The 576716-nt window shown below is 43.2% G+C and overlaps 1 protein-coding gene and 1 long non-coding RNA gene across 4 annotated transcripts; one reads left to right on the plus strand and one right to left on the minus strand.

Annotated features, from left to right (window-relative positions):
• Window positions 1-69276: 69276 nt before the first annotated feature.
• On the minus strand, window positions 69277-431559 carry PPP3CA (protein phosphatase 3 catalytic subunit alpha). Of its 3 annotated transcripts, XM_077277903.1 has the most exons (14): window positions 430928-431559; window positions 228851-229051; window positions 170586-170710; window positions 169166-169277; window positions 165133-165278; window positions 155298-155437; window positions 127267-127344; window positions 123126-123220; window positions 115768-115893; window positions 113185-113256; window positions 104220-104304; window positions 86375-86472; window positions 74167-74196; window positions 69277-71148 (listed from the first exon to the last, which is right to left on the minus strand). In XM_077277903.1, the coding sequence occupies exons 1-14, from the start codon at window positions 430983-430985 to the stop codon at window positions 70952-70954; spliced, it is 1563 nt and encodes a 520-aa protein (XP_077134018.1). In that variant the 5' UTR covers window positions 430986-431559; the 3' UTR covers window positions 69277-70951. The 3 variants fall into 3 exon arrangements, with proteins under 3 accessions (XP_077134018.1, XP_077134028.1, XP_077134037.1); XM_077277913.1 differs by lacking the exon at window positions 74167-74196 and having other exon boundaries at window positions 430928-431511; XM_077277922.1 differs by lacking the exons at window positions 74167-74196; window positions 430928-431559 and adding an exon at window positions 235759-235817.
• Window positions 431560-431666: 107 nt separating this feature from the next.
• LOC143775335 (uncharacterized) lies at window positions 431667-442135 on the plus strand. The gene is made up of 3 exons (XR_013215629.1): window positions 431667-431740; window positions 440505-441130; window positions 441566-442135. It is a non-coding gene; the product is annotated as an uncharacterized LOC143775335 (long non-coding RNA).
• The last annotated feature ends 134581 nt before the right edge of the window (window positions 442136-576716 follow it).

A 576716-nucleotide genomic window follows, 5' to 3' on the forward strand; every position in this document is an offset into this window, starting at 1 on the left:
ATCACAGTCCCTATGCGGTGGAAGGGAACTGGACTTGGGCTCATCGAATACATCCTGAAAATCAGACAAAAACTCTGGAATTTCAGAAGAGGAAGAAGAGGAGATTGACATCAAAGGAACATCATTATGAACCCCCTGACAACCCCAACTAGTCACAGACATAGATTTCCAATCCAACACAGGATTATGTACCTGCAACCACGGGAAACCCAGCACGATAACATCATGCAAATTATGCAACACCAGAAATCGACAATCTTCCTGATGGGCTGGCTGTTGTGAATTCTGTTCTTGGGCTCCCTCCGGTGGTTGTTTGTGATAGTGCAGTTGTCTCTGGGTTGTTCCAGGGCAGGTGTTTCTGCTGATTGCAGCTCTATTCGGTATTTAGGTATGCTGGATTCATTAGTCAGTGCCAGTTGTCCATTGTTCTTGGAGGGTTTACATCCCTGTCTGGTTCCTTCTGCTCTGCTGCCAATTCATCCAAGATAAGTGTCTGGTTTATTTTCCGGCAGCACACATGCAGTGTGCTTTTCAGTTCAGAACAATTTATTGTTTTGTCTTGTCCAGCTTAGACTTGTTTGGATTTTTTCAGTCATGCTGGATTCTCTGGAGATGCAGATTGTTGTGGATTCTGTTTGTGGGCTCCCTCTGGTGGTTACTGCTGGTACTGGGTGACTTTGGTGGGTTGCGGCCTTTGGTTTCCACCTGTCCATCAGAGGCTGGGTGTTTCCTATTTTACCTGGCCTTTCTGTCATTCCCTTGCCGGCTATCAATGTATTCAGATGTGCTCTGTTTGGTTCCTGCCTACCTGCTCCCAGATCTTTCAGGATAAGCTAAGTGCTGATTTTTCAGTTGTTTGGTTTTTTGTCCAGCTTGCTTATTATGTGAAGTTGTGAAGACTTGTGAAGTTCTTGGGGTTTGCTAATTTTTATCGTCAGTTCATTGCAAATTTTTCCAGTATTGTTAAACCTTTGACTGATTTAACTAAAAAGGGTGCTGATGTTGCTAATTGGTCTCCTGCGGCTGTGGGGGCCTTTCAGGAACTTAAGCGCCGGTTTTCTTCTGCTCCTGTGTTGTGTCAACCAGATGTTTCACTTCCTTTTCAGGTTGAGGTTGATGCTTCCGAGATTGGAGCGGGGGCGGTTTTGTCACAGAGAAGTTCTGATGGCTCGGTGATGAAGCCATGTGCATTCTTCTCTAGAAAATTCTCGCCCGCCGAGCGCAATTATGATGTGGGTAATCGGGAGCTTTTGGCCATGAAGTGGGCATTTGAGGAGTGGCGTCATTGGCTTGAGGGTGCTAAACATCGTGTGGTGGTCTTGACTGATCACAAGAATCTCATTTACCTTGAGTCTGCCAGGCGTTTGAATCCTAGACAGGCTCGTTGGTCATTGTTTTTTTCTCGTTTCAATTTCGTGGTTTCATACCTGCCAGGTTCAAAGAATGTGAAGGCAGATGCTCTTTCCAGGAGTTTTGTGCCTGACTCTCCTGGAGACTCTGGGCCTACTGGTATCCTTAGGGATGGGGTAATATTGTCCGCCGTATCCCCAGACTTGCGACGTGCATTGCAGGAGTTTCAGGTGGATAACCCGGATCGTTGTCCACCAGAAAGACTGTTTGTTCCGGATGATTGGACCAGTAGAGTCATCTCTGAGGTCCATTCTTCTGTGTTGGCTGGTCATCCTGGAATATTTGGTACTAGAGACTTGGTGGCCAGGTCTTTTTGGTGGCCTTCCTTGTCTAGGGATGTGCGTACCTTTGTGCAGTCTTGTGAAGTGTGTGCTCGAGCTAAGCCTTGCTGTTCTCGGGCCAGTGGGTTGTTGTTATCCTTGCCCATCCCGAAGAGGCCTTGGACGCACATTTCCATGGATTTTATTTCTGATCTCCCGGTTTCACAGAAAATGTCCGTTATCTGGGTTGTGTGTGACCGCTTTTCTAAGATGGTTCATTTGGTGCCCTTGCCTAAGTTGCCTTCCTCCTCTGAGTTGGTCCCTTTATTTTTTCAGAACGTGGTTCGTTTGCATGGGATTCCGGAGAATATCGTTTCTGACAGGGGATCCCAGTTTGTGTCTAGATTTTGGCGGACGTTTTGTGCCAAGATGGGCATTGATTTGTCTTTCTCGTCTGCATTCCATCCTCAGACGAATGGCCAGACGGAGCGAACTAATCAGACCTTGGAAACTTATTTGAGGTGTTTTGTTTCTGCTGACCAAGATGACTGGGTTGCTTTTTTGCCACTGGCCGAATTTGCTCTTAATAATCGGGCTAGTTCTGCCACGTTGGTCTCTCCTTTTTTTTGTAATTCGGGGTTTCATCCTCGTTTTTCCTCTGGTCAGGTGGAGTCTTCGGATTGTCCTGGAGTGGACATGGTGGTGGACAAGCTACATCAGATTTGGAATCAGGTGGTGGACAATTTGAAGTTATCTCAGGAGAAGACTCAGCAGTTTGCTAATCGCCGTCGCCGCGTGGGTCCCCGACTTCTTGTTGGGGATTTGGTGTGGTTGTCTTCTCGTTTTGTCCCTATGAAGGTCTCTTCTCCTAAGTTCAAGCCTCGGTTCATCGGTCCTTATAGGATCTCGGAGATTCTTAACCCTGTATCTTTTCGTTTGGATCTCCCAGCATCGTTTGCTATTCATAATGTATTCCATCGGTCGTTGTTGCGGAGGTATGAGGTGCCCGTTGTTCCTTCGGTTGAGCCTCCTGCTCCGGTGCTGGTGGAGGGAGAATTGGAGTATGTTGTTGAGAATATCTTGGATTCTCGTGTTTCCAGACGCAAACTCCAGTATTTGGTTAAGTGGAAGGGTTATGGTCAGGAGGATAATTCCTGGGTGGTCGCCTCCGATGTTCATGCGACTGATTTGGTCCGCGCCTTCCATAGAGCTCACCCTGATTGCCCTGGGGGTTCTCGAGAGGGTTCGGTGACCCCTCCTCAAGGGGGGGGTACTGTTGTGGATTCTGTTTGTGGGCTCCCTCTGGTGGTTACTGCTGGTACTGGGTGACTTTGGTGGGTTGCGGCCTTTGGTTTCCACCTGTCCATCAGAGGCTGGGTGTTTCCTATTTTACCTGGCCTTTCTGTCATTCCCTTGCCGGCTATCAATGTATTCAGATGTGCTCTGTTTGGTTCCTGCCTACCTGCTCCCAGATCTTTCAGGATAAGCTAAGTGCTGATTTTTCAGTTGTTTGGTTTTTTGTCCAGCTTGCTTATTATGTCTCTATGCTAGCTGGTAGCTCTAGTGGACTGAGGTTCTCCCCATGTGCCATGAGTTGGCACATGGGTTCTTGTAATCTCAGGATGGTTTTTTTGATTAGGGTTTTTTGCTGACCGCTCAGTCCCCTTTTGTATCATTCTGCTTTCTAGTTTACAGCGGGCCTCAATTTGCTAAATCTATATATATCATCTCTATGTGTGTGCCTTCCTCTCATTTCACCGTCAATACATGTGAGGGGGCAACTATATCTATATCATTCCTCTGGAGGCAAGTGAGGTCTTTATTTTCTCTGCAGTACTAGTTAGCTCTTAGGCTGATGCGTGGCGTCTAGAACCAACGTAGGCACGCTCCCTGGCTATCTCTAGTTGCGTTTGTCAGGTGTAGGGCAGCGGTCAGCCCAGGTTCCATCACCCTAGAGCTCGTCCGTTATTTATTTGTACTTTGCTTGTCCTGTGCTATCCCTAGCCATTGGGGATTCATGACAGCAGATATACATTCTATGTCTTTAGTTACATGTGGAATTTTTGTATTTTCTGCTGTGGATATTTTCAGAGTTTTAATGCTGACCGCTTAGTACTCTGTCCTATCCTTTACTATTTAGCTAGAAGTGCCTCTTTTGCTAAATCCTGTTTTCAGCCTGTGTGTGTCTTTACTCTTATATTCACCGTCAATATTTGTGGGGGGCTGCCTATCCTTTGGGGTTTCTGCTCTGAGGCAAGATAGAATTCCCATTTCCATCTATAGGGTTATTTAGTCCTCCGGCTGTGTCGAGGTGTCTAGGATGTGTTAGGTACACCCCACGGCTACTTTTAGTTGCGGTGTCAGTTTAGGGTTGCGGTCTGTACAGGTACCACCTTCTCCAGAGAAGGTCTCATGCGGCTCCAAGGCCACCGGATCATAACAGCTGGCGCCATGTGCATGGTCACCTGTGTCCAAAACTGGGGCTTATTTTTAGCCAAAGGTGTAGCATCAATCCCCCTTAAAGGAATAGGGTTCTGCAAAGGCTGCAAGGGAAAACCACAACGCCTGGCAAACTCAAAATCCATTAAGTTCAAGGCGGCGCCTGAATCCACAAACACAATGACAGAAAATGATGACAATGAGCAGATCAAGGACACCGATAACAGAAATTTAGGTTGTACAGTACTGATAGTAAATGAACTAGCGATCCTTTTTGTCCACTTAAGGCAGACTGAAATGACATGAGAAGCGTCGCCACAATAATAACACAACCTATTCTGACGTCTGAATCCTTGTCGTTCCGTTCTAGACAAAATCCTATCACACTGCATTGGCTCAGGACTTTGCTCTAAGGGCGACGCCACAGCGCGCACAGTTTGACGCTCCCGCGTCAATCTGAATGGCCAGAGACATAGAATCACTCAGACCGGAAGGCGTGGGAAACCCCACCATAACATCTTTAACGGATTCAGAAAGACCCTTTCTGAAAATTGCCGCCAAAGCATCATCATTCCATTTAGTCAACACAGACCATTTTCTAAATTTCTGACAATACAATTCTGCCGCCTCTTGACCCTGAGACAGGGCCAACAAGGTTTTCTCCGCTTGATCCACAGAATTAGGTTCATCATATAATAATCCTACAGCCTGAAAAAAGGAATCTACATTAAGCAAGGCCGGATTCCCAGATTCCAGGGAAAATGCCCAATCCTGTGGATCGCCACGCAGCAGGGAGATGACAATTTAAACCTGCTGAATGGAATCACCGGAGGATCGCGGTCTCAGAGCAAAAAACAGTTTACAATTGTTTTTAAAACCCAAAAATTTGAACCTATCACCAAAAAACAAATCAGGAGTAGGAATCTTCGTCTCTAAAGCAGGAGTCTAAACAATATAATCAGAAATACCCTGTACCCTAGCAGCAAGCTGGTCTACACGAGAAGCTAATTCCTGAACATCCATGCTGGCACAAGACTCCTCAGCCACCCATAAATAAAGAGGGAAGAGAAGACAAAACAGACTGCAGAAAAAAAAATGGCTCAACACCTTTCTTCCCTTCTTCTGTGATGCGTTTAACTCATTATTGGCCAGTTGTACTGTTATGATCCGGTGACCTTGGAGCCGCATGAAAACTTTCTCTGGAGTCGGTGGAATCTGTACTGACCGCAAATCGTAAACTAACACCGCAACTAGAAGTAGCCGTGGGGTGTGCATAACAAACCCTAGACACCTCGACACAGCCGGAGGACTAAATACCCCTATAGATGGAAACAGGCATGCTATCTTGCCTCAGAGCAGACCCCCAAAGGATAGGCAGCCCCCCACGAATAATGACTGTGAGTAGGAGAAGAATAGACACACGCAGGTAGAAAACAGGATTTAGCAAAAGAGGCCACTCTAGCTAAATAGGAAAGGATAGGACAGATTACTAGGCGGTCAGTATTAAAACCCTTACAAAAATATCCACAACAGATAATACAAAAAGTTCCACAATCTAACTAAAGACATGGAATTTATATCTGCCACTCCAGAGAATCCAAGACTGAGAAAATACTGACACAATCTAAGCTGGACAAGAAAACACAAAGAATAGCACTGAATTGTGAAGCACACAGCATGTGTGCCACAGGAAAAAAAAGACACTTATCTTTGCTGATTTGGCAGAAAGGCAGGAGGAACCAGGCAGAGGTCCTACACCTCCCAACAACAATTGACAACTGGCAAGGACTAATGAATCCTGCACACCTAAATACCCCAGTCAGAACTGCAATCAGCAGACACACCTGACCAGGACTGCAACCCAGGGACAACTGCATTACCACCTACTACCACCGGAGGGAACCCAAAAGCAGAATTCACAACAGGCTACCATGTCCCAACAAGGCTGTGACATCAGCAAGGAGGTGGAGGGGTCATGTTTTGGGCCGGAATCATGGGGAAACAGCTGGTAGGGCCCTTTAAGTTTCCTGAAGGTGTGAAAATGACTCCTGCAAAGTATATAGTTTCTAACTGACAACTTTCTTCCATGGTATAAAAAAGCAGAAACGTGCCATCAGGAGCAAAATCATCTTCATGCATAACAATGCACCATCGCATGCTGCAAAGAATACCTCTGAGTCATTGGCAGCTATTGGCATAAAAGGAGATAAACTCATGGTGTAGCCACCATCTTCCCCTGACCTCAACCTTATAGAGAACCTTTGAAGTATCATCAAGCAAAAGATCTATGAGGGTGGTAGGCAGTTCACATCAAAACAGCGGCTCTGGGAGGCTATTCCGACTTCATACAAAGAAATACAAGCAGAAACTCTCCAAAAACACAAGTTCAATGGATGCAAGAATTATGAAGGTGATATCAAAGAAGGGTTCCTATGTTAACATGTAACTTGGCCTGTTAGGATGTTTTGGAGTTAAATGGCTTTTTTGTTCAGTGAATGTGACCTCCTAATGCTGCAAATTACACAAATGAGCACTTTCAGTTCTTTAAAACATCAAATGTTTAGAAATTCTACTGTGCCTAATAATTTGGAACAGTGCATTTTGAGTTTTTATTCAATTTGAAGATTATACTGTTATCATTGGGAGGTTTCTTCAATAAATTACAATGTATACTGTAACGGGTGATGACTTTTATTAGACTAACTTATTTGCACCAACCATTTAGGAGAATCCGAGAAAAATGTCGTTTGCATAATAATTTGGAACATGGTGTAATTCAGCTATGCTTAAAGGAGTTGTCACATCAGAAAGGATCGGTCTGACTGCCATGCCCCTGTTTCCTGAATCCCCACTGAACAAATGGCAAGTCACTTAATCCAGAACACAGCTGTCTTCATGAAAATAATCACTATTGCTAATATGATTGAAATATTAGGAGTCAGAGATTTGTGTTGACTCATTTCATAGTTTCGTCCTTAAGTGGCATTGAAGAGAACTGGAAACTTAAAGGGCACAAAGCTTCTCTGAAAAAATATAGCTGTACCAGTGAAGAATTTTACTGACGACAACTTCAGACAAATCTTTAAGACCAACATATGTTTATAGATTTACTCTTTAGGGTATCATAGGGTGGTCAAATTATTTTGCCATCACAGCGACTATTAGTAAGCGCATTAACTATTGTTTAAGTTACCTGGGCAATTAAGAGCAAGAATACGTACACCACCTTTTTTTTTTCCAGAACCCAATATACACTTCCATTACACTGGTCAACGCAATTTTTCTGGCAAAAAGTTTTAAAACATATTTTAAGTCAATTTTGGCTGCTGATTACAAATATGAACTCCGTTTTTTGGCTATCACATCAGGTTTTTGAGATATTTTCAATTTTTATGAAAATTACTCCTAATGTTTTATGATAACACATGATTTTCGATACTACATTTTGTATATTTTTAATCAAGGAATAACAAAGATTACAAAGTCTATGTACAGCAAATCAAATATACTTACAGAATTAAACTACAAAATATAAAAATACATATATATGGCACACAGATGAATGACAAATGGCAGTTATTTGAACTTTCTTTTCTTGGCTGATCTGTGATGTACAGCTTCTGGGTTGTCTCTCATCAAGCTCCAGCAATAGTCAGCCATCATATGTGAGTCCCACCGGCCTTGATACCGTTCTTCCATTGTTTTAATGTCCTGATGAAAATGCTCCCCTTGTTCCTCGCTCACATCCCCAAGGTTCTCTGGAAAAAAAAGTCCAAATGGCTGTGTAAATAGTGAATCTTGATACTCATTCTACATCCAAGATTTTGCAGACTCATTAGTAGCTCTTCCACAATCTCTTCATAGTTGTCTGCTTTCTTATTCCCTAGAAAATTCTGCACCACATTACAAAATGCATTCCAAGCTCTTTCCTCTGTCTCATTCATTGATGTGATAAAATTTGGGTCTCTCATAAGTGTTCTTATTTGAGGTCCATCAAATATTCCAGCCTTTTTCTTCTCTTCACTAAGACCAGGAAAAGTTGAACATATATAGTTAAAGCATTCTCCACTGTGATTGAGAGCTTTGATGAACTGCTTCATCAATCCAAGTTTTATGTGTAAGGGAGGAAAGACAATGTCTTTCCTATCCACTAGAGGATCATGGATGACATTCTATATGACGTAATTTCAGGTCCTGAATGCAGAAATAGGCATCAGGACCTGAAATTACGTCACGGCTTGCTGTGATTGGTCGCGTCACGGTCACATGGGCGGCACGCAACCAATCACAAGCCGTGACGTAATTTTAAAAATGCGCGCGTCTCCTGCCTCCCGTGACGTCACGGCTTGTGATTGGTCGCGTCGCCCATGTGACCGCGACGCGACCAATCACAAGCCGGAACGTAATTTTAAAATCATGAATGCCTAGAATTAGGCATTGAGGACCTGAAAATTACGTCACGGCTTGCTGTGATTGGTCGCGTCTCGGCCACATGGGCGGCACGCGACCAATCACAAGCCGTGACGTCACGGAAGGAAGTAAACGCGCGCATTTTAAGCAAAGAACGCTGCCGGTTCCCTCGGTGAGGTCCAGGCTGCGTCGGAGAGGTGAGTATAGCAATATTTTTTATTTTAATTCTTTCTTTTACACATTAATGTTGTTTCGATACCGATACCCGATACCACAAAAGTATCGGATCTCGGTATCGGAATTCCGATACCCGCAAGTATTGGCCGATACCCGATACTTGCGGTATCGGAATGCTCAACACTACTTATAAGGGATTTGTCCAAAATTGTCCACATTTTCAGATTGCACATACAAATGTATAGTGCTCAGCATAAATGAGTACACCTTCTTTGAAATGTAAGATTTTAATCTATATCTCACTGAACACAAGAACAATTTTGAAAAGATTGAATTTCATGGATTTTTTTTAACTCATAACATGATAGTAAGGTTAAAATTATAACTTTCATTACAAGATCTTCAGCTTTATGCAAATTAGTTAACGCAAAAATGACAACCCAAGTAAAAAACAACTACATGTTGTATTTTGTATGACCTCCATGATTTTTAAGTACAGCACCAAGTCTTCTAGGCATATAATGAATAAGTTGGCAACATATTGCAATATCTATCTTTTTCCATTCTTCAACAACAATCTCTTTTAGAGACTGGATGCTGGATCAAGAGTGATAGTCAGCTTGTCTCTTCAGAATTCCCCATAGGTGTTAAATTGGGTTCAGATCAGGAGACATCATTGGCCACTGAATCATTTTCACTTTGTTCTTCTGAAATGCACAGTGGTCTTAGATGTGTGTTTTGGATCATTGTCATGTTGGATAAGTGCAGATCTACCAAGGACATTGAGTAATAGTAGCATCTCCTTTCAATATAGAACAGTACATTCGGGAATTCATGATACCATTAATAAAACGTTGCTTCTAGACACCATCTAGACTCATGCAGCCCTACATAAAAGACACTGCCACCATTATGTTTCTCTGTAGGCATGCATTTTTCTTTGTACTCCTCACTTTATGAACTCAGTTTTGAAGCCAACAGTTACAAAAAAACATTTATCTTGGTCTCATCACTCCAGGTGATGGTTGTGCTGGATGAAAACTTCCTCCCCCCTCCAATCCAAAATATTTCCTAACAAATCTTTTGAGGTGTACTCATTTATGCTGAGCACTGTATACTCGTAGCCCATTTAATATACCAAGAACATTTTCTTCTAAAAATCACATCAATATTAATCTGTTGATAATAAATAAGGTCATTTAGCTATTAAATCTATAAGCTGACTTTTCGATTTACTTCTCATGTTATTTACCCTCCAGAGTATTATTTAGAGCTTGGGTGATATTTAATTGCTGTAATTATTTGTATCTGGCCAGTTAATTTAATACATCTTCTAACAGTAATTAGCTAATTAATGCATTCATTCAAACTTGGGAGTACAGCCCTTTTCAAGTGGAATTTCAGCACCAGCCAAATGAATCCTATTATGAATGACAAACTAATTTTTCTTGTAACCACTAATAATCCACACCACATATTTTATCTGTTAATTTCTCATATAGATAACATTTCTTTAGATTATTATTTATAAATGTTTCTTGTTCTCGCCGTTTTTACTTTTGTCATGCCAACACTTGTTCTGGATATGAATACCGGTCATCGAACGATTGCTAAAAATATTTTTGAATTATGTGTGGGGATGAGATGTGTTTGATAGTGAATGTCACTTTTTATTACACAGACTGTAGATTCGGCAATAATTACAGAGACATAATAATAAAACACATTTTAACCCCTTAGTGACGGAGCCAAATTTTTGAAATCTGACCAGTGTCCCTTTATGTGGTAATAACTCTGCAACGCTTCAACAAATCCCAGTGATTTTGAGAATTTTTTTTCGTGACACATTATACTTTATGATAATGGTAAATTTAGGTCAATATGTTTTGTGTTTATTTACAAAAAATATCAAAAATTTGAGAAAAATGTTTAAAAATTAGCAATTTTCAAAATTTTAATGATTATCCCTTTAATCCAGATGGTCATACCACAGCAAACCATTAATAAATAACATTTCCCTCATGTCGGCTTTACATCAGCACCATTTGTAAAATGTTGTTTTATTTTGTTAGCATTTTAGGAGGTTTAACAATGTAGCAGCAATTTTTCATTTTTTTCAAGGAAATTTACAAAATTTATTTTTTTAGGGACTTATCCATGTTTGAAGTGACTTTAGGGGTCTGATATATTGGGAAACCCCCAAACGTGATACTATTTTAATAAATAGCACCCCCTGACATATTGAAAACTACTGTCAGGTAGTTTATTAACCCTTCAAGTGCTTTACAGGAATTAATGCAAAGTGGTATGACAGAAATGAAAATGTGGATTTTTAGCACCTAAATGTCTCTAACATCTGAACAGATTACTATAGCAGTCAGACTCTAAGGCCAGAGATTGGTCGTGAATTGCCATGGCAAACATCAGGACCATAAAACCATGATCTGAGGGCACCAATTTGGATAAAGAGGGGACTGTTGTGAATTTGGTTTTTGGGCTTCCCCGGTGGTCACTGGTGGTACTGGACTTGTGTGCTTCACTTTCTCTGTTCACCTGTTTCCATCAGGATATGGGAGTATCCTATTTAGCCTTGCTGCTCAGTTATTCTAGTGCCGGCCATCAATGTAACCAGAGCCTTTCTGTTGCATGTTCCTGCTTCTAGACTACTATCAGCTAAGTTGGACTCTTAGTCCTAAGTTTGTTTGCATTTTTGTTCCAGTTCACAGTTATGTTATGTTTCTGTAGCTGGAAGCTCTTGTGGGCCGAAATTACCACTCCGGTGTCATGAGTTGACACATGAGTCTTAAAGTAATTTCTGGATGGTATTTTAATAGGGTTTTCAGCTGACCGTGAAGTTCCCTATTGTATCTTCTTACTATCTAGTAAGCGGACCTCGCTTTGCTGAACCTACCTTCATACTGCGTATGTCTTTTCCTCTGAACTCACCGTCAATATATGTGGGGGGCTTCTGTCTCCTTTTTGGGGGAATTTCCCTAGAGGTAAGCCAGGTCTGTTTTTTCCTCTAATAGGGTTAGTTAGTTCTCCGGCTGGTGCTGGGCATCTAGGGATAAAACGTAGGTACGTCACCCGGCCACTGTTAGTTGTGTGATAGGTTTAGCTCACGGTCAGCTCGAGATTCCATCACCCAAGAGCTAGTCTGTTATTTAAGTTCTCTGACGTTCCCTTGCCATTGGGAACCATGACAGTATGGCCAGCCAAGGGTTAAAACCGTTGGCAGAAGAAAGGAGAGAAAAAGAAGTCTGCAGATTTTTTTTTTTTTTTTTCTTCTGAGCTTGCTCTATAGTTTACTCAGTTGCATTTCTGCTCTAATTGCAGCCTTTGCCTCTCTCTCTCCTTCTAATCCTTGAATGGCTCTGATCTCACCTGAGTAAAATGGATCCTCAGAGTTCGGCTACAGGTTTGAATAATCTTGCTACGAAGGTTCAAAATTTACAGGATTTTGTTATTCATGCTCCTATATCTGAACCTAGAATTCCTATACCAGAATTTTTCTCCGGGGATAGATCTCGTTTCCTGAATTTCAAAAATAATTGTAAATTATTTCTTTCCCTGAGATCTCGCTCCGCTGGAGATCCCGCACAGCAGGTTAGGATAGTAATTTCCTTGCTGCGGGGTGACCCTCAAGACTGGGCATTTGCATTGGCACCCGGGGATCCTGCGTTGCTCAATGTGGATGCGTTTTTTCTGGCTTTGGGGTTGCTTTATGAGGAACCTAACTTAGAGATTCAGGCTGAAAAAGCCTTGATGGCCCTATCTCAAGGGCAAGATGAAGCTGAAATATACTGCCAAAAATTTCGTAAATGGTCTGTGCTTACTCAGTGGAATGAGTGCGCCCTGGCGGCGAATTTCAGAGAGGGTCTCTCTGATGCCATTAAAGATGTTATGGTGGGGTTCCCTGCACCTACAGGTCTGAATGAGTCCATGACAATGGCTATTCAGATTGATCGGCGTTTGCGGGAGCGCAAACCTGTGCACCATGTGGCGGTGTCTTCTGAGAAGGCTCCAGAAAATATGCAATGTGATAGAATTCTGTCCAGAAGCGAACGGCAGAATTTTAGGCGAAAAAATGGGTTGTGCTTCTATTGTGGTGATTCAACTCATGTTATATCAGCATGCTCTAAACGTACAAAAAAGGTTGATAAGTCTATTTCAATTGGCACTTTACAGTCTAAGTTTATTTTGTCTGTGACCTTGATTTGTTCATTATCGTCAATTACCGCGGATGCCTATGTCGACTCTGGCGCCGCTTTGAGTCTCATGGATTGGTCCTTTGCCAGGCGCTGTGGGTTTGATCTAGAGCCTCTGGAAGTTCCTATACCTCTGAAGGGTATTGACTCTACACCATTGGCTAGTAATAAACCACAATACTGGACACAAGTGACTATGCGTATGAATCCAGACCATCAGGAGACGATTCGCTTCCTTGTGTTGTACAATCTACATGATGTTTTGGTGCTCGGATTGCCATGGTTACAATCTCATAACCCAGTTCTTGACTGGAAAGCAATGTCTGTGTTAAGCTGGGGATGTCAGGGGGCTCATGGGGACGTACCTTTGGTTTCCATTTCGTCATCTATTCCCTCTGAGATTCCGGAATTTTTATCTGATTATCGTGATGTTTTTGAGGAGCCTAAGCTTGGTTCACTACCTCCTCACAGAGATTGCGATTGTACCATAGATCTGATTCCGGGCAGTAAATTTCCAAAGGGTCGTTTATTTAATCTATCTGTACCTGAACATGCTGCTATGCGAGAATATATTAAGGAGTCCCTGGAAAAGGGACATATTCGTCCTTCTTCATCTCCCTTAGGAGCCAGTTTTTTCTTTGTATCTAAAAAAGATGGCTCTTTGAGGCCGTGTATTGATTATCGACTCTTGAATAAAATTACAGTCAGATATCAGTATCCTCTGCCACTGCTGACTGATTTGTTTGCTCGAATAAAAGGGGCTAAGTGGTTCTCTAAGATTGATCTCCGTGGGGCGTATAATTTGGTGCGAATTAAGCAGGGGGATGAGTGGAAAACCGCATTTAATACGCCCGAGGGCCATTTTGAGTATTTAGTAATGCCTTTTGGTCTTTCAAATGCCCCTTCAGTCTTTCAGTCCTTTATGCATGACATTTTCCGGGAATAATTGGATAAATTCATGATCGTGTATCTGGATGATGTTTTGATTTTTTCGGATGACTGGGATTCTCATGTCCAACAGGTCAGGAGGGTTTTTCAGGTTTTGCGGGCTAATTCCTTGTGTGTGAAGGGTTCTAAGTGTATTTTTGGGGTTCAAAAGATTTCTTTTTTGGGGTACATTTTTTCCCCCTCTTCCATTGAGATGGATCCTGTCAAGGTTCGGGCTATTTGTGATTGGACGCAACCTTCTTCGCTTAAGAGCCTTCAGAACTTTTTGGGCTTTGCTAATTTTTATCGTCGATTTATAACTGGTTTTTCTGATGTTGCTAAACCTTTGACTGATTTGACCAAAAAGGGTGCTGATGTTGCTGATTGGTCCCCTGCTGCTGTGGAGGCCTTTCGGGAGCTTAAGCGCCGCTTTTCTTCCGCCCCTGTGTTGCGTCAGCCTGATGTTACTCTTCCTTTTCAGGTTGAGGTCGATGCTTCCGAGATCGGAGCTGGGGCGGTCTTGTCGCAGAAAAGTTCCGATTGCTCCGTGATGAGACCTTGTGCGTTCTTTTCTCGAAAATTTTCGCCCGCCGAGCGAAATTATGATATTGGTAATCGGGAGCTTTTGGCTATGAAGTGGGCTTTTGAGGAGTGGCGTCATTGGCTTGAGGGGCTAGACATCAGGTGGTGGTATTGACCGATCACAAGAATTTGATTTATCTTGAGTCTGCCAGGCGCCTGAATCCTAGACAGGCGCGCTGGTCGTTGTTTTTCTCTCGGTTTAATTTTGTGGTCTCATACTTACCAGGTTCTAAAAATGTGAAGGCGGATGCCCTTTCTAGGAGTTTTGAGCCTAATTTCCCTGGTGATTCTGAACCTACAGGTATCCTTAAGGATGGGGTGATATTATCTGCTGTTTCCCCAGACCTGCGACGGGCTTTGCAGGAGTTTCAGGCGGATAGACCTGATCGTTGCCCGCCTGGTAGACTGTTTGTTCCTGATGATTGGACCAGTAGAGTCATCTCGGAGGTTCATTCTTCTGCGTTGGCAGGTCATCCCGGGATCTTTGGTACCAGGGATTTGGTGGCTAGGTCCTTCTGGTGGCCTTCTCTGTCTCGAGATGTACGAGTTTTTGTGCAGTCTTGTGATGTTTGTGCTCGGGCCAAACCTTGTTGTTCTCGGGCTAGCGGATTGTTGTTATCTTTGCCTATTCCAAGGAGGCCTTGGACTCACATCTCTATGGATTTTATTTCTGATCTCCCTGTTTCTCAGAAAATGTCTGTCATCTGGGTGGTGTGTGACCGTTTTTCAAAGATGGTTCATTTGGTGCCCTTGCCTAAGTTGCCGTCCTCTTCCGAGTTGGTTCCTCTGTTTTTTCAAAATGTGGTTCGCTTGCATGGTATTCCGGAGAATATCGTTTCTGACAGGGGGACCCAGTTCGTGTCTAGATTTTGGCGGGCGTTCTGTGCTAGGATGGGCATTGATTTGTCTTTTTCGTCTGCGTTCCATCCTCAGACTAATGGCCAGACTGAGCGAACTAATCAGACCTTGGAGACTTATTTGAGGTGTTTTGTGTCTGCGGATCAGGATGACTGGGTTGCCTTTTTGCCGTTGGCGGAGTTTGCCCTCAACAATCGGGCTAGTTCTGCCACTTTGGTTTCTCCTTTCTTTTGCAATTCGGGGTTTCATCCTCGCTTTTCTTCTGGTCAGGTGGAGTCTTCGGATTGTCCTGGAGTGGATACTGTGGTGGATAGGTTGCATCGGATTTGGGGACAGGTGGTGGACAATTTGGAGTTGTCCCAGGAGAAGACTCGGCATTTTGCTAACCGCCGTCGTCGTGTTGGTCCTCGTCTTCGTGTTGGGGACTTGGTGTGGTTGTCTTCTCGTTTTCTCCCTATGAGGGTTTCTTCTCCTAAGTTTAAGCCTCGGTTCATCGGCCCGTATAAGATTTTGGAGATTCTTAACCCTGTGTCCTTTCGATTGGACCTCCCGGCATCTTTTTCTATCCATAATGTCTTCCATCGGTCATTATTGCGCAGGTATGAGGTACCGGTTGTGCCTTCCGTTGAGCCTCCCGCTCCGGTGTTGGTTGAGGGTGAATTGGAGTACATTGTGGAGAAGATCTTGGACTCCCGTGTTTCCAGACGGAAACTTCAGTATCTGGTCAAGTGGAAGGGCTACGGTCAGGAGGATAATTCTTGGGTGACAGCCTCTGATGTTCATGCCTCTGATTTGGTCCGTGCCTTTCATAGGGCTGATCCTGATCACCCTGGTGGTTCTTGTGAGGGTTCGGTGCCCCCTCCTTGAGGGGGGGGTACTGTTGTGAATTTGGTTTTTGGGCTCCCCCGGTGGTCACTGGTGGTACTGGACTTGTGTGCTTCACTTTCTCTGTTCACCTGTTTCCATCAGGATATGGGAGTATCCTATTTAGCCTTGCTGCTCAGTTATTCTAGTGCCGGCCATCAATGTAACCAGAGCCTTTCTGTTGCATGTTCCTGCTTCTAGACTACTATCAGCTAAGTTGGACTCTTAGTCCTAAGTTTGTTTGCATTTTTGTTCCAGTTCACAGTTATGTTATGTTTCTGTAGCTGGAAGCTCTTGTGGGCCGAAATTACCACTCCGGTGTCATGAGTTGACACATGAGTCTTAAAGTAATTTCTGGATGGTATTTTAATAGGGTTTTCAGCTGACCGTGAAGTTCCCTATTGTATCTTCTTACTATCTAGTAAGCGGACCTCGCTTTGCTGAACCTACCTTCATACTGCGTATGTCTTTTCCTCTGAACTCACCGTCAATATATGTGGGGGGCTTCTGTCTCCTTTTTGGGGGAATTTCCCTAGAGGTAAGCCAGGTCTGTTTTTTCCTCTAATAGGGTTAGTTAGTTCTCCGGCTGGCGCTGGGCGTCTAGGGATAAAACGTAGGTACGTCACCCGGCCACTGTTAGTTGTGTGATAGGTTTAGCTCACGGTCAGCTCGAGATTCCATCACCCAAGAGCTAGTCTGTTATTTAAGTTCTCTGACGTTCCCTTGCCATTGGGAACCATGACAGGGGACCCTCACACTGTTAACCATTTTTATGATGTAGTCACAATTGACAGCAGCATCTAAGGGGTTAAATAGACTTGGACGGTGCAAACACTGATCGTGGCTGATACAGCAAGTTGTCAGCTATAGTGGACAGCCGACAGCTGCTGGATTGTCACCTGTATGGGGAGGCTATTCTCTTATATATCAGGTCAGTTAAAAGACGTATTGGCTGTCATTAAGGGGTTAAGTACTGGTATAAATTTTTAAGCCAAAATCCACATTTGGAGCAAGAGTTGTTATTGCGATACTCACATGCAAGGTGCTAAAACCTTTCTGACATTAGATGTAATAATCCGTCCACGTGCCCTGAGCCTATTTTGACCAAGGACGGATTATTACATCTGTGAGATTCTGATTCTGACACCCGGCACTAACTTTAACCCCCAAAATGCTGGAATCGAACGAGATTGCAGCATACCGGGAGCCTGCAGAGAGCTGACAGCCCCTCTGCTTTTGGATTGAAGACCCCGCGACATGACGCGGGGTCCCGATTGATGCCATGGTGACCCAATGTTGTCATGACGACATCTGGGTCACCAGACCTAGAAAACTTGTTGATTATGCCCAGTGCACATGATGAGCAAGTTTGTCTGTCAGTGCAGAGCTGACAGTTTCTATAGCATGGAGATGCTGATTCATCTCCATGCTGTAGAAGCGATCAGCTTGCAATAAATGATTGTCCCATAATGGGACAATGTAAAAATGTTAGAAAAAAGTAAAAAAAAGTTCTTAAATAATTGTAAAAACATTTTTTAAAAATAAAAAAAAATCAAAAGATATTTTATCTCTAAATAAATATTTGAACGAAAAAAAATCTAAACAATAAAAGTACAAATATTTGGTATCACCGCGTCTGCAATGACCTGACCTATAAAACTGTACCACTAATTAACCCCTTTAAGTGAACGCCATAAAAATAAAAAAATGACAAAAAACAATGCTTTATCATCACACTGCCGAACAAAAAGTGGAATAAAACGTGATCAAAAAGACGGATATAAATATATCTGGAAATGAGAGGGAGTTAGGGAGCTTGCAACATAGCAGATGAATCTAAATGAGGTTGAGTTCAATGCGTAGCAGGTGAGTGCCGGTCCCGCTGGTAAGCACAGCCTCAATGAAGAAAAAAAGGGGAGGGATTTTCTCCGTCACACCAACCCGTGAAATAAAATAAAAAACCTTTATTCGGCATGTCAAGCCATGATTAAAATAATAAAAGAACCTGATGCATTTCTGTGCAGTAGTGGCGCTCATAGGATACAAGAATGGCAAAACATTTGATCATATATAGAAAAAGTGAGCCAATCAAAAACAGCAAAGCATAATTACATTAGTATGCACAAGGTGTGTGCCGCGTTGACATCATAAGCATTAAAGGTGAAGAAAAAAGTGTCTATATATATATATATATATATATATATATATATATATATATATATATATATATATATATATATATATATGTAAAAAAAAATCATTTTTGAAATTCACTCCTTTTGGGTATTTTGTGTTTAGTTTCAGGATACAAAAGGCTTCCCTAATATTAAGTTCTTTACGTCTATTGCCTCCACGAATGGGATTGTTAACCTTTTCAATTCCAAAAAATGCAAGGCCAGAAATATCACCTTTGTGGACAATGACAAAATGTGTAGAAGCTCCCGAATGGGATGCATTTTTATTATTAATGTTTGATAGGTGTTCTGCTATCCTTTTTTTCAGTTTGCGGGTAGTACATCCAATGTATTTTAAATCACATTTGAGGCAGCAGATGCAATAGACCACATATTGTGTGTCGCAATTGATGAAGGACATATTTTCTTGGATCATACCAGAAGTCAACTGGAAGGAAGCAGATGCAATGTATGTGTGCACGCACTGGATAAGACTAAGTCCTTCCAGTTGGCTTCTGGTATGATCCAAGAAATTACGGCCTTCATCAATTGTGACACACAATATGTGGTCTATTGCATCTGCTCCTCAAATGTGATTTAAATACATTATTATTATTTATTATAGCGCCATTTATTTCATGAGGCTTTACATGTGAGGAGGGATATACATAATAAAAAAAATACAGTAATCTTAAACAATACAAATCACAATGGTACAGGAGGAGAGAGGACCCTGCCCGCAAGGGCTCACAACATACAAGGGATGGGTGAGGATATAGTAGGTGAGGGTAGAGCTGGTCGTGCAGTGGCTTAGTCGACTGGTGGTTACTGCAGGTTGTAGGCTTGTCGGAAGAGGTAGGTGTACTACCTCTTCTGACATTGGGTGTACTACCCCCAAACTAACAAAAAAAAGGATAGCAGAACACCTATCAAACATTAATAATAAAAATGCATCCCATTCAGGGGCTGCTAAACATTTTGTCAATGTCCACAAAGGTGATATTTCTGATCTTGCATTTTTGGAATTGAAAAGGTTTACAATCCCATTCGAGGAGGTGATAGACGTAAATAACTTACTATTACGGAAGGCTTTTGAATCCTGAAGTTAAATACAAAATGCCCAAAAGAAATCAATTTTAAAAATGATTTATTTTATATAAATTAGCCCATTGTTTTTTTTTTTTGCACCTTTAATGTTTATGATGTCAGTGCGCACACACCTTGTGCATACTAATGTAGTTATGCTTTGCGTCAGGTTCTTTTATTATTTTAATCATGGCTTGACATGCTGTATAAAGGTTTTTTATTTTATCTCACGGGTTGGTGTGCTGGAGAAAATCTTTTTTTCTTAATCAATAAATATGGTACCGCTGAAAACGCCATCTTATCCCGCAAAAAAAGCCACCATACAGCTCCATCAGAGGAAAAATAAAAAAGTTACAGCTCTCAGAATAAAGCGATGCAAAAATAATAATTTTTTCTAAGAAATAGTTTCTATTGTATAAAAGCCCCAAAACATAAAAAAGCTATATAAATTAGGTATCGCTTTAATCGTACTGACCCGAAGAATAAAACTGCCTTATCAATTTTACCACACACGGAACAGCATAACCCCCCACCCCCCCAAAAAAAAAGAAATCGCTGAATTTCTGGTTTTTGTCCATTCTGCCTCCTAAAAATCGGAATAGAAAGCGATCAAAAAATGTCATGTGCACGAAAATGGTAACAATAAAAATGTCAACTTGAAAAATTAAAAACATAACTCGATATAAATGTGATATCTCTGTAATCGCACCACCCCAAAGAATAAAGTCACCTAATCATTTATACCACATGAGGACTGGCGTAAAAAATAAATAAAACCAATTGTTCACATGCTGTTGATTTTTTTCATTCTGCCTCCCAAAGATCGCAGTAAGGCTCGGCGCACATTTATCCTGCGCTCTGTGTTGAGCGCTTACACCGGGGTTTCCATGTAAATCTCTGAAATATGTGAATTAGGCGGAACTCCTGGGAGAAGAGTCCCTATAATGATGCAGATGGAGGCACCGTGGACACCATCTGACTTGTGATCGACCGGTATCCATCTTTTTAGGATTGCATAAAAGTGCTGTAGGCCAGTTTTGTGCACTTCTGAAAAGAAGAACACCGCTGAGCAGAGGCCAGATGGAGTCTAGAGTAACTTTGTTGCCTCATTACAGTGAATGGATCCCTCAGCGGTTTCATCTGAATCACATAACTCAAAGATTTAGATGGAAATCCCAAAGTAAGTGCATAGAGTAGAGCGCCGGATAATGTGATCCCAAACGTTATGTAAAATGCTCCCAATAAAAGCTTTAACTCAATCCACAAAAAAGAAAATCCCCACTCAGGTCTGTCATCTGTTAATGGAAATATAGGGGGCTGCCATGTTACTGGTAACACAAAGGCTCGGGAAAAGTGAAATGGCTCCTCACTCGCCAAAAGAAATTCAGCAAATTCTGAGCTCCCAAATCCAAATGCCCCTCCCTTCTGAGCCCCACAGTGTACCTAAACCACATATTGCGTCCACATTTGGCATTTCTGAAGCGATAAGAGTCCGCCTAACTTACAGGTGCTTGCCTCCAGAAGCACGGGTTGGGCATAATGTATTGGTACTGCAACGCACTGGTGACTGCAATGTACTGGTCACTACAGAGTACTAGTCACTACAGCATACTGGTCACTACAACGGCAGTTTGCAATTTTCACTCGGCAACATTCATTGCTGCTTGTTTCTGGAAAATACCCATGGAGTCCAAATCGACACTACACCTGTAAATAAATTCCCCAAGGGGTATAATTTCCAAAATGGGGTAACTTGAGAGGGGATTCTGCTCTTCTAGCAATTAGGGGCTCTGTACATTGAGTCCGCAACTGTTCTAGGAAAATTTGCATTGCAGTGGGCAAGTCTCTCCGTATGGCTAAGTAGTACTATACAGCCATATATGGGGTATTGCCACGTTCAGTAGAAATTGTGGGACAAATTCTAGTGCACTTTTTACCCACTTCTTATGTGAAAATGTAATATCTGGGGCTAAAACTAAATTTTGGTTGTAAAAATGTAGTTATTTTATCTTCACTGCTCAATGGTTAAAAATTCTGTGACACATCCTTGGTGTCAATATGATCACTGCACCTCTAGATGAATTCATTGAGAGGTGTAATTTGTAAAATGGGGTTACTTATGGGGGGTTCTGCTGTTCTGGCACCTCATGGGCTCTCGCAGTGGGTCATGGCACCTGCAAATCATAACAGTAAAATCTGGCACTCCTTGCCTTCTGAGCTTTGCGTTGTGCCTGAAAGATATTTCCCAATTACAAGTAGGGTATTGGCGCACTCAGGAAAAAATGGACCTCAGTTTGTCGTTAAAAAAAAATCCTATTAGCCCTTAGAAAAATTAAAAACTTGGGGCTAAAACAACATTTTAGCGGTAAAAATGTAATTTATTCTTTTTTCATCGCTCAGTGGTATAAGACTCTGTGTGTCACAAGTAGTGTCAATATGATCACTGCACCCCTAGATGAATTCATTGGGGGAGCGTAGTTTCTAAAATGAATTCACATATACAGTGTTTCTGTTGTTCTGGCACCTCAGGGGCTCTGCCAATGTGACATGGCACCGTCAAACCATTCCAGCAAAAGTGGAACTCCAATGTGGCGCTTTGTACTGTGCCTCACAAGTAGTATTCCCCCACATATGAGGTATTGGCGTACTCAGGAGAAATTACACAACGAATTGCATGGTGCAATTTCTTCTGTTACCCTTATGAAAATAACTAACACAAAATTTACCACGAGGATGTGACCAAGGTAAAGAAAGAAGCACATTAAATTCAAGAATAATTTTTTTTTTTTATTGATAGTGTTTAAAATGTATTTTTCATATAAAAACACAATAACAAAGAAAGGTGCTGGAATAAAAAAAGAGGGACTCTATTCACAGACTACTCTTGGCATTAATTGTAGTCTTTTGGTTCAGATCCTTTTCCATCCAGACATGCTGTTGTGGCCTTGTGAAATACTTTCAATATAATTGTTTTTCACTTTTTCATGTAATTTTGTTTACAGCCAATTAGATTTTCAGAGTTTTGTTACTGTATGTTTGATCCCCATGAGATTCTGTGAATAGAGTCCCTCTTTTTTTGTCCCAGCACCTTTCTTTGTCACTGTTTTTATTTGAAAAATACATTTTAACCCTATTATTAATAAAAAAATATTTTTATTCTTGAATTTAATGTGTTTCTTTACCTTGGTCACATCCTCGTTGTAAATTTTGTGTTAGCTATGTATCTTTTGAAGTACTAAAACCCAACCTATGGTTACGTCAAACATTATTTGTGGACTATATTGAGTTATAAACCCTTATGAAAATGCAAAATTTGGGGCTAAAATAACATTTTTGTGAGGAAAATGTGATTTTATTATTTTCACGGCACAACGTTATAAACTTCTGTGAAGCACCTGGGGGTTCAAGGTGCTCAACATGCATCTAAATACATTCCTTAAGGGGTTTAGTTTCCCAAAAAGGGTCACTTGTGGGCGGTTTCCACTGTTTAGGCACATCAGGGGCTCTCCAAATGGGACAAGACGTCCGCTAATGATTCCCAGAAAATTTTACATTAAAAAATTCAAATGATGCTCCTTCTCTTCCGAGCCCTGCAGTAGTTCTCTCCCTCATACTGGGTATCGGTGTACTCAGGAGAAATTGCACAACAAATTATATGGTGCAATTTCTGCTCCCCTTATGAAAATGCAATATCTTGTGCTAAAAACATATTTGTGGGGAAATTTTTTTTTTTTTTACAGCTCAACATTATAAAATTCTTTCAAGCACTTGAGGGTTCAATGTGCTCACCACACATCTAGATCAGTTCCCTGAGGAGTCTAGTTTCCAAAATGGGGTCTCTTGTGGCGGATTTCCACTGTTCAGGCATATTAGAGACTCTCCAAATGCGACAAGGCGTCCACCAATTTTTCCAGAAAATTTTGCATTCAAGAAGTCAAATGGCGCTCCTTCCTCTCCGAGCTCTGCCGTGCGCCAAAACAGTGTTTTTTTTTCCCTCATATGGGGTATTGGCATGCTCAGGAGAAATTACACAACAAATTTTGGGGTCCACTTTTTCCTGTTACCCTTGTCAAAATAAAAAAAATTGGATCTAAAGTAAATTTTTTATGGGGAAAAAAAAGTTAAATGTTAATTTTTTTCCACATTCCAAAAATTCCTGCGAAGCACCTGAAGGGTTAATAAACTTGTTGAATGTGGTTTTGAGCACATTGAGGGGTGCAGTTTTTAGAATGGTGTCATTTTTGGGTATCTTCTGTCATACAGACCCCTCATAGTGACTTCAAATGTGATGTGGTCCCTTAAAAAATGGTGTTGTAAAAATGCAAAATAGTTGGTCAATTTTTAACCCTTATAACAAAAAATGTTGGTTCCAAAATTGTGCTGATGTAAAGTAGACATGTTACATATTAAGTATTTTGTGACATATCTCTGTGATTTAAGGGCATGAAAATTCAATTTTGAAGTCGGCCATTTTGGATCCAACTTTATTTTTCCCAATAGGAAGAGGGTTATGTTACACATCAAACTTATTGAGAATTTCACAAGTCATGTAACAAATCAAACTTACTGAGAATTTCACAAGAAAAACCATGGTGTGCTTGGTTTTAATGTAACTTTCTTTCATCAGTTATTTACAAGTTTATGACCACTTATAAAACGTGTTCAAAGTGCTGCCCATTGTGTTGGATTGTCAATGCAACCCTCTTCTCCCACTCCTGACACACTGGTAGCAACACCACAGATGAAATGCTAGCACAGGCTTCCAGAATCCGTTGTTTCAGATGCTGCACATAGAACAAAATAAAGTTGGATTCAAAATAGCCGACTTCAAAATGGCCGCAATGGATGGTCACCACCCATCTTGAAAAGTTTTCCCCCTCCCATATACTAATAGGCCAAAAACAGGAAGTTGATATCACCAACCATTCCAATTTTGTTTAGGTGTATCCATATAAATGGCCCACCCTGTACAATATGTCACGAAAAAACAGTCTCAGAATCACCAGGATCCATTGAAGCATTCCAGAATTATTACCTCATAAAGGGACAATGGTCAGAATTGTAAAAATTGGCCTGGTGTAAACCACCCTCGGAGATAAAGGGGTTAATGTGCACCATGGCATGCTGTCACATACACTGGTGTTGCAATTTCCCTTTCGATATCAATAAATAATGTACAATGCAAGTGGGCAGTAAATCCAACTCCTTGCCAGTAGTGATGAGTGAGGATGCTCGTCACTACTTGAACATAAGTGAGCTCGGGATGCTCGTTACTCAGCGAGTATTTTTTGAATTACTGTGATTGGCTGGGTGCATGTCATCAGGTCTATGCAAGACCCGTGATGCTTGGCACACTGTACCTCTGACACAGGCAACGTAGGGAGAGGTGCTGATGAGAGGGACAGAATGAATTGTAGCTGCGTGTTAGCTAGGGATTCAACCACATTTATATTTCTGTGAAGTACACCAACAGCTGTTCTTAGGGCTAATTCTAATCAATATGAATACTGCTGTTAGCAGAACTTAGGGAGAGATTGTGCTGAAGGGATTGTGTAGGACAGGAAAGGATGAATTGTATGTCCTTTATGCTGCAGCCTGCAACTGATACCAAAACCTATTTTCACGGGTAATGATATTCTTTTTGCTCCTAATCCTACAAATTGTTCTGAGCAAGGAAATATTATACACCATTTTTACTGTAACTAATCAACAATATCCATCCAGGTGCAATTGCCCATGGATATTAAGTGGTATAGGCAGGAAAGTATTTTAAAAGCGTATAAATTTTATTCCAAAAATTCTATTAAAAAGACCTAATCAATAAACAGGGCTAAAGAAACCTCCAGGGAGGGACAATTAATACAGACACAAAGAATATATATATATATATATATATATATATATATATATATATATATACATATATGAATAGCAACCAATAATTACTCCTGCTAAAAATACCAGGCTGGAATGTAACAATTAATTGTAAGGAGAACGGGCTAATATATTTATCATATATATATATATATTATAGTATATTGCAGCTCTATAGACCAAATCCCCACTATATTAGGGGTCAATGCGTTTTACCAATGAAAGACCATCAGTGTACCATATAGAAATCAATGTGCAAATACAACACTATAGGTGCCGGTAATGACAGTCTCCTGTCTGGAAGGACACCAGACACAGGATACCGTCTGTTGGTAAGCTCTTATACCATATTAGGCCTGCCTATTGGCATTAAGACTTGTTATTTATACTACTTCGCGGCTAGCATTCTACTATAGGAGACTGTCATTACCGGCACCTATAGTGTTGTATTTGCACATTGATTTCTATATGGTACACTGATGGTCTTTCATTGGTAAAACGCATTGACCCCTATTATAGTGGGGATTTGGTCTATAGAGCTGCAATATACTATAATATATATATATATATATATATATATATATATATATATATATATATATATATATATATATACACTCACCGGCCACTTTATTAGGTACACCATGCTAGTAACGGGTTGGACCCCCTTTTGCCTTCAGAACTGCCTCAATTCTTCGTGGCATAGATTCAACAAGGTGCTGGAAGCATTCCTCAGAGATTTTGGTCCATATTGACATGATGGCATCACACAGTTGCCGCAGATTTGTCGGCTGCACATCCCAAAGATGCTCCATACAAGGCAGGATGGATCCATGCTTTCATGTTGTTTACGCCAAATTCTGACCCTACCATCCGAATGTCGCAGCAGAAATCGAGACTCATCAGACCAAGCAACGTTTTTCCAATCTTCTACTGTCCAATTTCGATGAGCTTGTACAAATTGTAGCCTCAGTTTCCTGTTCTTAGCTGAAAGGAGTGGTACCCGGTGTGGTCTTCTGCTGCTGTAGCCCATCTGCCTCAAAGTTCGACGCACTGTGCGTTCAGAGATGCTCTTAGGCCTACCTTGGTTGTAACGGGTGGCGATTTGAGTCACTGTTGCCTTTCTATCAGCTCGAACCAGTCTGCCCATTCTCCTCTGACCTCTGGCATCAACAAGGCATTTCCGCCGACAGAACTGCCGCTCACTGGATTTTTTTTCTTTTTCGGACCATTCTCTGTAAACCCTAGAGATGGTTGTGCGTGAAAATCCCAGTAGATCAGCAGTTTCTGAAATACTCAGACCAGCCCTTCTGGCACCAACAACCATGCCACGTTCAAAGGCACTCAAATCACCTTTCTTCCCCATACTGATGCTCGGTTTGAACTGCAGGAGATTGTCTTGACCATGTCTACATGCCTAAATGCACTGAGTTGCCGCCATGTGATTGGCTGATTAGAAATTAAGTGTTAACAAGAAGTTGGACAGTTGTACCTAATAATGTGGCCAGTGAGTGTATATATATATATATATATATATATATATATATATATATATATATATATATAATAAATGTATTTGCCCGTTCTCCCCACAATTAATTGTTACATTTCAGCCTGGTATTTTTAGCAGGAGTAATTATTGGTTGCTATTCATATATATATATACATATATATATATATATATATATATATATATATATATATATATATATATATATATATATATATATATATATATATATATATTCTTTGTGTCTGTATTAATTTTCCCTCCCTATGGAGGTTTCTTTAGCCCTGTTTATTGATTAGGTCTTTTTAATAGATTTTTTTGTAATAAAATTTATACGCTTTTAAAATACTTTCCTGCCTATACCACTATTGTTGATTAGTTTAAATAGAGTGTTTATTGGCCAATCTATTTCACTATGGACATTCAGTATTAATATTACCATTTTGACTGTGGCAGTGGTGCATCAAAAGCATACATATATTGACACTGCAGTCTCATACAGCCATCTCAATTGGGCAAATTTGTCTGGCATTGTAATACTGCGATTTTTTTGAGCACTGAAATTTTATACAGAATTTAGCATGCTACAGTTGTGCCTCAAACCCCCCAAAAAAGAAATTGTTAAAAAAATTGCATTGCTATATTTATACAGCAGTCTCATATGTCCATCTGAATTGGGCAAATTTGCCTGGCATTGTCTTACTGCAATTGTTTTTGAACAGTGAAATTTTATTCAGCATTTAGCGTGTTATAGCTCAAACTCAAAACTCCCTGTAATGCAGCGGTGTTCACATCGTGCAGTAACCAAGGAAAATTTCAAAAGCAAACAAATTTTAATGTCCAAAAACTCACACAAAATGAAAAGCACATAGTATCCCCTGGATCGCAGCTGGGGCGTCAAAAGTCTATCTGTGATTTGTTGCCGTGGGCGACTGAACCACCATGTCACGCTGAGGGGTGCCAGGTGTTCGCTTCTCTTGGCTCTGTTACCTCACACAAGCTGGCTGTTGCAGAGACACCTGCTCTGCTGCTTGCAAAACTAACATTGAGATACCAACCCTTTGCTGTAGGGCTTTTAAAATGAATCTGTGGCCATGGGCCACAGATTAGACCTAGCTGGAGAAAGTAAACCGCCACACTACCATCCTGTAGTTTGCTCCAAAAATAAATGCCCATGCCGGGTTTTCTTAAACCTACCTTGGGCAAATAGCTTGCCCAAGACGACACTTAGGGCCCCTTCACACTGTGCAATCAAAGTCTGAACGAGCGTTCGATTTGTGACGTTTATCCGTCCTCGTTCCGAGGTTGCAAAGTGTGACATGGCGTTACGATTTGCGACGCAGCCCAGCATCGTACGATGTGAAAGAAAGAGCAGAACTTTCTTTCGTCGTAAATGTCCCGCTGTGGCGGTCGAAATCGTAGTATGTGACGGCGGTCATACGAGCTCGTAATGCGACTACGTGGGTTGGGCTTCCGCATACCTGTCTCCTGATTGGGCGTGACGTTTTAGCACGCCCATGCTGGTAATACGTCACGCTCGGAGTCGTAGGACTATGGCGGTGTGAAGGGTAGCGTACGATTGCGACGCGTGACGTTCACATCGCAACTACGTCAGAAAAAGCGTTAACATCGTAGAGTGTGACCGCTGGCTACGAGCTCGTACTGCGATGTCGAATATGACGCAAATGCGTCGTAATCGTAGCAGAATCGACCAGTGTGAAGGTACCCTTACTTTCATTCTGCATTGCAGCCACAGCTAAATCTGTGACTGCAATGCACTCCAGCGGCCATAATACGCTTCTATGCGCATCCTGGAGGATGAGTTGCGTACCTCGCATATAATCCCCATCACTGCCTCATATCCCCAAAAAAGAAATAAAAAATAAAGAAATTGCATTGCTATGTTTATACTGCAGTTTCATATGTCGGCCTGAGGGGTGCAAATTTGCCCAGCATTGTAATGCAGCTTATTTGGGGGCTGTGAAATTTCATACAGCATTTATCGTGCTGCAGTCAAATACTTCAATTTGAGGTGTGAAAATTTGTCTGGCATTGTAATACAGGCTTTTTTAGCTCTGAAATTTTATATGGAACTTAGCGTGCTACAGTTCAGCCTCAAACCTACCAAAAAAAAAATGTTTCTTTTATATATATTGCATTGCTATATTTATACTGCAGTATCGTACGTCCATCTGAATTAAGCAGTTTGCTGGCATTGTAATACTGCAATTTTTTTCAGCAGTGAAATTTTATATGGCATTTTTCGTGCTACAGTTCGGCCTCAAAACCCCCCAAAATAAAAAAAAAAAATGTTAAAACATCGTATTGCTAGTGGGCAAATTTTTCTGACATTGTAATACTGCAATTATTTTCAGCATTTATTATGCTAGAGTTGAGCCTCAAAGAGCAAGGTGAAACGATGTCTGCTGTGGAAGCACAACAAACACACACCATGTCGATCTAGCATCTTGTCCCACTTAGTAGGGGAGTGGGGAACACCACTTTTGAAGCCAGACCAGTGTGAAAAGGTTGTTGGATGGATAGCAGATAATGCTTCCAGTCACTTTGCCAGCACCACCCTATCTACCACACGGTCCAGTCTCTGTAGCTGTGATTCTGGACCACATGATCCTCACCTTGATTCTCCTTTCTTTCACCATGCCGAGTGTCCGGTGACAAGTGATTCCACACTTGGACAATCCAAACAGCTGTTCACATTTCCATTTAAAGATCCTGGCCTCTCACCCTTCCAGTTTCAAGCAGTATAATAGGAGATCGCAAGTGGCGATGCCCAAATATTTGAGCAGCCACGCTCACAAGAAGGCAACATTGGGAAAATGCAATTACCATCGCAAAAGCTGAATGATGATGAGACACAATTGTCAGCAAGTGGTGTTGTTATGTCAGATAGTGGACGATGAAGTCACTAAACCCAACCTCCCCAGAGCACCAACACCACGTGTTCCCAAGTCTGGCACTTTTTAAAAGACAGTCCAATTAACCCAAAAAAGGCCATTTGCAACATCTGCCATGACAGCAACAGTAGGGGCAGCACAACCACCAGCATGACCACCAGCATGCTCAGGCACATGTAAGCAAAGGACACAACTACTAGAGGGTCAGTGAAGCCAGCACTGATTGGCCGCAAGGATCACGTGACATAACAATATCAAGAGGCGCATTCACTTTGCTGGGACTAGCAAATACTTCAGGTTTTGTGACAAATCGGCACAGAAGAAAATGCCTCAAATGTGCACAAAGGTCAAATCAATACATCTGGAATTACACAGAGTTGCGATCCCATCATCTCATTACCATCTTACATCTTTTTCAAGTTTTATTACCATTAAAACCTTTCTGAAGCCACCAGAAGTAAGTATAACCATTGGCCCCTACTCCTAGGCCATTGCCCCTCAGACTAAAATTTGCAAGCCAGGCCCTGTTGAGTGTCCATATGATCTCATTCTGTTGGATAAATGAGTGATAGTGGATTATGTGGCAAATCATTTGCAAAGATTCAAACCTGATGAAGAATGAAAGACCTGGTGTACCTGGTGATATTCTCTACCCCCAATGATTTCTGCAATCATTCTTTGGGTGCTGGGGTGTTCAAATACAATATGGCTATGCTGATGAAACTCCACGATTGTAGTGTTTATAAACCCCAGGGGTCGAAAAGTTCTAATGACATACTGTAAAAAAGAAAGCTGATTATTATTGTATACTGAAGTCACCATATTTCCCTTGGATTTTGGTTGGGAAAAGGGATCATCACACATTTGGTGCACGTGCATCCATAAGGTGCTGAAGTTTGAGGTTTTCTCTCCACATTGCTTCTATTATTTAAACACAGAAGTGTCTGACATCTGATTGCTTCTGGTCCAAGCACTTTTATTAGGACCTAAAATAAGTTATTTTCTGCACACAAAGGTAGGAGCTATCTTGCTTCAGCCGCTGTTACAAACGGCATACATGAATAAAAAGATCTATTAGGCCTGGTGACACTGGTGTACATACTTTGAAAGTCCATTATAAAATGTCTGTATAATAATTTTGAAAGTTGTCAATTTTCATATTGAAATTAGCAATTTATAAGTCTTGTAAACTGCCGTGTGATAATCAGGAGATACTACTACTGAAGTACTGAAGCGTCAGTCATTGATGAAATTTAGCGTCAACAGCAAAATATTTATACATTTGCAAAAATTTCCAGATTTTCGTTTAGATTTTCATACAGATGGTAAAAGGAAAAAAACAAACTACATTCACTTTTATAGGCCTACGGGAGTACTATATATAGAAAAAAGAAAGAAGAAATTGAGAAAAGAAAGGGGTAGCCAGCGGCAAACAATACCTATAGTATATCATCTGGGAAAATTAAATTATGTATATATCAAATAGCAATAACTCCCAGTGAGGACTAATTTTGCCCTAGTATTGGATTAAGACAGTTATCATAAACAACATACAAGAGGGGGAGGAGGAAATGAATCCAAGGAGATAACCTTATCTCTTTTACTAAAATTGCTTTATTTAAAGTGCAAGATGAGAAGGCAATGGTGACAACACAATCACCCAACAAATATCTAAAAACAAAAAACACACAAGACACCAGGAAAAAGCAGCTGCTGACCCATGGCAGAAAAATATTGGTATAGCAATCAGCAATCAGCGTATAGGGTCAAGTTTACAAAACCAGCAGAGTTACATGACTAGTTTCACACCACTCCACCTAGAAAGTTATTAAGTCCCATAAACAGCAACGTCACAATAAATATACAAACCAGTATATAGCATCATATAGCGCGAGACTTAAGTAGGTGAGAAGAATGATCAATTAATACATCACCAAGGTATAGTGTTTGGCAGATGCTGGATCCCGGTGTCCGCCCCGACGCGCGTTTCGGAAACCCTTCGTCAGGGGGCGCATAGTGCAAGATAGAAAATGTGCTGTATAAATAGGTAAGACCCCGGAAATGAATATCGGTCGTAACCCGGAAGTAACCGTACGTGTCCTAGCGACCGCCGGTACAATACAGGGAGATGGCGCCATCCAGGTCATGTGGGTCGGTTCACGTGGGGCCCCACGTGGTCCGCCCACAACAAACACTGGGTCGCCATTCACCAACAACACAACCGGCGGGCGCATGCGCAGAACGCCGTTAAATACGGAAACAACCTAGAAGGTGAAGGGGAGGAAAAAGGGGAGGAAAAAAGAAGAAAAGAGGACGCAGCAATCTAGGATAAGTTGCGTAATCAAACAAAAGGTAATTCTCATAATACAGAGAGTTACCATTCACATACATAGACGTAGAATAATGGTAAATTATTAAGTAAAACCATACAGAATGACAAAACATTATTTTATATCATATAGGTGCATGTTATATTACAATCAAACATATATGGCATTCTCCTTAATACAGGACATATGTTTCATGATAAAAAGTAGAAAAAAAGGAGAGATACCCATATAAAAAAGTTCATGTCTGGGGATAGTACAATAGTAACTCTCAAAAAGTCTTCATAATTTGAGTGCCATGCAGGGAATATCCACTAGATGATAATAGTGAGACAATTTTCCACTTTTGTTCAGACACTTTTCTCTTTTTTCTTCTTCTCTTTTCTTTTTCTTATTCTCTTATCATCCACCTTCACAGGTGACCTTCTCCAAAAATATGCAGCATGGATGGAAAGGACATCACGGAGCTGGCCAGAAGACTAACCTAAATGCACAAAAACTAAAAAACAGGTAAAAAGATTAAAAGGCGTTGGGTAAAAATAGGTTATCAGCAAGAGCGCTCGACAGTCAGATGATCACAGAAATGGGACAAAGCTCAGATACTCATTAAGGCCAAGGGGGTGAAGTGTCTGCAGAGTCCAAATCCATTTTGCCTCTAGGCGTGCAAGCCTAGTTGTTAGTTTGCCACCCCTAATACCAGTATCCAGGCAATCAATACCTCTAAACTTAATTAGTTTACCATCACATCCGTGATGTTCCCTAAAATGTCTAGGGAGTAGTGTTGAGCATTCCGATACCGCAAGTATCGGGTATCGGCCGATACTTGCGGGTATCGGAATTCCGATACCGAGATCCGATACTTTTGTGGTATCGGGTATCGGTATCGAAACAACATTAATGTAAAAATGTGTAAAAGAGAGAATTAAAATAAAAAATATTGCTATACTCACCTCTCCGACGCAGCCTGCACCTTACCGAGGGAAGCGGCAGCGTTCTTTGTTTAAAATTCGCGCTTTTCTTTCCTTTACGTGAAGTCCCGGCTTGTGATTGGTTGCGTCGCAGTCACATGGGCGACGCAACCAATCACAGCAAGCCGTGACGTAATTTCAGGTCCTTAAGGATTTTAAAATTACGTCCCGGCTTTGTGATTGGTGGCGTCGCAGTCACATGGGCGACGCAACCAATCACAGCAAGCCGTGACGTAATTTCAGGCCCTTAAGGATTTTAAAAATACGTCCCGGCTTTGTGATTGGTTGCGTCGCAGTCACATGGGCGACGCAACCAATCACAAGCCGTGACGTCACGGGAGGCTGGACACGCGCGCTGTCATGATCTCCATGGCCAGAGAACTAGCATAAGCCTCTATAGGAACAAGCTCTTGGAAGATGTAACTACACTGACCATGAACTAAACCTACCGCATCATCTAGAAGTAGCCAGGTAGCATGTCCTACTTTTTATCCCTATATGCCCAGCGCCGGCCGGAGAACTAAATAATGCTAGCAGAGGGAAATATAAGACCTGACTCACCTCTAGAGAAATGCCCAAAAAAAGGAGACAGAGGCCCCCCACATATACCGGCGGTGACTTCAGAAGAAACAACAAACGCAGCAGGAAAATAGTTTAAGCAAATTTGAGGTCCGCTTTCTAGATAGCAGAAGACAGAAAGCATACTTTCATGGTCAGTAGAAAACCCTAACAAAACACATCCAGAAATTACTTTAGGACTCTGGCATTAACTCATAATACCAGAGTGGCAATTCCTGATCAACAAGAGCTTTCCAGACACAGTAACGAAACTGCAGCTGTGAACTGGAACCAAAATACAAAAACAAAACATGGACGAATGTCCAACTTATCTAGTAGATGTCTGGGAGCAGGAACAAGCACAGAGAGGCTTCTGATAACATTGTTGACCGGCAAGCATCTAACAGAGAAGCCAGGTTATATAGCGACACCCAGATCTAATCAGAACAGGTGAACAGGGAAGATGATGTCACAAGTTCAATTCCACCAGTAGCCACCGGGGGAGCCCAGAATCCAAATTCACAACAGTACCCCCCCCTCAAGGAGGGGGCACCGAACCCTCACCAGAACCACCAGGGCGATCAGGATGGGCCCTATGAAAGGCACGAACCAGATCAGAGGCATGAACATCAGATGCAGTGACCCAAGAATTATCCTCCTGGCCATATCCCTTCCACTTGACCAGATACTGGAGTCTCCGTCTGGAAACACGGGAGTCTAGGATTTTTTCCACAACGTACTCCAACTCACCCTCAACCAACACCGGAGCAGGAGGCTCAACGGAAGGCACAACCGGTGCCTCATACCTGCGCAATAACGACCGATGAAAAACGTTATGAATAGAAAAGGATGCAGGGAGGTCCAAACGGAAGGAAACAGGGTTAAGAATCTCCAATATTTTATACGGACCGATGAACCGAGGCTTAAACTTAGGAGATGAGACCCTCATAGGGACAAAACGAGAAGACAACCACACCAAATCTCCAACACAAAGCCGAGGACCAACACGACGGTGACGGTTGGCAAAAAGCTGAGTCTTCTCCTGGGACAACTTTAAATTGTCCATCACCTGCCCCCAGATATGATGCAATCTCTCCACCACCGCATCCACTCCAGGACAATCCGAGGATTCCATCTGACCGGAGGAAAATCGAGGATGGAACCCCGAATTACAGAAAAACGGGGAAACCAAGGTGGCAGAGCTGGCCCGATTATTGAGGGCGAACTCCGCCAATGGCAAAAAAGCAACCCAATCATCCTGGTCAGCAGACACAAAACACCTCAGATATGTCTCCAGGGTCTGATTAGTCCGCTCGGTCTGGCCATTAGTCTGAGGGTGAAAAGCAGACGAAAAAGACAAATCTATGCCCATCCTAGCACAAAATGCCCGCCAAAATCTAGACACAAATTGGGTTCCTCTGTCAGAAACGATATTCTCAGGAATACCATGCAAACGAACAACATTTTGAAAAAACAGGGGCACCAACTCGGAAGAAGAAGGCAATCTGGGCAGGGGAACCAAATGAACCATGCTTGGGTTCTTCAAAGACGTCACGATAATCAGACAGGAACTCAGGGATTTCAGAGGGAATAGATGATGAAATGGACACCAAAGGTACGTCCCCATGAGTCCCCTTACATCCCCAGCTCAACACAGACATAGCTCTCCAGTCAAGGACTGGGTTGTGAGACTGCAGCCATGGCAATCCCAGCACCAAATCATCATGTAGATTATACAGCACCAGAAAACGAATAGTCTCCTGGTGATCCGGATTAATACACATAGTCACTTGTGTCCAGTATTGTGGTTTATTATTAGCCAATGGGGTGGAGTCAATCCCCTTCAGAGGAATAAGAGTTTCCAAAGGCTCTAAATCATACCCACAACGATTGGCAAAGGACCAATCCATAAGACTCAAAGCGGCGCCAGAGTCGATATAGGCGTCAGTAGTAATAGATGACAAAGAGCAAATCAGGGTCACAGACAAAATAAATTTAGACTGTAAAGTGCCAATGGAAACGGATTTATCAAGCTTTTTAGTACGCTTAGAGCATGCTGATATAACATGAGTAGAATCCCCACAATAGAAACACAACCCATTTTTCCGTCTAAAATTCTGCCGCTCGCTTCTGGACAGAATTCTATCACACTGCATGCTTTCTGGCGTCTTCTCAGTGGACACCGCCAGATGGTGCACTGGTTTGCGCTCCCGCAGACGCCTATCGATCTGAATGGCCATTGTCATGGACTCATTCAGACCCGCAGGCACAGGGAACCCCACCATAACATCCTTAATGGCATCAGAGAGACCCTCTCTGAAAGTAGCCGCCAAGGCACACTCATTCCACTGAGTAAGCACAGACCATTTACGGAATCTTTGGCAGTAAATTTCAGCTTCATCTTGCCCCTGCGATAGGGACATCAAAGTTTTTTCTGCCTGAAGTTCCAAATGAGGTTCCTCATACAGCAAGCCCAAGGCCAAAAAAAACGCATCCACATTGCGCAACGCAGGATCCCCTGGTGCCAATGCAAAAGCCCAGTCTTGAGGGTCGCCGCGGAGCAAGGAAATCACAATCCCAACCTGCTGTGCAGGGTCTCCAGCAGAACGAGATTTCAGGGACAAAAATAGCTTACAATTATTTCTAAAATTCTGAAAGCTAGATCTATTCCCTGAGAAGAATTCCGGCAAAGGAATTCTCGGCTCAGATACCGGAGCATGAATAATAAAATCTTGCAAATTTTGTACTTTCGTGGTGAGATTATTCAAACCTGCAGTTACACTCTGAAGATCCATTATTAACAGGTGAACACAAAGCCATTCAAAGATTATAAGGAGAGAGAAAAAAAAGAAAGACTGCAGCATAGACAGACTGGCAAGTGATCCAATTAAGAGCACAGAGAAAAAAAAAAAAAAAAAACTCTCAGCAGACTTCTTATTTCTCTCCTTTCTCAGCCAAGGATTTTAACCCTTTAGTGGTCCGGTCAAACTGTCATGATCTCCATGGCCAGAGAACTAGCATAAGCCTCTATAGGAACAAGCTCTTGGAAGATGTAACTACACTGACCATGAACTAAACCTACCGCATCATCTAGAAGTAGCCAGGTAGCATGTCCTACTTTTTATCCCTATATGCCCAGCGCCGGCCGGAGAACTAAATAATGCTAGCAGAGGGAAATATAAGACCTGACTCACCTCTAGAGAAATGCCCAAAAAAAGGAGACAGAGGCCCCCCACATATACCGGCGGTGACTTCAGAAGAAACAACAAACGCAGCAGGAAAATAGTTTAAGCAAATTTGAGGTCCGCTTTCTAGATAGCAGAAGACAGAAAGCATACTTTCATGGTCAGTAGAAAACCCTAACAAAACACATCCAGAAATTACTTTAGGACTCTGGCATTAACTCATAATACCAGAGTGGCAATTCCTGATCAACAAGAGCTTTCCAGACACAGTAACGAAACTGCAGCTGTGAACTGGAACCAAAATACAAAAACAAAACATGGACGAATGTCCAACTTATCTAGTAGATGTCTGGGAGCAGGAACAAGCACAGAGAGGCTTCTGATAACATTGTTGACCGGCAAGCATCTAACAGAGAAGCCAGGTTATATAGCGACACCCAGATCTAATCAGAACAGGTGAACAGGGAAGATGATGTCACAAGTTCAATTCCACCAGTAGCCACCGGGGGAGCCCAGAATCCAAATTCACAACAGCGCGCATTTTAAAATGCGCGCTTGTCCAGCCTCCCGTGACGTCCCGGCTTGTGATTGGTTGCATCGCGGTCAACCAATCACAAGCCGGGAGGATGGACACGCGCACATTTTAAAATGCGCGCTTGTCCAGCCTCCCGTGACGTCCCGGCTTGTGATTGGTTGCGTCGCGGTCAACCAATCACAAGCCGGGAGGATGGACACGCGCGCATTTTAAAATGCGCGCGTGTCCAGCCTCCCGTGACGTCCCGGCTTGTGATTGGTTGCGTCGCGGTCAAGCAATCACAAGCCGGGAGGCTGGACACGCGCGCATTTTAAAATGCGCGCTTGTCCAGCCTCCCGGCTTGTGATTGGTTGACCGCGACGCAACCAATCACAAGCCGGGACGTCACGGGAGGCTGGACAAGCGCGCATTTTAAAATGCGCGCGTGTCCAGCCTCCCGGCTTGTGATTGGTTGACCGCGATGCAACCAATCACAAGCCGGGACATCACGGGAGGCTGGACAAGCGCGCATTTTAAAATGCGCGCGTGTCCAGCCTCCCGTGACGTCACGGCTTGTGATTGGTTGCGTCGCCCATGTGACTGCGACGCAACCAATCACAAAGCCGGGACGTAATTTTAAAATCCTTAAGGACCTGAAATTACGTCACGGCTTGCTGTGATTGGTTGCGTCGCCCATGTGACTGCGACGCAACCAATCACAAAGCCAGGACTTCACGTAAGGAAAGAAAAGCGCGAATTTTAAGCAAACAACGCTGCCGGTTCCCTCGGAGAAATGAGTATAGCAATATTTTTTATTTTAATTTTTTCTTTTACACATTAATATGGTTCCCAGGGCCTGAAGGAGAGTTTCCTCTCCTTCAGACCCTGGGAACCATCAGGAATACCGTCCGATACTTGAGTCCCATTGACTTGTATTGGTATCGGGTATCGGTATCGGATTGGATCCGATACTTTGCCGGTATCGGCCGATACTTTCCGATACCGATACTTTCAAGTATCGGACGGTATCGCTCAACACTACTAGGGAGTGTTGTTAATTTTGTACTGTCTATTTTAGGATCGGCAGCCGCCTCGATACCACGTACATGCTCGCGTATACATACGGATTTTAAAGTAACGTGATGTAAGACCTATATATATTAGGCCACATGGACATGTGGCATAATAAATAACCCAGCGTGTTGTACAATTTATCATTTTCTTAATGTCAAATATTTTTTCTCCACTAGAGTCGGAGAAAACCTGGGTCCGATCCATGTTGGAACACGCCACGCAGTGGCCACAAGGTGAGGAGCCAAAACGGGGGAGGCATTATCAAGGAAAGTAACCCTAGGTATCCCCTCATGACTCCTCGTAAGATGATCTTTGAGGTTCCTAGCACGCCTAAAAGAGATAAGAGGACGATCTGGTAGAATTTTAGAGATAGTTTTATCTACCCTAAGAATTGGCCAGGCTTTGCTAAGGCCTCACGAATTTTATGTGCCTGAGAATTGAAATTGGTCACAAAGCGTATTTGTCTATCAGATTGCCTAGAACGACTGGATAACTGATTATAGACCAGAGACTCACGAGGGGCAGATTTTGCCCTATTATAGGCCTTCTTGATAGCCCGTTTACTGTATCCCCTACTGAGGAATCTCATCTGAAGCTCTTTAGCCTGTCGCTCAAAGTCTGATTCGGTGGAGCAGATCCTCCGCAAACGGAGGAACTGCCCCACCGGTACCGCTCTGACGACATGTGGAGGATGACATGATGATGCATACAATAAGGAATTCGTGGATGTCGGTTTCCGGAACAAATCGGTTTGTAAAAAACCGAGCTGGTCCTTCTTAAGAGTGACATCCAGGAATTCCACAGACTCCCTATTCCAATGATATGTAAGATGAATATTCAAATCATTGACATTCAATTCCTCCATGAGTGTGACCAATTCTTGAGGGGATCCCTGCCAGATCATGAGTATGTCGTCAATGTAGCGGGCCCAGAAAAGGGCCCGGTCCATTGACGACCCCCGATCTGACAGGAAGAGGTCCCTCTCCCACAGCCCAAGGAACAGGTTAGCATAGGAGGGCGCAAAGGCCGCCCCCATGGCTGTTCCTTGGAGCTGCAGGAAGAAGGACCCCTTAAAAACTAAAAAATTGTGGGTCAAAGCAAATTCAAGTAACTCCAACAAAAGTTTTCCAAAATCAGAGGAGGAACCAGATAAATCGAGGAAAAAATGTACAGCGTTTAAACCGTCCCTATGTTTGATGTTTGTGTATAAGGATTCGACGTCAGCCGTCATTAAGATTGTATCCACGTCCAAATGGACTGAATCAACCTTCTTGAGAAGATCCCCAGTGTCCCTCAAAAAGGAGGGCAAATTAGAGACCAATGGTTGGAGATGAAAGTCTATCCACTGATTTACTTTCTCAAGGAAGTTCCCATTCCCAGAGATAATAGGTCTGCCAGGTGGCACCCTGGTATCCTTATGTACCTTGGGAAGGAGATAAAAAGTAGAGACGGTAGGTTCACTGACACGAAGTGCCAAGGATAGTTCCTTTGTAATGATGCCACCAGCGACAGCAGTATCTAGAATACCATCCAGTTGTGTACTGAAGGCCGACAAGGGATTAAAGGTCAGTTTTTGTAGCAAACAGTGTTACATAGTTGCCTAAAGGCCTCCTTCTCATACATAACTTTAGGCCAGATGACCACATTACCTCCCTTGTCGGCCGGCTCAGCCCGCTACATTGACGACATACTCATGATCTGGCAGGGATCCCCTCAAGAATTGGTCACACTCATGGAGGAATTGAATGTCAATGATTTGAATATTCATCTTACATATCATTGGAATAGGGAGTCTGTGGAATTCCTGGATGTCACTCTTTAGAAGGACCAGCTCGTTTTTTTACAAACCGATTTGTTCCGGAAACCGACATCCACGAATTCCTTATTGCATGCATCATCATGTCATCCTCCACATGTCGTCAGAGCGGTACCGGTGGGGCAGTTCCTCCGTTTGCGGAGGATCTGCTCCACCGAATCAGACTTTGAGCGACAGGCTAAAGAGCTTCAGATGAGATTCCTCAGTAGGGGATACAGTAAACGGGCTATCAAGAAGGCCTATAATAGGGCAAAATCTGCCCCTCGTGAGTCTCTGGTCTATAATCAGTTATCCAGTCGTTCTAGGCAATCTGATAGACAAATACGCTTTGTGACCAATTTCAATTCTCAGGCACATAAAATTCGTGAGGCCTTATCCAAAGCCTGGCCAATTCTTAGGGTAGATAAAACTATCTCTAAAGTTCTACCAGATCGTCCTCTTATCTCTTTTAGGCGTGCTAGGAACCTCAAAGATCATCTTACGAGGAGTCATTATGAGGGGATACCTAGGGTTACTTTCCTTGATAATGCCTCCCCCGTTTTGGCTCCTCACCTTGTGGCCACTGCGTGGCGTGTTCCAACATGGATCGGACCCAGGTTTTCTCCGACTCTAGTGGAGAAAAAATATTTGACATTAAGAAAATGATAAATTGTACAACACGCTGGGTTATTTATTATGCCACATGTCCATGTGGCCTAATATATATAGGTCTTACATCACGTTACTTTAAAATCCGTATACGCGAGCATGTACGTGGTATCGAGGCGGCTGCCGATCCTAAAATAGACAGTACAAAATTAACAACACTCCCTAGACATTTTAGGGAACATCACGGATGTGATGGTAAACTAATTAAGTTTAGAGGTATTGATTGCCTGGATACTGGTATTAGGGGTGGCAAACTAACAACTAGGCTTGCACGCCTAGAGGCAAAATGGATTTGGACTCTGCAGACACTTCACCCCCTTGGCCTTAATGAGTATCTGAGCTTTTTCCCATTTCTGTGATCATCTGACTGTCGAGCGCTCTTGCTGATAACCTATTTTTACCCAACGCCTTTTAATCTTTACACCTGTTTTTTAGTTTTTGTGTATTTAGGTTAGTCTTCTGGCCAGCTCCGTGATGTCCTTTCCATCCATGCTGCATATTTTTAGAGAAGGTCACCTGTGAAGGTGGATGATAAGAGAATAAGAAAAAGAAAAGAGAAGAAGAAAAAAGAGAAAAGTGTCTGAACAAAAGTGGAAAATTGTCTCACTATTATCATCTAGTGGATATTCCCTGCATGGCACTCAAATTATGAAGACTTTTTGAGAGTTACTATTGTACTATCCCCAGACATGAACTTTTTTATATGGGTATCTCTCCTTTTTTTCTACTTTTTATCATGAAACATATGTCCTGTATTAAGGAGAATGCCATATATGTTTGATTGTAATATAACATGTACCTATATGATATAAAATAATGTTTTGTCATTCTGTATGGTTTTACTTAATAATTTACCATTATTCTACGTCTATGTATGTGAATGGTAACTCTCTGTATTATGAGAATTGCCTTTTGTTTGATTACGCAACTTATCCTAGATTGCTGCGTCCTCTTTTCTTCTTTTTTCCTCCCCTTTTTCCTCCTCTTCACCTTCTAGGTTGTTTCCGTATTTAACGGCGTTCTGCGCATGCCCCCAGCCGGTTGTGTTGTTGGTGAATGGCGACCCAGTTTTTGTTGTGGGCGGACCACGTGGGGCCCCACGTGTACCGACCCGCATGACCTGGATGGCGCCATCTCCCTGTATTGTACCGGCGGTCGCTAGGACACGTACGGTTACTTCCGGGTTACAGCCGATATTCATTTCCAGGGTCTTACCTATTTATACAGCACATTTTCTATCTTGCACTATGCGCCCCCTGACGAAGGGTTTCCGAAACGCGCGTCGGGGCGGACACCGGGATCCAGCATCTGCCAAACACTATACCTTGGTGATGTATTAATTGATCATTCTTCTCACCTACTTAAGTCTCGCGCTATATGATGCTATACTGGTTTGTATATTTATTGTGACGTTGCTGTTTATGGGACTTAATAACTTTCTAGGTGGAGTGGTGTGAAACTAGTCATGTAACTCTGCTGGTTTTGTAAATTTGACCCTATACGCTGATTGCTATACCAATATTTTTCTGCCATGGGTCAGCAGCTGCTTTTTCCTGGTGTCTTGTGTGTTTTTTGTTTTTAGATATTTGTTGGGTGATTGTGTTGTCACCATTGCCTTCTCATCTTGCACTTTAAATAAAGCAATTTTAGTAAAAGACATAAGGTTATCTCCTTGGATTCATTTCCTCCTCCCCCTCGAGTACTATATATAGCATATCAATCACTACCAGTCCAATAGGTTTTTAGCTCACTTAGGGATCAGATAGAAGATGCTTGCCCATAAAAATCCTTGAGGAGTTACAGTATTGTCGAATGACAGAGGTAAACAGAGTCATGTTGCTGCATCTGACATGACAATTATATTTTAACCCCAAATGCTAAAACTGACCTGCCATTATGATTCTCCAGGTCATTACGAGTTTATAGACACACATGTCTAGGTTCTTTTTTATTTATGTGGTGAAAAAGAATCCCAAGTTTGTTAAAAAAAAAAAAATTGCGTCATTTTCCAAGACCCGTAGCGTCTCCATTTAATGTGATCTCGGGTTGGGTGAGGGCATATTTTTTGCGCGCTGACCTGACGTTTTTACTGTTACAATTTTGGTGGAGATACGATCTTTTGATCGCCCGTTATTGCATTTTAATGGTCACGGCGACAAAAAACCCCGTAATTCTGGCATTTTGACTTTTTTCTCATTATTCCGTTTATCGTTCAGGTTAATCCTTTTTTTTCTTTGATATATTGGGAGATTCTGAACGCGGCAATACCAAATATGTGTATGTTTGATTTTTGTATTGTTTTATTTTGAATGAGGCAAAAGGGGGGTGATTTGAACTTTTATTTTTTTTATTTTTAAAAACTTTTTTTAACTTTTGGCATGCTTCAATAGACCATGGGAGACTAGAAGCTGCCATAACTCGATTGGCTCTGCTACATACAGGCGATGATCAGATCGCCTGTATGTAGCAAAATTACTCACCGGGCAGCGCTCATAGCAATCCGGCAGTGACAACAATAGAGGTCTGCAGGAGAACTCTGGTTGTCATGCCAACCCATTGGTGACCCGCAATCATGTCCGATGGGCGGATTTCCGGTGTGATGCCGGAAGCGCATGTTAAATGCCGCTGTCAGAGTTTGACAGTTGCATTTAACTGGTTAATAGCCACGGGTGGATCGTGATTCCTCCCGTGGCTGTTCGGGGCACATGTCAGCTGTTAAAAACAGATGACATGTGCCGGGAAAGATGTGGGCTCACTGCTGGAGCCCACATCAAAAGCGGGAGACGCATAAGTGCTGTACATGTACGGAGCATGTCATGAAGGGGCTAAGAGGAATGTGTCATCAGAAAATCACCCAATGCTTAAATTAAGTTTTGGTGAGATGTATTTTTTTAAATATTTTTTTGGCATTTTTTTTTCTTTTTCATATTTATATCTGTATTTAAAAAATAAGTCACTGTGATTCTTGGAGATATTTTAGACTCAAAGTTCCTGCTCGTTCAGGAAATCCACATAAAGACTGAATATGTATGTATGTCCTATATTTTGCAATGAAGCATCTAATAAGCATGTGTAAAAGTGATTATGAAGAGCGGGAAAACCATTTAATGCAAATACCCGACAAATGTATTGTCAGAAAATTAAAGTTTACATAAATTTAAAAAAAGGACCATATGCAATCAGTGCTAGCTATATTAAAAGGTATCTGTCATCAGGTTTTTGCTATCTGAGATCAGTATAATGTATTGGCAGAGACCCTGATTGTAGTGATATGCCACTTATTCAGCTGCTTGCTGTCATTTTGATAAAATAATTTTGAATCTGCTGCAGATCTACTAGTTCTCTGAATATTGAGTATTGTATAACCTTGTCCACCGACTGATTCGTAGCTTTCCATCCATGTACAGTAGACACAGAATGCTGCCAAAGCGGAGTTATACAGAGTTAGTCCTCTGATACTCTATTGCTGATAAAACAGTGATGTGTTGTACTTTTTTTTTTAAATAAAATCACTGTTTTATCAGCTGCAGAACAAAAAGATATCTGAATGTTGAGCTATATATATAAACCTGCCCCACTTATTGACAGTTTTCTGTTTCAACTGTGTCAACCTCACAAAAAAAGCTTTATCAAGTGTCGAAGGTTGGGGATCAGCGCTGGAAGAAAACACACTTCCAGGAAGACTTTACCACATTCAAACAAGCACTTTTCCCATTTAAGTCAGCCCTCACCTCTGCTAAACAGGAATACTTCACAACTGTCAAATCTTCTCTATTCTGTAACCCCAAACAGTTAACTAACACTTTTAATTGCCTCCTCCATCCACTGTTACCGACTCCAACTTTCCGAATTTCTGAAGAGGACTTTGCTGGACATCTAAAAAATAAGATCAACCAAATTGGATAAAGCTTTAACATTCAACCACCACAATCCCCCTGCATAATACCACCACTTTTGTGCTTGACTATATTTCAATGCCCTGCTGGTGCCCTGCTGGTGTATTTGTTTGGAGGCTTCAGCAGGTAATCATCTCTGCTTTTTTCTCTGTGATTTTTTGACTATATCTCAGCCTACCTCACCAACAAGCTTATCCCACGCCGCCTACCCTGAAGATGCCATTCCTTGACCCAACCTTTACATCCAGCTATCACACCATATCATTACTCTCATTATTATATAAGACAGTATCATTAGCGTCTTCGACAACCTACAATTCAAATTCTGTCCTCACTATTATACTGAAACTACCCTAACCAAACTTACTTACGAATTACTAACCACCAAAGCAAACAGACATTATATTCTATACTCCTCCTCTTAGACCTGTCATCTGCCTTCAACACAGTTGACTACTCCTTTTTACTACAGTTCCTCTCTTCTGTTGAAATCAAAGACCATGCCCTCTCCTAGATCTTCTGAAACTTCACACAATGAGCGCCTCCAATTCCCATGCTATCTCCTCATTGCACCCTCTCCCTGCTGATGACCCTCAAGGCTCTGTCCTGGGACTTTGACTCTTCTCCATCTATACCTTTGGCTAGAGACAACTCAGACCCATGTCTTCCAGAACCACCTATATGCTGATGACACTCAAATAAACCTTTTTGGCCGAGATGTCACCTATCTGTTGGGCAGAATCCCAGAGTGTTTATTAGCCATATCCTCCTTCTTCTCATCACACTTCCTAAAACTCTCTATGGACAATACTGAACTCATAATTTTTCTACCATCTCAATCAACCCCCTTACCAGGTCTATGAGAATAAATGACAATGTTTTCCTGTCTTATGAGCCCTCTGCCTCAGTGTAATCATTGACCCTGCCTTGTCCTTCAAACCACACATACAAGCATGGTAGCTTAGTGGTTAGCACTGCAGCCTTGCAGCGCTGGAGTCCTGGGTTCAAATCCCATCAAGGACAACATCTGCAAGGAGTTTGTATGTTCTCCCCATGTTTGTGTGGGTTTCCTCCAGGTACTCCGGTTTCCTCCCACATTTCAAAGACATACTGATAGGGAATTTAGATTGTGAGCCCCATCGGGGACAGTGATGATAATGTGTGCAAAACTGTAAAGCGCTGCGGAATATGTTAGCACTATATAAAAAACGGTTGTTACATACCGGTAATCGGATTTTACAGAGTCCACGACAGCACCCTACGAGAGAGGGGATCCGCCCACCATCAGGACAGGAACCTACGGGTTAAAAAGGGGCGGTCCCCCTCGCCTCCTCAGTTTGTTTCAGAGTATAAGGGGAACCGCCGTCCAATTAGTACATGAAAATCTTTATTTAAACAACACTAAGTACCATCATCACTACAGAGTGAAATCTATAAGACACACCTTCCACTAGAGTGCAGGAATCCAGTGATTAATTACGGGGGGAATGTGCGGGTGCTGTCGTGGACTCTGTAAAATCCTATTACCGGTAAGTAACAACCGGTTTTCCCATCGTCACGACGGACTTTCAGAGACTATTCACCTGGGAGGGACCACAGCACTAAGTACTGATCGTCCAAAGTCTAGGCTGGAGTTGGATGATAGATCAAGACGGTATTGCTTATAAAAGGTGGAAGGTGATGACCAAGTTGCTGCCTTACAAATTATGTCAATGGAGACATCCACTTTCTCTGCCCAGGATGATGCCATAGCTTGAGTGGAGTGGGCCTTGATCTCTTCTGGTGGAGTTTCCCCCTTGGCTGAATAGGCAAGACATATTGCATCTCTAATCCATCTGGCGATAGAGTTCTTTGGAACACTTGAACCCTTCCTTTGAGTCTGGAAAGAAACAAACAAAGCCCTACTCTGCCTCCAGCTTTGTGTTTTATCTAAATACTCTAACACTGATCTTCTAACGTCTAGAGTACGGAACGTCTGTTCTTGTGCTGTGACCAGATTAAAAGGATGGCAAGTAGATTTCCTGGCTCCTGTGAAACTTAGAAGCTACCTTTGGTAAATATGCTGGGTCTGGTTTTAAAACAATTTTATCCAAAAAAAACATTAGATAAGGAGAGTCTACTGATGAAGCCTGGACATCACTGACCCATCTAGCGGAAGTCAAGGCTAACAATAGGGCTGTTTTTAGGGTCAGCACCTTGATTGGGGCAGAACTTAAAGGCTCAAAGGGAGGCTGTGTTAATGCATCTAACACCAAGTTCAAATCCCATGGCGGTAATCTAGCAATATGTACCGGGTTACTGCATTCACTAGCCCTAATAAATCTAGAGACCCATCTATTTCCCACCACGTTACTGTTATACAAAGCTCCCAAAGCTGACACCTGAACTCTAAGGGTATTTACTGACAGCCCCAATTCTCGGCCTTTCTGTAAGAATTCCAGAATTGCCGGAATCGGAACATGATCTGTTAGCGGATGTTGATGGAACATTAGAAAGTTTTTCCAGACTTTAAAGTAAATTTTAGTAGGGACCTCCTTCCGGCTACCTAACAAGGTCGAAACTAAGGCCTCCGAATATCCCCTATGCCTTAGTAACTCTCTCTCAAATTCCATGCCGTCAAGTGGAGACCCTGCACCTGAGGATGACAGAATGGGCCTTGAGAAAGAAGATTCGGGCTCGATGGCAACACCCAAGGGTCGGTTACTGACATTGCTCTGAGTAGAGAAAACCATGGCCTCGGGCCAGAAGGGGACAATTAGTAGTACCCTCGCCCCTTCCTCCCTGATCTTCCTGAGAACCAGAGGAATCAAGCACATTGGGGGAAAAGCATATGCTAGAGGAAAATCCCACTGAACCTGCAGGGAGTCTACTATGTATGGTCTGTCTGCTACCTGAAGTGATGCAAACTTCCCGACCTGCCTGTTGCTTCTCGTGGCAAAAAGATCTATAACCATTCCCCTTGGCATAGGGAATGACGGCTGAGATAATCTGCCTCCACATTGTGTTCCCCTCTTATGTGGAGTGCTGATAAAGAAAGTGTAAGGGTTTGCGGAACGCACCGAATATATTTATTGATGGGATTGGTGCGTTCGCAACCCGGGATCCACCGTGCAGGAAAGATCCTGCTGCTAAGTGAATGGCGGCACAATATGGCGGTATGAACCAGCTCTGTTAGCTTCACAGAGCGGCCGAGAAAGCAAAGCTCTGTGCCCTGTTTGACTCTCACAGAGGCACAGGCTAACTATCCAGATGAGAGCAGTCAGTGGTTATGCATGCACACAACACTCCTCGCCGGAGGTGCCAGCATTCTAGGGGCTTATTTCAGCCAGGTCCCTGAATACACTCATACACAATCTCCTCGCTGGAGGTGCCAGCATTCTAGGGGCTTATTTCAGCCGGGTCCCTGAACACATTCAAGCACATGACCACAGTGGCGCAAAGCACGTAACTTTGGAAGATACTAGCGCATGGCCGAATGGCAATGCGAGCCTTAAATAGCTGCAGCACGTACAGGACCTTCCTAAAAAGGACCAATGAGAGACTGCCACAGAGCCTGCGTACCTACAGGACCTTCCTAGAAGGACCAATAGATTTGGCAGCAGTACCTGAGCATGTGACCCTTGATCTCCACTGAGAGATCTTACCCTGGGCATGCTCAGTGTGTTCAAAGCAGGACTTAGTCCCAGAAAAGCCTGCTCGCCGCAGATCAGTGCAGGGTACAATAGCAGAGCCTGGAGAGGCAGCAGTAACCCTTTGCACAGAATCAGGCTCAGTGAGACGCTGGGACCGACGTCTCCGCTGAGCAGGCTCCACTGCGGCCGATGGAGAATGGGAGACCGCAGCAGACACGGATCGAGATTCCCCCTGTGCAGCAGAGGAAACTCGACTCCTAACAGAAAGGAAGTGTGTCTCAGCTAAGGCAAGTATGTCTGCTGTGGTGGACATCAGTGATTGTGATCTTGTCCCTCCCTGATGGTTGAGGTAGGCTACCACTGTCATGTTGTCGGTCTGTACCCGTACAGGTGAACCCCGCAGAGACGGTAGAAACTGAAGGAGTGCATATTTGACTGCTGTGAGTTCTTTTAAGTTTGGGTCTCCAAGACTGACCACCACCCCTGGGCTAGAACGTCTCCCATGTGAGCTCCCCACCCTACTGGGCTGGCATCGGTCGTGACCCCACTGCACCCCCTTTGACAAGTGGCGAAAATCCAGCCACCAATCTAGTTCGTTGAGATTTGTGGTTGACAATCTGAGTCTTCCACTTAGGCAACCCTGAAGTGTTCTGTCTGCTTCGAGAATCTCAGATTGTAACATGCGGTGTGGGACGGAGCCCACCGAACGGCTGGTATGCACGATGTCAATGAACCTAGGTATCCCGTTCTCTGAGATGGGCCATTACCTTTGCAATTACTTTAGTAAATACCCTTGGGGCCATGGACAGCCCAAACAGCATCACCGTAAACTGAAAATGTCTGACCTGATCATTTAGTCGAACAGCCATTCTGAGGTATTGCTGGTGATCCTTGTAAATAGGTAGATGGTAGTAAGCATCTTTTAGATCCAGCACTGTCATGTAACACCTGGGAAACAGAAGTTTAGTTGCAGATCTAATGGATTCCATTTTAAAGGTATGATATTGTAGAAATTTAATCAATTTTCACAAGTTTATGATGGTGTCACGGGGAGACTAGGTGAGCAAGAGCTAATAATCCGGGCCCCTGCAATTTCCCTCAGACTAGGGAAATCCTGACTGACCCTCTACCTGGAGTTTACACTGATGGTGTGTGTGCATGTCCAGGCCTCGACCCTCGCCCTGTTTCCTGTTTCAACCCTAGGCTGAAAACCTCTGCACACCACCCAGTGAAGATATAATTCACCAATACCCACAGTAAGCACAGACAAGGATAAAGGAAAATATACACCACGCCGCAGACACTCAGGAATACACTATAAATGTGCAGGGCAAAATAAATACTAATATAGGAAGGAGAAAATAAGACAGGAAAATACACCACCAGCAACGACTCTCCAGCAACCAGCTCTCCACTCCAGACCGAGATAACGCACAAGACAGAAGCTATAATCGGCGACGCCCAATGATCAGGAGAGCTATTTAAAGACAATGGGCATGGCCCAGCTTCCAATCCGAGGATCAGGTAAATTAACCCCGGAACAGCTAGATAAAATCTAGCCGACGCCAATGAGCAAATAAGTGGTCAAAAGCGGAATTACCGCTGTCTGTTGAATGACCTGGTCTGAACAGCGTCTGACATGACAGTATCCCGCCTTCTACGAGGGACCCCAGGGCCCTCAAGGCTTATAGGACCTGGCTTGTCTGGATGGCGACGATGAAAAAACCTGACCAGCCGATCCGCATGAATGTCCGAGGCTGGTACCCAGGACCTCTCCTCAGGCCCATAACCACGCCAGTGTACCAAGTACTGTAAAGTGCGGCGCACCACACGAAAGTCAACCACCTTGGAGACTTCAAACTCCAAATTACCATCCACTAAGACTGGAGGTGGCATAGGCGCCGCGTCCACAGAAAACACCACCACCTTCTTTAGAAGAGACCTGTGGAACACATTCTGTATCTTATACACCGTAGGGAGCTCCAATCAGTACGCTACTGGGTTAATGATGGCGGTGACCCTAAATGGACCAATAAACCGTGGACCTGATTTAAGGGAAGGTATTTTGAGTCTTATGTTTTTTGTGGATAACCACACCCAGTCATCCACACTCAGGTCCGGACCTGGCACACGCCTACTGTCAGCCACACATTTGTACCTAGCACCCACACTCAACAGGCGCTGTTTAACTCTCCTCCAGACTGATGACAATTGTGCTCCTAACTGGTCCTCCTCCGGAATGCCGGAAGAGCCCCTCTGACTCAAAGTACAAAATTGAGGATGTAGCCCGTAAACACAAAAAAACGGAGACTCCCCAGACGACTCCTGGTGGTGATAATTGATGGCAAACTCAGCCAAAGGAAGAAAGGTAGACCACTCCTCCAGGTTATCTGAGACAAAGCAGCGTAAGTACTGTTCCAAATTTTGGTTCATACGCTCCGTCTGACCATTTGACTGAGGATGAAACGCCGAAGAATGAGACAACTTGATCCCCAGCCGTGAGCAAAATGCTTTCGAAAATTTTGCCACAAACTGAGACCCCCTATCAGACATGATGTCAGACGGAACCCCATGAAGTCTGACCACCTCCTGCACAAATACCTGAGCCAGAGTCTTAGCGTTAGGCAATGAAGGCAAAGACACAAAGTGCGACATTTTAGAAAACCGATCAACAGTCACCAAGATGACCGTGTTCCCAGCTGATGAGGGCAAATCAGTGATGAAATCCATGGAGATTTCCGTCCACGGCTTACTAGGTACCTCAAGAGGAAGTAGTGTGCCAACAGGACGGGAGCGGGGCGTCTTAGCCCTAGCGCACGTGGTACAAGCTGACACGTATGAGACCACGTCTTGTCGGATCTTGGGCCACCAAAACCGACGTGACACCAACTCCAAGGTACCTCTAACCCCTGGGTGGCCAGCCAGGACAGCATCATGATGCTCCGCCAAAATCTTTAAGCGGAGATGAAGCGGTACAAAAGATTTGTTGATGGGAAGCTCAGATGGTACCTCCTCCTAAGCCTCGGCAATCTCAGCCTCAACCTCGGTAGTGAGAGCCGAAACCACAACACCCTTTTGGAGGATGGGTACTGGATCCTCCCGAGGTTCTCCCCCCGGAAAACACCTGGACAGAGCATCCGCCTTAGTGTTTTTAGACCCCGGTCTATAAGTGACAACAAAATTGAACCGTGTGAAAAACAATGCCCAGCGAGCCTGCCTGGGGGACAGACGCTTGGCTGACTCCAAATACAGCAGATTCTTATGATCGGTAATAACAGTTACCTGATGTACCGACCCCTCCAAGAAGTGTCGCCATTCCTCAAAGGCAAGCTTAATTGCCAACAACTCCCTGTTGCCGATATCGTAGTTACGTTCGGCGGAGAAATAGGCGCACGGACGCAAACCACTCAAAGGTGAGCCTTGAGATAGTACCGCCCCCACACCAACCTCAGACGCATCGACTTCCACAACAAAGGGTTTTGATACGTCTGGCTGCACAAGAATGGGGGCTGAAACAAAACTGTTCTTAAGGAATTCAAATGCGCGCACAGCAGCCTCAGGCCAAACGGAGAAATTGGTACCCTGTTTAGTCATGTCAGTTAGCGGTTTAGCAATGATGGAAAAATCCTTGATAAATTTCCTATAGTAGTTAGAAAACCCAAGGAACCGCTGAAGTGCTTTCAGGTTATCAGGACGTTCCCAATGCAGCACCGCTTGCACCTTAGCGGCGTCCATTTTAAAACCAGAAGTGTTGTGAATTCTGCTCTTGGGCTCCCTCCGGTGGTTGTTGGTGGTAGTGCAGTTGTCTTGGGGTTGTAATCCGGGCAGGTGTTTCTGCTGATTGCAGCTCTATTAGGTATTTAGGTGTGCAGGATCCATGAGTCCATGCCAGTTGTCCATTGTACTTGGAGGGATTGCATCTCTCTCTGGTTCCTCATGCCCTGCTGCCAATTCAGCTAAGATAAGTGTCTGTTTTTTTGTCTCTGTGCACACATGCAGTGTGCTTTGCAATTCAGTGCAATTCATTGTGTTTTTGTCCAGCTTAGACTTTGTTTGGATTTTTCAGTCATGCTGGATTCTCAGGAGATGCAGATATACTTTCTATGTCTTTAGTTAGATGTAGAATATTTGTATTATCTGCTGTGGATATTTTTTAGAATTCTGTCCTATCCTTTTTTATTTAGCTAGAAGTGCCTCTTTTGCTAAATCCTGTTTTTCTGCCTGCGTGTGTCTTTCCTCTTATACTCACAGTCAATATTTGTGGGGGGCTGCCTATCCTTTGGGGTTCTGCGCTGAGGCAAGATAGAATTCCCATTTCCATCTATAGGGGTATTTAGTCCTCCGGCTGTGTCGAGGTGTCTAGGACGTGTTAGGTACATCCCACGGCTACTTCTAGATGCGGTGTTAGTTTAGGGTTTGCGGTCAGTACAGGTACCACCTACTCCTGAGAAAGTCTCTCATGCGGCTCCAAGGTCACCGGATCATAACAGTACAACTGGCCAACAATGAGTTAAATGCATCTCAGAAGAAGGGAAGAAAGCCATTTTTTTTTCTGTAGCCTGCTTTGTCTTTTCTTCCCTCTTTTCCTCTGGGTGACTGAGGAGTCTTGTGCTAGCATGGATGTTCAGGGATTAGTTTCTCGTGTAGACCAGCGTGCTGCTAGGGTACAGGGTATTTCTGATTATATTGTTCAGACTCCGCTTTTAGAGCCTAGGATTCCTACTCCTGATTTGTTTTTTGGGGACAGGTCCAAATTTTTGAGTTTTAAAAACAATTGTAAACTGGTTTTTGCTCTGAAGCCTCGTTCCTCTGGTGATCCCATTCAGCAGGTTAAAATTGTCATCTCCCTGCTGCGTGGCGACCCTCAGGATTGGGCATTTTCCCTGGAATCTGGGAATCCGGCCTTGCTTAATGTAGATGCCTTTTTTCAGGCTCTAGGATTATTATATGATGAACCAAATTCTGTGGATCAAGCGGAGAAGACCTTGTTGGCCCTGTCTCAGGGTCAAGAAGCGGTAGAATTGCATTGTCAGAAATTTAGAAAATGGTCTGTGCTGACTAAATGGAATGAGGATGCTTTGGCGGCAATTTTCAGAAAGGGTCTTTCTGAATCTGTTAAAGATGTTATGGTGGGGTTTCCCACGCCTTCCGGTCTGAGTGATTCTATGTCTCTGGCCATTCAGATTGATCGGCGCTTGCGGGAGCGCAGAACTGTGTGCCCTGTGGCGTTGTCCTCAGAGCAGATGCCTGAGCCTATGCAGTGATAGGATTCTGTCTAGAACGGAACAACAAGGATTCAGACATCAGAATAGGTTGTGTTTTTATTGTGGCGATGCTTCTCATGTCATTTCAGTCTGCCCAAAGCGTACAAAGAGAATCGCTAGTTCAGTTACCATCGGAACTGTACAACCTAAATTTCTGTTATCTGTGACCTTGATCTGCTCATTGTCATCATTTTCTGTCATGGCATTTGTGGATTCAGGTGCCGCTTTGAACTTAATGGACTTTGAATTTGCCAGACGTTGTGGTTTCCCTTTGCAGTCTTTGCAGAACCCTATTCCTTTAAGGGGGATCTATGCTACACCTTTGGCTAAAAATAAACCCCAGTTTTGGACACAGGTGACCATGTGCATGGCGCCAGCCCATCAGGAAGATTGTCGTTTTCTGGTGTTGCATAATTTGCATGATGCTATTGTGCTGGGTTTTCCATGGTTGCAGATACATAATCCTGTGTTGGATTGGAAGTCTATGTCTGTGACTAGTTGGGGTTGTCAGGGGGTTCATAATGACGTTCCTGTGATGTCAATCTCCTCTTCCTCCTCTTCTGAAGTTCCAGAGTTTTTGTCTGATTTTCAGAATGTATTCAATGAGCCCAAGTCCAGCTCCCTTCCACCGCATAGGGACTGTGATTGTGCTATTGACTTGATTCCAGGCTGTAAGTTTCCTAAGGGCCGACTTTTCAACCTGTCTGTGCCGGAACATACCGCCATGCAGAGTTATGTTAAGGAGTCTTTGGAGAAAGGGCATATTCGGCCATCTTCTTCACCGTTGGGAGCGGGATTTTTTTTGTTGCTAAGAAGGATGGCTCCTTGAGACCCTGTATTGATTATCGCCTCTTGAATAGGATCATGGTCAAGTTTCAATACCCTTTACCTTTGCTTTCCGATTTGTTTGCCAGGATTAAGGGGGCTAGTTGGTTTACTAAAATTGACCTTCGGGGGGCATATAATCTTGTTCGTATTAAGCAGGGTGACGAATGGAAAACCGTTTAATATGCCCGAAGGCCATTTTGAATACCTTGTGATGCCATTCGGGCTCTCTAATGCTCCATCTGTTTTTCAGTCCTTCATGCATGATATCTCCCGGAATTATCTTGATAAATTCATGATTGTATATTTGGATGACATCTTAATTTTTTCCGATGATTGGGAGTCTCATGTGAAACAGGTCAGGATGGTATTTCAGATCCTTCGTGATAATGCTTTGTTTGTGAAGGGGTCTAAGTGTCTCTTTGGAGTGCAGAAGGTTTCTTTTTTGGGCTTTATTTTTTCTCCCTCATCTATAGAGATGGATCCGGTTAAGGTTCAGGCCATTCATGACTGGATTCAACCCACATCTGTGAAGAGCCTTCAGAAATTTTTGGGCTTTGCTAATTTTTATCGCCGTTTCATTGCTAACTTCTCCAGTGTGGTTAAACCCCTGACCGATTTGACGAAGAAAGGCGCTGATGTAACGAATTGGTCCCCTGTGGCTGTCTCTGCCTTTCAGGAGCTTAAACGCCAATTTACTTCTGCCCCGGTGTTGCGTCACTCAGATGTTTCTCTTCCGTTTCAGGTTGAGGTTGACGCTTCTGAGATTGGGGCAGGGGCCGTTTTGTCTCAGAGGAATTCTGATGGTTCCTTGATGAAACCGTGTGCCTTCTTTTCCCGTAAGTTTTCACCTGCTGAACGCAATTATGATGTTGGCAATCCGGAGTTGTTGGCTATGAAGAGGGCGTTTGAGGAATGGCGACATTGGCTTGAGGGAGCCAAGCACCGTATTGTGGTCTTGACCGATCATAAAAATCTGATTTACCCCGAATCTGCCAAGCGGCTGAATCCTAGACAGGCTCGATGGTCCCTGTTTTTCTCCCGTTTTGATTTCGTGGTCTCGTATCTTCCAGGTTCTAAGAATGTTAAGGCTGATGCCCTCTCTGAGTTTTTTGCCTGATTCTCCTGAGGTATTTGAGCCGGTCGGCATTCTGAAGGAAGGGGTGGTCCTTTCTGCCATTTCCCCTGATTTGCGACGGGTTCTGCAGGAATTTCAGGCTGACAAACCTGACCGCTGTCCACTGGGGAAACTGTTTGTTCCTGATAGATGGACTAGTAGAGTGATTTCTGAGGTTCATTGTTCTGTGTTGGCTGGCCATCCTGGTATTTTTGGTACCAGAGATTTGGTTGGTAGGTCCTTTTGGTGGCCTTCTTTGTCGCGTGATGTGCGTTCTTTTGTGCAGTCCTGTGGGACTTGTGCGCGGGCCAAGCCTTGTTGTTCCCGTGCTAGTGGGTTGCTTTTGCCTTTGCCGGTCCCTGAGAGGCCCTGGACGCATATTTCTATGGATTTTATTTCAGATCTTCCGGTTGCCCAGAGGATGTCGGTTATCTGGGTGGTTTGTGACCGGTTTTCTAAGATGGTTCATTTGGTGCCTTTGCCTAAATTGCCTTCCTCTTCTGATTTGGTTCCGTTGTTTTTTCAGCATGTGGTTCGTTTGCATGGTATTCCGGAGAATATTGTGTCCGACAGAGGTTCCCAGTTTGTTTCTAGGTTTTGGCGGGCCTTTTGTGCTAGGCTGGGCATTGATTTGTCTTTTTCTTCCGTATTTCATCCTCAGACAAATGGCCAGACCGAGCGAACTAATCAGACTTTGGAAACTTATTTGAGATGCTTTGTGTCTGCTGATCAGGATGATTGGGTGGCTTTCTTGCCATTGGCCGAGTTTGCCCTTAATAATCGGGCTAGTTCGGCTACCTTGGTTTCGCCCTTCTTTTGTAATTTTGGTTTTCATCCTCGTTTTTCTTCGGGGCAAGTTGAACCTTCTGATTGTCCTGGTGTGGATTCTGTGGTTGACAGGTTGCAGCAGATTTGGGCTCATGTGGTGGACAATTTGGTGTTGTCTCAGGAAGAGGCTCAGCATTTTGCTAACCGTCGTCGGTGTGTTGGTTCCCGGCTTCGGGTTGGGGATTTGGTCTGGTTGTCTTCCCGTGATGTTCCTATGAAGGTTTCTTCCCCTAAGTTTAAGCCTCGGTTTATTGGTCCTTATAGGATTTCTGAGATTATCAATCCGGTGTCTTTTCGTTTGGCCCTTCCGGCCTCTTTTGCCATCCATAATGTTTTCCATAGATCTTTATTGCGGAAATATGTGGTGCCCGTTGTTCCCTCTGTTGATCCTCCTGCTCCTGTGTTGGTTGATGGGGAATTGGAGTATGTGGTTGAGAAGATTTTGGATTCTCGCTTTTCGAGGCGGAGGCTTCAGTACCTTGTCAAATGGAAGGGTTATGGCCAGGAGGATAATTCTTGGGTTTTTGCCTCTGATGTCCATGCTGCCGATTTGGTCCGTGCCTTTCATCTGGCTCGTCCTGATCGGCCTGGGGGCTCTGGTGAGGGTTCGGTGACCCCTCTTCAAGGGGGGGTACTGTTGTGAATTCTGCTCTTGGGCTCCCTCCGGTGGTTGTTGGTGGTAGTGCAGTTGTCTTGGGGTTGTAATCCGGGCAGGTGTTTCTGCTGATTGCAGCTCTATTAGGTATTTAGGTGTGCAGGATCCATGAGTCCATGCCAGTTGTCCATTGTACTTGGAGGGATTGCATCTCTCTCTGGTTCCTCATGCCCTGCTGCCAATTCAGCTAAGATAAGTGTCTGTTTTTTTGTCTCTGCACACATGCAGTGTGCTTTGCAATTCAGTGCAATTCATTGCGTTTTTGTCCAGCTTAGACTTTGTTTGGATTTTTCAGTCATGCTGGATTCTCAGGAGATGCAGATATACTTTCTATGTCTTTAGTTAGATGTAGAATATTTGTATTATCTGCTGTGGATATTTTTTAGGATTTTAATACTGACCGCTTAGAATTCTGTCCTATCCTTTTCTATTTAGCTAGAAGTGCCTCTTTTGCTAAATCCTGTTTTTCTGCCTGCGTGTGTCTTTCCTCTTATACTCACAGTCAATATTTGTGGGGGGCTGCCTATCCTTTGGGGTTCTGCTCTGAGGCAAGATAGAATTCCCATTTCTATCTATAGGGGTATTTAGTCCTCCGGCTGTGTCGAGGTGTCTAGGACGTGTTAGGTACATCCCACGGCTACTTCTAGATGCGGTGTTAGTTTAGGGTTTGCGGTCACTACAGGTATCACCTACTCCTGAGAAAGTCTCTCATGCGGCTCTAAGGTCACCGGATCATAACACAGAAGCAGACACAATATAACCCAAGAAAGGCAACTCTTGAACAGAAAATACACATTTCTCAAGTTTAGCATACAGCTTATTCTCTCTGAGAAGCTGTAACACCTGCCTGACATGATCTAAATGAGCATCACGGTCGCAAGAATATATGAGAATGTCATCTAGGTACACGATAACGAATTTCCCCAAAACATGCGAGAATACATCATTGATTAAATGTTGGAACACTGCAGGTGTGTTAGTCAACCCAAATGGCATCACCAAATTTTCAAAATGACCCTCAGGGGTATTAAAAGCCGTCTTCCACTCATCACCTTGATGGACTCTTATGAGGTTGTACGCCCCCCTGAGGTCAAGCTTGGTAAACCACTTAGCACCTGCCACCTGGTTGAACAAATCTGGTATCAGAGGCATAGGGTATGGATCACGAACCGTAATCTGGTTCAACTCCCTGAAATCCAAACACGGGCGTAATCCGCCATCTTTCTTCTTCATGAAGAACCCTGCTGCCACCGGCGAGGAAGACGGCCTGATGTGCCCTTTGCTCAAGCTTTCAGCAATGTAATCTTTTAACGCTTGTCTCTCCGGACCGGAGATGTTAAACATCCTTGCATTAGGCAATTTGGCCCCTGGTTTAAACCTGATAGAACAGTCATAGGGACGATGTGGCGGCAACTCTGAACAACCCTTCTCAGAGAACACATCCACAAAATCCAGAAGTGACTCCGGAACGCTTGAAGTCACCGCAGCAACACATGTGGCCAGGCAATTCTCCTGGCAAAACTCGCTCCACTGAATTATGTCCTGAGTTTTCCAGTCAATTACCGGGTTGTGCATAGACAACCAAGGAAAACCCAAAACCACCTGAGCAGGAAGATTCCTGAGCACCTTACATGTAACCAGCTCGGAATGTAGAACTCCAATGTGGAGTTTCACCTCAGCCACAAATTCAGTAATCTCCCCCTGAGAGAGAGGAGCAGCATTGATGGTGACCACGCGGATAGGATGAGAGTTTTTCAATCCTAAAATCTGCTGTGCGCGCAAACTCCTCATCAATGAGATTTGTGGCTGAACCACTATCCACAAAAACAGTAATTGGCAGCTCACTGCCAGCGATAAAAACCTTAGCAGGGAGCATGCATTGAGAAACCACCATGGAGGATATACATGAGCTCAGATTGGTCTCCTCCACACCCTCTGAGCTTAGAAGTTTTCCGCCGTTGCGTTTTTCTTAGCCAGCAGAGGACAGATAGTAATAAAATGACCAGTTTTACCACAGTAAAAACAGGCTCCCTGCTTCCTGAGCTCAGGGACTGGACGCTTCACATGTGACACCCCTGCGATTTGCACAGGCTCCGTGGGCTCACCTGCAGTAACCTCACGTGAACCTAAACCCTCTCCCATAGGCGGTGTCTCAAGCTCCCCCTGACGCAAACGGCGATCAATGCGGACAACCAGACTCATAGCAGAATCTAGAGAAGTAGGAGTCTCGTACATCAGAAGGGCTTTTTTAACCCTTCCAGAAATCCCATGTATAAACTGGCTCCGCAATGCTGGATCATTCCATTGTGTATCTATCGCCCAGCGACGAAATTCAGAACAGTAATCCTCTGCAACTCGCTCCCCCTGGCGAATAGAGCATATCTTAGACTCTGCTAGAGCCATTCTGTCAGGTTCATCGTAGATTTTTCCAAGAGAGGAAAAGAAACTCTCCACAGAGTCAAATGCAGCAGTATCAGATGGCAAAGAAAACGCCCATGCTTGGGGATCCCCGCTTAATAATGACAACACCAGGCCCACACGCTGAGCCTCATTACCCGAGGAGATCGGGCACATACGGAAATATAGGAAGGAGTAAATAAGACAAAGCAAAATACACCACCAGCAACGACTCTCCAGCAACCAGCTCTCCATTTCAGACCGAGATAACAACGCACAAGACAGAAGCTATAATCGGCGACGCCCAATGATCAGGAGAGCTATTTAAAGGCAATGGGCATGGCCCAGCTTCCAATCCGAGGATCAGGTAAATTAACCCCGGAACAGCTAGATAGAATCTAGCCGATGCCAATGAGCAAATAGTGGTCAAAAGCGGAATTACCGCTGTCTGTCGAACGACCTGGTCTGAACAGCGTCTGACATGACAGATGGTCCTAAAGGAACCATCAGGCTTGGAAATTAGTAACAAGGGAGAATAAAACCCCTTCCCCTCTTGATCTTTAGGCACTTCTACAATAACTTATTTTTCCCTCAACTGCCAAATCTCTATTTCTAGGGCCTGCTGTTGATCTGGAGAATTTAAAGTTGTTGATACAAAGAAATTTGGAGGTACACTACGAAATTACAATTTTAGCCCGGACGCAATTATCCCCAAGATCCAAGTATTGGATGTTATCTTGGCCCACTGGTCAAAAAAATAATTCAATCTACCCGTCCACTGGGAGGACTGTCTTATCGATAGTTGCGTCTACGTCTTGACGTTGAAGCACCACTGAAGTATGGACCTTTCTTCTTTGGCTCTGCCAGTTCCCAATCCCGGTCTGAATAAGTCTTCCGGAAAGGCATCCGTCTCCTGAAGGCATTTCTGAAAGTAGGTTTAAACAATTTACGAAATCCTTTCTATCTTCTGCCTTTGCAAGGATATCGTCCGGCCAAATAAGTACTCACCCCTGCATGGAATTGCACATAACTTTTCTCTAGCTTGAGCATCACCATTCCAGCTTTTAAGCCAGCGTGCACGTCAGGCAGCGTTTGAGGGGCCCGCAGATCTGGCTGCCAGTTTTAAAGAGTCTACGGACGCATCCGCCAGATATGCTACTCCTTCACGGATTTGAGATAGAGAATCAAGTAACTTGTCTCTAGGAATCTTGGCCTTTAGCTGCTCCTCCAGCTGACCCACCCAAACCATAACAGATCTGGCAGTGCAGGTGCTAGCAATTGCCGGTTTAAAGGCTCCGGCCGACGACTCCCAAACCTTCTTCAAGAACATATCCGCTTTCCTGTCGGATGGATCTTTAAGAAGGCCTACATCTTCCAGGCGTAGAGTGGCTGATTTTGATGTGGAAGCAATAGCCGCGTCCACCTTAGGGATTTTTACCCACTCAGCTAGTACCTCGTCATCAAGGGTGTATCTCCTCTTTACGGATGATGGCAAGAAACCCTTATCCTGTTTGTCCCATTCACATTTAACAAGATCTTTAAATGTATCATTAAATGGAAATGATTTGCGATTTTTCTGACAAAGACCCGCAAACATGATATCCTGAGTTGATTTGGGTTTCTTATTATCTGCAACCCCCATGGTGGTGCGAACCGCTTTAACTAGCATGTCCATATTTTCTACAGGGAAACATGGTCTACTTTCCTCGTCTGAGGAAAATAGCGATGAGGATTCTGAACGTTCATCCTGCTGTTCTCCTATAGATGAGCTGGATTCTGAACTTAACCCCATACTAGCTTTTCCATGATGTCTGCTTTTAAGGGAACTCTTAATCTCTTCCCTGATAACAGCTCTTAAATCAGATGTACGGAGGTGAGCCTCTTCTTCTAGGGTCTGGCATATACAGGCCTGACAAAGCTTTTTTATATAGCTGTCCGGCAAAGGTGCTGTGCATAAAGCACACTGCTTGTGTTTAGTTTTAGCTGTTTTTTTTTAACCTAAAACAAAAGCACAAAAAGTGGGTAAATTCAGCTAGTCGGTGCACATCAAACACTCACCACAGAAAGCTGTCTAATGGAGTACCGGTTTCGGAGGAGATTCGCCACCTGACGTTGGGGCACCTGAGTGCTGCCGCCCCCGTACCACTCCACTGCGGCTGCTACTGCTGCCTTTCCTGTGCTGCTCAGGCACCTCCGACACCTGTACGTGCTCTATATCCCCCACAGAGAACATCTTGCTGCACACCTTCCACAGCACTGGTGTGGTCCCAAGAAGGCTAGACCACGCCTCCTCCCTGGCCTCCCCCGGAAGTACCTGAATCAACTTCCGGGTCACGGGCGCTTTGCCTTCCGCCGCTGCACCTGGATGAAACGTCGGGACCCCACCAGCGCGGCGCCCGTGCGACACAGGGCGGCCTTCCCCAGACCCTGGGATCGCGACATCCATGCCTCCAGCTGAGGAGGGTTCTGCGTGCAGAACACCCCCGACACTGCTTCCAGCGCCCCAAACTCTGCTGTTCCCTCAGACACCGCGCAGAAGCTGTTGGACCTAGGTAAGTTCAACCTGTCTGTTCCCATCTAGGACAGGGAACCCAAACTGAGGAGGCGAGGGGGACTACCCCTTTTTAACCTGTAGGTTCCTGTCCTGATGGTGGGCGGATCCCCTCTCTCGTAGGGTGCTGTTGTGGCGATAGGAAAAGATTATTATTATTTTTGTCTCTTGCCGCATCCAGTTCAACAATATTTCCAGAATTTGTTTTTGCCTCAACCCCAAATCTGCTAAAATGCTTCTGTATGCTCTCATTATCTCACAACCTTGCCTACTGCAATATCCTCCTCTGCAGCCTCTCAAATAACACTCTCACATTTCTCCAGACTGTCCTTAACTCTGCTCCCCAATTAATCCTTCTCTCCCCTCTGCTAATCCCTTCACTGGCTTCCAATTTCTTAGCGAATCCAGTTAAAATTACTAACAGTACCTTACAAGGCTGTCCATAATCTCTCCCCTCCATACATTCCTTTTATTTCTTTATTTTTAATGAGGGAAATGGGAGTGATTTAACCCCTTCCTGACATCTGACGTACTATCCCGTCGAGGTGGGGTGGGCCCGTATGACCGCCGACGGGATAGTACGTCATACGCGATCAGCGGCGCTCACGGGGGGAGCGCCGCCGATCGCGGCCGGGTGTCAGCTGATTATCACAGCTGACATCCGGCACTATGTGCCAGGAGCGGTCACGGACCGCCCCGGCACATTAACCCCCGGCACACCGCGATCAAACATGATCGCGATGTGCCGGCGGTGCAGGGAAGCATCGCGCAGGGAGGGGGCTCCCTGCGGGCTTCCCTGAGCCCCCCGCAGCAACGCGATGTGATCGCGTTGCTGCGAGGGTCTTACCTCCCTCCCTGCAGCTCCCAGACCCGGATCCAAGATGGCCGCGGATCCGGGTCCTGCAGGGAGGGAGGTGGCTTCACAGACGCCTGCTCAGAGCAGGCACTGTGAAGCAGCCTGCACTTTCCTCAGATCGGTGATCTGTCAGAGTGCTATGCAAACTGGCAGATCACCGATCTGTATTGTCCCCCCCTGGGGCAAAGTAAAAAAGTTAAAAAAAAATTTTTCCAAATGTGTAAAAAAAAAAAAAAAAAAATATTCCAAAATAATGAAAAAAAAAAAAAATATTATTCCCATAAATACATTTCTTTATCTAAATAAAATAAAAAAAACAATAAAAGTACACATATTTAGTATCGCCGCGTCCGTAACGACCCAACCTATAAAACTGCCCCACTAGTTAACCCCTTCAGTAAACACCGTAAGAAAAAAAAAAAAAAAACGAGGCAAAAAACAACGCTTTATTACCATACCGCCGAACAAAAAGTGGAATAACACGCGATCAAAAAGACGGATATAAATAACCATGGTACCGCTGAAAACGTCATCTTGTCCCGCAAAAAACGAGCCGCCATACAGCATCATCAGCAAAAAAATAAAAAAGTTATAGTCCTGAGAATAAAGCGATACCAAAATAATTATTTTTTCTATAAAATAGTTTTTATCGTATAAAAGCGCCAAAACATAAAAAAATTATATAAATGAGATATCGCTGTAATCGTACTGACCCGACGAATAAAACTGCTTTATCAATTTTACCAAACGCGGAACGGTATAAACGCCTCTCCCAAAAGAAATTCATGAATAGCTGGTTTTTGGTCATTCTGCCTCACAAAAATCGGAATAAAAAGTGATCAAAAATGGTCACGTGTCCGAAAATGTTACCAATAAAAACGTCAACTCGTCCCACAAAAAACAAGACCTCACATGACTCTGTGGACCAAAATGTGGAAAAATTATAGGTCTCAAAATGTGGAGACGCAAAAACTTTTTTGCTATAAAAAGCGTCTTTTAGGCTGGTTTCACACTTGCGTTTTTATCTGCATGCGTTTTTTAAAAAAACGCATGTGTGAAAAAACGCATGTAAACGTGGTAAAACGCATGCGTTTTTAGACGCATGCGTTTTTATAGAAAAACACAAGAAAACAAACGAAAAAAAAAACCCTACCCCTAACCCTACCCCTAACCTGAAATACGTGGCACTAAAATATACGTTTATATACGTATATAAGTGCCACGATATTTCAGTGGCCACGTATATAAGTGCCACGTATATAAGTGCCACGTATATAAGTGCCACGTACTTAAGTGCCACGTACTTAAGTGCCACGTACTTAAGTGCCACGTACTTAAGTGCCACGTATTTACGTGCCACGTACTTAAGTGCCACGTATTTACGTGCCACGTATTTACGTGCCACGTATTTACGTGCCACGTATTTACGTGCCACGTACTTAAGTGCCACGTACTTAAGTGCCACGTATTTACGTGCCACGATATTTCAGTGCCACGTATAACCACATAGTTATAGTATTTATAGTACGTGGCACTGAAATACGTGGCACTGAAACACGTGGCACTGAAACACGTGGCACTGAAACACGTGGCACTTAAATACGTGGCACTTAAATATGTGGCACTTAAATACGTGGCACTTAAATACGTGGCACTTATGACTGTCAGAAAATGTTCATTAAACGGTTAGAGGTGAGGTTAGGGGTAGGGTTAGGGTTACTGTTGGGATTAGGGTTAGGGGTGTGTTTGGGTTAGGGTTTCAGGTAGAATTGGGGAGTTTCCACTGTTCAGGCACATCAGGGGCTCTCCAAACGCGACATGGCGTCCGATCTCAATTCCAGCCAATTCTGCGTTGAAAAAGTAAAACAGTGCTCCTTCCCTTCCGAGCTCTCCCGTGCGTCCAAAAAGGGGTTTATCCCAACATATGGGTTATCAGCGTACTCGGGACAAATTGAACAACAACTTCTGGGGTCCAAGTTCTCTTGTTATCCTTGGGAAAATAAAAATTTGGGGGGCTAAAAATCATTTTTGTGGGAAAAAAATATGTTTTATTTTCACGGCTCTGCGTTGTAAACTGTAGTGAAACACTTGGGGGTTCAAAGTTCTCACAACACATCTAGATAAGTTCCTTGGGAGGTCTAGTTTCCAATATGGGGTCACTTGTGGGGGGTTTGTACTGTTTGGGTACATCAGGGGCTCTGCAAATGCAACGTGACGCCTGCAGACCAATCCATTTAAGTCTGCATTCCAAATGGCGCTCCTTCCCTTCCGAGCTCTGTCATGCGCCCAAACAGTGGTTACCCTCCATATATGGGGTATCAGCGTACTCAGGACAAATTGGACAACAACTTTTGGGGTCCAGTTTATTCTGTTACTCTTGTAAAAATACAAAAGCTGGGGGCTAAAAAATCATTTTTGTGAAAAAAAAAAAAGAATTTTTATTTTCACGGCTCTGCGTTATAATCTGTAGTGAAACACTTGGGGGTGCAAAGCTCTCAAAACACATCTAGATAAGTTCCTTAGGGGGTCTAATTTCCAAAATGGTGTCATTTGTGGGGGGTTTCAATGTTTAGGCACATCAGGGGCTCTCCAAACGCAACATGGCGTCCCATCTCAATTCCAGTCAATTTTGCATTGAAAAGTCAAATGGCGCTCCTTCCCTTCCAAGCTCTGCCATGCGCCCAAACAGTGGTTTACCCCAACATATGGGGTATCTGCGTACTCAGGACAAATTGCACAACGTTTTTTGGGGACCAATTTCTTCTCTTACCCTTGGGAAAATAAAAAATTGGGGGCGAAAAGATCATTTTTGTGAAAAAATATGATTTTTTATTTTTACGGCTCTGCATTATAAACTTCTGTGAAGCACTTGGTGGGTCAAAGTGCTCACCACACATCTAGATAAGTTCCTTAGGGGGTCTACTTTCCAAAATGGTGTCACTTGTAGGAGGTTTCAATGTTTAGGCACATCAGGGGCTCTCCAAACGCAACATGGCGTCCCATCTCAATTCCAGTCAATTTTGCATTGAAAAGTCAAATGGCGCTCCTTCACTTCCGAGCTCTGCCATGCGCCCAAACAGTGGTTTACCCCAACATATGGGGTATCTGCGTACTCAGGACAAATTGCACAACATTTTTTGGGGACCAATTTCTTCTCTTACCCTTGGGAAAATAAAAAATTGGGGGCGAAAAGATCATTTTTGTGAAAAAATATGATTTTTTATTTTTACGGCTCTGCATTATAAACTTCTGTGAAGCACTTGGTGGGTCAAAGTGCTCACCACACATCTAGATAAGTTCCTTAGGGGGTCTACTTTCCAAAATGGTGTCACTTGTAGGGGGTTTCAATGTTTAGGCACATCAGGGGCTCTCCAAACGCAACATGGCGTCCCATCTCAATTCCAGTCAATTTTGCATTGAAAAGTCAAATGGCGCTCCTTCCCTTCCAAGCTCTGCCATGCGCCCAAACAGTGGTTTACCCCAACATATGGGGTATCTGCGTACTCAGGACAAATTGCACAACATTTTTTGGGGACCAATTTCTTCTCTTACCATTGGGAAAATAAAAAATTGGGGGCGAAAAGATCATTTTTGTGAAAAAATATGATTTTTTATTTTTACGGCTCTGCATTATAAACTTCTGTGAAGCACTTGGTGGGTCAAAGTGCTCACCACACATCTAGATAAGTTCCTTAGGGGGTCTACTTTCCAAAATGGTGTCACTTGTAGGGGGTTTCAATGTTTAGGCACATCAGGGGCTCTCCAAACGCAACATGGCGTCCCATCTCAATTCCAGTCAATTTTGCATTGAAAAGTCAAATGGCGCTCCTTCCCTTCCAAGCTCTGCCATGCGCCCAAACAATGGTTTACACCCACATATGGGGTATCAGCGTACTCAGGACAAATTGTACAACAACTTTTGCAGTCTATTTTCTCCTGTTACCCTTGGTAAAATAAAACAAATTGGAGCTGAAATAAATTTTGTGTGAAAAAAAATTAAATGTTCATTTTTATTTAAACATTCCAAAAATTCCTGTGAAACACCTGAAGGGTTAATAAACTTCTTGAGTGTGGTTTTGAGCACCTTGAGGGGTGCAGTTTTTAGAATGGTGTCACACTTGGGTATTTTCTATCATACAGACCCCTCAAAATGACTTCAAATGAGATGTGGTCCCTAAAAAAAAATGGTGTTGTAAAAATGAGAAATTTCTGGTCAACTTTTAACCCTTATAACTCCCTAACAAAAAAAAATTTTGGTTCCAAAATTGTGCTGATGTAAAGTAGACATGTGGGAAATGTTACTTATTAAGTATTTTGCGTGACATATGTCTGTGATTTAAGGGCATAAAAATTCAAAGTTGGAAAATTGCAAAATTTTCAAAATTTTCGCCAAATTTCCGTTTTTTTCACAAATAAACGCAAGTTATATCGAAGAAATTTTACCACTATCATGAAGTACAATATGTCACAAGAAAACAATGTCAGAATCGCCAAGATCCGTTGAAGCGTTCCAGAGTTATAACCTCCTAAAGGGACAGTGGTCAGAATTGTAAAAATTGGCCCGGTCATTAACGTGCAAACCACCCTTGGGGGTGAAGGGGTTAAAGGTTTTTATTTCCTTTTCATATGTTTTAAAACTTTTTTTTACGTTTTAATGTATTTTGTAGTCTCTTTATGGTACTTGAACCTGCGATTGCCTCATCACCTGTACAATGTACAGCAATATTGTAGCTTTGAGCGCCAGCCATAATTTCAGCTCATGCCTAACCTCTATTTAGCCACTCCAATGCTTTGATCGGTTACAAATAATAACTTTATCGTTCTATTAGTTCTATATTCTTAACATTTGTGAGTTTGAACTGTAAAAGATAGGATGCACTCAGTTGTTCCTCTGTATTTTTCAGTCATGTGACAGTATTTAGGTTGTGATTTATTTTAAGTAAAATTAATAAAAAAAACATTAAAATATGAATATTATGAATATGTCAGCAGGTTTTTGGTATGTAATATGAGAGCAGCATGATGTACAGGCAGAGAGTCCGATTCCAGCAGTGTATCACTTACTTGACTCTTTTATGTAGTTTGGATAGCTGCTTTCACTTTTCTAAAAATAAAGGATTCTAAAAAACTATAATGAATTTGCTGAACTTTAATCAAGTGTATATACAAAAGATTATACAACCCTTAAGTGCATATCAGTGCAGATTCGTGACTTCAAACCAGATTGATACAGGTAGAACCAGTTATTTTCTTAGCATCATGCTTTGCTTTAGCACTTAGCAATATAAATTAGTAATACGTACTCAGTTTGTAAGTTACTTCCCATCCACAGTGTAGGTGATTAGTTTCTTTTGCTGTGAGTTCTATTGTTGGGAACCCCACTGATCACAAGAATAGAGAGGCGGTCAAGCATGCACATGGTTTCTCCACTTTAAGTCTTAAACATTGTCAAGGTAGTAGATGTAGCACTGGGGACCCCCTTTCTCGTGACCACTAGATGTGCCAGAAGTAATACTCTCAGGAACTTATCAATATAGCAGCTGCAATTCTGATACAATCCCTTAAAGAAGAAATAAGCTAATCAGAGAATTGGAGAACCTAGCAACAAGTGTAAATAAACCCCCTCATGACCCTGCTATTTCTGTTTTTTTTTGCATTTGCTTTTTTCTCCCCTTTTTCCCAGAGCCAAAACTTTTTTATTTTTCCATCAATATGGCCATGTGAGGGCACCATTGATTTTACCATATAGTGTAGTAGAAATGAGAAAAAAAATTTCAAGGGCGGCGAAATTGCAAAAAAAGGGCAATTCCACAATTGTGTTTTTTTTTTTACCAAGTTTACTAAATTCTAAAACCGACCTGATATTATGATTGTCCAGGTCAATACGAGTACACAGATATTAAACATGTCTAGGATCTTTTTTATTTCAGTAGTGAAAAAAAATCTGCAATGACAAGCATGGGGGCGTTCTGTAGACCCTTGGTTGTTATGCAAACCCACTGGCATCCTATAATCATGTGACACAGGCTCCGATGGGCGGGATTTAACACATTAATAATTTGAATTCCGCACGTGGCTGTTAAGAGGCACATGACAGCTGATGAAATTAGCTGTCAATTGCGGAGAAAGGTGCGGTTTTAGCGCTGGAGCCTGCATCAAAGGGGGGCAGACGTACCTATATGTCCAAGATCTTAAAGGGGTTAAATTCTCTTACAATGCCACCACAAGTAACCTCTGAGAGCCACAGGCTGTAAGCATTATGCAGGGCGTTTTGGGATCCTCCAATGCAAGATAGTGAGAATACTTTTTAAAGAGCTGTTCTGTAAATGATTGAAAAGGCTTTGCATGAAGAACTCCATTTTATTAATATTCTAGAATACTATATGAAAATGGGTTTTCAAAAACCAGACAACCTCTTGTAACAACATGATGGAAAAATGGTGAGAAAAAGACCAGGATACAAACAGCTACTTAATTTCATGCACATTTTATTGAGTAGTAATATAAAAAGCTTTTTTTTGTCATTGTTACACGTGCATGCTTCGATTGCCAACATTTCAGAAGTCAAATTACAAAGGCAAGGCTGTAGGCTGTAGTGAATTACTTGGGCACTTAAACAATTGTTAGAAAATATCAATGGACTTATTTTATCCAATCCAATTTTTAGGTTTCAGTAGGAGTCGGTAATAACTCGTAACTCATAATATAAAGGGGGAATAAGTGAAAAGAAGTACACATTTGTGGCACATGACAAAACATAACAGAATGACCAAACTATTGTGACACTAACAGTTATCATGCACTTAAAGAGTTCCACATGTAACCACAAACTTATTTTAAATTTCACAAGTTCTGCTAAACATGCTAACCATATATATGTGTGCACCAACAAGCGAATGTTAGAAAACATTAAGAATATTCCTCTCTTCTTTACATTTTTTCAAAGCTTTTTCTTTTTGTTTGATTACAAAATTTCAAAGGCATTAAGCGTTTTAAGAGAATATAAAGTATGCCAGTATACATACATTTCCAGTATAAGTCCAACCACTAAGCGCATTACAGTCCCATACAGGCCTATACAGCCGTTTTGTCTTAAAAACATGCATAGGCGTATTTTTTACAGAATATAGAATGCTTTTCACTGCACTTAATATGGTGTCTTGTTCACTATACTTAAAAATGCACCACTCATAAATATTAAAATTCAGCAAGCCACAACCAATACTTTATTTACCAAAAAACCTTAGATAGAACAGCAAAAAATAGAATGGATATCATAATTCCAGTTTTGCTTTTTAAAAGAAAAATAAAATAAAAAATAATAATAATAATTAAAAAAAAAAAAAAGATATTCACTGCCAAATAAGTAAGCTAAATATTCTATAATAAGGGCATTCAAGCACAATAATGTAACCTGAGGTAAGCATAATCTGTACAAAATTAAACTTTCCTTTTTGGCATCTTTTACAATTTTCAACATTCTTACATTTTTTTTTGTTTTTATAATTTTTTTTTTTTAATTTTGCCATATGTCATCCATTGCCAAGGCAATACAAAGTCTGTGTCCCAGCACCGATGGCATTAAGACTACCCATATAAATGGTGTGTGAAACCCATACACTGTCGGAGGTGCTTGCAATTGATTAAACAGTGATACAAAGCATGCACCTCCCACAGAGAGTAGAAGGGAAAACGAGAGTAATAAAACGTCGTCAATAAATAGTCCTTATTCTTGTTTGCACTTTATGTTAAAAATGTTGTAATGTCTAGTTGTAGTTTAGAGTTGCAAATGTAAACATACAATATAGTTCATAAGAAATTAGACAATTATGTATGTTCAGTAACTAAAAGAAGGATTTTCTGTAATATAACTACAGGTTCCCAAGATCATTGGAAAATATGTTCTATATAGGTAAGCAATATCTGTGTGTATGTTTTCTACAAGCATTTATAGGCATATCCAGATGAGGCTAAAGCCCCCATTAAAATAGATCTCTCTCTTAAGATGACACTGTAAACTGAACTCAACACCAACCCAAGAGTAAGTAGCATTTACCCAAATCAAGATCACCCATCTGCAGATGAGCGGCAATCCCATCATGCTGTGCAGCTACAAAAGAAATATATATTATTAGACAGGAAGTGGTCACTGGATATTGCTGCTGTTACTGCCGTTGCTGTCAGTGCCATTGGTCTCTGAAGAAATAGCCTTGTTGATAGAGTTAAGATTGGCATCTGAAGGAATAGCATCTCGACGTGGTGGCATCCTCTCGTTAATGCGATCCAAGCCTTTGGCTTCTTCAAAGCTAGTGATCTTATGCTGCGGCGAGAATCCTTTGATTGCTGGATAAAATAAAATGTAAAAAGGGCAAAAAATATAATGTTAGTAGAAAATCAACCTTTGGTAGAAAGAGAGAAATCAAGAAAACTTGCAAACGTGTGATATGGAGTGGAAAAGAGAAAGATTTGGGGTTGTGAACTAAAAGAAACAGAATGCCACTTAAACAAAAGATGATGAAATATAGCACTATCCAGTTGAGTTCAACTCAGAGGTTATCTCCATTCATGCAACTTAGAAGAACTTATTACTTGATTTAGCAAATTAAAAGAATATTCAATTATCCCCTGACCTATGCAGTACCTATGCAGTAAGGAAAACACAAGTTTATGAGTATATTTGAAGTATATTTGAAGTTTTTCTAAAGTTCTTGACTAAGAAGTTGGCCGGACTACTTTACTGATCACTAGTGCGCAGCAACAAGGCAAACTGCATACACAAAACCAAGTGGGTTTGTAGTAAAACCTCGCTCATCTTTTGAAGCTAAAACATTTTAACAGTGGATTAACATTATAATATAAGAAGGCATGCAGTTTTAAAAAAATCTAAATCTAATTCTACAATCCATAAAAGAAATGGAGATAGAATAAAGCTGTGGTGAATATATCTAAAAAGGAAAAAAAAGGTGAGTTAATAATTTCAATAAGCCACAGACTGATATATACTAGCAAATATTCCTCAAATATATCAATCTAGGGTGTCAATAATACCTGAAAATGAGTTATTCTAAGTGGTTTTTCAATAGAACAGCCTAAACAGTGCAATCCTACTAATTAATTATGCGACTAATATCAATGAAATCTGTCGTTAGAATAAACGGGTAAATGGGGTATTTGAACCAAACATAAAATAATCATCTTAAAACATGTGACCGTATAGACTATAATGTCACTTCTGGTTATAAAATATTATGCTGTATCTTTTCTGCACGTAGACACCATGTCCTACACTGAAATTAACCATCCTTCAATTCAGTCTATAAATCCAGATTGCTACTTGAGATGAACTCCCATGGACAATTCTCCACATAACCTATGGCTATTTACACAAAAAAAAAAAGAAAAAAAAAAAAACAACATAAAAAACCCAAACAAAAGCAAAGGAATAACGAAATGGATGAATGACCCCATTGTTTTATACATCTCATGTTAATGTGAAAGCACACATTAATTAAGTCAGGTTAAAAAAGCATGGAAGGGAAAGAATGGAAGAAAAGCAAAAGCCATATCAAAGCTTCTTAGACTACCTCTCACTTTCCCAACTATAGCAAAAGAATATATATACGTAAGGCAAATGAAGACCAACATAGTAGGTTCAGTCAGTTATCAACTTCAGTAGGAAATTTATTGATTGCTTGAAATGTCGACTAAGATTTTAGTTTGAAATATTTAAAACACATTTTGTAATTAGAAAAGTTGAAGTTGGTCATGCATTTGAAAATCCCAGGCCGGGGATTTCAGAGAGGAGTTGAATGGTGTTTGTGAAATTATAGATTTATAAGAGCAAAAGCCTAACTAGCCACAAAGTGCTCTTCTAAGTTTGCTGACCATACACGGGGACCAATTGACTATACGGCTGTAATGTACGTACAATGGAACAGTATGAAATCATTTCCTGGAAATATTCATTTCAGCTCCGCTCGATTCATTTTGTCCATACACTTTAGATATTGTAATAGTGGATTCTCAACATATTACTTAATTTAGTATAGTAATAAAGAAAAATAAAAAAAACTATCATTTTAATTTGGAATCTGACAACACATTATGCATGCAACCATTGTTTTATTTAAACATGACGAAAACGGTGATGGGTTTTCCGTTATATGGTTGTTAAAATTGAAAAATTGTCTCCAGTTTATTTGAGTTGATGATCGTCATTTAAGTTCTACATCCTCAAATAATATATTTATCCTACAAAGACATATCCAAGAACAGGGTTGGTTACACTAGAAGTTCTTAATGTGCATATGTGTTACTTGAAGACATGAAGAAGCAACAACAAGAAAAAAAAAAAATTTTATAGGAAGATTTATTTTCCCTACAGATCTGACTTACTGCCGTTTAGTAAATGAGGCCCAGAAAGTGTTAGCAATTTGCACCAATATTATACTACACACAACACAGAATCACATAAATCACACAAAACAGCCAAACTGGGCAACACAGTGCACACTGCAAATTAGATTTTGCTGGTAGGAATACACAATTCCAACATAAATAACAGCTCTGAGTGCTGCTATTTAGAAAGCAGTTGTATTTTCTCTCGCTAGTTCATTTCAAAAATAGTAGTTACCGTATCGATGATCTTATTCCGGGATAGAAATTATTAATAGTCGTCCAATTTGGAGAAAATAAAGGCATTAAACTCGTGTTCAAGAACAAAATACAACTGAAAATATTGTTTTAAAGGGGAACATTTGTGGCTAAGAAAAATTCAGAAAAAAAGTTTATACCAAAGTGTTTGGTTGTTTTTTTTTTTTCAATCCAGTAGATATTTTCTGTTTTATTTATAATAAAATTCACCAGAACTTAAAAAAAAAATGTAGAAATCGTTATGGCAAATTTGTTTAGGTGGCTTAATAAAAGCACACAGTAAATTTGTGTTAATATTTGCTTATGTATAAATCCAGGCTAAAATTTGAATTCGATTTTGAAAAGGGGATTATCTGCATATTGTGTAAAGTGAACATACCATACGGTTATACAATAGGCCGTTGAAAAGTCACTTTACAGAGATGCCATTTACATCAGATCTGCTAGCTTGGTGAATTTTAACACCTGCTCCACTTTCTATTGCCTTGATGAAATATGCGATTTGATGGAGCTGTGAAACGTGATCGATTAATGGCAATAGCAAACTGTAGATTTCCATTCCCCTTTAAAGCAAGCACGTTTGGTTAATACTTAGCCACAATCGTTAACCCAACACCCACACACTTTTTACAAGCTACAGCAAAATGAATACACCCAGCAGGTCCCTTATCTGCTGCAAATGCAACAGAAAGGGGGCTTGCCAATTACCTTCATCGGCCTCTATAGCCTCAACAGTAGCTAAAGAGAAGAAAGGGTAGCAAAATGGATGAGAAAAATGAGCAGAGGATTTGAATTCTTACGAATAAGTCAGCGAGTAGCAAAGGAGCAGGTGAACTATGTTACGATAAGTGCTAGACTTGATTTGCACAGAAGACGACATAGATGCTACACAGAAAATAGGCTGAGCTTGGCAATTGTTTATTATTATTTTGCAGCTTTTTCCACTTGGTAACTGTTAGATGTATAAAAACGAGATACCCAGGATCGGAAATAAAGGGTTCAAATTCAGTAGAGATAACAAACACCCACAAAGCATCTGAAGAGACACCATTCTTCTTATTACCAGACTGGGGCCACGCTGACATCCATTGTTTAGTTAATTTATGAAGAAAAACTGAAGAAATCATTATACCTACATCATTTACCAAGAAAATATTTTTCATAATGAAGAAACATTGAAAAAAAGATTGGATTTATCAATGCAAACCATGAAAAGAAATGCTGTCCATGACATCTTGGAACCAGAAATATGGAACAATACAGATGTATATGCATACGTCCTAATGAGGTCCATTCCATTTGTCACCATATTCCGTACATTGAAATTCAGACTGGTCATACATAGAGGCAAGGAAACAAGCAAGACCTTGAGCATTCATGGGCCATTATTTCAGCTACTTGTGTAAACATTTCTGCTTCTAGAACTGAAGGAGTTAAGTGTGTAGATGGTCAGGGTCTTCTCACTGGAAAACTGGCATGGTGACAGCAAGTTAGTTGAACACGAAAAAGTGAAAAGAAGAGCGACATTTGCTCTCCAAGTTCAAAATTCTGCATAATATTTTGTGCCTATGATATAAGAATTGCTTGCCTTGCAAAAAGTGTCAGACTACTGGTATCATACACCATATAGTAGAAGAAAATATTGGGTCTACAAGGAAAAAAGTTATTCTACTCATCACGTCGCATCACTTCATATTTTCCTGACCAACTTATTCTCCATATCTAAAGTGGTGCTGAATTCTGCATTTAGTGAGTCCATTTTCTTGACATATATGCTTGTCTGGTCAAGCTCCTGGGCAATCATCTTTCTGTGTCGTAATACAGAGTAAATAGGCCAGCATATGGGACTCATCGTCTCTGCCCATCTGCACCGTTCACTAGATCATGAAGTCTAGCACTAAGTATCTGCTGAACCGATCAGCAGTGGTTAAGATGATCATTTACCCCTATGTCACATGTACGTTTTATATAAAAAAAAAAAAAAAAACAACACGGATTGTTCTGAATTCTGTGAAAATTCAAAAAAAATGGAAGAAACAGAAGACATTAGAATTACTTAAAAATGTGATCTGATGGTTACATTGTCCAATGTAACTAAACTAATACTACACACAGAGTTGTACTGATAATACATGTTAATGTGGATATTGAATTAACATCAACAGTGCAGAAAGAAAAAAATAAGTGAACTCCTGTGACGGAGCCAAATTTTTTAAATCTGACCAGTGTTACTTTATGTGGTAATAACTCTGGAACGCTTCAACATAACCCTGTGATTTTGAGATTGTTTTTCGTGACACATTATACTTTATGACCATGGTAAATTTAGGTCAATATGTTTTGTGTTTATTTATAAAAAATATCAGAAATTTTAGAAAATTGTTAAAAAACTAGCAATTTTCAAACTTTGAATGATTATTCCTTTAATCCAGGTAGTCAAACCAGAGCAAAACATTAATAAATAACATTTCACACATGTCTGCTTTACATCAGCATCATTTATAAAATGTTCTTTTATTTTGTTAGCATTTTAGGAGGTTTAAAAATGTAGCAGTAATTTTTCATTTTTTCAAGGAAATTTACAAAATTATTTTTTTAGGGACCTATCCATGTTTGAAGTGCCTTTAGGGGTCCCATCTATTGGTGAACCCCCAAAAGTTAAACCATTTTAAAAACGGCACCCCCTGACATATTGAAAACTGCAGTCAGGTAGTTTATTAACCCTTCAGGTGATTTTCAGGAATTAATCCAAAGTGGCATGACAGAAATGAAAATGCGTATTTTTACCACCTAAATGTCGCTAACTTCTGAACAGATTACTATAGCTGTGAGACTCTGAGGCCGCTATTTGGTCATGAATTGCCACAGCAAACATCAGGACCACACAGTCATGATCTGAGGACACCAATTGGTATAAATAGGAAGCCCCCACACTCTGTTAACCATTTATAATGATGTAGTCACTATTGACAGCATCATCTAAGGGGTTAAACAGATTTGGACGGTACAAACACTGATCATGACTGATGCAGCAAGTTGTCAGCTATCATATACAGCTGACAGCTGCTGGATTGTCTCCTGTATGGGGAGGCTATTCTCTTATATCTCAGGTCAGTTAAAAGACGTATTGGCGGTCATTAAGGGGTTAAAGAGAATCTGTCAGCAGGATTTCACCCCCCAAACTATTATATGTTCAGGTAACACTTTCAAAAACAAGTTCAGCAATATCTTTACACGGCCAGCCTGTTCATCCGTTACTGAGAAATCAGCGTCAGAATGCAGGAGTTCTTTTCAAGGCTTTGTCACTCCGGCTCTATTTCACAGACAATGTCTCCTCCTGCCAAGTGACTGAAAGCGAGGAGGCAGCGCTGGGCAAAACACATTTGCAGAAAGAAAAGGCCTAAAATTGATCTTCAACATTGGACAAACAGAGTAAATGTTCAGCAGAGGAGTCTTGTTGCTAAGGAGACATGAACTGGTTATTTAATTTAGGTGCTGACTTACATTTCCTCCCTGCAATGTTGATGTTAGGCAGTATAACTGTGTACTATCTGTCAGTAAGATTGTGTTCATATCTGAAACTTATAGAACAATCAGACCAAATTTTATTAAGAAATCAATGCCAAAATGAAAGAATACCAAAGGGTATTGACTCAGTTTTTCTAGCAATTATAAAGCAGTTTAAACATTTTTATTAAAAAGCGTTCACTCCGAAAAAGTCTGAATACTCTAATTGGAAAGAATCCTCTTTTAAATGAAATAAACTGCACACAAATTAAATCTGAAGGGCTCGTTTGAACAATTTTTGGAATGAAACATTTGTTATTCACTGCAAATGTATATATACGGTATTATATATATACTGTATATATATATATATATACACTCACCGGCCACTTTATTAGGTACACCTGTCCAACTTCTTGTTAACACTTAATTTCTAATCAGCCAATCACATGGCGGCAACTCAGTGCATTTAGGCATGTAGACATGGTCAAGACAATCTCCTGCAGTTCAAACCGAGCATCAGTATGGGGAAGAAAGGTGATTTGAGTGCCTTTGAACGTGGCATGGTTGTTAGTGCCAGAAGGGCTGGTCTGAGTATTTCAGAAACTGCTGATCTACTGGGATTTTCACGCACAACCATCTCTAGGGTTTACAGAGAATGGTCCGAAAAAGAAAAAAAATCCAGTGAGCGGCAGTTCTGTGGGCGGAAATGCCTTGTTGATGCCAGAGGTCAGAGGAGAATGGGCAGACTGGTTCGAGCTGATAGAAAGGCAACAGTGACTCAAATCGCCACCCGTTACAACCAAGGTAGGCCTAAGAGCATCTCTGAACGCACAGTGCGTCGAACTTTGAGGCAGATGGGCTACAGCAGCAGAAGACCACACCGGGTACCACTCCTTTCAGCTAAGAACAGGAAACTGAGGCTACAATTTGTACAAGCTCATCGAAATTGGACAGTAGAAGATTGGAAAAACGTTGCTTGGTCTGATGAGTCTCGATTTCTGCTGCGACATTCGGATGGTAGGGTCAGAATTTGGCGTAAACAACATGAAAGCATGGATCCATCCTGCCTTGTATGGAGCATCTTTGGGATGTGCAGCCGACAAATCTGCGGCAACTGTGTGATGCCATCATGTCAATATGGACCAAAATCTCTGAGGAATGCTTCCAGCACCTTGTTGAATCTATGCCACGAAGAATTGAGGCAGTTCTGAAGGCAAAAGGGGTCCAACCCGTTACTAGCATGGTGTACCTAATAAAGTGGCCGGTGAGTGTATATATATATATATATATATATTATTTGATATAATATATTATTTTAATACATTAACCCCTTAAGGACACAGCGATTTTTGCCCTCTTGCTTTTTTTTACCCTCTCCATTTTCCAAAAGCATAGGAATTTCTCAGTTAAAGGAAACCTGTCACGTGAAAAACGCTATTAGCCTGTAAATATGGGGTTAATCTGCAGGTTAATAACGTTCTGAACCTGCCCAGCTCTGGCAATTGAAGACCCGCTGCCAGGGAGAAATTAACTTTATTCCACCCAGCTGCGTTTGGCATTAAGTCACAGGGGCGACACAAGAGCGGGTCCAGATACTGCTCTCTGCATAGAGAGCGGCGGCTCTAACCGCGCCCCCGGCACTGGCTGACTGCTCTCTCATCACTATGGCTGGCTGGCTGTCAGTCAGGGAGGTATGGCAACTGAAAAAAAAAACGCAATCCTGGTATGTTGATTTATTTATTTATTTTTTTTACAGCGTTTACTATGAGTTAATTAATTTTGTATTTTTATAATCCGGACATTTATGGAATGCCAAATGTGTTCATTTTAACCCCTTCCCGACATGTGACGGTATAGTACGTCACATGTCGGGACCCCCGCTTTGATGTGCGCTCCGGCGGTGAGCGCACATCAAAGTCGCGACATGTCAGCTGTTTTTTACAGCTGACATGTGCGCGCAATAGCGGCGGGTGAAATCGCGATCACCCGCCGCTATTAACTAGTTAAATGCCGCTGTCAAACGCAGACAGCGGCATTTAACTACCGCATCCGGCCGTGCGGCCGGATATGAGCGCATCGCCGACCCCCGTCACATGATCGGGGGTCGGCGATGCTCCTCCATTGTAACCATAGAGGTCCTTGAGACCTCTATGGTTACTGATTGCCGGTGGCTGTGAGCGCCCCCCTGTGGTCGGCGCTCACAGCACACCTGCAAATCTGCTGTGTAGCAGCGATCTTATGATCACTGCTGCATAGCAGAGCCGATCAGGCTGTGCGTGCTTCTAGCCTCCCATGGATGCTATAGAAGCATGGCAAAAGTTAAAAAAAAAAGTTTTTAAAAATGTGAAAAAAATAAAAAATATATAAAAGTTTAAATCACCCCCCTTTCGCCCCAATCAAAATAAATCAATAAAAAAACCCCAACCTACACATATTTGGTATCGCCGCGTTCAGAATCGCCCGATCTATCAATAAAAAAAAAGCATTAACCTGATCGCTAAATGGCGTAATGAGAAAAAAATTAGAAACGCCAGATTTACGTTTTTTTGGTCGCCACGACATTGCATTAAAATGCAATAACGGGCGATCAAAAGAACGTATCTACACCAAAATGCTATCATTAAAAACGCCAGCTCGGCACGCAAAAAATAAGCCCTCACCTGACCCCAGATCACGAAAAATGGAGACGCTACGAGTATCGGAAAATGGCGCAATTTTGTTTTGTTTTGTTTTTTGCAAAGTTTGGAATTTTTTTTCACCACTTAGGTGAAAAATAACCTAGTCATGTTAGGTGTCTATGAACTCGTAGTGACCTGGAGAATCATAATGGCAGGTCAGTTTTAGCATTTAGTGAACCTAGCAAAATAGGCAAGCAAAAAACAAGTGTGGGATTGCACTTTTTTTGCAATTTCACTGCACTTGGAATTTTTTTCCCGTTTTCTAGTACACGACATGCTAAAACCAATGATGTCGTTCAAAAGTACAACTCGTCCCGCAAAAAATAAGCCCTCACATGGCCAAATTGACGGAAAAATAAAAAAGTTATGGCTCTGGGAAGGAGGGTAGCGAAAAACGAAAACGGAAAAACGGAAAAAGCTCCGGGGGTGAAGGGGTTAAAAGCTTTATTATAATTGGGGAAAAAGTTAAAATGTTAATTTTTTTCTATTTTTAAAAACTTTTTTATTTTACATTTTTAGTCCCCTTGGAGGACTTGAACTTGCAATAAACTGATCACTTATACTATATATTGCAATACTAAAGTGGCTGGGCTTCACAGGAGTAACAAGATGGCAGCCACATGGGCTTTCAGAAGGCCCTTGGCTGCCATGGTAATCCATTGGTATGGCATCTAAACTGTTAACAGCAGCGATTGGAGTTCAGATCTGGCAGAGATAGATACCACCTACATCTACGGCATGCAGAGAAGGGGACTCAGCTTCTGAACTCCCTTAACAATTGCAGACACTAGTACTGACATATAGGTTTCTCGTCTTGTGCTATGGAATGAATAAGTCTCTAAAGAAGCCTTTTATTATCAAACTAAACTAAACACCCGGGGTGATTTTTTTTTCTTTCTTTTTTTCCATTTTTGTTTTTTTTCTCTCCATTTTCCAAGGGCCATAACTTTTGTTTTCCCACCCACATAGCCATAGATGAGCTGTACTTTTGAATGGAATCATTTATTTTATCTGATTCTTGTTACCTTTACTCTATTGGTCAGCACAATTATGGCACTATCAAATGTTTTTATTTTATCTTATTAATTTTGGAAAACTAATACACTAGTTAGTACACTATTTGGACAAAAAAAATCATTTTTGGGGGGGTTACCATATTCTGGGAGCCATAATTTTTCACAATTTTACATGAGCAGAGTTGTATGAAGATTTTGTTTTTCTTTTTTGAGTGGCAAGCTACAGATTAAATTAGTGCCATTTTGTCATATATGCAACTTTTAGATCACTTTTTATTCTACTCCTTGGAAGGAACAATGAAGAAAAAAATAGGGATTCCAAATTTTGTACATTTATTTCTAAACACCGTGTTCAATTAGGTATAATTGTCATGACTTGTCATTTTTATGCAGGTATTTTATATTTTGCTTCTTTTGCATAAGAAATGACTTTTTCAAAAAATATTTTTTCTTCATTTGATCATAATATTCTGATACGATAACTTTCTAAAAAGTCATCAAGTCATATATACCCAAGAATAGTATCTATGAAAACCTTAGGCTACGATAACTTTCTAAGCCGGTTTCACACTAGCGTTTTGAGGAGCTGCGGAGGGCTGCGGACTTCCTCCGTGAAGCCCCGCCCGCTGGCCGCACCTCCGCCGCTAGCTCCGCCTACTTCTGCATGCGGCCTGCGTACCTATCTTTAACATTAGGTACGCAGGTCGTGCGGCTGTATGCGGATGCTTCCGCATGCGTCGTTTTGACGATGCGGTGACCAGCGTAGGACGCAGCTGGTTGCAATTTATTTTTTTCTCCGCATCGTCAAAACAACACATGCGGAAGCATCTGCATACAGCCGCAAGACCTGTATACCTAATGTTGAAGATAGGTACGCAGGCCACATGCAGAAGTAGGCAGAGCTAGCTAGTGGCGGAGGTGCGGCCGAGGGTGGGGCTTCACGGAGGAAGTCCGCAGCCCTCCGCAGCTCCTCAAAACGCTAGTGTGAACCCGGCTTAGAAAGTTATCGTAGCCTAAGGTTTTCATAGATACTATTCTTGGGTATATATGACTTGATGACTTTTTTAACAAAGTTCACCGGTCAATATACGGTAATTGACATGTTCACTTTATTCTATGAGTCGATACTATTACTGTGATACCCATATCATACCTTTTGTATTTTTTACTACTTTTTCACAAGAAAAGGCATGTTTTTATTTCAAATCTCTTTCCTTTGCTGTTAGATTACGAGTCCAATCTTTTTGATTTATCTTTTTACAGAACTGTATGATCCTTTGATCACATTAATTATATACCATACTATTTATATAGTATAGTGTCTGGTTAGGGTCAGTGTTTGACTCACAGCCTATCAGTAGCATCAGCAGGGTTTTAACAGGCTATGGAATATGGCAGACATGAAGGACATAGCAATCCATTGGCACTGCACAATCGCACTGCAGAGGTGTCGGTGGGCTGCGTGAGGGAGCATTCTCCTTCTGTCAAACTCCTCACATAATGCTGTGATTACTCACATCGGCAAGTCATGGGCTAAAGTGCTGAGACTGGAGCTAGCACATGCAGCAAGATGCCAGCTGTGTATTACAGCCAGCTCCTAGTGCAGATAGGACAGGCACAAAGTCTGTGCCCAAGCCATGCCTTTAGAAAGCACTAGCAATCTGGACATATAGGAAGGGGTTAAGAAGAAGCCTTAATGGATTAATAAAGGGCCAGCATTATATTTGAATCATAGCTATTTATCTATTTATGGTTCCTAAACTTCTATTTGCTTTTCGCTGCCACTTCATTTACTACTAACCCAGTATAACTATTATTTTTTTTGCTGTGTTTCATTTAATGTACATGCTGTCATACGACTGCATTTTTGATATATGGAATCAAAGACAAGTTGAGTCATTTTTCAAAAAAAATTATCACTTAAAGGCATTTAAATTTTGTGGTTAAAGGGAACCTGTCACCCCCCTGGCGTTTTTAACTAAAAGAGCCACCTTGTGCAGCCCTAATGCTGCATTCTGTCAAGGTGGCTCTTTTATCTGGGGTCCCTCCCAACACTGAAATATTCGTTTTTATAATTTGCCCGCCATACCTGTAGTCTGTCCGGGGGGCATGTCTTTTCCCCCGGACACAAACGCCTCCCAGCCATCACTGATCTCTTCCGGGCACCGCCTCCTCTGCATTCATTTACGTCCCCGGTGCCTGCATTGTAAGTTTTTTTTTCAGGCATGCGCAGCTTGCCCTGCCCTTTGACTCCCATCACATGATGGGAACCAGTGCAGGCGCCGGGGACGTAAATGAATGCAGAGGAGGCGGCGCCCGGAGGAGATCAGTGATGGCTGGGAGGTGTACAGACTACAGGTATGGTGGGCAAATTATAAAAACAAATATTTCAGCGTTGGAAAGGACCCCAAATAAAGGAGCCACCTTGACAGAATGCAGCATTAGTGCTGCACAAGGTGGCTCTTTTAGTAAAAAACGTCGGGGGGGGGTGACAGGTTCCCTTTAAAATTTAAAATGAATTACATGGAATCAACCATGTAGCATATAACTCATGGTCTGATGATACCAACAGTGGCCTAAAATGAAATGAAGGGAGCAAAAGTAATCATTCAGCAGGCATACCAATCACTATGAACAGTTCTGGAAGCATCAAACTTTGGAGCTAATGAGGCAAAAAGAGTAGCTTGGAAAATCAAGATATTTTGGTGTAAAACCTGAAAAAAAAAGATTACATTGGCAGGGGATCCCCGATAAATGCTATTAGACATTTTTGACAATTTGTGTTCTTGAAAACATTGCAAGATTTGATATGAATATGCCCAATACGACCTTACTTGATTTTTGGACATAAACAACAACTAAATGACAACATTTTTTGCTCATTTAATGAGTGAAGAACAAGCATCTTTCCATACATTACAGTGAATATTATCTACAACGCTATGAGTCTTACCGCAAATGCAAAGATACGGGTAGAAAGTATAAACCCGTTTTCACCTTCCTCCAATCTGGTTTTACTATACACATTGTACTGCATATCATTTTCACCGATGAACTATAACATTAAAACCACCAGCCTAACATTGTGAAGATGTCCATCATGTCGCCAAAACTGTTCTGCAAGACCACTGCATGTGTTTTACAATATGTGGCTTTAAACATTAGATGCAGATCCTTAAGTGGTGTTAATTGAAAGGCGAGACCAACATGGACCAGACTTGTTTCCCTAATGTTTCACAGAAGCTCCATTGTGTTAAAATTTAGGGAGTTTAGAGGCTAGCCAAGACCTTAAAATCTTTGCCATATTCCTTAAATCATTCCCGCTTCAAATTTGCAGTGTGATCTGTACCATTAAAGGGAACCTGTCACTAGGAATAATGCTGTTATCCTGCAGATATGAGGTTAATCTGCAGGTTAACAGTGTTATGATGCTGCCTTGCGACGACACGTAGCCGAATGCAACGGGGAGAAAATAACCTTTATTCTACCCACCAGTATTCGGTATTCAGTCATGGGGGGCGACGCTGGGTCAGTCACTGCTCTGAGTATACAGACGGCCACTGTAACCGCACGCCCAGCCCTGACTGAGACTGGCGCTACATTGAGGCCAGCTGTCAGTCAGGGTGCCGCCCTTCCTTATGACTGAATACCGCATGCTGCCGGGGAGAATAAAGATAATTTTCTCCCCGCTGCATTCGGCTACGTGCAGATGCTGGGCAGAATCATAACGCAGTTAACCTGCAGATTAACCCTATATCTGCAGGTTAACAGCCTTATTTCTGGTGACAGGTTCCCTTTAAGGAATAAGAGGCCACATAGGGGTGTACTTGTTAGGGAACAATATGTAGGTATGTGGTAAGTTTTAGGCTGCAGTCACACGACGGCCATAGATTCCCTCATGCGAGAGAATCGGGCCGATTCTGCTAATGTCACTATATCAGAGTGTGATCCGAGTGTTGTCTTAGTTTGATCCAATTCTCTCGGATGAGAGAATTGTATCACAGGTGCGTAGAAAACAGAGAACTTAATTTCTCCATGTTTTCCATTCTCTGTGTCCACGGTAATTGGACTGCACTTGGATAACATCAAGCTTCACCCCCCCCCCCATAGACTTGTATGAATGTGCATGATCAGATCGGATGCACTCGCAGTATGCTGTGATTGCTTTCTCATGCCAAGTTGGCACTGCCCCCTAGCATAACACTGGTCCGTGTGCTATACGATAAAGCATCAGATAACACTCGGCCATGTTATACGCCAGCATGACCGTACTCTTAAAGTAACATCCAGGTAAATGCCAGAGTCCAATATTTCCTAGTCCAGATCATCCTGCTGCTGCTTCCGACTAGCCTACTTCCCATAGAGCCTGCAGCTGCCATCTATTCCCCAGGTAAGTGTTGCCTATGCCGTCAACTGCTCACATTAGGAAAAAGAAATGTGATTTATTAGACCAGGCTAGCTGTTTCTGTTGCTCAAAAGATGGGTGTTGCTCTTGGTGATGGACAGAGATCAGTATAGACACTCTAACCAATGTGCAGCTATGCAACACTATACACAGCAAGCTGCAATGTATGTTTGGTGTCAGTTCCATCAGAGCCAGCATTAAAGGGAACCTGTCAATCTGCAGGCCCCATGTTATAGAGAAGGGGGAGATGAGTAGATTGATATATAGTTTTGTGAGAAAAGATTCAGTATAATCTGTGTTTTTTAATCATTTAATCCGCTGCTCTATCTTAGCTTTTCGGTCCAGTGGGCGGTCCTATCAGTGACTGACCGCTATCTCTATGTGCAAAGCAAGCTGTCAGTCACTGATCGGACCAACCACTGGACCAAAAATCTCAGAAAGAGCAGAGGAGTAATGATTATATCACAAGTTATACTGAATCTTTTCCCACAAAATTATAGATTAATCTATTCTACTCCTCCTGCTTCTCTAACATTTTACCTCCAGACTAGACATGGTGACAGGTTCCCTTTAAAATCTTTCCACAGTTTGAGCTACCTTACCTCGTCTGTGGACTCAACTTTGGATCCAGGGAAGAGGAGTACAGAGTGGGTTTTTTTTTATTGCTTTTTCATAGCAAACTGATGCCAGGGGAGAAACTGAATTGAAAGGGAACAACCCTTTTAACTTTATAATAGGTATATCAGTAGCCTTTTGAAGAAGAAACTCTTAAACACATGTATAATAACCTCATACAGCCTTTCACACAGGTTATAAAGAGTTACTCTGAATGCATTTTTAAAGATAATTTCTGAATACTGAGACAGACTAAGTTTGGGACATATACCAGTAAGATGTTTAGAAGAATGTCACTATTCCTATAAAAGAAATTGTTAGAAATTGAGACTGAAAGACGTCAAAGTTTATGAGGCATGGATGTCCATATGAGCCCTGAAACATCTAAAATTACAGTATTTAAGGTTAGTGAATTTCCATAAAACATGTAGGGTGTAACATTTCATACCATAATTAGGAAAAAGGAAGATATCAATGCAGTTTATCACCTTTTCAGCAATGAATATTTAGAATAGGATTTTAAGGTTTAATTAGTTTTTTTTTAATCAATATCAGATATTAGATTTTAAAAATATTTTAGAAAAGATCTCTGTTTTGGCAATTTATGTAATCTACATTGAAATTACTAAACGCATTCTGAAAAAAAATGTAAGAAATCTCCTTCACCAGGGTGCACATCAAACTTTTCTTACCGCTTTGGAGTGATGGTTTGCCTCCAGAAAGAACTCCACTAGGCAGCATTCCAGTGGGTGTCAAGCCTTTCAAAGTCAACACACTTTCACTCTCTTCTCTGTTCAGAGAAATAAAGAAAGAAAAATATGAAGCTATATATAAGTAGCTATGGTGTCCAACAGATATCCCCTTATCATCATGGAAGCAACCCTCCAAAGCCAAGTATATAGATATAAAGGTCATAGAAAGCTGAATAAAATGATATCTTGATATCTAACATCATCTTTTCCAGAGAAATACCCATTTTTAAAAAAATATGTAACTTAGCTGTTAAGATCTATGTGCCGGACATAGAGCTCCATGAAAATCTTACTCCACAGCTAATTTTAAATAAAGAGGACAGCACCCGTACGATCCATGTATTGACTGACAGTCTGCTCTCCAGATTTACATGTTACACACTGGTATCACCCCTTTAATTTAAAAAGAGCTCTGAAGGCAAATTCTCATGCAGATTTGTGTACAGCCCATAGTTCTTAACAGCTTATTTACCTATTAAGAAAAATGAGAATTTCACTGGAAAAATACATGGGATCGCAGATATTAAAGAAGTTGTCCACTACTTGGACAACCTCTTCTCATACCCCTCACTTTGCCGCGATAAAATAAAAAAAGCTTATACTCTGTGTCGGCACTCATGCAGTAGTTATGACTGGCGTCACTGGCCCCACCTTCCGACGTTTTGAATATTAAGAGGAAGCCAGTGCTGCGGCTGCTCTCTCACTTCCTCTTGATGTTCGATTCGTATGAAGGCTAGCGCTGATTGGATGCCAGCCGCACAAGAGCTCTGGGAAAACAAGTGCAGACACCGGTGTAAAGGTACCGGCACAGGAGACGAGTACAAGCTTTTCTGTTTTATCGGCACCGACCCGAGTATAAGCCGAGGCACCTAATTTTGCCACAAAAAAACTGGGAAAACTTATTGACTCGAGTATAAGCCTAGGGTGGAAAATGCAGCAGCCACTGTTACATTTCAAAAATAAAAATAGATACCAATAAAAGTAAAATGAATTGAGACATCAGTAGGTTAAATGTTTTTGAATATCCATATTGAATCAGGAGCCCTATAAGATGCTCCATACAAAAATATGCCCCATATAATGCTCCATAAAGGTTAATGATGGCCCCATAATATGCTCCATAGAAAAATATGCCCCATATAACGCTGCACAAAGGTAAATAATGGCCCCATAATATGCTCCATAGAAAAATATGCCCCATATAATGCTGCACAATGGTAAATGATGGCCCCATAATATGCTCCATAGAAAAATATGCCCCATATAATGCTGCACAAAGGATAATGATGGCCCCATAAGATGCTCCATAGAAAAATATGCCCCATATAATGCTGCACAAAGGATAATGATGGCCCCATAAGATGCTCCATGGAAAAATATGCCCCATATAATGCTGCACAAAGGATAATCATGGCCCCATAAGATGCTCCATGGAAAAACATGCCCCATATCAGGGGCTGGCTGGCAATTTTCAGCCTGGGGGGCAATTACAAGACAGTGGCCCTCGAGTTGCGGTGGCCCTCCTTTTCCCTGCTTATATCTGGCCACGGCATTAAAGTAGCAGAGATAACAGGCTTTAAAAACAGGCTGGTACACAGATATGGGAACTGAACGGAGCTTGCTGCATAGATATGGGGGCAGAATCGAGCTTACTCCAGAGATATGGGAACAGAACGTAGCTTACTACAGAGATATATGAGCAGAACAGAGCTTACTACAGAGATATGGGAGCAGAACAGAGCTTATTATAGAGATATGGGAGCAGAACCGAACTTACTAGATTCAGAGAAATGGGAGCCGAACCGAGCTTACTGCAAAGATATGGGAGCAGAACCGAGCTTACTACAGAGATATGGGAGCAGAACCGAGCTAACAGCAAGGATATGGGAGCAGAACCAAGCTTACTGCAGAGATATGGGAGCAGAACGGGGCTTACTACAGAGATATGGCAGCAGAAACGAGCTTACTACAGAGATAAGGGAGTAGAACCAAGCTTACTACAGAGATAGGGGAACAGAACCGAGCTTACTACAGAGATATGGGAGCAGAACCGAGCTAACAGCGAGGATATGGGAGCAGAACCAAGCTTACTGCAGAGATATGGGAGCAGAACGGGGCTTACTACAGAGATATGGCAGCAGAAACGAGCTTACTACAGAGATAAGGGAGTAGAACCAAGCTTACTACAGAGATAGGGGAACAGAACCGAGCTTACTACAGAGATATGGGAGCAGAAACGAGCTTACTACACAGATAAGGAAGCAGAAACGAGCTTACTACAGAGATATGGGAACAGAACCGAGCTTACTACAGAGATATGGATGCAGAACCGAGCTTACTGCAAAGATATGGGAGCAGAACCAAGCTTACTACAGAGATATGGGAGCAGAACCGAGCTTAGTGCAGAGAAATGGGAGCAGAACCGAGCTTATTGCAGAGATATGGGAACAGAATCGACCTTACTACAGAGACATGGGAGCAGAACCAAGCTTACTACAGAGATATGGGAGAAGAACCGAGCTTAGTGCAGAGAAATGGGAGCAGAACCAAGCTTATTGCAGAGATATGGGAACAGAAACGAGCTTACTACAGAGATATGGGAGCAGAACCAAACTTACTACAGAGATATGGGAGCAGAACCTAGCATACTACAGAGATAAGGGAGCAGGACCGAGCTTACTAGAGAGATTAGGGAGCAGAACCGAGCTTACTACAGAGATATGGGAGCAGAACCGAGCTTACTGCAGAGATATGGGAGCAGAACCGAGCTTACTACAGAGATAAGGGAGCAGAACCAAGCCTAAGTCTACTACATGGAACCAAGTCTGCTACATAGAAACTGGAGCAGAACTGAGATTACGACATACATACAGTACCATAATCTAGATTACTACATTGATAGAGTACCAGAACCAAGCTTACTGCTTAGATATGGTGCCATAACGGAGCTTACTTACAAATATACACACAATACAGCTACACAGTGCCTAGTACTATCACCACTACACAGAGAATACATAATATTATAATATCACCATTACCTCTACATGAAACTACATTCTATACAAAGACCAATGATGCCATCATACACTCCCTGACAGAAGTTATGTCGCTTATCCATGTTATGTAAATAAAAGCTTATAACCTGATGTTAAATTCATCCATTGGTTGTATAAGTTATTCTTTTGAAAGCTGGAACCCTCCAAAATGTGATTTAGGTTAAGAAAATAAATTTTTATCAAAGCAGAAATATTGATCAGTTAATGGACACAGAATGGTCAGATTTTGGCAAGACAAAATTTTTGTTGCCCACAGACAAATAATTAACTTAAAATACAAATATGTGTTGCATAACATTGGTGAATGAAGTTGTGGTGCTCATCTAGATTCTTTGGTTTTGTCTTCCAAGCTTCCTCTTTCATCCTTCCCCAAACATGCTTATGATGTTCATGTCTGGTGACTGGGCTGGCCAGTCCTTGAGCACCGTGATCTTTTTTGCCTGGTGGAACTTTGTTGTAGAGATGGATGTATGAGATGGAGCACCATCCTACTGCAGAATTTGACCCTTTTTATGATTTGGAATATAAGAGGTAGCTAATACTTCTTGATATTTTAGGCTATTGATATTGCCTTCCACCTTGCAAATGTTTCGCACACCCCCATACTGAATGTAACTTCAGACCATGATCTTTCCACCACCAAATTTAACTGTTTTCTGGGTGTATTTTGGATCCATACGGGCTCCAGTAGGTCTCCTTCAGTATTTGCGGTGGCTGCGGTGTAATTCTACTGAAGATTCATCAGAGAAATCCACCTTCTGCCACTTTTCCAGCATACATCTATTTAGCAGGCTGTAGGACTTTGCAAGACACACGGTTTTTTTGGGGCCTTTTGTTTAGTGCTGGCTTCTGGGCACTGATTCGACCATGAAGGCCATTTTGAGACAGAATCCTACAAACTGTTCTAGTTGACACAGGGACTTGAGGTGACCAGGCCTGTTGGAGCTCTGCTGCAGTGGAAGAGGGGCTTGGTTTGGATTTTCTAACCAACAAATGTGCCTCCTGAGCAGTTGTCTTGTGGGGTCTGACAGTCCTGGGCTTGTCAAACACATCTCCAGTCTCTTCAAATCTTTTTTTATTTCTTTTTACTTGACGCTGAGACACATTAAAGGTGCCAGCCACCTCTGCAGTGAATCTGGTCTTCAGCCTCTTGATAACCCAGGCTTTGGTCACAGGGTGGATTTTTGGCATGTTGTCAGTGCTCAAGTTGCAGTTCAAGTGAAGGTCTGGGGTGCTGGGTTTCTTTTTATACACACACTAAATAACCGATCATTTAGCACAGGTGAGGATGTAAACTAGGATTGGGTGCATTATATGACCAAGCGACAAAACTTTTGTCTTGCTAAAATCTGACCATTCTGTGTCCATTAACTGATCAATATTTCTGCATTGATGTCAATTTATTTTCTTAACCTAAACCACATTTTGGAAGGTTTCAGCTTTCAAAAGAATAATTTATACAACCAATGGATGAATTTAACATCAGGTTATAAGCTTTTACTTACATAACATGGATAAGCGACATTACTTCTGTCAGGGAGTGTACAACTTTTACTACTAGTATACTACAATACTGATCTTTAATTTTAAAAAAGCACAACACTAAGTGCCATTGTATACAGGAACTCTGTATTTACGGTCAGTGTAAAGATACTACAGTGATCACTGGTGACATTATACACAGGAGATCTGTATAAGGTGTCAGTGTACAGGTAATACAGTGATCACCACTGCCAGTGACATTATACACAGGAGCTTTGTATATAGTATACAGTGTATAGTGTCAGTGTACAGGTAATACACTGACTCACTAGTGATGTCTCTAGCTGAAGTCCTTCATCTTTGCTTTTCATTTTCATCCAGCACAGACTGCCATCACTTCTTCCAGCCAGGACTCGTCTCTGCATAAAATAACACAGTTACCTAGAGCATGGCTTCCAGACCACATTCCCCACTTTTTCCTTTTCTTCTACACCATGTTCCAAATTATTATGCAAATTATATTTTTCTCGGATTTTCCTAAATGGTCGGTGCAAATGACAGTCAGTCTAATAAAAGTCATCACCCGTTAGAGTATACATCAAATTTTATTGGAGAAACCTCCCAATGATAACAGTATAATCTCCAAAATGAATAAAAACTCAAAATGCACTGTTCCAAATTATTAGGCACAGTAGAATTTCTAAACATTTGATCTGTTTTAAAGAACTGAAAATGCTCATTTGTGGAATTTGCAGCATTAGGAGGTCACATTCACTGAACAAAAAAGATATTTAACTCCAAAACATCCTAACAGGCCAAGTTACATGTTAACATTACTGTAGTGTTGAGCATTCCGATACTGCAAATATCGGGTATCGGCCGATATTCGCTGTATCGGAATTCCGATACCGAGTTCCGATATTTTTGTGATATCGGAAATCGGAATCGGAACTTCCTATAAGTTCCCAGGCGTGTGCGGTGCGTATGGTTCCCAGGGTCTGGAGGAGAGGAGACTCTCCTTCAGGCCCTGGGATCCATATTCATGTAAAAAATAAAGAATAAAAATAAAAAATATGGATATACTCACCCCTCCGACGGACCCTGGACCTCACCGGTACAAGCGTCTGCCTCCGTTCCTAAGAATGCAGTGAGTGTAGTACCTGCGATGACGTCGCGGTCTTGTGATTGGTCGCGTGACCGCTCATGTGACCGCTCACGTGACCGCGACGTCATCGAAGGTCCTTCACTCTCTGCATTCTTAGGAACGGAGGCAGACGCTTGCAGCGGTGACAGCCAGGGTTCGTCGGAGGGGTGAGTATATCCATATTTTTTATTTTTATTATTTATTTTTTACATGAATATGGATCCCAGGGCCTGAAGAAGAGTCTCCTCTCCTCCAGACCCTGGGAACCATCAAGGATAGCTTCCGATATTTGTGTCCCATTGACTTGTATTTGTATCGGGTATCGGTATCGGCGATATCCGATATTTTTTGGATATCGGCCGATCCAATCCGATACCGATACTTTCAAATATCGGACGGTATCGCTCAACACTAGTTAACATAGGACCCTTCTTTGATATCACCTTCACAATTCTCGCCTCCATTGAACTTGTGAGTTTTTGGAGAGTTTCTGCTTGTATTTCTTTGCCTCCAGAGCTGCTGTTTTGATGTGAACAGCCTCCCACCCTCATAGATCTTTTGCTTGATGATACTCCAAAGGTTCTCTATAGGGTTGAGGTCAGGGGAAGATGGTGGCCGCACCATGAGTTTATCTCCTTTCATGCCCATAGCAGCCAATGACTCAGAGGTATTCTTTGCAGCACGAAATGGTGCATTGTCATGCATGAAGATGATTTTGCTCCTGAAGGCACGTTTCTGCTTTTTATACAATGGAAGAAAGTTGTCAGTCAGAAATTCTATATACTTTGCAGAGGTCATTTTCACACCTTCAGGTACCTTAAAGGGCCCTTCCAGCTGTTTCCCCATGATTCCAGCCCAAAACATTACTCCTCCATCTCCTTGCTGACGTTGCAGCCTTGTTGGGACATGGTGGCCATCCACCAACCATCCACTACTCCATCCATCTGGACCACCCAGGGTTGCTCGACACTCATCAGTAAACAAGACTGTTTGGAAATCAGTCTTCATGTGTGTCTGGGCCCACTGCAACCGTTTCTGCTTGTGAACACTGTTTAGGGGTGGCCGAATAGTAGGTTTATGCACCACAGCAAGCCTTTGAAGGATCCTACACCTTGAGGTTCGAGGGACTCCAGAGGCACCAGCAGCTTCAAATAACTGTTTGCTGCTTTGTAATGGTATTTTGGCAGCTGCTCTCTTTATCCAATGAATTTGTCTGGCAGAAAACCTTCCTCATTATGCCTTTATCTGCATGAACTCTGTCTGTGCTCTGTTTCAGTCACAAATCTCTTCACAGTATGATGATCACTCTTAAGTTTTCGTGAAATATCTAATGTTTTCATACTTTGACCAAGGCATTGCACTATTTAATGCTTTTCAGCAGCAGAGCGATCCTTTTTATTTCCCATGTTGCTTGAAACCTGTGGTCTGCTTTATAATGTGGAACATCATTTTTAAGTAGTTTTTCTTTAATTAGAATCACCTGGAAAACTAATGATCACGTGTTTAAGATTGATTTCAGTGATCCATTGAGCCCTGAGACACAATACCATCCACGAGTTTATTTGAAAAACAAAACAATTAAATCTTTATGACACTTAAATCCAATTTGCATAATAATTTGGAACATGGTGTACACTAGACATCTGAATACAGTGGTGCACCCACAAACAATATATAATTGGTTATTATGCAACCTCATAGATTGTAAGCTTGCGAGCAGGGCCCTCATTCCTTTTGGTATCTGTTGATCTATGTGTTTATTGTTATGCTTAATGTCCATTGTCTGTACAAGTCCCCTCTAAAATGTAAAGTGTTGGCACTATAGAAATAAAATTATCATAATTATTAACCGACCATTCCAAATATAAATTATAATCCACCACTGTGCACCCACTAACTATAAATAGCCACTTTCCCCATTTAATATATAAATTAATTAGCACCTGTACTCTTTCACCCAATTCATTACCACTCACTTCATCCTCAACGCCCCCCATTATGTACCTACCACTCTAACCCTAACCCCGATTCATTATAGTTACATGCCCCTCCCGCCCCAATTCATTGTCATGTCTTTCTCTCTCACCCTCTATTCATTATCAACTGCTCTACCCCACATTCAATACATCATTTACTCCCCCACCCTTAAAATTCATTATTTGTTCTTCCCCTAGATCATCATTTGCTCTCCCCACCCCCTCTTCAATTGATCATTTGCTCTCCCCACCCCCACCTTCAATTAAATTGCTGTCCCCTGTCCCTCACACTGAATTTATCATTTTGCAGTCCCCCCACTTTAATTTGAAGTCCCCTTACTTACTTCATTGCAGTCCCCTATCACCCCCTCACTTCATCTGCAGTGCCCCGTCATCATTTGCAGCCCCCTATCCCCCTTCCATTTCATTATGAGCAGTCCCACATCAGACACACTTCGTCATGTACAGTCCTGCAGTCCCCTTCTCCCACTTCATCATGTGCAGTCCCCTTACCGCCCACTTCATCATGTGCAGTCACCCTTACCCCCCACTTCATGTGCAGTCCATCTTACACTCCACTTTATCATGTGCAGTCCCCATTACCCCCCACTTCATGTGCAGATCACCTTACCCCCCACTTCATCATGTGCAGTCCCCTTTAACCCCCAATTCATCATGTGCAGTCCCCCTTACCCCCCACTTCATCATGTGCAGTCCCCCTTACCCCCACTTCATGTGCATCCCCACTCCCCCTTCATCATGCGCAATCCCCCTTACCCCCACATCATCATGTGCTGCCCCATTCCTTCATGTACAGCCCCACTCTCCCCACTTCATCATGTGCAATCTCCTTTATCCACTAAACTATCATGTGCAGCCCCACTCCCCCTTCATCATGTGCAGCCCCACTCAACCTTCATCATGTGCAGCCCCACTTACCCCCTCACTCCATCATGTGCAGTCTCCTTTAACCCCCAAATTCCATAATGTGCAGCCTCCTTACACCCCCCACTTCATAACTTGCAGTTACCCACCATTAAATTTATTTTATAAAGAAAACAAAAAAGTCCTTCATACCTCACCAGTCGCTCCCCTGCAGTGCCTCTCTGCTTCTAGCATCTGGGTCATGTCGGCGTGTGCGTGAGGATGCCATCGCGCATGCCCAACACCTAACCTGGAAGTATAGAGAACATGAAGGGAGCAGTAGCTGCGCAGCCGTCAAGGTGACAGCCAAGCATAGCTCCTGGCCCCAGTGCAGACGTGTGCGCTAACTGTGATGCAGCTGTGTCTGCTGCCAGCCACGTCACAGTACAGCAGACATGGCTGCGCACAATTTGCTGTGTGGCTCTAGCCACCACCAGGCAGCCGGCCCTGAACAGCTGCTGGGGGAGTGGCCCAGGGGGCATTTGCCTCTTTGCCACCTGGGCCAGTCAGCCCCTGCCCCATATAATGCTCAATAAAGGTTAATGATGGCCCCATAAGATGCTCCATATTAAAATATACCTCATATAACGCTGCACAAAGGATAATGATGGCCCCATAAGATGCTCCATACAAAAATATGCCCCATATAATGCTGCTGCGATTAAAAAAAAAAATGACATACCTCTCGTTGCTGCCCGCTGCTCCTCAGCGTTGCCAGTACTCTGCAGTGACTGTTCAGGCAGAGGGCGTGCACTAACCACGTCATCGCGCCCTCTGACCTGGACTTCACAGCCAGAGGGCTCGGATGACACAGCGCGCCGGTGGAACGGGGACAGGTGGATATCACATGTCTCACCCTCCTGGAGCTGCATATGAGTCCCTGCATCTCGGGCACCGGCATCTCTCTTCCTGTTTTCCTTCCTGTGCGGTAAGTGATACCGATCATTAGTGAAGTGGAGGTGGAGACGCGTGCATATTCATTTCTTTAATGAGCGGTACCACGTGACCGCTCAGTACAGGAAAGAAGAGAGATGCTGGCGCCCGAGATGCAGGGACTGATATGCAGCGATGACACCAGCAGGGTGAGTATGACTCTTCCGCTTCCCCGCCCCCTCTCTCGCCGGCAATGACTCGTGTATAAGCCGAGAGGAGCGTTTTCAGCACACAAAAAAGTGCTGAGAATCTCGGCTTATACACAAGTATATACGGTAATCATTTTATTCAGCTTTCTATGGAGTATATGCCCATACAGACTGCTTAGGATGGTTGATCCTACTTTAAGAAACTAAATGTAAAAACAAGTTTAATAACATTACCAATTACACTAAAGCAAACAACTTTAAGTCTTTTACCATTTTCTAATCAAGGCAAAAATGGCAACATCTGGTTGATTCTAAAGGGTAATCTCATGAGGTGTGCTTCTTAACAGAAATCTTTACTACTCATTGTTATACTACCTAGCCTTTTATACAGACTATACAGGGACAGTATAGCGCTGACAATCGATCAGGGTACCGAGACCCCCATCAATCAGTCCAACCACTGCTCTGAAGTATGCAGCTCCTGCAAGAGCTAGGCACACAGGGCAGTGAATGTCCGCACTATTAAGTCTATAGGTCTGTACACCGCTCACATAGGTACAATTTAAGTAAAGACATACTAGTGTTCAGGGTTCGAATTAGAAAACACATGTTCTTTATTGCAGGCCTTTCTTCATGGGTGTTTTTTTTTTTTACCTCAACGAATTAACACTGTGGGGGAATTAACTAAAACTCATCGTTCAGGTGCTAGTCTTAAACAGAAGACACATGAGTAAGATGCATCACATGTATTAATAAGCACACACCTCTTACTTCATTTTGTCACACCTTGTGCTGTCTGTACACCACAAACTAAATTTTGTTGTAAAGTATTTTAAATCAGTCGGGTTGCGGTTGACTGGGCTTCATTACACTTCTCATATTTGCCTTGTCACCAAATGTAACCTTTTGTTAAGGTTATTCCCAAAATTGCCTTATTTTTTGCAAAGCACATTATAGGCATACATATTGTTAATATACATGGAATAAGCCCAACAAAGTTTTTTCTTGGACTTTTCAGTCTTTTTATATATTTCCCAGCAGCATGAGCATTTCCATAGTGCTGCAGACTCCTTTCCTCTCTCATGTGTGCTCCTGACAAGCGCTACCTCTCAAGTTATTAGTAAGCTAATCTAAATGCAGAATTCACCTTTTGCTTCTGTGCACTCTCTGCTAGTGTACAGTACCCGGCCAATTTTATTTTCTGCAGTTTACATGATTAATGATGTGCAGTTTTACATCATTGGCTGGTTCTAGCATAGCTAAGCTATCCTGCACTCTTCTACAGCCACATTATGCCTAATGCAGAAAGAACAGTGATATGAAACTGAAAAAGCCACTCTATTGAGGACAACAGAAGATAATCCTCTGCAATATGCATCAAGAGAGCAGCATTTGAAGTTTCCCATCACTTGTCCGTCAGCAGCAGACAATAAACAGAAGTCAACTAATATAATCCCAGTACACAGAGCCCCTTACTGCAGTATATCTCTCCTCTCAGCCCCTGTGTAGAGCCCATCCTGCAGTAGATTGCTAATTTTAGATACCAGTACAAAGGCACCGCAGCTCGTAAGAGATCTCTGCACAGCACTAAAAGAAGCTTTACCCATTTATGTGACATCATCCCTCACAGTAGAAGCTTTGTTCTAGATGCAGCACAGCTATGCTGGCAAGATGGCGCCTAAGAGATAGATTGTGGTGTGCAGGATTGAACAGGGCCCCTGGAACTACAGGATGACTCCACTGACAACTGAAGGGTAAATATAACCTCTAGAGGCATCTTGAAATATATATATATATATATATATATATATATATATATATATATATATATATATATATATATACACACACTGTACAGACCAAGCACAGACAGGCCTCTCTGACCTTTCTTGGCGCCTGGGCACTGCAGTGCTTTGCTCTGCCCTCAACAGGGCAGACAAAGTACACCTGCGCCAGAGCCGTAGCGTGAATACAAGAGGAGGACGTCATCGTAAGAAGATGGGAGGCCCCGGACCGGACCACGACGCCCATCGGACCAGAACCGGACCGGGACCGCCCCTGGGTGAGTATAATCTAACCTCTTTTTCTCATCTTTCAGGATACATCGGGGGCTTATCTACAGCATTACAGAATGCTGTAGATAAGCCCGTGATGCTGGTGGGCTTAGCTCTCCTTCGATTTTGGGGGTGACAGGTTCCCTTTAACAAACAAGTGTGAAACAACTGAAATTATGTCTTATATTCTGGGTTCTTCAAAGTAGCCACCTTTTGCTTTGATGACTGCTTTGCACACTCTTGGCATTCGCTTGATGAGGAAGTCACCGGGAATGGTTTTCAATTCACACGTGTGCCCTGTCAGGTTTAATAAGTGGGATTTCTTGCCTTAAAAATGGGGTTGGGACCATCAGTCGTGTTGTGCAGAAGTCTGATGGATAGTCCTACTGAATAGACTCTTAGAATTTGTATTATGGCAAGAAAAAAGCAGCTAAGTGAAGAAAAATGAGTGGCCATCATTACTTTAAGAAATGAAGGTCAGTCAGTCCGAAGAATTGGGAAAACTTTGAAAGTGTCTCCAAGTGCAGTGGCAAAAACCATCAAGCGCTAGAAAAAAACTGGCTCACATGAGGACCACCTCAGGAAAGGAAGACCAAGAGTCACCTCTGCTTCTGAGGATAAGTTTATCCGAGTCACCAGCCTCAGAAATCGTAGGTTAACAGCAGCTCAGATTAGAGACCAGGTCAATGCCACACAGAGTTCTAGTAGCAGACACATCTCTACAACTGTTAAGAGGAGACGTTGTGCAGCAGGCCTTCATGGTAAAATAGCTGCTAGGAAACCACTGCTAAGGACAGGCAACAAGCAGAAGAGACTTGTTTAGGCTAAAGAACATAAGGAATGGACGTTAGACCAGTGGAAATCTGTGCTTTGTTCTGATGAGTTCAAATTTGAGATCTTTGGTTCCAACCACCGTGTCTTTGTGCGACGCAGAAAGGGTGTACGGATGGACTCTACATGCCTGGTTCCCACCACGAAGCATGGATGAGGAGGTGTGATGGTGTGGGGTGCGTTGCTGGTGACACTGTTGAGGATTTATTAAAAATTGAAGGCATCCTGTAGAATGTAAGCCCGCAAGGGCAGGGTCCTCTTCCCTCTGTACCAGTCTGTCATTGTTAGTTTTGTTTACTGTAAGTGATATTTGTATTTTGATGTAACCCCTTCTCATGTACAGCACCATGGAATTAATGGTGCTATATAAATAAATAATAATAATACTGAACCAGCATGGCTACCACAGCATGTTGCAGTGGCATGCTATTCCATCCGGTTTGCGTTTAGTTGGACCATCCTTTATTTTTCAACAGGACAATGACCCCAAACACACCTCCAGGCTGTGTAAGGGCTATTTGACCAAGAAGGAGAGTGATGGGGTGCTACGCCAGATGACCTGGCCTCCACAGTCACCAGACCTGAAACCAATCGAGATGGTTTGGGGTGAGTTGGACCGCAAAGTGAAGGCAAAAGGGCCAACAAGTGCTAAGCATCTCTGGGAACTCCTTCAAGATTATTGGAAGACCATTCCCGGTGACTACCTCTTGAAGCTCATCAATAGAATACCAAGAGTGTGCAAAGCAGTCATCAAAGCAAAAGGTGGCTACTTTGAAGAACCTAGAATATAAGACATAATTTCAGTTGTTTCACACTTTTTTGTTAAGTATATAATTCCACATGTTAATTCATAGTTTTGATGCCTTCAGTATGAATGTACAATTTTCATAGTCATGAAAATACAGAAAAATCTTAAAATGAGAAGGTGTGTCCAAACTTTTGGTCTGTACTATATATATATATATGCATGTGTACATTTTTATAAGACCTTATTGTGTTTGGGGAAAAGCCCGGCTCCGCACGGCTCCGCTCCGTTAGGGCGGTAAGACCCACTACAAGGTTTGCCGTGATGTGGCAGTGGGCTTCATACAGTCTGATCAGAATTTTAAACTGAAAACCTCATATTCAGTTATATAAATTTTTGCCTAGCGGCTTTAGATCAACTTATGATTTTTGGAGGTGCGGTTCATGCCTTTTTTTTCCTTTTTGTGCAAAGCATGCTCTAGTCTCTTTCTTGGACCAGCACTCCTCCCATTTGGCACAGGTGATTTTAATGGCAGGAGACTGCAAAAGCTGGAGGAAGGTGAGTTTCAGTGCTCCTTTCATTTTGGTGCTGGTGCTGTGTGGCGGCCATTGTTGCCGTGGCTTTGTGCTGGTGGGGGCGACACGGTCTGGAGTCATGGGGGCTCAGTCTCGCAGCATGGGTGCTGCGGGGCAACAGGTCGTCTGCCCTGCTGGTGCATTGCCGCTGTGGCGGTGGTCGCCGCATGGCTCCACTCCGTTAGGGCGGTAGGACCCACTATGAGGTTTGCCGTGACGTGGCAGTGGGCTTCATACAGTCTGATCAGAATGTTAAACTGAAAACCTCATATTCAGTTATATAAATTTTTGCCTAGCGAGCCTAGCGAATTTAGATCAACTTATGATTTTTGGAGGTGCGGTTCATGCCTTTTTTTTTCCTTTTTGTGCAAAACTTGCGTGATATGTTGTGTCCCTGGTTTTGGTGCAGCCTCACATGCTGAGCCCTCGTCTTTCTCGACACATGATGGATGATTTAATCAGCCATCATGTGCCTTTAACAGCCGCAGGTGGAGTGGTGATCCGCTCGCAGGAGTTTGCCTGCTAAATCTCGCTGTCAATCTCTGACAGCAGAGTTTAACATACACCAACAGGGGTGCGCGTCATTCCACATTCCCATAAGAATGCCGTGACGTGATTGTGGGGCACTGGTGGGTTGCCATGACAGCCGGGGGTCTGCTGATGACTGCCGTGTCTGTCATTACTGAAGCACTGCTATGTATAGCACAAGCGATCGGATGATCGTAGCTACAAGTTCCCTGAGGGAACTATTAAGTATAGTAAAAAGTAATTTTTTTTTTTTTTTTACGAATATGAAAAACACGAAAGTTCAAATCACTCCGCTTTGCCACCTTGAAAATAAATCAAATAAAAAAATATACATATTTGGCATCGCTGAGTTCAGAAATGTCCAAACTATCAAAATCTAAAAAATTAATCCGATCAGTAAATATCGCAGCAAAAAATAAAAAATAATCAAAGCGCAGGAATTATGTTTTTTTTGGCTGCAACATTGCAATAAAATGCAATCAGATGCGATCAAAACTTTGTATTTACCCCAAAATAGTACCAGTAAAAACGTCAGCTCAAGGCGCAAAAAATAAGCCCTCACAGAGCCCCATATCCCTAAAAATGAAAATTCTACTTAAAAAAAATATATATACATGCTTGGTATCTGCACACTCGTACTGACCTGTAGAATCATACTGCCTGATCAGTTTTACTATATAGTGAACATAGTAAATAGAAAACCAAAAAACAGAATAGTGGAATTGCACTTTTTCTTTTAAATGTCACTGAACTTGGAATTTGTAACACATTTTCCAGTGTACTATATGGTAAAATTAATGCTGTTTTTCAAAAGTGCAAATCATCCCACAAAAAAACAAGCCCTCATACAGCTGTATTGATGAAAAAATAAAAAAGTTGGGGCTCTTGGAAGAAGGGGAAGAAAAAACGAAAATGAAAAAAAAAAGTAAAATAATCCAGAGGTGAAGGGGATAATTAAATAATGCATTTATTCATACATATTCATTTGTTTTAGGTAGGTACTAATGAGATTCAGTATCGAACCAAACTCTCCTTTTTAACTAACCATTTTTCTCTCCCTAATTATTATTATTTTTTTTTTTTAATCGATCATTTTTTTTTGTCACCGATGTAAATTAAAAGAAATCAGGGGTGAAATTTGGTGACTCTTTAACTGAAGTGAAAATACTCTTAAGTGAATCTCTACCATGTGTTTGCTTGTGTGTATAGACAGAAGAATACGGCACAGGTACATTTATTATTTTCCACTTGTGTAAATATAGACATCGAGCATTTTAATAAATACCTGCTAAGGAGCTTGTCAATATAACCTCAAATAACCTTATTTCTTTTTTAATGGCAAACTTAATTTCCCGGTCTGGTTTCATAATTTTCCGAAAGATCAGTGTGTTCCAGAGGTCAGAAAATCCACGCCGGAACAGTTTTAAAATCAATTACGAATCCCGCTAATTAAACATTTTGTGTTCTGGGACAAGCTAACTCTGTGTTAGAAATGTGAAGAGAGAATTTATTACTACAAGGCTGTTGTTTTACCATAGAACGCTGGATTTGGAAGTGCAGATACGCAGCCATGAGAAGCAGAAGTTGCCAGCTGTGTTTACACCTGTGATGATGGGACCTATGATCTTGGCTTTGCTCCCAGAATAAATTGGAACATAATGCCAAGTGAGACCAAGGACCTAAAATGATTACTTGACAGCACAGCGAGGAAGGCTTGGAGGAGACATAATCTAGCCAGGACCTCAAAGTAAAACGCACAGGTTATTGCTTACAAAAGCAATACACCCCAAAAACGGAGCAAAGTTTACATGTAGTGACAAACCCGTTGGCCCATTCTGCTTCTCACTGCCCACAAGTCCATGACACCTTCTCGGATGCCATGATGTAATAGTGTGTGCTGGAAATCGGTTCTAGCTTGCCAGATGTAGTCTGTTTAGATCAGTGTTCCCCAACTCCGGTCCTCAAGAGCCACCAACATGTCATGTTTTCAGGAATTCCTTAGTATTCCACAGGTGATTGAATTATTTCCTGTCCAGATGATGCAATTATCACCTTTGCAATAGGAACCTGTTGGTGGCTTTTGAGGAGCAGAGTTGGGGAACACTGGTTTAGATGGAGACAAGAATATGAAATTGTAAAAAAGATAGCAAACCAAGTTGGATCAAGTCCGCATTGGAGGCTTTATTCAGGGCCTTCAATGTAGATCCCAGGAGATTTTCTGAAGCTGCATATTTTTTTTAAAGTAAAGTGATGGCCAATGATGGAACCCTACAAACCCAATTTTATATTAATGGAGTCGATCTACATACTTTTTTTTTTTTTTCAAATACTCCTTTTCAAATACCATTGGAACAGAATGACCTAAAGGAACGTCTCACTCTGAAGAACACGGCATGTCCGTGTAATACACGGACTGTCCATTGCTTCGGTTCCCGGCTACATGACACATTGTTCTACATATTTTTAGGGAACACTTCTTAGAAAAAAGGGTTTGGCTAAGGCAGACAACTTATTTAACAGGAATACTCTAAGCTAAACTGATACACTGGGCTGCTATATCCGTGCTACCTACTTCTTACACAGGGAAAATACTCTTAAAATGCCTCAGAGTTACTAATTTTTTTTGTATAAATATGGTATATTTTAAGACTGTCCAGCCAATGTTTAGTCCACCTATTAATTGGCTTACTTTGTGCCCGAATTGTGTGACACAATATTGGCATGCAATGTTGCAGGTTAGGCCAAAAGCCTTTAAGGAAGGACATATAATGTTTCAGTCTCAGAGGAGATCTCATTTACATGTATAAATATATGTGTGGTCAGTACGGAGGACTGGCACATGACTTATTCCTTCCAAAGACCATACTAAGGACCAGGGGGCACTCATTACAGGTGGAAGAAAGAGGATTCCGGCAGATAAATAGGAAAAGGTTCTTTACAGTTAGAGCAGTCAGACGGTGGAATGCCCTACCACAAGAGGTAGTAATGGCAGACACTATGACAGCTTTTAAAAAAGGGCTGGATGGTTTCCTCAGTGCACATAACATTGCGGGATATACAGTAGCTAGATTAGAGACAAAATGTATAATTGGAGGAGAAAGGTTGCACTTGATGGACCTAGGTCTTTTTGCAACCTATGTAACAATGACACTTAAAAAACCCCCACATAAAATGAATATGGTGCAAGTAAAAAAAAAACAAAAATCTGGATATTCGGGATGCGTGACATTCTAGAAATATGTTCTACAATAAAAAAAAATAACACACAAATGATACAAAAAGTATGAATATGCAAAACGTCTCCTGGACGGTTTCTCTACCATATACTAGTGAAAATATTAAAGGCGGATAATAATGGAGAGAAAACAAAGATGTGATTTCCCACCTCAGTACACTGAACACTCTTGCCATTTTCCCAATGGCACGAATCTTGTTTTTAATCACTTCCTTACGAGCTGCAGCTGTTGCTCCTGTAATTAATACAATTAAAAGAAGTGTCAATCATAAGACCTCATGTACGCTTGTGAATACAGTCTACATACATGCTGCTTGGAGAAAATGTTTCATATATAGTAAGAGCATGACGATAGAGAAAAATCCGCCAAGCATGCACCCAAATCCTGTCATTTTGGGCAGAAATATAAGATACTGTGCAAATTATGTATTTAGGTACTGATGATAGGACACCACCTAATTTAGGCTTTAGTACATACAAAGTGTGGCGTATGTATCAATAGTGTTGTATGACAGAAAAAAGAGCAAACATAATACATTGTATATGAATACTGGAAAGGTATATATCCACCCGCTCATGTCTGGTAATATATGTGCTAAGGTCTCAAAAAGGTTTCGTTTTCAAAGCAATTATAATACCACCAGGGTTGCCAACTTGACTTTCTTTTTTCTGGCCAGCTTATCAAAAACTCACAGACAGATGATATTTTTTACGGACACATTGGAAAACCATAATAAATCATTCTGATCATCAATGATACATGTCTACAGCCCATAATTCTGATATGTAGGCATCAGCGGCAATCACTGTAAAATGATGATAACTACAGTCAAAATAATCTGTATATGTTTTTTAAGCTTCAAAAAATCAGATACGTTAAATTTGCTTTACAGACCGGGCAAAGAAGTGACCAATTCTTACAGACTATCCTAGCATTTCTGCACGGTTGGCCTGAACCTTGAATACCAGACATTTTGACGGTATACAATTTTTGCCTGTTTTCATGACATTCCTTCACTAGAAGCTAACTCCCAACTCATGGAATGATAAAATTGTTCTAGTCATTACAAAATACCGTAAGAAGCAGATACAAAAGATTTTAAAGTAAAGCCTAAAGCGTAACCGATGTTTGAACCTTTATTTCATAAATCAATAGTACACATGACAATAAGAACCTTAATATATTTTATCAGAGAAATCGGATTCTTACTCAGATCTTTCATTTTTAACATTCTCAATTCCTGGGTAAAATCTGTATTCAGTGAAGACAGATTGTTACATTACTGAGATAGGAAATGACAACTGCTACTGATAGGATTATATATTAAGAGGAGGAGCTAGAGGATGCATAGAGTTGTATCGGTAGCAATCGTCATCTCCTAGCTCAGTTATGAGAAAGTCTATCTTCACTGAATACAGATATTACTCTAGAATTGAGAATTTTGAAAATGAAATATTAATACAGGTGGAGAAATAGCAGTGCAGACAAGTCCACAGCCTATTTAAAGTGCTACACCATCATGTACATATTGTAAAGTACTACCTAATTCTAATGGGTTTATGTCACTTACAGTCAGCAGTTTTTTGTTTAGACAATCTGAGAGACAGCAGACACCCTGATTCTAGTGACGTGTCACTTACTAGGCTGTGTCTCATTATCACTACAGAATTAGATGTCCCGTGCCATTTATTCTCCCTGCACAGTGATAGCACGCTTCATCAATGGCTCTGAAGAGAAGTGTCTTGGGCCAGCTAGAGAGTGCATTGTCAGTGCGCATTGTAAGGAAAAAGCAGGAAAAGCCGGGACGAGCCCCACCCCAAAAAGTGATGCCTGTTTCGGGGGCAGGGCTGGTTTCTTCTTTTCCTGCTCACCGGATTCTCTCCTTACAACATGAACTGACAGTGCACTCTCTTCCTGGCTAGTCACTTCTCATTTGAGCTGGCAAGGGAGCACACTGTCACTATGCATTGAAAGTAATATTGTACAATGGCAAGGGAGCTCATACTGAGCATGTATTGGAAGTGACACCTGACACATGCTCAACTCCTGAAATAGACGTCACCAATGACACTTTATTTTTTTCATCTATTCTGTCCCCAGCCTGAAATAAAGCTGTTAGAGAGAGTAGAGAGAGGGAACTATGGGGAATTTTTAATTAAGTATATTAGAAAAGCGATTAGATTATTATATTAAAGTGAACCTGTCACCAGTTTTGGGCGATATAAGATATGGCCATCACCTTTCAGGACTGATATACAGCATTTTATAATGCTGCAGATAAGCCCCCAACCCGACCTGTAAGAGAAGAAAAATAACTCTTATTATACTCACCTGCGGGGCGGTCCGGTCTGAGGGGTGTCGCTCTTCTTGGTCTGGCACCTCCCATCTGCTTGCGATGCCGTCCGCCTGCTTGTTTCATGTGGATGACGCATCCCTGCATCATCCACACAAGCTCCCCGGAATCACACTCCTGTGCAGGCGTACTTATCTGCCTTGTTGAGGGCAGAGCAAAGTACTGCAGTGCGTAGGTGCCAGGGCTCTTGACCTTTTCCAGCACCTGCGCACAGCAGTACTTTGCTCTGCCCTCGGCCCAAAAGAGCGACACCCTTCGGACCGGACCGCCCTGCAGGTGAGTATAATAAGAGTTATTTTTTTCTCTTGCAGGACGGGTTGGGGGCTTATATACAACACTATAGAATGTTGCATATAAGCCCTGAAAGGTGATGGCCGTAACTCATATTGGCCAAAACTGCTGACAGGTTTGCTTTAAAGAGATAGTTATTTAGGAATAAATCCAATGTTAGTTTCAGACCACCACTTTAAAGCATGTGAAAATACACACAGTTGTGAACTAGCTTTAAGATCTGAGTGAAAACTGTCCAAGTCTGGCTTACGTGCATGCAAAAATATAATCTGTGCACCGGATTCGAACTCAAAACAGCCCAAATAATAAAGCCACTATTACGTTAACAACATTTGACAATGCAAAACTGGAAAAACTGAGTCATATTTGCCCACACATCATATTTTTTTAATCCTGGACAATCCCTTCAACACAAAACTGAGAATGCCACAATCTAAAAAGGAAGCTTAATATTTTTAATGGTGAAGCAAACCTCTGGCACTGAGAATGCATTAAAAAAATACAGAATTCTAAAATATCTTAAAGAAAAAAAAAAAAGAAATCATGTTAACTGTCTATATATGACTGCAGACAATAGTTGTGAAAGAAACAAATAAACAAACTGCTGTTGTATACATCATTGGAAAATGATTATCAACCAAAATGTCCAAAATGATACAAAGGGCACTTCAACATACAATGTCACCAAACTTCCATTTTACAATATAATTATGGAAACAAGAAGAGATCCCATATTAAGATAAAAAATAGCTGGGCACGCCCCCGGAAGAAGCTGGCGGCGAAACGTACGTCGGGGTGAGAGGACACCAACGAATAGAGCACCGTCTATTTAGGTAATTATGATCGGTCAATGCATTTATGGGACCAGTGGTCTGAGTGTCATGGTATGATGAATGGTAGCACTAGCCTCATTACCAGCCTTATATTTATATATGCCAATATGAGCATAAGAGACTGGGTGTATGTAGTGTTGCATTTTTGGACAATAGGGGGTTATCCGCAGTTAACCATTATTAATTTATCATTGAATAGTAATATTATTTGGCACTGCTGGGTTACTTTTATTGACTAGGTCGTGGCTTTATTTATACTGATAGGGAATGTATATATGACTTTGACAGTAATTGACATCTTTATGTCCACTATATAGGTATACATGTTGTTTTGACAGTAATTTATTTTTCATGTGTATTATATAATGGTGGGGAAGTCATCAACCTGCCTAGATGAGAGATTAGAAATCATAGATATATCTGGTGATTGCTAATACTGTTAATATAAGAATATCCCTTGTATTTATTATGTCAGTGGTATTTTGGTGTTATTATTCACTTGGTGTCCTTTTGACAGTAATTTTGTTTTTTATTTTGTTGATTTTATGTACTATTAAATAAAAGCTATTTTTTATCTTAATATGGGCTCTCTTCTTGTTTCCATATTGTAAAAGGGAAGTTTGGTGACATCATTGGAAATGACCTGGTAAATGAGCATTGGGCTTTGATAGTGACACACTGAAATAAGCTGTTGACCATGGGAAATAATAGATAAAATTAGACCTGAAATAAAGCCAAAGCAGTTCTTACTGTATTACCGTTTGATATGATTTCTCAACATGCCTAGGTTACAAAGCATAAACGCAATAGTCTGAAGCAAATGCCCACACACTGTCCACTCTACAACCACATAATACCTTGTCTCTGTGTATAAATAAGATGGTCTTCTTATGAAAATCCAGAGGCAAACATATAAAGAACAAATAAAGTTTGAAGGATGGAAAAGAAGAGGGAGAATGTGAAAAAAACTACTAAAATGAAAGGTGTCTGTAAAATAAAGCAAAGAAACATTAGAGGAAAAACAAAGCAAAACAATGAAGCTCTGAGAAGTGAATGAACAAACACAAACGGTGAGAGGGTTAGGTGATGAAAATCTATGGACATGCCACAAGCCAGATTTACTTGACAAATGAAGAAGCGATGAAAGTCTATAAAAGAAGTTGTTCTCAGAATGAAGTCAGTAAGTCACCAGCTGGTAGATAACCTGTGCATTCCTGCATTAACCATGTCAGCAAGAAAACCACTTTCCTTAAAGGGAATCTGTCATGTGATTTTCTTTAGCAGGATACTAATGGTATCCTGAAATAAGGCATGGGCAGCCCTTTCAGAATCTGCAACAATTATTCTACAGTTTTCATGCTTTAAGCACCAGAGAATTCCCAGCCGCGCGCCAACTAGTCCAGCAGATGTAAGCCCATATTCCCGCCAACCCCCAGGAATACCCTGCATGGGCTGACGTAGGGAGCCATCGCACATGCGCAACATTTTTACCATCACCGACATCAGCACAGAAGTGGGCAGGATTATGGTCAGTGATAGTAAAAGTCTTGCATGATGCCTCCTTAGGTCTGTACATGCAGGATATTGCTATACTGCCATTTACTATCAGCATCGCAATGCAGAAGAAAGGACGGGATTATGGGCGAGGGGAACAGTGCATATTCAGTTTGGATTTAATACCTGTGATGTTGGCACAGAGGGGTGGGTGGGATTATGGGCACAGAGAGCAGTGCATATTTATTTTGGATTTACATACGCTTGACTAGCCAAGCCAGCGGCTGTGAATTCTCCAACACTTCTAGCAACGGGAGAAGCTACAGCAAAAAAAATGTTAGATTATGAATGGGCTGCCCAAGTCCTATTACAGGACACTATTAGTATCCTACTAAAAAATCACATGACAGATTCCCTTTATGGTGAAGGAGACTACTATATAATATTGGGGACACCAGAATTGAACATGCACCCAAGTTGGTCAAATACTTTATAACTCTTAAGAATATCCCAGCAACCCCTCTTAAGATATCCACAGGTGTCCAGTAGGGTTGTATGTTTTGAAACTCCTCTATATTGTGGCTCTAACTATTCAAAATGGTGATGAAGCTGTGTAAAATGTAAAGAACACAAGAATGCAGTGATTTGGAGATCTCTTATAGCCACATTTTATTCACAATAGAACATAGAACACAAATCAGAAGTTGATAGTTTAACATATTTAAATGTCATTTGAACACATCAACTCATTTAGAAATTGATGGCAGCAACACATTTCAAAAAAAGTTGGGACAGGGTTAAGAAGAGGCTTGAAAAGTAAGTGGTCCGAAAGAAAAACAGAGGGTTAAGTTTCAAGTCACTTGGCTTTGTATGAACAGAACATGTTAGTGATGCCGAACGAATTTCTCATTAGCAAAAATGGTCAGATGTTCACCAATCTGAACGGCTATGTCTAAATATTGCGGAACAATTTAACCACTTAGTGACTGGGCCAAGTTTTTAAAATGTGACCAGTGTTACTTTATGTAGTAATAACTCCAGAACGCTTCAACAAATCCCAGTGATTTTGAGACTGTTTTTTTCATGGCACATTATACTTTATGATAATGGTTAATTTAGGTCAATATGTTTTGTGTTTATAAAAAATATCAGAAACTTGACAAAATTGTAAGAAAAAGCAATTTTCAAACTTTTAATGATCCCATTAATCCAGATAGTCATACCACACAAAAACATTTATAAATAACATTTCCCACATGTCTGCTTTACATCAGCACAATCTGTATAATGTTATTTTATTTTGTTACCATTTTAGGAAGTTTAAAAATGTAGCAGCAATTTTTCATTATTTTCATGGAAAGTGACTTTAGGGGTCCCATATATTGGGAAACCCCCAAAAGTGATAACATTTTAAAAACAGCAACCCCAACATACTGAAAACTACTGTCAGGTAGTTTATTAACCCTTGAGGTGCTTTTCAGGAATTAATACAAAGTGACATGACAGGAATGAAAACGTTTATTTTTACCACCAAAATGTTGCTAACTTTTGAACAGGCCACTGTAGCCGGCTGACTCTAAGGCCACTATTTGGCCGAACTGCCATAAGTGAACCTCAGGACAACACAATCATGATCTCAGAGTGCCGATGGGGATAAAGAGGGAGACCGAACACTCTTTTAACCATTTATATGATATGGTCATTATTGACATCAGCATCTAAGAAGTTAAACAGATATGGACGGTGATACACTGATCGTGGCTGATGCAGCAAGTTGTCAGCTATAGTGGACAGCCGACAGCTGCTGGATTGTCACCCCTCGGGGGATGCTATTCTCTTACATCTCAGGTCACTAAAATGACATATTGGCGGTCATTAAGGGGTTAAGAAAAATGTTACTCAACATAAAATTTGGGATACTTTGAATATCCCATCATCAAAAAATTCAGAGATTCTGAAGAAATCTATGTTCACAGGGGACTAGTCAGTATTGGATGCTCATGATCTACGGACCTCAGGTGGCACTGCATTAAAAACAGGTACACAGTTGCCAGTGAAATTTACAACTGCAAGGTAACGCTCTATCATGCAAAGAATCAGTCATATATCAACACAATCTAGAAACGTTGGTGACTGCTGTGGGCCAAAGCTCATTTACAATGGAGTGAGGCAAAATGCTAAACTGTTCTGTGATCATAGGAATGAAAATGTGAAATTATTTATGGAAACTATGAACACCATGTCCTTAACCCTCAAGAGGAGAGGGACCACCTAGCTTGTTATCAGCGCAAAGATCAAAACTCTGCGCTTCTGATGGTGTTGGGGTTTATTAGTGTCTATGGGCAGCTTACACATCTTGAAAGGCTCTGTCAATGCTGAACATTATATAGAGGTTTTACAAAAACATAAGTAACCTTTAGATAAAGTCTATTTCAGGGAAGGCCTTGCATACTTCAGCAAGAAAATGGTAAACCACATCCTGAATCCATCATAACAACATGGCTTAGCAGAAGAAGAGTTGAGGTGGTGAACCAGCCGCCTGCAGTCCAGACCTTTCATCAACAGAAAACATTTGGTGCACTGTGAAATGAAAAATCCAACAAAGACGACCCAAGACTGTTGAGCAGCTAGAATCCTACCTCAGACAACAAGTAGACAACATTCCTCTCTCACAACTATAACAATTGGTCTCCTTACTTCCCCAGACATTTACATACTGCCCAACTTTTTTGAGATGTGTTGCTGCCACCGATTTCACCGATTCACCTTGTGATCTGTGTTCCATGTTCTGTTGTGAATAAAACATGGCAACAAGATTTCCAAATCATTGCTTTCTGGTTTTCTTTACATGTAACTTTTGGGAAATGGGGTTGTATTTGTAAATTCTTACCATTCTTACTATTAGTGGTGAGCGAGTGTACTCGCTGCTCGGGTTTTCTTTAGTAGTTCTAAAGTGTTCATAATACCCTGTGAAGTATGTAACAGCTCATGAGTCATAGCTGAAAGAAGCATGAAAAACTGAAGCAGAGCGAGAAGAGAAAAAAGGGGGAAAAAGTCAGAAGGTAGTGGAGAAGAGCAGGTGGTAAAGGAGAAAAGCGGGAGACAGTGGAGAAAGGAAAAAAGTAGTAACTGGAGAAAGGAAAAGGCAGTGAAAAAAGGAGGGACGTAATGGAGAAAAGTAGGGGTACTCTCGTTATGAATATAGCGGACTCAAAGCCGTGAATCTGCAGTCCTTTTTAATACCAGCTGTTAGCTAAAAGGTACACTGATTTTTTTTTTTCTTTTGGCTAAAGGCTAAACTTCTGTCCCCTGGATTTACTGCCCCCTAAATAGGACCTTATTGTATGCTGCAGATCTACTTCAAAAACTTGGCAAACATCACAAGATACTGGCATGAGTCAGGTGTAACTTGGTGTGGATCTGTGGCTTTGCACAGTGGTTGACAGCCGTGCTGGTATACACCTATTATAGTTAGAACTGGGATTAGCAGCATTTAGTATGAGTGGGTTAGTAAGTCCTAGCATACACAGCCACATGTTAGTATATTACAGAGATCAAAATACAATAAATATAATAAAATAAACTCAGCCACAAGTTGACACAAAATCACACAAATTTCTTCTGAACTACACAAAATAAAAATCACATCAAAACCCCTTAAAAAACAACTTTTTTTTGGACAATAAAAACAGGCATGGCACTGTGAGGAATGTGAGGTAGGGTGTAATACACTGAACTCAACGATGTATCACACGCTGTGTGGTGTTGTTTACTTGGATTGAAGCTTTAATCATCTTGCTGCGACAAGCTGGTCCAGCTCCGCCCCCTTCTGTGATAAGCACCTCACTGTCTATAGAGAGCCTGGTGTGGGAGGGGTTCGCTTCCTCAGCTCTGCTGATTGCTAAATCTAAAAAGTCTGATTGTGTCAGAATTGCTGCACCCAGTAAACTAAGTGATACATCATTGGATTCAGCTTCTCTTTGCCTACACCATGCTGCTCTCAGATGAGTCAGCAAAAATTAGCTGACAGATTTCCTTTAGCTCTCATCCTTGTACAGGATGCTTATATCCACTTTACATACAGGCACATTTAGATTAGCAAATGCAATAAAAACTGGAAATGGAGCACCAAAATCCTCTTACCATCAGCATCTTCATCTGAGCAGAGTTCATCATCTGAGCAAATGCTGAGAACATTTACAAGCATCTCTGTCACTGTGGGAAAAACAAAAAGGGCTTCCTTAATCTGCACTCTTTCTACCACAAGTAAATAGATCCAGATTATCATCATAAAGATCTTTTCCTTGTCAATACATATGAAATCATGCATAAGCTTTCACAGGTAGAAGTTATCCATGCGTCAGAAGACAGGATGGGGTGGAGGTTGTGTGAAGTCCACAGATTCCTTTCATGAGGGTATGGGGGTGTTCAGGAAAACATCTGATAACCTGATGATGATCAGAGGTTTCTGTAACTTCAATTTAAAGTACCGTATTTTTCGCTTTATAAGACGCACCTGATTATAAGACGTACCTAGATTTTAGAGGAGGAAAATAAGAAAAAAAATATTTCGAGCCAAATAGTGTGCAAAAAACTTGCGGGTGATGCACTGTTATAGGGATCTGTAGGGTACACACTTATGGGAGGATCTGCGGATGACACACTGTTATGGGGAATCTGCAGGGTACACACATATGGGAGGATCTGTGGTGACACACTGTTATGGGGGATACCATGAATTGAAGTGAAGGACAGCATCCAGTCTAGGTGAAAATTTTTTTCTTTATTGTGCCAAATGCGACGTTTCAACCATCAAGGTCTTTTTCAAGCATTTTTTCACCTGGACTGGATGCTGTCCTTCACTTCAATTCATGGTATGTACTCTTCCACTTGGGTCCAGTGGAATTAGGACGGACATCCGCTTGTCAGTTGTGCTGTCAGCCTAACTTTCTATCTTTGAACACTGTTATGGGGGATCTGCAAGGTACACACTTATGGGAGGATCTGCGGATGAGACACTGTTATGGGGAATCTGCAGGGTGCACACTTATGGGGGGGATCTGTGGTGACGCACTGTTATGGGGGATCTTCAGGGAACACACTTATGGGAGGATCTGCGGATGACACTGTTATGGGGAATCTGCAGGGTACACACTTATGGGAGGATCTGTGGTGACGCACTGTTATGGGGGATCTTCAGGGTACACACTTATGGGAGGATCTGCGGATGACACACTGTTATGGGGAATCTGCAGGGTACACACTTATGGGAGGATCTGTGGTGACGCACTGTTATGGGGGATCTGCAGGGTACACACTTATGGGAGGATCTGCGGATGAGACACTTATGGGGAATCTGCAGGGTGCACACTTATGGGAGGATCTGTGGATGACACACTTATGGGGGGGATCTGTGGTGACACACTGTTTTGGGGGATCTTCAGGGTACACACTTATGGGAGGATCTTCGGATGACACACTGTTATGGGGAATCTGCAGGGTTCACACTTATGGGAGGATCTGCGGATGAGACACTTATGGGGAATCTGCAGGGTGCACAATTATGGGAGGATCTGCGGATGACACACTTATGGGGGGGATCTGTGGTGATGAACTGTTATGGGGGATCTTCAGGGTACACACTTATGGGAGGATCTGCGGATGACACACTTATGGGGAATCTGCAGGGTTCACACTTATGGGAGGATCTGCGGATGACACACTTATGGGGGGATCTGTAGTGACGCACCGTTATTGGGGATCTGCAGATGACACAGTTAAAGGGGATCTGTGGTGACGCACTGTTATGGGGGATCTGCGGATGGCACACTATACATTGTGCAGGGACAGATATCTGATTGGTGGAGGCAGCTCAGCAACAGTTCCCTCCACCAATCAATATCTATCCCTGCAGAGGAGGAGGAGAATCAGGCTTCTTTCCCTCCTCTGCTTTAGGGCTCCGTGTGCAGCGGAGCCCAGAATTCACCCTGCTGCCAGCTAGTATTTGCCGAGAACTAATGCAGTACATGCGCAGATCGAGAGCTGAGTGACCGAGCGCTCCATCTGTGCATGTGCTGGTTCGGCGGCATTTTCTTGAAGTCCTGTGCAGTAGGCACATGCGCTTATTCCGGAAACCAGAAGCTCCGAATACCGGAAGCGCAATGGCGATGCCCTGCGCCGCCTTAACACCGGAGAAACCGTGCCGCCACACCCAGCTCCAGGCCCGCTGCACTGCCCCACCGATGACCCTGCCTCCTGCCAGCCCGCCCGCTCCGCAGCCAGCACCGCAGTAAGAGATTCCATCACTTTTTCTCTATTTTTTTTTCACTATTCCGATTGTAAGACGCACCCCCATTTCCCCCCCAATTTGGGGGAAATAAAAGTGCATCTTACAAAGTGGAAAATACGGTAACTTTGGAGAGCTACAGACTTTGATGTATACATGCATTAAGAAAACTTTTATTCTTTTTTGTTACTAAAAAGATGTCTCATCTCAAGAAAACAATCTTTCAAATCCTTGGTTCTTCTGTACACGGCTATATTATGCAGGCACACAGTATTTCCACAACACATTTAATAGTAATCTGCACGACCACAAATAATGGCATGTTCCTCTTCATCCTCATCATGTCATATTGTGAAGGTCATTTCCCTTTTTATTTGTTTAGATTTATTGATATTTTATGAAATATATCAGGAAAAGTAATCTTTGATCGATAAACTCACCTTTTTCGCCAACAAATGGTAATGACCAAGTAAAAACATCCATGAAATTTGGAAGCCAGTATGGATGAGGAGAACAGTTGAACTGTCTGATATTCATGACGTTGTTCTCATACTTCAATACTGCAGCTGCAACAAGATGGAAAAACAGAGTAATCACTTTGGGCGTAATAATAATAATAATTTTTATTTATATAGTGCCAACATATTCCGCAGCACTTCACAATTAAGCGGGGACATGTACAGACAATAAATTCAATACAAGTTAAGACAATTTAAACAGTGACATTAGGGGTGAGGTCCCTGCTCACAAGCTTACAATCTACAAGGAAATGGGGGGACACAAAAGGTGAAAAGTGCTTGCTATTTCAGGTCTGGCAATTATAATAAACTAGATGGTGGCCCGATTCTAACACATCGGGTATTCTAGAATATGTATGTAGTTTATTTATGAAGATTTCAGAATAATACAATGAATACACAGGATTCGGCCGGCCGGGAGCGACTAATTAGTGAAGCGTGGTTCAAATCCCGTGTCAACGCACGACCAGACTGCATCTGTCACTGATTGGTCGCGCCCGGCCAGCCACGAACAATTAGTGAAGCCAGGGCCAACTGCAGGTTTTTGAGGGCCCTGGGCGAAAGAGTCTCACAGCGCACGTAGCATATAGCACAGCCACGTAGTATATAGCCTAGCCGCGTAGTATATAGCACAGACATGTAGTATATTATATAGCCACGTAGTATAAAGCACAGCCACATAGTATATAACACAGCCACATAGCATATTGCACAGCCACGTAGTACAGTACAGACCAAAAGTTTGGACACACCTTCTCATTTAAAGATTTTTCTGTATTTTCATGACTATGAAAATTGTACATTCACACTGAAGGCATCAAAACTATGAATTAACACATGTGGAATTATATACTTAACAAAAAAGTGTGAAACAACTGAAATTATGTCTTATATTCTAGGTTCTTCAAAGTAGCCACCTTTTGCTTTGATGACTGCTTTGCACACTGTTGGCATTCCCTTCATGAGCTTAGCACTTGTGGGCCCTTTTGCCTTCACTCTGCGGTCCAGCTCACCCCAAACCATCTGTGGCGGCCAGGTCATCTGGCGTAGCACCCCATCACTCTTCTTCTTGGTCAGATAGCCCTTACACAGCCTGGAGGTGTGTTTGGGGTCATTGTCCTGTTGAAAAATAAATGATGGCCCAACTAAACGCAAACCGGACGGAATAGCATGCCGCTGCAAGATGCTGTGGTAGCCATGCTGGTTCAGTATGCCTTCAATTCTGAATAAATCCCCAACAGTGTCACCAGCAAAGCACCCCCACACCATCACAACTCCTCCTCCATGCTTCACAGTGGGAACCAGGCATGTAGAGTCCATCCGTTCACCTTTTCTGCGTCGCACAAAGACACGGTGGTTGGAACCAAAGATCTCAAATTTGAACTCATCAGACCAAAGCACAGATTTCCACCTGTCTAATGTCCATTCTTTGTGTTCTTTAGCCCAAACAAGTCTCTTCTGCTTGTTGCCTGTCCTTAGCAGAGGATTCCTAGCAGCTATTTTACCATGAAGGCCTGCTGCACAAACTCTCCTCTTAACAGTTGTTGTAGAGATGTGTCTGCTGCTAGAACTCTGTGTGGCATTGACCTGGTCTCTAATCTGAGCTGCTGTTAACATGCGATTTCTGAGGCTGGTGACTCAGATAAACTTATCCTCAGAAGCAGAGGTGACTCTTGGTCTTCCTTTCCTGGGGCGGTCCTCATGTGAGCCAGTTTCTTTGTAACGCTTTATAGTTTTTGCCACTGCACTTGGGGACACTTTCAAAGTTTTCCCAATTTTTCGGACTGACTGACCTTCATTTCTTAAAGTAATGATGGCCACTCGTTTTTCTTTACTTGCTGTTTTTTTTTGCCTGAATACAAATTCTAATAGTCTATTCAGTAGGACTATCAGCTGTGTATCCACCAGACTTCTGCACAACACAACTGATGGTCCCAACCTCATTTATAAGGCAAGAAAACCCACTTATTAAACCTGACAGGGCACACCTGTGAATTGAAAACCATTCCCGGGGACTACCTCTTGAAGCTCATCAAGAGAATGCCAACAGTGTGCAAAGCAGTCACCAAAGCAAAAGGTGGCTACTTTGAAGAACCTAGAATATAAAACATAATTTCAGTTGCTTCACACTTTTTTGTTAAGTATATAATTCCACATGTGTTAATTCATAGTTTTGATGCCTTCAGTGTGAATGTACAATTTTCACAGTCATGAAAATACTGAAAAATCTTTAAATGAGAAGGTGTGTCCAAACTTTTCGTCTGTACTGTATATAGCACCGCCCATGCAGTATATAACACAGCCCATGTAGTATAAAGCACAGCCCACGCAGTATATAACACAGCCCACGCAGTAAATAACAGCGCATGTAGTATATAGCACAGTCACATAGTATATAGCACAGCCCACACAGTATATAGCACAGCTCATAGTATATAGCACAGCCCACGTAGTATATTGCACAGCCATGTAGTATATAACACAGCCCACGTAGTATATAACACAGCCACGTAGTATATTGCACAGCCACGTAGTATATAGCACAGCCACGTAGTATATAGCACAGCGACGTAGTATATAACACAGCCCACACCGTATATAACACAGCCCACATAGTATATAGCAATGTGGGCACCATATCCTTGTTAAAAAAATAATTAAAATAAAAAATAGTTATATACTCACCTTCCGGCGGCCCCGGATCCAGCCCAGGTGTTTAGCGATGCTCCTCGCGACGCTCCGTTCCCAGTAATGCCTTGCGGCAATAACACGTGATGATGTAGCAGTCTCACTAGACCGCTACGTCATCTCCGGTCATTGCCGCAATGCATTCTTGGGACCGGAGCGTCGCGAGGAACGGGAAAGGCTGGCGCGGACAACGGAAGGTGAGAATATAATTTTTTAAAAATTATTTTTAACATTATATGTTTTTACTATTGATGCTGCATAGGCAGCATCAATAGTAAAAAGTTGGGCACACTTACACGGTTAATGGCAGCGTTAACGGACTGCGTTACACCGCGTTATGCCGCGGTGTAATGCAATCCTAAAACGCTATGTGGGCGCTGACTGGAGGGGAGTATGGAGGGGGCACTGACTGGACGGAAGAAGGGAGGGGCCAATTCGGGGCCAGACTGTGCCTGTCGCTGATTGGTCGCGGCCAGCCGGCCGCGACCCGGGATTTCCGTTACAGAGAAACAGACAGACAGACAAACAAACAGACAGAAGTACCGCTTAGACAATTATATATATAGATAGGGATTTTCATATAAAGATGCATGAGCCGGTCACTAGCCCGTGTGTTTAAATGCAATAGTCAAGTATCAAGTGCGGTTATCATGTGCATGGAGGGTGTGGAGACAGATGAATAGTAGGGTGCAGATTCAGAATAATATTTGGAAGGAGGGAACAGGGCAAACTTAGTTTACTGAGTAGTTGATGTGGTAGGCTTGTTTGAAGAGATGGGTTTTCAAAGCACGCTTGAATAGGTCGGGGCTAGGTATCAGTCTGATTGTCTGGGGAACTGCATTACAGAGAGCTGGCGCAGCACGAGAGAATTCTTGGAGATGGAGGTGCGAGGTTCGGATTACGGGGGATGTTAGTCTTAGGTCCTTTGTATAATGGAGGGCACGTGTAGGGCAACAGACAGATGAGAGAGGAGATATAAGGTGGTGCAGAACTGTGGAGAGCTTTGTGGGTGAGAGATGAGTTTATACTGGACCCTGTAGCGAATGGGTAGCCAGTGTAATGACTGGCACAAGATGGAGGCATCGGTGAAGCGGCTGGACAGAAATATGACCCTGGCTGCCACATTCAAGATGGATTGGAGAGGAGCAAGTTTGGAAAGAGGGAGACCGATCAGAAGAGAGTTGCAGTAGTCCAGACGAGAATGAATAAGAGCGACAGTAAGATTCTAAGCAGTTTCAAAGGTGAGAAAAGGTCGGATTCTGGAGATGTTTTTAAGATGCAGGTGACAAGAGCGAGTGAGTGATCGGATATAGGGAGTAAAGGAAAGTTCGGTGTCGAATATGACCCCATGACAGCGGGCATGCTGCTTGGGAGTTATGGTTGAACCCTCCAGGGTAATTTCGATGTTGGGTAGAGTGAGGTTAGTAGAAGGGAGAAACACAAGAAGTTCCGTTTTGGAGAGATTTAGTTTCAGATAGAGGGAAGACATGATGTTAGAGACAGCAGACAGACAATCCTTGGTATTTGAATTAGGGTAGGGGTGATGTCAGGGGAAGAAGTGTATAATTGGGTGTCGTCAGCATAGAGATGATACTGGAACCCAAATCTGCTGATTGTTTGTCCAATAGGGGCAGTGTATAGAGAGAAGAGGAGGGTGCCTAGGACTGTGCCCTGCGGAACCCGATAGTAAGGGGACGAGGAGAGGAAGAGGAGCCGGCAAAAAATACAGTGAAGGAGGGGTCAGAGAGGTAGGAGGAGAACCAGGAAAGGGATGTGTCCTTGAGGCCTATAGAGCGGAGCATAGTGAGGAGAAGCTGATGATCCACAGTGTCAAATGCGGCAGAGAGATCCAGGAGAATCAGCAGGGAGCAATGACCTTTGGATTTAGCTGTTATTAGATCATTAGAGACTTTAGTGAGGACAGTTTCAGTGGCGTGTAAAGAGCGAAAACCAGATTGTAAAGGGTTGAGAAGAGAGTTATCCAAGAGATAGCAGATTAGACGGGAGGAGTAGATGCAGATCCTTATCCATAACCTGTGAATTGCTAAAAAAAACTCAAGCAGACACTGCTTCTCCAGTTTGTGTTGTAGGTCATTTGTAGCAAGAGCACAAAGAAGGACCGATCATAAGCTGGAATCTGACACTGAATGCCGAAGAGATCAGCAAAGCTTGTCGCCAAGCGTCAAAGACGGTGAAATGTGAAAGTTCAACATCACCCTTGATGAAAACTGCTCTAGTGTAAAATGTATTACAGAATACAATGGCCTGTTGGCACTCGTCTGGACTGGAACGTTATTAAGATGATATTTTAAACAGATTCCAAAATCTCATTTGGCAACCTTTACCGCTCCTCTACACGCTGAAGGTCATTTCAAGAAAACTTTTTAAATAGTTTATTAAGGCAGCCTCTCAAACTAAGGCATAATGTTTGCTTAAGTGCAGAATTTCATGTGGCATAGCAACATATTTTACCAATATTCAACCCCTCCAGCCATAATATCTATTTGTCCTATTGCAAATCAAGCCAAGGAATGTATCTCAGGTTTTCACTTTAGCATGGAAACCTGCTTTTAAGGTAGACTGTCCAGTCTAGTGCTTAGGATGGGTATAAGCGCAAATCCTTAAAGGGAACCTGTCACCCCCCCAGGCGTTTGTAACTAAAAGAGCCACCTTGTGCAGCACTAATGCTGCATTCTGACAAGGTGGCTCTTTTAGTTCTCGTTCCTGCCACTGCTGAAAGAATCGTTTATCAAATTTGTCCTTCATACCTTGAAGTCGTCAGGGGGGCAGGTCTTTCCCCCCTAACACAGACGCACCACAGTCGTCAGTTACTTCCTCATGTTTACAGGGCGCAGCCTCCTCAGCGTTATTGAATTTTCCCGGCGCCTGCGCTGTGATCTTAGGCCTTGGGCATGCGCAGTTAGCGCTGCCCGTCCACTGACATCACTTGATGTCTTTCTTATTGCGCCTGCGTGGACGCGCGGCCCGAGATACCGCCCCGCAGTCTCTTCTGATTTATTCACACTGCGGGGCTGGGACTTTTGGGCCACGCGTCCACGCAGGCGCAATAAGAAAGACATCAAGTGATGTCAGTGGATGGGCAGCGCTAACTGCGCATGCCCAAGGCCTAAGATCACAGCGCAGGTGCCGGGAAAATTCAATAACGCTGAGGAGGCGGCACCCTGTAAATATGAGGAAGTAACTGACGGCTGTGGTGCGTCTGTGTTAAGGGGAAAGACCTGCCCCCTAACGACTTCAAGGTATGAGGGACACATTTGATAAACGATTCTTTCAGCAGTGGCAGGAACAAGAACTAAAAGAGCCACCTTGTCAGAATGCAGCATTAGTGCTGCACAAGATGGCTCTTTTAGATACAAATGCCTAGGGGGGGGGGGTGGAGGGTGTGACAGGTTCCCTTTAATATAAATCAGAATGATCATAGGGACTCTAAAGAACAATAAAGTCCATAATTTGCCTTTCCCTCCACAGAGCAGTATTCTTGCACCCTATCTATCTGATGGCTTTGTCATTTCTTCTGAAATGTCTGTATCCACCATAGTGACATAATACTACAGCATTTATACTAATACCACTGCATTGTTCTGTTCCTCCTAGAAAGATATGAATTTAGGACTAGGTGATACCAACAGGGGTGTGTCTATACATAAACAGATGTAGAAAAGCCGCGGAGACACCATCACGTGTTTCTCAACGCAAGCAATGAATAGCCAGGTCTTTCACCGGGAAGGAACAACCACGGGAAGGGCAGCATCCAATAACGGAAAACCACCTATGCCACCTATGCCATAAACGGATGCTGTCCATTTAATGCTGACTGTATGAGGACAAGTCAAGAGGAACGGTAACGCCTAATTGACAATTTACTCATAAATTTCAGTGTGGAATCATGGGGCAGAGATACAAATTCTAAAATGAGATGATCCAGAATTATTTTGTAGGTCATACAGATATTTACTAAAACAGACATAATAGGAAAGCCATCAGGTCCTCTACAACTGGCGATAGAAAGACTGAAGATGATTGAAGATCCATGTTGATAGAAACAAGGACAGTCTAGATGTTACTACTTAAAACACATTAAATTACAGTATTCCTTAGATATACACATACCCATAATTAAATACTGATTGATTTAATTAACTCCACTAATGATTATCAAACTGGAATCTATACACAGTGTTTTTTTATGCAGAAATTGCCAGCCAATAACACTCTCATTTTGATCTTCAGAAACAGGGCTTTTGATGTATTGTATCTTATGCCACATACCAGAGTAATGTATCTAGAGATACCATGTATCTCACATTCATCCCTTCTATTAAATTACCATAAATTATTTTATAGTCCAAGTTGTAGCACATCTGAGGGACAAGTGGAACAGACTGTTGAAACTTGGCCTTCAATGGTTGAGATGGGGAACAAGTCATCACACACAAGGCCCAGTACATCTTTAAAAACCACAAACCAATACAGTTAACTTATCCTAACGTCTTGTCTGAGGGATAAAAATGGTATCAGAAATTACACTTCGTGGACTTTGCAACACAATAAATGATAAACTGATGATTTACCTTTATTATTGTATACATCTAGGTAATTTGGTGCTGAAAATATTGTGATTAAGGAGGGGAAGCCTGTTGTTTGGCTTTTCCTATACATACGATATCTACAATATACAAAAACATAATAGTTATAATAATATGTTACAGTTCCAGGATGGACAGTGAACATAGATAGCATGTTACACCTTGAAGAGCAGAATGATTTAGACACTTGTTTTTAGTAGTAGTCTAGTAGCGCAAGAAAAATGTGCTGCGTTATGTGAAGCTGCGTTACGTGAAGCTGCATTAATGGAGTTGGTACTGTATATATTATGGAAAAAAAATATCAAAAAACAAAGGAAAAAAAGATGGCGCTCTGCTTAGTCAGCATTACAAAACGCATTTGTAAAATTAATCTTCTTCAAAAAAAGTAGCATAGAGATTACTCTTGGAAGAAAGTAGAATATCTAGCATAAGTAAAACGACAACAAACCTAAATAATATTATACTGTATCAGACATGCTATTACTATAATCAGACTATTAGGTGAGGACAAATCGTCATAGAGGATTGCAAGAAAAAGAGGGAAAAACAACGATCAATGAAGTCCCAAATGCAAAATATTTTATTGGTGAAGACATCAAGGTGGGGGAAGGGGGAGACCACCACGTAATGGTACAAAAGTATTGTATGTTGTTAGTATTGTATACTTTCTGTGCTCGCTCCTGTGCTGTGTGCCCCCTGCTTTTATATCATCACATGTTGGTCTCCCCCTTCCTCCATCTTGATATCTTTAGCAATAAAATATTAAGCATTTTTTTCAATATTTGGGACTTCTTTGATTGTCGTTTTTCCCTCTTTATCTTAAAAAAAGAAAAAAAGTAGCAGTATAGATTCACAGACCTACAGAGTTTATGAGTGTTATGGAGACACAGGGAGACCTCCTGGAGCTTCGTAGGTGTGCTCCTGTATGGCAGCGCCACAATCTTCCATACATAAAAGTATTCTGCTTGTGACAGAAATGCTTTTAGAGGACAAAGCCTCGCTAATACGACATTTTATGGAACACGTATGGTTATTTTTCCTGGTACATGAGCTCTATACAATGGCTTAAAGGGACAGCTACTTCCAGCACATGTACAATGAAGTGAGATGTATTTGCCCATGCTCAATCGACTTACCGCACAAGCAAGTTCCACCTGCTTCACTGCACCTGCATTGGAAGTACACCTCCAGTGCCTTGCGAAAGTATTCAGCTCCCTGGAACTTTTCAACCTTTTCCCACATATCATGCTTCAAACATAAAGATACCAAATGTAAATTTTTGGTGAAGAATCAACAAGTGGAACACAATTGTGAAGTTGAACGAAATTTATTGGTTATTTTAAATTTTTGTGGAAATTCAAAAACTGAAAAGTGGGGAGTGCAATATTATTCGGCCCCTTTAACGTAATACTTTGTTGTGCCGCCTTTTGCTGTGATTACAGCTGCAAGTCGCTTGGGGTATGTCTCCATCAGTTTTGTACATCGAGAGACTGAAATTTTTGCCCATTCTTCCATGGCGAACAGCTCGAGCTCAGTGAGGTTTGATGGAGATTGTTTGTGAACAGCAGTTTTCAGCTCTTTCCACAGATTCTCGATTGGATTGAGGTCTGGACTTTGACTTGGCCATTCTAACTCCTGGATAAGTTTATTTGTGAACCATTCCATTGTAGATTTTGCTTTATATTTGGGATCATTGTCTTGTTGGAAGACAAATCTCCGTCCCAGTCTCAGGTCTTTTGCAGACTCAAACAGGTTTTCTTCAAGAATGGTCTTGTATTTGGCTCCATCCATCTTCCCATCAATTTTAACCATCTTCCCTATCTCTGCTGAAGAAAAGCAGGCCCAAAGCATGATGCTGCCACCACCATGTTTGACAGTCGGGATGGTGTGTTCAGGGTGATGAGCTATGTTGACTTTACGCCAATCATATCGTTGCAAAAAAGTTCGATTTTGGTTTCATCTGACCAGAGCACCTTCTTCCATGTTTGGTGTGTCTCCCAGGTGGCTTGTTGCAAACTTTAAACAACACTTTTTATGGATATCTTTGAGAAATGGCTTTCTTCTTGCCACTCTTCCATAAAGGCCAGATTTGTGCAGTGTATGACTGATTGTTGTCCTATGGACAGACTGTCCCACCTCAGCTGTAGATCTCTGCAGTTCATCCAGAGTGATCATGGGCCTCTTGGCTGCATCTCTGATCAGTCTTCTCCTTGTTTGAATGAAAGTTTAGAGGGACGTCCGGGTCTTGGTAGATTTGCAGTGGTATGATACTCCTTCCATTTCAATATGATCGCTTGCACAGTGCTTCTTGGGATGTTTACAGTTTTGGAAATCATTTTGTATCCAAATCCGGCTTTAATCTTCTCCATAACAGTATCACAGACCTGCCTGTTGTGTTCCTTGGTCTTCATGATGCTCTCTGTGCTTCAACAGAACCCTGAGACTGTCACAGAGCAGGTGCATTTATACGGAGACTTGATTACACACAGGTGGATTATGTTTATCATCATTAGGCATCTAGGACAACATTGGATCATTCAAAGATCCACAATGAACTTCTGGAGTGAGTTTGCTGCACTGAAAGTAAAGGGGCCGGATAATATTGCACGTCCCACTTTCAGCTTTAGAATTTCCAAAAAAATTTAAAATAACCAATAAATTTCATTCAACTTCACAATTGTGTTCCACTTGTTGTTGATTCTTCAAGAAAAATTTACATTTGGCATTTTTATGTTGGAATCATGAAATGTGGGAAAAGGTTGAAAAGTTCCAGGGAGCCGAATACTTTCGCAAGGCACTGTCAACACCACATGCCTAAGATTTCAGAAAGGGATAAATTTAATACACCGCACACTCTAGGGGTATATTTTGTGACAAACTCAAAATTTATTAAAGTGCTACAAATCTATTATTCAACAATGCACTAGGCGACCAGAAGTCAAACTGACAACATTTCGACTCTTCCCGAGTCTTTATCATGTGGTCGCTTAGCAAGGTGAATAAAGATATAGCATAAATAGTATCCTTGGAGCATATAGAGTATCTTATACAGTATGTTAATAATGTGCGTATAGCCTTGCCTTGTTGTACCGCAGATGAAGATCTGGCAGTGCTGGTAAGTAGTGAAAGGAATTAACCTTATAGAGTGTGCTAATAATACGTGAACAGCTTTGCCTCGTTGTACTGCAGATGAAACCTGACAGTGCTTGTAAGTAGTGAAGGAGTTAACCTTGTATAGTATGTTAGCGGTATGCGGATAGCCCTGTCTTGTTGTACCACAAGACAGGGCTATCCGCATACCGCTAACATACTATACAAGGTTAACTCCTTCACTACTTACAAGCACTGTCAGGTTTCATCTGCAGTACAACGAGGCAAAGCTGTTCACATATTATTAGCACACTCTATAAGGTTAATTCCTTTCACTACTTACCAGCACTGCCAGATCTTCATCTGCGGTACAACAAGGCAAGGCTATACGCACACTATTAACATACTGTATAAGATACTCTATATGCTCCAAGGATACTATTTATGCTATATCTTTATTCACCTTGCTAAGCGACCACATGATAAAGACTCGGGAAGAGTCGAAACGTTGTCAGTTTGACTTCTGGTCGCCTACTGCACTGTTGAATAATAGATTTGTAGCACTTTAATACATTTTGAGTTTGTCACAAAATATACCCCTAGAGTGTGCGGTGTATTAAATTTATCCCTAGTGTATTAGGACGATTCAGTCCTCTACACCTGCACCTCGTCTTATTTTATCCCTAGTGCACACCATTTTTTCTCCATTTAAGATTTCAGAAAGACTTGGAATGATGTACTCTGTCCTCAGAGACATCAATCAAGCCATATTGAGTGGATTATAGGAGCAGTAAGCTTGACTTCTGTGCTTAGTTTGTCCACCTCCCTGATTTCAGATGGGCACTGAACAAATGGCACAAGCTAATAAAGTTTTGTTGAAGCCCAGCGGTGTCATCATGAGCTTAGTTGAAACGTTACGTCTGTGGTGCATTTTTTATCACGGTTTTAGAAAATGTGTTAACTCACCCTAATTAAACTTCAGCCATCACATCTTGTGTGTTAACCAGTAAATGAATAGTTCTAATTGCTAACTTACCCGGCATCCTGGGCTTCATGAGCTCGAAGTATAGATAATAAGTTATTGTGCTGAAGGAATTCACAGACAGCTGGATAGCTGGGAACAAAAATTAAGAGTTCATTAGTAAGCTGCATATTTACTTAACCTAAACACAAATTTATTTAATCAATTCTTTTGTTTTATTTTAGAAAACTTTTAGGGAGGAGTCCATAGGTTAAGGAGGACCAAGTCCCCAAATGCTATTAACCTGTATATAGGGATAATCTTCAGGTTAATAGCATTATAATGCAGTCCAACTGCCTTATTGAAAGTGCATCTGCATGGAGAAAATTAACTTTATTCCTCCGGAGAGTTGCCAGCTTTCAGTCATATGGGGGGTGCTTGACCACCACTCAGTAGATAGTGAACGGTAGCTGTAAGTACGCCCTAGCACATTGATTGACAGCTCTCTCAGCAGTGAATCTGTGCAGAGCGAGCTATCACAGTACCATGGCGTGCCTAGAGTCGCTGCTCACAACGTAGATTAAAATGACTGTAATCACTCCCAGCACACCTCTATGACTGAAAGCCGGCAGCTCCTGGGAGGAAAAGGCTGCCGTCACACTAGCAGTATTTGGTCAGTATTTTACATCAGTATTTGTAAGCCAAAACCAGGAGTGGGTGATAAATGCAGAAGTGGTGCATAGGTTTCTATTATACTTTTCCTCTATTTGTTTCACTCCTGGTTTTGGCTTACAAATACTGATGTAAAATACTGACCAAATACTGCTAGTGTGACGGCAGCCTAAGGTTCATTTTCTCTTGGTAGCATTGGTTTGTATAAAGGCACCTGGTCTGCATTGTAGCGCTATTAACCTGCAGATTGACCCCGTATCTGAAGGTAAATCACATTTGTAGTTGACTGGTTCCCTTTAATTCCTTAACAACCTCAGTATTTTGTCCATCAATGACCAGACACTTCATCAATTGTGTTCATGTAGGAACCCCAATATTTGTATTCATTATTCTACCCTAATAATTTTTACTTTATAAAGTATAGTTTGTGATTTATAGTCAATGTGTTAGACTATTTTATTGTAACAGTGCTTTTTATTATTATTTTTTTTTTCTTTATTGGTAAATTATTAAAAAAGTTAAAAAAAATACATTTTTGTAGTTTATTTTTCTCTATTTTGGAAATCGAAGCATTCCCACAAAATTGTTTTTATTTTGTTTATTTTTGTTGTTTAAGATTATCATCATACCAGGGCCGCACACTTACAGCTTGGGGCCCCTGTACAAGAAATGCGTCTGGGCCCCTTCTCCCTGCTCGGCATGCCACTTATGATGAGGGGAATCTGGTCATTGGATTCCTGGAGCCTCGTGCTCTGAGCAACAGGCCAGATTGCCCTCATAATTACTGCCCTGCAAGCAGGGGCATATATAGAAATCACAGGGCCCCATAGCAAAAGTTCTATTTACGCCTCCCCACACCTATAAAAAAAAAAAATATATGATACATATATATCTACGCTAGGATTTGGTTCTGCTGGTTCCAGTGCAGTCATACTTGCAGCAATGTGACTACTAGTTTCAGCGATGTCAGTGAATAGAACACTGCAAGACATGGATGATACGCTAGTTGTCATATGACAGCAAGTGTGCAAGCGCATAGTCGTGGTTACTGCTGGAATCGGCAGAGCCCAACTATGTATATATGGCAGTATGCTACAAATAAAAGTATGGAATAGTGTAGTAGACTGCACTATTCAAAACGGTGTTCAGCAAAACACATACTTAAAGGGAACCTGTCAGGAGGATTATGAATAGTAACCTACACACAAGTGTAAGGTCGGCGCCGTTATACTGAATAAAATGATACCTTGGTTGATGAAATCCATCTTGTGGCTGTTTCTTAATCTTTATTTTCAGTTTTGTGTTAATGAGATTCTCGCGCCCTAACGCCGGGTTCATGTATGTGGTGCTCTGATTAGATATTCATAATGCAGACTGCTGACCGGTCACTGATCCCTCACTGACCTGCCCCCTAGTTTACATAATGAATACCTAACATACTGAAGAAATAAAAACAAAACGCTTGTGCAGGCAGGTGCCGGCTGTGGCCCCGCGCTGCAGCATAATCGCATGCTTACGGTGCACGTAATCCCTTTTGCTTACTTAATTGAGCAATGAAAAAAATAATTTGAAAATGACGCCCACCACGCCTGCGCAGTAGCAGCTATCGGTGTGTATAGAGATCCGATAACTATTGCGCCGGCAGCGCCATCTTGCTGGAGAAGAAAAAAAGACTTCCTCCTTCAAGATGGCGCAGAATTGTCCTCTGAGGCAGGATTATGATAACGACAGGCAACGCCTCTATACATAGCTCATAACACAGGATCCACCAATCACTTTAGGTTCCACCAATCACAGCTCCCCTGCTCCCTCTTTTTTCACAATGACATTTGCACATGCCCATTAGATGAACAAATACAAAAGATAGGGACTAGTGATGAGCAGCATTAACCGCAAGCTCTCTGCAAACCTCACGCATGAGAACATCTTTCATAAGGCACATCTAAAGCAGGATGTATGCTTCCCAGCTTCAAAGAGGCAAGACAGAAGGTGCAGAAGATGGCTCATGTACATATTCTGCACTTTTGGGAAGCGAACACCCACCAGCTTCAGGGGCAATGACACTGCTGAATAGAGGCGGGCGCATGAGCAGGATCTGCAGGGAGCTGGCGAGGACGTTGGCTCTTGCAAATCAAGTTATCACGCCCACTAACATATGCAAAGAGGGTTAACTAGTTTGAGGAAACTGACGCCCCACTGACTAGTCAAAAGCCTAATTAGCAAAAAAAAAAATAAAAAATTGGGTCTGTAAAGAAAATTAACTAATTGGACACGTGACTTGAGCACTGTGTCAACAGAAAAACATCTGATAAAAAGCTGCTTTAATCGCCAGTAATTGGCAGCAGCGGTTGTGCTGCTGTTTGTACCGTAATGTGTCCACTTGCCGTGTTAGCGCATACCATAGAGCGTCCTAGATTTGGTTGGTTGCCAGTAAGGGAGTATTAACTAGTATGTTATTTTTGACAGATCCAAGCCCCTAATAAACTTTTCATTTTGCCTGGACCACCTCTTTAATATAAAAAAATCAGATTTAAACAATAGGTCTTTTTTTGATGACGCATTCCGTTTAAGGCCCCATTCCCACATTGAGCTTCTGGCTGGTTTTTGATGTTGCAGATTTTCTGCACCATTTCTGCACCTATTATTTAAATTAGGTTACTTTCGTTTTTGTGTTGTATTTTAACAAATAAATAAAGCTGCTTTGTTTTTGATACCTCCTGTTTTTTTTGCTTTGACCAAACTTTATTGATGTACTCCGGTGCGGGATTACATGCATTTTTTATGCATTTCCACTGCGGATAGGCACTAATAACGCATGTGTGTTTTTTTACCTGTGGAATTTCCACACCTAATGCATGTCTAAGGGGAAATTTTGCACAGAAAACTCAGGGTACCTACAAGAGAAATTGCTGCGGATTTGAAAAACGCACCGCAGGTCAGTTTAAGCAGTGTTAGGGCGGTTTCACACGTCCAGATAATACCGGTACCGGAGAAATCGATACCGGAGTTATCCGTGTCCGTGTGCTCAAGTGGCACATCAGTGTGGCACACGTGCGGCATCCGTGTGCCGCCTGAGGACCACACGGACCGTGCAGGAGAGACAGCGCTACACTAAGCGCTGTCCCCCCCGCATATGGTGCTGAAGGCAGAATTAATCTCTTCTCCCCCAGCGTTCGTTGGAGAGAAGAGATGAAAGATCAATTTTATTTTTTTTGGGGGTGAAAAATAAAGTTTGCATGTGCCCCCCCACCTCCCCCCCCCCCAGTGCGCCGCCTGGCCCCTTGCCGAAGAAATACTCACCTAGCTCCCGCGATGTCTCCTCTGTCCTCTCCGCGCTGGCAGCTTCTCCTGTGTGAGCGGTCACGTGGGACCGCTCATTACAGTCAGGGAATATTCACTGACTGTAATAAGCGGTACCACGTGACCGCTCACACAGGAGAAGCTGCCAGCGCGGAGAGGACAGAAGAGACATCGCGGGAGCTAGGTGAGTATTTCTTTGGCAAGGGGCCAGGCGGCGCACTGGGGGGGGAGGCGGGGGGCACATGCAAACTTTATTTTTCACAAAAAAAAAATAAAAAAATGATCTTTCATCTCTTCTCTCCAACGAACGCTGGGGGAGAAGAGATGAATTCTGCCTTCAGCACCACATGCGGGGGGGGACAGCGCTTAGTGTAGCGCTGTCTCTCCTGCGGGCGGTACGTGCACACGGAGGAGAGTGCACACTGTTCTCCGTGTGCACGTGTGCAGGACGTATTGCAGTACGTGCTGCGGGAGAAAAACGAACATGTCTCTGTGTTTTGCACATGGACACACGGTCCGTGAAAACACGGAGACATGTGCATAGACCCATTAATTTGAATGGGTCTACGTGTGTCAGTGTCTCCGGTACGTGAGAAAACTGTCATTACACGTACCGGAGACACTGACGTGTGAAAGAGGCCTTATTAAAAAGAAGCACTGATTTCTATACATCCCATTTACTTTGCTGGGACTGTAAGATGCTGCATTTTTGATGAAGCAAAAGCACGCAGAGTAAAAACGCCCCAAAAAGCTCATCGTGGGAACGTAGCCTAAGGACTTATGTAAGAAACATTATCTGTGTTCTCTCCGTATGTTTGTTTTTGCTAACATTAGTATTGGATCTCATCTCAACAGAAAAAATATAAAATGTTCGAACTTTCCTGTGCTGAAATCAATTAAGTATATAATGGAAAAAAAACCACAGAATACATACACACCGTACCACAGCTTCAGTTCACAATACACAGTCAGACTAACGATACTGGTTCTAGACAACAAGTAATAGTGAGATAGAGCTACTATTAAACCTGATTACTAATATAGGACAAAGGCCCCGATTCAGCACTGCTGTTTCTCCACTTTTCTGGAGTAATTTGCTGATTTTTAGTACCGTAGATTTAGCATTTGCATCTAATTATCTTTTTTAATACTTTTTTTTTTAAATTCATCCTCAACAACTTGGCTTAATCAGATGTTTTGGACAGATTCATGAAATGTTACTTTTACCAAATGTCACTTTTTTTTGTTGTATCTCACTCCAGTTTTCCCATTGAGTAAGGTTTCTGGAGGAGTTTTCAATTTGGCCCATTTTGGCAACTTTTAAAAGGATTTATGACTTTTGGTGCATGAAAAGGAAGCAAAAACTGGTAAAAGAAAAAAAAAAAAGAGAGCTTTTTTATAATTTGTGCCAAATTCATGGACTGTATATGCCATTCTGAACAAAAAAAAGTATTATTATTATTATTATTGGATTCATGCTTCCTATTCATTCTTGTATTGACAAGGATTCTGGCACTACGGGGAATGCTCTGGCCGTGACCAAGCAGCGACCCGTCATCCCCTGTATCATCTCTCACTGGGAGTGATCCGCTGAAGAACAGCAGTAACCCAGTTTTCCTAGATTCTGGTTGATTAATAGATGAATTCGCTCAAATGCAAAATATATTTGTTAAGTGACTCAGCTTATAAAAAATTAGCATATCAGGTTAAACCCTGCGAGAAGAAAAGTGTTTTCTTCAAAGCAAGTGAGCAAATTAGTAGAGACATCTTCCTTCATAAGTGCCTCGAACAAAGGGGAATGAAACAGTGCATTTTTTTCTGATCAAAAGAAAAAAGGTTTCGGAGAAGTAGAAGAGAATATGCACCCGTACAGTCCCAGCCCGGCTGACCTCATTATACTATGTGCACACTGCATTTATCCAATTGCATTTAGGTTAATACACTGAACATAGGATGTTGCTATGGGAACAGCTGCTTTCCATAGATGGCGGACAATAACTGCCGTGTCCACTGTAGATAACTTAGGGAGGACATACCAAGTATTAGTCCAAGCTCTCCCAAAACCTGAACCCCTGGACACCTAAACACTCAAATGGTGAAGCTCAACTCATCTAATGGGTAAAACTGCAAAGTGCTAGTAAAAACAAGCAATTATGGAGTTTAATTCTTATTAAAAAGTCTCTCCATTTTTAAGAATGGAAGAATCTTTAATGATATTGTTTACTGCATGATGCCAAGGTTACTGGGCACCGCTGCAGTCAATCAGCAGAGGGCGGTCTCCTAGGCAAAGAGCAGAGCACTAGCAGACTAACCTATAGAGCTTTGAAGAGCTGCTTCGAAACATGAAGAATTGATGGATCCAACTATAGTCACTGCCCTCACGCACCTCTGATGCTGCAGATGCAAAACTGCCTGTGCACGCAGCACTGGAGAGCACATAGTTCAGGCTTGTGATGAGACAATGGCACTGGTCCAAACTCTCAATCAAGAAGGAGCACACTGGCCCCTGGCTAGCAGGAAGACAGGAGGCATGGAAGCACTCTAAACAACAATTTGAGACAATCCCTTTAAGGTGCCTATACATCTTCTTTAAAAGGAAGCTAGCTATCCAATGTTTGTGGGGTGTCCCACACTATCAGTCTCAGATGTCTGTGTAAAGATGGATTGGGCATGTACATTTCAATATGCCTGTTCCATTATACATACAGAAGATAAGCTGCTTCCAGAGGGGTTTGGCAGCAGCTCGTTCCCCTCTTCCTGTTGAAAACAAGTACAAGCTCAGATGAAGGTACAGTACAGAGCAAAAATTTGGACACACCTTCTCATTTAAAGATTTTTCTCTATTTTCATGACTATGAAAATTGTAAATTCACACTGAAGGCATCAACACTATGAATTAACACATGTGGAATTATATACCTATCAAAAAAGTGTGAAACAACTGAAAATATGTCTTATATTCTAGGTTCTTCAAAGTAGCCACCTTTTGCTTTGATGACTGCTTTGCACACTCTTGGCATTCTCTTGATGAGCTTCAAGAGGTAGTCACCGGGAATGGTCTTCCAACAATCTTGAAGGAGTTCCCAGAGATGCTTAGCACTTGTTGGCCCTTTTGCCTTCACTCTGCGGTCCAGCTCACCCCAAACCATCTCGATTGGGTTCAGGTCTGGTGACTGTGGAGGCCAGGTCATCTGGCGTAGCACCTCATCACTCTCCTTCTTGGTCAAATAGCCCTTACACAGCCTGGAGGTGTGTTTGGGGTCATTGTGGTGGTTGTAACCAAAGATCTCAAATTTGGACTCATCAGACCAAAGCACAGATTTCCACTGGTCTAATGTCCATTCCTTGTGTTCTTTAGCCCAAACAAATCTCTTCTGCTTGTTGGCTGTCCTTAGCAGTGCTTTCCTAGAAGCTATTTTTCCATGAAGGCCTGCTGCACAAAGTCTCCTCTTAACAGTTGTTGTAGCGATGTATCTGCTGCTAGAACTCTGTGTGGCATTGACCTGGTCTCTAATCTGAGCTGCTGTTAACCTGTGATTTCTGAGGCTGGTGACTCGGATAAACTTATCCTCAGAAGCAGAGCTGACTCTTGGTCTTCCTTTTCTAGGGCGGCCCTCATGTGAGCCAGTTTCTTTGTAGCGCTTGATGGGTTTTGCCACTGCACTTGGGGACACTTTCAAAGTTTTCCCAATTTTTCGGACTGACTGACTTCATTTCTTAAAGTAAAGTAATGATGGCCACTCGTTTTTCTTTACTTAGCTGCTTTTTTCTTGCAATATTACAAATTCTAACAGTCTATTCAGTAGGACTATCAGCTGTGTATCCACCAGACTTCTGCACAACACAACTGATGGTCCCAACCCCATTTATAAGGCAAGAAATCCCACTTATTAAACCTGACAGGGCACACCTGTGAAGTGAAAACCATTTCCGGTGACTACCTCTTGAAGCTCATCAAGAGAATGCCAAGAGTGTGCAAAGCAGTCATCAAAGCAAAAGGTGGCTACTTTGAAGAACCTAGAATAAAAGACATATTTTCAGTTGTTTCACACTTTTTTGTTGAGTATATAATTCCACATGTGTTAATTCATAGTTTTGATGCCATCAGTGTGAATTTACAATTTTCATAGTCATGAAAATACAGAAAAATCTTTAAATAAGAAGGTGTGTCCAAACTTTTGCTCTGTACTGTACATGTCTATGGTATGCTTGAGAGCGATATATCTGCACTGAAGTCCTGGGTTCAAATCCCACCAAGGATAACATCTGCAAGGAGTCTGTATGTTCTCCCCGTTTTTGCGTGGGTTTCCTCCGGGTTCTCCAATTTTCTCCTACACTCCAAAAACTTACCGGGAATGTAGATTGTGAGCCCCATTGGGGACAGTGATGATAATGTCTGTGGAATTAATGGTGCTGTATAAGAGAGTAATATAAATAAATAATGGTAGCCAAAAACATAGGAGACCGGGCACCTACTGTTTCTAGAGTATATCTGAAAACATTTACGGATCAAGGAGGCAGAATTAAATGGGTTTTCTGTGTCTCCATTATCCATGCACCCCCCATGTTAAAGATAGGGGCGCATGACGCATGCGTCAGTATGCGTCGACGACGCTGCGCCCAACAACGCAAATGTGAACGTAGCCTAATACATTGCACAGAAATAAAAAGGCAATAAATATTAAGCTTAATGGAGGATTTCAGATTGAGGACTTTTGGGATAACAAAAATAAAGATAATGCTCCTATACATTACGGTAAACTTTGGTGCTAGTATTCTGATGTTAGAAACCAAAGCTGTAGTGGGAGCCATCTTTGATCACATGGTTGAATCTCCTAACTCTATTTAAAATCACCTTTCACCAAATTTTTCATTCTGAACTGGACACAAAATGTAATAATGGCACGAGAGTGAAAATTAAAAAAAAAAAAAAATATATATATATATATATATATATATATATATATATATATATATATATATATATATATTTTTTTTTTATTTTGCCTCTTCGTAGAAGAGATATTCACAATCAAATATTTGGCAACTAATGAGTTCACTTTAGTAAAGCCCAAGTTGGAGTAATTAGACAGTTTTCACTGGGAGCATGTGCTAATGTCTTATGTATGACGTTGGCCAATCATAAGCAAGCAGCCACATAGAAGTGCAGAAGAACCTGTGGTAATGTCATCAGGGTCACATAACCAGAGTCCACAAGTCCTGCCAGCTGGATTGTGCAGCCTAAATAAGCATTGAATACATAGTACACAGCATAGGTGTGTAAATATTAACTGGGGAGGCTAAATAAATAAACTTTTTTATTCCCCTCTCCAGCCACTCTTACATGGTGTGTCTAGTTCAACATGAAAAATATGGAGAAAAGCCCTCTTTAATGTATACAGCTCATGCTTATACTTAAAGAGACACAAGAATATTTAACCATGCCCCCCAAAATCTAGCCTCTAATGTTAATGTTTGGCAGTCTTTCTTTAAATACATCAGGTAAAACTTTCTATAAAGGTTCGCTCACATCTGCGTATAAAAACGCTGAATGCAATGTGATTAAAAAAATTGCATTGCACGCGCACCAATGTTATTTAACGAGGCAGTGTTCATCTGTGAGTTTCTCCTCAGCTGGAATCGGGTTGAGGAAAACATTGCAGCGTGCTATGTATGGCTGCGTGGAGTTGTTGAGACTCGTCAATGCGAGAAAGAAACGGACAGCACATAGACCATGCCGTCCGATTTTTTTTTTTCTCACACATCTCAAAGGAACCATGAAATGTCATCAGCCAAGTACAGTATATTCACAGCCAGAGCCCTCAGAATAGATAAAATAGCTAGAAATTCTGTAGATATATATATTTAGCCTGGTATTACCAATTAACCCCTTAAGGACCAGGAGTATTTTCGTTTTTGCATTTCCATTTTTTGCTCCCCTTCTTCCCACGGCTATAACTTCTCTATTTTTCTGTCAATATGGCCATGTGACAGCTTGTTTTTTGCAGGACAAGTTGCACTTTTGAATGGCACCATTGATTTTACCATATCATGTACTGGAAAACGGGGAAAAAAATCCAAATGCAGTGAAATAGCAAACAATGTGCAATTCCACAATTGTTTTTTGGATTTTTTTTTACCATGTTCAGTAAATGCTAAAACTGACCTGCCATTATGATTCTCCACGTCATTAGGAGTTCATAGACACCAAAGATGTCTAGGTTCTTTTTCGTTTAAGTGGTAAAAAAAATCTAAAGTTTGTTACAAAAAAAAAAAAAATGTTGCCATATTCCGAGACCAGTAGCATCTCCATTTTTTGGGATCTGGAGCCGGGTGAGGGCTTATTTTTGCTTGCCGATCTGACATTTTTATTGATACCATTTTGGTGTGTATATGATCTTTTGATCATTTGTTATTGCATTTTATTGCAATGTTGCAGCGATCAACAATTCAGGCATTTTGATTTTTTTCTCATTACGCCGTTTACCGATTGGATTAATTTTTTTTTGTATTGATAGATCGGACGATTCTGAGCGCTGGGGATACCAAATATGTGTATTTTTTTTTTTTATTTTGAATTAGGCGAAGGGGGGTGATTTGAACTTTTATATTTTTTTAATTTTCAAAATATTTTTTAAAACATTTTTTTTCTACTTTTGGCGTGCTTCAATAGTCTCCATGGGAGACTAGAAGCTGCCATAACCCGATATGCTCTGCTACATGCAGGCGGTAATCAGATCGCCTGCATGTAGCTGAATACCTCACTTGCTATGAGCACCGACCACTGGGTGGTGCTCACAGCTATCCGGCTATGACAACCACAGGGGTCTCCTGCTGACCCTGGGTTGTCATGCCAACCCATTGGCGACTCGCAGTCATGTGACACGGGCGCCGATGGGAGGAGGTAATGACGCGCTTCCTGCATGTGCATGTTAAATGCCGCTGTCAGAGTTTGAGTTTATGGCTTTTTACCATAGGTCACCGCTGCAGGTGACAGTCACAGCTGCGGAATCACGCTGACATCTGACAGCATGATCCCACAGAGTTCTGACCAACAGTACCGGCGGTAGCATTATCGCGAGTCGCAGTGTCATGTTGACATATGACAGCGTTACCCCGCAGGGCTTGCATAAGGATTCCATAGCGTTTTTGGCCCATTTCCGCGTGGAAAAAATGCAGCAAAAACACATAAAAAATGCACTGTGTGCACACAGCCTTAGTGTTTGTCATCAGTTGATCAGTGATTGTTCATTGTTAAAATTTCACCCAAAGGAAGGTTCGTTATGGTTGATAGTCTTTTTTTTTTTTTTAACAACTTTAGTTTACTGTGAATGGACACCTTTAGCTCTGTTAGGATATTAGACTCTATGGTCCCTGAGGCTGGAAATGAAGTTTACAGAAGGACATTTGAAGCCAAATGGAAAATGACACAGGAATCATGTTACTTGGCATGCTGTACACACGTCAGATGTTTTGCTGTGGAACTAAGAGCCCCTCATACACATTAGATTACAGTCCGCCAAATCAGCCAATTTTGACGAGACAAGCTATATGAAAGAATCCTAATTCTCCCACGATCATGTAGGGAGGAGAAGACTCTGCTTGTTGGCATTTCAAGGGCCACTCCTATTTTAAGGGAAAATAAGTACCTCCAGAGGTGTCTGGCAAACAACTGTCTCCTCCTTCCCCATGAAAATATTCTTGGCCTCATCCTGACACACAATGCAAGAAAATCACTTCAGGAAGTGGTTTTTCACAGCACAGCATGTGCATCGGTCCCTATGTGTCACTCTTCTTCTTATCAATCTACTCTTAGCTTATGAGGAACAATCCAAGGACCGATCCATCCTACATCCTGTGAGCCATACCTTGAAGACGACTAAATACCTCGTCCAAAAATGAAGGATTAACCACAAGTGACTAATCATGTTATAGCTGATTCGGAATAATAAACTAAATCTGGCAAGTATATAAATGAACAAACTGTCAGATCCTGCACAAGACAAATAGGTAAAGTGCCTCAGGATTTTCTCTCGAGAGAAATTTGAGGAAAAAAATAATGATATATATATTCTCCAGCAATGACAATGATAAACTATCCCATAAAAGTTAATTATGCAGCAATCACGGAATCTAATAAATAATACTGGAGTTTTACTGTCCCCCTCGAGCTCATGCCTGGAAATGGTAAATATAGTATTTCTTGCGACAGTCCCTGGTGGAAAGACAACGCTTTGGCAGATTTTTAGGGTCAGCATTAGGCCGGCATCACACTGGCGTGTTCTACGGACGTATGAGAGGCGCAGAAAATATGGATTGCATACGGTACCATGATTCTCTATGGCCCTGCTCCTCTCTGCCGTATTTTACGGATCCGTATTATACGGTCTTGTACGGCCGTAGAAAATCGCAGCATGCTGCGTTTGTCGGCGTATTGCGCCAAAAATCCGCCAATGAAAGTCTATGGTGGCGAGAAAATTACGGATTGCACACGGACCATGCGTGTGACTTGCGAGAAATGTGCACCGGTGTTCTCTAGAAAAGCCGGTAATTCAGTGCGGTGTACAGTAAAATCACACTGACAGAATAGAATAGGTAGAATAAATGTCTACACATAGTATACATGTATATGTATGTGTATATATATATATATATATATATATATATATATATATATATATATATATATATATATATATATATATATATATATACACACATACACTCACCGGCCACTTTATTAGGTACACCATGCTAGTAACGGGTTGGACCCCCTTTTGCCTTCAGAACTGCCTCAATTCTTTGTGGCATAGATTCAACAAGGTGCTGGTAGCATTCCTCAGAGATTTTGGTCCATATTGACATGATGGCATCACACAGTTGCCGCAGATTTGTCGGCTGCACATCCCAAAGATGCTCCATACAAGGCAGGATGGATCCATGCTTTCATGTTGTTTACGCCAAATTCTGACCCTACCATCCGAATGTCGCAGCAGAAATCGAGACTCATCAGACCAAGCAACGTTTTTCCAATCTTCTACTGTCCAATTTCGATGAGCTTGTATAAATTGTAGCCTCAGTTTCCTGTTCTTAGCTGAAAGGAGTGGTACCCGGTGTGGTCTTCTGCTGCTGTAGCCCATCTGCCTCAAAGTTCGACGCACTGTGCGTTCAGAGATGCTCTTAGGCCTACCTTGGTTGTAACGGGTGGCGATTTGAGTCACTGTTGCCTTTCTATCAGCTCGAACCAGTCTGCCCATTCTCCTCTGACCTCTGGCATCAACAAGGCATTTCCGCCCACAGAACTGCCGCTCACTGGATTTTTTTTCTTTTTCGGACCATTCTCTGTAAACCCTAGAGATGGTTGTGCGTGAAAATCCCAGTAGATCAGCAGTTTCTGAAATACTCAGACCAGCCCTTCTGGCACCAACAACCATGCCACGTTCAAAGGCACTCAAATCACCTTTCTTCCCCATACTGATGCTCGGTTTGAACTGCAGGAGATTGTCTTGACCATGTCTACATGCCTAAATGCACTGAGTTGCCGCCATGTGATTGGCTGATTAGAAATTAAGTGTTAACAAGAAGTTGGACAGGTGTACCTAATAAAGTGGCCGGTGAGTGTGTGTATATATACACACTGTTTTCCAAATTATTATGCAAATAATATTTCCTCATATTTTCTCTAACTTTTCTGAAAAGTTCCCACGGTCGAGTTCATATGAGTTCATATCATCCAGCAGAGGGCGCATCATCATCGAGGTAACTATAGGACATTCCCCTGCATTCCATTCATTCACCAAATTTTACAGACAGGAGCACAGCTGCGTTAGCAGAGCTCCTGGGTGTAAAATGATTTAACCTCTTCAGATGGATTTACAGCGTGGGGCAAGACTGATCGACGGAAGGTATGGAATATTGTTGTTTGTTTTGTTTAACTTTATTTCAGGTGACAAGGGTCTTCAGGTGGATTGAGTGTATAATAAAATATTAAAACACCCTGTGTCTTTATTTCATTAAAATACTTTTTAATAATGTGTGTGTGTGTGTGTGTTTTATTAACCATTTCATACTATTGGATTAATAATGGATAGGTGTCATAATTGACGCCTCTCCATTATTAACCTGGCTTAATGTCACCTTGCAATAGCAAGGTGACGTTAACCCTTCATTACCCCATATCCCACCGCTACACGGGAGTGGGAAGAGAGCGGCTAAGTGCCAGAATAGGCGCATCTTACAGCTGTGCCTTTTCTGGGGTGGCTGGGGGCAGATGTTTTTAGCCAGGGGGGGGTCCTATAACCATGGTACCTCCCTAGGCTATTAGTATCTGCCCTCAGTCACTGGCTTTCCCACTCTGACGGAGAAAATTGCGCGGGAGCCCATGCCAATTTTTTCCGGGATTTAACCCTTTAATTTAATAGGTAGAGCTTCAAAATTTTACACACAGACACTTGTTGCATTAGTAAAGAGGGATCTGTAATAAAAAAAGGGATATGAAATGGTTTACTGTATGTAAACCATGTCTCAAATCATGTCGGGTTTGGGAAGGAGATAGCAAAAGCCGGCAATTGAATTACCGGCTTTTTTGCTATCTTGCGCTGAATTAAATATTATATATATATATATATATATATATATATATATATATATATATATATATATATATATATATATATATATATATGTGTCTCACTGACATTATATATATATATATATATATATATATATATATATATATATATATATTATATAGACTGTACATATGTTTTTAGGAATATTTTAGCCGATGGATCCATGATTTGTCCATTTTGCTAGCCTGCGCAAAAAAAATCGGCGTACGGAAGCCATACAGATGCCATACGGATGACACACAGATACATTTGTCCGTAATAATCGCATCCTCGCATTGAATACGGAACAGTGTTTTGGGAAAATTACTGCGTATTACGGCCGTAAAATACGGACCGTATTTCCCTACGCTGAGTGTGACGCCGGCCTTAGAAGGGTTTTCTCATAATAAAAAGAAGCCCTATCACCTGGCTGTGCCATAACATTATGATTTGTGGGTATCCTGTGGCACTCCTAATCATAAAAAGTACAGGTCCGTTTAGGTAATTCCTTGCAAAACAGGGCACCAAGCGGGCTGCTCTGCAGGATAACTACAGTACAATTCCATGGGCTTTATCCACTTTCCTATATTTGAAGGTGGCTTGAAGCATTGCTGTAACAGAAACCTGAAGGAGCTGCACCGAAATGATGTCGCTGCTCCTTCAAGAGGTTGTCCATTACTTTAGCATTGATGACTTATCCTTAGGATAGGTCATCAATGTCTGATCGGACGAGGTCCAACACCCGGCACCTCTGCCGATCAGCTGGTCTCGGTGTCGACTGGGTATTACACATCTGCCTCCTATTCAAATCAATAGAAGGCGGATGTGCAGTACCTGACCGCGGCCATTATCAAAAGACAGAGCAGCTCCACAATTGAGCAGTTTCGGCTGATGGCCGCCGCCGACAACAGGTGATCTGTGGTGTGCCAGACCTTAACCGATAAGACATTGATGATCTATGCTAAGGATAGGTTATCAATGATAAAGTAGTGAACAACCTCTTTAAACCCTTCACGCTGTGGCCAATTTCCATTTTTTTTCCTTCTTCTAAGATTAATAGCTTATTTTTATTTTTCTTTCCACATAGGCATATGAGGGTTTATTTTTTGCAAGTCAAACTGTACTTTTGAACTGTATACTTCGTCATGTAATGCACTAGCAAGCAGGAAAATAATCCAAAAGCGTCAGTGCAAATCCACAATAGTTTTGGGGTTTATTTATTTAGCATGTTCACTATTCGATAAAGCTTACCTGGCAATACAATTCTCCAGGTCAGTAGCAATACGCAAATGCCAAAGATACCAAACATGTATATATATTTTTTAATTTATTTTAAAGGGAACCTGTCAGCAGGATTGTGCACAATAACCTAAAGACAGTGTCAGGTCGGCGCCGTTATGCGGATTACAATGATACCTTGGTTGATGAAATCCGTCTTGTGGTTGTTTAATCTTTATTTTCAGTTCTGATTTAATGAGATGCCCGTGCTCCGGGGCGGCCTGTGGGGGGTCTGCATGAGGTGCACTGATTAGGTATTCATCTGTTTGGCTTCTGACAGGTCACTCATCCCTCACTGACCTGCCCCCTATGTTACACGATACTGAGCAGGTGCTGCCGGCGCCATCTTAAGGTCGGGATCACACACAGCGTGATACGGCCGAGTCTCGCAGGTTAAAACCAAGCTCTGGCACTCCAGAGCGGAACGTGCGGCCGCACAGCAATACATGGAGCTGCACGCTCCGCTCCGGAGTGCCGGTGCCAGAGCTTGTTTTTAACCTGCGAGACTCGGCCGTATCTCGCTGTAGTGGGACTCCGGCCTAATAGAGACAATTTTTTTTCCTCTAGCAAAATGGCGCTGCCGATGCCTGCGCAGTAGCAGCTATTGGATTGCTGATAGATGCTACTGCGCAGGCATGGCTGGCGCTATTTTGAGAAAGATTTTTTTCTTTCAAAATCAATGTATATGACAAAATAAAACAATTTAATGCACATTATACATACGATCATGCTGCAGCTCAGGCATGATTTTTCCAACACATGTTATATTCATTAGGTAAAATAGGGAGCAGGTCAGTGAGGGATCAGTAACCTGTCATAAGCCATACAGATGCCTATGTAAGCAGAGCACCACACGAAGACCCTCACAGGCCGCTCTGATGCACGAGAATCTCATTAACTTAACCCTAAAAATAAAGACTAATCCACAACCACGGATTTCATCAACCAAGGTATCATTTTAATCAATGTACCAGCTCCAACCTGACACTGTGTGTAGGTTACTGAGCACAATCCTGCTGACAGGTTCCCTTTAAGTGGTGGACAAAAAATTGGAAATTTGTAAGAACATTTTTGTGTGTGTGGGGCTTTTTTCTGAGACAGTAACATTTTCAATTTTTGTCATAGGGGGCTGTGTTAAGGTTCATTTTTTGTGCCCTGAGCTGACATTTCTACCGATATCATTTTAGGGTAGATGTGATGTTTTGATCACCTCTCATTTGCATTCCTTTGCAACGTTGCGGCAGCCAAAACAACAAAATTCTGGGCTTTTCATTATTTCTCGTTATGCCATTTACAGATTGGATTAATTGATTTTATATTTTGATAGATCAGACTTTTATGAATGCAGCGATACCAAATATGTAGAATTTTTTTTTACAAAATTGCTTTATCTTTAATGGGGCAATGGGGGGGATTTGAACCTTTATAATCTGAAGAGTATGATAACACCCACGCTAAAGGTACCTTCACACTAAGCGACGCTGCAGCGATATCGACAACGATGCCGATCGCTGCAGCGTCGCTGTTTGGTCGCTGGAGAGCTGTCACACAGACTCTCCAGCGACCAACGATGCTGAAGTCCCCTGGTAACCAGGGTAAACATCAGGTTGCTAAGCGCAGGGCCGCGCTTAGTAACCCGATGTTTACCCTGGTTACCAGTGTAAATGTAAAAAAACAAACAGTACATACTTACATTCGCGTCCCCCCGGCGTCCGCTTCCCTGCACTGTGTGAGCGCCGGCAGTAGCAGGGCACAGCGGTGACGTCACCGCTGTGCTTTGCTTTCCGGCCGGCACTGACACATTCAGTGCAGGAAGCGCTGAGGAGCAGCAGCGCGGACGCCGGGGGACGTGACAGACATCAGAGGGTGAGTATGTACTGTTTTTTTTTTTTACTTTTACAATGGTAACCAGGGTAAATATCGGGTTACTAAGCGCGGCCCTGCGCTTAGTAACCCGATATTTACCCTGGTTACCATTGTAAAACATCGCTGGCATCGTTGCTTTTGCTGTCAAACACGACGATACACGACGATCTGACGACCAAATAAAGTTCTGAACTTTCAGCAACGACCAGCGATATCACAGCAGGATCCAGATCGCTGCTGAGTGTCAAACACAACGATATCGCTATCCAGGACGCTGCAACGTCACGGATCGCTATCGTTATCGTTGTAAAGTCGCTTAGTGTGAAGGTACCTTTACTCCCACTTCAGGAGATAATAGTTAAAGCAGCAAGTGTCAGCAAAAACCCCTGGTAGTGCAAATAGAACATGCAACAGAAAAATGAAAAATATGTGCCGCTGTGCTAAATGGATGCAAGCTAATATTAACAAAACTGCTTGAGAAAGGACACTGAAAAAACAAGCAATTGATGGTTGAAAAATACTATAGAAAAGTGATCAATTGCTATTCAATTGTGAGCATTATTTCAGTATACCACCAACAGGCAGCGTACGGGATAAATACAATCAAAGAGCCCAACACAGGCTCCAAAATAAAATTAAAAAGCAGCGAGATCAAACAGGTTATATAGGAGTCTATTAGGGCTGTGAGAATAAAAAACTTTCATAAAAAAAGATCATAACCTGTCTGGTGTACACAACTGCACAGCATGTGTGCCAGGTACTAAGGTGCAATAGCCGCCCCTCTTAGGCTACTTTCACACTAGCGTCGTGCACTGCACGTCGCTATGCGTCGTTTTGCAGAAAAAATGCATCCTGCAAAAGTGCTTCCAGGATGCGTTTTTTCTCCATTGACTTGCATTAGCGAGGCAGTGCGACGCATTGCCACACGTCGCAACCATCGTGCGACGTTTGCGTCGTGTTGCGTCGGACCGTCGCCACCAAAAAACGTTGCTTGTAACGTTTTTTGGTGCGTCGTTCCCGTCTTTTCCGACCGCGCATGCGCGGCTGGAACTCCGCCCCCGCCTCCCTGCACCTCACAATGGGGCAGCGGATGCGTTGAAAAACAGCATCCGCTGCCCCCGTTGTGCGGCGCTTTCACTGCTAGCGTCGGTGCGCCGCAACGTCGCATAGCGACGTGCAGTGCACGACGCTAGTGTGAAAGTAGCCTTAGGGTAAGAATAATAATAGTGCTCAGTCTGTTAAAGCACACATATATAGTTGTAAAGGGCACACTTACAATAATAGCAAACATAAGTAGAAACAATTGGATGGTCCTGTGCTAGATGAGTAGGCTGAACCCTTCAAGTGTGGATCGCGGTAAAAGCATCCACGGAGTCAGGGCCGTATTTAGAGTTTCTGCTGCCCTAGGCACTTTTAGTGCTGCCTCCCCCTTTGGTGAGTATGACACTATCGGCAGTGACTTTGGCAAGAATCGCTGATGTGAAAGTCGCCTTTTGCAGCAGATCGGGCAGTTTTTCTGCATCTGCCGCGTAACGGATCACTTACGACAACACTGCGTTCGGCCTCATTCATTCCCTATGGGATTTGCAGCACTTGCCATGATCTAGCAAATTCAGTACCATACCTCCCAACTTTTGAAGACGGGAAGGAGATATAAAGCTTGCGGCGCGCATAGTGCGCCACGGCAAATTTTAGGCCACACCCATGACCACACCCATTTCACAACTAGTCACACCCATATCCACGTCCCAACCACAGCCATTTAGCACTGCTGATCACACTGTTTTATATACAATAATTATAAACAAAAAAAATATGGCCACAGTGCTCCATACTGTGTAATGGCCACACACAGTTCTCCATACTGTATAATGGCCACACATGATGCTCCATACTGTATAATGGCCCCACATGATGCTCAATACTGTATAATGGCCACACATGATGCTCTATAGTGTATAATGGCCACACATGATGCTCCATAATGTATAATGGCCACACATGATGCTCCATACTGTATAATGGCCACACATAGTGTGTTGTGAACTCTATTTCTGGGCTCCCTCTAGTGGTCACAAGCGGTACTGTGTAGTGTTGTCCTTCTGCAGGTTGGCTTCATCAGCTGGTTCGTTATCCTTGGTTGGTTTTCTATTTAGCCCACCTGGATACTCAGTTCCTTGCCTGCTATCAATGTATTCAGTGCTCTTCAGATTCCGTGTGTCTACCTTGCTCCCAGTCTCTCCAAGACAAGCTAAGTTTTTGTTTGATCATTTTTTGATTATCAGTGTTCATTATGTTTTTAGTCCAGCTCGCTAAAATGTGATTTCTTCGCTTGCTGGTTGCTCCAGGGGACTGAGTTTCTCCCCCCACACCGTTAGTTGGTGTGGGGGTTCTTGAAATCTCAGAGTGGATATTTTGTAAGGGTTTTTTACTGACCGCATAGATTCCCTTTTCTATTTTCAGCTATCTAGTATTAGTGGGCCTCATTTGCTGAATCTGCTTTCACCCCTGTGTATGTGCCTTCCTCTTACCTCACCGTTATTATTTGCTGGGGGCTTCTATATCTTTGGGGATTTTTCTCTGGAGGCAAGAGAGGTCTTTCTTTCTCTCTAGGGGTAGTTAGTTCCTTAGGCTGGCTCGAGACGTCTAGGAATTCAGGCACGTTCACCGGCTACTTCTAGTGTGTTTGGTTAGGTTCAGATTTGCGGTCGGTTTTGTTATAAATAGCCCTATGTCAGAACCACAGATACCCATTCCTGAGTTGTTTTCTGGAGATAGATCTAGGTTTCAGAATTTTAAGAATAATTGTAAGTTATTTCTATCTCTGAGACCTCGTTCCTCTGGTGATTCCGCTCGGCAAGTAAAGATTGTTATCTCCTTGTTACGTGGCGACCCTCAGGATTGGGCCTTCTCTCTGGCGCCAGGAGATCCTGCATTGCTTAATGTGGATGCGTTTTTTCTGGCTCTTGGACTGCTTTATGAGGAGCCTAATCTTGAGAACCAGGCAGAAAAAGCGTTGCTGGCCCTTTCTCAAGGGCAGGATGAAGCAGAGGTGTATTGTCAGAAATTTCGGAAATGGTCAGTGCTTACTCAATGGAATGAGTGTGCCCTGGCTGCAAATTTCAGAGAAGGTCTTTCTGAAGCCATTAAGGATGTTATGGTGGGGTTCCCCACCCCTACAAGTCTGAGTGATTCTATGGCTTTAGCCATTCAGGTTGATCGGCGTTTGCGGAGCGCAGATCTGCTCATCCTTTGGCGGTATTTTCTGAACAGAGACCTGAGTCTATGCAATGTGATCGAACTCTGACCAGAATTGAGCGACAAAGTCATAGACGTCAAAATGGGTTGTGCTTTTACTGTGGTGATTCTGCTCATGTTATCTCAGCATGCTCTAAACGCTTAAAAAAGGTCGCTAAACCTGTCACCATTGGTACTATTCAGCCTAAGTTTATTTTGTCTGTTACTTTGATTTGTTCTTTGTCGTCCTACTCGGTTATGGCCTTTGTGGATTCGGGTGCTGCCCTGAATCTGATGGATTTGTCATTTGCCAGGCGCTGTGGTTTTGTCCTGGAGCCTTTGGAATTTCCTATTCCTCTGAGGGGAATTGATGCTACGCCATTGGCTGAGAATAAACCTCAGTATTGGACGCAAATGACCATGTGCATGACTCCCGTTCATCAGGAGGTGATTCGCTTTCTTGTTCTGCATAATTTACATGATGTTGTCGTTTTGGGTCTGCCATGGTTGCAGGCTCATAATCCAGTTTTAGATTGGAAAGCTATGTCTGTGTCTAGTTGGGGTTGTCAGGGAATTCATGGCGATACTCCATTGGTGTCTATTGCTTCTTCCACTCCTTCTGAGGTCCCTGAGTTTTTGTCTGACTACCAGGATGTATTTGATGAGCCCAGGTCCGGTGCCCTGCCCCCTCATAGGGATTGTGACTGTGCTATAAATTTAATTCCTGGTAGTAAATTCCCTAAGGGACGACTTTTTAATTTGTCTATACCAGAGCATGCTGCGATGCGGAGTTATATAAAGGAGTCTTTGGAGAAGGGACATATTCGCCCATCCTCTTCCCCTCTGGGTGCAGGATTCTTTTTTGTGGCCAAGAAGGACGGTTCTTTGAGACCGTGTATAGATTATCGCCTTCTGAATAAAATTACAGTCAAATTTCAGTATCCTTTGCCACTATTATCTGATTTGTTTGCTCGGATTAAGGGTGCCAGTTGGTTCACCAAGATACATCTCCGTGGTGCGTATAATCTTGTGTGCATTAAGCAGGGAGATGAATGGAAAACAGCATTTAATAGACCCGAAGGCCATTTTGAGTACTTGGTGATGCCTTTTGGACTCTCTAATGCTCCTTCTGTGTTTCAGTCCTTCATGCATGACATTTTCCGTGAATATCTGGATAAATTTATGATTGTTTATATGGATGACATTTTGGTCTTTTCTGATGATTGGGAGTCCCATGTGAAGCAGGTCAGGATGGTGTTTCAGGTCCTGCGTGCCAATGCTTTATTTGTGAAGGGCTCAAAATGCCTCTTCGGAGTACAGAAGGTCTCCTTTTTGGGTTTTATTTTTTCTCCTTCTGCTGTGGAGATGGACCCAGTCAAGGTCCAGGCTATTCATGACTGGACTCAGCCCACGTCTGTTAAGAGTCTTCAGAAGTTCTTGGGTTTTGCTAATTTTTACCGTCGTTTCATCGCTAATTTTTCTAGCGTGGTTAAACCTTTGACGGATTTGACCAGGAAGGGCTCTGATGTGACTAATTGGTCTCCTGCGGCCGTGGAGGCCTTTCGGGAGCTTAAGCACCGGTTTTCTTCAGCTCCAGTCTTATGTCAGCCAGATGTCTCTCTCCCCTTTCAGGTCGAGGTTGATGCTTCCGAGATTGGAGCAGGGGCTGTTTTGTCACAGAGAAGTTCTGAGGGCTCTGTGATGAAGCCGTGTGCTTTCTTTTCAAGAAAGTTTTCGGCTGCCGAGCGAAATTATGATGTTGGTAATCGGGAGTTGTTGGCTATGAAGTGGGCATTTGAGGAGTGGCGTCATTGGCTCGAGGGAGCTAGACATCGTGTGGTGGTCTTGACTGATCACAAAAATCTGATTTACCTCGAGTCGGCCAAGCGCCTTAATCCTAGACAGGCTCGTTGGTCGTTGTTTTTCTCCCGTTTCAACTTCGTGGTCTCATACCTGCCTGGTTCGAAGAACGTGAAAGCTGATGCACTTTCTAGGAGCCTTGTGCCTGACTCTCCAGGAGTTTCTGAGCCGGCTTGTATTCTTAGAGAGGGAGTGATTTTGTCTGCCATTTCTCCAGATTTGCGACGAGTGCTGCAGAAATTTCAGGCGGACAGACCTGACCGTTGTCCACCAGAGAGACTGTTTGTCCCGGATAGATGGACCAGCAGAGTTATTTCCGAGGTTCATTCTTCGGTGTTGGCGGGTCATCCTGGGATTTTTGGTACCAGAGATTTGGTGGCTAGGTCCTTCTGGTGGCCTTCCTTGTCGCGGGATGTGCGTTCCTTTGTGCAGTCTTGTGGGATTTGTGCTCGGGCTAAGCCTTGCTGTTCTCGTGCCAGCGGTTTGCTTTTGCCTTTGCCTGTCCCGAAAAGGCCTTGGACGCACATCTCCATGGATTTTATTTCGGATCTGCCAGTATCTCAGAGAATGTCTGTCATCTGGGTGGTGTGTGATCGTTTTTCCAAGATGGTCCATTTGGTGCACTTGCCTAAGCTGCCTTCCTCCTCCGATTTGGTTCCTCTATTTTTTCATAATGTGGTTCGCTTGCACGGCATTCCTGAAAATATTGTGTCTGATAGAGGATCCCAGTTTGTGTCCAGGTTTTGGCGAACTTTTTGTGCTAAGATGGGCATTGATTTGTCTTTTTCGTCGGCCTTCCATCCTCAGACTAATGGCCAAACCGAGCGAACTAATCAGACGTTGGAGACTTATTTGAGATGTTTTGTTTCTGCTGATCAGGATGATTGGGTGACTTTTTTGCCATTGGCCGAGTTTGCCCTTAATAATCGGGCTAGTTCTGCTACCTTGGTTTCGCCTTTTTTCTGCAATTCTGGTTTCCATCCTTGTTTTTCCTCGGGTCAGGTTGAGTCTTCTGACTGTCCTGGGGTGGATTCTGTGGTGGATAGGTTGCAGCAGATTTGGAGCCATGTGGTGGACAATCTGAAATTGTCACAGGAGAGGGCTCAGCTTCGTGTTGGGGATTTGGTGTGGCTGTCTTCTCGGTATGTTCCTATGAAGGTCTCGTCTCCTAAGTTTAAGCCTCACTTCATCGGTCCTTATAAGATCTTGGAAATCCTTAACCCGGTGTCTTTTCGTTTGGATCTCCCGGCATCGTTTGCCATCCATAATGTGTTCCATAGGTCTTTGTTGCGGAGGTATGTGGTACCTGTGGTTCCTTCTGTTGAGCCTCCTGCTCCGGTGCTGGTTGAGGGCGAATTGGAGTACGTGGTGGAGAAGATTTTGGATTCTCGTATCTCTAGACGGAGACTTCAGTATCTGGTTAAGTGGAAGGGCTATGGTCAGGAGGATAATTCCTGGGTTGTCGCCTCTGATGTTCATGCGGCCGATTTGGTTCGTGCCTTCCATGCATGCTCGTCCTGATCGCCCTGGGGGTCTTGATGAGGGTTCGGTGACCCCTCCTCAAGGGGGGGGGCACTGTTGTGAACTCTATTTCTGGGCTCCCTCTAGTGGTCACAAGCGGTACTGTGTAGTGTTGTTGTTCTGCAGGTTGGCTTCATCAGCTGGTTCGTTATCCTTGGTTGGTTTTCTATTTAGCCCACCTGGATACTCAGTTCCTTGCCTGCTATCAATGTATTCAGTGCTCTTCAGATTCCGTGTGTCTACCTTGCTCCCAGTCTCTCCAAGACAAGCTAAGTTTTTGTTTGATCATTTTTTGATTATCAGTGTTCATTATGTTTTTAGTCCAGCTCGCTAAAATGTGATTTCTTCGCTTGCTGGTTGCTCTAGGGGACTGAGTTTCCCGTTAGTTGGTGTGGGGGTTCTTGAAATCTCAGAGTGGATATTGTAAGGGTTTTTTACTGACCGCATATATTCCCTTTTCTATTTTCTGCTATCTAGTATTAGTGGGCCTCATTTGCTGAATCTGCTTTCACCCCTGTGTATGTGCCTTCCTCTTACCTCACCGTTATTATTTGTTGTGGGCTTCTATATCTTTGGGGATTATTTCTCTGGAGGCAAGAGAGGTCTTTCTTTCTCTCTAGGGGTAGTTAGTTCCTTAGGCTGGCTCGAGACGTCTAGGAATTCAGGCACGTTCACCGGCTACTTCTAGTGTGTTTGGTTAGGTTCAGATTTGCGGTCAGTCCAGCTTGCCACCTCCCTAGAGCTTGTCCTATGTTTGTTACTTAGCTGGAGTAATTTGTGATCCTCAACCACTAAGGATCATAACAATAGTGCTCCATACTGCATAACGGCCACACACAGTTCTCCATACTGTATAATGATCCCACATGATGCTCAATACTGTATAATGGCCATTGGCCACACACGATGCTCCATACTGTATAACGGCCACACATGATATGATGCTCCATACTGTATAATGGCCATTGGCCACACATGATGCTCCATACTGTATAACGGGCACACATGATGCTCAATACTGTATAATGGCCACACAGTTCTTCATACTGTATAATGATCCCACATGATGCTTAATACTGTATAATGACCCCCTCCTGTATGCATGGCTCATATTCCCCCCTGTATGCATGGCTCATATTTCACCCCCCCGTATGCATGGCTCATATTTCCCCCACCCCTGTATGCATGGCTCATATCCCCCCCCCTGTATGCATGGCTCATATCCCCCCCCCCCTGTATGCATGGCTCATATTTCCCCCTCCTGTATGCATGGCTCATATTCCCCCTCCCGTATGCACGGCTCATATTTCCCCTGTTCCTCACCGTCCGGCCGCGCCGACGTCCCTCTGGCTCTGTCCCGAGTCCCGGCGCAGCAACTTCTTCCTGCGTGAGCGGTCCTGTGATACCGCTCATTAAGGTGATGAATATGCACATATTCATGACCTTAATGAGCGGTACCACGTGACCGCTCATTCAGGAGCGCTGCAGAAGCCGAGACTAGGCATCGCTGGAGCAGGGTGAGTAACGTCTTCAAAGAGGGTGGGTGGAGGGCGGGATGTGGCCGGGGGGGAAGGCGGGGGGGGGGGGCGGGGCGGGGCGAGGTCGGTCGGGAGCTCTGCAGGGCCGTGAGTGGGAGCAGACGGTGTGTGACATCACACTGCTTCTCATGTACGGAGACCTCATAGGGCCGTACTTCCCTTACGCGTTTCGGAGATAGAGCGGTCTCTTTCGTTTGTCTCGATCGTATGCACTATAGGAAACTGACGCATTCTTATGTATAGCAATAATCATTGTGTCCAATGAACGCCAGCTACAGCTTGGTTTTCACATGCGTACCATAATGACAGGCACAAGGGTCTTCAGCTCGACTGTCATAGCAACTCGTTAGCCCCGCGTTCACATCACAGGCGCGCCAACAAAAGCATACAATGACACCCCCTGGCAGCTAATGTTAAATGCTGCGGTCAGACATTGACAGTGGTGTTTAACAGGTTAACAGCCATGGATAGATGTTAGAGAAAGATAATGGCTGAATAGGCTAAAGGCCCCGTCTCACTAAGCGATTTACCAACGATCACGACCAGCGATACGACCTGGCCGTGATCGTTGGTAAGTCGCTGTGTGGTCGCTGGGGAGCTGTCACACAGACCGCTCTCTCCAGCGACCAACGATCAGGGGAACGACTTCGGCATCGTTGAAACTGTCTTCAACGATGCCGAAGTCCCCCTGCAGCACCCGGGTAACCAGGGTAAACATCGGGTTACTAAGCGCAGGGCCGCGCTTAGTAACCCGATGTTTACCCTGGTTACCAAAAAAAACAAACAGTACATACTCGCCTTTCGGTGTCCAGGTCCCTTGCCGTCTGCTTCCCGCTCTGACTGAGATCCGGCCGTACAGTGAGAGCAGAGCGCAGCGGTGACGTCACTGCTGTGCTCTCACTTCTCACTGTACGGCCGGCAGTCAGTGAGAGCAGGAAGCAGACGGCAGGGGACCTGGACACCGAAAGGCGAGTATGTACTGTTTGTTTTTTTTTACATTTACGCTGGTAACCAGGGTAAACATCGGGTTACTAAGCGCGGCCCTGCGCTTAGTAACCCGATGTTTACCCTGGTTACCAGTGAAGACATCGCTGGATCGGTGTCACACACACCGATTCAGCGATGTCAGCGGGGCCTCAACGACCAAAAAAAGGTCCAGGCCATTCCGACACGACCAGCGATCTCGCAGCAGGGGCCTGATCGCTGGTACGTGTCACACATAGCGAGATCGCTATGGAGGTCGCTGTTGCGTCACAAAACTTGTGACTCAGCAGCGATCTCGCTAGCGATCTCGCTATGTGAGACGGGGCCTTAACTGCACGAAATATGTTGGGAAGGGGATAAGATGGCCTTACACATCAGCAGTCAGATAAACAATGCTTTGGCTGATCATTTGGTTGGGAGCCATCTCAGGGCCACTTTACCTCTTGGGTCCCTGGGCGGCTGCAGGGGTTTAACCAATGGTATGTGCACCCATCTATCTCCTATTTACTAAAGCAGCATGGATAGACAACAGGTCATTAATGAGAAACCTGGAGTTATTTTTTGTTTGACCATTGTAAAGAAATACTTTTCAGTCTTGTTCATGTGTGACTTGGGCTAAAAAATTTATTTTTAACTTATTACTCAATATTGATTGTTCTCACAGCAAACACGAGAATTCAGAAGTCTCTGTTCCCCCTGAAGTGGAAACAGTAAGATCAGCACTACATATATCAATTTTTACAATCTCTCGGTTATTAAACACAGACAGATCTTGTCACAAAATGCCCAGAAACCATCAGGAGAAGATTTATTATTTAGGCAGCTCCATGCTGTACTGGCTGCGTAACATTTATGTAACTAAGGTGCGGCACAGAGGCGTCGCTCAACTTCACCAGGAATATGAAAACAAAGCCCAAGTATTACCCAAAACGGACCTCCCAAACATCTGGAATCAAAATGGGAATTGGGAGCACGGTCCGAAGAGGGAATACCGAGTGACAGACTCATTATTATTATTATTTATTGTTATAGCGCCATTTATTCCATGGCGCTTTACATGTGAGGAGGGGTATACAAAATAATAAAAACAAGTACAATAATCTTGAACAATACAAGTCATAACTGGTACAGGAGGAGAGAGGACCCTGCCTGTGAAGGCTCACAATCTACAAGGGATGGGTGAGGATAGAGCTGGTCATGCAGCGGTTCATCAGTGTCAGTTAAATTATAACCTACTTACCTGTAAAAATAAGAGCACCCCCTGACTGTGTTGTGAGTGAAATGTTCTTGGCTTTTCTCATTACCAAAGTCTTCCAGGGGGTCTGACCACAAAATATCACACATGGGCCCATATGCAGGGGGTTCTTTAAAGCGATCTAACTGAGAAAAGCAAAACAACGAGAATTAATCCAATTTCTGAAATAGACAAGTACCGTATATAACAAATTAGACTTCAAGTGTAAGCTCCTTTGCAATGTAACAACTGGGTGTGAGAACACCCTCATATAGGTCCCTCGCAGCTCATGTAAAAGATTCCATAAGACCGACCATGTGTGATCTCATATGGAAAATCCCTGCTGACAATAGTGCAGTGCGCTACCAAGATATAGGGATTGCTGGGGACAGCTTCATTTTACCTCCACTTTCCAATTCACTGGCTGCAGAATTACATAAACCTATTCAATTAATACATTATCATGTAAAGCTACTGGAAGGGTTAGGTACTCTTTATGGTGGCCCTTTCCTTGGCCTACACATGGAGATCCAAAAACAGGAAAGAGTTAAGCCCCCGTCACACTAAGTGAGGTCGCTAGCGAGATCGCTGCTGAGTCACAAGTTTTGTGACGCAACAGCGACCTCAGTAGCGATCTCGCTATGTTTGACACGTAGCAGCGACCAGGCCCCTGCTGTGAGATCGCTGGTCGTGTCGGAATGGCCTGGACCTTTTTTTGATTGTTGAGGTCCCGCTGGGTAGCACACATCGCTGTGTTTGACACCTTACCAACGACCTCGTTGACTACAACGTCTCACAGGACGTCCCTCATCGAGGTCTGAATCGTCATAATAGCTGCCATGTGACATCGTTGTACAGGTCGCTACAGGTCGCCGCATCGCTGCTGCGTCGTTGGGAAGATCTCACTGTTTGACATCTCACCAGCGACCACATAGCGACGCAGCAACGATCCCTGACAGGTCGTATCGTTGTCGGGATCGCTTTAGCGTCGCTAAGTGTGACTGGGCCTTTAAAGTGAAGCTCTCCTGACAGATCTCTTTTAGGCTGTGTGCACACATTCAGGATTTTTTGCGTTTTTTCGCTATAAAAACGCAAACATATGCATCCCATCATTTAGAATGCATTCTGCAATTTTTTGCGCATATGTTGCATTTTTTTCCGCAAAAAAAACGCATTGCGGTAAAAACGCAGCATGTTCATTAATTTTGCGGATTTTTGCGGATTTACCACTATTTTATTGCATTGGGAACCTCAGAAAAAAAAGCAAAAAATCCACAACAAAAAAAAAAAAAACGCGAAAAAAACACGAGAAAAAACGCATGCGGATTTCTTGCAGAAAATGTCCAGTTTTGTTCAGGAAATTTCTGCACGGATGTGTGCACATAGACTTAAAGAAGAACTCCGGTTTCTCTAAACTAATTGTCTATCACGTCTCTTTTATGCAGTGTACTTATTTTAGAGCGTTCCAATTCCAGTTTTCTTTTCTTCAGTCCATTTTGATTCCTAGTTTTTACCCTGCATGCTATTACTCTATGATCTGCTATAAAGCTCATGTTGTATCAGCACTGCAGTACTTGAACAGCTAGAGGAAGTACCATGTCTATCTGCTCAGATAACACTGTAATCATTACCTATACCTATGATATCATTACCTATATATTCTTGTAAATAATCTAATAGATCATACATATACAGTCAGAGAGACTGAACTGTGATCTCCTGCATTATAATTGTCTGACAAGCACTGTGCAGTCATCATCATTATATTTGATAATAGTTTCTGACAACGCAGCGGAAAACTTAAGGGGTAAATTCCATGCAAATGCATCAAACAGGAACTTCTGCTGATTGTTTTATTTTCTGTGTAGGAAACTGAATTCTCAGTGTAATTCCCAGGTGGCCCCTATCCCAACTAATCACAAGACCTATAGGAAGAGAAGTATACTATGGATTTCGAAGTTGCAAGGGACAACTGAATAAAGTCATAGTAGCTGATTTTTATATAGTATACAGGCATGGAAAGGTTTGGGATCCCCTGGTCAAAACTACTGGTATTGTGTACAGTTAGCGAGTTGAAAATAAATTATATTTGAAAGGCCTAAAATTAACCTCTTAGTGACAGCGCCAATTTTGTACTTAATGAGCAAGCAAATTTTTACAATTCTGACCACTGTCCCTTTATGAGGTTATAGCTCTGGAAGGCTTCAACGGATCCTACTGATTCTGAGATAATGTTTTGTTTTTCTTGACATTTTCTACTTCATGTCAGTGGTAAAATTTCTTCAATATGACTTGCGTTAATGTATGAAAAAATGGAAATTTGGCCAAATTTTAGAAAATTTCCAAATTTTCAATTTTTGGGCCATTTGATCAGAGAGTCATATCGCACAAAATAGTTAATAAATAACATTTGCCACATGTCTACTTTACATCAGCACTATTTTGGAAACATAATTTTTTTTTTGTTAGGACGTTATAAGGGTTAAAAGTTGACCAGCGACTTCTCATTTTTCCCCAAAAATTTACAAAACCCTTTTTTTTTAGGACCACCTCACATTTGAAGTCAGTTTAGGTGTCAATATAACAGAAAATAACCGAAGGTGACACCATTCTAAAAACTGCACCCCTCAAGGTGTGCAAAACCACATTCAAGAAGTTTATTAACACTTCAGGTGCTTCACGAGCACTAAAGCAATGTGGAAGGAAAAAATTAACATTTTGCTTTCTTTCACAAAAAAATTCCTTTGGAACCAAACTTTTTTTTGTTTTCACAAGGGTATCAGTAGAAAATGTACCACAAAATTTGTTGTGCAATTTCTCCTGAGTACGCCGATACACCGTATGTGGGGGAAAGCTACTGTTTGGGCAAATGGCAGGGCACAGAAGGGAGGGAGCACTGTTTGACTTTTTGAACACAAAATTGGCTGGTATCAATGGTAGGGCTCAGAAGCAAGGGAGCACCGTTTGAAATTTTGAACGCAAAATTGGCTGGAATCAATGGAGACCCCCTGATGTACCTAAACAACGGAAACCCCCCAATTCTAACTCTAACCCTAACACAGCTCTAGCTCTAACCCCAACCCTAATCCTAGCCCCAACCCTAACCCCAAACGTAACCCTAGCTCTAACCCTAAACCTAGCCCCAACCCCAACCAAAAAATGGAAAGAAATACTTTTTTTAATTTTGTTTTATTATTTTTACCTAACTAAGGGGGTGACAAAGGGGGGGCATGATTTACTATTTTGATCACTGTGATATGATCAAAATTAACCAATAGGAGAAATTTCTTATTGTTGCTGGGTGCTGGCCGGCAGATCTTGGCTGGCGCACTATGCATGCACCCGCCCTTTTCTTCCCAGAAGAAGACGCTGAGGGCCAAGGGACTTAACCGGGGGATACAGGAGGTGCTGGAGGTACTGGGAGGGCTCGAGGGGACCAATTTCTCTGTCCATTGATGTGCTAGCTCATATCAGAGGAGAAATAAATAGGAAATGAGCCTTTTTTTTCGGTTGCCGTTATCCCATGAATAACGGTGATTGCAAATCTAGGGTCGGTAAAAACCGACCCAAATCATGTTGTCCGGGGTCTCAGCTAGCCCGGTAGCCGAGACCCCGGAGAATTTCCAACGTTGTGGGCCTCCCGGCGGCCATATTCCCGGAGTCCACCGTCGCACAGGAAACCATGGAAAGACTGCCGGGGGCTCTGGCCTTTCACAAAATGTCGGCAGAGCCCCCTGCAGCTCTGGGGATACAGCACAGCACCGCCACCAAGACACAGTGCAGTGGCACGCCGATTAGGTATATCCGCATAAGACGCACCCCCAAGTGCGTCTTTAAATCTGAAAAATACAGTGTATATATATATATATATATATATATATATATATATATATATATATATATATACATACACACACCCATATATATATATATAGTACAAGGAACAGATAACGTTAAGGCATTACTAAGTGGATACTGATTATTAATAGTCGAGTTTGGGGTTAATAGTTAATATCGGACCTTAATAGAGGTGCAGAGAGAGAGTTCCCCCTTTAAAAAATATAATTTAGCATTTTTGGAGGGAAACTTGTCCGTCATCAGAAACCATCAGCTTGCGCCTTTTGAGATAGTCTATTGTTGATTTTGATGAGTGTTTAGGATCATTATCCATTTGTAGAAACTATTCTCTTTTCAACTTCTGCTTTTTTACAGATGGTGTTCGGTTTGCATCAAGAAATTGTTGAAATATCATGGAATCCATTCTTCCCTCTACCTGTGAAATGTTACCCGTGCCATTGGCTGCAACAAATCCCCAAAGCATGATTGATCCACTATCTTGATTAATGACTGTTAAGATTTTCTTTTCCTGAAATTCGGTGCCTCTTTCTTCACATATACCTTTGAACAGTGTGGCCAAAGATCGGTCCACAGGACTTGTTTCCAAAATACATCAGGATTGTTTAGATATTCTTTTGCATACTTCTGATGCTGAATTTTATGGTGATGACACAGGAGAAGTTTTCTTTTGATGACTCTTCCATGAAGGCCATATTTGTGCAGTTGTCTCTGAACAGTAGAACAATGTACAATACCTCCAGAGACTGCTAAATCTTTCTGAAAGTCTTTTGCAGTCAAGCAAGAATTTGATTAGCCTCTCTAGCAATCCTACGAGCAGCTCGCACTGAAATTTTGCTTGGTCTTCCAGACCTTTTCTTGACCTCCACTGTTCCTATTAATGGACATTTCTTAATTAAATTTCGAACTGAGGATCATACAACTTGAAAACGCTTTGATATATTCTTATAGCCTTATCCTGCTTTGTGGGCCTACATCATTTTCATTTTCAGTGTGCTAGGCAGCTGCTTAGAAGAAGCTATGGCTGCTGTTTCTTTGCACAAGGTTAGAGGCTGGGTTTTTATAAAACTGGGAAATATGCATCACCTGGCCTTTCCTAACGTTGATGGTGAACAAGTCATAACCCAAGCTAATTAAGGTCTGAAACCTCGGTCAAAGTTACCTGAGGACACAAATCTCCAAGAATCCCAAACCTTTTGCACTGGCCCATTTTCCATTTTGTAATTTTTATAATGTAAGAAATGAAAATATTTTTTTTTCCTAAAATACAAACAAAATCTTTAACTTTAGACCTTTTAAAGATCATTTCTTCTTCAGCTTGCTTAGCTTTTCATAATAACTAATTTTGACCAGGGGTGTCCAATCTTTAACATTTCACTGTATATAGTGGGAACTAGTGACAGAACAAAATAAAAAAAAATGTGATACCCCCATGATACATCAATTCCACAACATTTTTCCCCTCATAGCTTTTTTGCCATTCCTCTAGTATTCATCCTAAATAATGTATGAAAAAAATGAAAACTGGTTGCTACTATATTGTGTACCTAAGAAAAAAATTCCCCCAAAACATATGAAGGGAAAAAGAGGCATAGGCTATAAATTTAAAAACCAATTTTAATGAACATAATAAAATACAGAATATGTAGAAAAAAGCAGGGTAAAGCTCATAAAAATGGCTGGGAGCAATAACCACACCAGGAAATACAAAAATAATCAATTCACTACAAAAGCAAGAAAGTACTAAAAGAGGTATATTAAATACAGTCAAATGGACAGGAAACAACAATTTCTATAGTGCCAAGTATAATTAACCTCAATAGTCACCTATAACTTGCCAAATCTAAAGTGCTCCAATGCTAGATCTGATAAATTTCTCTATACACCACAATGCAGTGTGCTAGCATATGGCACGCCATTGTAGAGGAACAACTAGTAAACTTACAAATGACTGTTCTGGTGGGAGATGTTCCACAGCGACCCCGACAGCGCCGTTTCGCCTGACTGGCTTCTTCAGATAGGGGGCATATATTGTGTACCTTTCATATTCTAAAACTGTCTAATCAGTGCTAACAATGTCACATTAAAAAGGACTCTGTCACCAAGCTTGTCACCATATATAGGTACCTATTACTTATAGATTAGAGATTTAGCTACATTTGATTTTATATCACGACCCGTTTCTCATGTTCTATCATTGTCACCTATTAATTGTCACGGGGAGACTAGGTGAGCGAGAGCTAACAACCCGGGCCCCTGCAATTTCCCTCAGACTAGGGAAATCCTGACTGACCCTCTACCTGGAGTTTACACTGATGGTGTGCATGTCCAGGCCTCGAACCTCACCCTGTCTCCTGTTTCAACCCTAGGCTGAAACCTCCGCCCACCACCCAGTGAAGAGGTAATACACCAATACCCACAGTTAGCACAGACAAGGATAAAGGAAAATATACACCACGCCACAGTCACTCAGGAATACACTATAAATGTGCAGGGCAAAATAAATACAAGTATAGGAAGTAGTAAATAAGACTAAGGAAAATACACCACCAGCAACGATTCTCCAACAACCAGCTCTCCACTCCAGACCGAGATAACAACGCACAAGACAGAAGCTATAATCGGCGACGCCCAATGATCAGGAGAACTATTTAAAGGCAATGGGCATGGCCCAGCTTCCAATCCGAGGATCAGGTAAATTAACCCCGGAACAGCTAGATAAAATCTAGCCGACGCCAATGAGCAAATAGTGGTCAAAAGCGGAATTACCGCTGTCTGTCGAACGACCTGGTCTGAGCAGCGTCCGACATGACATTAATACTGTGATTTTTTTAAAAACACAGATATATCTTGAAAAAGGCTATGATGTGCCGAAATGTCAAGTTTATTTATATCTGATTTTGTTTTGGATCTGAGATATATATGTTTTTGTCCTGCCTTATATCTAATAAATTAACTTTTTGAGTGCCAAAGTTCGCTATTTTTTCTGAATACTGAATGCTGGTGGGTAGAAAAAAAGATTGTTTTCTCCCCGATGCATTCGGCTACGTCCAGGCGCAGGACTGCATCATAACACTGTTAACCTGCAGAATAACCACATATCTGCAGGTTAGCAGCCTTATTTCTGGTGACAGATTACCTGGATTAATCTGATAGGACATTTACTCACATAAATTAATCTTCCCCTAATAGCTTCAATCATGCTTCTGTGGTTGTGACTCAAGTTCTATATTGCCACGTACCAATGAATTTACATCAGAAGATCTGAGATTAGTTCTACAAGATATCTGGCACACTCTCCCTGCCGAGTTCCTTCAAAACGGAATGCAATTGTGCCTAAAAAACTGATGCTGTTTTGAAGGCAAAAGGAGGTCAAGTTTAGTATGGTAATGAAGCTGAGGGCAGTACACCTGGCTTCACTGCCGAAGCCCAGACATCTATGAGGTCATGTGCATGCATTAGAATTTAGGGACTGACGAGAGGCTGCGGGTGTGGTATGGAAATTCAATCATGCTCATAGGGCCATGGTTGAAACTACCGAGGGAGGACTAGTCCTGGTATATAAACACCCCACTGGACTAGTCCAGAATAATTTGCATATTTAAGTTGATTTTGTACACATAGGTACATTTACATAGTACAGAAGACATTTTAATGCAAGAATATGGTTGTATGATCTAATAGTGGTGGTTTCACAGTGTTTGGGGACCTAACAGATTTCATTTAACCAATAAAATAACCCAACTCTAAAAAAATGCCTTTTAATGTAATGAATGTGAGTTATTCCTTGTAACCAATATTCAGGGTTTGAAGTGATTCAGTCCATGGATGGACTCCTGCAGCAAACCTTGGGAAACCTTTCATAAAATAAGTTGCAGTTGACGCGTCGCATTGATTCATACATCTATCAAGCTGACTATTTCAGTCAGAAAGGAAAGTAAATTGTAAATAATTCAGCGATGAAACGGCAAAATTTTAGCCCGGGGCTTAATATTATTTGAGGGGAATGAAGTGATATTTCATTGCCTTGACGTTCAATTAAAAAGAAGAAAACTTTCATTAGAAACATGCATTCAGAGATTCGGCTTCAAATGTGTATCATAAAATATGCAATACGGAGCTGGAATTCCAAACTTATTTTAGGCTTGTAAATTATTCATGGCTTTGTAACTGAAATACTCAGGAATGAAATAATGTGTTGATAAATATGCAGATTGCATTTCAAAAAGCCACTTATTACCGACTGCATATTCAATAAAAAAAACAACTTAGTAAATATGCAATTATGCATTCAATGTATTAAAAAAAACAAACCCTGCTCAACCATTTGGAGAATTTGAAATTCTGGAGATTCTTGATGGCAAATAATAGATCTGTAAGAAGAGTGGAGCAAGAGGCGTTCAGTAACTACTTACACTTTGTGCCTCCTAGGTGTACATATTACTGTTACATATAGGTTATGTCGAAAGCCCACCTAATCTGTCCAGGGCTAGTGGACACAAATGCTCAGTGATACAGCCCCTCACATGGGTCCTTACTGAGTCCTGCTATCATGAAGGCCAGCTAATAAAAAGGCCACCAGGGAGCACCATAAAGGGTACGTAACAACAATCCCTAGGCATTGGAACATTCTAAAAATGGTTTCATTAAAAATAAATATAAGTCTGTTTTGTCTAACAGACAAAGGGGGCGTTAATAACAGATTAAAGGGGTTATCCAGGACGATATTATTCTATTGGCCTAAGAACCAACAGGTAGGTTATTGCTATCCAATCTACTTGTCTGTTCCGGTCTCAGCCAGCACAGAGTGGTCACAGACTGCTCCATCTGGCGGTTCTGCAGCTTCGGCTGATGTCCCGGCTCCTCTTCCGCTCTGCTCTGTTGATGAGGCATGACCGCCGAAGTGATGCTGTCAGCCAGCTCCCTGTTGCCTAACTGCGGGGAGCAGGATGTCAGTCAGCATGATCTCTGCAGTCACGCTCCTCCGACAAAGCAGCCCGGAAGACGAAAAGCTGCTCTGTTAATGTAGAGCAGCTGAATCGCTAGCATTTACGCTGTGAGCCGGTTCCAGGTAGAACAGGCAGGTAGTTACCAACTACCTACTGCTACATCACCACCACAACCTGCGACTCCTGCTTCTGTTACCAGGCGCCGCTGTATTCACTCTGCGGGTGGCGCTGGTGATAGAAATGTCAGAACCTGAAGCTCTGGAAAGCAGGCCCTGACCTGCAACTAAGGTTTGAGTGGCTGGAAACTGTAGTGCCGTTCAGCCTGGCAGCATCGGTGTGTGATGTCAAGCTGAAGTTATCAGCATCCCTGCTCCAGCCAATTGGAAAGTACAACACCCTACTAAAGCTTCCAGCTCACTGCTGGAAGCTGCTAGACATAACTTTGTGTTTCTCTAGGTAGGTGTCCGTCTTCTGCTCCTATTTTGTTTAGAGCATTCCTGTTTTGACCCCGGCTTGTTTCTGACTATTCTTACGAATTATAATTTTGTACTTGATGTGACCCTGGCACTGACCCTGTTTGATGGCCATTCCTACCTCTGGACGGCAGTCCTTCCATGGTAGCATTACGCTGGGTCCTATTGTAAAGCCAGATCTCTGTACAGGGGTTAAAGGGTATTGGGATGTCTGGAGTCTGGAAGACAGAGTGGCTTGTGCCAAGCAGCCTTTTGAGCCTGAAACCTCAGGCAGACGTTATACTTAACTGTTAGTTTTTTGGCACATAATAAAAAACACAATAACATTTAACCCTATGGCAGTATTAAGAGAACAAAAGAACTTAGGCTTCTGAAAAGAAATACAATTATAACATTTTTAAATCTTTCTGCTCATATTTTCATACATGTTTGATAAATCTTTTTAGTAGGGTACATAACCCTTGAAACATGTCTGCTTCTGGCAAAACAATTGTTTGTTTTTATGTTTAGAGATCCTATCTTTGCACAAAAACACTGACAGGCGTCGTTTTTCTAGGCACTTACTTTTCTAATATCATCTAAAGTGTTGATTTCTGGAGATAAGCCACCGTGTACACACAGGAACTGTTGGTTCATTAGAGCAGCCAGAGGAAGGCAGTCAAAGGCATCCATGCAGGCATCATACACTCTTTCTGAATATTTTATTTTACCTTTTAATGATAGTAAAAATCCAGACGTTAAAAATCAATATTGTACTGTCACAAGTCTCCTATAAAAAACAAAACCACTTAAGGAAAAAAAAAGAAAAATGTAATGAATCAAAATATAATTATTGTGAATATTGAGGTCAGTGTTCATAACTCAAGTTTTAAAACATTATTTCTAAATTTATTTTATGAACAAAAACAATCATAATATCCATTGTCTAGTTAGATAAGAGGTTCCTTAGTATTCTTTAAAGTTAACAAATCCCGAATTTCTAACAGAAAGAAAAAAATTCATACACTCATTCAACTATCTTAGACCCTATAAGGCTGTTGTACTTACTATAAAACTCCATGTCAGAATAAATGTATAATCTTCAAATTAAAATGAGCATTTTTAAAGTCTATTTCTCTGTTTAATATTTGTGAGGGAAACAAAAAGGATAATACAGTATATGAATTTTCAAGCTAAGTCCAGCATCCTCGCCAGGTCTAAGAGATCTAGATAATGATGTATGCCAGTGTTTCCCAAACTCCAGTCCTCACGGACCCCAACAGGTCATGTTTTCAGGATCTCCTTAGTATTGCACAGGTGATGGAAGTATCAGGAGTTCTCTCACTTGTGCAGCACTATGGAAATCATGAAAACATGACCTGTTAGGGTCCATGAGGACTGGAGTTTGGGAAATACTGATTATGTAGTTTGTATTGTGAAATCTGGTTACATGCAAATTAACGGCCTTTAAAAATCAGAAGTTTAAATTGGATTATCAAATTTCTTTTTTTATTCAAGATCTATGGACTGCTCATCTAATACAGCATTAGAGAAAAATGTCAGAATATTTGAGATCGGGAATGCAGAGATTTAAAGCAAATCTATCACTTTGGGACTTAAAAGTGACTACACATTTTTCCTATGTAGTCATCCTAATTAATGCCCTTAGTCTGACCCCTGCTGCCTCTTCCACTCAGATCGGAGTTCCATTCCTCTAAAGATGGCCGACACAGTGGCCTGAACCAAACCTTCCCTGTGTTTCCTGTGCAATGGGATAGGAAAGGAAGGAGATGCATAGACTTACAACACTGCTTCTCATGCCACTGTGACAGACATCTTAAGGTACCGTCACACTCAGCAACTTTGCAAAGAGAACGACAACAATCCGAGACGTTGCAGCGTCCTGGATAGCGATCTCGTTGTGTTTGACACGCAGCAGCGATCTGGATTCCGCTGTGCCATCGCTGGTCGGAGCTAGAAGTCCAGAACTTTATTTCGTCGCCAGGTCGGCGTGTATCGTTCTGGAGTTGCTGTGTTTGACATCTCTACAGCGACCTAAACAGCGACCTAGTTTAGGTCAGCTCGTTGTCTATATCGCCGCAGCGTCGCTGAGTGTGAGTTATCTTTAGAAGCAGGGAGAATGCAGCTGAGTGAAGAAGGCAAACAGAGGACATGAGGTAGGGTGTCTACACATGTAAATTGTAGTCGCTTGTAGTCGCTTAAAGTGTGAAAACAGTCGGTCGAATGATCAGTGGAGCCCTCATTTGGCAGACAGTTATCTAAGGTGTAACGGGGGCTTAACTTTTAGCAACAAATGGTTCTTTCAACCTGTTAGGCACTGCTCATAAACTTCAGTTACTAAAAACTGACAACATCCTATTCAGAGGGGCAAGAAAATCAATGTCAGTCTCCTTAGACAAGTGAAATCACACAGCAGATATGGTGCATGTAAACAGATCCTTAGAACGTCGTGCTGACTCTGATCGAAAGTGGTTGGAAAGGTCCTAACAACCAGCTTTTTCCATTTTTGTGTTCCGGCTCTTCATCAGCCATGCATTTTTATGTAATTCGGCGTGGCTGTATGAGGCTATGTCTCATCTAAGGGAAATTGAATTAGTTTTCAATGCTGTTTTGAGGGATAGATAGATCTATATATACCATACATCTATGTTTAGACATGTACAAATATATATATATATATATATATATATATATATATATATATATATATATATATATATATATACACATATACATATACACACACACACATACATATATACAGCTCTGCCAAAAATTAAAAGGCCACGGCAAAATGTTCAGTTTGTCTGATTTTTCTCTTTCTAGGTATATTTTTGTAAATTGTTCGTTTATTCTATAAATCTCTGACAACATGTCTCCGAATTTCCAAGCCATAAATTTTGTATTTTTTTCTGAAAAAGAGAAATGGTCAAAAATTACAAAAAAATGCATTGCTTGCAGACCTCAAATAATGCAAAGAAAACAAGTTCATAATCATTTAGAAACAACAATACTAATGTTTTAACTCGGGAAGAGTTCAGAAATCAATATTTTGTGGAATAACCATGATGTTTAATCACAGCTTTCATGCGTCTTGGCATGCTTTCCACCAGTTTTTCACACTGCTTCTGGCTCAGAAATGTAAGCAGTTCCTCTTTGTTTGATGGCTTGTGACTATCCATCATCCTCTTGATTACATTCCAGAGGTTGTCAATGGGGTTCAGGTCTGGAGATTTGGCTGCCCATGACAGGGTTTTGATGTGGTGGTCTCTTAATTTTTGCCAGAGCTGTATATATAAACTTTTTATACATCACAAAGAAAAAAAACATGTTATATGCAGCATTTGGAGATTTTGTAATACCATTTACACTTCATATATGATAATGTAATAACATATTTTCAGGTTATTAGGGCCATATATAATGGCTTTTATGTGATGTTTGCACAATAAAAAAAAATCTGTTTGATACTAAACATTTTATTGCTTTTGCTTGCAGGCTCATTTTTATTAAAGTAGTGGATTATTTTACAAATTTAATGTAACTTACAGCAGCGTGGTATAACATCTGTTGCACTGTATGCTAATAATTATGCTCTGTGGTAGAAATCGAAAGGGGTAGTCCACTTTCATCATTCCGCAGTCACAGACAGTGGCAAAGGGTTACCAAATAGGACAGGCACTTTTCTGCTCCATTCCCAACAAAAGCAACCATTATGTAACACAGCAAGTAAATAGGAGCAGGCTTGGAATGGCCCACAAGAGAACAAGAGAATCCTCCAGCGGGTCCCTGTGCAAGATTGGGCCACAACCTTGGTATATGAGCAGTACTTGGCACTATATACTTGAATCACTATGTACAGATAAAGGCAGCATCTTAGGGTACCGTCTCACAGTGGCACTTTTGTCGCTACGACGGCACGATCCGTGACGTTCCAGCGATATACATACGATATCGCTGTGTCTGACACGCAGCAGCGATCAGGGACCCTGCTGAGAATCGTACGTCGTAGCAGATCGTTTGGAACTTTCTTTCGTAACTGGATCTCCCGCTGTCATCGCTGGATCAGTGTGTGTGACACCGATCCAGCGATGCGTTCGCTTGTAACCAGGGTAAACATCGGGTTACTAAGCGCAGGGCCGCGCTTTGTAACCCGATGTTTACCCTGGTTACCATCGTAAATGTAAAAAAACCCAAACAGTACATACTCACATTCCGGTGTCCGTCAGGTCCCTTGCCGTGTGCTTCCCGCACTGACTGACTGCTGGCCGTAAAGTAAAAGCAGAGCACAGCGGTGACGCTGTTGGTCGTGATCGTTGGTAAATCGTTTTGTGTAACGGTACCCTTATTCATTAAACAATCTGAAGCTAAAAAGTGGGACCCTGGAGTTGGTTGTTGGTGGGCTCTTAGCACCCCAGTCCGACACTGAACAGGAGGTTATAATTACCAATCTAGTTATGTACACTTGAAGGAGAGACTGTCCCATAAAATCCACATTATTGCAGTGTGTGAATGTGACAAGCAAAATCTGTATACAGAGAAATCGCCCTGTACCCACGAATAAGAGGGGCAACGAGCCCTTCATTAGAATACTTACATTCTTGTTTGAAAGTAAAATACTCTGTTAGATGTCTACATTCATGATTCCCGCGGAGTAAAAACAGAGTTTTCGGATATAGAATTTTCAAGGCCCACAAGTACAACACACACTGAAAGAAAAGAAAATAATAATGGAATGGATGAGAAAACTACACGATCAAATGCGTTATGCACTGTATCCATCAAAGCATCTATCAAAATATCAAGAAAATTTGCAGCAATCGGACAGTAACACATGCATGATTTTTAATACTCGGTTATAATACATAACCAGTTTTAATGCTCAGTTTTTATGCTCTATTTATTTTTAAAACAATTTTACGATCATGATTATTTTATTTTTTTTAATTTTTTATTACAAAGATAAAAAAAACCTTCTAAAATTTTGCAAATGTTATACTAAGTCTAATTTATGACTCGTGTTTCCTCATGGTAGCCACCTGGAAATAGACTGAATGGGACTCATTAAGCTATGCAGGAGGGCATTTCTGGGCATGCTTTGATCTGCGAACAGGTCATTGTAATGCAAGGGAGAAGAGTTGTATGTAGAAATGTTACATTTCATTGTAATGTCTACAAAGATTAATGAAAAATCACCTGTAAAGAACAAGAAATATCTAGTCTAGTATTCGTTTTAGTGGCGTGTGTGAAAATTGCAACTTTTTTTAAAATCTAGAACGGTATGGATACATGAAAAAAACAACAATTATGTGAAATATGCTGGTACAAAAATCATAGTAAAAAACAACACATCGACCCGTGGAAAGCAGAGATGTGCTGCATATAACATGGTACTTTATGCACACAAAGTAATGGTATTACCAAGGATTGTGTCGGCGTAAAATGCCAATAAACGACTGCCAATTGGCTTTTAAGTAGCGGCAATAGTTTAGCAGCCTGGATAAGTCAGTCTGACGGGGCCATAAAAAGGTTATTTGTAACTTTTTTGCTTCTGTGTAGTGCTGTATGTTTTATAGATTCTGTTATTTGTAGGAGTACAGCCGTGACTATATCTCACATTTCACAGGGGAGCATTGCAAACCCCATAAGTCTTCCAAGGCCCATTTGGAACTGCACACAAAGAGGAACTTTACTTTTGGAACCTCGGTCAACGGCCTCTCATCCATTTAATCAGTTTTCCTGCTTATGTATGGTTCTAGTTTAGCTGTGTATCATAAATCTTGCAGTCGGCATTGACTTTTAGGATTGCTACTTCCAGCAGGTGGCACTACAGTCCCTGCTCACTCCTGTGACCGGCTATTTGCAGGTATCCCACATTGACACATGGAGACACTAACTGATATGATGTAACTGGATGCATATCCACAAGGGGCAAAGACATGCAGAATTTAGCTATATCTGACATGTTCGTCACAAGTTGTTCAAATTCCATTCATTAAGAAGGAAATTGTATTTACTTCAATGCTAAAGTATCCTCTGTCAACGTAGTCTCCCAAGAAGAGGTAACGTGTGTTGGCAGGTGATCCCCCGACTTCAAAGAGCTTCATCAGATCAAAGAACTGTCCGTGGATATCCCCACAAACTGCAGGAAAAATAAATATGTCATTATTTGATTATTGTACAAGCTTTGACATACCTGAAATACAAATCAATCCCATGTAGGTAATGTATGTACAATAATAACAATAATCTTTACTGTATTTTTCAGACCATAAGACGCACTACAAATTTTCAGAAGGAAAACACAGAAAAAATTGTGTGAGACAAATGGGGGTCTGTCTTACAGTCCGAATTCAGCTTACCGGGGGGATATCGGCAGCACTGGTGGAGCAGGGTCACAGGAGGTGTTCGGTGGTCCGGCGACAATCTGCCTCCCATCCCAGGCTGCTGTGGCAGGTTTGGCGGTGTCCAGTGGTGCGGGGGTTCAGCCAACATTTTATGAAAGACCAAAGCCCCCTCACATCCATTGCTGCAATGTGGTGGCATTTGGGAAAATGGCCGCCGGAGGAGGAGCATGTGCAGATTGATGTCTCCGCACCGAGATCTCATTGCCGAGAACTCAATCTGTGCATATGCCGCCTCCGGTAGCAATTTTCCAGGAGGCCACCGATTTGAAGCAATGGAATTGCACTGCCGAATACTGCCACACCAGCGTGATGTAGGAGTCAGATCATCACACTGCAGCGTCAGACCACTGAACACCCCTTCTTCCCAGCCCAGGGCTGGCAGAATCGCCCGATTCCTTCTACCGCCACATTCCTGATAAGTACATTAAGACTATAAGATGCACCCCCATTTTCCCAAAAATATTTTTTGGAAAAAAGAGCGTCTTATAGTCCGAAAAATAGATAGATAGATAGATAGTTAGTTTAGATTCCAGTTATCTATCTATCTATCTATCTATCTATCTATCTATCTATCTATCTATCTATCTATCTATCTCTCTCTCCATCTAACCTTCACTATTTATCTATCAGTCTTTATCCAATATTTAGCTATGTAATATCTTTCTACTTAATATCGATCTCATATCTCAGAGACCAGAGACCATGACTGGAAATTTACAACATTCGAATTTCTACTTTTTTTAACCAATCTTCCTTCTTAACCGCATTAACCAGATTAGATCATCAACAAAGGAAGGTAAGTGAAAGAAGCTTTCAGTGTTTTGATAGCAGCTACCCCAAGTGACTCCTGAAAACAATTAGTGCATGCAGACAAAAAATCCAAGCGCAATGCAATAAACTGCCTTCTGTGATTTAAAAGCCCTTAAAAAGCCACAGGGAATATTAGGCAGAACAGCAGCAGCAGAAATGTGCACATTTACTGTGCTTTCAACAAACCATCTCATGTTTAATACACAACTGCCTTCTTTAGTGAGGACTGCCATGACCCCTTCTGTCGCACAGCTAGGGCTTCGCTCTGCAGTCTCTCAGGTTCCAATTGACATAACAAATTATATCCTTCTATTCACTGAATATAATAATAATGTAGGGTTATTATCAAGAGATTGTTCATAAAGCAACTCATGGATGACACATACTTCACCTGTATATTCAGGACTTAAAAGTGCTTAAAAAAGTGAATCTACCCTCTAAGAGTAGGGTCACACAACCATTTTCTCTCCATCCAAGAGAAAAGGTCCAATAATTCTGATAAAAGTTTGATCAGAGTGGGATCAGTTTTCTCAGAAAAAAAAAAAGTTTCTCCACTTTCTCTATTGTGTCAGTCCGTGAACATCAGACTGCACTTAGATGTCATCCAAATGCGGTCCGATGTTTTCCAATGCATTGCTGATTTTGATCTGACATTCAGTACAAAATCGGATATGTCATCAATTTTTTTTTCTTTGGATAACTCGGGCTGAGGGAAAAAAATGGACAAGTCCACAGTCCTATAGAATAACATGGGTTCAGTGCTAAAGGTGAAAACCAGAGAGCGCTCGTCTGATATAATTGGTTGCGTGCAGGAGCTCTTAGGCCGTGGCCTCAAGTCGCTCCAAAGCAAAGTGTGTATACATGGAGTCCCAGGAAGGATCCATGTTTGTTCATTACACACTCTTCTTGCATACAACAACCAATATTTCAGGTACGGTATATCATGAAAAATGACAAGGCGGTGTCTGCAGCTGCAGGTAAAATAAATGACCTGTCTTCCATTAAGTGTACTAGATCATTGCTGCTTGTCAGAAGAGCTCAAAACAAACCTTTTTTTTTTCTGCTGACAGCCTTTGCTGGCTATTAATTATAGGGGGACCATAAGTCATTTCTTTGGGGGGCGTCCCTCATTTTAATTAACAATAAAGACTAAGTATACAGCTGTGAACTGATAATAATATGGGAAGCACCAGGGTATTATCCCCTTCCCAAGCTATAAACATCTGTATCAGCTGTCTGCTTTCCTTCTGCTGGTTAATAAAATTTTGAGGGATCCCACACCATTTTTTCAGAAAATAATTTATTCAGTAATAAAATACATGTACAATAAACTACACAAGCACTGTATTAATTACATATGTCACTGACATCTTGATATCTATCTATTCTACGAGAATATACCTATTCGATCTATTTTATTCTGTCAGGTCACGCTGTAATTTTACTGTACGCAGCAGATTAAATGTCGGGCTTTCAAGGACATGGGTGTGTAAAAATCAAACAGACTCGTATGGCCAGATTTTTTTATCGCACCCATTGATTTGCATTGGCGAGTTTCAGCCGAGAAAGGCGGACAGTCGCAGCATGCTGCGAATTCAGCTGAGAAAGAAAATTGCAGATGAGGAGGGGATCATAGAGTAACATTGGACAGAGTGCAATCCGTTTTTTTTACCGTACTGCACTCATCCATTTTCCTCGCAAATGAGAATGAGCCCTAAAAATATATTTTTATATGCCCCAAACTTTGTGCTGATTATTTCTTTATATAAGTTGATAGTTTTTAGAGGTCAGTCTTCCTAATACAAAGAGCAGCATTCCCTGCATAGACTTTGCCCCAAGTTCATAATTCTATTGTTGCCTTTTTTGAAGTCTATTTTATATGTGCTCATCTCCTGTTGTTTTTTTTTTCTCTTTGTGGGCTGAGTATAGGGATTCCAGATGTTTTCGACTGATTTATCTATGGCAACTTTTTAAAAAGTACCAGTTATTATTTAGATCCACCATTAGGATACTGGTAATACTTCTAGTTATGACTTTCTTGTGTATGTATCTCCCCTGAAGAACAAGAGAGGGAGAAACACGTCAATGTGTCAAGATGCACAAAGTTATTACAGGGTTAGTTATATTTGTATGTTTGACCTCAATAGAGGTTAATTGTATGTCTTTTTGCCTTTTATATTGGTAATATTTTAATATTTTGTATATTTTAATACATATTCATTAAAAGTGATATTTTAGTAAGTCTCACTATAGTGCTGATTTTGATTTAGATTTGCGAGTAGGGAGTCATAAGTGATTACTGGGCATCTTCCCTTGAATCATTATTTTGCTGTATTATATGAAAGCTTCAAACAGAGGCTGGACAGACATCTGTCTGAGATGGCTTAGCGAATCTAGCATTGAGCAGGGGGTTGGACACGATGACCCAGGAGGTCCTTTTTAATTCTAACATTCTATGAAATATCTTTTTACAAAGTTGTCAAATTTGCCTCAACTCTAGTTCAGTCCCCCCTGGTGCATTTTAGCCTGGAAGTAAATAAACAAAAGACATATAGGGATTACAGTGGGGAAATTTCAAGTAAAGCAAAATTACAAAAGTGGTTAGGGTTTGAAAAGCAGATATTTATATAGGAGATTTTATGCATTGGGCAACTGTTTTAACCCCTGTACCCCCAAGGGTGGTTTGCACGTTAATGACTGGGACAATTTTAACAATTCTGACCACTGTGCCTTTATGTGATTATAACTCTGGAACGCTTAAACAGATCCCGGGGATTCTGACATTGTTTTCTCGTGACATATTGGGCTTCATGATAGTGGTAACATTTCTTTGATATTACTTGCGTTTATTTGTGAAAAAATGGAAATTTGGCGAAAATTTAGCAATTTTCCAACTTTGAATTTTCATGCCCTTAAATCAGAGATATGTCACACAAAATACTTAATAAGTAACATTTCCCACATGTCTACTTTACATCAGCACAATTTTGGAACCAACATTTTTTTTTTTGTTAGGGAGTTATAAGGGTTAAAATTTGACTAATGATTTCTAATTTTTACACCATTTTCTTAGGGACCACATCACATTTGAAGTCACTTTGAGGGGTTTATATGATAGAAAATAACCCCAAAAATGAACATTTAACTTTTTTTCACAAAAAAATTAATTCAGATCCAATTTGCTTTGTTTTACCAAGGGTAATAGGAGAAATTGGACCCTAAAAGTTGTTGTACAATTTGTCCTGAGTACGCCGATATCCTATACGTGGGGGTAAACCACTGTTTGGGCGCATGGCAGAGCTCGGAAAAGGAAGGAGCACCATTAGACTTTTCAATGCGAAATTGGCTGGAACTGAGATCGGACGCCATGTCGCCTTTGGAGAGTCCCTGATGTGCCTAAACAGTGGAAACTCCCCACAAGTGACACCATTTTGGAAAGTAGACAACATTGCGTTGTTCTGAGGGTCTCAGGGAAGCACGCAGGGAGCCCCCTCCCTGCGCGATGCTTCCCTATGCCACTGGAACACTGCGATAATGTTTGATCGCAGTGTTCCGGGGGTTAATGTGCCGGATGTCAGCTGTGATAATCAGCTGACACACGGCCGCGATCGGCTGCGCACCCCCCACCTGTGAGCGCGGCTGATCGGTGATGACGTACTATCCTGTCGATGGTCATACGGGCCCGGGTCACCTCGACGGGATAGTACGTCAGATGTTAGAAAGGGGTTAAAGAGCTAACTCACAACAACAACTCCTATCCAAATGACCTATTAAGGTATATAGATCCCATATAGCAAACGTCCCACTATGTTGCAGCAGGTCTTGTTTTGGCATACCAGAATGTCCTTGCTTCACATGAACCACTGCAGACGAAACGTAAGCTTAGATGTAGTTTATCACAGGGCAAGGCAAGCAGATACTATGGTGATACGATTAATGATGTGGCTGCCTCGTCTAAAAAAAAACTTTAAAAAAAAAGTTTTGTTTTAGTGGGAAGACACCTTTAAATATAAAGAAACAAGAATTGTTAAAATGGCACATATACAAATAAATATTTTAGTATGAAATCTGTTACACAGTAATTCAAGACTATGTTACCAGAGGTGCTAAGGTAATAAGAAGCTGCTCACACTGCTTTCCACGCTGTCTTAACCCCTTAGTGACAGAGCCAATTTGGTACTTAATGACCGAGCCAATTTTTACAATTCTGACCAGTGTCACTTTATGAGGTTATAACTCTGGAACGCTTAATCGGATCCCGCTGATTCTGAGATTGTTTTTTCGTGACATGTTGTACTTCAAGTTAGTGGTAACATTTCTTTGATATTACTTGCGATTATTTATGAAAAAAATGGAAATATGGCGAAAATTTTTAAAATTTTGCAATTTTCAAACTTTGTATTTTTACGCCCTTAAATCAGAGAGATATGTCACAAAAAAATAGTTAATAAATAACATTTCTCACATGTCTACTTTACATCAGCACAATTTTGGAAACAATTTTTTTTTTGTTAGGGAGTTATAAGGGTTAAAAGTTGACCAGCAATTTCTCATTTTTACAACACCATGTTTTTTTTAGGGACCACATCACCTTTGAAGTGATTTTGAGGGGTCTATATGATAGAAAATAACCAAGTGTGACACCATTCTAAAAACTGCACCCCTCAAGCTGCTCAAAACCACATTCAAGAAGTTTATTAACCCTTTACGTACTTCACAGGAACTAAAACAATGTGGAAGAAAAAAATGAACATTTAACTTTTTTTTGCAAACATTTTACTTCAGAACCATTTTTTTAAATTTTCACAAGTGTAAAAACAGAAATTTAACCACAAATTTTGTTGTGCAATTTTTCCTGAGTACGCCGATACCCCATATGTGGAGGTAAACCACTGTTTGGGCGCACCGCAGAGCTTGGAAGTGAAGGAGCACCGTTTGACTGTTTCAATGCAGAATTGGCTGGAATTGAGATCGGACGCCATGTCGCGTTTGGAGAGCCCCTAATGTGCCTAAACAGTGGAAACCCCCCACAAGTGACACCATTTTGGAAACTAGACCCCCCAAGGAACTTATCTAGATGTGTGGTGAGCACTTTGAACCCCCAAGTGCTTCACAGAAGTTTATAACGTAGAGCCGTGAAAATAAAAAATCGCATTTGTTTTCACAAAAATGATTTTTTCGCCCACAAATTCTTATTTTCACAAGGGTAACAGGAGAAATTAGACCACAAAAGTTGTTGTGCAATTTCTCCTGAGTACGTCGATACCCCATATGTGGAGGTAAACCACTGTTTGGGCGCACCGCAGAGCTTGGAAGTGAAGGAGCACCGTTTGACTTTTTCAATGCAGAATTGGCTGGAATTGAGATCGGATGCCATGTCGCGTTTGGAGAGTCCCTGATGTGCCTAAACAGTGGAAACCCCCCACAAGTGATACCATTTTGGAAACTAGACCCCTTAAGGAACTTATCTAGATGTGTGGTGAGCACTTTGAACCCCCAAGTGCTTCACAGAAGTTTATAACGTAGAGCCGTGAAAATAAAAAATCTCATTTTTTCTACAAAAATGATATTTTTGCCCCCAAATTTTTATTTTCACAAGGGTAACAGGAGAAATTAGACCACAAAAGTTGTTGTGCAATTTCTCCTGAGTACGTCGATACCCCATATATGGGGGTAAACCACTGTTTGGGCGCACCGCAGAGCTTGGAAGAGAAGGAGTGTCGTTTTACTTTTTCAATGTAGAATTGGCTGGAATTGAGATCGGACGCCATGTCACGTTTGGAGAGCCGCTGATGTGCCTAAACAGTGGAGACCACCCACATATGACACCATTTTGGAAACTAGACCCCTTACGGAACTTATCTAGATGTGTGGTGAGCACTTTAAACCCCCAGGTGCTTCACAGAAGTTTATAACGTAGAGCCGTGAAAATAAAAAAATCGCATTTTTTCTACAAAAATAATCTTTTTGCCTCCAAATTTTTATTTTACCAAGGGTAACAGGAGAAAATGGACACCAGAAGTTGTTGTACAATTTGTCTTGAGTACGTCGACACCCCATATGTGGGGGTAAACCACTGTTTGGGCGCATGGCTGAGCTCGGAAGCAAAGGAGCGCCATTTGACTTTTCAATGCAAAATTGACTGGAATTGAGATCGGACGCCATGTCGCGTTTGGAGAGCCCCTGATGTGCCTAAACAGTAGAAACCCCCCAAAAGTGACCCCATTTTGGAAACTAGACCCCCCAAGGAACTTATCTAGATGTGTAGTGAGAACTTTGAATGCCCAAGTGCATCACAGAAGTTTATAATGCAGAGTCGTGAAAATAAAAAATATATATTTTTTAACAATAAAGATTTTTTAGCCCCCAAGTTTTTATTTTCACAAGGGTAACAAGAGAAATTGGACCCCAAAATTTGTTGTCCAATTTGTCCTGAGTATGCTGGTACCCCATATGTGGGGGTAAACCACTGTTTGGGCGCACGGCAGAGCTCGGAAGGGAAGGAGCGCCATTTTGGAATGCAGACTTTGATAGAATTGTCTGCGGGCGTTATGTTGCGTTTGCAGACCCCTAATGTACCTAAACAGTAGAAACCCCCAACAAGTGACCCCATTTTGGAAAATAGACCCCCCACGGAACTTATCTAGATATGTGGTGAGAACTTTGAATGCCCAAGTGCATCACAGAAGTTTATAATGCAGAGTCGTGAAAATAAAAAATATATATTTTTTAACAATAAAGATTTTTTAGCCCCCAAGTTTTTATTTTCACAAGGGTAACAAGAGAAATTGGACCCCAAAATTTGTTGTCCAATTTGTCCTGAGTATTCTGGCACCCCATATGTGGGGGTAAACCACTGTTTTGGCACACGGCAGAGCTCGGAAGAGAAGGAGCGCCATTTTGGAATTCAGACTTTGATAGAATTGTCTGTGGGTGTTATGTTGCGTTTGCAGAGCCCCTGATGTACCTAAACAGTAGAAACCCCCACAAGTGACCACATTTTGGAAACTAGACCCCCTAAGGAACTTATCTAGATATGTATTGAGAACTTTGAAAGCTCAAGTGCTTCACAGAAGTTTATAATGCAGAGTAGTGAAAATAAAAAAATATTTTTTTTTCCAACAAAAAAGATTTTTAGCCCCCAAGTTTTTATTTTCACAAGGGTAACAGGAGAAATTGGACCCCAAAAGTTGTTGTCCAATTTATCCCGAGTACACTGATGCCCCATATGTGGGGGTAAACCACTGTTTGGGCGCACGGCAGAGCTCAGAAGGGAGGGAGTACCATTTGACTTTTTTAGCGCAAAATTGGCTGTCGTGTTTGGAGACCCCCTGATGTACCTAAACAGTGGAAACCCCCAAATTATAACTCCAACCCTAACTCCAACACACCCCTAACCCTAATCTCAACCCGATCCATAATCCTAATCACAACCCTAACGATAATCACAACCCTAACCCCAAAACAGCCCTAATCTCAACCCTAACCATAACCCTAATCAAAACCCTAAATCCAACACACCCCTAACCCTAATCCCAACCCTAATCCTAATCCCAACCCTAATCCCAAACGTAACACTAATCCCAACCCTAATCCAAACCCTAACCCTAATCCCAACTCTAACCCTAACTTTAGCCCCAACCCTAACCCTAACTTTAGCCCCAACCCTAACCCTAACTTTAGCCCCCGTCGTCACAAAAAAAGTTCAATGTAACCTTTTTTTTGTACGTCGCGTCCGCCATTTCCGCGCATGCGTGGCCGTAACTCTGCCCCCTCCTCCCCAGGACATAGACTGGGCAGCGGATGAGTTGAAAAACTGCATCCGCTGCCCACGTTGTGCACAATTTTCACAACGTGCTTCGGTACGTCGGGCCGACGCATTGCGACCGCCCCGTACCGACGCAAGTGTGAAAGAAGCCTAAGGCTACTTTCACACTAGCGTCGTACTCAGCCCATCGCAGTGTGTCGGGCCGATGTACCGACGCTAGCGTTGTAAGCGCCGCACAACGGGTGCAGCGGATGCTGTTTTTTCAACGCATCCGCTGCCCCATTGTGAGGTGCGGGGAGGCGGGGGCGGAGTTCCGGCCACGCATGCGCGGTCGGAAATGGCGGACACGTCGCACAAAAAAGTTACATGTAGCTTTTTTTGTGCCGACGGTCCGCCAAAGCACGACGCATCTGTCGCACGACGGATGCGACATGTGGCAATCCGTCGCAATGCGTCGCTAATGCAAGCCAATGGAGAAAAAACGCATCCTGCAAGCACTTTTGCAGGATGCGTTTTTTCTCCAACGACGCATTGCGACGGAAGCCAAAAAACGCTAGTGTGAAAGTAGCCTAACCCTAACCCTAGCCCTAACCCTAAATTTAGCCCCAACTCTAACCCTAACCCTAACCCTAACTCCAACCCTAACCCTAATTTTAGCCCCAACTCGTCTTCTCCTGCCGGCCGGCAGATGGCAGCAGATGGCGCCCGCACTGCGCATGTGCCCGCCATGATGGAAAAGCCGGCTGGCAGGAGAAGACAGAAGAGGACCCAGGGACACCGGGTGAGTATGTTAGGGTCCCCGAATCCCCCTATTTCTCTGTCCTCTGATGTGCGATCACATCAGAGGACAGAGAATTACAGATCGCTTTTTTTTTTTTTTGCGGTCGCTGGTAAACTGTTAATTACCGGCGATCGCAAAACAGGGGTCGGTGCAAACCGACCCCGATCATGTTCTTTGGGGTCTCGGCTACCCCCGGCAGCCGAGACCCCAAAGATCTTCCGGGTGCCGGGCGCACTGCGCGTGCGCCCGCCATTTTTTCCCGGAAAAAAGATGGCGGCGCCCATCGAGAGCCACGAGGAGCACCGGGGGGAGGTAGGTAAGTATCGGGGGGCTATTGGGGGCCATCGGGGACCACATTTCTCTGTCCTCCGATGTGCGATCACATCGGAGGACAGAGAAATTAAACGGCAAATCGCGTTTTTTTTTTTTTTGTTGCGACCGCCGGTAAACGGTTAATTACCGGCGATCGCAACTCGGGGGTCGGTAAAAACCCCCCGAATCATGTTCTCTGGGGTCTCAGCTACCCTTGGCAACCGAGACCCCAGAGAAAATCCGACTCTGGGGGGCGCTATTCACTTTTTCCACAGCGCCGTTAATTAACGGCGCTGTGGTTTAAGTACCCTTAGCGGCCGCCGTTAAAAGGCGTATCGGCGGTCGTTAAGGGGTTAATGATGTAATACTGGAGATACCAAGTGTGGGGCGGTAAGAAGAGGCTGCTCACAATGCTGTCCACCCTATCTGATCTAATAGTGGAGATACCAGTGGTGCTGAGGTATGAAGAAGCTGCTCACACTGCTGTCCACGCTGTCTTACTGATATAATACTGGAGATACCAGTGGTGTTGAGGCATGAAGAAGCTGCTCACACTGCTGTCCCTGTCTTAATGATGTAATATTGGAGATACCAAGTGTGGGGCGGTAAGAAGAGGCTGCTCACACTGCTATCCACCCTATCTGATCTAATTGTGGAGATACCAGTGGTGCTGAGGTATGAAGAAGCTGCTCACACTGCTGTCCACGTTGTCTTACTAATATAATATTGGAGATACCAAGGGTGCTGAGGTAGGATGAGGCTGCTTACACTGCTGTCCATCCTGTCTTCCTGATCTAAAGCTGGAGATAATAGAAGTGCTGAGTTAAGATGAGCCGCTCACAATCCTGTACACCTTGTCTTTTTGATCTAATACTAGGGATAAAAGGGTTGGTGATGTAAGAAGAGACAATTCATACTGTTATCCCCCTGTTATTTTGATCTAATGCTGCAAATATCAGGGATGCTGCAGTACCAGACTGCTCACATGGTTGTCTAAGGCCTCTTTCACACTTCCGTTTTTTACAATCAGTCACAATCCGTCAAAATGTTGAAAAGAAGGATCCTGTGCAGATTGTAAAAAACTGATGCACTGGATCCGTTTTTTTGACGGATTCCTCGAGGCAGTTGTTGCCAGAAATTAAGGCTATGTGCCAGTAGCGTAGCTACTGGGGGGGCAGAGGGGGACATCGCCCCAGGCCCTGTCACATGAAGGGGCCCACCGGGAGCCAGGGCCACTTCTGTGACGAGGCAGAACACCGCATAGGAGCAGAGCAGTATAATGTCTGCTCCTATCTGACAAGCTGCAAGCTGGCTATTAGCACAGTGGCCGGCTGCAGAGTCTCCCCCCTGCAGTGAATGGTTTCGCCCGTCTGACCTGATCATGAAGCTTTTCCCCGGCTGCAGTTTTCTTCACTCTGTGCACGCTGGGATTAGCTCAGGCACGCTGGGTCCTAGTGCCCACACCTTACATTTCACTTACACTTCCTGGTCCTGCCTGCAGTGCAAACTTCATCAGTAAGTGGGGATGGGACTTATTAGGTTTATTAAATTCAGGTATGTCAGTGTGAGACCTTTGGGGTATTGTGGGGGCTGAAAGTTAGCGAGGAGGGACAGGGTACTGAGGGGTAAATGTGAGACCATGGGGGTATTGTGGGGGAGGGGAGACAGGACACTGGGGGGTGAATGTAAGACCATTTGGGTGTTGTGAGGGGAGAAGGTGGGTGAGGTGGGACAGGGCACTGAGGGGATGTGAGCTAATTGGGGTATTGGATACTGAAGTGGGGGAGGGGAGACAGGGCACTGGGGGGTAAATGTGAGACCATGGGGGTGTGGGGGCTGAAGGTGGGTGAGGTGGGACGGGGCACCGAGGGGTGGCTGTGAGACGATGGGGGTATTGGGGCTGAAGTGGGGGAGGGGGACATGTCACTGGGGGCTGAATATTATAATGTTAAGTTATGATATTATATGTACTCCATCACATGTAATATTTGCTGTCTGGGGAGGCTGGAGGGGGGGTAGGGGGCTTTTGATACGTACCACCTGGGTCTTTATGAGTATTAGTATAAGGAGCCGGCATACAGTAACCAAGAGCTGCACCACATTTACAGCACCACTCCAGCATTTTTTTTTATTTAATTGCTGGACCGGTGCTGGAAATCCACGTCCCCTGCCCCCTGTCTGATATTCATCTTCCGGCGTTTTCATCTGTTTTAGGGCTCATTTCCACTTGCAAGAGAAAAAACGGTCCGTAATCTGGACCGAAAAAACGGATTTAGTGTATGCGATTGTCATGCGAGTGTTATGCGATTTTTAATCGCACCATCCGTTTTACATCCGTATGACATCCGTATGCAATCCGTTTTTTTTCTCTGCAACTATTTTTATACAGTCATTTACAGGATCATTTACAGTGTTCTATGCCACAGAATGGTAAGGTATACGTAAAAAGCGGACGGAATACGGATGGTCCGTATTCCATGCGTTTTTTTTCTCGCACCCATTGACTTGCATTGGCGAGTCTCGTCCGAGACTTGCAGCAAATCGCAGCATGCTGCGATTTTTTTCTCAGTCCGATTTCGGCTGAGAAAAAAAATCGCAAATGAAAAGACACCTATTGACTAACATTGGTCCGAGTGCAATCCGATTTTTTATCGGATTGCACTCGTCCGTTTTCCTCGCAAGTGGAAATGAGCCTTTAGTCTCCGCTCGGCTCCGTCTCCTGCAGTTTGTGACCTGTCCGCGGCTCCAGTGTTTCATGGAGCAGCGCAGAGGTCACTAATCAATGTGAGTCTGTGGGAGCCTTGTTCTGGCCTCTTTCTCACTCTCAGGCTATGTGCACACGGTGCGGATTATCGGCTGCGGATTCGCGGCTGCGGATTTACAGCAGTTTTCCATCTGGTTTACAGTGCCATGTAAACCTATGGAAAACCAAGTCCGCAGTGCCCATGGTGCGGAAAATACCGCACAAACGCTGCATTTTATTTTCTGCAGCATGTCAATTCTATTTGCGGATTCCGCAGCGTTTTACACCTGCTCCTGTATAGGATTCTGCAGGTGAAATCTGCACAAAAAACACAGGAAATCCGCACAAATCCGCAACGTGTGCACATAGCCTCATAGTCTTACATTGAGCGCTTGTGACATAGCTTCTAACTTCTTGCCAGTCAGAAGCTGCGCTCACAAGTTTGAGCAGCGGCACTGCAGCAGTGCCACAAAATAGTGAATACGCCGGAGGAGGAGTAAATGACCGGGGCATCCAAATCATGACAGGGAGCTGTGAGTCCATCATACTGTGTATAAGGGAGCTGCGGGCCCATCATACTGTGTATACGGGAGCTGTGGGTCCATCATACTGTGTATACGGGAGCTGCGGGCCCATCATACTGTGTATAAGGGAGCTGTGGGTCCATCATACTGTGTATAAGGGAGCTGCGGGTCCATCATACTGTGTATACGGGAGCTGGGGGTCCATCATACTGTGTATAAGGGAGCTGCGGGTCCATCATACTGTGTATACGGGAGCTGGGGGTCCATCATAATGTGTATACGGGAGCTGCGGGCCCATCATACTGTGTATAAGGAAGCTGGGGGTCCATCATACTGTGTATAAGGGAGCTGCGAGCTCATCATACTGTGTATAAGGGAGCTGCGGGCCCATCATACTGTGTATAAGGGAGCTGCGGGCCGATCATACTGTGTATAAGGAAGCTGTGAGTCCATCATACTGTGTATACGGGAGCTGCGGGCCCATCATACTGTGTATAAGGGAGCTGGGGGTCCATCATACTGTGTATACGGGAGCTGCGGGCCCATCATACTGTGTATTAGGGAGCTGCGGGCCCATCATACTGTGTATAAGGGAGCTGCGGGCCCATCATACTGTGTATTAGGGAGCTGCGGGCCCATCATACTGTGTATAAGGGAGCTGCGGGCCCATCATACTGTGTATTAGGGAGCTGCGGGCCCATCATACTGTGTATAAGGGAGCTGCGGGCTCATCATACTGTATACGGGAGCTGCAGGCCCATCATACTGTGTATAAGGAAGCTGTGGCCCATCATACTGTGTACAGGGGAACTGTGGGGGACATCATACTGTTTGACGGGAGCTGCCGGCCCATCATACTGTTTGTACGGGAGCTGCAGGTCCATCAGACAGTGTATAAGGGATCTGTGGGCCCATCACACTGCGTATAAGGGAGCTGCGGGCCCATCACACTGTGTATAAGGGAGCTGCGGGCCCATCACACTGTGTATAAGGGAGCTGCGGGCCAATCATACTGTGTATACGGGAGCTGCGGGTCCATCATACTATGTATAAGGAAGCTGCGGGCCCATCATGTGATAAGGGAGCTGCGGGCTCATCATACTGTGTATAAGAGAGCTGCGGGCCCATCATACTGTGTATAAGGAAGCTGGGGGCTCATCATACTGTGATAAGGGAGCTGCGGGCCCATCATACTGTGTATAAGGGAGCTGGGGGCCCATCATACTGTGTATAAGGAAGCTGGGGGCTCATACTTTGATAAGGGAGCTGCGGGCCCATCAAACTGTGTATAAGGGAGCTGCGAGTCCATCATGCTGTGTTTAAGGAAGCTGTGCACACATCATACTGTTTATAAGAGAGCTGCGGGCCCATCATACTGTGTATAAGGAAGCTGGGGGCTCATCATACTGTGATAAGGGAGCTGCGGGCCCATCATACTGTGTATAAGGGAGCTGCGGGCCCATCATACTGTGTATAAGGGAGCTGCGGGACCATCATACTGTGTATAAGGGAGCTGCGGGCCCATCATACTGTGTATAAGGGAGCTGCGGGACCATCATACTGTGTATAAGGGAGCTGCGAGTCCATCATACTGTGTATAAGGAAGCTGTGCACACATCATACTGTGTATATGGGAGCTGTGGGTCCATCATACTGTGTATAAGGGAGCTACGAGCCCATCATACTGTGTATAAGGGAGCTGCGAGCCCATCATACTGTGTATAAGGGAGCTGCGAGCCCATCATACTGTGTATAAGGGAGCTGCGAGCCCATCATACTGTGTATAAGGGAGCTGCGAGCCCATCGTACTGTGTATAAGGGAGCTGCGAGCCCATCATACTGTGTATAAGGAAGCTGTGGGCCCATCATACTGTGTACAGGAGAACTGTGGGGGACATCAAATGACCGGGGCATCCAAATCATGACAGGGAGCTGCGAGCCCATCATACTGTGTATAAGGGAGCTGCTGGCCCATCATACTGTGTACAATGGAACTGTGAGAGACATCATACTGTTTGACGGGAGCTGCAGGCCCATCATACTGTGTATAAGGAAGCTGTGGGCCCATCATACTGTGTACAGGGGAACTGTGGGGGACATCAAATGACCGGGGCATCCAAATCATGACAGGGAGCTGCGAGCCCATCATACTGTGTATAAGGGAGCTGCGAGCCCATCATACTGTGTATAAGGAAGCTGTGGGCCCATCATACCGTGTATAAGGGAGCTGCCGGCCCATTATACTGTGTATAGGAAACTGTGAAGGCATATTGTGCATATGGGAGCTGTTGGTCCATTACACCGTATATAGGGGAGCTCTGAGGGGCATTATACTTTCTATAGTGGAGTTCTGTCAGCATTATACTGTGTATAGGGGATCATTGGGCTCATACTATCTATAGGGGAGCAGTGGGATCATACTGTGTATAGGGGAGCTGTGGGGGCCTTAGACTGTGTATAGGGAAGCTTTAAGCTCAAGAAAAAAAAAACATAAGAGGTTAGGGTTAGGACCAGCAATTTGTGAGGACCCTTGACGCGGGTTGCCGGCTTAAGTATTGTGGCCATAATACCAACTAATACCTTACATACATTGTTATGTTTTTGGACACGTCATTTTTTCAGGGTGCAGCTGGGCCCTAGATGGCTCTGTATACTGTGGCCTCTGTTCACACAGGATGCATGATAGCAATGGCTGGCCCGCTATATGGCGTTACTAATAGGCCTGAGCCATATGCTTTGTATTTCTGTGTGAACATGCCACATACAGATCATTTTTGCGCAGGTGTGCCAGGTGCCCAAATCCTGATTGTAGGCTGGCTTGCAGTATTGGTATTATTGCACCTGTGCATTTGTCATCCACCATCTTAACTTGGGTCCGCTGCACTTTGGTTAGTGTAATTGGTTGGAGGCCTCAGACAGGTAAGCATCTCTGCCTGTGTAATGGTTTTTTGTGTTGTTGTGTTAAGCTTTAAGCTCACCATACTGTGTATAATGGAGCAGTACATGGGGGAACTTAGGGTACATTATTAAATGTTAAGTGGGCACTTAAGCATTATTGTTATAGGGGCACTCAGAGTATTGTGACCATCAAAGTTGCATATGGTCACAATATGGCGGTAAAGTCAATGTTCGTTTTTGTATATAGATTTATTTTCAATAACAGAGCGGTCATATTCTGAGGTTCCTCTATATTCACAATTAGAGTGTGCAACCGTAGCTGTAATCAGGGTTAGCTGGTTAGGGGCCCACTCAGATGTTTCGCCCCCCCTAAGTTGAAACCCTAGCTACGCCTCTGCTATGTGCACATGTTGTGTGTGCATACAAAACACAACCCATGTTAAAAATAATTTAAAAAAAAATTAAAAATCGTCATATTCTTACCTTCCGGCATCCCCCGCAGCCTTCCCGATGCTCGCAGCAGCTCCCGTTCCCAGTGATGCCTTGTGAGACAATGATCTGTGAGGACATAGCGGTCACTGGGAACGGGAGCTGTCGGGAGCATCGCGAGCATTGGGAAGGCTACGGAGGACGCCGGAAGATAAGAATATCAATTTTTTTTATTATTTTTAACACTATATCTTTTTATTATTGATGCTGCATAGGCAGCATCAATAGTAAAAAGAGAGAGAGAATTTCCCTGGCTGGAAATTCTTCCAGGCATGCTCAGTTTCAAAAGACGGCATCTGACGCTGGATTCCTGCTTTTGACAGTCAGCGACGGAACCTGCGTCCATAGGCTTACATTATAGCCAACGACTGACAGCGCAGGATCCGTCGCTCTGTGATTTTCTGACGTACAGAAAAAACGTTCCTCTGTGCATTGTCTCCACCCGACGGACAGCAATTTTACGACGGATCCAGTGCACGACGGACAAAACAGAAGGCCATCCGTCACAATCCGTGGCTAATACAAGTCTATGAGAAAAAAAAAGGATTCAGCAGAAACATTTGCTGGATCCGTCTTTTTTCACAAAACGACGCATTGAAGATGAAGAAAGATGGAAGTGTGAAAGAGGCCTAACTCGTCTTTCTTATCTACAAGAGATATCAGGAGTGCTATAGTAAGAAGAGGCTGCTCACACTGCTCTCCTAACTGTGATTCTGAATGGTGGGAGTCTGATGTGACCAGGCGATAAGCTATACTTCATACTGTCAAGTTATCTCCAGGTCACAGCAGTGAAACTTCGGACTGCACATCCTCACAGACAGTTGCCATATGAACATTCTAGGGTAGTTTTCTATCACTGTAACAAGACAACAGGCGTTTGATATCCTACAGTGATTACACCCAAAGACCAAATGAATTATTGTAATAATTATAGGGGATAACTCAGGAGACTCTTTGCGTGCAACAAGACAACTACAGGACACAGTTATATAAGTGGAAAAGTCTATATTATCACAAGGTGATTCAAACAGGTGCAGAGAGAAACTCAAGTCCACAACACTTGGTGTAAATATAAAATGCAGCTTAGCAGTCTACAGGAAACTTCAGAGGAAAATGCAATCACGCAGAAAGTCTATGAAGCACAATTATTCTTGAGGATACTTGACACGAATAAATCCTTGTCTTAGTCCAGGCACAGATAGATATGCTTATAAGGCAGTTCAAATAATATCTTAGCTCAACCAGGGAGGCCTGGGTAATAGTCTCAGGTTCTTGCAAAACAGCAACAGCTTACATGACCAGCAAATGCAGATGGAAGTAAACACGAGCAGCAGATGAAGGAGGATTACTGGAACTGGTGTATGCAGCAGGAACTCAGAGCAGAGTAGCAGGATAATCCCACAGGTTCACAGGAGCAGGTATACAGCCAGGGAGTAACCAGAGGTCAGGAGCTGGATGCAAGGCAGACTGAAGGCTGGGGTGGAGTTTTATAGCAGGAAGACACAGTGCACATGAGACCAAAGACGCCATCTTGGAAAAGGGCAGTAATGCACAAAAGGTAATAAAAAATGTTCAGAGTCCTGACAATTATTGTGATTTGCCAATTAAAAGGTATTTGTGAACATGTTTTGCATGATATTTCTTTTAGTTAATTTTTTTCTATTCCTGGAGAACCCTTTTAATAATCAACCAAGAAGTCTACAAAATGAAAGGTTTTACTTTCCAATTTTGAAAAACTGACTATAATTAAAAAAAAAAAAAGAAAAAAAAAGAAAAAAGAAACTGAAGATATAACACTTATTTTACAAAACACCTGGAAATATTACACAATGTAATTCCAGCAAATGAAACCAGTGCAAATGACGAACAGACTGCTTCATTGTACTGTAACATTACTGCGCTAGAACAAAGTCCTGGGCTCCGTAAAGCAGCAGATGGCAGACAAACCTTCACAGAGGGACACAGAAGCTTGAAAAGGCAAAATGTGCTTCTACTATTGTTCATACTTTTATATTTAGCTCATGATTTTAGTGCATTTTTGACGAGGTCTACTACAGACTTTCATATCTGCTATACTTACAGGACAACAAATCCAAGTAATTTTCCTGGCAGAGAGAACATTCTTAAGGAGTTTCATAAACTTACTCTACCTAATGTTTTCGAAATTATGGTTTAATAACGATAGCACCGAAAATGTTCTTACTGGATGAATTAATCTTGGCACACAAAATCAATTCTGTAACTGAAAACACTAGAAAACTACCATTTTTCATTAAGCAAGAAGGCTTATTAATAAGGCTATGTTCACATGCCGCGTTTTCTGTAGCTATAAAACCTGCTCTATTGATAGAAAAAACGTTGAATTCAAAATGCATGTTTTTAAGCTTTTTTTCGTGCCTTTTTTTACGTGTTTTGTGGATGAGGATTACATGTGTGCTTTTTCGACTGTTCATGTTCAATAAAAGTTAGTTTTATTCATCAAAAATGCTTAAGAAATGCCATGAAAATGCTGCAAAAAATTTTGAGCACATAAGATTTCTGAAATCCCATAGCTTTTGCCGATTCTGTAAAAAGCAGCTTTTAATTTGTATAAAAAATGCAGCAAAATCGCAACATGTGAACAGAACATAGCTTAAAAGGAAACCTACATATATTAAAAATCTAAGAAGTTTAATGCATACTGTTCATATTAAGATACAGCTTTAGCAAATAATGCAGCTTCTTTTATTTTGACTAAACGAAAAGCTATGTCGCATAGAGCATAAAGGCATGAGACAAAACTGTAAATTTTAAGTGTTTTAAGATCATGAATAAAATAAGTTTTAATATACTTTGTCCACAAAGGATCTATTGAATCTGGAAATCTTCCAACAAGACTGCAGAGTCCACATAAAATTGTACAAATTTTGCTGTGGATTCTGTTAAAGAAATACTGATGGGTTACAGCAGATTTCTGACTTTGTGATGCAGAAAAGGCAGTGCAGGAGGAAAATTTGCAGTGTAAATTAAAGGGAGCATGCAAAATTGAAAAATGCAGTGGAATCTAAAGCATTGAATTCAATGCTGTGGATTTTACTTAATAGAATCTGCTGTGGATATTGAGCAGCAGGTACAACCCACGTGGACAAAACTTTAATAATACTTTACTTTCCTTCACACTTACTCAGCACTTCCATGCTAAACAAAAATAAATTAAAGCCTTCCGGGCAAAAATCACTATGTCACAATGATTTGTGATGAGTGATGTAATATAATCAACAACAGAGAAGTAAAACTTGTTTAGACAAGATCCGGTGTGGCCAGTGTAGCGGCAGTCCATACTTTCACAAGCCTCTCTCAAAAAAGTAATGCCACTGATAAAAACAAGAAACAAAAATATACAATTCACAGCCTGCCCTTTTAAATACATTTTGACCCATCCCCAAAGAAAATGGGAAATACTCTTATTTGACCCAAGGCAACCGGAAATATTAATGCTTTGACTGGAAAAATAGGACTTCATGCATCACTTATCTTCCAGTCAAAAGCAATGGAGACAGCAGCATAGGAACTGTCAAACATAGCCTAACATTTACAATCTATATCAGATATAAAAAAGTCTACAAGCCATTGTTAAAATGGCAGGTTTTTGACATGTAAAAAAAGACCACACCAAGAAGAATCATTTTAGAACTTTTTCTACCTTTAAAGCGAACCTTTGAGCAGGAAGATAAGACTCTGCCTACAGTCCCGCCCCGAAGCACAGGCATATCATTAACTGAAAACTTCTAACACTGATTACACAAGAACCACAAGACAGATTTATTCACCCCAGGTATAATTTTAATCAGTATAAAAGCAGCAACATGACAATGCCTGTAGTATACTTAGCAGAATCCTGCTGACAGGTTTGCTTTACTGTCACGCATAACCTGTACAATTCAATGGAGAAATGAACTAAAATCTTTACGGATAGAAAAAGAAAAAATAGAGAACTACAACAATGTCATTGCATAAGTAAGTCCCACACATGTCCTGGGTATCCTGGGCTCTACTTCTTTCCTCTGGGTCCAATGCCCTCTGTTGTGCTCCATATTGGGTTTTGCAAGTTGCCTTGCACAGATTATCTTGCTAGACCTAATTGAGTTCTGTTAAGACACACATCTGTGTTTTATATAATCTAATCAATTATTTAGTGTGGGTGCATTCCAGCAAAAAAGAGATTCAGACACTGAAAAATTTTGCACCATATTTTTGAGAAGTTTTAAGCTACCCATATTACTAACACACTGAACCATCTGAAAATGTGCAGAATCACATGACCAGACAGCCATCTTGAACTTTGTGAGCACATGTGTATGGGTGCTTAGAAGTTAAGACACTTGCTTTATTTTTATTTGTCAGTACAAAACGTGCAGGTGAAGTGTAGTGAAATACATGAATGTGCAAAGGTAGACATCTGTTTTTAACTTTAGTGTGCTTATAATCTTCAAAAAGGTTGTGCTTAGAGAATTTGGCAATTACCAAAATTAAATTGTGTTATCTTTTTTATGTTTGTTACAATTTCTATCATTTTTGTTAATGTTACATCAGCACAGTCGGAGATCTCGGAAACACAGTCAAAGAATTATCTGTTTTCTCTACATATTGGTCATCACAATTTTTTGCTCACTGTAAGAGTGCTACATAAAGGGACGTAACTGATGCAACATACCAATGTAACAGAAGTAGCATAGCAATCGCTGCTTTCTTTACAGGCATATATTTTTAACATTTATTGTACAGCTCGACATTTATATGAAAAAACATAAGAAACCTGAACCCCTGAAAATCTGCAAAAAAAATTCACTAACACTTGATCCTCACAGGTGCTCAGATGGAGCAGCAAGACAGTTTAAAAAGATACACCCTGCTGATGGTTCAAGATCCACAAATCTATCACCTGCATATTGAGAATGTCATATGGACAATTTTTGGTACTGTCCATGGTAAAGGTCCGATTGATGGTGTAGGTGGGATTATCAAGAAAGCTGTTTGGAGGCAATCTGGAAGCAAGATTACTAGTATACTCATCAACTGAGTTTTACAGTGTTGCTTGTTCCTCATCCGGCACAATCTCTGTGGTTTATGCGTCCAAAGAAACAGTTGACGAAGAAAGAAAAAGCAGGAAAGACCTGCGGACAAGCAGAAATGTTGCTGCCATACCACAACTCCATGACAAGCATTACTTTAGGATGAGTGGAGATAGTTTTGTGCGACATCATTTCTTTCGAATTCAACCGGCATTTCATAAAAAAAGATGATGATGTCTGGAAGTTTCGCAGAGGCTTCAGTTTCTGTTGCTTCTGTGAAAGATGGGGACATTGTTGTTGTTCGCTATGATGCACAAGAGTACTATGGTATTGTAACTCGCATTGCTGATCATGGGGAGTAATGGTCAATGCCATGCAGGTGAGAAGGAATGGATGGATCTGGCTTCACATAAAGGATGAAATATGGTACCCTGCTACAGATGTCATCCGCAAGGTGGACCCATGAGTGCCTGCTAAAAATAGATGTGTGTTTATCTTTCATTAATTCCACCTTCTGGACATTTGATGGTCTTCACATACACAGATCCATTAGAGGTTATGTCAGTTACGTTAACGGTGTTACATCCAGTACATAGATATAAAAACAAATTTTGTTAATGCAGCAAACATACACCTTTTCATAAACAGCTACTGCTTTGCAGCCATACTTGAGGATGTACCCAAAAAATTATTTGAATAAATGCCAATTTAGATTCAACTCGTGCAATCATTACGTAGGGCAAATCATGCTTCCACTTCATGTTGCAGCCATTACACAATGTTTACTTTAAAATGTTTTAGTTACTCAAAAAAGATAAATTGATGTCCTTACACATAAATATTACCCATTTGTCACCTGTATATAGCAATACATTTATAAGTCTCAGCTGCTGCATGCAAACAAGATATTCAGCCTTCTGACATTGACAGTGTCATGCAAATGTTACAGTTACGCTGTAATTCACCTGTGCCTTTTTTGTGTTTTTTGCTTGCATTCACCCCTGCTGGGCACCACTTCATCCATTCTGCTGCCCCTGAAATTTGTGTGTGTTCAAAGCCCTCGCTGCCCCTCTGCCTTTCTACACCTGGGGTCCGTATGCCCACCCAGACCTCAGTCTTCGATAATCCAAATCACCAGGTGAGCTTAACACAGTCTATCAGCAAGGCAACTCTACAACTGGCCAACGTCACTCTTCCCTGCTTAGGGTCGTAGTCATGCTGTAAGGTGAAATTCTTCTTCATCTTCAGCTTTTCAGCAAAGTCCTGAAGGATTTGTTGTAAAATTGAGTGATATTTGGATATGTTCATAGTTTCCTCCAACTTGACTAACGTCCCAGTCCTAGCTGCCAAAAAAGCAGCCTCAAACATATTGCTGCCTCCACCATGCTCCACTGGGTATGGTGCTCTTTTGGTAATGCGCTGTGTTGGTTTTTCAGCAAACATACATTTTGGAATTATGTCCAAAAAGTTCAAAACTAATCTTGTCAGACCATTACACGTTTTCAAACATGCTTTTGGCACACTTGATGTATGTTTTGGCAAAACATTGGGAGGATTTTCTTTCTTTTTAACCTGAGTTTAACTGTGATTGGCTAAATTGGAACACAACCACATTTTCAATTATAAAAGGATGTTCACACTTATGCAACTCTCCGATACAGTTCAACTGGAATCAGCCTAGGGTTTAATACGATAATTTACAAATTGCTGAATGGCAAATAGACCTTAACTAAAGATTCTGAGATTAATAAAATATAACTTTCAATGATTAAATTATAATAGTAATAATAAGGATGTGCTCATTAAAAATACAGAGTTCACATTAGCTATTAGTGTCCTAACTTGATGTATTGGTTATATAAAATGGACACAGTCTCTCCTAATGCAGTATAATATTAGCTGCTGAGGGCTATTCCTTCAAGGATGAGTATTAAAGGGCACCTGTCACCCCGTTTTTTCCGTATGAGATAAAAATACTGTTAAATAGGGCCTAAGCTGTGCATTACAACAGTGTATTTTGTGGACCCCGATTCCCCACCTATGCTGCCAAAATACGTTACCAAAGTAGTCGTTTTCGCCTGTCAATCAGGCTGGTCTGGTCAGATGGGCGTGGTGTCTTCCCCCAGATCTTGCTTAGTTTTCCGTTGGTGGCGTAGTGGTTTGCGCATGCCCAAGGTCCCGAATCCACTGCACAGGGGAGTGAAAAGAGCGCGATGTGCGTTATTTCCCTGTTGATCAGTGGGGGCGGCCATCTTCCTTTGGCCGCGCGTGCGCAGATGGAGCGCTCTGCTGCCAACGGCTTCAGGAAAATGGCCGCGGGATGCCGCGCGTGCGCAGATGGAGATCGCGGCGGCCATTTTCCTGAAGCAGAATTCGCATCTCGGCTTCAGGAAAATGGCCGCCGCGATCTCCATCTGCACACACGAGGCATCCCGCGGCCATTTTCCTGAAGCCGCGGCCAGCAGAGCGCCGCTTCTGCGCACGCGCGGCCAAAGGAAGATGGCCGCCCCCACCGATCACCAATGAAATAGCACACATCGCGCTGTTTTCACTCCCCTGTGCAGTGGATTTGGGACCTTGGGCATGCGCAAACCACAACGCCACCAACGGAAAACTAAGCAAGATCTGGGGGAAGACACCACGCCCTTTTGACCAGACCAGCCTGATTGACAGGCGAAAACGGCTACTTTGGTAATGTATTTTGGCAGCATAGGTGGGGAATCGAGGTCCACAAAATACACTGTTGTAATGCACATCTCAGGCCCTATTTAACAGTATTTTTATCTCATACGGAAAAAACGGGGTGACAGGTGCCCTTTAACCAATTCCTCCCCATTATTATATAAATCTAATATTGATATGCGATCTCAGATGGGGGTAGATATTACTCGATTCCTCCCTTTTATGCGAGTTAAAGTGAGTAGTTTCACTGGCTAAATAGCCTTTATGAGTAAGTTTTGTTCAACATTTCCCTTTGTGAAGCCTATCTACAGCTTTTAGGACATTAATTATAAATAGGATTATAGCCTTGGTGGCCGTGGACCACTCTTATGGCATTTTACAATAATGTGGAAAAACTGGTCTAAAAACAAACAGTTGCCCCCCACCCCCGACATGTTTCGCCATTACTGGCTTCTTCAGGGAACTGAGGTCTGCATATGAGACCTACAAGCCTTTAGGTCCCATATGTAAAACGCTGTAACAGCGGCCACCAAGGCTATAATCCTATTTACAATTAATCATTAAAAGTTATATTTAATTAATCTCAGAATCTTTAGTTAGGGTCTATTTGCCATTTGGCAAATTGTAAATTATCGCACTTATGCAACTACACTATTTTAGTTTTGTTATTTTTATTTCCCTTTTCAATATCATTTCAGTTTGTTTTTCAATGGATTGATTACAAAAGTTCTGAAATAATTCTTCTTGGTATGATTTTTTTTTACATGACTAAAACCTGGCATTTTAACACAGGTGTGTAGACTTTTTATATCCACTGTATAATGTTTAATACAAATTTAGGCAGAATACTGAACAACGCAATTTAATGGAGAGGAAAGAGTATTATTATGTTTGCTAGAGCCTTACAATGTCCTTTTTTTTCCACAACGCTTACAATATTCTGTGCAATACTAAACACGAAAACTTAAATGGAAATATTAAGAAAATGTATAATAACCCCTAGAGAGGAGGGTCCCACTAAGGATTGTTTTTTCATATAAAAAGGAAGGCTATACCATACATATTTTGGGAAAAGTACCGTATATGAAAATCTTTCAAGGTTATTTCGCTACTGCTATCTTGGAGTAAGATTTTATTTTCTCCTTACAGTGACACAGAAGTGGGATTTCTCTGGGGTCATTGCTGTATTTTGATATAACACATATAACCAGAGCCATTTCCAACAATAGAACATTTGGATGATGATATGACAACAAAGAGAAAAGCTTCTAATGATCAGAAATGAGACGTTTGTTAGGTGCCGAGGAGCAATGCTCTAATGGATGAATGCGCATCGAGACTTAATGGGAAAGAAGTTTTAGTGTCTGAATTTCATCATCGTTAGTAGACAATAATGACATTTTAAAATGCTTTCAGAACTAATGTGATGGACTGTGTTTTCTGGAATACTTGCCGAGTCAACACAAAATGTATTTCACAAAGTAGATGAGGGCTTTCTAAAGTCAGCTGAAAATAACCAATAAGAATAAATTCACTGGATTTTCCAACCGGCTCTAGGCTAAACAACTTGACTAACACTGGCTGTAGGGAATTCTAAAGGGCAAATAAAAAAATCCTAAGTTGACAGATCGTGTATAAACTAAGGATCCACTGCTAAACAAGTTGGAATGATGGAAGGCAGAATATATTCTGAATGGTATGTGCACGCACTGAGTAAAATTTCTGCATCTCTTGGTAGGAAAAACGCAGTTGCAAAAACACAGCCTATGGGACTGGATGTATATCAAATAAATTCATTAATACTCAACTACCGGGACCCATCGGGATACAGCGCCGGCTGCTCCATGATCAACACTGGCACAGAAAGTAGAGAGGTCTCCATTCACCAGTAACAGGATGGCTGCAGCGTTCGTGTGACTTGAGCGGCACTATTCAAAGTCACCAGACTGCTGCAGCCGATCACAGCTGGTGGAATAGTGACATTTCTACTCCTGCTGTGAGTAAACAGAAAGCAACAATCAACCAGTGTTTTGCTACTTTTAGAGAAAAATCAAAGTTGACAGACTAAGGCTACTTTCACACTAGCGTCGTGCACTGTACGTCACTATGCGTCGTTTTACAGTAAAAAAGCATCCTGCAAAAGTGCTTGCAGGATGCGTTTTTTCTCCATAGACTTTTATTAGCGACGCAGTGCGACGCATTGCCACACGTCGCAACCGTCGTGCGACGGTTGTGTCGTGTTGCTTCGGACCGTTGCCACCAAAAAACATTGCTTGTAACGTTTTTTGGTGCGTCGTCTGCAGCATTTCCGATCGCGCATGCGCGGCCGGAACTCCGTCCCCGCCTCCTCGCACCTCACAATGGGGCAGCGGATGCGTTGGAAAACTGCATCCGCTGCCCCCGTTGTGCGGTGCATTCACAGCTAGCGTCTGTTAGGGGTCGAGTTCCCTCCTCTGCACAGGGGGAATCTCGGTCCATCTCTGCTGCGGTCTACCATTCCTCTCCTGCCGCAGTGGAGCCTGCTCAGCGGAGACGTCGGTCCCAGCGTCTCGCTCAGTCTGACTCTGTGCTAAGAGTTACTGCTGCCTTTCCTGCTTCTGCCATTGAAGTCGGTGCTGTGCAGCGGCGAGCAGATGCTTCTGGGTCAAAGTCCTGCTTTGCTCGTTCTGAGCATGCCCAGAGTAAGATCTCTCAGTGGAGATCGAGGGTCACATGATCTGATACTGCAGCTAAGGTCATTGGCTCCTTCAGAAAGGTCCTGTAGGTGCTCATGCTCTGGTGTAGCTTCTTATTGGTCCTTCTAGGAAGGTCCTGTACGCGCTGCAGCTATTTAAGGTTTGCATGACCGCACGGCCATGCGCTAGTATTGTTCCTTGTTAAGTACTTTGCGCCAGTGTGGTCACGAGAGTATGTGTTCAGGGACCCGGCTGAAATAAGCCCCTAGAATGCTGGCACCTCTGGCGAGGAGTTTTGTGTGCATGTGTGACCACTGACTGCTCTCTGTGTGGGCAGTTAGCCTGTGCCTCTGTGAAGCCTAACAGGGCACAGTGCTTTTCTTTCACGACTACTCGGTGAAGTAACTGAGTTAGTCCATACCGCCTTATCGTGCCGCCGTTGCTAGCAGCAGGTACTCCTGCACGGTGGACCCCGGGCTGCGAACGCACCAATATCAATAAAAACATCTCTATTTATTCGGTGCGTTCCGCTAGCCATAACATAATACTAGCGCCAGGGTCTGGCTAGTAAATGGCGGACATTCAGCAAACTTTGCGGTATATCCAGCAGCTGGAGGGTAGGTTGGCGGCTCTCGAGAGCTCAACCCGAGCTGTGGATGTTACCGCAGTTGCTGTACAGGCTGCTAGCGTGGCTGCAGCTACCTTGTCCACTGCCATCCCTGTTCCGACATTATCTCGCCTCCCGCTGCCAGAAAAATTTTCTGGAGACAGCAAATCTTGTAGGGGTTTCGGGAGTCAGTGCTCTATTCATCTCGAGCTCCTGGCTGCACGTTTCCCTACTGAGCGGGCTAAGGTGGGATTTATTCTGTCTCTCTTGTCAGACAGGGCGTTGGAGTGGGCTACGCCGCTGTGGGAGCATGGCGATCATGTGGTGCAGAGTGCTCCGCGGTTCTTGAGCACTCTGAAACAGGTCTTTTTAGGACCTCAAGTCACCTATGACACGGCGCTCCAACTGCTGGCATTAACTCAGGGTGAGTCCATAGTCAGACATTTTGCCATCCGATTTCGGACTCTGGCTTCTAAGCTGGAGTGGTCGGATAAAGCCCTTATCCCCATATTTTGAAGGGGCCTGGCTGATCACGTTAAGGACGCTCTGGCCACTAGGGAGATTCCTGCCACACTGGAGGAGTTAATATCGGTATCTACTCGAATTGACCTCCGTTTTAACGAGCGGAGGTTAGAGCGAGCCCAGTGTAGGCAGAGGTTTCGGCTGGCTCCCACCTTCGCCAAACCTCTCGAATCTTCGGTCATGGTACCTGAGTCACATGAGGCCATGGAAGTGTCACGAGCGGGTTCTAAGTCCCGGACTGATCGTGCACTCCAGGTTTGTCATGTTTGCCAGCAGTCAGGACATCATGCCACCAGATGTTCTCAGCAGTCGAGGAAATGTCAGCGTCTAGTGGTAGTGGGTGGAGGTACACTAGACACGGCGACGTTTGCCTCCAAATTGTCCTTTAAGGGGACAATTATTTTTGGCTCATCCTCCCACTCGGTAGAGCTCTGCGTGGATTCTGGGGCGGAGGGCAATTTTATGTCTTCTGCCTTCGCCCAACGTCATGCAATACCCCTGGTTATGCTTGCTCAACCAGTGACGGCACGAGTGGTGAATGGGTCGACACTGCCCTCACAGATAACACACCAGACCATCCCTTTTACTCTGTCCATGTCGCCATCCCATCAGGAGATTATATCTCTGCTCGTCATTCCTGAAGGAATTGATGAGGTCCTGTTGGGGATACCTTGGTTACGGTACCACTCTCCTCATATCGAGTGGTCCTCAGGCAGAATTTTGGGATGGGGTGAATCTTGTGGGGGTAGGTGTCAGAGGGAGTGGGTTCAGGTTGTTACTACAGAGGTACCCGCAGATCTATTCTCTCTCCCCAAGCAGTATTGGTCTTATGCGGACGTGTTCTCCAAAAAGGCGGCGGAGACCCTTCCGCCGCATCGCCCCTATGACTTTCCTATTGATCTCTTGCCTGGTGCTGAGCCTCCTCGGGGTCGAGTTTATCCATTATCTCTCCCGGAGATGGAGGCAATGTCTCAGTACATTCAAGAGAATCTGGCAAGAGGGTTCATCAGGAAGTCAGTGTCACCTGCTGGGGCTGGGTTCTTCTTCGTGCAGAAGAAGAATGGGGAACTGCGTCCATGCATAGACTACAGGGGTCTTAACGCCATCACCGTTAAGAATAAGTACCCTTTGCCCTTGATATCTGAGCTCCTCTTCGATAGGCTTCGGGGAGCAAGGGTGTATACTAAACTAGATCTGCGGGGTGGTTACAACCTGATTCGCATCCGTGAGGGGGACGAATGGAAGACGGCTTTTAACACCAGGGAAGGGCACTATGAATATCTGGTGATGCCCTTCGGGCTCTGTAATGCCCCAGCCGTTTTCCAAGACTTTGTGAACGACATCTTCCGGGATATGCTCACCACCTCGGTCGTAGTCTATCTGGATGATATTCTCATCTACTCTCCAGATATTGACTCCCACCGGAGAGATGTTTGCAAAGTCTTCGACCTCCTACGGGCAAACTTCCTCTATGCCAAGTTGGAGAAGTGTGTGTTTGAGCAGGAGTCCTTACCTTTCCTGGGCTATATCATCTCCGCCCAGGGATTGGCCATGGATCCTGCCAAACTACAGGCTGTGATGGACTGGCAGGAACCCCATTCTCTTAAAGCGGTGCAGCGCTTTATGGGGTTCATAAATTATTATCGTCAGTTTATTCCGCACTTCTCGACTTTGGTAGCTCCCTTGGTTGCCCTCACCAAGAAGGGAGCAAATCCCAAATTGTGGTCTGTGGAGGTCTCCAAGGCCTTTAACTCCATAAAGTCTCACTTCGCTAGCGCTCCCATCCCACATTGCCCCGATGTCGATAGGCCATTTATCATGGAGGTGGATGCCTCATCTGTTGGTGCTGGGGCAGTTCTCTTCCAAAAGGATGCTCAAGGTCGGAAGCATCCTTGCTTCTTCTTTTCTAAGACCTTCTCACCAGCAGAGAGGAATTATTCCATCGGGGACAGGGAGTTGCTAGCCATGAAGTTGGCGTTCTCGGAGTGGAGACATCTCTTGGAGGGAGCTCGTTTTCCCTTCCAAGTCTACACAGATCACAAAAATTTGGTGTACCTGCAGACAGCCCAGCGGTTAAATTCTCGCCAGGCCAGATGGTCCTTGTTCTTCTCCCGGTTTCATTTCACCCTCCATTTCCTTTCTGGGGAGAAGAACATTCGTGCCGACGCTCTCTCGTGCTCCGTTGTGTTATCTGTGGAGGAGGAAGAGGAACCTCGGCTTATTGTCCCCACCAAGAGCCTGAGAACTGTGGCCCCGGTTTCGCTAGAGTCTGTGCCTCCAGGAAAGACTTTTGTACCATCCGGTTTGCGACCGGAGGTTCTCTCTTGGGCACACTCATCCAGGGTGGGTGGACATTTTAGTTCCAAAAGGACATCTGAGTTGCTGGCGAGGACATACTGGTGGCCGCATATGGCTCGTGATGTTGCAGCCTATGTTCGGGCGTGTGTCTCCTGCGCCAAAAATAAGTCTCCTCGACAACGGCCAGCTGGGTTATTATATCCTCTGCCGGTGGCAGATAGGCCCTGGGAGATGGTTGGGATGGACTTTGTGGTGGGTTTGCCTAAGTCTCGTGGTTGTACCGTAATTTGGGTTATCACCGATCATTTTTCTAAAATGGTGCACTTGGTGCAGCTTCCACGGCTACCTTCTGCACGGGCCTTGGCAGCGTTGTTTATTAAACACATCTTCCGCCTACACGGTATGCCAGACAAAACTGTCAGTGACCGGGGTCCCCAGTTTGCGTCTCGGTTCTGGAGAGAGCTTTGTCATCTTCTCAGTATTGAGTTAAATCTCTCTTCTGCTTATCATCCAGAGACGAATGGGTTGGTAGAGAGGGCCAACCAGACCTTGGTCACATATCTGTGACATTTTGTCTCAGCCAGGCAGGATGACTGGGCATCCTTGCTATCGTGGGCAGAGTTTGCACTGAACAACGCTGTAGCCGACTCCACTGGACAGACGCCATTCCTCCTTAATTATGGTCAGCATCCACGGGTACCTGTGCCCATGCCCGTGTCTTCCGCCGACTCCAGGGTGGCAGACTGGGCTGTGGAGGCACGGGACATTTGGGACTGCACTCAGGATGCCATTCGGGCCTCCAAGGAGAGAATGAGGTCTTCCACCGATGCACATCGGCGCCCCGCTCCGACCTTTGCTCCAGGCGATTTAGTGTGGCTCTCCGCCCGTAACATCAGGCTGCGTGTTGAGTCCACTAAGTTTGCTCCTCGCTACTTGGGTCCCTTCAAGGTCCTCGAACAGGTTAATCCTGTGGTCTACCGTCTAGCTCTTCCTCCAAGCCTAGGTATCACCGACACCTTTCATGTGTCCCTCCTTAAGCCCGTATACATGTCCCGGTTTTCTGAGTCATCTGCCGGGACATCGGGTTCGTCTACGGACGATTACAAGGTGAACGCTATTTGGGGGTACAAGGTGGTTCGTGGCAAAAAATTTTATTTGGTGGACTGGAAGGGTTACGGTCCTGAGGATAGGTCCTGGGAGCCTGCTGAGCGCATTCGGACTCCGCAGCTCATTGCTGCCTTCGAACGTAGCGAGGCCCAAGGAGGGGGGGGGGCCCTAGTAGGAGGGGGGTAATGTTAGGGGTCGAGTTCCCTCCTCTGCACAGGGGGAATCTCGGTCCATCTCCGCTGCGGTCTCCCATTCCTCTCCTGCCGCAGTGGAGCCTGCTCAGCGGAGACGTCGGTCCCAGCGTCTCGCTCAGTCTGACTCTGTGCTAAGAGTTACTGCTGTCTTTCCTGCTTCTGCCATTGAAGTCGGTGCTGTGCAGCGGCGAGCAGACGCTTCTGGGTCTAAGTCCTGCTTTGCTCGTTCTGAGCATGCCCAGAGTAAGATCTCTCAGTGGAGATCGAGGGTCACATGATCTGATACTGCAGCTAAGGTCATTGGCTCCTTCAGGAAGGTCCAGTAGGTTGCTCACGCTCTGGTGTAGCTTTTTTTTAATTATTATTATTATTTATTTATATAGCACCATTAATTCCATGGTGCTGTACATGAGAAGGGGTTACATCAAAATACAAATATCACTTACAGTAAACAAAACTAACAATGACTGACTGGTACAGAGGGGCGAGGACCCTGCCCTTGCGGGCTTACATTCTACAGGATTATGGGGAAGGAGACAGTAGGTCGAGGGTTGCAGTAGCTCCAATGGTGTTGAGGTGGCTGTGTGGTCTTTACAGGCTGTAAGCTTCTTTGAAGAGATGGGTTTTCAGATTTCTTTTGAAGGATCCAAAAGTAGTGGATAACCGGATGTGTTGGGGCACTGAATTCCAGAAGATGGGTGATATTCGGGAGAAGTCTTGGAGGCGATTGGATGAGGAGCGAATAAGTGTGGAGGAGAGAAGGAGGTCTTGGGAGGACCGGAGATTACGTGAGGGAAGATATTGAGAGATTAGTGTGGAAATATACGGAGGAGAAAGATTATGGATGGCTTTGTAGGTCAGTGTTAGTAGTTTAAACTGGATACGCTGAGAAATTGGGAGCCAGTGAAGGGATTTGCAAAGAGGGGAAGCAGGAGTGTAGCGAGGAGAGAGATTAATTAGTCGGGCAGCAGAGTTAAGAATGGACTGGAGGGGTGCGAGAGTGTTAGAAGGTAGGCCACAGAGGAGTATGTTGCAGTAGTCGAGGCGGGAGATGATTAGGGCATGCACGAGCATTTTGGTAGAGTGTGGGTTGAGGAAAGGACGGATTCTGGAAATATTTTTGAGCTGGAGGCGACAGGAGGTGGCGAGAGCTTGGATGTGCGGTTTGAAGGACAGGGCAGAGTCAAGGGTTACTCCGAGGCAGCGGATTTTGGGCACAGGGGAAAGTGTGATTTCATTTATTTTGATAGATAGATCAGGTAGGGAAGATATGAGAGATGGAGGAAAGATAATTAGTTCAGATTTGTCCACATTGAGCTTGAGGAAGCGAGAGGAGAAGAAGGAGGATATGGCTGATAGACACCCTGGGATTCTGGAGACCAGAGAGGTGACATCTTCTCATTGGTCCTTCTAGGAAGGTCCTGTACGTGCTGCAGCTATTTAAGGTTCGCATGACTGCACAGCCATGCGCTAGTATTGTTCCTTGTTAAGTGCTTTGCGCCAGTGTGGTCACGAGAGTATGTGTTCAGGGACCCGGCTGAAATAAGCCCCTAGAATGCTGGCACCTCCGGCGAGGAGTTTGTGTTTGAATGTGTTCAGGGACCCGGCTGAAATAAGCCCCTAGAATGCTGGCACCTCCGGCGAGGAGTTTTGTGTGCATGCGTGACCACTGACTGCTCTGTGTGGGCAGTTAGCCTGTGCCTCTGTGAAGCCTAACAGGGCACAGTGCTTTTCTTTCACGACTACTCGGTGAAGTAACTGAGTTAGTCCATACCGCCTTATCGTGCCGCCGTTGCTAGCAGCAGGTACTCCTGCACAGTGGACCCCGGGCTGCGAACGCACCAATATCAATAAAAACATCTCTATGTATTCGGTGCGTTCCGCTAGCCGTAACAGCGTCGGTGCGGCGCATTCACAGCTAGCATCGATGCGCCGCAACGTTGCATAGCGACGTGCAGTGCACGACGCTAGTGTGAAAGTAGCCTAAATTGGTCATTCCCTGGGTCCAGCAGGATCATTTAGTGATAGGAAAGCAAGTGTATTTTGTAATATCTTTAACAAGTATCCAATTTTGGGGCATAGATAAGCCATTTATTAGAGCTTATGATGCGCCAGTATGCACCTCAGCCAGTTCATTCTGATGGTCAGCAGGCTTCATGGGGGTCATGCACCCACCAAACAAACATTGATGGCAACATGTCAAAATAAAGAAACCCCTAATCAAACAAATTATCCCAAAGGCTGTAGTCATAATTAAAAACACAGAACGAGAACAGTGAGAGTACCTCCCATAGACTGCTACTTCACAGACTAATCCAATCGGAGTAAAAGACTAAAATTTAACTTTTACTATGCAATTAAATCTAGGATATACCATCATTTTATAAAATGCTACTAGCTCCGTGGTCTCGGAACCAGCGATCTGCTAGCGTACTGGCATTAGAGAAGCTCTCTCTCAACATTTCTAATATGTCAATGTTCTTATATCAGTGTCTATGATATTGCTGCCGTATCATGTAGTAGCATCGTAGATTTTAAAGAGCTACTGCTAAATTCATTGGTGTGCTTCAAAATTCAAGAAACAAACACCTGGCCATTCCAGCCACAGGTATTATTGAGTCTGTAAAGATAATTTTCTACCATGTCTGTCCAGTAACACTATTAGTTTAGAAAAGAATACGTACAGTGTATTAAACGCTGTAGGTGTATGTTAACACTAAGTACGTACTGGGCTCTGTTAAAAAGGGGACTGGAAAGGCCAGGTATCTGCTTTATGATTTCTGAAGTACATCATAATGAATTTCAGAATAGTTTTTCTAAACTGATGAATGGTGTTACTGGACAGACAATAGAAAATTATCTTTACTGACACAATAATACCTGTGGCTGGAATGGCCAGGTGTTTGTTTCTTGAATTTTGAAGCACACCAATGAATTTATCAGTAGCTCTTCAAAATCTAGGGTGCTACTACAGAATAGTTAAGAGTGGTTGGGACCCTAGGAGGTAGCAACCATGGTATTTTAGAATTTTGGATAACTAGAGGAGGAAGACCTGTGAAGACTCAGACTTCAAGGTTAAATTTCAGAAAGGCAGATTTTAAGGGACTCAGAAAAAGAATCGGAGGGATCCAATGGCTGGATATCCTCACGGACAAAAATGTCCAGGAAGGTTGGGACATCTTGAAAAATTAGATTCTGAAAGCACAATCGTTAACAATTCCAAAAAGAGGGAAGAATACAAAACATTTAAGGAAACCAGGATGGATGAACACAGAACTTAAACACATGCTAAAAAGGAAGAAAGAAATGTTTATCAAATGAAAAGAGGGATCCATATCTAAAGAAGAATATAATGCTGCCTGCAGAACCTGCAGCGCACGAATCAGATTAGCTAAAGATGACAATAAATTAAGGCTTGCAAGAGATGCTAAAAGCAATAAAAAAGGATTTTGGGGATATGTCAAAAGTAAAAGTCAAATTTGCTTTAGGATTTTTACAGGATGAAAATGATGAAATGGTAAGGAAGGATGTTGAGAAGGCCGAACTTTTAAATTCCTATTTTGCATCTGTTTTCTCTCAGAAAGGAAATGTAACATCAGCTGATCTTCACTATCATATTAAAGGAATAGAAGAATCCAGGATATATATAAACAGATAGTGAGCAAACACTTAGCTAACATACCGTATATACTCGACTATAAGCCGAGATTTTCAGCCCCCAAAAAATGGGCTGAAAGTGCCCCTCTCGGGCTTATACTCGAGTCATGGAGATGGTGGGGGGGGGGGGGGTTGGCGGGTGAGAGGGAGCGACGACGGTCACATACTCACCTGCTCCTGACACGGTCCCTGCATGTCCCATGGTCTCTGGCGCCGGAAGCTTCTTCACCTGTTCAGCTGTCACGTGGTACCGCTCATTAAAGTAGTGAATATGGACTCCACTCCCATAAGGGTGGAGCCGCATATTCATTACTGTCATGAGCGGTACCAGTGACCGCTGAACAGAGGAAGAAGCTGCCGTGCCCAGAGACCATCTGTCCAAAAAAAGCTGCCAGGGACCGCGACGGGAGCAGGTGAGTATTTCATATTTACCTTCCCTCGTTCTACCGCTGTCCCATCTTCGGCGTCCTCTGCAGTGACTGTTCAGGTCAGAGAGCGCGATGACGTATTAGTGTGTGCACCGCCCTCTGCTTGAACAGTCAGTGCGGAGAGACGCGACGCTGAGGAGCAGCGGGCAGCGACGAGAGGTGAGTATGTCATTTTTTTTATTGCAGCAGCAGCATTACATGTGGCACATTGTTATATGGAGCATCTATCGGGCCATAATGAACTGTATGGAGCATTATGTGTGGCACATTGCTATATGGAGCATCTATGGGGCCATAATGAACTGCATGGAGCATTATATGTGGCACACTGTTATATGGGCATCTTATAGGGACATAATGAACTGTATGGAGCATTACATGTGGCACAATGTTATATGGAGCATCTTATGGGGCCATAATGAACTGTATGGAGCATTATATGTGGCACATTTTTATATGGAGCATCTTATGGGGCCATAATCAGCATTTGTGCAGCATTATATGGGGCATATTTTAATATGAAGCATATTATGGGGCCCATCATAAACTGTATGGAGCATTATATGGGGCATATTTTGTATGGAGCATCTTATGGGGCCATAATCCGCATTTGTGCAGCATTATATGGGGCATATTTTAATATGGAGCATCTTATAGGGCCCATCATAAATTTTATGGAGCATTATATGGGGCATATTTTGTATGGAGCATTATTTGGGGCTCCTGATTCAATATGGATATTCAAAAACACTTAACCTACTGATGTCTCAATTAATTTTACTTTTATTGGTATCTATTTTTGACATTTACCGGTAGCTGCTGCATTTTCCATCATAGGCTTATACTCGAGTCAATAAGTTTTCCCAGTTTTTTGCTGCAAAATTAGGGGGGTCGGCTTATATTCGAGTATATACGGTAAATTAATTCAAGTCTCCAAGTCCAGAAGAATTACACCCCAGAGTACTGAAGGAGGTGGCAGAAGAAATTTTTGAACCAGTCTCCATAATCTTTGAAAATTCTTGGAGAACAGGAGAGGTCCCAGACGACTGGAGAAGAGCAAATGTTGTTCCTATCTTCAAAAAGGGGAAGGTGGACACAGGGAACTATTGGCCGGTGAGTCTTACTTCCATACCAGGAAAGATCTTTGAACAAATTATTAAACAACATGTTTATAAGTACCAGGATAAGAAAGAAGTGATTAACCAGAGTCAGCATGGGTTTGTAACTAATAAGTCAAGTTAGACTAACTTAATTTCCTTCTATGACAGAATCACTGACTGGGTGGATCAGGGAAATGCTGTAGATATAGTACATCTTGACTTCAGCAAAGCATTTGACAAAGTATCTCACACAATCCTTATTGAAAAAATGACTAAGTATGGAATGGACAAGGAAACTGTTAGGTGGATTCAGAACTGGCTTAGTGATCGGACCCAAAGAGTGGTCATAAATGGCTGCACATCCAGTTGGAAGAATGTCTCAAGTGGGGTACTACAGGGTTCTGTCCTGGGCCCTGTATTGTTCAACATCTTTAACAATGATTTAGATGAAGGAACTGAGGGTACACTGATTAAATTTGCTGATGACACAAAGCTAGGAGGGATAGCTAATACTAGGGAAGAGAAAGAGAGGATTCAAAAGATATAAATAAACTGGAGCAGTGGGCAGCAACTAACAGAATGGGTTTTAGGAAGGAAAAATGCAAAGCACTACATCTGGGCAAAAAAATGAAAAAAAAAATGATACACAGAATGGGAGGAATAGGGCTAAGCAACAGCACATGTGAAAAAGACTTGGGTATACTAATAGATCAAACTGAACATGAGTCAACAGTGTGATGCAACAGCAAACAAGGCAAATGCAATTCTGGGATGTATTAACAGAAGCATACAGTCTAGATCACGTGAAGTCATTATTGCCCTCTACTCCTCTTTGGTCAGACCTCATCTGGAATACTGTGTCCAGTTTTGGAAACCACATTTTAAAAATGACATACTGGAGCAAGTTCAGAGAAGAGCGACCAGAATGGTGACCGGTCTGCAAACCATGTCCTATGAGGAATGGTTAGAGGATTTGGGAATGTTTAGCTTGAAAAAAATAAGACTGAGAGGAGACTTAGTAGCTGTCTACAAATATCTCAAGGGTTGTCACATTGTAGAAGGATCATCTTTATTCTCATTTGCACAAGAAGAGACTAGAAGCAATGGGTTGAAACTGAATGGCAGGAGACACAGATTAGATACTAGAAAAAAACTTTTTGACAGTTAGGGTGATCAATGAGTGGAACAGGCTGCCACGAGAGGTGGTGAGTTCTCCTTCCATGGAAGTTTTCAAACAGAGGCTGGACAGACATCTGTCTGGGATGATTTAGTGAATCCTGCTTTGAGCAGGGGGTTGGACCAGATGACCCAGGAGGTCCCATCCAACTCTACCATTCTATGATTCTATGAATACGGCGGCAATATCATAGACACTGATATAAGAACATTGCCATATTAGAAATGTTGAGAGAGATCTTCCTTTAATGCCAATACTCTAGCACCGGGGTGGGGAAACTCAGGCCCCAGGGCCATTTATGACCCTCGATGACCTTTTATCAGGCCCCCGAGAAGATTCTCAAGGACCACATTCTTGAGCAGGGAGGTGTATTTTGATTGCCAGCAGATCGCAGGTTCTGAGACCTTGGAGCTAATTGTTGTTGTTATGGGACCTGTAGTCCCACAAGTGTTTGTATAATTGTGAATGGAAGGTTACAGGGCTAGTTATGAGAGCTGGGCAGGTTGAACTAGCCACACACACCTCACATCTATGGGAGTGGTTACATAACTACTTAATGTGACCATGGTGTGACCTGTGTATGGACCTGAATGTTCTCAGTAATGGAAAGTGTGAGATCCTGGATGGCTTGTGTGTTGGGAGGGCCTGTGTGTGGACTGGATCCCTGAATAGGGCACTGTGAGGTCGTGGATCTGAAGACTGGTGTGTTGGGAGATCCTGGGAGTCGGATGGAATCCCTGAACAACGCACTTAGAGACTTGTGTGTTGGATGGTCTCAGGTGGGGACGGACGTCCTGAATAGCGCACTGAGTGGCCCATCTTGGAAGTCCTGGGAGTAGGACTTCCTGAATAGCACAGCCTGTCTTGGGAGTCCTGGGAGTAGGACTTTCTGAAGAGCACATGGGAAGAAGTGCATGCAGAGTCTGCAATGGCACTGCATTGGGGGAGCTACAGCCCATCTGAGGATCTGGACTAACTGATGTGTGCCTGCCAGGCAAGTTGGTGATCCCAGTTCGGCAGTTTCCCTGGAGGAAAGAGGACTGACAGGAGGTCAGCGTGTGGAGGAGCTCCAGAAAGGTAAAACCCGGAAAGGGGGCTATCAGAACGGCAGAGAAGTATCTGCCAGTGGAACAGACTGTTGGTGCTTTTTGTGTTCCATGGACATTGATGAACTGTTCGGCGTACGGTCACCCATGGTAACTGGACGAAGTGAGAGGTCCAGCATGTTTTGTGTCTGTGAGTTAAAGCCATATATGAAATATCTAAGTTAAAGCTGCAACTTAATGTCACCCGTTGGTGCCCATTGTGTTCTATGAAGCTTATAATGAACTGTGCATAACCCGGTTTATGACTGCATAATAAACCACATGGACTGTTTTTGTGAGAAAAACGTGCCTGTGTGACTGAGTCCCGTTGCTAAGCGAGTGTCCCCCAACACATGCAGTAAGCCCTAGTTTTAATTGTATAATAATAAAGGTTAAATTTTAGTCTTTTACTCCAATTGGATTAGTCTGTGAAATAGCAGCCTTAAGTTTTGGAGACTCATTTAAGAAATTGTTTGAGCAGTGAATTGATACCTTCCAAAGATATTACATGTATAGCCTGAGATACACATACCACAGATTGATAACCTAAGGCCTAGGGTTAGGTCCTTTAAGGAACTCTAAACTTTGTACAGTTACAGGTAAAACACTTGGTCTTCTGCATATGGATATGTACAAATTGTACTGAATTCAATAAATTTAGTGATCCGTGTCCTGGCCAGTTTGTCGAAAATATTTTAATTATTTTTTTATGTAATTAGCATTATCTCCTAATATGTGTGGCAAATTTGTTACATTACACTGGATATAGATAGCTGTAAATGCAGCTGCAGGTAAAGTCTTTCCTCGATACTGATGAATTAACAGAGGTCGTTAGGGATGAATCTGCAGAAAAAAACGGGACGTAACTTACAATGGAATTTCGAGAACATAACGGACTTGTCAAATATAATGCGTTTACAGCTTGCCATATTGACACGCGTCATTATCAGTGGATGTTTATCCTTTACAGATAATTTAAAGGACTCATGTCTCCAGCATGCTGGTAACAAAAGAATGCCATTTATACTACCTATCTACTGACGAGACCAGGCAAAATACAACTTCATTTTCACCTTGTATTTTCTTTCGTATTCTTCTTCCTGCCTGTTCAATCTCTGCTTTATTTCTTTTCCAGTAACCAATTTCTCATTTCATATTCTAGCTTACATTGTGAAAACCAGGACATGGGAAAGGATGGCTTAGCCTTCTGCAGATGCAATGCAGAGTCAAATGAGGACATAAATGCAGTTCAGTAGCGCTAGATGAGAAAATCCTGCAGTTAAACAGCTCTGGATTGTATGACAAGCTTGCTATTCCACAGTAAATCTATAATGATTTTGTTGTGCTTTCACCGCTTGTATTGTAAAGGTTTCAGTGGATATCAGTGACATTCATATAAATCCTCCAGAGATCCTACAATCCAATTAACAAAATCTCATAGACATACAGAAAATGATGACCTTATTAAAACTAGAAAGATGGGAGAGAAGACCTAGTATGCCGAAAACCGAATTCACTTTCTGCCGAGAGGAGAGATGATCGTCTTTTTTTACGAAATGCTACAATTTTGTTATTTTGGGACTTCTCCCAGCAGTCTTCATCAGTCGTCTTCATAAATCAGGTCGGGTTGTAAAAAGCCTCTTCAAAAAGGAATAGAAGGGTCTCCAGTGCCAACAATTGGAGGTAGAAATTCTAGAGGTCAACAATGACTTTTTACAAAGCTTTGCCAAATGACTTAGGATATGGAAACAAACCAGAATCCTCTCGAAAAGGAAAGAACTCCATTTGCAGACAGCTATTTCAAAATTCTCGCCACTCATCAGGGTAAAATAGGAGGTGGGGTTTTCTCAATGAGAGGCTTTTTATGGCACCCATGAGTAATATTTTTCATTTAGGAGAGTGCTCTTCACAAGTTAATGGTTATCCCTCAAAAAGCCATTTTATACCGACAAGAGACAAGAGCCCCAAAACAGCTGTCTACCAAAAAATGACTGTCTACAATAAGGCACAAAGCACATCTCTTGGCGACTTACTGTGGCTCATTGATACGCCTTGTAAAAGATACCTTAGATCAGCTAAACATGATACACAAATGAAACTGCTGTAAAGGAAGTTAGGGTAAGTAAGCCCGGTAAAATATGATATCACATATAGTAGGCCTTTGGGATTAAACCTCTCAAGGCATTATGAGCTGAACATAACAATAAGCTTCAGGGGGAACCAGACAGCAGATATATTCTTCCCGATCCACGGGCATCATACATCAGACACTGGCTGTATTATTTTAGCCATGTGGAGTGTCGGATCTCTCCCTGTGTCAGTATATAGGAGAGACCTGCCAGTCACAGGCAGCGGGTGGGCGGCGTTAAATGGATGCTTTTCGTTGAAACATTGCAACACTGAACAAACGGCAGAACCATCATTTGTCCTGACAGCTACACAAGATGTATGAAGGGCTTTAGACCGTTTTTGTTTCCTATAGCTTCCAATCAAAGCTCAGTTTACATTTTTTTAAGCTGATCTGGAAAAACGTAAACTGCACTGCGATTGGTTGTTATAGGCAAAAAAGGTTTACTGTTGTACATTTAAGGACTAAAGTATAAAAAAAAGTCTAAGATCTATTAACCTATTATCAATTGCAATCCAAACTTGGAGAAATCTACAAACAATTCCTCCAAGCCATGTATATTCAAACAGATTAGCAATTCCCCCTCTTTATCAAAAACATAGCTTGGTTGTAAGGCAAGCCTATTGGAGCAGGAACTCCCCCAATGTACGGCCTGCAAAAAAAAAACAGGAACAGTAATGGCCACCTATCGAAGTCTCCTCACTTGTCCGCAAAAGAAAAAGTATATGCAAAAAGCAGAAAAAAATTAAAGGACTTAAATATTAATTGCTTATCATAAGTATATGCTCTAAATATTTTGATTGTGAGGATCCAACCCTCGGAGTTCAGATAAATGAAGGGGCCATGGTGCTCCAGAAAGACCCACATCTTCATGGTTTACATAGCTACAGTGACTTATAGAGTTGGGTAGCTGGGTCCGGAACTGCAGCACGGAAATAGTGATAGAATAAAGACTGATCTTCTGGACCAACAGGGAAACCAACTTACCATGTGTAAGACAGCTGCTGAGTGGACCTCTATGATCAGCTGTGCAGTGGAGGAACGGCTCCCACAATAAACAACCCCTCTAAAAAGAAATACATTTTGTGGATCCATATTGGATAATTTTGAGAGAAAACAATGCGGCTTTGTCTAAGGCTATGCTCACATGGTGCATTTTTGTAGTGTTTTTACTGCAATTTTTCCCCATGTATTTTTGCAGTTAAAAGTGCAGCGTTTTACTGTTCCAGCAAAGTGAATGAGATTTTTGAAATCTCATGTGCATGTTGCTTATTTTTTCTTTGCAGATTTGAAGCAGTTTCAGATTCGTATCTGCAGAATGTCAATTATTTCAGTGTTTTTGCAGCTTTTTTTTTTTACCTATGCTAATGAATTGGGAAAACTGCATTAAAACCCCCCCAAAAAATCTATGCAGCATTTTTCCTGCACTGTTTTTGGCAGAAATGTCTGCACACACCCTTACAATTTTTCAAGTTTCAAGAAATGTATTTTTTGTTCTAAATTAGTCAAGCACCTACTGATCGGGCACGGACACCGAACACGGACTTCATCAGGAAGTCTGTGTTACTGTTCGGGTTCGGCTGCCCGAACATCGGGTGTTTGTCACTCTCATGTGAAAACCACTGCTTCTGATCGGTGGTGAAATCATCCCTGCCGGTCAGAGAGCCGCGGTTCCCAGCTGTCAAAAGAGAGTGAGGGCTCAGCTGTGATTGGAGGTATAAAGTTTACCTCCGGTCACTGGTGTCAGCGGATGGAACAACAGCTCCCATCATCCGACACCTGCTGCCGCTAATAACAGCGACAGCAGGAGCAGTGGATGGGAGTATTCATCAGTCGCTCCTGTGCTGTAGATAAATAATTTAAAAAAACCCGGCATGCGTTCCCCTGTATTTTTAAAAATCAGCCAGGTAAAACTCACAGCTGAGGGAGGGGGGTTTCTCGTGGTGCTAGCGAGGATCTCACAGAGGTCACGGCAGTTCAGCCCGGGCTGGGGTCACAGCCTCAGCGACCGGAGGTAACCACGATGACGTCACCGCCAGTCACGGAGGCTGTGCTTGCAGCAGTTCAGTCACCAGTGGTTCTCAGCCTGGATGGTAGCATTTTGGCACCGTCCAGGTTGAAAACTGTTTTTCCCTCAGACATGGACTACGGCGTGGGACAGAACAACGGAAAGGTGAGGGGTATTGTTGGTTTTTAGTTTTGCTTTCTTACACAAGGCGAGGACTTCGGTGGAATTAGGAGTTAGGTGAATATACCTGTGTTTGTTATTTTTAACTAAAAAAGTAAAAGTGTGTTTTGTTTTATTTCTAATAAAGCACTTTATTCTGGCTATGTGTTTATTTAACATATAACTATAGGATTAGTAATGGATAGGTGCCTTATAGATGCCTCTCCATTACTAAGCCGTGGGCTTGAAGTCACCTGACAATACAAAGGTGACATCAACTCCACAAATATAAACCCCACTTGCCACCGCTACAGGGCAAGTGGGAAGAGCCGGGCAAAGCGCCAGAATTGGTGCATCTAATAGATGTGCCTTTTCTGGGCAGCTGCGGGCTGCTATTTTTAGTTTGGGGGGGGGGCAATATCCATGGCCACTTACCAGCCTGAGAGTACCAGCCCCCAGCTGTCTGGTTCAGTAAGGCTTGTTTTCAAAAATGGGGGGGACCCCACACTGTTTTTTAAATTATTTATTTAAATAATGTAAAAATACGGCATGGGGACCCCTCTATTCTTGATAACCAGCCTTGTTGAAGCTGACAGCTGATGGTTGCAGCACGCAGCTGTGAATTTTGCCTGGCTGGTTATCAAAAATACAGAGGAACCCATGCCGGGATTTTTTTTAATTATTTATTTAAAGTGCACGAGTCAGCTAATTAATCCTCCCATCAGCCGCCCCTGCTCTCACTATTAGCGGCAGCAGATGTTGGATGATGGGAGCTGTAGTCCCATCAGCTGACGCCAGTGACTGGAGGTAAACTTCATACCTCCGATCATAGCTGAGCGCTCACGCTGTCTTTTGTCAATGTGGGAACTGCAGATCTCTGACTGGTGGGGTTGATTTCACTGCCGATCAGAAGCAGTGTTTGCCGCGCTGCCATGCACATGACTGTGTGGGAAACACTGGATGTTTGGGCCCCCCATCCAAGAGAATGGGGTCCAGGGTCAGGTCTGGGTACTGTTTTGCTACCCGAACCCGAACTTTTTGTAACTGTTCGGCCGAACCCGAACATCCAGGTGTCCGCCCATCTCTAGTCCCTAGTGCAAAGACCAAACTCCATGCGGCCAGTCCAGCAGCAAAACATGGTGATGTGAGCTATGGAGAAGAAGCGATTTTATCCAGCCTCCTAAGTGGTCGCAGAGTATGTTAGTTTTAGAACAAAAGCGTTAGCAGAAACCACACAACACTTTCAATTCAACCTTATATTTATATGTCTGATATAACAAGCAACAGAAGATATCTCCATCTTTCTCCTTAACAAAGCTGAAGGGAAAAATGATTTTTAGCTTTGTTGTGTAATTATTCCAAATATGCTGAATTCAATCCTGCTCATAATAAAAACGTCTGCTATCACGCAAAGTCTGTGACTTCACTAACTGAGCCTTTGTTTTAGAGTAGGGCATCAAATCGCCGTGGTACTTTCACAACTACAAGTGCTGCAATTGGCCAAAAACTACTGATGAAGAAGTGGTATACTTCGAAACGTGTTGACTAATAATTCGCTATTAAAACTCTTTGATCCTGGGATCCACTTCTGAATGCCTTCAATCCAAGATACCGGTATCATATCAGGTTTACACCCCGTGACTCCTTCTACCCATATAATTGGAAATTTAAAAAAATGTAGTCTTAGTATAAAAAAAATCCCTCCAAAGTGCTGGCGACTAGGTGTCACCTTCTGTCTAATCAGCTTTCCCATGATTGTTGTGTAATCCATCTCCAACAGTAGAAACATCAAGAAGAATTAGTGGGGGCATCGCTTTTTGTGAAACTTGAAGCACACATTATAGTGAGGGAGATTATCGTTTGGGCCTGGCAAGTTATTGGACAATGCATGATGGGAAGAAACAAAAAGGCGCTTGCAGTACAGATGGTTCTGTCAGAATGTTTATAAAGTAACAGTTACTGTGAATTGGGATAGATCCTTAACATATTAGAATGATATGTGTATTCAACTCTGAGCAAAGTCATTTATGATATATACCCCTTCCCGATATTCAACGTACATGTTCATCAAAGTGCAAAGAGAGTTCCTACATCATGTTATACAGGTACGACATGGTGATTATGCGGGCACAGGATCTGTGCCCACATAATCACTGGTGAGAGTTTGGCTTAAACTGCCATCAGTCAGGTGATTTTTTTGTAGTATACTAATAGTATCCTGAAATAGGGCTTGGGCAGCTCTTTCAGGATATACAACTTTTATTTCTGTACAGGGTCTCGTTATTTTGCCTATAAGCCCCGGAAAACGTTATTAAAGGGGGGTGATTTGAAATTTTATATTTAATTTTTTAATATTTTAAAAACATTTTTTTTTTTTACTTTTTGCATGCTTCAATAGACTCCATGGGAGGCTAGAAGCTGCAGTACTTTGATCACCTCTGCTACTTACAGGCGATGATAAGATCGCCTGTGTGTAGCCGAAATGCTCACTTGCTGTGAGCGCCGATCACGGGGCGACGCTCATAGCAATCTGGCAATGACAACCATAGAGGTCAGCTGCAGACCTCTGGTTGTCAAGCTGACCCATCGATGACCCGTGATCATGTGGCGGGATCACCGATGGGCGGGATTAGCGACTCGTGTCCTGTAAGCGTGAGTTAAATGCCGCTGTCAGAGATTGACAGTGGCATTTAAACTAGTTAACAGCTGCGGATGGATTGTGATTCCACCCGCAGCTGTTGCAGGCACATGTCGGCTGTATAGATCTGCTGTCATGTGCCTGGAAAGGTGCTGGCTCAGCGCCGGAGCCCGAACCTTACAGGGGGAGTCCGTCATGGACGTACTATTACACCACATGTTGGAAAAAGGTTAAAGCAAATCTGTCAGCATGATTTCACCTCCCAAACTATTTATGTTCACATGTATCTCTTTCAAATACAAGTCCAGTAACACCTTTACATGGCCAGTCCGCTCCTTCATTACAGAAAAAAACAGCGTTTGTATTTATTTTAAAATGAAGTCTCAGTCACTACAGCTCTATTACCCACCAAGCGGAGCCTGCTCCTGCTTGAATAAAATAGAGCTGGAGTGAGAGAGGCCACAGATGTAAAATTTACTCTTAAGCCTAATTTGCATATCTGTTCAAACGCTGATTTTTCTGTAACGGAGGTATGGACTAGCCTTGTAAGGGCATGTTTCCGTGGCCAGGATTGCATAAGGATTTGCTCAGGATTTGACGCAAGTAAAATCTGACCAAAGCTGCACCTGAGGTCACTGGCAGGTCACCTGCGTTTTTGAAGCGTTTTTACATGCGTTTTTTTCATGCGGATTTATGTGTGTTTTTGCAAACTAAATAAAGATATACAAAAAAAAAAAAAAGAATTGTGATGTCATTTCTTGTCCAACCTCTTCATTTACATACTCCATTGAAGAATATACACACACACAACTAGATAGATAGATAGATACGTTATATGGATACGATAGATAGATACGTATCTATCGTATCTATCTATCATATCTATCTATGGATCTATCTATCGTATTTATCTATGGTATCTATCTATCGATATATCTATCTATTATCTACAAATATATCGATCTATAAATATATCTATATATAGATATATCGATAGATATATTGATAGATAGATATTAGTTAGATAATAGATAATAGATAGATCGATAGATAGATACGATAGATGGATTACACAAGCGAGAAACTCGGACGAGTCTCACATCTTAATACCCGGCACTGCCACCGGCACTCGGGAGCAGAGCATGCAGCTGCACGCTCCGCTCCCGAGTGTCGGCGCCAGTGTCAGGTATTAAGATGCGAGACTCGTGCGAGTTTCTCGCATGTGATCCTGGCCTTAAATAAAGACACACACACAAAATCTGCGTTAGGCTGGGGTCACACTCGCGAGAAACTCACACAAGTCTCTCGCTTCAATACCCGGCACTGCCAACGACACTCGGGATCGGAGCGCGCGGCTGCATGTATTTCTATGCAGCTGTACGCTCTGGTCCCAAGTGCCCGCAGCAGTGCCCGGTATTGACCCCGGCCTTAAACACAATGTTTAATTAAAAAAAAAAAAATGGCATGGTTTCCCACGCAATTTTCTGCGCCAGAGAGGAAAGCCAGCGCCTGGGGGACTGATGTTTGTAGCCTGGGAAGGGGTTAATACCCATGGAGCTTCCCAGGCTATGAATATAAGCCCGCAGCTGTCTGCGTAGCCTTTACTGGCTATAAAAATAGGGGGACCCCCCCAAAAAAAATGACGTGGGGGTCCCCCTATATTTTATAGCCAGAAAGGCTATGCAGACAGCTGCGGGCTGATATTCATAGCCTAGAGAAAGGCCATGGATATTGTACCCCCCGGCTACAAATACCTGCCAGCAGCCGCCCGAGAAATGGCACATCTGTAAGATGCGCCAATTCCGGCACTTAGCCCCTCTCTTCCCACTCCCCTGTAGCGGTGGGATATGGGGTAATAAGGGGTTAATGTCACCTTGCTAATATAAGGTGACATTAAGCCCGGTTAATAATGGAGAGGCGTCAATAAGACAGCTATCCATTACTAATCCTATTGTAGTGAAAGTGTAAAAAAATAAATAAATAAAGACAGCCAGAAAAAAGTATTTTATTATTCTTAATTTCACCATACTTACCATACTTGAGCGGCTGCAAAATAAGTAAAAAACAATAAACCAACCGTATACTTACTTTCCGCCGTAGTCCAATTAATAACGAATGTCCCACGACAATCTCCCCTACAGAACAGTGACATCGGGTGATGTCACTGTTCTATAGACCTTCAGTGACACACTGACAGGAGACAATGGCTCCTGCTGTGTATCACTGAGGTTACCTTAGTTCAGGGTCTCACTTTATGGCAATGCTGCGTGGGAATTTTCTCACACAGCAGTGCCACAAGTGAGACTAGGGACTATTTCTCACAGGGGCAGAGGAATACATTGTGGGGAATACATTGTGGAAGGATACCTTCCATCACTGTATTCCTGGAGCGCGATCACATCAGCTGATGTGGCTGCTCTCCGGGACACTCGTTTTAATTGGATATCTGCGGATCAGGGAGTATAGTGTTTATTATTTTATTATTTGTTACAGGTGACAATGGCTACGAGGATCAAGGTGACAAGGTGATGGTGAGTATGTACTCTATGTTGCATGTTCTGTATGTTGCATGTTCTGTATGTTGCATGTTCTGTATGTTGCATGTTCTGTATGTTGCATGTTCTGTATGTTGCATGTTGTATGCTGCATGTCGCATAAGTTATCGCGAGAACTGCAGTGGACGCGGGACTTCCGGTGGCGGGGCGAGTAAGCCCACATGTAAATTAGGAGACATGAATAGTAAGCTGCGTTTACACACCTACTACGCATGTGACTAATCATTAGATGCGGTTTTACCGCATCTAATGATAATCTATGGGTAATTTACGGTGCGGCGACGGAGCGTCGCCACATTGTAAACAGACATGCTGCGTTCTGAAAACACGCGCCGCATGTCCGTTTACGTGGGTCTGCCGCCTGCGTGTTTTAACGCATAGTGGAGACGAGATTTCAGGAAATCCCCTCCACTATGCTGTAACACCTGGACGCTGCGGCTCTACGCAGCGTCAAACACGCAGCGTTTCCTGACCGTGAAAATATACCCTAAATGTTTTGCTGGACTTGTCTGTGAAAGAGCTACAGGCACATAAAAATAGTTTGCTAGGTGAAAACCTGCTGATCGATTCCCTTTAAACCCCCTATCACATATCACATTACTATGGCCTGCATTTTAGAATTGTCAGCAGTTTGGGAAATGCAGACTTTTATTACTGTTCTGAAGGCTACAAAGTTGTGGCTTTTGATATGAATCTCAAATTGACATGTGAGCTTGTATCTGAATGTAATGGAGACAGCCGTTGCCGATTATAAAGATATGATGTTACTAAGTAAACAAAAAACAAAAAAAAGACGTGTTCTACAATTTGATGTTTTTATGGTGTGTTTTTTGAGAGTGTAAATTTAATGTTCTGTTTTGTGCTTTATTTTCCATATAATTGGATGAGCTCAGCATTGAGTGCAAAATAATGAGATGAGTTGTGCTATTCTGATTTTATTTATTGTGAGCGCTGTTTAAGAGCCCAAGACTTTCTGAGCGAATGCAGATAATAAGTTTATTTATGGTAAACAATAGAAACCATAGTTTATTATATAGACTCATTTTGGGAAATCCAGTCATGGATACATGGGCAATATGTCATTGGTAAAGTAAGTGGTATTTGATTATTATAGACTGAAAAATCTGACACTAATTTAAACCGTATTATTTGTAAACCGCATAATTATGTATATACTCCATTCTGATCAAAGTCATTAAAGGTGTATCCTTTTAACCCCTTTCCATCAAAGTTAGTCTGTTTCCTGTCCAGGCCACTTTTTTCAAATCTGGCATGTCACTTTATATGGTAATGGATCTGGAATGATTCTATAAATCCCAGGGAATATAAAATAGTTTATTTCCTGCCCCATTGTATTTTTGTTAGTCCTAAACTTAACCCCTTAGTGACAGAGCCAATTTGGTACTTAATGACCGAGCCAATTTTTACAATTCTGACCACTGTCACTTTATGAGGTTATAACTCTGGAACGCTTTATCGGATCCCGCTGATTCTGAGATTGTTTTTTCGTGACATGTTGTACTTCAAGTTAGTGGTAACATTTCTTCGATATTACTTGCGATTATTTATGAAAAAAATGGAAATATGGCGAAAATTTTTAAAATTTTGCAATTTTCAAACTTTGTATTTTTATGCCCTTAAATCAGAGAGATATGTCACAAAAAATAGTTAATAAATAACATTTCTCACATGTCTACTTTACATCAGCACAATTTTGGAAACAATTTTTTTTTTTGTTAGGGAGTTATAAGGGTTAAAAGTTGACCAGCAATTTCTCATTTTAACAACACCATGTTTTTTTTAGGGACCACATCACCTTTGAAGTGATTTTGAGGGGTCTATATGATAGAAAATAACCAAGTGTGACACCATTCTAAAAACTGCACCCCTCAAGCTGCTCAAAACCACATTCAAGAAGTTTATTAACCCTTTACGTACTTCACAGGAACTAAAACAATGTGGAAGAAAAAAATGAACATTTAACTTTTTTTTGCAAACATTTTACTTCAGAACCATTTTTTTTTTAATTTTCACAAGTGTAAAAACAGAAATTTAACCACAAATTTTGTTGTGCAATTTTTCCTGAGTACGCCGATACCCCATATGTGGAGGTAAACCACTGTTTGGGCGCACCGCAGAGCTTGGAAGTGAAGGAGCACCGTTTGACTGTTTCAATGCAGAATTGGCTGGAATTGAGATCGGACGCCATGTCGCGTTTGGAGAGCCCCTAATGTGCCTAAACAGTGGAAACCCCCCACAAGTGACACCATTTTGGAAACTAGACCCCCCAAGGAACTTATCTAGATGTGTGGTGAGCACTTTGAACCCCCAAGTGCTTCACAGAAGTTTATAACGTAGAGCCGTGAAAATAAAAAATCGCATTTGTTTTCACAAAAATGATTTTTTCGCCCACAAATTCTTATTTTCACAAGGGTAACAGGAGAAATTAGACCACAAAAGTTGTTGTGCAATTTCTCCTGAGTACGTCGATACCCCATATGTGGAGGTAAACCACTGTTTGGGCGCACCACAGAGCTTGGAAGTGAAGGAGCACCGTTTGACTTTTTCAATGCAGAATTGGCTGGAATTGAGATCGGATGCCATGTCGCGTTTGGAGAGTCCCTGATGTGCCTAAACAGTGGAAACCCCCCACAAGTGATACCATTTTGGAAACTAGACCCCTTAAGGAACTTATCTAGATGTGTGGTGAGCATTTTGAACCCCCAAGTGCTTCACAGAAGTTTATAACGTAGAGCCGTGAAAATAAAAAATCTCATTTTTTCTACAAAAATGATCTTTTTGCCCCCAAATTTTTATTTTCACAAGGGTAACAGGAGAAAATGGACCCCAGAAGCTGTTGTACAATTTGTCTTGAGTATGCCGACACCCCATATGTGGGGGTAAACCACTGTTTGGGCGCATGGCTGAGCTCGGAAGCAAAGGAGCGCCATTTGACTTTTCAATGCAAAATTGACTGGAATTGAGATCGGACGCCATGTCGCGTTTGGAGAGCCCCTGATGTGCCTAAACAGCAGAAACCCCCCAAAAGTGACCCCATTTTGGAAACTAGACCCCCCATGGAACTTATCTAGATGTGTAGTGAGAACTTTGAATGCCCAAGTGCATCACAGAAGTTTATAATGCAGAGTCGTGAAAATAAAAAATATATATTTTTTAACAATAAAGATTTTTTAGCCCCCAAGTTTTTATTTTCACAAGGGTAACAAGAGAAATTGGACCCCAAAAGTTGTTGTCCAATTTGTCCTGAGTATGCTGGTACCCCATATGTGGGGGTAAACCACTGTTTGGGCGCACGGCAGAGCTCGGAAGGGAAGGAGCACCATTTTGGAATGCAGACTTTGATAGAATTGTCTGCGGGCGTTATGTTGCGTTTGCAGACCCCTAATGTACCTAAACAGTAGAAACCCCCAACAAGTGACCCCATTTTGGAAAATAGACCCCCCAAGGAACTTATCTAGATATGTGGTGAGAACTTTGAATGCCCAAGTGCTTCACAGAAGTTTATAATGCAGAGTAGTGAAAATAAAAAATATTTTTTTTCCCACAAAAAAGATTTTTTTAGCCCCCAAATTTTTATTTTCACAAGGGTAACAGGAGAAATTGGACCCCAAAAGTTGTTGTCCAATTTATCCCGAGTACACTGATGCCCCATATGTGGGGGTAAACCACTGTTTGGGCGCACGGCAGAGCTCAGAAGGGAGGGAGTACCATTTGACTTTTTTAGCGCAAAATTGGCTGTCGTGTTTGGAGACCCCCTGATGTACCTAAACAGTGGAAACCCCCCAATTCTAACTCCAACCCTAACCCCAACACACCCCTAACCCTAATCTCAACCCGATCCATAATCCTAATCACAACCCTAACGATAATCACAACCCTAACCCCAAAACAGCCCTAATCTCAACCCTAACCATAACCCTAATCAAAACCCTAAATCCAACACACCCCTAACCCTAATCCCAACCCTAACCCTAATCCCAACCCTAATCCCAAACGTAACACTAATCCCAACCCTAATCCAAACCCTAACCCTAATCCCAACTCTAACCCTAACTTTAGCCCCAACCCTAACTTTAGCCCCAACCCTAACCATAACTTTAGCCCCCGTCGTCACAAAAAAAGTTCAATGTAACCTTTTTTTTGTACGTCGCGTCCGCCATTTCCGCGCATGCGTGGCCGTAACTCTGCCCCCTCCTCCCCAGGACATAGACTGGGCAGCGGATGCGTTGAAAAACTGCATCCGCTGCCCACGTTGTGCACAATTTTCACAACGTGCGTCGGTACATCGGGCCGACGCATTGCGACCGCCCCGTACCGACGCAAGTGTGAAAGAAGCCTAAGGCTACTTTCACACTAGCGTCGTACTCGGCCCATCGCAGTGTGTCGGGCCGACGTACCGACGCTAGCGTTGTAAGCGCCGCACAACGGGTGCAGCGGATGCTGTTTTTTCAACGCATCCGCTGCCCCATTGTGAGGTGCGGGGAGGCGGGGGCGGAGTTCCGGCCACGCATGCGCGGTCGGAAATGGCGGACACGTCGCACAAAAAAGTTACATGTAGTTTTTTTTGTGTCGACGGTCCGCCAAAGCACGACGCATCCGTCGCACGACATGTGGCAATCCGTCGCAATGCGTCGCTAATGCAAGCCAATGGAGAAAAAAACGCATCCTGCAAGCACTTTTGCAGGATGCGTTTTTTCTCCAACGACGCATTGCGACGGAAGCCAAAAAACGCTAGTGTGAAAGTAGCCTAACCCTAACCCTAGCCCTAACCCTAACCCTAAATTTAGCCCCAACCCTAACTCTAACCCTAACCCTAACTCTAACCCTAACCCTAACCCTAATTTTAGCCCCAACTTGTTTTCTCCTGCCGGCCGGCAGATGGCAGCAGATGGCGGGCGCACTGCGCATGCGCCCGCCATGAAGAAAAAGCCGGCTGGCAGGAGAAGACAGAAGAGGACCCAGGGACCCCGGGTGAGTATGATAGGGTCCCCGAATCCCCCTATTTCTTTGTCCTCTGATGTGCGATCACATCAGAGGACAGAGAAATAACTGATCGCTTTTTTTTTTTTTTTTTTTTTGCGGTCGCCGGTAAACTGTTAATTACCGGCGATCGCAAAGCAGGGGTCGGTGCAAACCGACCCCGATCATGTTCTTTGGGGTCTCTGCTACCCCCGGCAGCCGAGACCCCAAAGATCTTCCGGGTGCCGGGCGGCGGGCGCACTGCGTGTGCGCCCGCCATTTTTTCCCGGAAAAAAGATGGCGGCGCCCATGGGGAGACACGAGGAGCACCGGGGGAGGTAGGTGAGTATTGGGGGGCTATTGGGGGCCATCGGGGACCACATTTCTCTGTCCTCCGATGTGCGATCACATCGGAGGACAGAGAAATTAAACGGCAAATCGCGTTTTTTTTTTTTTATGTTGCGACCGCCGGTAAACGGTTAATTACCGGCGATCGCAACTCTGGGGTCGGTAAAAACCACCCGAATCATGTTCTCTGGGGTCTCGACTACCCTCGGCAACCGAGACCCCAGAGAAAATCCGACTCTGGGGGGCGCTATTCACTTTTTCCACAGCGCCGTTAATTAACGGCGCTGTGGATTAAGTACCCTTAGCGGCCGCCGTTAAAAGGCGTATCGGCGGTCGTTAAGGGGTTAAGTTGCTTAAATTTGCTTTTACTTATGAAAATATTGTGAATTTGCTAATTTTTTTTTACAATTTTTGCCATTATTTAAGGAACTGTAAACTTTCTACAGTTACAGGTAATGCACTTGTTCTGCTGCATAATGTACAAATTGTACTGAATTCAATAAATTTAGTGATCCGTGTACTGGCTAGTTTATCAAAAAATTTGTAATTATTGTTTTATGTATTCAGCATTATCTCCTAATATGTGTGACAAATTTGTTACATTATACTAGATATAGATAGCTGTAAATGCAGCTGCAGGTAAAGTCTTTCCTCGATACTGATGAATAAACAGAGGTCGTTAGGGATGAATCTGCAGTAGAAACTGGATGTAGCTTACAATGGAATTTCGAGAACAGCAGGGTTAAACAAGGTCATAAAACAATAATAATAAAAAAAAAATATGAAATATACACATATTTGGTATCGCTGCATTCAGAATCACCCGATCTATAAATATAAAAAAATAATTACCCCGATCGCTAAATGGCGTAACAAGAAAAAAATTTAAAACGCCAGAATTACATTTTTCTTGGCTGCCACTACATTTCAATAAAATGCAACGTGTGATTAAAAAATTGTATCTACACCAAAATGGTAGCAATAAAAACAGCAGCTCGGCACGCAAAACATGAGCTCTTAACCAGCCCCAGGTCACGAAAAATGGAGACGTTACAGGTCTCAGAAAATCATGTTTTGAACTTGTAATGATCTGGGGAATCATAATGGAAGGTTAGGATTAGCATTTAGTGAACATGGGGTATTGCACTTATTTTGCAATTTCACTTACCTTTGAATTTGTTTTCACATTTTCCAGTACATGATATGTTAAAACCAATGGTGTCATTCAAAAGTACAACTTGTCCCACAAAAAACAAGCCCTCACATGGCTATATTGACGCAAAAATAAAAAAGTTATGGCTCTGGGAAGAAGGGGAGCAAAAAACGGAAATTCAAAAACTGAAGTACCCCTGGTCATTAAGGGGTTATTATAAAGCACCATAGAGAAGATTGGTGGGGACAGAAGAAACTATACACAATACAATAATGTTAATTAAACTGGATGATTTCGGAATTGCTAGTTTTAGGCTACATCTATTATTGAGGAAATTGTGCAAAATTAGCAAAACACGTCTTCTTTCTGTGAAAAACAGCAGTACACCTGTCTACAGGTTGTGTAAGGTGTTATTGCTAAGATCCATTAAATTTAATTGGAAAGGAACTGTAATACCACACACAGACCTGTAAACAGGAGTGCCATTGTTTTTGAAGAAAGAAGCCATATTTTTCTAATCCTACATAATCCCTTAACACCCAACAAGAACATTAATGTTTGAATAATGGCAAAAATAAAAACACCAAATATCCAATTTCCATTTAACTGTTTCTCACTAGAAATGAAAAGAGTGACTACATGTTAGTTTGTCAGATTAATAATGTCCCGATTTTTGGCAGTCCCATAGACACTCAATGATCGGAGGTCGGTGCACTCCATTCCATCCAAGATTGGGGCTCAGTAGAGTCTGGCCGTCCAGAGCCCTGTTGTCTGGAGAACTGGGGGTGCCAACGGTCCGACCCCAGAAACCAGTAGTTATCCCTATGGAAAGGGGATTACTTATTATCTTGGGGATTACCCAAGACAACTAGGTATGTAGGTCAAATGCATTATCTTATAAAAATAAGAAAAGGGTCAGAGGATTAAAATCCTTTACACTAAAATGATTTCTTTAGGAATAACATTTTAGAATTTGCAAAGTTTCCTCTATATTCTGTTGGGTTCATGAATAACTCCTAGGTAATGGTATTTCATTTATATATGGATACATTTTGTGAAGCTACAGTAAAATATCTACTTGAAAGCAAAGATACAAAATTACGGTACTTCTTTGTGTTTCCGTAGAAAAACCACAACATGAAAAAGAAAAAGAAATCAGCGAGCAGCGTGACTTTTCAACAGTACAGGATGCCAAATTTAAAAATGACCTTTAGTAAAAGATACACTTGGAATATTGGTGCAATCATTCACAGAATATCTCCATTTAAATGATAAAATATTCATGTTCTCCAAGAATAGTATTGGCCAACACAATGTATATCAAGAAAAAGGAGTGAAAATATAGGCTACAGTCAATTATTCATATTTTTTCTTTTTTTTTTCTTTTATCGTATTCGTTGCTGTGTTTTGTGCCTCAAAATGAAGTAAAGAAAATATAAGGAAATTTGTTCAAAAAAAAATTGGGGTGTACATAACATGAAACCACTACAAAGGGGGACTGTAGCAATTTTGCACTAAAAATGTGCACCTAATTGAAAAGTTGCAAATGATAAATCAGGTGAAAAGATCTGTAAAACATAAGCCATTCCCACAATGGCCAACTAAAACATAACAGACAAACAAAAAAGTGACTTTATAAAAAAGGAACAAATTAAAAAAAGAATTAAGAGCAAATGAAAAGCAGGTATAAGACACAAAAATATCAACAAAAAAGGCACAAATGCATTAATGAATGGGGCCCATAGTCTCCAAACTTGATGGACCTATGTCTTTGACCTAGAAAGGTTGAACTTGATGGACCTACCGCTATGTTTTCTTTGAACCTAAATAACTATGCAAGATCTACATGTCCCAGCAGAAAAAGCTTTCAATCTGTCATATGCTTTGTCTCTTTTGGAAGCTCACCCCGCTTCAGTTGGCCATGTAACCAAGTCAAATGAGTATGTTTATAGGGTAGCAAGTGAAGAAATCTGCTGGCAAGACAATCATTTCCATTTGTGCATATTATGTATGTTACATCTTCCTGTTTACATAGCCTCATGGTGTTAAAAAGCAAAATCAAACTCGATGACTACATGGGTTTCACAAAGGATTAATGAGTAGTTAGGTGCAATGCGAGGAAAGACTGGTTAAGAGCAAAAAGACAACGTATGACACCACACATACGCTTTTTATACCTTTTGGCTAAACAAGCTTTCAACGGACACCTCCTCTACTAGACACTACATATACATGGACACCTGGTTCAGCCGAGAATGTATGGGTTTGATAGGGAAAAGGGAATACGCTTCTGCCAGACACCTTTGGTGAAAGCTTATCCACTGAAAATTGGGGGTGTTTGGACAACATTGCAAGGACAACTTTAACTATTATGAAAAATTGAAAAATGTAATATTGTATGTAGACAACTTGAGATGACAAAGATGTCATACATGGGGGACTGTTTACCTGTATACTAGAATCCAACGCTTTTTTGCACTGAAGTATAGAAAATTTCACAAAACTGAGTAATGCCAGACATTCAGAACATTGGCAGTCCAAGTGCTGAGGCCCCCAGTGCTCACTACAAAAGATGGGCACAAGCATCCAACCAAGCGTTGCTTTCCTCAGAGATTAAAGATTGAGTTATTTCTTGTTCATCTACTATAAAGAAGTATTGTCAAGTAATGAATGGACAGACCCAAAATGGCAAAGTAAACAGACCAAACTGTTGAACATTTTATGGAAGTCTCTCCATTATAGCATCATTATTTCTCTGGCAAATAGTAGAAATAAGAATAAAATACAGTCTGCCACATTTTGGTCCTAGTTCAGAGCTTTCTATAAACTTAATCTTTATTGTACCCTTTCTGTACACCTACTTCATGTTCACTGAACTGTTAATAAAAACTTTTTTAACCTAAACTGTTGAAAGTTGACTACTGAAATACCAGGCTAGAGGTCATCCAGCAGAAGATGAAACAGATAATGCCAGCTCTATTCTCTTCTAGTCACTCACCTGTGACTGGCGCATCAATGTCCAGCAAATTTTTTTCCAAGCGAAGAATTGAAGCTCCTTCTGTGATTATTCGAAGGGCAACACTTTCTTCGAGTCTTCCTTCTTTCATTAAGTGGGCTTTTAATATGTCTACCCGAGGCTTGCCATCATTATCGAATACTTCTTTTGCAGTAAGCCGATGATTTGGCGGAAACGGTACAGCTAGAAGACAAAAACAGGACAAACAAGTTGTTACTTTAAACTGCACAATGTGATAGACATTTTTTTTTTTTAGACATTTAGTCCACCAGGTATTAAGGATTAAGCTGAAATCAATGCCAATAGCCTGCATTCCAGTAATGTAGACTTATACAAGATAACTTTATCTGCTAGGATACTGTCTGCTTAATCGGGCGTAACTGATTGACACCCCGCGGTTAATGTAAGGCTTGGTTCACACTACATTTGGTTTATATGTGCAAAGTATACATTGGTAATTTCACTGTAACATCTGTGCTGTTCCGTGTTTCCTCTGTTTCTGCTTTGGCCGCTGGGCAGCGGCACACTTTTATTGCTTATGATGCGTTACAGCGACAGTAATATATTTTTCCTGGGACTTTTGGTGCTGCTATCATGAGCTACAGGGTTGATTTTGGTCTAAGTTTTGATCACTCCTTCCTGAGAGCCCTGGGTGTAGCAGTCAGCTATTTAAACCCCTGTAGCTCGGATGTCCACTGCCAGTCAATAGCTTTGCCGTCTTAGTATAGTCCTCTGTGCTGTGCTCAGCCTGATATTTGACTACCCGGATTACGATTTTGTCTCAGACATTACCTCCTGGAATTGACCCTGCTTGGCAACCCTTCCTGAATATGGTTCACTCCTCCAGACGGTAGCCCTCCTGTGGAAGCAACCCAGTGGACCATGTTGTAGGACAAGATTCATGCACAGGGATTAAAGAATCAAGGTTGGGGTTCCTCTGGAAGTTATCAGACGGAGTGGCTTGTGCCAAGAATGCTCAAAGTAGCCTTTTTGAACCTGTGGCCTCTGACAGATGTCATATCTACAGACTTAACCATTTAAAGATGAACCTGTTTGCCAAAAGTGTCTATTTTGCTATATGTTTGGGTGGTATAAATCAGATTAAATGTTTTATCATCTGTTGAGTGCCACACTTACTGAAACAAGGGAGACACGAGGAACAGTGTATTGTTATGGAGTCCTAAAAATGTAACACACAGGAGGATCAGGGTGCGTAAAACATGCCCACCTTCAATCAAACAAACCATTTTCACGGTAGACAATATCTCCGTCCAACCTTGTTCGAAGAACTGGATGCACTTTAGGTTAACATGATATTTATGCGAGTCTCAAGTGGCCCTTAGTCCTAAGAGCTTATATTTCATGTTGTAGGAAAGTTTCAGATCATAGCAGATTGCAGAACGTAAATGAAATGAATTGCTCGCGCAGCACAACACAGGTCTATTAGTGAAAAACGTGCTTTGTTACATAAAAAGGCAAGTAATAACATAAAAAAAGACACAAAGGTGGAAAGCACGTAAGCCTGGATATTCTTCTGACATTTTAAAGCTAGCCTAGTGGTTTAATGTACAGTTATGTACACAAAGTCATGTAGAACCTACATGAGCAATAGAGAGCTACTGCTGAATCTACAAAAAACATTTCATGTAGACACATGAAAGTTATTTGAGAATCTGCGTTTAGGCTTGTCCCTCTTAATAAGGTTCCACAGATCATGAACAGGAGGGATAAAGATCTAGGAAGCTGAAGCATCACAGCACGGTTCAACAAGATAATCATCCTAATTCCCACTTCAAATGCCTGGCCTCACAATATCAGATGTGTTTGTGGATGTCATATCAACATAAGACCTGAGCTTAGGCGTGACCTTAGCTTTAATTGGACTGTCAAAGATCATGTCACCTTAATTAGTAATTTCTCTAGTCTTATGCACTCCAAGAAGTGACTATTTGCTGAATACTACACTATTTCTACGACTTCAGATGTACTATGTATTCAGCTAATGATAGTCACCATGATCTGTTTATCCACATGGCACGAAACCACAATGTACACATCTTATCTAGAGACACAATACACCTTGGTGCTTCATGGTTTGCCAAGAGTAATATTATCAACACAGTTTTATCTTGAGGACACTTTTATAAAATGTTGTTTACGTACTTCGATCAGGCTAGGTCAAATTATTAGCACATAAAAAAGTAAGGAAAGAGACTGTAGCACCAAGTTCTCTCTGTGCCGTACATAATGTGAAAAGGCGTCTATTTATTTAGTAAAGTGGAAGAAGTGTCCTTCAATATAAAAAAACATAGATACAGTACAAAGCGCATATGAGAACTGGTTGTATCTTCACCCTAGCTATTTGTATGCCACGGTTATACCAAAAACTCAAAATGAAAGAATAAATAATTAGTTTAAAAATTGAATTTAAGAAAATAATTTCAAGATTCAAAGAAAAAGAACCTTAAAAGAACGCACATCAGTTGTCCACCCAGCCACGGGTTAGGAAGTTTCTTCCATATGGTCAACTAGCTGTTTCCAGCCAGCTAACGCTCGGCACGCTCAGGAGCCTCATGTGGTAATGTGTGGGGACGGAGCCTCGTGTGGTAATGTAGGGGGGCGGGATTATGTGTGGTGATGTGGTGGGGGGCGGGATTATCTGTGGCAATGTGGGGGGTGGGATTATGTGGTGATGTGGTGGGGGGCGGGATTATGTGTGGTGATGTGGTGGGAGGCGGGATTGTGTGAGATAATGTGGTGGGGGGCGGGATTGTGTGAGATAATGGGGTGGGGGGCGGGATTATGTGTGGTGATGTGTTGAGGGTGCGGGATTATGTGTGGTGATGTGGTGGGGCGGGATTATGTGTGATGTGGTGGGGGGGCGAGATTATGTGTGGTGATGTGGTGGGGGGTGGGATTATGTGTGGTGATCTGGTGGGAGGGCGGGATCGTGTGTGGTGATGCGGTGGGGGGGCGGGATTATCTGTGGCAATGTGGGGGGTGGGATTGTGTGGTGATGTGGTGGGGGGCGGGATTATGTGTGATGTGGTGGGGGGCGGGATTATGTGTGGTGATGTGGTGGGGGCGGGATTATGTGTGATAATGGGGTGGGGGCGGGATTATGTGTGGTGATGTGTTGAGGGTGCGGGATTATGTGTGGTGATGTGGTGGGGCGGGATTATATGTGGTGATGTGGTGGGGGGGCGAGATTATGTGTGGTGATGTGGTGGGGGGCGGGATTATGTGTGGTGATGTGGTGGGGGGCGGGATTATGTGTGGTGATGTGGTGGGGGGCGGGATTGTGTGTGGTGATGCGGTGGGGGGGCGGGATTATGTGTGGTGATGCGGTGGGGAGCGGGATTATGTGTGGTAATGTGGTGGGGACGGGATTGTGTGTGGTGATGTGGTGGGGGCGGAGCTACTGTGCAGGGGCAGGATTAGCGAGTAATCACGATGCTATATATATATATATATATATATATATATATATATATATATATATATATATATATATATATATATATATATACTTTGTAACTGGTGTATTTAACAAAAACAAGCTTTGAAATTATGTCCTATGGATAAAAAAAAACAACTCGCCTGTATCTGATCTCTATATTTATAAAAAACAAAACACACAAACAAATAAATATAATATCCACCCTCCCAAACCCCCCTCCTCCCACATACTTTTTTTGAGGGGGTGTGCTTCTAAAATTGCTTCTGCTCCTTGGATCTCAAAGTTAAGGAAAGCAAACTAGTTCTTTTGAGAATTGCATTACAAATTAACGGAAGCTTTGTTTGTAAAAGAAAAAAAAAACAGCCAGTATGGAAAGATTTTTTTAAGTTTTTAGAATCGCAATCTGTTACGTCATCAGTGGTTACCGTACTTTTATTATATTTATTAATTTTTTTTCAAACCCATAAAGAATCCTAGCAGTACACATAATGTAAGCAAAGTACAAACTAAATGCAGTGTAATGCAAATATACCAAATTTATTTATTTTTTCAAAACACCTAACTACTCACATTAGGCATTTACTACATACCGGTAATTACAGTCTATATAATATATTTTGACTGGAAAAAAAAGTTACAGTACTGCACATTGTACTGTAGCCATATAGTTTTATGGGCAGATTAAATCAAGTGTCTCTTTTTAATGTCCCTTATAGCTCAACATGTGTCCACCTACCTATCTTGTTTTGACTTATTCAAAACTGTGATTTTCAGAGCTTTTCAGCCATCGTAAAATGAAATGAATAATGGATGGCAGGAAAAACCATTTGGTGAAATGTGAAACCACCTTGGCAGTGACATTGAATCTGGCGGCTGTAGTGTTGGGGGAAACCACTTGACAATGGCGAGCAAATAATAACAAATGTTCATAAAAAAAATTATACATAGATAGGCAAAAACGGTGCAAGCCTAATGTAATTAAGTTTGACAGCACGGAAACTGACATCAAAGTACTCAAAATAAACAGAGGCTTTTATTGAACAGTGGGGAAAATTAGTATTTTGTGAGACAGAATTTTAAAAGAAAACAAAAAAAACCCTGAAAATCACATTGTATGATTTTTACATGATTAAATCTGCATTTCTTGCGTAAAATAAGAATTTGATACACTATAAAAAGAGCTTAATATTTGGTACAGACACCTTTGTTTGCAATTGTAGAGGTCAGGTATTTCCTGTAATTTTTAACCAAGTTTGAACACACTGCAGCAGGGATCCTGGCCCACTCCTCCATACAGATCTTCTCCAGATCTTTCAGGTTTCAGGGCTGTCTCTGGGCAACATTGAGTTTCAGCTACCTCCGAATATTATCTATTGGGTTCAGCTCTGAAGACTGGCTAAGCCACTTACAGGACCTTGAAATACTTCTTATGGAGCCACTCCTTAGTTGCCCTGGCTGTGTGTTTTGGGTCATTGTCAGTCTGGAAGACCCAGCCACAACCTTTAATCTGCCTTCAATGCTCTGTAAGGCAACTACCGGACACATAGTTGATGGGAGGTATGTATTACAGAGGTGGTTTTCATCTGTGATATAATCTTGGAGTATTGCTCTAGTGCATAGCATTAAGAGGATTGCTCGGTGTATCTGGGCCAGGACTTACAGGCAGCATGAGATGGGCAGGTCTGGATGCCCACACACCTCACGTCTGGGTGTGGTTAACATGTTAAAATGGAGTCCGTTTTTGGCACATGGTTGTGTTTGGAGCGAGAAGGCCTCCTATGAGGTATATCCAGACTGAATGGTGCACTGGATGCTGTCCAACCTATGTGACCAGGACTTGCTCTCAAGAGACTTTATCAAAGGAACAGCTTACTTTGTTTTGCCTGCACTGGAGGCTGTTTATTTTTCCTTTGCTTTTGGCTGGTTTATGAAACAGCAGTAGACCAACATGGATATTTAATTGGAAATGGAAATGCACTGCAATGTGAGAAACATCTCTAAACCTCTTACTGAGGGACGAGGTTGTTGTCATTAATCTTGAGATACATGACCCCATCTACCCTCCCTTCAATAAGGAGTTGTCCTGTTCCCTTTGCAGGAAAGCACCCCCAAAAGTATGATGTTTTCCTCACCATGCTTCACAGTTAGGAAGGTGTTCTTGGGGTTGTATTCATCCTTCTTCCTTCAAACATGGCGAGTGGAGTTGATACCAAAAATTCTATTTTGGTCTCATATGTCCATATGACTTACTCCCATGCCTCCTCTGGATCATCCAAATAGTCATTGACAAACTTCAAACGGGCATGGGACATGTGCGTGAGCAGGAGGACATTGTGTGCTCTGCAGGATTTTAATCCAAGACGTCGTAGTATGTTACTAATGGTAATGTTTGAGACTGTGATCTCAGCTCTCTTCAGGTCATTGACCAGGTCCTCCCGAATAGTTCTGGGCTGATTCCAGACCTTTCCCAGAATCATCCTTACCCCAGGAGGTGATAATCAGTACAGAGTAGGAGGGCTTTTTAAAGAAAAACTAACAGGTCTGTGAGAGCCAGAATTCTTGCTTATTGGCAGGGGATCAAATACTTAATTTATGCAATAAAATGCAATTTAATTAATTAAAAATCATACAATGTGATTTTCTGGTATTTTTATCTCACAGTTGAAGTATACCTATGATAAAAATTACAGATCTCTGCATTGTTTGTAGGTGGGAAAACTTGAAAAGTGAGCAGTGTATCAAATACTCATTTTTCCTACTATATGTAGAAAACTCGTTTTATATTGAGCAAAAAAAAAATAACAAACTACAAGTAACAGAATCTAAAAGTAACTATCCCGCGCCTACAGGCAATTTCCTGGGTAAGGCCTTAAGTTTATATATAGCTGAAATGCACTCTATTTTTACATTAAAAGTAAGTGTTGACAAGCGAGGTAACAAAGGGAAAAAGACACTGGAAAAGTACACGTATGACAATTTCCAACGCATTATTCCGGCTGCTGTAAACAGATTTCCTTCCAGTTTTATTCATACCGTCACACCCAAACTTTGACTCATTCTTCTCCCTCTGTGGGTGATTTGAGGAAGACCACCACAAAACAGATCTTTTATTAAACTATGGCAGATCTACTTCCCAGTAGCTCCAAATAGTCCTATGCATGTAACATGGATGGACAAAAATGCTCGACAGATCCGGAGCGGCAGCCGAGATCTGCCAGGCTTTGAAGAGCATTAATGAGGGTCACTTTTCTGCGACTTTCAAGCAATACCTATTTTTCTGACATTTTGCATGGTTCAGAGAGACCAGAATAATGACATCCAGCATGTACGCCATCCTTTTCAATTGTGTCTAAAATATAAATCTATCGCTATTAAAAACATTGTCTTTGTCGTATCTTGCTAAGACCTTAGACGCCGCTTTGTTTATTACCTTGTATTCCCTAGCTCCCCAAGCCGGATACAGAGCCTGATAAGAAGAAATCCTTGCGCCCAGTGTATACTGTTCAAAAGCCATGAGCAAATATTTCAGCACAGAGCAAATAAAGCCAGAAAAGTTATTCTGGTCACACTTTACATCTCAATTATTCATTAACTCGTGGAAGGACAACCTTATTTACAGGAATACTTTACCGATTTGTATTGCTAGCTGGTACATAAGATCACTAGGCCAAGTGAAAAAGACAAAAGTAACATGCTAATTAACATGCCAAAGGCCGGCCTCACACTTGGTGTAAGACAATACGCCACGTATTATACGTCCGTACTACGGCCGTAATACGGAGAAATGTTCCCAAAATATTGATCCGTAGTCAGGGTGTGTCAGCGTATTTTGCGCATGGCATCCTCCGTATGTAATCCGTATGGCATCCGTACTGCGAGATTTTCGCGCAGGCTTGCAAAACCGACATCTAATGGATTTATGTGCTCAAATGTTCGTTAAAACATATATACAGTATATATACATATATACAGTATATATATATATATATATATATATATATATATATATATATATATATATATATATATATATATATATATATACATATACATATATGTCATTGAGACACATATATATATATTCTGTATTTAGATTTAATTCAGCGCGATATCTGTGAAAAGCCGGTAATTCAATTGCCGGCTTTTCATTTCTCCTTCCTAAACCCGACATGATATGAGACATGGTTTACATACAGTAAACCATCTCATATCCCCTTTTTTTTTGCATATTCCACACTACTAATGTTAGTAGTGTGTATGTGCAAAATTTCAGCGCTGTAGCTGCTAAAATAAAGGGTAAAATGGCGGAAAAAATTGGCGTGGGCTCCCGCGCAATTTTCTCCGCCAGAATGGTAAAGCCAGTGACTGAGGGCAGAGAATAGCCAGGAGAGGGTCCACGGTTATTGCCCCCCCCCCCCCCCCCCTGGCTAAAAACATCTGCCCCCAGCCACCCTAGAAAAGGCACATCTGGAAGATGCGCCTATTCTGGCACTTGGCCACTCTCTTCCCACTCCCTGTAGTGGTAGAATATGGGGTAATGAAGGGTTAATGCCACCTTGCTATTGTAAGGTGACATTAAGCCAGATTAATAATGGAGAAGCATCAATTATGACACCTATCCATTATTAATCCAATTGTTTGAAAGGGTTAAAAAACACACACACACATGATTTAAAAGTATTTTAATGAAATAAACACAGCGGTTGTTTTAATAATTTATTGCTCTCTCAATCCATTTGCAGACCCTCGCTTGGCAAAATAATAAACGCACAAGATACATACCCTCAGCTGAACCGTCACGCCCCACGAGGTAATCCATCTGAAGGGGTTAAAATATTTTACAAGCAGGAGCCCTGCTAATGCAGCTGTGTGCTCGTGCTTGTAATTCCCCGGCGAATGAATGAAATGTAGGTCATTGACCTACATTTCCTTCAGTCGCGGTGATGCACCCCCTGGTGGATGTCCTCATATGACCTGGAGCGTGGGAAAAAGTTCCCAGGCTGCAGTTCATGAGAACATCCACCAGAGGGCGCCTCACCGCGACTCAATGTTAGTACAGATCCTGCTTTCCTTTCAGCACCCGGGGATTACAGGCACGAGCGAGTGGTTTATCGCAGCTCGTGCCTGTAATATTAGTTAACCCCTTCAGATGGATTACTTCGTGGGACGAGACGGTTCACCAGAAGGTATGTATCTTGTGCGTTTATTATTTTTCCAAGCGAGGGTGTTCCTGATGGATTGAGAGAACAATAAATTATTACAACAACCGCTGTGTTTATTTCATTAAACTACTTTTAAATCATGTGTGTGTGTGTTTTTTAACCCTTTCCAACAATTGGATTAATAATGGATAGGTGTCATAATTGACGCCTCTCCATTATTAATCTGGCTTAATGTCACCTTCCAATAGCAAGGTGGCATTAACCCTTCATTACCCCATATCCCACCGCTACAGGGAGTGGGAAGAGAGTGGCCAAGTGCCAGAATAGGCGCATCTTCCAGATGTGCCTTTTCTGGGGTGGCTGGGGGCAGATGTTTTTAGCCACGGGGGGGGCAATAACCATGGACCCTCTCCTGGCTATTAATATCTGCCCTCAGTCACTGGCTTTACCATTCTGGCGGAGAAAATTGCGCGGGAGCCCACGCCAATTTTTTCCGCCATTTAACCCTTTATTTGCGCAGCTACAGCGCCCACATTTTGCACATACACACTACTAACATTAGTAGTGTGGAATATGCAAAAAAAAAGGGGATATGAGATGGTTTACTGTATGAAAACCATGTCTCATATCATGTCGGGTTTGTGCAGGAGAAATGAAAAGCCGGCAATTGAATTACCGACTTTTCACTAACACCGCTGCGTATTTCTCGCAAGTCACACTGCTGGTCCGTGTGGAATCCGTATTTTTCTCGCCCCCATAGACTTTCATTAGCGATTTTTTTGCGCAATACGCTGACAAACGCAGCATGCTGCAATTTTGTACGGCCGTAGAAAGCCGTATAATACTGAACCGTAATATACGGCTAATAGGAGCAGCCCCATTGAGAATAATTGTGCCGTTTATTTTGCGAGTTTTACGGACGTAATTTCTGCGCTCTTACGTCCGTAAAACTCGCTAGTGTGAGGCCGGCCATATAATGAGACATTAATTAAAAGGCTATGTTCACACTTGCAATTAAGCGCTCTTCATCAAGGTTTACTGCTGTCAAAAATACCTAAATTCAGATGGATCTATGTAAAGTCAATGGTATCTGTCAGCATCCATATGAAATCAGATCCAGTATAGATGGCATGGAGCAATTTTAAATACTAGTACAAATAAAAAATATTATTTCCCAACTAGTGTCCACAGGCTTCCGTTATGTGGCTCCACACCACTTGGTGGCGACAGAAACTATTAAAAATTTGTGGCACCAAGGTGGTCAAAGCATTAGTAGAAATCAGAATTAAAAGGTTTTCCATTTTTAGAAAAATGGACCCTAAACATTGCCTGTTATCTAAATTTAATAAAAAGCGAGTAGTTCTTCACTCTCTCTAGGTACAGGTTTGCTGTCCGCCACTGCTATGGCCTCAGTGGTTTGGCGGCAGTGGTGACGTCATATTGTCAGCTTACATCACCATTGCAGCCAATCTCTGCTTATGTTATTTTACAAGAGAGGCAATATTTTGGGTCCTCTTATTCAAAAGGGTTAAACCTCTTTAAGTCACTGTTCAGATCATATTAATGTCCTCAGTTTGCCAAACACTAAAAAATACAAAGCAGCAGCCGACAGCACTTCAAAAATAAGGATGCAAGTTCAGAGTCCAATGAAACCAATTCGAAAATACATACCAAGAATGAAAGAGAACAGCCTCCAGTCCAGGTGAATAAATAAAAGTCTATCTTTATTTTGTCATAATGCAAATTAAAGATCGATTTTTATTTTTTTTCACACTGGAGGCTGTTATTTTTCATTTTTGTTATAAACACTAAAAAAAACTCAATAGATATCTGAGGACTGCAATTTTCCCAGATCCACGTCATGGATATATATGGATATACTGTATATGGATGGATATATATATATATATATATATATATATATATATATATATATATATGTATGTATGTATGTATGTATGTATGTATGTATGTATGTATGTATGTATGTATGTATGTATATATATATATATATATATATATATATATATATATATATATATATATTGTAAAGCTGCAGTAGCTTCGTACGCAGTGAAGAAGCAGTGACCCACAAATTCAAACACAAAAGTCCCTTTTATTGTGTTACTTCACACAGTCAATATAGTAAACGGCTTCTTCATACAGTCCATTAATATTGCATGGCTATATGACGCAGTCAATACACAGGCCGAACTTCCCTCTGTCCAGTTTCCCTGGGTGACCGCACGCCGTTAACAAGTCTCTGTACTCACTCAGCACACTGCACTCTTTATCCTCTGGAGTGCAGCCGGATACACATCAGACAGCCCAAGACTCAGGGTGTCAGTCCTCTGTACTCACTCAGCGCACTGCACTCTTTATCCTCTGGAGTGCAGCCGGGTACATATAAATGCATATAACTTCAGTGATCAGTTTACACCAGTTCAATGCAATACATTTCACATGGCTTTAGATTTGCGGTCCCTAAACAGGCCAGACTTCCCTTGTCCAGTTTCCCTGGGCGACCGCACGCCATCTCAGTCTCTATACGTCTCCATACACACAGCCTCATATGTTGCAGACACTACTCACGCCAGCCCTCCTCTGACTAGTTCTCGTGGGTGTCCTGCATCGCTGTATCACAGTCTCTTACAGACTCTTTACTCACACAGTCGTACACAGTTCAGGATATCCTCCGGATAGCAGCCGGGCACCATATCCACCTCTTTGCAATCGTTGCACATGCTAGTCCTCTTTCGGGCACAGGACATCCACCTCCGGGTACAGAACACCCACCTCCGGGCACAGGTCTGTCCACATCCGACTCCTACGGGCACAGGACATCCACCTCCGGGCACAGGACTGTCCACTAGGGTTGAGCGACCTTTAGCTTTTTAGGGTCGAGTCGGGTTTTGAAAAGTCGTGTTTCGCCCGAAAATATTTTGTAAATCTCTGGCTCTCTCTCTCCATGCACCTTCTGGGGAGAACAAACAGTGCCCCCTAGCTGTATCAGAGGCCACAGCCTCACTATATATATATATATATATATACCGTATTTTCCGGCGTACAAGACGACTTTTTAACCCCTGAAAATCTTCTTAAAAGTCGGGGGTCGTCTTGTACGCCGGGAATCGCCTTGTACGCCGGGTGTATATGGTGGGTGGGGGGGGGAGTGATCCTGATGACGACGAGGGGGCGTCTCACAGGAAAGTGAGTATCCCCCATTACCTTATCATAGCGCTGCAGCGTGGGGTCTCTGTGCTGGGAGCGGCGGCTGCTGTGCTGTGCTGTGGCGGCTCCTCTTCTGCAGTGTGGGGCCTCTGGTGCTGTGGGGCGGTGGCAGCGGCGGCGTATCTTCATGCAGTCGGGGCTCCTCCGGCATCTCAAAGCCTAGAAGCCCCGCCGGCAACTCCATCGGTGTAATGCGCTGGCCTCCGGGAAAATGGCCGCTGCTTAGATTCAGATCTCGTGTCCCGAGATTTCGGGACGAGATCTGAATCTGAGCATGCACAGCCCCCAGCGGCCGGGCCACCGCATCGCACCTATTGAGCTGCCTCCGGGAAAATGGCCGCTGCTCAGATTCAGATCTCGTCTCCCGAGATCTCGGGACGAGATCTGAATCTGAGCAGCGGCCATTTTCCCGGAGGCCACCTGACCGCATTGTACCGATGGAGTTGCCGGCGGGGCTTCCAGGCTGAGATGCCGGAGGAGCCCCGACTGCATGAAGATACGCCGCCGCCACTGCCCCACAGCACCAGAGGCCCCACACTGCAGAAGAGGAGCCGCCACAGCACAGCAGCCGCCGCTCCCAGCACAGAGACCCCACGCTGCAGCGCTATGATAAGGTAATGGGGGATACTCACTTTCCTGTGAGACGCCCCCTCGTCCTCATCAGGATCACTCCCCCCCCCCCCAAAAGGCACATATTCACCGGCCCTATAAGACGACATACGGTGTATAAGAAGACCCCCAACTTTTAAGAAGATTTTATTTTTTAACTGGTAAAGTTGGGGGGTCGTCTTATACGCCCAGTCGTCTTATACGCCGGAAAATACGGTATATATATATATATATATATATATATATATATATATATATATATATATATATATATATATATATATATATATATATATATACACACATACATATACACACAGTGGGTATGGAAAGTATTCAGATCCCTTTAAATTTTTCACTCTTTGTTTCATTGCAGCCATTTGATAAATTCAAAAAAGTTCATTTTTTTTTTTCATTAATGTATACTCTGCACCCTATCTTGCCTGAAAAAAAACAGAAATGTAGAAATTTTTGCAAATTTATTAAAAAAGAAAAACTGAAATATCACATGGTCATAAATATTCAGACCCTTTGCTCAGTATCGAGTAGAAGCAACCTTTTGAGCTAGTACAGCCATGAGTCTTGGGAATGATGCATGAATTTTTTTTTAAAAAGAAGGAATATAAACCAGCTCACCCCTGATGCATAAACCAAACCTCTGGAGCACGGACCCGCTGTGTCCAGGCATATAAAATACAAAAAAGAAAAGAATGTCCAGCTTCACCGAGTCCGTAAAAAAGAGTTTTCTTTACTTTAAACATGGAGGATACAGACTTCAGCACGAACTATATGGGTAAGAATCTCAACGCGTTTCTGGAGACTAAGCTCCATTAAACATGACATGTCATGATTTAAAGTTTGTGAATAAAGAAAACTCTTTTTTACGGACTCGGTGAAGCTGGACATTCTTTTCTTTTTACGAATTTTTTTTACACCTGGATTTGGGAATCCTCTGCCATTCTTCCTTGCAGATCCTCTCCAGTTCCGTCATGTTGGATGGTGAACGTTGGTGGACAGCCATTTTCAGGTCTCTCCAGAGATGCTCAATTGGGTTTAGGTCAGGGCTCTGGCTGGGCCAGTCAAGAATGGTCACAGAGTTGTTCTGAAGCCACTCCTTTGTTATTTTAGCGGAGTGCTTAGGGTCATTGTCTTGTTGGAAGCTGAACCTTTGGCAAAGTCTGAGGTCCAGGGCACTCTGGAAGAGGTTTTCATACAGGATATTTCTGTGCTTGACCAAATTCATGCTTCCTTCAATGGCAACCAGTTGTCCTGTCCCTGCAGCTGAAAAATACCCCCGTAGCATGATGCTGTAACCACCATGTTTCACTGTTGGGATTGTATTGGGCAGGTGATGAGCAGTAAATGGTTTTCTCCACACGAACCGCTTAGAATTATCACCAAAAAGGTCTATCTTTGTTTCATCAGACCAGAGAATCTTATTTCTCATAGTCTGGGAGTCTTTCATGTGTTTTTGACCAAACTCTATGCGGGCTTTCATATGTTTTGTGCTGAGGAGAGGATTCAGTCAGGCCACTATGCCATAAAGGCCCGACTGGTGGAGGGCTGCAGTGATAGTTGACTTTGTGGAACTTTCTCCCATCTCCCTACTGCATCTCTGGTGCTCAACCATAGTGATCTTGGGGTTCTTCTTTACCTCCCTCACCAAGGCTCTTCTCCCATGATTGCGAAGTTTGGCTGGACGGCCAGGTCTAGGAAGACTTCTGGTGGTTTAAGAATTATGGAGGCCACTGTGCTCTTAGGACCCTTGAGTACTGCAGAAATTCTGTAGTAACCTTGGCCGGATCTGTGCCTTGCCACAATTCTGTCTCTGAGCTCCTTGGCCAGTTCCTTTGACCTCATGATTCTCATTTGGTCTGACATGCACTGTGAGCTGTGAGGTCTTATATAGACAGGTGTGTGCCTTTCCAAATCAAGTCCTATCAGTTTAATTAACCACAGCTGGATTCCAATGAAACAGTAGAACCATCTCAAGGAGGATCACAAGGAAATGGACAGCATGTGACTTAAATATGAGTGTCTGAGCAAACGGTCTGAATACTTATAACCATGTGATTTTTCAGTTTTTCTTTCTACCCCCTTTCTGCCATCGGACAGAATAGTACTTCCGATGGCAGAAGCCCCGCTTTGATGCGGGCTCCAGCGGTCCGCCCGCACCTATTAACTAGTTAAATGCCGCTGGTAAAACTCTGGCAGCGGCATTTAACAAGCGCTCCCGGCCATCCGGCTGGAAATGCGCCCACCGCTGACCCCCGTCACGTGATCGGGAGTCAGCGGTGCGTCGGCATTACAACCAGGGGTCTCCTGCAGACCTCTATGATTGTTGATGCCACATTGTTGTGAGCGCCACCCTGTGGTCAGCTCTCATAGCAATGCTGTAATTCAGCTGCATAAAAAAAATCTGAAAAAAAAAAAAATAAATATACATATATTTATATTCAAATCACCCCCCCTTTCACTCCATTAAAAATAAAACAATAAAAAAAAAAATCAAACCTACACATATTTGGTATTGCCGAGTTCAGATTTGCCCGATCTATCAATAAAAAAAAAAAAATTAACCTGATCGCTAAACGGCATAGCGAGAAAAAAAACCTCAAAACGCCAGAATGTTTTTTTTGTCGCCGGGCGATCAAAAGAACGTATCTGCTCCAAAATGGTATCATTAAAAACGTCAGCTCGGCACGCAAAAAATAAGCCCTCACCCAACCCAAGATCACAAAAATGGAGACGCTACGGGTTTCGGAAAATTGTGCAATTTTTTTTTTTTTTCTTTTACAAAAGTTAGGAATTTTTTTTTACCACTTAGATAAAAAATAACCTAGACATGTTTGGTGTGTATGAACTCGTAATGACCTGGAAAATCATAATGACAGGTCAGTTTTAGCATTTAGTGAACCTAGCAAAAAAGCCAAACAAAAAACAGGTGTGGGATTGGACTTTTTTTTTTGCAATTTCACCGCACTTGGAATTTTTTCCCCATTTTCTAGTACACGACATGGTAAATCCAATAGTGTCGTTCAAAAGTACAACTCGTCCAGCAGAAAATAAACCCTCTCATGGCCATATTGACGGAAAAATAAAAAAGTTATGGCTCTGGGAACGAGGGGAGCGAAAAAAGAAAACGCAAAAATGAAAAAAGCTCTGGGGGTTAAGGGGTTAATAAATTCGTAAAAAGGTCTACATTTCTGTTTTTTTTTTTCAGTCAAGATGGGGTGCAGAGTGTACATTGATGAGAAAAAAAATGAACTTTTTTGAATTTATCAAATGGCTGCAATGAAACAAAGAGTGAAAAATTTAAAGGGGCCTGAATACTTTCCGATCCCACTGTATATATATCTCTGTTACACTTTTTTTCAGTAGATGGCATTGTATAGAATAAAGTGCTCTACTACACAATTCCATACATTATTATTGCGGTATACCGCTGTATACCAATTGGATTAATACTGCACTATGGACATGCTTGTGTAAACTGGAAACTTTTCCTGGCATATAACCTAAGTAGAGGGGATTAACTTTATCAAATGAGGGGTCTAATACCTAAAAAGAGCCAAGCAAAATCATCACTAAAATCCACCGAAATCTCTCAAGATCACCTAATATTGTCAAGAGAAGCTGCAGGGCGGTATACATTTCACTGTTGGAAAAATGTAGTCTTTCAATGCACCAATAAATGCACCATAATTATACATAGTTGACCACTGCAAGGCGAATCTGTGCAGAGGCGTTCTACTGATACTATGCAATTCGGCAGTAGTCTGTGATGAGAAGCTGGTCACCAGTAAAATTCAATAGCAGCCACCTCCCTATGCAATTTAGGAGTTTATCCTTTCATTTTCCATTTGAATTGATTCAGTCGGGATCTGGAAAGGGAGCAGTGAAACGCAGACAGGCGCTGGTGACTTATGGAAGCTACTGAGCGGCACTGCGGCATCCCTGACTTAGACGCTCTGGTTGTGATGGCAGCATGAATTCAATGTGTTACCGGCAGGAACCTGCTACTACTGATCCATTATTCATGGCACGTGCAGCAGGCTGTTGTGGGGAATCCTCTGTCAGCATTCGCAGTACAATTCCAAAGTTGCAGTACTGGCATCACTCCTAACCACAGTATACAGCGACTGCTGCAGTCATTCACACTTCCCAAAAATACCATACAATGAATGGACACCATTGTGTAGCTGGGATTTACTTCGAGGAACCATTAAGCAGTATGACTTTACAGCAGAAGCAGTGCAATATCTAACAAAAACAAGGAAAGGGGAGATATTTTTATAGGGTAATTTCCGCTGTTAAAGTCAAGGGAGAAACTCAGAGTCTTAATATTTCTTAGAGCTTTACAGATATACAACGTACAATTGCACCGTGTCAGCACTTTTTCCTGGCAGTTCACATACAGCAATCGCTTCTGATGAAGGTCTAAGCAGACCGAAACGTTAAATTGTGGATTGCCAATAAATTTGTTATATGTTCAAACTGTCCTGAGGGCCAGGTTTCTTGCTACTATTGGATTACGGGTTGGAACCCTACCTGGGCACCAGAATCACTCACCAGGAGTGCCGTATATATCCGGTTTCTACATACTGGGATGCCAATCATGTCGCTATGGGTGTGATAAGCAGTGCACTGTTGCAATGATTGGCAGCAGCCCTGAACTAGTCCAATGCTTGTCCACTAGCATTTAGCGATAACACAGGGCGGTGGGTAGACTCACTCAGCTGCTTTCAGAGGTAGACACAAGAACGCTTCGTGGGTCAAACACCTGCTGGTTTATTAAAGCACAGCATAAACCTTGGCAGGATGTAACAAAACAACCATGGCCTTTCAGGCATAATGACAAAACAAAAGAGACCGTATTTCAGAGTCCATAAGCCTGCAGGATTGGCCCGCTCAGGATATACTAAATCTTCTGCTCCCTTTGGAGCTACCGTCTGGAGACTTGCCTGTCTCCCAACACACACAGAGAAAAAAAACATGTGGCTGGACATTTAACTTTCCAACCACACCCTTGAGGTGGAGATCTGGTGAGTAGGCGTCCCACCCATCTATTACACCTACTCACAAAAAATCCAGACCCTTGTAACGGCTGTGTAACCCCTCAGCACATGGCATGCTGGAGAGAAACTTATGAGTTTCTCATCACAGAGGATAGCAACCTTCGTGACAAATATCTCCCCTCATATACTGTCACACGGGGATCAGTAAAACAGTATTATGAGGCACAGACATGGCTCCTAATACCTTTAGGGGTAAATCCTGACATTAGGGTCCCTTTAAATACTTATAAAAATGTTTACTTTTTTAAGCTGAATTAGCCCTTTACACTGGTATCGTATGAATATGTTTTGACTGCCCATAGCAAAGAAAACCTTCTTCTAGATCAGCTATCAATATTTGATCAGTGTAGGGTCTACTTCTGGAGCCCCTGGAAACGTCACGTCTACTTTGTATACACAGACACAGCTGCTCATATGTGCAAACAGCTGTGCCTGGTGCTGTCTACAGATCAGCTGCTTAACACCCGCGGTTCTTCCCATGGACGAGTCATGGTGCCTCTACAAACAATGCAGCGCACAGTGATGCCTATACAAACAATGAAGGGGACAATGGTGCCTATACAAACAATGAAGGGGACAATGGTGCCTATACAAACAATGAAGGGGACAATGGTGCCTATACAAACAATGAAGGGGACAATGGTGCCTATACAAACAATGAAGGGGACAATGGAGCCTATACAAACAATGAAGGGGACAATGGCGCCTATACAAACAATGAAGGGGACAATGGTTCCTATACAAACAATGAAGGGGACAATGGTGCCTCTACAAACAAGCGCACAGTGATGCCAATACAAACAATGAAGGGGACAATGGTTCCTATACAAACAATGAAGGGGACAATGGTGCCTACACAAACAATGAAGGGGACAATGGAGCCTATACAAACAATGAAGGGGACAATGGTGCCTATACAAACAATGAAGGGGACAATGGAGCCTATACAAACAATGAAGGGGACAATGGTGCCTATACAAACAATGAAGGGGACAATGGAGCCTATACAAACAATGAAGGGGACAATGGTGCCTATACAAACAATGAAGGGGACAATGGTGCCTATACAAACAATGAAGGGGACAATGGAGCCTATACAAACAATGAAGGGGACAATGGTGCCTATACAAACAATGAAGGGGACCATGGTATCTATACAAACAATGAAGGGGACAATAGTGCCTATACAAACAATTAAGGGGACAATGGTGCCTATACAAACAATTAACTGGACAATGGTGTCTATACAACCAAACAATGAAGGAGACAATGGTGTCTATACAAACAATGGTGCCTCTACAAACAATGAAGCGGACAGTAATGCCTATAAAAACAATGGTGCCTATACAAACAATGAAGGGGACAATGATGCCTATACAATTAACTGGACAATGGTGTATATACAAATAATGAAGCGCACAATGGTGCTTCTACAAACTAAGAAGGGGACAATGGTGCCTATACAAACTATGAAGGGGACAATGGTGCCTATACAAACTATGAAGGGGACAATGGTGCCTATGCAAACAATTAACTGGACAATGGTGGCTATACAAACAATGAAGTAGACAATGGTGTCTATATAAGCAATAAAGGGGACAATGGTGCCTATACAAACAATTAAGGGGATAATGGTGCCTTTACAAACAATGAAGTGTGCAATGGTGCCTATACAAACAATGAAGGGGACAATGGTGCCAATACAAACAATGAAGTAGACAATGGGGCCAATACAAACAATAAAGTAGGCAATGGTGCCTTTACAAACAATGAAGCGGGCAATGGTGCTTATACAAACAATGAAGGGGATAATGGTGCCTATACACAATGAAGGCGACACTGCAATCAAGATTACCACATCATTGCGCTGATCATTGGGGTTTCTAGGGGTGGGCTCCCTCATTGTTGACCTAGCCAAAGGATTAGCGAATGAAATTGAGGTAACAGAGAACCACTTTAAATGTATCTTGACAAACTAAAAGTGTCACGTAATTGCATATGGCCACAAAAGTGTTGACAGATGAGGTTACAAGCCCAGAAGTTATATCTATAATTTAAAATAATAAAAAAAAAATGTGCAATATCGGTCATTATCTTACCAATGTAGGAAACTGCCAGAGAATGTTAGCATTTATCTAGCCTGCCATATTGTATACACATGTGATGTTTTAGACCATTACCAAAGAACTTTTTCAACACGTTTCCTTCCTTTTTGCTTATTTTTTCTGTTAATAGTGCTATAATTGGATAGCCCCTATTATCTGACGTAGTAACGAAAATATCATAGCACAAACATTTTAACATAAAGGCAATACGAGTCGAGAGAATGAAACTGACCATAGAAGGTGCAGACAAATCCTAGATGTCTCGGTGCTGGCCACACTTGAACACAGCAGTACTTGATATTGAAACACGTTCGTCAGTATTCAATATCTTTCATAAAGCATATAACAAAAAAAACTCTCCTCTTGCCCTCGGCAGTAATATTACCTGGCATACATTGCTAAGCATGTCATGTGTACTTTTCAATGTCATTGACATACAAGGAGCGATCTGCAATTCGTGCTGTTCCCGCTATCGGAGGGGGTATTAGTCTTTGCCACGCCGGAATGGTATCACACAATCACTTTGGCTGGATTACAATTCAGAAAGTTGTTATAATGCGCTAATAAAGAAATAGTGTTCATGAATTATTCAAAAATAAAAGAAAAGTGACAGATTTTTCCAATATTTTCCATCCTGTAAGTATCCAAAATTCTATTAACTACTACTATTTATGCCTGAGAAGCTTAAAACTCAAATTTTTAATACAGTACCATTTTAATAAACCAGACATTTGCTGTAAGCGTCTTGAACTGAAACTTACATTCGACTTACAAATACAAAGCAACATTAAAATTCATTGCGCTCCTCACAAGTCAGTACAAGGACTCTTTGAGATGATGACGTAGCGGTCTCGCGAGAACGCTAAGTCATCTGGGTAATTTCACAATGCATTGCTGGGAACGGAAGCTGGCGGCCACATCGCGCACATGGGGACACCTTCGCTGGACGCCAGAGGGTGAGTATATAACTATTTTTTATTTTCATTCTTTTTTTTTAACAGGGATATGGTGCCCACAGTGCTATATAGTACCTGGGCTGTGTTATATACTGCGAGCTTGCTATATACTATGTGGGCAGTGTTATATACTGTGTGGCCTGTGTTATATACTGCGTGGGCAGTGTTATATACTATGTGGGCAATTTTATATACTACGTGGGCAATGTTAAATACTATGTGGGCAATGTTAAATACTACTTGGGCTGTGTTATATACTATGTGAGCTGTGTTATATACTACGTGGCCAGTGTTATATACTACGTGGCCAGTGTTATATACTACGTGGCCAGTGTTATATACTATGTGGACAGTGTTGTATACTACATAGGCAGTGTTATATACTACGTGGGCTGTGTTATATACTGCGTGGCACTACGTGGGCTGTGTTATATACTGCGTGGGCAGTGTTATATACTACGTGGGCTGTTATATACTACGTGGCTGTGTTATATACTACATGGCTGTGTTATATACTACGTGGCTGTGTTATATACTACGTGGCTGTGTTATATACTACATGGCTCCTATATACTACTTGGCTGTGCTATATACTACGTGGCTGTCTGTGTTACATGGCCTCTGCTATATGCTATATGGCTGCTATATATATATATATATATATATATATATATATATATATATATATATATATATATATATATATATATATATATATATATACATATTCTAGAATACACGATGCGTTAGAATCAGCCACCATCTAGTTATTACAATAATAGAGCTTAGATATCACATGCACAACATATCCATGAATAAATAAGCCAATGCCTTAAAGTTGTCCGGGTACAAATCTACAGTGACTTTATGTGACAGCAGACCTGTGAATCCTGATAGCACCTACACTGGGTGCTGTGGGGATGGTGCTGGGCACATGACCTCAAGTATGCGATTTGCATACATGCACTAACATGCATACTAGACATGCACGGCCTCGATCAATGCAAGTGTATTGAGCAAGACTGGACACATGTAACAGTAGACTTGTCACACTAGCCTGGCCAACTCCTTTAATGTATTTTAGTTTTTTCTTCTATGGGGCCAGTAACTTATGGGTAAGTAGCTGCTAACTTGATCTCTGCTGACCCAGAGCAGTCATGAGACCGCTCCTGGAAGCGATTTTCCCATTCCATGTGATGTCACATTTATTTTTATTTATTTTACTCACTTAGATAGCGCCATTAATTCTGAAGCGCTTTACTGACATTATCATCACTGTCCCCGATGGGGCTCACAATCTATATTCCCTATCAGTATGTCTTTGGAGTTTGGGAGGAAACCAGAGAACCTGGAGGAAATCTACACAAACACAAGGAGAACATACAAACTCCTTGCAGATGTTGTCCTTGGTAAGAACCCAGGACCCCAGAGCTGCAAGGCTGCAGTGCTAACCACTGAGCCACTGTCCTGTCAAAGAGTAGTTCTTTCTCTCCCATTCTGACCAATCGATGGTGTGTGACTGCAGACTTCATGTTTATTGCCATTCGGCTCCCAAAGACTAACACAGCACAGGAGCACGAGCTGGCACATGAGCAGTGCAAAGGACTCAGAAACTGACTCCGATTTACAGGCCCACGCGGGATATCACACTCACTAGCAGACCGATCTCTTTACACTGCTCATACAATCTAAATTGCACTAAGATTGGGGTTACACGAGCGTATAAAAAAAAAATTAAATAAAAATTAGCCTCATTCTCACCCAGGAGAGTGGGATGATTATTTTCTCACTTGCAATCCGTGTGCAATCAGTTTTTTTTTTCTTACTCAGCAGCTGTTAATCTTTCAGAAGGCCATTTACATTTTCCTATGTTGCACAATTGCAACAAATGGGTAAGAAGCGGATGCCACTGTGATGGCCCCTATGGCCCCCAATTTTTTTCTTGCACTCAGCCGAATACAGAGTGAATCGCAGCATGCTGCAATTGTTTGCACTGTCACTTTCACTGCACATTTTCACTGTCACTGTCCATGTGCCCTGCCTCATTGAATAACATGTATCAGTGTACTATTCGATAAAAAATTGGATAGCACTAGTCCGAGTTATATGCTTATGTGAGTGAGCCCTAACTCAGAGCACCCATGCCAAGTTAGGCAGTGGGGAGCCAACTGTCAATCAACATGACATGGGCAGTGACGCCCCAGACAGAGCAGAGTGGTAGAGAAGGAGCCGGTCTGTCAACATGACGTCCCAGAAAGTAGGAGAAGCACCGCTAACTAACATGACCCCTCTGCGACTGCTCTGAGCCGTTACAGGTCGGTCCATGGAAGAACGAGCAGGTAGTTACCAACTATATACCAATAAGTGCTTAGAATAGAAAAAAAAGGTACCAGATATCTCTTATAATCTCACACACCACAGAATGCTGTGTGCATGAACAAGTAAAATCACTAAAAGTAATTAATCTTATCCCCAACTGAAATATACTGAAAGAACAAATATATATAACACTTGACCTATTGAACAATCAGCCATCGGTAACAAAACAAATAAAAAGAATGTAACCCCATACATAAGACGGGCTACCCACTAAATATCAATAGAAGCCCGTCAGAAAGAAACAAACGCAAGTATGAACAGTTTTCCAGATGTGTATGGCAACTGCGCACTGTTAAGATTTATTCTAGTTGCCCACTTCAAAAGGTCTTGGAAAACACTCGATACAACACAAGACAATCTGCAATGAAACCACTATCATCAAACATTGCATCAGTATTTTTCTTCAGCTGATCACACTGCTGAATCAGCATCCCAAGACATAAAAAATGAAAGTGCACAGGCTTATCCACGTAATATAAGACAGAAAATCATTTTCAGATTGGAAACCCACACAATATTCAATATAACTCGACAGTATACCAAGTAAAGTAACGATTACTAAAACTGTCAAGCTCATGCTATTCGGTAAAAAAAAAAAAAACAGATGTATTGACATAAACCAAGCAAACATGTCAAAAGGAAGCCATTGGCAAATATTTGTCCCAGAGGAACTTAGTTGCAAGTTGAAGAATCATCTCAAGAGATGGTTTGAAATGATCTTTAGCAGTATGTAAAAATGGCTTTCACCTCGATCTAATCTTATGCAGGAAAGCATTAAAGGGTATAATCAGTAGAAGTGTGGAAAATGACTGTATTGTTTATGGCTGCTATAGGCAGTGCTAGGAAGACAAGGAGCAGAGCTCAAGGAAAAGTCATGAGCAGCCCAGGTTCTTCATTACACTAATCATCAGATGGCCCATCCTAAAACATACGGTAATTGTTTTACAGGGATCCTGTCAGCTGATACATGCTGCCCAAACTGCCATATAGCAGGCACTGGCTGTACGATCACAGTCATGTAGGTTCCTCTATGAAACACTGTGGTGTTTTAGAGAAGAGCATACCTTTAATAGCTGCTGGAGGCCCAGCCATGCGGATGACTTGTCATACAGGCAGGTCCCCGGCAGCTTCTCCCTACCTGCCGACAGTGACTAGCAAGCCTCTGCCTACGTGCGTGTATAAGGAATTCCCTAAATACGTGTAATTAGCAAATCACAATTGTTTTGAGTCAAGAGCTAATCATCATGAACGTAAACTTGTAGCCATCTTGTTACATTGACTGTAACCGGTCGTAGAATGTGAGGACAGGTGCCTGTGAGATTGAGCAATATGAAGCTCTGTAGGAAGAGGCAATCTAATACTTGAGATACCATGCTTGCTGAGGTAAGAAGAGACCACTCTGCTGTCCACCATGAGTTACTGAGCTGATACTGGTGATACCAGGGGTTCTCAGGTAAGAAGAGGCTGCTCACACTGCTGTCCACCATGTGTTACTGAGCTGATACTGGTGATACCAGGGGTTCTGAGGTAAGAAGAGACCACTCTGCTGTCCACCATGAGTTACTGAGCTGATACTGGTGATACCAGGGGTTCTCAGGTAAGAAGAGGCTGCTCACACTGCTGTCCACCATGTGTTACTGAGCTGATACTGGTGATACCAGGGGTTCTGAGGTAAGAAGAGACCACTCTGCTGTCCACCATGAGTTACTGATCTGATACTGGTGATACCAGGGGTTCTCAGGTAAGAAGAGGCTGCTCACACTGCTGTCCACCATGTGTTACTGAGCTGATACTGGTGATACCAGGGGTTCTGAGGTAAGAAGAGACCACTCTGCTGTCCACCATGAGTTACTGAGCTGATACTGGTGATACCAGGGGTTCTCAGGTAAGAAGAGGCTGCTCACACTGCTGTCCACCATGTGTTACTGAGCTGATACTGGTGATACCAGGGGTTCTGAGGTAAGAAGAGACCACTCTGCTGTCCACCAGGAGTTACTGAGCTGATACTGGTGATACCAGGGGTTCTCAGGTAAGAAGAGGCTGCTCACACTGCTGTCCACCATGTGTTACTGAGCTGATACTGGTGATACCAGGGGTTCTGAGGTAAGAAGAGACCACTCTGCTGTCCACCATGAGTTACTGAGCTGATACTGGTGATACCAGGGGTTCTCAGGTAAGAAGAGGCTGCTCACACTGCTCTCCACCCTGTGTTTCTGATCTAATACTGGGGATATTAGTGGTGCTTAGGTAAAAAGAGACAGTGCATACTGCTGTTCAGGCTGTCTTTCTGATCTAATAATATAGATATTAGGGGTGCTGAGGTAAGAAGAAGCTGCTCACACTGCTGTCCACCTTGTCTTCCTGATCTAATTCAGGAGATACAAAGAATGCTGAGATGGGCCGCATCTAACCCTCCTCCTCTTATACTTTAAAGCCTCAGATGTTCTTGAATGAATATTACTAAAGTCCCTATATACAAATTATATTAATGGCAACCAAATTTGCAATTTTTGCAAGATTTAGCTGACCAATTCCCTAAGATAAATGAGGTCAAAGGAAAGAAGCATCGAGTATTAGCTCCCACATGAGATAAGTGTCTGGTAGTAGAAAAATGGATAGGCTATTTAACATACATTTTCCATAGACTTCAATGTTAAAAGAAATGGATCCAGTTGAAATCAATTTTTTCAAGCAGACAAAAAAGTTGTGAATGCACAACTTTTTTATGTCTACAGATTGCTGCTGGATCTGTGCTAAAGGGTGATTAGCGGGCATGTGAACATAGCCTTAAGGGTAAAGAGCTGTAGAATGATTCAGGGCTGTAACACAATGTACAGAGCTGTGTCCGTTCCGGTGTTCCATAGCGGCTTCAATAAGCTGAATGGTGAGAGCCCTGGGAGTCAAACACCCACTAAAATTAAATAAAATTACTGAAGTCCTGCCATATTCATAAGATAGATACTTCTGGCAGTGGCATAGCTCCTGGCAGAAAAAATGGATCTGACACACTGAACTCCAACATGTCAGATCCTCATTATTCCCAACATCTGCCATTAAGGAAAATTTGAGAGGCCACCGTACACATATGACTGGTAAGAAAATCCGCCCACATTAATATATTTGGTCAGGATAACATAATAATACATTGACGTTAACTGCACATAAATACATTTATTTTTCAGTTTATTCATTTTACAAAAGAAACAAAACTGGACTGCAGTGTGGCTTCTCAATGTCTGGGTCTGAATCATGCTGTGCATGGCTGACTGGACATTGTATGTGTCACATCAAACTAATGTAATATCATACGTTCATCAGTTATTACTGCTCAGAGAGACAAGCTCAACAGTGCTACAAGGATGTTATTCATGTGAAAGGGAAAATGCCATGATCATGTAGTCTCAGTTAGAGCAGCAACATCGTGTTCTCAAAAACAACTATGCAAATTGCCTCTTCTGAGAAAAAGAGGACTTAACTCTATAGCGCCACCTGTTGGAAGTAGCGATCCTACAAGTCACAATCAACCCTTTAACGAGTCGTGCAATATGACTTAGGATAAAAGCCAAATCAGTATCTCAATCGCAGACACGGTGTTTCGGGCTGTTGGCCCTCGTCAGTGCGAAGCATGAGAACTGATTTGGCTAGGTGAGAGGCTCTGGACTGGGGTCTAAGGGGTAACGTTTCTCCTTATGGAGAGTGACATACCAGCTGGCTTGTCAAGGTAAGGAGGCTTATTTGCCGTGCAATGCTCCTCTGGGAATTTAAATAACAACTATAAATTATACCACATATCTCTAAAATACATAGGTTCCCTTTAAAAGGATAAAAATTCAGCTGAATCATTATTCCCAAACCACAGGCAGCATGAATCAGATACCGCTCCTGCATTTTACTTTAACCCCTTTCTGTCCTTGGATGGAATAGTACATCCAAGCACAGAACCCCTGCTTTGATGCGGGCTCCGGCAGTGAGCCCGCATCAAAGCTGGGACATGTCAGCTGTTTTGAACAGCTGACATGTGCCCGCTATAGGGGCTTGCAAATTGACAGCGGCATTTAACTAGCGCTTCCAGCCATCGGGCAGGAAATGAGCGCATCGCTAACCTCCGTCACGTGATCAGGGGTCAGCGATGTGTCGGCATGACAACCAGAGGTCTCCTGAAGACCTCTATGGTTGTTGATGCCAGATTGCTGTGAGCACCACCCTGTGGTCGGCGCTCACAGCAATGCTGCAATTTAGCTACATAGGAGCGATCTGAGCATTGCTCCTATGTAGGAGAGCCGATCAGGCTATGCCAGCTTCTATTGAAGCATGGCAAAGGTAAAAAAAACATGTTTTTAAAAATATGGAAAAAAAAAAAAAAAAAGTTCAAATCCCCCCCTTTCGCCCCATTCAAAATAAAACAAAAAACCAAACATAAATAATAATAATAATCTTTATTTATATAGCGCCAACATATTCCGCAGCGCTTTACAGTTTACCAGTTTCAAACACAACAGTCATAAGTAACAACATTAACAATACAATAATTAAAGCAAAATAAGACAAAATAAGACAAAATAAGACGACCCTGCTCGTGAGAGCTTACGATCTACAATGAGGTGGGGAAGATACAAAGTACAGGTGTGTATTTACAATGATGTATTTACAATGATGGTCCAGCCATCTTCAGGGGATGGGGGTTAGATGGAAGTAGTGAATGGGCCACACACACACACACACACACACACACACACACACACACGTAAAATGACTGATTAGGGAACGTGATAGGCCGCTCTGAACAAATATGTTTTGAGGGAGCACCTAAAACTATGCAAATTGTGGATAGTCCTAATATCTTGGGGTAGAGCATTCCAGAGGATTGCCGCAGCACGGGATAAGTCTTGGAGTTGGGAGTGGGAGGTACGGATTAGTGCAGAGGTTAAAGTCATTTGCAGAGCACAGAGGTCGGTTAGGCCGATAGACAGAAATGAGGGAGGAGATGCAAGGGGGTGTCACACTGTGGAGAGCTTTGTGGGTGAGAACAAGTACTTTGAATTGGATCCTATAATGAATAGGCAGCCAATGCAATGACTGGTGAAGAGCGGACGCGTCCGAGTACCGATTAGCTAGATGGACAACCCTGGCTGCTGCATTAAGGATAGACTAGAGAGCGTAAAGTCGAGTAAGGGGGAGGCCAATTAATAGAGCGTTACAGTAACCCAGGCGGGAGTGGATCAGGGCGACAGTGAGGGTTTTTGTTGCTTCCATGGTGAGAAAAGGGCAGATTCTAGAGATGTTCTTTAGGTGTAAGCGGCATGAGCAGGCAAGAGATTGTATATGGGATGTGAAGGAGAGATCGGAGTCAAACTAACACCCAGACAGCGCACCTGCTGCCGGGGTGATATTATGCTGCCACCCACGGAGAGGGAAATGTCAGATTTAGGGAGGCTGGCGGGAGCAGAAGTTCAGTTTTGGAGAGGTTGAGTTTCAGATAGAGAGCGGACATGATGTTGGAGACTGCGGACAGACAGTCAGTGGCGTTCTGTAGTACAGCCGGAGTAAGGTCAGGGGATGATGTGTATAGTTGTGTGTCATCAGCGTAAAGATGGTACTGAAAGCCAAATCTGCTGATGGTCTTTCCAATTGGGGCCGTGTTGAGATAGAAGAGAAGGGGGCCAAGGACTGAGCCCTGAGGCACCCCGACAGTGAGAGGAAGAGGAGATGAAGTGGAGCCAGAGAACAGAACACTAAAGGAGCGGTCAGAAAGATAGGAGGAGAACCAGGAGAGGCGGCGTCTAAAAATCACTAAAATTGTCAAATCTCCAGGCCCGGATGGGATCCACCCCCGAGTACTGCAGGAATTAAGTACAGTCATTGATAGACCATTATTTTTAATCTTTAAAAGACTCAATAATAACAGGGGCTGTACCACAGGACTGGCGTATAGCAAATGTGGTGCCAATATTCAAAAAGGGGACAAAAACTGAACTCGGAAATTATAGGCCAGTAAGCTTAACCTCTACTGTGGGTAAAATCCTGGAGGGCATTCTAAGGGATGCTATGCTGGAGTATCTAAAGATTAAAAACCTTGGGACCCAATATCAACATGGATTTACGAGGGACCGTTCCTGTCAGACTAATCTGATCAATTTTTATGAAGAGGTAAGTTCCGGACTGGACCAAGGGAACCCAGTGGACGTACTGTATATGGACTTGGGGATAAATGTAAGGTCATGCACTTGGGTAGAAGTAATAAGATGTATAACTATGTGCTTAATTCTAAAACTCTGGGCAAAACCGTCAATGAAAAAGGCCTGGGTGTATGGGTGGATGACAAACTCACATTCAGTGGCCAGTGTTAGGCAGCTGCTACAAAGGCAAATAAAATAATGGGATGCATTAAAAGAGGCATAGATGCTCATGAGGAGAACATAATTTTACCTCTATACAAATCACTAGTTCGACCACACTTAGAATACTGTGTACAGTTCTGATCTCAGGTGTATAAGAAAGACATAGCTGAACTGGAGCGCGTGCAGAGAAGAGCGGTCAAGGTTATTAGAGGACTGGGGGGTCTGCAATACCAAGATAGGTTATTACACTTGGGGCTATTTAGTTTGGAAAAACAAAGGCTAAGGGGTGATCTTATGTTAATGTATAAATATATGAGGGGACAGTACAAAGACCCTTCTTCATGATCTTTTTAATTATAGACAGGGACAAGGGGGCATCCCCTACGTCTGGAGGAAAGAAGGTTTAAGCATAACAACAGACACGGGTACTTTACTGTAAGAGCAGTGAGACTATGGAACTCTCTGCCGTAAGATGTTGTAATGAGTGACTCATTACTTAAATTTAAGAGGGGACTGAATGCCTTTCTTGAAAAGTATAATGTTACAGGTTATATATACTAGATTCCGTGATAGGGTGTTGATCCAGGGAACTAGTCTGATTGCCGTATGTGAAGTCGGGAAGGAACTTTTTTCCCCAATGTGGAGCCTACTCTTTGCCACGTGTTTTTTTTTTGCCTTCCTCTGGATCAACATGTTAGGGCATATTAGGTTAGGCTATGGGTTGAACTAGATGGACTTAGTCTTCCTTCAACCTTAAAAATAATAACTATATTAATACCTAGTGACTGGAGCCTAAAGAGTAGGAGACGGTGGTCAACAGTGTCGAAAGCTGCAGAAAGGTCAAGAAGAATGAGCAGAGAGTGGTCACCATTACATATTACTGTCAGAAGGTCATTGGTCACTTTGATGAGTGCAGTTTCTGTTGAATGTAGGAGGCGGAAGCCAGACTGTGAAGGGTCTGGGAGGGAGCGAGTGGAGAGGTAACGGGTAAGGTGGGAGTAGATCAGGCGCTCCAAAAGTTTAGAGATGAAGGGAAGATTGGAGACTGGTCTGCAGTTATTTGTGCAGGATGGAACGAGAGAGGGTTTCTTTAATAATGGAGTAAGATAGAGTGTTTGAAGGAGGATGGAAAAAAGACTGAGGAGAGGGAGAGATTAAAGATTGTAGTTAGGTTAGTTGTGACGACTGGAGAGAGAGACTGGAGGAGATGAGAGGGAATGGGGTCAGTAGTGCATGTAGTCGGACGAGAAGAAGAGAGGAGACTTCTTCTTCTGTGATGGGATCAAATGTGGAGAGTGAGCCAGGGGAAAAGCAGGGAAGGATGGAGGGATGGGACTCACTGAACTTGGTGGTTGGGAGCGGATTTCCTGACGGATCTAATCTATTTTCTCTATAAAGTGGGAGGCCAGGTCATCAGCACAAATGTCAAACAGCACAAACATACACATATTTGGTGTCGCCGAGTTCAGAATCGCCCGATCTAGCAATAAGAAAAAAGGATTATCCTGATCGCTAAACGGCGTGGTGAGAAAAAAATTTAAAACGCAAGAATTATGGTTTTTTTGGTCACCGCGACAATGCATTAAAATGCAATAACAGGCGATCAAAAGAACGTATCTGCACCAAAATGGCATAATTAAAAACGTCAGCTTGCCACACAAAAAATAAGCCCTCAGCCGACCCCAGATCACGAAAAATGGAGATGCTACGGGTAACGGAAAATTGGGCATTTTTTTTTTTTAGCAAAGTTTGGAATTTGTTTTACCACTTAGATAAAAAATAACCTAGACATGTTTGGTTTCTATGAACTCGTAATCACCTGGAGAATCATAATGGCAGGTCAGTTTTAGCATTTAGTGAACCTACCAAAAAAGCCACACAAAAAACAAGTGTGGGACTGCACTTTTTTTGCAATTTCACTGCACTTGGAATTTTATTCCCGTTTTCTAGTACACGACATGCTAAAACCAATGATGTCGTTCAAAAGTACAACTCGTCCCACAAAAAATAAGCCCTCACATGGCCATATTGATGGAAAAATAAAAAAGTTATGGCTCTGGGAAGAAGGGGAGCGAAAAACGAAAATGCAAAACCGAAAAAAGCTGGGGATACATGCTAATTTCACTGCAAAATATTGTGGCGTTTTCGACAAAAACATATTGGAGAATGTGGCAGTTAATGAAAAGACAAGTCCAAGAGGCAGGTCCCTTTTGACTTCTCCCCATGTGCTTAGCTAAACTGCCAGATGAGCTGAGAAGGTGGGGAGAAACTGATGGAGACCTGCCGCTTGCTTTCAAACACCAGACCTAACAATGATGACAAGCTGAAGGCTGCTATCAAAGCAACCTGGGCTTCCATAACACCTCAGCAGTGCCACAGGCTGCTCGCCTCCATGCCACGCCGCACTAATATTGTATTTGATGCAAAAGGAGCCCCGACCAAGTATTGAGTGCATTTACTGAATATACATTTTAGTAGGCCAACATTTCGGATTTTAAAATCATTTTTCAAGCTGGTGTTATAAAGTATTCGAATTCCCTGAGATAATGACTTTTTGGGTTTTCATTGGCTGTAAGCCATAATCATCAACATGAACAGAAATAAACACTTGAAATAGATCACTCTGTTTGTAATGACTCTATATAACCCCTTCCCGACCTTTGACGCATACGCTGCGTCATGAAAGTCGGTGCCAATCCGACCTGTGACGCAGCCTATGCGTCATGGAGGGATCGCGCTCCTGCAGATCGGGTGAAAGGGTTAACTCCAATTTCACCCGATCTCCAGGAACAGGGGGAGTGGTGCTTCAGCCCAGGGGGGGTGGCTTCATCCCCTCGTGGCTACGATCGCTCTCATTGGCTGTTGAAAGTGAAACTGCCAATCAGAGCGATTTGTAATATTTCACCCAAAAAACGGTGAAATATTACAATCCAGCCATGGCCGATGCTGCAATATCATCGGCCATGGCTGGAAAACCTAATCTGTCCCCCCCCACACCCACCGATCTCCTCCCCAGTGCTCCGTTACGTGGTCCGCCCCCCTAAGTCATCCTGTCCGCTCCTCCGTCCTCCTGTCCGCTCCCCCCGTGCTCCGGTCCCCCCTCCCTGTGCTCCGGTCCCCCCCCTCCGTGATCCGATCACCCCCCTTTCATACTTACCGGGCCTCCCGGTGTCCGTCCGGCTTCTCCATGGGCGCCGCCATCTTCCAAAATGGCGGGCGCATGCGCACTGCGCCTGCCGAATCTGCCGGCTGGCAGATTCGTTTCAGATGTATTTTGATCACTGCGATAAAGCCTATCACAGTGATCAAAATAAAAAAAATAGTAAATGACCCCCCTTTATCACCCCCATAGGGACAATATTAAAAATAAATAAAATATATATTTTTTTTTTTTCTACTAGGGTTAGGGTTAGAACTAGGGTTAGAATTAGGGTTAGAATTAGGGGTAGGGTTAGGGTTAGGGCATGTGCACACAGTGCGGATTTGGCTGCGAATCCGTAGCGGATTGCCGCGGATCCGCAGCGGATTGGCCGCGGATCCGCAGTGGATTGGCCGCGGATCCGCAGCGGATTGGCCGCGGATCCGCAGCGGATTGGCCGCTGCGAATTCGTAGCAGTTTTCCATCAGGTTTACAGTACCATGTACACCTATGGAAAACCAAATCCGCTGTGCCCATGGTGCGGAAAATACCGTGCGGAAACGCTGTGTTGTATTTTCCGCAGCATGTCAATTTTGTGCGGATTCCGCAGCGTTTTACACCTGTTCCTCAATAGGAATCCGCAGGTTAAATCCGCACAAAAAAACACTGGAAATCCGCTGTAAATCCGTAGGTAAAACGCAGTGCCTTTTACCTGCGGATTTTTCAAAAATGGTGCGGAAAAATCTCACATGAATCCGCAAAGTGGGCACATAGCCTTAGGGTTAGGGTTGGAATTAGAGTTAGGGTACCGTCTCACAGTGGCACTTTGATCGCTACGACGGTACGATCCGTGACGTTCCAGCGATATCCATACGATATCGCTGTGTCTGACACGCAGCAGCGATCAGGGACCCTGCTGAGAATCGTACGTCGTAGCAGATCGTTTGGAACTTTCTTTCGTCGCTGGATCTCCCGCTGTCATCGCTGGATCGTTGTGACAGCGACCCAGCGATGCCTTCGCTTGTAACCAGGGTAAACATCGGGTTACTAAGCGCAGGGCCGCGCTTAGTAACCCGATGTTTACCGTGGTTACCAGCGTAAAAGTAAAAAAAAAAAACGTACATACTCACATTTCGGTGTCCTTCAGGTCCCTTGCCGTCTGCTTCCCGCTCTGACTGTCTGCCGGCCGGAAAGTGAGAGCACAGCACAGCAGTGACGTCACCGCTGCGCTCTGCTCTCACTGTACGGCGGCACTCAGTCAGAGCGGGAAGCAGACGGCAAGGGACCTGAAGGACACCGAAATGTGAGTATGTACGTTTTTTTTTTTACTTTTACGCTGGTAACCACGGTAAACATCGGGTTATTAAGCGCGGCCCTGCGCTTAGTAACCCGATGTTTACCCTGGTTACCCGGGACCTTGGCATCGTTGGTCGCTGGAGAGCGGTCTGTGTGACAGCTCTCCAGCGACCACACAACGACTTTCCAATGATCACGGCCAGGTTGTATCGCTGGTCGTGATCGTTGGTAAATCGTTATGTGAGACGGTACCCTTAGGGTTGGAATTAGGGCTAGGGTTGGAAATAGGGTTAAGATTAGGCTTGTGGTTAGGGTTAAGGATAGGGTTAGGGTTGTGTTGGGGTTACAGTTGTGGGTAGGGTTGGGATTAGGGTTAGGATTAGGGTTGGATTTAGGGTTACGGGTGTGTTGGGGTTAGGGTTATGGCTACAGTTGGGATTAGGGTTAGGGGTGTGTTGGGGTTAGTGTTGAAGTTAGAATTGAGGGGTTTCCACTGTTTAGGCACATCAGGGGTCTCCAAACGCAACATGGCGCCACCATTGATTCTAGCCAATCTTGCGTTCAAAAAGTCAAATGGTGCGCCCTCCCTTCCAAGCCCCGACGTGCGCCCAAACAGTGGTTTACCCCCACATATGGGATACCAGCGTACTCAGGACAAACTGGGCAACAACTATTGGGGTCCAATTTCTCCTGTTACCCTTGCAAAAATAAAAAATTACTTGCTAAAACATAATTTTTGAGGAAAGAACAATTATTTTTTATTTTCACGGCTCTACGTTATAAACTTATGTGAAGCACTTGGGGGTTGAAAGTGCTCACCACACATCTAGATAAGATCCATTTGGGGTCTAGTTTCCAAAATGGGGTCACTTGTGGGGTGTTTCTACTGTTTAGGCACATCAGGGGCTCTGCAAATGCAACGTGACGCCCGCAGACCATTCCATCAAAGTCTGCATTTCAAATGTCACTACTTCCCTTCCAAGCCCTGACGTGCGCCCAAACAGTGGTTTACCCCCACATATGGGGTACCAGCATACTCACAACAAACTGGGCAACAAATATTGGGGTCCAATTTCTCCTGCTACCCTTGTGAAAAAAAAATTGCTTGCTAAAACATCTTTTTTGAGGAAAGAAAAATGATTTTTAATTTTCACGGCTCTGCGTTGTAAACTTCTGTGAAGCACTTGGGGGTTGAACGTGTTCACCACACATCTAGATAAGTTCTTTGGGGGGTCTAGTTTCCAAAATGGGGTCACTTATGGGGTGTTTCTACTGTTTAGGCACATCAGGGGCTCTGCAAATGCAATGTGACGCCCGAAGACCATTCCATCAAAGTCTGCATTTCAAATGTCACTACTTCCCTTCCGAGCCCTGACGTGCGCCCAAACAGTGGTTTACCTCCATATATGAGGTATCAGCGTACTCACAACAAACTGGGCAACAAATATTGGGGTCCAATTTCTCCTGTTACCCTTGTGAAAATAAACAATTGCTTGCTAAAACATCTTTTTTGAGGAAAGAAAAATGATTTTTTATTTTCACGGCTCTGCGTTGTAAACTTCTGTGAAGCACTTGGGGGTTGAACGTGCTCACCACACATCTAGATAAGTTCCTTGGGGGGTCTAGTTTCCAAAATGGGGTCACTTGTGGGGGGTTTTCTACTGTTTAGGCACATCAGGGGCTCTGCAAACGTAACATGATTCCCGCAGACCATTCCATCAAAGTCTGCATTCCAAATCGTCACTACTTCCCTTTCGAGCCCCGGCATGTGCCCAAACAGTGGTTTACCCCCACATATTGGGTATCAGCGTACTCAGGAGAAACTGGACAACAACTTTTGGGGTCAAATTTTTCCTGTTACCCTTGGGAAAATTAAAAAATTCTGGGCTAAAAAAATATTTTTGAGGAAAGAAAACATTTATTATTTTCACGGCTCTGCGTTATAAACTTCTGTGAAGCACTTGGGGGTTCAAAGTGCTCACCACACATCTAGATAAGTTCCCTTGGGGGTCTAGTTTCCAAAGTGGGGTCACTTGTGGGGAGTTCCTACTGTTTAGGCACATCAGGGGCTCTGCAAACGCAACGTGACGCCCGCAGAGCATTCCATTAAAGTCTGCATTTCAAAACGTCACTACTTCCCTTCCGATCCCCAACGTGTGCCAAAACAGTGGTTTACCCCCACATATGGGGTATCAGCGTACTCAGGAGAAACTGCACAACAACTTTTGGGGTCCAATTTCTCCTGTTACCCTTGGGAAAATAAAAAATTGTGGGTTAAAAAATCATTTTTGAGGAAAGAAAAATAATTTTTTATTTTCATGGCTCTGCGTTATAAACTTCTGTGAAGCACTTGGGGGTTCAAAGTGCTCACCACACATCTAGATTAGTTCCTTGGGAGGTCTAGTTTCCAAAATGGGGTCACTTGTGCGGGAGCTCCAATGTTTAGGCACACAGGGGCTCTCCAAACGCGACATGGTGTCCGCTAATGATTGAAGCTAATTTTCCATTCAAAAAGCCAAATGGCGTGCCTTCCCTTCCGAGCCCTGCCGTGCGCCCAAACAGTGGTTTACCCCCACATATGGGGTATCATCGTACTCAGGACAAACTGGACAACAACATTTGGGGTCCAATTTCTCCTATTATCCTTGGGAAAATAAAAAACTTCGGGCTAAAAATCATTTTTGAGGAAAGAAAAATAATTTTTTATTTTCATGGCTCTGCATTATAAACTTCTGTGAAGCACCTGGGGGTTTTAAGTGCTCACTATGCATCTAGATTAGTTCCTTGGGGGGTCTAGTTTCCAAAATGGGGTCACTTGTAGGGGAGCTCCAATGTTTAGGCACACAGGGGCTCTCCAAACGCGACATGGTGTCCACTAACGATTGGAGCAAATTTTCCATTCAAAAAGTCAAATGGCGCGCCTTCCCTTCTGAGCCTTGCCGTGCACCCAAACAGTGGTTTACCCCCACATATGAGGTATCGGCGTACTCAGGAGAAATTGCCCAACAAATTTTAGGATCCATTTTATCCTGTTGCCCATGTGAAAATGAAAAAATTGAGGCTAAAAAAATTTTGTGTGAAAAAAAAGTACTTTTTCATTTTTACGGATCAATTTGTGAAGCACCTGAGGGTTTAAAGTGCTCACTATGCATCTACATAAGTTCCTTGGGGGGTCTAGTTTCCAAAATGGGGTCACTTGTGGGGGAGCTCCAATGTTTAGGCACACAGGGGCTCTCCAAACCTGACATGGTGTCCGCTAACGATGGAGATAATTTTTCATTCAAAAAGTCAAATGGCGCTCCTTCCCTTCCGAGCCTTACCATGTGCCCAAACAGTAGTTTACCCCCACATATGAGGTATTGGCGTACTCAGGAGAAATTGCCCAACAAATTTTAGGATCCATTTTATCCTGTTGCCCATGTGAAAATGAAAAAATTGAGGCTAAAAGAAATTTTGTGTGAAAAAAAAAGACTTTTTCATTTTTACGGATTAATTTGTGAAGCACCTGGGGGTTTAAAGTGCTCACTATGCTTCTAGATCAGTTCCTTGGGGGGTCTAGTTTCCAAAATGGGGTCACTTGTGGGGGAGCTCCAATGTTTAGGCACACGGGGGCTCTCCAAACGCGACATGGTGTCCGCTAAAGATTGGAGCCAATTTTTCATTCAAAAAGTCAAATGGTGCTCCTTCCCTTCCAAGCCCTGCCGTGCGCCCAAACAGTGGTTTACCCCCACATATGAGGTATCAGCGTACTCAGGACAAATTGGACAACAACATTCGTGGTCCAGTTTCTCCTTTTACCCTTGGGAAAATAAAAAAATTGTTGCGAAAAGATCATTTTTGTGACTAAAAAGTTAAATGTTCATTTTTCCCCTCCATGTTGCTTCTGCTGCTGTGAAACACCTGAAGGGTTAATAAACTTCTTGAATGTGGTTTTGAGCACCTTGAGGGGTGCAGTTTTTAGAATGGTGTCACTTTTGGGTATTTTCAGCCATATAGAACCCTCAAACTGACTTCAAATGTGAGGTGGTCCCTAAAAAAAATGGTTTTGTAAATTTTGTTGTAAAAATGAGAAATCACTGGTCAAATGTTAACCCTTATAACTTCCTAGCAAAAAAAAAATTTGTTTCCAAAATTGTGCTGATGTAAAGTAGACATGTGGGAAACCGGTTTTTACGTACCGGTAATAGGATTTTACGGAGCCACGACAGCACCCCTACGAGAGAGGGGATCCGCCCACCTTCCGGACAGGAACCTACAGGATTTAAAGGGGCGGTCCCCCTCACCACTCCAGTTTGTGTTTCAGAGTATAAGGGACACCGCCCATTGAGTTAGTACATAAACATATATACTTAAACATTACTAAATACCACCACCTCAAAGAGTGATAACTAATAGCACACTTTCCAGAGAGTGCAGGAAACCAGTGATTAACTACGGGGGGGAATGTGCGGGTGTACGTAAAAACCGGTTTTCCTATCGCCACGACAGCACCCCTACGAGAGATTTTCAAAGATCAATCACCTGGGAGGGACTACAGTACTAAGTACTGAACGGCCAAAAGTTAAATTGGCCTCTGACAGGTCAAGACGGTAATGTCTATAAAAGGTGGAAGGAGATGACCACGTTGCCGCCTTACATATTACGTCTATGGAGACGTCTGCTCTTTCCGCCCAGGATGAGGCCATGGATCCAGTAGAGTGGGCTCTGATGCCATCTGGTGGGGTTTGGCCTTTGGCAATATAAGCAAGATATATGGCATCTCTTATCCATCCGGCGACAGACGCTTTCGTTACACTCGCCCTTTTTCTTGGATTCTGAAAGGAAACAAACAGAGCCCTACTCTGCCTCCCTGGCTCTGTTTTGTGGAGGTATTCTAACAGCGTTCTTCTAACGTCTAGCATATGACATTTCTGCTTCAGCTGAAACCGGATTGTCACAAAATGATGGTAAAACTATCTCTTGGCTTCTATGAAACTTGGAAGCTACTTTTGGTAGATATGCTGGATCTGGTTTTAACACGATCCTATCCTGAAAGACCATTAAATAAGGGGGATCTACCGATAAAGCCTGTAAATCACTCACTCTCCTAGCAGAAGTTAGGGCCACTAGGAGGGCGGTTTTTAAAGTTAAATATTTAATGGAGACCGAATCTATTGGCTCAAAGAGGGGTTCAGTTAGGGCATCTAAAAATAAACTTAAGTCCCATGGTGGCAGACTGGGCACATACACTGGATTAGAACGTTCAGTGGCCTTAATAAATCTGGATACCCATCTGTTCCCTGCCACATCACTGCTATATAATGCCCCCAGAGCTGAAATTTGGACTCTAAGGGTATTTACTGCCAAGCCCAATTCTCGGCCTTTCTGTAAAAATTCCAGAATAGCCAGAATTGGAACCTTGCCTGAAAAGGGATGTTGGTAGAAGGCAAGGAACTTTTTCCAAGTCTTAGCATAGATCTTAGTAGTAACTTCTTTCCGGCTGTTTAACAGAGTAGAAATGAGAGCCTCTGAAAACCCTCTTCTCCTTAATAACTCCCTCTCAAATTCCACGCCGTCAGATGCAGGGATTCCACATTGGAGTAACGGAATGGACCCTGAGAAAGAAGCTCCGGACTGACTGGCAATACCCAGGGATCGGTCACAGACATTGTTCTGAGTAACGAGAACCATGCCCTCCTGGGCCAAAAGGGGGCAATCAAGATCACTCTCGCCCTCTCCTCCCTGATCTTTCTGAGGACTATAGGGATCAGACACATTGGGGGAAATGCATACCCTAGAGGGAAATCCCAGTGCATCTGAAGGGAGTCTATTACACAGGGTTTGTCTGCCACCTGAAGCGAAGCAAATTTCCTGGTCTGTCTGTTCTCTCTCGTTGCAAATAGGTCTATGACGGGCAACCCCCAAAGATCTACTATCTGTTTGAACACCCGTCGATTTAGAACCCATTCTCCTTGACTTAGAGAATGACGGCTGAGGTAATCTGCTTCTGTGTTGAGCTCTCCCCGAATGTGAACGGCCGATAGAGAGCGAAAATGAGCTTTGGCTATGTTGAGAATGTCTGTGGCGGTGTTCATTAGGGATTTTGATCTTGTACCCCCCTGATGGTTGAGATACGCCACTACTGTTGTGTTGTCTGACTGGACTCTTACATGTGAATCCTGCAGAGATGGTAGCAACCTGAGTAGGGCCTTTTTGACTGCCGTAAGCTCTTTCCAATTCGAGGACTCTTGAGCCTCTAGGAGAGACCATTGTCCCTGAGCCCAAACATCTCCTATGTGAGCTCCCCATCCTATCGGGCTGGCATCGGTTGTGACCGTGTTGTCTGGTATTATATTCCAGCTTACTCCTTTCCCTAAATGTTCCATGTCTAGCCACCATCTCAGACTGTCTAGAGTGGCAGTGGATAGCCTGAGTCTTTTGCCTAATTGTCCTTGAAGACTCTTCTCTGCAACCAAGACCTGGGACTGCAACACTCGAGTGTGGAACTGAGCCCACTGGACGGCCGGTATGCACGATGTCAAAGATCCCAGAAGGGACATAGCATCTCTCAAAGTCAGATCTGGCCTTTTTGATACAGTACTGACTTTGTGCACAATCTTCTGCTTTTTCTCTCCCGGAAGGAAACATAGTTGTTCTTCCGAATTTAGCAGAATACCTAGGAAGGTCTGAGTCGATGATGGTACCAATCTTGATTTTTCCAAGTTGACTAGCCAACCCAAGTCCTGTAAGGAAGATATTACATGATTTAGGCGATTCTTACACTGAGAAAACGAATTCCCCACTACTAGGAAGTCATCCAAGTAGGGTATAACTAACGTATCGTGTTCTCTGACATAGGCCATTACTTCCGAAATGACCTTAGTAAACACTCTCGGTGCCATAGATAGACCAAACGGCATTGCAGTAAACTGAAATGTCTGACCTGGTCGTTTAAACGCACCGCCATTCTGAGGAATTGTTGATGCTCCTGATGAATGGGCAGATGATAATACGCATCCTTTAAATCCAGGACTGTCATATAACATCTGGGAAAAAGAAGTTTAGTCGCTGTTTTAATAGATTCCATTTTAAAAGCATGATATTGTAGATGCTTGTTCAATTTCCGTAAATTTATGATGGTTCGATAGGATCCATCAGGTTTGGGAATTAAAAATAAAGGGGAATAGAACCCCTTCCCCTGTTGTTGTTTTGGAACCTCTAGTATAACTTTTTTCTGTCTTAACATCTGAACTTCCTTTTCAAGGGCTTTTTGTTGGTCTAAGGAATCAGGGGTAGTTAAGATGTAGAAATTTGAAGGTTTTTCCCGAAACTCTAATTTTAACCCCGATTTAATTATGCCCAAAACCCAGTTACTCGATGATATTTTGGCCCACTGAGCATAGTAGTGTTTTAGCCTGCCCCCTACTGGGAGGTCACTATTAACGGTAATTTCTTCTTCTTCTTGATGAAGATGATGGGGCATTAGAGTCCGAACCTTTCTTCTTCGGGTCTGTTGGTTCCCAGTCTCGGTTCTGATAAGGTCTTCGGTATTGGAAGCGTCTCCTGAAGGTATTCCTAAAGGTAGGATTAAACACTTTAGGAAAGCCCTTTTTTCTATCCTCAGCCTTAGCTAGAATGTCATCCAATACCGGGCCAAACAGGTACTCACCCCTACATGGAATCGTACACAGTTTTGCTCTCGCCTGGGCATCTCCCTTCCAGGTCTTAAGCCATAGGGCTCTTCGAGCGGCATTTGAAAGACCTGCTGATCTGGCTGCTAACTTTAGCGAATCCACAGATGCATCCGCTAAATACGCCACCCCTTCCCGTATTTGCGATAGGGAGTTTAGTATTTTGTCTCTGGGCACTTTGGATTTCAGCTGTTCCTCCAGCTGGGTTACCCAAACCATGACAGATCTAGCCGTAAAAGTACTGGAGATTGCCGGTTTGAAAGCACCAGCAGACGACTCCCACACCTTCTTCAAAAACATGTCCGCTTTTCTATCTGACGGATCTTTCAGAAGGCCGACATCCTCAAGTGGTAGGGCTCCGGCTTTAGATGAAGAGGCCACCGCTGCGTCCACTTTTGGGACCTTCATCCATACCATCAGATCATCATCGTCAAAGGGATACCTTCTTTTTGCTGACGACGGTAGGAAATCTTTGTCTTGTTTATCCCATTCCCATTTTATAAGGGTCTTAACTGTATCCACGACCGGGAATGACTTACGACTCTTCTGGCACAAGCCCGCAAACATTAAGTCTTGTGCAGATTTTGGTTCCCTGTTCTCAGTAACCCCCATGGTTGCTCGGACTCCTTTAACCAATATATCCATGTTATCAACCGAAAAACATGGCCTTCCTTCTTCCTCTGAGGAGGATGGTGATAAGGAGCGGGAACATTCACCTTCTTGCAGGGACGGACTAGATCCTGGAGATATGTCCCTGCTTAACCTCCCATGGCGGCTGGTTCTAAGGGAATAGTTTATTTCTTCCCTGATGACCTCTCTAAGGTCTGAAGAACGAAGGGGAGCTTCCTCTTCTAAGGTCTGACAGATGCACGCCTGGCAAAGCCTTTTAGTATAACTGTCAGGCATTGGGGTCATGCATAACGCACATTGCTTGTGCTTAGATTTAGATGACTTTTTCCCCTAAAACAAAGCACAAAATAACAGACCATATCAGCACCAGGAGCATTAATAACACTCACCATGAGGCTGAATCTGTGAATACCGGTTTTGGAGGAGAACGATCCACTTGTGACGCTGGGGCGCTCGCACGCTGCTGCCCCCGTACCACGCTGCTGCTGCTTCTTGAGCGGTTACCGCTCTTGCTGCGCTGCTCCGATCCCTCTCCTTGAGGGTGCTCGGCGTCCCCTACTGAGGACATTGCTGCACGCTTTCCTGTACAGCCGCCGCTCTTTTTCAAATGCTGCAGCGCTCCTCCTCCAGCTTACCCCGGAAGTGTGAGAACTACTTCCGGGTTCACCTGCGCCGGTGTGAGCGCTGAACACCGCGCCTGCACTGTGGACCAGGACGGCACTGCCCGACCCCTGGAACGTGCTCCGTGTGGCCAGACGAGGGGGGGTCTGCACGCAGGACACCCCCGACGCTGCTTCCGGGCCCCCGATTCTGTCGTTCGCTACGGACACCGCACAGAGGCATGGCGGACCCGGGTAAGGTTAATTCCTGCAGGCTCCCGCCGTCCGGACAGGAACCCAAACTGGAGTGGTGAGGGGGACCGCCCCTTTAAATCCTGTAGGTTCCTGTCCGGAAGGTGGGCGGATCCCCTCTCTCGTAGGGGTGCTGTCGTGGCGATAGGAAAATGTTATTTATTAACTATTTTGTGTCACATAACTCTCTGGTTTAACAGAATAAAAATTCAAAATGTGAAAATTGCAAAATTTTCAAATTTTTCGCCAAATTTCCGTTTTCACAAACTCAGAAATTATCGACCTAAATTTACCACTAACATGAAGCCCAATATGTCACGAAAAAACAATCTCAGAACCGCAAGGATCCGTTGAAGCGTTCCTGAGTTATTACCTCATAAAGGGACACTGGTCAGAATTGCAAAAAATGGCAAGGTCATTAAGGCCAAAATAGGCTGGGTCATGAAGGGGTTAACATATGTATACACTTTTTATATTGAAGAACTGAAATAAATTAAGTTTTTGATGATATTCTAATATTGTGAGAAGCACCTGTATCATTTTAGATACCTTTACTCTGAATTTTCAATCTCAGGTGTTTCTCAGGGTACAGCTGAGTAATTTTTCACATTCACAGTCTATGAAGAGGGGAGGAGGAAGGGATGAAGCAAGTCTGTGCTGAAACTGCTTAGCAGAGCTAATAACATGAAGAGCAGCAGATCAACTAACCTCTCCAAACATGAGCTCAGAGGAAAAGCAAACTAAAACATGTAGCATACAGAGAAAACATACACTGGACAATTGATTTGTACAGTTTATTGCTCTTCACAGTAGCAGTTCTGAGATGAGTGCAGGCATTCCTTGTCAGTGCCTTTTTGCTCTGATCTGTAGAGGAGGAGCTTTACTATTGAGCATGTACATAAAGTGCAGCACAGATTCATCTCAATTAAAAGCCTAGAACCTTAGATCGGGAACAGAATATAGACATTCATAGGACATTTCATAACTTTCCCAAATTCTTATGAAAAAATATTCAGCAAATACTGTATTTAAAAACTGTACCAAATTTATTATATATTTTAGGAGTCCACCGCCCTGGTTTTTATCCAGATGCTTTTCTGTTTGTGAATAATAAAGTTGTATGCAAATGCACTGAAGAGTACGTCAGTAATGCACAAAGGATGCATGATAATTATAGTTATGCTTTACTTTAGGAAACTACACTCATTGATACTGGCCTGTACCCACCAGTGAACACTATGTTTCTGTGGCCTAACAATGTGTTGGGAAGGTGAAACACGTGACTGCCTCAGGTACTTCAGATTCTAAACGCACAGGAAGAATGTGTTCTTATTGCAAACAAATAATCCTCTATTATTTATGAATTTAGCCAGAGAGAAGGTTTTGTTATCTCGACATAGTTACAGTTTGCAGCAATGCCTAAAGCCGACAAAAGAAATGACAGCATGCCCAGCCACTGATCCATAACAGCACTTAGGATTGGATCCAGCATTGTCCTAATAGTGCATAAATGATACCAATCTAATACTCAGCAGACATGGCATCAAGCTATAAAGACCATGTGCCATGTGATCACCAACCTGAGGCTTTACAGCAGATGCAACTCCAAGAACTCCCAACAGCCTGGTGGTTGAAAAAGATGTTCTTGAAAATTCTCCCATTCAGTGCCCACACCTATTGATTATCTTTTTCATTAAGTGGCTTCCTAGATATTCTAGAAAAAAATGAAGGTGTATATTCATAAATAAAATAGGTTGTCCAGTTAAAACAAGTCATCTTCTAGTCAAAGGATATGTGATAACTTTCAGATTAGTGGGTGTCCGTCCCACTGGTGGGACCTGCACTGATTGGCAGATCGGGGAACATTTATCTCTATTACAAAGTGGTGCGGCAGGTCGAACATCCAACCATCGTTCCATTCATTCTTTATGGGGCTGTTGTAAAAAGTTTTGTGTAAGCCCCAGAGGAAATAAATAGCACAGTGGTCAACCATACGCAGCGGCGCTCCATTTATTTTAATATGGCTAAAAGTTCTGATTGGTGTAGGTCCCAACAGTCTGACCATACCCAGATTGCACACATCATAAGCGGCGGGCAGGGAGCAATTCCTGCAGCTCTGCTGCCTACAGGAGATAGAGGCAGCAGAGCTGCAAGTATTTGTCCTCTGCTTCTTGCCTGGCGCTTTCACCCTGACACAGGCGCACGCTGCTTGATGACGTCAGCAAGCAGCAGCGTGAGTTTGTGTCAGAAAGTTGCCGGCGACAATGATGCTGCAGGGGGGAACGGTCGGAGAGGTGAGTGGTGGTGTTGTGTTTGAGTTTTTTTATCCAATACACTGGGGAGAACAATGATGAAGATGGGGGAGAGGACACTGAGGTGTAATGGGGAAGAACAATGAGGTTTGGTGGGTGAGTACAATGAGGTGTGATGGGGCAGAACAATGATGGGGCTGTTGGAGAGGACATGTGTGGTGGGGCAGAACAATGATGGGGCTGTTGGGGAGGACACTGAGGTGTGGTGGAGAGAACAATGATGGTGTGGTGGAGAGGACAATGGGGGGAATTGGGATGGAGTAATGGGGACTTATAATAGACTTATGAACAGGGGTAGGGGGAGGAGGACGTTAGATATGGATGTAAAATGAATCTGGTGGTGGAGGAGGGTGCCAAGCACTGTCTGGCACTTAAAATGTATTGGGGATTGGGAGAGGAGTGGGTAAGGTGCATAGGACGCTTTGTAATGAATTGAAAGGTGGGATGCTATCAGTGATGTTAAGCACCTGATAATATCTTCTCTCACCCTCAAATTCACTATGATACTATCACGTACTTATAATGAATGATGGGGACACAAGACAGGACTAAAGCCCCCGTCACACTAAGCGAGGTCGCTAGCGAGATCGCTGCTGAGTCACAAGTTTTGTGACGCAACAGCGACCTCAGTAGCGATCTCGCTATGTTTGACACGTAGCAGCGACCAGGCCCCTGCTGTGAGATCGCTGGTCGTGTCGGAATGGCCTGGACCTTTTTTTGATCGTTGAGGTCCCGCTGGGTAGCACACATCGCTGTGTTTGACACCTTACCAACGACCTCGTTGACTACAACGTCACACAGGACGTCCCTCATCGAGGTCTGAATCGTCATAATAGCTGCCATGTGACAGGGTCACAACGACATCGTTGTACAGGTCGCTGCTACAGGTCGCCGCATCGCTGCTGCGTCGTTGGGAAGATCTCACTGTTTGACATCTCACCAGCGACCACATAGCGCCGCAGCAACGATCCCTGACAGGTCGTATCGTTGTCGGGATCGCTTTAGCATCGCTAAGTGTGACGGGGCCTTAAGGCTATGTGAGCACATTCAGGATTTGCAGGAGAAAATTCTGCTGCATGTCCTAATGTGTTGGCAGGAAGAAAGTTGTGTAAAATACATCTAATTTTTTGCCACATTTTTGCTATCTATTTCCCCCTACTCAGTATGGGTGAAATACGCTGTAAGAGTTGACATTATGAAGATTTTAATCTACTACAAATCTGCAAGGAAAAAATAAGCAGCGTGTGCATGAGACTTCAGGAATCTCATTCTCTCTGCTTGTACAGTAAAACCTTGCATACTTTCTGTGTGCACATAGCCTTACAGGTAATTGGGGAGAGTCACAGACTGAATAGTTTAAATTTATTAGGTGGCAGAGGTTATAGTTAATGGGGGGAACAGTGCTCCTTATCACATTATATATTGATTGGCGAGTGGCTAAAAGTATATTAATGGTAGGTGCGTATCTGTAGTCAGGGGCACAGTGTGAGATGGACATATGTATGTATACAATGTATGCAACATTGTTAGTTTTAGGGCTGCGACGGTCATTGTGACAATACAAGTCCTGGCTGTGAGATGTCGACATGAAGGTCTGACCAGATGGAGAACAAACAGCAGAAAACAATACTAATTAGACAAGACGTCAGCGGTAAGTGCATGGATGTAAATATTATTATGTACCTGCACTGTGTGACTTGTAGTGATAAAGTAGTAATAATGTTAACTGCAAAATCCAATAGGCCACATTCTCACATTTGTGTGAAATGTGTGCTGCCAGATTTTTTAATTAGACAGCACACGGACTCGTAGAGTTGTATAGGTCCATTCACACATTCGTGAAAATCATGGCACTGAGAATATCCTGTTCTGATCTGATTATGAGGATTAGAATAGGATATGCTCAATGTGTCTTTAAAAGCGGACAGCACACCGACATTGCACAAGGATACAGGAATGTAGCCTTGCTATGTACAGCACAGTCCCTTAGTATATAGTGTACTCACTTATTATGTATACTACATTCCCTTAGTATATAGTGTACTCACTTATGTATAATGCCATCCTTAGTTACAGTTTCTTCTTTTATGTATAACACCATCCCTTATTAAATACCATCCTCTTTAGTTATATATGGTGCCATCTCTTATTATAGAGCTTCCTCTGCTGTTATGTACAGCACTGTCTCTTACATAGTGTAGTCTTCTTATTTTTCTTAATAGCAGTCCCCTCTCATGTTAGATATAAAATGACTGCTGATGGAGCAGCTGGTAACCAGTCAACCAGTCAGTCCATCAGCTCCTCCATTAGAAAAGAAGCTTTCCCATCATTGCATTATATTATCTAACAAGAGAGGACGGTTTGTAATATAGACAAGAGGCGCTATAAATAATCCGATATGTAGAAGATGAAGCTGTATGTAAAAGAGGGCACTGTGTAATAAGGGATGGCAATATACATAATAAGGGAGATTATGGAAGATATACATGTGTGACTAAATATATATATATATATATATATCTGTAGCTTTGTCACCATAAAAGGAGTGGGGCCCTAAGCCGTTAGTGTCCGCCCCGGTGCTACATGTCTCCCCTTTAGTACTTTGCCAGTGCACCTTTGCCACTGTGTATGTATGTATATAATATATATATATATATATATATATATATATATATATATATATATATATATATATATATATATATATATATATATATATATATATATATATACAGTGCCTACAAGTAGTATTCAACCCCCTGCAGATTTAGCAGGTTTAATAAGATGCAAATAAGTTAGAGCCTTCAAACTTCAAACAAGAGCAGGATTTATTAACAGATGCATAAATCTTACAAACCAAAAAGTTTTGTTGCTCAGTTAAATTTTTATAAATTTTAAACATAAAAGTGTGGGTCAATTATTATTCAACCCCTAGGTTTAATATTTTGTGGAATAACCTTTGTTTGCAATTACAGCTAATAATCGTCTTTTATAAGACCTGATCAGGCCGGCACAGGTCTCTGGAGTTATCTTGGCCCACTCCTCCATGCAGATCTTCTCCAAGTTATCTAGGTTCTTTGGGTGTCTCATGTGGACTTTAATCTTGAGCTCCTTCCACAAGTTTTCAATTGGGTTAAGGTCAGGAGACTGACTAGGCCACTGCAACACCTTGATTTTTTGCCTCTTGAACCAGGCCTTGGTTTTCTTGGCTGTGTGCTTTGGGTCGTTGTCTTGTTGGAAGATGAAATGACGACCCATCTTAAGATCCTTGATGGAGGAGCGGAGGTTCTTGGCCAAAATCTCCAGGTAGGCCGTGCTATCCATCTTCCCATGGATGCGGACCAGATGGCCAGGCCCCTTGGCTGAGAAACAGCCCCACAGCATGATGCTGCCACCACCATGCTTGACTGTAGGGATGGTATTCTTGGGGTCGTCTGCAGTGCCATCCAGTCTCCAAACGTCACGTGTGTGGTTGGCACCAAAGATCTCGATCTTGGTCTCATCAGACCAGAGAACCTTGAACCAGTCAGTCTCAGAGTCCTCCAAGTGATCATGAGCAAACTGTAGACGAGCCTTGACATGACGCTTTGAAAGTAAAGGTACCTTACGGGCTCGTCTGGAACGGAGACCATTGCGGCGGAGTATGTTACTTATGGTATTGACTGAAACCAATGTCCCCACTGCCATGAGATCTTCCCGGAGCTCCTTCCTTGTTGTCCTTGGGTTAGCCTTGACTCTTCGGACAAGCCTGGCCTCGGCATGGGAGGAAACTTTCAAAGGCTGTCCAGGCCGTGGAAGGCTAACAGTAGTTCCATAAGCCTTCCACTTCCGGATGATGCTCCCAACAGTGGAGACAGGTAGGCCCAACTCCTTGGAAAGGGTTTTGTACCCCTTGCCAGCCTTGTGACCCTCCACGATCTTGTCTCTGATGGCCTTGGAATGCTCCTTTGTCTTTCCCATGTTGACCATGTATGAGTGCTGTTCACAAGTTTGGGGAGGGTCTTAAATAGTCAGAAAAGGCTGGAAAAAGAGATAATTAATCCAAACATGTGAAGCTCATTGTTCTTTGTGCCTGAACTACTTCTTAATACTTTAGGGGAACCAAACAGAATTCTGGTGGGTTGAGGGGTTGAATAATAAATGACCCTCTGAAAAGACTTTTCACAATTTAAAAAAAAAATAAACAAAGAAATAACATTCTTTTTTGCTGCAGTGCATTTCACACTTCCAGGCTGATCTACAGTCCAAATGTCACAATGCCAAGTTAATTCCAAATGTGTAAACCTGCTAAATCTGCAGGGGGTTGAATACTACTTGTAGGCACTGTATATATACATACATACACACAGTATATCACACACATATACATACTGTACATACTGTACATATACACACACACTCTCATTAACGCCTGCTATGCGATTTATGGATTTACTTTACAGCTATCTGCAGCTTGTAAAAGCTGTTTTTCTTAGCAATACAATAACTTTTATTGTGGTTTGCTTTTAGGATACATTTCAAATGCCTTGGCACACTTTGCTCCTCTATAGATCTGTCTACACATACTTCCGACTTTCTGGCACGTGAACAAGCTTGATGTCTTAGCAGCCAAAAACTGTAAGCCAAGTGCATAGTGAAGAAGGAAGAAAAACTGCTCAGTATGAAGATTCTCCTACTTGTTGGCCTCAGTAGTATTACTGCAGTTGGTAGTTCTAAAGATACTTTGCCAGTAGGTGGATCTATATCCTTTCTTGCACTATCTCATGTATGCTACTCTACATTTCTGAGCCAGAAGTGTGGTCCCGTCACTTCCTATAGCAGTGAATAAGGATGTGCACTGAACTGTGCATATAAATGTTAGTATAAGGGTCAAATTCACATCAAAATTAAACTACCGAGCAGCAGAGCAACATTGCAAAGTCAGAATATGCATTTTATGCTAGAATTTCAAGAAGCACAAACTTAAGACTTTCCCCATAATCTCAAAAAAGCAGCATTCAAAATATTCAGCATATTATTTAAAATGATCTCCCTTGCTTATATAGTATAACGTCAACTGGATGTAGTAGTGTGGGTCTCCAAGAGTAAAAAGAGGACTTGTTGGCTTCTTACTGTGGAGATAACAGCTGTCATAAGATGAAAAAGAATAAAAAAAAAATATTAAACGTGAAGAGTTCCCAGTTAAATGTGCAACTCTACTTTATGAAACCGGTCTCAACTAAAAACTGGACAAATTTGGATTTCACATTGTTTTCACACATCAGTATCAACAGCAATAAACTGAATGAAGAAAAAAAATAAACCACATGCCGTAAAAAAACAAACAAAGTACCACATATCCAATCCTTTGCAACTATAAACCATGCTAATCTTGATACTAATGTGAGATATTCTCTTTATTAATCACCCACAAATACAGGTTTCACAAAAATGCATCACTTTTAACCCAGCTGCAAAAGAAACAAAGGGGCTGATTCAGCACTGGGGCTGCACTGGCTCTGTATGTACATTGTCTATGGACAGTCAGCTGCTTATGACAGGAGGGGCAGAGTCAGACCAGTGCTAGTGTGCCAGCTAGTCACAGCAATGATAAAGTCCTAGGGATAAAACCTTCAGTTTAAGTAAACAACAACAAAAAGCTTGATAAGTGACACGTCGCTGAAATTAGTGTTTTAGACCCTACTTCATGCTGTCCTCAAATTACATAACAAAAACATGCTGACAGATTCCCTTTAATGAATTACAGTAATAATACACTATGGGTTTCGACTAGTAGAGTGCCACATTCTCTCTGCTGGGTATACATGACAAGCAAAAATACTTTTCGAATTGTGGTCCATGAATGATGTTAAGTAGAACAGTATCCATTTAGAATTGTATTTGAAGATCTCATATCTAAAATGTGAATATCTGCAAAACGCCAATCTAAAAAAGTGACACATTTGCCATCAGTATTAAAGAGAATGCACCATCAGGTTTTTACTACTCCATTTAAAAGCATTATAATGTAGAGACCAGCGATGTATCACTTACTGGTCTGTATGCTTTTGTTTGGATAAAAACACTTTTTTTCTCTGCTGCAAATTTAGCAGAGCTTGAATACGGAGTTCTGTGTAACCTCGTCCAGGCCAATGATTGGCACCTTTCTGTGCACACTGTGCATAGGCAGAAAGTGGGGAGGGGCATGGTTTTATAGATCAGAAAGACAAGATGGTCTGGTGTTAATTTACTGCTGATAAAATGGAAACAAGAACACACACAGCCTAATAAGTGACACATCATTGCAATCATGGTCTCTGCCCCAACATGCAGTTCTCAGATTGCATGGCAAACACCTGCTGACAGATTTCCTTCCATTCACACCAGTGGATCCAGTAAAATACACATAATGTACAATACTATAAGTTTAATCTGCAGCCAGAAATTTTATGAACAAGCATATTCTCAAATTCATCCACATTTACCAATCTCTCAACAATCAAGACAAACATCGATACATATGTGCGCACTACTGGAACGTTCATCACTTTTCAAAAAAGAAAGGAATCTTAAAAGTGAGATGCAAAAACACGTATCGCCATCAAACATGAAAAGGACAAGAATGCATCAAGAAAATGGTCATAGGATATTTTCGGTCCATTTCTATTGCTGTTGGTTGATAGTAGAGTGGACTTCTGCTCCATAGCCAACTGCAATTGAGTAATTTATTGCATTTCCCATAGATTTTCTCCATTGTGCAGATCTTCGGCTTTTTCTCCCAAACGAATTGAATACCTTGATTACTGGCCATTACCATTTGGCTTACCAGTGGAGCATGATCACATCTAGCTTGTGTTTAGGGACATATCAGGTTTCAAAATGGAAAGGTGACATCCAATATAAACTTCTCCTAAAGCTTCTGAATACAATATTAACAGTACATCCTAGAAATGATGCTGCAGAATACCGTAGTGAAAAGTGATGTCCGCTGCTAGGACAAGCTGACCTGACCTGAGCCCCGGGAACGCGAGTGCCGACGCCGCTGGAACGGAGCCGGCACCGGAGGAGAGTATAAGCTCTATATTGTCCGAGGGGCTAAACATGAGGAATGGGAAGGGGCTATCCAAGCAGTGGACAACTCCATTACTGCGTGGTACATACAAGCATTTACAAACATTGACAGGCTGTCTTTAACGCATACCTAAACCTTATTTCTCCGGATCATGGCCTCCCAATGTCATTGCACTTCAGTGAAATGCAACATACAACAGAGAAGAAAACCAGATCAAAACGTTTACAATTAAACTTAATAACAAAGGATATGATATCACAATAATATGCCAACAGTGAGGTCCAATTCATGTAGGCCGGAGAGCGGAGACATTTGCCATACTGAACGAGAAGGGCTTGCTATAACACTCTTGCCACTGAGAATGAGAACCTGATGGGGATTCCAGCTCTTTGATCTCCTTTGATCTCCCCTATCACTGGAATAAAGTGGTCTCTGTTCCTTATTTTAATCAATAGTATCCTACATTTTGACAAATTAATGTTACTATTCTGGATTAGTTAATGGCATATCAAGTTATGTTGTTAATTACATTTTGAGAGTGTTTAAATAAGAAAAACTACATGTGTCCTATATGTATATATTACTGTTATATACACTTGTTATAGTGCCTCTTTTTTGTATTGCCTCTCAAAATCCCCACCTGATAATGTACAGGGTGGGCCATGTATATGGATACACCTAAATAAAATGGGAATGGGTGGTGATATCAACTTCCTGTTTGTGGCACATTAGTATGTGGGAGGGGGAAAACTTCAAGATGGGTGGTGACCATGGTGGCCATTTTTAAGTCGGCAATTTTGGATCCAACTTTATTTTTTTCAATGGGAAGATGGTCATATGAGAAATCAAACTTATTGAGAATTTTCCAAGAAAAACAATGGTGTGCTTGGTTTTAACATATCTTTATTCTTTCATGAGTTATTTACAAGTTTATGACCACTTATAAAATGTGTTCAAAGTGCTGTCCATTGTGTTGGATTGTCAATGCAACCCTCTTCTCCCACTCTTGACAAACTGATAGCAACACCGCAGAAGAAATGCTAGCACAGGCTACCAGTATCCATTGTTTCAGATGCTGCACATCTCGTATCTTCACAGCATAGACAATTGCCTTCAGATGACCCCAAAGATCAAAGCCTAAGGGGGTCAGATCGGGAGACCTTGGTGGCCATTCAACTGGCCCACGATGACCAATCCACTTTCCAGGAAACTGTTCATGCAGGAATGCAGGACCTGACACCCATAATGCAGTGGTGCACCATCGTGGGTGTCAGGTCCAAGCATTCCTACATGAACAATTTCCTGGAAAGTGGATTGGTCGTCGTGGGGCAGTTTGTTGGTGAAAAGCAGCTGCTTATTTTACACAGATTCTCATTAAATGACTTGTACAATAGCAAGAACCAATCTGGTCGCACGTACAAGAGGATCCAGATGATGTGAGTACTACCGGGAATGAAAAGTGAGCACTGTCAGTGGAAGACTGGCATCTCTTATAGGGACTTCTAAGGACATATAGTCAGAAGTCAAAATCAGGAAGTCACAGCCAGGAACAACTTCAAGCGGCAGTCAGACAAAACACAGGACCAGGTCAAAGATGGAAAAAAGCAGGCTGACACAGAGCAGAGAAATAGGTGTGAACCAAAGTAAGTACCACCTATAACTAGCAGCCAGAAACTGATTGCTAGGTATTTAAAAATGGAGGAGCCCCACACATTGTTCCCAGCAGCAAGCTAATAACACCGATTACCAGCCCTTCTACAAAACACAGATGAACTGTAGAAAAGACAATAAGTTCTAGGTATTGGAAAGTCAAACTGAAGTAAAAGTTACGGTCACCCAGCCGCATCCGTAATAGAAGTGTGGTGCCATCTGGCAAAAAAGGCAGAAATATTAGGAGTGTGTTCAGAAACAGATCTTACAGGGAGCTACTGAGCATGTGTGACCACTGACACTGTGCATACTAAAGTGAGGTCTAGGAAGAAATTAAAAGAACAGTAGGAGTCAACATAACAAGTATGGAGCAGCAAAAGAGAAAAAGTTATTACAAATTAATAAATTCAAAAACTTGCTATGCTTTGTATAATATAACACTGCAAATTAATGTTCATTCATTGGACAACCCTTTTAAGGACAGATTTTATGAGCTTTTACCAAACCTAATTCCGTACATTCAAAAATGTGGACACACCTGTTCTTGCAACGATTTTCCTTGTTCTTATTGGAATGTGGATATTATAGTTTCCAACTGAAAGCAGCAAACCCACGTAGGAACAAATATAGAATGGAGGAGTAAAGAAACCAGAATGTGGCTAAACTTAAAATTCCTGAAAGTGCCTCCCTTTTACTCCGATGACAGGTCAGCATTCTCTCAAGCACTTTGATCAGGAAGTCACTTAGAACGGCTTCTAATGAACAAGTATGCATTCACTGGCCTTGGTCTTCAGAAAGCGCTTGCGATCATCAGGTGTGTTTGGTACAGGGAGAACGACAAAGAAGAGACTTATCTGAACACTTGATTAGAGGAAATATACACTGGGTGTAAAGAGACAACATTTCAGATGTTTTGGTACCAAATGCCAAGTTTTTGTGAGACCCAGGAAAGGTGGGGAGATGGTTTCTCTATGTGTTGTGCCAACTGTGAAGCATAGGTGATGATGCCGGGGAGCTTTGCTGGTGATACTATTGGCATACGTACCCAGCATGGCTACCACAGAATTCTGGGACAACATGCCATCCCACCTGGTTTGTACTTAGTGGGACCGTCATTTGTCTTGCAACAGTTGCGACTAAGATTTAACACACCTTCTAGCTTGTTTCACAAAAGTTTGTTTCTGAATCTATAATGTGCACATGGCAATAAGAAAAATCACTGCATGAACAGGTGTTTACACTTTTGACTGGTACTGTATGTTGGAAATATCAATTTAAGGAAAAGTTAATTTCAGAAAAAAATATTGTTAGAATGTTCATTTCGGCAATTGATGATTTGTTTAGTTGCCAATAATGATATTTGGTCATTTGATGTCTAGCACTGATAACTAAATTCTATACTACACAATGATGCTACGCAGGATGCAGAAAGGGAAGGAAAACATTTCTGATTGAAATCCCTATTACCGTCATTTTCTTGTTCCTCTCCAACGCCTAACAAAACGAAACAATGGACGTAACAATTTGATGATATGTGTTCCCCACAGGGGGCAGGGAAACTCAGCCCTTATTTATACAGCCACCAGATGGCTCAGCATGACATTAATGCATTAGCAATAAGAGTAAATCAAATCTAGGCACCATAATTATTAGCAGAAAATGCATAAAAAGTCATGCCAAAAAAACAACTAGAATACCAAGTAATACGATAGAACACATAGTAACTGCGTAACGCAAACAGTAGCTTACCTAATCACTTCTACCCGATTCTGTCAAAGCTATTTATGTCACCCCATCTAATCAGACCATTTTTCAAAGGGGTTTTTCCATGAATAATTATTTTTCATTTCCTGGCATGATCATTTTAAAAATAACTGTACTCAGTCCAGGACTACTTCTCCGCCAATGCCATCAGTCTTTGTTGACATGCTCAGTGGGGACATAACTGCAGTGACCACAGGACTTTGTGCTGGTACCAAGGTAGTCAGTACAAGTCAGTTAAGCCCAGTAATTGACTGCAGAGGGCACGCGCATGGTTCTTGTGACATCACCAGTACATCCTGTCAAAAAAAAAGAGTGGGCTAGCGGGGGAGAAATGCTGGGCCTGCAGAGTACACCTACTTTGCTTATTTTTACAATGATAAAGTGAGGGAACAAAAATTATTAGTCCTGGAAACCCCTTTAATACTTTGTACGCTGAGTGCAGAATGTCCAGTATATACACACACGCAGCTTTATAATTATAGCTGTTTCTAGGGAGGGCTTAGTATAATCTGACAGGCAGAAACCAATTGAAAGAAGGAGGCAGGCCAAAGCTGCATCACACATGAGATAAACTATGTAGAGACCCTGTAATGTAAGTCAGTACATTTCTAGGTAACAGATATATCGCTGTTGCCCTTAGATTTGATGCAGAACAAATAAGTGTGTAATAAGACATGCAGGAAGCATTTATTCTAATATACTCATACAAAAAAAAAAACAGAAAAAAAAGCATCAAGTGATTGATGCATGTGACAGGTGCATTTTCCAATGTTAAAACGTATTTGGATGGCAGAGTACCACACCATTTAACTTTATTTGGTTGAAAGGGTGGTAAAAAAGTGATAGATTAATTGTGGACACTGTGACTTAGTTCATCATGACTTATTATTAAAGGGAACCTGTCACCTGAATTTGGAGGGACCAGTTTTGGGTCATATGGGCGGGGTTTTCGGGTGTTTGATTCACCCTTTCCTTACCCGCTGGCTGCATGCTGGCCGCAATATTGGATTGAAGTTCATTCTCTGTCCTCCGGAGTGCACGTCAGCGCAAGGCAATATTGCACTGGGGTTTTTTTTTTTATTATTTTGACCGTTTTTCTTTGTCAGAAAAAAAATACAAAAATTAATGCTTGGAAATTCAGAGAGATGTCAGAAGTTTATAGAATAAAAGAGAAAAATCAGACAAACTGAACATTTTGCTCTCCCTCCTCCTCATCTGAATAGCTGACCTGCCAGTGAACTGCGTGTGGGGAGCTCAGCTCATCAGACGCTGTTGAGGGAGGAAAGAGAAAGAGGAGGGAGATGGTGGCAGGCCCCGAGCATGTAACAGCAACACAGGAGGTGGCGTACAGACGCAAGTGCTGGATGATGGACGGCTGCGAGGCGGCTGAAACAGGGGGAGACACCATATCTCAGGGACTCAATACAGGTATGGGGCACAATTTATAAAAGACAATATTTCAGTGTTACTAGGGAAGAGAAACATAAGAGCCACCTTCACAAAATGCAGCCTTAGTGCTGCTGAAGGTGGCTATTTTTCTTAAAAACGCCCTGGGGGGTGGCAAGTTCCCTTTAAAATTGCTCATTTTCCATTCTACCCAGCTAATTAAGTCTATGACATTATGTGATTAACCCCTTCACCCCCGGAGCTTTTTTGTTTTTTCGTTTTCGTTTTTCGCTCCCCTCCTTCCCAGAGCCATAACTTTTTTTATTTTTCTGTCAATATGGCCATGTGAGGGCTTATTTTTTGCGGGACGAGATGTACTTTTGAACGATACCATTGCTTTTATCATGCCATCTAACAGAAAACGGGAAAAAAATTCCAAGTGCGATGAAATTGCAAAAAAAGTGCACGTTTTTTGTTGGGCTTTTTTGCTAGGTTCACCAAATGCTAAAGCTAACCTGCCATTATGATTCTACAGGTCATTATGAGTTAATAGATACCAAACATGTCTAGGTTCTCTTTTATCTAAGTGGTAAAAAAAAAAAATCCAAATTTTGCTAAAAAGAAAAAAAAATTGTGCCATTTTCCGATACCCGTAGCGTCTCCAATTCTCGTGATCTGGGGTCAGGTGAGGGGGTTTTTTTTGCGTCCCGAGCTGGCATTTTTATTGATACCATTTTGGTGCAGATACGTTCTTTTGATCGCCCGTTATTGCATTTTAATGCAATGTTGCGGCGACTAAAAAAAACGTAATTTTGGCGTTTTGATTTTTTTTCTCGCTACGCCATTTAGCGATCAGGTTGATCCTTTTTTTTTTATAGACCGGGCGATTCTGAACGCGGCGATACCAAATATGTGTAGGTTTGATTTTTTTTTATTGTTTTATTTTGATTGGGGCGAAAGGGGGGTGTGATTTGAACTTTTATATATTTTTTATTTTTTTATATTTTTAACCCCTTCACCCCCATGGGTGGTTTGCACGTTAATGACCGGGCCAATTTTTACAATTCTGACCACTGTCCCTTTATGAGGCTATAACTCTGGAACGCTTTGACGGATCTTGGCGATTCTGACATTGTTTTCTCGTGACATATTGTACTTCATGTTAAAGGTAAAATTTATTCGATATAACTTGCGTTTATTTGTGAAAAAAATGGAAATTTGGCGAAAATTTTGAAAATTTTGCAATTTTCCAACTTTGAATTTTTGTGCCCTTAAATCACAGACATATGTCACGCAAAATACTTAATAAGTAACATTTCCCACATGTCTACTTTACATCAGTACAATTTTGGAACCAAAATTTTTTTTTGTGACGGAGTTATAAGGGTTAAAAGTTGACCAGCAATTTCTCATTTTTACAACACCATTTTTTTTTAGGGACCACATCTCATTTGAAGTCATTTTGAGGGGTCTATATGATAGAAAATACTCAAGTGTGACACCATTCTAAAAACTGCACCCCTCAAGGTGCTCAAAACCACATTCAAGAAGTTTATTAACCCTTCAGGTGTTTCACAGGAATTTTTGGAATGTTTAAATAAAAATGAACATTTAACTTTTTTTCACACAAAATTTATTTCAGCTCCAATTTGTTTTATTTTACCAAGGGTAACAGGAGAAAATGGACCCCCAAAGTTGTTGTACAATTTGTCCTGAGTACGATGATACCCCATATGTGGGTGTAAACCATTGTTTGGGCGCATGGCAGAGCTTGGAAGGGAAGGAGCGCCATTTGACTTTTCTTTTTTGTTTCAATAATTTTTATTTAAAGGGTAACATCAGGAACTCCCAACATAGGAGTCTAGAAAATAATATTGCATTTATAACATTAGAAACAATGTATAACATACAAAAGAACTTTTATACACATTTGTTTAAGACAAGACGAAGACCAGACAGACACAAGAGGAGAAGGAAATTGAGATATGAGCATTGTAAATCTACTAAACGATATTACTCGTAAAATTGTACATCAGGCTGACACCGGCACATGTTGATTTTGTGTCCTCAACTCACAAAAGGAGAGAAAAAAAAAAAAAAAAAAAAAAAAAAAAAAGATTTAAATTAAATTATTAGTACCGCTCACTAGGCTGACCAGGTATTGCCAAGCAAGCTTCAGGGAGAAAGTGTAAGGGCATGCATCATTTGATCATCCGGATTCAAATCCAGCCACGGGGTCCACACTTTAAAAAAAGAGTTCCAACCATCAGTTCTTGTTGCCTGAATACGTTCATATATCATAATAGCGTTTATTCTATCTTTGACTTGAAGTATCGAGAGTGACGGAGTTCTCCACTTTGATGCAATATGTATTTTAGCCGCCATTCCCAACAGAATCACCAGTCTAAATATGTGTTTGGACATTCCCGGTGGTTTAGATCCGAATAAAAATGTCAGTGGGTCAAGTTGAATCTCCCTTCCAATTATTCTATCAATCAAGCGCTTTACCTCCCACCACAGGGCAGCCACTACTGGACATGTCCACCATATGTGTTTCATATTTCCAGGCGTATCACAACCCCTAAAACATTTATCTGTTATCTGAGGATAGATGGCATGTAATTTCGTGGGTACTTGGTATGTTCTGTGAAGGACTCTAAGGGAAGATTCAACCATAGATACCTGGTGGGTGCCCTTTGACAAAGCATCACAGCAACGTTGCCATTCCTCTAGAGAGATTTCGAATCCCAGATCCTCTTCCCATTGACACATATATCTTAGTTTGACCTCCTCTTGTGGTTCTGCAAATGTGGAGTACAGCAAGGATATCACTCCCCTCCCCAGGGGGTCGCTTGTGCATTTTTGTTCGAACCCCGTTAATCTAAAGGAGTTTCTGTTTGATACATTTTTCCCAACAAAGTCAAATATCTGGTGCATATGAAACGTTTCTCTAATTGGGGGCTCGTATTTTTGGATAAACTCTTGTCTAGATAAGGCAACGTTTAGTGGTGAACAAAGATGTTTTATTGTAATTAGTCCCTTCAGGATCCACCAGGAAAAAGGCCGGGGGTCAAGGCCCGGGGGGAACATTGGATTGTTAAATAACGAGTTTAACGGTGAACCTTTAGTCTGTAACTTATTTTTGAACCTCTCTTTCCGCCAGAGGAGCAAGGATTGTGCAGCAAAGGGTGTCACAATAGAAATCTGCAGTGGAAGTTTAGCCTCAGTCCATAAGAGACCGGAGAGAGAGTAAGGTTTAAGTAGAGATGATTCTAGGTGGACCCATCTAGGTTTGTCTGTTGTTGAGCAAACTCTGGTCAGCTGGGCAATTTGGGCAGATTTGAAATAATTAACAAAGTTAGGCAAAGATAATCCTCCTTTTTTCCTATGTATGAACATAACTTGTTGTTTAATCCTTGGCTTTCTCCCTTGCCAGATAAATTTGGAAACCATGGAGTGTATGTCACGGAAAACCCTAGAGGGGATTGGTATGGGTAGAGAACGGAATAGATATAAAAACCTTGGGAGGGTGACCATTTTTATAGCATTTATTCTGCCTAGCCAAGACAGTGTTAGTGATGACCATTTGGACAGGTCCCTTTGGAAATTTTTTATCAGAGGGACATAATTCCATTTATATAGGGTCGATCTATTAGACGAAAGATTAATTCCCAGATATGTTAGGTAGTGTTCTTTTTTTTCAAAACCAAACTGTGACACCAAGTGCAACTGTTCCTTGTCTGGCATATTCAAGAAAAGAGCCTCAGATTTTTCTATGTTTATTTTAAGCCCTGATATTACTTCAAAATCATGTAGCAATGAAAATAAATTTGGAAGGGTGGTATGGGGATTAGTGAGGGTTAAGAGTAGGTCGTCAGCAAATAAACTGACTTTATATTGATCTCCTAAGTTAGTTGGGCCTAATATATCAGGATTGTTTCTTATAGCCTGTGCCAAAGGTTCCATCGCCAGCGCGAAGAGAGCCGGCGAGAGAGGGCACCCCTGTCTGGTTCCTCTCAGTATATTTATCGGGGTAGGATGCAGTGATGGAAGTTTAAGATAGGCGGTTGGTTTGTCATATAGTAAAGTTAAGCAATTAATTAACTTCTGTGGTAGGCCAAATACTGATAGTATCTTAAAGAGATATGACCATGAAACTGAATCGAATGCTTTTTCTATATCCAAAGCTAAAAGCATAGTGGGCTGTTTGGAGTTGGTTGCTGAGTGTATTATATTAAGGTTTCGTCTTATGTTATCTGGACCCTGTCTTTTTGGAATAAAACCAACTTGGTCTCTGTGAACAAGAGAGGGGAGTAACCTGTTGACTCTGTCAGTAATGATGGATGTGAATATTTTAAAGTCAATATTGAGTAATGAAATAGGTCTATAATTTTTGGTTAACTGGTGATCTTTCTTGGGTTTTGGAATCACTGCAATATGCGCTACATAAAATTCCGGGGGCATTTGAGATCCATTTAATAATGCATTACTAAATTTCGTAATGTGTGGTATAAGAATTTCTTTGAATTTTTTATAATATGGTGCCGTGAGGCCATCAGGCCCAGGGGCTTTATCCGATTTTAATTTTTTAATTATCAATCCTACTTCTTCATCTGTTATTTCAGATTGTAATAATTGTGAACAGGGTCCAGAAATTTTAGGGAGTGAGAGGTGTTGTAGGAAGGAATGAAGAAGATGTGGTGGTGGGGAGTTAGGGGATGAGTACAGCTTTTGGTAGAAGCTATGAAATTCCTTATAAATAGTTTCAGGGTGAGTAGAAATACGGCCATTGCTTCCTTTGATTGAATAGATAGTATTTAAAGATTCTTTTTGACGCAATTGACGTGCCAGAAGCTTACTTGGTTTGTTCGCCTGTCTAAAAAAGGAAGCTTTTGTCCAAGCCAGTGCACGTTCTGTTTTGTGAGAAAGGACGGCATTCAGCCGAAGCTTTACGGTTTGAATCTGTTTAGTCAGGTACCGGGAGGGATGCTGCTGGTTAGCCTGTTCTAGATTTAGTAATTTGATTTCAAGCTTAGATTGTAGTTCTGATCTGCTTTTTTTTTTATTGGAGGCCAATTTAATTAGAGAGCCCGTGATATATTTTTTATGCGCTTGCCATATATTTCCTGGAGAAGATTCCTCATTCACGTTAACTTGGAAGTAGAGTTTAAGATCACTGTTGATTTTAGTAACAATCTCTGGGTCTGTCAATAGTGTTTCGTTCAGGCGCCATCTAAATAGTTTTGATGAATTTGTGTTGAACTTAAACATTGTGAGGACTACATCGTGGTCCGACCAGGAGGATGGGATATGGCGGGAGAACAGTACACCCGATAATGTGTTGGCTGATATCAACTGCATATCAATTCTTGAGTACGTTTTATGCACGTTGGAGAAGAAAGTGTATCCCCTCGCATCCTCATTTATTTCTCTCCAAACATCCACTAGTCTATATTCGCTCATTAGTCTATGAATCTTTCGTCTATCACCCTTGGAAATGTCCGATCGTTTTATAGCTGTGCAATCCAGAGTAGGGTCTAGAGTGAAATTAAAGTCCCCGCACCAAATTAAATGCTGATAGGGGATTACCGAGATCTGAGATATTATTGATTTAAATACAAGAATTTGGGTTGTAGATGGCATATAGCTATTCACTATGCAGATGTTTTGCCCTTGTAGATTACCATGTAGTATTAAAAATCTACCATCTGGGTCTGCAATGGTATTAACTGGCTGTAATGCTAAGCTATTCCGAAGAAGTATGGCTACACCCCTGGTTTTACTTTCCCACGTGGCCAGATAGAAGCGGGAGTAGTCTGGGCTGAAGTAATTAGGGCTAGAAGAGTTGGAAAAGTGCGTCTCTTGTAGGCATATAATATCTGGCTTGTGTTTGCGATAATCTATGAAAGCTTTTTTACGCTTTATAGGTGAGTTGAATCCGTGTACGTTGTGAGATATGATTTTACACATAGGTGCGAATTTTGTTACCGCTAATCAACGTCGTTTGTCTGAGTGTTCTCATCTCCTTGTTCGGCAGTCGGTGTCCGCATAAATTGGATAGTAAAGTAACTTCTTGTCTAAAAAGATACAAAAGGGTAGAGACGACACAGGGGGGGACAAATACACAAAACGTAAAAAATCTAAACAATTGGGTAAAATACCCTTTTAGGACGATGTTCTGGGGCCCCATATTAGAAGGGTTTCCAGATATCGGCCAGGTGGGGCAACATGCAATGGGTCCCAACAACCTAACCCTTACTAAGTGATACCCTTGTAAAGCAGTATGCTAAAGAGAAGATATCCAGAATTAAATTTAAAGGGTAAGTCGAATAGTGCTTGAAATTAAAACTAAACTCAACCTCCCGTCACGACAAGTCTATTCTAATGCTAGATTGCTGCAGAGTCACAAGCCATTTGACTTTTCAATGCAAAATTGACTGGAATTGAGATGGGACGCCATGTTGCGTTTGGAGAGCCCCTGATGTGCCTAAACATTGAAACTCCCTACAAGTGACACCATTTTGGAAAGTAGACCCCCTAAGGAACTTATCTAGATGTGTGGTGAGCACTTTGACCGACCAAGTGCTTCACAGAAGTTTATAATGCAGAGCCGTAAAAATAAAAAATCATATTTTTTCACAAAAATGATCTTTTCGCCCCCAATTTTTTATTTTCCCAAGGGTAAGAGAAGAAATTGGACCCCAAAAAATGTTGTGCAATTTGTCCTGAGTACGCTGATACCCCATATGTGGGTGTAAACCATTGTTTGGGCGCATGGCAGAGCTTGGAAGGGAAGGAGCGCCATTTGACTTTTCAATGCAAAATTGACTGGAATTGAGATGGGACGCCATGTTGCGTTTGGAGAGCCCCTGATGTGCCTAAACATTGAAACTCCCTACAAGTGACACCATTTTGGAAAGTAGACCCCCTAAGGAACTTATCTAGATGTGTTTTGAGAGCTTTGAACCCCCAAGTGTTTCACTACAGATTATAACGCAGAGCCGTGAAAATAATTTTTTTTTTTCTCAAAAATGATTTTTTAGCCCCCAGCTTTGTATTTTTACAAGGGTAACAGAATAAATTGGACCCCAAAATTTGTTTTCCAATTTGTCCTGAGTACGCTGATACCCCATATGTGGGGGGGAACCACTGTTTGGGCGCATGACAGAGCTCGGAAGGGAAGGAGCGCCATTTGGAATGCAGACTTAAATGGATTGGTCAGCAGCCGTCACGTTGCATTTGCAGAGCCCCTGATGTACCCAAACAGTACAAACCCCCCACAAGTGACCCCATATTGGAAACTAGACCTCCCAAGGAACTTATCTAGATGTGTTTTGAGAACTTTGAACCCCCAAGTCTTTCACTAAAGTTTATAGCGCAAAGCCGTGAAAATAAAAATTCTTTTTTTTTTTTCACAAAAATGATTTTTTAGCCCCCAGTTTTGTATTTTCACAAGGGTAACAGGATAAATTAGACCCCAAAAGTTGTTGTCCAATTTGTCCTGAGTACGCTGATACCCCATATGTCGGGGGGAACCACTGTTTGGGCGCATGACAGAGCTCGGAAGGGAAGGAGCGCCATTTGGAATGCAGCCTTAAATGGATTGGTCTGCAGGCGTCACGTTGCATTTGCAGAGCCCCTGATGTACCCAAACAGTACAAACCCCCCACAAGTGACCCCATATTGGAAACTAGACCTCCCAAGGAACTTATCTAGATGTGTTGTGAGAACTTTGAACCCCCAAGTGTTTCACTACAGTTTATAATGCAGAGCCGTGAAAATAAAACATCTTTTTTTTCCCACAAAAATGATTTTTAGCCCCCCAAATTTTTATTTTCCTAAGGATAACAAGAGAACTTGGACCCCAGAAGTTGTTGTTCAATTTGTCCCGAGTACGCTGATAACACATATGTTGGGGTAAACCCCTTTTTGGGCGCACGGGAGAGCTCGGAAGGGAAGGAGCACTGTTTTACTTTTTCAACGCAGAATTGGCTGGAATTGAGATTGGACGCCATGTCGCGCTTGGAGAGCCCCTGATGTGCCTGGACAGTGGAAACCCCCCAATTCTACCTGAAACCCTAACCCAAACACACCCCTAACCCTAATCCCAACGGTAACCCTAACCACTCCCCTAGCCCTGACACACCCATAATTCTAATCCCAACCCTAATCCAAACGTAAATGTAATCCAAACCCTAACCCTAACTTTAGCCCCAACCCTAACTTTAGCCCCAACCCTAACTTTACCTCCAACCCTAGCCCTAACCCTACCCCTAACCCTAACCCTAAACGTGACTGAAATACGTGGCACTGAAATACGTGGCACTGAAATACGTGGCACTGAAATACGTGGCACTGAAATACGTGATACGTGGCACTTAAATACGTGGCACTGAAACACGTGGCACTGAAATATGTGATACGTGGCACTTAAATACGTGGCACTGAAATACGTGGCACTGAAATACGTGGCACTGAAATACGTGGCACTGAAATACGTGGCACTGAAATACGTGGCACTTAAATACGTGGCACTTAAATACGTGGCACTGAAATATGTGATACGTGTCACTGAAATACGTGGCACTGAAACACGTGGCACTGAAATACGTGATACGTGGCACTTAAATACGTGGCACTGAAACACGTGGCACTGAAATACGTGGCACTGAAATACGTGGCACTATGACTGTCAGAAAATGTTCATTAAACGGTTAGGGGTGAGGTTAGGGGTAGAGTTAGGGTTAGGGTTTGGATCCCTTTATCACCTTGATGGTGGTGGGTGGCTTTTCAGTGTGTTTTCTGTTTTTTTCGATAAAAATGCATGCGTTTTTAACGCAAACAAACGCATGTGCTTAAAAACGCAAGAAAATACTGCAGGTTGTATTTCTGAAAATGAACGCATGCAGAAAAAAACCGCATGCGTTTGAAAACGCGACCAAACGCGTACAAAAAAACCGCATGCGTTTTCAATGTTAAATATAGGGAAAAAACGCATGCGTTTTTTTGTGCAAAAAACGCTGCAGACAAAAACGGAAGTGTGAAACCAGCGACGCTTTTTATAGCAAAAAAGTTTTTGCGTCTCCACATTTTGAGACCTATAATTTTTCCACATTTTGCTCCACAGAGTCATGTGAGGTCTTGTTTTTTGCGGGACGAGTTGACGTTTTTATTGGTAACATTTTCGGACACGTGACCGTTTTTGATCGCTTTTTATTCCGATTTTTGTGAGGCAGAATGACCAAAAACCAGCTATTCATGAATTTCTTTTGGGAGAGGCGTTTATACCGTTCCGCATTTGGTAAAATTGATAAAGCAGTTTTATTCGTCGGGTCAGTATGATTACAGCGATATCTCATTTATATCATTTTTTTTATGTTTTGGCGCTTTTATACGATAAAAACTATTTTATAGAAAAAATAATTATTTTGGTATCGCTTTATTCTCAGGACTATAACTTTTTTATTTTTTTGCTGATGATGCTGTATGGCGGCTTGTTTTTTGCGGGACAAGATGACGTTTTCAGCGGTACCATGGATATTTATATCAGTCTTTTTGATCGCGTGTTATTCCACTTTTTGTTCGGCGGTATGGTAATAAAGCGTTGTTTTTTGCCTCGTTTTTTTTTTTTTTTCTTACGGTGTTTACTGAAGGGGTTAACTAGTGTAGCAGTTTTATAGGTTGGGTCGTTACGGACGTGGCGATACTAAATATGTGTACTTTTATTGTTTTTTTTTTTTAAATTTAGATAAAGAAATGTATTTATGGGAATAATATTTTTTTTTTTTTTTCATTATTTTGGAATATTTTTTTTTATTTTTTTTTTACACATTTGGAAATTTTTTTTTTAACTTTTTTACTTTGCCCCAGGGGGGGACAATACAGATCGGTGATCTGCCAGTTTGCATAGCACTCTGACAGATCACCGATCTGCGAGAAGTACAGGCTGCTTCACAGTGCCTGCTCTGAGCAGGCGTCTGTGAATCCACCTCCCTCCCTGCAGGACCCGGATCCGCGGCCATCTTGGATCCGGGTCTGGAGCAGGCAGGGAGGGAGGTAAGACCCTCGCAGCAACGCGATCACATCGCGTTGCTGCGGGGGGCTCAGGGAAGCCCGCAGGGAGCCCCCTCCCTGCGCGATGCTTCCCTGCACCGCCGGCACATCGCGATCATGTTTGATCGCGGTGTGCCGGGGGTTAATGTGTCGGGAGCGGTCCGTGACCGCTCCTGGCACATAGTGCCGGATGTCAGCTGCGATATGCAGCCGACACCCGGCCGCGATCGGCCGCGCTCCCCCCGTGAGCGCGGCCGATCGGCTATGACGTACTATCCCGTCGGCGGTCATACGGGCCCACCCCACCTCGACGGGATAGTACGTCGGATGTCAGGAAGGGGTTAAACACTTGTTTTTTTTAATTTTGGCATGCTTCAATAGCCTCCATAGGAGGCTAGAAGCATGCACTACACGATCGCCTCTGCTACATAGAGGTGAAGCACAGATCACCTCTATGTAGCAGAAATGCAGGGTTGCTTTGAACGCCGACCACAGGGTGGCGCTCAAAGCAATCGGCCATCAACAACCATAGAGGTCTCAAGGAGACCTCTGGTTGTTATGGCAATGCACCGATGACCCCCGATCATGTGACGGGGGTCAGTGGTGCGAGGACCTCCGGCCGCGCGGCCGGGAGCGCTAGTTAAATGCCGCTGTCAGCGTTTGACAGCGGCATTTAACTAGTTAATGGGCGCGGGCGGATCGCGATTCCGCTTGCGCTCATTGCGCGCACATGTCAGTTGTCCAAAACAGCTGACATGTCACGGCTTTGAGGTGGGCTCACCGCCGGAGCCCACCTCAAAGTGGGGGTTCTGCCAGCCGACGTACTATTCTGTCAGCTGGCAGAAAGGGGTTAAAAACGAACTAGCTGAATCCTAAGCTCTATGTAGAAACAGGAGGTCAATTTTTCCAGCATAACAGGAGTTGAAGAGGGAAATGAAAAATGAAGGGACAAGAGACTTCCTGTTTCAACATAGAGCAGAGAAAAGAGAAGAATTCACTGGGTAGAAAGGCAAAATGAGCAATTGTAAGTACACATTGCTATATAATATGATGAGTGCAATATATTAAGGGGATACAAACTTTGATGGGAGGAGTGCTTCTTTAATAATGAAATAAAATGTAAATGAACTCTGCAAATACTTGTTTAACTCATAAGTATTATAACATTTTCCATGAAGTTTTCATGTCTTCATATCTAAAGATGTATTCAGAATTCTGTTTTGCTCCCACAGTGAAGAGAACTTAGGAGCTTGGATACCATTTCATACAGTTACAGCCAGTGGTATAGTCATAGGTGACAGCAGTGCAAAGTACAAGCTGAAAACAGCTGTTTTTAAGTGGGGAAAGTGTTCTGGAGGAGCTACAAATCTGCACAAAAAAGGAAATAAAGTTTTTTTTACCTTTCATGTAAATTAATAATGTGCACTATTGTCAAAAGCCAAATAACCTTAGAATCTTTCAAACTAGACACAAAATAAAAGACACATCTCTCCTAGAGATCCAAACACACAGTTGTTCATGTCCAAAGAAGAACTCGCCAACTAATCATCAAAAAATGAAAAGCAGGTCCTCAGTTATTTCATAGGTTCAAGTTATGGCAGAGAATAATCGTAAAGAACACAGTGAAGTACTAGGAAATAGCTGTCAAGCTCATAATCCATTGTATACATTCAGCAATCCCTAGCATAGATGACACTGAGCAGAGGCTGGTATGTGGCCATGTACAATGCTAGGGCTTCCTACAGCAGTGATGCTCTACTACGGGATTTATCAGACGCTCCATTTTCTGTCAAAACACATCAATAAAGCAGGAGGCTAAATGCAGTTTTGACAAGTATGTGACAGATAAAAAAAGTTCATCTTAATGAGGGAAACAAGTGACCACTCAGAACATACGGTAGTATACAGCTACTGAGGAGAGAAACGTCTCTGCTCTGCCCTCTGGGTAATAGGAGCGTTCACATGGCATACATATAGAATAACAGAAGTTGGAAAGGGATCAGTGAGAAGCTAAAAATGTTCTCATCCCACTATGCTGTAATATGTACTGCTACAAATATCACAACAAGACTAATAAAGGCAAGTCCTTCAAGACCTAAGAGTTCTTCTGTGCAGACTGTGACCTCCCATAGTACATAGTAAGTCACCTACTGTATGACCTAACATTGGAGACTGAGGTAGGGCTCAAAAGAAATGGCCCTTTATTCATCTTTAGATAACAATTACTACAGGACTGTGGATCAGGTTCTTTTGCCTTAGCCTAGATTATAAACAGACATTTTCATTTGCCTACTATCTACGTGCATTTGTTAACCAAATGTATTTCAGGAGATGTCCATTAAAACCAAATTATCTTCTACCCACAGATGGAACCACAGCGATCAGCAAATCAGAGAATTTTTTTTTATTTCCAATGGTGACCTTTTAATCTAGTTACAAAATGGTGAGGCAGGTCAGACACCCGACTGTGGCTCCATTCATTCTCCACGGGGCTGCTCGAAAAAGCCGAGCGAGGTGCGTTGCACCCCATAGGGAATAAATAGAGTAGTGGTCAAGCATATGCACTGCCGCTACATTCTCATAGTGATAAAAGTTCTGCTGATCAGTGCAACCACCATCAATCAAGTAATCAGTTATTCTGCAGATAGAATATAACTTATTTTCACCAGTTAATCTCTGTAAAGCATGCTAAAGATTTTATTAAAAGGGAACCTGACAGCTTATCTATGCTGCCTGAACCACAAGCAACATGTGACAGGCACTGGCTATATGACTTACGCCATGTACAGGTGCTTTCCACAAAATTAGAATATCATCGAAAAGTTAATATATTTCAGTTCTTGAATACAAAAAGTGAAACTCATATTATATAGAGTCATTACAGAGTGATCTATTTCAAGTGTTTATTTCTGTTAATGTTGATGATTATGGCTTACAGCCAATGAAAACAACCAAACGTCATTATGAATCTCCCACAAATTTTTGAATGGCTTTTTCTTGACAATCCTTTCAAGGCTGCGGTTATCCCGGCTGCTTGTGCACTTTTGTCTATCACACTTTTTCCTTTCACTCAACTGTCCATTAATGTGCTTGGATACAGCGCTCTGTGAACAGCCAGCTTCTTCAGCAATGACCTTCTGTGGCTTACTTTCCTTGTAGAGTATGTCAATGACTGCCTTCTGGACATGTGTCAACTCATCAGTCTTCCCAATGATTGTGGAACCTACTGAAACAGAATAAGGGACCTTTTTAAACACCTAGGAAGCCTTTACAGGTGTTTTTTTGTTAATTATTCTAACTTACTGAGATAATGACTTTTGGGTTATCATTGGCTGTAAGCCATAATCATCAACATTAACAGAAATAAACACTTGAAATAGAACACTCGGTTTGTAATGACTATATAATATAGGAGTTTCACTTTTTGTATTGAAGAACTGAAATAAATTAACTTTTTGATGATATTCTAATTTTGAGAGAAGCACCTGTATGTTTGACTCTGAAACACTTTGGCGTTTCAGAAAAAAAAAATATTTCCGCTGAGAACTAATCGGAAATGCTGGTCCCTAGTGGCTTCTCCCCACCCGCTGCCCTGGAGTGACAGATCTCTACGTGAGTGTATAATGCTACAGTATTTCAGAGTCAAATATACCTGGATGAAATCACATAGCCAGTGTCAGATACATGCGGTCTGTGGGTTGGGAAGCAATTATCAGTTGTCAGATTTCCGCTTAGTAATTCTAATTGCAAAGTACACACTTTATATAAGTGTTAAACGTGAACTTTGTAATTTTTCACTATCTTGGAGATGGCTAGTTATATATTTGAAATGTGTTTCCCAGATTGCTGGGGACCACATAACCCAGACTCCCCTAAAAGGGATCGTTACCTGTGGTGAGTATAAGATTTAAAAAAGTAAGAGGAAATACTTAATGCATAAAATGCATAAAAATTTAAACAGAAGCAATATTCTAATATATAATATTCACTTGAAGTCCATAATCACTTATCAAGCATGTCCAATATACTGTAAATATGGTGTGACCATCAATCGCTCTACAAACGTAGAAGTGTCTCTTTATGTAGACTTTACAGTAATTTTTGTTGGTTATAATATTAGCACATGATAGATCTCATCAATCTCAGTGATTCACACTTGATGTTTTTCTTCATCACTTACCTATATTATCCTTATGTAGTCCCTTATACATGCAGCATTTTACCTGTTCTCTTTTCTTCCACTACATGCATTTTATTTGCCCTTTTCCAATCTGTGCGCATGCCCGTTGCGACTCACCTTATTGAAGCTCCACTGATGGTATTTGCTGCTGATGCACTCGAGTCACTGACGTCACGAGGAATTTCCATCTGACCCACCACGTCACTTTGACAGCTGGAAGTGATGCACATCCAATGTGGGGCCTAGCAAGCATGTGCCACCATCAGTGGCAAATTTGTACCACCTGTGGAGGACTATTTATAAGATCCGTAAACACACAGCAGATTACAGCCAAAAGGAACCCGTGCAAAACGCGCGATGGGGCTGATGATTTATGGTTCTGACACAGGGAGTAATGGGTGAGTCCTTAGTACTTATACAATAGTAGAAGATCCAGTGCCCATGTGTGTATGTTACTTCAATCTTCTTGTTTTGATTACGTTTGAACCCATATGCCCTATGCACGCAATATCTGCTTTATTGCACTCTGACCGCCTCTCCCTATACCATGTGTATAAACCATATCACATAGTCTCCCGAGTCTTCCAGTATGTTTTTATTACTGTATATGTACTGTGAGGCAGTGACAGATATTATAATGTGAGGGGTGATATTTATCTCCCAGGATGAGCACAAAAGCGTTTTGAAGCCGCTGGAGTGCATTGAAGTCACAGGCATAGCTCTGATTGCAGTGCAAAGCAAAGTAAGTTTAGCCTTGTACAAGCTATTTGCCCAAGGCAGATTTAAGAAAACCCAGCATGGGCTTTTACTTTTGTAGCGAACTACAGGATGGTAGTGGATCAGTTCTCTCCCTCCAGGCCGGGTCTTACAAGTGGCGCATGGCCACAGACCTCATTTAAAAAACCCTGCAGCAAAAAGGTTGGGTGTGTCAGTCTTGGTTTGCAAACTACAGAGCAAGTGGCTCTGCAAAATTCATCCTGTGTAAAGTTACACGGAGCCAGGCAATGGCAAAAGGCCTGGCACCCTTCAGCGTGACATGGTGGTGCAGTCGCCCACGGCAACCGGTCTCGTATATGGACTGTTTTGCATTTGTTTTGTTTTGTTTTGCATTTGTTTTGTTTTGTTTTGCAATTAAAGAGGTCAAACATTTTCTGCAGTTCTTGACCAAGTTTGCACACACTGCAGCAGTGATTTGGGCCCACTCCGCCATACAGATCTTCTCTAGATGTTCCAGGTTTTGGGGCTGTTGCTGGTAAACATTGGGTTTAGGCTCACTCCAAAAGATTTTCTACTGGGTTCAGACCTGAAGACTGGCTAGACCACTTCAGGACATTGAAATGTCTCTTACTGAGCCACTCCTTAGTTGTCCTGGCTGTGTTTCAGATCAGTGTCATGCTGGAAGACCAGCCACAACCCATCTTCAATGCTCTTACTAATGGAAGGAGGTTGTTAGCCAAAGTCTCACAATGCAAGACCCCATCCATCCTCCCTTCAATATGGAGCAGTCGTCCTGTTCTCTTTGCAGAAAAGCACCCCCAAAGTATGAGGTTCCCCCCACCATGCTTCATGTTTTGGACTATTTTCTCTGGGTTGTACTTCTTGTTCCAAACACAGCGAGTATAGTTGACCCCAAAAAGCCCTATTTTGGTCTCAACTGGCCACATGAGCTTCACCCATGCCTCCTCAGGATCATCCAGATGGTCAATAGCAAACTTCAAACGGGCCTGGACATGTGCTGGCATGAGCAGAGGGACCTTGCGTGCCCTGCAGGATTTTAATACATGACGGCGCAGCGTATTACTAACAGTAAGGTTTGAGACTGTGGTCTCCGCTCTCTCCAGGTCCTCCCATGTAGTTCTGGGCTGATTCCTGACCTTTCTCAGAATCATTCTTACACCACGAGGTGAGATCTTGCATAGAGCCCCAGACCGAGGAAGATTGACAGTCATCTTGCGTTTTTTCTGTTTTTTAATATTTGTGCCAACAGTTGTTCCCTTATCACCAATCTGCTTTCCTGTTGTCCTGTAGCCCATCCCAGCCTTGTGCAGGTCTACAATTTTTTCCCCTGGAGTCCTAGAAAGCTCTTTGGTCTTGGCCATGGTGGAGAGGTCAGAGAGTGATTGAATGTGTGGACAGGTGCTTATTTTCCCCACTGTATAGCAATTTATTCAGAGGTTACGTTTATATACATATATATATATATATATATATATATACAGCTTTGGCAAAAATTAAGAGACCAACACATCAAAACCCTGTCATGGGCAGCCCAATCTCTAGACCTGAACCCCATTGAAAACCTCTGGAACGTAATAAAGAGGGTGATGGATAGTCACAAGCCATCAAGTAAAGAAGAACTGCTTACAATTTTGAACCAGAAGCAGTGTGAAAGACTGGTGGAAAGCATGCCAAGACGCATGAAAGCTGTGATTAAAAATCATGATTATTCCACAAAATATTGAACTCTTCTTGAGTTAAAACATTAGTATTGCTGTTTCTAAATGATTATGAACTTGTTTTATTTGCATTATATGAGGTCTGAAAGCACTGGGTTTTTTTTAAAAAAAACCTTAAATATAAAATTTATTGCTGGGAAATTCGGAGACATGTTGTCAGAAGTATATAGAATAAATGAACAATTTACATTTACTCAAAAATACAGGTCCTTCTCAAAAAATTAGCATATAGTGTTAAATTTCATTATTTACCATAATGTAATGATTACAATTAAACTTTCATATATTATAGATTCATTATCCACCAACTGAAATTTGTCAGGTCTTTTATTGTTTTAATACTGATGATTTTGGCATACAACTCCTGATAACCCAAAAAACCTGTCTCAATAAATTAGCATATCAAGAAAAGGTTCTCTAAACGACCTATTACCCTAATCTTCTGAATCAACTAATTAACTCTAAACACATGCAAAAGATACCTGAGGCTTTTAACCCCTTCACCCCCAAGGGTGGTTTGCACGTTAATGACCGGGCCAATTTTTACAATTCTGACCACTGTCCCTTTATGAGGCTATAACTCTGGAACGCTTTGACGGATCTTGGCGATTCTGACATTGTTTTCTCGTGACATATTGTACTTCATGTTAGTGGTAAAATTTCTTTGATATAACTTGCGTTTATTTGTGAAAAAAATGGAAATTTGGCGAAAATTTTGAAAATTTTGCAATTTTCCAACTTTGAATTTTTATGCCCTTAAATCACAGACATATGTCACGCAAAATACTTAATAAGTAACATTTCCCACATGTCTACTTTACATCAGTACAATTTTGGAACCAAAATTTTTTTTTGTGACGGAGTTATAAGGGTTAAAAGTTGACCAGCAATTTCTCATTTTTACAACACCATTTTTTTTTAGGGACCACATCTCATTTGAAGTCATTTTGAGGGGTCTATATGATAGAAAATACTCAAGTGTGACACCATTCTAAAAACTGCACCCCTCAAGGTGCTCAAAACCACATTCAAGAAGTTTATTAACCCTTCAGGTGTTTCACAGGAATTTTTGGAATGTTTAAATAAAAATGAACATTTAACTTTTTTTCACACAAAATTTATTTCAGCTCCAATTTGTTTTATTTTACCAAGGGTAACAGGAGAAAATGGACCCCCAAAGTTGTTGTACAATTTGTCCTGAGTACGCTGATACCCCATATGTGGGGGTAAACCACTGTTTGGGCGTATGGCAGAGCTCGGAAGGAAAGGAGCGCCATTTGACTTTTCAATGCAAAATTGACTGGAATTGAGATGGGACGCCATGTTGTGTTTGGAGAGCCCCTGATGTGCCTAAACACTGAAACCCCCTACAAGTGACACCATTTTGGAAAGTAGACCCCCTAAGGAACTTATCTAGATGTGTGGTGAGCACTTTGACCCACCAAGTGCTTCACAGAAGTTTATAATGCAGAGCCGTAAAAATAAAAAATCATATTTTTTCACAAAAATGATCTTTTCGCCCCCAATGTTTTATTTTCCCAAGGGTAAGAGAAGAAATTGGACCCCAAAAAATGTTGTGCAATTTGTCCTGAGTACGCTGATACCCCATATGTGGGTGTAAACCATTGTTTGGGCGCATGGCAGAGCTTGGAAGTGAAGGAGCGCCATTTGACTTTTCAATGCAAAATTGACTGGAATTGAGATGGGACGCCATGTTGCGTTTGGAGAGCTCCTGATGTGCCTAAACATTGAAACTCCCTACAAGTGACACCATTTTGGAAAGTAGACCCCCTAAGGAACTTATCTAGATGTGTGGTGAGCACTTTGACCCACCAAGTGCTTCACAGAAGTTTATAATGCAGAGCCGTAAAAATAAAAAATCATATTTTTTCACAAAAATGATCTTTTCGCCCCCAATTTTTTATTTTCCCAAGGGTAAGAGAAGAAATTGGACCGCAAAAAATGTTGTGCAATTTGTCCTGAGTACGCTGATACCCCATATGTGGGTGTAAACCATTGTTTGGGCGCATGGCAGAGCTTGGAAGTGAAGGAGCGCCATTTGACTTTTCAATGCAAAATTGACTGGAATTGAGATGGGACGCCATGTTGCGTTTGGAGAGCTCCTGATGTGCCTAAACATTGAAACTCCCTACAAGTGACACCATTTTGGAAAGTAGACCCCCTAAGGAACTTATCTAGATGTGTGGTGAGCACTTTGACCCACCAAGTGCTTCACAGAAGTTTATAATGCAGAGCCGTAAAAATAAAAAATCATATTTTTTCACAAAAATGATCTTTTCGCCCCCAATTTTTTATTTTCCCAAGGGTAAGAGAAGAAATTGGACCCCAAAAAATGTTGTGCAATTTGTCCTGAGTACGCTGATACCCCATATGTGGGTGTAAACCATTGTTTGGGCGCATGGCAGAGCTTGGAAGTGAAGGAGCGCCATTTGACTTTTCAATGCAAAATTGACTGGAATTGAGATGGGACGCCATGTTGCGTTTGGAGAGCTCCTGATGTGCCTAAACATTGAAACTCCCTACAAGTGACACCATTTTGGAAAGTAGACCCCCTAAGGAACTTATCTAGATGTGTGGTGAGCACTTTGACCCACCAAGTGCTTCACAGAAGTTTATAATGCAGAGCCGTAAAAATAAAAAATCATATTTTTTCATAAAAATGATCTTTTTGCCCCCAATTTTTTTTTCCCAAGGGTAAGAGAAGAAATTGGACCCCAAAAAATGTTGTGCAATTTGTCCTGAGTACGCTGATACCCCATATGTGGGTGTAAACCATTGTTTGGGCGCATGGCAGAGCTTGGAAGGGAAGGAGCGCCATTTGACTTTTCAATGCAAAATTGACTGGAATTGAGATGGGACGCCATGTTGCGTTTGGAGAGCCCCTGATGTGCCTACACATTGAAACTCCCTACAAGTGACACCATTTTGGAAAGTAGACCCCCTAAGGAACTTATCTAGATGTGTTTTGAGAGCTTTGAACCCCCAAGTGTTTCACTACAGATTATAACGCAGAGCCGTGAAAATAATTTTTTTTTTTTTCTCAAAAATGATTTTTTAGCCCCCAGCTTTGTATTTTTACAAGGGTAACAGAATAAATTGGACCCCAAAATTTGTTGTCCAATTTGTCCTGAGTACGCTGATACCCCATATGTGGGGGGGAACCACTGTTTGGGCGCATGACAGAGCTCGGAAGGGAAGGAGCGCCATTTGGAATGCAGACATAAATGGATTGGTCAGCAGCCGTCACGTTGCATTTGCAGAGCCCCTGATGTACCCAAACAGTACAAACCCCCCACAAGTGACCCCATATTGGAAACTAGACCTCCCAAGGAACTTATCTAGATGTGTTTTGAGAACTTTGAACCCCCAAGTGTTTCACTAAAGTTTATAGCGCAAATCCGTGAAAATAAAAATTCTTTTTTTTTTTCACAAAAATGATTTTTTTAGCCCCCAGTTTTGTATTTTCACAAGGGTAACAGGATAAATTGGACCCCAAAAGTTGTTGTCCAATTTGTCCTGAGTACGCTGATACCCCATATGTGGGGGGAACCACTGTTTGGGTGCATGACAGAGCTCGGAAGGGAAGGAGCGCCATTTGGAATGCAGCCTTAAATGGATTGGTCTGCAGGCGTCACGTTGCATTTGCAGAGCCCCTGATGTACCCAAACAGTACAAACCCCCCACAAGTGACCCCATATTGGAAACTAGACCTCCCAAGGAACTTATCTAGATGTGTTGTGAGAACTTTGAACCCCCAAGTGTTTCACTACAGTTTATAACGCAGAGCCGTGAAAATAAAACATCTTTTTTTTCCCACAAAAATGATTTTTAGCCCCCCAAATTTTTATTTTCCTAAGGATAACAAGAGAGCTTGGACCCCAGAAGTTGTTGTTCAATTTGTCCTGAGTACGCTGATAACACATATGTTGGGGTAAACCCCTTTTTGGGCGCACGGGAGAGCTCGGAAGGGAAGGAGCACTGTTTTACTTTTTCAACGCAGAATTGGCTGGAATTGAGATTGGACGCCATGTCGCGCTTGGAGAGCCCCTGATGTGCCTGGACAGTGGAAACTCCCCAATTCTACCTGAAACCCTAACCCAAACACACCCCTAACCCTAATCCCAACGGTAACCCTAACCACACCCCTAGCCCTGACACACCCATAATTCTAATCCCAACCCTAATCCAAACGTAAATGTAATCCAAACCCTAACCCTAACTTTAGCCCCAACCCTAACTTTAGCCCCAACCCTAACTTTAGCCCCAACCCTAACTTTACCTCCAACCCTAGCCCTAACCCTAACCCTACCCCTAACCCTAACCCTAAACGTGACTGAAATACGTGGCACTGAAATACGTGGCACTGAAATACGTGGCACTGAAATACGTGGCACTGAAATACGTGGCACTGAAATACGTGGCACTGAAATACGTGGCACTTAAATATGTGATACGTGGCACTTAAATACGTGGCACTGAAACACGTGGCACTGAAATACGTGATACGTGGCACTGAAATACGTGGCACTGAAATACGTGGCACTGAAATACGTGGCACTGAAATACGTGGCACTGAAATACGTGGCACTTAAATATGTGATACGTGGCACTTAAATACGTGGCACTGAAACACGTGGCACTGAAATACGTGATACGTGGCACTGAAATACGTGGCACTGAAATACGTGGCACTGAAATACGTGGCACTGAAATACGTGGCACTGAAATACGTGGCACTGAAATACGTGGCACTTAAATATGTGATACGTGGCACTTAAATACGTGGCACTGAAACACGTGGCACTGAAATACGTGATACGTGGCACTGAAATACGTGGCACTGAAATACGTGGCACTTAAATACGTGGCACTTAAATACGTGGCACTTAAATACGTGGCACTGAAATATGTGATACGTGGCACTTAAATACGTGGCACTGAAACACGTGGCACTGAAATACGTGATACGTGGCACTGAAATACGTGGCACTGAAATACGTGGCACTGAAATACGTGGCACTGAAATACGTGGCACTGAAACACGTGCAACTGAAATACGTGGTACTAAAATATGTGGCACTGAAATACGTGATACGTGGCACTGAAATACGTGATACGTGGCACTGAAATACGTGGCACTGAAATACGTGGCACTGAAATATGTGATACGTGGCACTTAAATACGTGGCACTGAAACACGTGGCACTGAAATACGTGATACGTGGCACTGAAATACGTGATACGTGGCACTGAAATACGTGGCACTGAAATACGTGGCACTTAAATACGTGGCACTTAAATACGTGGCACTGAAATATGTGATACGTGGCACTTAAATACGTGGCACTGAAACACGTGGCACTGAAATACGTGATACGTGGCACTGAAATACGTGGCACTGAAATACGTGGCACTGAAATACGTGGCACTGAAATACGTGGCACTGAAATACGTGGCACTGAAATACGTGGCACTGAAATACGTGGCACTTAAATACGTGGCACTGAAATATGTGATACGTGGCACTTAAATACGTGGCACTGAAACACGTGGCACTGAAATATGTGATACGTGGCACTGAAATACGTGGCACTGAAATACGTGGCACTGAAATACGTGGCACTGAAATACGTGGCACTGAAATACGTGGCACTGAAATACGTGGCACTGAAATACGTGGCACTGAAATACGTGGCACTGAAACACGTGGCACTGAAACACGTGCAACTGAAATACGTGGTACTAAAATATGTGGCACTGAAATACGTGATACGTGGCACTGAAATACGTGATACGTGGCACTGAAATACGTGGCACTGAAATACGTGGCACTTAAATACGTGGCACTGAAACACGTGGCACTGAAATACGTGATACGTGGCACTGAAACACGTGGCACTGAAATACGTGATACGTGGCACTGAAATACGTGATACGTGGCACTGAAATACGTGGCACTGAAATACGTGGCACTTAAATACGTGGCACTTAAATACGTGGCACTGAAATATGTGATACGTGGCACTTAAATACGTGGCACTGAAACACGTGGCACTGAAATACGTGATACGTGGCACTGAAATACGTGGCACTGAAATACGTGGCACTGAAATACGTGGCACTGAAACACGTGGCACTGAAATACGTGGTACTAAAATATGTGGCACTGAAATACGTGATACGTGGCACTGAAATACGTGATACGTGGCACTGAAATACGTGGCACTGAAACACGTGGCACTGAAATACGTGATACGTTGCCCTGAAATACATGGCACTGAAATACGTGGCACTGAAATACGTGGCACTGAAATACGTGGCACTGAAATACGTGGCACTATGACTGTCAGAAAATGTTCATTAAACGGTTAGGGGTGAGGTTAGGGGTAGAGTTAGGGTTAGGGTTTGGATCCCTTTATCACCTTGATGATGGTGGGTGGCTTTTCAGTGTGTTTTCTGTTTTTTTTCGATAAAAATGCATGCGTTTTTAACGCAAACAAACGCATGTGCTTAAAAACACCAAGAAAATACTGCAGGTTGTATTTCTGAAAATTAACGCATGCAGAAAAAAACCGCATGCGTTTGAAAACGCGACCAAACGTCTACAAAAAAACGCATGCGTTTTCAATGTTAAATATAGGGAAAAAACGCATGCGTTTTTTTGTGCAAAAAACGCTGCAGACAAAAACGCAAGTGTGAAACCAGCGACGCTTTTTATAGCAAAAAAGTTTTTGCGTCTCCACATTTTGAGAGCTATAATTTTTCCACATTTTGCTCCACAGAGTCATGTGAGGTCTTGTTTTTTGCGGGACGAGTTGACGTTTTTATTGGTAACATTTTCGGACACGTGACCGTTTTTGATCGCTTTTTATTCCGATTTTTGTGAGGCAGAATGACCAAAAACCAGCAATTCCTGAATTTCTTTTGGGAGAGGCGTTTATACCGTTCCGCGTTTGGTAAAATTGATAAAGCAGTTTTATTCTTCGGGTCAGTACGATTACAGCGATATCTCATTTATATCATTTTTTTATGTTTTGGCGCTTTTATACGATAAAAACTATTTTATAGAAAAAATAATTATTTTGGTATCGCTTTTTCTCAGGACTATAACTTTTTTATTTTTTTGCTGATGATGCTGTATGGCGGCTTGTTTTTTGCGGGACAAGATGACGTTTTCAGCGGTACCATGGATATTTATATCAGTCTTTTTGATCGCGTGTTATTCCACTTTTTGTTCGGCGGTATGGTAATAAAGCGTTGTTTTTTGCCTCGTTTTTTTTTTTTTTTTCTTACGGTGTTTACTGAAGGGGTTAACTAGTGGGGCAGTTTTATAGGTGGGGTCGTTACGGACGCGGCGATACTAAATATGTGTACTTTTATTGTTTTTTTTTTTATTTAGATAAAGAAATGTATTTATGGGAATAATATATATTTTTTTTTTTTCATTATTTTGGAATATTTTTTTTTATTTTTTTTTACACATTTGGAAATTTTTTTTTTTACTTTTTTACTTTGCCCCAGGGGGGGACAATACAGATCGGTGATCTGCCAGTTTGCATAGCACTCTGACAGATCACTGATCTGCGAGAAGTGCAGGCTGCTTCACAGTGCCTGCTCTGAGCAGGCTTCTGTGAAGCCACCTCCCTCCCTGCAGGACCCGGATCCGCGGCCATCTTGGATCCGGGTCTGGAGCAGGCAGGGAGGGAGGTAAGACCCTCGCAGCAACGCGATCACATCGCGTTGCTGCGGGGGGCTCAGGGAAGCCCGCAGGGAGCCCCCTCCCTGCGCGATGCTTCCCTGCACCGCCGGCACATCGCGATCATGTTTGATCGCGGTGTGCCGGGGGTTAATGTGCCGGGAGCGGTCCGTGACCGCTCCTGGCACATAGTGCCGGATGTCAGCTGCGATATGCAGCCGACACCCGGCCGCGATCGGCCGCGCTCCCCCCGTGAGCGCGGCCGATCGGCTATGACGTACTATCCCGTCGGCGGTCATACGGGCCCACCCCACCTCGACGGGATAGTACGTCGGATGTCAGGAAGGGGTTAAAAACTCCCTGCCTGGTTCATTACTCAAAACCCCCATCATGGGTAAGACTAGCGACCTGACAGATGTCAAGAAGGCCATCATTGACACCCTCAAGCAAGATGGTAAGACCCAGAAAGAAATTTCTCAACAAATAGGCTGTTCCCAGAGTGCTGTATCAAGGCACCTCAATGGTAAGTCTGTTGGAAGGAAACAATGTGGCAGAAAACGCTGTACAACGAGAAGAGGTGACCGGACCCTGAGGAAGATTGTGGAGAAGGACCGATTCCAGACCTTGGGGAACCTGAGGAAGCAGTGGACTGAGTCTGGTGTGGAAACATCCAGAGCCACCGTGCACAGGCGTGGGCAGGAAATGGGCTACAGGTGCCGCATTCTCCAGGTAAAGCCACTTAAAAGCAGCACTGGACTGTTGCTAAGTGGTCCCAAGTACTTTTTTCTGATGAAAGCAAATTTTGCATGTCATTCGGAAATCAAGGTGCCAGAGTCTGGAGGAAGACTGGGGAGAAGGAAATGCCAAAATGCCTGAAGTCCAGTGTCAAGTACCCACAGTCAGTGATGGTGTGGGGTGCCATGTCAGCTGCTGGTGTTGGTCCACTGTGTTTCATCAAGGGCAGGGTCAATGCAGCTAGCTATCAGGAGATTTTGGAGCACTTCATGCTTCCATCGGCTGAAATGCTTTATGGAGATGAAGATTTCATTTTTCAGCACGACCTGGCACCTGCTCACAGTGCCAAAACCACTGGTAAATGGTTTACTGACCATGGTATTACTGTGCTCAATTGGCCTGCCAACAATCCTGACCTGAACCCCATAGAGAATCTGTGGGATATTGTGAAGAGAAAGTTGAGAGACGCAAGACCCAACACTCTGGATGAGCTTAAGGCCGCTATTGAAGCATCCTGGGCCTCCATAACATCTCAGCAGTGTCACAGGCTGATTGCCTCCATGCCACGCCGCATTGAAGCAGTCTTTCTGCCAAAGGATTCCCGACCAAGTATTGAGTGCATAACTAAATATTATTATTTGATGGTTTTTTTGTTTGTTATTAAAAAACACTTTTATTTGATTGGACGGGTGAAATATGCTAATTTATTGAGACAGGTTTTTTGGGTTATCAGGAGTTGTATGCCAAAATCATCAGTATTAAAACAATAAAAGACCTGACAAATTTCAGTTGGTGGATAATGAATCTATAATATATGAAAGTTTAATTGTAATCATTACATTATGGTAAATAATGAAATTTAACACTATATGCTAATTTTTTGAGAAGGACCTGTATACCTATAAAGAGAAAAATAAGGTAAACCGAACATTTTGCAGTGGTCTCTTCATTTTTGCCAGAGCTGTAATAAATATACTGTATGTATGTATGTATGTATGTATATATATATATATATACACATACACACACACACACACACACACACACACACACACACACACACACACACCGGTATATATATATATATATATATATATATATATATATATATATATATATATATATATATATATATATACACTCACTGGCCACTTTATTAGGTACACCATGCTAGTAACGGGTTGGACCCCCTTTTGCCTTCAGAACTGCCTCAATTCTTCGTGGCATAGATTCAACAAGGTGCTGGAAGCATTCCTCAGAGATTTTGGTCCATATTGACATGATGGCATCACACAGTTGCCGCAGATTTGTCGGCTGCACATCCCTGATGCGAATCTCCCGTTCCACCACATCCCAAAGATTTCATGTTGTTTATGCCAAATTCTGACCTACCATCCGAATGTCGCAGCAGAAATCGAGACTCATCAGACCAAGCAACGTTTTTCCACTCTTCTACTGTCCAATTTCGATGAGCTTGTGCAAATTGTAGCCTCAGTTTCCTGTTCTTAGCTGAAAGGAGTGGTACCCGGTGTGGTTTTCTGCTGCTGTAGCCCATCTGCCTCAAAGTTCGACGCACTGTGCGTTCAGAGATGCTCTTAGGCCTACCTTGGTTGTAACGGGTGGCGATTTGAGTCACTGTTGCCTTTCTATCAGCTCGAACCAGTCTGCCCATTCTCCTCTGACCTCTGGCATCAACAAGGCATTTCCGCCCACAGAACTGCCGCTCACTGGATTTTTTTTCTTTTTCGGACCATTCTCTGTAAACCCTAGAGATGGTTGTGCGTGAAAATCCCAGTAGATCAGCAGTTTCTGAAATACTCAGACCAGCCCTTCTGGCACCAACAACCATGCCACGTTCAAAGGCACTCAAATCACCTTTCTTCCCCATACTGATGCTCGGTTTGAACTGCAGGAGATTGTCTTGACCATGTCTACATGCCTAAATGCACTGAGTTGCCGCCATGTGATTGGCTGATTAGAAATTAAGTGTTAACAAGAAGTTGGACAGGTGTACCTAATAAAGTGGCCAGTGAGTGTATGTATGTATATATAGATATATATATAGATATATATATATATATATATATATATATATATAGATAGATAGATAGATAGATAGATAGATAGATAGATAGATAGATAGATATAGTGGTGCAGTGACCCACGTCACAGCCAGGGGGCGCTGTGTGTGCGCTTCAAGATGCGCTTGGAGGCATAAATGTGATGAGACAAAGTCCGGCAGGAGTGTAAATGGCCGGTGTGTGTGTTGCAGAGGAAGACACTCTGCGCTGTCAGTCTGAAGTTAGGTTGGTGTGCTGGGACCTGTAGTCCCACAAGTAATTGTGTAATGCTAATGGGAGACTGTCAGGGCTAGTTATGAGAGATGGGAGGGTCAAACTAGCCACACACACCCACACTCCCACCCAGGGGACTGGTTACACCTAGATAATGTGACCAGGGTGTGGGTCACATGGTTAGACTGCATGGATCTGTTGGATCCATGTGCAAGGTCCTGGACGGTCGGTGTTGGAGTCTCCTGGTATGGAGAAGTCCTGGAAGCACCTGAGACAGGGGACCTAGTGGATGGACAGTGTTGGAGTCTCCTGGCAGTGGAGATGTCCTGGAAGCACTGAAGAGTGAGTCCTGCAATACCCTGTGTGTTGGATTGTCCTGAAGTGGGCTGGGGTGCTGGAAGCACTGCTGAGGCTATGGACTGAATGCTTGAGGTGTTGGATTGTCCTGCTATGGACTGGAGTCCTGCAAGCGCCTGGTAAGAGTGAGTCCTGCAATAGCCCGTGTGTTGGATTGTCCTGCTATGGACTGGAGTCCTGGAAGCACTGCTGAGGCTATGGACTGAATGCTCGAGGGTGTTGGATTGTACTGGGATGGGCTGGAGTCCTGCAAGCACCTGGTAAGAGTGTGAGTCCTGGAATGGTCAGAGTGTTGGATTGTCCGCGGATGGACTGGAGTCCTGTAAGCACTTGGGAAGATCATGGACTGATGGCCTGTGTGTTGGAAGTGCCTGTGATTGTTCTTCCTGGAAGCACATGGAAAGGCTGCATCTACAGAGCCTGAGACGGTTTCTGTGTTGGGGAAGCTACAGTTCCTACTGTGGGTCTGGACTATCCGAGGTGCCCTGGTCACAAGGACGGTGATCCCAGTGAGGCAGTTTCCCTGTGAACCATCACTGGCAGGAGTCAGTGTGAGGAGCCGGAGCTCCTGAGAGGTAACCCCTGGTATGGGAAAAACCTGTAATATACGGCAGAGACGTATCTGCCATTGGAACAGACTGCTGGTGGTTAATATGTTCCGTTGATGCATACAATGAACCGTAATGAACTGTGCAGTCACCTGGTGACTGGAGAGATAAGGCGTTACTATTGAATGCTTTGTAAAGCCACACGTGTTAAAGTAACAGACTAAGTGTAAGCTGGTGATGTGTAACCTGGCTTACGGTGCGGTTTATGATGCTTTAATAAACCGGATTGGACTTAATTTGTGAGAGATATCGTGCCTGTATGTGTTATTCCCTGTTATTCCCGTGCAAAGCGAGTGTCCCCCAAGACCCAAAATAAGGGAAACGCTACAATAAATATAAATATATATATATATATATATATATATATATATATATATATATATATATATATATATATATATATATATATATATATATATATATATATATATATATAATGGAAAAAAGAAGGAACAGCACAAAGTCTATACTTATCTTCGGGTGCAAAGCCCAAGCAACCCGTCCCTTGGTTGCTCTCAGTCCATATAAATTACAAAAACGGGCAGCACTCCATATTCAAAGAAAAAACAGCAGGTCTTTATTGAGCCCACATGTGGGCTCAATAAAGACCTGCTGTTTTTTCTTTGAATATGGAGTGCTGCCCGTTTTTGTAATATATATATATATATATATATATATATATATATATATATATATATATATATATATATATATATATATATATATATATATATATTTAATACACTGTAAATATGGTAAGACAATCAATCACTCTAGGAGTATAGAGGTATGGGTAGGGGGCCTATGAAGATAACTAAAGAAGAGTAAATAGTATTTTTGATACCAAACTTTCCCAGTGCCCACAGTTTGGAAGACTTTACAAAAACCTGGCTGATATGAACATCTGGCACATTTACTTCCAAATTCTGAGGCTGCCATCACACTATCAGTATTTGGTCAGTATTTTACATCAGTATTGGTAAGCCAAAACCAGGAGTGGGTGATAAATACAGAAGTGGTGACGTGTTTCTATTATACTTTTCCTCTAATTGTTCCACTCCTGGTTTTGGCTTACAAATACTGAGGTAAAACACTGACCAAATACTGCTAGTGTGACGGCAGCCTTATACTTGTAAAAAGGTAAACTGGGAATTATGTGGGTAAGTCACTGAGGGATGCTAGTAGTTAAGTCGAAATATAAAGTGAAATGAAGCTGCTGAATCCACACGTTAAGTGCTCTTGTACATAGTTTTAGTTTTAAATATTAAAAGGATTTTCCAACCTTACGAAAGAAAAAAAAAAGGACGCGCACATATTAACAATTGGATGGTCCCTGATTGTATTAATTTACAATTCTGAATTAAAGGCCATAGTCTCAACACAAGGCCGTGGCAGTCACTGGTTATAGTTCAAAAACCATATTCAAACCACATTTTTTGAAAACCTGGAAAACCCACTGAAATAAGTGTAATCTATTATGCTGTTACATTGAAATAGTGCTTGACCACTTACTCAGGCAGTCCGCAGCCTGCAAGAGGCCTTTACCAAGCAGGGCGATGCTAGGTGATGCAATTACATCACAGCATCCCTGACTTTGATGTAGTACCTGAGCCCAGATCTTTCCCGGTAGATGATGGCTGTGATATTCAGTCATCATCTGTCTCAAACACCTGCAACTGTTAACATATTAAATGCCACAGTCAATCTCTGACAGCAGAATTCACAGCATAGCCGGCAGGGGGTCACGTCATTCCATGAGCACATTAGCACCCCCCTGAAACGATTGTAAGGTGCCATATTGCCATGACAGTTGAGTGAAAACCCCCATGCCTGTCATGACGGTACTTCAGTGTAAGTCAGCTTCTGGCTGGTGTTCAGAGAAGACCGTGATTTTTCCTATATACAGCAATATCTTAGTATTGTAGTGAATGTTCATTCTTTTTTGAAGAATAGATGTGGATTATTGTTTATAGAAAAAAAAAAATCAGACATCCCCTGAAAATAAGCCCTAGCCCATCTTTAACCCTGTTACAGGTGCTGTTAATTACACAAATTAGAGAAGCATCACATGATTTTTTGAACAGTGCCAATACTTTTGTCCACCCCCTTTTTTATGTTTGGTGTGGAATTATATCCAATTTGGCTTTAGGACAATTCTTTTTGTGTTTTTTCATTTAAGACAAATTAAATGAAGATAATAATACCAAATAATTTGTGTTTGCAATCATTTTCAGGAAGAAACTGAGTATTATCTGACAGAATTGCAGGGGTGTCAATACTTTTGGCTACAACTGTAAGATAATATTTCTAATAGAGACTCCCAATCTGGTAAAGTGGGTGTGATGAGGCAATTTCAAATGTCAGGGCTGAATTTCAGTCCCAGTTCAGCCCTGTACCAAGCTATAACCAGATGCCCATAGTTGTGGATAGGTTTTTTACTTGGGAGCAATACACATTTATTTTCTTTTGTATCTCATATTAATCTAACAAAAATAATTAATCTGTCATTGAATGCCTTATCTATGGAGGCAATGCATTGCTTGAAAGGGAGAAGATCTCAGTATAGCATGTGACAGCGTCATGCACTGTCATATGGCCTCGGGCACACAGTCTTGCATTGTAGAGTGGAGGAATTTCTTTAGGAGGCAATCAGCCTAAAATGTGCAGAGTGCTGTATGTGAGAGCCTTTCAGAGAGAAAGCCACCACAATTCAACCATATGGCATTGCTTGTAATATGATTTAAGTCCACATTTTTTACACCACGGAACAGACAATTTTTCATCCATTTTTCATTGTCACCTGCATGCCATCCGTTTTTATACAACAGTAATTATTTAAAAAAAAAGGATGGAAGTGTCTTCTTTTTTCCAACTATACTACTGTATAATTTCTTTTGCACACCCATTAAACTATAAATGGGCAAGTCTCATCAGAAAAACGGATAGGCATAACGCATGTCAAAAAAACGTTCATGTGAATTAACACTAATCAGTATTGGTGTGTGTGTGTGTGTGTGTGTGTGTGTGTGTGTGTGTGTGTGTGTGTGTGTGTGTGTGTGCGTGTGTGTGGGGGGGGGGGGGTCTGGTTCCAAAATGGACCATGTTCGGATCAAAAATACTTTCATATGTGCGTACCTTAACACAGTTAAACATCTGGACAGTCAAGCATCCATAAATTCACAGACTGTCCAAAAAATTGGGTGGCGCTGGAGTAACTGGGTAAGTATCTGCAAGCTGTTGGCCGAATATTTTATTTGCTGCTGGAGAAACCTCTTAAGTTCAGGGTCTTTGTGCTTCAAGTGGATTAGATATGAATACACTTTGAGGATGAGGATTTGAAGACATGGCCTTTTAAAAAGGGAGTGGAGTAGGTCCATAATAGTTTGTCCTGTGGGTAATCTTTTGTTTAGTTCACTGCAAAAAATCATGTTGAACTATTTCTAAGAGATTAAAGTAGCCTTTTTTTTCTTTTTTGTAGGCTACTAGCATTAGTTATGTGTAAAGAACGTTATATTTTTTACCAATCGGCACCTTTTCTTTTTCTCAGCGTCGTTCCAGTCTTCTTTTGCACCACATGACCAGCACTGTGACTAGCCAGAACACATGGTGTCTTCTCAATGGAACAGAATCCAATTTCTTAATATAAACTTATGGGACTCACATCACGACCCCATAAATACATTTTAGATAGAATGCTACTTTAAGTAACCTTAATATGGAAAGAGTCTGAAGTGCTGAGTAAAGCTTTTTGCTCCCCCTAAAATGGCTTGGCAACATTCTCACAGCTAGGGATGAACTAACGCTACCAAACTCCTATCCTATAGATAGGTAATAATCAGTCGTAGACTAGCCCTTTAGTATGTCTGGCTACACATGCACATATTGTGATTTCTATGAGTTGTATACAATGTCTGTACGCTGCTAATCTGTATTTTTATGCCACAAGGAAGGTCCTTCACAATGCAGGTGAATTAATTATTTCATAGATTTCATTGGAAGCTACGCTTTATGTATTAGATCATTGTTTTTTAGAAGCAGGACTGTCCTCTCATAACATTTTACACTACTGACCAACATGGAGAGCAGATCCTCACCAACAACGTTATTCCATATCAGATGGAGCACATGAAAAGTAAAATTAATGTAGTTCAATTTCTGATTAAATATGCACCTCTTCAATTATCTTCGGGAAGCATAGAGAAAAGATCACGTTTTCAATTACTGCCTTTTTTCATCTAGAGTTTTTTTTTTTTTTTTTACATCCACATGTAATGCCAAGAAATCACATGGATTTATTATTCATCCTATGCTGCATACAAAATGGTAAAAAAAAAAAAAAAAGCTTGATATTAAGGTTTCATTTTACCTTCCATCTTCAATATTGTACTTATTCTACATAGATTTTTTTTAAAATAAAGACTCATTTCTTTGCATAAAAGCATTTCACTGAGATTTGAATATAACAATGGATTTCATGACAAGCTGTGAATCTTAAGAGAGAATCTGTGAAATATTACAAATACATTTATACCACTGGAAAACACACGGACTACGTGGCAGCCAAGATAACGAAGGTGCTTCATTTCAGTGAAACGGCCCCGACTAATCGAAGACTGCAGGTCAATGCTTTTCTATTATAAGCCCTTCAAAAAATGATATCTTGTGCCGTTATCATACTGCAGCGCATAAAACAGAGCATGTACCAGTATGATTGTGTACAAATTAGTAACATTCATTTTTCTTTTCGTTAGCTCAGGTCTGTTGTTGCTAATGAGATATCTGCAGACACTGGCGTAATCTTGGCGACTTCTTGGGAGCACTTATTACAGTTTGCAAATGATTACAACACTGTTGCAATGAAGAAAAAGCCACAGAAGGCTCGGCTTAAGAGCCTGTCGGGTCTTTTCAAATTGGGACGTGAACATGGTTCTAAAATAGGTCAAGTAAACTAGAAATGTTAGTAAAAGCACATAGAAGAAACATTAACAGAGTAGTGTGGTTTGGCTCTGGCAGTCAGTAGGTCATTGGTGACTTTAGTAAGGGCAGTGGTAGAATAGGACAAGTAGTGTTTAACCCCTTTACCCCCAAGGGTGGCTTGCACGTTAATGACCGGGCCAATTTTTACAATTCTGACCACTGTCCCTTTATGAGGTTATAACTCTGGAATGCTTCAACGGATCCTGATGATTCTGACATTGTTTTCTCGTGACATATTGGGCTTTATGATAGTGGTAAAATTTCTTTGATATTACCTGCGTTTATTTGTGAAAAAAAATGGAAATTTGGCAAAATTTTGAAAATTTCGCAGTTTTCCAACTTTGAATTTTTATGCCCTTAACTCACAGAGATATGTCACACAAAATACTTAATAAGTAACATTTCCCACATGTCTACTTTACATGAGCACAATTTTGAAACCAACATTTTTTTTTGTTAGGGAGTTATAAGAGTTAAAAGTTGACCAGCAATTTCTCATTTTTACAATATCTTTTTTTTTTTTTAGGGACCACATCACATTTGAAGTCATTTTGAGGAGTCTATATGATAAAAAATAACCAAGTGTGACACCATTCTAAAACCTGCACCCCTCAAGGTACTCAAAACTACATTCAGGAAGTTTATTAACCCTTCAGGTGTTTCACAGGAATTTTTGGAATGTTTAAAAAAAAAAAATGAACATTTAACTTTTTTTCACAAAAAAATTACTTCAGCTCCAATTTGTTTTATTTTACCAAGGGTAACAGGAGAAAATGGACCCCAAAAGTTGTTGCACAATTTGTCCTGAGTACGCCGATACCCGATATGTGGGGGTAAACCACTGTTTGGGCGCATGGCAGCGCTCGGAAGGGAAGGAGCGCCATTTGACTTTTCAATGCAAAATTGACTGGAATTGAAATGGGACGCCATGCTGCGTTTGGAGTGCCCCTGATGTGCCTAAACATTGAAACCCCCCACAAGTGACACCATTTTGGAAAGTAGACTCCCTAAGGAACTTATCTAGATGTGTGGTGAGCACTTTGACCAACCAAGTGCTTCACAGACGTTTATAATGCAGAGCCGTAAAAAATAAAAAATCATATTTTTTTCACAAAAATGATCTTTTCGCTCCCAATTTTTTATTTTCCCAAGGGTAACAGAAGAAATTGGACCCCAAAAGTTGTTGTACAATTTGTCCTGAGTACGCTGATACCCCATATGTGGGGGTAACCACCGTTTGGGCGCATGGGAGAGCTCCGAAGGGAAGGAGCGCCATTTGGAATGCAGACTTAGATGGAATGGTCTGCAGGCATCACATTGCGTTTGCAAAGCCCCTAATAAACTTAAACAGTAGAAACCCCCCACAAGTGACCCAATATTGGAAACTAGAACCCCCAAGGAACTTATCTAGATGTATTGTGAGAACTCTGAACCCCCAAGGGTTTCACTACAGTTTATAACGCAGAGCCGTGAAAATACAAAATCTATTTTTTCCACAAAAATTAGTTTTTTAGCCCCCAGTTTTGTATTTTTCCAAGGGTAACAGTTGAAATTGAACCCCAAAAGTTGTTGTCCAATTTGTCCTGAGTACGCTGATACCCAATATGTGGGGGGGAACCACCGTTTGGCCGCATGGCAGAGCTCGGAAGGGAAGGAGCGCCATTTGGAATGCAGACTTAGATGGATTGGTCTGCAGGCGTTACGTTGCATTTGCAGAGCCCCTGATGTAACTAAACAGTAGAAACCCCCCACAAGTGACCCCATATTGGAAACTAGACCCCCCCAAGGAACTTTTCTAGATGTGTTGTGAGAACTTTGAACCCACAGGTGTTTCACTACAGTTTATAACGCAGAGCCGTGAAAATAAAAAATAAAATATTTTTCCACAAAAATTAATTTTTAGCCCCAGTTTTGTATTTTCCCAAGGGTAAAAGGAGAAATTGGACCCCAAAAGTTGTTGTAAAAATTTGTCCTGAGTACGCGGATACCCCATATGTTGGGGTAAACCCCTGTTTGGGCACACAGGAGAGCTTGGAAGGGAAGGAGCACTGTTTTACTTTTTCAACGCAGAATTGGCTGGAATTGAGATCGGACGCCATGTCGCATTTGGAGAGCCCCTGATGTGCCTAATAACTGAAACCCTAATCCAAACACACCCCTAACCCTAATCTCAACGGTAACCCTAACCACACCCCTATCCCTGACACACCCCTAACCCTAATCCCAACCCTATTCCCAACCGTAAATGTAATCCAAACCCTAACTTTAGCCCCAACCCTAACCTTAACTTTAGCCCCAACACTAACTTTAGCCCCTACCCTAACTGTAGCCCTAACCCTAGCCCCAACCCTAACCCTAACGGGAAAATGGAAATAAATACATTTTTTTAATTTTTTAATTTTTCCCTAACTAAGGGGGTGATGAAGGGGGGTTTGATTTACTTTTATACCGGGTTTTTTAGCGGATTTTTATGATTGGCAGCCATCACACACTAAAAGACGCTTTTTATTGCAAAAAATATTTTTTGCGTTATCACATTTTGAGAGCTATAATTTTTCCATATTTTGGTCCACAGAGTCATGTGAGGTCTTGTTTTTTGTGGGACGAGTTGACATTTTTATTGGTAACATTTTCGGGCACATGACATTTTTTGATCGCTTTTTATTCCGATTTTTGTGAGGCAGAATGACCAAAAAGCCAGCTATTTATGAATTTCTTTTTTTTTTTTTTGGGGGGGGGGGGGGGGGGGGGTGTTTATACCATTCCGCGTTTGGTAAAATGGATAAAGCAGTTTTATTCTTCGGGTCAGTGCGATTACAGCGATACCTCATTTATATCATTTTTTATGCTTTGGCGCTTTTATACGATAAAAACTTTTATAGAAAAAATAATTATTTTTGCATCGCTTTATTCTGAGGACTATAATTTTATTATTTTTTCGCTGATGATGCTGTATGGTGGTTCGTTTTTTGCGGGACAAGATGACGTTTTCAGCGGTACCATGGTTATTTATATCCGTCTTTTTGATCGTGTGTTATTCCACTTTTTGTTCAGCGGTATGATAATAAAGCGTTGTTTTTTGCCTTGTTTTTTTTTTTTTTTTTTTTAACGGTGTTCACTGAAGGGGTTAACTAGTGGGACCGTTTTATAGGTCGGGTAGTTACGGACGCAGCGACACTAAGTATGTGTACTTTTATTGTTTTTTTTATTATTTAGATAAAGGAATGTATTTATTGGAACAATATTTTTTTTATTATTAATTTAGGAATTTTTTTTTTTTTTTTCCACACATGTACCGTAATTTTTATTTTTTTTTTACTTTGCCCCAGGGGGGGAATCACCGTAAAGTGACAGATCGCTGATCTGACACTTTGCTGAGCACGGTGTCAGATCAGCGATCTGACATGCACAGCAGTGAGGCTTCCCGTTGCCTGCTCTGAGCAGGCGCTGTGAAGCCACCTCCCTGCAGGACCCGGATGCAGCCCCGCAGCCATTTTGGATCCGGGGACTGCAGGGAGGAGACGCTCGGTACAAGGTGAGCACATCGCCTTGTACCAATCGTCTCAGGGAGGCACGCAGGGAGCCCCCTCCCTGCGCGATGCTTCCCTATACCGCCGGCACACTGCGATCATGTTTGATCGCAGTGTGCCGGGGGTTAATGTGCCGGGGGCGGTCCGTGACCGCTCCTGGCACATAGTGCCGGATGTAAGCAGCGATAGTCAGCTGACACTCGGCCACGCTCCCCCAGTGAGCGCGGCTGGTCGCTCTGGACGTACTATTCCATCCTTGGGAAGTAAGGCACACCCCACATGGACGGAATAGTACGTCCAGTGGCAGAAAGGGGTTAAAACACATGTCCCCCAACATGTTTCACTGCATGTGTGATGTCATCAGGGGATCGGACACTGGCATGAATGGCTTTCAGACAGACACCCCTCCTACATATAGCCTTAGTGTATAACTCACAGTCAATTTGAGTATACTTAGCAAAGTGCAGAAAATTACCTCAAGCATAAAGCTACCAATCATAGCTGTCAAAAGAGTGGATCAATCATATCATAAAAACAGTCAGATATAAGATAGCCGAAAGATGCTACAGCACAGGTGCCAGCGGCGCCACCTTAGTGGAGAAAATGCTTTTTCTCTCTAGCAAAATGGTGCTGCCCGTTCTTGCGCAGCAGCATCTATCGGATCGCCAATAGCTGCTACTGCACAGGCGCGGCTGGCACCATTTTCAAACTGATTTTTTTTTTTTTTTTTTTTAAGGAGCTTATGGATAACATGAAAGAAGACAATTAGGCTACTTTCACACATCAGTTTTTTGGTTCCAGGCAGAATCCGGCAAATATTTAAAAAAACTGATCCGTCGCAAATAGTGAAAAACTAATGTGCAAGCTGGATTCTTCGTTTCACATGTCCGTTTCATACGTTTTTGGCCGCCTCCATCACTGTGCGTTTTTTTTTTCGCCGGACAAAAAAACGTTCTTCTGGATGTTTTCTCCGTCCGCCGGAAATGACTATATGGATGGATCTGGAAAAAACGGATAGAACGTCTGGCCATCAGGCGAATTCCGGCGCTAATACACCTCTATGAGAAAAAAAGCAGATCCGGCATGAAAAAAAAAAAAAAAAAAACGGATCCATTTTTTTCAAAACTTGCCGGATTGTGCCTGAAACAAAAAAACTGATGTGTGAAAGTAGCCTTACCTACACATTATATGTGTGATCATGCTGCAGCGCAGGCAACACCGCCTTTTTATCAAGATAAATACAGTATATATAGATAATATTCAGTATGTAAAATAAGGGGGCAGGTCAGTGAGGGATCAGTGACCTGTCAGAAGCCATACACATGAATACCTAATCAGAGCACCACATGAAGACCCCCCACAACCCCGCCCAGGAGCACGGGCATATCATTAACTGAAAATAAAGATTAAACAACCACAAGAAGGATTTCATCACCCAAGGTGTCATTGTAATCAGTATAACGGCGCACACCTGACACTGTCTGTAGGTTACTGTGCACAATCCTGCTGACAGGTTCTGTTTAAGGCCATGTGAACATTTTTTTTGTATTTGGTCAGTATTTATCAGCCAAAATCAGGAGTGGGTGATAAATGCAGAAGTGGTGACCAGTTTCTATTATACTTTTCCTCTGATTGTTCCTCTCCTCATTTGGGCTTACAAATACTGATGTAAAATACTGACCAAATACTGAATGTGTGAACGTGCACTAATGCTAATATGTCTGTAAAGCACTATAGAAAATTATAGCGCTATATAAGTAAGTGAAATGAATAAAAAGGCATAAAATAACAGGCTCGGCAAGAAAAAAAAACAACTCTCTTTGGTTACATGGAATTCAGCAATTTCTAAAGAATCTCTGTGATATCCAATCTGTCTTCCTCTAAGCAACAATGCATACATCCACTGAAAGGCGAGAGTTCATCTGTACCATAGGAAGAGACTTCTCCATAAAGGCCACAGAACAACATAACGGATGTCTGACAAATTCACACTAATTTTATCTGGCTTGTGATAATAAACCGCCATTCTGACCTTCCTCATGCTTGTCAGCTTTCTTCCTTTTTTTGTATCGCTCTCTCGTTCGCTTACATGCGGTCATGTAGACTGAGCCACAATAAAAGAACATTCTTACATAATTTAAAAGTTGTGCGCTATGAAAATAGGTCATACAGCAAAATGGAGATATTTCTTTTAGCACATTGTGTTTAACGAGGGTCCTTTCACAAAAATATCCAAGATCAAGCTAGTAAGATGGGATCTTATGTATATAGTACGGGTAATGCGCTTTTAATTCCTCAAACCAAAAACTTGTTTTCTGAGCCTTTGGGGATGTGGTTTGTAAATGGGAATCAGCATTGCAAGAACTTCCCTTAAAGAATATCTAGAAATTTTGAGTGCCTCAAAATACTTTTGCTGAGATCAAGTATTAGCAGATCATCATAAAACTGGTTCAGTTTCTTTTATCGAGGTTGAGGTCTCTAAAGTTTAGAAATTCATTAATTCAGTGCATAGAAAGATCAGCAAAGCTGACAAGACCTAATGCTTTAAAGCGTCTTGTTTGAACAGTTGTGGCTTTTGCTGGGGTTCCCCTTAAACATTCTGGAGGTTTCCACTGATAACTATACTGAATCTTCATTCTACCTATGCTGGAAATCAATAAAGTGGATTATGGGATCAGTCATAAAAGGGATTATGGGCAAGGCCAGATTTACCTATTGTCCTAAGACAATATGTAAAAATGTGGAAAGATGCCTGCAGAAGTCAATATGTATGCATGGGTACAATGAAGAATGAGAATTCATGTGTAAATTGGGTTGTCTCTCTTAGGCCACATTCACATCTTCAGAATTTGATCAGTATTTTACATCAGTATTTGTAAGCCAAAACCAGGAGTGGGTGATAAATGCATAAGTCTTGGTATCAAAGACCTTGCCCTGTCCTGGATTCCCTCATACTTTTCCGACCGCACATTTAGCGTTTCCCACTTGCACACTACCTCCTCATCCCACCCTCTCTCTGTTGGAGTCCCTCAAGGTTCTGTCTTGGGGCCCCTACTTATTTCCATCTATATCCTTGGCCTAGGACTACTCATAAAGTCGCATGGCTTCCAGTACCACGGCTTCCAGTACCACCTGTATGCGGATTAAACTCAGATTTACCTCTCTGGCCCAGATGTCACCTCTCTGCTGTCCAGAATCCCTGAGTGTCTATCAGCCATATCCTCCTTCTTCACCTGTCGCTTCCTAAAACTCAATGTAGACAAAACCGAACTCATCATCTTTACCCCATCTCGCGTACCCCCCTACCTGATCTATCTATTATGGTAAATGACATCACGCTCTCTCCCGCACCTGAAATCCGCTGCCTCGGGGTAACTCTCGACTCTGCCCTGTCCTTCAAACCGCACGTCCAAACTCTTGCCACCTCCTGTCGCCTCCAACTCAAAAATATTCCCAGAATCCGTCCCTTCCTCAGCCCACAATCTACTAAAACTCTTGTACATGCCCTCATCATCTCCCGCCTCGCCTCGACTACTGCAACACCATCCTCTGTGGCCTCCCCACTAACTCTCTTACACCACTACAGTCTGTCCTCAACTCTGCTGCTTGGCTTATCCACCTCTCCCCTCGCTTCTGCCCTGTTTCCCCCCTCTGAAAATCCCTCCACTGGCTCCCAATTCCCCAACAAATCCAGTTCAAACTACTAACACTGAACTACAAAGCCATTCACAACCTGTCCCCTCCCTACATCCCTGAACTAATCTCCCAATATCTTCCGTCACGCAATCTTTGATCCTCCCAAGACCTCCTACTCTCCTCCACACTTATTCGTTCCTCACACAACCGCCTCCAAGATTTCTCCCGAATATCCCCCATCCTCTTGAATTCCACGCTTCAACACATCCGATTATTCACCACCCTCAAATCCTTCAGACGGAACCTGAAAAACCATCTCTTCAGGAAAGCCTACAGCCTGCAATAACCATTCTGCCGCCTCACCACCACCCAACCTGCCGCCTCACCACCACCAGAGCTGCCGCCCCACCACCACCAGAGCTGCAGCACCCCGACCTCCTGTCTCTTCCCTATTATCCCGTAGAATGTAAGTCCGCAAGGACAGGGTCCTCTCCCCTCTGTACCAGTCTGTCATTGCAAATTTGTTTATTGTAAACGATATCTATAATTCTGTAAGTAACCCCTTTCTCATGTACAGCACCATGGAATTAATGGTGCAATACAAATAAATAAGAATTTAAGTGGTGACGTGTTTTTATTAAACTTTTCCTCTGATTGTACCTCTCCTGATTTTGGCTCATAAATACTGATGGAAAATACTGACCAAACACTGGACATTTGAACACCCCCTTATAGTAAGTAAAGGAGCACTTGGCCAGGCCAAAGCAAGTATTATTATGAATGGTGGAGTGAGAAGAGATAGCTGTTGGCAGACTGCCATCTACTGTGTATAGGGGGGTAGGGAGAGATAGCTGTTAGCAGTCTGCCATCTACTGTGTAAACGGGGTGGGGGGTAGGGAGAGAAAGCTGTTAGCAGACTGCCATCTACTGTGTATAGGGGGGTAGGGAGAGACAGCTGTTAGACTGCTATCTACTGTGTATAGGGGGGTAGGGAGAGATAGCTGTTAGCAGACTGCCATCTACTGTGTAAACGGGGTGGGGGGTAGGGAGAGAAAGCTGTTAGCAGACTGCCATCTACTGTGTATAGGGGGGTAGGGAGAGATAGCTGTTAGCAGACTGCCATCTACTATGTATAGGGGGGTAGGGAGAGATAGCTGTTAGCAGACTGCCATCTACTGTGTATAGGGGGGTAGGGAGAGACAGCTGTTAGACTGCTATCTACTGTGTATAGGGGGGTAGGGAGAGATAGCTGTTAGCAGACTGCCATCTACTGTGTAAACGGGGTGGGGGGTAGGGAGAGACAGCTGTTAGCAGACTGCCATCTACTGTGTATAGGGGGGTAGGGAGAGATAGCGGTCTACCAACAGCAACACCCAAGGAGCTCAGGACACCAGGAGGGGTCACGTACAGAAACACAGAAAAAAAAAAAAAAAAAGAGAAGCCACCAGATCTACTTCCTGGTCCACAAGCAGATGCACAACAATCACACCAAGGACAACACTTGCAAGGATTTTGTATGTTCTCCTCGTGTTTCCGTGGGTTTCCTCCCACACTCCAAAGGCATAACGATATGGAATTTAGATTGCAAGCCCCAATGGGGAGAGTGATGATCTCTGTAAAGCACTACACAATATGATTGAGCTATATAAGCAAAGCATAATAAATGATCATAATTCAAAACTTCACCTTGTCCTGAAAGAAGTCAAACCCTCGTATGTCCGTGTGGATAAAAAAAAAAAAAGGTATGACTCTTGGAAAAAGGGAATGAAAAATGACACAGAAATGAAGGGGTTAAGGTGTAGACTACTTGATGAGCAGAGTCTAAAGGATTGTGCTACCTATGCATACAGGATACGGCGGTAGAAATTCAATACGGGTCATCGGACACACTCCAAGAACTTGATAGTTGACCACTAACAATGGGGAAGAGGAACCTTTCACGTTATCAACAAGGCTCTTTATCTGTTCTGTCTTGCCATATGTATATTTTTATCAACATGGCTGTATGCCAAGGAAAATAAGGAACACCTTCCATAGTGGCCTATAATAATATCTTATTTGGTAGATAACATAAGATGTTATTATATTTCCCATTTTTATGAAATACAGTATATAACAGAGCAGAACATTTATATTTGCCGTGTCCTGGAACAGAGTCCACTTCAGTGTTCCGAGCAGCCGGTCTTCACTTCTCCACCCGGCATCCTTGGCTTTTCTGGCGCTTCCTAGGTCATGTGACGTTGTGATGTCACTTGAGGCCTACTAGCAAGCAGGGCATGCTGGGGACAGTAGTGAACACTGCCAGCCACTGAACAAGACTGGACGCTGGATGAAGGCAGTGTGAATCATATTGCTCATCTCTAGTAGACAATTAGCATACATTATATTCTGATTATAGATAGGCTGACAGCAGAAGGAAACCATTTTGGGGTCCAATTGTGTTCCTTTCTGAATTATCACATTTGGCAGATTCTCAAATGTTTTGACTTTGTCAAATAAAATAAAGAAGTCTCATGCTACCGGACAGCACAAAGGAAAAGGCAAACTGACAGAATGAGTAATACAAGATTGCTCCAGATAATGAATGTACTTTGATAAAAAGCTTAATTATAAGAGAAGCGAAAAGTTAAAAAGCCATCAGAATTATTAACAAGAACCTTTCAAAAGCGAGCACTGATAGCACTTCTACTGATCCTATAGAGGGGCTCCTTTTGTTCTTTATCAAAGAACAAAAGTATCAAACATGCAGCATAGAAATAATGACATAATTCATGTGTCTTAAAGGCGTTAAACAGCCAAATTTAGCTTTCAAGCCATTAACGTAAGAGCCTTTTAAGAAAAAAAAATAGTGTTACTTTTTTCTTTTTTAGCATTTTTAACACATAAGATCAAAGTCTCAGGATGTTCATGATCGTTGGCGCAGGGGATGAACTACTGAACTTAGTTTTTTTTTAGTTGCCGCGACATTGCATTAAAATGAAATAACAGGTGATCAAAAGATCTGCACAAAAATGGTATAATTAAAAACGCCAGCTCGGGACGCAAAAAATAAGCCCTCTCCCGACCCCAGATCACGAGAAATGGAAAATTGCGCTTTTTTTTTTTAAGCACACTTTGGAATTTTTTTTTTAACACTTAGATACAAGAGAACCTAGACATGTTTGGTGTCTATGAACTCATAATGACCTGGAGAATCATAATGGTAGGTCAGTTTTAGCATTTAGTGAACCTGGCAAAAAAGCCAAACAAAAAAAACAGTGTGGGATTGTACTTTTTTTGCAATTTCATCGCACTTGGAAATTTTGTCCCGTTTTCTGTTACACGACATGGTAAAACCAATGGTATCGTTCAAAAGTACAACTCGTCCTGAAAAAAATAAGCCCCCACATGGCCATATTGACGGAAAAAAAAAATGTTATGGCTCTGGAAAGAAGGGGACCGAAAAAGGGGTTAAATTTAAAAAAAAAATGGTGTAAACGTTTGGGCACTCTGATTACTACCTAGTAGCACCCCCTTTTGAAATTATCAGAGGTTGTAAATGCTTTTTGTTGCCAGACAAGTGTCTTTCAATTCTTGTTTGAGGGATTTTCATCCATTTTTCCTTGGAAAATTCATCCACTTCTGAAAGATTCCTCGGTTGTCTTGCATGAACTGCTATTTTGAGCTCTAGCCACTGATTTTCAATGATGTTCACATCAGGAGACTGTGGGCGATTCTAAAACCTTCAGCTACCTTTTGAGGTAGTCTATTGTGGATTTTGACGAGTGGTTAGGATCATTATCCATTGTAGAAGCCATCCTCTTTTCAACCTCAGCTTTTTGAACAGATGATGTTATGGTTGCATCAAGAATTTGTTGAAATTTCATTGAATCCATTCCCTCTACCTGTAAAATGTTACCCATGCCATTGGCTGCAACACAACTCCAAAGCAAGATTGATCTACTCCCAAAATTAATTGTTGGCAAGATGTTCTTTTCCTAAAATTCTGTACCCTTTATTTTCCAAACGTACATTAGATCATTGTGGCCAAAGAGTTCTATTTTAAACTCATCGGTCCACAGGTCTTGTTTCCAAAATGCATCAGGCTTGTTTAGTTGTTATTTTGCATACTTCGGACACTGAATTTTATGGGGAGGATGAAGGAGAGATTTACTTTTGATGACTTCCATGAAGGCCATACTTGTGCAGGTATCTCAGTTTGCTAAATCTTTCTGAAGGTCTTTTGCAAGTGGGAGTTCTGATTTGACTCTTTAACAATCCTATGAGCAGATCTCATTGAAATTTTGCTTGGTCTTCCAGACCTTATCTTGACCTCTACTGTTCCTGTTAACTGGCATTTCTGAGGATTCTATCTGTAAATTTGTTCTCGATTTATAACCAAATATGTTGCGGAAATTTTCAACGACGTGTGAACATAGCCTAAGCAGTTGGGCTACCTTCTCCTGAATGTATGTGCATACACCATTTATGGCACTTAGCCTGTACTAAATTCTAAGAAAGGCCAAGGATTTCTGGGACATGATTTCTCTGTGCCAGCTCACAGTAAAGAGATTTTCAGCAATTAGGAGGAGAACTGCTGGGGACCTACTGTACTTAAAAAGGTCAGTAGATTACGAATTTCAGAGTAAGGTTTGTGGAAAAGACTACAATACTGCAGAGTTATTTTCAAAGGGCCTTCGGACAATGCTGTTAACTACAATGGCACATCTAAGTTTTGCTTTGACATATTTTTCTTGACAATATAAACTGCAAATCCTGTTAGCTATACAGCACAACAATGGCCATAACCAGATTTGTAATTCAAGAATCTGGCCTACAATATACGGCAAGTGGCACATAATGGCATTTCTGGTAGATATTTGACAAGAAACACAAAGGGCCAGATTAATCTAGAACGGTGTGAACCACTGACGAGTAGAATCAAGAGCAATGTACACCTCTGTGTGCACTTCAACAAATCCTATCGCAGTCTCTTTTGAGTTAAGATTTGTGGCATAGCAAATGCCCACGCTCGTCATGTTGCCTTCCTGCCCCAGGTCCACCGTACATAGAGCTGGGCAAAAATAGTGTGAGAATGCCAAAAGTTGCAAAATTTGAGTATAGCCTTGAATTGTGCCAAAATTATGCACCTTTACAACGCTTTTTTATCACAGACAGTAAAAGATTTGATGAATCGGACCCAAAGTGCAGAACCATATTAAGGATTTATCTTGCAACGTTTGACCTTTTTTCCCAAATGAAACCCAAAGGAAATTGCTTCTTAGTAAATATGATTAAAGATGATTTGATGGTTTAAGAATACATGCAAAACCAAATCATGTCTACCTGCAGAATAAGCCACAGCAGGTGAAGAAGGACATTTACAAAGCACCCATGCCTCCCAATAGGGTAAGGAAACAATTGGCTGGAATGCATATTTACTCAGCCAGATGGACAGTTCAATTCCACCTGCTTAAAAAAAACCTCTTAAATGAAGAAAACCATCTGTCATAGTAAGCTTGTTACACTGGGGTGTTCCAAGACGATGTAATGCATGTTATTGTCATAGCTAATAGACAGAAAGTGCCGGGATATACACCAAAAATGAAGAACTCGATTTGTACATGAGAAAATTACAATTTATTTTTGATTATATTTATATTGTAATTTACTTCCTACGAATCAAAAACCCATTATCAGTTAACTGAACACAGCATAATCTGTGTCTGAGGCTTACATTTGAACAAGGGAGGAATTCTAAAGGGAGAATTGCACACATTTTCCAATTACCGAGGCTTATAATATTCAGAGAGCAATTCCACCCTGAACGAACGAAGCTGGCACAGGGTGATTGAATACAGGCCAGCTCCACAATAGGGGTTATAGGGTTACCATATGAGGCTCAGTGGACAGGATGAGGAGCAATAATGAGCCAATACTTGCGCAATTCACATAAGGTTACTGAAGGTGATTCATCAGGCAGGTATTCCGAATTTTAGATTCTACAGAAGTTTGTTAGGTTTGTGAGAACTCTGTGTGCTCTGAAGTAGGTAGGATATTCGCAGTGATTCATCCTAAAGGTACCTTCACACTAAACGATTTACCAACGATCACGACCAGCGATACGACCTGGCCGTGATCGTTGGTAAGTCGTTGTGTGGTCGCTGGGGAGCTGTCACACAGACCGCTCTCCAGCGACCAACGATGCCGAAGTCCCCGGGTAACCAGGGTAAACATCGGGTTACTAAGCGCAGGGCCGCGCTTAGTAACCCGATGTTTACCCTGGTTACCATCGTAAATGTAAAAAAAAACAAACAGTACATACTCACATTCCGGTGTCACGTCCCCCGGCGTTCTGCTTGCCGCACTGACTGTGAGTGCCGGCCGTAAAGTAAAAGCAGAGCGCAGCGGTGACGTCACCGCTCTGCTTTTACTTTCCGGCCGGCACTCACAGTCAGTGCGGGAAGCTCTGAGCAACAGCGCGGACGCCGGGGCACGTGACAGACATCAGAGGGTGAGTATGTACTGTTTTTTTTTTTACTTTTACAATGGTAACCAGGGTAAATATCGGGTTACTAAGCGCGGCCCTGCGCTTAGTAACCCGATATTTACCCTGGTTACCATTGTAAAACATCGCTGGCATCGTTGCTTTTGCTGTCAAACACAACGATACATGCCGATCTGACGACCAAATAAAGTTCTGGACTTTCAGCAACGACCAGCGATATCACAGCGGGATCCTGATCGCTGCTGCGTGTCAAACACAACGATATCGCTATCCAGGACGCTGCAACGTCACGGATCGCTATCGTTATCGTTGCAAAGTCGTTTAGTGTGAAGGTACCTTAAGCCTGTGTTAGCATTGTTAATGGCCACTTAGTAGCACTGGAGAGAAACTCAAGTTACTGAGACATAGATAAACGCTCAACAAAATTATAAAGATTTAACATAAATTAGAAGACTATTCTGGTTGTAAAAAAATTATCACCAATTTTTACCCATCCACTGGATAGGTGATAACATGCAGATCAGTGAGGGTCTGAATGTTCCATTTACACTAAAAATTTGGGACCATCCATTCTGGTGTTTGATTGGGGTCCCAATAATCAAACTCATGTGATCTACTAATTATCTCCTGCCCAAAGAATAAGTGAAAATCCGTGATAACTCTTTAGAACTAAATCACACCTATTAAATGCTGATACTACAGTGCTCAGCTCTGAGGTTAGCACAGTATGGGCAACCACAGAGGACATTTAGTAGTCCACAATGCCCCTCCATAATGTGGCAGCATTTTATGGTTAGTTTTACAGCCTTAAAAGCTAGACCTCCATGAGTAAAGAAGCATCCAAAAATTGAAAGTTATAACCTATTCATAGGATGGATAAAAACACGCTGATCCCTCGGGGTCCGACCACTGGGACTCCTAGAGAGTCGGAGAACAAGGCTGTCTTGAATGGTGTGCAGATGAGCATTGCTACTCTCGATTTAAATGAGTGGTACAAATTGAGGGACTCTGGTCCAGCAGCCAGGTCAATCAATCCGCTCACCTCTGTGAAGATCGCCTTAGATGAAAAAAAATAAAAAATAGTATACAAGAATAATGCATTACTTTACGAGACATGGAAACCCTTGCATACTAAAATAGGCTGTCCAGAAAATTCTATTCAACAAAAGATCTCCTGCAGCTTACGTTTTGAAAATACCTGGTTTCCACTAGTCTCTAGTTTCTAACCCCATCTTGCCACACTGGAAATGGTAGAAAATATTTGCTCAGCTAAGACTTGCTGCAGTTGTGACCCCGGTCTATGATTGGCTACATGGCGGATAGCTGCCATTTGTAAAACTAGGATACAGAGACAAGTTTGGACTGGGTGAACACCAGAGATGGAGCTATGGAGGATTGGCTTTAGTGTCTATTATTCCTTGTCTTATCTTTGGAACCAGCCGAAAGCCCTCCCTTGAAAAATAATTTTAAACCACTGGACCACCTCTTTAATTTTACTTCTTGTCAGTAAATCATATCCATACAAATGTACTGTGTAAAGAAACCAATTATCTGTGTGGTCCCATGATCTGATCCATTATCACCAATCACTTTCCAAAAAAGTGCACAAAAACAGTACTATCTAGTGGAGTACACCACAACCAGCACCCCTAAATTCTGACACAAAAAGTAATATGAAGTGCACACTGATGTTACATTGAGCAACAATTCTCAGGAAGAGACATATCTGCCTGCCAGAATATTTCTAGCGTTTCACCATTTAAGCCCTATATGTTAGCAATCCAATTTGCATACACTTTTACTCCTGTCATTGTTCGGTTTTAAGCACTGAAATGGCTTAATTGGAGATGTGTTACTTATGTGTCGAAGCCTTGATCTTTTAAAAACCTTGGTATAAGAATACAATGATTATACCACAAATCCCCCGTTACCATAGTTACACATTTCCATGCTCTGAACACAGATTTCACCTTCAGATGCTTTTTGGAAAATCATTATCTGTGAAATGTTTTAATAGACCAGAACGTGAACATATCTATCTAACAGAGCACATACAGTTGTGTGAAAAAGTGTTTGTCCCCTTCCTGATTTCCTATTCTTTTGCATTTGTTTGTCACACTTAAATGTTTCAGATCACCAAACAAATCTTAAATATTAAACAAAGATAACACAAGTAATCACAAAATGCAGTTTTTAAATTAAGGTTTTTATTAGTAAGGGAAAAAAAAATCCAAACCTACAGGGTCCTGTGTGAAAAGTAGTTGCCCCCTAAACCTAATAACTGGTTGAACCATCCTTAACAGCAACAACTACAAACAAGCACTTGAAATAACTGGCAATGAGTCACATCCCTCTGGAGGAATTTTGGCCCACTCATCATTGCAGAATTGTTGCCAGACAGGAGGACCAGGGAATGACGATGTCTTTCCCACTGAGAAAAATAAAGGTGCAGAAATTTCAGGTTGCTTGTGGGAAAAAAAACTGTGTATTGAAACTGATAAAAACTATATACACAATGCATTTCGGCTGTTTGCAGCCTTCTTCAGGTGTATGGAGAAAATTAATTTGATTCCTTCTTATATAGCCCTTTCCCAGCACCATCTTTGAGGACATCTTTTTTTGCTTCTCCAGCAAAATAGCGCCGCCGGCGCCTGCACAACAGTAGCTATCGGATCTCTATACAAACCGATCTCTATACAAACCGACAGCTGCTATTGCGCAGGTGCGGCAGACGCCATTTTCAAATTCAATTTTTTTTTCCTCGCTCAATTAAATCAGAAAAATTGATTAAGTGCACAGTAACCACGTGATTATGCTGCAGCGCGGGGCAACGGCCGGCACCTGCCTGCAGAAGCGTTTTTTGCTTTTTTTTTTTCTTCAGTATGCGCTGGTATTCATTATGCAAACTAGGGGGCAGGTCAGTGAGGGATCAGTGACCGGTCAGCAGTCTGCATTATGAATATCTAATCAGAGCACCACATACATGAACCCGGCGTTAGGGCGCGAGAATCTCCTTAACACAAAACTGAAAATAACGATTAAGAAACAGCCACAAGATGGATTTCATCAACCAAGGTATCATTTTATTCAGGATAACGGCATCAACCTGACACTGTGTAGGTTACTGTGCACAATCCTGCTGACAGGTTCCCTTTAAGTCTCTCTTTAAGTTTAACTATGTAATTATGTATTGAAGTGGAGGAGTGAAAATAATGATGAATTGGGGTGGGAGACGGGGACAGAAAATGATGAATTAGAGGTAGTGAATGGAAGAGCAAATGATGAATTGAAGGTGGGGGAGAGAGGAGAACAAATGAATAAAGATAGACGGACCCCTGGATGTTCGAGTCTGGTAAGTTCAGCAGAAGAGTTAAAAAAAAGTTTGGGTTCGGGTACCAGAACAGTACCCAGACCCCATTCACTTAAATGGGGAACCTGAAAATCCAGTGTTTGCACGCTGTCATGTGCATGACAGCGTGGCAAACACTACTTCTGAACACCGCTAATGAATTTACCGCCGGTCAGGCTGCCACGGTTCCTATTTGGCAAATGACAGCATGAGCCCGCAGCTGCGATCGGAGGTAATAATAATAATGATAATTTTATTTCTATAGCGCCAATATTTTCTTCAGCATGTTACATTTTACCGGTATAAAGATTACCTCCGGTCACTGGCGTCAGATGATGGGACTACTGCTCCCATCAGTCAATGCCTGTTGCCACTAATAACAGTGAGAGCAGATGGCGGCTGATGGGAACAATCATCTGCCGCCTGTGCTCTAAATAAATAATAATTTAAAAATACCTGCATGGGTTCCCCTGTATTTTTGATAACTAACCAGGCAAAACTCACAGCTGCGGGCTGCAACCCTCAGCTGTCAGCTTCAGCAAGGCTAGTGAGATCACCAATGAGGTGACCACTGCTCACTGATGCTGCACTCCTAGAAGCTCATTCATCAGTGGTTCTCAGCCTGGACGGTTGAATATTGGCACCGCCCAGGATGAAAATCATAGATTATGGCGTGGGACAGAACGTCGAACAGGTAAGGGATATTATTTTTTGTTATTTTTAAATAAAAAAAGAAAAGTGTGGTTTGTTTTTATTTCAAATAATATACATTATAAATAAACACAGAGGCAGAATAAAGTAACTATAGGATTAGTAATGGAGAGGCGTCTTATAGATGCCTCTCTATTACTAATCAGTGGTCTTGATGTCACCAGACATTTTTAGGCTGGAGAGGGCAATATCCATGGCGCCTTACCAGTCTGAGAATAGCAGCCCCCAGCTGTCTGCTATAGCAAGGCTGGTTGTCAAAATATTATTTATTCTTGATAACTAGCCTTGCTGATGCTGACAGCTGAGGGATTTAGCATGCAGCCGTCAGTTTTGCCTGGCTGGTTATCAAAAATACAGGGTAACCCACCCTGTTTTTTTTTTTTTTTTTTTTTTATTTATTTAAAGTGCAGGCGCTGGCTGATGCATACTCCTATCAGCAGCTCCTGCTCTCACTGTTGTTAGCGTCAGCAGGAGGCAGCTGATGGGTGCAGTAGTCCCATCAGCCAACACCAGTGACCGGAGGTAAACTTTATACCTCGCGTCACAGCTGTGGGATCAAGCTGTCATTGACAATGTGGGAACCACGGCTGTCTGACAGGCGGTAATGATTTTACCACCGATCACAAGCAGTGTTTGCCACACTGTCATGCACATGACAGCGCGACAAACACCCGATATCAAATCTTTCATGTCAACTGGACGCACAATATAACAGTGACTGCAGAATGGAATAAAATTATTCTTTTGGTTCATTTTTTTTAAAGATTTTCCCTCCCTGTTTTGGAGATATTAAAGGGGATCTTAAAGGGAATCTATCACTACATTTGACATAGCTAAAATAATAATATGGACAATATAGACTTGCGCAGAAGGCACTTGATGCTTGTATCCATAGAAGGGTGGAAGACTGCGGAGGAAAGAAAAGAACAACAAAACGCACTCGTGAGATTTATCTCAGGTGGCCAACATCACAGGAACAGAGTGACGCTGATGGGAGGTGAGATATATGGAGATGACTTGTGGAGGCAGAGTTATCTTCCAGGCAGCATCCTGCCCGTAGCCTGAAAGAGGGCATTTACATAAAGTGATAAAAGGTGATTTCTCAGCAACAACACATCTGATATGAGACATACAGGTGTCCCTTTTTTCAGCAGTCTATAACCTGTATGCCCATATTAATAGTTTAGAGAGGTCAAATGTGGCAACAGATTCCCTGTAACAATCAAAGTATTTGGCCCCTATTTAGTTAATTTTCTTTAAGTCCAAGTGGGTGCTATCAATTATTACTGGGGTATGTACTACATCCCCAACATGCCCCTAGCATAGCTCAGAGCAGTTTTCTCAGTGTGAAAGTTAATAATGCACCCTAATCTACTGGTCCAACCACCTACATGATTCAGTGTGGTGGGTGAAGGGGCAGCAAAGCCTTATAACACCCATTTGGACTTTAGAAAAATTAACTAATTAGGGGCTAAATACTTTGCCAGTTAATATCTCCGCAATTAGGGAGGCAAAGCAAACAATAGCGTTTTATTCCATTCTGTCCACAATTAAGTTATTATTTGAACAAAAGCAAATTATGCATCTATGGTTTTGAAACTAAACAAAATATTTTTTTTTCTTATGTAAAAAATGAATCTCTTCCTGCACATTTAATCAATTGTACTTAAGTGTTTTTACATGCATATTTTTGGTTTTAGGTTTTAAAAAATAAAGTTAATAAGAGAAGAAGTCAAAGGATATTAAAAAAAAGCAAAACAAAAACAACCTTTTAATGGAAGGAACTGAGCTTTGTACTTTTCACTTTAATTAAACTGTATTGTTTTTTTATCACATATTCATGCTCACATTAGGTCATTGCTTATGGTAATTTTTTCATTACGACTGCAATATTCTATTGGCGATTATGAATAATAAATGTTCTATTTCAGAGTACTCAATAAAGTGCTCCCCACTCACATGAATAAATAAAAGTACAGAGAACTGATTTACCAGTATGAAAAGCATTTGCTTTTTTAGAAAATAGACAAAATATTTAAAAGCAACCCCTGTATAATGGGAATGTATACATGCCTCATAATTTACAACTTGATAGCGATGGACGACTGTAAAGTTAAGGCTTAAATGGGTTTTCTCAAGAACAAAATTAGTTTTAATCAACAGATCTTATAATAATAATAAGTTCCACACAATTGGATGTGTTTAAATAACATATTCCTGTGCTGAGATGATCTATACAGTTGACATGTGCCTGCAACAGGCGTGGGGTGAATCCGCGATCCATCTGCAGCTGTTAACTAGTTAAATACCGCTGTCAATCTCTGACATCGGCATTTAACTCGTGCTTACAGGAAGTGAAAAACCAATCCTGCCCATCGGTGACCCCATCACATGATCGCGGGTCGCCGATGGGTCAGCATGACAACCAGAGGTCTGCAACAGACCTTTATGGTTGTCACTACCTGCAAGTGAGCATTTTTACTACACATAGGTGATCTGATCATCGCTTGTGTGTAGCATAGGTGATCAAAGTACTACAGCTTCTAGTTTCCCATAGAGACTATTGAAGCATGCAAAAAGTAAAAAAAAAAAATAAATGTTTTGAACTTTCATTTATTTTTTTTTAAATATTTTTTAAATCACCCCCCTTTCACCCCATTCAAAATAAAACAATAAAAATATTCAAATATACACATATTTGGTATCCCAGTGTTCAGAATTGCCCAATCTATCAATATAAAAAAGAATTAACCAGATCGATAAACGATGAAACGAGCAAAATAATTAAAAATGACAGAATTACGTTTTTTTGCCGCTGCGACATTGTATTAAAATGCAATAACGGACGATCAAAAGAGCGTATCTGCACCAAAATCATATAATTAAAAACGTCAGCTCGGCACGCAAAAAAATAAGCCCTCACCTTATTTTTGTAATTTTTTTTTTCACAACTTAGATAAAAAACAGCCTAGACATGTTTGGCGTCTATGAACTCGTAATGACCTGGAGAATCATAATGGCAGGGCAGTTTTAGCATTTAGTGAACCTAGCAAAAAAAGCCAAATAAAAAACAAGTGTGTGATTGCACTTTTTTTTGCGATTTCACCGCACTTGGAATTTTTTCCCCATTTTCTAATACAAGACATGGTAAAACCAATGGTGTCATTCAAAAGTATAACTCGTCCCACAAAACGAAAGCCCTCACATGGCCATATTGATGGAAAAATAAAAAGTTATGGCTCTGGGAAGGAGGGGAGTGAAAAATGAAAACGCAAAAACGAAAAAAAAAAACAACTAAAAAACGCTACAAAAAAATGCAGCAAAAACCCAAGACAACAAGCCTTGGCTAAAAAAAAAAAAACACAACAAAAACGTTGCATATGAACATAGCCTAAAACTACTATACACATCACAACCCTGCCATAATAGGATTATTTATTCCCCAATACATCACATTTCTTATCACAATATCTATTACCCATTGACTTTCTCTTCTATAGTTATTATACAACAGGCTAGGAAAGTATATAGGAAGTGTTCTAGCTAAACAGGAACACTCCCTAAAGACGACACAGCAGAAATCGCCTGTGTTACAGGCAGATAAAACACTGACAGTCTCTCCGCTCCTTTCTGCAGCATTTGGAGCGTCACACTATGACAGCTCGTACTTACAGCACTGCACAACATACAGCCACCAAGACTCGCTCACTAGGAGTTTATTTATTTTATTTATCATGCTTTGCATATACAGTATAGCGTCATTAATTCCACAGCGCTTTACAGACATTATCGGCACTGTCCCCGATGGGGCTCACAATTTTGAATCCATATTGTTATGTCTTTGGAGTGGGGGAAGGAAACCTACACAAACACGGGGAGAACATACAAACTCCTTGCAGATGTTGTCCTTGGTGGGATCTGAGCCCAGCGCTGCAAGGCTGCGGTGCTAACCACTGAGCCACCGTGGAGGCATTTCTGCAATTTCACAGCACATTGTGAAACGAGAACAATACAGCCCATGCATCTGCCCAGAATCCTAGCTTTGTATTATTCCACGGGCAGTGTTCTAGTGGCCGGGGTATTTCACTGCAGATTCCAGATGTGTTACGCTGGGGAATTGTGGGGAGGGGGTTCTGCCATTTCTAATGTACTTCGCTAATGAAAGGTCATTTTAGGCAGTGGTTTGTACATGTGTTGCCATGCCTTTTGCCATCCTTTCTGTATAGTGGCAGGTACAGTTGTGCTCCCTACTACAACTGCCTCTAACAACCCCCTTTCTAAAATATAGTAGCCTCTATAGCAGTGTTCCCCAACTGCAGTCCTCAAGGCCCACCAACCGGTCATGCTTTCAGGATTTCTTTAGTATTGGACAGCCATCACCTGGGCAATACTAAGGAAATCCTGAAAACACGATCTGTTGGTGGGCCTTGAGGACTGCAGTTGGGGAACACTGCTCTACAGTTACACCTAGTTATCCCTTGTACCCACCCAATGTTCCAGTACCCCTGCTCCAGAGATTCCTCTCATCATCAGAACTGGTAGCATTTGGCCCACTGATCATCTGACTGCTGCAGCCAATCACTGGCCTCAGCAGTCACAAACCATACATGAAAAGGAAACCAGTGAGGCCAGAGAGTGGTTGACTGAACATCAGGCAATGGTGGGATCCAACAGGGCGGTGGTGTGCTTTTAGGACAAATAAGGCGGATTTTAGTTATTAAGAACACTCCCAACTCTTTGGCCCATTTTACATAATCATGAAACCCTTTAATAATCTGTGGTTTTCATTGGAGGAAGCTCTGGCCACTTAAAGGGATTACCCAGTCAGCTAAAGTTATGTTGAAGCCATACTCACTTTATTGATCCTTCCCCACTTTGCTTCCAAAGCTTTCCGGGTCCCCACCGGTAGTTTTTGCTTTCTGCTCCAAAGATGATGTTCCCGACATACTGTAGGTTCAGGGATCACGTCTGTGTATGGCGTCCCCAACATTGGTGGGGACCCGAGAAGTGCAATAACCGAAGGAATAATTGTAATCTTTTCTTATTTTCTAACCTTTAAAATGAAGGTTTAAATGTAGCATTCAATGCTGCTCGCTTAAATTAAAGGGGTGACCACGTAAGTCCAAAGTCCGAGATGTTAATAAAGGCTGAAACAAGGTACATTTTTAGGACAGGCCAATAAAATAAAAGTCTACGTGGTAAATTGTATATGGATCATGGATTCAGGAGAGCTGTAGTTCCCCATATAAACCATTTTGTACTTGCTTTTTTCAGCCTATTTTTGCGAACGTCCTGCCGTCGGATAGCACAATACAAGGAGTGGAGTGATGCCAATTTAAAATAATGAGAGCTGCATTACCGATCACATTGCTGTCAGGAAATTCTGCCCGTTCTAATATATTTTACAGTAAGAAACTATGTCCATTCTGCCTGAGTATTACATTGCCATGAAGTCGCCCTTCTATACTGTCAATTGAAATCACAGCAATGAATCAGCTGTGAGAAGTCATTCTGCAATATCTACATACATCAGCTGAAGTGAACAGCTGCCAGGCCAAAGCTCCCCTGGGGAATTCTAACAGCCCAATCATTTCTTGTGCCATCTGCTCATCTACATGGGTCGATCCCAACCTAACATCATTCAAATTCATTTGTCAACTCAGGGTTTCCGCGTTTTAATTACATCACTAAAATCATTAAGTCTTGTATATAATACAAGTTATCCAAGTGCTAGGAAACTAGGAGTCGCCAATAGTATTCAATGCAAGCATACAAAGAGCGGCCGTGTGTTACTGCAGTGTCGGCGTGTGCGTCGTCCACACCAAGACAAGGATCCTAAAACATGTGTGTATCGACTGCACATGGGCAAAGACAAGGAGGACATATTAAAGAACTCAATATCCCTCTGGGTACAAGCTACCTTATATAATGGAAGGAACATTCTATATATCACTCATACATCACTATCTCGAGCGCCTTGCAGTTATCCACATAGACATAGCGATGCTTAACCATTGGGCAACTGAAACCCTTAACGACCAGGGGCAATTCCGTTTTAGTTCCCCTTCTCCCCACAGCCATTTTGTAATTTTTCGTCAATATGGCCATGTGAGGGATCGTTTTTTGCGGGACGCGGTGTACTTTTGAACGGCATCATTGGTTTTAACAAGTCGTGTACTGGAAAACAGGGACAAAAATTCTAAGTGTGATGACATTGCAGAAAAATGCAATTCCACAATTGTTTTTTGAGGGTTTTTTTTACCATGCTTGCTAAATGCGAAAACTGACCTGCCATTATAATTCTCCAGGTCATTACGAGTTCATAGACACCAAACATGTTTTGGCTCTTTTTTTATTTAAGTGATGAACAAAAAAATCTAAAGTTTGTTAAAAAAAAAAAAAAAAAAAACTTGATAGATTGAGCGTTAACAAAAATGGCAATGCCAAATATTGTTTTATTTTGAAATAAGGGGGTGATTTAAACTTTCATATTTTATAAAAAAAAAAAAAAACTTTTTTTATTTTAAACTTGCTTCAATAGTCTCCATGGAAGACTAGAAGCTGCGATCTTCTGATCGCTTGTGCTACACAGAGCAGGGCTGCAGCTCTGCCTTGTGTTTTTCAAATATATTTATTACATTTTAATATAATGGGGGAAGTGAGGAAACACAAAAAAGGGGAAAGAGATAGGAGGGGTGGGAGGGGTATATAAGTTGGTTAAGGAATATAAGGGAAAGTGGTACCACGTTAGAGAATTCTAACCAGTATTGTACATAACTAGTGATGAGCGAGTATACTCGTTACTCGAGATTTCCCGAGCATGCTAGGGGGTCCTCCGAGTATTTGTTAGAGCTCGGAGATTTAGTTTTCCTCACCTCAGCTGAATGATTTACATCTGTTAGCCAGCTTGATTACATGTGGGGATTCCCTAGCAACCATTCCACCCCCACATGTACTTATGTTGGCTAACAGATGTAAATCATTCAGGTGCGGCAAGAAAAACTAAATCTCCGAGCACTAAAAAATACTCGGAGGTCACCCGAGCGTGCTCGAGAAATCTCGAGTAACAAGTATATTCGCTCATCATTATACATAACCAAAACATTAATAATGTTAACCTGTTTTAGCAACAACACAAAGTATTTTGAAAGATGTCATGGTCTGGTCATACCCTACATGGAATTACAATAAATGGAAAGTTGCAAGAAAGCGGTTAAATCAAAGACTAGGAAAAACAGAGTTCCAGTGATTCCATTTTTGGTTGTATTTTCCTAGACAATCGTTGTTAATGGCGAACCTAAGATCTAAGGAATTATGTAAATAGAGTTTTTCAATCACATCAGAGAGTTTGCAGCCCGGCCATGTGTAACAAAAATGCTCATCTGCTATGAGCGGGCAGAGCGCATAGCAGTTCGGCAATGATCAGCTGGCATGTGCCGGAAAAGGAGCGGCTCAGCAACGGAACCCGTACAAAATTTAGGTGAACTATGACGGATACAAACATCATGGTTCGTTAAGGGGTAAAAGAATTAAGAATATGTCAGAGGGCATAGGAAGGGTGATAAAAACATACATTCACACACACATATATAGGAGCTTCTCACTAAATTAGAATATCAGTAATCAAGAGGATGATGGATAGTCACAAGCCATCAAATAAAGAAGAACTGCTTCCATTTTTGCCCCAGAAGCAGTGTGAAAGACTGGTGGAAAGCATGCCAAGACGCATGGAAGCGGTGATTAAACATCATGGTTATTCCACAAAATATTGATTTGTGAACTCTTCCTGAGTTAAAACATTAGTATTGTTGTTTCTAAATGATTATGAACTTGTTTTCTTTGCATTATTAGAGGTCTGCAAGCACTGGGTTTTTTTTTGTTATTTTGACCATTTCTCATTTTCAGAAACTAAATACAAAATGTATTGCTTCGAAATTCAGAGACATGTTGTCAGTAGTTTATAGAATAAATGAACAATTTACATTTTACTCAAAAATATACCAATAAAGAGGAAAATCAGACAAACTGAACATTTTGCAATGGTCTCTTAATTTTTGCCAGAGCTGTATATACACATACATACAGCAATTAAAACAAATTCATTGCTTCATCACTGTAGACTGGAATAACATGTCCAGAAGTACAACCGATGACAGAACTGTACTGAGAAACACAAGGCCCAGACACGGAGCATAACAAACTGTTATTGATTGTTCCAGCAATCCCCCGGAGGACGTGTGAAATCATCCTAGTGATCGTCCAGGGAATAGGGGAACCTGTAACAAAACATAATAGCGCTTAGGGATCACCGTGGGAGTACACAGAGGTGCAGCACCTAGAAGCCAAAAGCTGCCTAATTACAGACCAAGCAGTGTACCTGATAAAATTGTGGTTTACAGAAAAACTGCTAACTGCAAATACCACAGGTAAAAAAAAAAACAACTTCTGCATCTTTTGGAAATAGTCCCTACTTTATGAGAGGAAAATTAAACAATCTGTACACAAGTTTTTTTCTATGGAATATGAGAGCAGCATGATATAGGGGCAGAGACCCCGATTCCACTGATGAATCACTTACTGGACTGTTTGGTGGAGTTTTGATAGAATCCCTGTAGATGTAGCAGTGGTCAGAATGCTGAGCTGTATATAACCCCGTCGACACCACTGATTGGCAGCTCCCTGTGTACGCTGTCAGCAAGCTGTCAATCAATGTTGGGGGCGGGGTTACACAAATTAGCTGGACTTGAATGCAAGCGACACCTAATCCTGCAATGATAATCTCCTGCTGGTAAAACACTAATTGTAAGGAAACTACAGCAAGATGCTGAGCAAGTGACATCCCTGAAATCAGGCTCTCTGCCCCTACATTATGCTGCTCTCAGATTAAATACAAAAAACTTGACAGATTCCCTTCAAAAGAAAACTTGGAAATATATGCAGCACTGTTCACCAACCTCGTCCACGTTCACATTTGTAGTATTTGTTACGTTTTTTTTACCTCAATATTTGAAAGCAAAACCAGGAGTGGGTGATAAATACAGACGTGGTGACGGGTTTCTATTATACTTTTCCTCTGACTGTTTCTGGTTTCGGCTTACAAATAGTGATGGAAATAACTCACCAAATACTGAACGTGGTCTAATAGTAAATCACTGTACAGACCAGTCATAGGACAACTTCAAAGATGTCTCAAGTGCTCTATGGAACGCATGGAATGCACTGCTTAAGGGGTCTCCATCTTGTCTGCTGGCAATTGGCTGATATGACCCTCCTTCCCTCGCTCGCTCCAAGTTAAAACGTTAGAGATGTCCCACCTTCTAGCTGTCCCTGGAAAGTGATTCTATGCGCCAAGACTGTGGAGGTGCACGTAGTTAGGCCGATTTTAGCCCGCCAACAAGCACTGACCGATTATATAAAAGTCAATTGATGCTTGTTTACACAGAACAACGAAAACTGCTTGGAAGAGAACGGTCATTAGAACGATTGTTCTGTCCCCGTACAGCATCATGTTGTCGGCAGCACATTCCCTGCTTACACAAAGCGATGTGCTGACGATTATGACAATGTTCATGCCAACATAACAGGTCCAATCACCTGGTCTTAAGCATTTTGGCTCGCTGGCTGGGTGATCACATCTGTTACCAGGCTTTTGCCATCGATATAACGTAAGGAAACGAACCAGCTCACCTGTTCATGTATGGAGCGCGGGTGTCGTCCTGACCAGATGGGAGGAACATGAAGACAAAAGGAAATGGTGTCCAGCTCCAGGTAAAATCAATGCCTTGATTTGTGGAAAATGGTTAAAAATACATCCTTAACGTGAAGAGGGAAGGGGAAGGCAATGCATCGCGTTTCTGACACGACTCCGGATTCTTGGTCACCTGGAGCTTGACACCATTGCTTTTTGCCTATTTTGTCATCTACCCTGAAAGCTCCATTGGCACCTAAGAGGTATTTACACTGCTAGATAGTCGTGAACGACTTGGTGAACAAATGCCCGTTTCACAATTATCTTGTTTCACAATTATCTTGCCATCTGAACAGGCTGCAGATCACCGAACGAGGAAAACACTTTTTCATCGGGTGAAATGATCTTTTATGCTGCATAAAAAGATCTTTGTCCTGTGTAAACCGAACTGGCACTGCTGAGAACTATGGCAGCCTATGTGCGCTGGGCGGTAGAGTATAGATCGCTCAGTGCGCATCGTTTCCTTTGGCCTGCCTGTGTAAACATGAATTCAAACGATCACTGATCAGTAATAGGTTACCAATCGGCGGTCAGATTGTGCCGCCATTAGATCTGTGTAAATGGACCCTTACTGGGCTTCTTACTGTCATTTTTTATAAAACTTACTATTTTATCAACAGGAGATTATCACCAGAGGACTAGGAAACCTGCTGCCATTTAGTCATCCATATTCATTGGCTCTATGTAACCCCGTCCTCACCCCCCGGTTGACAGCTTCCTGCCTATGCACAGTGTACAGAGAGCTACAGCAGATAAAATAGTGATATTATAAAATGGAAACAAGCAGCCCAGTAACTGATATATTACTACAATCAGGGTCTCTAACCCCACATCATGCTGTACTTAGATGGGCTTGCAAAAACCTGCTGACAGATTCCCTTTAATGAAAAAGTTTTGCTGCCATATCCATCAATAAGTCTCAATCTAAGGACAAGACATTGGCTGCCATCTCAATAAGTATATTCCTTGCAATTCCTTCAAGTATGCTGGAGCCGCCAACCTGATCTCTGCTGCCGATGTGCCAGCAGATCCATGTAAGTACTAGCCCTCCTGCCACGGGGCTACATCTTGGCCATTCATTGCTTACGCTGCATGGGCACGTGCTCCTTTTGCTGGTTTACGTTTTTGTACTGTTTTCAGGCCATGTGAATGGAGAATAATGTATCATATTCATTGTATTGGTTCCAGTATGTTAACAAGATTGAAGCGGATTTAGGAGAGGAATCCATGCCTAAATCCTCACCGAGTCCGGAATGTGTGAGCATGGTCTCCTACGTTCACTCTCACGCATTTCCAGCTCACTGCATAGACTGGCTCCCCGGCATTACCATACAATGCTCCCACACAGAAGCAGCACAATCAGAAATCAGCCGACATTGTTTCGTTCAGCTGTGTAAAATGACATTGTTCCAGATACAGGAAATCATTAGGCTTGGCACAGAATTCCGCATTGATATCAGTTATTACCGCCATCATTTCTCATCCATGATAACATTGTGGGACATTCATAAAACTATTCATTTGCTTTTGTCCCTCGCAGAGCAATGGCAGAGAATACAGAATTCTGCACAATGTATGGATGTGGATGAAAGGAGCCAGGATCTTTCAGAAAACGCAAACTTCTCAAAAGCTCTTCAACATATGGCTCATTATCTACTATCTCAGATTGGGTGATTAAATGTGTGCAGAGGATTCTGGGTACTTGGCACAAGGTCTACACCCCTGCCGGCAATGACTGGCCGCACATGCCGTCTCTGCCTAAAGACAGTCTAAAGATCGGAAGGGTACCTGGGCAGCAGTACAGAAGAACGGTGGGGATTGGTAGGAGAATAGAACGCTTCCTACGCACTGCTGTAAAATAATAAGTGCTGGAGAACCTCTTAAATTTTGTGGTTCTGCCACTAGGATGGAGCCCAACAATAGAATTATCACATGCAAGTGTGAATGAAGTCTTATTGGAGCGGTGCACTGTGGGAACTGACGGTACACTGTGGAAACGGAGTCACAAGGCCAACCAGCTACACTTGGAAGACAGAATGATTAAAAAAAAGCATAAAAAGAGAGGTCTCATTCACACTGCAAAGAAGTATGGATTGAGGGTGTATCTTCCCATATTTCCCTTAAGGCACCATATTCTCTTCTAGAAGTAATGCTTCGAGGGGGGTTACACCAACCTCAGGTTCTGCACAGAACATCATGCAAATCAGAGGTGTCAAACTGCATTGCTCGAGGGCCGCCAACAGGTCATGTTTTCAGGATTTCCTTAGCATTCCACAAGGTGCTGGAATCATTCTGTGCAGGTGATTAAATTATCACCTGTGCAATACAAGGAAATCCTGAAAACATGACCTGTTGGCGGCCCTCGAGGAATGCAGTTTGACACCTCTGATGTAAGTGGTGTGAATGTTACCGGACAGGTCTTACAACGTTCACAATAATGCAAACTGCACACAATTCTAAGAAGCTAATGCAAAAGCTGGAGACACCAAACAGTAGGAAAGTCTTACTAATCTGTACCTGCTTACGTGCTTCAGGTCACACTGTGGTTACAAATATGACAAAATCCAAGACTTGTTTCGGGTTGTGGTAACTGTTCGTTATTCCGAACACAATCTTATTACTGCAAGAGATCCCCTGAAAAATATTTCCACTCCTGAGGTATCCTTAAGGAGCCCGTGTTCCAGCAGAGAGAATGAAATTTACAGAAATCTCATGCTTCTGCTTTTTTAACCAGCGTAAACTGACCTGCGGTGTGATTTTCGAATCCACGTCAATGTCTCTGGTGGGCACGTTTTCAGTTTTCCCCAAAGACTTGCAATAAATAGGAAAAATCCGCAGGTATAAAAGGCACATGCATTTTCGCAGTGGAAAAGCGCTAAAAACATGTAATCTGTATATGACTTTATCAATAAAGTTTTGGCAAAGCCAAAGACAAGAAGATACCAAAAGCAATGCAGCTTTATTTAAACCATGAATGCTCAAAAAGAGACAAATAAATGTAGTGTCAAAACGAAATGAGAAAACATGTAAAAATGTGCACTCAGAAACGCATAATAGGTGCAGAAAATCAGCAGTATCAAAAATTCACCAAATCCTCCTCGTGGTTTTAAAGCCATTCCTGCAGTGGAAAGCAGTCTGGATTTATGACCTCAACTAACGCTAATATGGGATGTTACTTCCAATCAGATTGCGCTTTACCACCATAATGCAGACGCTAAGGCTAAGTGCACAGTTTGCAGTGTTTTATGCCTTTTTACCTGCATTTTTTTTCTCACTCTTTTGAATGGGCGAAAAACGCTGCAAAAACACCAAAAGAACTGGCATACTGCAGATCTGAAAAAACGCTTGGATGGTTGAAATTCGCAAGGAAAAAATGAGCAGTGTGTGCAGAAATCTCATTTGCATTGCTGGAATTGTAACGTGCAGCAGTTTTTAACCCCTCAAAAACCCTGAACACCTGCCATCTGAATAATGCATCGAACAGTTTACAGCAGTATTCCAACAACTTTCCCTTAGGTTGTGATCACATGCATAGGCAAAGCACTGGCAAAAAACCACAGCAGTCTTGTCCTGAGCCGCTGTGATCTCTTCAATGATCAGTACTTAGTTTTGCATCGACACAAATGTTTCACCTCCAAAACTATATGGCCATTACTACTGGTCAAGCTCTCCTGCTGGGGAACCGCTCCTACCGTGCAAAGAGTATGCAGGAAGCAGGTCAGCGTGGCACAGGACTGCAGCGGCCACAGAGCAGCCGCTAGGTGTGATCGCAGCCTGAAAGTGGAAAGTAATGAAGATTAGAAGAAACAAGAATGCATTCTACGTGGAAACCACTATGTGAGCATAACTTTTAATAGAAGAGTAACCAGACTCCTTGTGGACAGCAGGACTCGCAGTGGCAGAGCGAGGAGCACTCGGTGCCCTTTTCTCACGCTGACTGACAACAGGTGTCAAAACCCCAAGAAGATCATCTTCCGCCAGACTCTACTACAAGTATTGAACAATGCCATACCGACATGACAGAACTATAGAGGAGGGAAAAGTGCTGACAATCACTACACGGACCTGAAAAACAAGTCGTCCTGCCTAAAAGAATCAAGTAGCTGAAGATTCCATCCATATTTCAATAATTCACCCGCACTCGCAGAAGGCCCCAGGACCACTGCTCAACGCAACTTTCCTAATCGGTGAACCCTATAGTCCGTATATATTTGTAGACATAAAAATAGTGTTCTGAAAATACTAAATACAGAAATACTGCTCAAGACAAGCAAGATTAAAAAAAATCTAAGCCACCAATCTATCTCCGGGAGCGTCTCACAGACACCAAGACTAAGGGTATGTTTACACAGAGGTCCTGGAGGAGTCTTTTTCAGCAGGTCCGCAACAAATGACGCCAAAAAAAAATGACTGGCTGTTCATATGTTCAGTCTTTTGTTCATTTTACTTCCGTTTCAGGCATTCAGACACCTGGTGGGAAAAAAGAAATGAGCATGTCACTTCTAAAAGGATCTTCTGACAGAAAATGCTGCAAACTAGGCCCCGGCCTATAAAAAGGCTGGAGTGTTTGAGGAGGTTTTGAAGCGGAAACTGAGTGGAAACTCAAAGTTTTTGTTGCGTTTTGAGATGTGGAGGGAGATTTGGAGAGTTTCTGCTCCAAACACTTAATAAAAAACACTGTGGGGACATAGCATAATGAATGCCTCTTTTACAGTATGTAGCAAAGAAGCTGCGTTTTACAGTATCAGCAAAAGCTATGAGGATTCAGGAATCTCACGCACACGCTTGTTTTGGTTTTTTCCTGACAGACTTTGAGAACTGCAGCGTTTTTTAAATCGGCAGCAAGTCAATTCTTTCAGTATTTTTACAGAGTTTTTTTCACTCTTAGAAAGCAATATGAGAGTGCAAAAACGCTGCAAAAATTGCATTAAACTTTTTGAAAAAAAAAAAAAAAGCTGCGTGTGAATATGGCCTAGGGGGGTATATTCACAAAGTCTTTTTGATTAGTTTTTGGAGCGGAAATTCTTCAAATCCTCAAAAACACTGAGATTCCAATTCAGAGGCTCAGCAAAAAGACTCAGTGTGCACCTGGCCTAATGTGGCCTAATGAGTCTGCAGGGTTTTTGGAGCAGGATTTGGAGAGTTTTTGCTCAGTTTCTGCCATGGTAATTTGTCATGACCTGCACATTTGAATGAAATGATCAACCTCTTTCTAATCTAAATAGTCAGCTACAGTATTTCAGCGCATGGCTCTGGCTGCTGCAGTTAGAGACAGATGCCGGCTAAGTGCCACAGCCGACATCTTCCACACTAACAGCTAGCAGAAACCCTTAATTACAGAGTCTTTGCTCTGTTTAGCTATGTCAAAGTCACATTGGCCCAATTTTTCCGTTTCTAAAAGTGAACACAAAAGACCAGTTTTCTCCAAACTACACACCAGCATGACAACCATGTGGTAACAAAATATACTGTGGGATACTCAATCCGTTTCATTAATGAATGCAGCTATTCCTACAGAGGTCACATGTCAACACTGTATGAAGGGGGAAAAACACACATCCTACTCCACGTTTATGGAGATATCAAAGACAGAAACCTCTAATGTGAATAACAATTACTCCAAATCATAGAAGGAAAGTGACGACAAACACATAAGTGTAAAAACACTGACGGTGAGAGACATATCCACAAGTAGGTGTAACACGATAGTCACACGAGCAGCCGATGACACCATTCACCTGGGTCTCCCAGAACTGAAGTGTGTATATCCCTATAGCCCACATACTGTAAGGGCAGCAGAATAGGAAGGCCGACAAGGACAGTGTACAGCAAAGAAATAAAGTTGGTTCTCATAGGACCCCATTTTATACAGTGTGCTATCAGGGATTTCACATAACCATATTAAGCAGTCATAGTGCAAAGGAAAAATGACACAATTTTTAGCCAATGTATGGTCCATGTACTGTATGCCTTCGGTTTTAGGGCTTGCTCACATTATCGTATAAATCGGATGAGTGCAATGCAACAAAAAAAATCTGATGGGTCCGAGAGAGAGAAAAAAAAATGCCATGCCATAGTGATCATCAGTATGACATCTGATTTTTACAGATACATTACAATTCTGTAGCAGAAAACTGTAAATGGTCCTGTAAATTATTAATAACTTCTGAGTAAAAACACTGATAGCACATGGATGACAAGTGAGAAAAAAAAATCACCCGCTCTCCTGGATGAGAATGAGGCTGGTTTTATTATATGCCAGTGTGAGTGAGGCCTTAAAGCTGCCATTCCTCACAATAAAAGGCCAAGTTTCCTCTGGGCAAAATGGTAGCCACAGTCACAGAGGACCCTATGCTCACACGTTTAAAAAATCTGGGACATGCCTCCTCAATAACTTCCGATGGGTACAAGATAGGTCAAGTTCACATGACTGAATTTTCAGCGAAAAAAGGAAATCACACCGACAGCACTCAGCCCAATATTATAGAATGGGGCAGCGCAGATGAGCTCCGAGCCCATTCAAGTCTATGGATGCACAAAACGAAATTCCATACTGAGTCACCATAAAACATCTCATTTTACTGACACATTGCAATTTATTTTAACATAGGAAACTGTACTTAGCCTGGCATATTTTTATTAACCGCCGCTTAGTAAAGGCAGACAGCACACAGATGGCAACTGAGAAGAAAACTGTGCGAGCTTTCTGCATGAATATTGGCTGATTTTCTGGCCTCGCTTGTGTGAACTTTGCCATAGGCAGATCCACCGGAGGGCAGGACGGGCGGAGGCGGTGTCACACGTCCTAATCGGTTTAGGTCAGGTGCCTTCGGGGCTATACTCATCCCCTGACAACCTCCGCCCACCACGAGCAACACGCTATGGACGTAGTGATTAGTGCCCTGTATGCGAGTCACATACCGAGAGGGATCCGCTGACCTGACACCCTACACTTCTAATGCATCGTTACTAATAATGTGCCGCGGAAATACATACACGTAATAAAACCTCACCCCGTTATATGTGAGCTAGAATAACAAAGTAATGTTTAACTTGCCATTCATTCTACCAGGACAATAAGGAGCATTTGTCACATCTGGCCATTCTGTGGTGAAAGGCCATAAATACACGGAATCAATAATGAAGAGGGGAAGGTGCATGGGGATATACGGGTCTGTTGGCTTACTCCTCATCCTTTCCTCAGAATTCAATCCAGCTGGTAAATGGTACTTAAACAGTAACGGTTGTTTCAATGTTTATTTCATAAATCAATGTTACACATGAAAAACGTATTATCAAAATTCTCAATTCTGTGGTAAAATCTGCATTCAGTGAAGACACATTATTACATTACTGAGATCGTAGATGGCGGCTGTTACTGACAAGATTCCATGTAGATGGGAGGAGCTACAGGCAGAGCCACACCTAACTCCTCCGTCTACATAGAATCTTATAAGCACTAACTGCCATCTTCTATCTCAGTAATGTAATGATCTGACTTCACTGAATGCAGATTTTACCACAGAACTGAGAATTTTGATAATACCGTAAGTTGCTTATTTCCATGTGCAATATTGATTTATTAAATAAAAATTACACTTTAACTAAATCAAAACATTTCTAGTTAAATACCTCAGGAGTGTATCCGATACTTAGCCAACAGACTGAAGAAGCGATGGAAGAAGCAGCTCTTGTATCCCTCTGCCTCATCTAAATGGTAATGATTCAACTTTACTACTGAACTGTGACTGATTTGAAGCTTCAAACACGATGACATTAATATTCCAAAAGCCGGCATATTCCTCATTTCCCATTGTTTTTGCCATCGTCTATAGCACGTTGCTAGGCAACCTTCCAGGAAAGCAGTATAACCGCTGATCGTTACAAGGCATGGAAGCCTGTGTAAAGACTTGAGTGGGGTACCTGCAATAGTTTAAGCCTTCAATAAAGCACAGAACACATGAGCTGTCATTGTGCAAAACCCCGGCGAAAAGAGAACTAGAACAGTGAACCTGTCAAATCCGCCAACTGCACAGCATTCAACACATTCTGCTTCCCGGAAGAATGAGAGCACAAAATCAGATATTATACTGCTGGAACAAAGGCTTATAATACATCGACACAGCCTCTGGGTGCTACAAGATTTTATATATATATATACACACACTAGATGGTGGCCCGATTCTAACGCATCGGGTATTCTAGAATATGCATGTCCACGTAGTATATTGCACAGCCCACGTAGTATATTGCCCAGCAACGTAGTATATTGCCCAGTGACGTAGTACTGTATATTGCCCAGTGACGTAGTATATTGCCCAGCCACGTAGTATATTGCCCAGCCACGTAGTATATTGCCCAGTTACATAGTATATTGCCCAGTGACGTAGTATACAGCAGAGCCACGTAGTATATTGCACAGCGACATAGTATACAGCACAGAGCCACGTAGTATATCGGCCAGTCACGTAGTATATTGCCCAGCCACGTATGTCACAGGTTAAAAAATAAAAAATAAACATATACTCACCTTCCGAGGGCCCCTTGTATTTCTGTCGCCTGTGTGCGGTGCAGGCGGCAGCTTCCGGTCCCAGGGTGTGATGACGTTGCGGTCACGACCGTGACGTCATGGCAGGTCCTTCTCGCATACCATCCTTGCCACTGGAACCTGCCGCTTGCATAGAGCGGTCACCGGAGCGTCGCGAGGAGCGGGAAAGGCGGCGGAAGGTGAGTATATAATGATTTTTTATTTTTTTTATTATTTTTAACATTAGATGTTTTTACTATTGACGCTGCATAGGCAGCATCAATAATAAAAACTTGGTCACACAGGGTTAATAGCGGCGGTAACGGAGTGAGTTACCTGTGGCATAACGCGGTCCGTTACCACTGGCATTAACCCTGTGTGAGCAGTGACTGCGGGTAGTATGGAGCGGGCGCCAGGCACTGACTGCAGGGGAGTAGGGAGGGACTAATCGGACTGTGGCCGTCGCTGATTGGTCGCGGCAGCCATAACAGGCAGCTGGCGATACCAATCAGCGACTTAGCTTCCATGACAGACAGAGGCCACGACCAATGAATATCCGTGACAGACAGAAAGAAAGACAGACAGACGGAAGGACAGACAGAAAGACAGAAAGACGAAAGTGACCCTTAGACAATTATATATATATATTTATTTTTATTTTATTTTTTTATTATACACACACACACACTATACATACACGCAGTGGGGAGAATAAGTATTTGATACACTGCCGATTTTGCACGTTTTCCAACCTACAAGGAATGGCGAGAGGCGTGTAATTTTTATCGTAGGTACACTTCAACTGTGAGAGACAGAATCTAGAAATAAACTAAAAACAGAAAATCACCTTCCCTCAGTAAGAGCATTGAAGACAGATTGTGGCTGGGTCTTCCAGCATGACAATGACATGAACCACACAGACTGGGCAAATGAAGGGTGGCTCCGTAAAAAGCATTTCAGGCATTTCTCTCGCAGTTTAAGAGTATCTACGATAAAAGTTACAGACCACTCCATTCTTTGCAGGTTGGAAAACGCGCAAAATCGCCAGTGTATCAAATACTTAATTTCCCCACTGTATACACACACACAGATGTATTTGGTATTTTAGTTGTTTATCAAACATATTCAAGATACAATAAATGATATAGTCAATATGAGTTTAAACTGCATACTCTCAGCTTTAGGCCGGCGTCAGACTCAGCGTACGAAATTACGGTCCGTTTTTTATGGCCGTAATACGCAGAAATGTTCCCAAAATAGTGATCCGTATGTCATCCGTAGGCCGGGTGTGGCAGCGTATTTTGAGCATGTCATCCTCCGTATGTAATCCGTATGGCATCCGTACTGCGATATTTTCTCGCAGGCTTGCAAAACCGACATTTAATGGATTTATGTCCTCAAATGTTCGTTAAAACATATATACAGAATCTATATACATATATACAGTATCATATATATATATATATATATATATATATATATGTATATATATATTTAATTCAATTGCCGGCTTTTGCTATCTCCTTCCCAAACCCGACATGATATGAGACATGGTTTACATACAGTAAACCATCTCATATCCCTTTTTTTTTTTGCATATTCCACACTACTAATGTTAGTAGTGTGTATGTGCAAAATTTGGGCCCTCTATTAAATTAAAGGGTTAATTCGCGGAAAAAAATGGTGTGGGCTCCCGCGCAATTTTCTCCGCCTGAGTGGTAAAGCCAGTGACTGAGGGCAGATATGAATAGCCTAGAGAGGGTCCATGGTTATTGGCCCCCCTGGCTAAAAACATCTGCCCCCAGTCACCCCAGAAAAGGCACATCTGGAAGATGCACCTATTCTGGCACTTGGCCACTCTCTTCCCACTCCCGTGTAGAGGTGGGATATGGGGTAATGAAGGGTTAATGTCACCTTGCTATTGTAAGGTGACATTAAGCCAGATTAATAATGGAGAGGCCTCAATTATGACACCTATCCATTATTAATCCAATAGTACGAAATGGTTAATAAAACACACACACATTATTACAAAGTACTTTAATGAAATAAAGACACAGGGTGTTTTAATATTTTATTAGACTCTTAAAAGGGCCACTGTCACCCCCCCCCCAGCCGTTATAAACTAAAAGAGCCACCTTGTGCAGCAGTAATGCTGCATTCTAACAAAGTGGCTCTTTTAGTTTTTGATTCATTTATTACCTCAATAAAGCGTTTTAAAAATTGGCCACAAATACCAGATATTGTACCGGGAGGCGGTCCGAATCGTCCTCTATCAATCTCCCAACTGCCGTCACTCTTCTCTTCAGGGGTGATGGTCGCCGCCCCCTTCGCGCTGTTGCTTCTTAAATCCGGCGCCTGCACTGTGCGAGCCTGCGCAGGGCCGCGCTTAGCAACCCGATGTTTACCCTGGTTACCAGTGTAAAATGTAAAAAAAACAAACAGTACATACTCACCTTCGCGTCCCCCGGCGTCCGCTTCCCACACTGACTGAGCGCCGTAAAGTGAAAGTGAAAGTACAGCACAGCGGTGACGTCACCGCTCTGCTGTTAGGGCCGGCGCTCAGTCAGTGCAGGAAGCGGACGCCGGGGGACGCGAATGTAAGTATGTAGTGTTTGTTATTTTACATTTTACGCTGGTAACCAGGGTAAACATCGGGTTACTAAGCGCGGCCCTGCGCTTAGTAACCCGATGTTTACCCTGGTTACCAGGGGACCTCGGCATCGTTGGTCGCTGGAGAGCGGTCTGTGTGACGGCTCTCCAGCGATCAAACAGCGACGCTGCAGCGATCGGCATCGTTGTCGCTATCGCTGCAGCGTCGCTTAATGTGAAGGTACCTTTAGTTCCAAGTTTTACATTTTCACACTGGGAAATGGGTAAAAATGGCACAAAAAGTTGTCCCACAATTTCTGCTGAATGTAGAAATACCCCAAATGTGGCTGTGCAGTACTACTTAGCCATACGGAGAGGCTCGGGAGGGACGGAGTGCTATTTGCCTCCTGGAGCTCAGATTTTCCTAGACTAGTTTGCGGATTCCATATAGAGAGGCCCTAAGTGCTAGAAAAGCAGAATCCCCTCTCAAGTGACATTTTTTAAATTATACCCCTTAGGGCAGTCTCACACGTCCAGATAATTCCGGTATCGGAAAAATCGGTACCGGAGTTATCCGTGTCCGTGTGCTCACGTGGCACATCAGTGTGGCACACGTGCGGCAGCCGTGTGCCGCCCGTGTACCGACTGAGGACCACACGGACCGTGCAGGAGACAGTGCTAGAGTTAAGCGCTGTCCCCTGCTTTTGGTGCTGAAGCCGGCATTCATTCCTTCTCCCCAGCAGCATTCGCTGGAGAGAAGGAATGAAAAATCAATGTTTTTTTATATATTTTTTTGTTAAAAATAAAGTTCGGGGTCACCTCCCGCCTCCCACCCCCCGTGCGCCCGCCCGTTTGCATTAAAATACTCACCCAGCTCCCGCGATGCCTCCTCTCAGCGCCGCAGCTTGTCCTGTATGAGCGGTCACGTGGTACCGCTCATTACAGGGATGAATATGGGAGGTGGACACGGTCCGCGAGAAATCACTGATATCTGCAGAGACACATTGATTTTAATGTGTCTACGTGTGTCAGTGTCTCCGGTACGTGAGGAAACTGTCACCACACGTACCGGAGCCACTGACGTGTGAAACAGGCCTTAGGGAATTTATCTACAGGTGTAGTCACAATTTTGACTCCATGGGTGTTTTCCAGAAACAAGCAGCAGTGGACATTGCTGAGTGAAAATTGCAAAGTGCCATTGTAGTGACCAGTGCGTTATGCCCACCTCATGCTTCTGGAGACACGCACACGTAAATTAGGCGGGCTCTCATCACTACAGAAATGCCAAACATGTGGGCGCTATATGTGGTTTAGGCACACTGGGACTCAGAAAGGAGGGGGCATTTGGATTTGGGAGCCGAGAATTTGCTGAATTTCTTTTGGGGGGCGAGGAGCCATTTCGCTTTTCCAGAGCCTTTGAGATACCAGTAACGTGGAAGCCCCTATATTTACGTTAACAGATGACGGACCTGAGTGGGGGCTTGCTTTTTTGTCGATTAAGCTGAAGCTTTTATTGGGAACATTTTACATAACATTTATCTGGCACTCTACGCTGACCACTTACATAAGGTTTCCATCTAAATTTCCGAGTGGTGTGACACATGAAACCCCCAATGGATCCATTCACTATAATGAGGCAGCACAGTTACTCTGGACTCCGTCTGGCCTCTGTTCAGCGGTGTCCTTCTTTTCAGAGGTGCACAAAACTGTGGCTGACGGCACTTCTATGCAATCCTAAAAAGACGGACACGGCCGGATCACAGGTCAGAAGGTGTCCACAGTGCCTCCATCTGCCTCATTATAGGGAATCTTCCACCAGAGGAAGAATATGAATAACATATTTCAGGGATTTACACGTAAACCCTGGCAGAATGCTGTAGATAAGCCCTAAATTAAGCAGCAGTATCTTATATCGGCCAAAACTGCTGACAGGTTCCCTTTAACTAGTGGGACAGTTTTATAGAACAGGTTGTTATGGATTTTTAAAAAAATATTTTTACTTTAAATATTTTTTTTTATTTTTTACATAGTCCCATCCTGGAACATCACTGTATAGTGTCAGATTGCTAGTCTGATACTCTGCACTGCAGAGTATCACATCAGAATCTGACAGGCAGGGAAGGAGGCGCTCACAAGCCATCTTCACTGCAGGACCCTGAATGACCCCGCAGCCATCTTGCAGCCGGGGGTCTCCATGGAGACCATCAGGACAATGTGATCGCATCTATGCCGCTGTCACTATGCCACTTTCAGGTGCTAGCACCGATCGTGGGCGTTGCTGCGGGGTTTCAGCCCTCACATAAAGCTGACACCCGCACCCGATCGCTATGATGCTCAGCATTAGGCCGCGCGATCTGTGTGCCGTACCTGTACTGCTGTTTGCGGGAACGCAGCTGCTGCAGACCAGTACATGTATGATGCATGTTAAGAAGGGGTTAATGGGCTGCATGGGGTATTCCTTCATTAATAGATCATCAACTAAGCAGATAAAAGGTCTGGAGTGGTTTCCAGGTGTGGCATTTACATTTGAAATCTGTGCCCTCAAAATGCAGTCAAAGGAGCTCAGTGAAACAGACCATCATTAGGCTCAAAGGAAAAAAAAAAGAAAAAATCCAGATAGCAGAAATGTTAGGAGTAGTAAAATCAACAGTTCAATACAAACTGCAAAAAAAAAGCACACTGGTGAGCTTGGGAACTCAAAAAGGCCTGGATGTTCACAGAAGACAACACCCACACCAGATCTCACACTTTGCAGTAATGAGGGCCAGTACCCCGAAACACAGTGTCTGCGAATGGAGATTATGGCTTGGCTTTTATCCTAAGTAATGTTGGAAGGCTCGTTAAAGGGTCGATAATGACTGTTAGGACTGCTACTTCTAATAGGGTTCTAGTCTTCTTCCTCTCTGAAGAGACTATTTGCATACAGAAGACAACAGTGGTGGATAATTGCAGAATCCTTTCCACGATGAAGAAAAATTCTTCACAACATCCACCTAAGTGAGGAACACTCTCGAAGAGAACACACACACACACACACTAACTACGAAACCTTGGACTTTGTAACAAACCACACACTATTCCTCATGGTAGGATTCGCACAGGCCTCAGCATGCAATCTGTCTGTCTTGTACTGGGAGGTACATTGTAAACCGCACTTTCATAAAACCTTCTCAGCCGGTTCCCAATTAGCCCAATTCCAGACATAGATGGGTGGATTGGGAGCATGCCCTAATCTTCCCCAGCTCTGGCATCTTGGTCTTTCATCAAGTTTTGAATCCAACCAAAAAGCGCAGAGAATTGGTGCTTCCTCTACTGCACACATTTCCTGCACTGATATATATATTATATATATATATATATATATATATATATATATATATATATATATATATATATATATATATATATATATATATACACACACACTAGATGGTGGCCCGATTCTAACGTATCAGGTATTCTAGAATATGCATGTCCACGTAGTATATTGCCCAGTCACGTAGTATATTGCCCAGCCCACGTAGTATATTGCCCAGTGACGTAGTATATTGCCCAGCGACGTAGTATATTGCCCAGTAACGTAGTATACAGCACAGAGCCACGTAGTATATTGCCCAGTCACGTAGTATATTGCCCAGCCCACGTAGTATATTGCCCAGTGACGTAGTATATTGCCCAGCGACGTAGTATATTGCCCAGTAACGTAGTATACAGCACAGAGCCACATAGTATATTGCCCAGCCACGTAGCATATAGGCCAGTCACGTAGTACATTGCCCAGCTACGTAGTATATTGCCCAGCCACGTAGTATATTGCCCAGTTACATAGTATATTGCCCAGTTACATAGTATACAGCACAGAGCCATGTAGTATATTGCACAGCGACGTAGTATACAGCACAAAGCCACGTAGTAAATTGGCCAGTCACGTAGTATATTGCCCAGCTATGTAGTATATTGCCCAGCCACGTCACAGGTTAAAAAATAAAAAATAAACATATACTCACCTTCCAGGGACCCTTGTAGTCCAGTCGCCTCCTTCTCGCGCAGGCGCGCAGGACCTGTGATGACATCGTGGTCACATGACCGTGTCGCGGTCACATGACCGTAACGTCACGGCAGGTCCTTCTCGCGCAGGCGCACAGGACCTGTGATGACGTCGCGGTCACATGACTGTGATGTCATGGCAGGTCCTTCTCGCAGACCATCCTTGCCACCGGAACCTGCCGCTTGCATGGAGCGGTCACCGGAGCGTCGCGAGGAGCGGGAAAGGTGAGTATATAATGATTTTTTGATTTTTTTATTATTTTTAAACATTAGATGTTTTTAATATTGACGCTGCATAGGCAGCATCAATAGTAAAAATTTGGTCACACAGGGTTAATAGCGGCGGTAACGGAGTGAGTTACCCGCGGCATAACGCGGTCCGTTACCGCTGGCATTAACCCTGTGTGAGCGGTGACTGCGAGGAGTATGGAGCGGGCGCCGGGCACTGACTGCAGGGGAGTAGGGAGGGACTAATCGGACTGTGGCTGTTGCTGATTGGTCGCGGCAGCCATGACAGGCAGCTGGCGAGACCAATCAGCAACTTGGATTCCATGACAGACAGAGGCAGCGACCAATGAATATCCGTGACAGACAGACAGACAGAAAGACGGAAGTGACCCTTAGACAATTATATAGTAGGTATATATATATATATATATATATATATATATATATACACATACATACATACACACATACATACATACGGTACATAAGCACTCACATATAAACTATATTCTAATGAGAACTCCCGGCACTGCAGTAGTTTTGTGGTATGCAGTCCTTTAGGTCAAGGCGCAGAAAAGGGCAATTTTGCGATACTAGTGCCATGTCTTCTCAATATGTATGCATTTACAAACATACCTGCAAATCTGGTCAGATTTCTAGTACTTTTAAAGAAAGAACATCACTGCTGATTGAGGGGGTTTTTTTTTTGTTTTTTTTTCTTATGGAAACAGCCAGGCATCATGCAGTCCAATAGATGCACAGTTCTCGTTAAAGGTATGTTCACACTAGGTCGTCTTCCAGTTTTAAAGGTTTTTTTTTACGGCATTTTTTTCCAGCGTTTTCTGAGACATTTTGCAGCAGGAATGTTTAAAAGAAACATGAAAAAAGGGCCTGGCTTCTTCTGAGCATTATTTTAGCTATTCCATTATTCCGTTAACAAGTTTTGGAAAACACCTGAAGAATGAACATGTCCCTTCTTTTAAATGCTTGGCATCCTTTGAAAGCCTAAAGCATTTAAACGGAATCAGTCATCTAAAAGCAGCATGCTATAAGAGCAGAGACCCTGATTCCAGCAAAGTATCAGCTTTCTTTGCTGCAGATCTACCAGTTCTCTGAATCCTGATCTCTGTATAACCCCGTCCCCAATTGTCAGCTTTCTGTGTACACTGTGCATAGGCCGAAAAACCTGGTGACAAATTCCTTTCGAAAAAAGCTCAAGAGCATGAACATATACGGACAGCAAGTCGTTTTTGAACAGAAATGAATATGTTCATTCTTTTGAGCAATTTTAGCATCTTTCTTGCTGTGTTTTCACTGCACAAAAGAAAGAAAGCTGCAGGAAGTAGATACAGGTGTACATACACTTACAGTAATTAAGGACAATTCAAAGACAGCAGGAGATAGAAAATAATGAAATATCATGGACTCGCCCTTAGTAGTACTAGTGCAGTGTCAATGAAGCTCCTCGTTCGTGCTCGGTTGACAGAGGCTGCAGCCAATCAGTGGTCCGTAGCGCACTGTAATCAGCAGTGAGTGGTCCAAGGCCCCTGATTGGCTGTAGACATCTGTAGGGCATATGGGCTGTGACATCTGCTCCAAAGTAAGCAGAGAATGAGTGGGGATCATCACAGACAAGGCGCTGGAATGACCAGGAGTAACGGGATGAATATATTTAATTATTTTACAAGTATTGTTGCCTGGATACAGCTTTTTCATCATGATCATGGGAACCCCCTTTAATCAATATATTATAAAGTAGAAAGCGGCAGTCTGAATGTGAACAACCAGGCCAGGCGGAGTGTAGGAGCAAGGTGCCCCACTACTATCGTCACCACAGAGAGCAACGTTCTGCATCAAATACACAATCTTCTAGTATACAAAAAGTAATGAATTAATTTGAGTGCAATTTAGTTCCTAATTCCATACAGACACCGCACAGTGTGAGATGAGCAGAGAACGGAGAAAACATCTGTGTCATTTAGAAACCCCCAGCTTCCTCGGGATAACCTGTCATCTATCCACAGGGATAATCACCATCCATTCCATCAGCAGGAGTTACTGATGACATGGAAGTAAAGAGCCTGAAAAGCAGAAAAGCTTCTCCCTCTGGTGACAGAAGTGTTCTCCACATGAGGGGCGAATCACTGCTCTCCAATTTCTGGATTTTTGGCTACAGGCATAAAGTGTGCGCAAAAGAAAAAAATAAGGAGTAGGAAATAGGAGAATTACTGAGACACTTGTGGATCCATAGGCATTTCCACCATATAAAACATCACATAAAAGTACTGCTTTCTATACCAGTCGTGGGTTCCATTCCTTCATACACAGATTTCCTAGATAATATGAGCAGGTCTCATTGATTCTTGAACACATGGTGCTAACACTAGGAGAACAACTTCTAGAATAGAGGCACTCCATAATCTGGCATTTTATATATCCACCTTGTAAAATCAGTGACAGATACAGTATAGGCTTGTAGCTTTCCAAAGAAGCATTCCAGAACATATGAAACCCAACTAAGACAATGGAGTCCTGACCCAATTTAGAGAAATGGGAATTCTAAAATCAGATTTCCCCTTTCAGAAAAATCCATTTCAACTCAGAGTTCCCGTCATCCATACCCCTGAACTAAAAGTGGGCAATACCTTTATGAAACTGTTTTTGAACCAAACCTTAAGGTTTAAGCTTAAACTTTGTACATGCATAAAATCTATGAATGGTACGTACCATAGTTCCAAGGGTGAACAAAGACACAGGTCCATCAAGTTATAAACACCTAGCCCATTTTAAATCTCAAACACCAAGTGCTGTAAATTTACGGGCGCTTCGTCTTGGTCTATGACCGTGCGCTATTGCAAATTTACTGCATGTTAGTTAAAGCTTCTAAAAATCGAACAAAAGCAGGTCAGCTCGACCCAGCCGGTGACCCAGAGATAAGACAGGAGTGGTTTATTATCGCTTCTGCCTTTATCTTTGCTGGCTACATAGCAGTTACTGAGAACAATGTAGTGTATGGAGGCATAGCGTAGCCCTAGCAGACCCAAAGATCTACTTGTCACTTATTTCACTGTAGAGTGCCATTTTCCCCTGTAACCAAGACTCCTATTAGTCCCCCCCCCCAGTTACAGTGTAAAAAAAATTATAATTGAAGTAAAAAAAAAAAAAAAAAAACTGCCAGAGATCTCTGAAAGTTTCACGGGGAACATTTTTTTTCTTTCTCATGTAAAAAATAACAACAACACACATTTACCAACCAGCATTCGTTTACCCACTGATGCACACTGAATGATCTGGTACACATTGCTCGGAGCACATAGGCTGCCACTGGTAACACAGGTCAATGCCCACTGAGAGCGATGAACTTGATGAACAAGCGCTCTGTTCGATCATCAAATGATCAGCAGCCTGTTTAGGGCTCATTCACACATCAGTTTATCATGTACAAGTGCTATCTGTGAATTTTTTTTTTGTTTTGTTTTGTTTTTTAGGATAGTACTCATACAGTACATACCTATGAAAGTCTATGGGGGTGTTCACGTTTGTGATTTTTTGCAGACTGTTCTTAAGAACGCTCGTTCATAATAAACTTTCATTGAAAATGCAACTTAAGCCGTTTCCTAGCCATTGCTTATAAGAGACCTTTCATACTATTGAATAATGTAGGTGCTTGCTTTTGAACCCCAGTAACTTTGCATTAGCCTCCAAAACTGGATCCCATATTCAAGTTGTGGCCTTACAAGTGATTTCTAAAGGAGTAATAGTACATTGGGACCATGGGATTTTTTATTTTTTTTCTACACACTCTGAAATCTTGTGGGTTTTTTTAAGCTATTACAGTCTATAGCATTTTTTCCTTATTGTATTATGTACATATTTCCTGACTGAACATGTGATGAATTTCACAGGATTTATCATAGGGTGAAGCGATACACAGTACCTGAATGAGAAAGTTTTTTGGTGAATTCAATTGGCCAATTGTGGTGATGCCAGAGCGTGAAGAGCTATGGATGAGAAAAGTGAAAGCCTTTTGTCACAGGATAGCTTGATATCAGTACGGACATATAAACTTAACTATGGTGCCAAGTTTCATTGCAGCTACGGCATCACCGGTGGCAGTGCGCCATAGTCGTGTCTGTAGCAAACAGGAGGGGCAGATTGATTCCTGAGCCACAAGTTGGAGTAGCATTTGTTCCCACGGTTACTAGAGACTAAATGTTGCATTGGTTTGTGTCCCTGTGGCTGTTTAGTTCGGGTCAGTATTGCTGCGGCCCGTCCGTACACCGCGGCCCGTCCATACACCGAGGCCCGTCCATACACCGCGGCCCGCCCATACACCGCGGCCCGCCCATACACCGCGGCCCGTCCATACACCGCGGCCCGTCCATACACCGCGGCCCGTCCATACACCGCGGCCCGTCCATACACCGCGGCCCGTCCATACACCGCGGCCCGTCCATACACCGCGGCCCGCCCATACACCGCGGCCCGCCCATACACCGCGGCCCGCCCATACACCGCGGCCCGCCCATACACCGCGGCCCGCCCATACACCGCGGCCCATACTCACTGATAAGCGAGTAGTATGAAAATAACAGGAACCACACACTAAAGGCTATCTGTAACACTTCAAACACAATGAACAGAGATAGAGGGAGTTAACTGAAGATGACCGTGGCTTCATCCGTAAAATCGCGGATCTTTTCTCGCTTCCTGTATAACAACATGTAAATGTCATAAATACAACCATTAATAAGTGCAGTTTATTTTTGGCTTACACAGTAGGATTGTCCTTAATGATGTTCATAGAAAAGTAATTCGAGCTCAGCGGCTTCTTTTACCAAACCCAACACTGGTTCAGTATTCAGGCCTTGGCTCCTCGATGCCGCTTACAAGCTTATAATAAATGTCCAGCTGCTCTGCACTTGTACTTTACAAATAGCAGGCATGTAAATATCTCTGCGATAACACCCATGTAAAACAAGAGCCAATATTGAACCTGAAGACAAAGCGTTCTTCTATTGTAAAATTATCCCAGCCTGCTTCTGATAATGAACACATATGGCAAACGCACGATATCGCAGCCATCCACTATCTTATATCACTTACAATATAAAAGAATAGCAATAGATACCGTCAAAGGTATGTTTCCAAAGATACATTAAATAGTTTCAATTTTGGTTTATTTTTACTAAATTGGGACTTTTTATGCCAAACTATGTCATAAGTATTACCAGCAAACACAATTTGCATTATTATAGTAACCGTATACATATTTTCAAAGGGAATCTGTAACCAGTAACTTGCCACCCCATTCGAGAGCAGCATGATGTAGGGACAGAGACCCAGATTCTTGCAATGTATACTGGGCTGCTTGCTGTAGTTTTGATGATATCACTATTTTATATGCTGCAGATCTACTAGTTCTCTGAATACTAAGCTCTATTTAACCCCGCCCACACCACTGATTGGCAGCTTTCTCTACACTGTGCATAGGCAGAAAGCTTTCAATCAGTGGTGGAGGCAGGGTTATACAAAGCTCATGAATCTGGAGGACTACATGGCAGCAGGTTTACTAGTCATCTAGTTATAATCTGATGATAAAACAGGGATTTTATAAAAAATACAAAAAGCAGCTCAGTAAGTAGCGTATCGCTGGAATCAGGATTTCTATTACGCTGCTCACAGATTAGGTGACAGGAAAACCTGGTGACAGAATCCCTTTAAATGCCCACTAATTTAATTCAAGATTAAGAAACACAGGAGCGGCTGTTCATAAGGCATAAAGCAAATGAGAGATTGAGAGCAAGAAAGAAAGAGCAAGAGAAACACAGAAACATATCTATAAAGAGAAGGAAAAGATGAAAGAAAAAACAACAGAAAACAAGAATGCAATGAATTAGAAATCTGTTATAGAAATATTTTATTCACAACAGACCACAACAAAAATATCAGAAGTTGATAATTAAACATTTTTACATTTTACATGAAAAAATTTGCTCATTTAGAAACTGATGGCAGCAACACATCACAAAAAAGTTGGGACAAAGTTAAAGAAAGTTAGGAAAAGTAAGTCATAAGAATGAAAAACAGCTGGAGGGTCACTTTACAACTAAGTCACATGACTGTGTATCAAAGAGCGTGTTAGAAAGGCAGAGTCTCTAAGAAGCAAAGATGGTCAGATGTTCACCAATCTGACTAACTGCATCTAAAAATTGTGGAACAACGTAAGAAAAGTGTCCTTCCAAGTAACATTGTAAACACTTTAAATATCCCACCATTTTCATTACACAATGTCAACAAAAGATTCAGATAATCTGGAGAAATCCAGGAACAAGGGACAATGATGATTGTCAATATTCGATGCTTGTGATCTTCAGGCCCTCAGGGAGCACAGCATTAAAACAGGAACAATTTGGTCAAAGGCACAATTTGGTCACCAAATCACTGTATGGGCTCAAGAATACTTCCAGAAATCATTGTCTGAGAACATAGGTCGCCGTGCAATCCATAAATGCAAGCTAAAGCGCTATTATGCACAGAAGCGCTAGATAGCAACACAATCCAGATACGCACCATCTGCTTTTGTTCAAAGCTAATTTAAAATGGACTGAGGCAAAAAGGAAAATGGTTCTGTGATCAGATGAGGCAAATTTTATAATTCATAGAAACTATAGATGTCGTGTAATGTGAACTTAATATGAGAAGGACCATCTAGCTTGTTAGCAGCACACAGTTCAAAAGCCTGCACTCCTGATGATGTGGGATTTCATTAATGCCTGTGGCGTGGGCAGCGTGCACATCTAGAGAGGCTCTATAAATACTGAGCATTAGGGCTTGTTCACACGTTCCTTTTTTTGCTGCGGATTTTTCAGCTGCGGATTTGGAAAAACCGCAGTGCAAAACCGCGGTGGTTTTCACTGCGGTTTTTTGTGCGGTTTCAACTGCGGATTCCACTGCGGGTTTCCAGCTGCACTTTCCTATTGGTGCAGGTGGAAAACCGCTGCGGAATCCGCAGAAAGAATTGACATGCTACTTCTTTTTTTCCGCAGAAAATCCACGCGGATTTTCAAGCGGAAAAAAGCAAAGTGGGCACAGCGGTTTTTGTTTTCCATAGGGTAACATTGTACTGTACCCTGCATGGAAAACTGCTGCGGATCCGCAGCTGCAAATCCGCTGCGGATCCGCAGCAAAAACCGCAAAGTGTGAACATAGCCTTATAGAGGTTTTAGGACATACATACAGAGAACGTCTATTTCATGGAAACACACCTGCAAACACACCAAAAAAGAGCGTTTTTGCAGCTGCATTTTAACTGCCAAGAGATGCAGAAATGGTGCAGAAATTTTACTCAACGTGTGCACATACCCTTATCAGTATTATATTGCTCACCTTCAGGGCTCATTTCCACATGCGAGGCACACGTCCATATCTCGCATGTGGAAACCAAGCTCTGGTGCCGGCACTCCAGGGCAGAGCGTGCGGCCGCATAGGAACACATGGAGCTGCACAGCTCCGCTCCAAAGTGCCGGCGCCAGAGCTTGGTTTCCACATGCGAGATACAGACGTGTACCTCGCATGTGGAAATGAGCCCTTAGACTATTCCGTTGGCCTGGAATACATTTTGTTGGTATATAACTCTTATAAAACTTGTTTGAAATTTATTGGTATTATATTGCTCATCCATAGAGTATTACATCTTCTCGGGTACATTTAGATGCTATACAAGCCTCAAAAAACTTGTTCAAATTTTAGACTGTGTGCACATGTTGCAGAATTTGTGCATCTTTGTTGCGGCAAAAACCTACCAAAAATGTGCGCTTTTGCAGCTGCGTTTTTCCTGCCAAGGAGATGCAGAAATGGTGCAGAACTTTTACTCAACGTGTGCACATACCCGAAGAGTTCGGGTGATGAACCAGCCGCCTACAGTCCAGACCTTTCACCAATAAAAAAAACACTTGATGCATTACTAAAAAAAAAAAAAATCTGGCAAAGAAGATACAGGACAGTTGAGAATAATTAGTCAGAAAACAGGAATTGGATAACAGGTTTTTCCTAAAACTCCAATAATTGGTCTCCTCACTTCCCAGGCATTTACAGACTACACTATGGTAGACATGGCCCTGCTCAACTTTTTTAAGACGTGTTGCTGCCACCAATTTCTAAATGAGTTCATTTTTTTAAAGTGGAACGATGTCTAATTTTCACCTTCTGATCTATGTTCTGTTGTGAAAAAAATATAGTTATAACTGTTACACAAGCAGGTGGAGCACGTGGTTTCACGAACCAACTGTGCCACAGAGACGAGTTTACCTAGGAGGGGCGTAGCTAAGTGGCTATCCGGTGTTCACTGGAGCTCCTGATGGTGGAGTCAGGCTTGGCTCCAAGAAGCCGCCAGATTCCACTCTTAGGTGCACCCCTGGTACTGCAGCTGCTGACCCCCGACACGGATAGGACTAGGGCTCCATTCAGACTACTAAGCTCTGGATCCTCTAAGAACGGTTACTGATGCGGAGTATCAGACAGGGCTGATTCCAAAACTGGCTGTAGCAGTCCGGACATGCAGGGTATTCTGATAGACTTGCGTTCAGACACAAAGGTGTTAGATACTGATTCAGGCACAGGTTGCACCAGAACTTCAGGTTCGAGGCTGGCTGCACCAGGACAAGGAGACCTCACAACTTCACTAGGAAACCACCTCACTCACTAATGACGCACTGTGTTGCTTTGCACCTTCCTATAAAGAATGGTGCCTTTAAACAAGATGCTTCCCAGCTACTGACTGGGAAGCATCTTGCAGGTGAACTCATATACCAAATGCCTATTAGCTATTGGCTACAGGTATTTTACTATTTGCGCATGCTGCCCCTTTAAGAGCAGGAGAATGTTTGCGTACTAAAGGCGCTGCCAGGACTCAGAACAGGAAGAAAGCAGGGAGCCCTGCAGGGGACCATGCGGCGCGGCCGGGGCGGTGAGTAAGCCAGCGTCCATTCATGGAGGGTTCACAATAACAGGTCTCCAAATCATTACATTCTTGTTTTCTTTACATGTTACACAGCCTCACAACTTGTTTGGAAGTGGGGTTGCATGTCAGACATGGGTTTTTTTGTTCTTGGGGTGTGGTCTAAATCACAATCTTGTGGGCCATAACTGCACACGCTCGAATGGCGCCAAAACTTTGTGAAACAGTAGACCTAATTAAGTCAAGATATAGTGTAAACACAAAAGTATCTGGTGTTGTTGATACATTGGGTACATGTTTAGACTGTCCAATAGTTATTGCACATGTAATATTGTCTAGGCTAAGCTTGTACTTTCTAAAAGATAGATAGATGGCTTTTACTAAATCAGCCCCAATAGGTTCGCTCATCGGTAGGGCCAGAAGGCGGGCAGGTTTGTAAGTGTACTATTAGCAGCACTCGCAAGCTTCTCAAGCTCCAGGGCTTGCATTATTAATGTCTGCAGCACTTTCCAGACGGAGCGCTCGCTCACTACATTTCCTGTGACTATAGCTTCTTTCCCTAAAGCATTTGCCAACATTAATCTCATTTTATGAATAAACTCTATGCTGCTGATTAAAAAAAGAAACCTTACCTGTTTCTTTCTTACAGTCACAGTGCCTGCATCCTGAGATTTCATATCCATATTCCTCACTAATGGCAGCTACAGTATTTATGTATCACAACTACAATGACCATGTTTTCTAAACTATCGACATGTAACGTCCTTTATCCCATCACACAGAATTCTTTATCTACAAGTCTGCATGCCCAGAAATGCTGCAAAAATGCAGGGCAATGTGCTTATGAAAGACTCTTGTGCTATGTTCCCACGATGAGCTTTTGGGCAAGTTTTCATGTTGCTGATTTACTGCACTTAACCCCTTCACGACATGCGCCGTACTATTACTGCGCATGTCGTGTCTCCCCCTTTGATGTGGGCACCGGGACTGAGCCCACATCAAAGCCGGGACATGTCAGCTGTTTTGTACAGCTGATATGTGCGCGCAATAGCGGCAGGTGAAATCGCGATTCACCCGCCGCTATTAACCTGTTAAATGCCACTGTCAAACCGCGCGGCCGGAAATGAGTGCATCGCCGACCCCCGTCACATGATCGGGGGTCAGCGATGCTTCTGCAGAGTAACCATAGAGGTCCTTGAGACCTCTATGGTTACTGATGCTGGCCTGCTGTGAGTGTCCCCCTGTGGTCGGCGCTCATAGCAAGCCTGCATTTCAGCTACATAGCAGCGATCTTATGATCGCTGCTATGTAGCTGAGCCGATCGAGTGGTGCCAGCTTCTAGCCTCCCATGGAGGCTATTGAAGCATGGCAAAAGTAAAAAAAAAAAAGTTTTAAAAAATATGAAAAAAATAAAAAAAATGTAAAAGTTTAAATCGCCCCCTTTTGCCCCATCCAAAATAAAACACTAAAAAAAGAAATCAAACCTACACATATTTGGTATCGCCGGGTTCAGAATCGCCTGATCAATAAAAAAAAAAGCATTAACCTGTTTAGAAACGCCAGAATTACGTTTTTTTTGGTCACCGCGACATTGCATTAAAATGCAATAATGGGCGATCAAAAGAACATATCTGCACAAAAAGTGGTATCATTAAAAACGACAGCTCAGCATGCAAAAAATAAGCCCTCACCCGACCCCAAATCAAGAAAAATGGAGACGCTACAGGTATCAGAAAATGGCGCATTATTTTTTTTATTTTATTTTTTTTTTTAGCAAAGTTTTTAATTTTTTTTGTCCACTTAGATAAAAAAATAACCTAGTCATGTTTGGTGTCTATGAACTCATAATGACCTGGAGAATCATAATATCCATTCAGTTTTAGCATTTAGTGAACCTAGCAAAAAATCCAAACAAAAAACAACTGTGGGATTGCACTTTTTTTTGCAATTTCACCACACTTGGAATTTTTTTCCCGTTTTCTAGTACAAGACATGGTAAAACCAATGCTGTCCTTCAAAAGTACAACTTGTCCCGCAAAAAATAAGCCCTCACATGACCATATGGACAGAAAAATAAAAAAGTTATGGCTCTGGGAAGGAGGGGAGCGAAAAAACGAAAACGCAAAAACGAAAAAGGGCCACGGCATGAAGGGGTTAAAGGGAACCTGTCGCCTGAAATAACAGCGTTCTGATGCTGCCCGCTGCCTACACGCAGCCAAATGCAGCGAGGAGAAAAGTATCTTTATTCTCCAGCCAGCATTCAGTATTCAGGGGCTCTGACCGTACAAAGCGTCCGCTAACTGACACTGGCTCTACATTGCAGTCGGCTGTCAGTCAGGGCTGGGGGTGCAGTTACAGTGGCCACTCTGTATTCTCAGAGCGGTGACTGAACTGGTGCCGCCCAATGACTGACAGCCGGCACCAATGTAGAGCCAGTATCTGTCAGAGAAGGAGGCGCGGTTACAGTGGCCACAGGGCAGTGACTGAACCAGCGCTGCCCAATGACTGACAGCCGGCCGCAACGTAGAGCCAGTGTAGAGCCAGTATCAGCCAGGGCCAGAGGAACGGTGACTGAACTGGTGCCACCCAATGACTGACAGCCGGCACCAATGTAGAGCCAGTATCTGTCAGGGAAGGAGACGCGGTTGCAGCGGCCACAGAGCAGTGACTGAACTGGTGCCGCCCAATGACTGACAGCCGGCCGCAACGTAGAGCCAGTATCAGTCAAGGCCAGAGGCGCGGTTACAGCGGCCACAGAGCGGTGACTGAACCAGCACGTCCCATGAGAGAATAAACATAATTTCCCACCTGCTGCATTCGGCTGTCTGTGGGCACCGAGCAGCATCATAACGCTGTTAAACTGGAAATTAACCCCATATCTACAGGTGAACAGGATTATTTCTGGTTACAGGTGCCCTTTAAGTAAATTAGGCGACTTGTGATTATGAGTGAGGATTTTTTTGCATGCGTTTTTGACACGGTCTCTTTATGATATGTCATGTTAGAAATAAAGCTACTTTGTTTAGAATACATGCGTCTTTAGTACATTCTGAAGTGGAAACGAATATGCGTTCTTTACTTATGGATTTTCCGCATCTAATGTAAATTCTATGGAGAAAATACACACTTATAAATCAGCCTATTCACAAATGAAATTAACATGTTGCGGACTTGTAACATGAACCACAGGTCAGTTTATGCAACAATAAAAAATATAGATTGCTATAATTCTCATCCCATCCCACTTTACTGGAACTGTAAAACGATGCGTTATGCGTTTAACCAAAAACTTACCAAGGGCACAAAGCCTTACATTGGGCCTCAAGCACCTAAAAACCTTGAGCATCATTTCTACAAGCTGTCACTGCCAATATTTTCGGGGGTTGTCCACTATTAGGACAACAACTTCTAAAACTAAAATGTCCAGCCCTGATAAAATAAATAAACCTATATTCACCTCCCGTGCCTGCTCCGTTCCAGCGGTGTCGGCACTCACGGTCCCGGGGCTGTCATGCGGTGAAATGACATGTTATTCTCGATGTTCAGTCAGTGCTGGCATCAGTGTCTCCGCCTCCTGTCGAAATGAACATGAAGAGGAAGTCAGAGATCAGCTGTAGCCCGGACCTCCGCTTCATGTTCAGTTTGTCTGAAGGTGGAGACAGTGATGCCAGCGCTGACTGGGCACCGGGAACAACATGTCATTTCACCGCATGACAGCCCCGGGACCGTGAGTGCCAACACCGCTGGAACGGAGCAGGCACGGGAAGGGAGTATAGGTTTATTCATTTAATCGTGGTCGAACATTTAGCTTAAGAAGAGGTTGTCCTAGTAGTGGACAACCCCTTTAAGAGTGGTGTAAGATGGAAAAGAATGTGCGCCAGATTTAAAAAAACATTTAGACGATAATTTTTTCTCTTTCACTGTGAGGATTTTTTCAATATCTGAAGTCAGAAGTTGGGAACATAATGGAAGGGGGTTTCCAAGGGACGCAATGTGACACATTGGCATCGTGACATTTTAAATATTAAGTATTGAAGAAGTTTACTCTGTATATTTTGGACTGACAGGCCTGGCATAGCTATCACACTTGCTGCAATATTTATTTCACTGCTCTGAATGTCACTGCTGCCCTTTATGGAAATGTTGTTTGAATTAATATTTATTAAACTATTGTGGGAGTTCAACTTTAAAAGGGATTGTCCGATCTTAGTAGAAAAGTCTGTAGTCACTGTATATGATTGTAGACTGCAAAATCTTGACCATGTGCTAGGTGTACAATGTTATTTCCTGGTATTCTGGGAGCGGGTGGTCGGTCTCATTACATGTATGGTAGGGAAAATAAATATTCGATACACTGACGATTTTGCAAGTTTTCCCACCTACAAAGAATGGAGAGGTCCATAATTTTTATTGTAGGTACACTTCAACTGTCAGAGACAGAATCCTACAGTATTTCTAAACACTCTTTTTCGGTGATTCCTTAGTATCTCCGTTCATACTGCACCCACACACACAAATGATACACCATTTGAAAGGTAAACTTGCCCCCTTCAGCAAGAAAATAGCCAAACAAACCACACATCCACAATGTAATCACAAAATACACTTTAAACATTCATTTTCATAAACCTATAGTAAAGAAAAATGACCTGCAGGTGGCACCACACTACCCCAAAGCATACTCCCACAAAGCTGAAACAAATCCTAACATTTGCCTTGGGGGCTTTCCAGCTTGCCGAACTCCTTGCCCAGCCGATTTCAGGCAGGTACATACAAAATATTTGCTACATATGTGGAAGTAGAATAAAAGTAAAACTTTACTTGACTTGAGCTTTAAAACTGAAGATATAAATGAATGCAGCCTAAAAGGGACCGGACAGGTGCTGAACCATCAGATTTTCCGTGTAAGGCTAGGTTCACATTGCGTTAATGGGTGTCCGCTAGCGGACTCCGTTACATGGCGCAATTGTCGCAATTAACGCTATGTAACGGGTCCGTTAGCGCACCCATTGACCGCAATGTGCTAACGGGTCGCTAACGCATCGCTGACGCATGCCATCTTTGGCATGCGCTAGCTATGTCCCGTTATTATCGAACGGACCTCGAACGCTGCTTGCAGCATCCGAGGTCCGTTCCTCGCTAGCGCAGATCGGGCATCTGCGCTAGCGGGATCGCCAAGCGCGATCCCTTTTGGGACGTTGCGTTAGCGCAATCCGCTAGCGTATGCGCTAAACGGATTGCCCTAACGCAATGTGAACCTAGCCTTATTGGACAGTCATTGAAAAGTCTATCTTCCTTCTAAGGTTGCAGCTTATTGGTGACCTGGAGTCACCTCTGGTTTCAAGTAAAAAACTGCAGCATTGACATAACTCAGACTGTACCTTGTTTCCAGATGGGAGAGATTGGTGAAAACAACTTTGCAAAAATGTAAAAAAAAAAAAATCCAACTGTAGGGAAAAAAGGTAAAATAATCTGCAGATATTACTGACCATCCGGATGATCCAAATGAGGCATGGGAGAAGGTTCTGTGATCAGATGAGATCAAAATAGTACTATTTGGTATCAACTTCTCTCGTCGTGTTTGGTAGAAGAAAAAGGATGGGTATAACCACAAGAACACCATCTCAATTATGAAGTATGGTGGAAGAAACATCATACTTTGCGGGTGTTTTGAAGGGAGGATGGATGGGGTCATGTATCGCGAGATTTTGGCCAACAACCACTTTCCCTCAGTAAGAGCATTGAAGATGGGTTGTGGCTGGATGTTCCAGCATGACAATAACGTGAAACACACAGCCAGGACAACTTTGGAGTGGCTCCATAAGAAGTATTTTGAGGTCCTGGAGTAGCCTAGCCAGTCTCCAGACCTGAACCCAATAGAAAAGCTTTGGAGGGGGCAGAAACTCAATATTGCCCAGCGACTGCCCTGAAACCTGAAAGATCTGTATGGAGGAGTGGGCCAAAATCCCTGCTGCAGTGTGTGCAAACTTGGTCAAGAACTACAGGAAACATCTGACCTCTGTTTTTTATTATGTATACCCCTTCTCACATGTAAAGTGCTTTGGAATAAATGGCGGTATAATAAATTATAATGAAAATAATAATAGTAACTGCAAACAAAGGTTTCTGTACCAAATATTAAGTTCTACTTTTCTATTGTATCAAATACTTATTTCATGCAATAAAATGAAAATTAATTACGGTATGTAAAAATCATACAATGTGATTTTCTGTAAAAAAAAAAAAATAATAATTTAGTCTCTCACAGTTGAAGTGTGCCTACTATAAAAATTACAGATCTCTCCATCCACTGTTGGTGGGAAAACTTTCAAAATCTGTAGTGTATGAAATACTTATGTTCCTCACTATAAGCAATTTGCATGCTTGTGGTCACATGCCGACTAGGCTTACTTAGCTTCCTTCTCTCAGTAGAAATGAATTGAGAAAAGCACAGGAGTCTAATCAGCATGTGACTGCAAGTATGCAAATAGCACACATGCGGGGTAATGCAATTGTCCACCCGCACGAGGAATACATAGGAACTGTGATATCCCTTAAAAGGTTCTTCTATTTAATCTAAGGAACACACCGCTTCCCAGCTTTTCGGCTTTTGCTTGCCAGGGTTATGGAGTGGTTGTTCCTATCTGAATGACAGTTTAGACCATGGCTGGGAAATCTTTTTATTTTATTTTTTTCAGCCAAGGGCACTTTCTCCACCCACAAGGTATGTCCAAACGATGGCACTGGTGTCTGTTAGGTGTTGAGTTCCCGCCTCTGCACAGGGGGAATCTTGAACCACCTCCGCTGCAGTCTCCCATTCTTCTCCAACCACAGTGGAGCCTGCTCAACGGAGACGTTGGTCCCAGCATCTGGCTCAGGCTGATACTGGGCGACTGGTTACTACTGTTCTTCCAGGCTCAGCCTTTGTAGCCAGTACTGGTCAGCGGCGAGCAGAAGTCTCTGGGACGAAGTCCTGCTTTTCCCCTTCTGAGCATACCCAGGGTAAGACCTCTCATTGGAGGTCGGGGGTCACATGCTCAGATACTGCAGCAGCTCTCATTGCTCCTCTAGGAAGGTCCTGAAGTTGCTCAGGTACTGTAGCAGCTCCCATTGGTCCTCTAGGAAGGTCCTGAAGTTGCTGCAGCTATAAAAGGTTCGCATGGCCATGCGCTAGTATCAAACCAATGTCTATGAGCTCAGCGCCAGTGTGGTCATGTCTGGATGTGGTTAGGGTTTGGCTGAAATAAGCCCCTAGAATAACGGCACCTCCGGTGAGGAGTTTGTATGAATGAGTGTATTCAGGGCCTTGGCCGAAATAAGCCGCTAGAATACCGGCACCTCTGGTGAGGAGTTGTTTGTCTGTTTTCTCTGACTGCATAACCACAGTTTGCTCTGGTTGGTAGCTGTGTACCTCTGTGAGGTTAACAGGGCACAGCATCTTGTTCCTAGTGACTCTGTGGAGTTAACAGAGTTCGCTTATACCGCCATATTTGCCAGCAGCAGGTTCCTCTCCTGCACGGTGGACCCCGGGTTGCGAAAGCACCTAATAATACATATATATATATATATATATATATATATATATACGTGAAGAAAGGAACGCACTCGCTGGACATCTGTTGCAGGTGACTTTATTGATGCATAATACAAGTCTTCACGGCCGGGGGTGCTGGATGGGGAGTGCGGCAAAGCCGGACAACAGCTGTTTCGCGCCTGGTTGGCGCTTCAACAGGTCAGTGACCTGTTGAAGCGCCAGCCAGGCGCGAAACAGCTGTTGTCCGGCTTTGCCACACTCCCCATCCAGCACCCCCGGCCGTGAAGACTTGTATTATGCATCAATAAAGTCACCTGCAACGGATGTCCAGCGAGTGCGTTCCTTTCTTCACGTTCACCGATACTCTTCATTGGATTTCTTCTGCGGAACTCAGCACCCAGGACTTGTTGTCTTGGCCAGCAGCGTGCAGGTGAGCGGTTCCCACCACATCTTTCCCAGACTGTTGGTGCGGTCCGACTTTTTTCTTATTTCACGGAGATATATATATATATATATATATATATATATATATATATATATATATATATATATATATATATATATATATATATATATATATATACACACTCGGTGCATTCCGCCAACTCTAACATAATACTAGCGCCAGAGTCTGGCTAGTAAAAGGCGGATAAACAGCAATTCTTCCGGTACATCCAGCAGCTGGAGGGTAGGTTGGCGGCTCTCGAGCGCACAACCTCAGATGTGGATGTTACCGTGGTTGCTGTTCGTGCTGCTAGCATTGCTGCAGCAACCTTGTCCACTACCACCCCTGTTCTGACCCTATATCGCCTCCCGCTGCCAGAAAAATTTTCTGGTGATAGTAAATCTAGTAGGGGTTTCGTGAGCCAGTGATCTATACTCTCGAGCTCCTGGCGGCACATTTCCCCACAGAGCGGGCAAAGGTGGGATTTATTGTGTCTCTCCTGTCGGACAGGGCATTGGAGTGGGCTACGCCGCTGTGGGAGCGTGGAGATCATGTGGTGCAGAGTGTTCCACTGTTCTTGAGCACTCTGAAACAGGTCTTTTTAGGGCCTCGAGTCACCCATGATACGGCGCTCTAATTGTTGCCATTGACTCGGGGCTCGTCCTTGGTCAGCCATTTTGTTGTCCACTTCCACACCCTAGAATCTGAGCTGGAGTGGTCAGATAAAGCCCTTATCCCTATATTTTGGAGGGGGCTGGCTGACCATGTGAAGGACGCTTTGGCCACTAGGGAGATTCCCACCACACTGGAGGAGATAATAGCTGTGTCTACCCGTATTGACTTCAGTTTTCACGAGCGGAGATTAGAGCGAGCCCAGTGTAGGCAGAGGTTTCGGCTGGCTCCCACTTCGCCAAACCTTTGGAATCTCCGGTTCTGGTCCCTGAGTCATATGAGGCCATAGAAGTGTCACGAGCGGGATCTAAGTCCCGGAACACTCATGCACTCAAGGTCTGCCATGTTTGCCAGCAGTCAGGACATCTTGCCACCAGATGTTCACAGTGGTCGAGGAAACGTCAGCGTCTAGTGGTAGTAGGTGGAGGTACACTAGACACAGCGACATTTGCCTCCAAATTGTCCTTTAAGGGGACAATTACAATAGGCTCATTCACTCACTCGGTAGAGCTCGGCGTGGATTCTGGGGCAGAGGGCAATTTTATGTCTTCTGCCTTTGCCCAACGTCACACAATACCCCTGGTAATGCTAGCTCAACCAGTAACTGTACGAGTGGTGAATGGGTCGACACTGCCCTCACAGATTACACACCAGACCATCCTTTTTACTCTGTCCTTGTCGCCATCTCATCAGGAAATTATATCTCTGCTCATCATTCCTGAGGGAATTGATGAGGTCCTGTTAGGGATGCCTTGGCTACGGTATCACTCTCCTCATATCGAGTGGTCCACAGGCAGAATTTTGGGATGGAGTGAATCTTGTGGGGGTAGATGTCAGAGGGAGAGCGTTCAGGTTGCTACAACTGAGGTACCCACAGATCTATCCTCTCTGCCCAAGCAATATTGGCCCTATGCGGACGTGTTCTCCAAAAGGGCTGCGGAGACCCTTCCGCCTCACCGCCCCTATGACTGTCCTATTGACCTCTTGCATGGTGCTGAGCCTCCCCGGGGTCAAGTCTATCCGTTATCTCTCCAGGAGACGGAGGCAACGTCTCAGTACATCCAGGAAAATCTGGCAAGATGATTCATTAGAAAGTCAGTGTCACCTGCAGGGGCTGGGTTCTTCTTCGTGCAGAAGAAGAACGGGAAACTACCTCCATGCATAGACTACAGGGGTCTTAACGTCATCACCATTAAAAATAAATATCTCCTCTGCCCCTGATATTTGACCTTTTTGAAAGGCTTCGGGGAGCAAGGGTGTTAACTAAACTAGATCTGCGAGGTGCTTACAACCTGATTCTCATCCATGAGGGGGACGAATGGAAGATGGCTTTTAACACCAGGGATGGGCACTGTGAATATCTAGTGATGCCCTTTGGACTCTGCAATGCCCCAGCCGTTTTCCATGACTTTGTAAACTATATCTTCCGGAATATGCTCTCCACCTCGGTTGTAGTCTATCTGGATGATATTCTCATCTACTCTCCAGATCTTGACGCCACCGGAGAGAGGTTTGCAGAGTCTTCGACCTCTTACGAACTAACTCCCTCAACGCCAAGTTGGAGAAATGTGTGTTTGAGCAGGAGTCCTCACCTTTCCTGGGTTATATGATCTCCGCCCAGGGATTGGCTATGGATCCTACCAAACTACAGGCTGTGATGGACTGGCAAGAACCCCATTCTCTTAAAGCGGTGCAGCGCTTTATGGGGTTCATTAACTATTATCGCCAGTTCATTCCTCATTTCTCAACTTTGGTAGCTCCCTTGGTAGCCCTCACCAAGAAGGGAGCAAATCCCAAATTGTGGTCTGAGGATGCCTCCAAGGCCTTCACTTCTATTAAATCTCATTTTGCTAACGCTCCCATCCTACATCGCCCCGATGTAGATAAGCCATTTATAATGGAGGTGGATGCCTCAGCCGTTGGTGCTGGAGCAGTCCTCTTCCAAAAGGATGCTAAAGGTCGGAAGCATCCTCGCTTCTTCTTTTCCAAAACCTTCACACCAGTGGAAAGGAATAATTCCATCGGGGACAGGGAGTTGCTAGCAATGAAGTTGGCCTTCTCAGAGTGGAGACATCTCTTGGAGGGAGCTCGCTTTCCCTTCCCAAGTATTCACAGACCACAAGAATTTGGTTTATTTACAGACCGCGCAGCAGCTAATTTCTCGCCAGGACAGATGGTCCTTGTTCTTCTCTCGGTTCCATTTCACCCTCCATTTTCTTTCTGGGGAGAAGAACATTTGTGCCAACGCTCTCTCTCGCTCCGTTGTATCATCTGAGGAGGAGGAAGAGGAGCCTCGGCTTATTGTCCCTTCCGAGAGCCTGAGAACTGTAGCCCCGGTATCGCTAGAGTCTGCCTCCAGACAAGACTTTTGTACCATCCAGTTTGCATCCGGAGGTTCTCTCTTGGGCTCACTCGTCTAGGGTGGGTGGACATTTTGGGACCAAAAAGACATCTGAGCTACTGGCGAGGACATATTGGTGTCCGCATATGGCCCATGACATCGCATGTTCGGGCATGTGCCTCCTGCGCCAAGAACAAGTCTCCTTGTCAACGGCCAGCTGGGTTGCTTCACCCCCTGCCGGTGGCAGACAGGCCCTGGGAGATAGTCGGGATGGATTTTGTGGTGGGCTTACCCAAGTCTCGTGGCTGCACCATTATTTGGGTGATCACCGACCATTTTTCCAAATGGTGTACTTGGTGCCTCTTCCACGGCTACCTTCTGCACGGGCTCTGGCGGCGTTGTTTATCAAACACATATTTCGCCTACAAATTATGCCGGACAAAATTGTCAGTGACCGGGGTCCCCAGTTTACGTCTCGATTCAGGAGAGAGCTTTGTCGTCTACTCAGCATTGAGTTGAATCTCTCCTCAGCATATCATCCCGAGACGAATGGGTTGGTGGAGGGCCAACCAGACCCTGGTCACATATCTGCGACATTTTGTTTCAGCCAGGCAGGATGACTGGGCATCCTTGCTACCGTGGGCGGAGTTTGCGCTGAACAACGCCATAGCCGACTCCACTGGGCAGACTCCATTCCTTCTTAACTACGGTCAGCATCCGCGGGTTCCTGTGCCTATGCCCGTGTCTTCCGCCGACTCCAGGGCTTTCTCTGACTGCATGACCACAGTTTGCTCTAGTTGGTAGCTGTGTACCTCTGTGAGGTTAACAGGGCACAGCCTCTTGTTCCTAGCGACTCTATGGAGTTAACAGAGTTCGCTTATACAGCCATATAGCGCCGCCATTTGCCAGCAGCAGGTTCCTCTCCTGCACGGTGGACCCCGGGTTGCAAATGCAGCTAATAATACATAATAGGTGTCAGGTCGTAATGTTTCATTGTTTGCGCCTCATCGTTCAATAATGTACACGACGTGTGCATGCTCACAAAGCAAGAAGAAATTAATGGGCCGGTGAAATAGAGCTGTCGGCCCAAGCACTGCGGTCCTCAGGAATTTGCATGGGGGCAGAGTAAAAGGTCATCAAGGGCCATAAATGTCTTGCGGGTCTGAGGTTCCCCTCCTCTGGTTTAGACCATGGCATCAATGTACCGTCAGAAATGTGCAGTTGCACTAAAGATGCATGGATCTGGAGCTAAGAGTACACTCAAATAAAATAAGCTAGAATATGGGAGCCAGAGAAAAGTGATAGAGGTGAGGGTGTGACCAAATGATCACAGCAGCCCACCAAAAAGCTTCTGCCCACTCAAAAAGGACCTCCATCCATAATGACTAGCAAGCCAATAAATATAGAGGCAGTGTCAAATATAATGAATCACAACAAATGGTCCAATATAACAATTTCTACAAATCAGTATTACCATAATGAATACTCGATAACAAAAGAAAAACATAAAGACAAATAATAAATGTGTAATATAAAAAGACTATGATAACAGCAGTATATTACATTGGGCATTTCTAATCGTGGAACTGTTAACATTTCTCATTACTGACCTCACTCAATCAGAAGGTCTCCTTTGGAACTTTGCCATTTCCAACACTGTATCCATTTATTTCACATATGGCTTATAGGAAACACAAGTGTCCACCCTGCCGTACATGCTTCTCTTGCCCTCTCAAAAATAAATTGAAAATGTGATGGTTTGCTCCCTTTATTCTGCATTTTTCCCCAGAAAGTCATGATCCATTTCAATCTGATCAAACACAAATGTTATCAAACTGAACAAACTCATTTCCCCAGTAGAAGCACTTGCTTGGCTAGCTCAATTTTCCTTAGAATCTCACAAAACGCTTTTTTAAAGACAGAATCATACCCCGCAACCCAACTAAAAGCTAGGGAAAATAACATTATAAAAGGAAAACTAAACCTCAATTGAAAATTCAGCAACTAATATGTTATATAGTCACTTATAATAAGATATCGGACATCTGAATGCATTTGAATATAAGGCAAAACACTGACAATATCGTAAAGTATATCTCCATTCACAAACAGAATGGGCTGACCTGTGCTCCTTGGTTAATCATAAAAATGGGTCAATAACCCTATAATACTTAAGTTTTCTGAAAATGAAAATCTGGAAGATTATAACCAATCTAACCAATCATAAAACCAAAAACTCCTAAACATTTACTTTTAGCAAATAGTGATGAGCGACCATGCTCGGGTGCTAACCAAGTGTCCTCGGCGTGCTCGAAAAATATGTTCGAGTCCCCGCGGCTGCATGTCTCGAGGCCGTTCAACAGCCACAACAAATGCAGGGATTTCCTGTTTGCTATGCTATCCCTGCATGTGTTGCGGCTGTCGAACAGTGGCGAGACATGCAGCTGCGGGGACTCAAACATTTTTCGAGCACGTTTGCTCATCACTAATAGCCAAATACCATACGCTTCAGACTTAACACAAATCACAGGTTGCCAAACACAATTTGACAGCTAATGTAATTACAGAATCCTCCACTGATTTTTGGCTCTTTTTGTATATAGAAAAATATACTGCTGATGTTTAAGCGGAAAATTTGCACCATACAGTCATGGCTAAATGCAGAATAAAATCGTTCTGGTGACTTCCGAACTTAGACCTGAGCCTGCTTTGTGGTGTACATCTAAACTATAGAACAGTGAGGTTCACGTGAAACCCTTGGGGAAGCCTTTCGCTAGGAAGAGGCAGACAGAGTCCCTTTCTACTCCATCCATTTCGTTGGTATCTGGCCGTAAACAACGCTTTACAAAAAAACAAAAAAAAAAAGACACTGCAGGAAAAGGAGCTAGACAGGATAGAAAATTACACAAATGCCTCATTATTGTAAGTTTCATCTGAACCCCCCTAGAATTGGGCTTCACTCTGCAATGACCACTAATTGTGCCATCTTAAAACGAAAATGGGACACCACCGTCCCGTGCCGAATACTTGATTAAAGCACGTATAGAACTAAATACTATTCTTACCGCTTGCATTCTGCATGCCTGCCATGAAAAATACTCAGCCAAGTTTCTAAATATCGGAGCACAAAAGCTGCCACTATTGCACTTTTACTATTTCACACCACGGAAGGTGCATGGGAGGTTTATTAGGTTTCATTCGGAAATCAGTGATTTTTTTTGGTGCGTATGACTGGTCCGATTTTTATCATTGTTTATCTGTGAGACAGTTTTTACTGTCAGGGTTTTATTAGTGATTTTCTCATATGAAATAAAATTGTAACGCTTCTCCTATCAATTAAAATGTTGAAAACGGACAGTGTGCTCACTGCATGTGGATGGCATCTGTGTGCGGTCAGTGATTTTTCTCGGACCTGTAGACCTGCATCGCCTTCATGACTTGGATCAAAAACAGACCTGTTTTATTTTTGTCTTTTTTTTTGTTTGTTTTTTGTTTTTACAGATTGCTAGATCCACAAATATATTAAAAAGGGATGTGTGGCTGAGGCCTAGTGCTGCATTTTGAGGGATGCCGTTATCAGTCAGCGCTGATTTAACTTCCATCTTCCATTTAACATTCATGAATTCATGGCTGTACGTGTGTGTAGGAGGCAGGGAGAAGGTGAAAGGTTGAGGGGATTTTCTCTTTTTTATGCAATGCTGCTGGTTTCCATGGACACAGGAAGAAAAACGATCTTTGCTAACCAGAATAAAAGGACTCGTATTTTGAATACATGAAGCCTTTTTCACAAAGAATGTCAGGAACAACTAATAAAGACATAAAAATAATAATCCTGAAGAGAAATTTGCTCCCAAAATGTAGCGTCCAATTACTGAAGAAGACAACCTGTGTGTGGCGATGGAGACGTCCCCTCCCGTTGCGCCCCGATCTTTCATTAGGTACGTGCTATCTCCAGCTATGTAATCTTACAATTACAGTTTTCTCATGTTAGCAGCAGCCTGCGCACAGCATTACAATTACCAAGATTACTGTGTGAGCGCTGCTGATTACCATCTCGCTGTATTGTTTTACATGACCCCCACGCGTTCTATGGGCACGCGCGAGAACTAAAACTGGGGCCACATTGGTGCTTTTCACTGCTTACTGTAATATCTTCTATAATCAAGGGCCGAATGGTCACATAAATGACATGGCATGTGTCTGCTGATAGAATGCGACAGCTCAGAAAGAAAAAAAGGAATATGTAATTTCCAACATGTAATCCACAACACAGCTATTATTGGCCCAGCGGAAAAAGAAAACGATGCGCGTTAGCATTGTGCCGGGGAGGCTGGTGGGTGTTGTCACGAGCTGATGCCCATTAGCTAATAGCACCTAGCCTAGGCAGCTTTCGTGTGAGCCCACACATTCCACAGGCGCATTTCCAGCAGTGGTTTATGAAACAGCAGAACTGAAGAAGCTGAAGCAGGACATAGAAAATTCATCTCTTCATAGAAGACTCATCCAAAAATTACTTATTATTCTGTGTTAAATTAACTTAAATATATATTTTTTTTAATTTTGGCAACTTTTTTTTTTCCTCCGATCACCATCAGTATTGAAAAAAAATAGCAACCTTATCTTATGTATTTACATCCAACACACATGTACAAAAGTTACTGTGAAGCGAGGATGAAGAGGTGAGCTGTGACATAACCTATTGTGAATGGAGGATCCCCCGGTTATCTAGCGAGGGTCTAGTTTGGCTTCTTATCCTAAGTCATGTGACAAGACTCACTAGAGGGTTTATATTGCTACATCCAATAAGTGGTGCTAGAGTTCAAGTCCACTTCCTCTCTGAAGAGGCCATTTGCTGCTTTGATGTCATTGTAATCCTGCCACTGATGATGATGAGTCTGCTGAAAACTCTTTCTGAAAGAACAAGAAATATGAGTCCCTAATATAGTCCCTGTGGCCAGTGTGAAAACTGCAAGATTACTAATTTTGTTTTTAACACAGATTGCAATATGAAAAAAAAAATGTAACACAAAAACCTGATTTAAACATTAGGAAATTTTCTGATGACACATTCCTTTTAACCCCTTAATAACCAAGCCAATTTTGACCTTAATGACAAAGACAAATTTTACAATTCTGACCAGTGTCTCTTTATGAGGTAATAACTCTTGAACGCTTCAACGGATCCTACTGATTCTGAGAATGTTTTTTTCATGACAGTGGTAAAATTTCTTCGATATGACTCGTATTTATTTACGAAAAAGAAAAACTGAAATTTGGCAAAAATGTTGAAAATTTAGCAAATACTAAACTTTTAATTTTTATGCGTTTAAATCAGAGTAATATCGCACAAAATAATTAATAAATAACATTTCGCACATGTCTACTTTACGTCAGAACAATTTTGGAAACATAATTTTTTTTTGTTAGGAAGTTATAAGGGTTAAAAGTTGACCAGCGATTTCTCACTTTTTCAACAAAATTTACAAAACCATTTTTTTAGTGACCACCTCACACTTGAAGTCATTTTGAGGGGCCTGTATCATAGAAAATACCCAAAAGTGACACCATTCAAAATACTGCACCCCTGAAAGGTGCGCAAAACCACATTCAAGAAGTTTATTGTGGTTTATATGTGGTTATTAATGGAGCACACTCGGACTCGGTCGTGGTTAGCAGTGGGGTACCACAGGGGTCAGTATTGGGCCCTCTTCTTTTTAACATTTATTAATGACCTTGTAGGGGGCATACAGAGCAGAATTTCAATATTTGCAGATGACAATAAACTCTGCAGGGTAATCAATACAGAGGAGAACAATTTTATATTACAGGTAAACTAGAAGCTTGGGCTGATAAATGGCAAATGACCTTTAATGGGGATAAATGTAAGGTCATGCACTTGGGCAGAAGTAATACGATGTATAACTATGTGCTTAATTCTAAAACTCTGGGCAAAACCATCAATGAAAAAGACCTGGGTGTATGGGTGGATGACAAACTCATATTCAGTGGCCAGCTGCTACAAAGGCAAATAAAATAATGGGATGAATTAAAAGAGGCATAGATGCTCATGAGGAGAACAAAATTTTACCTCTATACAAGTCACTAGTTCGACCACACTTAGAATACTGTGTAGAGTTCTGGTCTCCGGTGTATAAGAAAGACATAGCTGGACTAGAGCAGGTGCAGAGAAGAGCGACCAAGGTTATAAGAGGACTGGGGGGTCTTTAATACCATGATAGATTATTACACTTGGGGCTATTTAGTTTGGAAAAACGAAGGCTAAGGGGTGATCTTATTTTAATGTATAAATATATGAGGGGACAGTACAAAGACCTTTCTGATGATCTTTTTAATCATAGACCTGAGACAGGGACAAGGGGGCATCCTCTACGTCTGGAGGAAAAAAGGTTTAAGCATAATAACAGACGCGGATTCTTTACTGTAAGAGCAGTGAGACTATGGAACTCTCTGCCGTATGATGTTGTAATGAGTGATTCATTACTTAAATTTAAGAGGGGACTGGATGCCTTTCTTGAAAAGTATAATGTTACAGGGTATATATGCTAGATTCCTTGATAGGACGTTGATCCAGGGAACTAGTCTGATTGCCGTATGTGGAGTTGGGAAGGAATTTTTTTCCCCAATGTGGAGCTTACTCTTTGCCACATGGTTTTTTTTTGCCTTCCTCTGGATCAACATGTTAGGGCATGTTAGGTTAGGCTATGGGTTGAACTAGATGGACTTAAAGTCTTCATTCAACCTTAATAACTATGTTACTATGTTATTAACCCTTTAGTTGCTTCACAGGAGCTGAAGCAATGTAGAAGGAAAAAATGAACATTTAGTTTTTTTCACAAAATGTAATTTAGACCCACACTTTTTTTATATTCACAAAGGTAACCGGAGAAAACTGACTAAAAATGATGTGTAATTTCTGCTGAGAACGCCGATACCCCATTTTGGGGGGAAATCTACTGTTTGGGCACACGGCAGGGATCAGAAGGGAAGGAGCACTATTTGACTTTTCGAATGTAAAATTTTCTGGAATAATTAGCGGACGCCATGTCGTGTTTGGAGAGCCCCTGATGTGATCCCATTTTGGAAAACACACCCCTCAAGGATTTTATCCAGGGGTATAGTGAGCATTTTGAACCCACAGGTACGACACAAAATTTGATAACATTAGGTTGTCATATTGCATACGTCTTCATTAGTGTTGAGCGCAAGTGCTCGCTACTCCAGCTTGCATCGGGTGCTCCAGTATGCACCGAATATTGCAGGTGCTTGAGTGACATGCTCATGTCCCCGCCATGCATGTTTTGCGGCTGTTAGATACCAAAAAAAAAAAACATGCGGGGATCCCTGATATTCTGTGCATACCCGAGTATCTGATACAAAGTCGAGTAGCAAACACTTGCGCTCAACACTAGCCGACATTTTTTTTTTTTTACTTACTTTTGGAAAAAAAACACAATTGTAACTACAACTCTAACACAACCCCAAGCCTATCCCCAACTGCAAAGAATGGAAAAAAATATATATTTTTTTCATTTTAAAATTTTTATCTAACTTAGGGGGTGACAAAAAGGGGGATTTGATTTACTATTTTTTTTTTCTTTTGATCACTGTGATAGGGCAGGGGCTGGATCAGAAGAGCTCGGGGATTTTGGAGGTATCAAGAGGCTAGAGGGCATAATTTCTCTCTCTTCTGACAGGATATACATGTAAGAGGAGAGAGAAATCATTGTAACAGCGGGCACACTTTTCTTTTTTTGTGATCGCTGTTATTCAGTGAATAACGGCTATCACATGATCGGGGACCGGAAAATCCGGCCCTGATCATTTCTCCAGGATCTCTGCAGAGACCCCGGAGATTTTCCGACTCCAGTCTACAGTCTTATTTGCGATCGCCATTTTAAAACGGCAATGAGGGAATAAGGCCCCTTAGCAGCTGCCATTTTAATGCGTATTGGGGGTTAAGGGGTTAACATGGACAGGAGGCACTCCAAGAAGACAGAAGCGCAGCAAAGCTCATAAATGTGCAGTTAGCAAAGCTTTCCAAAACAGCATCCAATATGCAATCCACAGTGAATGAGGCCACGAAGTGTACACTATGGATTGTAGATATTTATTTTTAATACTCGAGTTGTCTGGTCTTCTGATAAAAGTCTGCAGTCACTCTATGTCATTGTAGACTTCTGAGTCTTTACAGTATACGCACCGCACACTGTCAGGATTCTGGTGGCGAGAGCAGGAGGACACATGATCGCAAGTAGGCTATGTGCATACTCCAAGCCACATTCTGACTAGACATGCTCAGCCTAGATTGATTCGCTTGCATTGAGCGAGGCCAAGCACATCTAGTCAGAATGTGACCAGTAGTATACTTGATGTCAACTGACTGCCCACTCTCACTGGCAATACTATAGAATCCTGACAGTGTGCGGTGTGGAAGACCGAATAAATCTCTGGTGGACTGTAAACTATCAGATGAAAACTTTTAAACAAGGCAGAAAACTTTCCAGATAATGGTAGGCTGTCAATGGATAACCAAAACGGTAATTTGTAATCATACGTTCACCCAAATAATGTAAGTCTAAAGTTAATCAAAATAGACCATTAAATAAACTACACTACTCACAAAAAGTTAGGGATACTTGTCTTTCGAGCAACATGAACCTAAGATGCACTCTAACCTTTTTAGGTGATCTTAATGAGACCTCTAAACTTTTGAATGTACTGTTCAATGTTTCAGTACTTTTTGCACAACTTGCTGCTTACTAATGAGGACCTTAATGGCAAAATTCACAACAGGCGGTTGATCCATGAATCGGCCAATAAATTTTGGGGTTCAATTAGAATTAGTATTTAAACAGCCCTCCATCTTAGGCCTGTCCCACACGTCCAGATAATTCCTCCTATGGGAGGTGGAGCCGCATATTCATCACTGTAATGAGCGGCACCACGTGACCGCTCATACAGGACAAGCTGCGGCGCTGAGAGGAAGCATCGAGGGAGCTGGGTGAGTATTTTATTTCCAGCGGGCGGGCACACAGTGGGTGAGAGGGCGATTGGTGACAAGGATCTTTATTTTAACCACAAAAAAATAAAAAAACACAATGATTTTTCATTCCTTCTCTCCAGCGAACGCTGCTGGAGAGAAGAAATGAATTCCGGCTTCAGCACCACAAGCTGGGGGGACAGTGCTTACTGTAGCGCTGTCTCCTGCACGGCACATGGACAGCATCCGTGTGCGGTACGTGTTTTACATGGACCCATTGACTTTAATGGGTCCGTGTGATCCGTGCGCTCCCACGAATACTGACATGTGTCTGTGTTTTTCAAACGGACACACGCTCCCTGAAAACACGCCGACATGTGCAGAGACACATTGATTTTAATGTGTCTACGTGAGTCAGTGTCTCCGGTACGTGAGAAAACTGTCACCACACGTACCGGAGCCACTGACGTGTGAAACCGGCCTTATGTTGTTCACATTTTGACATCATGAGACCAAGACGACACCTAACAATTGATCGAAAGTACAAGAATTCAGATTCTTGGACATTCTATATATAATGGGTTGGGACCTTATCCGTGCACCTAACTACTACACAGGAGTGCCGTTCTTTCTACAACACCCAACGCTAGTCTCTGTAAGAGAAATTTCACGAATAGAATGTATTGGACGCGGTGAATCTGCACAGTTAAGAGAAAATATGCGGATTCACCTACGTTCAAATAGACTGCAGCGCTTTGGATGCAGCAAACATAGCTAATACCATATGTGACATGTGAATAGGCGTCCACGGTGCTCTTTTTGGGAAAAAAACAGCCATATTAAAAATGCCAGCAAAATCCATAAAGAAGGAATTCAACGCCCCAGTGGGAATTCTAATCCTAGTTACCGGAGAATTGAATATGGCAGCAGATCCATGAAAAAAAGTGACCCACTTAATCAATTAGGAGCATTTTACAAATGGCGTGCACTTCTGCCCCAAAATGTTACCCCAGTCAGGGACTGGAGTACATTCCTGGCATAAATTACCCTATTAAAGTGGTGTAACTTTTGATGAACATGTTGAGCAGATTTCACCAAACAACTTCACTGCTCCGCGGAGCTAGCAAGGTCTGGCATAAAAACGCCAAAAATCAAATTTTGGGGGCATCTTCATATTGTACCAAAATTTTGCAACATCTTAAGGGGTTTTAAGTTGGCATTCTGGCAAAACCTAAGGCCACGTGCCCACGAACAGGAATAGCAGCGTTTTGGATGCAAATAGAAATCCTTTGCCAACTGTGCTTCCATTTAATGCTGCGCAAACTCACCCGTGGTGCGGGTGTACAAGCCGCAGCATATTAATTTCAGCAGTATTAACACTTGTCTTTGCTGTGCAGTTTCCCCATAGCCATTGATTACATGCATTAAATCCATATTGTTCACTAAGAACACAGGCTCTCCGGCACAGTGCTAATGCGCAGGAGTACTTATCTGTCCTGTTGAGGGCAGAGCAAAGGACTGCAGTGCGCAGGTCAAAGAGCCTCGGCACCTGCACACTGCAGTACTTTGCTCTGCCCTCAACAGGACAGATAAGTACGCCTGCGCCGGAGCGCGATGCCGGGGAGCCTGTGTGGATGATCGCATCAGGGTCGCATCACCTACAAGAAGCAAGCACGAGGGCAGCGATCATAAGACGATGGGAGGCACCAGAGCAAGACCAGTGACACCTATCAGACCGGACCGCCCCGCAGGTGAGTATTAAAAATAACTTATTTTTCAGTTCTTCCAGGCGTGGTTGGGAGCTTATACAGCATTATCTTACATCGGCCAAAACTGCTGACAGGTTCACTTTAAATGCACAGGCTGTGTGCAGAGAACCACCAATATCAATAGTTGCTATGGACGATAACCGTTTTGGTTGACTGATGGGACCAGCTCAGCCGTGTATGAGTAGCCAGCAGGCTTTGACTGCCCCACAGGAGAAACATTCGGTGGGCCCCTGTGCAAGATTGGGCCACAACCTTGGTATATGAGCAGTACTTGGCACTATATACTTGAATCACTATGTACAGATAAAGGCAGCATCTTATTGATTTAACAATCTACCCAGTCTATTGCTATATAAATTCATTATTTAGGATAATGTCATATTTGAATGTAGCTGAAAGGTGGGGCCCTGGAGTATGTTACTGGTGGGACCTTGGCACCCCAATCCGACCCTGGTAGCCAGGGTATGTTCTGTTTAGTTAGCACCTGGACAAAGTTAGAGATTTTATGTTTATGAGTTTGTTTTAGTGCTGTACAACCTTTGGAAAGCCATAAAAACCTGACTTGTTTGGACGAAAACTGTATTGCCTGTGTGAACGCTACCTACGGCCTAATGCCTACCTGAGAGAGTGAATCCCTACAATATATATATACCACCTCACTGGGGTAAAGCTGCTCTAGAGAACAATAAACGATGGTAAACCTGTGAGATTAATTTACAGATCACAGCTTTAATTTAAGGCAACTCCAAATACAAACTACCTATTGCTAGTGCAATTTGCAAACCATTTTGTTTTGCCAATGCCATTCTGTATACTTTTACAATACTCTCTCTCTGGCATAAATTGAAAATTACTATTCACAAAACTCAATTTATACAAATAATAGGATAAAATTGCTATGATTTACTTATTTTAATAATATTATTAATAATGATATAAAACAATACAGCCATAAATTTGCATCAGAAACTAACAAAACTAACCAAAATGAAAATACACTGTAATTACTAATGAATAAATCATTTTTCTGGCACACAACATACACAGGAAACAAAAGCAATGCAAATCCACTGCCAATAGCTTCCATGCCAGTGAACACGAAAACTCTTCTGCTCTTCTATGTAGATGCACCTCAGAAAGCACATGAAAAAACAGCAGAAACTCAGTGCTATTTGATTACTACTGACTATTCTAGGAATAAATGTTACCATTCAGAAGCTGCAACCGCTTAGTAGCCTGCAGATTACGGTATACAGACCAGATCCATGTGCAGAGTATAAAATGCCCATTGCACGGCTGGAGCTCCCTATTCACAAAGAATATCATATGTGGCCCATATGGCACAACGTTTATACTTTAAGAGTTGGTTTAGCAGAAAAGAAGCTGTGGTGAAGCCGGGAAACTGAACGCATGTGCATATCCCAAATGATGAGTAGTAAACTATCATACAGTGTAAAGTCCAAGAGCTGCCTGAGCTCAGAGTAAATGGTCACTATTCTCAGGCAAACGTCACTTGCACTAAATAAAGAATACACTGCTTTACCTAGTGTGTACTCATTTCTGGGTTATAAGCAGCATTACAGCCCAGGGCTACATTCATCACTTTTCGAGTCACTAATGGAAATGGCCAACAAGTTTGCAATTCGACAAATGCATGCCTATATTTTAGAGGATCTGTTAGGATTTCCATCATAGGACACTTCATCACCAGTGCAAGTGACACCACTGAGGCCAGTGATTGGCTGCAGAGGTCAGATGGTGGTTGGGGCCCTTCCTTGCTGAAGCACAAAAAAGACTGAGGATTCTGGGGATTCATCAGGTGAGTTACATGTAATCTTATTTTAGGTCATTTCTACCTGGTCTAATCTTTTCTGAATTTCAAAAACTCCCTTAAAAGGGCACCCATCATCTCTTTACTCTAAGTAAATTATATCCACTACTTTTCAGTCAGATTTAACCCCTTAATGACCATCAATCCGTCTTTTAAAGGGAAGGTACCGCGTTTGTAGATCATTAATAAATCACTTTAATGTAGCATAACATGCTGCTATAACCAAGTTTTAAATGCATGTGAAACAGATTTTGTGTGTTATACGAGTTTAAAGAAGGCACTGGGGGCTGACATCTTGGTTTCACAGCAGTTCACGACACTAACAGTGTCATTTTATGGCACCCCATGGACATAGGAGATAATAGACCGGCGCTGACCCTATCTATAACATTGTAGCAGCATTAGCAGTGAGCTGGGCACGCCTCTGTGGGCTGCACAACTCACTGCTGTAGCCCAGTGCTATCTGCCCAGCTCCACTTACTCTATCACAGGAGAGAAGTGCTCACTGGAGCCGGAGGATGGGAAATGGGGAGTGCGGGTGATTTACCTCCGTGCTCCTCTGTACTCCAGGCACTGCACGTCCTGAGCAGACATCCTCTGCTCCCACACGCTGCCCTCCCTGTGTGCTTCTCCTGCTCTGTCTCCGCCTCCTCATACACAGTCCCGGAGATCTCCGGTAAGCTGCATTCACAGCCTGCAGAGGGAGCTCTCTCTCCCATCAGTCTTTCTCAGCCATACCAATGTATCTCTCCCCTCCCTCCACATTGCCTGGCCATTCACTGCAGACCTGGATCTCCTTCTTATCTTACTGAGGGATGAGTCACAGACAGCTCTGCTCAGATGATGCTGCTCCATACATAAACACCACATGTCTTCACTTTTCCTCCAGTCCACCATGCTGCTGAGCCCACTGTGTTCTGCTCTTTTGTAAACTCTGTAGCTGTGTTTCTGATGCAGTAACTGCTGGTGATAGCAGATCACAGGGCACACACAAAATGTCTCTGCCCTGTGATGCTGCTCTTCATTCTGCCCTAGGGATATTAGACCACCCAAAAGGGGAGGGAAATGGTGATGTCAGCAGGTACTGCCCCAATTTTCCAGCTAACAGTAAAGGTGGTAAGTCTTACTATAGCTGCTTGAGGTCTAAAATGGAAAATGTTCCCCCTAGTAGTCAATATATATATTTGTAAGAAAATATATAATATTTTTCATATAGAAATGTTTGCAAACAGTGCAAACATTGCATTAATACATTTTATTTACTATTTTAAGCTTAATTTCACAAAAAAACAAACTAAAAAAAACTGGTGGCACCTTCCCTTTAACTGACCTGAGATCTAAGATAATATCATCCCCATACAGGTGACAATCCAGCAGCTGTCGGCTGTACACTATAGCTGACAACTTGCTGCATCAGCCACGATCAGTGTTGTCACCGTCCATATCTGATTATATCTTACAGTCTGCAGGTACCAGTGACCTGTTCAAAACTCAGTGACATTTAGGTGGTAAAAATACACTTTTTAATTCTGTCATGCCACTTTGCATTAATTCCTGAAAATCACCTGAAGGGCTAATAAATGACGTAACTGCAAATTTTTATATGTCGAGGTGTGCTGTTTTTAAAATGTTATCACTTTTGGGGGTTTTCCAATACAGAGGACCCCTAAAGTCACTTCAAACACGGATAGGTCCCTAAAAAAATAATTTTGCAAATTTACATGAAAAAATGAAAAATTACTGCTACATTTTTAAACCTCCTAAAATGCTAACAAAATAAAATAACATTTTACAAATGGGGCTGATGAAAAGCCGACATGAGGGAAATGTTATTTATTAATGTTTTGCTATTATATGACTATCTGGATTAAAGGGATAACCATTCAAAGTTTGAAAATTGCTAATTTTTTTACATTTTTGTCAAATTTCTGATATTTTTTTTATAAATAAACACAAAACATATAAACCTAAATTAACCATTATCATAAAGTGTAATGTGTCACGAAAAAATAGTCTCAAAATCACTGGGATCCGTTGAAGCGTTCCAGAGTTATTACCACATAAAGTGACACTGGTCAGATTTTTAAAATTTGTCTCTGTCACTAAGGGGTTAAAACAACATCTTTTTAAAAGCCCAGCTCCCCCACAGATCTAAGACAATACCTTCCATAACTGTCCAGCGTAGTATGCTAATCGGCACTGTCCGGGCATCTCTGGACTTTGCTTGGCACCTTGCCTATCCCCACAACTGACGTCTTCACCCCTTGACTTCAGCCCCAAAGTCTGTTCAGTGGCCCACACCTGCACAGTATAGGAGCTACGCAGGCACAACAGGCGGACAGCGATGGCGAAGCCAAAGCGTCGCAGAGCACAGTCTCGTAGACGTCCAGCGGACCGGCCAATGCCGATTAGCTACAGTGCGGGAAAATTCCAAAAGACATTTCCTTATGTACGGTATGCGGGCCAGTTGTGGTCTTATGAAGTTGTTGCAGGAGTGCTATTAATGTTGATGATTATAGCTTATGTACAGAAAATATGGTGATAGGTTCCCGTTATTTTTTTCCTGCCCCTTGGTTCCTGATAATGAGGCACATGATCACTGCAGTTTCCAGATGTAAGCCCCCGGCATTCAATTTTCTCACTGGGCTTCACCGTGTCAAATTGGTTTTCACAACTAGAAAAACTCATTCACATATAGCTATACTATTGTTCAGTTTAACCCACAAAAACAATACTTATTCCTAATATAAGCTTAAAATATTTGTGATCCGAGGAGGGGAACCCCAAGCGTATCGACACAGGGTGTCTTCCTCAGGGGTAGTCTGTCACTCCCACTATGGAGTGTATCGTGTGCATAGGGGCATCCACTCTGCATACTGCTAATTATTGTTCTTTGATTTGCTATCTAGCTAGTAATTATTTACTGTAATTGACTTCTGCACCCTTGCTGCCTTTAGAATACTTTGCATGGACATATGTTTTGAGGACCTTGTACAATGACACACAGTGCACTTATGGGATATGAGATACATCTGCATCTTTGCTGGCATTGTAATAGCATGCATGAATGCATGTTTTGAGGACCTTGTGCACCTAATATAGTGTGCTTATTGGATATTTTATACATCTTTTTCCCTTCCTCTTTCTTGTGCTTGACGTTGTTAAATTTTCTCACATTGTCTATAATTTAGCAATATTGCACTTTTTTGTCCATGTTTACAGGTTTTGCCCCCAATTTATATATGCCCTACAATCCATTTCTGGGACCGCTAACAAACATATCATAGACTGTTTTGGTGTCTGCTTCTTGTGGGCCATAATTGGCTCCTCTTTTTAAAGGAAATCTGTCACCCCAAAATTCGCCTATAAGCTAAGGCCACCGGCATCAGGGGCTTATCTACAGCATTCTGTAATGCTGTAAATAAGCCTCAGATGTAACCTGAAAGATAAGAAAAACAAGTTAGGTTATCCTCACCCAGCGGCGGTCCCGATGCAGTCCGGTCCGAGTCCAGCGCCTCCCATCTTCATACGATGTCGTCTTCTTCCTTGCTTCTGTCGCGGCTCATGAGCAGGCATAGTTCTCTGTCCTGTTGAGGGCGCCGGGAAAGATCATAGAGGCCCAGCCCCTGCGCACTGCAGTACTTTCTCTGCGCAGGAGCCGCGGCAAGAAGCAAAGAAGAAGACGTCATCATATGAAGATGGGAGGCGCTGGACCCGGACCGCGACACCCATCGCACCAGACCGCCCCTGGGTGAGTATAATCTAACTTGTTTTTCTTCTCTTTCAGGTTACAGCATTACAGAATGCTGTAGATACGCCACTGATGCCGATGGCCTTATAGGCGAATTTTGGGGTTTAATCTGTTTTTCTCTTATGTTGTACTTGATGCTGTAATAAAATTTGTTATATTTTTTGGTGATCACTGTTTCTGCATACCTCTTTCTTTTGTCCTTTTGTACCAGTGAGAGATGTGTAATGACAAAGCCTGCTCTCCTGATCTCACTGAAACGCGCGTAGGGGAACGCAGGACACATCTGATTCTTGGTAATGAATGGCATTTATATTTTTAGCTTTACTTGTCTATTATGCAGACGCACTTTGATATTAAGTCAGCTCTAACAGCATTTATGTAGCAAGAGTCTATAACAACAGCCTCTTGTATATTTTTGATTGCACTTTGCGCTTTATTATTGTAATAGGAGGCTGTATAGTTTGGATTAAGTATTGCGAGCATACATTTACTTTGCCCCAGCTAGATTGGCACAATATATTATGGTACTGGATAGATACTAATATCCTTGACGGTATATTTTGTGCATTTAATACCATTGTATATCCACGAACATGTATTGTGTTCCACTTGTGTCCTGTCCTTTTGGCTCAGCTTGTGTTTTTTAACTATTGATTATTGAATATTAGTGAATTTTCCAATAAAATTTATATATTTTATAATATTTTTGGTATGGTCGTAACACATTTATATGTGCTGACCTATGGTCCCATATTTTGTTATACTTAGCAATTTGTTCAAATATCTGCTTCTCTCTAACATAGTGTAGCAGGGAGATCTAAAACGGGAAAATAGATGTTAACAGCTCATTTACATACATAGAAAAACATAGAATAAGACATTGGAATACAGATATCAAGGTATCATTTTATTCAGCTTTCTATGACCTGCATGCTCATATAGACGGCTCAGGAGGGTCGATCCTACTGACATATACACTGTAAAAGGGCAATGTACAACTACAACACACTGTACAATAATGTTTCCAATCTATTCAACAGCTTAGCCTAGGCTTAGTGTAGGCTGCAACAGTAGCTATGTCTCAACAATTAGCATTTGAGCCAGGAATCAGATATGCACTTTATATTGTTGATTATTTAGCAATCTCCATCGAGTACAACTATAATTACTATTACAACCACTGCACACTTGCAAACGTAGGACAGAAGTTGCATCAGAAGTCTATGTAGGTAATGTAATATCGTGACCAAGTCATGTAACTGGAGCTAGACACTTTCTTATGAAAGGGAAAGTGGACAAGATAGTCCAGACACATTTGTAAAAAAAAATGTTATAAAAAAAAAGGGTGAAATAAGTAGATATTGGTGCTCAGTGGTAGAAATGTATGTAGTTTAATGGAAGTACTGCATCACATACCTCTCTGTTTCTCTCCACTAGCCGTGAACAAGGTCTATGGAGCGAAACATTGGCATTACTACTTGCAGACAATTTTTTATGCAGTTTTGTGACCCCTTCATGACCTTGGGATTTTCTGGGGTTTTTTTTCCGTTTTTCCGTGTTCGCTTTTCGCTCCCCTCCTTCCCAGAGCCATAACTTTTTTATTTTTCTGTCAATAAGGCCATGTGAGGGCTTATTTTTTGTGGGACGAGTTGTACTTTTGAACGACATCATTGGTTTTACCATGTTGTGCACTAGAAAATGGGAAAAAAAATCCAAGTGCGGTGAAATTGCAAAAAAAAGTGCAATCCCATGCGTGTTTTTTGTTTGACCCCCGGTCATGTGACGGGGGTCGGCAATGCACGCATTTCCAGCAGGATGGTCGGAAGCGGTAGTTAAATGTCGCTGTCAGTGTTTGACAGCGGCATTTAACTAGTTAATAGCGATTCCACTCGCCGCTATTGCACATACATGTCAGCTGTACAAAACAGCTGACATGTCGCGGCTTTGATGTGGGCTCACCGCCGGAGCTCACATCAAAGCAGGGGATCTGACCTCAGACGTACTATCCCGTCCGAAGTCAGAAAGGGGTTAAACTCCAAATCAATTCATTTGGAGTGCCGTGGTATTTATGATTTAATAATAAGAAATGACACGGAAACACGATTGAACACATGAAGAAGAGAGGTGCAAAAAACCATGGAAAGTCATGACACGAACTAAAATCTTATCAGTACCGTATATACTCGAGTATAAGCCGAGATTTTCAGCCCACTTTTTTGGGCTGAAAGTCCCCCTCTCGGCTTATACTCGAGTCATACACAGGGGTCGGCAGGGGAGTGGGAGCGGGGGCTGTCTAATAATACTCACCTGCTCCTGGCGCGGTCCCTACAGGTCCCTGCTTCCCGGCGCTGCAGTTTCTTCTTGTAGTGAGCGGTCACATGGTACCACTCATTACAGTAATGAATATGCAGCTCCACCTCCCATAGAGGTGGAGCCGCATATTCATTACTGTAATGAGCGGTAACGGTGACCGCTCACTACAGGAAGAAAATCCGGCGCCAGGGAACAGACGTGCAGCGACGGCGCCAGGAGCAGGTAAGTATGACGAGGGGGCAGTGCACGATATTCACCGGTTCCTCGTTCCACCGTGTGTCTTCCGCAGTGACGCTCAGGTCAGAGGGCGCGATGACGCGATTAGTGCGCGCCGCCCTCTTCCTGAACGTCGGTGCAGAGGATGGGAAGACAGCGGCGGTCAGCGGTGGATCGGGGAGCAGGTGACTATAGCAAGTGCCGGGGGCCGGAGAGGCGAGTATGTGTTTTTTTATCTTTTTAATCGCAGCAACAGCATATGGGGCAAATATCTGTATGGAGCATCTTATGTGGCCATGTGCAGCGTGATATGGGGGCGAATATCTGTATGGGGCATCTTATGCCATGTGCAGCATTATATGGGGGCAAATATCTGTATGGAGCATCTTATGGGGCCATAATCCACATTTGTGCAGCATTATATGGGGCATATTTTAATATGGAGCATCTTATGGGGCCATCATAAACTGTATGGAGCATTATATGGGGCTCCTGATTTCAATAAGGATATTCAAAAACACTTAAACTACTGATGTCTCAATTAATTTTACTTTTATTGGTATCTATTTTTAGTTTTGAAATTTACCGGTGGCTGCTGCATTTTCCACCCTAGGCTTATACTCGAGTCATTAAGTTTTCCCAGTTTTTTGTGGCAAAATTAGGGGATCGGCTTATACTCGGGTCGGCTTATACTCGCGTATATACGGTAATTAGAAAGCAATCCTCCCCCTTAGTGAAAAATAATATAACCTGGTTTAACTGATGGCCTATAAAAAAGTTGTCATTATGAAGGTGCCACACAAGAAACATCTCATGATGGGTAAAACAAGTGAGCTGTCTCAAGACCTTTTCAACCTTATTTTAAAAAAACAAACATACTGATGGCATTTGTTATAGAAGAATTTCTAAACTACTGAAGGCTCTGGTGAGCACTGTTGGGACGGTAATGAAGTGGAAAAAACATCATTACACCATAAACTGGCCATGACCAGGTGCTCCCTGCAAGATTACAGACAGATGACTGAAAATAATTATCAGAACAGTGTTCCAAGAGCAAAGGGCCACCTGTGGAGAGCTACAGAAAGACCTGGAATAAGCAGGTACAATTGTTTCAAAGAAAACTATAAGTAGTGCACTCAACATCCATGGCTTGTATGTACGTTCACCATGCAAGACTCCATTGCGGAGCAAAAAGCATGTTCAAGTGCGTTTCAAGTTTGGTCAACAACATTTAGACAAGCCTATGAAATACTGGGTGAATCTAGTTTGGTCAGATGAGACCACAATTGAACTCTTTGAATGCCATAATATATACCATGTTAAAACACCATACCAACAATGAAGTTTGCGGTTGGGAACATTACGGTGTGGTGTTGTTTTTTAGCATGTGGCACTGGCAAAGTTCATGTGAAGGAAGAATGAATGGACAATTGTACCGAGCGACAATCTTGTAAAAATTATGTAGAAAGAAGAAAACAAAGTTACTAGAACATCCCAGTCAATCACATGACCTTAAACCAACAGATAATTTATGGAAGGAACCTAAGATTAGAGTTCATAGAAGGAACCTTCAGGATTTGAAGAGTGTTTGTGTGCAAGAATGAGCCAAAAATCACACCAGAGCAATGCACGTTGCATGCCACTAGTTTCTCCATACATGAAGCGTCTTGAAGCTGTCATCACCAACAAAGGCTTTTGTACAAAGTATTAAATACATCTCAGTCAGCGTGTTCAATACTTTTTCCCTGTCTCATTTCTCATTATTACACAACTTAATTTATGGACAGCTATGGTTTGATTTATTTGCCTGTGTGGATTGGATGGGTTGTTACCCATGTCTGGTGAGATTCTCATGTCAATAGCACCTTTACAAATGTATTTACTTAGAAAATTGGTGACATGTCCAATACTTATTTCACCTGCTGTAAAAATATATTGAAAAAGATTCATAACTAGTATTTTCTTAGAAATTTATGAAACAAAACTTCAATAATACCAACTATCTAAAATATGCAGACACATATCAATCAAGAGAATCTCTTTGTGTATGGCCTGAAGCGATTAGGACAGCAGCACTGCACTGCAGCAGCCATATTCCCAGGTGCTGTTCTGCAGAGCCTGTGACAGTATAAAGACCTGTATTCTTTTCTATGAAGAGACTGTCACAATGACTGTCAGCAGATCAATATGATTTGGGCTTTAATGTAAACATATGATTAAATACACGGAAGAAGGCTGCACGGCTTGTGGATACTGCTGCTGCACATACAGTCTGGTGATCACATTGAAATGGCGCATTGACCCTTTCAGAAAGGGGTTAATTGTTATTTCTGGGGGTTAATTTTTATTTTCATTTTTTCCTCCCCCTCTTCACAGAGCCTTACCACTTATTTTTCTTCCACAGATACATATGAGAGCTTGTTTTTTGCGGGACGAGTTGTACTTTTGAATGACGTTCACCAGTTTTCTGGGAAATGGGACCAATAATTCAAGTGGACAGAAATTCTGAAAAAAAATGCAATTCTTACATTGTTTCTTGTAAATTGCTTTTCACAGTGTACATTTTGTGGGAAGAATCACCTTGCAATATGATTCTGCACATTAGGGCACATACTCATGCGAGCAATACATGCAGCCGCACGCTCCGCTCCTGAGTGCCGGGTGCAGCACCGGGTATTGACGTGCAAGACTCGTCCGAGTTTCTTGCATGTGAGTATGAGCTCTTAGTACGATTATGGCAATGCCAAACATGTCCAGGTTTTTTTTATTATTATAGTGGTAAAAAAAAATTGAAGTTTGCAAAAAAATGTTTTTGGGTTATGTCGCCATTTTCCGAGATCCATTTTTATTTTTATTTCAATGAAGATGTGTGATTATTTTTTTCGTGGAACGAGACAACATTTTTATTGATAGCATATTAGGATAGATATGATGTTTTGGTGTCGCTTGTCACAGCATTTTTTGTGGAATTGCAGTAACTAACAAAACGTTAAAAAAATTCAAGAATTTTAAAACTAGGTTAATTAACCCCTTTCTGACCTCGGACGGAATAGTACATCCGAGGTCAGAACCCCCACTTTGATGCGGGCTCCGGCGGTGAGCCCGCATCAGAGCCGGGACATGTCAGCTGTCTGACGATCCACAACGTCGCTATTAACTAGTTAAAGGCCACTTTCAAACGCTGACAGCTGCATTTAACTAGCACTTCCGTCCATCGGCCCGGAAATGCGCGCCTCGCTGACCCCCGTCACGTGATCGGGGGTCAGCAATGTGTCGACATGACAACCAGAGGTCTATTGAAGACCTCTATGGTTGTTGATGCCAGATTGCTGTGAGCGCCACCCTGTGGTCCGCGGTCATAGCAATGCAACAAGTCTACTACATAGGAGCAATCTATACATCGCTCCTATGTAGCAGAGCCGATCATATGCCAGCTTCTAACCTCCCATGGAGGCTATTGAAGCATGGCAGAAGTAAAAAAAAATAAAATAAAATAAAAATATATATACCGTATATACTCGAGTATAAGCCGACCCGAGTATAAGACGACCCCCCTAATTTTGCCACAAAAAACTGGGAAAACTTATTGACTCGAGTATAAGCCTAGGGTGGAAAATGCAGCAGCTACCGGTGAATTTCAAAATTAAAAATAGATGCTCCATACCGTTCATTATTGCCCCATAGATGCTCCACATAAAGCTGTGCCATATATAATGCTCTGCACCGTTCATTATGGTCCCATAGATGCTCCACATAAAGCTGTGCCATATATAATGCTCTGCACCGTTCAGTATAGCCCCATAGACGCTCACATAAAGCTGCCCCATATATAATGCTCTGCACAGTTCATTATGGCCCCATAGATGCTCCATACAAAGCTGTGCCATATACAATGCTCTGCACCTTTGATTATGGCCCCATAGAAAGCTGTGCCATATATAATGCTCTGCACCTTTGATTATGGCCCCATAGATGTTCCACATAAAGCTGTGCCATATATATAATGCTCTGCACCGTTGCCCCATAGATACTCCACATAAATCTGTGCTATATACAATGCTGCTGCAATAAAAAAAAAAAAAAAAACACATACTCACCTCTCTTGCTTGCAGCTCCTCAGCGTCCCGTCCCGGCGTCTCTCCGCACTGACTGTTCAGGCAGAGGGCGGCGCGCACACTATATGCGTCATCGCGCCCTCTGACCTGAACAGTCAGAACAAGAGGACGCGAACACAGAGCGGCGCCCGGCGTGTGGAACGCGGACAGGTAACTATGACATACTTACCTGCTCCCGGCGTCCCTGGCTCCTTCTCCCGGACAGCTGGTCGCCGGGTGCCGCAGCCTCTTCCTCTGTCAGCGGTCACCGTTACCGCTGATTAGAGGAATGAATTTGCGGCTCCACCCCTATGGGAGTGGAGTCCATATTCATTTCTCTAATGAGCGGTCCCACGTGACCGCTGAACAGGGGACGAGCTGCGGCACCGAAGACCGTGAGACGGGCAGGGGGAGCGCCAGGAGCGCCGGGACTAGGTGAGTATGCGACACGCTCTCTCCCCCTCACCCGCCGACCCCACCGCCGACCGTGACTCGAGTATAAGCCGAGAGGGGCACTTTCAGCCCAAAAATTTGGGCTGAAAATCTCGGCTTATACTCGAGTATATACGGTATACAAGTTTAAATCACCCCACTTTCGCCCCATTCAAAATAAAACAAAAAAAATCAAATATACACATATTTGGTATCGCCGCATTCAGAATCGCCCGATCAATAAAAAAAAAAAAAAAGATTAATCTCTAAGAGAGAAAAAAAATTTGAAACGCCAGAATTACGGGTTTTTTTGGTCGCCGTGACATTGCATTAAAATGCAATAAGGGGCGATCAAAAGAACGTATCTGCACTAAAATGGTGTCATTAAAAACGACAGCTCGGCACACAAAAAATAAGCCCTCACCCAACCCGAGATCACGAAAAATGGAGACGCTACGGGTATCGGAAAATGGCTCAATTTTTTTTTTTTTTTACCAAAGTTTGGAATTTTTTTTTACCACTTAGATAAAAAAATAACCTACACATGTTTGGTGTCTATGAATTCGTAATGACCAGGAGAATCATAATTGCAGGTCAGTTTTAGCATTTAGTGAACCTAGCAAAAATGCTAAACAAAAAACAAATGTGGGATTGCACTTTTTTTGAAATTTCACCGCACTTGAATTTTTTCCCCGTTTTCTAGTACATGACATGCTAAAACCAATGATGTTGTTCAAAAGTACAACTCGTCCCGTAAAAAATAAGCCCACACATGGCCATAATGACGGAAAAATTAAAAAAAGTTATGGCTCTGGGAAGGAAGCGAGCAAAAAACGAAAACGCAAAACCGAAAAAAGCTGGGGTCGTGAAAGGGTTAATTATACATTTTGACATATCGGACTTTTATGAACGCAGTGATCCCACATGTGTTTTTTTTATATATATATATATATATATATATATATATATATATATATATATATATATATATATATATATATCTTTGTTTTTAAATAATGGAAAAAGAACTTGTATGCTTTTTAAATGTTTCATTTTTTTTATACTTTTTTAAACTTTTTTTTTTTTTGTTAGTCCCCTCAAGGGACTTGAAGCTATGATCTTCTGATCAACACAGCGATGCCATAGCATATAGTAAAAATCATGGTCTCCACCGGCAGGGTTTCCAAGGAGGTCTGCAATAACAAGCACAGGGGTCTTAAGCAGTGACCCGACTGTCAAAGCAACCCATCGGCGACCCGTGATCAAGTCACAGGACCATCAATGGGTGAATGGAATGACGTACACCCATGCTGGCGAGTGTTAATTAACACTGGCAGAGTTTGGCAGCAGCATTTAACAGGTTAACAAGCTCCACCCACAACAGCTAGAAGCCGGTGTGGGCAGCAATGCCTTGACCTGCAGGGTCCGTGCACCCACTTCACACTTGCTCCGTACATGCACATGTTGTGAAGGTGCTAAAGGTTATTTAAGGGAGCCTATAAAAAGGTTAAATCAGTGTATGCAGAGCACCTGTTGTACAGGCTCCCCGAGCAGAGTTTGAGGGGTGCTGAATGGCACTTTAACAAAAGACTACATCCAGATATGTTAAATGGGTTTTTGCACAAATCCAATGCCAAAATCAGTTTGTAGTAAGCATCCTATGAATGTGAATAGGAGTTTCCGCAACCCTTGGAACAGTTTTTGAAAATTGGCAACAATACAAAAAATGAAATCCAAGAGAATAAGTTCATAATTTCATCATATCCCACATGGAAAAACTGGCAAGTTAGACAAAAGTGCTTAACGTACCTATCCGACTGGGTTCTTCAACTAAAGAGTCACTCCAGAGGATGCAACTGGCAGGCGATACCATCAGAGGCTCCCACTACGGCCGTTGTCACACTTGTGAGTGTTGTGCGCGAGTCTTTCGCATCAATACCAGGCGCTGCCACCAGCACTCGGGACCGGAGTTTGTGGTTGCATGGATTTCTATGCAGTTGCACGCTCCGGACCCCAGCGCCGGCAGCAATATTGATGCGCGAGTTTCTCACGTCACACTCGCAAGTGTGACTCCGGCCTATCGTGAAGTGTACCAGTGACTGAAAAAAGATATTATTGATAGTGTCCCATTCATCAGTCACTGCAGCCAATCACTGGTGAACATTGGAACATAGGTTCATTTGTTATGTTCTAATAATCCCTGGCTTTGGCCAATTTTGTTTTTAAAGCTGGACATCCCTTCAAATTGTGAACACACAGCCCAGCTGACATTTTCAAAACGGTTTTGTGGAAGAGGGTGGTTGGATCACAACAGCATGTCCATATCTTGGACATAAGCGAGTGTGAAGTCACCTTGATGCTAATTACGTCTTAACCCTAGCTTATTAGAAGACATGCCAGATGTCTGCACACATGTCAAATGCAGATTTATGGGAATACTTGTTCAGGCACGGCCAGGTTTTATGTTTGTTTTAAGGCGAATTCCATACAGTGTGTATTACAATTTCTTCACATAAGTTTCAGTGCGAGGACCTCCGCTTACCATACAGCATACACATCACTCGGTACCTAGCAGGCTATGACTGCATTCTTCGGCTTTAGCAGTCATCCAACATGCCAGACACTATATTATCTAGTGAGATGGAAGGGTGAATGATAATGAAGTCTCAGGAATAATAATATTTAGCTCAGAGCAAATGGATGAGTATGCATGTCCCATCTATTACTTCCACTACTGGGGAGATTTACACGTTCTCCGTGTTTATACAGCCTCCTGTCAGGGATAGTTCTTCATCACTAGAATAATGACCATGTAGAATTAATTGGCTCAAGGTGTCAGGCAGAATAAGTAGCAGGCATTTTCTCTCAGCATATACTAATATATGATCAAAGAGGCATGCGGCTGCCTTGTACGTAAGCTAATAAGAGCGGGATTTTTAATAGCACAAAGGACACGAAATTAGTTCATTTATGAAGGACAATAATTGAGCTATTTTTGCTTAAAGTAGAGAAAAGTTAATCAAAAGATGGAAATCACTGCAGCAGATTTTACCAAATAGAAATATATAAAGACCCTTAGGCTGAGTTCTCAGAAGCCTGTGCCAACATGCAGTTGTGTAAATGAGGCCCTAATAAACTGGGCATGTAAATGAGATTTCAGACATCACTTACGTCAGACATCACTTACTGTCCTTCTGGTTGGCAAAGCCAAACGATTAAGAGATAAATTGATCACTGCCATATTCTGTGACCCGGTCTGGATTTCCATTGTCATTTCGTTTGGAATGAAGGACTTTCAAATGACAAATCAATCATGGCAGGTCATCTTTTTGGAGGCCTTGAAGAAGTGTCTGTTCATGTTGGCCATTGGGAGAGCTGATTGTCTGGTGCAGATTAGATTTTAATCGGAATAAAGCGCATGTTATTTGCCCAAGTTCAAGTTTTTTCATTGTTATTTGGATTAAATTTTTGATACCTGGGAACGATTAGCACGTCCAACTCGTGAGGTTAAATAAAGGGGGCAACAGAAAATCGCCTAAATCAAGCTTTTTAGCTATCATTAGTGTCATGTCAGCTTTAATCCAATACATCATTAGTTACATGAATTAAAAAAACATGGTTATGTGGTAAGCCAGCACGGTGGCTCAGTGGTTAGCACTGTTACTTTGCAGCACTGGGGTCCTGTCCCAGGAAAGACAACATCTCCCCGTGTTTGTGTGATTTTCCTCCGGTTTCCTACTACACTCCAAAGACATACTCATAGAAAATCTAGTTTGTGAGCCCCAATAGGGACAGTGATAATAACGTCTGTAAATCACTCCAGAATATGATGGTGCTATATAAGCAAAGCATAATAATAATATTATATTATGCCTAGAATAAATATATTGTTATACAATAGAAATTTAGTAAAAAATATTCATTATACTTTTCAAGATATTGGTATTCTGTGGCTTCTTGTGACCATCAATTTTGTTAACAATAAGTGCAATCCTATTATTTGTCACTTTTGAATGAACTTCTTAGAAATTGATGGTAAAACAGGCACTTGCAAAACACAACCACGGCCTGTACAGGTGCATATTCCTCTTGATGCAGCTTTCCTTCAACATACAGTGGGGAAAATAAGTATGCGATACAATGTCGATTTTGTACGTTTTCCCACCTACAAAGAATGGAGAGGTCTGTAATTTTTATTGTAGGTACACTTCAACTGTGAGAGACTAAATATAAAAATAAAAATCATAAAAAATAGAATTATTCTTACCGTTAATTCGGTTTCTAGGAACCTTCCACGACGGCATATGGAGGTTGTCTCTTTGCCCTAATGGGGAACAGGAAACACAAGAGAGGTTAAAAGCACCTCCCACCTCCCATTCACCAGTGACTTATAACTGAAACCATAGCACCGGTTACCTTCTGAGTCCCAGAATTAATCCAGGAAATATATAGAGGGTGGGAAATTAGTGCCGTCGTGGAAGGTTCCTAGAAACCGAATTAACGGTAAGAATAATTCTATTTTCTCTAGTCACCTTCCACGACGGCATATGGAGGAATACCAACTAATTGGCACTAGGGAGGGACAACGGCCTGAAGAACCTTGCGGCCGAAGACTAAATCTCTGTTGGATAATACATCCAACCTATAATGTTTGGAGAAGGTATGGAGTGACGACCACGTAGCTGCCCTGCAGATCTGCTCTGGAGTTGCGCCTGCTCTCTCTGCCCAGGAGACCGACGTAGATCTAGTTGAATGGGCCTTGATTCCTACTGGAGGTAGTTTATTTTGAGCAAGGTAAGCTTCTGTTATGGCTTTTTTAATCCAAGTAGCGATGGTACTCTTGGCTACCTTCTTCCCCTTATTTTGTCCTGAAGAGTGGACAAAAAGGTTGTGATCAACTCTAAGGGCACTGGTTTGATCCAAATAATGTAGCAGGATACGTCTAACATCAAGAGTATTAAATTTTCTTTCCTCAGGGTTTGCAGGATTACTGCAAAAAGTTGGTAACACTATCTCTTGAGAACGATGAAATTCAGAGACCACTTTTGGGAGGAAAGAAGGATCAAGACGGAGTACTATTGAATCCTCTCTAACCAGAAGATAAGGTTCTCTTATTGATAAGGCCTGTAATTCACCCACTCTTCTAGCTGAAGTTATAGCTACCAAGAAAATAGTCTTGTAGGCGAGATTCTGTGGGGAACAGGTAGACAAAGGTTCGAACGGTGGACCTGTAAGGCCTTGAAGCACAATATTAAGATCCCATGGAGGAACTATAACTTGCTTCCTAGGGTTCATTCTGTTTGCTGAGGTCATGAACCTTTTAATCCAGCGATGTCCTGCTAGATCTTGATCAAAGATGGAGCTAAGCGCAGAGACCTGGACCTTCAGAGTACTGGGTTTCAGACCGATTTCTAGGCCTCTTTGTAAAAAGTCCAATATCTTAGATATATCTGGCCTAAGAGGGTCTGGAGGGTTAGGCAGACAAAAAGATGAAAATTTTTTCCAGATTTTATTATAAATAGCATTTGTTACCGGTTTTCTGGATTTCTGTAGAGTAGCTATAACAGGGTTTGATAGCCCTTTTGCTCTTAGTACATTGGCTTCAGAAACCACGCCGCTAAATTCCACCTCTGAGGATCCGAGTGAAGAACTGGGCCCTGGGAAAGGAGATTGGCCTTCATCGGTAACATTATCGGTCCGTCCACCTGAAGTTGAATAATCAGGTTGAACCAACTTCTCTTGGGCCAAAATGGAGCAACCAAAATAGTTGGAGTCTTTTCTATCCGAATCTTCCGTAGCACTTTTGCAAGAATCGGAATGGGCGGAAAAGCATATGCCAGATGAAATTGCCAATCTTGAACCAAGGCGTCTATTGCTCTGGGATTTCCTCTTGTATCCAGGGAAAAAAATATTTCTACTTTCGCGTTCTGGTGGGAAGCAAAGAGGTCGACCTCCGGGAGACCCCATCTGTTTACCAGTAAGTTGAAAGTTTGCCGATCCAGACTCCATTCGCCTGGGTGAATATCCTGTCGGCTCAAATAATCTGCCTGAAAATTGGCAGTACCTTTTAGGTGAGTTGCCGTCAGGGACAGTAGGTGTTTCTCGGCCCAGGCAAAGATTCGGGCAGAGATATTTTTTAGACTGGTGAATCTTGTACTGCCCTGATGTCTGATGTGAGCCACCGTGGTCATGTTGTCCGAGTATATCTGGACATGTTGTCCAGAGAGTTGATGATTTGTTGCAAGGAGAGCTTCTTCCACAGCCTTGAGTTCTCGGAAGTTTGACGATCTTTCTCTGATTGACGGGTCCCAAAGACCCTGATAAGGCACATGATTTACCATGGCTCCCCAGCCTCTCTTGCTGGCATCTGTTTTGATCGTGGTTAACGGGAATTGAATCCAACTCACACCCCTGCGAAGGTTTTCGGACTTCATCCACCACGTTAGGGATGCTTTCACTCGACCTGGAGTGTGAATCCTCTTGTTTAAAGAGCCAGGATGACCATCCCAATTGCTTAGCAAATGAGTCTGGAGAATTCTTGAGTGGGCTTGAGCCCAAGCCACCGACTGAATACAGGCCGTCATCGAGCCTAATAGTGACATTCCTTCCCGGAGTGTGGGAGATCTCATCTCCCTGTATTTCTTGACCTTTACTACTAATGGTAGTCTGTGATCTTCTGGAAGGAAGGACATCTGCTTTTCCGAGTCCAGAATTACTCCCAAAAACCTTCTGGTTCTTGAGGGTTGAAGCTGGGATTTCTTTATGTTCGGTATCCAACCCAGAGACTTCAATATCTCTAATGTGGTTGATACATGAGATACCAGGGTCATTTTGGTGGGAGCCACTATCAGCAGATCGTCCAGATACGGCACTATACAAACCCCTTGTCTCCGAATGAATGACACGACTTCCGCCATCACTTTGGAGAACACTCTCGGAGCTGATGAGATGCCGAAGGGGAGGACTCCGAACTGATAGTGCTCCACCTGATGATTCCCCTGAATCGCAAATCTGAGATATTTTGTATGTCTCGGGTGAATAGGGATATGAAAATACGCATCTTTCAGGTCGATTGTCGCCATAAAGGCGTGTTGATGTATTAAAGGAATGGCTGATTTTACAGACTCCATCTTGAATCTTCGATATTTTACATGTTGATTCAGACCTTTTAGATTTATGATGATACGTACTTCCCCTGATGGCTTTGGTACCATGAATAAGCGGGAGTAGTGTCCCTGACCCCATTCTGATTGTGGAACTGGAGAGATCACATTTGATCTTAAAAGGTCTCTGAGACCCAATGTTAGCAGTTTGTGATCCCTCATTGAGGGGGTGGTAACCTTTAGACCCTGAGGGGGGGGAGAAGTTAACTCTATCAATAGGCCCTCCTTGATAACATTGAGGACCCAGTGGGAGCTGGTGATGTTTTCCCACTGATCCACAAAATTTGAGAGTCTTCCCCCCACTGGGTCGGAGTCATTGTTTATCTTGCTGAAATGACTGTTGTTGCTGCTGTTGTTGTTGCGGGACGAAGATATTTTTCCCTCTGCCTTTAGCATAGCTCCACCTGCCGGTCTTGCCTTTACCCCTCGGCTGAGAAGGTTGAGACAGTGGGGCACGAAAAAACCGTTTTCTTGGTTGTTTTTGCTCCGGGAGCGCCTTTTTCTTGTCGGTCGCTTTATCCAGAATGTCGTCTAAAGCTGGACCAAACACATAGTCTCCCTTAAAAGGGATGGCACATAACTTGGCCTTAGATGTGACGTCACCACTCCATAATTTAAGCCAGAGGGCTCTTCTGGCAGAGTTAGAGAGCACTAAAGACCTGGCAGCAATTCTAACGGATTCCAGAGAAGCATCCGCCAGAAACCCAGTAGCCTTATGTAAGATAGGGAGGGAATCCAACATCTCACTTCTGGAGGTACCCTGAGAAATGTGTGATTCTAACTTCTCCAGCCAGCAGGAAAGGGTCCTCGCAACACATGTAGAGGCAATATTAGCCTTGAGAACAGAAGAAGATGACTCCCAGGATTTCTTTAGGAGACTCTCAATCTTCCTGTCCATAGGGTCTTTTAACTGCGACGCATCCTCAAAGGGGAGTGCTGTTCTTTTGGCGACTCTGGCCACCTGCACATCCACCTTGGGAATGTCAAGTTTAACAAGGTCGCCTTCTAGAGGAAATCTGTGTTTCATCTCGGAAGACATATTAAGGCGCTTCTCAGGGAGATCCCACTCTTGCTCAATCATATTAAGCACATTAGCATGAACGGGGAACCCTGCCTTTTTCTCCAATTTAAGCCCACCAAACATATGATCCTGTATGGACTGAGGTACAGGTTCCTCCTCAAGCCCCATGGTGTTACGAACAGCAGACACCAGGTCCTCAATATAATCCGAAGAGAAGAGGTATTTCCTGACCTCAGCCCTAGGGGATGCTGGATCTTCCCAGCCAGCAGATGAAGAAAAAGAGTGGTCAGAATCCGAATCCGACTCTATGACCTGAATCTTCCTCTTCTTAGCTGGGGAATGTGGCGGCGGAGGTGGGGGTGGAGGAGTGAAGGCTGCTAAGGAAGATTGTACCTCCTGTTTAACAAGAGAGCGTATCTCATCTAGAAGAGATGGTTGCTCTGCTTTAACTATCCTGTCAGTGCATGGCTGGCAGAGTTTTTTATCCCAGGTATGAGGGAACTTTGCAGAACAGACCGGACACTTCTTCCTAATAGTAGCTCTAGGGGCAGATTTTTCTCCCTGAAACAGAGAGGGAGAGAAGAATGAGGAGCTACCCCTAAGATAAAAACTACCTCCCGGATCCAGACCCTGCATACTCACAGTAGCAGGGGCAGTGCTGGGCTCTGCAGTTGCAGGGCATAACGAACCGTCCATACTGAAGAGATTATAGTCTTACCTCAGTGGTGGTTCAGCAGGCTTTTATGGAGTAACTCTCCTAGCACCTGTCCCAGCGGTAGAATTTCCCCTCCTCCTCCTCCAGGATCCACGTGTGGGACGCCATTGCACCGACACCGCCGCCGGCGGAACCCGGAAGAGCCAGCTTCAGGGTGATATGAAAACCGGAAGTGACGCGCGCGCGACCGCCGACGTCACTTCCGGAACGCCGACCAAGCAGCATGGAGGGAGGAAGCCGGGAAGCTACGGAGAGGATCCCGGCTGGGGATCCCGGCCTGCTTTACCCTCACGGGGGCGCAGGAAGGCCGGGAAGGGTCCCGAGGTACCTGGCAAGCAGGACGACGGGAGCAGCCCACGGAGAGGCACAAGGCGACCCCAGCTGCCCGGCTGAAATACAGGTAAGATCTGTAAAATGACTGTAGCCACCGGCCACTACAGCATATGGAACCTCTCCCTGTCCCATGGGGAACAGGAAAGACACTGGTGAATGGGAGGTGGGAGGTGCTTTTAACCTCTCTTGTGTTTCCTGTTCCCCATTAGGGCAAAGAGACAACCTCCATATGCCGTCGTGGAAGGTGACTAGAGAAAATAACATTGTATGATTTTTACATACAGTAACTAATTGCATTTTATTGCATGAAATATGTATTTGATCACCAACCAACCAGCAACAATTTTGGCTCTGACAGATCTGTTAGTTATTCTTTAAGAAGCCCTCCTACTCTGCACTCAATACCTGTATTAATTGCGCCTGTTCGAACTCATTACCTGTATAAAAGGCACCTGTTCAGACAATCAATCACACTCCAACCTCTCCACCATGGTCAAGACCAAAGAGTTGACCAAGGACACCGGGGACAAAATTGTACACCTGCATAAGGTTGGGATGGGCTACATGACATTAGGCAAGCAGCTTGGTGAGAAGGCAAAAACTGTTTGCGCAATTATTCGAAAATGGAAAAAACCCAAGATGCCTGTCATTCTTTCTCGGTCTGAGGCTCTATACAGAATCTCGCCTCGTGGGGTAAGGAGGATTCTGAGGAAGGTCAGGAATCAGCCCAGACCTACAAAGGAGGACCTGGTCAATGACCTGAAGAGAGCTGAGACCACAGTCTCAAACATTACTGTTAGTAACAGACTACACCGTCATGGATTAAAATCCTGCAGGGCACGCAACAATGTCCCAACCATGAAGCATGATGAGGGAAACATCATACTTTTGGGGGTACTTTTCTGCAAAAGGGACAGGACGACTGCACCTTATTGAAGGGAGGGTGGAAAGGGTCATGTATCCCGAGATTTTGGCCAACAACCTCCTTCCCTCAGTAAGAGCATTGAAGATGGGTCATGGCTGGGTCTTCCAGCGTGACAATGACCTGCAACACACAGTGAGGGCAACTAAGAAGTGGCTCTGTAAGAAGCATTGGCCTAACCAGTCTCCAGACCAGAACCCAATAGAAAGTCTTTGGAGGAAGCTGAAACTCAATGTTGACCAGTGAGAGCCCAGAAACCTGAAAGAACTGGAGAAGATCCGTATGGAGGAGTGGGCCAAGATCCCTGCTGCAGTGTGTGCAAACCTGGTCAAGAACTACAGGAAACATCTGTAATTGCAAACAAAGGTTTCTGTACCAAATATTTACTTCAGTTTTTTTATTGTATCAAATACCGTATTTTCCGGCGTATAAGACGACTTTTTAACCCCTAAAAAATTGTCCCAAAAGTCAGGGGTCGTCTTATACGCCGGGTACGGGTGCACAGAGCGATCCTGGATGGTTCCCAGGGTCTGAAGGAGAGGAAACTCTCCTTCAGGCCCTGGGATCCATATTCATGTAAAAAATAAAGAATACAAAAAAAATATATGGATATACTCACCCCTACGACGGACCCTGAACCTCAGCGGTGCAAGCGTCTGCCTCCGTTCCACAGAATGCAGTGAGTGAAGGACCTTCGGGGACGTCGCGGTCACATGAGCGGTCGCGTGATTGCGACGTCATCGCTGGTCCTTCACTCACTGCATTCTTAGGAACGGAGGCAGATGCTTGCACCGCTCTGAGAGCCAGGGTCCGTCGGAGGGGTGAGTATATCCATATTTTTTATTTTTATTCTTTATTTTTTACATGAATATGGATCCCAGGGCCTGCAGGAGAGTCTCCTCTCCTCCAGACCCTGGGAACCACACGCCGTATAAGATGACTGGGCGTATAAGATGACACCCGTCTTATACGGCGGGTATATCCCAAATTCCATATTTTATATGGAAAAGTTGGGGGTCGTCTTATACGCCCAGTCGTCTTATACACCACAAAATATGGTACTTATTCCATGCAATAAAATACAAATGAATTATATAAAAATCATACAATGCAATTTTCTGATTTTTATTTTTAGATTCGGTCCCTCACAGTTGAAGTTTGCCTACGATAAAAATTACAGACCTCTCCGTTCTTTGTAGGTGGGAAAACTTGCAAAATCTGCAGTGTATCAAATACTTATTCTCCCCACTGTACAGGTTTTTGTTGTTTTTTAGGGACAGGATCTCCTAGCCGATTTGTTTTCCTATAAATCACATTCAATGAACTGTATTTATAGAAGGATACAGATTACATCCACATGTAAATCTGTGTGGAAACATGCTTTCACTAGTAATTACAGTGTCTATGACAGCCCCGTTCTCCAAACTAAAGAGACATAACAGCAGAGCCCTGCCAGATACACCCGGGCCTACCATGATAATAAGAATAAGCTGGAGCTGACTTATTCCTGGCTTTGTCTCAATGTGCGCTCTAATAAAAGCCTTTATACTGCGCTACATAAACACATAAGAAAATTAAAATAATTAGAAGGACGCTACTGAAAAAGAACTAATGTCCGGATGTGAAGACAATTATAGAAACACTGCACACAAAAAGCAGAAGTCAAGGCTGTTCAATGTAAACTACACACAATCTCACACATGGCCCGGTATTGTACTTCCCCCACGCCCGCTAACTCCTGAAACAACCACAAAACAAGCCACAGCATATTCAAATATGTCTTCCAAAAAAAAAAAGAAAACAGACCTTGGTGATAAAGAAAAGCAAGCATGCACATATGAAGGGGAAAAAAAAAAAAAAAACACACACACAAAACACATTCTTAGAAGAATTTTGATGACTGCTTGATGGGTTTTTCACCCAAAGCACATGAAACTCCAGACTGTAGTGACGGTTCGCTTTGATCATTCTTTATCCTTCATCTGATAAGCTCTTCACATGATTTCAGAAGCTTAGGTTTTAGAAAGCTATTTAAAAAGAGTTGGCAAAAAAAAAAAAAAAGCACTAAAACTTTGGAATCAATTTGCAGCAATTGGCAAATTTGCACAATCTGGAGCATTTCCCTATATACAAACCACACGTAGAGCCAACCGTCTGACCAGAACATGTTCCCATTGGAGGCATGACTGGGGCAATGAACACTTTACTGACCGCTGTAATGGTACAGAGGACGGACTGGCTCTTAAAATAAATGCAAAGCTAAAAAAACGCACTGTATTCCAGGAAAAAAATACATTTATTAACATTACCATGCCTGTAGATGTGTATTCTGTATGGCTTCTTAAGAAAAAATAAAACATAAGGTCTGAAAACCCCAAAATTATTAGCCCAATTATCCTTCTATATTATTTCAAAACACTTTTTCGGTGATTCCTTTGTATTCCCGTTCATACTGCACCCAAACAAACAAATGATACACCATTTGAAAGGTAAACTTTCCACCTTCAGCAAGAAAATAGCCACACAAACCACACATCCACAATGTGATCACAAAATACACTTTAAACATTAATTTTCATAAAACTGCAGTAAGGAAAAATGACCTGCAGGTGGCACCACACTACCCCAAAGCATACTGCCACAAAGCTGAAACAAATCCTAACATTTGCCTCGGGGGCTTACCAGCTTGCCGAACTCCTTGCCAAGCCAATTTCAGGCAGGTACATATAATATATTTGCTACATATGTGGAAGTAGAATAAAAGTTAAACTTTACCTGTTTAAGACATCAGCTTTAAAACTGAAGATATAAATGAATGCAGCCTAAAAGGAACCGGACAGGTTCTGAACCATCAGATTTTTCGTATTAGTGGACAGTCATTGAAAAGTCTATCTTCCTTCTAAGTTTGCATCTTATTGGTGACCTGGAGTCACCTCTAGTTCCAAGTAAAAAACTGCAGGGTTGACATAACTCAGACTGTACATTGTTTCCCAATGGGAGAGATTGGTGGAAACAACCTTGCAAAAATTGAAAAAAAAAAAAATCCAACCGTAGGGAAAAAAAAAAGGGTAAAATAATCTGCAGATATTACTGTTTTTAAAGGGATATTCCCAACTACCGTACTATACAATGGTGTAAATACTGTACGTTCAGTTATGGGGTCAATTCTACATCATTTTTACTGTCAAAGTGGCACTGCTGTACAGGGAGCTGCTTCGTTCACATACATAGGGCTGTGTTGCACTTCCCTACACTGCAGATAGATGGCAGTGCTGCTGTGGAGGGGGAAAAATGCTGCTGCCCCTGTTCTTTTGCAAGGTCCTGACAATCAGACCCCTTCTGATCAGTAAGTAAAATACCATTATGTTTAATGTTGGGGGATCTCCTTTAGCTTGGAGTCACACACAACGTATAAAAAAAGAAATAAATAAAAAATAAAAAAAATTTAAAAAATAATTAAAAAAACAAAAACAAAAAAAAAACGGTCCGTTTTACACAGACTAGAATCGCAGAAATGTTCCCTGAACAGTGATCCGTATGACATCCGTATGGCGAGATGAAAAATGGACATATAATGGATCCATGGGCTGAAATATTCGTGAATATATATTTTTTTTTATTATTATTTTTTTTTTACTATGTATATAAGAGACACACATACCTCTCTGTGTTCATCATCTCATTAAATACATTTACATTTGACCAGCTTAATTTTGCTGGAATTGCCTGCGCCCCCGACAACCAATGTGTGAAAATTTTGCACGGCCAACTAGTTTTACAAATCAGGTTGCGGGGTAACATGCTTGTTAGTTTATGCGAAGCAATGGTCCCTGAGGTAACTAGAGGATACTTCCCCCCCCCCTTACACCATAAAACATAAGCAGGAGGAATATAGATAGTTATCACTATGACCTATGGTTGACTTAAGGTACCGTCACACTCAGCGACGCTGCAGCGATATAGACAACGAGACGAACGCTGCAGCGTTGCTGTTTAGATCGCTGTAGAGACGTCAAACACAGCAGCTCCACAACGATGCAGGAGCGATCCTGTGACGTAACGGTGACTCACTTATCGTTCTCACAGGTCGTTAGCTCCATGTAAAACATCGCTGGCATCGTTGCTTTTGCTGTCAAACACGACGATACACGCCGATCTGACGACCAAATAAAGTTCTGGACTTCTAGCTCCGAACAGCAATGGCACAGCGGGATCCAGATCGCTGCTGCGTGTCAAACACAACGAGATCGCTATCCAGGACGCTGCAACGTCACGGATCGTTGTCGTTCTCGTTGTAAAGTTGCTGAGTGTGAAGGTACCTTTAAAGGGATTCTCCAGAAATAGAAACAAAATAAACAGCTAATGAAAATGTCATTATAAATAAATTCTTAAATACATTTACCGTAATTAGCAAATCACAATCATTTTGTCAAGCGAGGTAATCACTATAAAATGGCCACCAACTGGTTACAGTGAGAGAAACCGGTCACAGAATGTTAGGACTGGAGCCTGTGCAGTAGGGGACGCCACCCTCCTTCATATATAAGAAGACATGCTCCACTATTACTACTGGAGATACCAGAGGTGCTGAGGGAAGAAGAAGCCTCTCAAACCTCTGTGTGCCATGTCTTCAAGAATAACAATACCAGTATCTCCAGGTCACCTCGCTCCCATCCCAACATCCTAGGTAGGTTTCTGTCAGTGAAACAAGGAGGTGGCCATTTTAATTCTATAGTGATTACCTCCCTAGACCAATCAATTGCGATTTGCTAATTACATGTATTTTAGGAATTAATTTATACTCACATTTCCTTTAGCTATTTTTTTTTTTTTTTTTATTCCCGGAGAACCCCATTGATGGGGTAATGTGTCTCATTTCACATCCATATCAGTGACATGATATCCGAGGAGCAAGTATCGCGCACCTGACCTATTCACCATTCAAATATTAGACTCTGACATCTATAAATCAGATGTCACTGGCCCCGCTCACCTCCCTATACAAAAGTGAGCAGAGACGGATTTAATTAGGACAGGTACACAAGCCAGCAGTTATCTATAGACGTGACATCCCTCACCTTCAGATACCTAGTGAGCATAGCTGGATTACTCCATTAAGGCTCTAGATAGTAACACAACTGCCATAAGTCAGTGTGTTGACACAGACACATAAACCTCCTTGAGCATGCTAATAGCCCATACTAAGGATATTGCACTAAACTTTAGATCTTAAAAAAATTAAGAGAAATAGAAAAAAAACAGATATCAAAATGGAGTATTAATGCAGATTAAATCTGAAAGCAACATAAAAAAAAAAAAAAAAAAAACACAACAGCCCACATTTACAAAGTAGTTGACACTAGTTTTCAGCATAAACTGCACCAAAAAGTTGTAAACTGTGGCACATTTCTATTAAAAACTCTCAAGTGAATGGCAGAGGTAGAATTTGAGTGCAAGTCTTTCTCACAGAGACTTCAAAAGGTAATTAATCTCATAAATGGCACGCATATTAAAAAAGAATGGGCAAAAATCACTCCAACTATCTTTGTTCATACCACAAATAGTAAATTCGGGTCAATGTACATCCACCAACTTGTGCAGTGGGCATTGGTTTATTATGATTCATACATCTCATCGGAGTCATTTTAGTTTACATTGAGAGACTCCACGCATTAAAGCGGTTGTCCTCTACTTTAGCAACAATGTCTGATCGGTTGTGGAACTACACCCTGAAACCCCACCAATCAGCTATTATCGGTGGCGGCAGCCACTGGCCAAAAATTCTCAATTGCGGAGCTGCTCCATCTGGATAGTGTCAAAGGTTTGGTACGATACACTTGCCTCTTATTTAAATCAATAGGAGGCAGATGTGTAGTACCCTGCAGCGGCTACTATCAGAAGAGGGAGCAGCTCGACAAGAGACCACCTCTGGCCAGCCGCCTCCGCCGACACGATAACAGCTAATCGGTGGGGGTGCAGGGTGTCGGACCTCGTCCAATCAGACATTGTTGACCTATCCTAACGATAGTGGTAAAGTAGTGGACAACCTCTTTAATAGAATAAGGGTGTTGTCTGGGAAAATTGCTTCCAAGTTGAAAATATGATAAAACTCACTTGGTAAATTCCCAGCTAATCCAGAGATCCCATTGTTCTTTGGTAATTGGTCCGGCCATGATGAGGCGCCGACCACTCACATCTTACCGTTGCACCAATCTTACACCATGCATGCAGGGGTTATTGCTGAGAACAGGCAGTCAGCACATCAACATTGCAGGATAACAAAGACCAGCGTGACCATAAGACCTGTGGTACTGGAGTAGCAGGGATATACCAGATTAGTTATTTTTTATTTTATCAGTCTATACTTTTTAAACCCCTTTAAATCCAAGGACACCACATAATTAGAAACTTTATGCACAACGTACACTTCCCCCCTGGTCAAAAATGCCTACTTTTGTGGCCAACGAGAACATTCACAGGTGTTAACAGAAAAGGAGTTAACAAGAGGTGCCCATCACTGTGTATGTGGCTGGGCACTTTTTTTTTCTCAGCCACAACTCATTGTTACGTGGGGCATCTGCTACTTTCACACATCAGGTTTTTTGTTTCAGACACAACTGATGCAACGGATGAAAGAGAAAGAGGCTTGGAAAACCGGAATCGGTGGCAGGATTCATCTTTTCACATGTCCGTTTCCCACGTTTCTCGTTGATTCCGTCGCTGAGCGCTTTTTTCGCCGGACGAAAAAAAAGTTAATCTGGATGTTTTCTCCGTCTGCCGGAAACGACTAAAACGGATCCGGCGCAAAAAAAAAAAAAAATCTGTTTTTTTTTTTCAAAACTTGCCGGATTGTGCCTGAAACAAAAAACCTGATGTGTGAAAGTAGCCTTAGTCGTTTATGCAGTGACTGATAGGGGTGGCTCCTATATGCAATGTACATAAGATCAAGAAGAACGACGCCTTGGTATTGTCAACTGGGACTTGGATGCAAGTGATCATTTCCTTTACCACCTTGTTATTCCACTATTGCTAGTTACACCTATCAACAATAGGAAAACTTTGCTGGTGCCAAAAATATTAATAATGACAAAGTTAAATAAACCATGAAAACAAGTTCTATTGACCTCTCTTAGGAACCATGATAAACAGCCTGGAGCAACTGCTGAGCGGTAAACCAATATTACACTGCCTTATTCCTCGAGGGGTTGGGTGTGCAACATATTACCGTGACTGCTCAAAGCAGGCTCCCAAGTGAAGACTATAACTCATCATAGCTGATCGGGCTACAAAAAAACAGCTTAGGCTACTAGTACTCTGTAAAGAGCACACCAAGACTGACGAATTGTTATAGCAGGTTTCAGAACCGCACATGGGTCCATGCAGAATGAAGAGCGGGGCAGGTCATGAAAAGGACAGGCTCGGAGCACACACATAGTGCACACATATATTATTGATTTCATTTGGCTGAATACAGCAAGAGAAAATTACTTTGTTCCATTTCAATCAAGAGCCCGTAGATGACCATCTGCTTCCATTGGAGACTTAAGAAACACATTAGTACAAAGAATCAAAACTAAATTCACAAGACAGAAATCATATATCGTATATACTCGAGTATAAGCAGACCCAAGTATAAGCCGACCCCCCTAATTTTGCAACAAAAAAATGGGAAAACTTGTTGACTCGAGTATAAGCCTAGGGTGGAAAATGCAGCAGTTACCGGTAAATGTCAAAATTAAAAATAGATACCAATAAAAGTAAAATTAATTGAGACATAAGTAGGTTAAGTGTATTTGAATATCCATATTGAATCAGGAGCCCCATATAATGCTCCATGCAGTTCTTTATGGCCCCATAAGATGCCCCATATAATGCTCCATGCAGTTCTTTATGGCCCCATAGATGCCCCATATAATGCTTCATGCAGTTCTTTATGGCCCCATAGATGCCCCATATAATGCTCCATGCAGTTCTTTATGGCCCCATAGATGCCCCATATAATGCTCCATGCAGTTCTTTATGGCCCCATAGACGCTCCATACAGCATTGTGCCACATGTAATGCTGCACTAAAAAAAAATAAAAAATAAGTGACATACTCAGCTCTCGTCGCTGCTCCTCAGTGTCCTGTCTCTCCGCACTAACTGTTCAGGCAGAGGGCGGCGCGCACACTAAAACGTCATCGTGCCCTCTGACCTGAACAGTCACTGCAGAGGACGCGGAAGATGGGGCGGCGGTGGAACGCAGAAAGGTGAATATGACATACTCACCTGCTCCTGGCGCTCCTGACGAGGTCCCTGCATGTCCCACGTCTCCGGGAGCGGCAGCTTCTTCCTGTAGTGAGCGGTCACATGGTACCGCTCATTACAGTAATGAATATGCGGCCCCACCCCTATGGGAGTGGAGTCCATATTCATTACTTTAATGAGCGATACCAGTGACCGCTGAACAGGGGAAGAAGCTGCAGCGCCCGAAGACCGTGGGACATGCGGGGACCGCGTCAGGAGCGCCGGGAGCAGGTGAGTATTTGACAGGCGTCGCTCTCCCTCACCTGCCGACCCCCCGTCTTCCACGACTCGAGTATAAGCCGAGAGGGGCACTTTTAGCCCATTCTTTTGGGCTGAAAATCTTGGCTTATACGTGTGTGTGTGTGTGTGTGTGTGTGTGTGTGTGTGTGTGTGTGTGTGTGTGTGTGTGTGTGTGTGTGTGTGTGTGTATATATATATATACACATACACGCACGCAGTACAGACCAAACTTTGGACACACCTTCTCATTTAAAGATTTTTCTGTATTTTCATGACTATGAAAATTGTAAATTCACACTGAAGGCATCAAAACTATGAATTAACACATATGGAATTATATACTTAACAAAAAAGTGTGAAGCAACTGAAAATATGTCTTATATTCTAGGTTCTTCAAAGTAGCCACCTTTTGCTTTGATGACTGCTTTGCACACTCTTGACATTCTCTTGATGAGCTTCAAGAGGTAGTCCCCGGGAATGGTTTTCACTTCACAAGTGTGCCCTGTCAGGTTTAATAAGTGGGATTTCTTGCCTTATAAATGGAGTTGGGACCATCAGTTGTGTTGAGCAGAAGTCTGGTGGATACACAGCTGATAGTCCTACTGAATAGACTGTGGAATTTGTATTATGGCAAGAAAAAAACAGCTAAATAAAGAAAAAACGAGTGGCCATCATTACTTTAAGAAATGAAGGTCAGTCAGTCCAAAAAATTGGGAAAACTTTGAAAGTGTCCCCAAGTGCAGTTGCAAAAACCATCAAGCGCTACAAAGAAACTGGCTCACATGAGGACCGCCCCAGGAAAGGAATACCAAGAGTCACCTCTGCTTCTGAGGATACCCTCAGAACCCTGGAACCCTCTACCACAACACATCAGACTCTCGCCCACCATCGAAACCTTCAAAAAGAATCTGAAGACCCACCTCTTCCGACAAGCCTACAACCTGCAGTAACCACCGATCGACCAAACCGCTGCATGACCAGCTCTACCCTCACCTACTGTATCCTCACCCATCCCTTGTAGATTGTGAGCCTTCGCGGGCAGGGTCCTCTCTCCTACTGTACCTATTATGACTTGTATTGTTCAAGATTATTGTACTTGTTTTTATTATGTGTACCCCTCCTCACTTGTAAAGCGCCATGGAATAAATGGCGCTATAACAATAAATAATAATAATAATAATAATAAGATTATCACAGTCACCAGCCTCAGAAATCGCAGGTTAACAGCAGCTCAGATTAGAGACCAGGTCAATGCCACACAGAGTTCTAGCAGCAGACCCTTCTCTACAACAACTGTTAAGAGGAGACTTTGCGCAGCAGGCCTTCATTGTAAAATAGCTGCTAGGAAACCACTGCTAAGGACAGGCAACAAGCAGAAGAGACTTGTTTGCGCTAACACAAGGAATGAACACAAGGAATAGACATTAGACCAGTGGAAATCTGTGCTTTGGTCTGATGAGTCCAAATTTGAGATTTTTGGTTCCAACCACCGTGTCTTTGTGTGACGCAGAAAAAGTCAACGGATGGACTCTACATGCCTGGTTCCCCCCGTGAAGCACGGAGGAGGAGGTGTGATGGTGTGGGGGTGCTTTGCAGGTGACACTGTTGGAGATTTATTCACAATTGAAGGCATACTGAACCAGCATTGCTACCACAGCATCTTGCAGCGGCATGCTATTCCATCCGGTTTGCGTTTAGTTGGACCATCATTTATTTTTCAACAGGACAATGACCCCAAATATACCCCCAGGCTGTGTACGGGCTATTTGACCAAGAAGGAGAGTGATGGGGTGCTATGCCAGATGAGATGGCCTCCACACTCACCAGACCAGAACCCAATTGAGATGGTTTGGGGTAAGCTGGACCGCAGAGTGAATGCAAAAGGGCCAACAAGTGCTAAGCATCTCTGGGAACTCCTTCAAGATTGTTGGAAGACCATTTCCGGTAACTACCTCTTGAAGCTCATCAAGAGAATGCAAGAGTGTGCAAAGCAGTCATCAAAGCAAAAGGTGACTACTTTGAAGAACCTAGAATATAAGACATAATTTCAGTTGTTTCACACTTTTTTGTTAAGTATATAATTCCACATGTGTTAATTCATAGTTTTGATGCCTTCAGTGTGAATTTACAATTTTCATAGTTATAAAAATACAGAAAAATCTTTAAATGAGAAGGTGTGTCCAAACTTTTGGTCTGTACTGTATATATATATACGTAATATATATATTACGGTATATCTTCTAAAGGCAACCCAATAAATCAGATCCACTGGCTGGAGATCAACTGCGGTAAGTGACGTAATCCACATTCATTGAGTATAGATGCAGAAGATGAGGCCATATTCTTACATTTGCTCGGTGAAGGATCCATGCCAGGGACAACTAATGCAAAAGAAAGTCAGTGGTGAGGAACAAAAACATTACAAGGGATGTCACAACAATGTGGATAATTAAGTTACAATACACAAAATAAGAATAACGTCACCTCCATGGACTGGCCAACAGAGAGCTGCAGCTGAACTGTGGTGGGATTTAGACCATTTTCACCTTTGCGGTTGTGTCCGCAGCGTTTCTGACGCATACATCCGCATGCGTCTTGATTTCCTATCTTTTACATTGTGGACGCAGGTTCATGCGTTTGCATGCGTTTGCTTAAGCATTCGTCTTTTCGCGGTGTGCGGCGGGGCGAGGCTAACGCACCATGTTGCAATTTTTGAGGCATCAAATTGCCATCAAATATGCGTAGGCATGCGGATGAGTGCGTTAAAAAAACGCATTACTGTCTTTGCTTACGCATGCGTTCGATGCGCTTGGGTACTTCGGACTGTGCATGTCCAGGAACTGATTTAGACACTCCCTCCTGGAAGTATCAAACGAATGAGCATAAAAAGCGCAAATGCATGTAAACATAGCGTTTTTTGCCGTCATGCGTAAGCTGATAATAAAAAATGCTGCATTAGAATGCGTTGGCATGCATTTTTGCATGCGTTTGCAGTTGCGGACAAGACGCTGCGGACTCAACCGCAAATGTGAAACTACCCTTACCTAGTGATCTGCTTTAAAGTGAATCTGTCAGCAGGATTTCACCCCCAAAACTATTACGTGAGCATGGAACTCTTTCAAAGACCAGTCCAGCAATACCTTTACACAGACAATGTCACGAGAGCACCGAGAGACCCAGTGCCAACATGGCAGGAGTATAGGCTTTTCTTATTTCACTTGGGGGGAGGGGGGGGGGGACTGGAACATTTAAGAAGGAGTGCAAGTATTGGACAACCCCTTTAGAGAATATCGCAATAAACGCTGACCTTAAAAAGGAATCTATCAGCAGGATTTCAATCTGAAGAACTACACTAAATTTCTAATTAGAAGTATTTGCTAATATTATTATTATGCCTACTACATATTTGGATAGGATTTTGGAGATAGGAACACCCCTTTAAGGCAAAAACAGCAGTAAGTCAAGCATAAGGAAGAGGCCATTAGCAGGGAAAAGAGCTGAAGAGTCAAAGGCTATGGATCTACAATAGCACTTCACCCTCATTTGCATATAAAGTCAGAAGCTCATTTCTCAGTAATGTAGCAACAGACTAGCCATGTAAAGGTATTGCTGGTCTTGTCTTTGATAGAGCTACATCCTTATGCAAATAATATGGGGGGGGTGAAATCCTGCTGATAGATTCCCTTTAAAGGTCATTGCTTGATGCGATATTCTCTAAAAGGGTTGTCCGCTACCTTGGCAGCCTATTCTTAAACGTCCCAGTGCCCCAAGTAAAATAAAAGCTTATACTCGTCTATTGCATTGACACTGGGTCTCCCGACGGGGCACACATATGAAATTATTATGCTATGTGAGCACTGGGGTTAATGTTATGCAAGCCTGGCGCTGACAGCGCGGGAACAGCATCGGTGTGGGAGGTGAATGAAGCTTCAATTATTCTACTCAGTGGACTTTAAAGCAGGGCTGTGGAGTCGGAATCGGTGAGCACTTTGGTGGTGGAGTCGTTGTCAGAGTCGGTATAAAATGGACCAATTCCGACTCCTAAAATATATAATAAATTGATACAGTAGTTCAACGCAGTATGTGATGTAAATGTTTTTACTGTAATTTGAGAAAGTTATGAAATTTCCTATAAATGTCTGTTCTGTTCCTGATCTAAGGATCTAGGCTTTTCGTTGAGATGAATCTGTTCTGCACTTTATGTATATGCTCACTACTATTCCACAGGGCTGTGGAGTTGGAGCCGGAAGTCAGGGAAATTGAGGTTTGGCTTACTGACTCCACAGCCCTGCTTTAAAGGGGTTGTCCACTACTTGGACAAGCCCTTTAAACTAAAGCAGTTGAGAAATAACGGCTTCTTAAAGGGGGTTCTCCACTTTGAATAAGCCTTATTCGAATATGGCGTTCTTAGTCAATAAGGAGACAGCGTTCAGATTAATGTTCTGTGTAATGCAGAACAACCGAGGTCCTCCAGAGCAGTAGATGCTCATTGCAACCATTATCGTGCTCACCAAAGGATGAGGCTCAAGAACAAGTTAATAAGGTTTTCTAAATTGTACAATCCCTTAAAGGAACCATAAAAACGATAATATATTTCCATTAGTTGGTGTAATTGACATACGTTAATCATTTTAGCTTAAAAACTGATACAAATCTGCCCGGTGAACAGGAGGCCCGAATGTTGACGGCTGCGAGATCAGAGGTGTAAGTAGTTAGGCTTGTGAAGACTGAATGCTACATTTGTGTCCAGTTGGGTATCCTACTGTGAGCTGCACAGTGAATTTTTCTTACCTTCTGGATAGACTATTGTTGTTAGGCAGTGTATCCTTAGCAACCAGGGACACCACCGTCACCACCATTGGAGAGCTGGAGTGGCGAGCACTGCTGATGTCTCATCATTACCAGACTTGGCTCCATTTTCTTTTTTAATGACAACCCCTTTAAGCCCTAACAAAGCATAGAATATATATTTTTATCCACTGGCTGATGGGTACACCATTACCTACCACAAAGCTACTAACTGTGAGCTGGAATCAATAGAAGGAACATAAAACCCCTTGCAGATGGCTTCATAGACTGCTGACCAACATAGACAGAACAAGGCAGGCATCAATTAGGGAAAATCGGAATTCTCCTCTGCTGTGTGACATGTGGCAACTCTCCCCATTCTCTCCCTCCATTTATGATAAACCTGTATCACGTATGTGCATCATTCCTCCTTCATCCAAATATCAGACACGTCCTTACATAATCGCTCATCCTTCTCAACTGAAGCCAAAAAATGCCTATGATGTGGTTACAATGCATAGGTAGTCGGTCAGAGAACGCAGACTCAACCACCGGTAGAGGATGCACCGTAGACTCTGAGCATTGGCCCTAAAGTTAGAGATACCATATAGAAGGCAAACACCAGTGGCCAGGTAGTCAGTATTCTTTACTGGCAACTAACCTTTTGGGCTGCTTGCTAATCTGCACTAATATATAGGCACCTCATGCTCCAGTTCTTCACTACGTAGGAGCACTGAACATAAATCCGTGGTTATGTATGGATGCATCAGCAGCTTTCAACCTAAAGTAAATCCATAAATCAATTCTTGTGCACAGGTTATACTGTAGATCCACCACCATCACCCGATCGACAAGGATCTTCAAAGATATTAGGCATCCAAAGTGCTGATTCTTGTATATGTTAAGGAATCTATATTACCGCACAGGCGTAATCTTAATGGTAAAACGTATTGCTTCCAAGCTCTGCTCCTTTACTAGCTAGACATCCTCATAAGGTAAGGAAGGTGTTAAAAACTAAAGACCATGGCTAATCCTTGGTTGGTCCATGTCAGCAGCAAGCTACAACCTCACCAAACCTTATACCGCAGTATGGGGCGCACTCTCACACCGCAGCATCAGGTTGCACTTGCTCGGATCCATTGTGATGGTTTATAAATACAGAAACTTTGCCCTTTAATCTGTTTATTACCTGCAGTCCCAGACTATTCTACAGCAGGGAGCCTTGTCCTCCTCTATACTAAGAAATCGCTAAATGTTGGAATTTGGGTTGAGCCTGGGATGTTCTCCCCTATGATAAAAGGGTTAATTTCCTAACCTGCACCTGGAATGTGGCACTGCTCCTACTTGCAGCCCTCCTAGTACTAGACTCTGGAATTTCACCATCCCAGTATTACTGGGCTGGATTTTCCAACTCTGTAGAATGATATAGAAGGCTGCGGTGTCAATGATGGGAGTTGTAACCTCGATATCTGAGATTGCGCTGAAGGCCGCAACCCCGGATAGAAGGGGTTAATGAGAGCCCTGAAGAGAATGAGGTCAGAGTGCATAGAGAAAGCTGTCCCCGGGGAGACCCCAATGTGAGGACATACTGCCTGCAGGCAGGGATCACCCCCAGCTGCGGAATGTCACCGGTGTGGGCAGCCACCTGCAGATTACACCTCTATACCCACAGTTACAGATGGCAAGGCCACACATGGGGGCACAGCAGCAGAATCCAGCAGCCATCCCCCTGCCACCCACACACCAGTCCTGCAGCATGGCAGAGATGGAGGCAGCGCAGAATTAGCACCCATTCCTGCAGAGGAAGAATGGAGGACCCTCCCCTCCCAACATGACACCACCCCACCCAGTGCCAGGCGATGCAGGCTGGAGAAGAGGTGGTGCAGCAGCCACTGGAGGTGCCGCAGCTGAGCGGGTGACATATGCTGCTTACCTTTCACCGCCCGGTCCAGTGTGGATAACTTGGGGTCGATGCTCCTGTGCTCAGTCATGTCCAGCTGCAGTGTGGAGGTTGTCAGTGGCTCAATGTCTGTATATCCCGGAGTCTTTTCCTTCTGCGGTTGTCAGATATGATTCACCAGCATGAAGAAGAGAATGTGTCTGTCAGCAGCGGCGGCGGCAGCAGCAGCCCTCCCCCCCACACATAACAATCCACCCAGATTGCTGCAGTGAGCACTGAAATGCAACAGCCTGTCTCCGGCCAGAGACACTGCTCCACTGTATTCCCTGACACTCACTCTCACACACAGCCAAGGCACTAGCACCACAGCAGCAGCGCGCAGCCTAGCCTCAGCCCCGCTCGGGTTACCGCCGCGCTCCCGCCCCCCGCTGCCGTCTGGCCGCTGCTATTGGCTGGGCCGAGCCGTCACTCAAGGCTAGGAACCCTTCCAGGTATTTCCCTTCCCTGCAGCTCACTGGTGTTACTATGGCTCTCTGTGCTGTCACTTTGGCTGCAGACGAGGAAGTGGAGGCGGAGTGGGAGGAGGAACCCTCAGCGCTGACAGCGGCTTGGCAGGGAGAAGCCCCGCTAGTGATTCCTGTGCAGCGCACGGTCGATGCTGGAGAGGCTCACAGAGCGCTGCAGTGATTGGACGATGTGTGGAGACGCCTGATTGGTCGGTGTGGGGTCTCGTCTGATTGGCCACCTCAACTTCCTGTTAGTATATATGGTGGCACTGGCAATTAAAGATTGCCTTGGTGTGAGCGGAGTGGGTCGTGGACACACGTGGCAGAGGCTGATACAGAGGTAGCGCCTCCGTGTGCGGACAAGTGCAGTGTTACCTGGAGTGGAGCGGGGTCACTGAGGACACCAGACTACTGATGGCGGGGCATGCGCAGCTGTGTACTGGGGGGATGCTCAGAGGACTGCTTGTCTGCTGGGGGACATGCTGGGATTCTCCAGCACTACTGTGTGCTCCTCTGTTATAGTCGTCCTGGAACTGAAGGGATCGACTCCTTGTCAGATGTGTGTGTTCTACTGCTCAGGGCGTCTGGGGTGGGCGTGGGCTGTGGCAGGGCGTCTGGGGTGGGCGTGGGCTGTGGCGGGGCGTCTGGGGTGGGCGCGGGCTGTGGTGGGGCGTCTGGGGTGGGCGCGGGCTGTGGCGGGGCGTCTGGGGAGAACGCGGGGCATCTGGGGAGAACGCGGGGCGTCTGGGGAGAACGCGGGGCGTCTGGGGACGTGGGCTGTGGCAGGGTGTCTGAGGAGAACGTGGGCTGTGGCTGGTGTTTATGGTGGGCTGTGGCAGGGCGTCTGGGGGTGGGTGCGGGCTGTGGCAGGGCGTGTGGGGTGGGCTGTGGCAGGGTTTTTGGGGTGGACTGGCAAGGCATGTGGGCTGTGGCAGGGCATCTGGGGGTGGGCTGTGTCTGGAGTGGGCATTGGCAGGGTGTCTGGAGTGGGCTCTGACAGGATGAACACAGGTGGGGGACGAGCAGTAGCACCCAGGTGTTATGTACAGTGGCTTGTGATAATTGACTCCTCCCCCACCTCTTTGCAGTTTTTTGTGTTATGCTGTCTCATACCCTGGAATTTTTTTTTATCTTTTTTTTTGAGGGTGGGGAGCAATGAATATTCGTTCTCTTTTAAAAGCGGGCACAAGTGACTGCCCAGCCACTGCAGGAACCGGCGGCTGCAGCTAACAGTGTGCCTGCTATTAGAATGAATGTTCACTGCTCTCTACCCCAGTGACTATAAGGCTATGTGCACACGTTGTGGATTGTATGTGTTTTTGCTGCGAAAACACATACACAACACAGCCCATTGAATTCAATGGGATTGCGCAATGCTGGGATCGAATCGCGGAAAAATACGCAGCATGCTCATTCTTTGTGTGGAATTGCAGGGATTCCGCACACATAGGAATGCATTGATCCGCTTATTTCCCGCATGGGGCTATGCCCACCATGCGCAAAGTAAGCGGATCATGTGCGGATGGTACCCAGGGTGGAGAATAGGAGACTCTTCTCCAGGCTCTAAAAAAGAATTAAAATAAAAAGTTGTATACTCACCTTCTGGTGGCCCCTGGACCAGCCCAGACCTTGGTGATGCTCCCGTTCCCAGTGATGCCTTGCGACAATGACCTGTGATGACGTAGCGGTCTCGCGTGATGCTGCGTCATCTGGGGTCATTGTCGCGAGGCATCGCTGGGAACGGGAGTTGCCGGGAGCATCGCGAGAATCGGGAAGACTGCGGTGGCCACTATATATATATATATATATATATATATATATATATATATATATAATTACACTTGCAAAACGCTAGTGTTTAGCGGGAATGCGCATGCCAATTCCGCATGCATTTTACCCACGGCAGGGAGTTGTGGAATTGCCGCGGAAATTTCTGCGGCAATTCAGCAACGTGTGCACATAGCCTAAGAGTGAAGAGCAGTGAATATTTCCCTTTAGTAGCGGGCACACTGATCTGCCAGCCGCAGGAAGCCGGTGGCTTCTGCTACTGTGCCCTCTATTAAAGTGTAATGAATATTCACACCAATAGTCCCTTTCGGTGCAGGTGATCTGTGCAGATGCGGTGAGTCTTTGCGCAGTTCTATGCGGACACTGCCCATAGAAGGGTGGACAGGGTTCACGTAACCATGCGTGGGATTAAATCGCCAAACAGGTCAGTGTGGCGCTGATGGACGGAGGGCACCATTTATAATGTCAGGAGGCAGTGATTTCTTCAAAGCACCGCACGCCCTGGAGTCTGGAAGAAATCATTAGCATAGCACATTGTAAATTTCTCAAGATCTACACCGCAGCTATGAGGCATACAGGTAAGACAGATAAGTGGTTTAGGCTATGTTCACACGTTGCGGATCTGCAGTGTTTTTTTCTGTGCGGAATTGCACCAAATCTGCAAAGGGTAGTTCAAGGGAAATCCACAATTAATGTGCACATGCTGCGGAAATTTCTGCACTGATTCACAGCGTTTTATTTTCTGCAGCATATCAATTCTTTTTGCAGATCTACACTGTGTTCCAAATTATTATGCAAATTGGATTTAAGTGTGATAAAGATTAAATTGTTTTGTTTTTCAAATAAACTCGTGGATGGTATTGCGTCTCAGGGCTCAATGGATCACTGAAATCAATCTTAAACACATGGGATAATTAGTTTTCCAGGTGATTCTAATTAAAGGAAAACTACTTAAAAATGATGTTCCACATTATTAAGCAGGTCACAGTTTTCAAGTAACATGGGAAAGAAAAAGGATCTCTCTGCTGCTGAAAAGCATCAAATAGTGCAATGCCTTGGTGAAGGGATAAAAACATTAGAAATTTTCCGAAAACGTAAGCGTGATCATCGTACTGTTAAGAGATTTGTGGCTGTATCTGAGCACAGATGTTTGTGCTGATAAAGTCATAATGAGGAAGATTCTGCCAGGCGAGTTCATCGGATTGAGAGAGCGCCTGCTAAAAAGCCATTACAAAGCAGCAAACAGATATTTGAAGCTGCTGGTGCCTCTGGAGTCCCTCGAACCTCAAGGTGTAGGCTCCTTCAAAGGCTTGCTGTGGTGCATAAACCTACTATTCGGCCACTCTTAAACAGTGTTCACAAGCAGAAATGGTTGCATTGGGCCCACACATACATGAAGACTAATTTCCAAACAGTCTTGTTTACTGATAAGTGTTGAGCAACCCTGGATGGTCCAAATGGATGGAGTAGTGGATGGTTGGTGTATGGCCACCATGTCCCAACAAGGCTGCAACAACAGCAAGGAGGTGGAGGAGTCATGTTTTGGGCCGGAATCATGGAGAAACAGCTGGTAGGGCCCTTTAAGGTTCCTGAATGTGTGAAAATGACCTCTGCAAACTATATAGAATTTCTGACTAACAACTTTCCTCCATGGTATAAAAAGCAGAAATGTGCCTTCAGGAGCAAAATCATCTTCATGCATGACAAATCACCATCTCATGCTGCAAAGAAAACCTCTGAGTCATTGGCTGCTATGGGCATAAAAGGAGATAAATGCATGGTGTGGCCACCATCTTCCCCTGACCTCAACCCTATAGAGAACCTTTGGAGTATCCTCAAGCAAAAGATCTGAGGGTGGGAGGCAGTTCACATCAAAACAGCAGCTCTGGGAGGCTATTCTGACTTCTTGCAAAGAAATACAAGCAGAAACTCAATGGATGCAGAAATTGTGAAGGTGATATCAAAGAAGGGTTCCTATGGTAACATGTAACTTGGCCTGTTAGGATGTTTTGGAGTTAAATAGCTTCAGTGAATGTGACCTCCTAACGCTGCAAATTCCACAAATGAGCATTTTCTGTTCTTTAAAACATATCAAATGTCTAGAAATTCTACTGTGCCTAATAATTTGGAACAGTGCATTTTGAGTTTTTATTCATTTTTGAGATTATACTGTTATCATTGGGAGGTTTATTCAATAAAATTCGATGTATACTCTAACGGGTGATTACTTTTATTAGACTGACTGTCATTTGCACCAACCATTTAGGAAAATCAGAGAAAAATGTCATTTGCATAATAATTTGGAACATAGTGTACAGTGGTTCTGCACCCATTGACTGACTTGCATTGAGTCAAGTCAGTCAAATTAGCAGATGTAAAAAGGCTCTAGGATTTGTGTGCCAAAAAACGCTGCGGAAAGGAAGGAGGAAGAGTGCTCATTTGTGTAGCCAGGTATCGTCTGATGGGACTACTACTCCCATTCGGCTATGTCTGCTTTCACATATAACAGTGACTGCATGAGCTGTCCCGATGCCCGCGTCTCCTGCAACAAAAATTAAAATACTAAACCAACATACTTCCCTTTCCGCTGTAGTCCATTTAATAACGAGTGTCCCATGATGAGCTCGCGTTTAGAACAGTCACATTGGGAGATGTGACTGCTCTATTCGGCCTCCGGTGATACACTGACAGGAGGTGATCCCTTCTGTAGTGTATCACTGCACCATCGTGAGAGTTCACCGGAGTTTGTGCTGTCACTTGCGGCACCGCTGCGTGAGAAAATTCTCATGCAGCAGTGCCGTAAGTGAAAACACAAACTCCGGTGAACTCAGTGATACACTGACAGGATGTAACCACTCCCGCAGTGTATCACTGGAGGCCCGGGTAGAGCAGTCACATCTCCTGATGTGACTGTTCTACACGTGAGATCGTCGTGGGACACTTGGTAAATGGACTACGTCGGACAGGGAGTATTTATGTTGGTTTATTTTTGTTGCAGGAGATCGAGGGTGTCGGGGATTAGGCGATGCAGTAAGTATGGTAAATTAAGATTAATAAAGGTCTGTAATTATTTCAATTAAAGGACTTTATTCTGGCTGTGTCTTTCATTTACCATGTAACTATAGGATTAGTAATGGATAGGTGTCTTATTGACACTTCCCAGGCTTTTAATATCAGCCTGCAGCTATCTTCTTAGCCTTAGCTGGTGCGATTTTATAGGGGGACCCCACATCAATTTTTTTTTCTGGGGTCCCCCTGTAAACTAGCCAGTAAACGCTAAGCAAACATCTGTGAGCTGATATTAATAGCCTGAGTACTTTTATGGCTATTGATTCCTTCCCAGAATATTAACATCAGCTTGCGGCTTTCCCTCTTCTGGTTAAGCAAATCAAGTGGGAGCTCATGCATTATTATTATTTTTTTTTTTGTAAACTTGCATTTCATGCAGATTTCGCGTGTGTGTATCTCTTTTATCTAACTCCTTATGTATAATTTTATTAATGAGGGTATCTGGCTGACACATTTTACCAAACTCGAGGTTTAGTAACGAACATATGTTTTGTGTGTGTAACATTACATTTGAACATGGTATGTAATGATATTATGGTCTTCAATGGAGAATGTAAAAGAAGAGGTTGGACAATGTAATGATATCACATTATTTTTTATTTTTTGCTAAATATATTTAGCTTGCAAATCCACAGAGAAAACCGCATAAAAACTGCAGAATTTTACAACAGCAAATCCGCAACGTGCAAACATAGCTTTAACCATTTTTGTTACCTGTATGCCCATGGTAATAGATCAAAATCTACCAGGGGGTGGGAGTATTTAAGAATTATTACAGATTTTTAGTCTCACTCCTAGAAAATGAGCTGAAGGGAGGAATTAGTAGGCTTGAGCTTTTAGAATGGTGCTGCAGGACAAGGTGGGGTCATCAATCTTCCATTTTGTTAGCAGAACTTGTGATTGCTCATAATCCAGGGCGATGTGGATGAATTTGTAATGGGTGGCTATTTGGCCAGACAAGAAATTAGATTTAATGAACCATTATACAGGCTTGGCTTCCACTCCTGCTCAGGCCAGTCTCACACGTCCAGATAATTCCGGTACCGGAGTTATCCGTGTCCGTGAGCTCACGTGGCACACGTGCGGCAGCCGTGTGCCGACTGAGTACCACACGGACCGTGCACGAGACAGCGCTACAGTAAGCGCTGTCTCCAGCGTGGTGCTGAAACCGCCATTCATTCCTTCTCCCCAGCAGCGTTCGCTGGAGAGAAGGAATGAAGAATCAATGTGTTTTTTTTTGTTTGTTTTTTTTTTTTGGTTAAAATAAACTTCCCGGCAACCTCCCACCCCCTGTGTGCCCGCCTGCTGGAAATAAAATACCCAGCTCCGTAGATGCTTCCTCTCAGCGCCGCAGCTTGTCCTGTATGAGCGGTCACGTGGTGCTGCTCATTACAGTGATGAATATGCGGCGCCACCCCTATGGGAGGTGGAGCCGCATATTCATCACTGTAATGAGCTGCACCACGTGACCACTCATACAGGACAAGCTGTGGCGCTGAGAGGAAGCATCTACGGAGCTGGGTATTTTATTTCCAGCGGGCGGGCACACAGGGGGTGGGAGGGGGGAGGTTGCCGGGAAGTTTATTTTAACCACAAAAAAAATTTAAAAAAATTGATTTTTTTTTTTTTTTTGATTTTTTTTTTTTTGATTTTTTTTTTTTTTTTTTCATTCCTTCTCTCCAGCGAACGCTGCTGGAGAGTAGAAATGAATGGCGGCTTCAGCACCACAAGCTGGGGGGACAGCGCTTACTGTAGCGCTGTCTCCTGCACGGCACACGGACAGCATCCGTGTGCGGTACGTGTTTTACACGGACCCATTGACTTTAATGGGTCCGTGTGACCCGTGCGCTCCCACGAACACTGACATGTCTTTGTGTTTTTCAAACAGACACACGGTCCGTGAAAACACGCTGACATGTGGAGAGACACATTGATTTTAATGTGTCTACGTGAGTCAGTGTCTCCGGTACGTGAGAAAACTGTCACCACACATACCGGAGCCACTGACGTGTGAAACAGGCCTCAGGAAGATGTGCTAGTATTTTTGTTACCGTACTCTTAGCTTGTAGGTATTAGAAAGAAGGGAATATGGCTGTGGCATATTTAGACTGAATCTCCTCTATTGAGTACATACGGCGTTCCTCAAAGTGGGTCAGGTGCTTAATAGATATTATGCCTTGAGTGTGCCACCGATAAGAGAGGGTGAGAATGTCCATGTTGAAAATGAGGGTTACCAACGAGTGGGAGAAGAGATGCTCTGGGATAGAGCTGAAACTGTCAGCTTATTTTCTGCCATGCCTTCCATATAGACACCAGGAATGAGTTTGCTCTTACCACAGCCTGCAATTCAGTATAAAGAAAATGTAAAAGGGCAGGAAGAGCCATCCTCAATGTGAGACAGCATTCCAGGCCGTATTGGGCTTAGCAGGATGTCCCTCAGCCTATCCACCATTACCCGAATAGGGATGCTAGGTTATAGTGGCTAATATCAGGGATGTTTATTCCCCCCCCCACCCCCCCACACACACACACCCACACACACACACCCATTTCCCTTCAGTTGCTTGAATAATTTAAAGGCTATACGGGGCTTTTTGTCACTCCTAGATAGCAGTATAAATAGTTCATTCATTTCTCCTCTTTAGGGCTCATACTCACTTGTGCGAAATACGGACAAGTCCAATCCGATAAAAAAAAAAAAAAATCAGACCAATGTTGTTCAATTTTTTTATTTTTTTTTTCTCAGCTGAAATCAGACTCAGAAAAAATGGCAGCTGATTTTTTTTTTTTTTTTTTTTTCCCACACTGAAGAGTTCATGCCTGCAGGGGGCGCAGCTTTGGTGACGTCACAGCTAATCACTGAAGCTTCTCTCCCAGCATTTCATTCATTCCCCAGTAGTTTACAGCCGGGAACGGTCGCATTAGCAGCGCTTACGGTTGTAAACTGTACAATCCCTTAGATGTGGATTACTGCATGGGACTGACTGTATGCTGGACAGGTATGGGTATATTTTTGGTTTGTTTTCAATTTTTACAGGAGATTGAAGGCTTCGCTTAGATTACCAGTACAATAAAATGGTCAGTGTTTAGTGTTTTATTTCATTAAAAGACTTTATTCTGCATATGTGTGTTTATTTAATCCTTTTACAAACTATAGGATTAGTAATGGATAGGTGTCTAATTGACACACCTCCATTACTAAGCCAGCTTAATGTTACCTTACAATACAAAGGTGACATTAACCCCTTATTACCCCATATGCCACCACTACAGGGCAGTGAGAAGAGAGGTTAAGTGCCGGAATTGGCACATCTTACAGATGTGCCTTTTCTGTGGGGGCTGGGGACAGATTTTTTTAGCCAGGGAAGGGGGGCAATAACCATGGTCCCTTTTTAGGCTATTAATATCTGCCCTCACTCACTGGCTTTCCTACTCTGGCGGAGAAAATTGCACGGGAGCCCACATAATTTTTTTTTTCAATGGAAAAAAACTAAATACTTACAGATCCCAAATTTTACACACACATACTACTAACAGTATTAGTCACTGACATATATAAATCTAACTGTTCTGCAATGGTTTACTGTATGTAAACCATGTCTCCTATCCTGTCAACTTCTGCGATGATTATGCAGAAGCCGACAAATTAATTATCAGCTATTCTGCAATCTATGAAATACAAAGATTATATATATATATATATATATATATATATATATATAAAATCTCCGGTATCGGCCGGTAAGAAAATGTTTACCGCGTTTGCGATTATAATGGCGCTGTCACATATTGACAGGTCCATCTAAGGGGTTAAAAGGCATGGGTGGATAGCGATTCCGCTGGTGCCTGGCAGGCACACATGTCAGCTGTAAAAATCAGATGATATATGTGCCGATCTGCTGCTGGCAGCAGGCCGCGGGCAGTAACATGACCGCTAGGAGGTAATTTTACAGCTCGCAGTCGTTAAGTGGTTAATTGATCGGTTCGAGTATTAGTAATAGTGTGTTAGTGTTACTTTCATCTGTACTGTTACAATGGTTTATCGTACTGTTTCTATTTGGAATGATTAAGTTGATATTTATAAATGCAGCAATGCTACTTAAATTCAGTCAGTAGACAATCATATGCATCATCCCCACTACTGGCTTCTCATTGCTATTGAATGATGGAGGAAGTATTATACCTGTATTAAAGGTATTTTGAATATTCACTATGTAATCACATCTACTATATTTTGTTTCATGTAGATGACTAGGACTACTACTGGTACTGGAACGTCACAAGTAAGCAAAGGCAAAGCTCGTGGTATATGGCTAATTGGGGGGACAGCAAGTTCGATAACAGGATGCAAACTGCCTTCAGACAAGTATTATCCAGATTCTTTCAACTGCACACTGTTGAACATCAAACTATTCAAGGCAGCGCTACGGCAACAGCAAGAGAAGTGATCCAATTTTGGGCGAAAGCATGAATTCCTACACGTCAGGAATACAACATAGTTGTGAAACTTAAAGACCTACATGGTAAATGGCAAGGATTAAAGAAAAATTGTGGAAGAAAAACCGACTCACAAAAACACAAAGAAGAAGACTTTACAGATATTTTAGACGATCTGTTTGACATAGCTCATGCTGATGCCATGAGCATGATAAACATTGAGGAGGATAGAATGTTTCTGGAGGCGCAAAGGGAGAAAGGAAGAAGAGGAAGTATTGGTCCTGTCGATACAAAGCTGGCTAAAAAAGAGGAACAGCGCAGACAGCGAAATTTGCTGCAAGAGTTGAGAAAACTGAAAGAAAAGCACAGAAAGCAGGACCTATTGGTCACTGACCTTGAGCTGCATGAGCAGCATAGTGACAGCAGTGAGAGTAAGGCTACTTTCACACTAGCGTTAACTGCAATACGTCGCAAATGCGTCGTTTTTGCGAAACGCCGCATCCAGCAAAAGTTTTTGCTGGATACGTTGTTTCGTCATAGAGTAACATTAGCGACGCATTTGCGACGCATTTCCAAACGGTGAATGCGTTTGGCGGCGTTTGGGCGTATGGTAGCGGTCCGTCGGGAGAAAAAAACGTTACATGTAACGTTTTTTGCTCCCGACGGTCCGCTTTTTCCGACCGCGCATGCGCAGTCGGAACTCCGCCCCCACCTCCCCGCACTTCCCCGCACATCACAATGGGGCAGCGGATGCGTGGGAAATATGCATCCGCTGCCCCCGTTGTGCGGCGGAGACCACACTAGCGTCGGGAACGTCGGCCCGACGCGCAGCGACGGGTTGTTCCCGACGCTAGTGTGAAAGTAGCCTAAGACTACTAGTTCTTCATCAGAAGTCGAGGAACCAATTTCACAAACACCACAGGCCAAAAAGCAGCGTACTATTAATTTCTTTACACCAGAGCTGAGTGAGCGCGGCCTTAGACCAAACCAAAGTTAGTGACAGAAATGCCACTTACATTTTAGCTGCGGCTGCCAAATCACTAGGACATGATCCGAATGAACAAACTTTAAGCAAGGAATCTACAAGGCAGTCAGGCAGAAGAAACAGAGAAAACATAGCAGCTGAAATCATAAGCAGTTTTTCTCTAGATATACCATTAACAGTTCGCTGGGACGGCAAGCTGTTGCCCTCGTTGACAAGAAGTGGCAACGTTGAACGCCTTGCAGTGATTGTGTCGGGAGATGCAATAATGAAACTCCTAGCAGTGCCGTCTCTGTCAAGAAAAATATAAAAGCAAGGAATACAAAACAGGCAAAAATAACGTAACCATATAAACATGACCCAATGAAAATGAGAATATAGTTAGCAGAAACCTGTTGATTGAATGGTATGGAACACACCCATGCTAAACGAGCAAAAACCACTTAAAAATGGTGCACAAAATCCAAATAATGATGAAAGTAGATTTTATTAAATATATCAACATAAATAACAAGGAAATGGACAATAGTGGGTAAAATTACCTACAACCTACATGGAGAACAGACAAGCTCCCTCATATACGACACTGTCACAGTAAACGTAAGATGTAAAGCAACGGTATATCCATATCCCCTCTGTTATATTGCCGGTATGTTTCCTATTAGGGTTATGTTTATTTAACATTGGGTGCATGTATACTTATAGATGCACTGTTGTATCTGCGTGTTTAAGCTCGTACTAACAGCATGATACGGTAATTTATATTAAACATGCAGGGTGGATATACCGTTGCTTTACATCTTGCGTTTACTGTGACAGTGTCGTATATGGGGGAACTTGTCTGTGCTCCATGTAGGTTGTAGGTCATTTTACCCACTATTGTCCATTTCCTTGTTATTTATGTTGATATATTTAATAAAATCTACTTTAATCGTTATTTGGATTTTGTGCACCATTTTTAAGTGGTTTTGTCTCTGTCAAGAAGTACGGGTGAAGCAGAGGCAGTATACAACACTCTGAGAGACTGGAATTTAACAGATCGTGTTCGCTGCATGTCGTTCGATACAGCCTCAAGTAACAGGAAACAAATCGGGCATGCGTACTACTCGAGCAGAAGATAGATAAGTGTCTGTCTTTGGCTTGCAGACATCATATGCACAAACTTATTGTCGCCAAGATTTTTCGACATACTATTTGAAGTCAGCAGTGGTCCACAAATAAAACTCTTTCAGAGATTTTCAGTGGCATGGCAAAACATAAATCCAGCAGTCTTTGAAAGTGTAATCAACGACACAGAGCTTGCTGAAAAACTTAGATCTTGTCAAGGATGAAATTCTGGAATTTCTGATAAATCAGATGCAAACCTTTCTGCCCAGAGATGATTACAAAGAGCTACTGCAGTTAGCAATTTTCTTCTTGGGCGATACATCCAGTCATGTTACAATTCGTGCACCAGGTGCTTACCATCGTGCAAGATGGATGTCTAAGCTTTTCTATTGCCTCAAGATATATCGCTTTCGTTCCCACTTTCATCTTGCAGCGAAAGAACTATCCGGACTGCAACAGTTTAACCAGTTGTCACGGTTTATTTGAAGGCATGGTTTACGTGTCCTTGTGCTGCGTCTGCCACAAGACAAGATCTTGAACTGCTGCAGAAATTGGTTGATTATCGGAACAAAAATGAAGCCGTAGCTAATGCAGCCCTGAAGAGTTTCATGCATCATCTCTGGTATTTAAGTGAAGATCTAGTAGGCTTGGCATTCTTTGATGATGGTGTCTCTGAGGAATGCAAAGTTCAGATGGTTGCTGCGCTGTCAAGGAATGGAGATGACCATCCTGATAAGTGCATACATCTGGATGAATGTGACATTTCTGCAAAGCAGTTGTATGATTTTGTCACGGCCAACACCAGAGAAACATTTGTTGCACTTGAACTCTTGAACTGTCACAGGAGTTTCTTAGGCTTTACCCATCTGTGTGGAAATCGTGATGATTATGATGCGGCCCAAACCAGAGTTTTGGCACCGAAGGTGGTAAACGACGCCGCAGAGCGGGGCATTTCAATTATTCAGACATTCAACCCCATACTTACAAACCAAGAGGAACAGAAACAATTTTTATTGCAGGTAGTGGAAAAACACAGATGTGAGTTTCTAGATCCGAACAAGTCAACACTGGTATGCAGTCCAGCTGCTGCAAGTTACGCGAAAAACTGAACTGACTGCTACTAAGTACTGATACATGTACAATGTACATAATTGTGTAATGCATATTTTACTGTAATGGAATGCTTACTGCCATTCTATGGGTTTTTTTTTAAATTTATAAATAGTATAACCAGTTAAACATAACAAACTGAGTGGTTATTGTGCGTGCAATATTGTGGAAAATGAGAAACATGGAAAAATTCACATGCTTTGAGTAAGTGGTAAATCTAAATTGAATGCCAACATATTTTACATGATGAATCCTTATGCCAAAAGGAACAAATTTGAGGGGTAAGAATTACCAATTTGCAAAGTTCATTTTTCCTTGGCACCCTAATGCTGTGGCAAGAAGGTTTGCTGTGTCTGTCAGCGTAGTGGCCAGAGGCTGAAGGCGCTACCAGGAGACGTGGAGGGGGCTGTAGGAGGGCAACAACCCAGCAGCAGGACTGCTACCTCAGCCTTTGTGCAAGGAGAAACAAGAAGAGCACTGCCAGAGCCCTGCAAAATTACCTCCAGCAGGCCACAAATGTGCATGTCTGCACAAATGGTTAGAAACAGACTCCATGAGCATGGTCTGAGTGCCTGACATCCACAGATGGGGGTTCTGCTCACAGCCCAACACCGTGCAGGACGGTTGGCATTTTCCACAGAACACCAGGATTGGCAAAGTCACCACTGGTGCCATGTGCTCTTCACAGATGAAAGCACCTTCACACTGAGCATATGTGACAGAGTCAAGACACCGTGGAGAGCGATCTGCTGCCTGCAACATCCTTCAGCATGACCGGTTTGGCTGTGGGTCAGTAATGGTGTGGGGTTGCATTTGTTTGGAGGGCCGCACAACCCTCCATGTGCTCTCCAGAGGTAGCCTGACTGCCATTAGGTACCGAGATGAGATCCGCAGACCCCTTGTGAGACCATATGCTGGTGCGGTTGACCCTGGGTCATTCCTAATGCAGGGCAATGCCAGACCTCATGTGGCTGGAGTGTGTCAGCAGTTCCTCCAAGATGAAGGCATTAAAGCTATGGACTGGCACACCCATTCGCCAGACCTGAATCTGATTTGAACACATCTGGGACATCATGTCTCGCACCATCCACCAATATCACGTTGCACCACAGACGACAAGGAGTTGGATGCTTTAGTCCAGGTCTGGGAGGAGATCCCTCAGGAGACCATCCGCCGCCTCATCAGGAGCATGCCCAGGCATTGTAGAAAGATACAGGCACGTGGAGGCCACACACACTACTCAGCATCATTTCTGTTATGAACTGGTGGCCTAGGAGCAGCATGGACGAGCTCTGGAGTAGGTGGCCTCTATACTGACCGCAGACCCTGAACTTAACACATCAACTAGAAGTAGCCGTGGGATGTTCCTGTCACTCCCTAGACACCTCTGTAAAGGCACAGATGATTGGCCTCGGGGAGACCAAAACATCCAACACCGCGGAGACACCACGTGTTTCTCAACACAGTGATCCAGAACACTGCCCCCATCCCTTATGGGAAATATGCAAATGTATGTAGGATAGCTGCGGAGACACCATCACGTGTTTCTCAATGCAAGCAGTGAATAGCCAGGCCTTTCCCCGGGAAGGAACAACCACGGGAAGGGCAGCATCCAATAAAGGAAAACATCCAATCCGGTAAAACCACCTATGCCAAGCATGGTATCCATCCACAGACAGCTGTTTCGGGGTGTTTGCCCCTCATCAGTGTGGAGTAGGAATCTGGCTATTAGGAGCAGTGCCTAGTAAAAGGCTGTAAAGGCACAGATGATTGGCCTCGGGGAGACCAAAACATCCAACACCGCGGAGACACCATCACGTGTTTCTCAACACAGTGATCCAGAACACTGACCCCATCCCTTATGGGAAATATGCAGATGCATGTAGGATAGCTGCGGAGACACCATCACGTGTTTCTCAACGCAAGCAGTGAATAGCCAGGCCTTTCCCCGGGAAGGAACAACCACGGGAAGGGCAGCATCCAATAAAGGAAAACATCCAATACAGGAAAACCCCCTATGCCAAGCATGGTATCCATCCGCAGACAGCTGTTTCGGGGTGTTTGCCCCTCATCAGTGTGGAGTAGGAATCTGGCTATTAGGAGCAGTGCCTAGTAAAAGGCTGTAAAGGCACAGATGATTGGCCTGGGGGAGACCAAAACATCCAACACCGCGGAGACACCATCACGTGTTTCTTAACACAGTGATCCAGAACACTGCCCCCATCCCTTATGGGAAATATGCAAATGCATGTAGGATAGCTGCGGAGACACCATCACGTGTTTCTCAACGCAAGCAGTGAATAGCCAGGCCTTTCCCCGGGAAGGAACAACCACGGAAAGGGCAGCATCCAATAAAGGAAAACATCCAATACAGGAAAACCACCTATGCCAAGCATGGTATCCATCCACAGACAGCTGTTTCGGGGTGTTTGCCCCTCATCAGTGTGGAGTAGGAATCTGGCTATTAGGAGCAGTGCCTAGTAAAAGGCTGTAAAGGCACAGATGATTGGCCTCGGGGAGACCAAAACATCCAACACCGCGGAGACACCATCACGTGTTTCTCAACACAGTGATCCAGAACACTGCCCCATCCCTTATGGGAAATATGCAAATGCATGTAGGATAGCTGCGGATCACTGTGTTGAGAAACACGTGATGGTGTCTCCGCGGTGTTGGATGTTTTGGTCTCCCCGAGGCCAATCATCTGTGCCTTTACAGCCTTTTACTAGGCACTGCTCCTAATAGCCAGATTCCTACTCCACACTGATGAGGGGCAAACACCCCGAAACAGCTGTCTGTGGATGGATACCATGCTTGGCATAGGTGGTTTTCCTGTATTGGATGTTTTCCTTTATTGGATGCTGCCCTTCCCGTGGTTGTTCCTTCCCGGGGAAAGGCCTGGCTATTCACTGCTTGCGTTGAGAAACACGTGATGGTGTCTCCGCAGCTATCCTACATGCATTTGCATATTTCCCATAAGGGATGGGGGCAGTGTTCTGGATCACTGTGTTGAGAAACACGTGATGGTGTCTCCACGGTGTTGGATGTTTTGGTCTCCCCGAGGCCAATCATCTGTGCCTTTACAGCCTTTTACTAGGCACTGCTCCTAATAGCCAGATTCCTACTCCACACTGATGAGGGGCAAACACCCCGAAACAGCTGTCTGTGGATGGATACCATGCTTGGCATAGGTGGTTTTCCTGTATTGGATGTTTTCCTTTATTGGATGCTGCCCTTCCCGTGGTTGTTCCTTCCCGGGGAAAGGCCTGGCTGTTCGCTGCTTGCGTTGAGAAACACGTGATGGTGTCTCCGCAGCTATCCTACATCCCTAGACACCTCGTCACGGCCGGAGGACTAATTACACCTAAAGAAAGAAACAGGAATACTATCTTGCCTCAGAGAAAATTCCCAAAGGAAAGGCAGCCCCCCACAAATATTGACTGTGAGAGGAGAGGGAAATTACAAATGCAGACTGAAAACAGAATTTAGCAAAGGAGGCCACGCTACCTAGAAATAAAAGACAGGAAAGAGTACTGTGCGGTCAGTATAAAAAATACTACAAAATCCACCACAGAGAATACAAAAATCTCCACACCTAACTAAAGGCATGGAGGGTAACTGTGACTCCAGAGCTTCCAACTTGGCTGAGTAAATCTTAACACAGACAAAGCTGGACAATAAAAAACAGCAATTCACAGAACTATTAAGTCCACCGCATGTGGACTGCAAAAACAGCCAGGACTTATCTTTGATGATTTGGACAATCCAGAAGGAGAAACCAAGCAGAGATGTGGATCCCTAGAAAACAATGGACAACTGGCACTCAGTAAAGGAAGGAGCCAGACTAAATAGCCCCGTCCAAAGTGGAAGCAGCTGATGACTGTTGTGAAGGACAAACAGCAGCACTACCACTTATAACCACCGGAGGGAGCCTAAGAGCAGAATTCACAACAGTACCCCCCCCTTGAGGAGGGGTCACCGAACCCTCACCAGAGCCCCCAGGCCGATCCGGACGAACCAAATGGAAGGCACGAACCAAATCGTCAGCATGAACATCGGAGGCAACAACCCAAGAATTATCCTCCTGGCCATAACCCTTCCACTTGACAAGATACTGAAGCCTCCATCTAGAAAAACGAGAATCCAAGATCTTCTCCACAACATACTCCAACTCCCCATCAATCAACACCGGGGCAGGAGGGTCAACAGAGGGAACCACGGGCACCACATATTTCCGCAACAAAGATCTATGAAAAACATTATGGATGGAAAAAGAGGCTGGAAGGGCCAAACGAAAAGACACTGGATTGATAATCTCAGAAATCCTATAAGGACCAATAAACCGAGGCTTGAACTTCGGGGAAGAAACCTTCATAGGAACATGACGAGAAGACAACCAGACCAAATCCCCAACCCGAAGCCGGGAACCCACACGCCGACGACGGTTGGCAAAACGCTGAGCCTCCTCCTGAGACAACACCAAATTGTCCACAACATGAGCCCAAATCTGCTGCAACCTGTCAACCACAGAGTCCACCCCAGGACAATCAGAAGACTCAACCTGCCCTGAAGAAAAACGAGGATGAAACCCAGAATTACAAAAGAATGGTGACACCAAGATAGCAGAACTAGCCCGATTATTAAGGGCAAACTCGGCCAATGGCAAGAAAGCCACCCAATCATCCTGATCGGCAGACACAAAGCATCTCAAATAAGTTTCCAAAGTCTGGTTAGTTCGCTCGGTTTGGCCATTTGTCTGAGGATGAAATGCGGAAGAAAAAGACAAATCAATGCCCAGCTTAGCACAAAAGGACCGCCAAAACCTAGAAACAAACTGGGAACCTCTATCGGACACAATATTCTCCGGAATGCCATGCAAACGAACCACATGCTGAAAAAACAACGGAACCAACTCAGAAGAGGAAGGCAACTTAAGCAAAGGTACCAAATGAACCATCTTAGAAAACCGGTCACAGACCACGCAGATAACAGACATCCTCTGGGAAACAGGAAGATCCGAAATAAAATCCATAGAAATATGCGTCCAAGGCCTCTCAGGGACCGGCAAAGGCAAAAGCAACCCACTGGCGCAGGAGCAGCAAGGTTTGGCCCGCGCACAAGTCCCACAGGACTGCACAAAAGAACGCACATCCCGTGACAAAGAAGGCCACCAAAAGGACCTACCAACCAAATCTCTGGTACCAAAAATCCCAGGATGGCCAGCCAACACAGAACAGTGAACCTCAGAAATCACTTTACTAGTCCATCTGTCAGGAACAGTTTCCCCGCTGGACAGCGATCAGGTTTATCAGCCTGAAACTCCTGAAGAGCCCGTCGCAAATCAGGGGAGATGGCAGAAAGAATCACCCCCTCCTTAAGAATACCAACCGGCTCAAGAATCCCAGGGGAATCAGGCAAGAAACTCCTAGAGAGGGCATCAGCCTTAACATTCTTAGAACCTGGAAGATAAGAGACAACAAAATCAAAACGGGAGAAAAACAGGGACCATCGGGCCTGTCTAGGATTCAGCCGTTTGGCAGACTCGAGGTAAATCAGATTCTTATGATCGGTCAAGACCACAATACGGTGCTTGGCCCCCTCAAGCCAATATCACCACTCCTCAAATGCCCACTTCATAGCCAACAACTCACGGTTGCCGACATCATAATTGCGTTCCGCAGGCGAAAACTTTAGAGAAAAGGAGGCACACGGTTTCATCAAGGAACCATCAGAATTCCTCTGAGACAAAACGGCCCCTGCCCCAATCTCAGAAGCGTCAACCTCAACCTGAAAAGGAAGAGAAACATCCGGGTGACGCAACACAGGGGCAGAAGTAAATCGGCGCTTAAGCTCCTGAAAGGCAGAAACGGCCTCAGAGGACCAATTAGCTACATCAGCGCCCTTCCTCGTCAAATCGGTCAGGTCAGAGGTTTAACCACACTGGAGAAGTTGGCAATGAAACGGCGATAAAAATTAGCAAAGCCCAAAAATTTCTGAAGGCTCTTCACGGATGTGGGCTGGATCCAATCATGAATGGCCTGAACCTTAGCCGGATCCATTTCTATAGATGATGGACAAAAAATGAAGCCCAAAAAAGAAACCTTCTGTACTCCAAAGAGGCACTTAGACCCCTTCACAAACAAGGCATTGTCACGAAGGACCTGAAATACCATCCTAACTTGTTTCACATGAGACTCCCAATCATCTGAAAAAATCAAAATATCATCCAAATATACAATCATGAATTTATCAAGATAATTCCTAAAAATATCATGCATGAAGGACTGAAACACAGATGGGGCATTAGAGAGTCCGAATGGCATCACAAGATACTCAAAATGGCCCTTGGGCGTATTGAACGCAGTTTTCCTTTCGTCACCCTGCTTAATACGAACCAGATTATATGCCCCTCGAAGGTCAATCTTAGTAAACCAACTAGCCCCCTTAATTCTGGCAAACAAATCAGAAAGCAAAGGGTATTGGAATTTGACCGTGATCTTATTCAAGAGGCGATAATCAATACAGGGTCTCAAGGAGCCATCCTTCTTGGCAACAAAAAAAAAACCTGCTCCTAATGGAGAAGATGGCCGAATATGCCCCTTGTCCAAAGACTCCCTTACATAGCTCCGAATGGCGGCATGTTCAGGCACAGACAGGTTGAAAGGTCGGCCCTTAGGAAACTTACAGCCTGGAATCAAATCAATAGCACAATAACAGTCCCTATGCGGTGGAAGGGAACTGGACCTGGGCTCATCGAAAACATCCTGGAAATCTGACAGAAACTCAGGAATTTCAGAAGAGGGGGAGGAGGAAATTGACATCAGAGGAACGTCATCGTGAACCCCCTGACAACCCCAACTAGTCACAGACATAGATTTCCAATCCAACACCGGATTATGTACCTGTAACCATGGAAACCCCAGCACAACAGCATCATGCAAATTATGTAATACCAGGAAGCGACAATCTTCCTGATGGGCTGGCTGTTATGGACTGGTAATTTAGGAGCGACATGCGACTAGCTCTGGGCAGGTGGTAACTATACAGACCGCAATTCCTGATCTTAACACAACACTAGCAGTAGCCGTGGAATGTTCCTGTCACTCCCTGGACATCTCGTCACAGCCGGAGAACTAGCTACCCCTAAAGGTAGAAACAGGAAAGCTATCTTGCCTCAGAGAAAATCCCCAAAGGATAGGACAGCCCCCCACAAATATTGGCTGTGAGAGGAGAAGGAAATGACATACGTAGTATGAAACAAGATTTAGCAAAGGAGGCCAATTCTAGCTAGATAGACAGTAAGGAAAGAAACACTGTGTGGTCAGTAATAAAAACTAGAAAAAGTCCACCACAGAGATATGCAAAAATCTCCACACCTGACTAAAGGTGTGGAGGGCAAAAACTGCAGCCCAGAGCTTCCAGCTTAGCTGAATAGATCCATACTGATAAGCTGGACAAATGAGCAAAACATAGAATGTGCTGAACAATAAAGTCCACAACAAGTGGACAGCAAAAGGACAAAAGGACTTATCTTTGCTGAACTGGACAGAGTGTCAGAGAAATCCAAAAGAGCAGTGGCTCCAAGCAGGAACAATTGACAACTGGCATTGATTGAGGAATAAGGACAGACTAAAATAGCCGAGCCAGAAAGACGATCAGTGGGAGCAGCTGCTGATGCTAAATCCAAGAAGCAGCTATACCACTCAAAACCACAGGAGGGAGCCCAAAAGCAGAATTCACAAAAGTGCTACTTACAACCACCGGAGGGAGCCCAAGAGCGGAATTCACAACAGCTGGTGCCATGCACATGGTTAACTGTGTCCAAAACTGAGGTTTATTTTTAGCCAATGGTGTACCATCAATCCCCCTCAAAGGGATAGGACTCCGCAAAGGCTGTAAGGAAAAACCACAACGTCTGGCAAATTCTAAGTCCATTAAATTTAAAGCGGCGCCTGAATCCACAAATGCCATGACAGAGAATGACGATAATGAGCAGATCAGGGTCACAGATAACAGAAATTTAGGTTGTACAGTACTGATAGTAACGGAATTAGCGATTCTCTTGGCAATCAGAAATAACATGAGCAGAATCACCGCAGTAAAAGCACAACCTATTCTGACATCTGAATCCTTGGCGTTCCGCTCTAGACACGATCCTATCACACTGCATAGGCTCAGGACTCCGCTCGGAAGACAACACCATAGTGTGCACAACTCTGCGCTCACGTAAGCGCCGATCAATTTGAATGGCCAGAGACATAGAATCACTCAGACCTGCAGGCGTGGGGAACCCCACCATAACATCTTTAACAGATTCAGAAAGACCCTTTCTGAAAATTGCCGCCAAAGCATCCTCATTCCACTTAGTAAGCACAGACCATTTTCTGAATTTCTGGCAATATGACTCTGCCGCTTCTTGACCCTGACACAGGGCCAAAAGTGTTTTCTCAGCATACTCTACAGAGTTAGGTTCATCATACAATAACCCAAGTGCCTGAAAAAAGGTGTCTACATTAAGCAAGGCCGGATTCCCAGATTCCAGGGAAAATGCCCAATCCTGCGGGTCACCACGCAACAGAGAAATGACAATTTTTACCTGCTGGATGGGATCACCAGAGGAACGGGGCTTAAGAGCAAAAAACAGTTTACAGTTATTTTTAAAGCTCAAAAATTTGGACCTGTCCCCGAAGAACAGATCGGGAGTAGGAATTCTAGGCTCTAAAACAGGAGTCTGCACGATATAATCAGAAATACCCTGTACTCTAGCAGCAAGTTGATCCACCCGAGAAGCAAGTCCCTGAACATCCATGTCAACGCCTAACTCCTGAGCCACCCAGAAGTGAAGAGGGAAAAAAAAACACAACAGAGTACAGAAAAAAAAATGGCTCAGTACTTTCTTTCCCTTCTTTTGAGATGCGGTTAACTCATTGTTGGCCAGTTGTACTGTTATGAACTGGTGGCCTAGGAGCAGCATGGACGAGCTCTGGAGTAGGTGGCCTCTATACTGACCCCAGACCCTGAACTTAACACATCAACTAGAAGTAGCCGTGGGATGTTCCTGTCACTCCCTAGACACCTCGTCATGGCCGGAGGACTAATTGCACCTAAAGAAAGAAACAGGAATACTATCTTGCCTCAGAGAAAATTCCCAAAGGAAAGGCAGCCCCCCCACAAATATTGACTGTAAGAGGAGAGGGAAATTACAAACGCAGACTGAAAACAGAATTTAGCAAAGGAGGCCACGCTACCTAGAAAGAAAAGACAGGAAAGAGTACTGTGCGGTCAGTATAAAAAATACTACAAAATCCACCACAGAGAATACAAAAATCTCCACACCTAACTAAAGGCATGGAGGGTAATTCTGTGACTCCAGAGCTTCCAACTTGGCTGAGTAAATCTTAACACAGACAAAGCTGGACAAGAAAAAACATAGCAATTCACAGAACTATTAAGTCCACCGCATGTGGACTGCAAAAACAGAGCCAGGACTTATCTTTAATGATTTGGACAATCCAGAAGGAGAACCCAAGCAGAGATGTGGATCCCTAGAAAACAATGGACAACTGGCACTCAGTAAAGGAAGGAGCCAGACTAAATAGCCCTGTCCAAAGTGGAAGCAGCTGATGACTGTTGTGAAGGACAAACAGCAGCACTACCACTTATAACCACCGGAGGGAGCCTAAGAGCAGAACCCACAACAGAATTCACAACACATTTCCTTGTCTTGAGGCATTTCCACTGAAGTTGGATCAGCCTGTAACTTCATTTTCCACTTTGATTTTGAGCATCATTCCAACTCCAGACCTCAGTGGGATATTAGTTGTGATTTACGTTGATAATTTTTAGGTTTTATTCTCAACACATTCCACTATGTAATGAATAAAGATTTACAACTGGAATATTTGATTCAGTGATATCTAGGATGTGGTATTTTACTGTTCCCTTTATTTTGTTTTGCAGTGTTGTCACGATCAATGTTTGGATCTGTGGCAGATCTGGCCTCTCAGATTAAAACTTTTTTTCCTTTCAGGTCCTCGGGGTTAATGCAGTTTTCCCCCCTGGTGGCCGCTGGTGTAATTACATTGCTGCCTAGTCTGCTGATGTGGTTGGTGACCACTCCCACCTACCTTCAAAAGGTCACCTGATGCATCAGCTGACTTGGATATACAAGTCCTTTTGGAGACCAACTAGCTGGAGACAGAAGCTTGCTGAGTGCTGTTGTTCTTCAGCTGAATACTGATATCTGGTGCCTAACTCTGCTGTGCGGTGCATTGCAGCAGAGAAAGCTAAGTGTGGTTTGCTTTGTCCACTTGTCTGTAACTTTCCCCTGTGTTGTATTAGTGCAGCGGTGGGACCAGTACTCTCACCTGCCAGTTCCCTACTTAGGCATAGCAGCAGGGCAAGTGAGGGATTAGGTATCCTGCTTGGCGATGGGGTGCAAGAATCCGTATAGGGATGATAGTACAACCCGTGGCAAAAATTATGCAATCACCGGCCTTGGAGGATGTTCATTCAGTTGTATAATTTGGTAGGAAAAAAGCAAATCACAGACATGGCACAAAGCAAGTCATTTCAAATGGCAACTTTCTGGCTTTAAGAAACACTAAAAGAAATCAAGAACAAAAAATGTGGTAGTCAGTAATTGTTACTTTTTGTAACCAAGCACAGAGTAAAAATTATGGAGTCACTCAATTATGAGGGAAATGATTATGGAATCATGAAAAACAAACAAAAAAACACTCCAAAACATCACTAGTATTTTGTTGCACCACCTCTGGCATTTATAAAAGCTTGCAGTCTCTGAGGCATGGACTTAATGAGTGTCAAACAGTACTCTTCATCAATCTGGCTCCAAATTTCTCTGATTGCTGTTGCCAGATCAGCTTAGCAGGTTGGAGCCTTGTGATGGACCATTTTCTCCAACTTCCACCAAAGATTTTCAATTGGATTGAGATCCTGGTGTAAGCACTCAGCTCAGGATAAAAGTGCGCCGAGCCTTACTTCAATCTTTGGGAGGCAGACTGGAAAAAAAAAAAAAAAAAATCAACAGCATGTGAAAAATTGGTTTTATTTACTTTTTTTACGCCATTCCTTGTGCGGTAAAGTGATTAGGTGACTTTATTCTTCGGGTCGGTGCGATTACAGCGATACCAGATTTATATCGGGTTTGTATGTTTGGCAGCTGTCACACACTAAAAGACGCTTTTTATTGAAAAAACTAGTTTTTGCGTCACCATACTTGGAGAGCTATAATTTTTTCATATTTTTGCCAACAGTCATGCGAGGGCTTGTTTTTTGCAGAACGAGCTGTTTTTATTGGTACCATTTTGGTGCACATGACATTTTTGATCGCTTTCTATTCTGATTTTTGGTAGAATGAACAAAAGCCAACAATTCAGGAATTGCTTTTTTTTTTTTATGCCATTCCATGTGTGGTAAAATTGATAAAGCATTTTTTTTCTTCAGGTCTGTATGATTACAGCAACACCTCATTTATATAGTTTATGTTTTGGCGCTTTTATACAATAAAAACTATTTAATAGAAAAATAATTATTTTTGCATCGCTTTATTCTGAGGGTTATAACTTTTATTTTTCCACTGATGGAGCTGTATGGCAGCTTGTTTTTTGCAGGACAACATGACGTTTTCAGCAGTACCATTTTTATTTACATCCATCTTTTTGATCACGTTTTATTGCACTTTTTCTTATGCGATATGATGATAAAGCATTGTTTTTTGCCTCATTTTTTTCTTTTTTACAGTATTAACCCCTTCAGTGAACTAGTGGGCAGTTTTATAGAGCTGGTCATTACGGACGCTGCGATACCAAATATGTCCGGTTGGGACCCAGTGACTCTCTAGGTAGGTTTAACATTAGAGAGTTTAGTTACTGTCCCAATTGGGTACACCTTGTCGCGGTGGGACAGCTTTATGCTTTTTTTTTAAATCAAAAACAGTGTTTACGAAGTACCCTATGTTAATTATTTCATGCACTTGCTTTTTTACTTATTTATTTTCATTAGAGTATATGCACACATTGTCTTTTCTTTGGTTTTTGTTTGATACCAAATATGTGTACTTTTATTGTTTTTTTACATAAATAATTTATTCAAAAATATTTTTTCTTTAGGGATTTAAAAAAAAAAATTTTTTTTTACACTTTGTAATATATTTTTATAGCTTTTGTTTTACATTGTCCCAGGATGGGACATAACAATATTACATCAGAACGCTGATCTGACACTCTACAGACTATCAGATCAGGATCTGACAGGCAGGGGAGGGGGCATGCTGGCCTTCCCTGCATGACCCGGAAGGACACCGCAGCCATCGTGGGGCCGGGGGTCTCCATGTAGACCATCAGGACAATGAGATCGCTTCGCGTAGTCTTGAAGAAGCATGCAGGGAGCCCCCTTCCTTCGTGATGCTCCTCTGTCACTACTGACAGCAGCATCAGAGGGGTTAAATGCACGCGATTGGTACTAGCATCAATCTTGGGCATTGCTGCGGGATATCAGCTGTCATACAGCTGACACCAGCATGTGATCGCCACGACGCTCAGCGTGAGGCAGCGCGATCGGTGCACCGTATTAGTAATGCTGTTTGCGGGAACGCATCTCCCTGCCGACCAGTACTAGTACGGTGCATGTCGAGAAGGGGTTAACAACATCATTATTCCCACATCCACCCAATATTGATTTCAGATCATGCTATTTCACTATTCCTGACTTTAATGTTTCCAACTTTAACATTGAAGGTTTCTGTCCTACCTGACAGAATCAGATGATTTCAAAGCCTTTTTTAAATTACACTGGAGTACCTTCCTAGATGACAATATCATTCTCACTGACAATATGCCTTTGCTTTGGGCCACTTCTAAGGCCGTTATGAGAGGCCATATCATCAGTTATCTGTCATGTAGGAAAAAAAAGCACATAGAAAGAAATTTAACACTTTGCATACCTTACATACATTCCTTCAGACTGAGACAACGCTTGCCCTGACCCCATCCTGTGATGCACAACAAGCTTATTCTATGGCCAAACATCTCCTGGACTATTTTATACAATCCCAATCACACTAGCAGGTCCAACTAACCCTAAATAAATTTTACCGCTGGGAAAATAAGACCGGAAAATGATTAGCTACCCTAACTAAATATAAGCAACCCTACAAGCCAGTTATTAAACTGCAGAACCTCGTAACAGGCTTGCAGATGACTGACTGAAGAAATCACGCAAATTTTGAGTGATTATTATGAGGATCTATAAGGAGCCTCACCTGCCAACCTCCTGGCGCTTAACTCTTTTGTGAACTTGATTAATCTTTGATCCCTGAGCACTGAACAACAAGTGATGTTAGACTCAATGATAACAGAAGATGAAGTCAGACAAGCTATAACAAACATCCAATGGAAGGACCTGATGGTCTCTCTGCTGAATATTATAAGATTCTATCCCCCTGACTTAGTACCCATTTTGACTAATCTTTTCAATGCAGCTTTACTTCAGGGGTTTCTATCAGACAATATACTGACTCACGCACCGTAGTTATCCCTAAATCTTACAGAGACCCGTTATTGCCATAATTATACCGCCCAATCAACTCAACCAAGATTCTAAACTCCTGGCAAAGATCTTAGATGGTTTGCTAAGAGGCTATGTGCCCACGTTGCAGAATAGAAGCAGATTTTTCCTCATCAAGACCGCACACCCTTGCCAGGGAAAATGCCTGCGGTTTTTGACGCGTTTTTCATGTTTTTTTTCTAAGCGTTCTTTTAAGCGTTTTTGAGGACAAATAAAGTTAGGACCCACAGTGTCCCATAATACTGCCAGCCACAGTGCCCCATAATACTGCCAGACATAGTATGTGTTTTGGATCCTGGAGGAAGAGCGTAACCCGGTCACGTCATAGAGGAGGGGGAGAAACCTAACGCGTATCACCACACAGCGTGGCTTCCTCTTTCTCCAGGATCCAACAGGTCTTATGCAGCCTTAAGGCCCCGTCTCACATAGCGAGATCGCTAGCGAGATCGCTGCTGAGTCACAAGTTTTGTGACGCAACAGCGACCTCAGTAGCGATCTCGCTATGTGTGACACGTACCAGCGACCAGGCCCCTGCTGTGAGATCGCTGGTCGTGTCGGAATGGCCTGGGCCGTTTTTTGGTCGTTGAGGTCCCGCTGACATCGCTGAATCGGTGTGTGTGACACCGATCCAGCGATGTCTTCACTGGTAACCAGGGTAAACATCGGGTTACTAAGCGCAGGGCCGCGCTTAGTAACCCGATGTTTACCCTGGTTACCAAAAAAAAACAAACAGTACATACTCACCATCTGATGTCCACCAGGTCCCTTGCCGTCTGCTTCCCACACTGACTGAGCGCCGCAAAGTGAAAGTGAAAGTACAGCACAGCGGTGACATCACCGCTGCGCTCTGCTCTCACTGTACGGCGGCACTCAGTCAGAGCGGGAAGCAGACGGCAAGGGACCTGACGGACATCAGATGGTGAGTATGTACTGTTTGTTTTTTTCGGTAACCAGGGTAAACATCGGGTTACTAAGCGCGGCCCTGCGCTTAGTAACCCGATGTTTACCCTGGTTACCCGGGTGCTGCAGGGGGACTTCGGCATCGTTAAAGACAGTTTCAACGATGCCGAAGTCGTTCCCCTGATCGTTGGTCGCTGGAGAGAGCTGTCTGTGTGACAGCTCCCCAGCGACCACACAGCGACTTACCAACGATCACGGCCAGGTCGTATCGCTGGTCGTGATCGTTGGTAAATCGCTATGTGAGACGGGGCCTTTACTCTTTCTTTTCCCTCCTTTAACCCTCTGTTTATTTCCCAGAGGGTCATTTATCTTTTTTGACCATCTCTCAGGATTACTGAACTTCTCTTAGGGGGTTATAAGCCTTATTTACTTAATCATTATTATTATTTTACTATATTTTGTGAGTCTGCAGGCCTTATCCTGTTCAGTTATTTTTGCCTTTGGTACCGCGATTGGATTTCTCATCACATTTGCTGCTATCTGTTAATTTGCAGGATTTATCCTGGTGAGCCTCATTAGCTCTAGTTACCATCCTCAGTAGCCTAATGTGTTTTATCATAACACACTCCCCGTACACATAGTGGAGGAAGGTCTCTTTGTGCGTGCGGGGGCACTAACAAGGCCCTCCACACTGTTGTTCATTTGTTAACCTTGTGGTATTTTTAATTGTTTTTAACTTGTTTGTGGCTTGTCTAACTTTAATTGTCTTAATAAAATTAATATTATTTGTTATATTGTTTGTGGTGATCTTTACCTTTACACGCTACTTTCTTCTCTATGGTCTAAACAATATTTTACCTCATAAAATGTATCCTCTGCAATCTCCTGCTGTAATGTCAGTATTGTCTTTGAGGGGAGAACACCTCCTCACCTTTCAAACACACAGACAAAATTAGACAGCACCAGCTGCCTTAAATCTGACATTCCAAGACCTGGAATGGATGTAAGTGAGCAGCCAATCCCACCCAGCTCTTTCAGCTGCTCATAATACCCAGACCCATTTAGGCCCAATATATATATATATATATATATATATATATATATATATATATATATATATATATATATATATATATATATATATTTTTACAGTGCAGACCAATAGTTTGGACACACCTTCAAGATTTTTCTGTATTTTCATGACTGAAAATTGTACATTCACACTGAAGGTATCAAAACTATGAAGAAACACGTGTAATTATATACTTAACAAAAAAGTGTGAAACGACTGAAATTATGTCTTATATTCTAGGTTCTTCAAAGTAGCCACCTTTTTGCTTTGATGACTGCTTTGCGCACTCTTGGCATTCTCTTGATGAGCTTCAAGAGGTAGTCTCCGTGAATGGTCTTCCAACAATCTTGAAGGAGTTCCCAGAGATGCTTAGCACTTGTTGGCCCTTTTGCCTTCACTCTGCGGTCCAGCTCACCCCTAACCATCACGATTGGGTTTAGGTCTGGTGCCTGTGGAGGCCAGGTCATCTGGCGTAGCACCCCATCACTCTCCTTCTTGGTCAAATAGCCCTTACACAGCCTGGAGGTGTGTTTGGGGTCATTGTCCTGTTGAAAAATAAATGATGGTCCAACTAAACGCAAATCGGATGAAATAGCATGCCGCTGCAGGATGCTGTGGTAGCCATGCTGGTTCAGTATGCCTTCAATTATGAATAAATCCCCAACAGTGTCACCAGCAAAGCACCATCACACCTCCTCCTGCATGCTTCACGGTGGGAACCAGGCATGTAGAGTCCATCCGTTCACCTTTTCTGTGTCTCACAAAGACACGATGGTTGGAACCAAAGATCTCAAATTTAGACTCATCAGACCAAAGCACAGATTTACACTGGTCTAATGTCCATTCCTTGTGTTCTTTAGCCTAAACAAGTCTCTTCTGCTTGTTGCCTGTCCTTTAGCAGTGGTTTCCTAGCAGCTATTTTACCATGAAGGCCTGCTGCATAAAGTCTCCTCTTAACAGTTGTTGTAGAGATGTGTCTGCTTCTAAAACTCTGGCATTGACCAGGTCTCTAATCTGAGCTGCTGTTAACCTGCAATTTCTGAGGCTGGTGACTCGGATAAACTTAAACTCAGAAGCAGAGGTGACTCTTGGTCTTCCTTTCCTGGGGCGGTCTTCATGTGAGCTAGTTTCTTTGTAGCGCTTGATGGTTTTTCCCACTGCACTTGGGGACACTTTCAAAGTTATCCCAATTTTTTGGACTGACTGACCTTCATTTCTTAAAGTAATGATGGCCACTCGTTTTTCTTTACTTAGCTGCTTTTTTCTTGCCATAATACAAATTCAAACAGTCTATTCAGTAGGACTATCAGCTGTGTATCCACCAGACTTCTGAACAACACAACTGATGGTTCCAACACCATTTATAAGGCAAAAAATCCAAAGTATTAAACCTGACAGAGCACACCTGTGAAGTGAAAACCATTCCCGGTGACTACCTCTTAAAGCTCATCAAGAGAATGCCAAGAGTGTGCAAAGCAGTCATCAAAGCAAAAGGTGGCTACTTTGAAGAACCTAGAATATAAGACATAATTTCAGTTGTTTCACACTTTTTTGTTAAGTATATAATTCCACATGTGTTAATTCATAGTTTTGATGCCTTCAGTGTGAATGTACAATTTTCATAGTCATGAAAATACAGAAGAATCTTTAAATGAGAAGGCATGTCCAAACTTTTGGTCTGTACTGTATATGTGCGTGTTTATGTGTATATATATATATATATATATATATATATATATATATATATATATATATATACTGTATGTGTATGTGTGTATATATAATACATAATGTGTATTTATTTTATGTATGTATTTATAGGTTTATAATGGGCCTAAATTATGGGTCCGGGTTTTATGAGCAGCTGAAAGAGCTGGGTGGGATTGGCTGCTCACTTACCTCCATTCCAAGTCTTGGAATGTCAGATTTAAGGCATCTGGTGCTGTCTCATTTTGTCTGTGTGTTTGAAAGGTGAGGAGGCCTTGCATGTGCTGCTCAGACCCTTGCTGGAGTTTGAGAGAAAAGGACGGACATTTAATTGGCTGATCCCGTACGTTATATGGACTGATTATTTTCCATTTTTGTTCTGATATACCTTTTGGTACCTGAAAGAGGCTGTTTTATTTAGTTAACCCTGGTGGTTTAGAATGTTTAACCCCTTTCTGACCTCGGACAGGATAGTACGTCCGAGGTCAGAACCCCCGCTTTGATGCAGGGCTCCGGCGGTGAGCCCGCATCAAAGCCGGGACATGTCAGCTGTTTTGAACAGCTGACATGTGCCCGCAATAGCGGCGGGTGAAATTGCGATTCACCCGCTGCTATTAAATAGTTAAATGCCGCTGTCAAACGCAGACAGCGGCATTTAACCGGCGCTTCCGGCCGGGCGGCCGGAAATGAGTGCATCGCCGACCCCGTCACATGATCGGGGGTCAGCGATGCTTCTGCAGATTACCATAGAGGTCCTTGAGACCTCTATGGTTACTGATCACCGGTAGCTGTGAGCGCCACCCTATGGCACACCTGCATTTCTGCTGCATAGCAGCGATCTAATGATCGCTGCTATGTAGCGGAGGCGATCGAGTTGTGCCAGCTTCTAGCCTCGTATGGAGGCTATTGAAGCATGATAAAAGTAAAAAAAAAAGTGAAAAAAAAAATAAAAAAGTTTAAATCACCCCCCTTTCGCCCCAATCAAAATAAATCAATAAAAAAAAATCAAACCTACACATATTTGGTATCGCCGCATTCAGAATCGCCCGATCTATCAATTAAAAAAAAAGCGTTAACCTGATCGCTAAACGGCATAGCGAGAAAAAAATTAGAAACGCCAGAATTACGTGTTTTTTTGGTCGCCGCTACATTGCATTAAAATGCAATAACGGGCAATCAAAAGAACTTATCTGCACCAAAATGGTATCATTAAAAACGCCAGCTCAGCACGCAAAAAAATAAGCCATCAACCGACCCCAGATCATGAAAAATGGAGACGCTACAAGTATTGGAAAATGGCGCAATTTTTTTTTTTTTTTTAGCAGTTTGGAATTTTTTTTCACCACTTAGATAAAAAATAACCTAGTCATGTTAGGTATCTATGAACTCATACTGACCTGGAGAATCATAATGGCAGGTCAGTTTTAGCATTTAGTGAACCTAGCAAAAAGCCAAACAAAAAACAAGTGAATAAGGTGGGACTGCACTTTTTTTGCAATTTCACCGCACTTGGAATTTTTTTCCTGTTTTCTAGAACACGACATGGTAAAACCAATGATGTTGTTCAAAAGTACAAAAAATAAGCCCTCACATGGCCATATTAATGGAAAAATAAAAAAGTTATGGCTCTGGGAAGGAGGGGAGCGAAAAACGAACATGGAAAAATGGAAAATCCCAAGGTCATGAAGGGGTTAATAAACCGCCTGTTTGTTTTGCATTAACGAACTGAATTCTGTGTATGAACCTGCATCTATGATAGAGCCGATCCATCACAATTAGTGCTAGGAGCGCGGGCAGCGTTCCCAGCGAACACGTGTGACTGCTACAGAGGCACTGCATGTGCTGGATGAAGGCGGTCACAAGCCAGCAAACGACTTTAGGCAGCATTGAGAACCTGCTAAAACACCTGGTGCAAGCCCAGCAGCAACAGCTGGCGCAATAAGAGAAGATAAGCTAGTTATGCAGAATATCCATCTCCACTAGCAGCAACAACGGGACCAGCACCGACAACAGCAGCAGCAGATTGATTTACTCACAGAGGTGGTTCGTGGCAGGGCGACAGCTCCGTCTCCAAGGTCAGTGCACAATTTTTTCATCTGGAAGGCGGTAAGGAGAGCCCTGCAGATAATTACCCAGGGTGATGACATAGAGGCCTTTTTGACTGTCTTTGAAGGGGTTGCCAAGAGGGAGAAAATTCCGACAGATCAATGGGTAGAGGTCCCATACTTGACTGGGGAGCCCGAGAAGGTCTATTATGACTTGAGCTTGCAAGATGCTAAGGAATATGGCAAATTAAAAGCTGAAATTTTGGTGCCCTGGGGGTGACGATGACTGTCAGGGCACAGCGGGTCCACCGCTGGGTGTATCAGAGGGATGAACCTCATCACTTCCAAATGTTTGACCTACTGCACCTGGTCCAAAAATGGTTACAGTCAAAGGGCTCTACCCCTGCACAGATGGTAGAGCAAGGGTGATAGCTGGTTCATGCTTTCCCTTGTGAGGTCAATGCAGACTTGGGTCACCCAGTGTGATGCAAGGAGTGCCAATGAACTGGTCAGACTGGTCGAGAGGTATTATGGGGTCCAGAGTTCCGTGGGAAAGCAGCCCACTCCATACTCGGGGTCCCAACAGGGGGTGGAGTCTCAACGGTGTGAAATGTCCAAAGGGGTGGGGGAAGTAATGCTGGAGGGCCCAGCTGGCAACATTATATGCTGGAAATGTCATGGCGCAGGCCATATAGCCGTCCCTTGGCCCCTGAACTCAGCCAATGGATTGCAGCATAGGTTGGCATTGCTCCTATTTTGCCTACCTCACCTGCGGCGTGATTCCGCAACCTGGTTAGGGCCTTTAGGCATGCTCAGTGTTTATAAATGACAATGACTGGACTATTGGACTCAGGAAGATTGGTAACCCTGATAAGGGACCACTTCCTTATCGGATGATCCTTGTTAAGGTGGTGGGCGTCCGGTTTATCAATGGGTTCAAGGAAATGAAGCGCACTCAGCAAACTAGGTGGTGCAGGCTGTACTGGGGAATACCCATAGTGGTCCAATAAGCAAGAAAACAGCCACACTCTCTCAGGCAGGATATGTCTTGCAAAAGGTGATGTATTTCACATGTGTTGAAACATAAATATATATACACACACAGCAGGATAAGAAACGGAGTTACGTTTCAACCCTATTCCGGGTCTTAGTGTTCTGTACATATAATGAGGCACGTGAAATAAATCAAAATTTACAAATGTACATACAACTCTATTTACAATCAATAATTCATGGTTCCCCTTATGAGGAAAAAAGTTCATGAGGTACAATCAAAGCACTGAAATCCTCTCCGTGGTCTCTAGTGGGTTAGGAAATTTCTGAGAAGCAATGCTTCAAGAGACTAGGACCGGAGACATACTAATAAAGCAAGTTAGATGGCAAGTTAAATGGTACCTAGTGGTGGACCTGATGTGTACAAGTATTAATAACGGCATAAGTACTGACCTGTGTTATAGATAGTAGATGAAGTGAAGCATGGTCCCTTTAAAGGCTGTGGATAAAGAAAGAGGAAAGGAGAACCCCTTGTAAGGAAATGTGTGGTCCATATGATAAAATGGTGGAATGGGGTAATTACCAACCTCCTCTTGGCGCGGTGCTGGGGTATCCTGCTTCCTTAGGGGAAGGAATCTCCGAATCACTATGGAAAACTTGTATAGACCAAAATCCAAATGAAAAATGTCCGAATGAAAAAAAGAAATACAGATAAAACAAAAAAATAAAAAATAATAATAATAATAAATAATTAAGAAATAAAATTTAAAATATTAATAAGATAAATAAATAGTACTGAAAATGATGAAAATAATAAATATGATGAAAAAGGTTGGTACTAAAATATTGCGGGCAAAATTGTATACCTGTAGTGGGGTACCAGGATTAGTGATACAATAAACTGAAAATAAGAAGTAAAGGTGGGGGAAAAAATAGAGGTTAAAGAAAAATAGAATAAAGTAAAATAAAATAATAATAAAGAAATAAAATGAAAATATAAAAAAATAAACATATAAAAAAATAAGAAAAAAATATAGAAGATAAAAATGAGAAATGAAAATAAAAATAATAAAATATAATAATAATTAAAATAATAAAAATGAAAATACGAAAAATTCTGTAACTTACCCATTGCGGGTGTTAGGAATAATTAGTCGAGTCAGTGTATCTGTAAGAATAAGTAAAGGGTTAGGACTAAAGTTATAACTCTAATAAATTATGTCCACATCTATCCACCACTAAGTTTTCAAATACATCATACACATGTATATTTATACATAAAAGAATAACTCATTGATCAAAACACGGAATTCTGACAAAGTACAATGGACCTAGCAGTTCAACCAGGGATCCTAAGTTGATAGATCCAATTCCCTGTTGAGGCCCTTTGGTGTGAGGGTTTGTAATGTGTGTATCCAGTAGGCTTCCCTCTCCCTAAGTAATTTATTGTGGTTGCCGCCCCTCCTTGGTCTCTCGACCTGTTCCACAACTTGGAATCTTAGTTGTGAGACTGAATGTTTGGCTGATATGAAATGTTCTGGAATGGGTAACAACGTCTTTTTGCACCTAATTGTGGGTTTGTGGCTTGATATGCGGTCACGGACGTGTTGTGTTGTTTCGCCTACATAGATTAGGCCGCAGGGGCACTTGACCACATACACCACAAAATTAGATTTGCATGTGAAGAAACCTTTTACCTTGTATCTCTTCCCAGAATGGGGGTGGATGACATCCACACCCTTAATGACATTAGAACAACATGCACATCCCAGGCATGGGTATGTCCCCACCCGTTCCGAGCCAATGAAGCTCTGTTTGGGCTGTTTCGTTAGGCTACCAATGTCGGCCCTCACCCATTGATTCCTTAGATTTGGTGGTTTTCTTTTGCAAATAAGTGCTGGATTTTTGAAGGCTTCAATGTCAGGATATGACCTATGGAGAAGTGGCCAGTGTTTATTAATGATATTGTAGAGTTTAGGCATTATCGGGTGGTGGGTGTGTACAAATGGAATGTGTTCAGGTTTAACGGATGTATTATGGGAGGATGTACGTTCCAGGGCTCTCTGTTTTTCAGTGTTTATGAGTTGTTCTGGGTAATTTCTGTCCTTAAATTTGTCAGACATTTCATTAAGGCGGGTTTCTAGTAGATTCTTATCGGACAAAATTCTTTTAACCCTTTGAAACTGGGAGCGGGGCAGACTATTTTTAGTAGATCTTCGGTGACAACTGGTATACAATAAAAGGTTATTCGAGTCAGTTGGTTTGGTGAAAATATCTGTCTCCAATTTACCTGTGTCGTTTTTGATGACTATTGTATCTAGGAATGAGATTTTGGTCAAATCCCAGGTCAGGGTGAACTGGAGTTCAGGTCTCACTGAATTGAGAAAGTTATGAAAGGAAGATAGACTCTCAGGGGTGCCTTCCCATAGACAAAAGATATCATCTATGAACCTGATCCAACTCTTGGCATAAGTTCTGAAGTTTGTGTAAATGAAGGTGCATTCGAATGCATCCATATACGAATTTGCGTATGCTGGTGCTACGTTCGCACCCATAGCAGTCCCGCAGATCTGCATATAATAGTGATCATTGTTATGACCCCAATGGCGAGGGTCTCAGAGGAACGTGGAAGTCTGCAGAATACAAAAATCCAGCTCATAGGGCAGTGGTAACTGGGTTGACCATATATCTACTCCTAACGCCAACACTAGAAGTAGCCGGGGATCATTCCTACGTTGATTCTAGATGACACGCGCCAGCCGGAGAATCTAGCTACCCCTAGTAGAGGAAAACAAAGACCTTTCTTGCCTCCAGAGAAGGGGACCCCAAAGCTGGATAGAAGCCCCCCACAAATAATGACGGTGAGGTAAGAGGAAATGACAAACACAGAAATGAACCAGGTTTAGCACAGAGAGGCCCGCTTACTGATAGCAGAATAAAGAAAGGTAACTTATATGGTCAACAAAAACCCTATCAAAATCCACACTGGAAATTCAAGAACCCCCGAACCGTCTAACGGTCCGGGGGGAGAACACCAGCCCCCTAGAGCTTCCAGCAAAGGTCAGGATATAGATTTGGAACAAGCTGGACAAAAATACAAAACCAAAACAAATAGCAAAAAGCAAAAGGCAGACTTAGCTGATATAACTGGAACCAGGATCAGTAGACAAGAGCACAGCAGACTAGCTCTGATAACTACGTTGCCAGGCATTGAACTGAAGGTCCAGGGAGCTTATATAGCAACACCCCTAACTAACGACCCAGGTGCGGATAAAAGGAAAGACAGAAAAACCAGAGTCAAAAAACTAGTAACCACTAGAGGGAGCAAAAAGCAAATTCACAACAGTACCCCCCCCTTAGTGAGGGGTCACCGAACCCTCACCATGACCACCAGGGCGATCAGGATGAGCGGCATGAAAGGCACGAACTAAATCGGCCGCATGAACATCAGAGGCGACCACCCAGGAATTATCCTCCTGACCATAGCCCTTCCACTTGACCAGGTACTGAAGCCTCCGCCTGGAGAGGCGAGAATCCAAGATCTTCTCCACCACGTACTCCAACTCGCCCTCAACCAACACCGGAGCAGGAGGCTCAGCAGAAGGAACTACAGGCACAATGTACCGCCGCAACAAGGACCTATGAAATACATTGTGAATAGCAAACGACACAGGAAGATCCAGACGAAAAGATACAGGATTAAGGATTTCCAATATCTTGTAAGGCCCAATAAAACGAGGTTTAAATTTGGGAGAGGAGACCTTCATAGGAACAAAGCGGGAAGAAAGCCACACCAAATCCCCAACGCGTAGTCGGGGACCCACACCGCGGCGGCGGTTGGCAAAGCGCTGAGCCTTCTCCTGTGACAACTTCAAGTTGTCCACCACATGATTCCAGATCTGCTGCAACCTATCCACCACAGAATCCACCCCAGGACAGTCAGAAGGCTCCACATGACCCGAAGAAAAGCGAGGATGGAAACCAGAGTTGCAGAAAAAAGGCGAAACCAAGGTGGCGGAACTAGCCCGATTATTAAGGGCAAACTCAGCCAACGGCAAGAATGTCACCCAATCGTCCTGATCAGCAGAGACAAAACACCTCAAATAAGCCTCCAAAGTCTGATTGGTTCGCTCCGTCTGTCCATTAGTCTGAGGATGGAAAGCAGACGAAAACGACAAATCAATGCCCATCCTACTACAAAAGGATTGCCAGAACCTGGAAACGAACTGGGATCCTCTGTCTGACACAATATTCTCAGGGATGCCGTGCAAACGAACCACGTTCTGGAAAAACACAGGAACCAGATCGGAAGAGGAAGGCAGCTTAGGCAAAGGAACCAAATGGACCATCTTGGAGAAGCGATCACATATCACCCAGATAACGGACATGCCCTGAGATAGCGGAAGATCAGAAATGAAATCCATGGAGATATGTGTCCAAGGTCTCTTCGGGACAGGCAAGGGCAAGAGCAAACCGCTGGCACGAGAACAGCAAGGCTTAGCTTGAGCACAAGTCCCACAGGACTGCACAAATGACCGCACATCTCTTGACAAGGAAGGCCACCAAAAGGACCTGGCCACCAGATCTCTGGTGCCAAAAATTCCCGGGTGACCTGCCAACACCGAGGAATGAACCTCGGAAATGACTCTGCTGGTCCACTTATCCGGAACAAACAGTCTGTCAGGTGGACAAGACTCAGGCCTATCAGCCTGAAATCTCTGCAACACACGTCGCAGATCCGGAGAAATAGCTGACAAGATAACTCCATCTTTAAGAATACCAACAGGATCAGCGACTCCAGGAGCATCAGGCACAAAGCTCCTAGAAAGAGCATCGGCCTTCACATTCTTTGAACCTGGTAAATACGAGACAACAAAATCAAAGCGGGAGAAAAACAATGACCAGCGGGCCTGTCTCGGATTAAGGCGTTTAGCAGACTCGAGATACATCAGATTTTTGTGATCAGTCAAGACCACCACACGATGCTTAGCACCCTCGAGCCAATGACGCCACTCCTCAAATGCCCATTTCATGGCCAACAACTCCCGATTGCCCACATCATAATTTCGCTCGGCAGGCGAAAACTTCCTAGAGAAAAAGGCACAAGGTTTCATAACAGAGCAACCAGGGCCTCTCTGCGACAAAACGGCCCCTGCCCCAATCTCCGAAGCATCCACCTCAACCTGAAAGGGAAGTGAGACATCAGGCTGGCACAAAACAGGCGCCGAAGTAAACCGGCGTTTCAACTCCTGGAAAGCCTCCACGGCAGCAGGAGCCCAGTTAGCTACATCGGAGCCCTTCTTGGTCATATCTGTCAAAGGTTTCACAATGCTAGAAAAATTAGCGATAAAACGACGGTAGAAGTTAGCGAAGCCCAAGAACTTCTGAAGACTCTTAACTGACGAGGGCTGAGTCCAATCAAGAATAGCTCGGACCTTGACTGGGTCCATCTCCACAGCAGAAGGGGAAAAAATGAACCCCAAAAAGGGAACCTTCTGTACACCAAAGAGACACTTTGAGCCCTTGACAAACAAAGAATTTTCACGCAAAATTTTAAAGACCAACCTGACCTGCTCCACATGCGAATCCCAATTATCAGAAAAAACCAAAATATCATCCAGATAAACAATCAAAAATTTATCCAGATACTTCCGGAAAATGTCATGCATAAAGGACTGAAAAACTGAAGGCGCATTGGAGAGCCCAAAAGGCATCACCAAGTACTCAAAATGACCTTCGGGCGTATTGAATGCGGTTTTCCATTCATCACCTTGCTTAATGCGCACAAGGTTGTACGCACCACGAAGGTCTATCTTGGTGAACCACTTGGCACCCTTAATCCGGGCAAACAAGTCAGACAACAGCGGTAAAGGATACTGAAATTTGACAGTGATCTTATTTAAAAGCCGATAATCAATACAAGGTCTCAAAGATCCGTCCTTTTTTGCCACAAAAAAGAATCCCGCACCAAGAGGGGAAGAAGACGGACGAATATGTCCTTTTTCCAGAGACTCCTTGATATATGAACGCATAGCGGTATGTTCAGGTACCGACAGATTAAACAGTCTTCCCTTAGGAAATTTACTGCCTGGGATCAAATCTATAGCACAGTCACAGTCCCTATGAGGAGGCAGTGCACTGGACTCAGACTCACTGAAGACATCCTGATAATCAGACAAATACTCCGGAACTTCCGAAGGCGTAGAAGAAGCAATAGACACAGGCAGGGAATCCTCATGAATACCACGACAGCCCCAACTTGAGACTGACATAGCCTTCCAGTCCAGGACTGGATTATGGGTCTGTAACCATGGCAGCCCTAAAACGACCAAATCATGCATTTTATGTAAAACCAGGAAACGTATCACCTCGCGGTGTTCAGGAGTCATGCACATGGTAACCTGAGTCCAATACTGCGGTTTATTTGCTGCCAATGGTGTAGCATCAATACCCCTAAGAGGAATAGGATTTTCTAATGGTTCAAGAGTAAATCCACAGCGCTTAGCAAATGAGAGATCCATGAGACTCAGGGCAGCACCTGAATCTACAAACGCCATGACAGGATAAGATGACAGTGAGCAAATCAAAGTTACAGACAGAATAAATTTAGGTTGCAAATTACCAACGGTGACAGGACTAACAACCTTAGCTATACGTTTAGAGCATGCTGAGATAACATGTGTAGAATCACCACAGTAGTAGCACAAGCCATTCCGGCGTCTATGAATTTTCCGCTCATTTCTAGTCAGGATTCTATCACATTGCATTAAATCAGGTGTCTGTTCAGACAACACCATGAGGGAATTTGCGGTTTTTCTATCACATTGCACCGAATTAGGTGTCTGTTCAGACAACACCATGAGGGAATTTGCGGTTTTGCGCTCCCGCAACCGCCGGTCAATTTGAATAGCCAGTGTCATAGTATCATTCAGACCTGTGGGAATGGGAAAACCCACCATAACATTCTTAATGGCTTCAGAAAGGCCATTTCTAAAATTAGCGGCCAGTGCACACTCGTTCCAATGTGTCAGCACGGACCATTTCCGAAATTTTTGGCAATACACTTCAGCCTCGTCCTGCCCCTGAGACATAGACAGCAAGGCCTTTTCTGCCTGAATCTCAAGATTGGGTTCCTCATAAAGTAAACCGAGCGCCAGAAAAAACGCATCAAGATCAGCCAATGCCGGATCTCCTGGCGCCAGCGAAAAAGCCCAATCCTGAGGGTCGCCCCGTAAGAACGAAATAACAATCTTTACTTGCTGAGCAGAATCTCCTGATGAACAGGGTCTCAGGGACAAAAACAATTTACAATTATTCACGAAATTCCTAAACTTAAACCTGTCTCCGGAAAACAGTTCAGGAATCGGTATTTTAGGTTCTGACCTAGGATTTCTGATAACATAGTCTTGTATGCCCTGCACACGAGTAGCCAGCTGGTCCACACTTGTAATCAAGGTCTGGACATTCATGTCTGCAGCAAGCATAGCCACTCTGAGGTAAAGGGGAAGGAGAAAAAAAAAAAAAACTCAGAATCTTCTTTCTTATAATCCCTCTTCTGCAATGCATTAAACATTTAATACTGGCCTGGCAAACTGTTATGACCCCAATGGCGAGGGTCTCAGAGGAACGTGGAAGTCTGCAGAATACAAAAATCCAGCTCATAGGGCAGTGGTAACTGGGTTGACCATATATCTACTCCTAACGCCAACACTAGAAGTAGCCGGGGATCATTCCTACGTTGATTCTAGATGACACGCGCCAGCCGGAGAATCTAGCTACCCCTAGTAGAGGAAAACAAAGACCTTTCTTGCCTCCAGAGAAGGGGACCCCAAAGCTGGATAGAAGCCCCCCACAAATAATGACGGTGAGGTAAGAGGAAATGACAAACACAGAAATGAACCAGGTTTAGCACAGAGAGGCCCGCTTACTGATAGCAGAATAAAGAAAGGTAACTTATATGGTCAACAAAAACCCTATCAAAATCCACACTGGAAATTCAAGAACCCCCGAACCGTCTAACGGTCCGGGGGGAGAACACCAGCCCCCTAGAGCTTCCAGCAAAGGTCAGGATATAGATTTGGAACAAGCTGGACAAAAATACAAAACCAAAACAAATAGCAAAAAGCAAAAGGCAGACTTAGCTGATATAACTGGAACCAGGATCAGTAGACAAGAGCACAGCAGACTAGCTCTGATAACTACATTGCCAGGCATTGAACTGAAGGTCCAGGGAGCTTATATAGCAACACCCCTAACTAACGACCCAGGTGCGGATAAAAGGAAAGACAGAAAAACCAGAGTCAAAAAACTAGTAACCACTAGAGGGAGCAAAAAGCAAATTCACAACAGATCACCAAAGAGAAAGAAATTATTACGCAAGACAATTGTCAATAGATCAAGACAAAACTGTTGTGAGTTGTGTGAAAAGTCTAAGGTTTTGAGGAGGTCTTGTACTGCTTGGAGGCCCAGGGAATGTTGTATAGATGTGTACAGACTTTTAACATCAAAGGTCACCAGGATACACTGTGGCGGAAGGTTGGGAAATCCTCTAATAATCTCCAAGAAGTGACTAGTGTCCAAAATGAAGGATCTGGTTCGTTTCGTGAGAGGTGTAAGGATTTTCTCCACAAAAACGGATAGTGGGGACAGGATGGAATCTGTGGATGCAACTATAGGCCTGCCGGGGGGGTTGTTGAGGGATTTGTGTATTTTTGGTAGGATATAGAAAACTGGTGTTACAGGGTGTTGATTAATTAGAAAGGTTGCTGGTTTTTGGTCTATCGTGTTGGAGGTCAAGTATCTATTTAATGTTGATTCTATCTTCCTCTTAATGTCACTAGTAGGATCATGGGTGATCTGTCTGTATGTCAGATAGTTGGTTCCTGATTTCCCTGATGTAGTCTGGTTCATAATTACTATGGCCCCTCCTTTATCTGCTGGTTTAATAGTTATGTGCTTGTTGTTCTTAAGTGACTGTATGGCTTGTTTCTCTATGTCTGACATGTTGTTACGTGTCGGGAAGGCCCCCTTACTGTGTTGTTCTAATACCTGGTTAATGTCCTTTTCTATAAGGTCAATGTATGCCTCTGTGGCGTGGTAGCCCCGCAGTGGGTTGAAACTGCTCACATTGCGCAACCCCACCATGGAAATGGAAAGTTCAGATGTTTGAAGTGTAGCGTTCCTTGCTAGCGGATCCTGTTGAAGTCCAAAATGTGTTTTCAGACTAATGCTACAGAAAAAGCGATGTAGATCTTGATCAAGTCTGAATTTATCCCAAGGTGGAATGAGACAAAAAGAGAGATCCTGCTGGAGGACAGTCAGTTCGGATGGGTTTAGTGTGTAATCGGAAATATTAGCGACCGAGTTTTTTTTTTATTTTTTTTGTTTTTTTTATTTTTTTCATTTTATTTCTTTATTATTATTTTTATTTTATTTTGTTTTACTTTATTCTATTTTTCTTTTAACCTCTATTCCCCCCCCCCTTTACTTCTTATTTTCAGTTTATTGTATCACTAATCCTGGTACACCACTACAGGTGTACAATTTTGCCCGCAATATTTTAGTACCAACCTTTTTCATCATATTTATTATTTTCATGATTTTCATCATTTTCAGTACTATTTATTTATCTTATTATAGTGCTTTGGAACAAAGCACTATACTGTTATTCCACCGTGGTAAACTTCTTCTTATTCTTATTATTCAGTCCGCACGTAATGCGGCCCGAACCGCTAAACTCACAGACTCCAGTGAGGTGTCATTTCGAAGCCAGCGTCCCCAAGAGGTGTGCTAAGTATTTTTCGTGCCGATCGGATTTGTAGTTTTTGTGCAATTTGTGTTTGAAAAAAGTCTTTCAATGCGTTTCAATAGAGAAATTTTCCTATACGTTTATAATGGGCTGGTTTCTGAGGCAATTTCTAAAAATAACTGCCACCTGGCCGATTAGCTCATTGATATGCGCAGTCAGACACAGTTACTATGCCAACGCCTATGAAGTCTACATCAGCTCACCAGGTTACAAGTTTTGTCAGATAATATCAGCTCTTAAAGTGACAGTACAGCACAATTCCAAACCACTATCTGTAGTCTTATAATTATTAGACTGTGGCCCGATTCTAACTCATCGGGTATTCTAGAATATGTATGTCCACGTAGTATATTGCACAGCCACACAGTACAAAGCGCAGAGCCACGCTGTACACAGCGCAGAGCCACGCAGTACACAGCGCAGAGCCGCGCAGTACACAGCGCAGAGCCGCGCAGTATAAAGCGCAGAGCCGCGCAGTACACAGCGCAGAGCCGCGCAGTATAAAGCGCAGAGCCGCGCAGTATAAAGCGCAGAGCCGTGCAGTATAAAGCGCAGAGCCGTGCAGTACACAGCGCAGAGCCGCGCAGTACACAGCGCAGAGCCGTGCAGTACACAGCGCAGAGCCGTGCAGTATAAAGCGCAGAGCCGTGCAGTACACAGCGCAGAGCCGCGCAGTACACAGCGCAGAGCCACGCAGTACACAGCGCAGAGCCGCGCAGTACACAGCGCAGAGCCGCGCAGTACACAGCGCAGAGCCATGCAGTACACAGCGCAAAGCCGCGCAGTATAAAGCGCAGAGCCGCGCAGTACACAGCGCAGAGCCGCGCAGTACACAGCGCAGAGCCGCGCAGTATAAAGCGGAGAGCCGCGTAGTACACAGCGCAGAGCCGCGCAGTACACAGCACAGAGCCGCGCAGTACACAGCGCAGAGCCACGCAGTACACAGTGCAGAGCCGAGCAGTACACAGCGCAGAGCCGCGCAGTACACAGCGCAGAGCCGCGCAGTACACAGCACAGAGCCGCGTAGTACACAACGCAGAGCCGAGCAGTACACAGCGCAGAGCCGCGCAGTACACAGCGCAGAGCCGCGCAGTACACAGCACAGAGCCGCGTAGTACACAGCGCAGAGCCGAGCAGTACACAGCGCAGAACCGCGCAGTACACAGCACAGAGCCACGTAGTACACAGCGCAGAGCCGCGCAGTACACAGCGCAGAGCCGCGCAGTATAAAGCGGAGAGCCGCGCAGTACACAGTGCAGAGCCGAGCAGTACACAGCGCAGAGCTGCGCAATACACAGCGCAGAGCCGCGCAGTACACAGCGCAGAGCCGCGCAGTACACAGCGCAGAGCCGCGCAGTACACAGCGCAGAGCCGCGCAGTACACAGCGCAGAGCCGCGCAGTATAAAGCGGAGAGCCACGCAGTACACAGCGCAGAGCCGAGCAGTACACAGCGCAGAGCCGCGCAGTACACAGCACAGAGCCGCGCAGTACACAGCGCAGAGCCGCGCAGTACACAGCGGAGAGCTGCGCAGTACACAGCGGAGAGCCGCGCAGTACACAGCGCAGAGCCGAGCAGTACACAGCGCAGAGCCGTGCAGTATAAAGCGCAGAGCCGTGCAGTACACAGCGCAGAGCCGCGCAGTACACAGCGCAGAGCCGCGCAGTACACAGCGCAGAGCCGCGCAGTACACAGCGCAGAGCCGCGCAGTACACAGCGCAGAGCCGCGCAGTACACAGCGCAGAGCCATGCAGTACACAGCGCAAAGCCGCGCAGTATAAAGCGCAGAGCCACGCAGTACACAGCGCAGAGCCGCGCAGTACACAGCGCAGAGCCGCGCAGTACACAGCGCAGAGCCGCGCAGTATAAAGCGGAGAGCCGCGTAGTACACAGCGCAGAGCCGCGCAGTACACAGCACAGAGCCGCGCAGTACACAGCGCAGAGCCACGCAGTACACAGCGCAGAGCCGAGCAGTACACAGCGCAGAGCCGCGCAGTACACAGCGCAGAGCCGCGCAGTACACAGCACAGAGCCGCGTAGTACACAGCGCAGAGCCGAGCAGTACACAGCGCAGAGCCGCGCAGTACACAGCGCAGAGCCGCGCAGTACACAGCACAGAGCCACGTAGTACACAGCGCAGAGCCGAGCAGTACACAGCGCAGAACCGCGCAGTACACAGCACAGAGCCACGCAGTACACAGCGCAGAGCCGCGCAGTACACAGCGCAGAGCCGCGCAGTATAAAGCGGAGAGCCGCGCAGTACACAGTGCAGAGCCGAGCAGTACACAGCGCAGAGCTGCGCAATACACAGCGCAGAGCCGCGCAGTACACAGCGCAGAGCCGCGCAGTACACAGCGCAGAGCCGCGCAGTACACAGCGCAGAGCCGCGCAGTACACAGCGCAGAGCCGCGCAGTATAAAGCGGAGAGCCACGCAGTACACAGCGCAGAGCCGAGCAGTACACAGCGCAGAGCCGCGCAGTACACAGCACAGAGCCGCGCAGTACACAGCGCAGAGCCGCGCAGTACACAGCGGAGAGCCGCGCAGTACACAGCGCAGAGCCGAGCAGTACACAGCGCAGAGCCGCGCAGTACACAGCGCAGAGCCGCGCAGTACACAGCGCAGAGCCGCGCAGTACACAGCGCAGAGCCGCGCAGTACACAGCGCAGAGCCATGCAGTACACAGCGCAAAGCCGCGCAGTATAAAGCGCAGAGCCACGCAGTACACAGCGCAGAGCCGCGCAGTACACAGCGCAGAGCCGCGCAGTACACAGCGCAGAGCCGCGCAGTATAAAGCGGAGAGCCGCGTAGTACACAGCGCAGAGCCGCGCAGTACACAGCACAGAGCCGCGCAGTACACAGCGCAGAGCCACGCAGTACACAGCGCAGAGCCGAGCAGTACACAGCGCAGAGCCGCGCAGTACACAGCGCAGAGCCGCGCAGTACACAGCACAGAGCCGCGTAGTACACAGCGCAGAGCCGAGCAGTACACAGCGCAGAGCCGCGCAGTACACAGCGCAGAGCCGCGCAGTACACAGCACAGAGCCACGTAGTACACAGCGCAGAGCCGAGCAGTACACAGCGCAGAACCGCGCAGTACACAGCACAGAGCCACGCAGTACACAGCGCAGAGCCGCGCAGTACACAGCGCAGAGCCGCGCAGTATAAAGCGGAGAGCCGCGCAGTACACAGTGCAGAGCCGAGCAGTACACAGCGCAGAGCTGCGCAATACACAGCGCAGAGCCGCGCAGTACACAGCGCAGAGCCGCGCAGTACACAGCGCAGAGCCGCGCAGTACACAGCGCAGAGCCGCGCAGTACACAGCGCAGAGCCGCGCAGTATAAAGCGGAGAGCCACGCAGTACACAGCGCAGAGCCGAGCAGTACACAGCGCAGAGCCGCGCAGTACACAGCACAGAGCCGCGCAGTACACAGCGCAGAGCCGCGCAGTACACAGCGGAGAGCCGCGCAGTACACAGCGCAGAGCCGAGCAGTACACAGCGCAGAGCCGCGCAGTACACAGCGCAGAGCCGCGCAGTACACAGCGCAGAGCCGCGCAGTACACAGCGGAGAGCCGTGCAGTACACAGCGCAGAGCCGCGCAGTACAGAGCGCAGAGCCGCGCAGTATAAAGCGCAGAGCCGCGCAGTACACAGCGCAGAGCCGCGCAGTACACAGCGCAGAGCCGCGCAGTACACAGTGCAGAGCCGCGCAGTACACAGCGCAGAGCCGCGCAGTACACAGCGCAGAGCCACCCAGTATACAGCGCAGAGCCGCGCAGTATACAGCGCAGAGCCGCGCAGTACACAGCGTAGAGCCACGCAGTATGCAGCGCAGAGCCGCGCAGTATACAGCGCAGAGCCGCGTAGTATACTGTGCAGAGCCCCGCAGTAAACAGCGCAGAGCCGCGCAGTACACAGCGTAGAGCCACGCAGTATGCAGCGCAGAGCCGCGCAGTATACAGTGCAGAGCCCCGCAGTATACAGCGCAGAGCCGCGCAGTACAAAGCGCAGAGCCGCGCAGTATACAGCGCAGAGCCGCGCAGTATACAGCGCAGAACGCGCAGTACACAGTGCAGAGCCGCGCAGTACACAGCGCAGAGCCGTGCAGTACACAGCGCAGAGCCGCGCAGTACACAGCGCAGAGCCACGCAGTATACAGCGCAGAGCCGCGTAGTATACAGCGCAGAGCCGCGTAGTATACAGCGCAGAGCCGCGTAGTATACAGCGCAGAGCCACGCAGTATACAGCGCAGAGCCACGCAGTATACAGCGCAGAGCCACGTAGTTATACTGCCCAGTCACGTAGTATATTGTCCAGTCACATAGTATACTGCATATCCCTGTTAAAAAAAAAAAAGAATTAAAATAAAAAAGTTACATACTCACCTCCTGGAGCGGCCGGTATCTGATGGTTGTTGCACCTCCTAGAGCGGCCGGTACACGATGCTTGTTGCACCTGGAGTGGCCGGTACCCGATGCTTGTTGCGCGCTCCGGTCCCAAGAGTGCATTGCGGTCTCACGAGATGATGACGTAGCGGTGTTGTGAGACAGAAAGACGGAAGTGCCCTTAGACAATTATATAGTAGATTACCCCGCTCACCAAATCGGACCCCGAGGGGCCCGGCTCACCAAATCAGACCCAGAGTGACCCCGCCCCCTAAATCAGTCCCAGAGTGACCCCGCCCACCAAATCGGACCCAGAGTGGCTCCGCCCACCAAATCGGACCCAGAGTGACCCCTTCCACCAAATCAGACCCAGAGTGACCCCTTCCACCAAATCGGACCCAGAGTGACCCCTTCCACCAAATCAGGCCCAGAGTGACCCCGCCCACCAAATCGGACCCAGAGTGACCCCACCCACCAAATCGGACCCTGAGGTGCCCAGCCCACCAAATCAGACCCTGAGGTGCCCAGCCCACCAAATCGGACCGAGTGACCCCACCCACCAAATTGGTCCCTAAGGTGCCCCGCCCACCAAATCGGACCCAGAGTGGCTCCGCCCACCGAATCGGACCCAGAGTGGCCGCGCCCACAGAATCGGACCAAAAGTGACCCCGCCCACCGAATCGGACCTAGATTTACCCCGCCCACAAAATCAGACCCAGATTGACCCAACCCACCAAATCGGACCGCCTGAGGGGCACCCAAGTGTCAAAGTCTTGCAGGGGCAGCCCGGGCACCATTCCAAAGCACTATCTGTAGTTCCTTCAGGAAATACCCATCTAGTTTCTATTTTTAATTTTATTTTTATTTCTTAATATTTTTATTATTATTTTCATTTTATTTTTATTTCTTTGTTTCATTCGGACATTTTTCATTTGGATTTTGGTCTATACAATTTTTCCGTAGTGATCCGACTTTAATTACCTAACCAGGGATAATTCCCACCAGCCTTCACCATATACTACGTGCCTCTTTTCAATTGTATACTCCCCCTTTCCCCTTTTGCCCTCTAGGGGTCTAATAGCACTTTCCAGGCAGCCCAGCCCTTTATTTATGGCAGGCACCCATCTACATGGGACAGTGAGGGTCCACACATTCCTGGCGCTTCACAAGCGCGCATTGCGTGTGCGCAGTTTAGCCTAGTAACAGGCACTGCTAGCCCACACTGCACAGGCTCCATCAGCTACAACGCGAGCATCACGCGAGAGTTCGAGGAATCCAGCGCGCGTCGCGCATGCGCAGTTACGCATTGCTGTCACGGAGACTCCAAGCCTCTACCTCAATTTACACACTGCTCAGGCGCCGCCAGCATAGCGTGCACACTGCGCTCCACACCTTCCTTTGACGGACATAGCCTCACTATGCTGCGGGCAGGTACTATAAATAGAATCACTGCCAACAATGCAGACACACCCCCCTAAGGAAGCAGGATACCCCAGCATCGCGCCAAGAGGAGGTTGGTAATTACCCCATACCACCATTTTATCATATGGACCACACATTTCCTTACAAGGGGTTCTCCTTTCCTCTTTCTTTATCCACAGCCCTTAAAGGGACCATACTTCACTTCATCTACTATCTATAACACAGGTCAGTGCTTATGCCGTTATTAATACTTGTACACATCAGGTCCACCACTAGGTACCATTTAACTTGCCATCTAACTTGCTTTATTAGTATGTCTCCGGTCCTAGTCTCTTGAAGCATTGTTTCTCATAAATTTCCTAACTCACTAGAGACCACGGAGAGGATTTCAGTGCTTTGATTGTACCTCATGAACTTTTTTCCTCATAAAGGGATCCGTGAATTATTGATTGTAAATAGAGTTGTATGTACATTTGTAAATTTTGATTTATTTCACGTGCCTCATTATATGTACAGAACACTAATTGTAGTTTGTGTTTACTTGCAGCTTGAGAAAGACCCGGAATAGGGTCGAAACGTAACTCCGTTTCTTATCCTGCTGTGTGTGTGTATATATTTATGTTTCAACACATGTAAGTAAATACATCATCTTTTGCAAGACATATCCTGAGAGAGTGCGGCTGTTTTCTTGCTTATCGGTTTATCAATTGGGACACTAAGAACTATTCTGTAGCCTGTGTGGATGTAAGCACAGACTGTGGCACTATATCTCAGGAAGTGGGGGTTGTTAAGGACTTGTTTCACTCCATAATAATCAGATGGGACTTTGGATTGTTCTGGTACATGTGGGAAAAGCAGGGGGTTGCACGGACGACAGCCAGATCACCCCTAAAGAAACCTCGCCGCAGGTGGTAGTGGACAAGTTTCCCTTGTGTGTGCTTATTGAGGATGAGGAGCATACCCCGAGGTCCATATCCCTGAGCTGGAGGTGTCCGAGGGAAACTTTGGAACCGCCAAACTCAGGGACTTGACTCTTAAAGGGACGTTTGACAATGTGACAGTGATAAATGGGGTGCCTCAGGAGCCAGGTGCATACAGGTTGGCTCCTGTATTTTGCAATGAATGGAGATCTGCTTTATAGAATAACCAAGCCAATGGGTGAGGTGATAGAGCAGTTGCTGTTGCCAGGGCCCTATAGACACAGAGTGTTAGACATCGCTCATTCACATGTGTTGGGTGGTCACCTGGGGGCATATAAGATCCAGAAATGGATCCTCTGCAGATCAACTTGCCTGGGTGCTGCAAATAAATTATGAGCTATTGTCATTCCTAATCCACCTGCCAGCTAACCGCCCTGGTGGCATACTCCCCTAGTACTGTCATCGAGGTTCCATTCAAGTGCATAGCAATGAATTTATTGGGGCCCCTGGTGAAGTCTTCAAAAGGACATCAATATATATTTTTAGTCCTGGATTATGCTACTCAATGCCCAGTGGCAGTACCCCTAAGAAATTCCTCTGCAAAGTGTATCTCTCAGGAGCCACTCCATATCTTCTCTCAAACCTGTCTGCTGAAGAGATACTAATGGATCATGGGACCACCTTCATGTTGAAGGTCATGAGGGAGTTGTGCAAGACATTGCAGATTTCACAACTCAGAACCTCAGTGTACCATCCCCAGACAGATGGACTGGTGGAGAGGTTTAACAAACCCTTGATTGCTATGTGGAGGAAAGCAGTGGAGAAGGACGGCCGAGACTGGGATGGTCTGCTTCCCTACCTGGTATTCTTCATCAAGGAAGTTCCCCAAGCTTCCACAGGTTTCTCCCCATTTGAACTACTGTATGACCGACACCTTAGAAGATTCCTGGATGTGGCAAAAGAGGCCTGTGAAGCTGAGACCAAATCGTATAGAAGCATGGTGGAGCATGTTGCCCAGATGCAAAAGAGGATTGCCAATGTGATGCCCAGTATGAAGGAGCACCTCCTCAAGGTACGTGAAACACAGTCCAGAGTGTATAATAGGTCAGCCGGGTTGACACAGTTCAACCAAGGGAATCAAGTACTTGTGTTGTTATCCACCGTGGATACCATGTTCCTGGCCTAGTGGCAGGGCACCTATGAGGTAGTAGAGAAGGTTGACGAAGTCAACTATAAAGTCCACCAACCAGGGAAGAGAAAGCCCTATCAGGTTTACCATGTCAACATGATTAAACGGTAGCAGGACAGAAAACCCGTGGAAGCTCCTTGTCTGATGGCCAAATCCGAAGTCAGCGTTTAAGATGTTATGGTGGAAGACACCTTGTCTCGCTCACAAACAGCAATGTTGGGAGCTGTTGCAGTGGAATAAAAACCTGTTTTCTGAGTTGACAGGTCTCAGCATGGAGCACAGAGCTTCATGTTCATGTCAACCTAAAACTGTATTGGATTCCAGAAGCCATTTAGGAGTCATTGAAGAGTCCAAGAGTGGATGATCCAGTCCCATAGTATTGGTAACAAAACCAAATGGCGAGTGGCGGTTCTGTAATGGCTACGGGAAGCTCAAGGAGGTCTCGAAGTTTGACACCTACCCAATGCCCAGTTTAGATGAACTGATTTTAAGGCCAGCATGATACATTACCACGCTTGACCTCACGAAAGGGTATTGGCAAATTCCCATGTCCTAATATGCCAAGGAGTAGACGACTTTCTCAATGCCAGATGGTTGTTTCCAGTACAGTAAGTAACAACACACTGTATGATGACGGAAGGTGCAAAGCCTTCAGGCTTTGAGCAGATAGGTAGGGTATGTAAGGTATCAGCTGGACAGATTATGGATGGGAGATGTGTGTCCCCGAGGTGCCAAGCCACGGTGATATAGGACCTGGAGAAGCAGACTCCAGCAAAACATAGTGCTGAGAGGTGTTTAATGAGCCCTGATTATGGGTCCAGGTTTTATGAGCAGCTGGAAGACCTGGGTGGGATCAGCTGCTCACTTACCTCCAGTCCAGGACTTTGAATGTCTGATTTAAAGCAGCTAGTTCCTTCTCCCTTTGTCTGTGTGTTTGCAAGGTGAGGAGGCCTTGCATGTGCTGCTCAGGCCCTGCTAGGTTCTGAGAGAAAACTACAGACATCTAAAAGGATGAGCCAGTGCATTATATGGACTGGTTATTTTCCATTTTTGCTCTGTTATACCTTTTCGTACCTGGAAGAGGCTGTTTTATTTTGTTAATCCTGACAGTTTATGAACTTTTAATAAACCGTCTGTTTGTTTTGAATCAACTGAATCCTGTGTGTGAACCTACGTCTACCACAGAGCCGATCCTCACAATATATTTTCTAAGTAAATGTATTTCTAAAAGTGCTATGGACATGAAATTCTTACCAGATGTCGTTAAGAACCCATACAATCCACACAGGCAAATAAATTAAACCATAGATGTCCGTAAATGATGTGTAATAATGAGAAATGGCACAGGGAAAACGTATTGAACAGGCTTACTGAACTTTATTTAATACTTCAAGCCTTTGTTGGTGATGACAGCTTCAAGATGCCAACTGTATGGAGAAACTAATCACATGCATTGCTCAAATGTGATTTTGACCCATCTTCCACACAAACACTCTTCAAATATTGAAGGATCTGTTGGCTCCTTCTATGACCCTGAGCTTTAGTTTCTTCCATTAAGTTTCCTTGGCTGTGTGTTTTAGATCATTGTCTTGGGGAAATGTCCACCCTCGTTTCATCTTCATCATGCTAGTAGATGGTAAAAGATTTTTTTACAAGAATGTCTCAGTAAATTTGTCCATTCATCCATCCTTCAATTAAATGAAGTTTGCCAGTGCCGTATGCTGGAAAACAGTCCCACATCATGATGCTCCCACCTCCAAATTTCACTGTTGGTATGGTGTTTATGGAGTGATATGCAATGCCTTTTGGCCTCCAAACATGGTATGTTTTATGGAATCTAAAGAGATGACTTTTGATCTCATCTAACCAAACTATATTCTCCAAAAATTTCACAGGTTTGTATAAATGTTGTTTAGCAAACTTTTTAAACATGCTTAAGCATGTTTTTTGCTCAGCAATGGAGTCTTGCGTGGTGAGTGTGCATACTTAGCATGGATGCTGAGTGCATTAAGTATTGTTTTCTTTGAAACAATTGTACCTGCTGATTCCAGATCTTTCTGTAGCTCTCCACATGTGGTCCTTGGCTCTAGGACAACTCTTTTGATAATTCTTTTCACTCATCTGTCTGAAATCTTGCGGGGAGCACCTGCCGGTTTGTGGTGAAATGATATTCTTTACACTTCTGGACTGTAGCCCCAACAGTGCTCACTAGAGTCTTCAGTAGTTTAAAAATTCTTCTGTAACAAGTCCGATCAGTATGTTTTGTAACAATAAGGTTGCAAAGGACTTAAGGCAGCTCACTAGTTTTACCTATCATGAGATGTTTCTTGTGTGGCACATTGATAACACTGGTCAACAGCATTTTTGGTGCCAAAGATATTTCATCGAATTTAGGGTATTTTTGGGGTGCTGATTCTGAATATGTCATCAGTTTTGCCAGATTGGCTCAAGTTTTTGAGATTTTTGGTATCTTATTTATAGCACTTGTTGGTAAATGCGACGCATCATCTCATTAATTTCTTTGGATTAGTACTTGAACTGAGCAGTTCTCAATATAGTTTTGTGTTAATTAGTGTTCTAAAAGTTTGTTCATAGCTTGATTTTTGCACTAACTTTATGTTGTTGTCTGTTTTCCAGTGAAAAGCATGAACTCATCAAGAAGAAGTTGTCTTAACGATCCAGACTCATTCTGTTACATTTGTGGTGAATACACACTGCCAAAACATAGAAGAAACATAACAGACTTCGTAAAAAAAAGTGTATTTTGCCTATTTTGGGGTTATGCTTGGGGACCAAGACAAGTTTTGGGCACCACACATAGTGTGCAAAGCATGTATCGAATTATTACGAAAATGGAGCAAAGGACAAAGAAAAAGCTTCAAATTTGGTGTTCCAATGGTGTGGAGAGAGCCAAAAAATCATCATGATGACTGTTATTTATGGTAAACACAGGTACAGGCACATCTTCACAATGAGGGACAGGCCTTCTTGCAGATTCCATGTTACTTCCATTTTCGTTTCTTTTGCTTATTGAATCCTTGCACTTGCACTGCACAGAAATAACAGTCATCATGATGATTTTTTGGCTCTCTCCACACCATTGGAACACCAAATTTGAAGCTTTTTCTTTGTCCTTTGCTCCATTTTCGTAATAATTCGATACATGCTTTGCACACTATGTGTGGTGCCCAAAACTTGTCTTGGTCCCCAAGCATAACCCCAAAATAGGCAAAATACACTTTTTTTACGAAGTCTGTTATGTTTCTTCTATGTTTTGGCAGTGTGTATTCACCACAAATGTAACAGAATGAGTCTGGATCGTTAAGACAACTTCTTCTTGATGAGTTCATGCTTTTCACTGGAAAACAGACAACAACATAAAGTTAGTGCAAAAATCAAGCTATGAACAAACTTTTAGAACACTAATTAACACAAAACTATATTGAGAACTGCTCAGTTCAAGTACTAATCCAAAGAAATTAATGAGATGATGCGTCGCATTTACCAACAAGTGCTATAAATAAGATACCAAAAATCTCAAAAACTTGAGCCAATCTGGCAAAACTGATGACATATTCAGAATCAGCACCCCAAAAATACCCCAAATTCATTAAAATATTTTGGACACCAGAAAAAAATTTTTTTTTTGTTGACCTGTGTAATGAGACTTTTCATAGGCCATCTCTATATGTCCAATACTTGTTTCCTGCGTCATTTCTCATTATTACACATAACTTAATTTATGGATAGTGACGTTGTTACTGCCATCTGGTCAGAATTTTATGTCAATAGCACCTTTAGAAATATACCGTATATACTCGTGTATAAGCCCTTCTTGGCTGAAAAAGACCTCCCTCAGCTTATACACTAGTCACGGTCCCAGTGCGAAGGTCCCCGGTGTCTCCGGGACATGTCCACACTCCCCTGCAGCCTCTATAAGTATTCCGGTGGCTGCTGACAGGGTCAGCATTGGCACTGGGACAAGTGCCGGTGTCCTGAGCAGACGGGGACACCGGTTGCACTATGGAGGCCAGGTGCCTGTGCCGCTGCTTGCTCAGGCCCCCTGTACTTGCGATATTCACGTGTCCCCGTTCCACCGCCACGCTGTGTCTTCCACGTCCTTTGACTGTGACGTTCAAGTCAGAGAGCGTGATGATGTGTTTAGTGCGTGCCCTCTGCCTGAACAGTCACTGCAGAGAGCCAGCGACGCTGAGAAGCAGCGGTCAGCGACGAGAGGTATGTCTTTTTTTTTTTTATTGCAGCAGCAATATAGGATATAATTATGTCAGCATTTACTGCACTGATATGATGAGCATCTTATGGGGCTATCATCAACCTTTATGCAGCATTATATGGGGCATATTTTTCTATGGAGCATCTTATGGGGCCATCATCAACCTTTATGCAGCATTATATGGAGCATATTTTTCTAAGGAGCATCTTATGGGGCGATCATCAATCTTTATGCAGCATGCTGCATTTCCCACCCTAGGCTTATACTCGAGTCAATAAATTTTCCCAGTTTTTTCTGGCAAAATTAGGTGCCTCAGCTTATATTCGGGTCAGCTTATAGTCGAGTATATACGGTATTTACTTAGAAAATTGGTGACATGTTAAATACTTCTTTATCCCGCTGTATATATTGTAATTCATGCTCTCAGGTAGGCATTAAGTAAGGTCCAAACCAGTGCAGTTTTATTACTTTTATAAAACTCCAAGGGAATCTAAACCAAAACAGCCATCTCTGGGCACAAAAGTATAGCAGTAAATATATAGTTCATTCACATATATTTCAGTTCAAGGTCACCTGAACAGATTACAATCCTCTCCCTCTCAGCATCCAGCTGAGACTGTCAACACCCGAAGTCTTTTCTTCCTCCCAGATACAATAAGGTCATATATACAGTCCATTCTCCCAGAGCAAACTTTATAGTACTACCAGTATCATCGTCATCCTGAGCTCCAATAACTTCCAGGATCAAACTGAAGTGTTCCACTCCATGCACAGCTCACACTGAACAGACTGCAGCTTCCACGTTTGACAATAAATGGCTTCACTCAACCACTAAACATGAGTGGAGAAAAAGTTTTTGTGTTATCATTCATATTCTCTGAATAAAGCCAAGAAAGCAAATATTCTGCTGGGGTATATAAACTTTTTTATATTACTATAGTATGCTGCCTGATTTTTTGTACATACAGTACAGACCAAAAGTTTGGACACACCTCATTTAAAGATTTTTCTGTATTTTCATGACTATGAAAATTGTACATTCACACTGAAGGCATCAAAACTATGAATTAACACATGTGGAATTTATATACTTAACAAAAAAGTGTGTAACAGCTGAAATTATGTCTTATATTCTAGGTTCTTCAAAGTAGCCACCTTTTGCTTTGATGACTGCTTTGCACACTCTTGGCATTCTCTTGATGAGCTTCAAGAGGTAGTCACCGGGAATGCTTTTCACTTCACAGGTGTGCCCTGTCAGGTTTAATAAGTGGGATTTCTTGCCTTATAAATGGGGTTGGGACCATCAGTTGTGTTGTGCAGAAGTCTAGTGGATACACAGCTGATAATCCTACTGAATAGACTGTTAGAATGTGTATTATGGCAAGAAAAAAGCAGCTAAGTAAAGAAAAACGAGTGGCCATCATTACTTTAAGAAATGAAGGTCAGTCAGTCCGAAAAATTGGGAAAACTTTGAAAGTGTCCCCAAGTGCAGTGGCAAAAACCATCAAGCGCTACAAAGAAACTGGCTCATATGAGGACCGCCCCAGGAAAGGAAGACCAAAAGTCACCTCTTAGAAATCGCAGGTTAACAGCAGCTCAGATTAGAGACCAGGTCAATGCCACACAGAGTTCTAGCAGCAGACACATCTCTACAACAACTGTTAAGAGGAGACTTTGTGCAGCAGGCCTTCATGGTAAAATAGCTGCTAGAAAACCACTGCTAAGGACAGGAAACAAGCAGAAGAGACTTGTTTGGGCTAAAGAACACAAGGAATGGACATTAGACCAGTGGAAATCTGTGCTTTGGTCTGATGAGTCCAAATTTGAGATCTTTGGTTCCAACCACAGTGTCTTTGTGCGACTCAGAAAAGGTGAACGGATGGACTCTACATGCCTGGTTCCCACCGTGAAGCATGGAGGAGGAGGTGTGATAGTGTGGGGGTGCTTTGCTGGTGACACTGTTGGGGATTTATACAAAATTGAAGGCATACTGAACCTGCATGGCTACCACAGCATCTTGCAGTGGCATACTATTCCATACGGTTTGCGTTTAGTTGGACCATCATTTATTTTTCAACAGGACAATGACACCAAACACACCTCCAGGCTGTGTAAGGGCTATTTGACCAAGAAGGAGAGTGATGGGTGCTACGTCAGATGACCTGGCCTCCACAGTCACCAGACCTGAACCCAATCGAGATGGTTTGGGGTGAGCTGGACCACAGAGTGAAGGCAAAAGGGCCAACAAGTGCTAAGCATCTCTGAGAACTCCTTCAAGATTGTTGGAAGACCATTCCCGGAGACTACCTCTTGAAGCTCATCAAGAGAATGCCAAGAGTGTGCAAAGCAGTCATCAAAGCAAAAGGTGGCTACTTTGAAGAACCTAGAATATAAGACATATCTTCAGTTATTTCACACTTTTTTGTTAAGTATATAATTCCACGTGTTAATTCATAGTTTTGATGCCTTCAGTGTGAATGTACAATTTTTATAGTCATGAAAATACAGAAAAATCTTTAAATGAGAAGGTGTGTCCAAACTTTTGGTCTGTACTGTATATACAGTCAGGCTAAGTGCACACATTGCAGAATTGCCACGGAAATTTCTGCAGCAATTCCGCAACTCCTGCCATGGGTATATTACATATGTCATGCGTATTCCCGCTAAACACTAGCATTTTGCATTTTTTAGCTTGCAGAATGCTAGCGTTTTCCAAGCGATCCATAGCATCGCTTGGAAAACTGATTGACAGGTTGGTCACACTTGTCAAACAGAGTGTTTGACAAGTGTGACCAACTTTTTACTATTGATGCTGTCTATGCAGCATCAATAGTAAAAAGATGGAACGTTAAAAATAATTTAAAAAAAAATTGTGATATTGTCACCTTCCGGCGTCCCGGCAGTCTTCCTGCTCGCGATGCCCCAGTCCCAATAATGCATTGCGGCAATGACCTCAGATGACGTCGCGGTTTCGCAAAACCCACATCATCACAGGTCATTTTCGCAATGCATTATTGGGAACGGGAGCATCGCGAGGAGCCGGAAGGCTGCCGGGGACGCCGGAAGGTGAGAATATCAACATTTTTTATTTTAATTCTTTTTTTTAACAATTATATGGTTCCCAGGGCCTGGAGGAGAGTCTCCTCTCCTCCACCCTGGGTACCAACTGCACATGATCCGCTTACTTCCCGCATGGTGGGCATAGCCACATGCGGAAAGTAAGCGGATCAATGTATTTCTATGTGTGCGGAATCGCTAGGGAATCCCCACATGTACTTATGCTGGCTAACAGATGTAAATCATTCAGCTGCGGCAGGAAAAACTAAATCTCCGAGCACTAAAAAATACGCGGAGGACCCCCGAGCATGCTCGAAAAATCTCGAGTAACAAGTATATTCGCTCATCACTACTAAAATACTAAGCGATATGAATACCAACTTATACAGCTAGCCACCATGGCAATATACAATATACCAGTAATCTGTACCATTGGTGACCCAGACCCATAGGGCCTATCATCGATTATATATAGCTACTTCAGAACAAATGATGATATATGGTCCAATAAAGTAGATGAAAAAATACAAACTTTATTAGATGATAAAAAACACACAAGTGAATGGAAGGACAATTAGTGACACTATACAGATAATACTGGATAAATAGCAGGAGGCGCATGCCCAGGAAGGCCTGTACACTAGAATAATAGTGGCATATTGGTATGTTAGCTATAAGAAAAAATCAGCAAAAGAGAGCAACCAAAAAATTAAACAACAAAATATACATAACAAAAATATACCTATAAATAGAATAGCCATGTGAGAGACTATACTGCGAGCTGCCCATAAATAACACCCATGTACCAATAGTAGAAGTAAGAAATATCATAATAGGCCACAAGCAAGGCACCTATCCACTACCGGGAACTAGAGGCATATGCAGAGAGTCTAAAAATGGAAAAGTTACTGCCGCAAAGTACCCACCGCACAATGAACAGGGACTCCTGGGGACGCGCCTCCGCCCCAACGCGCGTTTCGGCGACGCGTTCAGGGGTGACGAAGGTGTGATCGCCGAAACGCGCGTTGGGGCGGAGGCGCGTCCCCAGGAGTCCCTGTTCATTGTGCGGTGGGTACTTTGCGGCAGTAACTTTTCCATTTTTAGACTCTCTGCATATGCCTCTAGTTCCCGGTAGTGGATAGGCGCCTTGCTTGTGGCCTATTATGATATTTCTTACTTCTACTATTGGTACATGGGTGTTATTTATGGGCAGCTCGCAGTATAGTCTCTCACATGGCTATTCTATTTATAGGTATATTTTTGTTATGTATATTTTGTTGTTTAATTTTTTGGTTGCTCTCTTTTGCTGATTTTTTCTTATAGCTAACATACCAATATGCCACTATTATTCTAGTGTACAGGCCTTCCTGGGCATGCGCCTCCTGCTATTTATCCAGTATTATCTGTATAGTGTCACTAATTGTCCTTCCATTCACTTGTGTGTTTTTTATCATCTAATAAAGTTTGTATTTTTTCATCTACTTTATTGGACCATATATCATCATTTGTTCTGAAGTAGCTAAGCGATTATATGAGTAAGACGCGCGAGAGTCGAAACGTCATGATACTATCTCGATCGCTTACTATATATTTGTAATTTGCTCCCATGTGCTGTTCATGTTTAATAAATTTACACTATTTTTGCATATACAATTACCAGAGTGTGCGGTGTCTTCTAGTAATATTAGTAACAGGTGTGGGCAATATGTAAATTAGACCTGAAACCAGATAAAAATGGGAGAAGTTGACTCAATCTTTGCATTGTGAGTCTGTGTGTGCCACACTAAACATGGAGAACAGAAAGAGGAGAAAAGAACTATTTGAGGACTTGAGAACCATAATTGTTGAAAAATATCAATCTCAAGTTACAAGTCCATCTCTAGAGATCTTGGTATTCCTTTGTCCACAGTGTGCAACATAATCAAAACGTTTATAGCTCATGTCACTGTAGCTAATCTCCCTGGACGTAGACGACAGGGAACAATTAATGAAAGGTTTCAATGCATGATTGTCAGGATGGTGGATTAGCAGCTCCAATCAAGTTCCAAGAAATTCAAGCTGTCCTGCAGGCTCAGGTTGCATCAGGCTCAACGCAAACTATTCATCAACATTTGAATGAAATGAAACACTATGGTAGAAGATCCAGGAGGACTCCACTGCTGACACATGACACATAAAAAAGCAGGTTGCCAAAATGTATGTGAATAAGTCAGACTCCTTATGTGAAAGCGTTTTGTGGACAGATGAGACAGAGATAACTTTTTGGCAAAGCACATCATTCTACTGTTTACTGAAAATGAAATGAAGCCTACAAAAAGAAAACAGTACATCCAGTCATATATAGTGAGTGTTCAAAGATGATTTGGGCTTGATTTGCTGCATCTGGCACTGGGTGCCTTGACTGTGTGCAAGGTATTCTGAAATCTGAAGGATCAAGAAGCACTCCGGAAATGGATGGAAACAAAGTGCTAAAGAGTTCTGAAGTGGCCAGCAATGAGTCCAATTCTAAATCCCAGTGAACACCTAGGGAGAGATTTTAAAATTTCTGTTGGGAGAAGTCACCATTAAATATGAGTGACCTGGAGCAATTTTCAAAATAGTGGTCCAAAATTCCAGTTGAGAGGTGTAAGAAGCTTGTTGATGGTTAAAGGAAGTGATTGTAGTTATTTATTCCAAATATTAAGTTGAGGGTGCCAATAGTTCTGTCTAGCCCATTTTGGGGTTTTTTGTGTGAAATTATGTCCAATTTGTCTTTTTTTTTTTCTCTCATTTCCAGTCGTTCCAATACAGAAACGTGTATAACAAAACGTGTAATTGCGATAATGTTCTTGGAGAAATACTTCATTTTCTGAAACAATTACAGAATGTCCCCCTGCTCATGCCCAGCACATGTCCAGGCCCAATTGAAGTTTGCCAGTGACCATTTAGATGACCCAGATGAGGCATGTGAGAAGGTCATGTGGTCAGATGAGAACAAAATAGAACTTTTTGGGGTCAATTCCACTTGCCGTGTTTGAAGGAAGAAGAACAAAGAGTACAACCCCCAAGAACAACGTCCCAATCATGAAGCAAAGGGAACAGGGTGACTGCACTGTACTGAAGGGAGGACGGATGGAGAAAAGTATTGCAAGATTTTGTTTAACAACCTTCTTCCCTCAGTAAGAGAATTGGATATGGGTTGTAGCTGGCTCTTCCAGCATGACAATGACCCAAAATGTACAGCCAGGGCAACCCTTAACCCAATAGAAAATCTTTGGAGGAGCTGAAACTCAATGGTGTCCAGCAACAACACTGAAACTTGAAAGATCTGGACAAGATCTGGATTGAGGAGTGGGCCAAAATCACTACTGCAGTGTGTGGAGGAAATGTCTGATGTCTGTGTGATGCCCGGGAGACCGAGGTACCCAGCACTAGACCAATGAAGTCTGTCTCTTGAGGGGGATGTCACGAATGGCTTGACCCAGTGCTGTGGTCTCAGGCAATGCACAGTGTAAGGGATATCGTGAAGGAACAGGCACTTACTTGATCAGCAGCAGATCCTCCCAGTAGTGATGATCCCGATCTTGAGTAGATGATTATTATCCAAATGAAAGACTGAAGCGTTGAAACGTTTAACCAGTTTACTTCAACATGAAGGGATTTGCAATCAGTACTGTCACCGGAGTCTGTATGAGCACTCTGAATTACTCTGACCTTGTCAAGATTTCTATCTCTTATTATGCGCAGTTTCCATGTGGCCCTGCTGCTGTATGTGAACTGGCTGCCGACTCAATCTGTCCCTCCCGGGTCCTGGTTCGACGGGCAACCCGAGTCCTTTTTGTCAGTTTATCCCCTCTGGGAATACCGCTGAACTCTGTGTCTGTTGCTGCGCCTGACCCTAGTGAGGCTGATATCACCTCACGTCTTTCCGGTTGCTGTATTATATATAATGAATATAGCCGCAGATCCGGTATCCGTCTCTGCGCCTATTCTGGGTAATAATTAATGCTACCCGGTTCTCACAATGTCCTTTCTCTCTATTCTCCTTCTCTTTAGGTCGGTGGTCCTGACTTATCAACCGTCATAGGGTTGTTAGAAAATCAGTTGTATGACCTTTCACTCCTAGCTCCTTAGCCCAACTGCCAGTCCTTTTCTCAGACCAGAATAGATCAAGGGGAGTCTCTGGAGCTCCCCCTTCTGGCCGGAGATGGTAGTGCAGTCTTGCTATTTTAGTATTTGTATTTGGTGTCAATAACTATTTTTGTGGCAAATACCCCTAGGGGCGCCACATTCCCCCTTAGTTAAGAACAGTACTTCGGGACTGTGGGACGATAACATTTTGAAATAACAATTGGTATGTACAGAGTCTTAAAAATGAAAAGTTACAAAAACCACTCAAAGAAACAAAAAAAATGGAATTCTGTAAAAAGTCACTTCAAATAGCGTCCATTAATACAGTTCTATCCTTGAAGGTACTAGGAAGTAAAGTTCACAAAGCAGTCTTTCCGGAGCTTTGATTTGGTGTTTCCGGGCTGATAAAAAGTTCAAGAATATGCAAGAAGTTCATACAGGTAAGTCTCTGTAGGTACTGGGCTTAAACGTTACAGAACGATAACAATGACTATAGTCTTAGGCCATGTGCACACGTTCAGGATTTTTAGCGTTTTTTTCGCGTTTTTTCGCTATAAAAACGTGATAAAAACGCGAAAAAAACGCTAACATATGCCTCCTATTATTTACAGTGTATTCCGCATTTTTTGTGCAAATGTTGCGATTTTTTCCGCAAAAAAATCGCATAGCGGAAAAAAAAGCAACATGTTCATTTAAAATGCGGAATTGCAGGGATTCCGCACACCTAGGAGTGCATTGATCTTCTTACTTCCCGCACGCGGCTGTGCACACCATGTGGGAAGTAAGCAGATTATGTGCGGTTGGTACCCAGGGTGGAGGAGAGGAGACTCTCCTCCACGCACTGGGCACCATATAAGTGGTCAAAAAATAAGAAATAAAATAAAAAATAGTCCTATACTCACCCTCGATGTCCCGCGCAGTGTTCCCGCCTCACCGCTGCACGCTGCCGTTCGGTTCCTGTAGCTGGTGTGCGGCGAAGGACCTTGCCGATGACGTCACTGTCCTGTGATTGGTCGTGAGCGGTCATGTGACCGCTCACGTGACCGTGACGTCACGGAAGGCCCTGTGCGCACAGACCAGCTATAGGAAGACGAACGGACGCTGCTGATGAGATGTCTGGGTGAGTATAAGCATTTTTTTATTTTTTTAATTATTTTTAAACATTCTATCTTTTACTATAGATGCTGCATAAGCTGCATCTATAGTAAAAAGTTGGTCACACTTGTCAAACAGTATGTTTGACAAGTGTGACCAACTTGTCAGTCAGTTTTCCAAGCGATGCTACAGATCGCTTGGAAAACTTTAGCATTCTGCAAGCTAATTACGCTTGCAGAATGCTAAAAAAACGCGAAAAAAACGGAAAAAAAACGCAAAAAAAAAAATGCGGATTTCTTGCAGAAAATTTCTGGTTTTCTTCAGGAAATTTCTGCAAGAAATCCGCAACGTGTGCACATGGCCTTATAGTTGGTAATCCGCATACCTGGCCGGTAATTGACCCTGGGTACTACGCTGGGATCTACGTAATAGCGGTGTCTCTTTATGTGGTGTACTTCTGTCTACTGCGGATATAGTATCTGCTCTCTCTGCTAAAGATAATTCCACAACTATGGGGTTGGCAAGTCCACCGTGAATGAGATTACTCTGATCAGGAATCTGTTCTTCCTGGTCTGGAACCTCTTGCAGTACGGGGTCAGCCTCTTCCTATCTTGGGACTTCTAATATTGGGTTCGGTGTTGGATAAAAGGCCACCATGAGAACCACTACTGCACCATGGTATGTTAGTAGGGTTTTGGGAAAGTCTCCTATACAGGTGTGATACATTTCCTCTTCTTTTTCCTTTACTGGTTGAACCTGTATGGGTTGAATAACTTCTGGTTCTGGCTGGACAACTTCTGGCTCTTTCAACGTTTCCGGACATAATTTAAGATTGTCTCTTGACACTAGTACAGATGTTAAACCTCCGTTTTTGCTAATGAGACACATTGTAGGATTATCCATTCTTGTTGGTAAAACTGTGTAGGGTACGGCTACCCATTGATTATCCAGTTTATTGGTTCGACGATTCCTCTTGAGTACTTGGTCACCAGGTCTTAATGGAGTTGCTAGAGCATTCTGGTTGAAAGTTCGCTCTTGTCTTTCTCTGGTTTGCTGGAGGCTTCTTTCCACACTCTCTTGCACTTGGCGATACTGCTTTTGCCGTACGACATCAAAATTGGAGTCTTGAACTTCTGCGTCTGGTTTCAGAATTCCCATTTCTAGATCGATTGGCAATTGGCCGGGTCTTGCACGCATAAGATAAGCTGGGGTGCAGTTGGTAGAGCTCACCGGGACATGATTATACAGATCCACCAAGTCAGGCAATTTCTCTGGCCATTGATTCCTTTCCGTTTCAGGTAAAGTCTTTAGTAGGTCTATCACAATATGGTTCATCTTCTCACATAAGCCGTTTGTTTGCGGATGGTAGGCCGTCGTCCGGATCTTTTTGCAACCATACATATTACAGAATTCTCTGAAGATCTCTGATTCAAAGGCTGTACCCTGGTCAGTGAGAACCTGTTCCGGATATCCATGGGGTCTACAAAAGTACGTTTGGAACGCTTTGGCTGCTGTTTTTGCAGTCAGATCTTTTACAGGTACTACTACCAAGAAGCGCGAATAATGGTCCACGATGGTCAAGGCGTAAACATAACCGGACCGGCTCGGTGTCAACTTCACGTGGTCCATGGCTACAAGTTCAAGTGGTTGGTGATTATGGGCTGCAGTGGTGCTCTTTGGCTCTTTTGATCGTTCCTTCTGAGGTTGCACGGGCCACAGTTTCTGCACCACTGTTCGATTGATTTTCTCATCCCGACCCAATAAAATCTTTCTCTTAGAAGCACTTCTAACTTTTTCCAACCGAAGTGACCAGCACCATTGTGGTAAGCCTCGAGGAACATCCTCACATCTTGTTTAGGCACGATAATTTGCCAAACCAATTCATGTGTTTTTGGATTGGTGTACCTCCTACAGAGCTTCTTTTGATACAGGAACATTTTACCTCTCTCTTTCCAGAGTTGATGCGTCTTCTGGGGCATCCTCATCGGGATATGCACTTTGCTCAGTCAATAGTTCCTTCACTAACTTCACAGCCGGATTGCTATCTTGGGTGTCAGCCCATCTATGGTGTGCTAACGGATTAAAATTCACTTCTTGTTGTTTCTGATAGGTATTTGACTGACGATGTTTAGCCTTGGGCTGATGAAAGGCTGGTAGTTCAATTTCTTCAAGCTCCCCCGTTTCTTCTTCTACATCTCTCAAGTGTGGCATCCGGGATAGGGCATCGGCATTTCCATTCTTGCGACCTGCTCGATACTTGATCACGAAGTTGTAATTAGATAACCGGGCCATCCATCGCTGTTCTAACGCACCTAATTTAGCCGTGTCTAGATGGGTCAACGGATTGTTGTCAGTGTATACAATAAATTCTGCACCGGTCAAATAGTGTTTGAAACGTTCAGTCACTGCCCAAACTACTGCCAGTAGCTCCAATTTGAAGGAACTATAATTTTCTGAATTTCTTTCAGTAGGCCGGAGTTTTCTACTTGCAAAGGCGATGACTTTCTCCCGACCTTCTTGCTTTTGTGACAGCACCGCTCCCAATCCTACATTACTGGCATCGGTGTAGAGGATGAAAGGTTGATGGTAATCTGGATACGCCAGAACTTCTTCTCCGGTTAGTGCCTTCTTTAGTTGCTCAAAGGAGTCTTCTCTTTCGTCGTCCCACTGAAAAGGAGGGTTTCGGTTCCAAGGTTTCTTCGTCTGCCCTACTAAAGCATCTTGCAAGGGTGCTGCCATCTTGGTAAACCCTTTTATAAATCTGCGATAGTAACCCACCAATCCCAAGAATTGCCTCACTTCTTTTGCGTTGGTAGGTCTTGGCCAATCCCTTATGGCAGTTATTTTCTCGGGATCCGGTGCTACTCCCTCCGAACTCACGATGTGCCCTAAGTATTGTACCTTTGGCTTGAGAAGGTGACATTTGGATGGTTTGATTTTCATACCATACTTGGATAAGGCTTCGAACACCTCTGCCAGGTCTGTTAAGTGCTGTTCGTAAGTCTTTGAGTAGACGATCACATCATCTAGGTACAGGAGGACGGTCTCGAAGTTCTTGTGTCCGAGGCAACATTCCATCAGTCGCTGGAAAGTACCGGATGCATTGCAGAGTCCGAACGGCATGCGATTAAATTCGCTTAGACCCATTGATGTGGTGAATGCCGTTTTTTCTTTATCCCTCTCAGCCACAGGGACTTGCCAATACCCGCTTGTTAAGTCTAAGGTGGAAAAATAATTAGCAGATTTCAAAGCGGTCAAGGACTCTTCTATCCTAGGCAAGGGACAGGCGTCTTTATGGGTGATGTTATTAATCCGCCGGTAGTCTACGCACATTCTCATGGTTCCGTCCTTTTTTTTGACAATCACCAGAGGGGCCGCCCAAGGGCTACAACTATCTCTTATTACCCCGGCCTGTTTCATCTCTCTCAGCATGTCCTTCGCGCATTGATAGTGAGCGGGCGGTATGGGCCTATATCTTTCTTTTATCGGGGGATGGTCACCGGTGGGGATTGTATGTTCCACCCCTTCTATCCGTCCGAAGTCCAATGGGTGTTTACTGAAGACCTGTTCATCACTAATTCCGTCACTAATCTATACACCCCTTGTCTTTGATGGGTAGGTGTTGAATCTACGCCCACGTCTAGCTGTTGGCACCAATCCTCCGATTCTTCATCTGAGCCGTTATTTTCCACCTGACAGGTCGATTCTAAGGGCTCAACGGTTGTGATGGCATTGTTGTCAACAGTATATAACTTTGCCACTGTAGCGTACCTTGGCAAAGTGACCTCTTCCTCTCCACAGTTCAAAAGTCGTACCGGCACCCATCCCCGGTGTACCTCGACCACCCCTCGTGCCGTGAGTATAGTGGGCCTGCTGTCGGTGTATGCTGGTTCTATTAAGGCTTGATAGTCTCGTCCTTTAGTACCAATGGCCGCTCTACACCATACCAGCATTTCTGTTTTTGGTGGGATTACAATAGACGTTGGATCACTCACCCTCACACTGCCGATTTCTCCACCTGCAACTTCTACCTGTTGCCTTAACATTGATACTTTTATTTCCCTCCTGAGAACTCTCTGCTGGCAGGATCGGGCAGTTTCAGCAATTTGCTGTAAGACAGAAATAACTGTCGGACGGAAAAGCAGTTCTCTAACACATTCATTCCTATCAATACAGTTGGTTCACAGTTCTGCCGGTCAACATCAATGACAATTATACCCTGTTTCTTCAATTCTGCTTTACCAATCTTTATGGTCATCTCCCTGAATCCTAGTTTCGGTACCAACTTACCATTACTGGCCCATATATCTAGTTCAACATCAGAGGGCTCTTTATCAATATCTACATCAGCCCAGTACCTCTTATAAAGGATATATGGTATAGATGAAATCTGGGAACCTGTATCCAACAAAGCGTTGAGGGGAATTCCGTCCAGCATGATAGGGATGATGGGTCATCCTCCGATGTACCTGTCGTGCCAGGGTGTTGGGCCTTGAAAATTCATTCCTGCGAAGCGGCCCGCATTCCCAGGGGATTCCCGTTTAAACCACAATCTCGTGCAAAGTGGCCTGGCTGCTGGCAACGGCGGCAAATGGGCTGTCCATCCGGTTGGAAACGGTCGCGGGGTTGCCCTCTCCATGTCGGGTATCTCCGGGGTCTCATCCATGGGACATCCTCTCTACGGTTTGCCAACTCTATCTTGCGTCCTCTCATCTCCTGCATGGTTTTAGCCATTGAAGCAACAACATCAGTTAAAGAGTCAAGCTTTTCTTGAAGAGTCTCATTAGTACTAGGCCCCAGGGGCTTAGCAATGGCCCCAGACATAGCCGATGTCACTGGCACTTCCTGTTGTTGAGATGCACCTGCCATGGATTGCGCAAAATCCTGATCCCGAGGTGCCTCTGCCAGCTGGAGATGTATAGCGCTCTCTTTTAATTGGGCAAATGTCAATTCAGGGTTCTTAAAAACAAGCATGCTCACATGCCCCCGGTGAGAAGGGGTGTAGAGTCCCTCAATAAATTGATCTCTTAGTAGTTTATCCGCTCCAGTGTTAAAAATGGGTTCAGCCAGTGTAAGTGATTTAAGGGCTTCCTGTAGGTTTAAGGCAAAATCTCTCACGCCCTCATTAGCTTTTTGTTTGCAATTAAAGAATCGTACTTTAGCTTTGCTGCTGGCAGTGGTTTCAAATGTAGCTTTTAATCCAGCAAATACGCGTTCAACAGTACCTTTTAGATCAGTTGCCCATGCCATGACTTCTCGCTTAGCATGGCCACTTAACTGCATCATCAGGAGACTAACACGCTGAGCTTCACCCACGGGGAACATATCAAAATGAACCAGCATCTTTTCCCTGAAACCGTCAAGGGTATTAGGTTCACCTTCATACATTGGAAGCCACAGGCCACCCGGGGTATATGGCATCAACACCGGCATGATGGGCGCCACTCCTTGCACTGCTACGCTGCCGGGCTCTCTATCGACACTCTGTCTTTCAGCTGCATTAGCGTCACCGGGTGCTGCGGCGTCTCCGTGTTGCGACTACTGTACCCCCTTAGATAATCTAGACCCTTCCAGTCTCCGCTTCCGTCTAGATAATGTAGATTCGTTCCTCTGTGCAACAGGATTGGTTTTCTCCTCGCTCTGATGTCAGAGCACTCTGCTTGGTACCGCTCACAATGACACGCACCCTGCTGCCTCTATCTGCCGCACGCTCTGTAATGGTGGATTTTGAAGTTTTTCAGTTAGACTGGGGCTTGGGTAATGACGTAGCTCGATTAACAGTCTCGTGCCTAACGGTTATGAGGTGATTACCTCAGGGGATCGCGGTCATTTTTGCTCCATTATAACCAATGGAGAAAAGTCACTTTCAATAGTTTTCAATGGAGAACGGGATTTTCTTTAATAAAGTCCATTTTCAAAACTTTTCATCCAAGTTTTCACAGTTTTAGGCTCCAATCATGGCACACAATACCCGGTGTACGGGTTGGCCCAATCCTGTTCGTGATGCCAGTTGTGATGCCCGGGAGACCGAGGTACCCAGCACTAGACCAATGAAGTCTGTCTCTTGAGGGGGATGTCACGAATGGCTTGACCCAGTGCTGTGGTCTCAGGCAATGCACAGTGTAAGGGATATCGTGAAGGAACAGGCACTTACTTGATCAGCAGCAGATCCTCCCAGTAGTGATGATCCCTGTTATGATCCTTAGTGGTTGAGGATCACGAATTACTCCAGCTAAGTAACAAACATAGGACAAGCTCTAGGGAGGTAGCAAACTGGACTAACCGCAAATCTGAACCTATCCAAACACACTAGAAGTAGCCGGTGAACGTGCCTAAAAAATCCTAGACGTCTCGAGCCAACCTGAGGAACTAACTACCCCTAGAGAGAAAGAAAGACCTCTCTTGCCTCCAGAGAAATAATCCCCAAAGATATAGAAGCCCCCAACAAATAATAACGGTGAGGTAAGAGGAAGGCACATACACAGGGGTGAAAACAGATTCAGCAAATGAGGCCCACTAATACTAGATAGCAGAAAATAGTAAGGGGTCTGTGCGGTCAGTAATAAACCCTAACAAAATATCCACACTGAGATTTCAAGAACCCCCGCACCAACTAACGGTGTGGGGGGAGAAACTCAGTCCCCTAGAGCAACCAGCAAGCGAGGAGATAACATCTTAGCAAGCTGGACAAGAAACATGATGAATGCTGATAATCAAAAAATGAACGGACAAAAACTTAGCTTGTCTTGGAGAGGCTGGGAGCAAGGTAATCACAAGGAATCTGAAGAGCACTGAATACATTGATAGCAGGCAAGGAACTGAGTATCCAGGTGAGTTAAATAGGAAACGAACCAAGGATAACAAACCAGCTGATGCAGCCAACCTGCAGAAGACAACACTACACAGTACCGCTTGTGACCACTAGAGGGAGCCTAAAAATAGAGTTCACAACAGTACCCCCCCTTGAGGAGGGGTCACCGAACCCTCATCAAGACCCCCAGGGCGATCAGGATGAGCCGCGTGGAAGGCACGAACCAAATCGGCCGCATCAACATCAGAGGCGACAACCCAGGAATTATCCTCCTGACCATAGCCCTTCCACTTCACCAAATACTGAAGCCTCCGTCTAGAGATACGAGAATCCAAAATCTTCACCACGTACTCCAATTCACCCTCGACCAGCACCGGAGCAGGAGGGTCAACAGAAGGAACCACAGGTACATACCTCCGCAACAAAGACCTATGGAACACATTATGAATGGCAAACGATGCTGGGAGATCCAAATGAAAAGACACCGGGTTAAGGATTTCCAAGATCTTATAAGGACCGATGAAGCGAGGCTTGAATTTAGGAGAGGAGACCTTCATAGGAACATACCGAGAAGACAGCCACACCAAATCCCCCACACGAAGTCGGGGACCCACACCGCGGCGGCGGTTGGCAAAGCGCTGAGCCTTCTCCTGTGACAACCTGAAATTGTCCAGCACATGGTTCCAAATCTGCTGCAACCTATCCACCACAGAATCCACCCCAGGACAGTCAGAAGACTCAACCTGACCTGAGGAAAAACGAGGATGGAAACCAGAATTGCAGAAAAAAGGCGAAACCAAAGTAGCAGAACTAGCCCGATTATTAAGGGCAAACTCGGCCAATGGCAAAAAAGTCACCCAATCATCCTGATCAGCAGAAACAAAACATCTCAAATAAGTTTCCAACGTCTGATTAGTTCGCTCGGTTTGGCCATTAGTCTGAGGATGGAAGGCCAACGAAAAAGATAAATCAATGCCCATCTTAGCACAAAAAGTCCGCCAAAACCTGGACACAAACTGGGATCCTCTATCAGACACAATATTTTCAGGAATGCCGTGCAAGCGAACCACATTCTGAAAAAATAGAGGAACCAAATCGGAGGAGGAAGGCAACTTAGGCAAGGGCACCAAATGGACCATCTTGGAAAAACGATCACACACCAAACAGATGACAGACATTTTCTGAGATACTGGAAGATCCGAAATAAAATCCATGGAAATGTGCATCCAAGGCCTCTTCGGGACAGGCAAAGGCAAAAGTAAACCGCTGGCACGAGAACAGCAAGGCTTAGCCTGAGCACAAATCCCACAAGACTGCACAAAGGAACGCACATCCCGCGACAAGGAAGGCCACCAGAAGGACCTAGCCACCAAATCTCTGGTACCAAAAATCCCAGGATGACCCGCCAACGCCGAAGAATGAACCTCGGAAATAACTCTGCTGGTCCATCTATCCGGAACAAACAGTCTCTCTGGTGGACAACGGTCAGGTCTATCCGCCTGAAATTTCTGCAGCACTCGTCGCAAATCTGGGGAAATGGCAGACAAAATCACTCCCTCTCTAAGAATACCAGCCGGCTCAGAAACTCCCGGAGAGTCAGGCACAAAACTCCTAGAAAGTGCATCAGCCTTCACGTTCTTCGAACCAGGCAGGTATGAGACCACAAAGTTGAAACGGGAGAAAAACAGCGACCAACGAGCCTGTCTAGGATTCAGGCGCTTGGCAGATTCGAGGTAAATCAGGTTTTTGTGATCAGTCAAGACCACCACACGATGTTTAGCTCCTTCGAGCCAATGTCGCCACTCCTCAAATGCCCACTTCATAGCCAACAACTCCCGATTACCAACATCATAATTCCGCTCGGCAGGCGAAAACTTTCTTGAAAAGAAAGCACATGGCTTCATCACAGAGCCATCAGAGCTTCTCTGCGACAAAACAGCCCCTGCTCCAATCTCAGAAGCATCAACCTCGACCTGGAAGGGGAGAGAGACATCTGGTTGACATAAGACTGGAGCTGAAGAAAACCGGTGCTTCAGTTCCCGAAAGGCCTCCACGGCCGCAGGAGACCAATTAGTCACATCAGAACCCTTCTTGGTCAAATCCGTCAAAGGTTTAACCACGCTAGAAAAATTAGCGATGAAACGACGGTAAAAATGAGCAAAACCCAAGAACTTCTGAAGACTCTTAACAGACGTAGGCTGAGTCCAGTCATGAATAGCCTGGACCTTGACTGGGTCCATCTCCACAGTAGAAGGAGAAAAAATAAAACCCAAAAAGGAGACCTTCTGTACTCCGAAGAGGCATTTTGAGCCCTTCACAAATAAAGCATTAGCACGCAGGACCTGAAACACCATCCTGACCTGCTTCACATGGGACTCCCAATCATCAGAAAAGACCAAAATGTCATCCAGATAAACAATCATAAATTTATCCAGATATTCTCGGAAGATGTCATGCATGAAGGACTGAAACACAGAAGGAGCATTAGAGAGTCCAAAAGGCATCACCAAGTACTCAAAATGGCCTTCGGGCGTATTAAATGCTGTTTTCCATTCATCTCCCTGCTTAATGCGCACAAGGTTATACGCACCACGGAGATCTATCTTAGTGAACCAACTGGCCCCCTTAATCCGAGCAAACAAATCAGACAATAGTGGCAAAGGATACTGAAATTTGACTGTGATTTTATTCAGAAGACGATAATCTATACAAGGTCTCAAAGAACCGTCCTTCTTGGCCACAAAAAAAAATCCTGCACCAAGAGGGGAAGAGGATGGGCGAATATGTCCCTTCTCCAAAGACTCCTTTATATAACTCCGCATCGCGGCATGCTTTGGTATAGACAAATTAAAAAGTCGTCCCTTAGGGAATTTACTACCAGGAATTAAATTTATAGCACAGTCACAATCCCTATGAGGGGGCAGGGCACTGGACCTGGGCTCATTAAATACATCCTGGTAGTCAGACAAAAACTCAGGGACCTCAGAAGGAGTGGAAGAAGCAATAGACACCAACGGAGTATCGCCATGAATTCCCTGACAACCCCAACTTGACACAGACATAGCTTTCCAATCTAAAACTGGATTATGAGCCTGCAGCCATGGCAGACCCAAAACGACAACATCATGCAAATTATGCAGAACGAGAAAACGAATCACCTCCTGATGTACGGGAGTCATGCACATGGTCATTTGCGTCCAATACTGAGGCTTATTCTCAGCCAATGGCATAGCAGCAATTCCCCTCAGAGGAATAGGAAATTCCAAAGGCTCCAGGACAAAACCACAGCGCCTGGCAAACGACAAATCCATCAGATTCAGGGCAGCACCCGAATCCACAAAAGCCATAACCGGGTAGGACGACAAAGAACAAATCAAAGTAACAGACAAAATAAATTTAGGCTGTATCGTACCAATGGTGACAGGTTTAGCGATTTTTTTTTAAACGTTTAGAGCATGCTGAGATAACATGAGTAGAATCACCACAGTAAAAGCACAACCCATTTTGACGTCTATGACTTTGTCGCTCAATTCTGGTCAGAGTTCGGTCACATTGCATAGATTCAGGTCTCTGTTCAGAAAATACCGCCAAAGGATGAACAGATTTGCGCTCCCGCAAACGCCGAGCAACCTGAATGGCTAAAGCCATAGAATCACTCAGACTAGAAACCCCACCATAACATTTTTAATGGCCTCAGAAAGACCTTCTCTGAAATTTGCAGCCAGGGCACACTTAATCCATTGAGTAAGCACCGACCATTTCCGAAATTTTTGACAATACACCTCTGCTTCATCCAGACCTTGAGAGATAGCCAGCAACGCTTTTTCTGCCTGATTCTCAAGATTAGGCTCCTCATAAAGCAGTCCAAGAGCCAGAAAAAATGCATCTACATTAAGCAATGCAGGATCTCCTGGCGCCAGAGAGAAGGCCCAATCCTGAGGGTCGCCGCTCAACAAGGAGATAACAATTTTAACTTGCTGAACGGAATCACCAGAGGAACGAGGTCTCAGAGACAGAAATAACTTACAATTATTTTTAAAATTCTGAAACCTAGATCTATCTCCAGAAAACAACTCAGGAATGGGTATCTTTGGTTCTGACATAGGGCTATGAATAACAAAATCCTGAATACTTTGCACCCGTGCAGTAAGATGATCCACACTAGAAGTCAGAGTCTGAATATTCATGTCTGCAGCTGAGCTCAAAACCACCCAGAGTTCAAGGGGATGAAAGAAACTAAACAGACTGCAGCAAAGGAAAAGCGGGAAAAAAAAAAAAAAATGTACTCAGGTCTTCTTTTTATCCCACTTCTGCGATGCATTAAACACTTTTTTGGCCTGCTATACTGTTATGATCCTTAGTGGTTGAGGATCACGAATTACTCCAGCTAAGTAACAAACATAGGACAAGCTCTAGGGAGGTGGCAAACTGGACTAACCGCAAATCTGAACCTATCCAAACACACTAGAAGTAGCCGGTGAACGTGCCTAAAAAATCCTAGACGTCTCGAGCCAACCTGAGGAACTAACTACCCCTAGAGAGAAAGAAAGACCTCTCTTGCCTCCAGAGAAATAATCCCCAAAGATATAGAAGCCCCCAACAAATAATAACGGTGAGGTAAGAGGAAGGCACATACACAGGGGTGAAAACAGATTCAGCAAATGAGGCCCACTAATACTAGATAGCAGAAAATAGTAAGGGGTCTGTGCAGTCAGTAAAAAACCCTAACAAAATATCCACACTGAGATTTCAAGAACCCCCGCACCAACTAACGGTGTGGGGGGAGAAACTCAGTCCCCTAGAGCAACCAGCAAGCGAGGAGATAACATCTTAGCAAGCTGGACAAGAAACATGATGAATGCTGATAATCAAAAAATGAACGGACAAAAACTTAGCTTGTCTTGGAGAGGCTGGGAGCAAAGTAATCACAAGGAAACTGAAGAGCACTGAATACATTGATAGCAGGCAAGGAACTGAGTATCCAGGTGAGTTAAATAGGAAACGAACCAAGGATAACGAACCAGCTGATGCAGCCAACCTGCAGAAGACAACACTACACAGTACCGCTTGTGACCACTAGAGGGAGCCTAAAAATAGAGTTCACAACAGATCCCGATCTTGAGTAGATGATTATTATCCAAATGAAAGACTGAGGCGTTGAAACGTTTAACCAGTTTACTTCAACATGAAGGGATTTGCAATTAGTACTGTCACCAGAGTCTGTATGAGCACTCTGAATTACTCTGACCTTGTCAAGATTTCTATCTCTTATTATGCGCAGTTTCCATGTGGCCCTGCTGCTGTATGTGAACTGGCTGCCAACTCAATCTGTCCCTCCCGGGTCCTGGTTCGACGGGCAACCCGAGTCCTTTTTGTCAGTTTATCCCCTCTGGGAATACCGCTGAACTCTGTGTCTGTTGCTGCGCCTGACCCTAGTGATATCACCTCACGTCTTTCCGGTTGCTGTATTATATATAATGAATATAGCCGCAGATCCGGTATCCGTCTCTGCGCCTATTCTGGGTAATAATGCTACCCGGTTCTCACAATGTCCTTTCTCTCTATTCTCCTTCTCTTTAGGTCAGTGGTCCTGACTTATCAACCGTCATAGGGTTGTTAGAAAATCAGTTGTATGACCTTTCACTCCTAGCTCCTTAGCCCAACTGCCAGTCCTTTTCTCAGACCAGAATAGATCAAGGGGAGTCTCTGGAGCTCCCCCTTCTGGCCGGAGATGGTAGTGCAGTCTTGCTATTTTAGTATTTGTATTTGGTGTCAATAACTATTTTTGTGGCAAATACCCCTAGGGGCGCCACATCTGTATTTGCAAACAAATGTTTCTGTACCAAAAATTAACCTTTTTCCGATGTTGGTTGTAATAGTACGCCCACGTCGGACTCCCTCTCTTTGATGTGGGCTCCAACAGTGAACCCACATCTTTCCCGGCACGTCAGCTGTTTTGAACAGCTGACATGTGCCTGGAATCACGATCCACCCATGGCTATGTACCCGTTTAATGCCGCTGTCAATCGCTTGCATTTCTGGCAATCACGCCGGAAATCCGCCCATCAGTGACCCCCATCACCTGATTGTGGGTCACTGATGGGTTGACATGACAACCAGAGGTCTCCTGGGCTTGCTCATAGATTATGTTTGTGTCCCCGCAGCTGCATGATTTGTGGCTGTTAGACAACCTGAACACATGCAGAGATTGCCTGTTTGTTAGGGAATCCCCACATATATTCAGGCTGTCTAGCAGCTGGAAATCATGCTGCTGGGGTGACTCAAACATAATCTAAGAGCACGCCCAAAATACTTGGAGAACACCCGAGCATGCTTGGAAAACTCGAGTAACGAGCACACTCGCTCATCAATGATTGTCACTGCCGGATTGTGATGAGTGCCACCCGGTGGTCGGCGCTCATAACAAGTGAGGTATTCTGCTACATGCAGGTGATCTGATCATCACCTGCATGTAGCAGTGCCGATCGGGTTATGGCAGCTTCTAGTCTCCCATGGAGACTATTGAAGCATGCCAAAAGTGAAAAAAAGTTTTTAAAAATATAAAGTAAAAAAAAACATAGTTCAAATCACCCTCCTTTCGCCCCATTCAAAATAAAAGAATAAATAAAATCAAACATACACATATTTGGTATTGTCGCTTTCAGAATCGCCCAATATATCATTAATTTTTTTTTTAACCTGAACGCTAAACGGCTTAGCGAAAAAATGTCAAAACGTCAGAATTACGGGGTTTTTTTTGGTTGCCGTGACATTGCAATAAAATGCAATAAGGGGCAAAAAAGATCCTATCTGCCCAGACATGGTATCATTAAAAACGTCAGCTTGTCGCGCAAAAAATAAACCCTCACCCGACCCGAGATCACCAAAAATGTAGACACTACGGGTATCGGAAAATGGCGCAATTTTTTTTAAACAAGGTTTGGACATTATTTTCACCACTTAGATAAAAATGAACCTAAACATGTAGACATGTTTGGGTTCTATGAACTTATAATGACCTGGAGAATCATTATGGCAGGTCAGTTTTAGCATTTAGTGAACCTAGTTAAAAAGCCAAACAAAAACAACTGTGTGACTGCACTTTTTTTTGCAATTTCACCTCACTTTGAATTTTTTTCCCACTTTCCAAGACATATGTTAAAATTAATGGTGTCATTCAAAAGTACAACTAATCCTGCAAAAACAAGCTGTCATATGGCCATATTTACAGAAAAATAAAAAAGTTATGGCTCTGGGAAGAAGGGTAGCAAAAAACGAAAACACAGAACCAAAAATACCTCCTGTCATGAAGGGGTTACGTTCTGGATTTCTATTGTATCAAATACTTATTTCATGCAATATATTGCAAATTCATTATGTAAAAGTCATACAACGTGATTTTCTGTTATTTTTTTTAATAAATTCTGTCTTTCACAGTTGAAATGTACCTATGATATATTACAGACTCTCCATACAGTGGGGGAAAAAAGTATTTGATCCCTGTGGACAGGAGTCTTTAAAGGTGACTATGTAAGACAGCGGTCTTTAATGGAGGTAATGAATTGATTAGGAGCGTCTAACTGGTCTGTAGGAGCCAGAAAGCTTAATGGTTGGTAAGAGATCAAATACTTATTTCTCACTGCAAAATGCAAATACATTTATACAATGTGATTGTCTTGATTTTATTTTTGATATTCTATCTCTCAATGTTAAAATTATCCTACCCTTAAAATTATAGACTGTTCATGTATTTGTCAGTTGGCAAACTTACAAAATCAGCAAGGGATCAAATACTTATCTCCCCCACTGTATATATCAGCCTGTATACAGGAAATGTGAATTCAGGAAGACCTATCAGATAGGAAATTAACCTTTCACCTTTTAGATTTGTTTATTGTATTCACAGAATTAATATATACTGTATCTTTACTATAAAGACATTTACCTTGATTATTACAGACTGTCCCACTTGCTGTGCGGTATTCTCATTATTTTGCTATGTTGTCATTCACAGAACATCATTTATCTAGTTTTAAAGATTGCTTTTATTTTATTCAGGTTTTCTCTTTATTCTGTTTGCCCTTTGTGTTCATCTTATGTTCCCTTATATTCTCCCATATTTCACTCATGAGTTCTCCGCTTGATGTGTTTCCAAATGCCCTTTCTGAGAGGAGATTGCAATATTGAGAATTTTTGTAGATGTACCTGTCATTTGAGCTGTCTGCCAGCTATTTGAAAACATATTCACCTTTACCCAACATTTTACAGTCAACATATAAAATAAATCGAAAAACTATGTAAATATATATAGAGGGAGATTTATTGTTACTGACACACTGTACAAACAATGCGCCAATCACTATCCAGCAGCGTATGCCAAATTCATCATCAGGGCACATTCCTGATGATATATCTATCATAGAGAAAAAAAAGATAGGTCTGACCTAGTGCTGTTTTCACAAAATATTTAGTAAATGAGAAGGAAGCACTAAAGAGAAAAAAAAATATGGCAGGAAAATTCATCTTTTTTCTAGGGATATTCCAGCATTTTATGTCAACATATTGCTTATTATAACATGGTCCCAGGAAAAGCAAAACTCCTTGCATTTTATACTTTGACTTTGGGTGGAATAAAAAATGCAGTCTTGGTAGCAACTTTTTGAGGCAAAGGATTGGATACAAATGAATCAGTATCTGATTTTAAGGGCTCATACTCACTTGCGCAAAACTCGGATGAGTCTCGCACGGCAATACCCAGCACTGCATCTGGCACAGAGGAGCGCAGCGTGCAGCTGCATATATTCCTATGCGGCCGCATGCTCCGATCTGAGTGCCTGCAGCAGCGCCGGGTATTAACATGCGAGACTCATCCGAGTTTCGCACAAGTGAGTATGAGCCCTAAGGCCATGTTCACACGCTGCGGTTTTTACCGCGGAACCGCCGCGATTTTGATGCTGCGGGTCCGCAGCAGTTTCCATAGCGTTTACATTAACATGTAAACCCTATGGAAACCGCAAACCGCAGTGCACATGCTGCGGGAAAAACCGCGCAGAAACGCAGCGGTTTACAACCCGCAGCATGTCACTTCTTTGTGCAGAATCGCTGCGATTCTGCACCCATAGGAATGCATTGAACCGCTTACTTCCCGCATGGGGCTGTGCCCACGTTGCGGGAAGTAAGCGGATAATGTGCGGGTGGTACCTGGGGTGGAGGAGAGGAGACTCTCCTCCAGGCCCTGGGAACCATAAAATAGTGTAAAAAAAAGAATTAAAATAAAAAATGAAGCTATACTCACCTCTCAGCGCTGCCCGCGGCCGTCCGGTCTCAGTTGCTGTGCCGAACAGGACCTGTGGTGACGTCGCGGTCACATGACCGTGATGACGCCGCGGTCACATGACCGTGACGTCACGAAGGTCCTTGTCGGCACAGCCGCTTGCAGCGCCGGGGAGATCGCGACGTCAGAGGGTGAGTATAGCCAATTTTTATTATTTTTTACATTACTATTGATGCTGCATATTGCTGCATATGCAGCATCAATAGTACAGCAGTAATCCCGCAGCGGAAACCGCGGAACAAACCGCGATAAATCTGCAGGGATAACCACAGCGGTTTTGCCCTGCAGATTTTCAATTCCGCTGCGGGATTAACCCGCAGAGGAACCCGCAGCGTGTGAACATGGCCTAAGAGCTCATGCAGATGTCTGTGAAGCTTTGTCCGAGCATGGGAAACCAGCAAACCTTGTATCGTGGTCTGTGCTCAGTCCAAGTTTCACAGACATCTGCATGAGCCCTTAAAGATTCTGTCTTTTTCCTGAGTTCAAATCTCACTAAGGACAACATCTGAAAGAAGTTTGCATGTTCTCCCTGTGATTGTGATAGTTTTCTCTGTGTTCTCTGGTTTCCTCCCACACTCCAAAGACGTAATTATTAGGCCAGGATCACACATACGCGAGATACGGCCAAGTCTCACAGATGAAATCCCTCTGGCGCCGGCACTCCGGAGCGGAGCGTGCAGCCGCACAGCAACACATGGAGCTGCACGCTCCACTCCCAAGTGCCGGCGCCAGAGAAGGGATTTCACCTGCGAGACTCGGCCGTATCTCGCGTATGTGTGATCCCGGCCTTAAGCTGGTAAACTAAATAATTTTATATTAAATATGTGCAATTGATATAAAAAGTTTACACATCCCTGTTAAAATGCAAAAAAGTTATACCAAGTAAAAACAATAAACTAAAAAAAGTAAAAGCCAACCAAAGAGTCAATAGTGTAAAATTTTAAAAAAATGTACTTTATTAGGGATCAAAACAATGGTGGAGAGAGGTTACAAAAGAAACAAGGACACACACTCAATGATACTATTGTTTTTTAATTCCATAGTTGTCAATTTTCAAAAGGAAATGGTTAACGTTATTTCAAGATAGAAGCATTTGATGCAAATGAGTAATTCATTCAAAGGTATCTTCTGATTCACCAGATTAAGATGAATGCTGCATACATGTTGTGTATCTGTTTTATTCCGTGAATCACTGGTTGCTTGGGGACTTGCCCAATTTCAGATGTCAACTTGCTTTTTTCTGGGTGTGATCTTGGTTGCTCTGAATGATTATTTCTTCTTGGCATTTGTATTATATCAAAATGCTTTTGACCTTAGTCTGTGATTATAGTTTTGGTATTTGGTAGTTTTGGTATTTGTTTGGTAAGTATTTGATAAGTCTTCAGAACAGGCCAGTATTTGATTAGAATCTGGCAGATTGTAGGTCTTTTATTAAATAAAAATACTTCACGTGACACTAACTATGATACATTACAAATAAAACACAACAGGACAATACCTAAGAACAAAACCCCAATCAGACGACAAAAAAAAAACGACACAAATCACAAAGAAATAAACCAAATACTGAAACAACATGGAGAAAGTTCATGACCTACTAATCATGGACAGGAAAGAAAAAAAATCCAATAAAATAAAGAAATAACAAAATAACTATAACTACATGAATACCCCCCGTAAAATAATAAATAGTATAAAATCATGTAAAACCCCCGGCCCAGCTTCATTCATACTACTATATACAACCCCAACTACATTCACATCGTCCTATGTACAATATTATATACAATATATACACTATAAACATATTACACTAAACCAATTTACACAACACCGCAAACACAACAAATACCTACTGGTCTCACTGCCTTACCTTACAGCCACCCCCTTACACCACCACATTCACCCTACAATAAACCTGAATACAATACTGTGTACAAAATTAACATTTTTTTTCCTATGTGTGTATATATATATATATATATATATATATATATATATATATAACACATGCCTACACTAACTATCCCACCACCCCTGATCAAGCTCTGGCCACAAAGTTCAGGAATTTTCCGAGCTAGGATCAGGCCCCCAAATTTTTCCCCAGGCGGGGCCTGGGCCAGGCCAGATCAGTCTCTTATCACCACTGTTGAACCCCCCAATCCCCACACCCAACCTAAGACCCTCTATTATATACAATACATACAATACACTATATACAATATATACATAAACCAACATTACAGAACACAACCTACATACCACCCAAGGCTCAAGTTCGATGCCTGCAAACCTTCTATTTCAGGGAACAGAAATACAAAACAAAAATCTAGGGTGTAAAGACATCAGCCCACCACCAGTATATAGGAGCGCTAACAGACTAAGGCACCCCGAAGGAGAAACCTCTCCAGAAATGGGCCGCCCTCTGAGCACCCAGTCTTTATCTGGCAGATTGTATGCCACTCGCAATTAAATGTTGAGATAAATCTTGTTTTGTTGTCTCCCTTCTTGTTAGTTGTTATGATTCGTGGAGTGGACCCACTGGATCGCGGTGACGACCGCTCTCAGGCGAACTGACCAGGTGGAACCGACCCCTATACAGGAACCATTAGGGGCAAGCCTAAAAGGGAGATACACTGCGAAAGCTTGTGCCAGAGGGACGGCTCAAGGACAACGAGGAGAATCAGGGTACTCACCAAGGACCAGACGGACGGAGCAGCCACAGAGAAAACCCGGAACTCAAGACACGGCAGGGTTCACGCAGAGCGTACCGAATTCTGGATGGAGCAGAGCAGAGCACGCACTGGAAGCGTACAGGGACTGAGCACAGCACGCACTGGAAGCGTGCAGGGACAGAGCGGAGCACACACTGGAGGCGTACAGGGACTGAGCAGAGCACGCACACACTGGAAGCATACAGGGACAAAGCAGAGCACGCACTGGAAGTGTACAATGACTGAGTAGAGCAAGCACACACTGGAAGCTTACAAGGACTCAGCAGAGCATGCACACACTGGAAGCGTACAGGCATCTGATGAGCAGAAACCTAATTGGACCTGGAAGGACCACGGAAATGCACAATAACAATCAGGCACTTCCTCTAGCAGGAAGCAACCTGATATACCCGGAGGCCGCTGCCCAGATGAGACAGCGCTTCTGGGTCAGTACAACCCGGCTTCATAAAGAAGCCGGGAGTGCCCACGACCTAAGTGGTCTAGCGCGAATGCGCGGGGAACGGGATCCCGGCAGAGGAGACAAGACGCAGCAAGGGACCCAGGAAGCAAGGTGAGTATCTGCACGCGTCATATCTGCACGCGCCGTAATATTAGTCTGTGATGGAATAAGGAGTTTCGCACATAGATTACCTTTGGCTCTGTGATAGCCATTTTTAATCATTCTGTGACTATATCCTCTATTGAGGAAATAGCCTGTGAGGTCTTTAGCTTGATGTTCAAATTTTTCTACTGTTGAGCACATGCGTTTGGCTCTGAGAAATTTGCCTACGGGAATGGCCTTAATTGTAGAATGAGTATGTGCTGATGAAGAGTGGAGCCAAAGAGATCCCTGAAGCCCCACTTTTGACAGCTAGGAGAGGGAAAAACCTCAGGGATCATCTAGTGAATAGCCACTATGTGGCTAAACCCACAAATTTTTTTGGAGCTAAGAAACAAAGATGGGGATGCTTTCCCTGCGGAAACTGCTTAGATTGCAACCATAACAACATAAGGAGAGCAAACTCCTTCTCAGCGGATGGCACTCGAGAATTTATGATTACCATCTATACAGCACTGGCAAATTTAAGAGACCACCGCAAAATGTTCAGTTTGTCTGATTTTTCTCTTTATAGGTATATTTTTGAGTAAAATGTACATTGCTCTTTTATTCTATAAACTTCTGACGACTCAGAATTTCCAAGCAATAAATTTTGTTTGTTTTTTTCTGAAAAAGAGAAATGGTCAAAATTAAATAAAAAACCCAGTGCTTTCAGACCTCAAATAATGCAAAGAAAACAAGTTCATAATCATTTAGATACTAATGTTTTAGCTCAGGAAGAGTTCAGAAATCAATATTTTGTGGAATAACCATGATTTTTAATCACAGCTTTCATGCATCTTGGCATGCTTTCCACCAGTCTTTCACACTGCTTCTGGTGCAAAAATTTAAGAAGTTCTTTGTTTGATGTCTTGTGACTATAAATCATCTTCTTGATTACATTCCAGAGGTTTTCAATGGGGTTCAGATCTGGAAAATGGGCTGCCCATGACAGGGTTTTTGATGTGGTAATTCTAGGAATTTAGGACCTGAGAATGACGTCGCGGCTTGTGATTGGTCGCGTGGCAGTCACATGAGCGGCACGCGACCAATCAGAAGCCATGACGTCATGGAAGGCCCTAAACGCGCTCATTTTAAGCAAAGAAGGCTGCCGGTTAACAGCGGTGAGGTGCAGGGGCCTCCGGAGAGGTGAGTATATCAATATTTTTTGATTTTAATTCTTTATTTTACACATTAATATGGATCCCAGGGCCTGAAGGAGAGTTTCCTCTCCTTCAGACCCTGGGAACCATCAGGATACCTTCCGATACTTGGTGTCCCATTGACTTCTATTGGTATCGGGTATCGGTATCGGCGATATCCGATACTTTTTGGGTATCGGCCGATACTATCCGATACCGATACTTTCAAGTATCGGACGGTATAGCTCAACACTAGTGGTGATCTCTTAATTTTTTCCAAAGCTGTATCTTGTGCAGAACTTCTCTAGTCATGTACTATGCCCAGTGACCTTGTTCCAAAATTTAAGTGGGAATCATGTCCAGAGAACTGCGGGTCAGAACTAGGGAACATGTTAGGGATATTATTGCGGCAGAAGAGGTGGATCACCTTCTCTCACTCAAAACCATACCTAAATATTTCAAACAGTATCACAACTCAAACCCTTGGGGTTTTCATGTCAGGGTCCATTGTGGTACTAGAGGAGGGAATTTTAACCCCTTCCCGACCTGTGACGCCACATAGGCGTCATGAAAGTCGGTGCCAATCTGACCTGTGACGCCTATGTGGCGTCATGGCAGGATCGCTTTCCTGCAGATCGGGTGAAAGGGTTAACTCAAATGGAGTGGTACTTCAGCCCAGAGGGGGTGGCTTTACCCCCACGTGGCTACGATCACTCTGATTGACTGTTGAAAGTAAAACAGCCAATCAGAGCAATTTGTAATATTTCACCCATGAAACTTGGTGAAATATTACAATCCAGCCATGGTCAATGCTGCAATATCATCGGCCACGGCTGGAGACCCCGATCTGCCCTGCCACCAACTGACAGCGGCGATCTGCCACTGCCATCAGTGTTTCCTACCCCTCCATCCTGTTCTCCGCACCCTCCTCCGCCGGCCGGCAGATTCATTCCAGGTACATTTTGATCACAGTAATAGGTTCTATCACAGTGTTCAAAATAAAAAAATAGTATATAAACCCCCCTTTATCACCCCCATAGGTAGGGAGCATAAAAAATAAAGAAAATATATTTATTTTTATTTTTCCACTAGGGTTAGGGTTTCAATTTAGGGTTAGGGTTGCAATTAGGGTTAGGGTTGCAATTAAGGTTAGGGTCAGAATTAGGGTTAGGGTTGCAATTAGGGTTAGGGTTGCAATTAGGGTTGGAATTAGGGTTAGGGTTAGAATTAGGCTATGTGCACACAGTGCAGATTTGGCTGCGGATCCACAGCGGATTGGCCGGTGTGTGTCATGATCTCTGCAGGCAGGGATCATAGCAAGCCTATAGAGGGACAAGCTCTCGGAAGATGGAACTATACTGACCATGAACTAAGCCTGCCGCGCAACTAGAAATAGCCAGGTAGCATTTCCTATTTATCGCTAGATGCCCAGCTCTGGCCTAAGACCTAAATAGCTAGCAGAGGGAAATATAAGACCTGGCTCACCTCTAGAGAAATATTCCAAAGAAGACAGTAGCCCCCCACATATAATGACGGTGAGTTCAGATGAAACAACAAACGCAGCAGGAAAATAGTCTTAGCAAATTTGAGGTCCGCTTACTAGATAGCAGAAGACAGATAGTATACTTTCATGGTCAGCAGAAAAACACTAACAAAACACCATCCAGAGATTACCTTAAACTCTGGCATTAACTCATAACGCCAGAGTAGCAATCCCTGATCAACGAGAGCTTTCCAGACACAGTAACAAAACTTCAGCTGTGAACTGGAACAAATAGGCAAAACAAAACATGGACAAAAGTCCAACTTATCTAGTAGTTGTCTAGAAGCAGGAACAAGCACTGAGAGGCATCAGATAACATTGTTGACCGGCAAGAAACCACCAGAGAAATGAGCTTAAATAGCGACACCCACTACTGATGGAATCAGGTGAAACAGGAAAGAGGATGACAAGTCCAATTCCACAAGCGGCCACCGGGGGAGCCCAGAATCCAAATTCACAACAGTACCCCCCCCTCAAGGAGGGGGCACCGAACCCTCACCAGATCCACCAGGGCGACCAGGATGAGCCCTATGGAAGGCACGAACAAGATCAGAAGCATGAACATCAGATGCATTGACCCAAGAATTATCCTCCTGGCCGTAACCCTTCCAGTTGACCAGATACTGGAGTTTCCGTCTGGAAACACGAGAGTCCAAAATTTTCTCCACAACGTACTCCAACTCACCCTCAACCAACACCGGAGCAGGAGGCTCAACTGAAGGTACAACAGGTACCTCATACCTGCGCAATAACGACCGATGAAAAACGTTATGAATGGAAAAGGACGCAGGGAGGTCCAAACGGAAAGAAACAGGATTAAGAATCTCCAATATTCTATAAGGGCCGATGAACCGAGGTTTAAACTTAGGAGAAGAGACCCTCATAGGGACAAAACGAGAAGACAACCACACTAAATCTCCAACACAAAGCCGAGAACCAACACGACGATGACGGTTGGCAAAACGCTGAGTCTTCTCCTGGGACAACTTCAAATTGTCCATAACCTGCCCCCAGATGTGATGCAATCTCTCCACCACCGCATCCACTCCAGGACAATCCGAGGATTCCACCTGACCGGAGGAAAATCGAGGGTGAAACCCCGAATTACAGAAAAACGGGGACACCAAGGTGGAAGAACTGGCCCGATTATTGAGGGCGAACTCTGCCAATGGCAAAAAAGCAACCCAATCATCCTGGTCAGCAGAGACAAAACACCTCAGATATGTCTCAAGGGTCTGATTAGTCCGCTCGGTCTGGCCATTAGTCTGAGGGTGAAAAGCAGATGAAAAAGACAAATCTATGCCCATCCTAGCACAGAATGCCCGCCAAAATCTAGACACAAATTGGGTACCTCTGTCAGAAACAATATTCTCAGGAATACCGTGCAATCGGACAACATTCTGAAAAAACAGAGGAACCAACTCAGAAGAAGAAGGCAACTTGGGCAGAGGAACCAAATGGACCATTTTAGAGAAACGGTCACAGACCACCCAGATGACAGACATCTTCTGGGAAACAGGCAGATCTGAAATAAAATCCATCGAGATGTGTGTCCAAGGCCTCTTAGGAATAGGCAAGGGCAACAGCAGTCCGCTAGCCCGAGAACTACAAGACTTGGCCCGAGCACAAACGTCACATGACTGCACAAAGACTCGCACATCTCGTGACAGAGAAGGCCACCAGAAGGATCTTGCCACCAAATCCCTGGTACCAAAAATTCCGGGATGACCTGCCAATGCAGAAGAATGTACCTCAGAGATGACTCTGCTGGTCCAATCATCCGGAACAAACAGTCTATCAGGCGGACAACGATCCGGTCTATCCGCCTGAAACTCTTGCAAGGACCGCCGCAGATCAGGAGAAACGGCCGACAAAATTACTCCCTCCCTAAGGATACCTGTGGGTTCAGAATTACCAGGAGAGTCCGGGTCAAAACTCCTAGAAAGGGCATCTGCCTTAACATTCTTAGAACCCGGTAGGTATGACACCACAAAATTAAAGCGAGAAAAAAATAAAGACCAGCGCGCCTGTCTAGGATTCAGGCGTCTGGCAGTCTCAAGATAAATCAAATTTTTGTGGTCAGTCAATACCACCACCTGATGCCTAGCCCCCTCGAGCCAATGGCGCCACTCCTCAAACGCCCACTTCATGGCCAAAAGCTCCCGATTCCCAACATCATAATTCCGCTCTGCGGGCGAAAATTTGCGAGAAAAGAAGGCACAAGGCCTAATGACGGAGCAGTCGGAACCTTTCTGCGACAACACTGCCCCAGCTCCGATCTCCGAAGCGTCAACCTCAACCTGAAAAGGCAGATTCACATCAGGCTGACGCAACACAGGGGCAGAGGCAAAACGGCGCTTAAGCTCCTGAAAGGCCTCTACAGCATGAGGGGACCAATTAGCAACATCAGCGCCTTGTCTGGTCAAATCAGTCAGTGGTTTAACGACATCCGAAAAACCAGCAATAAATCGGCGGTAAAAGTTGGCAAAGCCCAAAAATCTCTGAAGACCCTTAAGAGAGGAGGGCTGAGTCCAGTCACAAATAGCTTGCACCTTGACGGGATCCATCTCAATGGAAGAGGGAGAAAAAATATACCCCAAAAAGGAAATTTTCTGGACCCCAAAAACGCACTTAGACCCCTTCACACATAAAGAATTAGACCGCAGAACCTGAAAAACTCTCCTGACCTGCTGGACATGAGAGTCCCAGTCATCAGAAAAAATCAGAATATCATCCAGATATATTATCATAAATTTATCCAGAAAATCGCGGAAAATATCATGCATAAAAGACTGGAAAACTGAAGGGGCATTAGAAAGACCAAAAGGCATGACCAAATACTCAAAGTGGCCCTCGGGCGTATTAAATGCGGTCTTCCACTCATCCCCCTGCCTGATCCGCACCAAATTATACGCCCCACGAAGATCAATTTTAGAGAACCACTTAGCACCCTCTATACGAGCAAACAAATCAGTAAGCAATGGCAATGGGTATTGATACTTAACAGTGATCTTATTCAGAAGCCGATAATCAATACATGGTCTCAAAGAGCCGTCTTTTTTTGAGACAAAGAAAAACCCAGCTCCCAAGGGAGAAGAAGATGGACGAATATGTCCCTTTTCCAAAGACTCCTTTATATATTCCCGCATAGCAGCATGTTCCGGCACAGACAAATTAAACAAACGACCCTTTGGATATTTACAACCCGGTATCAAATCTATGGCACAATCGCACTCACGGTGCGGAGGTAACGACCCAAGCTTGGGTTCGTCAAAGACGTCTTGATAATCAGAGAGGAACTCAGGGACTTCAGAGGGAATGGACGACGAAATAGAAACCAAAGGTACGTCCCCATGAATACCCTTACATCCCCAGCTCAACACAGACATTGCTCTCCAGTCCAAGACTGGGTTGTGAGACTGCAACCATGGCAATCCCAGTACCAAATCGTCATGTAAATTATACAGCACCAGGAAACGAATAATCTCCTGGTGATCCGGATTGATACGCATGGTTACTTGTGTCCAGAATTGTGGTTTATTATTAGCCAATGGGGTGGAGTCAATCCCCTTCAGAGGAATAAGAGTCTCCAAAGGCTCTAAATCAAAACCACAACGATTGGCAAAGGACCAATCCATAAGACTCAGAGCGGCGCCAGAGTCAACATAGGCGTCCGTGGCAATGGATGACAAAGAGCAAATCAGGGTTACAGACAAAATAAACTTAGACTGAATGGTGCCAATGGAAACAGACTTATCAAGCTTCTTTGTACGCCTAGAGCATGCCGATATAACATGAGTAGAATCCCCACAATAGAAACACAATCCATTCTTCCGTCTAAAATTCTGTCGCTCGCTCCTGGACAGAATTCTATCACACTGCATACTTTCTGGCGTCTTTTCCATAGACACCGCCAGATGGTGCACCGGTTTGCGCTCCCGCAGACGCCTATCAATCTGAATAGCCATTGTCATGGACTCATTCAGACCTGCAGGCAAAGGGAACCCCACCATAACATCCTTAACGGCATCAGAGAGACCTTCTCTGAAAGTAGCCGCCAAGGCGCACTCATTCCACTGAGTAAGCACAGACCATTTACGGAATTTTTGGCAGAAAACTTCAGCTTCGTCTTGCCCCTGAGATAGTGCCATCAAAGTTTTTTCTGCCTGAAGTTCCAAATGAGGTTCCTCATAAAGCAAGCCCAAGGCCAGAAAAAACGCATCCACATCGCGTAACGCAGGATCCCCTGCTGGCAATGAGAAGGCCCAATCTTGAGGGTCACCCCTGAGCAAGGAAATCACAATCCTAACCTGCTGAGCAGGGTCTCCAGCTGAACGAGACTTCAGGGACAAATAAAGCTTACAATTATTTCGGAAATTCTGGAAGCTAGCTCTATTCCCTGTGAAGAACTCCGGCAAAGGAATTCCCGGCTCAGATACCGGAGCATGTACCACAAAATCTTGTAAATTTTGTACTTTCGTGATGAGATTATTCAAACCCGCAGTTACACTCTGGAGATCCATTATTGTCAGGTGCACACAGAGCATACAGAGATTAGGAGGAGAGAGAGAAAAAAGACTGCAGCAAGGCAGACTGGAGGAAAAAAAAAAAAAAAAAAAAAATTCCAGCAGACTTCTTATAACTCTCCTTTCTCAACCTGGGTCTTTAACACTTTATGGGCCGGTCAAACTGTCATGATCTCTGCAGGCAGGGATCATAGCAAGCCTATAGAGGGACAAGCTCTCGGAAGATGGAACTATACTGACCATGAACTAAGCCTGCCGCGCAACTAGAAATAGCCAGGTAGCATTTCCTATTTATCGCTAGATGCCCAGCTCTGGCCTAAGACCTAAATAGCTAGCAGAGGGAAATATAAGACCTGGCTCACCTCTAGAGAAATATTCCAAAGAAGACAGTAGCCCCCCACATATAATGACGGTGAGTTCAGATGAAACAACAAACGCAGCAGGAAAATAGTCTTAGCAAATTTGAGGTCCGCTTACTAGATAGCAGAAGACAGATAGTATACTTTCATGGTCAGCAGAAAAACACTAACAAAACACCATCCAGAGATTACCTTAAACTCTGGCATTAACTCATAACGCCAGAGTAGCAATCCCTGATCAACGAGAGCTTTCCAGACACAGTAACAAAACTTCAGCTGTGAACTGGAACAAATAGGCAAAACAAAACATGGACAAAAGTCCAACTTATCTAGTAGTTGTCTAGAAGCAGGAACAAGCACTGAGAGGCATCAGATAACATTGTTGACCGGCAAGAAACCACCAGAGAAATGAGCTTAAATAGCGACACCCACTACTGATGGAATCAGGTGAAACAGGAAAGAGGATGACAAGTCCAATTCCACAAGCGGCCACCGGGGGAGCCCAGAATCCAAATTCACAACAGGTGTGGATTCGTAGCAGTTTTTCATCACGTTTAAAGTACCATGTAAACCTATGGAAAATCTGCACAAAAAAACACTGGAAATCCACAGTAAATTGCAGTGCCTTTTACCTGCGGATTTTTCAAAAACGGTGTGGAAAAATCCATACACAAATCCGCATACACATAGCCTTAGGGTTAGGGTTGGAATTAGAGTTAGGGTTGGAATTAGGGTTAGGGTTGGAATTAGGGCTAAGATTAGGGTTGGGGGTGTGTTGGGGTTAGGGTTAGGCTTGTGGTCAGGGTTGGGATTAGGGTTAGGGGTGTGTTGGGGTTAGGGTTGTGGTTAGGGGTGTGCTGGAGTTAGCGTTGTGATTAGGGTCATGGTTAGAGTTGGGATTAGGGTTAGAGGTGTGTTTGGGTTAGTGTTGGAGTTAGAATTGAGGGGTTTCCACTGTCTAGGCACATCAGGGGGTCTCCAAATGCAACATGGCACCACCATTGATTCCAGCCAATCTTTTGTTGAAAAAGTCAAATGGTTCTCCCTCCCTTCTGAGCCCACATGTGTGCCTAAACAGTAGTTTACCCCCACATATGGGGTACCAGCTTACTCAGGACAAACTGGACAACTTTTGGGGTCCAATTTCTCCTGTTACCCTTGTGAAAATAAAAAAAAGGCCGGCTAAAAAAAATTTTTGACTTAAGAAAAATGATTTTTTTATTTTCACGGCTCTGCGTTATAAACTTCTGTGCAGCACTTGGGGGTTCAAAGTGCTCACCACTAGGGTTGAGCGACTTTCATTTTTTTAAGATCGAGTAGGGTTTTGGGAAACCCGATTTTGTCCAGAGTCGAGTCGAGTGCAGTCGGCCGATTATCGCTAAAAGTCGGGGATCGACCGAAACACGAAACCCAATGCAAGTCAATGGGGAAGCATAGTCGGCAGTGAGTGGAGGCCAGGAAAACACCTACAGTGCCCATTTTAATGCCAAAAACATCCATTCTTGTTTCTGAAGCTTGCCAATCTTAATTAACTGTATAATAATAGTTGGGCATAGGGAATTGGGGGAAAGTTGTGGGGGGAGTAGGGCTGGCTCAAGTTTTTCGTGGGCCCAGGAAATGCGGACTACGTCACGGCGGTGTTGCAGGGAAAGGTAAGTATTTAAACGTTGCAAGTGCTGTGATCCTGAGCAAGCAGGGGGGGGGCCCACTCGTTCGCATTGGCTCTGGCACAGGGCCCCTCAAAGTACGGCGGTGTGTTTGCATGGCGGGGGCGCCTCCCACCAGCAGCGACACTTTTGCGTACTCTGAGGGGCCCTGTGCCAGTGACGTCGCCAACGAGTATGCCCCCCCACCTGATGAAGGAACCTGCACTTTCATCTGCACCTTCCTCTTTGTCCCTGTGTAAGGTGGTATAACATGCGGGAAGGGGAACCTTACTTTCAGCAGGGTCAGATTCTGGCTGTGTAGAGTACAAGGGGAATGTAGTGGTCTAGGTCAATGTACCAGCAGACTCATTTAGCAGTGGCTGGGCAATGGGCAGGATGAGGAGGAAACAGATATAGGGCCAAAGAATAAAGTAGGCTAAATGCAGTTCAAAATTGGTAACAGGACTAAACAGGCGGCATTGCTTTGTTCAGTGGAGTAGCAAACCCAAGAGCAGCAGACACTGTTTCAAGGGCCTAACCACACTAGTAGGCCAAATGCAGTTTAATATCTGATAGTATAGGGCGAAAGCCAGAATGTGGAAGCTCAGCTTTGTTCAGTTGAGGACAACACCAGGGAGGGGCAGACACCTTTAGTAGGCCGGAAAAGCCTATTGCATTTTTTAAAATGGTAATTTGGAGCAGAAGGTTGAAGCTCAGCTTTATTTAGTTGAGGACAACACCAGGCAGGGGCACACAGACAGACACCTTTAGTAGGCCGGAAAAGCCTATTGCATTTTTTAAAATGGTAATTTGGAGCAGAAGGTTGAAGCTCAGCTTTATTTAGTTGAGGGCAACACCAGGCAGGGGCACACAGACAGACACCTTTAGTAGGCCGGAAAAGCCTATTGCATTTTTTAAAATGGTAATTTGGAGCAGAAGGTTGAAGCTCAGCTTTATTTAGTTGAGGACAACACCAGGCAGGGGCACACAGACAGACACCTTTAGTAGGCCGGAAAAGCCTATTGCATTTTTTAAAATGGTAATTTGGAGCAGAAGGTTGAAGCTCAGCTTTATTTAGTTGAGGACAACACCAGGCAGGGGCACACAGACAGACACCTTTAGTAGGCCGGAAAAGCCTATTGCATTTTTTAAAATGGTAATTTGGAGCAGAAGGTTGAAGCTCAGCTTTATTTAGTTGAGGGCAACACCAGGGAGGGGCAGAAGCCGTTAGTAGGCCCTAACCACCATGTTTTTTTTTAAAAACCACTTAATGAGAGCCGGAAGGTTGAAGCTCAGCTTTATTTAGTTGAGGGCAACACCAGGCAGGGGCACACAGACAGACACCTTTAGTAGGCCGGAAAAGCCTATTGCATTTTTTAAAATGGTAATTTGGAGCAGAAGGTTGAAGCTCAGCTTTATTTAGTTGAGGGCAACACCAGGGAGGGGCAGAAGCCGTTAGTAGGCCCTAACCACCATTTTTTTTTTTAAAAACCACTTAATGAGAGCCGGAAGGTTGAAGCTCAGCTTTATTTAGTTGAGGGCAACACCAGGCAGGGGCACACAGACAGACACCTTTAGTAGGCCGGAAAAGCCTATTGCATTTTTTAAAATGGTAATTTGGAGCAGAAGGTTGAAGCTCAGCTTTATTTAGTTGAGGACAACACCAGGCAGGGGCACACAGACAGACACCTTTAGTAGGCCGGAAAAGCCTATTGCATTTTTTAAAATGGTAATTTGGAGCAGAAGGTTGAAGCTCAGCTTTATTTAGTTGAGGGCAAAACCAGGGAGGGGCAGAAGCCGTTAGTAGGCCCTAACCACCATTTTTTTTTTTAAAAACCACTTAATGAGAGCCGGAAGGTTGAAGCTCAGCTTTATTTAGTTGAGGGCAACACCAGGGAGGGGCACACAGACAGACACCTTTAGTAGGCCGGAAAAGCCTATTGCATTTTTTAAAATGGTAATTTGGAGCAGAAGGTTGAAGCTCAGCTTTATTTAGTTGAGGACAACACCAGGCAGGGGCACACAGACAGACACCTTTAGTAGGCCGGAAAAGCCTATTGCATTTTTTAAAATGGTAATTTGGAGCAGAAGGTTGAAGCTCAGCTTTATTTAGTTGAGGGCAACACCAGGGAGGGGCAGAAGCCGTTAGTAGGCCCTAACCACCATTTTTTTTTTTAAAAACCACTTAATGAGAGCCGGAAGGTTGAAGCTCAGCTTTATTTAGTTGAGGGCAACACCAGGGAGGGGCAGAAGCCGTTAGTAGGCCCTAACCAAAGTTGAAGGCCAAATGCAGTTTAATTTCTTATACTATAGGCCGAAAGCCAGAAGGTGGAAGCTCCAATTTAGACAGTGGAGGACAATTTGAATTAGGGACTGCAGACAGACTTAGTAGGCTGTCCCCTGTGGACCATGCATCCACCACATTAACCCATTGCGCCGTAATGGACACGTAATCTTCCGTGGCCATGCCTACAGGTCCATGCGTCTGTTGTCAGGTGCACCTTTGTACTCACAGATTGCCAGAGTGCATGGACAATGCGGTCTTCTACATGCTGGTGGAGGGTTGGGATGGCTTTTCTCGCAAAAGAAGTGTCGACTGGTTAGCTTGTAGCGTGGTACAGCGTAGTCCATCATGGCCTTATTAATAGTAAATAAAATATATAACTAGGCTCTATGAACTTTTAAATAGGTTCCAGGGGTACACGGGCAGCATTGGTGTGGTCAGTGGAGGAGTATTGCAAGTAGGGGCTGCAGACAGGCTATCAAAGGCCTAAAATACCAAACAGTAGGCACTCATGGCAGTTTTACATCGGTTACATGGATACACAGGCAGGCACTCCAGGCAGCATTGTGGTCAGTGGAGGAGTATTGCAAGTAGGGGTCGCAGACAGGCTATCAAAGGCCTAAAATAACAAACAGTAGGCAGTCATGGCAGTTTTACATCGGTTACATGGATACACAGGCAGGCACTCCAGGCAGCATTGTGGTCAGTGGAGGAGTATTGCAAGTAGGGGCCGCAGACAGGCTATCAAAGGCCTAAAATAACAAACAGTAGGCAGTCATGGCAGTTTTACATCGGTTACATGGATACACAGGCAGGCACTCCAGGCAGCATTGTGGTCAGTGGAGGAGTATTGCAAGTAGGGGCCGCAGACAGGCTATCAAAGGCCTAAAATAACAAACAGTAGGCAGTCATGGCAGTTTTACATCGGTTACATGGATACACAGGCAGGCACTCCAGGCAGCATTGTGGTCAGTGGAGGAGTATTGCAAGTAGGGGCCGCAGACAGGCTATCAAAGGCCTAAAATAACAAACAGTAGGCAGTCATGGCAGTTTTACATCGGTTACATGGATACACAGGCAGGCACTCCAGGCAGCATTGTGGTCAGTGGAGGAGTATTGCAAGTAGGGGCCGCAGACAGGCTATCAAAGGCCTAAAATAACAAACAGTAGGCAGTCATGGCAGTTTTACATCGGTTACATGGATACACAGGCAGGCACTCCAGGCAGCATTGTGGTCAGTGGAGGAGTATTGCAAGTAGGGGCCGCAGACAGGCTATCAAAGGCCTAAAATAACAAACAGTAGGCAGTCATGGCAGTTTTACATCGGTTACATGGATACACAGGCAGGCACTCCAGGCAGCATTGTGGTCAGTGGAGGAGTATTGCAAGTAGGGGCCGCAGACAGGCTATCAAAGGCCTAAAATAACAAACAGTAGGCAGTCATGGCAGTTTTACATCGGTTACATGGATACACAGGCAGCTAGGTGGTGAGTGGAGGAGTATTTAAAGTAAGGACCGCAGACAGGCTTCAAAGGCCTAACATAAAAAAATGGGCTGGCTGTAGGCACTTTATAATTGGTTCCAGGGGTACACGGGCAGCAGTGGTCTGGTCAGTGGAGGACTAGTGGAAGGAGGGACCGCAGACAGGCTTCAAAGGCCTAAAATAAAAAAATGGGCTGGCTGTAGGCACTTTATAATTGGTTCCAGGGGTACACGGGCAGCAGTGGTCTGGCCAGTGGAGGACTAGTGGAAGGAGGGACCGCAGACAGTCTTCAAAGGCCTAACATAAAAAAATGGGCTGGCTGTAGGCACTTTATAATTGGTTCCAGGGGTACACGGGCAGCAGTGGTCTGGTCAGTGGAGGACTAGTGGAAGGAGGGACCGCAGACAGGCTTCAAAGGCCTAACATAAAAAAATGGGCTGGCTGTAGGCACTTTATAATTGGTTCCAGGGGTACACGGGCAGCAGTGGTCTGGTCAGTGGAGGACTAGTGGAAGGAGGGACCGCAGACAGGCTTCAAAGGCCTAAAATAACAAACAATAGGCTCATGGCAGTTTTACAGCGGTTACATGGATACACGGGCAGCTTGGTGGTGAGTGGAGGAGTAGTGCAAGGAGTGTCTGTCCCAGTACTCCCAAAATATAAATAGATGTTAATGTCTCGCAAAACAACCAAAACAAAAAAAAAGGTGGCATACTTAGGTACAGGGGTGGGCTCATCTGCTGAGTTTCTGACATAGTAATTTGGCAGTAACTATTTAATGGTGCCAATATAGGACACAGACACAGACTACTTTAAGTTGCATCATAGATGTCTACAAATTTGTATTGTCAGTGCCAGACATTGAATGATGTCAGCGAATAGACTAAAGATTGGTGGAGCTGTGCGACATAATTTTGCACGTGGTAGAGCACATTTTGAGCTGGGGTAGGGGGGAACTCTCTTGAGGCCGGCGGGACCGCCCCAGGGCCCCTCATGTTACAACGGTGTGTCTGACGTTGGGTGCGCACCACCACCGCCAGAGACACTACATTGTACTATGAGGGACCCAGTAGCAATGCCGTCAACCAAAAGCGAGCACACCCACCTCTTCAGACAAACAGCAGTCTCACGGGTGCTTGCGCCAAGTCGCGATACCACGGCCCCGTGTGGGGAGTTTTGCCATTTAGGGAGGTGTAAACATGTCGTATGCTGTACAATCAGCTGCAGCAAATTAGACATTAGAAAAGTAATTCACAGGCAAGAGCTTTTCATAGGAAAGCTAGGTGTCGGCCGGGCAAGGTGGGGCAAAAGATTTCGAAATCCAGTTGTGGTTCATTTTAATGAATGTTAGATCGTCAACATTTTGGGTAGCCAGACGAGTCCTTTTTTCGGTTAATATTGAACCTGCAGCACTGAATACTCTTTCTGATAGGACACTTGCTGCCGGGCAAGCAAGCTCCTGCAATGCATATTCTGCCAATTCTGGCCAGGTGTCTAATTTGGAGGCCCAGTAATCAAATGGGAATGACGGTTGAGGGAGAACATCGATAAGGGATGAAAAATAGTTAGTAACCATACTGGACAAATGTTGTCTCCTGTCACTTTCAATTGATGCAGCAGTACCTGTCCTGTCTGCGGTCATAGCAAAATCACTCCACAACCTGGTCAGAAAACCCCTCTGTCCAACGCCACTTCTGATGTGTGCACCCCTAACACTCCTAGTCTGCTGCCCCCTGGAGCTCGTGTGAGAACGATCACGTGCGCTGTGTGCTGGGAATGCCTGAAGCAAACGGTCAACAAGAGTTGATTGTTTGGTTGCTAATATTAGTTCCAAGTTCTCATGTGGCATAATATTTTGCAATTTGCCTTTATAGCGTGGATCAAGGAGGCAGGCCAACCAGTAATCGTCATCGTTCATCATTTTCGTAATGCGTGTGTCCCTTTTTAGGATACGTAAGGCATAATCCGCCATGTGGGCCAAAGTTCCAGTTGTCAAATCTCCGGTTGTGATTGGTTGAGGGGCAGTTGCAGGCAAATCTACGTCACTTGTGTCCCTCAAAAAACCAGAACCCGGCCGTGACACGCAACCAATTTCCTGTGCCCCCGGGAAAGGTTCGGCATTAAAAATATACTCATCCCCATCATCCTCCTCGTCCTCCACCTCCTCTTCGCCCGCTACCTCGTCCTGTACACTGCCCTGACCAGACAATGGCTGACTGTCATCAAGGCTTTCCTCTTCCTCTGGTGCAGACGCCTGCTCCTTTATGTGCGTCAAACTTTGCATCAGCAGACGCATTAGGGGGATGCTCATGCTTATTACGGCGTTGTCTGCACTAACCAGCCATGTGCATTCCTCAAAACACTGAAGGACTTGACACATGTCTTGTATCTTAGACCACTGCACACCTGACAACTCCATGTCTGCCATCCTACTGCCTGCCCGTGTATCCTCCCACAAATAAATAACAGCACGCCTCTGTTCGCACAGTCTCTGAAGCATGTGCAGTGTTGAGTTCCACCTTGTTGCAACGTCTATGATTAGGCGATGCTGGGGAAGGTTCAAAGACCGCTGATAGGTCTGCATACGGCTGGCGTGTACAGGCGAACGTCGGATATGTGAGCAAAGTGCACGCACTTTGAGGAGCAGGTCGGAGAACCCAGGATAAGTTTTCAATAAGCACTGCACCACCAGGTTTAAGGTGTGAGCCAGGCAAGGAATGTGTTTCAGTTGGGAAAGGGAGATGGCAGCCATGAAATTCCTTCCGTTATCACTCACTACCTTGCCTGCCTCAAGATCTACTGTGCCCAGCCACGACTGCGTTTCTTGTTGCAAGAACTCGGACAGAACTTCCGCGGTGTGTCTGTTGTCGCCCAAGCACTTCATAGCCAATACAGCCTGCTGACGCTTGGCAGTAGCTGGCCCATAATGGGACAACTGGTGTGCAACAGTGTCATCTGCCGATGGAGTGGTTGGCAGACTGCGTTCTGTGGAAGAGCTGTAGCTTCTGCAGGAGGACGAGGAGGAGGAGGAGGAGGGGGTGCGAACGCCTACAGCCAACTGTTTCCTAGACCGTGGGCTAGGCACAACTGTCCCTAAATTGATGTCGCCTGTGGACCCTGCATCCACCACATTCACCCAGTGTGCCGTGATGGACACATAACGTCCCTGGCCATGCCTACTGGTCCATGCATCTGTAGTCAGGTGCACCTTTGTACTCACAGATTGCCTGAGTGCATGGACGATGCGCTGTTTAACATGCTGGTGCAGGGCTGGGATGGCTTTTCTGGAAAAAAAAGTGTCGACTGGGTAGCTCGTATCGTGGTTCAGCGTACTCCATCAGGGCTTTGAAAGCTTCGCTTTCAACTAACCGGTAGGGCATCATCTCTAACGAGATTAGTCTAGCTATGTGGGCGTTAAAACACTGTGTACGCGGATGCGAGGATAAGTACTTCCTTTTTCTAACCAGAGTCTCATGTAGGGTGAGCTGGACTGGAGAGCTGGAGATCGTGGAACTTTCGGGTGTGCCGGTGTACATGGCAGACTGAGAGACGGTTGGAGACGGTATTGTTTCCGCCGGTGCCCTAGATGCAATATTTCCTCCTACAAAACTGGTGATTCCCTGACCCTGACTGCTTTTGGCTGGCAAAGAAACCTGCACAGATACTGCCGGTGGTGCGGAAAATGGTGGCCTTACAGTGACGGAAGGGATGTTGCGTTGCTGACTAGCTTCATTGGCCGAGGGTGCTACAACCTTGAGGGACGTTTGGTAGTTAGTCCAGGCTTGAAAATGCATGGTGGTTAAGTGTCTATGCATGCAACTAGTATTTAGACTTTTCAGATTCTGACCTCTGCTTAAGCTAGTTGAACATTTTTGACAGATGACTTTGCGCTGATCAGTTGGATGTTGTTTAAAAAAATGCCAGACTGCACTCTTCCTAGACTCGGATCCCTTTTCAGGGATTGCAGACTGAGCTTTAACCGGATGGCAACGCTGTGCTCCAACAGGTTTTGGCTTTGACACGCGTTTTGGGCCAGATACGGGCCCGGCAGATGGAACCTGTTGCGATGTTGATGCCTGCTGCGGCCCCTCCTCCACCTCCGCTTCTGAACTACTGCCGCCTGCACCCTGTTCCCCCAATGGCTGCCAATCGGGGTCAATAACTGGGTCATCTATTACCTCCTCTTCGAGCTCGTGTGCAACTTCGTCTGTGTCACTGTGTCGGTCGGTGGTATAGCGTTCGTGGCGGGGCAACATAGTCTCATCAGGGTCTGATTGTGGATCTGTACCCTGAGAGGGCAATGTGGTGGTCTGAGTCAAAGGAGCAGCATAGTACTCTGGCTGTGGCTGTGCATCAGTGCACTCCATGTCAGAATATACTTGTAATGGGCATGGCCTGTTAAATGTTTCACTTTCTAAGCCAGGGACGGTATGTGTAAAGAGCTCCATGGAGTGACCCGTTGTGTCGCCTGCTGCATCCTTCTCTCTTGTTGTAGTTTTTGCTGAGGAGGACAAGGAAGCGACTTGTCCCTGACCGTGAACATCCACAAGCGACGCGCTGCTTTTACATTTACCAGTTTCGGAAGAGGAGGCAAAAGAGCTAGAGGCTGAGTCTGCAATGTAAGCCAAAACTTGCTGCTGCTGCTCCGCCTTTAAAAGCGGTTTTCCTACTCCCAGAAAAGAGAGCGTTCGAGGCCTTGTGTAGCCTGACGACGAAACTGGCTCCACAGCTCCAGACTTAGGTGGAATATTTTTATCCCCATGACCACCTGATGCTCCACTACCACTACCATCATTACCAGCTGACAATGAACGCCCACGACGACCTCTTGCACCAGACTTCCTCATTGTTTTAAAATCTTAACCAAAGTAACTTTATTTGTTGCTGTCAAACAACTTACACGGTGAGCTATAACTTCAGTATGATTTCAATATCCCTTAACAGGTTGGTGAGACCACAAGGAAAATCAGGCACAATGTTACACACTCTGTTTTCTGTGGCACAAAATCACAGAGATGACACACACGCAGGACTGTCACTCAAGCACTAATGTCAATATTAATCTCCCACCTAATTTATTTATTTTTTTTTCTCAGGGAGACTTTAGAAACCAAATAATATTAAAAAAAAAAAAAAAAAAAAAGGCTTTCTATGGCCCACAATTAGAGAGAGAGAGGTGGCACACCCAGGAGTCAAGACTGGCGCACAAGCTGAAAGGGCAATATTACTCTCCCACTGTTTTTTTAAGTTTTTTTTTTATTTCAGGGAGACTTTAGAAACCAAATAATATTAAAAAAACCAAAAAAAAAAATAGCCTTTCTATGGCCCACTGAATGAGAGACAGAGGTGGCACACCCAGGAGTCAAGACTGGCACACAAGCTGAAAGGGCAATATTACTCTCCCACTGTTTTTTTATGTATTTTTTGTTTTTTAAGGGAGACTTTAGAAACCCAATAATATTTTTAAAAAAAAAAATAAATAGGCTTTCTATGGCCCACTGAATGAGAGGGAGAGAGGTGGCACACCCAGGAGTCAAGACTGGCACACAAGCTGAAAGGGCAATATTACTCTCCCACTGTTTTTTTATGTTTTTTTTTTTTTTTTTCAGGGAGACTTTAGAAACCCAATAATATTTAAAAAAAATAAATAAATAGGCTTTCTATGGCCCACTGAATGAGAGGGAGAGAGGTGGCACACCCAGGAGTCAAGACTGGCACACAAGCTGAAAGGGCAATATTACTCTCCCACTGTTTTTTTATGTTGTTTTTTTTTTTTTTCAGGGAGACTTTAGAAACCAAATAATAAGAAAAAAAATAAATAAATAAATAGGCTTTCTATAGCCCACTGAATGAGAGATAGCACACACAGCAGTGGCACACAAGCCCTGACTGAGGCCAATATTTTTCTCCCACTGATTGATGTAGTGTTTTTGTGTTGAGGTAGATTTTAGAACACAAATCAAGGAAAAAAAAAATGCTTTCTATGGCCCACTGAATGAGAGAGAGGTGGCACACCCAGGAGTCAAGACTGGCACACAAGCTGAAAGGGCAATATTACTCTCCCACTGTTTTTTTATGTATTTTTTGTTTTTTAAGGGAGACTTTAGAAACCCAATAATATTTTAAAAAAAAAAATAAATAGGCTTTCTATGGCCCACTGAATGAGAGGGAGAGAGGTGGCACACCCAGGAGTCAAGACTGGCACACAAGCTGAAAGGGCAATATTACTCTCCCACTGTTTTTTTATGTTTTTTTTTTTTTTTTCAGGGAGACTTTAGAAACCCAATAATATTTTTTTAAAAAAATAAATAGGCTTTCTATGGCCCACTGAATGAGAGGGAGAGAGGTGGCACACCCAGGAGTCAAGACTGGCACACAAGCTGAAAGGGCAATATTACTCTCCCACTGTTTTTTTATGTTTTTTTTTTTTTTCAGGGAGACTTTAGAAACCAAATAATAAGAAAAAAAATAAATAAATAAATAGGCTTTCTATAGCCCACTGAATGAGAGATAGCACACACAGCAGTGGCACACAAGCCCTGACTGAGGCCAATATTTTTCTCCCACTGATTGATGTAGTGTTTTTGTGTTGAGGTAGATTTTAGAACACAAATCAAGGAAAAAAAAAAAATGCTTTCTATGGCCCACTGAATGAGAGAGAGGTGGCACACCCAGGAGTCAAGACTGGCACACAAGCTGAAAGGGCAATATTACTCTCCCACTGTTTTTTTATGTATTTTTTGTTTTTTAAGGGAGACTTTAGAAACCCAATAATATTTAAAATAAATAAATAAATAGGCTTTCTATGGCCCACTGAATGAGAGGGAGAGAGGTGGCACACCCAGGAGTCAAGACTGGCACACAAGCTGAAAGGGCAATATTACTCTCCCACTGTTTTTTTAGGTTTTTTTTTTTTTTTCAGGGAGACTTTAGAAACCAAATAATATTAAAAAAAATAAAAAAATAAATAGGCTTTCTATAGCCCACTGAATGAGAGATAGCACACACAGCAGTGGCACACAAGCCCTGACTGAGGCCAATATTTTTCTCCCACTGATTGATGTAGTGTTTTTGTGTTGAGGTAGAATTTAGAACACAAATCACGGAAAAAATAAATAGGCTTTCTATGGCCCACTGAATGAGAGAGAGGTGGCACACCCAGGAGTCAAGACTGGCACACAAGCTGAAAGGGCAATATTACTCTCCCACTGTTTTTTTAGGTTTTTTTTTTTTTTCAGGGAGACTTTAGAAACCAAATAATATTAAAAAAAAATAAAAAAATAAATAGGCTTTCTATAGCCCACTGAATGAGAGATAGCACACACAGCAGTGGCACACAAGCCCTGACTGAGGCCAATATTTTTCTCCCACTGATTGATGTAGTGTTTTTGTGTTGAGGTAGAATTTAGAACACAAATCACGGAAAAAATAAATAGGCTTTCTATGGCCCACTCAGTGAGAGATGGCACACACAGGGATGGCACTGTAGCAGAAATGCCAATCTTAATCTCCCACAAAAAAAACAAAAAAAAAACAGGGACTGTCCTACAATTACTATCTCCCTGCAGTAATCTAAGCCAGGTATGGCAGGCAGCAATAGGAGTGGACTGATGCACAAATTAAATAAAAAGTGTGGACAAACAAAAAAGATAGCTGTGCAGAAAGGAAGGAACAAGAGGATATGTGCTTTGAAAAAAGCAGTTGGTTTCCACAGTGGCGTACACACAGCAATACAGCTATCACGGAGCCTTCTAGGGCAGCCCAATGAGCTACAGCGCTGAGGGGAAAAAAAAAAAAAAATAGCTTCCACAGTCCCTGCACACCGAAGGTGGTGTTGGACAGTGGAAATCGCTGCAGCACAAGCGGTTTGGTGGTTAGTGGACCCTGCCTAACGCTCTCCCTGCTTCTGACGAAGCGGCAGCAACCTGTCCCTAAGCTCAGATCAGCAGCAGTAAGATGGCGGTCGGCGGGAACGCCCCTTTATAGCCCCTGTGACGCCGCAGACAGCAAGCCAATCACTGCAATGCCCTTCTCTAAGATGGTGGGGACCAGGATCTATGTCATCACGCTGCCCACACTCTGCGTTCACCTTCATTGGCTGAGAAATGGCGCTTTTCGCGTCATTGAAACGCGACTTTGGCGCGAAAGTCGCGTACCGCATGGCCGACAAGCACAGGGGTCGGATCGGGTTTCATGAGACGCCGACTTAGCCAAAAGTCGGCGACTTTTGAAAATGATCGACCCGTTTCGCTCAACCCTACTCACCACTAGTGTTGAGCGATACCGTCCGATACTTGAAAGTATCAGTATCGGAAAGTATCGGCCGATACCGGCAAAGTATCGGATCCAATCCGATACCAATACCCGATACCAATACAAGTCAATGGGACTCATGTATCGGACGGTATTCCTGATGGTTCCCAGGGTCTGAAGGAGAGGAAACTCTCCTTCAGGCCCTGGGAACCATATTAATGTGTAAAAGAAAGAATTAAAATAAAAAATATTGCTATACTCACCCTCCGACGCAGCCTGGACCTCACCGAGGGAACCGGCAGCGTTGTTTATTTAAAATTCGCGCTTTTCTTTCCTTTACAAGAAGTCCAGGCTTGTGATTGGTTGCGTGCCGCCCATGTGGCCGGGACGCAACCAATCACAGCAAGCCGTGACGTAATTTCAGGTCCTTCAGGATTTTAAAATTACGTTCCGGCGTTGTGATTGGATGCGTCGCAGTCACATGGGCGACGCAACCAATCACAGCAAGCCGTGACGTAATTTCAGGTCCTTAAGGATTTTAAAATTACGTCCCGGCTTTGTGATTGGTTGCGTCGCAGTCACATGGGAGACGCAACCAATCACAAGCCGTGACGTCACGGGAGGCTGGACACGCGCGCATTTTAAAATGGGCGCGTGTCCAGCCTCCCGTGACGTCCCGGCTTGTGATTGGTTGCGCCGCGATCAACCAATCACAAGCCGGGAGGCTGGACACGCGCGCATTTTAAAATTTTAAAATGCGCGCGTGTCCAGCCTCCCGGCTTGTGATTGGTTGACCGCGGCGCAACCAATCACAAGCCGGGACGTCACGGGAGGCTGGACACGCGCCCATTTTAAAATGCGCGCGTGTCCAGCCTCCCGTGACGTCACGGCTTGTGATTGGTTGCGTCTCCCATGTGACTGCGACGCAACCAATCACAAAGCCGGGACGTAATTTTAAAATCCTTAAGGACCTGAAATTACGTCACGGCTTGCTGTGATTGGTTGCGTCGCCCATGTGACTGCGACGCATCCAATCACAACGCCGGAACGTAATTTTAAAATCCTGAAGGACCTGAAATTACGTCACGGCTTGCTGTGATTGGTTGCGTCCCGGCCACATGGGCGGCACGCAACCAATCACAAGCCTGGACTTCTTGTAAAGGAAAGAAAAGCGCGAATTTTAAATAAAGAACGCTGCCGCTTCCCTCGGTAAGGTCCAGGCTGCGTCGGAGAGGTGAGTATAGCAATATTTTTTATTTTAATTCTTTCTTTTACACATTTTTACATTAATGTTGTTTCGATACCGATACCCGATACTACAAAAATATCGGATCTCGGTATCGGAATTCCGATACAGCAAGTATCGGCCGATACCCGATACTTGCAGTATCGGAATGCTCAACACTACTCACCACACATCTAGATTAGTTCCTTGGGAGGTCTAGTTTCCAAAATGTGGGCACTTGTGGGTGAGCTCCAATGTTTAGGCACACAGGGGCTCGCCAAACGCGACATGGTGTCCGCTAACGATTGGAGCTAATTTTTCATTCCAAAAAGTCAAATGGCGCTCCTTCCCTTCCGAGCCTTACCGTTTGCCCAAACAGTGGTTTACCCCCACATGTGAGGTATCGTACTCAGGAGAAATTGTCCAACAAATCCATCCATTTTATCCTGATGCCCATGTAAAAATGAAAAAATTGAGGCTAAAAGAACTTTTTTGTGAAAAAAAGTACTTTTTAATTTTTACAGATCAATTTGTGAAGCACCTGGGGGTTTAAAGTGCTCACTATGCATCTAGATAAGTTCCTTGGGGGGTCTAGTTTCCAAAATGGGGTCACTTGTGGGGGAGCTCCAATCTTTAGGCACACAGGGGCTCTCCAAACGCGACATGAGTCCGCTAAAGATTGGAGCCAATTTTTCTTTCAAAAAGTCAAATGGCGCTCCTTCCCTTCTGAGCCCTGTCGTGCGCCCAAACAGTGGTTCCCCCCCACATATGGGGTATCGGCATACTCAGGACAAATTGGACAACTTTCGTGGTCCAGTTTCTCCTTTTACCCTTGGGAAAATAAAAAAATTGTTGCTAAAAGATCATTTTTGTGACTAAAAAGTTAAATGTTCATTTTTTCCTTCCATGTTGCTTCTGCTGCTGTGAAACACCTGAAGGGTTAATAAAATACTTGAATGTGGTTTTGAGCACCTTGAGGGGTGCAGTTTTCAGAATGGTGTCACTTTTGGGTATTTTTAACCATATAGACCCCTCAAACTGACTTCAAATGCGAGGTGGTCCCTAAAAAAATGGTTTTGTAAATTTTGTTGTAAAAATGAGAAATCGCTGGTCAAATTTTAACCCTTATAACTTCCTAGCAAAAAAAAAATTTTGTTTCCAAAATTGTGCTGATGTAAAGTAGACATGTGAGAAATGTTATTTATTAACTATTTTGTGTCACATAACTCTCTGGTTTAACAGAATAAAAATTAGAAAATGGCGAAATTTTCAAAATCTTCACCAAATTTCCATTTTTTTCACAAATAAACGCAAAAATTATCGACCTAAATTTACCAATAACATGAAGCCCAATATGTCACGAAAAAACAATCTCAGAATCGCTAGGATCCGTTGAGGCATTTCATAGTTATTACCTCATAAATGGACACTGGTCAGAATTGCAAAAAATGGCCAGGTCATTAAGGTCAAAATAGGCTGGGTCATGAAGGGGTTAAACAAACCCTGGCTCAACTTAAAGCCAGTTGGAATGTAGAGTTGGGGACTATGTCCCCTATGGGACTGAAAGAAAAAAATTAGCTTTGTTTCCTTTCTGTAATCTCTTCCTTTCTGTAATCTCTTCCTTTTTAATTATTTTAATTGTGTGTTTTTGTCTTCCTAACTTTTTTCCTTCTTTAATTATAGTAGATTACACGCACCTAATATTTTTTCTGCGATGGTACGTTCTTGGACAGTGAGGAGGAATACCTAATACTGCAGAAGGGAGAAAAAAAGAAAAAAAATGAGATAAAAAGGGGCACAGTCATTTTCCATTATTTTTATATTGAAATTCCTCACTTTGCACATTTATCATGTGAGCACACTCACCTGTTCACACATGATGTTGCGGCATTTCATTCGCAGCAGAGTTTTCATTCCCCCTCTCAGATTTGAGATGGCAGTTTATGTAATAATCTCTCTTTTTTGGGAACATACACTCACCGGCCACTTTATTAGGTACACCATGCTAGTAACGGGTTGGACCCCTTTTGCCTTCAGAACTGCCTCAATTCTTCGTGGCATAGATTCAACAAGGTGCTGGAAGCATTCCTCAGAGATTTTGGTCCATATTGACATGATGGCATCACACAGTTGCCGCAGATTTGTTGGCTGCACATCCCAAAGATGCTCCATACAAGGCAGGATGGATCCATGCTTTCATGTTGTTTACGCCAAATTCTGACCCTACCATCCGAATGTCGCAGCAGAAATCGAGACTCATCAGACCAAGCAACGTTTTTCCAATCTTCTACTGTCCAATTTCGATGAGCTTGTACAAATTGTAGCCTCAGTTTCCTGTTCTTAGCTGAAAGGAGTGGTACCCGGTGTGGTCTTCTGCTGCTGTAGCCCATCTGCCTCAAAGTTCGACGCACTGTGCGTTCAGAGATGCTCTTAGGCCTACCTTGGTTGTAACGGGTGGCGATTTGAGTCACTGTTGCCTTTCTATCAGCTCGAACCAGTCTGCCCATTCTCCTCTGACCTCTGGCATCAACAAGGCATTTCCGCCCACAGAACTGCCGCTCACTGGATTTTTTTTCTTTTTCGGACCATTCTCTGTAAACCCTAGAGATGGTTGTGCGTGAAAATCCCAGTAGATCAGCAGTTTCTGAAATACTCAGACCAGCCCTTCTGGCACCAACAACCATGCCACGTTCAAAGGCACTCAAATCACCTTTCTTCCCCATACTGATGCTCGGTTTGAACTGCAGGAGATTGTCTTGACCATGTCTACATGCCTAAATGCACTGAGTTGCCGCCATGTGATTGGCTGATTAGAAATTAAGTGTTAACAAGAAGTTGGACAGGTGTACCTAATAAAGTGGCCAGTGAGTGCATGTATACATACATCATCACTATCATGTTATGATATATTTATTATATCCTTTTTCTTTTTTCAATTTGCAACAACGCTTTCTGTACCAATATGTAAATAACAAAATGACCGCTTCCATTAGACTCCTCAGAAATGGCGCCTAGTATGCGCATGCACACTATGTCATATGTCTCTGCATCTGTGAAGGCACAAATACCGGAACTGAGTCCCAGAAGAAGATGCATCTGTGACAAGGGGATGGTGCTTCATGCGCTACGCACAATTGGCCCTTGAGCATACCACACAGACTTAAAAGAGCAACATGAGAACACATTAGACACACTCCCCTTGAAAAAGTGTAACAGCGAAATGAACGTCAGGCCACATGTGGATGCATGTGGGGTCTTCTTTCTTCAACATATGTAAGCTTTACACTGCATCAATGCCATACATGAACTGAATAGTCTTTCACATTGATATTTAATATTGTACTGCATGATTTTTGTGTGGATGGACTCTATTATATTTATTTGCATTTCTTTGTGTATTGTCTTATATGATATTGTGTCTTGGTCCATACTGATTGAGTCACCTATGCTCTACATGCATTTTCATGAATAATAGAATCTAACCAGGAGCCCTGTTTGGCTGCTATAGACTATATTGCTACCCTCTACTGTTGTGAATTCTGCTCTTGGGCTCCCTCCGGTGGTTGTTGGTGGTAGTGCAGTTATCTTGGGGTTGTAATCCGGGCAGGTGTTTCTGCTGATTGCAGCTCTATTAGGTATTTAGGTGTGCAGGATCCATGAGTCCATGCCAGTTGTCCATTGTACTTGGAGGGATTGCATCTCTCTCTGGCTCCTCATGCCCTGCTGCCAATTCAGCTAAGATACGTGTCTGGTTTTTTTGTCTCTGCAATTCAGTACAATTCATTGTGTTTTTGTCCAGCTTAGACTTTGTTTGGATTTTTCAGTCATGCTGGATTCTCAGGAGATGCAGATATACTTTCTATGTCTTTAGTTAGATGTAGAATATTTGTATTATCTGCTGCGGATATTTTTAGGATTTTAATACTGACCGCTTAGAATTCTGTCCTATCCTTTTCTATTTAGCTAGAAGTGCCTCTTTTGCTAAATCCTGTTTTTCTGCCTGCATGTGTTTTTCCTCTTATACTCACAGTCAATATTTGTGGGGGGCTGCCTATCCTTTGGGGTTCTGCTCTGAGGCAAGATAGAATTCCCATTTCCATCTATAGGGGTATTTAGTCCTCCGGCTGTGTCGAGGTGTCTAGGACTTGTTAGGTACATCCCACGGCTACTTCTAGTTGCGGTGTTAGTTTAGGGTTTGCGGTCAGTACAGGTACCACCTACTCCTGAGAAAGTCTCTCATGCGGCTCCAAGGTCACCGGATCATAACAGTACAACTGGCCAACAATGAGTTAAATGCATCTCAGAAGAAGGGAAGAAAGAGCCATTTTTTTTTCTGTAGCCTGTTTTGTCTTTTCTTCCCTCTTTTCCTCTGGGTGACTGAGGAGTCTTGTGCTAGCATGGATGTTCAGGGATTAGTTTCTCGTATAGACCAGCTTGCTGCTAAGGTACAGGGTACTTCTGATTATATTGTTCAGACTCCGCTTTTAGAACCTAGGATTCCTACTCCTGATTTGTTTTTTGGGGACAGGTCCAAATTTTTGAGTTTTAAAAACAATTGTAAACTGTTTTTTGCTCTGAAGCCTCGTTCCTCTGGTGATCCCATTCAGCAGGTTAAAATTGTCATCTCCCTGCTGCGTGGCGACCCTCAGGATTGGGCATTTTCCCTGGAATCTGGGAATCCGGCCTTGCTTAATGTAGATGCCTTTTTTCAGGCTCTAGGATTATTATATGATGAACCAAATTATGTGGATCAAGAGGAGAAGACCTTGTTGGCCCTGTCTCAGGGTCAAGAAGCGGCAGAATTGTATTGTCAGAAATTTAGAAAATGGTCTGTGCTGACTAAATGGAATGAGGATGCTTTGGCGGAAATTTTCAGAAAGGGTCTTTCTGAATCTGTTAAAGATGTTATGGTGGGGTTTCCCACGCCTGTTGGTCTGAGTGATTCTATGTCTCTGGCCATTCAGATTGATCGGCGCTTGCGGGAGTGCAGAACTGTGCGCGCTGTGGCGTTGTCCTCAGAGCAGATGCCTGAGCCTATGCAGTGTGATAGGATTCTGTCTAGAACGGAACAACAAGGATTCAGACGTCAGAATAGGTTGTGTTTTTATTGTGGCGATGCTTCTCATGTCATTTCAGTCTGCCCAAAGCGTACAAAGAGAATCGCTAGTTCAGTTACCATGGGAACTGTACAACCTAAATTTCTGTTATCTGTGACCTTGATCTGCTCATTGTCGTCATTTTCTGTCATGGCGTTTGTGGATTCAGGCACCGCTTTGAACTTAATGGACTTTGAATTTGCCAGGCGTTGTGGTTTCCCCTTGCAGTCTTTGCACAACCCTATTCCTTTAAGGGGCATTGATGCTACACCTTTGGCTAAAAATTAACCCCAGTTTTGGACACAGGTGACCATGTGCATGGCGCCAGCCCATCAGGAAGATTGTCGTTTTCTGGTGTTGCATAATTTGCATGATGCTATTGTGCTGGGTTTTCCATGGTTGCAGATACATAATCCTGTGTTGGATTGGAAGTCTATGTCTGACTAGTTGGGGTTGTCAGGGGGTTCATAATGACGTTCCTGTGATGTCAATCTCCTCTTCCTCCTCTTCTGAAGTTCCAGAGTTTTTGTCTGATTTTCAGGATGTATTCGATGAGCCCAAGTCCAGTTCCCTTCCACCGCATAGGGACTGTGATTGTGCTATTGACTTGATTCCAGGCTGTAAGTTTCCTAAGGGCCGACTTTTCAACCTGTCTGTGCCGGAACATACCGCCATGCGGAGTTATGTTAAGGAGTCTTTGGAGAAAGGGCATATTCGGCCATCTTCTCCACCGTTGGGAGCGGGATTTTTTTTTTGTTGCTAAGAAGGATGGCTCCTTGAGACCCTGTATTGATTATCGCCTCTTGAATAAGATCACGGTCAAGTTTCAATACCCTTTACCTTTGCTTTCCAATTTGTTTGCCAGGATTAAGGGGGCTAGTTGGTTTACTAAAATTGACCTTCGGGGGGCATATAATCTTGTTCGTATTAAGCAGGGTGACGAATGGAAAACTGCGTTTAATACGCCCGAAGGCCATTTTGAATACCTTGTGATGCCATTCGGGCTCTCTAATGCTCCATCTGTTTTTCAGTCCTTCATGCATGATATCTTCCGGAATTATCTTGATAAATTCATGATTGTATATTTGGATGACATCTTAATTTTTTCCGATGATTGGGAGTCTCATGTGAAACAGGTCAGGATGGTATTTCACATCCTTCATGATAATACTTTGTTTGTGAAGGGGTTTAAGTGTCTCTTTGGAGTGCAGAAGGTTTCTTTTTTGGGCTTTATTTTTTCTCCCTCATCTATAGAGATGGATCCGGTTAAGGTTCAGGCCATTCATGATTGGATTCAACCCACATCTGTGAAGAGCCTTCAGAAATTTTTGGGCTTTGCTAATTTTTATCGCCGTTTCATTGCTAACTTCTCCAGTGTGGTTAAACCCCTGACCGATTTGACGAAGAAAGGTGCTGATGTAATGAATTGGTCCCCTGTGGCTGTCTCTGCCTTTCAGGAGCTTAAACGCCGATTTACTTCTGCCCCAGTGTTGCGTCAGCCAGATGTTTCTCTTCCGTTTCAGGTTGAGGTTGACGCTTCTGAGATTGGGGCAGGGGCCGTTTTGTCTCAGAGGAATTCTGATGGTTCCTTGATGAAACTGTGTGCCTTCTTTTCCCGTAAGTTTTCGCCTGCTGAACGCAATTATGATGTTCGCAATCGGGAGTTGTTGGCTATGAAGTGGGCGTTTGAGGAATGGCGACATTGGCTTGAGGGAGCCAAGCACCGTATTGTGGTCTTGACCGATCATAAGAATCTGATTTACCTCGAATCTGCTAAGCAGCTGAATCCTAGACAGGCTCGATGGTCCCTGTTTTTCTCCCGTTTTGATTTCGTGGTCTCGTATCTTCCGGGTTCTAAGAATGTTAAGGCTGATGCCCTCTCTAGGAGTTTTTTGCCTGATTCTCCTGAGGTATTTGAGCCGGTCGGCATTCTGAAGGAAGGGGTGGTCCTTTCTGCCAGTTCCCCTGATTTGCAACGGGTTCTGCAGGAATTTCAGGCTGACAAACCTGACCGCTGTCCTGTGGGGAAACTGTTTGTTCCTGATAGATGGACTAGTAGAGTGATTTCTGAGGTTCACTGTTCTGTGTTGGCTGGTCATCCTGGTATTTTTGGTACCAGAGATTTGGTTGGTAGGTCCTTTTGGTGGCCTTCTTTGTCACGTGATGTGCATTCTTTTGTACAGTCCTGTGGGACTTGTGCCCGGGCCAAGCCTTGTTGTTCCCGTGCTAGTGGGTTGCTTTTGCCTTTGCCGGTCCCTGAGAGGCCCTGGACGCATATTTCTATGGATTTTATTTCAGATCTTCCGGTTTCCCAGAGGATGTCGGTTATCTGGGTGGTTTGTGACCGGTTTTCTAAGATGGTTCATTTGGTGCCTTTGCCTAAATTGCCTTCCTCTTCTGATTTGGTTCCGTTGTTTTTTCAGCATGTGGTTCGTTTGCATGGTATTCCGGAGAATATTGTGTCCGACAGAGGTTCCCAGTTTGTTTCTAGGTTTTGGTGGGCCTTTTGTGCTAGGCTGGGCATTGATTTGTCTTTTTCTTCCGCATTTCATCCTCATTTCATCCTCAGACAAATGGCCAGACCGAGCGAACTAATCAGACTTTGGAAACTTATTTGAGATGCTTTGTGTCTACTGATCAGGATGATTGGGTGGCTTTCTTGCCATTGGCCGAGTTTGCCCTTAATAATCGGGCTAGTTCGGCTACCTTGGTTTCGCCCTTCTTTTGTAATTTTGGTTTTCATCCTCGTTTTTCTTTGGGGCAAGTTGAACCTTCTGATTGTCCTGGTGTGGATTCTGTGGTTGACAGGTTGCAGCAGATTTGGGCTCATGTGGTGGACAATTTGGTGTTGTCTCAGGAAGAGGCTCAGCGTTTTGCTAACCGTCGTCGGTGTGTTGGTTCCCGGCTTCGGGTTGGGGATTTGGTCTGGTTGTCTTCCCGTCATGTTCCTATGAAGGTTTCTTCCCCTAAGTTTAAGCCTCGGTTTATTGGTCCTTATAGGATTTCTGATATTATCAATCCGGTGTCTTTTCGTTTGGCCCTTCCGGCCTCTTTTGCCATCCATAATGTTTTCCATAGATCTTTATTGCGGAAATATGTGGTGCCCGTTGTTCCCTCGGTTGATCCTCCTGCTCCTGTGTTGGTTGATGGGGAGTTGGAGTATGTGGTTGAGAAGATTTTGGATTCTCGCTTTTCGAGGCGGAGGCTTCAGTACCTTGTCAAATGGAAGGGTTATGGCCAGGAGGGTAATTCTTGGGTTTTTGCCTCTGATGTCCATGCTGCTGATTTGGTCCGTGCCTTTCATCTGGCTCGTCCTGATCGGCCTGGGGGCTCTGGTGAGGGTTCGGTGACCCCTCTTCAAGGGGGGGTACTGTTGTGAATTCTGCTCTTGGGCTCCCTCCGGTGGTTGTTGGTGGTAGTGCAGTTGTCTTGGGGTTGTAATCCGGGCAGGTGTTTCTGCTGATTGCAGCTCTATTAGGTATTTAGGTGTGCAGGATCCATGAGTCCATGCCAGTTGTCCATTGTACTTGGAGGGATTGCATCTCTCTCTGGCTCCTCATGCCCTGCTGCCAATTCAGCTAAGATAATTGTCTGTTTTTTTGTCTCTGTGCACACATGTAGTGTGCTTTGCAATTCAGTACAATTCATTGTGTTTTTGTCCAGCTTAGACTTTGTTTGGATTTTTCAGTCATGCTGGATTCTCAGGAGATGCAGATATACTTTCTATGTCTTTAGTTAGATGTAGAATATTTGTATTATCTGCTGTGGATATTTTTAGGATTTTAATACTGACCGCTTAGAATTCTGTCCTATCCTTTTCTATTTAGCTAGAAGTGCCTCTTTTGCTAAATCCTGTTTTTCTGCCTGCGTGTGTTTTTCCTCTTATACTCGCAGTCAATATTTGTGGGGGGCTGCCTATCCTTTGGGGTTCTGCTCTGAGGCAAGATAGAATTCCCATTTCCATCTATAGGGGTATTTAGTCCTCCGGCTGTGTCGAGGTGTCTAGGACTTGTTAGGTACATCCCACGGCAACTTCTAGTTGCGGTGTTAGTTTAGGGTTTGCGGTCAGTACAGGTACCACCTACTCCTGAGAAAGTCTCTCATGTGGCTCCAAGGTCACCGGATCATAACACTCTACACTGTGTTCCTATTTATTATGCAAATTTAAGTGTCATAAAGATTTGTTTTTCAAATAAACTCATGGATGGTATTGTGTCTCAGGGCTCAATGGATCACTGAAATCAATCTTAAACACAGGTGATAATTAGTTTTCCAGGTGATTCTAATTAAAGGAAAACTACTTAAAAATGATGTTCCACATAATTAAGCAGGCCACACGTTTCAAGCAATATGGGAAATAAAAAGGATCTCTCTGCTGCTGAAAAGCGTTAAATAGTGCAATGCCTTGGACATGGTATGAAAAAATTAGATATTTAACGAAAACTTAAGAGTGATCATCATACTGTGAAGAGATTTGTTACTGAAACAGAGCACAGACCGAGTTCATGCAGATAAAGGCATAATGAGGAAGGTTTCTGCCAGACAAATTCATTGGATTAAGAGAGCAGCTGCCAAAATACCATAGCAAAGCAGCAAACAGTTATTTGAAGCTGCTGGTGCCTCTGGAGTCCCTCGAACCTCAAGGTGTAGGATCCTTCAAAGGCTTGCTGTGTTGCATAAACCTACTATTCGGCCACCCCTAAACAGTGTTCACAAGCAGAAACGGTTGCAGTGGGCCCAGACATACATGAAGACTAATTTTCAAACAGTCTTGTTTACTGATGAGTGTCGAGCAACCCTGGATGGTCCAGATAGATGAAGTAGTGGATGGTTGGTGGATGGCCACCATGTCCCAACAAGACTGCGACTTCAGCAAGGAGGTGGAGGAGTCATGTTCTGGGCCGGAATCATGGGGAAACAGCTGGTAGGGCACTTTAAGGTTCGTGAAGGTGTGAAAATGACCTCTGCAAAGTATATTGAGTTTCTGACTGGCAACTTTCTTCCATGTATAAAAAGCAGAAACGTGCCTTCAGGAGCAAAATCATCATTCTTCATGCATGACAATGCACCATCTCATGCTGCAAAGAATACCTCTGGACACCGATCCATTACTAATCCTATTATTATATTGTAAATAAACACACTGCCAGAACAAAGTCCTTTAATTGAAAGAATGACACAGACACCTTTAATGAATCTAAATTAAACCATACTCACGTCATCACCCATTTCACTGAAGCCATGGTTTCCTGAAATAAAGCAAAAATAAAAAACAACCATATCCCTCACCTGTCTGTCATTCTGCTCACGCCATTATCCATGTCTGGGGATAAGCAGCTTTCAACCTGGACGGCGCCAAGATGCAACTGTCCAGGCTGAGAAACACTGGGGAATTAACTGTACAGCATCAATGGCTAGCGGTGACATCCTTGAGATTTATGCTGGTCACTGCGGCTGCATTTCCAGCTGGGCCCCTGAACTGCGGTGACCTCAGTGAGATCACTGCTAGCACCATGAAAAAAGTCTAACGGTGCAGCGCTGATCTCACCAATATCCATGGCCCCTTCCTAGGCTATTAATCAGCTCGCAGCTGTCTGCCTAGCCTATGCTGGTTATTAAATATAGATTGACCTTATGTCATTTTTTGGGGGGTTCCCAATTTTAATAACAAGGGAAGACTAAGTATGAAGCTGTGAGCTGAAATTAATAGCCTGGGAACCTTTATGTATATTGTCTCTTTCCTAGAAAATTAATATCAGCTCCCAACCATCGACTTTCCCTCAGCTGTTTATTAAAATTACGGAGGACCACACTCTGTTTCATAATTTATTGTTTTATTTATTAACAAGTACTTAAACAGTGTATTTGTGCTGATAAATCCTTATTTTTAGTAGAGAAATGCCCAATAAATACTTTAACCAATGATGGTATAGTATGATTAGGGAAGGAAACCGTGTTTCCGAAATGCGTTTGTCTAATGGTCCTTGCTACGATTCATACCTGATCCTAGTTATGCGGACATAACATGGTCTATAATGTCATGAAGGTCCTGTTCCAGCCGCATCAACTCCACTATTGGCGCGCAGTACCTAGGAACAACGACCGCCAGCAGGTCCTGCACCTGCCACACTGATCGCAGTATCGGATCACAGCACCGTAGAACAGTGATGGGACCGCCGCTGACTACAGGAGGTAGTGCATGGAGTAGCTGCCACAGGCCGGGACAGCTCTCCGATATCTCATCATCCGACTGCCTACATCGGCAGAATACCAAGACACCAGGTCCTCTAGTGCTGGGACAATGCACCGCCTCATAAAGTATTAGACAGTTTAGTAATGTCTCCTTGCCGGTAATATTTTTAAGACTGAATATTTCAAGATTGAATACCTTTAGGTGTTTTACTGTGCAAAACTGTATATGCAGAATTGGTGTAATATTTATGGTTTAAAAAATAAATTTTTATTAATTAATACACAGTATCAAAAATACATAATCATGTTCAAAATAATATAATAACAATGGGGGGAGCATACAGGGACAGAGATACAAGTGGGACAACTGGAAATAGCAGAGCAGCATGCAGACAACAACCTGAAAAACTAGACTGCTATCAAAGGGGTATATTGTGTAAAAGTTTTTTCCTTCTAATATATAATATATCATATAAATGCTATTAAACCTAAAGTGCTAGTGCAATATATATATATATATATATATATATATATATATATATATAACAAAAAAATAAATTTAAATATACAAGACTCTCACAGCATATCCCTTTGCAATGGCAGAAACAAAGAGATATATATATATATATATATATATATATATATATATATATATATATATATATAGTGCAATGTCACATGTTCCAGACCAAAGGTCCTGTGGATGTTGTCAAAACATGAATGATACAAGACAGCAAGTCAAATTAAGCACTGCATATTTACCTCTAGAGTATAGGTATCCAGGTGCCCACCACACCCGACGTACGTTTCGCTCTGAGAGCTTCGTCCAAGGGTCCAGAAACGTACGTATGTATATCTTTATAGAGGCATCGTGATTACTCGCTAATCCCGCCCCCTGCACAGTAGCTCTGCCCCCCACCACATCACCACACATAATCCCGCCCCCCACCACATTACCACACACAATCCTGCCCCACACCACATTACCACACATAATCCCGCCCCCCACCACATTACCACACACAATCCTGCCCCCCACCCCATTACCACACATAATCCCGCCCCCACTACATTACCACACACAATCCCACACCCACCACATTACCACACACAATCCCACCCCCCACCACATTACCACACACAATTCCGCCCCCACCACATTACCACACACAATCCTGCCCCCACCACATTACCACACACAATCCCGCCCCCCACCCCATTACCACACACAATCCAGCCCCCCACCCAATTACCACACACAATCCCGCCCCCCCACCACATTACCACACACAATCCCGCCCCCCCACCACATTACCACACACAATCCCGCCCCCCATCACATCACCACACACAATCCCGCCCCCCCACCACATTACCACACATAATCCCACCCCCACCCCATTACCACACACAATCCAGCCCCCCACCCCATTACCACACATAATCCCGCCCCCAGCACATTACCACACACAATCCCGCACCCACCACATTACCACACACAATCCCACCCCCCACCACATCACCACAAATAATCCCGCCCCCCACCCCATTACCACACACAATCCTGCCCCTCCACCACATTACCACACACAATCCCGCCCCCCCACCACATTACCACACACAATCCCACCCCCCCACCACATTACCACACAATGCCGCCCCCCACCCCATTACCACACACAATCCCGCCCCCCACCACATTACCACACATAATCCCACCCCCCACCCCATTACCACACATAATCCCGCCCCCCCACCACATCACCATACACAATCCCACCCCCACCACACCCGACGTACGTTTCGCTCTGAGAGCTTCGTCCAAGGGTCCAGAAACGTACGTATGTATATCTTTATAGAGGCATCGTGATTACTCGCTAATCCCGCCCCCTGCACAGTAGCTCTGCCCCCCACCACATCACCACACATAATCCCGCCCCCCACCACATTACCACACACAATCCTGCCCCACACCACATTACCACACATAATCCCGCCCCCCACCACATTACCACACACAATCCTGCCCCCACCCCATTACCACACATAATCCCGCCCCCACTACATTACCACACACAATCCCACACCCACCACATTACCACACACAATCCCACCCCCCACCACATTACCACACACAATTCCGCCCCCACCACATTACCACACACAATCCTGCCCCCACCACATTACCACACACAATCCCGCCCCCCACCCCATTACCACACACAATCCAGCCCCCCACCCAATTACCACACACAATCCCGCCCCCCCACCACATTACCACACACAATCCCGCCCCCCCACCACATTACCACACACAATCCCGCCCCCCATCACATCACCACACACAATCCCGCCCCCCCACCACATTACCACACATAATCCCACCCCCACCCCATTACCACACACAATCCAGCCCCCCACCCCATTACCACACATAATCCCGCCCCCAGCACATTACCACACACAATCCCGCACCCACCACATTACCACACACAATCCCACCCCCCACCACATCACCACAAATAATCCCGCCCCCCACCCCATTACCACACACAATCCTGCCCCTCCACCACATTACCACACACAATCCCGCCCCCCCACCACATTACCACACACAATCCCACCCCCCCACCACATTACCACACAATGCCGCCCCCCACCCCATTACCACACACAATCCCGCCCCCCACCACATTACCACACATAATCCCACCCCCCACCACATTACCACACACAATCCCACCCCCCACCCCATTACCACACATAATCCCGCCCCCCACCACATTACCACACACAATCCCGTGCCCCAACACATTACCACACATAATCCCGCCCCCACCACATTACCACACACAATCTCGCCCCACACCCCATTACCACACATAATCCCGCCCCCCACCACATTACCACACATAATCCTGCCCCCCACCACATTACCACACATAATCCCGCCCCCCCACCACATCACCATACATAATCCCACCCCCACCACATCACCACACATAATCCCACCCCCCACCACATTACCACACATAATCCCGCCCCCACCACATCACCACACATAATCCCGCCCCACCACATTACCACATATATTCCGGCCCCCCCACCACATTACCACACATAATCCCACCCTCACCACATTACCACACATAATCCCGCCCCCACGACATTACCACAGATAATCCCCCACCACATTACCACACATAATCCCGCCCCCACCACATTACCACACATAATCCCGCCCCCACCACATTACCACAGATAATCCCACCCCTCCACCACATTACCACACATAATCCCGCCACCCCACCGCATCACCACACATAATCCCGCCCCCCACCACATTACCACACATAATCCCGCCCCCCACCACATTACCACACATAATCCCACCCCCACCACATTACCACAGATAATCCCACCCCCCCTCCACATTGCCACAAACATTCCCGCCCCCACCACATTACCACAGATAATCCCGCCCCCCACCACATTACCACACATAATCCTGCCCCCACCACATTATCACACATAATCCCGCCCCCCACATTACCACACGAGGCTCTGTCCCCACACATGACCACACGAGGCTCCGTCCTCACACATTACCACACGAGGCTGCATCCCCACACATTACCATACGAAGCTCCATCCTCACTCATTACCACATGAGGCTCCGTCCCCACAATTTAATTGTGTTTACAGAGAAATTTTAACTTAATTTATGGTTCGTTATGAAATTTGTTTAGATGCTGGAATGAATAAAAGACGCACATCTTACTGAATCCAGTTTGTTTTTAATTTTACACTGTGAATAAAATGTATTATTAGTATTATTAAGATTTTTAATGATTATTATTGTTATTAACTTCATTTTAAGTTACTTTACCACCTGCGGAAGCGCTATTGAATGTTGACATTATTTACTTTAGTTTAATCACTAGCAGTGTTAATTAGATAGCAATGAGTGTGCCGAGCGTTAGCTGACTGGAAACAGTGTATATATATATATATATATATATATATATATATATATATATATATATATATATATACAGTGCCTACAAGTAGTATTCAACCCCCTGCAGATTTAGCAGGTTTACACATTTGGAATTAACTTGGCATTGTGACATTTGGACTGTAGATCAGCCTGGAAGTGTGAAATGCACTGCAGCAAAAAAGAATGTTATTTCTTTGTTTATTTTTTTTTTAAATTGTGAAAAGTATTTTCAGAGGGTCATTTATTATTCAACCCCTCAACCCACCAGAATTCTGTTTGGTTCCCCTAAAGTATTAAGAAGTAGTTCAGGCACAAAGAACAATGAGCTTCACATGTTTGGATTAATTATCTCTTTTTCCAGCCTTTTCTGACTATTTAAGACCCTCCCGAAACTTGTGAACAGCACTCATACATGGTCAACATGGGAAAGACAAAGGAGCATTCCAAGGCCATCAGAGACAAGATCGTGGAGGGTCACAAGGCTGGCAAGGGGTACAAAACCCTTTCCAAGGAGTTGGGCCTACCTGTCTCCACTGTTGGGAGCATCATCCGGAAGTGGAAGGCTTATGGAACTACTGTTAGCCTTCCACGGCCTGGACAGCCTTTGAAAGTTTCCTCCCGTGCCGAGGCCAGGCTTGTCCGAAGAGTCAAGGCTAACCCAAGGACAACAAGGAAGGAGCTCCGGGAAGATCTCATGGCAGTGGGGACATTGGTTTCAGTCAATACCATAAGTAACGTACTCCACCGCAATGGTCTCCGTTCCAGACGAGCCCGTAAGGTACCTTTACTTTCAAAGCGTCATGTCAAGGCTCGTCTACAGTTTGCTCATGATCACTTGGAGGACTCTGAGACTGACTGGTTCAAGGTTCTCTGGTCTGATGAGACCAAGATCGAGATCTTTGGTGCCAACCACACACGTGACGTTTGGAGACTGGATGGCACTGCATATGACCCCAAGAATACCATCCCTACAGTCAAGCGTGGTGGTGGCAGCATCATGCTGTGGGGCTGTTTCTCAGCCAAGGGGCCTGGCCATCTGGTCCGCATCCATGGGAAGATGGATAGCACGGCCTACCTGGAGATTTTGGCCAAGAACCTCCGCTCCTCCATCAAAGATCTTAAGATGGGTCATCATTTCATCTTCCAACAAGACAACGACCCAAAGCACACAGCCAAGAAAACCAAGGACTGGTTCAAGAGGCTAAAAATCAAGGTGTTGCAGTGGCCTAGTCAGTCTCCTGACCTTAACCCAATTGAAAACTTGTGGAAGGAGCTCAAGATTAAAGTCCACATGAGACACCCAAAGAACCTAGATAACTTGGAGAAGATCTGCATGGAGGAGTGGGCCAAGATAACTCCAGAGACCTGTGCCGGCCTGATCAGGTCTTATAAAAGACGATTATTAGCTGTAATTGCAAACAAAGGTTATTCCACAAAATATTAAACCTAGGGGTTGAATAATAATTGACCCACACTTTTATGTTTAAAATTTATAAAAATTTAACTGAGCAACAAAACTTTTTGGTTTGTAAGATTTATGCATCTGTTAATAAATCCTGCTCTTGTTTGAAGTTTGAAGGCTCTAACTTATTTGCATCTTATTAAACCTGCTAAATCTGCAGGGGGTTGAATACTACTTGTAGGCACTGTATATATATATATGTATATTTTGCACTGGCACTTTAAGTTTAATAGCATTTATATGATATATTATATATTAAAAGAAAAAAACTTTTACCCAATATAGCCCTTTGATAGCAGTCTATTTTTTCAGGTTGTTGTCTGCATGCTGCTCTGCTATTTCCAGGTGTCCCACTTGTATCTCTGTCCTTGTATGCTCCCCCTATGGTACATTGTTATTATATTATTTTGAACATGATTATGTATTTTTGATACTGTGTATTAATAAAAATGTATTTTTTAACCAAGCGTTTGGGAATGAGTTTTCCTTCTTTGGTGTAGATTGTAGTTTTTCTTTTCTTCCCGGAAGGTTTTTTTGACAGCAGGATGGAAGGATTTTTTTGATGTCATATAATCCCCTACCTATGTAGCACCGGCAACGACCAGGGAGATGTCCACAGATGGGGTCCCTCAAACGATGATGCATCATCTGGTGGCAACGGGCGGTCTCCGGTTTTATCCATTAAGTCCCTAGTCCATGAGTCTGTGCAGCGAAAGGAAACAGGGCTGCAGCAATCCCGGGGTAGGGCTACAAGCTACTGTCTTTTATCCGGCCCTCGCTTCTCCGCACCTGAGCAGTACTCCCAGTCTCTGGGCACACTGTGCTCTTTACTCTCACTGTCTTCTAGTGGTACCGGGAGGCATTAATTGTAGCCCGTCACAGCGCCAGCGCTCGGGGTGTGGAGCGCGCTGCTCACCCGGCTGAACTCTCCCTCTCGGCGGGAAACTCCCTGATTTTGCACGCTTCCCAATGGCTTCCTGTTCACCCAGGCCCCCTCCTTCCAGGTCATGGAACCTGTCTGGTCGCCTATTCCCCAATTTCTTCCCCTGGGCAACATTGGAAGCAGCCTCGACAGTTCCGGACTCGGCCCAGTACAGGTACCCTGGTCTTCCTCCTTACACCCTTACAGTGTTTGATCCACTAATCTTCACTTTCCTTTGTTATCCCCAAACTCCAGCACCCTCTAACCAAATAATCATCTCCCCTTCCCTCTTTCCTCCCCACCTGACCTCCTCTGCTGACCTGTCATGATTCCCAATGGCAGGGAAACATCAGAACACAAAAATAACGGACGAGCTCTGGGTGATGGAATCTCGAGCTGACCGTGAGCTAAATCTACCACACAACTAATAGTAGCCAGGGAGCATACCTACGACTTCCTAAATGCCACGCGCCAGCCGGAGGACTAACTACGCCTGGTAGAGGAAGGAACAGACCTGGCTTACCTCTAAGGAAATACCCCAAAAGATGATAGCAGCCCCCCACATGTAATAACGGTGAGTTAAGAGGAAAAGACATACACAGTATGAAAGTAGATTTAGCAAAGAGAGGTCCACTTACTAGATAGCAGAAGGATACAAAAGAGGACTTCACGGTCAACTGAAAACCCTTTCAAAAAACCATCCTGAAATTACTTTAAGACTCCTGTGTCAACTCATGACACAGGAGTGGCAATTTCAGCCCGCAAGAGCTTCCAGCTACAGAGAATAACAAAAACTGCAAACTGGACAAAAGATCAGGGCCGGTTTTAGACAAAGTGGGGCCCTAGGCAAAAGTTTAAAATGAGGCCCCCAATGCTCACATACATATTGCACCATGACGCTCAAACATTTTGGTTGCATTTACATGCGTTGAGTTCAGACCGTTCGATGCGTGCGATTGACAACATTGAAGTCGTTTGGCTCTTGTTTCTCGGCCTCTTTACATCGTCTGAGGACGAATCGAATGATGGGGACAGAACGCTAGTAGATCAATCTGTCCCCATATAGTATCATGCTATAAGCAGCAGGGCTGTGTGTGTGTGTGTGTGTGTGTGTGTGTGTGTGTGTATGTATATATATATATATATATATATATATATATATATATATATATATATATATATATATGTATATACACTCACCGGCCACTTTATTAGGTACACCTGTCCAACTTCTTGTTAACACTTAATTTCTAATCAGCCAATCACATGGCGGCAACTCAGTGCATTTAGGCATGTAGACATGGTCAAGACAATCTCCTGCAGTTCAAACCGAGCATCAGTATGGGGAAGAAAGGTGATTTGAGTGCCTTTGAACGTGGCATGGTTGTTGGTGCCAGAAGGGCTGGTCTGAGTATTTCAGAAACTGCTGATCTACTGGGATTTTCACGCACAACCATCTCTAGGGTTTACAGAGAATGGTCCGAAAAAGAAAAAAAATCCAGTGAGCGGCAGTTCTGTGGGCGGAAATGCCTTGTTGATGCCAGAGGTCAGAGGAGAATGGGCAGACTGGTTCGAGCTGATAGAAAGGCAACAGTGACTCAAATCGCCACCCGTTACAACCAAGGTAGGCCTAAGAGCATCTCTGAACGCACAGTGCGTCGAACTTTGAGGCAGATGGGCTACAGCAGCAGAAGACCACACCGGGTACCACTCCTTTCAGCTAAGAACAGGAAACTGAGGCTACAATTTGTACAAGCTCATCGAAATTGGACAGTAGAAGATTGGAAAAACGTTGCTTGGTCTGATGAGTCTCGATTTCTGCTGCGACATTCGGATGGTAGGGTCAGAATTTGGCGTAAACAACATGAAAGCATGGATCCATCCTGCCTTGTATGGAGCATCTTTGGGATGTGCAGCCGACAAATCTGCGGCAACTGTGTGATGCCATCATGTCAGTATGGACCAAAATCTCTGAGGAATGCTTCCAGCACCTTGTTGAATCTATGCCACGAAGAATTGAGGCAGTTCTGAAGGCAAAAGGGGGTCCAACCCGTTACTAGCATGGTGTACCTAATAAAGTGGCCGGCGAGTGTATATGTATATATATATATATATATATATATATATATATATATATATATATATATATATATATATATACACACACATACAGACATACACTCTAGTCTGTTCAACCATTATTTTAAAATGTGCATGGAACACACACACACACTATCACTGTATGTTTATATAGAATAATGCAAAAAATTATATATATATATATATATATATATATATATATATATATATATATATATATATATATACACACACACACACACACAATTAAACACACACACACATGACACATGCTTATACACACACTTATACACACATTCATACATGTACATGGCACACACTTATATACACACACATATATATGGCATGCACTCAGTGGCGTAACTACAAAGTTATGGGCCCCGGTGCGAACTTCCAAATGGGGCCCCCCCCCCCACCCCGGGTCCCCCCCCGCCTCATGATATGACGTCATCGCGCACCCGCAGTGTACTGTCAGAGGCAGAGCGGGGAATGATGGGAGAGGGGGCGTCAGGTGACGCTCTCTCCTCCATCATTGCATTCAACTATATCGGTGTCATAGACGCCGGTATAGTTAAATGCGGCGGCGGCACTGGGGGGGGGCGGGGGGGGAACAGTGCAGCGGCCCACTACTGGCACCGGCTCTTCTGCCAGAAGTGCCCGATGGCCAGTCCGGCCCTGTACTGACCTGCCAACCCGGGGCCCCTGACCTGCGGGGCCCGGTCGCAATGGCGACCGCTGCAACTGCAGTAGTTACGCCCCTGCATGCACTTATACACAGACACATACATAGCATTCTTATACATACACACATACATAGCGTGTATGTGTATATATATATATATATATTACACACACATAAACACACGCATGGCACGCACTTATACACACATATATACATGGCACGCATTTATACAACACATACATGGCACGCATTTATACACACATACATACACATATATATACACATACATACACACACATATACACATACATACACACACATATACACACACACACACACATATACACACACACACACACACGGCAAGCAAAGACACACTTATACACACACACATACACGGCACACACATGCAGCACAACAAATGCTCATTTGATACATGTGATTCACATAAGCACACACATGACACACACCATACACACCACACACACACACCTTTATGCTGGAGGGAATGAGATGATGCACACTATCAGATGCAGCTCCTCCTGCTCCCAGCAGACACCTTTCTGCCCTCTCCTCTGCTGGGACTGCCGACAAGAGCAGGAGTTGCTGACAGCAGGACAGGAGCCATCGTCACCAGGAGCAGCACACACAGTGGGACGGTGCTCTTTACTTATCTGCCGGCTCAGGTTGGTAGGTGCTGGGTCTCTCTTCCTTCCCCTCAGAGGCTCCGTACAGCAGGACGGCGCTGGCCAATGAGCACTTCTATCACGCTGATGGGGGAGGTTCAGTGGCCGCTGCTCCTGTGCTTCACTGCAGGCTCCTATTTTACTGCTACAAACATTCCCAGAGTACATGGCCTGTGGTGACATCACGGTCACATGGCAGGTCACCTGATCGTGATGTCACTACAGGTCCTTAACCAGTCTCTACTCGGAAGCTTCACTGATAATGCTATTATCAGTGAAGCTTCTGCTGTAGATGCTGGGGGCCCCCAAGGGAGTGGGGGCCCCAGGCAGCTGCCTAGTCTGCCTGGCCCTAACGCCGGCCCTGCAAAAGATACAAAACAAAAGGACAAAGTCCACTTAGCTGATCAGCAGACTAGTAGCAGGAACATGCAACCGAAGGCTCTGGTTACAATGATGACCGGCAAGGAAATGACTGGAGAGCAAGGCTAAATAGGAAACTCCCAAACAGTGATGGGAGCAGGTGAACTGAGACAGCAAAGCACACACAAGTCACCAGTACCACCAGCAACCACCAGGGGAGCCCAAAAAGCGGATTCACAACACTGACCTGCTCCTCAACCTCAGATGTCTCCTAATAAAACATAAAACAAGCCGGCCACTCTTTCTCCCACCTGCTCTCCCTCTCTCTGCTTCTCACTGATGGCGACATATCTCCTAATGCTGAACCCCCACAGCTAATACCTCCCATTAATTCCCCCTCCTACCGCTCCCTATCTTATATGAACTACCACAATCTCTCTAAAGAAAAACCAGTGTGCTTGACACCCACCCCCTTCTGCTCCCTCTCTTTGGACTACTCTGGAAAGCCCACTCCATCTGCAATAAGCTTCATGTGATTCGTGACCTCTTTCTTACAGTCTTGCCTTCCTTGGTCTCACAGAAACATGGCTGACACCACCTCCCCTGCTGCACTGTGCTATGGCGACCTCCATTTCACTTACACTCCTCACCCTGACAACAGACATTGTGGAGGAGTGGGTCTTCTCCTTTCTACTAACTGCACATTTAACCCAATCCCACCTCTACCCTCCCTTATCCTCCCCTCTTTTGAAGTCCACTTTATCCGCATTTACTCTCCCTCCAACCTTCAAGTGGCCATCATATACTGACCTCCGGGCCTAGCCACTGCCTTTATTGACCAATTCTCTACCTGGCTTCTTCACTTTCTTTCCACTGACATTCCCACTATCATCATGGGTGAATTCAACAATCCCAATGATACCCTTCAGTCAACAGCCTCCAAACTTCTGTCCCTTACTTCATCTTTTGGACTTACTCAGTGGTCCTCCTCAGCCACCCACACAGATGGACATACATTAGACCTGATCTTCACCCGTCTCTGCTCTCTATCTAACTTCACAACCTCCCTTCTCCCTTTATCTGACCACCATCTATTCACTTTCTCATCCCTGTCCTCCTCACCTGTCACCCATGTCCAGCAACATGCGCACCCCTGCAGAAACCTTGCACACCTAGACACCCACACGCTCTCTGACTCTATTCTACCACTAACTATGGGGTCCAACGTAGCCCCGGCGTATGCTAACCTATACATGGATCGGTTTGAACGGGAAAACATCTATCCTAATTCTTTCTTCCAACAACACGCCCTTACATGGTATAGGTACATAGATGATATCTTTTGCATCTGGTGTGGTGATCATACTAGTCTTCTTAAATTCTACAGAACTATCAATACTGTGAGACCGGAGTTGTCCTTCACATTAACATAGCAGTCGAATGAAGTCACATTTCTTGATACCAAAATAATTAAAAAATGCCAAGGGAATTTTTAAAAACCCACCACTGATGTGCATGAGACAACCACAAAATGTACATGACAAAATAGTTATCATGTAAATCAACTTTTCCTAGGACATTGTCTGGACAAAGGAGGACTGGAACATTCCAATGTTTGAGCTGCATTAGCTGTTCAAACATAATCAAGGGTAACATGGTGGTACATCCTCGTACCGGTAAAACATACCCCATTAAGGACTACTATACCTGCGAATCCAACTTTGTAGTCTACATTATTAAGTTCCCATGTGGATTACTATACCTGCTGTGAAAAATTATGGCTACCCCTACCGACACACTTTAAAGAAGCAAGACACAATGTAGCCCAACTTAAGTTTCAAGTTATAGAAAGGGTCCACAGACCCAGAAGGCGTGGTAATCACGTCCAACTGGTGAAACAGCGTGAAACATTCTGGATCTACACCCTCGAGACCATCCACCCAAGAGGTTTAAACCGAGAAATTGATTGGCTTATGTAACCAAATTCCTTTTTTTCCCTAGATAAATTGACTAATCGCACACTTAGTCTGGGCTTTTTGCATACCTGTTCTGCGTTCCCTTCAAGTACATATTATTTGTATATTTAATATTTTTCCTTTTCATCTCTCACTATAACTCTGTGCCATACAGATTGCATTGCGCTTGTTCCAATATGATTAGATCACTGTATATCCCTATGTCAACATATTCAAGCTCACACTACTTGAGAGGCTCTGCTTCTACTAAGCATGCGCTTTTGTATCCCCATGGCAATGTTTAGACACTGACTCACTACCGGACTGCCTCCTGGGACTGACAGCCTCCACACATGCCCCGGTGTGTTACATCATTTCCGGTCACATGACGGGCCAGGTACCACCCTTGCTATAGCAGCTGCTCCTTCTGTTCAAACACGTCTGTGTCAGCATCTCCCACTTAGCCACCAACGCTGGCACCTGCAGCAACTCCAGGGAAACTGCCTGATCTGCAGGCACAGCTGTGCCACCAACGGACGTGAGCCCACTTCTACTTCTAAGATAAGTTACCCTATACTCGCACAGGCTCTTACAACACTCTTTTTTTTCAGCAGTTGTTTCCAAACCCTCTTTTGGCAATAAATCCTCCTTGCCTGGATATATACATCTCAGCATTTCCACTGTATCACCAACGCCGACCAGCGCAGTAACTCCATTTAAACACGGACGTGTCCTTTTTTCAAAACCAAATACCAAATACCAATGTATGTGAACTTAGTTATATTGCTATTTTCATAATCCTATATGTGCACACTTGCCCTGACTCACTACATCTTTGTGTTACAGCTTATTGCCTGTCGGTGCACACTGAATGCATTCCTACCTTGGCGTCATTTGGACACCAGTGCAAACATTTTTTTTCCCCTCAGTGTGGTAAATACATATTTTAATTGTCACTGTGTTCTCTCTATGACATTAGGACAATTTCCCAGACCATATAATCTTTACTGTATTTAAAATACAAGCTTACATCTGGTAAACACTACTATATGTCTTTTTATATCATCCTGGCAGCACCCTACCCAATGTTTGTTTTTATGTATTCTCCTGTAGCATGAGCTCTCATGCTTCATGTGCCTGATATGCATACCTTCTCTTACTGTACTGTCACACAGTACCATTTTGATCGCTACGACGGTACGATTCGTGACGTTCTAGCGATATCGTTACGATATCGCAGTGTCTGACACGCAGCAGCGATCAGGGATCCTGCTGAGAATCGTACGTCGTAGCAGATCGTTTGGAACTTTCTTTCGTCGCTTGATCACCCGCTGACATCGCTGGATCGTTGTGTGTGACAGCAATCCAGCGATGTGTTCGCTTGTAACCAGGGTAAACATCGGGTAACTAAGCACAGGGCCGCGCTTAGTAACCCGATGTATACCCTGGTTACCAGCGTAAACGTAAAAAAAACAAACAGTACATACTTACATTCCGGTGTCTGTCCTCCGGCGTCTCAGCTTCTCTGCAGTGTGAGCGCCGGCCAGCCGGAAAGCGAGCACAGCGGTGACGTCTGATGTCACCGCTCTGCTTTCCGGCTATGGCGCTTACACAGTGCAGAGAAGCAGAACGCCGGGGGACAGACCGGAATGTAAGTATGTACTGTTTGTTTTTTTTACGTTTACGCTGGTAACCAGGGTAAACATCGGGTTACTAAGCGCGGCCCTGCGCTTAGTAACCCGATGTTTACCCTGGTTACCCAGGGACTTCGGCATCGCTCCAGCGCCGTGATTGCAACGTGTGACCGCAGTCTACGACGCTGGAGCGATAATCATACGATCGCTGCGACGTCACGGATCGTGCCGTCGTAGCGATTAAAATGGTACTGTGTGACAGTACCCTTACTGTCTTCTATCATCCCCAACAGGATTGTATGCATACACCCTCATATTTATCTACCTCAACAATACTACATGTTCAAATTCTAGAAACGAACCTATGAAAGGGTATGTCTTTTAGATTTGTTGTTTCAATTATGCCTCTACTATATTCCATCTCATGGAACTATTTTGCCTTTCCTAGGTAACCCTAGTCCTGCGTACTTTATGTTCCTTCACCATATGCCTCATACTTACACCCTGTATCTAGGTGTATTTCTTGGACCATCCTGACATGTGTTTGATTTTGTATATATGTATATATGTTTATTTTGAAATATTTATTGTAATTTTTTTTTTTTTTCAGCGACATTGTGATCAAGACCATTGATTGGCCGAAATGTTCATTTTTTCCTGTCGCCTCACTTTTCACCAATAAATTATCCACTTGAAGCAAACCTTCTTCTGTATGAGTGCAGTGATTATATATTTTATTATCTATTCTACCACTGGCATCCATATCCTCACTCCATGACACGAACAGCGCCACTCCTTTCTACAATGCCACACCCTTCAAAAATAAGATCGACCAAACAAGGCAAGTCTTTATTGTTCAACCACCACAACCCCTTTTGTATACCAGATCAATGCCCTTCCCCCCATAACCTCCCTCTCCAACATCACTGAAGGGGAGCTTAATTGTCTCCTCTCCAAATCACACCTCACCACTTGTGCACGCGACCCCATCCCACCTCCTCCCCAACCTCACCACCACACTTATCTCATCCCTAACCCACCTCTTCAACCTATCACTAACTTCTGGTACCTTCCTTTCTGCTTTCAAACATGCCACAATCACGGCTATCCTTAAAAAGCCAACCCTCAACCCAACCGCTAATGTCCAACTATCGCCCAATATCGCTGCTCCCATTCCCTCAGCATATTCAGTTCAAATTACTAATACTGACCTTCAAAGCCATCCATACCCTGTCTCCTCTATATATCTCTGAACTAATTTCCCGATATCTTCCCTCATGTAATCTCCGGTCCTCCCAAGACCTCCTTCTCTCCTCCACACTTATTCGCTCCTCACCTAATCGCCTCGAAGACTTCTCCCGAATATCCCCATCCTCTGGAATTCTGTGGCCCAACACGTCTGACTACAAGCCACATTCGGATCCTTCAGACGGAAACTGAAAACCCAACTCTTCAAGAAAGTTTACAGCCTGCAATGATTCCGCTGCCTTCACACCACTATCAGAGCTACCGCCTCACCAACACTGGAGCTCCTGCAACCCTCAACCTACTGTCTCCTTCCCCACCATCCTATAGAATGTAAGCCCGCAAGGGCAGGGTCCTCTCTCCGCTGTATTAGGCCGGCGTCACACTAGCAAGTTTTACGGACGTAAGAGCACAGAAAATATGTCCGTAAAACTCGCCAAACAAAAGGCACAATTATTCTCAATGGGTCTGGTCCTATCAGCCGTATATTACGGATCCGTATTATACGGCTTTCTACGGCCGTACAAAATCGCAGCATGCTGCGTTTGTCAGCGTATTGCGCAAATAATACGCCAATGAAAGTCTATGGGGGTGAGAAAAATACGGATTCCACACGGACCAGCAGTGTGACTTGCGAGAAATACGCAGCGGTGTTAGTGAAAAGCTGGCAATTCAATTGCCGGCTTTTCATTTCTCCTTCCCAAACCCGACATGATATGAGACATGGTTTACATACAGTAAACCATCTCATATCCCCTTTTTTTTTGCATATTCCACACTACTAATGTTAGTAGTGTGTATGTGCAAAATTTGGTTGCTGTAGCTGCTAAAATAAAGGGTTAAAAGGTGGAAAAAAATTGGCGTGGGCTCCCGCGCAATTTTCTCCGCCAGAATGGTAAAGCCAGTGACTGAGGGCAGATATTAATAGCCTAGAGAGGGTCCATGGTTATTGGCCCCCCCTGGCTACAAATATCTGCCCCCAGCCACCCCAGAAAAGGCACATCTGGAAGATGCGCCTATTCTGGCACTTGGCCACTCTCTTCCCACTCCCGTGTAGCGGTGGGATATGGGGTAATGAAGGGTTAATGCCACCTTGCTATTGTAAGGTGACATTAAGCCAGGTTAATAATGGAGAGGCGTCAATTATGACACCTTTCCATTATTAATCCAATTGTATGAAAGGGTTAAAAAACACACACACACACACACATTATTAAAAATTATTTTAATGAAATAAACACACCGGTTGTTTTAATATTTTATTGCTCTCTCAATCCACCTGAAGACCCTCGCTTGGCAAAATAATAAACCCACAATATACATACCATCCGAGGATCTGTCAGGTCCCACGATGTAAATCCTTCTGAAGGGGTTAAATCAATTTACAGGCAGGAGCTGCGCTAAAGCACTCGCTCGTGCCTGTAATCCCCGGGTGCTGAAAGGAAAGCTGAGTGATCTGTACTTACATTGAGTCGCGGTGAGGTGCCCTCTGCTGGATGTCCTCATGAACTGGAGCCTTGGAAAAGTTCCCACGCTCGAGTTCATATGAGTTCATCCACCAGAGGGCGCCTCACCGCAACTCAATGTAAGTACAGATCACCCAGCTTTCCTTTCAGCACCCGGGGATTACAGGCACGAGCGAGTGCTTTAGAGCAGCTACTGCCTGTAAATTGATTTAACCCCTTCAGAAGGATTTACATCGTGGGACCTGACAGATCCTCGGATGGTATGTATATTGTGGGTTTATTATTTTGCCAAGTGAGGGTCTTCAGGTGGATTGAGAGAGCAATAAAATAGTAAAACAACCTGTGTGTTTATTTCATTAAAATAATTTTTAATAATGTGTGTGTGTTTTTTAACCCTTTCAGACAATTGGATTAATAATGGATAGGTGTCATAATTGATGCCTCTCCATTATTAACCTGGCTTAATGTCACCTTACAATAGCAAGGTGGTATTAACCCTTCATTACCCAATATCCCACCGCTACACGGGAGTGGGAAGAGAGTGGCCAAGTGCCAGAATAGGCGCATCTTCCAGATGTGCCTTTTCTGGGGTGGCTGGGGGCAGATGTTTATAGCTGGGGGGGCCAATAACCATGGACCCTCTCTAGGCTATTAATATCTGCCCTCAGTCACTGGCTTTACCATTCTGGCGGAGAAAATTGCGCGGGAGCCCACGCCAATTTTTTCCGCCATTTAACCCTTTATTTTAGCAGCTACAGCAACCAAATTTTGCACATACACGCTACTAACATTAGTAGTGTGGAATATGCAAAAAAAAGGGGGATATGAGATGGTTTACTGTATGTAAACCATGTCTCATATCCTGTTGGGTTTGGGAAGGAGAAATGAGAAGCCGGCAATTGAATTACCGGCTTTTCACATATATCACGCTGAATTAAATATAAATACAGAATATATATATGTGTCTCAATGACACATATACTGTATATATATATACTGTATATATGTTTTAATGGATATTTGAGCACATAAATCCATTAGATGTCGGTTTTGCAAGCCTGCGAGAAAATATCGCAGTACGGATGCCATACGGATTACATACGGAGGATGCCATGCGCAAAATACGCTGACACACCCTGCCTACGGATGACAAACGGACCACTATTTTGGGAACAATTCTCCGTATTACGGCCGTATTACGGCCGTAAAAAACGGACCGTATTGTCTTACGCTGAGTGTGACGCCGGCCTTAGTCTGTATTTTTTAGTATGCTTACAGTAAGCGATATCTGTAATTTATATGTAACCTCTTCTCATGTACAGCACCATGGAATCAATGGTGCTATATCAATAAATAATAATAATAATAGTAATAATAATGTGCTGCTTTTTTACATTTTTTTGTGGAACACCATTGTATATAATTTTTCATGCTTCTTTTAAAATGGTTAATTAAAAGCTATGTTAGAAATGGATACTACTGCTCGCTGGATTCAATTTACCCTTCATTTGCTTCAAGACTGGCTGTTCAACCGTTTCCGTGTGAGCTGTGAACATAGGGAAACACTGGAGGACAGGTGAGCAGACTACAATTTTTTTTTCTCTTATACTTACGACATCGTCTATTCCAGTGAAACCATTGTCCCCTATAAGAGAATTAAAGTAATAAGCAAGAATAAACAATAAAAAAGACACAGTGATGGAGCTGCTGTAATAAATATATATATGTACACGGCCCTAGCAGTCTTATCTCCAGCGCGGTGTCTTTTTATTATTTATTCTTATTTACCTAGGGACAGAACAGGCACGGAGTCTGTTTAGACACCAGCCGCTTTAGCTTTTAGTGTGTAGCCTGGGAGCACCAGTGTGTTTTATCCATCTTTGTCTAAAATAATAAACAACAATATTCCTCACCTGTCCGCTGAGATGATAATCCATTTATCCCACGACTGGTCTAGATCTACTACATCTAGATGGCATTTTGCATGGTTGCATGATGCAACTATACAGGTGGCCATCAAGCTCGGACACTGAGAAAGTTCTCATGCTTGTGGTGCCATCAGAAAGATCCTGGGAGTTCACAGTCAATTAACTCACTTCACTTAATTGACGTTAGAAATTTTCCCATGGCGCTCGCGCTGACGTCAGTTAGTTGAAGTGAGTTCACTGGCTGTGAATTCCCAGAAACTTTCTGCAGGCACCGTGAGCGTGAGAACTTTCTCACGCAAGTGGTGACTTCAGTCAAGTTATAAGAGTTCACCGCGAGACACTGAGCAGTGGTAGCACATGCTTCTCAGTGTGTCTGCTGGATGGCAAGCTGTAAAGTATAGTATCTAATCTATATGTGTGTATGTGTTGAAGTTTAGACTTTCAGCTTTCTTTTGAGGGTATCCACATTAAAATTGGATGAAGGGTTTAGGAGTTTCATCTCTTTAACATGCGCCACCCTGTTTTTAAAGGGACCAAAAGTAATTGGACAGATTAAATAATTTTTAATAAAATTTTAATTTTTAGTACTTGGTTGAAAACCCTTTGTTGGCAATGACTGCCTGAAGTCTTGAACTCATGGACATCACCAGACGCTGTGTTTCCTCCTTTTTGATGCTCTGCCAGGCCTTCATTGCGGTGGTTTTCAGTTGCTGTTTGTTTGTGGGCCTTTCTGTCTGAAGTTTAGTCTTTAACAAGTGAAATGCATGCTCAATTGGGTTGAGATCAGACAACTGACTTGGTCATTCAAGAATATTCCACTTCTTTGCTTTAATAAACTCCAGGGTTGCTTTGGCTTTATGTTTTGGGTCATTGTCCATCTGTAGTATGAAACGACGACCAATCAGTTTTGCTGCATTTGGCTGGATCTGAGCACAGTCTGGCTCTGAATACCTCAGAATTCATTCTGCTGCTTTTGTCCTGTGTCACATCATCAATAAACACTAGTGACCCAGTGCCACTGGCAGCCATGCATGCCCAAGCCATCACACTGCCTCCGCCATGTTTTACAGATGATGTGGTATGCTTTGGATCATGAGCTGGTTCTGGTAGAGGTTGATCTTGGTTTCATCTGTCCAAAGAATGTTATTCCAGAACTGTGCCTGCTTTTTTAGATGTTTTTTTAGCAAAGTCGAGTCTAGCCTTTTTATTCTGGATGCTTATGAGTGGCTTGCACTGTGCAGTTAACCTTCTGTATTTACTTTCATGCAGTCTTCTCTTTATGGTAGATTTGGATATTGATACGCCTACCTCCTGGAGAATGTTCTTCACTTGGTTAGCCTTTGTGAAGGGGTTTCTCTTCAGCATGGAGATTATTCTGCGATCATCCACCACTGTTGTCTTCCGTGGGCGCCCAGGTCTTTTTTGGATTGATGAGTTCACCAGTGCTTTCTTTCTTTCTCAGGATGTACCAAACTGTAGATTTTGCCACTCCTAATATTGTAGCAATTTCTCAGATGTGTTTTTTCTGTTTTCGCAGCTTAAGGATGGCTTGTTTCACCTGCATGGAGAGCTCCTTTGACCGCATGTTTACTTCACAGCAAAACCTTCCAAATGCAAGCACCACACCTCAAATCAACTCCAGGCCTTTTATCTGCTTTATTGAGAATGACATAGCGAAGGGATTGCCCACACCTATCCATGAAATAGCCTTCGAGTCAATTGTCCAATTACTTTTGTCCCTTTAAAAACAGGGTGGCACATGTTAAGGAAACTCCTAAACCCTTCATCCAATTTTAATGTGGATACCCTCAAATGAAAGCTGAAAGTCTGAACTTCAACTGCATCTGAATTGTTTTTCTTAAAATGTATTGTGGTAATGTCTATAACCAAAACTAGAAAAATGGTGTCTCTGTCCAAATATATATGGACATAACTGTATATATATATATATATATATATATATATATATATATATATATTTATTTATACACTGCTCAAAAAAAATAAAGGGAATACTAAAATCCCACATCCTAGATATCACTGAATGAAATATTCCAGTTGTAAATGTTTTTTTCATTACATAGTGGAATGTGTTGAGATTGAAAACAATAAAGCCTAAAAATGATCAATGTAAATCATAACTAATATCCCACGGAGGTCTGGAGTTGGAATGATGCTCAAAATCAAAGTGGAAAATGAAGTTACAGGCTGATCCAACTTCAATGTAAATGCCTCAAGACAAGGAAATGATGCTCAGTAGTATGTGTGGCTTCCATGTGCCTGTATGATCTCCCTACAACGCCTGGGCATGCTCCTGATGAGGCAGTGGATGGTCTCCTGAGGGATCTCCTCCCAGACCAGGACTAAAGCATCCGCCAACTCCTGGACAGTCTGTGTTGCAATGTGACGTTGGTGGATGGTTCGAGACATGATATCCCAGATGTGTTCATTCAGATTAAGGTGTGGAAAACAGGCGGGCCAGTCCATAGCTTCAATGCCTTCATCTTGCAGGAACTGCTGACACACTCCAGCCACATGAGGTCTGGCATTGTCCTGCATTAAGATCTCATCTTGGTACCTAATGGCAGTCAGGCTACCTCTGGAGAGCACATGGAGGGTTGTGCGGACCTCCAAAGAAATGCCACCCCACACCATTACTGACCCACTGCCAAACCGGTCATGCTGAAGGATGTTGCAGGCAGCAGATCGCTCTCCACGATGTCTCCAAACTCTGTCACGTCTGTCACATGTGCTCAGTGTGAACCTGCTTTCATCTGTGAATGGCACAGGGCGCCAGTGGCGAATTTGCCAATCCTGGTGTTCTGTGGCATATGCCAACCGTCCTGTACGATGTTGGGCTGTGAGAAAAACCCCCATCTGTGGACGTCGGGCACTCAGACCATACTCATGCAGTTGGTTTCTAACAGTTTATGCAGACACATGCACATTTGTGGCATGCTGTTGGTCATTTTACAGGGCTCTGGCAGTGCTCCTCCTGTTCCTCCTTGCACAAAGGCTAAGGTTGTTGCCCTCCTACGGCCCCCTTCACATCTTCTGGTGTACTGGCCTGTCTCCTGGTAGCGCCTCCAGCCTCTGGACACTACGCTGACAGACACAGCAAACCTTCTTGCTACAGCTCGCATTGATGTGCCATCCTGGATGAGCTGCACTACCTGAGCCACTTGTGTGTGTTGTAGAGTTTTTCTCATGCTGCCACTAGTGTGAAAGCACAATCAACATTCAAAAGTGTCCAAAACATCAGCCAGAAAGCATTGGTACTGAGATGTGGTCTGTGGTCCCCACCTGCAGAACCACTCCCTTATTGAGTGTCTTGATAATTGCCAATAATTTCCATCTGTTGTCTATTCCATTTGCACAACAGCATGTGAAATTATTTGTCAAACAGTGATGCTTCCTAAGTGGGCACTTTAATTTCACAGAACTTTGATTTACTTGGAGTTATATTCTGTTGTTTAAGTGTTCCCTTTATTCTTTTGAGCAATATATATATATATATATATATATATATATATATATATATATATATATATATATATATATATAGTACAGACCAAAAGTTTGGACACACATTCTAATTTAAAGATTTTTCTGGATTTGTATGACTATGAAAATTGTAAATTCACACTGAAGGCATCAAAGCTATGAATTAACACATGTGGAATTATATACTTAACAAAAAGGTGTGAAATAACTGAAAATATGTCTTATATTCTAGGTTCTTCAAAGTAGCCACCTTTTGCTTTGATGACTGCTTTGCACACTCTTGGCATTCTCTTGATGAGCTTCAAGAGATAGTCACTGGAAATGGTTTTCTCTTCACAGGTGTGCCCTGTGAGGTTTAATAAGTGGGATTTCTTGCCTTATAAATGGGGTTGGGACCATCATTTGAGTTGAGCAGAAGTCTGGTGGATACACAGCTGATAGTCCTACTGAATAGACTGTTAGAATTTGTATTATGGCAAGAAAAAAGCAGCTAAGTAAAGAAAAACGAGTGGCCATCATTACTTTAAGAAATGAAGGTCAGTCAGTCCGAAAAATTGGGAAAACTTTGACAGTGTCCCCAATTGCAGTTGCAAAAACCATCAAGCGCTGCAAAGAAACTGGCTCACATGAGGACCGCCCCAGGAAAAAAAGACCAAGAGTCACCTCTGCTTCTGAGGATGTTTATCCAAGTAACCAGCCTCAGAAATCGCAGGTTAACAGCAGCTCAGGTTAGAGACCAGGTCAATGCCACACAGAGTTCTAGCAACAGACACATCTCTACAACTGTTAAGAGGAGACTTTGTGCAGCAGGCCTTCATGGTAAAATACCTGCTAGGAAACCACTGCTAAGGACAGGCAACAAGCAGAAGAGACTTGTTTGGGCTAAAGAACACAAGGAATGGACATCAGACCAGTGGAAATCTGTGCTTTGGTCTGATGAGTCCAAATTTGAGATCTTTGGTTCCAACCACCGTGTCTTTGTGCGACGCAGAAAAGGTGAACGGATGGACTCTACATGCCTGGTTCCCACCGTGAAGCATGTAGGAGGAGGTGTGATGGTGTGGGGGTGCTTTGCTGGTTACACTGTTGGGGATTTATTCAAAATCATGGGGCATGCTATTCCATCCGGGTTGCGTTTAGTTGGACCATCATTTATTTTTCAACAGGACAATGACCCCAAACACACCTCCAGGCTGCGTAAGGGCTATTTGACCAAGAAAGAGAGTGATGGGGTGCTATGCCAGATGACCTGGCCTCCACAGTCACCAGACCTGAACCCAATCGATATGGTTTGGGGTGAGCTGGACCACAGAGTGAAGGCAAAAGGGCCAACAAGTGCTAAGCATCTCTGGGAACTCCTTCAAAATTGTTGGAAGACCATTTCCGGTAACTACCTCTTGAAGCTCATCAAGAGAATGCCAAGAGTGTTCAAAGCAGCATCAAAGCAAAAGGTGGCTACTTTGAAGAACCTAGAATATAAGACATATTTTCGGTTGTTTCACACTTTTTTGTTAAGTATATAATTCCACATGTGTTAATTCATAGTTGTGATGCCTTCAGTGTGAATTTACAATTTTCATAGTCATGAAAATACAGAAAAATCTTTATATGAGAAGGTGTGTCCAAACTTTTGGTCTCTACTGTATATATATAGCCATTTATATGGAAACACCCAAATAAAATGGGAATGGTTGGTGATATTAACTTCCTGTGTGTTGCACATTAGTATAGTGTTGGATTGTCAATGCATCCCGCTTCTCCCACTCTTGACACACTGATAGCAACACTGCAGAAGAAATGCTAGCACAGGCTTCCAGTATCTGTTGTTTCAGATGCTGCACATCTCGTATCTTCACAGCATAGAAGATGTGACGCTTGTGAAGATATGAGATGTGCAGCATCTGAAATAATGAATACTGGAAGCCTGTGCTAGCATTTCTTCTGCGGTGTTGCCATCAGTGTGTCAAGAGTGGTAGAAGAGGCTTGCATTGACAATCAAACACAATGGGCAGCACTTTGAACACATTTTATAAGTGGTCATAAACTTGAAAATAACTCATGAAAGAATAAAGTTACATTAAACCCAAGCACACCATTTTTGTTCTTGTGAAATTCTCAATAAGTTTGATGTGTCACATGACCCTCTTCCCATTGAAAAAAATAAAGTTGGATCCAAAATGGCCGACTTCAAAATGGCTACCATGGTCACCACCCATCTTGAAAAGTTTTCCCCCTCCCATATACTAATATGCCACAAACAGTAAGTTGATATCACCAACCATTCCCATTTTATTTAGGTGAATCCATATAAATGGCCCACCCTGTGTATATGTAAGTATATATGTTGTATACACGTGGTCAAAATTGTTGGTACCCTTCGTTTAATGATAGAAAAACCCACAATGGTCACAGAAATAACTTGAATCTGACAAAAGTAATAATAAATAAAAAATCTGAGAAAATGAACAAATGAAAGTCAGAATTTGCTTTTCAACCATGTTATCACAGAATAATAAAAAAAATAAATCATGAAATAGGCCTGGACAGAAATGATGGTACTCCTGAAAATAATGGCAACCCACCAGATGGAGACCCAACTTGGAGTCTCCACATTTAAAAAAATTGTTTGCAACATCAGCAGCAGCAACAGCAGGCAACGAAGACACAACAAAGGTGTCACAACGGCAATAACGCAAGATCAATACATGACACTAAAAACGACACCATTGCCTAATCTGCCCAGTCTGCTGCTAGGGTGCAAAAGTCAATGGAGATCCATGACTTGTTTATTTTGATGAAAGTTAGGCGGTCTACACTTTCAGGGGACAGCCGTATGCGCTTATCCATCAGGACACCACCAGCAGCGCTAAACACACATTCCGAGTTAACTCTGGCTGCCGGGCATGACAAAACCAAAGGCGATCTCAGGCTATGCTTCCATTTTTGAAGAACAAAAATGCAAAAGGGTCCAAATTCCCCCTGATGACATTGATATTGAGTTTGAGATACTTCTGCACCATCCTTTCAAGTTGTTCACAGCGTTTCAAACTTGTACTCTGTTCTGCTGGTACACGGCTGGTGTAAAAAAATATGCGAAATGACTCACAGAAATTGCTTATGCCACTTACACTGCTGCTAATGCTTTAGTGGTGACCCCTTGACATTCACTGGGTCAGAAGTCTAGATCTGCGATTCACACATTGTGCCTCACTGCTGTCTTGGGGAAAACTACTCTTAAGATTGTTTACAAGCGTGTTTCGATACTCCAGCATGTGCGCATTCATTTCCAGTGGGAGGATGCATCTGGCAAAATTTACTCTTGTACTGTGGATCTAACAAAGTGGCAACCTACTAGTTAGCATTATTTCTAACCGTAAGAATATGGGCATCATGTTGAAGATAGTGCAGCAAGGAGGCGCTCATGTGTCGGGTACTTCCATTAAGTCCAAGTTCATGGTGTGTTGGTGGCGGGGTAACATTCAAGGTTATTTCCTCCGTCCCCTCCTGCCAACCAACCACAGACAACAGAAAGAGGATCATTATCCTCTTCATATCCTTTCTGTTTCTCCTTGTTCTACTCAATTTGTTCCTTGGCTCCTGAACCTTCACTAACAGTTTTTCTGACACCATGAGCTCCCCTCGATTGCTGTAATTCACCCTCTCATTGCACCCACCTGTGCGACAACAGTCCAGAACTTATAGATAGTTACCCCTTCTGCATCCTCCTGTGCTTCCAGCTCTTCCTCTGGGATTACCACCTCCTCACTCAGACTATTCAAAATGTGCTTCAGCATGTAGATGACCGGAATACTGATGCTGATGACGGCACCATCAGCACAAACTAGCTTAGTAGCCATTTCAAAACATTGCAGAAGGGTGCAGAGATCCTTCATCTGTGCCCACTCGGCAACTGTGATTTATACCACATCCGTGCTACATTTGCCCAGGCTATGCAAAGGGACATACTTCATCAGGGTTCATCGCTGCTGCCACAGCCGCTGCAACATGTGCAGAGTGGAATTTCACCGTGTCAGAACATCGCAATTTAAACAGTTAACCGGTAGGCCGAAAGACCTTTGTGGAAGGTGGGTATAGAGGTAAGTTGTACAAGGATGAATGTAAAGGGAAGGAAATAAGGTAAGATCAGTCAGAATATCTTATATGGAGAGGACAAGAGAAGAAAGAGAAAGGAGGAAGAAAGAGGATGTAGGGAGCAGTCAGAAATGCTTAATCCAAACGGGAGCCTGGAAAAGGAAAGTACCTCCAAAGATAAAGGGTAGAGGGGAACGCAGAAAAACGTGGGGATGAGAAGTACATATCCAGGCATAAGTGTGAAATTTATATCTGAGTACAACCAACCTACACTAAACATTACTCCTAAAAGAAAGGAGGAGGTGCCAATCTTAGTTACATGATAACTGAGATGTATTAAGGCCCCGTCTCACATAGCGAGATCGCTGCTGAGTCACAAGTTTTGTGACGCAACAGCGACCTCAATAGATCTTGCTATGTGTGACACGTACCAGCGACCAGGCCCCTGCTGCGAGATCGCTGGTCGTGTCAGAATGGCCTGGACCTTTTTTTGGTCGTTGAGCTCCCGCTGACATCGCTGAATCGGTGTGTGTGACACCGATCCAGCGATGTCTTCACTGGTAACCAGGGTAAATGTAAAAAAAACCAAACAGTACATACTTACCATCTGTTGCCCGTCAGGTCCCTTGGCGTCTGCTTCCTGCTCTGACTGCCGCCGTAAAGTGAGAGCACAGCAGTGACGTCACCGCTGCGCTCTGCTCTCAGTGTACGGCGGCACACAGTCAGAGCGGGAAGCAGACGCCAAGGGACCTGACGGGCAACAGATGGTGAGTATGTAGTGTTTGTTTTTTTTGGCAACCAGGGTAAACATCGGGTTACTAAGCGCGGCCCTGCGCTTAGTAACCCGATGTTTACCCTGGTTACCCGGGTCCTGCAGGGGGACTTCGGCATCGTTGAAGACAGTTTCAACGATGCCGAAGTCGTTCCCCTGATCGTTGGTCGCTGGAGAGAGCGGTCTGTGTGACAGCTCCCCAGCGACCACACAGCGACAAAACAGCGACGCTGCAGCGATCAGCATCGTTGTCTGTATCGCTGCAGCGTCGCTGTGTGAGACGGGGCCTTTAAGATCTCATATGAGAACTAAGTAAATAGTCAAAAGGTTAAATCCTACCCAAGCTTCCCCCAGCTGACATAAGAAAAAGGGGAGGAATAATCTTAGTTATAACGAAATAATGGTCAACAGTGTTATAGCTATTATTCAAGATTCCCTTATCAACGGTGTCATTAATTAGTTTATAAAGATAACTTAGGCAACATTAATAAAAAATTTACATTTCTCAAAGACATAATAATAAACATTAACATGACTTGAAAAAGAGAGGTACTATCCATTAGGAGAAATCATGGAAATGTTCACCCTATATTTTCGGTAGGGATTATATGACTCAATTCACCTTCTTTAAGGATTAGTAAGCATATCGCCCCTGAATTGGAAAGATATCCGAATCCCATAAAAAAGGAAAACCCAATAACAAGGAATATGTCTTCGAGGAAGCTCCCAGATTATTTGAGAGCTATTAAGGCAACACAATCCTGTAAGAAAATATGGCTGGGTGGTGGAACCACTGTGCCAAAGCCCAAGGACGACCTGGAGAGTTGTGACTAGGAGCCTCACCCAATCCAACCACAGACACGCAGCAGCTAATGACACCGCAGTCCATGAGAGGCAAGGGAGGTGATCCAGGTGCTACTCCAGGACTGACCTTGGGTAGATGGTGGCTGACCCCTAGGAGCGGATAGCTGGAATGGCCTGGGGGAATGGCCAACAGATGCAGGCAGGCAGAGAAGATGACAGGAAATGCAGGGCCAGACAGGACAGTCTGACAGAGAGATGAGCACTGGTGGGTGCAGCTGGCTCTGCTGCTGTTGAGGTGAGCACTGGCAGGTGCAGCTGGCTCTGTAGCTATTGAGGTGAGCACTGGCAGGTGCAGCTGGCTCTGCAGCCATTGAGATGAGCACTGGTGGGTGCAGCTGGTTCTGGCTCTAGCAAGGTTCTCTTCTATATACTTGGACATATCGCGAGTCTCAGCCTGGGACCGGGAGTACATTCGGCCTTGTGGAGGTGAGGTACCTGGCAGGAGGTCAATCGGGCAGTCATACGGCCTATGAGGTGGCAAGGTCTCAGCCTCCTTCTTGTCGAAGATGTCCGCATACATTCAATATTTTGCGGGCAGGCCAGGCAAATTAGCAGAAGTAGGAGACCGTACAGGAGGAACGGGAGCAAGGCACGTTTCGTGACATCCTGAGCCCCAACGGAGTACTTCTTCAGACGTCCAGAACAGGTTTGTGTTTTTGCAGCTATTGGAGACCTAGAAGTAGAGGATAAGAGAGACCAGGCAGCACGTGAAGAGAAATCTCCGAATGCAGCGTTCCCACCTGAAGATCCATGGATGGTCTCGGGAAGAGGCTTTCCATCCACTGAAGAAATCACCAATGGATCCAGAAGACATAGGATCAGAATCTTATACCGCTCAACCACAGCCTGTTGAACAAAGTTACCTGCGGAGCCAATTTAACAAAAGACCCTTTACCGCAGGAGACAGATACAGTAAGGGTCAATGGTGGAGAGGCAGAAGTATTGCCCAGGGTAGCCTCTCCTAATGAGCCTAGGCACTGGTGTTTTCCGGTCTCTCGGGGCAGGACCGAATAAGATGCATGGAGCTGCTGCAGTAGATGCATGTCCCTTTAACCCAAAGAACCTCTTGGCGGCACTTGGATAGCTTCACCTGGTCAATCTGCATAGGTTCAAGCAAAGACGTTACAGCAGACACTTGCTTAATGATCGGTCATTGGAAGGTGGGAGCCAGGCATACCGATCATCTTCTTTCGTGGTTCACCTCTTTGGTCCATTCCTGGAACCTAATGTCAATTCTGTTTGCGAGAGACACCGAGTCATCCAGAAAGGTGGGTATCTCCTGGCCTGCCAGTTTGTCCTTGATTCGCCCGGAGAGACCTTCCCAGGAGGTTGCCACCAGAGCCTCATTGTTCCAAGTGAGTTCTGAAGACAAGGTATGGAAACGGACTGCATACTGGCCCATGGAGAGGTTACCTTGGCGTAAC

The sequence above is a fragment of the Ranitomeya variabilis genome, chromosome 1 (assembly GCF_051348905.1).
Source record: "Ranitomeya variabilis isolate aRanVar5 chromosome 1, aRanVar5.hap1, whole genome shotgun sequence".
Lineage (NCBI taxonomy): Eukaryota > Metazoa > Chordata > Amphibia > Anura > Dendrobatidae > Ranitomeya > Ranitomeya variabilis.

Bases quoted from the DNA above. Each gene is read 5' to 3' on its own strand.
- PPP3CA (XM_077277903.1), bottom strand. From the start codon at position 430,985: ATGACTGAGCACAGGAGCATCGACCCCAAGTTATCCACACTGGACCGG. The intron at 104,305-113,184 runs GTAAGAGGATTT...TATTAATTACAG, and splicing joins CTCAGATGAAGATGCTGATG to GAGCAACAGCTGCAGCTCGT. The intron at 71,149-74,166 runs GTAATTGGCAAG...TATTTTATCCAG, and splicing joins GGCTATAGAGGCCGATGAAG to CAATCAAAGGATTCTCGCCG.